We start from the raw sequence: 576716 nt of genomic DNA on the forward strand, positions 1-576716 counted from the left end.
ACAGGCTCCCAGGTAGATGCTATTTTCCTTGACTTCCGGAAGGCGTTCGATACAGTTCCGCACTGTCGCCTGATAAACAAAGTAAGAGCCTACGGAATGTCAGACCAGCTGTGTGGCTGGATTGAAGAGTTTTTAGCAAACAGAACATAGAATGTTGTTATCAATGGAGAGACGTCTACAGACGTTAAAGTAACCTCTGGCGGGCCACAGGGGAGTGTTATGGGACCATTGCTTTTCACAATATATATAAATGACCTAGTAGATAGTGCCGGAAGTTCCATGCGGCTTTTCGCGGGTCATGCTGTAATATACAGAGAAGTTGCAGCATTAGAAAATTGTAGCGAAATGCAGGAAGATCTGCAGCGGATAGGCACTTGGTGCAGGGAGTGGCAACTGACCCTTAACATAGACAAATGTAATGTATTGCGAATACATAGAAAGAAGGATCCTTTGTTGTATGATTATATGATAGCAGAACAAACACTGGTAGCAGTTACTTCTGTAAAATATCTGGGAGTATGCGTGCGGAACGATTTGAAGTGGAATGATCATATAAAATTAATTGTTGGTAAGGCGGGTACCAGGTTGAGATTCATTGGGGAGTCCTTAGAAAATGTAGTCCATCAACAAAGGAGGTGGCTTACAAAACACTCGTTCGACCTATACTTGAGTATTGTTCATCAGTGTGGGATCCGTACCAGGTCGGGTTGACAGAGGACATAGAGAAGATCCAAAGAAGAGCGGCGCGTTTCGTCACAGGGTTATTTGGTAACCGTGATAGCATTACGGAGATGTTTAACAAACTCAAGTGGCAGACTCTGCAAGAGAGGCGCTCTGCATCGCGGTGTAGCTTGCTCGCCAGGTTTCGAGAGGGTGCGTTTCTGGATGAGGTATCGAATATATTGCTTCCCCCTACTTATACCTCCCGAGGAGATCACGAATGTAAAATTAGAGAGATTAGAGCGCGCACGGAGGCTTTCAGACAGTCGTTCTTCCCGCGAACCATACGCGACTGGAACAGGAAAGGGAGGTAATGACAGTGGCACGTAAAGTGCCCTCCACCACACACCGTTGGGTGGCTTGCGGAGTATAAATGTAGATGTAGATGTATATGTCAGGAAGGGTCAATGTAATGGAGAGCTTAGTCAATAAGAGCCTTTAAATGGAGACACATAAAAGTATTCCCCGTGGATGGAGCAGAGTACGACGTCAGCATTGTAATTATCATAATTCGGACTTTCGTAGTACAGATCCACCCGGTCATCAAGGAGACTTATATGGTGGAGAAAATTATACACACATCGAAAAAGTTTCGTGTCACCCCAGTTCCCAGAACTCATGAAGATAGACGTTGACTGTGGATATAGTATCACAGTCCCTTTGACTGTTGAGAGATGTCAGTAAACCCGCCCAAAAATGTGAACAACCATGCATGAGCATGGACGGAGGGGGTCCGACAGCCTATCAATTCCAGACATTCCACCAGGAAGGAAGTAGACGGCTCCTGTTGTCTGCAGTTCAACCATGACTAGACGGTCAATACCGCAGTTCGATCGCGTCCGCATAATTACTTTGTGCCAGGAAGGGCTCTCAACAAGGGAAGTGTCCAGGCGTCTCGGATAGAACCAAAGCGATGTTGTTCGGACGTGGAAGAGGTACAGAGAGAGACAGGAACTGTAGATGACATGTCTCTCTCAGGCCGCCCAAAGGCTACTACTGCAGTGGATGATCGCTACCTACGGATTGTGGCTCGGGAGAACCCTGAGAGCAACGCCACCATGTTGAATAATGCTTTTCGTGGAGTCACAGGACGTCACGTTATGACTCATACTGTGTGCAATAGGCTGCATGATGCGCAACTTCACTCCCGACGTCCATGACGAGGTCCATCTTTGGAACCACGACACCATGCAGCGCGGTACAGGTGGGCTCAACAACATGCCGAATGGACCGTTCAGGATTGGCATCACGTTCTCTTCACAGATGAGTGTCACATATGCCTTCAACCAGAAAATCGTCGGAGACGTGTTTGGAGGCAACCCGGTCAGACTGAACGCCTTAGTCACACCGACCAGCAAGTGCAGCAAGATGGAGCTTCTCTGCTGTGTTGGGGTGGCATTATGTGGGGCCGATGGTGGTCATGGAAGGCGCCGTAATCGCTGTACGATACGTGAATGCCATCCTCCGACCAATAGTGCAACCATATCGGCAGCATATTGTCGAGGCATTCGTCTTCATGGAGGACAATTCGCGCCCCCATCGTGCACATCTTGTGAATGACTTCCTTCAGGATAACAACATGGATCGACTAGAGTGGCCAGCATGTTGTCCAGACATAAAATCAATCGAACATGCCTGGGATGGATTGAAAAGGGCTGTTTATGGACGACATGACTCACCAACCAATATGAGGGACCTACGCCGAATCGCCATTGAGTAATGGGACAATCTGGACCAACAGTGCCTTGATGAACTTGTGGATAGTATGCCACGACGAATACAGGCATGCGTCAATGCAAGAGGACGTGGTATTGGGTATTAGAGGTACCGGTGTGTACAGCAATGTGGACCACCACCTCTGAAGTTCTCGCTGTATGCAATGTGTGGTTTTCATGAGCAATAAAAATGGCGGAAATGATGTTTATGTCGATCTCTATTCCAATTTTCTGTACAGGTTCCGGAACTCTCGGAACGGAGGTGATGCAAAATTTTTTTCGATGTGCGTTATTATACCCGCTACACACCCTTTCCCGGAGTTTGTTCTCTGACTTAACGGTAAATTTACTGATGTGGCCTTTTTGTTTTATCTTTATGCTGTAACGAGAATGGAAAAAAAATTTAACAAAGTAATAACTTGTGCAGAACCGGGACACAAACCTAGAGTCTTTCCTTGTTGTGGCAGGCTGTAAGCCGTGTCTGTATAGCTTAGTCAGTAAGAAACTTTTCCCTGAAATTCAAGGACCCTGCTTCAAGTTACGGCCTGGCAAACAACGATCAGAAAATTTCATCCACTCCGCTGTCTTGTGAAATATTCATTGCAGATTTCTGGAACTTTTCTAAGGCATCGCCTTATTTATTATCGTTGTCGTCTTGTTTGGATATGCCCTCGTTTCCGACGGTACAGAATTTCGAAGGTAAATAAGTCATCTGATGCATCGGTAACAACAACGCAAATCTACTGAGGAAACCTTGACAACAGTCAGAAACTACTAAGTGGTACCTGGTCTCGTTTCTGCTCACAGGGACTTCGTTTGCTAAACATAATAGAAGAAATTTAATAGTGTCAAAAGGTCTATTAACTATCATGATAAAACCATTATCAAAAGACTGCTTAGCTTAATGTGCGTCTAAACACTGTGTCATCGACGAAAGCTATTCAGCTGGAGTTCGTAACAGATCTGTTATTGAAGTGTTGCTGGCAAACCATTTGCAAATCTGGAGAACGCAAAAAATAGCTTCAGCGTTGTGAGGAGCGTAGAAACTGCATTACTGGTACGTGAGTGTGCGGATGAACTGTTTTTTGAAGAAAAAAATGATCCTGAATCGAATTGGGTGGGTACTGTTGATAACAGTATGGTTGAACTCTTGTACCAGACTTTTTCCCTTCAAGTACGACACAGCGAGCTCCGTGCACCAGCTATTATGTTTGGATTTATTGAACTATGCTTTTTCGAACTTCACAAAATACAGTTGACCAGTGCGCAAGGGCAGGGCGAAAAATTCTCGATATGGTACTGGAAAAAGGTATTCTTAGGTTAAAAATAAATTATTTTTTCCTAACGTTCTGTTAGATCAATGGACTCAATCTGAAGTGTTTCCATCCTTGAAATGCAATTCTGTAATATCTAAATACTTATATTCGGTTGTCACGTCTTCATCGCGTGTCACGCATCTGTCAGAAAAATCTTTAGGTAGGGTAGTCACTGGAAGCCAGAGAGTGCCAAATTTCGTGCTTTAGACAAATGTTCCACCAATTTCACACTTCAATTCTCCAACAATTTTTGTTGATGCTCACGTTGTCTTTTACAGTGCAGGTACATTAACACATATATTATAACCACTTGCGTCAGATAACTGACGAGGTATTCAGTTTCTTTGATTTGTCCTTTGCAAGATAATAAAACAGAAGAATCCCTTTCGCATCGAAAAAATCAATTGTACAATCTTTCCAGAAAATGAAATGTATCTTTTCGTTGCAAGGCCACAGATTTCACAGCAGTTCAAAATGTTCAAATCTTCAAATGTGTGTGAAATCATATGGGATTTAACTGCTACGGTCATCAGTCCCTAAGCTTACACACTACTTAGCCTAAATTATCCTAAAGACGAACACCCACGCCCGAGGGAGGACTCGAACCTCCGCCGGGACCAGCCGCACAGTCCATGATTGCAGCACACTAGATTGCTCGGCTAACCCCGCGCGGCTCATAGCAGTTCATTTCTTGGCATGAAGTGGCACCCCATGTCTCATTCATAGCAACAAATCTGGGTACAAAATGGGTTAGTTTCTTTCTAAATTACTCAAGCATTTATAGGAAATTTGGCGTTTACGTATTCTTTTCGTCTTCATTTAACAAAAGCAGCACCCATCCTGCTCATAGTTTTCTCATAAGTCTCATGTAAAATGTACCATTCTTTTGATGATTAGTAGGGCAACGAGAACATCAGCGCACATTGCGGGTTGCCTACATCAGGAGCAGGGGCAAACCTATTGTTCTCTTTTGATTGACAGCTCCTTAACCCGTTGTTCCGCTAAGAGGATTATAACTACCTGGGGATAATCCATCCTTATGATTGACAGGTTCGTAACCTTCCAGAATGAGATTTTCACTATGCAGCCGAGTGTGCGCTGATATGAAACTTCCTAGCAGATTAAAACTGTGTGCTGGACCGAGACACGAACTCGGGACCTTTGCCTTCCGCAGGCAAATGTTCTACCTCTTGAGCTACCCAAGCACGACTCACGCTCTGTCCTCACAGCTTTACATCTGCCAGTACCTCATCTCCTATCCTCCAAACTTCACAGAATCTCGCCTGCGAGCCTTGCAGAGCTAGAACTCCTGGGAGAAATGATATTGCGGAGACATGGTTTAGCCACAGTCCGGGGGATGTTTCCGGAATGAGATTTTCAATCTGCAGCGGAGTGTGTGCTGCTATGAAACTTCCTGGCAGATTTAAACTGTGTGCCAGACGGAGACTCCAACTCGGAACCTTTCTCAGTTAGTATTTTTACTGTCTTATCAATTCCAACATTTGCTATCTCATTTGCTGACGTTGTTTTCAATTCCTCCACAATCTAACGAGCAGAAATACCTTTGTTCCACTCAATCACACTTTACTAATTCCCATTCAGGTTCTCCTCCTGACACTCCCTTTTAAGGGATACCAACCTACCGATTTGAACAAGAATGATGACAAAAATATTAATAATCATTTCATGTGGCTCAAAAGCCTGGTGCGAGTCCTTCAATCTTGCCCGATCAATCCTACTAGGGGAAGGGGACTTACAGTTTAACATGCAATCCGACGCACGTGTTCTTCCTGACGAATTTACACTTTATTGAGTGAATAAGCTTAGATTAAAGAGATACTAAAATATTCCGTGGTCCGACAACATTCTGACCCGCGGCATTTATATTTCGAAGTGCATACTTTACCAGTATATACCAGGGCCGACAGAGTTTGAGTGGAACTTTTCACAAAGCGAGAAGTTATCAAGAGATTATGAACGCAGTATTTCCCGTGCATAGACGGTTTTTCTTCTGATCCAAATGCCGTAGATCAATGCTGACTATATCACCTATGGAAATAGTTTCCGACCTCAGGGGGAAAGGAGATGTCATGAGAGCCGTGTGGTTCAAAAATTGGCAGTTGAACCTAAATAATGGAAAGTGTGAGATCATCCATATGAGTGCTACAAGGAATCCGTTAAACTTTGGTTACAAGATAAATCAGTCGAATCTAAATGCCGTAAATTCAACTAAATACCTAGGAATTACAATTACGAACAATGTAAACTGGAAATAACACACAGAAAACGTTGTGGGGAAGACAGACCAAAGACTGCGTTTTATTGGCAGGACACTTAGAAAATGTAACAGCTCTACTAAAGATACTGCCTACACTACACTTGTCTGTCCTCTTTTAGGATACTGCTGCGCGGAGTGGGATCCTTACGAGATAGCACTGATGGAGTACATCAAGAAAGTTCAAAGAAGGGCAGCACATTTTGTTTTATTGCGAAGTATGAGAGAGCCTGTCACTGAAATGATACAGGACTTGGGGTGGACATAATTAAAACAAAGGCGTTTTTCGTAGTGGCGGAATCTTCCCACAAAATTTCAATCACCAATTTTCTTCTCCGAATGTGAAAATTTTTTTTGAGGCCGACCTGCATTGGGAGAAACGATCATCGTAATAAAATAAGGCAGATCAGAGCTCAAACCAAAAGATATAGGTATTCGTTTTTTCTGCGCCGTTCGAGACTGGAATAATAGAGAATTATTGTGAAGGTGGTTTGATGAACCCTCTACCAGTGTGTTTAAGACAGTCCACTCACGTTAGGAAGGTTCATATTTCAAATCCCCATCTTCCCATCGAGTTCTAGTATTCCAGTGATTACCCATATCACTTGACGCTAATGCCAGGAATTTTTCATAAACGTATCTGTTGACTTATTATCGTCCTGTTCACATTTGTGGCCTGTTCGTGATGAACTCGTTGTTAATGTCACGTTAAATTAAGTGTCCGCCTCTTTCTAGAAAGGTCGTTTGTAAGACAGTGATTAACCTTTTATCTGCAGTATAAGGTTGCCTAGGTCTCGAACTCCTATTCAGAATCTTAGCAGTCAGCAGGATTGATCCACGACCTTCACATTCGTGGCGGAAGGCACAAACAATAGACTTGGTGTCAGTGTCAGGTAACCTACGATTATTAAATATCGAGAACTTTTCCACCGTGTGTGGATTCAGCAAGGACGTGTATTGCAATGAAGGGAATTTTGACTGTAGGTATGATATGAGCAGAAAAGGCTGAATGAGGGAGGAGTGCACCTAGACCACACAACCCAACGCAGCCTGCAGCTGTGCGGTGTGCAGCATCCAGAGTCCTGCAGGCGCTCTGTTGTTCCAAAACCCAGAGGCCGGATGTGGACGTCCTTAGTGGCAGCTTGACGACTGTCTTTTCCAGGAACGCATTCCGTTTGTTCGGCCTTCTGAGAAGGAATGCCACAGTAGGATGTAGGAACAAATTCGACGGAGTACACGTGTTCTAAAAGTAACTCCGAGAAGAGCTGCTGGCAAGTCGAGTCCCACCTGGGTACTGATTCGAAGCTTCACGTACGCATATTGTCTGTCATGGAGATAATCTTTGATCTCCCGGCTATCTGCGAGCTCCTAATTTCGTCTGTTATTGTTATCCAACGTGACTGCATTTTCTCACTTGAGAAATCAGGAGCTATCTGTTTACTAGGTAGAAAAAATTGTAGAAACTTTCTACAGCCAAGATCGCGTAAATATTTCTTTATTTACAATAAACGTTTTCAACTGACTTTGTTGTCATATTCAGGTCTTCAAATAGTTTTGTTATGAAACCTTTGTGTAATGTGCTAGATTTTATCTACTAACATGACAACTTGGCGTAAGGTTCCAACTCAAAATGAACGCGTTTCATGACAAAAATTTTTGGATACCAGAACAAGACAGCAAAATCTATCGAAACCAGTTGTTGTAAATAAAGAAACATGTATGCGATCTCGGCTTTAGAAAGTTTCTACAATTTTTTCACGTGTTTATAAGTGAGAGGTTACGTAAGATATTTTCAACTGCAGACGAACTGGTACACGTACCGCAATTCTTTCTTCAGTTAGATAGGTGACGTACCTCGTTTATGATATATACACGATTGTTAATCTACTAATGTCCACTAAAACGTGATCAAGTTCCTAACATACCCGCAACAGTGCTATAATCGTGGTGAGCGCAAAGGATGTTGCACATTCTGAAAGAGGAACATCTAGAACTTCTGTTATGATAAAAAGTGAAGAAACAACTATGTGTATTTATACGATAAAACCAGATTAGCACTTGGTTGAGTATGATATATACACAAGCAAAAGACATTTAAAAAATTTTAAATTACATTTCATTTAAAATACCATGACTACATAGTTATCTTTACTTCTACTCCTCGGTTGTGGATAATTCGTTGTTTTCCCACAATTTTACAGGGTGACCTACGAGAAACGGACGGATTTCGAATAAAAAGAAGTATGTTAATTTTTAAGAAACTCATTTACCTATTTAAAATCATAGGTTACCAGCTTATACACTCCTGGGAATGGAAAAAAGAACACATTGACACCGGTGTGTCAGACCCACCATACTTGCTCCGGACACTGCGAGAGGGCTGTACAAGCAATGATCACACGCACGGCACAGCGGACACACCAGGAACCGCGGTGTTGGCCGTCGAATGGCGCTAGCTGCGCAGCATTTGTGAACCGCCGCCGTCAGTGTCAGCCAGTTTGCCGTGGCATACGGAGCTCCATCGCAGTCTTTAACACTGGTAGCATGCCGCGACAGCGTGGACGTGAACCGTATGTGCAGTTGACGGACTTTGAGCGAGGGCGTATAGTGGGCATGCGGGAGGCCGGGTGGACGTACCGCCGAATTGCTCAACACGTGGGGCGTGAGGTCTCCACAGTACATCGATGTTGTCACCAGTGGTCGGCGGAAGGTGCACGTGCCCGTCGACCTGGGACCGGACCGCAGCGACGCACGGATGCACGCCAAGACCGTAGGATCCTACGCAGTGCCGTAGGGGACCGCACCGCCACTTCCCAGCAAATTAGGGACACTGTTGCTCCTGGGGTATCGGCGAGGACCATTCGCAACCGTCTCCATGAAGCTGGGCTACGGTCCCGCACACCGTTAGGCCGTCTTCCGCTCACGCCCCAACATCGTGCAGCCCGCCTCCAGTGGTGTCGCGACAGGCGTGAATGGAGGGACGAATGGAGACGTGTCGTCTTCAGCGATGAGAGTCGCTTCTGCCTTGGTGCCAATGATGGTCGTATGCGTGTTTGGCGCCGTGCAGGTGAGCGCCACAATCAGGACTGCATACGACTGAGGCACACAGGGCCAACACCCGGCATCATGGTGTGGGGAGCGATCTCCTACACTGGCCGTACACCACTGGTGATCGTCGAGGGGACACTGAATAGTGCACGGTACATCCAAACCGTCATCGAACCCATCGTTCTACCATTCCTAGACCGGCAAGGGAACTTGCTATTCCAACAGGACACTGCACGTCCGCATGTATCCCGTGCCACCCAACGTGCTCTAGAAGGTGTAAGTCAACTACCCTGGCCAGCAAGATCTCCGGATCTGTCCCCCATTGAGCATGTTTGGGACTGGATGAAGCGTCGTCTCACGCGGTCTGCACGTCCAGCACGAACGCTGGTCCAACTGAGGCGCCAGGTGGAAATGGCATGGCAAGCCGTTCCACAGGACTACATCCAGCATCTCTACGATCGTCTCCATGGGAGAATAGAAGCCTGCATTGCTGCGAAAGGTGGATATACACTGTACTAGTGCCGACATTGTGCATGCTCTGTTGCCTGTGTCTATGTGCCTGTGGTTCTGTCAGTGTGATCATGTGATGTATCTGACCCCAGGAATGTGTCAATAAAGTTTCCCCTTCCTGGGACAATGAATTCACGGTGTTCTTATTTCAATTTCCAGGAGTGTAGTTGATTTACGTGGTTACTTGCAATAAAACATGTCCACCAAGTGGTGACCATCATTTCAAATAAAATTTGCAACCCTCTCCTCGAAGTTACTCATAAATAGGGCCAAAAGGCAGTGGTGAAATAAACTCTCGTTCTCTCTAATGATTGCTTTCAACTCCCTTTAACTTTCTGTGTATGAGTCAGGATTCTATGCAGGCCATTTCCTTTCAGCAATCTTATTCTCCATAAACCATGGCCTTACAGATGCTGCATCATGGCAGGGTGCATTGTCACGCTGCTAAAATTAATAATCAATTATGAGTCTTTCTTCTATGAATATCAAGAGCTCAGATGGAAACCCAGGTCTAACCAAAGAAGGGAAAGCAGAAAGGTGGAAGCAGTATATAGAGGGTCTATACAAGTGCGATGTACTTGAGGACAATATTATAGAAATGGAAGAGAATGTAGATGAAGATGAAATGGGAGATACGATACTGCGTGAAGAGTTTGACAGAACACTGAAAGACCTGAGCTGAAACAAGGCCCCGGGAGTAGATAACATTCCATTAAAACTACTGACGGCCTTGGGAAAGCCAGTCCTGACAAAACTCTACCATCTGGTGAGCAAGATGTATGAGACAGGTGAAGTACCCTCAGACTTCAAGAAGAATATAATAATTCCAATCCCAAAGAAAGCAGGTGTTGACAGATGTGCAAATTACCGAACTATCAGTTTAATAAGTCACCGCTGCAAAATACTAACGCGAATTCTTTACATACGAATGGAAAAACTGGTAGAAGCCGACCTCGGGGAAGATCAGTTTGGATTCCGTCGAAATATTGGAACACGTGAGGCAATACTGACCATACGAATTATCTTAGAAGAAAGATTAAGGAAAGGCAAACCTACGTTTCTAGCATTTGTAGACTTAGAGAAAGCTTTTGACAATGTTGACTGGGATACTCTCTTTCAAATTCTAAAGGTGGCTGGGTTAAAATACAGGGAGCGAAAGGCTATTTACAATTTGTACAGAAACCACATGGCAGTTATAAGAGTCGAGGGGCATGAAAGGGAAGCAGTGGTTGGGAAGGGAGTGAGATAGGGTTGTAGCCTCTCCCCAATGTTATTCAATCTGTCTATTGAGCAAGCAGTAAAGGAAACAAAAGAAAAATTCGGAGTAGTTATTAAAATCCATGGAGAAGAAATAAAAACCTTGAGTTTGTAATTCTGTCAGAGACAGCAAAGGACCTGGAAGAGCAGTTGAACGGAATGAATAGCGTCTTGAAAGGAGGATATAAGATGAACATCAACAAAAGTAAAACAAGGATAATGGAATGTAGTCGAGTTAAATCGGGTGATTCTGAGGGAATTAGATTAGTAAATGAGAGACTTAAAGTACTATAGGAGTTTTGCTATTTTGGGAGCAAAATAACTGATGATGGTCGAAGTAGAGAGGATATAAAATGTAGACTGGCAATGGCAAGGAAAGCGTTTCTGAAGAAGAGAAATTTGTTAATGTCGAGTATAGATTTAAGTGTCAGGAAGTCGTTTCTGAAACTATTTGTATGGAGTGTAGCCATGTATGGAAGTGAAACATGGACAATAAATAGTTTGGACAGGAAGAGAATAGAAGCTTTCGAAATGTGGTGCTACAGCAGAATGCTGAAGATTAGATGGGTAGATCACATAACTAATGAGGAGGTATTGAATAGAATTCGGGAGAAGAGGAGTTTGTGGCACAACTTGACGAGAAGAAGGGACCGGTTGGTAGGACATGTTCTGAGGCATCAAGGGATCACAAATTTAGCATTGGAGGGCAGCGTTGAGGGTAAAAATCATAGAGGGAGACCAAGAGATGAATACACTAAGCAGATTCAGAAGGATGTAGGTTGCAGTAGGTACTGGGAGAAGAAGAAACTTGCACAGGATAGGCTAGCATGGAGAGCTGCATCAAACCAGTCTCAGGACTGAAGACCACAACTACAACAACAACAAACGGTAAAGAATGCTCTAAAATAGGCTATGCTTATATGCTTTTTCAGTTAGCATTGATTAAGAACAATGAGGGGACCACACACTAACCACAAAAAACTTCTCATACTGTAACATCAACTCCAGTGTACTTCACTGTTGGCACTAAACATGATGGCAAGTAATGTTCTCCAGGCATTCGGCAAACCCAAACGCTTCCATGTATGGCTTAAGAGAAGCTGTTAGACTATTTTATTCTTTGTAAGTCCCCACTCACAGTCGTTACGCGAGCTGGGCTGTTGGCAGCACTTCAGAACTCACGAGTTATTCCTTCTGCTGATTTCATGCGATTTTTACAACCACCCTCCGGAATACTTGATGATCCCTATACATCAGTATAAATTATGCCTGGTTTTGGTTTAGATGTGGTTGTTCCTTCGAGTTTCCACTTACACAATCATATCATCAACAGTCGAGTTGGGTAGCTTAAGAAGAACAGAAATGTCACTGATAGACTTGTTACTCAGGTGATATAGCGGAAGGTTCTAATTAAACTGACAAGAGTTTCGAGTGCTGCAATGAGGGCTGAATACACATCAGGACTCTGCAATATCGTAGGCCTGTTCATTAATCGGTCCACTTGCGGAGTGCGCTGGGGGGAAAAAAAGTTCCAATTTCTGTCAGCAGATGAAAAATGGCGCTGTAAGCTGCCAGAAAGTGAAATGTTTCCTGTTTTGGCGTCGGCATGGTGATTGTCACTTGGAGATGCGTGTTGATTTATTTTGTGAAATGACTACTAGGGTTAAGAAGGTTGACGTTTTCCGTACGAAATGCAGTGGCTGTTCAGAAGAAAGTGCACTGCTGGTAAAGTTATTTTTATTACAACGGCAGCAGCAGCAGCGCTACTTCGTTGGAGTATCGCCAACATAAACGGCTGTCTATAAATGAGATAAAGAATATGATCAATCAATTTTAAGAAGCAAGGGAAAGGGAGGCGCCCTTTCCCTTGGCAGTTGTTGATGAATTTGCTGATGCTGCAGCCGACCGTGCTGCAAATGCCTCAAATTCTATAGCCAGTGCTCGAGCTGTTTGACGGCAATCATCTCTCCCCTGGTCAACAGTTCGAAAGATTTTGCTGCTCATTTTACACTGGTATCTCTACGAGATACAGAATAACCACCAAACAAAGGCCCAAGATATGCTGCAGCGCAGTAACTTTGCACTTCGTTTTTTGGAACGACTGAAATGGATACCATGTGACGAGTCTATTCTTCGAATACATTTTACTCTGAACCGTGCCTCGATGTATTGGATTCCACTCCGCCACATGTTGCGCAGAAACATCCGCTGCACTCAACTTATGTGACAGTGTGGTAGTTTCACAAGCTCCTTCTTTCTTGGTCAGTTTCTCTTCGAGGAGATGACTTCTCAAGTACCTGTTAGGTGTGCAGTGACATCTACACATTATAAGGACCTCTTTGCACAACACTTGATTCCCGTTTTCCAGGAATGCAACTGTGTCCACTTCACTATTTTCACGCAATATGGGGAAACACCACATGTCGCTTGGCAGGTGAAAGATTTGCTTTAAAAAGCTTTAGTAACGATCACATCACCTCTAGGCAACGCCAAGATGTGTGGCCTTCCAAGACCCCCAGACCTAAATCCATGTGACTTCTAATAGCGGAGATACCTGAAAGATCGTCTGTACCAGGGATATGTCTGAACTCTTCCTGATCTGAAGGACAGAATACGATGACATATCGCTCTCATTTCACCGGATAGGCTACGAGCAACTGTCGACCATGTCCTATTATGGATGCCGCATGTTGTTCATTCCTAAGACCATACTGAACACATATTGTAACTTGTGTCCATATGATAATAAACAATCCAGAACCACCGTTATCATGTGTCTGAGCGTTCCTCCCCTATTCCTGCACACATTCTGACGGCTTGCAGCGCCATAATTTCACCTTGTGGCAGGAAGTGGAACTATTACTTTTTTTCAGCATACTCTGCGAGCGAACCGATTAATGAACCTATCTACGGTGTTTCAGAGTCCTGCGGTGTATACAGAGTGCACTGCAGCAGTTGAAACACCATCAGTTTACGTATAATCACCCTACTAGTTCACACTGGGAGTCGCAGAGCTCTTCTGACAGACCCATTCTGCTGTTCCTGATTTTGCTCTGACAACACAGTACACCCCGCCTCCTCGTATAATGGTTGGTGCCCCTCTAATGACATCTGGTGGTCAATTCCTCATTGCATAGGTGTGTCTGGACACTTTTGATCAGTTAGTGTGTGTATGGACACTTTCTTCGTAACACAATGGTTACACTGAATGAGGTAAGGTAGTGGTTAAGTCTATGGATTCTCTTTCGAGAAGAGACCCTCTAAGGTCATCAAACGTACTTTCCATGGTGTCCTTAAATAACATCAGATGACTGCGGGTTGGTTATTTGTAAAGCTTACTGCATCGAAGATTTTCTTGGATGCAGTGTCATCGACAGGTGTAAAAGTAACTTTAGGTGTGCCCTAGAGAAGTGTGTAGGGACCCTTGCTGATCACACTCTATTTCAACGAACTTGCAGACAATAGTAATCACAGAGTTTCCTCAGATGATGCCATTACATATAATAAAGTATTTTGTGAGAAAAAACTAAAAATATATAGTCATTTCTTGATAAGATTTCAGATTGGTCCAAAAACTGGCAACTTCCTTTAAATGTTCAGAAATAAAAAAATTTTGAGTCCAGAAAACAGATGCCCATAGCATCTTACGACCTCAGTATCAACCAATCATTGCTGGAATCGGTCAACTTGTACAAGTAAGATTTGTAGGGATATGCAATTGAAAGATCGCGTAGGCTCTGTCGTAGGTAAATCATGTGGCAGACTTTACTTTATTGCTGGAATACTAGGAAAATGCAACCAGTCTACAAAGGAGATTGCTTACAGAACACCCGTGTGGCCCATTCTGGAATGTTGTTTTAGTGTGTGTTAACCGTACCGTAAAGGACTAATAGTGGATATTGAACGTAAATTGAGAAGGACAGTACGGACGGTCACAGATTTGTGTGACTCATGAGAAAGGGTCACGGAGCTGCTGAAGGAACTGAATTGGCAAACTCTTGAAGATTGACACAGGCTGTCCGAGGCTCTGTGCTATGAGCAGAACAGATTTGGAAAGACGAAAGAGGATATGGAAGGAAACATCTAAATATTAAAGTGAAAAATATAAGGACACAATGGCAATCACAGTCTTGATGCAGTAAAACTTCTTTTCAGCTGCAAAAAAGGTTACTTAGTAGTTTTTACCTCATTATAAAGAAGTTTCTTTTTTTCTGTGATGTGTCGTAATCACTTATGATTGTAATTAATAGTCGTCATTAGAGAGCACCGATCACTCTTCTTTCTTGCTTATTCGTTGAGAAATACCTGAAGATGTTCCAGAAAGTGTGTTTTGTAGAGGCAAAATGCATTAGGAAGGAGTCAATATCTCTACTGCTAACACCCAAAAGTGATACTGCATGCTAGAATCCGCACTGTACTTGCTCTTTAAACTGGAAGTGTATAGTCCTACATTTAATTAGTGTTTAATGAGGTTGTAGAAACCCAAAATTATTATATCATTTACAGAACGACCAATACAGATCATATTTCCACTATCTTTAATTTTCAGTTCTATTACAGTTGATTGCAGAATTATTCAGAAATATTTTGTCCCAGTGGTGGCGCCAGAAGAACCTGTCTAAATGTTTACGGCAACAACTTTTCCGACAATTACGTACAACTGTGTCACCTTGAGAGCCTGAAGTTTTCACCTATGTGTCATTATGTAGTGAAAAAATACGTTTCTCGCGAGAAAATTTATGTCTTGGTGTTGGTTTATATTTCTTACATCCGTTCCTTATTATATAGCTGTCCTTCTACCAAGGACAATTCTGTAGTAGAGGAGAAAGGAAAGAAAGTTATAGTTCAGCGACCTGTAGGAAACTAAGCAGCAGCTTTGGTGGAGAAAAATGGGAACCGAAGCACTAGAAATCAAAACCAAACTGGACAAATGGAGGTTTAAACCACATTCCTTCCGAATGCTGGTATCCTGGGTTAAGAATATTCTGAAGGCTTTTAAAGTTTAAGATAAATCATGAAACTATTTATTCGGAAATAAAAATAAATAAAGCGTTCCCGCTGTTAAAACAATTTGCTAGTTTCCCCTGAAACAGTTGCTTATTGGAATTTCCAATTGAGTTTAGTCTTTGGAGCAGACTGGCTGAGATACATCAGTATACCTGGCGGACTGACTCAAAGCATCCCTTTTAGTACCAGTCTCGACACGAAGGGACAAAAAGGAATAGGTACTGGTTCAAGGACACGTCGAGCACAAAATTGTTCAGACATATTCGTAATAGTATTCTCCGCACTGCACAGTGAATGCTTCAAACCAAACGCAAATTGCTGCCATTCATCCACGAAACTATGGTATTACAATTCATACCGTTAACAGAGTATTGTGACTCACTGTGTGTTTTTCCCGAAACAGTGGCGGTACAGATCACTTGCGATTAGCGGCACAATAAATGCGACTCATGTTATAGATCCAAACTGAACATTATTTAAACCTACAAATTCCTAGAGATTGTAACGAATATAAAAAAATATTTTTCTCTAATTTTAAATATTTGTGAGCATTTTTTAATCCAGCGGAGGGCGTAATCGATGTCAGCAATCGTGCAACTGCGCATAAGATGGGGACGAATCAGACGATTGTAACAATCATCCTTCATGAGCAATTGTTAATCCATTTCACTTACAGCGTCTGCAGAACTTGGAACCAGATGGTTACCCACTCAAAGGACAGTTTCCGCAGTGTTACCTGGAAGAGTGTTAAATACATCCAACGTTTGCGTTCTCTGTAGTGTTCACTGTTGAAACGTTCGGGTGTAAAGGGGTCTTCAACATCCACGATTCGCATGTTTTGAGTGAGGTTAATCCACATGCCACATTTAATTGCGCTCGTCAGTTGTGGTTCTAGGTGAATGTGTGGGCAAATGGTGAATGTTTAAGTGCGACAATTAAATGACGTGCTTTATTACATGTCGTCGACAGAGCATTGTCAGAGTTGCTGAATGACGTGCCACTCGCTACAAGATAGCGTATGTGGTTCCAGCATAACGGGGCACCAGCACGTATCAATCGTCCCGTGCGTCGATTCTTGAACCGACAGTTCCCAGGAAAGTGGATTGGCAGTGTTGGTTCTGCACCACGGCCTATTCGATTCCTTGGTTCAAATGGCTCTGAGCACTATGGGACTTAACATCTAAGGTCATCAGTCCCCTAGAACTTAGAACTACTTAAACCTAACTAACCTAAGGACAGCACACAACAACCAGTCATCACGAGGCAGAGAAAATCCCTGACCCCGCCGGGAATCGAACCCGGGAACCCGGGGGCGGGAAGCGAGAACGCTACCGCACGACCACGAGCTGCGGACTCGATTCCTTGATTTAACCCCTATAGACTTTGTGTCACGAGAGATGTGCAACCTTGTTTACAAAACTCAGAAGAGGGTCTGTCTGCCCTGATAGTAACAGCAACAGTAGCAATGAAGAATACTCCGGCAGTGTTTGACCGTGCTAGACGGAACATGGCCCACCGGTGTAACATCTGTTTACAAGTCAATGGAGGTATTTTTGAACCTCTACTCTAATTGAAGTAATTGCGTTGTGTTGATGGTCTGTCCCACCGTAATAAGGAACTAAAACTTGTTTGTATTACCTTTGTCCTCACAGTAAAAAACACATTAGAAAAAGATTTTTCATTGTCGTATGCAACTTCCCGGGATTTGTTAGATTCATTAATTTTCACCCAGAGAAAACTCCCTCTGCCGATTCAAGAAATCCTCACAGGAAAAAAATGACATTAGAGAAAAATATTTGTTTCGGTTTCCCGTGCAGCCTCCATGAGTTTGTCGGTTTTAGTAATTTTCAGCCTGTATGTAAGCTATTGTATCTGGGAATTCGCGAGAGCCATGGTCAAAGCGTCCTGCAAATTGATGCTGATGAAAGTTCGTTCAACCTGAGTGCAATAGACGCGTGTATCTATGTACGTGGTTGTTGCTTCTAGTTCTTTCTCAGTTTTTGTTTATAGACTAATGGCCGCAACTAATGACCTGCGTGCATTTGAGACACACGCACTCTGGTCACGCCTCAAGACTGCAGTGCGTTGATGCTGACATTTTGCACCGGAAGTGCGACAGGTCTGACTGCTTCTTGCGTCTTGCTCTGCGGCGCCGACAAGTTACGTTGCGGTCTGCTCGCGACCAGGAATTTTGTGCGGACCGGAGCGAGGGCAATCCCTTACCACGACTACAACTTCTCTGAAATGTTGTGTTACGTAGAGTTGTGAGCAGACAAATACATCGTCCAGTGATTTCTTCGACACCTAGAGCACAGTAAACTACAGGCGTTGGATAAAAATACGGGATCACCACGAAAAAAGCATTATTGAACATAAATGTGGGTGCTACGCAAGCCTGCAGGTTACGCTGTCGTATTTGACTACGAACGGCACCGTGCGAAGTCCTCAATACCTTGTTTCAGTCGTGGTCAGTAGAGTCTTATGTGTAGTTGCGGATGCGTTATGTCGTAGGTCACTGAATTAGAACTTGAGGAAATTGTTGTTTCTTGTATGGTGGATGCTTTCGTAACCAAGGGAGCTGAAGTGTTTGGTGTTTCAAGATGCAGCGTATCGAAGATTTACACCGTACGCAGCGAAAGTATAAAAACATCATCTGCTAAGTCACAACACGGATGAAAGCGTGTGTTGAATGATTGTGACAGACGGTCACTGAAGTAGTAGTACTAGTAGTAGTAGTAGTAGATTCATTCACCCGTAGATCTCTTTTTACAAGCATATAGGACATGTCAAAATATCCACAAGTTTAGATCAATTTAAAATAAGCTTATTCGTATACACATACATTTGCAGACTTCTAGTTAGATCAAAATGGTTCAAATGGCTCTTAGCACTATGGGACTTTTGAGGTCATCAGTCCCCTAGAACTTAGAACTACTTAAAGCTAACTAACCTAAGGACATCACACATATCCATGCCCGAGGCAGGATTCGAACCTGCGACCGTTGCGGTCGCGCTGTTCCAGACTGTAGCACCTAGAACCGCTCGGCCATGCCTGTCGGCTTCTAATTAGAGACAATCATTACATTTACTCCTGGTAAACAATACTTCTCTTAGAAATAACTTATTAAATAATGTAATGCCTCACTGTCGGTAACTGCACACACTATACACACATTGTTTCATAACACTTCATTCACTACACACGCAAACACACACACACACACACACACACACACACACACACACACACTGGTGATCTCTGGGCCATTTTCTGTACCGCATCTTCCCATTTGCTATCCTGACAAACCGACTGAGAATCCCTCTATAATGAGTTAGATGTTGAGCTCAGAAAGAGGAAGAGGTGTTAGTATTGTGCTACGCATACCTTGGGGATAAGGTTTTCTAGAAAAGGAAAAAGAAGATAAAAAACATAGTGTGAAGGTATTATGTGGAATGTTGGATGTTTTATAATCATTATTATTATTTATTTCCATAACTTTTTTTTCCAAATCCCTTCTGTGTTTTATCTAAGTATTCCTTCAGTGTATAAAATGTATTTCATAACAGGTATTTTTAGCTGCCTTTTTAAATAGGTGTATTTTTGCAATTTCTTTAATCTTTGTACAGTTTCATCCCTTGGTATAAAATGCTGTTTTGAGTTTTATGTTTATTTTTTCTTGTTAAATGTAAGTTGAGTCTAGCTCTTGTACCATGGTCATGGACAGAGCTGTTTGTGCAGTAATTACCAGTGTTATTTTTCATGTGTACAACTGACTGGTAAATGTATTCATACTGTGCAGTTAAAATCCCCAGTGTTTTAAACAGATCTTTACAATGAGCTCGACTACTATTTTTGATGATTAATCTTATGATTTGAAAATTGTGTTCATATTTTGAGCATTTGTTCCCAAAAAAAAAAGAATTCCATAGCTAAGAAATGACAGCACATATAAATAGCATGTAATTAAAAGACACTACATGTTACGCACTGATGATGGGATTCTAAGGGCATAACATGGTGACGACATTCTGTTTGCAAGTACCTTTGTGTGTTCACACCACTTCAACTGAGAATCAATATTCATTCCTAGAAATTTTGCATCTGTTACACAGTCTAAAGGGGTGCCATCTACATTTAATTTAACATTGTCATTTTCCCTCTTCAAACTGAAATTCATGGCATTACGGGAGTGTGATGAAAAATAAGACGATGACGCCTGCAAAAGCCGCTGTAGAAGTGAATGTCACACTCACGAACGCTGTCAGCGAGAAAACAACACGAAGGGAGCTCCGCAAGCAAAGAATTGCAGGGCGGGTTGGAATTCCAGAACCACTCATCAGTGACGCAAACGCCCGTAAAGGTAAACGTTTTGCCGAAGTCATAAAAGTTGAGGTATGGAGCAGTGGAAGAAAGTCATTTGATCGGATGAGTCTTGTTTCACACTGTTTCCAATTTCCGGCCGAGCTTAAATCCCAAGAATGATACATGGCGTAGGTTCTGTGATGATCTTGTCAGCCATATCGTGGGATCTCACTGTCGGCATGGTTACTCCGCAAGGTCGCATTAGTGGCAAGGATTATGTGACAACTTGGTCTGATCAGGTTTATCCCACGGTAGAATGTTTGTTCCCCAGTGGTGATTCTGTATTCAAAGACAAGGCCGCGTTCACATAGCTCGTGTCGTCCAGGACTGGTTTTTTGAACACGAGAGTGAATTGACGCATTTCCTCTACCCATCACAGTCACCAGATCTCAAGAGTATTGACCCTTTGTGGTCTAATTTGGAGAGAAGCGTGCACAATCGCTATCCAATTTCATCATAGTTACCTGAACTTTACACTATTTTGCGCGAAGAAGGATAAAATAAGAATCTTTTGGAAACCATACAGGACCTGTATTTTTCGATTCCAAAAGGACTGAAAGTGTCGGAAGTTCCATGCGGCTTTTCGCAGATGATGCTGTAGTATACAGAGAAGTTGCAGCATTAGAAAACTGCGGCGAAATGCAGGAAGATCTGAAGCGGATAGGCACTTGGTGCAGGGAGTGGCAACTGACCCTCAACATAGACAAATGTAATGTATTGCTAATACATAGAAGGAAGGATCCTTTACATTATGATTATCTGATAGTGGAACAAACACTGGCAGCAGCTACTTCTGTAAAATATCTGGGAGTATGCGTACGGAACGATTTGAAGTGGAATGATCATATAAAATTAATTGTTGGTAAGGCGGGTTGGGGGGTTGTTTTGGGGAAGGAGACCAGACAGCGAGGTCATCGGTCTCATCGGATTAGGGAAGGACGGGGAAGGAAGTCGGCCGTGACCTTTGAAAGGAACCATCTCGGCATTTGCCTGGAGCGATTTAGTAAGGCGGGTGCCAGGTTTAGATTCATTGGGAGAGTCCTAGAAAATGTAGTCCATCAACAAAGGAGGTGGCTTACAAAACACTCGTTCGACCTATACTTGAGTATTGCTCATCAATGTGGGATCCGTACCAGGTCGGGTTGACAGAGGAGATAGAGAAGATCCAAAGAAGAGCGGCGCGTTTCGTCACAGGGTTATTTGGTGAGCGTAATAGCGTTACGGAGATGTTTAGCAAACTCAAGTGGCAGACTCTGCAAGAGAGGCGCTCTGCAATGCGGTGTAGCTTGCTGTCCAGGTTTCAAGAGGGTGCATTTCTGGATGAGGTATCGAATATATTGCTTCCCCCTACTTATACCTCCCGAGGAGATCACGAATGTAAAATTAGAGAGATTCGAGCGCGCACGGAGGCTTTCCGGCAGACGTTCTTCCCACGAACCATACGCGACTGGAACAGGAAAGGGAGGTAACGACAGTGGCACTTAAAGTGCCCTCCGCCACACACCGTTGGGGGGCTTGCGAAGTATAAATGTAAATGTAAATGTAAAGCTGTTCTGAATGCCAATGGGTTTCTTGCCCCGAATTAGGCACGGTTACGAGTTCTGTTTTTGGAGATTCAATATTTTCGTCCAACTCATGTATTGGAGATAAGCTGACACTATTTACGTTGTTATTTGACATTGTCAAATCGAGAGACAGGAGACCTGTTTTTTTTTTTAAATGTGTGAATAAAATTCCTTGGTCAAGATCGCTAAAATTCCTTTATCAATAACTATTTTCTGCTCATTGACAAACAATCTTCAGATCTAAAATACAGAAAATTGTATAAAAGTGCAGAAAATTAGCAAAATACTGTTGATTTTTTAAGCATCCATTATATGATGCACACCAATAGATTTTATAACTTAATTCAGTGAGTACCAGCTACCAGGCATTACACATGCACTGTTGTGCTGAATAGTTCTTGTCGTGATATACACACTGAAAAAAATATAGAGTGTGGGAAAAATAAAGACATACAAAAATACATTTCGTAAATGGTATAAAGCTATAATCTTACCTAAAGTAGGTAATCATAGTTAAAAAAAGTTGCGACTTTAGCAACATATATATCCAGTGCTCATTTTACCTCAGTTGTGTTTAAAATGCAGGATGACTGATGGTGGCAGCTGCTAGATATTCCTTATGTGAACGTATATATGGCTTATCACTCGCAATGCCAGCTACAGGGACAAGGACGTAGCCACATATATTACGGCTGTCAGAGAACTGGCTGTACATTTATCGTCATTCCCATCTGAAAGCCGACCGCTGTGGTCGAGCGGTTCTAGGCGCTTCAGTCTGGAACCGCGCTGCTGCTACGGTCGTAGGTTCGAATCCTGCCTTGGGCATGGATGTGTGTGATGTCCTTAGGTTAGTTAGGTTTAAGTAGTTCTAAGTCTAGGGGACTGATTACCTCAGATGTTAAGTCCCATAGAGCCAGTTAACCATTTGCTATACGAAACGCTGCCAAATGGCGCTAATAACCAATGAAGTTTTATAAAATCGTGCCTCTATAATGATATAAGGAACTGTAATGTAACGAACTTTCTACTAAATTTAAGTAATGTATGGAAATATGTTCAAATTCTACACTCTGTAGTAACCACATACCGAACACAAACAGGTCGCTAAGTAATACAAAATCAGGGCATACTAAAGAAAAGGAAATTAATACGGTCACAACTGAAAGCAGCACAGAATTTTAAGGTATAGAAAAATATGTAAAGTGTTCCAGTAATCAAAAACTCATAAATCGGCAATAATGAATAACAAAGCAAATAATACTGTAGCCAGAAATCTCGGCGCCATTTACAATCAGCGTTAGTCAGAAACCAGTAAATAGATTGTACAGTTGAGCCATTGGATGTGGCATTACTGACTGTTACAAGGATCCAACTTCATGATTATAATCATAGTATCTTGCATCTAGGTATTTGCTGTAGGATGTGTCAAATTACAAGTCAACTGATGAACAACAAGCACTATTTCTGGTTATTTTGACATACATGTTCGTGAAATCAATCATATTCGAGCCAACATCCAGAGGACGTAGACATTTGTATAATCGAAATAAAGCTTAAGGTCTAGGCGTTACATACACAAAACATAAATAACGGGTTGTATAACTCAGTTTTAGTGCTTCATATAAAAGAAGCGAACAGATGGAGTTACATAATGTTGTACAAACCAGTGGCCGGCCGAAGTGGCCGAGCGGTTCTAGGCGCTTCAGTCTGGAACCGCGCGACCGCTACGGTCGCAGGTTCGAATCCGGCCTCGGGCATGGATGTGTGTGATGTCCTTAGTTGGGTTTAAGTAGTTCTAAGTTCTAGGGGACTGATGACCTCAGAAGTTAAGTCCCATAGTGATCAGAGCCATTTTAACCATTTTGTACAAACCAGTAAACAGATGGATAAACCCTAAGTGGTGCAATTGAGACATTAGACGTTACATTAAGTACTGTTACAAGGATCGAACTTCATGAGCACAATCATAGTACCTTACACCTGGGCATTTGCTGTAGAATGTATCAGCAAACAATTGTACATACGAAACACATCAAACTACAGCTTAACTGACGAACAACAAGCATTGTTTCTATTTATTTTGTAATGCACGTACGTGATGTCAATCATATTCGAATGAACATCCAGAGGACGTAGACATATGTATAATCCAAATGCAGCTTAAAGTTTAGGTGTTACATACACAGTACATAAATACCGTGTACGGTATCTCAGTTGTAGTGCTTCACTTAAAAGAAACGAAGTGATGAAGTTAAAGTTATGCAGTAATCTGAGTTGCAGGTGCCAAGTATAGGACGCATTATATGTGGTCACTATTACGAGACCAACAAGCAGTACAGGAAACACAAAATATTCTGTACTAGGCTACTTATGATAGTAACTAACATGTAATGGATCTAATGCGCCCCTTTCGTGTTTCTTCTACTGCTTCTTGGGTTTCATCGAAGGGAGGCAGTTCTATTCAAGTCGTGACCCAAGAGATAGGAGATACCTACATAGAGAGACTTTGGCGCGTTATTTAGCTCTACCATTCTGTATTATTAGCCACCAAGTCTTGTGAAGGTATTTTGTGGCTGATATGAAAGCTAGAGAATACGTGTGCGAACTTGTAAGATGAGCTAGTACCGAGCTATTTTTTTTTTCCAAAATCATGCCTACTGCTTTGCCCAGCACATAACTCCATACACAGGAGGAATAAAACTACGAATATCTGCATTAGTTCAAAAGAAAAACACCTTTTGCGTGCTGCACGTTACGTTTTTCTTATTATTATTTAAATTGTGCACTCAGACACGTTTTTAGTCACTGCAAGAAACTAATTACGCATATTTTTATATCAAGTTAATACTCTTTAAAAATATTATCTGTTAGTGGGTTTCCACATTTGTATTATATGCCAATACAAAAAGAACTTTCACGTCAAATTTAGGTAAATATATGAATTTTTTAATTAACCCTAGGTGTCAATTGCCTTGTAGAACACAGTTTTTGTTGTGAACTTGAAATGAATGACGCGTGCAACTGAATTTAACGTAAACTTTACGAAGTATCGTCTCAGAATCCTTTGTTCTTCTTCAAAAGTTTTTTGTAGAAAAGAGTGTACTAAACCATACGAAGAGAGATCCCAAACTAAATTTTTCATACCTGTTTTCTACTTGTAAATGCACTGGTACCGGCCGTCTGGCGTTACAGTATTTGTGTGAAAGCTACTGACCATGTGGAGAGACGATTCATATAAAGTATTAGTGCACTGTGCTCAGAGTAACATTATTTCCGACTATAACTGCTAAACGCTAATAGTTGAAAATCATTTCGTATTGTCCTTACACACTGCTGTGTACTAAGCTCCTTTCTTTTGTCTTCACAAAACATGGCGAGGGGCTGTTCAATTGGCTCCATCCTGCTCGCTCTGTTCGGCCTATATGCTACTGTATCTCTTTGGTCGTGGCTCATGTAGCGTGTTTGGGGAGCGACAAAATCTGAGCCGCCGCAACATCGAGAATTAGTTTCTCTTTCTGGCACTTGCAGGAAGTCAGTGAGCAATAAAGGCGAGACCGCACTGAGCGGAACTGTACTGCAGAGGAGCGGCGTGGCACGACGTGGCTCTGCTTCGTACACCGCATTTGAACTGCAGCGGCGCGACAATACGTAGCACATTTTGTATGTATGTAAGTCATTCGGCAGCCTCAGAGCTGGACGAAAGTGACAAGGATGTGATAAAAATATCTTTGTTATGTGAGGAAGAAGTATATAAACCCTGGTGAATAGAGATACAGGGATACTTTTAAGGTCAGATTTAGCAATAAAACTGGGAACAAATACCTTGAATGTACCAAGCCCAAAATAAATACTAGGCATGAGAGTTCGACTGCCTCACGCGATTGTGGGAACGAAGCTTTTCCATTAAGGACATGTATGATGAGAACTTGTTCTGGTACACAATTAGAAGACCACTCGAAAAAAGTATACTGTCACAGACGTAATCTGAGCCGAAGAGTTTCAGGAAACGCTTTTGCAATATTGTGCCGAAATTTTACGACCGACTATCGCAAGATCTGTCTCAGTGCGAAACATGTAGGGAATGTGATTGTTGCCATTTGTGTGTTGCAGAATCTTCTCAGACACGATAAGTGTTGTTTGACGGTGAAGAGACTGAAGAGATACAATTACCAGACCTTCCTCATGTAAATAATGCTATCCAGATAGGGGATAGATTCAAAGATTATTTCAGTTCCTCGCAAGGTAGTTTTGTCTAGAAAAACGACATTGTAAACAGGAGATACCGTCGACGAGAAAGTAAGCAGTAAAAAATGTAATAGTAAGCATGTACTCATAAAAAGACCTCATCGTAAATAAATGTAATTTGTAAGTATTCGTACGTTATGTTTAGTCCAATTTCCTTGGCTATTTCTTTACGAATGTTGCCTTTTGTGGTACCATTTATATAACTTTCATTTTCAAGACATATAATTCTGGATATCCACTTACAAGTAAAATTACGTTTTGTTCATCTAATGCCATTATGGTAAGCAAACTTTCATTTCGCAGGTGAAAAGAGCTACAATTTGAATGACATGCAGTGCCGCGACGATTGCTATACCGCAATACGCGGCAGCGGAACTACGCGACGCCGCATGGCGCGTCAAACACCGAAGTGCCAAAGAAACTGGTACAGGCATGCGTATTCAAATACAGAGATACGCTACGTGATCAAAAATATCCGGACACCTGGCTGAAAATGACTTACAAGTTTGTGGCCCCCTAGACCAGTAATGCTGGAATTCAAGATGGTGTTGGCGTGCCCTTAGCCTTGATGACAGCGTCCACTCTCGCAGGCATACGTTCAATCAGGTGCTGGAAGGTTTCTTGGGGAATGACAGCCAATTCTTCACGGAGTGGTGCACTGAGGAGAGGTATCGATTTCGGTCGGTGAGGCGAGGCACGAAGTCAGCGTTCCAAAACATCCCAAATGTGTTCTATAGGATTCAGGTCTGTACTCTGTGCAGGTCAGTCCATTACAGAAATGTTATTGTTGTGTAACCACCCGGGCCAGATCGTGCGTTATGATCATATTCTCGATCGTGTTGAAAGATGCAATCGCCATCCCCGAATCGCTCTTCAACGGTGAGAAGCAAGAAGGTGCTTAAAACATCAATGTAGGCCAGTGCTGTGATAGTGCCACGCTAAACAACAAGGGGTGCAAGCCCCTCCAGGAAAAGCACGACCACAACAGAACATCACCGATTCCGAATTCTACTGTTGGCACTACACACGCTGCCAGATGACGTTCACCGGGCATTCGCCATACCCACACCCTGCCAACGGATCGCCACATTGTGTACCGTGATTCGTCTCTCCACACAACGTTTTTCCACTGTTCAATCGTCCAATGTTTACCGTCCTTACACCAAGCAAAGCGTCGTTTGGCATTTACCGGCGTGATGTGTGGCTTATGAGCAGCTGCTCGACCATGAAATTCAAGTTTTCTCACCTCCCACCTGTCATAGTACTTGCAGTGGATCCTGATGCAGTTTGAAATACCTGTGTGATGGTCTGGATAGATCTCCGCCTATTACACATTACGACCCTCTTCAACTGTCGGCGGTCTCTGTCACTCGACGGACGAGGTTGGCCTGTACGCTTTTGTAATGTATGTGTCCCTTCACGTTTCCACTTCACTATCTCATCGAAAACAGAAGACCTAGGGATGTTTAAGAGTGTGGAAATCTCGCGTACAGACGTATGACACAAGTGGCATCCAATCACCTGACCACGTTCGAAGTCCTTGAGTTCCGCGGAGAGCCCCATTCTGCTCTCTCACGATGTCTAATGACTACTGAAGTCGCTGATGTGGAGTACATGACAGTAGGTGGCAGCACAATGTACCTAATGTAAAAAACGTTAGTTTTTGGGTGTGTCCTGATACGTTTGATCACATAGTGTATGTAAACAGGCAGAATATGTCGCTGCGGTCGGCAACACCTATATAAGACAACAAGTGTCTGGTCACTTGATAGATCGGTTACTGCTGCTACACTGGCAAGTTATTATGATTTAGTGAGTTTGAACATGGCGTTATTGTCGCCGGAAGAGGGATGGGACACAGCATCTCCGAGGTAGCGATGAAGTGGTAATTTTCCAATACAACCATTTCATGAGTGTACCATGATTATCAGGAAAACGGTAAAACAACAAATCTCCGACATCGCTGCGGCCGGAAAAATCCTGGAAGAACAGGACCAACGACGACTGAACAGAACTATTCACCGTGACAGAAATGCAACCCTCCCACAAATTGCTGCAGATTTCAATGCCGGCCATCAACAAGTATCGGCGTGTGAACTATTCAACGACACAACATCGACTGTAAACATGTTGCCTGGTCGGAAGTCTCGTTTCCGATTGTGTCGACCGGAAGGATGTTTACTGGTATGGAGACAATCTCATGAATTCATGGACCCTGTATGTCAGCAGGGGACTGTTCAAGCTGGTACAGCCTCTGTAATGGTGCGGGGTATGTGCAGTTGGAGTGATATGAGACCCCTGATACGTTTAGATCGACTCTGACAGGTGACACACATGTAAGCATCCTGTCTGAACACCTGCATCCATTCATGTCCATTGTGCCTTCCGACGGATTTGGGCAATTCCAGCTGGACAATGCTACACCCTACACGTCCAGAATTGCTATGGAGTGACTCGAGGAACGTTCTTCTGAGTTTAAACACTTCCGGGGGCCACGAAACACTCCAGACATATCTGGGATGCCTTGCAGCGTGCTGTTCAGAACACATCTACACCCTGTCGTACTCTAACGGATTTATGGATAGCCCTGCAGGATTAATGGTGTCAATTTCCACCAGCACTCATTCAGACATTAATCGACTCCATGCCGCGTGGTGCTGTGACACTTCTGCGTGCTCGTGGGGGTCCTGCACGACATTAGGCAGGTGTACCAGTTCCTTTGGCTCTTCAGTCAATTGGTCAACGTTGCCTCACAGTGCAGCGCCGTGCGTTTCCGCTGTCGCGTCGTGCGTTCTGTCTCTTACGATTTCATACAAACAATATATGGTCCGTTCGTGCCGTGCCGCTCTGCTATGTGACAATTCAGACCAGTTCCCACTAGGGCTGCCGCGCTGTGAAACCGCGCGAAAGGGCCTTGGTTGCCACCGAAAGGTCGTCAGCGACGCGGAATAGCCGGCTCTGCATTGTGGTTTGCACATGTCATACCGCGACCGCTGCCGGGCGCTGCGCTGCCAATCACACAACATGATGAGCGTGACGTTAGGTACAGAACACTGAGGTCAACGGGAAAGACAGGCCTCTGCGCGTTCGTCACAAAGGTGGCCTGCACTCGCTCGCTCGGTCAACTCAGCAGAGAAACTACATTTCTGCACCTGTTAACTTGTAACTAGGTGTACATAGATACGACAATTGCATTTTCTACTGCAATCCGCTATCATGGAGTCTTACTGCTATTAGTCCTGCAATGATTGAAAGTCCATAGGCCTACTTATAATTTGTTACTGCTGTACTGCGATACAATAAAATTAAAATCATGCCAAAATGATTACCAGTTGCATAGGGCACCACTCCTTTTATGAAATGAGGACTATTAAGCAGAAGAAATTAAATGCTATAATCAACCCGTTATACCATTTATATCGAATACTGATGTTAAATTAATTTTTCTTGTAGTACTGTTAATCAGTAAGACTTCATAATAGCAGATTCCAGTAGAAGATACAATTCTCGTTAGTGCGTACACACCCAGCTGTGGATTAACAGGTTTAGAAATGCATTTTGTCTGTTCAGCTGAGCGAGCGAGCGAGTTCAGCCCAACTTCGTGACGTACACGCCGCGGCTTGTCATTCTCATGGGCCTCGCAGAACCCCTAGCTACACGAACTTTCGCCGAAGTGCTGGCGCGGGCACTGCGGTAGTTGTGAAATACCTATCATCCGATTTCAAGGAAACTATTTGGTGAAAAAATTTGATTCTTCTGTATCTTACAGACTGATATCATCGCTCGTGAATTTCTTTTCGTTATTCGTCGTGGTTGCTTGCTGTATCACTTACAAGTAAACCAATACACGAAATTTTATTGAGTGTGCAGAGGTGAAAATGCATTGCGTAGACTTCGGGTATAGTTCATTTTAGGTAATACATCATCGAGTATGAAATGTAGCCAACATACCGAAATTGTTTTTAAAGTTGCGAGCAGGGCGATAGCTATCACCATTCTCGAGGAATTGGATGACATGTCGGCGAACAGGTCGCGGGGTGGCCGTCCTGGGTCGCTCGCGACGCGACTGATACTTCGCCCTGCTCGTCGTAAATCGTGTGGTTATGTCAGCCCCAAAATTCGTAAACAGTTCAAGAAAGTATAACGTGTTTTTTGAAAATGATATCTCGTAAAGATTCAAATATTTTGTCATATGAGAACTATGCAAACACTATATATCTATCGAGATGTGAAAGTAACTACAGTTTCTCACAATCGATCGATGAACTTTTTTAAACGGCTTTTAATAGCATGTGAAATAAGAGTTAAAGACAAATTGAACACTATAGTTTTACATTACTCTACATAGATCTACAGAAGTTAAAACGAAACTAATTTTCTGGTATGTCATAAAATGCAATTTGATAAATATGTACAACTATTGATTATTTCGTTTATAAGAAACAAATGCTTTTTTTCTTGCTGCTCGTCGTAAATCGTGTGGTTATGTCAGCCCCAAAATTCGTAAACAGTTCAAGAAAGTATAACGTGTTTTTTGAAAATGATATCTCGTAAAGATTCAAATATTTTGTCATATGAGAACTATGCAAACACTATATATCTATCGAGATGTGAAAGTAACTATAGTTTCTCACAATCGATCGATGAACTTTTTTAAACGGCTTTTAATAGCATGTGAAATAAGAGTTAAAGACAAATTGAACACTATAGTTTGACATTACTCTACATAGATCTACAGAAGTTAAAACGAAACTAATTTTCTGGTATGTCATAAAATGCAATTTGATAAATATGTACAACTATTGATTATTTCGTTTATAAGAAACAAATGCTTTTTTTCTTGCTGCGATGTATGTTACTTCTTCCAGACGCATTTCACCTTTTACTTTAAGGTACAGTCAGTGGAATCTAGAATAATTGAATTTTGTTTTAATATGCTATAGTTTTAGATTATAAAAGAGTTCACATGTTACTTTTTTATGTAAGTAAGTGATTACTCATAGTTAATCGAATTTTTGGCTGACATCTGCGTTTCCTCTCATCTGGTTACATGCTAGAGATCGCACTAAAAGTTAACGTACAGATCATTAGCACATTTTCACGTTTGCTCTTTTTTCTTCACAATTTTTATGTTGTTTTTGCTAACTTGTGTCCTCTGTCACTTGCTGTAGTCATTTTACCGACAACTATGATTTAAAGTCATAAGTACAGTGTGTTCACTATATTTGGTTTGTTTCTGTGCATGCTGCCAACCTAACGAATTATATGATGAAAATTAACGTCTGTTCATTTATGTTCTCCTTATATCTGTATATGTGTGTGTGGTTAGTCAGTGCAAGTTATAGGAAGTTGAATGCGAATACAATAGTTGTCAGAGAATGGTTGAAAGTTTTGGTTTTCAGTTGATTTGAGTTATGCATTAAATGTTTTGTGGAGGGGTTCATTTAAGAGTTAACTCACTGCCTACATTAATAGATAAAACAGTAGAGTAACACTTCAACAAGTGATTATTATCAGAATATTTGCTTCCTACCCTTTTGTCCTCACTTTAACATGAACCGATCCACTAAAATTTTAAACCAAATCTCGAATCAGCTTAAGATGAAAACATTCAGCCACTCTCTGACAGCTACTACATTCACATTCAACTTTCTACAACTCGCTCTGACCATCTATACACACACACACACACACACACACACACACACACACACACACACACATAAAGAGAACAGAAATGGACAGACTTGAGTTTTCAGCATATTTTTCGTTAGGTTGGCAACATGTACATAAACAAACTAAATAAAATGTGACATAAATTGAACACACAGTAGTTATGATTTTAAATCAGTTTTTGGTAAAATATCCGCAGCTGGTGACAGAAGAGTAATAGTGATCCAACGGAAAGATCGTGAAAATTGTGAAGAGAAAGTCTGTAACGTGAAAATATGATTATGTATCGTAAGTGAATTTATATTGCAACCTACAGTCTACGACCAGATGAGAGGAAACTCAGCTGCCACCCAAAATTTTGATTCATTGTAAGAAAATAAGACGTAAACTATTTTATAACCTTCAAATATCGCAAAGATTCCACTGGAGATGCCTTAAAGTAAAAGGCGGAATGCATCTGAAACAAATAAAATACATCACAGCAAGAAAATTCGTTAACTATTTACGAAACGGAAATTTCTGTGCTTCCTGCTAGCGATAGACACGTAAACAAACTTGTTATTACTTATTTAGTTTTGCCTTAAGACATTTTGTTTATTTGCAACGTATAGAATACTTTATAATTACATGTAATAACTCCAGATTTCCAGTATCGCTAAAATAGTCTTTACAGTCACCAGACAGATATATGGCCTCTGATAAGTCGATTTCTTTTACCGAAAGATTTTAAATCCCTGATCGAATCTTTGAGTCAAAGACCTTGGAATAAAGTACCCAATATAATATTCTATGCCTCGTCTTCAGTATCCATAAAGCCTCACAGATCCCAGTACTGCAAGTAGTTATGAAGGAACAGTCTTAAAACTTGGTTTCACAGTTACCATCTTAGGTGCTATGATCCAATTGCCGTTTCGATACTTAGTTGTCAAAATGCCGTATTTATTTTTCGATTAGCCTGTTCTCCCGACAGAAACGGCAATTAAAAATAGTTTCACAAGACATTAGTGCATTCTTTAATACACCTGAGCATGGTCACATGATATTTAAGGTTAGCGGAAAAGCCTGCAATGCACAAAAAACGTGTGACAGATTATGCAGAACTGCATTACGATACATTTGCCTCCGATGGCTTACAAATTGTTTGAGAACTGCCATTGCATTTGAAAGTCATGGATGAAACGTAAACAGTCACTGGTGGTTGGTTCATGAAGGAATGCATGTCTTATGAAAAATTTTACAAATGGCAGAGTAGCTAAAACAGTAACTCAACTTTATCATTTGCTGATAATCGTCATAAGAAAACTGCATTTTAGTTGTAACATTTCCCTAACATAATGCTGTTTGCAAAGAGTAACAGTAACAAATCCATCACTAGTGATATGTGCTACAGGCTATATTAAACAAATATTCTGGCTATAAATATGCAAATGACCTACCTGATCAAAGGTGACGTTATTTTCTACTAAGCTGCGTTAACAAGAAATACTCTCACTATTTGTTTGCTGTTGTCTTCAGTCCGAAGACTATGTTGATGTAGTGCTCCACAGTAGCCTGTCCTGTATAGATCTCTTCATGTCTACGCAACTATTGTATCCTACACCCATTCACATCTACTTACCGTTGGCAAGCCTTGGTCTCTCTCTACTCGTGCAATTTAGCCTCCATTACCAAACTGACGATTCCTCGATGCCTGAGAATATATCCTGTCAACTAATCCCCTCTTTTAAGCAAGTTGTGCCATAATTTCCTTTCCCTCTTCAGTTTAATTCAGTACTCCTTCTTTAGGTATACGATCTACGTATCTAATCTTTAGCACTCTTCTTTAGCACCACATTTTGAAAGCGTCCGCTGTCTTCTTGACGGAACTGTTCATGGTCCACGTTTCATTTTTATACAATGCAACACTCCACACAAATACCTTCGTAAAATACTACCCAACAATTAAACTTTATACTCGAAGTCAATGAATTTCCTTTTCCAGAAACGTTTTTCTTGCTATTGGCAGTGTGCATTTTTTTATCCTCTCTGACGCGGGGCACTAATTTTTGGCCCGCGGAGTTGTTTCATATGAAAAAGAAATTAACTTTCATTTTTCGTAAAACCCCCAGAAGCTCATTCCATAAATAATCTTTAGTATCGTTTCCTATTACAATAGGAAAATCTCAGTTCATTGATTCAACTATCGTTAGATTTTGTCTCTATTCCTGTTTGAAAAAAATATCTCTGTGTTCGAATTATTTCGAAAAGCCTGTGCAGCATTTTCAAGAAAATGTAGTTCTCCTTGACGATATGCAACCAACAATCAGTAGTAGTTTGAGTTTGGACTGTGCAACCGGATATGTTTGTTGCGATGCGCGAGTGAAACATGTGCCAGACATAGCCAATACATTCTATTTTTAATTTTACTGCAAACACATAAGACTCTCGGCCGTTAAGTTCCGGCCCTTCACGTGTAACTATCAGGAGAATATGTGCGCCAATTCCCTCAAAATACATCATGTCATGACGGTAATTGTCAAAATAGTGGATTTTATTAAATCGAAAGGATTGAATCATCGTTATTTACAATAATTCCTGAAGTCTTTGGATTCAAACCATAACAACATTTTGTTTTATACATAAGTGAGATGGCGAACCCGTGCGAAAATGTTGAAAGGAGTGTCTGATTTGAAGCAATAAATACAATTATTCTTTGAATGCAAGTCAAAGGGACTCGCGGTGTTCGAAGACGAAGAATGGCTACCCGACTTTGCGTTGTTGGTGAACATAACTAGCCCCCTAAATGTTGTAAATGTTCGCCTCCAAGGAAAAGTTCGGCTAACTGATGTCATGCATGAGGTTATTTCCGCATTCTAAATGAAACTTGGGCTTTGGGAACAACAGTTACGAACAAACAACTGCACACATTTCCCTACATTGTCAAAGTAATCGGACTCACACAGACGGCAGCGATTAAATACGCTTCTTTGATATCTGGCTTGAAATACGCATCCGAAAACCGATTTAAAGATTTTAAGATAAGTGGTCTGTTTTTTTCTGTATTTACTACTCCATTCGCTGTCGACATGATTTCACTAGTGGGAGATTTACAAACAGAATGTTGCGAAAGCAGTGCCAGTTACAAGAGAAGTTTAATCAGGTTGGTTTGGGAGAGTTCTATAAAACGTATTTGGACAAGAAGAACTATCCAGCGTTTTACAAACATGCTTTCAAAATGGTTTCATTATTTGGAAACACGTTTGTGAACAACGTATTAGTCGGATGAAGTACATCAAATCACAAATAAGAACACGAACTACTGATGTTCATCTGGAAAACCCTTGCGCGTGTAACAAGAACTTCGGTTGTCATCAATGTTGACTAACTTACTTCAATCAAACAAAGCCAGACATCCCATTAACATTGTATTTCATTAAATTGAATAATAAATGTTCTTTCCTCAGATTTGATAAACTTCCTAAAAACAGTTAGTTACTATTTGTCACTTGTTTTTGTTCACAAAACAAAAATTGGTAATGCGGTCCATGGGGAAATCCCCTCTCAAAAATTTGGTCCACCTGCCGAATAGGTTGGCCACCACTGTTGTAGGTAATCTTATGTCCCTGTGTTTTATTGCTAATACCCCCGGAGGTGCAAAGGTCAAAACCTTTCTCTTAAAGTACAAATGCACAGCTTTGCCGTTCTTCAGTCTGTCTACTAAGCTAAATGGTAGGATCAGAACTGCCTTGCATGTTCAAACATTTCACAGGAATCTAACACTGCGCTCATGTTAGTTTGTATAGCGCTTCCTTCTCTCCTTACTACATATTCCTTCCACCTTCTAACCTTCTCTTCTTTGCTTAGTTCTGGCTTGCCAAATGAGCTTTTCTCTTGAGCAAAGTCTTCTTTCATATTTTTCTTATTTATTTTCAGCATGTATGTTTTCCAACTGTGATTTTGGACTCGTCAACGTCTCTTTTTATACATCTCTGTTCCCCGTGGCCTGCTTTTTTGCTGCATTTTTATATTTTCCCCATTGTCAATTAAATTCAATATATCCTGTTTTATCCAAGGATTTCTATTGTCCCCTTTTCGTATTTACATCCTCTGCAGCCTTCACTACTTCTTCCCTCAAAGTTATCCATTCGTATTCTAGTGGATTCCTTTCTCTTTTTCAGTCAGTCGTTGCCTAATGGTCCGTTTAAGATTCTCGAAAAATTCTGGATCTTAACTTATTCAGGTTCTCTGTCCTTAATCTGCTACCGTTTACTATCTATTTAGTTGCAAAATGCAGTTCATAACCACTAAATTATTATCGGTCTGCGTCTCACCGGGAAATATCCTACAATTTAAAATCACATTTTGAACTTTCGTGACTCTTGAACAAAGTGTTGGGGACGATTAAATTACGCTCTATGTAAAATTCTTTCAGTTGGCTTCGCATCTCATCCCTTCGCCACGCTTATGTTTTCCTACTATTTTCTCTTCCTATACCCACTACCGAATTACAGTTTCTCATCACATTTTAAATTTTTGCTCGCTTAACTACCTGAATAGTCTCTTATCGTACATTATTTCAAACTGTTCATCATCTGTGGTGTAGGTGGCCACGTAAACTTTTATCACTGTGGTATGGGTGTTAGCTTTATGTCCCTCTTGGTAATGATAATGTTAATGGCAGTTTAGAGATCAGCTGAGTTTTGTGGTACTGCTTCATTGGTAGTTTCAATAACTAAAACTCACAGAGTGGTTAAAAAACTTGATCGTAACACCGCAAATACTGAGGATCAACTGTCAGACATTTTCAATTATAACTAAATGACTACCAAATAACAGGTAATGTACTATCATTATAGTAAACTGCGTTTAGGTACTGAAATTTACAATACTAAAAGATGTTATGAAAGTAACTATAAGTTTCCGTTCTGCAGTGATCGGTATTCTAAAAGAGATAGTAAACAGTTATGAACAGTTATCATCAAATCTGTTTATGGTGAAATAAGAAAACACGAATAATGAAATATGTGAAAGAGTATATCTTAACAAAATAAAAAAATAGATTTGTCTTCAGCCAACTTTGTCTTTCTTTCGTGTAGGTTTACGGTATAGTTAATCAAATGCACCGGGCGTTTCATTGGGTCCCGCCCCATACCTCATTGGTGGTCCGTTGTGGCTACCGCTGGCCTCTGCGGCTCCCAGGTAGGAACGCCAATTCCGCGAGCCGCCGCGTCGGCGCAGAAAACGCTTGCCGCTGGCGTCGTTGCCGCGCGCCTCACTGTCGCGCTGTAGTGGGAATCGGTCTCTGCGGTCATAAACACCGGCAGACAAGAAATGAGCGCCCGGCATAGCTTGCGCTACTCCATGCAACTAGCGTCAACGCACCGCCATCTGCCTCGAGATGACTGGGTGTTTCTGCTGTCCTCATCATTTCATCATCATTCCTGAAAGTGGCGAGATTGGGCTGAGCAAAGGTTGGGAATTTTTACGGGCGCTGATAACCGCGCAGTTGAGCGCCTCAAAATCCAAACATCATCATCATCATCATCATCATCATCATCATCATCATCATCAACGCACCGTCACTCGCGCACCTAGGCACAACCAACACTCCGTGGAATACAGAGGAACCGTGGTACAACCGCAACGGCGCGAAATGGAAGTCGCCGGACGAGGAAACCAACCGCAATATCTGTTTGCGTCTCAGAATAAGATAAAACCAATTGGCATATACTAATGTAATTTTATTTTATGTTTTTATCTGAATTTGCTAGGTTGGTTTAAGTCTTTTACACCTGTCGTTTACATTTAGTGTTGATACGGCAAGAGACATCCTTGTAAGGCTTTTCCTTTACGTCAAGAACTGTTAAATTTGAGACATTCTCTCTTTGTATCTCTTACAAAAAGTTTGTGTTTCTAAAAAAATTTAAACTGGCACGTTTTTAAAATTCTATGTTATGCAGTTGTTAAATATGCTTATTTTGGCGAAAAAGCACTCTCGGGACCATCCGACCGCCGTATCATCCTCAGGTGACGATGCGGATAGGAGGGGCGTATGGTCAGCACACCGCTCTCCCTGTCGTTATGATGGCTTTTTGTGACCGGAGACGCTACTATTCAGTCATCACGAGGCTGAGTGCACCCCGAAAAATGGCAACAGCACGTGGCGGCCCGGATGGTCACCCATCCAAGTGCCGGCCACACCCGAAAGCGCTTAACTTCGGTGATCCGACGGGAACCGGTGTATCCACTGCGACAAGTATTTTTTTCCTTGTTGTTTGAAGAGAGCTCGGGTATCCAGCTGGATACGATGGCCACGATATTGCGGCGTACAGCCGTTCCGCCATAATCAGGTGGTTCTGGTGAAATGATCCTTCCGCTCTCTGCCACTAGTATTTATCTCTCGCGGGTCCAGGTGCCCCGATGAAGCGTGCGGTGGTGGGGGAAGTGGAGGCTGAGGTAGGTTGCCTTCCGACCACAGAAGCGCAGTGGCGACCAAATTAAGAACAAACGGACGAAGAGAAAAACGCCTGGCTCTTCTACCTTTTGTAGGCAACGTGTCGTCCAAAATAGGGAGACTACTGAGACACCACAAGATCGACACCGGCTAGGATGCGCGATTTGCTAGCAACGGCGAAAAACGATGTCGGTCTCATGAAAACGGGCGTGGAAGAAATTCCATACTGCTGTGGCAAATCCTATATCGGCCAACAAGTTCGTACGGTGGAAGATCATTACAAAGAACACCAACGCTATACCCGCCTGTGCCAACCAAGCCCTTCTGTCCCAGCAGAACATTGCATAAACACTGGACACGCAGTGAATTATGACGTGACAAAAGAACTGGCCTTCACAAATGATTACTAGTACTGCAGTTTCAAAGAGGCCATAGAAATTCGCGTAACAGACAACCTCGTCAACAGGGACATCTTTTACCAACTCAGTAAGGCTTCGGAACCAATACTGAGCTGTGTCAACGGTTCAAACGCACAGACCATTCCGCCACGGCCGCCGAAGACACACTGCGCCCCCCCCCCCCCCTCTGCCACCGCCAACCGCAGCCACCACTGCCCACCACCGAAAACACCGCCTGCCGTTGGCGCACGGAATCGCACCTGGACACGCGAGAGATAAATACTTCGGCAGAGAGCGGACAGACCACTACTCTGTTGCTCGGCTCACTGCGGGTCACTTCGTCGCTCGCTCGCTCGCCCATATCGTTCACACTTCGGCAGCAGAATGTCCGGACGCGGAAAGGGAGGCAAGTTTGCCGCCGTTCTTGCGTTCCTGATAAAAGCCGTCGGGAAGGATCGCGGCGGCAAAAAGAAGAGGAACAAGTTGACGACGCAGCGGTGCTGCAAATGCCAGAAGATGGGGCATTTAGCGAAAACATGTAGGGGAACACGCACGTGTTTCAAATGTGCGGTTCTCACGCCGCCAATTCACGCAGTTGTAGTTATATAAAGGCACGGAAGCACCAGAAGAGGACTGCAAGTCCAAGTCCAGCGGCCGCCCCGACTGCCGACCCAAGAAGGGGAAGCGGGCCACGCCGCCACGAAGAAGGTGACGGTATTCTCCGTGAAACGTTGTGGAAAGTCACCGACGACGCGGTTGCCACGTTCAGATCCGCCATGGCGGAGGAGAGGGCGGCCCTGAGCGCGGAGTTGGACGAGGCATGCCATCAGGTGCGCACTTGCGTGACGCCCTGACTAGCGCGTCGCCCACAATACGAGGTGCATTCAAGTTCTAAGGCCTCCGATTTTTTTTCTCCGGACTGGAAAAAGATAGAAACATGCGCATTGTCTTAAAATAAGGACGCGTTCATTGTCAATACGTCCCAGAGATGGCAGCACCGTACGGCAGATGGAATTTTACCGCCAGCGGCGAGAATAAGAACTGTTTTAAATACTTAAAATGGCGACGTTTTCCTTACTCGAACAGCGTGCAATCATTCGTTTTCTGAATTTGCGTGGTGTGAAACCAACTGAAATTCATCGACAGTTGAAGGAGACATGTGGTGATGGAGTTATGGATGTGTCGAAAGTGCGTTCGTGGGTGCGACAGTTTAATGAAGGCAGAACATCGTGTGACAACAAACCGAAACAACCTCGGGCTCGCACAAGCCGGTCTGACGACATGATCGAGAAAGTGGAGAGAATTGTCTTGGGGGATCGTCGAATGACTGTTGAACAGATCGACTCCAGAGTTGGCATTTCTGTGGGTTCTGTGCACACAATCCTGCATGATGACCTGAAAATGCGAAAAGTGTCATCCAGGTGGGTGCCACGAATGCTGACGGACGACCACATGGCTGCCCGTGTGGCATGATGCCAAGCAATGTTGACGCGCAACGACAGCATGAATGGGAGTTTCTTTTAGTCGGTTGTGACAATGGATGAGACGTGGATGCCATTTTTCAATCCAGAAACAAAGTGCCAGTCAGCTCAATGGAAGCACACAGATTCACCGCCACCAAAAAAATTTCGGGTAACCGCCAGTGCTGAAAAAATGATGGTGTCCATGTTCTGGGACAGCGAGGGCGTAATCCTTACCCATTGCGTTCCAAAGGGCACTACGGTAACAGGTGCATCCTACGAAAATGTTTTGAAGAACAAATTCCTTCCTGCACTGCAACAAAATCGTCCGGGAAGGGCTGTGCGTGTGCTGTTTCACCAAGACAACGCACCCGCACATCGAGCTAACGTTACGCAACGGTTTCTTCGTGATAACAACTTTGAAGTGATTCCTCATGCTCCCTACTCAGTTGACCTGGCTCCTAGTGACTTTTGGCTTTTTCCAACAATGAAAGACATTTTCCGTGGCCGCACATTCACGAACCGTGCTGCTATTGCCTCAGCGATTTTCCAGTGGTCAAAACAGACTCCTAAAGAAGCCTACGCCGCTGCCATGGAATCATGGCGTCAGCGTTGTGAAAAATGTGTACGTCTGCAGGGCGATTACGTCGAGAAGTAACGCCAGTTTCATCGATTTCGGGTGAGTAGTTAGTTAGAAAAAAAAAATCGGAGGCCTTAGAATTTGAATGCACCTCGTACAAGAAGAGGCGCCGGCTCCCACCAGGACGGGAGTGGACGCGGAAAGCCAGACGCTCGTCACCATGGCCGATGCGGAACCGCAGGCGGTCGAGGAGGGGCCGTAGAGCTGGGACTCCTCCGAACCGGTCGCCTCACCGGCACGTGCTGATAGACAAGAGGCTGAGGAGATGGCCATGGATACAGAGAGGACCAAGAAAGAAGACGAGACGTCCTTCGAGTTCCTGCCCCTCCCTGACAAGAAGATCGCCGAATCTCTCAGAGATGGTAGCTATCCTCATCACGATTTTCCTTGCCCATTTACCCAGTAAGATATCCCTCCTCTTCCACACATACCACCTGATTTCAACTGGGGATGCGAACCCCTGAACTGGAAGTTCAAGGGAGAGGAGTTCGTCCGGCGGGCGGATCAGGAGCTTACAAACTCCTAGGCAATTTTCACCAACAAGGACTGGTGGTACATGACGGATGAAGCCGTCAAGTACATGGACTGTCACCTGACGCCAGCGAACTTCTCCCTCCTTACCCAACTAAAGTTCGGACCACCAAAAAAGACGCTTCTGACGCTCGCTGGCTTGTTAGCAGAATAGGTTTTCATTTAATATATAAGAAACTAACAGCCTCGATTGCTGTAATGAAACCAACCTTTACCCAGATTTCAGCCGAAATAATTGAGCCTTCTTCAGAAGACGTACCTAAATCGATAATTTGTCTAAGAAGGCATGGTCTAGAAATAAAACTAAAGCAGCCTGAATAGGCATAGTCACATTTTAAAAATGTGTTAGGTTTTCATTTGTTTCAGACAATTGTATTAGGACAGGAGGTTTAAAACATCAAGCCAGAAGTGAGCAGGAACAGCAGTAATAAATGCTTAAACTCCTGCACCTTGGACAAAGGACTGTGAGCGACCAGGACAGACCGTTGCATCGGCACCACTTGATGATGGGGAAACGGTTATTCGCGGAAATACCGTGGTCGTTAGACGATCGTATCCAGCTGGACACCCGACAACCTTTCAGACAGCATATACCCTGGGAAAGCCTCAGATCACAAATTTTTTCTTGTTTAAAGTAGAAGTTAATAAAGCAGAATGTCCCACGTCAGAAACCAGTGTTCCCTACCGTATCGTACTGAACCATAACATTTTGATTCTTATCTGTATGGTAGCTGATCATTGTTTTTTACTAGAAAATACCTATTTAAAATATTTATGTCATATCACAATGCTACAAAGCTCGACGCCGGCCGAGGTGGCCGAGCGGTTCTAGGCGCTACAGTCTGGAACCGCGTGACCGCTACGGTGGCAGGTTCGAATCCTGCCTCGGGCATGGATATGTGTCATGTCCTTAGGTTAGTTAGGTTTAAGTAGTTCTAAGTTCTAGGGGACTGATGACCTTAGAAGTTAAGTCCCATAGTGCTCAGAGTCATTTTGAACAAAACTCGACACAAGAAATACTTTCTGATACGTATGTGTTACTTCGAATGGCTTTATCGCTCATGGTGGGCGCAGTTTGGAACAATGGATTTATATGTAAAATACGGTATGTGCAACACTGAATTATTCAAAAAACTCTTTGTTTCTTTTGCGTATACCTATTGGCTGTGGGTGACGCTTTCCATAACATTGGTTTCATTTCTGTGGTCACTACGGGCTAAATATTCGCTATCTTCGTAGGGTGAATAATCCCAAACTGATAAGCGATGAACATTAGAAACAACGATTTTTTTCATATCACTTGTTAGAGTTTGCAACTTTCACTTTGTGTTTTCAGTAAAAAATGTGCGAATTACCTTTCTCTTCATACTAATAGGACACATTCCTTGTGCTAAACAACACTTAAAACGCCATCAGAGTACAGATGCAATGCAATGATTACAATTTCTACGTTTTCCATTCACTCTCTTCAGCTATTTCCTCAGTTATATTCATAGTCCACGATTTCCTCAGTTATCTTCATAGTCCACGTATCATGTTCGCGCCCCCAAACTATAGAGAGAAAAGTGAGTCAGAAATGATAAATATTTCTTAGTGATTACTTGACGACATTCTGTCATTAGCATAGCTGATTTGTATCTGGGTGTACATAATTTGCAAAATACTGGAGTAAATGTGTTACGCGTTTTAGTACGCTTAGGTTCTTAAACACTTATGTGAAAGGAGGTACAGAGAGTAAGTTAATTTTCCGCCACCAAAATCCTCAATATCCCCCCCTCCCCCCCTCCCCCTACCAGCCGATAAAGTTTGTAAACCAAGTCTATAAGGCGTGATTTCAATCCTACTTGTGATCTGGCAACGCAGTAAACCGCAGAATACGCGACGGTACTTCATGTGGAGACGCGTATGTCCTCGAACCACCGTTAGGCGCCGCCAGCGATCTACAGTCTGGCCGTGATGAGCCACCGGCACAGTTTCGCCGAATACGGCAGTGGTCTCCGGTACTGCCGCGCGACTTGCCCATCACGCAGGCTGAGCGCCTGCAGCCAAGGACGGGGCCTGTCCTGCAGGTGTGGACTCTGGGTCAGGACGCCGCCTTTTGTCTGCTGGCTAGTCGGTGCCTTACACTCAGTCTCCTACCTCAAAGACGCATGATCCGGGCAAAATTTTCTCAGCCCACAAGAGTGATTTATCGTATTGAGTGAGCAGCAGCCTGAGCTGAGGAAAGTCTCATTTATTGTTGGCTACAAGCAATTCCAAAACGTAGTGATTCTCTAGCAGAAAGAGGTTCCTACTCAATTGTCTGAAGATGACCACAGTAGTGGTCGAAACCGGTCACCTTAATAAGTAAATCGTGATCAAGACTATTTTTAATAGTAAATAATTCCAAAACTATTAAGAGTAGTGGTAGTCAAACCTTATTGCTCAATATTGTGAGGAGATACCTATCTTATTATTAAATTAGTATCTTTTGAGCTCCACAATAGATTGGATGTAGAAAACGTGCAATGAGTTGGCCGCCAGCCCCTACCCCCACCCCTCACCCCCCACCCCTTCTCCCTCAATACTGATCGTTAAAATTCGACACCATTCGGAATACTTTGTGCGACTGTTCTATTCAAATGGATGCCACCATCAGTGGCCCCAAAGGTGCGAAACTGTAAATGTCTGATGTTGTGTTGTTGCGTCGTGTGTGTGAGCAGGTAGTTAACGGGTTAACACTTTGAACGCTGGCCACGTAATCTTTGCCACTTTTTTTAATGCTGGCCATTTTTATGGTTTTCAGTACTTTTTAATCAAAAACACTAGCCAACATTTAACTGTTGTACTTACCTTGAGATACCAAAACTTTAAAATCCTTCTTATGGATTACAGATGTAAATTGTGACACATTTCTTTCACGTAGTATACTTTTTTGTGAGATAGTCTTTGTTACAAGGCTTCCTGCATATGGCCATGTAGCATTCGGTGAAGTCGTATGTAGTATGTTTTCTTGCAGCATTTCCTGTTTGCCTAAACCAAATAAAAAATAATGTTTCAAGGTTCAGAAAAGGACGCAATGTTTCAACGAACGTTTTACTAAATCAAAACGAGAAATTCTCACTTGAAGTTTGACACAGTTCATCTTGCACCAATCAGGATTATCAACCGAATTGTTAATATCGCTATCCTCACTGCCATTACCAGCAAAATTTCGTTGTTCGTGGAACAATGTCAGCCGTGCGGTTCTAGGCGCTTCAGTTTGGAACCGCGTGACCGCTAAGGTCGCAGGTTCGAATCCTGCCTCGGGCATGGTTGTGTGTAATGTCCTTAGGTTAGTTAGGTTTAAGTAGTTCTAAGTTCTAGGGGACTGATGACCTCAGATGTTGAGTCCCATAGTGTTCATAGCCATTTGGAACAACGTTAGGCCATGTATTTCCTTTCTTTACCTATCGGAGTAACAACTACCGCTCTCCAGCAGACTGACTTCATACATAAACGATTGTTTCAGGAAGTACATGTCCCTCATAACACAGTGAAGACCAATCGAGGCCGTCAATATTCATGGTTTCGTATTTAAAAGTCTTGGGATCCATAGACGGCCGAAATGTTCGCTTCCACCAAATGACGGGACTGGCAACCAAAGTGCTTATAACACCTAACTGCACTTATATTTAAATGCATTATACAGTATCAGACACCATCACGAATGTTTACCGAATGTTTGAAATGTCAGTTTTTCCTACACCCTGCTTGTATTACAATAGCCTTAGTTTTAATTTCATATTATTTGCTACAAATATGTACCGTATTTGAAGATGACCGTCCCTATTATGTGCATTCACGAATCCATGTTACTTTCGTCTGAAGTTAAGACCACAACAGCTGATTGGCATGAGCCACATATTCTATTGAGCTGTCTGTACTTGAAGACAAACAAGAAAACATTCTCCCTCATACATCCTTAAACCCGCAGCGGCCACATCACTTACCCTTCCGTCCCTGAGGTAGGCGGCCAGGTTTACTTAGATCACTGCCAAATCCACCGACGTCTACTAAGATTGCTTTCTCTGTAACCACTTTTGTTTGTTACTGAGGAGGAACATTATACTTTAACTATGCTCTTACCGTTAGTTGGTAGTTGATAGAACCGCGGGTGGCGTGAATACTTGATTGCGGCCGCATGGATCCCGCTGCTTCTTTGATATGTGATGTCATCGTGTGTATGTGTTGAGTGTGTTTGTGAGTCTGCAGCTTGACAGATATCTTGCATCCTGGAGTTGTTGGATTTGTTGTGTTTGTTTTTTATTTGTGTTCTTATATGTTGATTGAGTTTGTATGACCGCCTGGTGTGGCCGAGCGGTTCTAGGCGCTTCAGTCTGGAACCGCGCGACCGCTTCAGTCGCAGGTTCGAATCCTGCCTGAGGCATGGATGTGTGTGATGTCCTTAGGTTATTTAGGTTTAAGTAGTTCTAAGTTCTAGGGGACTGATGACCTGAGATGTTAAGTCCCATAGTGCTCAGAGCCATTTGAACCATTTGATTGAGTCTGCGTATTAAACGTGTGTCCCACTTATTCTTCCTAGTTATTGTTTGATTGTACTCATTTCTTTTTCATAATTTCTGTTGTTGAGCGGAAATCGTTTTTAATCTATATAACATATGTCTTATTGTCGCAAGCTTCTGGTTGTGGGGATAATTAGATATGTAATGTATTAATCTATGTGTGTGTCCGTCGGTTTTCTAAAAATGGCACGAAAATTTTGTTTCATTCAGTTGTAATTAGATGGTCCAAAGGTGAAGATCGTCAGCATACCGTAATATTACATGCAGCTGAGGACGATAGGACTACAAAATTGAAGATGTAACTTTTAGTGTCTTCTTTCCTAATCTAAATGCATCAGCATCCCCTGCTGTAATTCGACTACATTTCATTACCCTCGTTTCACTTTTGTTGATATGTTATAACCTATTTTCAAGACACTATTCATTCTGTTCAAATGATCACCAAACTTCTTTGACCGAAGTCAACGCAATTGACGTAGACAACATGGGAAAAATCGCACACTATTCTCTTACGACTGACACATCGATTAAATATGTAGATGTATCGATGGTATACTGTACGACTCGAAAAGAACATGTAAAATCAATTCACGGTGGATGATTGGCAGCCACTGATTTGTTGGAGAAACCTGGGACGGTGCTTCTTGAGCACTGAGCACACTGCGTACGCTGTATTTGCGCGACATATTGTCATGACTGTGCAAATGTTAATAATATGAATTACGTGTCAGATCGGAAAATGTTAAAAATTTTAATTACATTTTAGATTATAACTAGAAGTGAACAAAGGCTTTCATACGCTTGGATCAGACGGGTGACAAACAGAGTGAGATAACGAGTCCTGAGGCAACCAAAAGCTGTTTCGCTCTGAGCACCTGACCAGACACACCAGTGAGGATTATTCTTGACGGTTCGCCAAGGTGACGAGGATCGAGATCACAGGCGTCTCTGGTAATCTTGCGGTGCACATAATGGACGAATTTCTTGTGCAAGTTAGGCTGATAGTCAAATATTGAGACAATCGAGTGTTCTGGAAAGCTTCCAAGGGAATATTCCCGGCAGTGCAGAGGGGCCTGTGGACCCAGATCCTACGTAGAACGGCATAAAAGCTCGGAAATGGCAGATTAATGGAAAATAGAGATCCAGCGAGTAATCCGAGCAGCCGCAGTGCCGTGACGATCCTCACCAGCACCTGATGGAGTAAGAGACACTTCAACTACGAGAAGACAGTAATGGGCCCTGGTCTACACGCTATAACTGCAGGCTAAGTGGCAATTTTCAGTATTCATTGGAACAGCATTGAACAGAAACTACCTGTCTCTGTTACAAAGAACTGTTTTGGAGACGTCTTACTGATCATGCATGGTTCGGATCGGATACCCATCTGCCGTTTCATCCAGGGTTGTACCGAGGAATGACATATTTTTATGCCCACTTGCACCTTGGAATTCGTGGCTCACGATGTATTAGTTTTATATGAGCTGTCCCCCATGAACCATTGACCTTGCCGTTGGTGGGGAGGCTTGCGTGCCTCAGCGATACAGATGGCCGTACCGTAGGTGCAACCACAACGGAGGGGTATCTGTTGAGAGGCCAGACAAACATGTGGTTCCTGAAGAGGGGCAGCAGCCTTTTCAGTACTTGCAGGGGCAACAGTCTGGATGATTGACTGATCTGGCCTTGTAACATTAACCAAAACGGCCTTGCTGTGCTGGTACTGCGAACGGCTGAAAGCAAGGGGAAACTACAGCCGTAATTTTTCCCGAGGACATGCAGCTCTACTGTATGATTAAATGATGATGGCGTCCTCTTGGGTAAAATATTCCGGAGGTAAAATAGTCCCCCATTCGGATCTCCGGCCGGGGACTACTCAAGAGGACGTCGTTATCAGGAGAAAGAAAACTGGCGTTCTACGGATCGGAGCGTGGAATGTCAGATCACTTAATCGGGCAGGTAGGTTAGAAAATTTAAAAAGGGAGATGGATAGGTTAAAGTTAGATATAGTGGGAATTAGTGAAGTTCGGTGGCAGGAGGAACAAGACTTTTGGTCAGGTGATTACAGGGTTATAAATACAAAATCAAATAGGGGTAATGCAGGAGTAGGTTTAATAATGAATAAAAAAAATAGGAGTGCGGGTTAGCTACTACAAACAGCATAGTGAACGCATTATTGTGACCAAGATAGACACAAAGCCCATGCCTACTACAGTAGTACAAGTTTATATGCCAACTAGCTCTGCAGATGATGAAGAAATAGATGAAATGTATGACGAGATAAAAGAAATTATTCAGGTAGTGAAGGGAGACGAAAATTTAATAGTGATGGGTGACTGGAATTCGTCAGTAGGAAAAGGGAGAGAAGGAAACATAGTAGGTGAATATGGATTGCGGGGAAGGAATGAAAGAGGAAGCCGCCTGGTAGAATTTTGCACAGAGCATAACTTAATCATAGCTAACACTTGGTTCAAGAATCATGAAAGGAGGCTGTATACATGGAAGAAGCCTGGAGATACTGACAGGTTTCAGATAGATTATATAATGGTAAGACAGAGATTTAGGAACCAGGTTTTAAATTGTAAGACATTTCCAGGGGCAGATGTGAACTCTGACCACAATCTATTGGTTATGAACTGTAGATTGAAACTGAAGAAACTGCAAAAAGGTGGGAATTTAAGGAGATGGGACCTGGATAAACTGACTAAACCAGAGGTTGTACAGAGTATCAGCATAGGGGAACAATTGACAGGAATGGGGAAAAGAAATACAGTAGAAGAAGAATGGGTAGCTTTGAGGGATGAAGTAGTGAAGGCAGCAGATGATCAAGTAGGTAAAAAGACGAGGGCTGGTAGAAATCCTTGGGTACCAGAAGAAATATTGAATTTAATTGATGAAAGGAGAAAATATAAAAATGCAGTAAATGAAGCATGCAAAAAGGAATACAAACGTCTCAAAAATGAGATCGACAGGAAGTGCAAAATGGCTAAGCAGGGATGGCTAGAGGACAAATGTAAGGATGTAGAGGCTTGTCTCACTAGGGGTAAGATAGATACTGCCTAGAGGAAAATTAAAGAGACCTTTGGAGAGAAGAGAACCACTTGTATGAATATCAAGAACTCAGATGGCAACCCAGTTCTAAGCAAAGAAGGGAAGACAGAAAGGTGGAAGGAGTATATAGAGGGTTTATACAAGGGCGATGTACTTGAGGACAATATTATGGAAATGGAAGAGGATGTAGATGAAGACGCAATGGGAGATAAGATACTGCGTGAAGAGTTTGACAGAGCACTGAAAGACCTGAGTCGAAACAAGGCCCCGGGAGTAGACAACATTCCATTTGAACTACTGATGGCCTCGGGAGAGCCAGTCCTGACAAAACTCTACCATCTGGTGAGCACGATGTATGAGACAGGCGAAATACCCTCAGACTTTAAGAAGAATATAATAATTCCAATCCCAAAGAAAGCAGGTGTTGACAGATGTGAAAGTTACCGAACTATCAGTTTAATAAGTCACAGCTGCAAAATACTAACGCGAATTCTTTACAGACGAATGGAAAAACTGGTGGAAGCCGACCTCGGGGAAGATCAGTTTGGATTCCGTAGAAATGTTGGAACACGTGAGGCAATACTGACCTTACGACTTATCTTGGAAGAAAGATTAAGAAAAGGCAAACCTACATTTCTAGCATTTGTAGACTTAGAGAAAGCTTTTGACAATGTTGACTGGAATACTCTCTTTCAAATTCTGAAGGTGGCAGGGGTAAAATACAGGGAGCGAAAGGCTATTTACAATTTGTACAGAAACCAGATGGCAGTTATAAGAGTCGAGGGGCATGAAAGGGAAGCAGTGATTGGGAAAGGAGTGAGACAGGGTTGTAGCCTCTCCCCGATGTTATTCAATCTGTATATTGAGCAAGCAGTAAAGGAAACAAAAGAAAAATTCGGAGTAGGTATTAAAATTCATGGAGAAGAAGTAAAAACTTTGAGGTTCGCCGATGACATTGTAATTCTGTCAGAGACAGCAAAGGACTTGGAAGAGCAGTTGAACGGAATGGACAGTGTCTTGAAAGGAGGATATAAGATGAACATCAACAAAAGCAAAACGAGGATAATGGAATGTAGTCAAATTAAGTCGGGTTATGCTGAGGGAATTAGATTAGGAAATGAGACACTTAAAGTAGTAAAGGAGTTTTGCTATTTAGGGAGTAAAATAACCGATGATGGTCGAAGTAGAGAGGATATAAAATGTAGACTGGCAATGGCAAGGAAAGCGCTTCTCAAGAAGAGAAATTTGTTAACATCGAATATAAATTTAGGTGTCAGGAAGTCGTTTCTGAAAGTATTTGTATGGAGTGTAGCCATGTATGGAAGTGAGACATGGACGATAACTAGTTTGGACAAGAAGAGAATAGAAGCTTTCGAAATGTGGTGCTACAGAAGAATGCTGAAGATAAGGTGGGTAGACCACGTAACTAATGAGGAGGTATTGAATATGATTGGGGAGAAGAGAAGTTTGTGGCACAACTTGACTAGAAGAAGGGATCGGTTGGTAGGACATGTTCTGAGGCATCGAGGGATCACAAATTTAGCATTGGAGGGCAGCGTGGAGGGTAAAAATCGTAGAGGGAGACCAAGAGATGAATACACTAAGCAGATTCAGAAGGATGTAGGTTGCAGTAGGTACTGGGATATGAAGAAGCTTGCACAGGATAGAGTAGCATGGAGAGCTGCATCAAACCAGTCTCAGGACTGAAGACCACAACAACAACATGAGCTGCAGATATAACTCCACTTTATGAAACCGGTCGCCATACAGTGAAAAGACAATAAACAGCTATTGCGCTGTGGACTTTCAATGTAGACTATTTTACCATCTATAATTTTAAGTTACTTGATTGTCCTTCACATTAAGTCCTCGAGAATTATCAAACTGTTGTAACCGAACACTCATCCCAACTAAGGAGAGCTCTTTCCCCACATTTCCGTTATAAAGTATGATAGACAAACTAACTAAGCACATATTGTCGTTAACGTCCTTTTTGGGCCATGCAGATAACAATGAAGTCGCAGAAAAAAATGATAATAATGTAGGGGAACTATGCAGGGACGCGACACTATTCCTAAGCACTGGGAAGGGAAGAAAGGTTAGAGTTTAACATCGTCGTCATCAGTGTCATTCAGACATTGACTGAGAGAGACTAAGTCCGTGGCGCAAGCCTATGACCGTCTGCAGGTAAGGACCGCTACGGTCGCAGGTTCGAATCTTGCCTCGGGCATGGATGTGTGTGATGACCTTAGGTTAGTTAGGTTTAAGTAGTTCTAAGTTCTAGGGGACTGAAGACCTCATAATTTTAGTTCCATAGTCCTCAGAGCCATTTGAACCATTTTTTACCGCGGCATTAGGAGGGGGTGGGGTTGCGGGCTCCTCATCCTCGCCGCCTTTTATCCCTCAAAAAGAAGCCTGTCTGAGTACACCTAGGGCTGGCCTGGAGGAACTAGAACGAATAGAAATCTTCACCCCTATTAGGGACTGAACCGGGGACCTCTAGGGCCAGAGTTTACTGCTCTACCCGCTAGGTTAATACCGCCACGAGAGAGACAAAGGAAACATAAGTATGGATGACTGGAGGGGAACCAAACTATGCTAATCTCAGATACGCCGTAAGCACTACAGCTCTGGTGCTCAGATGTTTCAAATCCCTGTCGATTGAACTTTGAAGAATTTATAGACATAATATGTTTGTTTGCATGGCTATCTTCCACAGCAGCTGATTTCCTTCCAGCATTTACTGCATATAAAGAATATTTTTTTCAACAGAAACATTTTACTTTTATGTATAACGCGTCATCTGTGGCCACTCTGGAAATACGGAAGTACAGTATAATATAGCTCTGCGTTTTGGTATTTACAGATTAAAAACAATATTTCCTCCTAAAATTGGCATACAGTTTACTGATGGTGTTTTTGTTTCTTGTTTACATATTCTGCAAACGATTACTTTTCTCTTCATTGTTAATGGAGGATGAGGTCGGAAAGAAACTTAGTTGCGCATCACTTTTGGAACTTTCTTGCCTTCATTGAATCCAGTTTTTTCTTACCGCTGGTGTTTCTTCCACTCTACTACACCTCACTTTTGTAAAATTTCACGAGAGGTGTGGTGCTGTAGTTTCACATATTCCGTACTCACCAAAGTGTTTGTTTTTCATTTGTTTACTGTGCAGATTACGAGAGTTGCACACACACACACACACACACACACACACACACACACACACACACAGGATATTTTCTCTCTGCCTTCCTTCCCCCCCCCCCTCTCTCTAACACACACACACACACACACACACACACACACACACACACACACACAAAGTGTGATGAAGTAATCAAACTGACCAGCAGCTTATCTTTCAGTTATATACGGTACTTGTCGCTGCAGTTAAGGGAATGGATTAGTCAATCGGGTCACTTCACAAATTCCCTGTACGCGTTGAGTTAGAAATTGTAATTTCACATTTCGTAAAGTTTTAATGACCCTAAAATATTGTTATACACTTATATACAAAACATGTATTCAAATTATGGGTATGAGATAATTAATATTAATCTTAACTATTTTTTAAAAACTTAATGAGCTGTCAATATTGAATTTATACCAAAATTTACTTATTCAGTTTTATTTCTATTTGAAGTCATCGACATTGAAACTGCTAATTATTAACTTTTAAAAGAACTTTGAACAAAAGAATATCGACGTGTAACTCATTTCTCATGGAAAAGAATGTCTTTGATATATGTATAATCTTTGCCCTTCTTGGTTATTAGTTGGAAGTCGTTTTCAATAGTTGTAATTTTGTGATTTTATACTTGGATGGTAATTCAAATGACTCTGAATGATGAAAACTGCGAGTGTAATTACGCACTGATGTACTGATTTACTTACGTAAACCTTTTTATTTAACAGGAAGTGTATTTTTTTGATTTGTGGACCCATTGTGACTGACTATAATGGAAAAGTTTTAAATATGAAGACAATGTGGAAAGGTGAAAAATACTGTGTGTGAAATGAAGACAAAAACCCAACAGATGAATGCATTTTAGTCACACAGAGTTCTTGTCTGAAAATCGAAACCTCGATCATGCCGCCTAGAAGCAAATTATTTTGCAATGAGCTACGACCTCATGGGGGAGCCACAAGAAAGAGATGAGTAATAAATAACACTGTTACTGTGCGACCTTCGTTCTCACATATCTTTAGCTGCTCTACACTAGTGTTGCTTCTACTAAGAAAGTGCATTTGATTTAAACAACAATTAAAAACATTTCTCGAGTTCGTAAATTTAATTGGTTTATACATGAATTGAGGAGAAAGCCGTCGCAACAAACAATTCAGACACACGCACACACAATGCACACACTACACACCATTACGAACAAAATAAACATCATGCAGAGTGCAGAACGCGTGAAACTACACTATTATTTCTAAAGTTTTACAAAAGTGAGGTAAAAAAAGATAGCAGTCCACAGTGCCGCGTAAGAAGAAATGTTTTCAAAAAAGGTGAAAAATAGCAGAAAGGAAACGTGCAAGCAAGTTTCTTTCGACCTCAAGCCTCGACCAAGTACGAAAGAAGAAGTAGTGGTCTGCAGAGTACGTAAACAAGGGACAGAAACACCGTGATTGTATTATTACCCAATTTTATAAGGAAACATTCTCTTCAATCCATAAAACAAAATATAGAGACATTTATGTATCTATATTTCCAGAATGATCACAGAAGATACTTCACAAATAAAAGCGAAAGGGGTCTGTTAAAAAATACTCTTCAGTTCCAGTAAGCTTAAGATGGAAAAACCAACTGAATTTAGAGACCGTTTGTTGTTGAGTTTATCGAGAGCAACAGTGTCCAGAGCGACGACGTACGCGAATCGTAGCTGGACATCGGGTTGTGACGAGACCAGTTCTCAGCTATCTAGACCTTCGTAAAACAATAAAAGTTGTCACAGGGAACCAAACATTCCTTATAAACAACGAACACCCAAAATCAGCCCTTGTTAGGTCACAACCTTGAGTGGGGAGCCGAAGTGTCTCATAAAACGGAAAATTACGACGTCAGTAGTTTGAGAACCTTTCATTTCTAAATTAACATCTTTGAAACATAAGGTATCGTCGGCAGTTTCACATAGTGTGACGTCAACTTTACCGCTCCGAATGGAGCATTTTAAATCAACACAGTAAATACAGAAAGGTAAAAAACATGATCATTTTATGTGACGAAGTTAAAAATGCTTGCGGCACCTCTGTAAGGCACAAACCTCAAAGACTGTGGTAAATTGCCGTAGTTCCTGCTTATACTGAAGGAACAGAAAAAGTCTCGGCTTTTCATGAAGTCTGCTTATATCTGTCTTTTTGCTCACGAACTATCAGAATGTATTCTTAGATATTAGCTTATAATAATACTGTGTAGTTTCCCGACAACTTCTAAACTTTTCACAGTCCGTAGTCAGATTCTTATAGGACACCCTCATTTGATATCCCGTAAAAAACTTTTCTCATTACATGTTACATGAGCATTGGGTTGAGGAACCAGTATACCTGCAGTGAAATTATTGTAGAAGATGGTAGAAGATGCGTGTCTTGTGATTAACATCATTATAGTGTCCGCCCCTTGTAGATGAGTGGTCCGCGCGGGGGAGTCACATACCTAACGGCCCGGGTTCGATTCCCGGCTGGGCCGGAGATTTTGTCCGCTCAAGGGCTGGGTGTTGTGTTGTCCTTATCATCGTCATTTCATCCCCATCGACACGCAAGTCGCCGAAGTGGCGTCAACTTGAAAGACTTGCACCAGGCGAACGGTCTACCCGACGGGAGGCCCTAGCCACACGGCATCATTATAGTGACTGCAGTGGTTTCCTGTTTCCTCTTCTACAACATGATGTACAACAGGACTAAATCTTGTCTTTCAAGGTAGTTATGAAACCTTAAGGGGTACACAACTTTTGGTATAATCAGTCTAACATTCCAGCGGAAAACCTCGGTCATCAAATCGCATTATATTTATTTCAAATTTTAGTACTGACTAGCGCCGAACCATAGACCTTCAGCTTAATAATAAAAATAGGAAATAGAAGCTCTAAAGCACAGTACTATTGAAAATAGTCCGCAAGATGAGAGCAGATACGTTTGAGTCACAGTCGCTCGAAACGGATACCTCATTAGTGAGTTCGTTTTGGTACACTTTTCTTTGAGGTTGAGCACGTTGACATCTTATTGCTCAGATGATAACTCACGCAGCAGGTTTCAAATGGTGGCTTGCTGTGCCACCTGCGTTATTGTGCGTATTGATACTGAAGCTTTGCCCAATGCGGCCATGTACGGTGGTGGCTTCTGGCAGTGAGTGGCGTCCCGAAGCGACCGTTTGCTAGAGCGGTCACATTGATATAGTCATCCGGCGGAAGCTTGAACGAATCCGTTTTCGACGACTTTCGACGACTTAGATATTGGCCAACAAGTGTAGCCGTTTATTCCTGCAACCTGCGACGAGGATCTTGTTATTCAATCGATTCTTGTTGTGACGTGATGGTTGGACTTTTACTTTTGCTCAGCATGAATGTCTGAAGGAACCCTGTGTCAGCCGTGGCGGTGTGTCTTTTACCTGACCGTCTGTTCCAATCACTGGTCGTAAGGGCTGTCTGTGGGTTCCTGAACTGAAACTGTAAGGCGAAATCACCCACTTGCTAGTAATTTCGGTTATTGGGATTTATGTCGATTTCCTCGTCGGTCCTCAAAAATTATGTTGCACACTTGTTTTTATGACTATTGCGTCGTTATGTGTTCTGCCTGCCTGTATACTCGCCGTACCACTCACGCAAAATCTTGTCAGAAGCACAGTGGAATCAGTGAACTATCATGTCTGGATGACTGTTAAGTAATTTCCTACCGACCGTTCGTAATTGATCTAACGGCATCAGTTGGTCCCTAGGCCAAGTCGGATGATGAAAGTGCGAGCCCCATTCAAAATGGCAAAGCTGCATGTAGTTTGTCACTTCCGTTAGATGGTACTTAAAGCATTATTTATTGTTCTTTATTGTACCTTGTTTGTGCGAGCTGTCCCGTAATATCAAGGTCGTCTGTTTTTTGCATGTACAGTTTGTAAATTTATTTTGATTGATTATCAATTCCTCGTGTGTTACAGAAAGGGTATCTTGTTATTGTATCTATTTATTTTGTGTATTCATGAACCGGGGAGCAGCGTGTTATTTCTAACGCCATTACAACAGGTGACTTGCTACTAAAAGCTTTCTGTTATCCGTAAGCCGTGCTAATGGAGCTGAATTAAGAAATTACTTGGGCTGGATAGCTATCTAGTCTAGTGCTCCTAAGTCAAATTTCTGTGTTGGTTTTGCTTATGTTACCATCTGACTGTTCCATCTTACAGACGGAATTCGGTACTCTTTCGGAGTATGGATAACGCTATTAATTCTTTGGGTCAAACAAACCTTTCAGCACAAAATCAAACAATGGAAATTACAGGATGAATGTAACAATATTATGAAACGGATGTTTGCTACTCACCGTGTTGCGGAGATGGTGAGTCGCAGATAGGCACAACAAAAAGACTGACACAAAATAAGTTGTCGTCCAACAAGGCCATATTGGCCGAAAGCTTATTTTGTGACAGTCTCTTTGTTGTGCCTATCTGCCACTCAGCATCTCCGCTATATAGTGTGTAGCAACTATCCTTTTCATAAACCTTTGAAAACATTTTTTATGAGTGGTTGTCTCATTTAAGATCTCTACTGTTCGTTTTTCATTATCCATAAGAGCCTTGCTGGGTGGTACCAGTACACATATCTGCTTCCATATTACGGTGGGCTACTCACTCTGAATAAAATTTAATTCTTGATGTGACTGTTAGTGCTCCACTAAATTATATTTACCTCAGTGTTCCTTTTTATGTTTCTCAACTTGGCAGTTGCTGTTTTGCTCATTGATCACTTTATTAAATTCTGCCAACAGCTGCCTATTTTTGGTCGTAAAAGCAATACTAAGTCCTGTTGGCAGTTGCTGTCTTATTCATTGATCATTTTATTAAATTGCTGCCAACAGTTGCTTTCTTAAATTATAGCAGTAAATCTGGTTGGTAGTTGATCAGTTTACTAAATTATGTCAACAGTTGCCTTTCTTAATTTGTACTAGTAATAGTAAATCCTGTTGGCAATTGCTGTTTTGCTCAATGTTAATTTTATTTTAGTTATCATTTCATTATAGTAAGTCCTGTTGGCAGTGCTGTCTTACTCATCGATCTTTTATTAAATTTTTCCAGCAGCATTTTTTTGTAAATCGGTATAGTAAATTCTGTTGGCAATAGTTGATCAAATTTGTGTTGCTAATGATTGTTACTCTTAAGTGTAATAGCAAATGTTGTTGGCAGTGTTACTTAATGTTGACGTCATTAAATTACTGTGCTGAGTTTTTTTAATAACGTGTGCTACTAGTATCCGCACAGAATTCCAAGTATTTCAACATGCAGCTCAACTCCACAATACTACTGAGGTTTGATGCTACGTATATCCTTATTCCAACACGATAGGCGTTATCATCCTGTAAGATACAAACATCAGACCATGCAGGAATCGTTTCGTGTTCTAGTGTCCTCGGCGTCTGGAGTGCTCTAGATCCTTCTGTGCAGATTCTTGCACTGCTAAGTATATTTGTGGGAAGGAATGGCTTAATCTTCAATGAATATCAGACTCCTTCATTAACAACACACGTTGCTCTACGTGTTGTATAGCTTCTTGCGATGAACACACTATTAACTTGTTCCAAACTTTATACATTTCAAACATGTTTTGTGGTTAATAATCAAATCTTTAACTGGTGCCATACTTTGAGAGGTGGCATGAGCCCCCTCTCATATTTCTATCTTACGATTCTCCTCTATAATTGCATGCGGTGGAAAGTTGCTATTCCTTCACGCGCGGACTTCCCACGCAGCGTCTCTCGTCACCCGGGTGGTCCGGTGACAGGCGGGCTCTGCTGATCTGGAAAGCTTTAAGCCGACGGGTGTGAGGAAGTCGAGTGAATGCTTTGCAGACACCGACATTGTCAAGAGGCACGCCCGCAGAGCTTGAAGTAGTGGCTGGGCTAGAGGTTCCGTTACTTCGCAGAAACTTAGCGAAAACACGTTCTGGCGGGCTACCAGCGAGGCGTGGGAATGACTTGTGTACCCAGGCAGCTGTGGCGGGAAAATTCCCGCACTTTCTGCAAAATAGTAACTGTGATTGGCTTGCTCAGGGCATAGCTCCGTGACGTAGCAAGATCAGCGCAGAAATTGGCGCCAAGAATCTCCATTGGTGGAATGGTAGCGTTCCGGCAATGGAGTGGAATTTCCGCCGGTTTTCGAGTTGCTGATTGGAACGTTTAACCACGGCCACTGTCATGGGGGCGGGAATGTTCTGTGTTCGGTTTTTGTACGGGTGCTCTTGTGGGTAGTCGTCTCTCGCCTTTCGGTCGAGGACGTCGAAGCAACCAGCCAACGGCTCCGGTACGGCAGATCGTGTTCTGGGAGTCAAGAAGTCGGTTTGGTAATGTATGTCCGCAGCACCGGCAGATAGGGATTTTCCTAGGTGACAATCAGAGCTCAGCAGAGTGCGCCTGTTCGTCTTTTTTTTTCCTAACTTTGTTCTGTCTTGGGTAGCAGCAATTAATGGTGGGTTGGCTATGTGTTTTCTCTAAGAATTGAGTTGCTAGGAATTGGCTGCACATACCACTTCGTCATAATCCTCACAATCTAGTTTAGGGACAACTTCAATTTCACAGCGTTTGTTTAAGTATCCAATTAGAGCCAATTTGATATATTGTTAATGTTTCATGTGTTGTTGTTTATTATTTTGTGTTTAGTCTTAATAAATCATATTGTTATTTTGGACAGAACTTTCATTCTGTTAATAGATAGAGCAACCCCATCATTCCTCACTATGTTAATGAAACCTTCGTTTAATTAACTTATTTAACAAATTAAATTATTGCAGGTGCCAAACTCTCTTCTACTCCACTGGCAGGGTTGATTAGAGTCAGTTCGCGTATTTTTTTTATCCTTGTGCAACAGGAAAAGTTGGAGTTAGAAAAGGGGGGGCTTAGAGCATCATGTACATATGTAAATTCTCTAAGAATTGAGTGTTAAAAACACTGCTAGCCCCGGCACCTCGCATAATATGGCGACCCTGCCAGGATCTTCCCTGTGAATCTCTGATAAGCAAACAGGATTCTTAGTAGGAACATTCAATTTTTTTTCTCTCTTTTTTTTATTGATTAATACCCAAGTTTTTTTTCCGGTAGTTCTGCGTTTAGTTTTAAGTAGCGGCGCATGATTACAGTTTTTGTTTTCAGTGTATATATTTTTTTTTGTTTTTTTTTTGTTCATTGTTTTTTTGTGTTTCGTTGGTGTGGTGTCCGTACCACATCGCACTTTGTCGGATTTGTGTGCAGTTTCTGTACCACTTCAAATTGTGCTTGTAATTACAGCGTTGGAACAGCGTTGTTGAAATTTTGTGTCTATGTGTAAAAATATATGGAGTAGATTAATTTTATTGTGCATTTTAGATAAATTTGTTTTTCATGAATGATAACGAGAAGTAAGGCACGACTATTATCGAGCGAAGCTAAAACAAAAGAGGATAGCATAATGGATAAGGGGCAGTTTAACGGGAATAGGTTCGGAGATGAGATGGGCACATTTTTAGCAGGACAGGACGCCAGGGTCTTTGATGAGGAAGGTGATTTGGACGCGATCTCAGAGCAGCGTTGCGGCCGTGATTATGATAGTGAAGTAGAGGATGAAACAGAGACAGTCACACAGGTCGAGACGGTAGCAGAAGTTTATAATCAAACGAACGAGAGCAGACAGGGGCCAGCTCGGCCACGTCAGAGCTCTAGCGCCCAGGTGTCCAGAGTTACATCACCCATGGGTGACGAGGATCAAAATGATGACATTAACCCAATACTGAGCTTCCTACGATCAATGAAAGAAGAAGCTGACGAACAACGTAAGAGGGAGAAGGAAGAAGCTGACGAACAGCGTAAGAGGGAGAAGGAAGAAGAGGAGAAACAACGTAAGAAGGAGAAGGAAGAAGGGGAGAAACAACGTAAGAAGGAGAAGGAAGAAGCTGACGAACAGCGTAAGAAGGACACTGAGGCAATAATTTCGCATATAGGGGAAATTCGTGGGGAATTACTAACAATAAAGAAAGAATGTGGAGAGGTAAAACAAATGTCAATGGCTGCACAAAAAGTAGCAGGCCTGGCTAAAACGGCAGCAATAGGGGCAATGAAAGTCGCGGAAGCAACTTCTAAACTCGCAGGGCGCTTGCGACGTACAACACAATCCCACTCAAAATCCCTAGCGTTCTTAAAAATTCAGGGTAATATCGCGGTTGCGAACAACACGAAACGAATGGAAGAAGTAGAGAGTCGGATAGCAAAACTAGAGCAAAACAGGCACACGAGCACTGCGCGTTCGGATACCAATGATGGAGTACACAGAATTGTGTCTCCGAGGAAAAGCCCGCCGTGCTCTAGCCCAATGACCGAGTGCGGAACTAACAATGCACACGCAGAAACAGCGAGTAATAGCTCCAATAATTGTAGCCCACTTGTGAATTCTGAGTGCCACTTCCACTGTGATACAGAGGTAGCACATCACAGTTATCACCAAGATAGAACAGGACACTCAGCAGACGTGCAAGTATCGGAAACGAGTGACAACACCAGTGCGAGGATCAGACAGGATTTTGATCAGAATCATTTCCTGTCGATACTAAAATTCCAGAAGTTCAAAGAAAATGGAGGGTCGATGCATCCGAAGAGCTGGGTGATGCAGTTTACAAATTCATTACCGGCATCATGGCCAACCCAGGCAAAATTAGAATTCATGTGTGGACACATCGAAGGCCAAGCCGCGGAAAAGATGCGGGGTGTAGCAGTGACGTGTCGGACTTATCAGGAATTTGTTGGTGCATTCCTGCGGACCTACTGGTCAAAGGAAACGCAGGACAGGATTAAAGATGAAATAATATTTTGTCCTGAACTGGAAGTGTCCGGGTATAGGAGCGCAACCAAATTTCTTGATGAGTTACTCAAGAAGAATCAATTTTTAGATAGTCCACATAGCAACGGAGAAATCATTAAATTTTGCTTTTCCAAATTGCCAGTTAGGTACCAACAGACACTTGTCGGCAAGTGTGGATCTGACATAGAAGCATTCAAGAGTCTATTGCGCGAACTCGAAGTAGTCTTTGATAAACAAGACGCAAAGGACAGGAAGAAGGGGCAAAGTAACAAATACCACGGGCCAGGAAGGGAAAACGACAACAGATCGCATAATCGCACTGGTCAGTTAGGAAACCAGGGTTACGGAAGTCAAGGTTACGCTATTCAAGGTTATGGAAACCAAAGACACGGAAACCAGAACGTCAGGGAGCAGGGTCAATCTAGACAAGGAATCTGGGATAGGAGGAATAACGAACGGCAAAGCGACCGTAATTGGAGAGAGCGAAACCAAGGACAACAGTGGAACCAGGAGATTGAAACTAGACCCGCAAATCCTAATGCACGTCAGAGGAGGGGGAGCTTAACAAGGGATTGACGCCAGACTAGTGCGAACACAGGCCGCCGGAATTTCGCACGTAATCTCGGACCTGGCCAACTACGGATGATACATTACGAAGATTTATCAGAAATCCTGCTCGAGGAACATAAAGCAACTCCTCGACAAGATCGGCAGCCTCTTATCACAGTAGCAATAGCTGAAAAGAGTATGAATGCGATAATAGATAGTGGAAGCTACATAACAGCAATATCTGAGGCAGCATACAAGATGTGCTCTCAGGAGATGGACTGGCCTGTCCTATCGGTTAAGAAAACCAAAATAAAAGGGGCATTAGCGGGAAAATGTACGGAGGTCACCCAACAAACAAGACTGGAATTCTCCTGCCAAGGACACAAAATAGAGTCTAACTTCTGGATTGTGCCAAATCTGGCGATCGACATGATAATAGGAACGGACTTCCTAAATGAATATGAAGCGATAGTTGATCTAGGACGAGGTGAAGTGGTTTTGAGGAAAGGGAATCCCGTCCACATTAAATTCGACGATCAGCTGATCCCAGCTCAACTACCGTCTAACTGTGTACGGATAAACTATGCGTGTCTGAAAGACAGAAAGGAAGAACAGGTCGACGTTGTGGGTAGGGGAGCGGACACAGATGAGAATGAAGTCAGAATAATGGGGGAAATAAAGGAGAAAATAGGAGAAAAAGTGGAAGCAATAAAGAATATAAGGTGCGACCACCGCAAAGAACTTCATAAATTACTAGTAGAACATGCGGAGGTCTTCATTCCCAAGACAGGATCAATAAAGAACTTCCAATATGAATTTCGTGTACGTCCGCACAATCAGTTTCGTGTGCCACCCTATCCAATCCCCTTGGCATATCGACAGAAAGTAGCAGCCGAAATTACGCGAATGTTGAGTGAAGGAATAATAGAACCTACGGCTTCAGCCTATAATAACCCGTTAAGAGTAGTCGAGAAGGCAGATGGTAGTATTCGTTTAGTCTTGGACTCGCGACAAATTAATACCATAATAGAACCCGAAACAGACAGACCGGAACGATTAGAGGAACTCTTACAAAACTTCCATGGAATATCAATCTTCTCATCAGTTGATCTAAAATCGAGTTTCTGGCAGATCGAGCTCCATCCAAATTGCAGACAGTACACAGCCTTTTTAGCATTTGGAAGATGTTACCGGTTTCGTCGTCTACCATTTGGTTTGAACGTTTCATCTGCCGCATTCATTCGGGGGCTGGACGGCATACTAAGCGATAATTTGAAACGTCATGTCACCAGCTATGTGGACGATTTGCTGATCGCGGAGAAATCTTGGGGAGAGCACAATGCGGTCCTCGGTGAACTCCTTGCGACATTCAAGGAATACGGAGTGACTATCAATATCGAAAAATCGAATTTTGGGACGTCCTCTGTCAAATTTCTGGGACATATCATCACGGGTGAGGGCATTGCGCCAAATCCCGAAAAGATCGAAGCGATTGAAAAGTTTCCCATTCCTACGACAAAGAAGCAGTTAAGGGGGTTCTTGGGGATCATAAATTTTTACAACCGCTTTATACATGTCAAAACTCAGAGCAGTCCTAGGTTGCATCAACTTACAGGAAAGAAGATTCCTTGGGAATGGGATGAGGTGGCCGAATCCGAATGGAAAGCATTAAAATTCGCATTATTACAAGCACCCATCCTATCACACCCTAACTTAGCAGAAGAGCTTTGCATAGTAACGGACAGTTCATACTCAGGTCTGGGTGTCATGGTGTTCCAAGACTATGTACATGAAGGAAACAGGGTGTGGAAGACAATTGCGTTTGGTAGCAGAGTACTAGCCAAGAGTGAGAGGAATTACTCAGTAACCGAGTTAGAGGCGCTGGCTATTGTATGGGCGTTTGAAAAATTCAGATACCTTCTGTTTGGTCGCAAGACGAGGGTCTACACAGACCACAAGGCACTCGAGTTCTTGATGACTGCAAAGCTTAATCACAGGCGGCTCATTAGGTGGGCATCATATCTGCAGCAGTACAACTTTTCGATAGAATATATCCCCGGCAGTCAGAACATTATTGCAGACGCCTTATCACGGTCACCGATCGGATTTGAGCACAACATGGAAGAAGATCTGGAGGAAAATCACTACTGCCTTTTCTATATGCAGAAAGTAGCCTTTGAAAATTTTATTACCTGTAGTATGCATGACATCAAGAAGGAGCAAGACAAGGACCCTGCCCTAGTGTTATTGAAACAGAAATGGATAGACAGAAGACACGCCACCATCAGGCAGTTCTACCTCTTGCGGAAAGGCATAATTTTCCACCGAAATTATGCCAATGACACTGAATGGGGGGTATGCATCCCTGAACACCTAATAAACAAGGTTATATGGCATACTCACCTCAGCTATGGACACTTCGGACCACGCAAGTGCAATCTCAAGCTAAGGACCATGTGTTACTTTCGAAACATGGAGCGTCGAATTCGGAGGGTACTGTCGGTGTGTAAAGACTGCCAAAAGGCTAAGCACACCACTGTGAGCATGCAGGCACCATTATACCCAATCGTACCGACCAAATTAAGACAATTAGCAGCAACAGATTTGATGGGACCTTTGCCAAGAACAAGAAGAGGATATACTTACGTATTAGTGTTTGTTGAACTAACGTCCAAATACGTTACCTTTACGCCACTGAAGAGGGCGACAGGACGAACTGTATCTCGAGCTCTAATCCGGGATTTCCTACAACAGGTTGGTCATGTGAGTAAAATTATTTCTGATAACGGGCCACAGTTTAAGTCAAAAACTTGGAAGGAGACGTTGCGTCGGTGTAAAATTGATCCCATTTTTATATCTTCGCACCATCCGAGCTCGAATGCTGCAGAACGGGTTATTAAAGAACTCGGAAACTTGTGCCGGTTGTACTGTAACAAACAGCACACGACATGGGACGTTTTCCTTAAAGACTTCCAGGAGGTGATCAATGAGGCACCCCATGGGATAACAAAATTGGCACCCATTACAGTACTGAAAAACCGGATTCCTAAGGACTTGATAACCGATGTCGTAAACTTCCCACCAAGTGCGCGAACGCAGCACCAAGCCATAGTGGATTTGGCTCTCAAGAGGATACGTGCTGCAGCAGAGGTCAGGAAGAGACGTGCCGACAGGGGAGCTCGTCTACGACACTTCCACATTGGACAAAAGGTGCTCGTTAAGTCTTTCCGACTTTCGAACAAACAAAAAATGAAATGCCAAAAATTCTATTCTATTTACAACGGGCCGTACCGTATAAGGAGAGCAGCTCACCACAATGCTTATGAATTAGAGACGCTGAAAGGAAAGAAGTCCATAGGACTCCACCACATCTCTCACATAAAGGAGTTCGTGGAATAGAGTAGTGTCAGTGGTGTACGTAGTAGAATGGGCAAATACGTGAACCTTGCTATAGTAGTAGTGTAAGTGGTGTACAGAGTAGAATAGGCAAGGATATGAACCTTTCTTCGGGGAACAATAATCGTTGCATTAATAGATTAAGATTGTTAAAGTATTAACACGCTGCGTTTTCTCGCATAAGAATTTACTGCTGCTAATTTTTTTTTCTGTTTATGTTCGCAAGCTCCACTGTCAATGCGATAAGAGGCACTACCTTTCCATGAGCAATGTTTTTGTCCTTTCCAATCTGGTGTCCATGTTAAGGGATAGTGATGAGTGACGAGATGTCGCACAAACGGGCGCATACAAGAACGTGCTCTTAGAAGCGTTCTGAGAAGTCGTGATACGCTCCATAGCGGCCACAGCCAGTTCGTGAGACGTTCATACCAATGCTTGCAGGCACGCGTCAGTGCACTGCAAGATTGTGGTATATTGCGAGATTTCGAGGATGAATATTGGCAGTATAGTTTTTGCAGAGCTGCGCCAGCATCGTTGTCTTGCAAGTCGGGGTGAACCTGTGAGCGTTTGACTCCAATGGTGCCCTAGGGCCTAGACGGTAGAAATGCGGGCATAAAGCCTACCATGCCAATGTGCTGGTTGGGGATTTAGCATGCTGCTTGCGACTGTCACAGATGAATAACCAGTGACTCATACTAGGATATTCGTGACATACTGTGTAGCTGGCGTGTGATGGGCGACTGAATCCTCAACAGGAACCAGACTTGGCTGGGTCAAATTACATTGCCTCTGGAAAGGTGCGCTTTCATTTCTAAGACTGCATCACATACAAAATTAAGTTCAACTATAAATTTATTGTCTTGTATAGCCATGGCTAACCCAGTCTCTGGAGTTTCAGTGAGGCGTAGTGAGAACTCGGAGGCCGTGTCGTACGGCGCGCACATCACTGTCGTCAATAGCGGCGAGCAGCGAGATATCTCAGCGTAACAGGAATTATGTAAGAGTAGTGTATAAGGTAAACAAAAAAAAATAAATAAAATAAATAAATAAATAAATAAATAAATAAAAGGGAAAGTAAGTTATACTAGGATAAGTTAAACTGTAGGATTTAACAATAACTAGATTAATATTGTGGGGGTTTTCTACCACAAGTGTGGCGCGCGCCTGTTGGGATGCTATTTTTCAGGTCATCAAATCACAGACCCGAGATGGAGGGACGACCGGCGAGCGAAAGTAGTATAGTTGCATGTTCTTTATAGCACAGTAAAACTTAGACCTGAATAACAACATAATTTAATTAAAAGACATAGAATGTAGATCGTTGGCAAATGGTAGTTAATTCTTGAGCATGTCTACTGTCGATCTATATAATTAATAGTAATATTAGTGTGGGCCCGCACATTTAGTTGTTCATCCATTACATAGCATCAGTTATCACACACCATGTACAATACTGAGATCGGTCTCTACACAAATATCAAGATAAATTATTTCCATTTTTTGTTATGATAGCTACAGATAAATAACTATAAAATTAAAATTACAGTGTCTGAAATGACAGACCATCAATGTATCGGTATGTAAATTTATTATAACATAGAAGGTCATGGGGAAAAGTTAGGCATATGATTTTTGTAAGAATTGTGCAGAGGACTGGGATAGTGGCAACGCAGAGGCCAGCCGGAGGTCATCGGCTACCTGCAGGAGGAGAGCGTCGACGCGCTACCTGACGTGAGGGGCGCGAGGGCGTCCGGTCCTACAAGCTGACAGTCACCGGGCCGTGTACCTGAGGGATTAGGGAGGATCCTCGCCGGGCCACAAGCGAAAGTGAGGCTGGCCGTTGACACTGACACGCGACCCACACGAGGCAGCCGTTTGGAGGGATTCCCTGCGGCAGACCACGTAGTCGTGAGTACACGAAGAAGATCACATATGGTGTCATAACTGGCGTCTCATGTGCCTCAGGACAGAAAGGGACGCTATATACTCACCTGTTTGGGTTTTTACAACTCACTAGCATTGGCCGATCTGCTTACACAAAGCAGTATCGTGCCACACTAACAAATGTATGGTCTCATTTCTAACTTCTCCTCTCTATTAGAGAGCAGTTTTTAGCAATCGTCGCTCCTAGTTCGATCCTGTATGGATGACCTCACACACTTGTGGAGTCACTCCACGTGCCATCATCCCTCGTCGAACTGCAATATTGGGAAACGTAAAGTACTGCCCAGCGAGAGAAGAGACCTAGACTAGTGATGTATCCCAACAAGTAGACATCAGAGACAATTAATCGACGTGAGGAGGGCCTATCACTGTGTCTTCCTACCGTACTGCCGTGATCATATGCGTGGGTCTGACTACAATCTCAACAGCGTACTGCAGACGCTCCAGCACTCCCTATTGCTGTTGCAACAACGTAGCAACAACACCCGACGTTTAGCCCTATGTGATGTCAGTACTGTGGCCCCATCCCAAAAGCCGCCCTCCAATGCTCAAGACATGGAACCACGTGCATCAATGCATGTGACTCAACATACCAACCCCCTCAGAGAAACTAATGAATTTGTGAAGTGCTTCGAACATTTCTAACAATGTGATTTAGTGCCACATCCTCAGCACGGTCGTGAACAGTGTGCAATGAGCACGCACAACTTAATGTCCCATGAACCTTGTTTTTTTTTTTAATTTCTTTCTCTAGTGTTGTTTTTGTAATGTATGTGATACCTTGTATGTGTTTGTTTTACACTGTAATTCTCATTACAAATTGCTGTATTGTTCTCCACACCATTTTTTTTATCTTGTATTTATTGTTGAGTGTATGGAAACAGTGTGCCTGAAGTCCCCATAAACTGAAGCAGATACCACCTCTGTCATTGTGAATGGACCATCAGTTCAGGGAACATTTTGTAAAGGTTATTCTTGCTGCAGGGAGACAGAATGAATCGGAGGTCGTAATTAGATTCTGAAAGCTCACAAAGAGATTGTTAACTTAAATAGTATCATGTGTGAGTGAGTTCAGGTTAGTTTAATGATTAAAATTGTTGTAACATCTTGAGCATTTAATTGCGGAGCACTCCAACTCTGATTGTAAAGAATAAATTGCTCCATATTTGGCTCACATGCCCGGGCCATATTTAGAGAGTGAATGTCTGTGTGAATCGGTGTTTGGAAGGGGCTCCCTGGGTATGGATGTGTGATGTGAGTGTTAGTGTTCCATATCAAGAAGGTGAAGTTGGCTACATCATAAATAATCCTCCCTCTATGAGCTGCATTTTTCAGTTGCAGTTATTTTCTTTATAGAGTGCGGCATGTGCAGCCAGTTTGCGAGATTGTTCTTGGGCGATTGACTCACTACCTTGCTCCTAAGTGAGCCAACCGCTCACCAATTACAATCTAAAATGGCGTAGGGGCTATGAGAGGTGGCATGAGCCCCCTCTCATATTTCTATCTTACGATTCTCCTCTATAATTGCATGCGGTGGAAAGTTGCTATTCCTTCACGCGCGGACTTCCCACGCAGCGTCTCTCGTCACCCGGGTGGTCCGGTGACAGGCGGGCTCTGCTGATCTGGAAAGCTTTAAGCCGACGGGTGTGAGGAAGTCGAGTGAATGCTTTGCAGACACCGACATTGTCAAGAGGCACGCCCGCAGAGCTTGAAGTAGTGGCTGGGCTAGAGGTTCCGTTACTTCGCAGAAACTTAGCGAAAACACGTTCTGGCGGGCTACCAGCGAGGCGTGGGAATGACTTGTGTACCCAGGCAGCTGTGGCGGGAAAATTCCCGCACTTTCTGCAAAATAGTAACTGTGATTGGCTTGCTTAGGGCATAGCTCCGTGACGTAGCAAGATCGGCGCAGAAATTGGCGCCAAGAATCTCCATTGGTGGAATGGTAGCGTTCCGGCAATGGAGTGGAATTTCCGCCGGTTTTCGAGTTGCTGATTGGAACGTTTAACCACGGCCACTGTCGTGGGGGCGGGAATGTTCTGTGTTCGGTTTTTGTACGGGTGCTCTTGTGGGTAGTCGTCTCTCGCCTTTCGGTCGAGGACGTCGAAGCAACCAGCCAACGGCTCCGGTACGGCAGATCGTGTTCTGGGAGTCAAGAAGTCGGTTTGGTAATGTATGTCCGCAGCACCGGCAGATAGGGATTTTCCTAGGTGACAATCAGAGCTCAGCAGAGTGCGCCTGTTCGTCTTTTTTTTTCCTAACTTTGTTCTGTCTTGGGTAGCAGCAATTAATGGTGGGTTGGCTATGTGTTTTCTCTAAGAATTGAGTTGCTAGGAATTGGCTGCACATACCACTTCGTCATAATCCTCACAATCTAGTTTAGGGACAACTTCAATTTCACAGCGTTTGTTTAAGTATCCAATTAGAGCCAATTTGATATATTGTTAATGTTTCATGTGTTGTTGTTTATTATTTTGTGTTTAGTCTTAATAAATCATATTGTTATTTTGGACAGAACTTTCATTCTGTTAATAGATAGAGCAACCCCATCATTCCTCACTATGTTAATGAAACCTTCGTTTAATTAACTTATTTAACAAATTAAATTATTGCAGGTGCCAAACTCTCTTCTACTCCACTGGCAGGGTTGATTAGAGTCAGTTCGCGTATTTTTTTTATCCTTGTGCAACAGGAAAAGTTGGAGTTAGAAAAGGGGGGGCTTAGAGCATCATGTACATATGTAAATTCTCTAAGAATTGAGTGTTAAAAACACTGCTAGCCCCGGCACCTCGCAACTTTCTTATTTTATTTATGATATTATAGGTGATTGATGGCTGGATAACTTTCATCACCTTTCATGCAAAACTGAGGTACTGCCTTCGGAACTTTTATCCCTGATTTGCAAAACACAGCGTATGATTTCCTCCTAGCCATATTTTCTTCACTACACCTTCATCATACGCGTCCGCAGGCCGATTTACATCCTTGCAACTCACATGCATAATGTAATGAAACCATATCTGAAGAGATCTGAGTATCAAATTTTGACCTGGATGAATATTTAACTCGAAAACTTAAAGAAGTATAATGTAATAATAATTTTAGACATGGAAGAACTCGTTTTACTACCAACGTTAGTGTAAAAGTCACATTAGAATTCATTAAACAAATCTCAGAAGAATAAAAATTCCAAGATTTCTATGAATAACGCAAAAAATGGTCGAAATAACTGTTATATCGATCAGTTGAATCTATAGAACCATGCAAACTAACTCACAGCGTGAGAGTGCTGCAGTATGACGAGTTCCAGAAAGCAAAGATAAATTCCTGTAACCGTACAGCGACTAAACTCAAAATTTCCACTGTGTCTATACTTTCCACCAATGAGAAATGACCAGCTTTATTCTGACTGGACGGAGCCCGAAAACTAATGGTGGACGGCAGAGATAACACATTTATCACATACAGTACTTAAATATTTAAGATTATCTAACGCTATCACTGTAAACAGATATGTCGAAGCACATCACTAAAAAGATAAGTATAATAGTTACCAAAAATAAAAAAAGAGAGAGACGGAGTTAACAAACAGTAATGGCAGAGAAGTAATAAATAATAACCTTTAATTTTACATCCACTCACCATAATACTTCATTTATTCACGGAAAACAAATATTCGATAAAGTTTCTCACAGTAACGAATGCTATTTCTTTAAAATGATTGATAATGCTTTCTGAGTCTATACTCAGAGAGCTTGGGGATGATGCTTACTCACTCCAAAAGAAATGCACACTATATTTTTAAAAGAATCCATCTTTTATTCTATATTTTTGACAGTTTTACAGTGTGTAGATACATCCTTTAGGAACAATATTTTTTTGGTGTATTTGCGTGATGCCACTCCATTGATTCCTCTTCGTCTCTGGTGAAAAATGATGGAGCCATGTTTCATCACCTGTCACAATTCTTCCAAGAAATTCATCTCCACCATTCTCGTACTTTTCCAAAAGTTTGCCGCATACCGTTTTTCTTGTTTTTTGTGAGCCACTGTCAATATCCTGGGAACCCACTTGGCAAAACCTTTTTTAACGCCAACACTTTCAGTATTCTGCAAATACTTCGCTTCCCTATCCCAAAGTAGTGTGACAATTCGTTCACTGTGATGCGTCTGTCAGCAGTCACCAATTCGTTAACTCTCTGCACATTGTCTGGAGTGTGTGCAGTATGAGGCCTGCCGCTGCGAGGACAATACTCAATATTGTCGTGCCCGCTTTTATCACGTAACCTGCTTGCCCACCGACTAAATGTACTGCGATCGTCAGCAGCATCTCCATACAACTTTTTCAACCTCTTGTGGATGTTTCCCACTGTCTCGTTTTCACAGCAAGGAATTCTATGACAGCACGTTCCTTCTGACGAACGTCAAGTGTAGCAGCCATCTTGAAGACATGTTGTGACGGCGCCACTCACTGGAACAGGTTGAACTAAGTTTGAAAACAAGCGCGAAGGATGTATCTACACACTGTAAAACTTTCACACATGCAGAATGAAAAATGTATTTTTACAAAAATAATGTGCATTTCTTTTGGAGTGACCCTCGTAGATCACTTTATACACTAGTGTGTAAAACATAAGGACGAAAGAACCTGTCCCACGTTATCTCATTGCCAAGAAACGTAGCTCGATGGAACTTGGACCATACATAGGAAGAATTGCTACGGTATGTTACCAGGGGTAACTGGAAGAAATACGCAATGAGACGAACGGAAATGACTCTTTTATTGCGTGGGAGGTGTTGTAGCGTGTTCGGAGCAGTTCGGCGAAACCATAATAGATTCTCCAATAGTAAAATGTACCTGTTACATCTTGTTGCCTGGTGCATGATCCAATTGGCGGTAGTATTATTCCTCCGTTATATTTCTTCAGGTGTAGCTAATCGGAAGCATCCGTTACAATACACGTTGTTTCACAAAGAATATACATATTTCGAACGCATATATTTATTAAACAGTAAGACGTACAACTATAAACTTGGGACACATATTTATTATTCTTTGAAGTTTAGACTATACATGTTCAATTCGTCCTTCACTAGCGAAACGTACAATATCACATCGATACTCGAATTCATCCCATACACAGAAAAGTACGTCCATCGACACTAATGTTACGGATCCGGTACTTCAACCCCTCTCAAGTTCTGTGGTAGTGTTGGTGCACAAACGTTGTCCTTAATGAAATCCCATTCGAAAAAATCCGGTGACGGTGGAGGTCACCTGAGAAGTGCTGTATGACGAAGAATCCAACGGCTCAGTAGAGTTTTATTCAAATATTCACATACTTGTTGCCTCCAGTACGAAGGTGCCCCGTCCTGTTGGAAAAGAATTTGTCTTCGCTCACCGTCGGAAACAGCCACTATTGTAACATAGTACGACACTACTGTCCGTTAACAGTGTTTCCATCAAAGAAGAAAAGGCCGTAAGCAGGTTAGTGAGATATCGCACAAAGTAAATTGATTCTTGGTGAATCTCGTACATGTTAATTGTGTTTGTTATGCCGGAGCGAAGGTTGCCCCTGAGGACCGGCCACCGATATTACACCACAGAGGACGGGGCTGTCTATGTCCAAGGCGTACCAAAAGCACTATTGTAAATACCGGCTGTTTACATACAAGATAATGGAGAAAGACATTCCGAGCGCTACTTCCTGTAGGGGGAGCTCGAGCCACGGCCTGCGGGAAGTATCACTACGCCATCCTGATTGGCTAGAGACAGCTATTTAGGGGCTAGAACCAGTCCCGAAGTTTCGTTCACTACGGATGCCGACCTCGTGGACTTCGACCGCTGAAGATAACGTCTTCGTCTCTGAATTGGACTTTTAATAGTGTGAGTGTTATCACGAACCTTGGTGAAAAATTAGAAGTGAACTTTTGTTTGCCTCAATTAGCAGACTCTTACTGGCGTCGTTATTGTTACCTTTATTTTGTTTTTCAATCATCAACCTTGTAAAGTTACATAAATAAAAGTGGTCTTAGTGAAAAAACGCGAATTTCGAGCCACAACAGTGTTCATGTGGGTTCCGTAGGCCCCAAATTCGAACACTGTGTTTATTTACTTTCTCGCTAAGGTGGAAAGTCACTTCATTACTGAACACGATGCGTTACGCTAAACTGTTATCATTGTGAATAGAAATCTGAAGCTCATTAGAAAATGCATAATGTTTGCGTTTGTTTCACGAGGTAGAGTCTGTCACAGCTGTTACTTTTAAGGCTTTACAACCATCTGACGTTTCAAAAGACCCCAAATTGTTGTAGGCAGTTGTAGCTCCAGACTGACACGACTTGTTTATTGTGTAGGACTACTTTGGAAAGCGGCTTGAAGTCGTGCGACATTTTCGTCGCACACGTAATGGTGGCCGGGCCTCTTTCTTCACATACATATTATGTGTCTACAGACTGTTGATACCATCTGAGAATGTTCCATCAATTCGGAGGGTCAGTTTGGTCCCTCAGCACGATAGTTCTTTTGCACTGTATTCACGGACTTAGAATTCACAAAGTCGAGAACACAAAGTGACTTTTGCTGCAGGGCAACCGTATTGCAGAAGGTGACGGTAACCAAGCAAACAGATGACATCCGACTTCTAACTACAATGAATATAAACTAGACAACGCATTCGTTCCTCCAGTAACCAAGCCGTGGCGCAGTAGTCAAAAATTTTGACAACATGATACTTGAAACTTACTGAGAGATTAAAACTGTTTGCTGGATCTAGACTGGAATTCGAGACCTTTGCCTTTCACAAGCAAGCGCTGTACCGACTGAGCTACTCAATCACGACTGGATGACCGTCTCACAGCTTTACATCCGTCAGTATCTCGTATCAAAACTTGACAGAACTCTCCTGAGAATCTAGCACTCCTGGAAGAAAGAATACTGCGAGGACATGGCTTAGCCACAGCCTAGGGAATGTTGTCAGAATATAATTTTATCACTACAGTTGAGTGAAGAGCACCTGCCCGCGAAAGGCAAAGGTCCCGAGTTCTAGTCTCGGTCCGGCAGACAGTTTTAATCTGCCAGGAAGTTTCATATCAGCGCACTCTCCGCTGCAGAGTGAAAATTATATTCTGGATCATAATACTTTGTAATATGTACATTGTTGTTGAAACCCTGTAAATATCGAAGTTCGTATGTCTACGAGGATAACATCTCAGACACACGGTTGGGTTATTAATGTCGACTACAGAGTACAAAATTCAACTCGCAGATCATGACGTTACCGTTCGTCTGTTTTATCATACGAGTCACATTCCCTACTTCACAGTCTGGTGAATAACTCTCAAATGTAAAAAAAATTGCTTAATTGTTTTTATAGCGACTCTTAATTTTTTAAAGTGCGTAAAAGCTTATTACGTTGCAATTCAGACTACAACAAACAGTTTAGTGCGGAAGACAACAATCACTGTTCACTTGCGGATACCTTGTCAGTTAAAATTGCAGCACTCCACGAGCGCACCACTCAAAACGGCTTAATACTTTATTTTCGTAGTATCTACTTCAATATCAAGTCCGTGGCGTATTCGGAAGGTGAGTGTTCGACACTATTCGGCGACGCGACGCCGACCCACCATTCACAGCATACACAAACAAATTCCCAGCCACACAAGGCGGAATTTAACAACGTCTTAAGCTCAAGCGAATAACAGCAAAGCGCTCCCAAGAACTGTATGCCAACGCAAGACGAGGACACCCAAAATAAGGCGTCTTTAAACGTATAGCAAAATACAGTGCCCTAACTGGTCTCTAAGGCAGAAGTTCTGCGTCGCACTGAGGCTAAAACAGAAGTCTTCTGTGCGGTTGGGAGCAAATACGACGGCGAGTCAAATGAAAGCCTTAAATTTGTAATAACAAATCGAAATTTCGCGCCGTTATCCTATAAGTTGGTAAGCGTGCCACAAATAGCGTGCAGAATGGCCTGTACGTGTCAGCATAGTGCAGATGCACACATACCATCGCAGTATCAGTATAAAGATGACCGCCCCACTTGCGACTTGCACCAGGGCAGAACAGGGTTCTGTTATTCGGTTTTTGCGCAGTGAAAGTGTGAAACCTATTGAAATTCATCAACGAATGAAAGTTCAGTACGGTGATGCATGTTTATCACAGCAGCAAGTCTAGGAATGGAGTAGGAAGTTCGCAAATGGTGTGACTTCAGTGGAAGATGCTCCTCGTCCAGGTCAGACACAACGGGTTGTGACTCCACAGAATATTGGAGCAGATGAAACCAAAGTGAAGGAAAAACCGCCGAGTCACACTGAATGACATTGCAGCATGTTTACAGATTAGTCACGTGTCAGCACACCACATTGTACATGATGTGCTCCAGTTTCACAAAGTGTCTGCAAGATGGGTGCCACGGCAGCTGACTCCTGAAATGAGAGAACGACGTGTTGATGCTTGTGAAGAACTTCTTTGGCGCTTTGAACGAGAAGGTGATGGCTTCCTTGCAAGAATCGTTACTGGGGACAAAACCTGGGTTCACTTCCACCGACCGGAAACGAAGAGAGCGTGCAAGGAATGGTGCCATTCCTCATCACCAAAACCAAAGAAGTTTCGAACAGAACCATCAGCAGGGCAGGTTATGCTGACTCCCTTTTGGGACGAAAAAAGGCGTCATTTTGGAACATTACATGCTTAGAGGGGCCACTGTCACCAGTGCAGCATACACAGATCTGCTAAAAAAATCATCTGCGGCCTGCAATCACGTCAAAGCGACGTGGATTGCTGTCAGCAGATGTCCTTTTGCTACATGACAATGCAAGGCCCCACACTGCCCATACAACAGTTGCAACAATCACAGACTTGCATTTTGAATGTCTTCCGCATCCACCATACTCACCAGACCTTGCTCCAAGTGATTTCCATATGTCTGGACCATTCAAAGACGCAATGGGAGGAAAGAAGTTCCGTTCTGATGAAGAGGTACGCCATGCGGTGCATGAGTGGTTGCGCGGACTACCGAAACAATTTTTTTCTAAAGGAATTTATGCACTTTGTAAGCACTGGAGGACTTGCATTGAGCGTGGGGGAGATTATGTTGAAAAGTAATGCAGCGTTGTACCACTTCTGCACAATAAATAATATTTAAAAAATATTTAAGGTTTTCATTTGACTCATCCTCGTACAAGAAAACGTTCCTTATCTTTGGAGAGCTGAAACATGGTCTCCTGCTCCTTCCAGAGTTCAAACAAGAATTCCGTAGCTAAAACTGCCGGCTCAACAGCTCGCCTCTCATTACCTCCCAACTAGGTACGGGCGAGCGAATCATAGCTTAGAAACCACAACACGTACGTACTCCTCTCTCTTCATACTAAGCTCCTCCAGCCAGCCAAGCTCAAGTTTTCTTGAAATTTTCCAGAAGGCATCCGTCCTACCAACGCTTTAAGCAAATTTGCCAATCCGGAACGTCCATCTCAAAATTTCGAGGGAACAAGACTGGTATATGTGCCAAAACAGCTAACGGCTCGCGGCGCCAGCCTGTCGCCAATTCGCCACAGTATTGTTTGAAGGAACTTTCGTCCGCGACTACACGCCGGCCGTCAGCCTGCATCGATCGTTGTGGATCAGCTCTCGCCATTCACACAACGTCTGCGCCCCTTGTAAAACTCGGCGCCTGGGTCCTCAACCTATTCGGTGACCGCACTCATACACTGTTCCGCATTTCGGCGACCGCGCAAGGCGAGCGTCCTTCTGAGATCCTGCTGATGCCGCACTGAGACACCCCGCTGGGTCTCTTGTCATCCCCCGGACGCGGCGTACAACCTCTGGCACACAGCTGCACTAATCCGACGCAGCCGTTCTGTTTAAAAGTTCATCATCCAACAAGTTAATGAACTACAAATATTAGCATATAGGTGAACTTGATGATGTTAGTTATACTCTTTATACAAATTCCAGGCCTATTAACAATTGTCCAGTCAATAGATAATGGCATGTATCGGAGTGGGATGGAATCTTTTGTAAGGTGCCAAAGTACTGCCACCCTATACACTCACAATCAGCAATGTCTTCACAACAGTCAGTGGAGAACTATTATTCTCTGCGGGTTTACTGAGAATCAACAAATATGATGGAGCAACAGCAATGTACAATATGTTTTAGCCTACTAATCTTGTTTGGAACCCAAAATTTAAATGGGAACAAACATCTGAAAATGTAGTGGCTAATAATGCAAGGTTTGTGTCAGACACTACGTATCTCTGACTCTTTTTCACGAAAGTTTTATTCGTTTCATGCGTTCAGTAGGATTGCATTTAGTGGCAAGCTATCATGGAAGAGTGCGGCATCTTGGCTCTTTCAAGTTAATGGTTCACGGTTTTTCACGTGTTTTACGGTGTCGGTTACTTTTATGTGCTTTTTTAATGGGACCCATACGTGTTGCCTAACAACTCTGCGTTTGTTTAATGTCTGCCAGCAGAACTAAACAGAAGTCTACCATGCTCGGGAGAATTCAGCTGCGAAGCTATCAAATACATTTACACTGAGCAGTAGTCAGATCTTCAGTTGTGTGGTTTTATCTTTGTATAAATGACAAACATTGTCGATTATTTACCATAGTCATGTGCTTAATTATAGGGTTGTTGGGTTGTTCTGGGGGAGGAGGCCAAACAGCGAGGTCATCGGTCTCATAGGATTAGGGAAGGATGCGAGAGGAAGTCGGCCGCGCCCTTTTTCAAAGAAACAATCACGGCATTTGCCTCACACATCATTACATCCGACAGCATTTCCATTATTGTTCCCTTCCACACTACAGGTGTCACAGAGGTGACAGGTATATCGGACTTCCTCGTACACAGAAACAGAGTCCGCGACATTTGCTTTATGAGGCTATGACGCTGCCATTGTACGTACACTGAGGTTGTTATACCCAATAGTTCCAAACCACCATAGTTGTTACCGGCTTATGTCTTTTTTGCTTCTTTCAACCAGTGTGTTGGCCACAACCCTTCCGCGTGGATCGTGTTACGCTGTAACTGCACGCCACTCCGATTACTAATGCATTTAAATGACACTGTTTGTCTTATTCTCCTGCCTGATGTAGACTGAATGGTGGAGGACTGCATGTTTACATGATTAACACTTCCTCTTTCGACTTACTCTCAAGCACTTCATTCGTTGACTCTGCCCACTTCATTCACATACAGCGAACGCACAATGAATTTTATAAGTACATAGCGAGCAAAGGGTGCAGTTGATATAGCAGTGATATGATAGAATTAAAGTCTCCATTTGACCATCCTACAACAAGCTCTCTATGGCTTCCTTCAGTCTTGTTAGGTGAATGAATGGAGAGTCTAACAACGGTATCGTCTGCTCACTGTCCCTTTCATGTCCAAAATTAGTGAGGCATCAGCCTGATATAGGCCTCCCCATCCCATTTTAATTCCATCGACATAAAACAAGCTCTAGTTTACGCGACTTCATTTCCTTTCAAGTCTCAGTTTTGTTTTTCTATCAACAAATAAGTGGCTATGGGATTCAGGGGAAATGGCTCTTTAGAGATTTCTTCTCATAATTTTATCTTGCCATTAAGGTTCCAACACTGCATGCAACTCAGAATAATTTGCTTGGTGTTTTATTAAATTCTTCAGGAAAAATAAATTTCGTCCCTAGCTTGTCATTGGAGGGGTGTTTATAAGCGCAGCCTGTGCCTGACGTGGGAGCGAATATGAATGACTACCCCTTGATGGACGCGGTGGGTTCTTGAACGCTACTTAAATTATGATGCAAAAAGAGACAGAGAGAGCTGCAACTAAAATGGATGTTTATTAAGTCGATGACCGTTTACGTCTATGCCCATTCTCAAACCAACCAATGTTTGTCAAGTAAAGTGTCCGTCCAAAACAGAAGTAAATACAGTGGAGACATAAGTATAAAGTCCCAAGTAATGTTCGTTAAGGAAAATTGGTTGGTTTGAGAATGGACATAACCCGAAACTAGTCACCAACGAAGTAAACTTCCATTTTAATTGCAGCTCTGGCTCTCTCTTTTTACATCACAGTTTAAAATGAGCTGCCGTCCCACATCACCCAGTACTCTGGACCTATGCATTTAAAATTATGATGCTTGGGAGCTGCGCCTCCCGTCTGCCCAGCAGCTGATCGTGCGGGAGGCACGGGCGCACTGCTCCGAGATCAAATGGCAAGCAACAGAGAGCACAAGTTGGTAATTCTGCAGTTAAACTCGTAACTAGGTAGTGTTTCATTTCTGTTGGTGATTCTGCTGTTGGTTTCCGATCTCAGCAGTTTTTTTTTTTTATTTCCACTTGGTCATGATGTTAGCAGACTCCCAACTTGGCGGTTTTTACTCTGATTGGTAGTTCTGACTAAGAGCTATTCTGTGTGTAGATTCGGTAGAGGAGGGACTCAGTGATCGGACCTCAATAGTCTTGGTGTGCAGATTTTCGGTTGACGACGGAGACAGACTGCCGGAGGACGATATTTGCATCCGCTACCGACAAGTGAGGCGAGGACGAGAGTTCAGCAGCACCCCGACGTTTTCTGCCGTAACTAGCGAGTCGTCCACGGTGAGAACATCGCAGTGCGAAGCGTTGGGTGCATATCGGAAGGAATGGAGATGGGTGTCAGATTACATAACGTGAGGTGACATTAACTGTAATATGGGAAAAGTGGGAAACAGAGCTTAGCTAAGTGGTATTAATCTTCTTTATTTTCTTTTTTACTGTCAGAGCTAAGTGGTCACTCATTTCATGAATTAGACTTGCGAGATCTTGTATTGTGATGTTCAAAGCAACGAAACTGTCATGGTTTACTTTTTTAAATCAACTACACTCTTTGTTCTTCCAGTTGCTAGTCAGTGTCAGTTTTCAGCGGTGTCTCTTGAGTATTAAATTTATTTGATTCCTTGTCTTAAGGCCCCTGAGACTGTTTTTCAATCAAGTGCACATGACGCTTGCAACGAACCAAATTTCGCACCATTTGATTGAGTATAATAATAACCTGGATCATGAGTTTTCATTCAGTTGTTTTCATTTTTAATAATAATCTGGATCATGAGTTTTCATTCAGTTGTTTTCATTTTACATATGTTATTGTAGCTCCGTTACCATCCACCATAACCTAGTTGTTACGGCCATTACGAATTAATAATGAACTTGTGCATCTCTAACTTGAGAGCGTTTCCACTTGCGTAACAGATTTGTGAACACCAGGGTCAGGAGGCGCCCTGCATCACAGAATCCAGGGTAACATGGATTAAGAGTAAACGATGTGTTACGACGTTACGTCGTCAACCTGATGAATGTGGCGACTAGCAAATCATTTTCCGTGGCTACAAACATAGAGATCGGTGAAAGAAACAGGTCAAAGCTTCAGAATATACAAACAAGAGTCTTTAATTCTACTTACCTTTTGAATCATCTACAACTTCCTGTCTCGCAGGAGCTCCAACTGTTCCCATTATTCACAAAAATAGTTTGCTTCTGTGTGATTTCCAGTAATATTATTTTACGTTTTTTTACTTATCACATTTGTACGCTTAAATTCTAGAGTATCTTGACTCCACAACTGGGTTCCTTCGTTGCTGCACTAGAGAAGCGCAAAATGTATACTCTATAGGGTTCACAACGAAGCACTTACAACTATTAGTATTTACAGTCTTCGGTTATGGAGGATAGAACTTTTACGTACAACGCCATACCGTCTAGAGGAAAACGCTTCTTATTCCATACGTTCGTCTTTCAGATCGCAACTCTCCGTACCACATACAATTACCTTACCTACGAGCGGACAACCCAAGTAGCTACCATACTGTCTGTTGACTTTCCTGCCCCCACAACTACTACAGCCCTCACATTTGTTTTTCATCTTATTGTAACAAGTTGAATACCAGGGAGGAAATAATCGCTTCTACAAGATTAAAACAGTCACTGCTCCATTCCCTTAACATAGTCATCTTTGTAAAATATATTTCGGACAGGAAATGCCAGCTGAAAGAGGATCTTGCTAAAAATTTCGGGGAAATGACACGTATTTCATACTTAAGAGAACTATAAATGGTCCTCCTATCGTAATAGTACACCATTACAGTAACGATTTTGCACTTCATTGTTCTCTGGTAATGGTCAGTGCACACGCTCATACCCTCAGAACCCTGTAATCCAACAGTCTGTATTTATTTTCTTAACAGCATTTCACCCTCAACCACATCTAATGGTATTAATACGGTGTTCAGTACTTCTGAAGCTTTGACATTACTATTATTATTTTGTGTTCAGAACATCGTATGTGTCAACCTGTGGCAATTTCGGGCTTTACTTATCTTCAACGAGGTCGGTCGTCTAGTCAGTGTATCCGTCTCAACAATCACAAGCCACCATCTATATTTAAAATTATTAATGTCACTTCCCAATGCAAGGTTCATAGGAAAAATGGTCTGCTAAACACAACAAATGAAGAAAACTTAACTTATTCATAAATACAGGGGAAGGTAATGAAGGCGATTTTTGACTGTGGCAGGGAGACTACTGGCACTAAACTAATTACTGAGTTTGCCGTGCTCTATATGACACTGGGCCAACGAAAAGGTTTGAAGAGGAGTGCATAAATAACATATTTGTGGGAAACGTGCTACTGCCAAAATTCTTGTGAACTACACAATTAAATAGAAGTAATTTCAGTGATGTGCGGTGCACTGCACGTGGACCATCAGTCTAAGGAAACATACAGCCTCGTCGCCGACTTGATCAGCAGTTCCGTACAAACTTAATTATGTATATACGTAGTTAGTCCACTCTGGAGACCGAGAATTTCGACGAATTTGGCCTGTTGTCTATATCGATACTGGAAAGATATCAAAATAGGTGAGATAAATGGTCGCATCTTTTGACTGCATTGACACAGAAGTTTAAATATTTTATACAGACAAGAGACCGTAGACTTCAGTATGTGAGATAAATTTCAGTTTGATGCGTTTTAACAGTGGAGCAGACAGACGGATAATATGACCAAACTTTTTTTGTGATATAGGTAAAAATTAACAATTTTTCGATCTTTTCTTTTTCCTGTACTGTGAGACCTTACTTCTTGCCATATTTTATGATTCTAGGTCAACGGGAAGTACCCTATAGGTTTTGATGAGTGAGATTTCGAGTATCAAAATATGTGACATAAATCTCCGTATCTTTCTACTGCAGTGACTTAGAACTTAGATTTTGTACACCGCCAAGGGACTGTAGGTCTTAATAAGTGACATAGATTTCAGCTTGATGCGTCTACCAGTTCCTGAGAAAAAGGCGGAGGACCAGCAAAGTGATCTTGTAAGGTTCCTTTTTTACCAATTCAAGAAAGGAACCGTAAAAAATAATTAAAGTCTAGTTAAACTACCTTTCGAGGAACCAGTGCAGTTTCTTTGTCAGGGATGATATCAAATTCCACTGACCTATATTAAAAAGTGTTGATCCTCCGGAGAGTCAAGTAGTTCATGATCCCAAAGATAGTCTCAAACCACAACTGGTGGGACTAAATTGTATCGAACGTACAGGCGAAACAGGATTAAGAGACGTGAATGTGTAATAAGAATAACAGCACTATTAAACGCTTACCCGATAAAACGGCGTTAATATGAGTTTGGCACGCAGCTTACCGGCGCTGAGGCCGGGAGCTCCTCGGCGGAGTCTGACGATTTATCACCCGCGGTGGTCCTTTCCGCTGGCCGGGCTTTACACCGCGCTATGATTTGTGGACCTGCGGCACTCGCCCACAAATATGGGCAAGCCACACGCGGACCACCGAGGACGCATTACTGAAACAACAAACTGGTTTGGCAGGCGCAGGCCGCTCAAACGCACAGCCCGTACAAATTATTTGCGCCGCCCATTGAATTTCAGATGCTACGGCCGTCATTGTTCGTGCAGACCCTTCACGGTTCCGGAGCTGATATCCGGTGGCAGATATGAATTACTGCCCTGCCTACTGCCCGACGCTCATTTCAGATTCGGTTTAATAATGTGCCGCTAAAACGGATTAACGTCAAATGTGCCGGCTTCGACGTGAGTTATATTTTGCAACTTGACGACGGTGTGGTGGTAGAAAAGTAACAATATTCCACTGCAGGTAGTGCAGTTGTTTCTGGCGTCTAATCTTATCAAAAATTAGTATTTATCGAAGTGACAGTTACATTCAAGAGGCATTAATCGTGGCTGTAAGTAAGAGATGAAGCAAGACGGCGTTTAATCCACATATTCGTATCTAGCCTGAGAAATGTTTCTCCAGGAAAAGAACGTCATTAATCCGCATAACACATTAGCGACGTCGTGATGTGACCTGGGAGAGCTCTAAAACTGTGAATCTGTGAACGAAGCGACTTAGCATGCTGATAGTCAATCAGTGACAACATTGATACCAAACTAAAACCGATAGGAACTTAAGATTTACATCTGTATGTAGCGAAGCACTGCATTTGGGGCGGTACTGCATATTCGTTCTTAAAAATTTCATACTTTCTGTCAATGGCAGTCCCAAAAAACGTTATGTATTTGCAGATTGTATAAAAAACAAAATTTGTACGAAACGGAAAGAAACAACGGCATGGCCACGAACTGTAAAAGTTCCTTCTTATCTGTATATCTTATCTGTTCTGACAACACAATACTGCGGATTATTACACAGATCAACAGTTGTTCCAGTGAATAATAAAAGACGACAATTCCGAAAATTTATTCCTCTGTCCTTTTCATAGAAGGGTATGACACGTGCTGCGTTTCAATCAGTCGGTATATGAGGTACATCGGGGTTCAGCTTGGAGTTTTCGCAAATTTTCAAGAACTTGATTGACCCTTCGCCATTTTCGCCGTTGTTGAATTTAATGAGTTCCACACTTTTTTTTTCACCCCTCGAACTGATATCCTTATGACTAATCCTTATACTCGGTCACCAATTGAGCTGTAGAAGCCTACCTCGACTTTCCATTGTGATGATACATTTGCGAACATATTTACTTTTGCTATGATACAAATTATCTACATCTATATAATAATTTTGAGCTCACTGACAGATTTAACACATAGAAGATGAAATCTTTCCACTCTCAAGATACGAATAAAACGCTTCTCCACCGAGCGTGGGCAACGGCTTTGCCGCAGTGTATATACCGGTTCCCATCAGATCACCGAAGTTCAGCGCTGTCGGGCGTCGCCGGCACTTGGATGGGTGACCATCCGGGCCGCCATGCGGTGCTGCCTTTTTTCGGGGTCCACTCAGCCTCGTGATGCCAATTGAGTAGCTACTCGACCGAATGATAGCGGCTCCGGTCAAAGAAAACCATTATAACGACCGGGAGAGCGGTGTGCTGACCACACGCCCCTCCTATCCTCATCCTCGGTTCATGAAAACACGGCGGTCGGGCCACTTGTGACCTGAAAAAGGAGTGAGTGACACCGAGTCTATCTGCAGATAAACTTTAATATACACTAAAATTTCTCCGTCCCATTCTGTTATAGTTCAGCTGTAGCGTAGTATATACAAAAGGAAGATAAGCTGAATAAAACCTTCCACATCTACGGTATATTATAACGTTTCGTCTTTTTATGACGATTGTAAGCAAATAAGCTGCTTAGTGGCTTGACCATACTAAGAATGAACGCTGCAGCGTCTCGTGGTCAAGGTAGTTCGACTGCAATTCACTTTATAGCCATTTACTATAAAATAAATGATTTATTTCCTCACTCCGCTGTTTCTCTCTCCCTCTCTCTCTCTCTTTCTCTTGTGTACCGCCATACATAATTTATTTGTGAAATTGTGCCAAGACACTTCCACCCTTCGACATTCACGTACATAACAAAGTTTACTGCCGCTTCGAGGCTGCTAATAGAGCTGAACGCTAATTACGTTCGACAGTACGGCAGCAGGTGGTAAAACTTGTTGCTTTAAATAACGGAAAACAGAACTCAAGTACTCTGCGGTCAAGATTAAAAATAAAAATATAATGAGTAACACTAAACATTGGCAACTTTATAAATGAATCACGGACAGTTTTATTGATGAAATTCCAAGAGAATACGTTCTAGGAACAGTCGGGAAACGTATTGCTTCCTCTCGTGTGTGTCTCGCGCAATGGCCTCAAGTAGAAAATCAAATTAATTCGAGCTCATACGGAACCTTACTGATAGTCGTTCCTCCCACGCTCCATTCGCAAACACAATAGGCAAGGAGAGAAATGATGCTCGCGCAAGAAATACGCTTGTTCACACACTATAGGGTCGCTTGCGAAGTGCGTATGTAATTGTAGACGCAGGCGTAGAACGTGTAGTGACTATGATGAAATTTTACTTCTTACTGTACGTATGAGAATAACAGAATGAGTACAACAGCGTTAAGCCATCAGTTATACTAATGGGAGACTCGCCACCACGAATGAAAACGATGAACGTCTCCAACCTACATGTCATTTCACACGATTACCTTACGGAGCAACAATTTTTCTGTAAACAGTATAAAATCTCCCCTTGGATATTTCTTATTAAAGTTACAGTCTTACTGCAGTCTAGTGTAGTACACTAATACTGCCATATTTGCAGTGTAAATTCAAGGGCAGGCAATATACAAGGTGATTCTTATTAACTTTTAAAAATCCCCGAAGCAACGTAGAACACGCTGAGACAAGTAATTTAATGTAAGACATATTGGGCTCAAATTTAGGGAAATGCCCCGAAAGTGGATGACAAATGTTGAACAAGTGGCGTCACCATATGTAAACAAGAAAAAAATGTTCTTATTTTGAATTTATTTTCTCTTGTCCCTTACATAGTAAGAGAAACTTAGGTCATGCACTGTTAACGACTCAAGTAAGAAGCTTATATTCATTTAGTTGTGACGCAATGCAGTATGTTTTCTTTGTATTGCACTTTGCAACACACCACCGGGGACCGTGAGATCGGTAAATAAAATAGTAAATCTTACCACAGTGTAAATATATAATTGCCTAACAAAATGAAAAAAATGCTACCTGCCAGACGGAAGACTCGAACCCTGAACCTCACGCACTGACTACTCGCACGTAGGCCCGGAGCCACACCGATGTGAATGCTTGACTTGACTTGGGCTGCGATGATCAGGTGCAACAGACCGATGGGCTCAACCGCTGCACGTGCGACGAGGTACAGCGTCTGGTGAACGCCGTAAGTTCAGCATTTATCGTCCACTTTTGGGGTGTTTCCCGACGTTTGTGATCCCATGTGTCTTATATTAAATTCCTCATCTCAACGTCATCTATGTCACTTCGGCTGTTTTTAAACGTTAATAAGAATCATCCTGTGTATACTGACATCACTTAGCCTTAGTTGGTGTCGGCATCCAGGAGTAGCCTCTTCTACATAATTCTGTTGAATAATAACATGATCCTGGGTGTTAGTTTTGAAATGACTGACGTTTGATGCTAGATATTTTGTATTCACGCTTTTTATTTTTGATTTGATCTTCACAAACATCTATCTCACACAGTACAGAGACATTTAGACATCCGATGTGGCTTAACGTTTGCACAATAATACAGGAAAATGAGCAGTTTCTCATTGTTCTGTGTGATCATTAGCAAAGAGTGTCTTGAATAGAACATCAGAACTGACGGTGTATATATGAATTACATTTTGGTTAAGAAGCATCCAAAACATTCGGTGAGTCATATCAATAAGACAGGTATTTCCACTTTTAAGATTTAAGACACAATTAAATAGAACTATATTTTTGTAAATATGTCATATTGTCATTTGGGGATAGTGAGTGGAGCTGTGAATGCTAGATACGGAAGTACCAAGTTGAGAAATCGCAACATTTCCAACATATTCTTCTGTTGCGTTCAATAGAGGGGTGACAGAATCAGAGACAGGCAGAAACATTTGCGCTGTCTATAGGGATAATGCCATTGGACAGAGCAATGCAAGAAAATGGTTTTCTCATTTCCAGGAGGAATTTTTTGACATTAGTGACTCTCCGTGTTCAGGAAGACCTTCGATGTTTGATGAAGATCGGTTTAACGCATTAATCTATAATGATACACGTCAGCGTACGCGAGAACTGGAAAATGTGATCATTCCACCATCGCATGACATTTGCATGCAATGGGAAAAATTAAAAAATCGAGAGGATTGTTAACGCAAGCTCTAAACCAAAATCACAAAAATCTGTGGTGAGCCATATGTGCATCTTCGCTTGCTCATCATCAATTGGCTCCTAAAAAGCACCGACAGTCGCCATCCTCTATCCTCACCGTTGACGAGAAATGGTGTCTTTATGTAAACATAAGGAAAAGAAAGGAACAGATGAGCCCAAAGCGGCAACTCCCCGTTCAAAGGCCAGCGAGCATCCACAAGAGATAATGTTATGCATCTGCTGGAACAGGTCGTCTTACAGCAGATAAAATATTATCCAAGTCACCATTCGGATTTCTAAACGCTGAGTAGGCTATCTACGAATACATTTAGAATGTACTTAATTCATTATACAATAAATTACAGGCCACTGGTATATTTTATGATCTGCCCAAGGCATTTGACGGCGTAAATCACAATATTCTTTTAAGTAAATTAGAATGTTACGGTGCAACAGGAAACACTGCAAAAGGGTTCAAATCGTATATCTCTGACAGAAAACGAAGGGTGTCAGCAGGAAAGAGACGTGCATTAACCTATCAGGCATCAACCATCTGGGAACCAATAACAAGGTTCCATGTTAGGGCTCTTACATTGTCTTGTGTATATCAATAACCTTTCATCAGTAACATTACCAGATGCAAGTTTGTTTTGCTTGCATATTATACAATCATTGCAATAAATATTAAATTAAGTATAGACCTAGAAACGTCGGCTAATGAAATTTTCATGGACATTAATAAATGGTTTCTAGTCAATTATCTGTCACAAAATCTTGGAAAAGCGTACTGAACGCAGTGGACAACTACAGGTTTCCTGCCAGTATATGGTTAAAATATGGCGACTATATGATAGAAGAAGTTGTTAGTTTCAGTTCTAGGTATTACAACTTGGTAATAAACTTAACCAGGTGGGGCATACCACAGAATTGCTGAAACGCCTAACCAAATCTCTATTTACTATGCGAATGTTGTCAGACGTAGGTAGTATACAAAAAAGTAGCTTTCTATGCTTTTTTTTCATTCCATAATGTCTTACGGGGTTATTTTCTTTGGTAACTTATCAACCCAAGCTAAAGTTTTCCGAGCCCAAAAACGCGCTGTACGAATTACTTTTTGAGGTGTGACCTCTAGAACGTCCTGTAGAGGTTTGTTTAAGGAACTGGGAATATTAGCAACTGCTTACCAATATCATTCCTTAATGAAATTTGTCATTAAAAATATATCAGTCTTTCAAACCAACAGCTTAGTTCATGGAATCAATAGCTGGCCGTGGTGGCCGAGCGGTTCTAGGCGCTTCAGTCCGGAACCGCGCGACTGCTACGGTCGCAGGTACGAATCCTGCCTCGGACATGGATGTGTGTGATGTCCTTAGGTTAGTTAGGTTTAAGTAGTTCTAAATACTAGGGGACTGATGACCTCCGATGTTAAGTCCCATAGTGCTTAGAACCCATTTGAACCATGGAATCAATACTAGAAATAAGAATCATTTTCACAACGATTTAAAGTCACTTATTTTGGTTCAGAAATGTGTCCACAACTCAGCAATACACATTTTCAATAACATGTCAACAGCCAAAAAAAGTTTAACTAGTAATGAAGTTCAGTTTGAGAGAAGTCTAAAGGGTTTATCGGTGGCCAACTCCTACTCCATTGATGAATTGCTTAACAAAACTGATTGATGCCTGTATATTATTAGTAATATCAATTAATGTGAATATTGCTACAATCTAACTTCTGCACAAATTTAATGTAGAAATGCGATCATCGTAAATAAGTGGTGTAACAGTTTTTGGATTTATTTTTTTATTCGATGATGCATGGCTACAATAGCTTAAGAATTATCGTAAAACACCTAAGTGTGTTTTTAACTGTTTCCACATCCACAAGAGGAATTTAATTTTCGAACTGTGGTAGGTACATTAGCATATCTGTTGTTATTTTATAAATCTTTATTGCGTATTCTTGTTTTCGGACACGTTCCACATCCTAGAGGATTTGGAACGAAAAGTACATTTAATATAATCTAATCTGTTGTCCTTCCCCCATGAACCATGGACCTTGCCGTTGGTGGGGAGGCTTGCGTGCCTCAGCGATACAGATAGCCGTACCGTAGGTACAACCACAACGGAGGGGTATCTGTTGAGAGGCCAGACAAACGTGTGGTTCCTGAAGAGGGGCAGCAGCCTTTTCAGTAGTTGCAAGGGCAACAGTCTGGATGACTGACTGATTTGGCCTTGTAACAATAACCAAAACGGCCTTGCTGTGCTGGTACTGCGAACGGCTGAAAGCAAGGGGAAACTACGGCCGTAATTTTTCCCGAGGGCATGCAGCTTTACTGTATGGTTAAATGATGATGGCGTCCTCTTGGGTAAAATATTCCGGAGGTAAAATAGTCCCCCATTCGGATCTCCGGGCGGGGACTACTCAAGAGGATGTCGTTATCAGAAGAAAGAAAACTGGCGTTCTACGGATCGGAGCGTGGAATGTCAGATCCCTTAATCGGGCAGGTAGGTTAGAAAATTTAAAAAGGGAAATGGATAGGTTAAAGTTAGATATAGTGGGAATTAGTGAAGTTCGGTGGCAGGAGGAACAAGACTTCTGGTCAGGTGACTACAGGGTTATAAACACAAAGTCAAATAGGGGTAATGCAGGAGTAGGTTTAATAATGAATAGGAAAATAGGAATGCGGGTAAGCTACTACAAACAGCATAGTGAACGCATTATTGTGGCCAAGATAGATACGAAGCCCACACCTACTACAGTAGTACAAGTTTATATGCCAACTAGCTCTGCAGATGACGAAGAAATTGAAGAAATGTATGATGAAATAAAAGAAATTATTCAGATACTGAAGGGAGACGAAAATTTAATAGTCATGGGTGACTGGAATTCGAGTGTAGGAAAAGGGAGAGAAGGAAACGTAGTAGGTGAATATGGATTGGGGCTAAGAAATGAAAGAGGAAGCCGCCTGGTAGAATTTTGCACAGAGCACAACTTAATCATAGCTAACACTTGGTTTAAGAATCATGATAGAAGGTTGTATACATGGAAGAACCCTGGAGATACTAAAAGGTATCAGATAGATTATATAATGGTAAGACACAGATTTAGGAACCAGGTTTTAAATTGTAAGACATTTCCAGGGGCAGATGTGGACTCTGACCACAATCTATTGGTTATGACCTGTAGATTAAAACTGAAGAAACTGCAAAAAAGTGGGAATTTAAGGAGATGGGACCTGGATAAACTGAAAGAACCAGAGGTTGTACAGAGTTTCAGGGAGAGCATAAGGGAACAATTGACAGGAATGGGAGAAAGAAATACAGTAGATGAGGAATGGGTAGCTTTGAGGGATGAAGTAGTGAAGGCAGCAGAGGATCAAGTAGGTAAAAAGACAAGGGCTAGTAGAAATCCTTGTGTAACAGAAGAAATATTGAATTTAATTGATGAAAGGAGAAAACATAAAAATGCAGTAAATGAAGCAGGCAAAAAGGAATACAAACGTCTCAAAAATGAGATCGACAGGAAGTGCAAAATGGCTAAGCAGGGTTGGCTAGAAGACAAATGTAAGGATGTAGAGGCTTATCTCACTAGGGGTAAGATAGATACTGCCTACAGGAAAATTAAAGAGACCTTTGGAGATAACAGAACCACTTGTATGAACATCAAGAGCTCAGATGGAAACCCAGTTCTAAGCAAAGAAGGGAAAGCAGAAAGGTGGAAGGAGTATGTAGAGGGTCTATACAAGGGCGATGTACTTGAGGACAATATTATGGAAATGGAAGAGGATGTAGATCAAGATGAAATGGGAGATACGATACTGCGTGAAGAGTTTGACAGAGCACTGAAAGACCTGAGTCGAAACAAGGCCCCCGGAGTAGACAACATTCCATTGGAACTACTGACGGCCTTGGGAGAGCCAGTCCTGACAAAACTCTACCATCTGGTGAGCAAGATGTATGAAACAGGTGAAATACCCTCAGACTTCAAGAAGAATATAATAATTCTAATCCCAAAGAAAGCAGGTGTTGACAGATGTGAAAAGTACCGGACAATCAGTTTAATAAGCCACAGCTGCAAAATACTAACACGAATTCTTTACAGACGAATGGAAAAACTTGTAGAATCCGACCTCGGGGAAGATCAGTTTGGATTCCGTAGAAATACTGGAACACTTGAGGCAATACTGACCTTACGACTTATCTTAGAAGAAAGATTAAGGAAAGGCAAACCTACGTTTCTAGCATTTGTAGACTTAGAGAAAGCTTTTGACAATGTTGACTGGAATATTCTCTTTCAAATTCTAAAGGTGGCAGGGGTAAAATACAGGGAGCGAAAGGCTATTTACAATTTGTACAGAAACCAGATGGCAGTTATAAGAGTCGAGGGAGATGAAAGGGAAGCAGCGGTTGGGAAGGGAGTAAGACAGGGTTGTAGCCTCTCCTCGATATTATTCAATCTGTATATTGAGCAAGCAGTAGAGGAAACGAAAGAAAAATTCGGAGTAGGTATTAAAATCCATGGAGAAGAAATAAAAACTTTGAGGTTCGCCGATGATATTGTAATTCTGTCAGAGACAGCAAAGGACTTGGAAGAGCAGTTGAACGGAATGGATGGTGTCTTGAAGGGAGGATATAAGATGAACATCAACAAAAGCAAAACGAGGATAATGGTATGTAGTCGAATTAGGTCGGGTGATGTTGAGGGTATTAGATTAGGAAATGAGACACTTAAAGTAGTAAAGGAGTTTTGCTATTTGGAGAGCAAAATAACTGATGATGGTCGAAGTAGAGAGGATATAAAATGTAGACTGGCAATGGCAAGGAAAGCGTTTCTGAAGAAGAGAAATTTGTTAACATCGAGTATAGATTTAAGTGTCAGTAAGTCGTTTCTGAAAGTATTTGTATGGAGTGTAGCCATGTATGGAAGTGAAACATGGACGGTAAATAGTTTGGACAAGAAGAGAATAGAAGCTTTCGAAATGTGGTGCTACAGAAGAATGCTGAAGATTAGATGGGTAGATCACGTAACTAATGAGGAAGTATTGAATAGGATTGGGGAGAAGAGAAGTTTGTGGCACAACTTGATGAGAAGAAGGGATCGGTTGGTAGGACATGTTCTGAGGCATCAAGGGATCACCAATTTAGTATTGGAGGGCAGCGTGGAGGGTAAAAATCGGAGGGGGAGACCAAGAGATGAATACACTAAGCAGATTCAGAAGGATGTAGGTTGCAGTAGGTACTGGGAGATGAAGAAGCTTGCACGGGATAGAGTAGCATGGAGAGCTGCATCAAACCAGTCTCAGGACTGAAGACCACAAAAACAACAACAACAACAATCTGTTGTCAACAACTCAGACGTCTTGTAGGCGCAGTCCAAGAACAACTACCAGGACGAGTGCGTGAAGTGACTCTGCACCACGATATCGCACGCCCACCCGCATCCTGCTTGACTCACGAAAAACGCTATACAAGAGTTGGGTTGGGAAGCCATCCCGCAGCCACCTTATTCACCTGATCTTGAGCCCTCAGATTTTCACCTTTTCCGCTCTCTATCAAACAACCTGCAAGAAACTTCCTTCTCGGAAGTATATACTCGCGGAACATGGCTCTACGACTTTTTCGTCTCAAAACCATGTGATGTCTACAGTCTCGGAATCGAAAAGTTACCCCAGCGCTGACAGACTGTTGTAAGCAGCGAAGGAGAATTTATTAGTGATGACTAAGGTCTCTATTATGTGTATCTGTTGTGTTTATTAAACTTACGAAAAAACGCTACGATCTTATGCACCATCCGATAACACTGTGCGATAAGGGAAAAATGTGTGAATCAGATACTTTAAATCCAAAAATAGGTACAACTATATCTGAAAATTGAAAGGTATAGCAAGTTAGCACAATCTGAAAAGTTACTTGAAAATCTTGGTTTGTTATGACAACCTTCCAAGGCAAATGGGGTTTCTTCATACAGTTCTCACTGACATTTTAACAACCCCTCACGCCGGCTTTGCGTTCTGCGCTTTGCGATCTTTCAAATAAAAAAAAAAAAATGTGATGAGTGGTGGGGCCACTAAATACCCACAGACTCAAGGGGGTTTCGTTGTCTAGGAGCTGAGATACGTAGTTGCCCCATTACAAACCAAATTCTGCTGAGTCTACAGTAGACAACATGAATATACACATGAATCGAATGGTCGAAGGTTCCTATCACTCAGAAATTGCGATTTTTGAACGTAATATAGACATTTATAAATGAAAGATTGCAATTAAATAAAATCTGCATATACTATTGTAACGACTGTAAATGATGAGTACGATAGCAGAAGTACCTTTAAGAATGTCCTTTATTACTGTAAAACACTTATTGGTGTCGATGGTCCAGCAATTAAATAAAATATAAGTTGAATAACAGGGAAACAATAGATTACTACTTCACGTAATTAGTTATGAGCAACAACATAGCTCGCGAGATATTCATTTCTAAACGCGTACTACATCTTCACTGCAGAAGCCACGGAAATCTCACAAGTGCACAAGTCAGCACTACGAAATATTTCTATCCCCGCGACCACGCGCAAAACTGCTTCACTCTCCAAGTCTTTCCTGCGACCGTACGTCGCGCCTTCACGTCCTGCACTCCCCGTGTTCTGTGCGACTGTCCCTCACGCCACACAGTTCAGAACTGCCTCGTGTCCTTTCTCCATAACGATGCTCCTCCCCCACTTCGGTAGTCGCTTGCTCTAGTAACGAGCGCTGTGATCGGCTAGAGCCCTCCCGGGATATCTTCAAGCCAACGCACGCTCATCAACATATTGAAACACATACGAAACACTGGATTTACATTTAAATAACTTGAAATTAAACAAATATTCCTATGGCTGCACCATAAACAGGCTCTAACACACATAAACAAATTAAATAACTATATATCAAAGGATTAGAGCAGAAGTAATCCAGTAGCCTAATCATTTCTAAAACATAGTAAATAATTGACCAATTTCTTCATGAATAGTGTATATCGGATATTAACAAAGTCTTAGATGAATAAATATATTTATAACCATGCTGCTACCGTTTTTTCGTTTAACTGTGGAGTACTTATGGCCTGACGTGATTGATAGTAATCGGCCATTTTGACCTCCAATAACTCACGTACTATTCAAGTTACATGCCTGTAATTTACACAAATTTAGGTTTACACTAATAGCTTTCTAAAGATATGTCGATCGAGAAAATCGGATGAACCGTTTAGATTTTGGAAATTCGTTGCTGGGTGTTTACTTGCATAATTTATCGTCATATACTAATCTTTAAACTAATAAAGATACTGGAAATCTGATTACACCATCAAAATGGTTGTGCAAATAATAGTAATGTACATGTTTCTCATTGAGGTATCATGATTCACCTGGCCGCTATTAATTTCTATACAAACTGTGAAATGTCTGCCATTAAGGTTTCACAAAGTCCGTCATCTTTGGCACTCCCGGCATGTCTCCTTCATCAACACAGTGTCACCATGGAATTCCAAGCCACGCGGTCGCTGGACTACGTACTGGGTCTACCCCTGTTGCTCCAGCTAACGTACGGCACCACAAGGTCGTTGAGGATCCCCGGCTTGCCGAGCGGCCCGTGCGGCCACGCCAACTCCGAACTTGGAATATTTTCAGGGCGCCACAACTCGCCCATTACCTCACAGCTTGTTGCACCCTGCAATTAGTAACAATCTCTGCGTCAGTTTCGATGCCTTACAATGATATTAAAACTACCTGGCCGTGTAAATATGTGTCTGTTTTTCCCCACATCGTTCCACAAATCACCTTCGTTGTATGTAGAATAGTTTCTTGGTCTAGTTTGTCTACATCTGCATACATATCCCGCAAGCCACCGTAAGATGTATGACGGACGGTACCATGCATCACTGCTACCCATTTCCATTCCTATTCCACTCGGAAATGAAGAGAGAGGAAAACTATTGTTATATGCCTCCATAGGAGCCCTGATTTCTCTTACTTGTCTTCGCAGTCCTTACGCGAAATGTACGTTGGCCGCTGCAGAATCGTTCTGCAGTCAGTTGCAAATGCCTGTTTTGTAAATTAGTACGGATATCCCGTTGAATGGTTGTTGGTCAGAGTACAGAGACAGTTGACAAAATATTGTTAATGCACGAGTTTTGTAGGTAGTTCAGTACCTATCACGTTAGTACACTGTCGGTTCGATATGTGATCCTCGGTTGGTCCGACTATGGCACTTTTTAACACTTCTCTCACCGCCAACAATGCCTGTGTATCCGAATTCTACACAAACTGTAAGTACGGCAGAGATGACTGTGGAATGGTCTTATTTCTATGTAACGGCTGTCCCTCGATGACTTTTCATACCAATCCAGCACAATGTCAGCGAACCACTCCCTGGTGTACGTCTACAGTCTTAGACAATACGCTGAGAAGTCGCGTCGCGAGGCTACACCATGTCCTCTTTGTTAATCCTGTGACGTGCGTGCATTCAGCTCACATACCGCAACAGGCTGTTATTGGGAAATAACACAGTTTTGGTGTTTTGGCCACTTGTCAATTTTGAGAGACTGAAAAAATACTTTATGAATGAAAAAAGTTTAGTTTTTGGAATGTCAGTACCTTTGTGACAACTAGTGTAACATTTGTATGTAATCATGGTTTGCTGAGTCCTGCTCAGTATTTAAAATACATCTTTTTAGTGATTTAACAGCAATACAAAATCTATGGTAAATGAGCTATCGTGATTGTCAACGTTCACTTCTGAGTTTATAGTAATCCAACTAACAAACAGTAAAAATGCTGTGTCGTTCCAACAAGACGCAGCCAGGGCAAAATCACCATAGGCGTAAAGATGCGAGCTGGTACCAGTGCCTTAGAGATTCGCCACTCCTATCCAGTTACCTGACTCTGGGGCATAGCTGTGTAATAGTGGCAGGGAGAAATCGTCTTAGCTGTGTACTGCAGCAGAACCAATTTCATGAACTCACAAACTCGGCCTACCGTAACAGAGTGGCAACTCGGCTTCCACAGCAGTAACGAGGAGGCTTTTACAAAACTGGCGGATGATGGCTTAAAAAAAAAAAAAAATTCACTTACAATGGCAAATATCTTTTCAAAAATTCCCGAAGACGGCATCTAAAAATAATATTTCAGAACACCTTTCGATTCAGGCAACTTGTATCGAGAGGAAATTACTCACAGTAATGATTCCCGATTTTTCTCCCAGATAATTCAAAGTCACATTGCTTCCCTCAATATGAGGTGTAAATGAATTTAAATTTGGAATTGCGCCAACGATTCCGATCATCAAGATAAGATTAATTGCGATGTAAGTGTAAAAGCGCAATACACACAGTGGAAAAATTTGCATACTAACTTCATGGATGTGTTTCGAACATTAGACGTATGGAATTTTATTGTGGATCATTAATCATAAGTGTTTTGGCAGGGTTTCTGCTTCAGCTTATGTTCACGCAGGAGGCAGCCGATAATATATACCCCCCCCCCCCCCCCCCCGATAAACTATGCCTAAAAAGATTCTTTGGAGTCAAAGCTATTCCTCAGTTTGATGACTGTTTTAGTCTTTATACTTTATGTTCGATGGACTATGGGCTTTGTAACTATAAATAGCTACATTCCGGTAAATCACTGTGAAATGCTTTCAGAGTGTACCACTTATTAACAGTTTTTCGTGTTCCATTTGCGTAGGGAACGCTATGAGAATGATTGCCTAAACGACTTTTTTTTCTTTATTGTTAGTTTTCACCTTATACAGAGGTGGGCTGGCAGCGGATAAATCTATTCCGCTCTTCAGCCACAAGTATTACAGGAAAAGAGAAAAAATTAAAACACAAAGCCGTTCACACTCGACAAAAAAACACCAAAAACTGTCGGCACTGCGCACAAACACTGATGACTTAGATGGTACAAGTGAACGAAGGAGCGTCACGGCGAAAAACACGAAATTACAACACGGTAGCACACACACGAGAAACTGATGGCGATGATCTTCGGCGCGCGAAGGTCCACTGAACGTGTGCGAGTCCGGGGACCTTCCAAGAGTGGAAGAAGAGGGTGAGGGAGGGAGAGGGGAGAGCAAAATGCCATTGGCAGAGGAGATGGTAGGAGGAATGAAGGTATGGGGGTAGGGGAAGCCTGGGGGAGGAGGGGTGAGAAAGGGAGGAGGGAGGGGAAGGGGGAGAGAAGGGAGAGAGGGTGCCCATAGGAACAAACACAGGAAGAGGGAGAGAGTATCAAAGTTGGTAGGAGGGGTAGATGGAGGGGAGGAGGGCATCATCAGGGAGGGGGAGCTGGCGGAAGCCACCTTGGGAGAGGGTATGGAAAGTGGAGAGATGGAGAGCAGGTGGGATGTGGAAATACAGGCGCGGCAGCGGACGGGGGCGGGAGAGGATGGGAGAGACAAGCGGGTTAGGAGGATCGAGTTTACGGAAGGTGTAAAGGATCCATATCGGCTCGAGGAAAAGAAGGAGGTGGGGGAACGGAATAAGGTCGTACAGGATCCGTGTGGGGGAGGGAAGACGGATGTGATAGGCGAGGCGAAGAGCATGGCGTTCTAGGATCTGAAGGGATTTGTAAAAGGTAGGGGGAGTGGAGATCTAGGCAGGGTGGGCGTAGCAGACGATAGGGCGGATGAGGGATTTATAGGTATGGAGGATGGTGGAGGGGTCCAGAAAGGAGCTTGAGGAGACGGAGTTGGGAGCGTGCCTTGGCTTGGATTGTCTGGAGGTGGTGGGTCCAGGAGAGGCGACGGTCGAGGCTGACGCCAAGGTACTTAAGGGTGGGGGTGAGGACGATAGGACGGCCATAGATGGTGACATAGAAATCGAGGAGGCGGAAGGAAGGGGTGGTTTTGCCTACTATGATCGCCTGGGTTTTAGAAGGATTGACCTTAAGCAAGCACTGGTTGCACCAAGTGGCGAATCGGTCAAGATGGGACCGGAGAAGGTGTTGGGAGCGCTGCAGGGTGGGGGCTCTAAATGACTCTGTCCACACTGTAATTAGTATAATCTTCTCTTATGGTATCTACGAGAGCGGTACATATGGGGCTATAGATTATTCTTGGATTCTTCTGTTAATGGTACGGCAGTTATCGAAAGTGTGTAAGTACGCTTTCGCGGGATAGTTGGTGTCTATCTACAAGTGTTAGCCAGTTCAGGTTTATCAGTATCTCCGTGGCGCATTCCCATGAGTGAAACAGCCTGTGACCGCAAGTGCTGCTGTTCCTTGAACGGTGTGACGAAAGTTTCCCCTTTTAATTAACGGAGCCACCTAGGATTGACGGTCTGTGGAGATAATATCACGTTACACCAACAGATGATGCTGGCTGTATGAACTTTATGCTAGTCTGTATTGCTTGTTGAATCATAGTGAACACATTCCCACAGTTATTTGTTTGCTGCTGGCAAATAATGTTGATGTTGTGCACTTCTTCAAAGCAGATGATTCTCATAAATTTAACACAGCTGCACTTGGTAAGTTAATAAAAATTCGTTATTACATATTCTTGTCATTTCACCTAATGAAAGCGCAGAAAAATATTAATGTTGTCTCTTCATTTTAATTAGGGAGATAAAAAAAGCCAGGTCTGTGGAAGTTTAATTTTCTTCGATTTAATGGATTTACACATTCCGTATTTAAACTAATTTTTAAGTCCTTCTGCGCACTATTCTGAGACTGTTTGCGTTTCCGTCATTAAAAGGGTCTCATTAAAAAATGGGACCAAAATGTGAACATGTTCGTTCCCAGGTTCCAGGTCTCCATACCATAGGAATATCTAGCACAAAAATTAGTCAGGCCTTGGGTGTTGATACAAAAACCTTTAGATTTTGGATTAAAGGTGACGGTAGTGTAACTGACAGTAACAGAGTTGGACGACCAGCGAAACTAACACCAAACACTAAAAAGTAAATCAGACATACGTAAAAGCATAAAATTGGCTTCAGTACTCGCCAAGCTTCTACATTTCTCAGATGACAAGCAGCAGAGACAAAAGACCATCGATAGGACAATTGTATAAGGCTATATTCGTAGACAGTCGTGGGGCAAAATAATTATGTCCAAACAACGAAACACATACTGTCAGAAAAAAAATTGTTGATCATCAGTCATTTTGTGAAAGAGTAACGTCTGATGGTTTCTAAAGTGGCAACCCTGAAGGAAAGAAGAAAAGGATGCGCATTTTGTTTACAGACGACTTTCCAGTAGATCTTTGTCCAAAGCACAATAAACAAAACGTCCGAACTTGTACAAATGAACCAGAGAAAACTTCCCAAGACTACAGACAAAAGCAAGGAATAAAGATAATGGTCATGTGTGGCTTCTGCGGCTATGGAAAAATTTCGCTGTTTGTGGTTGATGCAGAAAGGATCATCAGTGATGATTATTATCTTGTCTACGCTCAAGCAGCTCAAATGACCTTTTCCAAAATCCAGACAATGCTGTTCTTATGCAAGATGGAACAACATGTGACACAGCGAAATAAAAAATGGTGCTGAGGGGAACATCCTTTGTTGTTTGGGGTAACTGGCCTAGAAACAATGCAGACCTAAACCCCATACAGCGCCTGGGGGCCAGACTACAGGATGCAGTCTTCAAAGAACCTCGTATACGCAGATGGTCCAGCTTATTGCAAGTGCTCAGGAGAAATGAAACTCTGTCACCTCTGAAGAAACTATAGTACTGGCGCAGAATTTTGGAAGACGAGTTTAATAATGTCTTCATAATCAAGGACGACGCATAAATACTGAAAAGTGAACAGATGACTGTCCAAATCATTCATTCAAATGTAGAGATGTGTTTTTGTATAAGGAAATAATTCTGTGTAATAAAAGCGTTCTAAAGAAACTCGAAGGCGAAACTTTTCGTCCACCCTGTATAAGCTCGGCTTCCCCTGATAATTCAGTTTCAGCTATATTCCACGATGAGTCGCATGAGTTTTTTTGTAAACTGACTGCATTTTTTTCAGTATAATGGAAATTGGTAGACTCTGCAACACAATATCTGATCTATTTGTAGTACTGACGTACTACGTATTATAATTCCAGCTATTCTCACTGCCTGAATCGGACTTGTGCCCTTTTCATTGACAAGCGCGTCGTGAGTATATTATTCGTAGCTAACGTTGATGAGAGCGTCTGATTTGCCGCAGCCCAACATACATGTCTGTGCAGCAGGTTGCCTGCTCTGTGCCGAAGGAACAGGAACTGATCGGAGTCGTCGGCAGCTGCTATTAGGTGTCAGACTATATTTACTTAAACGAAGGTTGCCTGGCTATTGGTGTCTACTTTACGACTATGGAGATACTTTACCTCCTACTATAATGCCAGTGGGAGTAAACTCTGCTTTCACCGGATTATTTAGTACTTTAATTGCCACGTTCTCCTGGCCGGCCCGAACAATGAACGGCCCCGCTGCCGTGTAAAGTGCGCATCGGATGGGCCTTCGGTGCACTTAACGGCGCCGGCAGCCGTTACCAGCCGAATGCTATGCGGCGCTGCGCGCATACGGGCCATCCCACTTGCTTTTATTGTCGACACGCTGTTCCGGGCGGCGGCGCAGCTAAAAATAGCCATCTCTGGTGAAGGTGTAGGACCGAAAGTGGTGTCGTTAAAAAGGCATCGGCAAGTGACTACAGTCACTGCGGCGTGCGACGTATCACATGCTATCATATCTTTCATTTTCCTTCGGAGCGTCATTCATAAAAGTAAGCATATACCTGTAATACAGAGATTAAGACTTCCTTCGGCTAGAGCGATAATAAGTACTCTCACAGTGTACTCCCCAGAGTAACCGAATTACTTAACCCTTTAAAATCCTTTAAAACAAATTACAGTAAATGCTGCATGAAAAGTATTAACTTGTTGCAATAAGGTGATTAAGAGTTTACAGCCCATATATGACCACCTTGTTAGAGCTGTTTTGTACGAAAAAATTGTAATATTACACATTCTTCCAAAAATATCATCTTATGAGAGGCTTATTGGTGACAAAATTGTCAGATAGTATAGATGTACATATTAATTGCAATATATTGGTCATTTACTTTTTCTTCTGCACTTTTGAACTAGGTTTCCAGTGGATTGTATAACCACAACCATTTACACTATATGATCAAAAGTATCCAAAAAGCCTCAAAAACATACTTTTTCATATTAGGTGCATTGTGCTGTCACCTACTGCCAGGTACTCCATATCAGCGACCTCATAGGGTCATTAGATATTGTGAGAGAGCAGAATGGGGCGTTCTGCAGAACTCACGGATTTCGAACGTGGCCAGGTGACTGGGTGTCACTTGTGTCATATGTCTGTACATGGGATTTCCACAGTCCTAAACATCCATAGGTCCATTGTTTCCAAAGTGATAGTGAAATGGAAACGTGGCACGATACATAGAGCACAAAAGTGTACTGGCCGACCTCGTCTGTTGACTGACAGAGACCACCGACTGTTGAAGAGGGTTGTAATGTGTGATAGGCAGACATCTGCCCAGACCCATCACACAGGAATTGGAAACTGCATCAAGGTCCACTGCAAGTACTATGACAGTTAGGCTGGAGGTGAGGAAACTTGGATGAGTGGCTGCTCATAAGCCACACACCACTCCGGTAAATGCCAAATGATGCCTCGCTTGATGTAAGGAGAACAAAGATTGGACGATTGAACAGTGGTAATCGTTGTGTGGCGATATGATGGCAGGGTTTGAGTATGGAGAATGCCCAGTGAATGTCATCTGCCAGTGTGTGTACTGCCAACAGTATAATTCAGAGGCAGTGGTGTTTTGGTGTGGTCTTGAGTAGTGGACCAGAGTATGTTTTGGTGAATTTTGTTAGTGCAGGTTGCGTACATCAGGGGAGCGTATGCACTCAGGGGCAAACCTATTGTTCTCCTTTGATTGACATATCGTTAACCTATTGTTCTCCTTTGACAGGTCCTTAACCTATTGTTCTGCTAAAAGGAACCTTTCTTTTAATTTACAGGCTCTTAATCTATTGTTCCCCCGCCCCCTCCCCCACCCACAACTTCCACCCCCTCACCCCTCAGGAATCTTGCCCCCTCTCTCCTACAGGTACACTTTCAAGTCTGAGTTATTGGAATAGCCCCTCTCACCCTTATCAATTTGTTTGACTACTTAATTAAATTGATCAATTAATTAAGATATCCCCCTCTGGTAAACCTCCTCCCCTTCTACTCTCCATCCCAGAAATTGGTGGTAAAAGGTCTCAGTTGATTGGTCATTTGGAGGGGATTGTAGTGTATGCAATATTGTTTAAACGGTTTAGACGATGTATAGAGTATTGTTTAGTCATTTCTGATAGTGTATAGAATAGAGTTTATTTATTTAGTTAAAGAATTTGTCTGGAAATCGATTGCTGTGTATGGAACATTGCTTAAACAATTTAGACAATGTGTGGAATACTGCTTATTTAAACAATTTAGGGGATTCAAGACTCCGCTCTCCCATCCCCTCCTCTACCTGGAAATTTGCGGCTCTGCAGTGTAGAAGAAGGATCTCATGACAGGAAATTCAAGGGCATATTGTTCATTTATAAAAATTTAGTTTTCGGGGGTTGGATTTCACTTGCTTATCATTCTCTGCTGTTTGGGAAGATACTGATCTTCTAAGAAGTAATTACATCGATCGCTTTTATTTTTTTTCATTTCGGCCACACAAGGGATACCGTCATTAAACACACATTTAAAAAACTTTCGATCGCGAAGCACGCACCGCCCGCCATCCTCTGTCCACTGGACCACATGGAACGCCACCGCACATGCTGTGAGGAGTCGGGATGCACCGGCGGCCCCCGTAAATTGAAGACGCGGCCGACAGCTGCCGAACCACGCGCAGGTGTTAGTTCGGGTCTCGCGAGCAGGAGGCGGCAGCATTCCTTTTCATACTCAACACCTAAGAAATTCCTTTCGAAACATTTGTCTATCTAGACACCGTTGCGGGCGCGATGACGCATGTCCTTTTACCTGTGGTCCAGCGGGATGTTCGCATAGCGAATCACCCACACTGAACTGGTCCAACGTGCACACGTGTCGACGCCGCGAGCCACTGCCAGACAGACGAATACAGGGGTGTGAGCTTCTGCTCTCAGGCTCCTGCCGACAGCAGCCAGCAGGTAAAAGTCGCATCTATTTTCGGGTATACAGTTAGAGTTTTTCGAGTCCTATACTGACGTCACATGTCTATGTAAACAAGGGCCAAGTCACCCTCTGGACCACACGTGCATGTTTACCATTGCTGGCACAATACCTCTCTACCTGTTGATACTGACGTTACAGGTCGTGCTGTAGAAATCTGTTATAATGCTTCCTAGAATAACACTGACTGCTATCTCCCTCGCGACCCTAACGGGACAGCCTGTCCATTACTTTTCAGCCCCTTCTCGGAAATAGAAAAGTGCTGCACAAATACACTACTGGCCATTAAAATTGCTACACCACCAAGGTGAGGTGCTACAGACGCGAAATTTAACCGACAGAAAGAAGATACTGTGATATGCAAATGATTAGCTTTTCAGAGCATTCACACAAGGTAGGCGCCGGTGGCGACACCTACAACGTGCTGACGTGAGGTAAGTTTCCAACCGATTACTCATACACAAACAGCAGTTGACCGGCGTTGCCTGGTGAAACGTTGTTGTGATGCCTCGTGTAAGGAGGAGAAATGCGTACCATCACGTTTCCGACTTTGATAAAGGTCGGTCGGATTGTAGCCTATCGCGATTGCGGTTTATCGCAACGCGACATTGCTGCTCGCGTTGGTCGAGATCCAATGACTGTTAGCAGAATATGGAATCGATGGGTTCAGGAGGGTAATACGTAACGCCGTGCTGGATCCCAACGGCCTCGTATCACTAGCAGTCGAGATGACAGGTATCTTACCCGCGTGGCTGTAACGGAGAGTGCAGTCACGTCTCGATCCCTGAGTCAATAGATGGGGACGTTTGCAAGACAACAAGACAACAACCATCTGCACGAACAGTTCGACGACGTTTGCAGCAGCATGGACTGTCAGCTCGGAGACCATGGCTGCAGTTACCCTTGACGCTGCAACACAGACAGGAGCGCCTGCGATGGTATACTCAACGACGAACCTGGGTGCACGAATGGCAAAACGTCATTTTTTCGGATGAATCCAGGTTCTGTTTACAGCATCATGATGGTCGCATCCGTGTTTGGCGACATCGCGGTGAACGCACATTGGAAGCGTGTATTCGTCATCGCCATATTGGAGTATCACCCCGCGTGATGGTATGGGGTGCCATTGGATACACGTCTCGGTCACCTCTTGTTCGCACTGACGACAATTTGAACAGTGGACGTTACGTTTCGGATGTGTTACGACCCGTGGCTCCACCCTTCATTCGATCCTTGCGAAACCCTACATTTCAGCAGGATAATGCATGACCGCAGGTTGCAGGTCCTGTACGGGCCTTTCTGGATACAGAAAATGTTCAACTGCTGCCCTGGCCAGCACATTCTCCAGACCTCTTATCAACTGAAAACGTCTGGTCAACGGTGTCCCAGCAACTGGCTCGTCACAATACGCCAGTCACTACTCTTGATGAACTGTGGTATCGTGTTGAAGCTGCATGGGCAGCTGTACCTGTACACGCCATCCAAGCTCTGTTTTACTCAATGCCCAGGCGTATCACGGCCGTTATTAAGGCCAGAGGTGGTGTTTCTGGGTACTGATCTCACAGGATCTATGCACCCAAATTGCGTGAAAATGTAATCACATGTCAGTTATAGTATAATATATTTGTCCAATGAATTCCCGTTTATCATCTGCATTTATTCTTGGTGTAGCAATTTTAATGGTCAGTAGTGTAGTTAACCATCGCGTTTGTTGTAGCTTTCGTGACGTCTCAGCTAGTCTGAACGGAAATTCCTGTCCTAACAGGACTTGTTAACGAAAATAGCACAGAATAACACGGATTGCATTCCTCCTGATTGTTGTAACGAGGCATCACGTGTTACCCTTCCCAGAAATCGTAATATCCTGCTTTCAACATACGTCTCAGAAACGGTTAACGTTCTCACCACTAAAAGCCCTCATTATGTCTATGCACGTTCGTGAAAACACCGTTAATCATAAAAGCATTCTTATTGTTTGGAAAGAGAGCACTTATAACACTCCTACCTGCTACTCCTATACCATAACCTCGAAACTGGAGGCAGTTTGCAAAACAGAATTATTTTGTTAGAGTAATAATGGTATAAAGCAACAGAGCAGTGTTACCCCCTGAGAGGAATTTTGTTATGTTGACCGTGTTGTACCTAACGGAGGTGGCTTATCGGAAGTGAAAGTAAGAATTACGTAAATATTTGAACAGTAACAAAGAAAATTTTGCCCAGCTATACTGTTTATAGAATAAGGAAAACGGTCGCCAGCCTAATTAGGCAAGAGAAAGATTAACGTTCTCGTTTAAGAAAGTAGGTATAAGTAACTATAACTGATCAACGCAACCTATACTTTGTCACACGCGAGTGCAGTGAATTTTGACACATACATATGTTTACGGTAAGATTGAAACTAACAGAGCAGCAGAAACAATTTGCAAAATTATAACAGATACCGTAACACACTATTACTTTCAGGGCTTACACAAAGTGAATGGTCTTTATAACATTACTATTAATATGCACTTCTAATACACAAGAGAGACAAACACTTAGCAAACATGAGTATATAACGTTTCACAACTGCAGCTTTCTCACTTTTACTACAGCGAAACACAATGCTGACAAAATTGCAAGAAACTGACTCACCTTTTAGAATTTACTGCAGACAACAATGTGATCATTTACTTTATAAGCCTCAGTCTTAAGAACTTTTAATTTTGAAGTTAACAACAGTACTTTAATAAGCAGTTTTAATAGGAATATTTTCAGCAAACAACATTTACTTTAACTCACTCTCTTGCCACCTTAACTTTAACTTTCTTTTTACTATGTTGAAGAGGCATTAATGAGCAAAATATTGGGCTTTAATGTTCTTTTAGTAAGGACACTCGGATATCACTTTAGTACAAACGGAGAGGAACCTGAGAGGTGTTATGATGAGGAGAAAAATCAGGGTAGGTACATAAATTCAGATATAAATTACCTTATATTTGAGCACACTAACACATCCATTAAGCTGATCCTTCACTGTACATCATTGTAGTATTCCGATGTAATGATTGCGCAGTGTGGTGGCAACTGCATGTTGTTAGGTGGAATTGCAGGTAGAATTGCTGGACTCTGTCATTTCTTGGTGGCGATGATTGATACCAATCCCAGAATATTTCCAGCTATTTATCCATTCTTCCGAGGCATTTGAAAGCGGCAGGAAAAGCCTCTCTCGGAACCAGCATAATATGCGTCTTTTACATGGCAGTCCCCGACTCGTAGCTCGTCTCCGACTCGTAGCTCGTCTCCGACTGACTATCAGTTCCACCTTTTCTACATAGGCCAACCACAAGTTGCGCGCGCTACACAGTTCCGTTCCCGAGGGGAACCACTGCACCTTTTACATACAAACTCACTAAGAACTCTAAGTGAAGATCAGCAGTTTACATAACAGCAACCAAACACATTAAATAAAACAGAACATTTGCACATATTGACATTTCTACCAAAAATTATTCACACAAAATTACAATCATATACAGTAAGTTTTGTTCCCTCCAAATGGGACAAAGCATTTAAACGACAGATATTCTACATTGCATAGAATGAAACCATGACTCAAAGTTTGTACAAAGAAAGGAGTATACAATTATACGTTATCGATTCAAAGAAACACATTTACAGGAGCTTAACGATGTAATATTAAATGAAACAAAAGCAAAATAAATCAGTAGAGCATTAGAGCTATGGTGTTACACACTGTCTAATCACAGACGAGAAAATCAGAACAATTATGCAAATTATGCAAACAGAATTCGAAGCACTGTCCAACAGAAGAGAAAAATGGCTGGAATTTTCGGTGTCCTACAGCTACCGGTCTGGAGATGTCCTAACGGGATAGTGGCGGAAGAGTGACGGCATCCCCGCCAGAGATGGATGGTCTGCTTCATACAGGTACGAAAAGGCGGTCAATATACTTTCAACTACCTAGTCCTAACTACTTTTCAAGGTCATCGGACAACCCACTTTCCACAACCGAAATACATGCCCATGGATCATTGTGTATACGGTTGTCTTAGGAATTTTGGTAGATCAGCGAATAAGACAAGTAAATATTCTAGTACCAACTATTTATTAACTTTGGCATATACATTTACGTACAGAAAACAACTCTTTCTTTATTTTTGGTAGGTTTAGTTTTAATAATATCTAATTTAATTTTCAACTTATAACTTAAATCCACATCTGAATCCTATATTTCTTTCTCCAGCCAGTAATTTGACAAATACAGAGAAGGTATGTTTTCGAACTCTAGTATATATCTAATTTTTTTCGTGTAAACTACCTCTTTTATTGCTTTAACAATTAATTCTGTTGCTTCTAGCACTTCTTCTAGACGAGAGCATTCGGGGACTTTAATTTTTCCTGTTATGTCCTGCATGACACTGTTGTTATAACACTCCACCTCCTACAGGGTGTAAGCTGCAAGTTCTACTGCGGCACATTTTTTGCGGTATTTCGATATAGAACTTTAAGTTTACAACTTTTGCACATGGATTGCCATTAAAGGTTCTTATTCCGTTGTATTTTAAGCTCTGCAAACAGCTGTTCTGTTGCTAAATGTATGACATTAAGCCCACCACATTTCGATGTAATGTATCCATCCATTTTAAGCAGGTCTAAGGAGGATTGGAGTTTGATAAACAGATTTTTCGTGTGTCCTTTAACACAGTAAACATGCTCCAGTCCGTCGGTTCGGCCAGTATTAGAACATATGGCCACTTACTATTGCTCTTTACAGTAAGCACAATTATCTTCTATCCCCAGTCGTATTTAGATTTCTCTATACACTGTGTTTAAAGCCATACGTAAACCTGATCTGCACATCCGCTATAGCCTCTTCCTTTTGAATTTGCAGCTTATATTCTTCCTTTATAGCAGTTGTCTTCTCTGTGTACTCTAGTTTTCTTTTCTTTACTTCGATGTCTTCCATTTCCAGTTTCCTTTACCGTGCACATAACACATTAACCGTACTTAAAGATGTAATTTCTTTAATGGGAAATGGTTTAACTGGTTCAAATGGCTCTGAGCACCATGGGACTTAACTTCTAAGGTCATCAGTCCCCTAGAACTTAGAACTACTTAAACCTAACTAACCTAAGGACATCACCCACATCCATGCCCGAGGCAGCATTCGAACCTGCGACCGTAGTGGTCGCTCGGTTCCAGACAGTAGCGCCTAGAACCGCTCGGCCACCCCGGCCGGCGGGAAATGGTTTAAGTCTGTGTGATACATTTAGTCTTTTTTTTAGAACTTGTGGAATAACGTTGCTCGCGTGAACCAGTCCCAATTCCGCAATATCTATATCGGACGGTATTGTGGAGAACAGTATTCTAGACTGAGAAAAATAAGTTTCTCCTGCTTTAACGTAACACTTCAGGATAATACTTATATTGTCTTTATTCGAGTCAGAGTTAAGAATTTCCACATACTTTATAGGTAGATAATTAAAACTATATGCAGACAGAACATTGCTGATAAGCTTTTCTCTCTCTGGAGTATCTGGAAGACTTACTTGTACACCTGTCAATTTTCGGGTATTTTTATTACCCCAGTACACAAACCTCAGAACGTTATTGAACATAACAGTTATTCTGTACTTTATCCGTTAATTGACACCACATGGAAGCAAGTGGCACAGAGTGTAGTGGAGCACATTGTAAATACTGTTTATTGGTTTCTAATACACGTAAACACTCGTGCACAGGGTCGAATACACGATCCATTCTGTAGTTGTATATTGTAGCCTCCAACTTGGTAATGTCATGCTGTTTAGCCAAGGAAGATCTAAAAGTTTCTCGTAGTCGCATGTCTGGACACTTTATATAACCTATAATGTGGTTACCAATATCTATGTTCGCTCCTGGACTTGTGATTTGACATATAAGTTTTTATATATCTTTTCTCTACAGTTGGAGCTTAACCACGTTAGACAGTCTATTCCAACTGCCTTATCGTCGTCCACAATCACATTGCTGCTGCCCTGGCTATCTCCTTCCATGCAGAAGAGCTGAGTTGATATTAAGTAGTTGAACATCTCCAATATGTTAAAAATTTCGGCGAAGTCTTCAATATGTTAAAAATTTCGGCGAAGTCTTGCGTTATGTCCAAATTCCAAAGATAATAGTCGTCTACACGTAGCTGTTATAATATTCCAGGGAGCTCCTGCACTAGAACATCCATTTTAACGACAGATAATTCCACTTTATGTGGTATAACCACAGGATTTTTATATTTCTTCAAAATAGTTTCCATTGCATCCTTGCCGATTTTTTTCCCGTATCCCTCTTGCTGTGACACCGTCGTTCCCGTGTAGGAGAAAAGGCTGCTTCGCCTTGACACCATGTCTTGCAGTGACGAAGTTGGAGAATTTGCAACGTAGATAATAGTTAAATGAGCCACACATCTCCTTCGTTGACATTACAGACCGTCCTCTTTCTAGTCTGGCAACAGCCATTGGCAACATAAATTACACCGCAAATAGTGAACTACTTAGCGAGAAGAATGTAAAAGTGCTTACACCTATTACAGAACCGTGAAACGTCCCCTTAGAAAAATTATACATGACTGTGCTTAACTGGCACACAATATTTTTTTTGTTTTTTAGCGCAACGCAATCTGACTTTCAAAAATCCCTACAAAAGAATATGGCCCTGACTAACATTAACCTATACCTTTCGCAAATCACTTACCTCACCAAAAATCTTCGTTACTCGAACTACTGCAATACAGCGAGCGCCACTACTGCCAGCTAAATAAAAGATTCAAACTGCGGAAGGCACTAACTACTGATAGGCATAGTTAGCAAATGAAAGATTTTAATAGAGAACAAACAATGTATTTACCTTAATAGTCATAATATATATAGCAGTTCATGCCATCCAGTCTTACAAATTTCAAAACTCCGCCATTTCTCTCCTCACATCCACCACTGCTGGCGGCTCACCTCCAACTGCGCAACGCTACGCGCTCTTAACATCCAGCTGTCCAACACTACAATGGCGAGTATTACAACAATGCCAACCAGCCACTGACTGCACACAGCACAGCCAGTGATTTTCATCAGAGCGCTACGTGGCGTTACCAATATAAAAACCCTAAACAGCCTACTTACATAGCCCCCATGCTCCCCACAAAAAATTTTACAAATTGTTTTGGGCAGTGGCCAATACAGATTTGTAAAAAATTTTCATAATTACAATAACAAAGAAATGAAATGCACACACTTATCGAGACAATGTTGGTCAAAAGCTAAAATTTTCTCACAGTCCATAAAGACAGTCCTGATCGTTCATCACAGTAAAATTGCAGTGTTTTTCTCAAAGTCTGAGCAGTAAAAGAAAATGCACACGTAAGTAGTGGATTTCCATGCAGTCTTGAAGAAGTAGTGTTGTCCTTCCAACGGAAAGACAGTGCTGACTATTTACATGCAGACAGGTAATGGTCCACCACAGAGCAAACCCACAGCAGAGTCATTCGAAGTTTTGAAGGATATTGGTAGGTAGGTCATCACAGAGTAGACTCACTGTAGTCCTGGTAGAGATTACGGTATTGGTGGGCCACCAGAGGTGCAGACCCACTGTAGTCCTGGTAGAGATTGTGGTATTGGTGGGCCACCAGAGGTGCAGACCCACTGCAGTCCTTGTAGAAATAATGGTACTGTTGAGTCAGCAAAGCTGTAGGCCCACTTTAGTCCTTGTAGAGATGGGCAGCAGCCATCTGCTGCGACTGTGCAGGTGTACAATCACCATCGAAGAGTCTTGCGGATAATATAGCTAGTCAATAACCACCACTTGTGCACTCACAAAGTTTTTGGAATTGTCCTTAGAACCAGCAATGCTGTTATCCAGTCCCTTGCTGAATTATTAACACACGTGCAAACACTAACAGTCAGCTACTACAGAAGCTAAACGATGTCAAAGTTAGCGTAAGGAGGGCTATGCGTGAAGCGTTCAGTGAATTCGAAAGTAAAATACTAGGTACCGACTTGACAGAAAATCCTAGGAAGTTCTGGTCTTACGTTAAATCAGTAAGTGGCTCGAAACATCATGTCCAGACACTCTGGGATGATGATGGCATTGAAACAGAGGATGACAAGCGTAAAGCTGAAATACTAAACACCTTTTTCCAAAGCTGTTTCACAGAGGAAGACCGCACTGCAGTTCCTTCTCTAAATCCTCGCACCAACGAAAAAATGGCTGACATTGAAATAAGTGTCCAAGGAATAGAAAAGCAACTGGAATCACTCAACAGAGGAAAGTCCACTGGACCTGACGGGATACCAATTCGATTCTACACAGAGTACGCGAAAGAACTTGCCCCCCTTCTAACAGCCGTGTACCGCAAGTCTCTAGAGGAACAGAAGGTTCCAAATGATTGGAAAAGAGCACAGGTAGTCCCAGTCTTCAAGAAGGGTCGTCGAGCAGATGCGCAAAACTATAGACCTATCTCTCTGACGTCGATCTGTTGTAGAATTTTAGAACATGTCTTTTGCTCGAGTATCATGTCGTTTTTGGAAACTCAGAATCTACTATGTAGGAATCAACATGGATTCCGGAAACAGCGATCGTGTGAAACCCAACTCGCATTATTTGTTCATGAAACCCAGAAAATATTAGATACAGGCTCCCAGGTAGATGCCATTTTCCTTGACTTCCGGAAGGCGTTCGATACAGTTCCGCACTGTCGTCTGATAAACAAAGTAAGAGCCTACGGAATATCAGACCAGCTGTGTGGCTGGATTGAAGAGTTTTTAGCAAACAGAACACAGCATGTTGTTCTCAATGGAGAGACATCTACAGACGTTAAAGTAACCTCTGGCGTGCCACAGGGGAGTGTTATGGGACCATTGCTTTTCACAATATATATAAATGACCTAGTAGATAGTGTCGGAAGTTCCATGCGGCTTTTCGCGGATGATGCTGTAGTATACAGAGAAGTTGCAGCATTAGAAAATTGTAGCGAAATGCAGGAAGATCTGCAGCGGATAGGCACTTGGTGCAGGGAGTGGCAACTGACCCTTAACATAGACAAATGTAATGTATTGCGAATACATAGAAAGAAGGATCCTTTATTGTATGATTATATGATAGCGGAACAAACACTGGTAGCAGTTACTTCTGTAAAATATCTGGGAGTATGCGTGCGGAACGATTTGAAGTGGAATGATCATATAAAATTAATTGTTGGTAAGGCGGGTACCAGGTTGAGATTCATTGGGAGAGTCCTTAGAAAATGTAGTCCATCAACAAAGGAGGTGGCTTACAAAACACTCGTTCGACCTATACTTGAGTATTGCTCATCAGTGTGGGATCCGTACCAGATCGGGTTGACGGAGGAGATAGAGAAGATCCAAAGAAGAGCGGCGCGTTTCGTCACAGGGTTATTTGGTAACCGTGATAGCGTTACGGAGATGTTTAACAAACTCAAGTGGCAGACTCTGCAAGAGAGGCGCTCTGCATCGCGGTGTAGCTTGCTCGCCAGGTTTCGAGAGGGTGCGTTTCTGGATGAGGTATCGAATATATTGCTTCCCCCTACTTATACCTCCCGAGGAGATCACGAATGTAAAATTAGAGAGATTATAGCGCGCACAGAGGCTTTCAGACAGTCGTTCTTCCCGCGAACCATACGCGACTGGAACAGGAAAGGGAGATAATGACAGTGGCACGTAAAGTGCCCTCCGCCACACACCGTTGGGTGGCTTGCGGAGTATAAATGTAGATGTAGATGTAGATGTACTTCTCACATATTGTCCATATGCTATGACCAACAGAAACGTGTGCAGTGAAATGGAACTTACAAGTTAATAATATGATGAACTGGTGTCAATTACAATTTTATAACATAAGAATACAACTACAAAGGTACAAAATACATCATTAAAGAACATAACAATACAGATAACATTTGTAGTACAGGCTTTACAAAAGAATAGAAATAACATATACATCAGTGTTACAGGAATTATGACATGAGTACATACATAACAGATCAGAATAACTTTCGAAACATCAACTTCACACATGAGCATTAAAACAGAATAAATAATGTCTAAACATCTTTACAAAGAAAATAACATATTATCAGAAAAATTCTACAACATAACTCTTATTAGCTAAACACATTAAGACAGGAAAAACACAAATTGACATAGTGTAATAACACAAAAATACAGGACAGGGTTTGTTTTCAGTGTGACATTTGGTACTGCAGTCCACCCCAAAACTTCATTCCATATATCTTTCCTCTTATTTCAACATTTGTTTCCACCAAAAAAATTCTATCCAAGCATGCTTTCTGTATTTATATGTTCACACATTCCTTACCTCATTGTTTATTTTCCATTATCTTATCTCATCATTTATTTCCAAGAAAATCCAATTCATCACAACTTGTTCTCTTATATGGCCTACCCCATCTTAAGCTAACTTAAATCTACTGAGCTCAGATGCTAAACTAAGGGACGATGCAATGCAGCAGCACAAAACAATTAACACAAACAGCAATGACAAAAAAAATGCAAATTGGCAAAGGAAGCAGCAGTAAATGTAATAACTTATATCTAAACATGACAAAGCTCAAGCAGAAAAAAATATTACAGTAAAAGTGGCCATGTTTAATACCTATGTCACATCTTAACACTAGAGTGATGCATCACGAGAACTTACTCTACCAGACAAGTTACCAAAACATAAAAAAATTATTTATGCAGTTCCTGTGAAGGGAAATGATTATTTGTGCTCTCTTTTCTAAGAAAGTACATCATAAACGTATTCTGTACTGGGTCTGTAGACAGAAAATAGTGATATTAGTACATCTACTAAATTTTATTTTAACCAATGCTGCAGTGCAGCTAGAAACTAGATATTAAACAAAATAAGCACTCTCTCAATTAGAAAGACAATAGATGTAAAATGTTTCTCATCATTTCATTAGGATTTTAGTAAATATCATAAATTAAGACCTCCACAGTATAATCATAAGTTTTCAAGTTTGAGCGTGTCTTATTTGCGATGCTTTCCACAAAGAAATGTCAATAGCGAGGATAATGGCCTCCTTTTTTCTCCACCTGTGCCTCTGAAAGGCACACACTAATGGCTTTTTTCCAGGCGACTGTCACGCAGCTGGGTGCTTACAGTGACCTACCTTCCTTACCGAAATATTTACGACACCAGTTTGCACTACAGTGACAGTACCATACAAAAAATTTCACAGGTCGAGAATTTGCATTGCAAATGCGTAGAAACAAAATCCTATGAATATAATAGTGTGCAAAAAATTTTCGCCTGCATTGTGATACATTCAATAATCATATGTTTTCATAACTCTTAAAGTACGAGTCTCAGCTTATTGATCATAAACATACCTCAACAGCATAATACACATCGTCATCATAATAATAACATCATGACAGATCAATCACATCTCAGAATCGTCGCAGCTTCCTCCAATAATTTCAAGACCTTCAATAAAGTCATCTACCTCAAACGTTCTTCAAAAATCATGATCCTTTACCAAATAAATCATTCGAAGCTCTCATAGTATCAATTTGGTTCCAAAAAAATATGAACAGTTCACAAAGTACAGACAAAACACAATTTCATAAGTGTGAAGTTATGCACCTGTGTAATTGCGTAAACATGTGTCACTGATGTAGTAAAAAAAATGCTTATCTCTCAGTTAAATGATCAGATAGCTGTGAAATTAGTATGATAGAGAAATATGGTACCGATGTGTAAAGTTGTATAAGCAAATACCATATTAGCTAGGGCTCCTTGTGCTTGCCAAACACATGGTACACAAAGTAAGCGTGTACCCCCCTGAGGATTAATGTAATTATACCCTCAGGTGTTACAGATTACAGCAATGGAATGGAATGTATCATGGAAAACCTTTGTATCATTGTACTTCAAATATCTTTAAAATAAATGATTTAAGTACAAAATTAATCACTCAAATACGTGTACTGTAGCGCTAAACTGTGCGTCTTGTTGTAAAATAATCTCTGTGGAAGTGTCGTAGTTATCGTCCTCCGAAAGCTAAGTTCTGCAGAAGTCAATGCACTTACCTCATGATACACAAAAGTGAAATGCTTTGCGTATAGATATCTTAATTATTATGCTTATTGCCGTGATGAAGAAAGTACTGTGCTGTAACGTATTGTTGTCCTACAGAAAAGGCTGTCTCCTTGTAGCTATACCACAAAAGTTACTACTAAAACATGTTTTACTTTCCAGAAGAATTCAGAAAAACTGTGCAGAAATAAAACAGATACACCGCAAAAGCAACACTGTAAATTGTCACTCATTAGTAGCGTCGTGATAAAATCGTGTAGCTGTCACATAAACTAACCACTGTGTCATCTGGTATCTCACTGAAAGTACTTTAAATCCAGAATGTATTTTCAAGTAAACCAAAATGTTGCATTAAAATCTCATTAGCAGTACCAGTATATGTTCTAAGTACGTAAGCCTTATAGTCGTTACGTAATCGTGCAACTAACAATGCAAGAATGTACACACAATAACACTATGACGTCTGTTCACTATAACAATGCCTTCGTAATTTCCGTTTAAATAAGTTCTCTTGGTTCTTGATTGGATATTTAACTTCAAACATTGTTGCATGGTAACAGTTTCTAAGTCTGACAACGCATACTAGAAATGTGATGTGAAAAGTTAAAAAGCAGAATATCTTACAATAAACGGTTTTACATGTGAAATGTGGTGTAAACCTTTACTCTTCCTAGTACGCAGAGTTTCAACTTGAACGGAATTATCATGCGGTATACGTCGGTGAGGAATACTAAAATTTTTCTCAAGGTTAGCGCGTATGTTATTTTTCTCTGAGCCAGCCAGCGCACGCGGCTGCCTGCGGTGTGAGTCATTGTCTGTTCCTTTGTTGGCGCGCGTCGTTATTGGGGTTAGGAGACCTAACTTCTACAAATTCACCTTGTCGAGAGTTCCCTGCTCTGTTTGAATCTCGCCAGTTCTGATGCAATTCAGGTCTGTCGTTACGATCATATCGTCTGTCGTCATGTCGGTAGATTCCATAGTTTCTTTCTTGTCGGTCACATGGTGGAGAATTTCTTCTTGAATCGTAACTGCGCGGTGGACCGTTGCGTCTAAAGTTATTCTGTCTCCCTTGATAATAATTATTTTGGTTCCCATATTGTCTGTTTCTATGGCTGTCTCTGTGATAGTCATTACTATGGAAATGCGATCTTTCTCAGTAATTATTTTTGCTCTGCCAACGGTTGTCATATGGGTGGTGTCTGTTTTGGTCACGATTTACGTTGTAAGAATAGCCTTGCCGTGTCCAGTTATTATTTCTTTCATCGCGGAATTGTGACGGATGTGACCTGTAATTGTTGTGTTTCTGTTTTCCCGTTCCGCAATTGTCAGTGTCAATTTCTAATTCTTGTAAGAGTCCCTGAAAAGCTTCAATATCGTCTTTGCAACGTCCTGCCAAAATAATATGTGATAAATGTTCAGGTAATTTGATTAAGCAAATGCGGATGAGTTCTGAGGGGCTGTATGGGTTTGACGGGTACTGATTCTTGTGCAACATGTCTTCAAAATGTTTCACAATACTGGAGAATTCAGATTGTTCGAAATGTTTCAGCATTATGATGCTATGTTTTACTCAGTCTTGTGTAGCTTGAGACCAATGTGCTGAGAGGAAGGCATGATAAAATTCTCCTTCACTGTGACAATCGTGAATGACCGATCGCATTCTTACAGCTGGTTCATTCTCTAAGTAGCCACACATAAATTCTAATCTGTGCTGCAATGACCAGTTGGGAGGAAAACAATGAGAGAATTGATGAAGCCATGCTCGTGGATGAATGCCGTTGCCAGAATTCTTAAATGTTTTGAATTTACGTGTAGTAATGAACAGCTTATTGTCGAAATCATCGTGTCGTCGAGTCGCACATCGCTCATTGTTACGTCGTTTCGGCGGTTCCATCTCAAAATTCAATGCGCCTTGCCAATTTCTTTCATAATTTTCGAAGTGTCCTGTGTTATTATTTTGTGGTTGTTCCGTATTACTATGCCCCTGTTCCCGTACTGGAGCGCGAGTGTCCTATGAAATATGTAATTTTTGTATTACTTGTGCCAACTGATCTTGTACTTCCCGGATTTCTCTTTTGTGTTGTGTATTAATTTGATTCTGATTTTCTTTGAATTTCTTAATTTGTTCATACTCTTCTGTGTCAGTGATGGCTACAGGTCTTGTGTCATTCAGATCATCATCTACCTTTGTAGATAAGTTAGTGAACTGATCCGAAAGTTCTGCTACTTCTCCGATAGTGAACACATTTCTTCAGTGTGTTTTTCTGAACCAAGTTTCAGAGTGTCCATTTGTGTTGAAATCGAATCTACTGTGTCCTTTAACTTTTCCTGAGTTTTTGCAATTTGCGTAACCGAATCGGTAGATGCAACTGAGTGAATTTTAGCTTGCAAGGTCTCATGATTTTCATGAACAATAGTTTGCAGTTCTTTTTTTGGCTGCTTCATGATTCTATAATGCATTTTCATGCCGCGAAAAAATAGGTTGAAAATGCTCACAAATTTGTGTTTTTGCGTCATTACAGACTTTTTGACATTTCGATTCAATGTTATGCAACTCAGTAGTTAAATCTTCACGTGTTTGTTCAAGCGTGGTGTATAACTTCTGAAGCTTTTGCTGTGTTTGTCTCTGGTGTTGTTCCATTGAGTCTAACTTTTGAAGATTTTGTTCCATTGTGTCTAACTTTTGAAGCTTTTGCTGTGTTTGTCTCTGATTTTGTTGCATTAATTGCAACAATAATGTATTAATGTCTGGAATCTGTTCCTCTATGCTATTCGGCAGTGCATTTGCACCGGCAACATTCATATTTTGACAAGCAGAAAATGTGTCTTGACTTATTTGAGAAAACGGTGAGGACGCAAAACCTGAATCTACAGTATTTGCAAGATTGTGTCCTGTCATTTCGGATTCCTGAGGCAAGCTGTTGCCGACCGATCGATCGATAATGCTTCCCTGTTCACTAATTCTTTCACTGCCTAAACCATTATTTGCAGCCCGCTCCATTTCCCTATGCACAATTACCAAATTACTACTTTGAACATTGGTTAATTCATTAAACGGTGGTGCTAACACACTGCTTTCGTCTTCACTGTTATTTCTCAGTTTACTTTGGAGCCTAGTATTACGTTTTTTTCACGCCATTATTGTCACATTATTTTACACGACAACACAGAAAAGCACAATTTGAAGAGCAAAAATAAGAGAACACATTAACATAGCACTGAAAATAATATCTCGTTAATTGCAATCGCAGTTGCGAAATATTTGGTGCAAATCTACGTGCATGCCACAACTGTTTTACTGTACAACAATGAAAGACTGCAACTACAAAGGAGATTCTCTCTACAATTACGCGCTAGTAATAAACAAAAGCTACACTAATTACAAAAACTACAAGAAAAAAACTGAAGATTACGGTGAGGTATCCTCGGCTAGGTGTCGACATGTGAAACGTTCCCTTAGAAAAATTATACATGACTGTGCCTTAACTGACACACAATATTTTTTTTTTTAGCGCAACGCAATATGACTTTCAAAAATCCCTACAAAAGAATGGCCCTGACTAACATTAACCTATACCTTTCGCAAATCCCTTACCTCACCAAAAATCTTCGTTACTCGAACTACTGCAATACAGCGAGCGCCACTACTGCCAGCTAAATAAAACATTCAAACTACGGAAGGCACTAACTACTGATAGGCATAGTTAGCAAATGAATGATTTTAATAGAGAACAAACAATGTACTTACCTTAATAGTCATAATATATATAGCAGTTCATGCCATCTAGTCTTACAAATTTCAAAACTCCGCCATTTCTCTCCCCACATCCACCACTGCTGGCGGCTCACCTCCAACTGCGCAATGCTACGCGCTCTTAACATCCAGCTGTCCAACACTATAATGGCGAGTATTACAACAATGCCAGCCAGCCACTGACTGCACACAGCACAGCCAGTGATTTTCGTCAGAGCGCTACGTGGCGTTACCAATATAAAAAACCTAAACAGCCTACTTACAACCGTTTTGTGATAATATTATGGTGATTACATTCTGTAACCAGGTGGACTGTCAAGAACACTTAGAAAGAGGACAGTCTGTAATGTTAAACAAGGAGATGTGTGGCTCATTTAACTATTATCTACGTTGCAAATTCTCAGTCTTCTTATTCGCTAATATACCAAAATTCCTAAGACATTTCCTATACACAATGACCCATGGGCATATATTTAAGTTGTGGAAAGTGGGTAGTCAGATGACCTTGAAAAGTAGTTGAAACTAGGTAGTTGAAAGTACGGAGACCCTCTTTTCGTACCTGTATGACTAGTGGACGCTATACATATCTGGAAAGCTATATTGTGCATGTATCACACAGAGCTGCTGTTTTAAGGAAGTAGTTTTTTCGTTTTACAGTTTGTTACCATAGAGAAACCTGCAAGAAGGATGTATGTCATGCGCTGTAAATATATTTCTTACATTGGAATATTAACAGTGCTGCATTCCGCACGACTGATAGATAGGAAACTCAAGTGATCTACCATTATAGCCTGTTTTAAGTGCAGAACCGTGTAGCCTTAGGAGGACGTGTGTTCATGTTCTCTCTTACCTATACCCTGCTAGTACTGATGCCAGACACTGGAAAAATACCTTAAAATAGCGCAGTTGATTCACTTAAAATGCTTCGAACTCCATCCATCTGGAGCTCCATCGTGTGTAAAAACCACCAGTTTCTTGTTCTTCTTAACCGTCTGCTTTTACATCACAACACTTTCAAATGTGTTACTCTACATCGATAAGGAGTGCTAACCTCCTCGACATGGGCACATCTGGAGAAATCTTGTGCACTTGGACAGGCAAGGACTCTGCAAGCTCCATTCATTCACGAGACATGGAATGTAGTGGTCTACTTCTTGTCGGCTGCAGATTAAATCGGTAACAGTGCTGCAGGGTCTGTTGGTCAAAGACTGTGCGAGGGAGCTTTCAGTCTCTAATTTTATACTAAGACTGCGAGATGCTCTGTGACTCCCATCCGCATAGAGATAGATCGTAATTTAAGCACTATGCTCTCGGTGCTAGAAATGTGTAGAGCCCTGCCTGGTATACTTTGATGATGTATGTGTTTGAGAATTAACAATGAGTGGACGTACTGCACAGTCATCTATATAAATTCGCAATGATACTTGCAAAGTAGAGAAGGGGCGGTTTAGCTATGATACTGAAATTGGAAAAACATAATGTCGCATCATTGGTTGGTGTTGAAATTACTGTAAAATAGCTAAAATTGTTCACACAATCAACTGTGATGCTTATTATTACAGTACATCGACGGTATCTTTTCCATCCCATCCGTCCACCGGCATGCTGATGGTTACCACATAATGATTGACTGACATCGCTTGTTTGAGTTTCGGTGGAGGGGCAACGCCTTATGGGGATGGCTAGCACCGAGACAGTGATCGTGTACGTGACTGCAATAGGAGGAATCAGTAGAAATGGAACGAGGATCCATCAGCTATTCCGTCACTGTGACAGATGAGTTTCAATGTAGAGGTCATCGATAACCTTTGGACAGCCGTTTGGAGACTCTCCACAACGCCACCAAATCCTTCCAGTTTCCTTATGTTTAAAATTATCCAGTATGTGTGGTGTGTTATGACAGCAGCAGTAACAACATGACTTATAGCATGCGACATCTAGTTTTCTGTGAGAAGCAATGGATCAGAACCTGACTCAGACTTCGAAGTCATGGCGGGAAAACCAAAATGTATGATGTACAAAGCGTGTTACAGCAGAAAAAAACAATCTTTCAAACAATGACACTGGATCACAGGGAGGGTCTCTTCGACTTATAGTATAGTTTGTGGGATATGGTCCTCCTCCAACAGTACAGCCGATGCAACTTTACACTGGTCCATAAAATGGATCAATAACTGTATACTTAATAGGATTGTCACATGTACTCGATGCTGGCATGCAGACGGTATTTGTTTTTGATATGTGAGAGGAGAGAGATGTGGTAAAAATCCTGTTGGGTTCTCTAATTGGCGAAGTTAGTGGTGCTTTATAGTTCATAATTTCTCTCTGTTGGGTGGTACAGAATAATGAAGATAGAACATTGGGCTGACAGATGTGAATGGGCCCTGAGGGGCGCGGAACTGCTTCAGACAGCCATACTGGTATGTAGTTTGGGGGTGCACCACATTGCAGTAGGAAAATCCTCTCGTTCTTCCCCCAGTTCCCATACTGTCTTTTATACTACCTCGTGTTCCCGGAGTATGCTTCGTTTGGAGCTGACCTTACACATTGTATACTGTTGGCGGAGCTACGACAACATGTTCCCATTTCCACTGAATGTTTAAAACATGGTCCTGTCACATTAACTCAGGTCACTCAGTTTCTACACGGGTTGCAGAAGGTGGTGGATATAGCTCTCCCCAACTTCTGCTAAGTTCCAACTTATTTTGAAACAATCAGAAGCCCAAAGCTGCACAAATGGCAGCAGTTGTAGGAGGCATAGGGACTATCTAAAATTTTACTATAGCTGATAGGTTCAAAAAAGTGACTCGTTTGGAGATATGAGAATGTCAGAAATATGATTCACTTATGACAGTAGTAATTAGAGGATTTATCCATGGGATCCAACGCAGGTGTGTGGTTGAAAGGAAAGAATTGATTCCTAATCCCAGACAGCATTTCTACCAGAGAGAGAAACACTAGAGATCTGAAAAGCCTGTGTACATTTCTTACGACCTCAATCATCACACTATCTATGGTTTGTGATCCTTCTGAATCAACCTTTGCCTATAACCCACTGGATATATCGCAGAACCTCTGACGTGGCATCAAGACAAAATACGTTACATATACTGGAGAAGTATCTAATGTCAGCAAGAGGGAGCTGCAAATACCGGTTTCAAACCACGTCCCTTTGCCAAATCACTTTCAAAATTCCATGATTTTATCACGAAGTTGCACCGTGGACTCTGTGTAACCACGCTGTTCGTCTGATAATATACACTCCTGCGATCACCATCTATATTCAGTGTCGTGGTATTTGTCTGGAAAAACTAATTCATTCGGAGGTAATGCCATAAGTCGATTTATAAAGTGGGTATAACTTTTATCACGAATACTTGTGTGCAACCAAGACCGATTGTGATAGTAATATGGTCGTTTTTTTTTTAAACATATAGAGGTTTGTAAGAGGATTACCCTCGATTTCTAAGACACAGTGGTCGCACTCGCAGAGGAAACTTATGAGACATGTCCATCCATCGCTGATATTCTTTCAGTATTGTTTCGTATCGCCAGCAATTAGTTATTGGCAGAGTATTATACTTAGTAGTAGGGGGTGTGTGATAGGTTCGCCTTGAGCATCAGGCTTATAAAGTATGTGTGTGTGTTCTGACATGTGCAAAGAAAATGACTATCTCTAGTTGTAAGGAAGGAATGGATTTGCCGTGGAATACTGTGATAGCAAAGGGGAAAATATGTAAAGTAATAAGAATTGTACAGATATTTCTGTTTCCAGAGCCACAGCTTTCAGCGGGGTGTATTTCTAATACTTCACTCATTGTCGAAGCCAACCAGTTCAGACCACGATCATAACATTTAATTGTTAGTATAGCGATCAACTATGTTGGTGTTGGTCTTCTTGGATAATTCCATCTAGGGGTGTGTGGCGCGCCAGCGGTGGCCTGTGGCTGGAATGATTCACTTTTACGGCTAATGGTAGGAGCTGTCTGAATGGAGAGGCCTGTTGGGATGCAGGAATGTAGCGGACTAAACCTCGTCGTCCTCTAGACGGTCGAATAGTGAACTAACACTTTGGTAGGTGTTGGATAGCTCTCGTGATCGCATGGAAATTTGAGAAGATTCAATATGGACGTGAGTTTGTGCTGGGTCATTATTCCCTCCCATGTAAATTGTCCTGTTGACTGCTTCTGCACATTTCGTGCCTTTATTTAGTTGAGGGAACGTCGATTGTCGTGTGTGCATCTAGCAGGTGAAAGACAGGTGAAAGACACATTTGCTGGTTCTCTTGACATGAGAAACACCTTAGTTGACTTTGTAAATTATAAGGATGATTTGGAATCTGATACATCACCAACATCGGTATTCACAAGAGGAAATTTATTTTATTCGAGTTTTCACATAAAGGTCTTCACAGATGGGATAAGTTTCTAGTTACTCAGTAGTTTACAGCACGCTCCACCTCGCAAAAGTTTCGGGTTTCTAGACAAATAATTTCCAGTCTGTATCTTCGGAATTATATTGCGTGAGTGATACTGCTATGCAAGCGATATTGCTAGGTGCTTGCTATCGAGAAGTATCGCGTAAATGGTATAATATTCTGGCAAAGCATATGAAAATACAAGTGTTCTTGTAATCCCAGAATCTGAAAATTGCTTTCTGCTGCACTGAGGGAAGCAAGCAGGTCGGGGCCAGAAACAGTAACGCCTTTGTACCAATGGGAGCTGACCCCAGCTTTGTACAACAGTTCTGAGAGTGACTTTGGTCCACTGAGGGCGCACTGGTCACATGTTGGTATTGGATAAATGCCCGACATCATGGGAAATATCTAGTGCAGCGATGAGTATACCTACGATGCATGTGCTTATGCTGTTTGTCTTCGCGGTATATGTACGAGTGTCTGGCAGTCGATAGCTACATGCATGACGCAAAAGGGGCGAATTTGTATGGTGCAGGATATGAATTGTGCGTTTACTACATCGACATGGTATGAGGTTATATATTTTTGGGTTGGAGAATGCTTTCATGCTCTAATATTCAAGCTTCTGTCCACAATGGCACAGCAGTGTAAATGAATAAGAGTTTCTGTATTTGATGACCTGTAGGCCACTTGGCAGGTTTAGTCGTCACTGGAAGTCTCATCTGCAGAAAGATAAACATGGTGGACAGTGCTTACACACTGGCAGCATCAGTAATTTGGTGGGTAAATTCAGTAAGAGCCAATCACAATCCTCCATTTATTCACAAGACATCTTTTGTACTGGGGTATAGGAGTCTCTACATACTGGTGAGAATGTTTGCATTTTGGAGATGTTTGTTGAAAGCAGGAGTTAACGATTTCCAGGAAGGGTAACATATGATGGATGGGGCGCCACGTTAGGACCATTAGGAGGACTGCATTCAGTGTTATTTTGGGCTATTTTCGTAAACAGGTTCTGTTAGGACAAGAATTTCCATGCGGACAAACTCAGACATCACGAAAGTTCCTACAAAGGCGACTGTTAATTATTTCTTGGACACTATACAATTTCCGATAGGTCGACTTGACTGTTATTTTACTCAGCCATATGACATCAGTAAAACATTGAGAAGCTTTTAGATGCGCTTGCAATGGTTAGTCACTACTCGAACATTTCACGGCCATGCATCAATCACATTGGGCATGGCTAGATGCAGCTCACATGTCCCATTAGGATTGCCTGTGCTATTGCGGGAAGCAATGGAACAGATTTCAACGCCATGAGCTGTGGTGTCAGTATCCACAGGTGGAGAGGTGTTGCGCCAGCCATGGTAAACACGCACGCGCGGCTCAGAGGCATCTTCCGTATGGGGCTGGTGTAAGTGCACCACCCAGTGTGCGCGCCCTGGAAATCTCTAGGGGGAGCAGTTGACTATAGTTTGAAAGTATTTTTAACGTGCAATGAGTGTTTGTGCACTCCATTATTTTCAGCTTTTTAAGCGCTGTGAGCTTGTTTGTGTAGTGTTACTCATGCATTATCTTTTTACAATGTAGAAATTGTTTTCGTGTCTGTTGCATTAGTTAGTGAACAGGTGTGCATTGCATGATTTTGACAGTTGACGATTAGCAAGCACGTTTGAAGAGCCTTTTACATACATTGTTTTGACAATTTACGAGTTGTTTGCGTCTCTGCACATCAGTATACTTCATTATTTCGGTGATTTACGAGTAGTTTGCAGGTCTGTAGACTCTTTACTGCGAACTGAAGCACGCCAGGGTGAGTGTTTTGTATCAGCGTAATAAATAAACTGCGTTAAATCCGCCCCTAAATAGATTGTGCGCATTATTTTGACAGTTTATAATCAGTGAGCATGTCTGCACATCAGTGAACTGCATTATTTCAGTGATTTACGAGTAGTATGTAGTTCTATAGGATATTCAGTACATTATTTCGACAGTTTTACAATTAGCAACCGTGTTTACAGAGCATTATACATGCATTATTTTGACATTCTACGAGTTGTTTGCAAGTCTGTATACTGTGTAGCGTGATCCCAAGCACGTCAGGGCGAGTGTTTTGTATCAATGTAATAAATCAACTACGTCAAATCCATCCCTAAATAAATTGTTCCAAAATAAATAAAGTACACGTCCTCATCTCTCCAGCAGCCCAGCACAGGCTAAGTCCTTTTCCCACCATTTTCCCATCCACATGACCTCCATCTTGGATTACATCACAGAAGAGACGACAGTGCCCTCTATTGGCAGTACAGTGTACTAGGTCAGTTGGACTCCAGCTCTCATGGTGAACACATGGGATGGAGTATGTCCATCCTATACAGCATACACTGAGCCCTTTTTCCACCAATTCCTAGGAAGAGGTGGCGGTCGAGTGACTTAGGGTAGAGGGGGTAGCCCAAGTGCCCTTTTCCCCACCATTTTCTTAGTTTAGTGGAGGTAGCTGTGGTGTGTTGCATTGTCCTGATGGAATTTGAACTTCCTCCCGTTTTCTGGGAGAGGGGAGGGCAGGGGGGAGGGCATGGGGGGTTAGGGTAGTGGAGGTAGCCAAATTGACCTAACTTCCCGCCAAAATTTGGACTTCCCACCATGACGTCATTGCAACATTGCCATATCTATCGCCATCTTGAATTAAATTGGCAACAATCTAGAGTGGGGTGACATGAACTTTGTTCTACTACTGTCGTGTTGCTCATGGAAGGGGCCTGCACCCCTTATTGTTTTGTGTGGCACTATCACAGCACAGTCCTACATTGATGTTTTAAGCACCTTCTTCCTTCCCACTGTTGAAGGGCAGTTCTGGAATGGCGGTTTCATCTTTCAACACGATCGAGCACCTGTTCATAATGCACAGCCTGTAGTGGTGTCGTCACACAATAATATCCCCGTAATGTACTGGCCTGCACAGAGTACAGACCTGAATCCTATAGAACACCTTTGGAATGTTTTGGAACGCCGACTTCATGGCAGGTCTCACTGACCGACATCGATACCTCTTTTCAATGCAGCACTCCGTGAAGAATTGGCTGTCATTCCCCAAGAAACCTTCCATCACCTGACTGAACATATACCTGCGAGAGTGGAGGCTGTCATCAAGGCTAAGGGTGCGCCAACATCACATTACTGATGAAGGGCGGATTGAACTTGTAAGTCATTTTCAGCCAAGTGACCGTATACTTTTGATCAAATAGTATATTTTGTTTATGAACGTGTCATATATATGTTTTCAGTGTGGAAGAATATTTAACACTAAAATGATTTGTAGATATTTGTCGTGAGCCTTCACAGTTGTGTTGTTGAATAATATCTTCATTGACGAAGCTTAATTATATTGTGAGGCTCACTCTAATGGGTCCGTGCTGTGTAGGAAGTTCAGTGGCCTATTTGTTGTGACGTAAAGACATCTGCTGGTCATCTCCAATCGCTGTACTCTTCCCAAGGAGTACCTCAAACAAATAATACAACGCAAACAAATATTTCTACTAACATGTAATATCATATGTAGAAATACAAGACACAGTACACATTGCTTAAAGCATACTTTCTAACATAACGTTAATTAACAACAAGTTTACTCATTTATAGAGGAAAAGGGTACAGAAAACTTTGCACTTCTGAATCTTAAGGGGGAAAATCCCGAATTTAATTCAGTAAAAAATTCTGTACTCTCGCCCTTGGTAAAATTTTGGGAAAAAACCTGTTGATTAATGATGTTACAGATCTATGATAAAATTGAACTTCTGAACAGTTAAAAAATTATTTTCTGCAAAATCTCAATTTAACTCATTGTCTTATCGAAATGCAACCTGAAACTGCTACGTGAAGTGTAATAGGTGTAACTAGTAAGTACAAAGAAATTTTATGATACTACTGTTAGTATTATAAATGTGGTATAGCAAATAATGTCGAAAATGTTGCGAACGGAAATAAAATTAATTGGTAGAACAAAGCACACATGAGACGTAGTTCCTTAAGAGTAGTATCAAAGAGTGACTGGTTTCAGACGAGTCGACAATCGTTAACTAGTGGGCATGTGAAACTGAATCTTCGACACGGAGTTCACTGGAGCAACACTTTCAGTCAGACCCCCGGTCAACGTAATCCACAAGCAAATTCTTATTGGGGTTATCTTTACTAAACCCACTACATATGTTAACGGTTTTACCTACGAAGTATTAACAGTTGTGAATAACACCCCAGAACGATTTCTGTCTCTTTTTATCCCTTTTACTCCTATTGATATGACTCACCCTCATTATATTCTTGAAATGACTGACTCTACTGGCGGTTATGGCTGTTTTTCTATCTACTGCATTTCGTACTCTTAGCTCTTACTCTATGGAAACGTAAAGTGGTAATATTTGACTATAGGATTAATTAGTCGCCAATGGAGTTGACAATATCAGCAAATACGTGTAAGTAACACGGAGTGGGGTATGAAGCAGGGAGATCCCTTAATCACTGACTGATGACCTCAGAAGTTAAGTCGCATATTGCTCAGAGCCAATTGAACCATTTGAAACTTAATCACTGCTGTAGATACAAGAAATGGAAGACTTTTATTGACCAAGTGACCTCCGAGAATCTACAGTTTGGCTGTTTATACAATAGATAACAGACGATTGTGGGATCCATATCACACAGGCAGATATCGAGTGTAAACAAAGAAGGGCAGCTCGAGTGATCACAAGCTTATTTACGTCGGGGAAGACTACTGAGGAACTTCAGATGAAAAAACCCGAAGGAAGACGCAGTATACCTTGCGGAAACTTACTTATAAAATTTCAGGGACAGAATCTACAAACATCGTGCAGCGTCCGCCGTATCGTTCCCCACAGAGAGGGTGAAGACAAAGTAAGACTAATAACAGCAGACGAAGAAGAAAGTAATCGTTCTTCCCACACTCCATCAGTTAGTGGAACGAGAAGACACCATAATATAAAATACAACAGAAGGTACCACCTATCGTGTATTTGGGAGAGATTCGCAATGTATAGATGAAGATGTAGCTTGTTCAGCACAATTTTTTAAACAATTCCAAACTAAGTCAACGCAGGCAGTGAAGCCTTGTCCATTTTAATATCAAAATATTTGTTGTTTACATCAATTAATTGTTTGATTACGTCAGAGTGGTGTTAATTTATCTTCTTCGTGCACAGAATAAATTGTCGAAAGACTGACATTGAGAGAAATATTCTTACAATACCGGACAAAATCTGAGATGATATGTAAAGCAAAAGACTATGTTAACTTATAAATAATTAAGCCTGTAAGGACATAGGCAGTTCATAAGGATTTCAAATGAGGACTGCCAGAATGCAGCGTTTTCCCACTGCTCTATTACCATCGGTATAGGAAGTGGTCTTCTGCTGGAGAATCAAGTCCATCTAAGCGTAGAATAAAAGTATTTCACATTTGAACAAACTTCCAGAGTCTCAAATGAAATGCTCTAACGTCTACCAGTCGGAGCTATGTTTGGTTATCACGTTAATCAAAGCCTCGCTGGCGTTACATCACATACAATTCAAACCACGGTAATGGAGAAAAACATGTCTGATGCGTAAAATAGAAAACCCACGTAAATTACATTGAGTGGTCGTCCGTTGTAGTAGTAGAGTATTATTTTTCTGAAATTCTGTGTGGCTGGCGAGGCACGCTAATCTCACGAAGTTCCAACACGTATCAGTGAACAGTACCGTGCCTCGCGAAGCGTGACTGTTCACTGTGTGTGTGTTCACGCCCGCGTATGTGTGTGTGTGTGTGTGTGCTCAGCCGCTACTGATATCGCTGTCGTATCACGCGACGATACACGTTTCCTGTCTGCTGCAAACTCCAAACTCCAAGCGCTCCGGTAAATATTGTAGCCGTGGCCTCAACAAGAATTTTTTCTTCGGTGTTGATCGATATGAGTATCTACCTCTTGTGCCTGGTACAATGTACAGAAAGTACAGGTTAGGGAAATTTTCTACTTTTCTTTTTATTTCACAATTCTTTTTCATAAACCCGTTATGCCGTCATAATTCAGATGAAAACAAAATATTATGAATAAACACAAACATCTGATTGTGTAAGTCCACTACAGTGCAAAAGTGCCTAACATTTATCTACATCATGTACAAATAAAACGAAGATGACCTCTAATGGCCGAATCTGGTCGTAATAACCGGAGTATTTTCTCACCTGTAGCAAAAATACATACCACAACCAATTGTAACTCAGTAACAGCTACTGCAAATTAGAAAAACACAGTACACTCAATTTTAGAAAATGTATTTACAAATAGATATTAAATCATGGAATTTAAATTACAAACATGTAGAGCCTTCTGCAGTCATACCTAGTGCCAAAACGTCTTTTTTCACTGATGCAAACTGCAATAAAGAGGATAAAGTTCCTAATTTGACAAAGAAATACGAGTGGCAGGAAGAGCAAATTAAGATACAAATATACGTAAAATGCACCATAATCCGGAAAACGAAAATGAAATAGTTACTGTGAAGCGTTACATGCAACTAAGCATAGTAATAAATTATAATGGTAGAGGAGAATGTGTAAATATGAGCACTCCTTTTTGTTTTTGATATAATGGTTCTTTCTTTCGAAAAAATAATAAGTTTTTGACCTTCATTAATGATGGTAATAAGTTTACTAGGTAAATGGTACAAAACAAAACGATAATTAATTTAAAGTATTTCTAGTCGAAAATGAAATTTCACCAAAATCTGGCAAAATACCACTAAAATAATGATGTGCAGGTATGGGCCCTAGTAAAGAAGGTAACAAAAATCTGTAAACTGTTTTAATGAAACCCGATAAAACTACACGTAATGGTAACTGGACTACAAAGAGCACTTTGCCTGTTGCAAGCATTTAAAATGGACATCTAATAAAAAACCAAGCAGAACTCGCAAAACGTAAATGTCTCTTTTAGTCCTGGCGTCATCTAAGTGTGCCCACATTCGACATATAAAACATGCTAACCACAGTTCTCCGTGAATGTCATGAAATAATTGTTTTCACAAAAAGTGAAAGTTGCAACGCTCCCGTCAGTCATTCCTTATCGTTCCTACATTTGTCATTATCGCTGTCCACAAACGGACGTTCGCAAGAGTCTGACGAAGAATCGGAATGTTCCGTGGCTGAAATTTTCTTTTTCTGAAGGCTTTTGCTCTTTTGACCCTTCCCCCTAGCCGGACTCCAACTCCAAAAAACTCAACGACCTCTTCTTGAGAGCACCTTTGTCAAGAGACTTGGTCATCCGATCCTCGTAAGGCGTTCCGCTGATGAGGATGGCACTTGCTGCTTTGCGTCCTTGAGTAGACAGAACTCTTTTAATGTTGGAGACAGGAGATATGACGTACGGATAAACTGGGAATATTGCAGTGTTTAAATCGAGGCCCAAGTTTACAGTAACCCACCTAAGTAAGATTGCCACTGTCACATGTAATCAAAAGACGTGGGGTTACTGTTGTCGCGTTTAATGCTAAAAATTGTCGGAGGTTGCACAATATTCTCTATTAAGTCCAGAACAACGTGTTTCGCCCTGTTAGGGTATCATCGCGTTATCTGGAGTCATTGCTTCGGCTTCCGAACTGTTGACGTCTCACATCATTTCAGGTCTTTGAGTATTTAATAACTTACAAAATATACATATTTTCACCGCAGAATTGATTTCGCAATGAAGAATAAGTTCTAACAAGGTTCAAAATGGTTCAAATGGCTCTGAGCACTATGGGACTTAACATCTGTGGTCATCAGTCCCCTAGAACTTAGAACTACTTAAAGCTAACTAACCTAAGGACATCACACACATCCATGCCCGAGGCAGGATTCGAACCTGCGACCGTAGCAGTCGCGCGGTTCCGGACTGAGCGCCTAGAACCGCTAGACCACCGCGGCCGGCAAGTTCTAACAAGGCTTAGTAGTGTTACTGTTGCAATTGTGCCGTGAGAATATGATATTTTTTATAAATTATCAAATATTCTTAGAGCTGAAACGATGTGAAATATCAACAGTTAGGAAGCCGAAGCAGTGGCCACAGATAACCTGATGATGCCCTACCCAGTCGAAACGCGTCGTTATTTAGTTAATAAAGAGCAGTGGGCAAGCTACGACTTTTTAGTATCAACCCTAGTGAGATTGTTGTATCACCAAGCTTACATGGAATGGAATAACTTTTATGATGTTGTGTTTTTCATTGTCGCTTAGGAATATGCTTTTCGGACATCACTGTGAAACTGCTTTAAACGAACCATAAGTATATGGCCGTTTGCAGTCCTGAACAAAAAAACAGCAATTCGCACAATAACCGAAGTGTATCCACATCACTTGAAAGAATATTTTCCGGCTGCTATCTGCTGTCAACAAGCGCCGTCGTTTACAGTCCTGGCCGCCAGTCTACACCACCTCCCATACCACCTTGTGGAGGGATGCCCGTATTTACACCTGTGACCATTTTAACACCTTTTCCTCCAGCAATTACCACTCCACTGTGGAGTTCGTGTTCAATGAGATAATCATTTACAGTGCGTCATGTTTGTGCATGTGAAATCACTGACTGATTCAGCGTTGTCAACTTTTCTTGAGCTACTGCAGCATAAGGTAAACCTGTCACCAACACGAAGGTTAGTCCGAACACCATATGGCACTTTACTAGGGATGGTCCTATTGGAGGTGGTATGCTGTTGCCTTTCTCTGATCTTCGAACTGACTTAAGCTGCCCGTTACAGGGAGACCAATCATTTAACGTGCCCTCCAAACCACGGTACACTTCGGCATATTTCAGGCTCAGCTACCAAATTTTACCGCTCTGTTTATTCATTTACCATACTCTGTGTTGGGAAGCTTCCAGTCGTAGGATGTCTGGGCGATAATGTCGAAGGTGGGGCGAACCAGATGATTGCGGTCACTAAAACGTCTAGCGTACCGCTGTTCTGCTCTTGTAGCATTCTAGCGCCATTCAGAGAAAGATTATTTCTATCGTTTCTTGATCACTTAAAACCGTTGCGCACGTCTGAGTGCGAGAATAAATACTTACATGACTCATCAGGTTACCTTCCATTAGGAAAGTCGATGCACTCAGCGACTGTTATGTAAGTTATAAATAATAGAGCGCAGCAATCAGTCCTTTGTTTTGCTGGTTTTATTACGCAAATACAGATTTCGGTAGTGACTAGCCGTTATCAATGCACTACTTTTTAATCTCGATGCATGTTAGCTCCCTGCTGTTCGGGCGTCAGTCACAGAGTAGTCACAGAGTAGTCTTCAAAGAACTGTGACTGACGCCCGAACAACAGGGAACTAACATGCATCAAAGTTAAAAAATAGTGCGTTGATAATGGCTAGTCACTAGCCGAAATCTGGATTTTAGAGACAGCTGTTATATTGGAGAGAGAGTATTGCTGTCGACGCAGGGAATCGAATATTTTGGAATATGACTTAACAAAACAGGCTTCAGTCTCAAAGAGTGAAGGTTGATAACAGGAAGAACGTAAATACATGAACCACTGGTATAACAGTCGCAAATTGTCCTGGCTGTGTTGGGAAAGTACCAAAAGAAAGGATGCTCAAATCGTTGTAGGCATTGAAAACTGGCTAGGCATGGAGATAAGTTCAGCCGAAATTTTTGCGAAAAATCTGACACTGTTCCGAAAGGATAGGTTAAGCACAGTTGGCAGTGGCTTGTTTCTTCCTGTTAGAAGTAGTTTTATCTTGTCGCGAAATTTAAATAGATAGTTCGTGTGAGTTGGTACAGCCAGTGGTCATTCTTGGCAACCTCGACTCAACTGCTGAAAGGTTCAAAGAAAATCTGAGTTTAATTTCAAACACGTAAACCATTCATACAGTTGTAGTTGGGGATGACTAATTTACCCTCGATGTGTTGGCGAAAATACATGTTTAATTCTGGAGGTACGCATAAAACATCATCCGAATTGTGCTTAATGCTTTCTCTGAAAATTATTTCGAGCAGTCAGTTCATGAGCCCACGCGAATAGTAAACGGCTGTGAAAACACACTTAACTTCTTAGCAACAAATAATCCTGAGCTAATAACGATCATCAAATCGGATACAGGAATTATTGAACTCGGGTTGCCGTAGCGAGACTCAATGTCGTAACCCACAGACCCTCCAAAACTAATCGAGAAATAAACCTATTCAAAAGAGCAGATAAAAATTCACTTGACACACTCCTGAGAGACAATCTCCACTCCTTCCAAATTAACGGTGTACGTGTAAACCAGATATAGTTTCGATTCAAAGGAATAGTATCGACAGCAATTTAGAGATTTATACCAAATAAATGAACAAACGACCGAATTGATCCCCCAGGGTACAAAAAAAGGGTCAGAACACTGTTGCAGAAACAACGAATAAAGCATGCCAAATTTAAATAGGCTCAAAATCTTCAAGACTGACAATTTTTTACAGAAGCTCGAAGTTTAGCGTGGACTACAATGCGAAGTGCTTATAATGGTTTCACCAAAGAAACGTTGTCTCTAATCCTGGCAGAAAATCCAAAGAGATTCTGGTCGTATGTAAAGCATGCTAGCGGCAAGACATAATGAATGCCTTCTCTGCGCGATAGCAATGGAAATACTACGACTATAGTGCTGCCAAAGCAGAGTTACTAAAAGCAGCCTTCCGAAATTCCTTCACCAAAAAAGATGAAGTAAATATTTCAGAATTCGAATCAAGAACAGCTGCCAACATGAGTAACTTGGAAGCAGATACCCTCGGATCAATGAAGCAACTTATGTCACTTAATAAAAGCAAGTCTTCTGGTCCAGACTGTATAAAATGAGATTTCTTTCAGAGTATGCTGATGCAACAGCTGCATACTTAACAATCATATACAACCTCTCTCTCGACGAAAGATCTGTACCCAAAGACTGGAAAGTTTAACGCCTAGGCTCATATCATTAACGCCGATATGGACCGGGATATTGCAGCATATGTTGTGTTCGAACATTATGAATTACCTCCAAGACAAAGGTCTATTGGCACACCGTCAACACGGATTTAGAAAACATCGTTGTTGTGACACACAACTAGCTCTTTACACACACGAAGTGTTGAGCGCTACTGACAAGGGATTTCAAATTGATTCCGTACTTCTAGGTTTCCAGAAGGCTTTTGACACTGTACCACACAAGCAGCATGTAGTGAAATTGCTTGCTTTTGGAATATCGTCTCGGTTATGTGATTTCCAATCAGAGAGGTCTCCGTTCGTAGTAACTTACGGAAAGTCATCGAGTAAAACAGAAATAATTTCTGGCATTCCACAAGGTAGTGTTGTATGCCCTCTGCTGCTCCTGAGCTATATAAATGATTTAGGAGACAATCTGAGCAGCCATCTTAGGTAGTTTGCAGATTTTGCTGTCGTTTATTGTCTAGTAAAGTCATCACAAGATGAAAAAAAATTCGAAACGATGTAGAAAAGATATCTGTAGGGTGTGAAAATGGGCAATTGACCCTAAATAATGGAATGTGTGAGGTCACCCACATGAGTGCTAAAAGGAACCCGTTAAACTTCGGTTACATGATAAATCAGTCAAATGTAAAGCCCGTAAATCCAGCTAAGTACCTAACAATTACAGTTACGAAAAACTTGGAAATAACACAAAGAAAATGTTGTCGGGAAGGCAAACTAAAGACTGCGTTTTATTGGCATTAACAGATCTACTGAAGAGCTACGTTTGTCCGTTCTCTTTAGGAGCACTGCTGCGCGGTCTGGGACCCTTACCAGATAGGACTGACGGAGTACTTCGAGGAAGTTCAAAGAAGATCAGCAGTTTTGTATTATCGTGAAATAGGGGAGAGAGTGCCACTGACATGATACAGAATTTGAGCTGGGTATTATAAAACAAAGGCGTCCACACTCCTCACTCGAGGAAAGATTACTGGTTCACGATTATGATGTACCAGCCCTTTGTGGTAGTAATGGTCTGCAAAGACGTTTGTTTCTGCGCTTTGCCAAACACACTCTTCACACGGTCGTGCTCGATCAAAAGCCACACGGGGTAGCCGCGATATCTGAGGTGTCTTGTCACGGTCCGTGCGGCTTCCTCCGTCGGAGGCTTGAGTCCTCCTTCGGGCATTGGTGTGTATGTCGGCCTTAGCGTAAGTTAGTTTAAGTTAGATTGAATAATGTGTAAGCTTCGGGACCGATGACCTTAGCAGTTTGGTCCCTTAAGACCTTACCACAAATTTCCTATTTCGATCAAAACCATCGGCGACGCATTCATAACGGAACGGCCAACGGCTTATTCTTATTAATTTTTTGAACACAATGAGTGAAAGTTTTGTTTTGATACCAATATTTAGGCTGTGATAAGGCAACTCTCTGTCTTTTCCATTATCCCAGGTGCTATGATCTATCGTCCTGCACGAGAAACTGTCTCAAGTTCGGGAAAGAGAAATATATGTGCTGATAGAAACATTACGTCTGACTGTGGATCATGGTCTGAGTGCAAGTTACCTTCGAAAGGAAGATACGCAAAGTAAACTAGCAAAGGCAGAAAAAAATCTTTTTCAGTCAAAAAGCTTTACTGGTATCAGATACTGATAAGGAACTAAGAAGGAAGTTCATGGAGCACAACATTGTGTGCAAGTGAAACATGAACTTTTTTTTCCATAATGTGGGGCCACAGTCGTAATATAGTTTTTTAAAGTCAAGATGGTATACTCAGTGACAAAACAATGCAGTAGGCTTTACCAGAAAAATTGACGCTTAGACAATGTGGCTAACAGTGTATTATAAATACGACAGTATGCCATCTTAGGCAATGTATAACACTTAAAACACTTGATAATGGCACTTTGAAACCGAAATCATGATCGTGCAAATGTAACAGTGCAAATAAAAAAAAACAGTCTAATGGCGGTACTGACTTAAAAAAAAAAGAAACATGAACCATAGTAAATCCGAAGACAAAGAAACAAGGATACGTTTAAAATCTGATAATGTGGCAGAAAGGTTCAAAATCAAGTGGAAAAGTTAAGTGCAAAACGAGGAAGTATTTTTGGATGCGAATATACGTCTATGTAAGACACCAGAAGAACGGACAGGTTAACGATACACCTACTACGGTATCCCGCTAGTATGCAAAAGATGGTGAAGATGTAGACTGTAATAGGTACATAAATATAAAAAAAAGATTAGTCAGAAATAGGAAAAGCTAACGACAGCATCAAACGAATCGAAATACGTGATTTAGAAAAAAATCTGCGAAAGGGAAAGATGTCACTCGTTGACAATAGCTCAGGAAAACAAAATGATTAATAATCTTCAACATCTAGTGTTCCACAGCCGTTTTATGTCAATGCTGATAAGAACTACTACAACTGTGTTAATGTATGTTTATTTGGTAGGACCGGTTTCGTTCAGTGAACTTCAGGTGAAACTGTCAACAGTCTTCGTCTTCGTAACAAATACTCACAAAATAGTGCATATATCCTGACTCAAAAAGACTAAATCTCTTACATAGCGTCAATGGCACTTCCTGGGACCTGAAAATTACACACTCCACCGACCACCTGACAGATGCAAAGCGAGTAGTGAATGCAGAGAAATTGACATGATGTGATCCCTAGACATTACTAAAAAGTGGAAAACTTTTAGATGAGGATTTTGTAGTGGAAATTGAGGAAGATAAGTTTGGTCTTGCCGACTGTCAAACAGGAACTAGTTTGTCACCCATATTATTTTATTCGGATGTGGATGTGACACTGAAGAAAGCGGTAGGGAATTCAGGATACGAGAGAAGGAAGGAATAGAAAATTCAGCAGTGTTGAATACGTGGATGACACTGTGTTACTGACAGAAAGTGGTAAATATTCTTAGAACAACTGTTACTGTGGATTCGTAAGCTGAATAAAGGATGAATGTCAAAGTAATAATGCGCAGCAATAAGTAAGTTGCTTATAATCAGCATAATTTTGCTTTCGGAGCGGTAGCATTTATAAATTCCATGCTTGCAACGGGGTACAGCACTTAATAGACGCTCCATCACTCCTACAATTGGCCGGCGCCAGGAAGTTGCGGAATCAGCTACATTCCTTGCTACAAATGCTGCTCCCATGAGTAAACGCTAGGACATGCAGTATTGCATATGTCAGAAGTCGTCCAGCGGAAAGTTAAATCTCAAATCACTGCTGTCTTCTCAAAGAACTCGTCGTCACTCAAGGACAGTGACACCAAAATAGTCTCTACACTGAAATGGCTCCACACTGAAATGGCTCGTGTTTGGTACGCCGAAGACCCTCCATAGCATTGTATGGTCTGAGGATAAATAGCCGCTGAAAACGGCCTACGTTTTTGTGTTACTTGCAGATTTGACCCCTAAAAACAGGTGGAATGTTGACAAGCTATGAGAGGTCGGGAGAGAATCTTCAAAACATTGACAGGAGTGATAAACATAAGCTGACAGTAACAGTCTCAACCACAGGCGGAAAATCCGAAAACTCCCAAGAGACAGCAAAAAACTGACATATGCTAGTCTCAGATGGTGCAGAAGAGGGTAGATCAAAGTATTAGGAACGCTGCACACAGAAGAAAAGGTTTGATAACCTATTTAGAGCCACATCGTCAACTATTCAACAATTTTGTTAGAAAAGCTGATAGTCTGCTGATTCACTTCATTTATTCGCCAGTTGACTTTCTGTAGAAGATTGTACTGAAGCAAGCCGCTACTGACTGGTCTGCTTGATGTGAACATCTCCTCACGATAAGGTCGCCAGCTTATTATAATGCGTGGCAAGCAGGGCACTGATGCCCTGCAATCCACCCGCACTTCGGAGTCGGTAGCATAGGAAGTCAAAGGCCACGCCGCGTCTTAGTTGCATTTGCAGGAGGACGGGACCTCCGTTTGGTGGTATGCCATGGGGATATACTTGTTCTATCCCGAGGCAGTAGCTTCCCACACCAAAGGGACGACTCTTACGTTTCTCAGCATGGTGCAGCACTACAAGGGTGAGAGAAATTGGACTATGACGTATACGTCGCCTAAGTGCACTGTTTTCGGTGAACCACAGTTAAAGAAAGCACATCATACCATAAAAATTGTTATTCACCATTGGGAGACATTGCGCTAATGACGTGTAACATCCCTTATGAGCTCGATAATGGCCTCAGTTCGGCGACGAAACGAATCCAGAAGTTTCTTCAGGTATGTAATAACTTGGTGAAGAGACCCAGTGATGACTAGATCCCATAGAGTTACCAAATTGCGAAAATATTGATTACTACGTTTCATGTGGTTTTCCAAATAGTCCCAGACATTTTATTTGGGATTACATCGGGTTATTTTTTGGGATCCAATCGATGTGCGATAAGGTGTCTTAGTGTACGGCAAACCAGCAACGTATGCGCATAAGCCTGTGTGCACGACTGTAGCCATCCTTTAAAATAGGAGTGCCCACAGCCTACTCATCATAAAGACATAAAAGCAAGAGCAACAATTTATCAAGTAGAATGTTGCAATAATCATTCTGGTTTATCTTCACGGTAACCACAAAGAGTCGACCGAGGTGATGTACGAAAAACACCCCCAAAACATATTAATCACTCTGGTCTGAACTACACCCTCTGCGAGTTGAACGTCTTATTGTGTTGTCACTGTACTCGATGGTCTTGCATCATATGAAAGGAAGCAAAACGCGACTCACTGACGACACTAGAGCACTGCAGTCGGCTAGTGCCCAGCGTCTGTTTTATTTACCAGCTTTATCAGCGGCAGATGCAGCTTTACAATGTATGATCAAAATTATCCGGACAGCCCTATGTGAACTCGACTACAGGCTGCCACGAGAGGGCGGGACGGTGGTCCGCTAGTATAAATTAAGGCGGAGAATAATGCGTTGTCAGTACAGCAGCAGAATAGATCGGTCGGGAGACCTTAGTGGCTTGGAATGTTGACTAGTCGTTAGATGTAATCTGAGAAGAATCCAGCAGGGGCATTTCAGTCCTTTTAAAGTTCCCCAAGTCAATTATTGGTGGTTGTGTGATTGTGAGGCAGGAACACGAAGGAACAACCACACGTAAATCAAAACCTGACAGAGCTCTTGTATTGACGGGCAGGGTGGTGTGTATCGGCAGTAGACTGCATGTGTCCGCCGTCAGCCCGACGTATCTACCGTGCGGAGTTCCCTACCCGTCGCCCGCAAGAGTCCCTCCTCCGCCGGCTGTGCATCATAAAAGGTGAGCGTCACATTCACGACACTTTGCTGTGTAGAAACAATATGTTTGCATCCTATTAGTTCCAGGCTACACTTCGAAGCAGCGAGCGCACCGGGAAACTGGTTGCGCCGGTCACTGCTATTACGTGAATCGGAACGTACTTCCGCCTGTTGTGTAAACGAGTATAAAGCCAGGCACAACCTCCAGAAGGCCAATTCCAGTCGAGTTTCAGTTCGTGTTCCAGTTCGAGTTCCAGTACAGTGTACTGCAATCGCAATACAAGCCTAGACACTCCACTCTCCGTCGTCGTGGCGGAACGCTACTGCACGCTGTGCGATCCTTCACTGACGCCGCCCTACGGCCACGCGGTATGACGCTTCCCGCGGGTTGGTTACCATTACAGTAAACTTTGTGTTTCTTAAATCAGTGATCACGAACGATCTTTCAATTGTTGTGCTGTTGATAAAGTGTTCTGTATTGCAACTCGAGAATCATCTTTTAGCACAGCAAGCAACCATACATATAGCAAAGGACAAAAATCAGGAATCGTCGATCATTCCGGATGGTTGCTGCAACAACCGCATGAAATCAGCAGAAGAAATTACTCGTGAGTTACAAAGTCCTACCAGCAGTCCAGCTTTTCATAGGGGATAAAAATAATGGAGAATAATGGTCGAGCAGCTCCTCATAAACTACAAATTTCTGTAATCAGTACTAACCGATGCTCGAAGTCCTGTAAAGAACTAAGACACAGGGCAGAGTATGACTGGAAATTAATGATTTGGAGTGATGAATTACGCTATACCATTTGGCAATCTGATGAAAGGGTTTGTGTTTTGCGGATGCCTGGAGAATATGATTGCCAACAGTGATGTACAGTGGAGATGGGATTGCTGTATGGGGTTGTTTTTACTGTGGTTGGGTTTGGTCCCATTATTGTGCTTCAGAAAACGCTAAATGTGGAAAGATATGACCACGTTTTACGTAATTTTGTACTGCATACAGTAGAGGAACAGTTCGGAGAATGGTTCAAATGGTTCAAATGGCTCTGAGCACTATGGGACTTAACATCTGAGGTTATCAGTCCCCTAGAACTTAGAACTACTTAAACCTAACTAACCTAAGGACATCACACACATCCATGCCCGAGGCAGGATTCGAACCTGCGACCGTAGCAACAGCGCGATTCCAGACTGAAGCGCCTAGAGCCGCTCGACCACAGCGGCCGGCGGGGAAGATCAGCGAGCAGTGAGCCTCTCCTGTAAGTTTGGATGCGCGGATTATATTTTAGAGGCGCAGGCACTCCACCTATGTAATAAAAATAGCTGACACACGCTCTCCAGCCCACTATTACGTAGTCTCTCGTCTTGCCGACTTGCTGACCGTAGGCGAAGATTGGCGTCGAATTTTGTTGTCACCTTACAGCATGTTCTGATCACCATCATCTTAGCGTCAAAAGCGCTGGGTTTAGTCTTGGTAGAATTTCGGACGTATCGCGAGAAGATGAACTTGACTACGCCCGCTCTATCTGCAGATGATACAAACATTGCGATAAGTAGTAGGGTAAATACAGATTTAGAAATGGCTACTAATCAAACATTTACTGACATTAATAAATGGTTTAAAGCTAATTCATTGTCATTAAACTTTGAAAAGACCCACTATATGCATTTCAGAACCTGTAAGAGATTTTCATCCAGATCTGCATGATATATGAAGGCATGCAGATTCAAGAGGTTGACAGTGTTAAATTTCTGGGATTAAAACTCGATAATAAATGGAGAAGACATAAATATAAAAAACTTGTATGCTTTGCTCACTTTATTTCTATTATGTCATATGGGATCTTATTTTAGAGTAATTCGTCAAACAGAGCAAAAGCATTTGGCGTGTAAAAGGGTGTAGTAAGACTCACTTGTGGTGTAAATTCAAGAATGTAATGTAGAAACCTGTTCTAACCACTGTTTCTCAGTTTATTTATTCGTTAATGAAATTTATTGCAACTAATGTCTTTATTTCCAACCAATAGCTCAACACATATTATCAATACCAGGAATAAGAACAATCTACATAAAGACCTAAAACCACTTTTCTTGGTCCAAAAAGGGGTCCAATATACAGAAACACACATTTTCAATAAATTGCCAGCAAACATTGAAAACATGGTTTCAGATAATGCACCGTTTCAACAGAGTTTAAAGACTTTTTAACAGGCAACTCCTTCTACTCTGTAGATGAATATCGTAACAGGGACTGTTAGGCCAGCTTAAATAAAAATGTCTGTTATATTTCAGTTTTGATAGCACTTGGTCACAAGTCAAGTTTAGAAACTTTTTGTCTGATAAATTTATTAATGTGCATACCTATGTTTCATTCTGACAGGGTAGTAATCCTGTAAACATTTGCAGTTCCACTTCTCTGTAATGTAGTCACATATTTTGTCGATCGCCTGAAAATTAAGGGGTTAGTGAGTGTCATATTCAGGTGTTTTATGTTTTTTATTTTAGATTCTCTGACTTGTCCACACCCACGAGAATCCTCTCATTTTTGGATGTATGGAACGAAAGCTGAATCTAATTTAATCTAATTATGAGCTGATTGCCAAAAGCACACTGAGGTAATTTTGGTAAGCTTGCCCCACACACTGGTTTTTTAACGAGTTTCGATTGCTCATCGGCCAACCAGCCTCTCCTGTCTTTTTCTTAGGGTAGTTTTATACGTCATTTGTCCAGTTAGAGCACTTGAGCGGCTGGAACTAATTTGTCCATTTATCATTTGTATTCTTCTTTATATAAGTTCCTTTTCCCGTATACAAAATACTATCGTCACTGATTATCCGACATTGAGGGTTGGCGGTTTTCCCACACTGTACAGGATGCCTCTTATTTTTGTCGTATTGAGACAATATACCGAAATTAATTAAATTTTGGCTATTTGTTACCTGACTGAAACATTTTCCCTAACCCTTATTATCCACGCACTTCTCGGCTGACGTATCTGCAATGCTTCGATCTTCGATTCTGCTACGTACAAGGAAACAGGAAATCTTACCAGGTAAGCAGATACGAATATGAAAATAGAGGAAAGAGGTAATGGTTACAGCAGTAGATCCGCTTGTCACCTTCATTAACCACCATTGGGCTTCCATCACTTCTTTAAAAACCGCTTTTTATTGACTCAGTAGAGTGGAAGGTACCTCCCTTTCTACACTCCTGGAAATGGAAAAAAGAACACATTGACACCGGTGTGTCAGACCCACCATACTTGCTCCGGACACTGCGAGAGGGCTGTACAAGCAATGATCACACGCACGGCACAGCGGACACACCAGGAACCGCGGTGTTGGCCGTCGAATGGCGCTAGCTGCGCAGCATTTGTGCACCGCCGCCGTCAGTGTCAGCCAGGTTGCCGTGGCATACGGAGCTCCAACGCAGTCTTTAACACTGGTAGCATGCCGCGACAGCGTGGACGTGAACCGTATGTGCAGTTGACGGACTTTGAGCGAGGGCGTATAGTGGGCATGCGGGAGGCCGGGTGGACGTACCGCCGAATTGCTCAACACGTGGGGCGTGAGGTCTCCACAGTACATCGATGTTGTCGCCAGTGGTCGGCGGAAGGTGCACGTGCCCGTCGACCTGGGACCGGACCGCAGCGACGCACGGATGCACGCCAAGACCGTAGGATCCTACGCAGTGCCGTAGCGGACCGCACCGCCACTTCCCAGCAAATTAGGGACACTGTTGCTCCTGGGGTATCGGCGAGGACCATTCGCAACCGTCTCCATGAAGCTGGGCTACGGTCCCGCACACCGTTAGGCCGTCTTCCGCTCACGCCCCAACATCGTGCAGCCCGCCTCCAGTGGTGTCGCGACAGGCGTGAATGGAGGGACGAATGGAGACGTGTCGTCTTCAGCGATGAGAGTCGCTTCTGCCTTGGTGCCAATGATGGTCGTATGCGTGTTTGGCGCCGTGCAGGTGAGCGCCACAATCAGGACTGCATACGACCGAGGCACACAGGCCCAACACCCGGCATCATGGTGTGGGGAGCGATCTCCTACACTGGCCGTACACCACTGGCGATCGTTGAGGGGACACTGAATAGTGCACGGTACATCCAAACCGTCATCGAACCCATCGTTCTACCATTACTAGACCGGCAAGGGAACTTGCTGTTCCAACAGGACAATGCACGACCGCATGTATCCCGTACCACCCAACGTGCTCTAGAATGTGTAAGTCAACTACCCTGGCCAGCAAGATCTCCGGATCTGTCCCCCATTGAGCATGTTTGGGACTGGATGAAGCGTCGTCTCACGCGGTCTGCACGTCCAGCACGAACGCTGGTCCAACTAAGGCGCCAGGTGGAAATGGCATGGCAAGCCGTTCCACAGGACTACATCCAGCATCTCTACGATCGTCTCCATGGGAGAATAGCAGCCTGCATTGCTGCGAAAGGTGGATATACACTGTACTAGTGCCGACATTGTGCATGCTCTGTTTCCTGTGTCTATGTGCCTGTGGTTCTGTCAGTGTGATCATGTGATGTATATGACCCCAGGAATGTATCAATAAAGTTTCCCCTTCCTGGGACAATGAATTCACGGTGTTCTTATTTCAATTTCCAGGAGTGTATTATTATCCTCCACGTGAACTTTTATTATCCTCCACGTGAGATACACACTCGGAAGCGACTCATTGTAAAGTTAAAACTCCAGGTACAACTGTTGTTTCCTCCGTCCCTTCTTCTATTCGCGAATGGTGCGTGGGAAGAATGATTGTCGGTAACCTCCGTATTAGCTCTAATATCTCTGATTTTCTTGTCGTGGTTATTTTGCCAGACATGTATGTGAGAAAGTAATACTTTTCTCTGCTCTTTGTTGCCTGCTCGCCATCATAATTTCAGCAGGCAAGCTTCCCGTGATGCACAACTTCTCTCTTGTAGTTTATTGAGAATCTCTGCAACACTCTCGCGCCGACTAAACGATTCCATGACGAAAATCAGGGATCCTTGTTAAACCTTCTCTATCACTTCTATTAATACTGCTTGGTAAAGATCTACGACTGATGAACAACACTCGAAAGACATTCGAACAAGGGTTCTGCAAGCCACTTCTTTTGCGGTTTCCTTGTGATTCCCCCAATGCATCTCCAACGGGCACCTGCTTTTCCTACACTTAATTTTATGTCGTGATTCCACTAAGGTCATTTAGAATAGTAGCCTCTGAGTATTTTAGGACTGTTACTGTTTTCAGTAGTTTGTCTCCAATAACTGAGGATTAATTATTCTCTTCGTCTACTTATCCGCAATACGTTACATTTATTAACGTTCGACTGCTAGTCACTGTGCTAATCATTCGCCCAGTAAGGCAAAAACTGGGTCAAAAAATAGACTATTAAGCTTAACTATTTGCATATTCTTTCTTATATGGTAGTCTCAACTTTTATTGATATCAAAGCGTAATCTATTCATTTAGATATTCGGTTGAATTAGATATACGCTCCAGTCACATTCATCTGACCACCTCTTATGTTCCATGTCAACGTGGAATAACAAATCACGAGCGGCAAGTGGCAGCTCTAGCACTGGAGGGTACACAAAGCATGTGGCGAAACACCAGGCATCATAACGCGGAAACGGAGTGGTTTATCTGGCATCCAAAAGGGCATGATCATTGGCTTTCGCTTGAAAGCTGGAAGCGTTTCTGAAACGGCTAGATATGTAAACTGTCTGCGTGCCGCCGTGGTTAAAGTACACTGTGCATGGTAAAATGGCTCGACCCAAAACTGGCACCAAGAGCCATACGTGAAAGGGGAGAATGACGGCTGTGGAGATGTGTACGGGCGAATAGGCGTGCGATGTTGAGTAACTCAACACCCGGCTGAACCGCGAGTCTACCTACAGTGTCTACTCACCGACCGTTAATCGAACATACAGGGTGTTTCAAAAATGACCGGTATATTTGAAACGGCAATACAAACTAAACGAGCAGCGATAGAAATACACCGTTTGTTGCAATATGCTTGGGACAACAGTACATTTTCAGGCAGACAAACTTTCGAAATTACAGTAGTTACAATTGTCAACAACAGATGGCGCTGCGGTCTGGGAAACACTATAGTACGATATTTTCCACATATCCACCATGCGTAGCAATAATATGGCGTAGTCTCTGAATGAAATTACCCGAAACCTTTGACAACGTGTCTGGCGGAATGGCTTCACATGCAGATGAGATGTACTGCTTCAGCTGTTCAATTGTTTCTGGATTCTGGCGGTACACCTGGTCTTTCACGTGTCCCCACAGAAAGAAGTCACAGGGGTTCTTGTCTGGCGAATATGGAGGCCAATCCACGCCGCCTTCTGTATGTTTCGGATAGCCCAAAGCAATCACACGATCATCGAAATATTAATTCAGGAAATTAAAGACGTCGGCCGTGCGATGTGGCCGGGCACCATCTTGCATAAACCACGAGGTGTTCGCAGTGTCGTCTAAGGCAGTTTGTACCGCCACAAATTCACGAAGAATGTCGAGATAGCGAGATGCAGTAATCGTTTCGGATCTGAAAAATGGGCCAATGATTCCTTTGGAAGAAATGGCGGCCCAGACCAGTACTTTCTGAGGATGCAGGGACGATGGGACTGCAACATGGGGCTTTTCGGTTCCCTATATGCGCCAGTTCTGTTTATTGACGAAGCCGTCCAGGTAAAAATAAGCTTCGTCAGTAAACCAAATGCTGCCCACATGCATATCGCCGTCATCAATCCTGTGCACTATATCGTTAGCGAATGTCTCTCGTGCAGCAATGGTAGCGGCGCCGAGGGGTTGCCGCGTTTGAATTTTGTATGGACAGAGGTGTAAACTCTGGAGCATGAGACGATACGTGGACGTTGGCGTCATTTGGACCGCAGCTGCAACGCGGCGAACGGAAACCCGAGGCCGCTGTTGGATCACCTGCTGCACTAGCTGCGCGTTGCCCTCTGTGGTTGCCGTACGCGGTCGCCCTACCTTTCCAGCACGTTCATCCGTCACGTTCCCAGTCCGTTGAAATTTTTCAAACAGATCCTTTATTGTATCGCTTTTCGGTCCTTTGGTTACATTAAACTTCCGTTGAAAACTTCGTCTTGTTGCAACAACACTGTGTTCTAGGCGGTGGAATTCCAACACCAGAAAAATCCTCTGTTCTAAGGAATAAACCATGTTGTCCACAGCACACTTGCACGTTGTGAACAGCACACGCTTACAGCAGAAAGACGACGTACAGAATGGCGCACCCACAGACTGCGTTGTCTTCTATATCTTTCACATCACTTGCAGCGCCATCTGTCGTTGAAAATTGTAACTACTGTAATTTCGAAAGTTTGTCCGCCTGAAAATGTACTGTTGTCCCAAGCATATTGCAACAAACGGTGTATTTCTATCGCTGCTCGTTTAGTTTTTATTGCCGTTTAAAATATACCGGTCATTTTTGAAACACCCTGTAGCTGCGTATGGGTCTCCGCAACAGGCGCCTGTTCCCTGCATCCAAGCTGGCTAATGTTCGCGGGGGACGCAAATGGACGTCCACTGAGTGTCGACTGGTGGTCTTTTCAAAAGAATGTCGTCTTATGGTCCATCGGACAGGTGGTCGTTGGCGTGTATGTCGTGAAATATCTGAAAGCAAACACCTTGCAGCAGTCGCCGGAATAGTCTAAGCCGGAGGATCTGAGCCATCTCGTCATTCTGGAAGCCACAATAGATCACCACAAATATACGTCTATCCTTGGGGACCAAGTCCATCCCTAAATTCTGTTTATTTTTTCTTGGCACGATAACATATACCAACAGGACAAAGCAACGTGTCACTTAGCTCGCACTCTAAGTGTGTGGTTCGAAGAGCACCAGTATCAGTTTATCGTGCTCCCATGGCCTACACACTCCCCAGACATAAAACCAATCTATAATCTGTGGTTTTACCTCGATCGGAGTATGCGTAACGTGGAACCTCAGCCGGCAAATATAACGCTACTGGCGACGGCACTGGAGTCAGCATGGCTGCAGATGCCTATCGATGCTTTCCAGACCCTCAGTGACTCTGCACGTCTCTCAGCAGTCTGCGCTGAGAAAGGTGATTATTCAGGCTTCTGTCATGTGGTCGCATTAAAGTGACTGGACACTGTAGAATAGGTTGCAAGTAGCAAGGACTGCGTAGTTTGTTCCGTACTGACAATCTGGTACGAGGTTACTCACGGCAACTATAGATTAATCGAGTTCTTTGCGTCGTGAAATTGATAACAGTAGTTTAGCATAGTATATCGCTCCCTTCCGCCATTAAAAGCGGCTTATACTGAGACAGGCATCCCTGCTGCACCTGGCACTGTAAGACGCACGAGGAGTCTGGGATGCCAGACTGCAGCCGGAAGCGCGGTCCACTGGCTGTGCCCCAGCACGTGCCTTGCGCCTCGCGCCGTATGCTGGTGGCGTCCGCGCCGTGATCGGGACACATAGCTGCGGCGGACGTGTCGCTGCTGGCAAGCGTCACTCTACTCCTCTCCGCAGTGGATAATCACCCGGCAGGTCGACGTTTCTAGGAATCCTCCGGCTATTCTTCACGACACTCCCGCATTCCGGGTGTGTTTCACCAGACGCGGCATGTTTCTTCCAGCGTCAACTGTCTCCATTCATTTGGAAACAAACGATCATTCATTATTGTCAAAAGCACCATGTAGTCTTTGGCTACAGTACCAAGGGCTAGTATTAGTGGAAATGAGAATCTTCTGTACTTACGCTGGTTGTAACAAACTCAGTGGAATATTAGCTTTCTTAAATCACAATGCTCTAGACTGCTCTCATGTGGTCCTCACTTGTACACGCCAGTGTCTTGATTCTTGCAGATAAAACTGCTGGCAGGGCCGTTCAATAAGTAATACAACACTCTTTTTCTGAAACGAGGTTGGTTTTATTCAGGATTACAATACACCATATTATTCCCCTCTCTTTTGGCTACAAGACCCAATTCTTCAACATAATCTCCGTCCAATGTCACGACTTTACGCCACCTTGCTGGGAAGGCCTATATCGACTTCGGAAACAACGTCCTGCTGCTTTAGTAAGTTTCCCAGCATCCACGTACTGATTCTCGCGGAGAGCATCCTTCATTATGCCAAACAGATGGAAGTGCGAAGGTATGACTTCCAGACTGTAGGGTGGATGATGAACAGCCCAGTGAAGTTTTGTGAGATCGTCTCGGGTGTGTCAGCCTTACCAACAGAGACGTCTATTTGAGCAGCGAGATGTTTGACTGTGATCCGTCGATAACCTCAAATAAGAGTGTCCGCACGCTCCAACAATGCATGAGTCACAGCCGTGTACGGCCGGCCGGCACACGGAAAAGCGGACAGATCTGCGCGACCTTGTTGCGATGATGACACATACTTCGCACAACGACTCACTGTGCTTTTTTGTTCGCTGCCATGTCTCCGTAGATATTTTGCAAGTGCCAGTGAATATCGAGATACTCTGATTTTCTGACAAAGAACTCAATGACAGCTTTGTGCTTGGAATACATCTCCGCTACAGATGACGTTGAACTCTACGTATAGTGCGGCCAAGTATCGGAATTTCATGAAACCATAGGGGCTGAAGCGGAAATGTTTCGCGATGTCCCACAACAAGTCCCGCATATTTCCAACTGAAACTGGCAGAGAAAAAATGAGTCGCATTACTCATTGAAGGCCCCTCATATTTCTATCACATCGACCCATGAAGTACTTCGATATGCCACGTGGCAATAATGTCAGAAATTGTACTGGCTATCTGGGTGATGATCAAGCATAGGATGGGTAACACATTATGTTTGAGCCCGGGAATGATACATGAACAAGGTCCTTTCAGTAATCATGTACTGAACTCAATTTATATTGCTCGTCACGCCTCGATTCCGGAAAAGTCAATATGCCACCACATTAGGCTGCCGTGCGGAACAAACAAAAAAGCCTCAAGTTTGTTCTCCTACAGCCCTCTCATTGAGGTTTGTAAATTCATCAACGTGATACTTGTTCTGTCGCTTTCAAAACGTCATAATGGTGTGATGATGAACACATTACGAACACAATAATACTAACGTGGCCGCACTTTATAAACTAATTTTCTCTTCATTACACGTCTGTTGTCGTACCCCTAGTTACTATCCAGTAACTTTATAAACATTTGGAGAGTAAATGTATACACATTACGCAGTGAAATCTCCGTGCGGTCAACACGTTTCGTTCCAAAGAAGGTATAAATACAACATAGGACCTCACGGTGTCACTACTACTCAGTATACTCTTCAACGAAATTCTTCCACTACCATTATAGCTAAAGTAAATTTGCTCCCTCTCTTGCTGGACTGCAGTGAACCGGCCAGATCACATTTATCAAAAATATCACCTCCGTGACCCTTTCAAAGAGTCGGTGCTTATAGACACTTTGAAACAAAAAAATATAAATAACGCCATAATAACTAAAACAAGTAAGAAACTGAGAGGAACGAAAGAAAGGTAGGTTTTTTATGACTACATAAATGAAAGATCAGTAATTGCCAGGTTTAGAATTTATAGATGACATGCATCCATCATAAAAGTATATGTATCTTAACAAGGAAAACGCAAAGATTCTGAAAATTGCTAATAAACCAAGTAAATAAATATAATAAAACAGATTTTTTTAATGTTAGGAGACTTAAATGCAAGAACAGGAAAAGTGACAACAGTAAACATAGTAAGCACATTTGGTAAAATAACTATAAATGAAACTCTCAAGATATTGAGAGATTTTGTTACGTTTAGTCAGTTAAATATTACAAACACAATCTTTAGAAAGAAAATCAATTATAAATACACAAGGAACACAAGAGGCTCACGTTCAGTATTCGACTATGTAATAACTAATAAAAAAATGCTCTGATTTCCGAGATACTCATTTATTTAGCGATAATGATATGGGCTCAGATCACTTACTAGTTACTTTAAAGAATGGATTATGGGCAAGATGGAGGAAACACACAACTGTACACAAAACCGAAAGCCAAACTTGAAATTTAAAGTTCGACTTCTATAGGGAGAATGCATAAGGAATTTATATCAACAAAGACTGCAAATGGCTAAAGCTAAATATAGTATTAAAGCAGAATGGGAAAGATAAGAATCCGAAATGTTGAAAATAGACAATGAGGTACAAGGAAAAAGTAACGTATAAAACCAGAAAAAGGGTTTGAAAATATGGAATACAGAAATACCCAACAATGTTAAAGGAAAACAAATGTGTATAACTCCCATTTACAAGCACAGAGGAACGGAACCTGGGAAATATATAAATAGAAAACAAGTAAAACAAAAATATAGCAAAATGATACCGTAGTGAATACTGTGCTTATCTTGGACATAACATTCACAGAAGATAAAATATAATGACTGAGAAATGTAATTACAACCATAGAATTGATCCAGTCAACATCTATATCTAGCAACAGGATCCCTCTTTTTCTAACGGCAACCTGTCCCTTAGTACAATTGTTCCGTCTGTATTTACGACCAAGAGTTGATTAATTAGAACATTAATGATCGAGTACAAACCAGAAAGGAAAAGCAATATAATAGCGGGACAAATTTTCAAACGACAACTAGTGTCTTAGTACAGTACTACTGCCTACATTTACGGCCGAAGGGCAACGGAGTAAAACTCTGAGGGTTGGGTGCAAACCAAAAAACAGTAAGGAGGGCAGTTGGCATGAAACAAATCACCACGAGTATTACAGAATGTTACTCCCCTTTATCAGCAAGCAGTTCCATGGATCCACGTTGCGTCGCAGCTGTTACTGGTGCCTATAAAAGCCAGGTAGTAGAGCGGAGCCAGGACACGAGCGGTTGCCTGACACGAATGTCGCTAAGCAGCCGATGGGATGTCGGTCTGCTGCTTGTGGTCGACGGTATTTTCTTCGGTATTTTCGCTCTGCACAGGCCCTCCAAAACCTTCTAAAGACACAACCCAAAATACAAACTCTTCCTCATAGATATTGGCAATGGGGCCGCAAGAGGGATAGCCAATACTACACCTGAGCCATTGGCGCCAGAAGGAACAGTCTACTAACTCAGTGGCGCCATGGCTCAACCTCTCCCTCTCAAACCAGAACAAGCCTCCCTCAGGGCTAAGAACCCCTCACTCCACTGGAATGTCTAATCTGACTGAGATGAACCCTTATGAGCTTCCCCTTTCCCGGGTCCCTGACCAAAAGATTGACTGGGGTTAAGATTTTGACAGTGGAATATGGACCTAGGAAACGCAGGACAAGCTTCCTTAAGAGTTTATCCGGGGAAGTTCGCCCGGGAACGTTTCTAATGTAGACAAGATCTCCTATCTTCCCTTGAAAGGGGCGCTTGTATCTATCATAGCGACAGAGCTGACGATCGTGAGCCCTCCTAATATTTGCACGAGCTCGTCCCCATTTCTCCCTAAGAACGTTCAGAGTGATAGATGGAGGTAAAAAATAATTTATCTTTCATAAATTGGCGGTCGAAGAATTCATGGAATATGCGAGCATTTGGCTGGCTGGGGTGGCCTGGGATGCTTCATGCCACGCAGAGTTAAACGCTAAGTTTTACCAGTGCAAGGTGGTATCCCACTTCTTGGGCGATTTATGGTGGTAAATAATCAACGCTGAGTTCAGGTTGCGGTTAATTCTTTCGGCAAAGGAATCCTGAGGATAATAAGGTGTGGTGGTAATATGTTTTATCCGACTGACAACACAGAGCTGTCTAAATCATCTTGCCAGAATGCCAGGAGCTTATCCATCAACAACGGCCACGGTGGACCGAACCTAAGTGTATTAGTAAGATGAGAGATAGTGATAAGATCGGTCACACCTCGGCTAGGTATCAACTAAATGAACCTGGAGAAGGCGTCCACCACTACGAGAATATACGAATTGCCTTTTTTCACCCGGGGAAGCGGGCCCACATTATCAACAAACAATGTGCCCAACGGATGCTCTTCCCATCCCCTTGCCAGCGAGTTCCTTGGTTTTCTTTAAGGTTTTATAAAGACCTACATGCCCTCCCACTGGAGAATCATGGACGTACCGGAAGACCGGAATAACTAAGGTTTGTGGGAGACAAATCTAGCTTCCCCAGACCTACCCCTGCGGTTACACAGAATGCCGTTCTTCAGAAAATAGTCACTGGATTCCTGTCCATCAAATATTTGCTTCCTGAGCCCCCTCCCTTCCCCCCCTCCCCACAATGGGTCTTCCTCTTGTTCAGTTTTCATATTATTAAACAGTTGGGGTACCTGGGTAAGGATCGTACATACTAAGTGACTGCCCGGCGTTTCCTCATCAAGCTCGTGCTGTTGGAACATCATGCTCAGGGTGTCAGCAACCTGATTATCAGATCCCTTAACGTGCCGAACGTTAAAATGGAAAGCCGAAACGCGGTCTGTCCATCTCGCGATACATCCAGTCTTCCTAGGACGAGCTAGGACCCAACTAAGTCCCTGATTATCCGTCTCTAGGTCATATTCACTATGTTCGAGCTAGAACCGAAATTTTTCCAGGGCAAGTAACACAGCTAACGCTTCTCACTCATATACCGAGTAATTGAGCTCAGGCCCTTCCAGACGTCGGGAAGCAAACGCTAACGGACGCCTGATATCTTGATCTTCCTGTAAAAGAACAGCCGCCACCCCAGATTGCAAGCATGTCTGGACCACGAATCTTTTCTTAAGGGGAGTTGTAACGCACTATCCCGACAATGTTGAATTTAGTGACTTAGCTTCAGGAACCACTGTAGCCGTTGACATGAAACTTTTACAGGTCATTAAACTGTTTGTTCTGAGTCTTCTGAAGTACAATAATTGCATTACAGCCATTGCTTTCGGAAACACAATTTTTTAATTACACAGTTAAAATTTTGTGTACTTTTTGTACGTTATCCCAAATAATTTTAATTATGTATAACATTATCTTCTTCTTTTAGTTCAGTAAACTCAAGGTATATATGTTATTAGTCTCTGAAAATTTGAATACTCTACTAAAAAAACGGTTCAAATGGCTCTGAGCACTAAGGGACTTAAAATCTATGGTCATCAGTCCCCTAGAACTTAGAACTACTTAAACCTAACTAACCTAAGGACAGCACACAACACCCAGCCATCACGAGACAGAGAAAATCCCTGACCCCGCCGGGAATCGAACCCGGGAACCCGGGCGTGGGAAGCGAGAATGCTACCGCACGACCACGAGATGCGGGCTGAATACTCGAAATGGTTTCTGAAATTTAGGGAAAAATGCAACAGAAAATGTAAATTTTCAGGAACGGGTCCTAAAGTTTCAAAAGACTGTAACTCACTTAAGATATGCTTAATTTTTTTATTTTTAGTCACTCAGAAGCACCCTGCACCATACTGTATATCATCCTCTTGATATTTTTCCAAAGTTTTCTTCTTTCTGGGCTCGTTAGTGGCCAACTGTGCTGCATACTCTGCTTTGTCAATGCGAACCTTGTCCATCCATTCAGGTTCTCTCATGCAGTTTGCTCCAGGATTAATTCCCATATGCTATAGCACTTTCACCCTTTCCACCACTAAAAGCAATAACAGAATCACTGACCCCCACTTTAGTGTCTTCATTCCAACAAAAAAATTTTTTGGTAAGCGAGTCCATATAAGGTTATTGAACGTCTCATTGAGATTTTGAGTCTGACCATGCAGACACTTCTTCAGCAATTCAGGATTTGCCAGGTCTCTGTAAATAGGTTTTATGATATCCACGATCGCTGCTGGGATGGAATGTTTATGGCTGAATGAACTGTTTGAGTACTGGGCACTGTGGTAATTGCACCATGAATCAGGTCCAGAAGGGCAAAGGTGGTGTACTGGTTTTTCATCAGTTGACAGTCTGTGGAAGAAGGTAGCCTATACTGCCTGCTTCATTTTCAACAAATCCTCAGTATTATTTCTAATGGCCATCCTATAATACTGCTTTAGTTCATGAATTGTTTTGTCTGTCAGCCTGCCTCTTATGGTTTTACCATCAGAAAGTTTCTTGTCCCTCAAAGTTTGTTTCAACTTCCTTAACATGGTGCCCAGGTGGCCAGCAGCCCTAATAAATCCTGCATACTTGTCGATTTTACAAGCTGGGCATGGCATATTCGACATGGCACACATTGTTTCTGCAGTAGTGTGTCCTTTGCCAATAACTCTTAATCCATAAAACCACCTAACATTTACATCAAAATAATTATTTTTACACTTATCGGAATTCCAAGATGAATGAGTATAATTACAACTGGCACAATTAATGATAAGTTTCCTGGCTAGTCCATTTGATACTTCCCTGTCTTCACTTAAACTAACTGACCCTCCATATATTTGTTAGGATGTGTAAATCTATCAGAATATAACTTAACCTACCATTTACATCATTTTCGTTTTGAGAAAACTGTGTATCACAACGTTTTATTTAATCTTCTAAGCACTAATAAGTGTTTCTCTAGATACTGACGAGTTTTCCTGTATATCATTTTCTGTAACTTCACACACCACATTTTGAACACAGTGTTTCCGTTTGTTTGAAAATCTATTACCATTAAACCCACATTTCTTAAAAACACTTCGTTTTGGCGGCATGCTTCACTTTTTGAGATATTTACCAATCTATTTGTCACTTTTCCTCGGAAAAACGTTTTTATACTATGAAACGATACGATACTGTTTTTGACAGTGCTACCAATAGAAACACGTAATTTAACCTTTATAACACAGCAGTCCATAGCCTTCTATAAAAAACATTACTGATTTTATTAGATCTTGAAGAAATGCAAGTAAAAATTTCAACATTAAAAAAATATATATATATTATATATATAATGCTTCCCATGTGAGTTTATAATATATATATATATATATATATATATATATATATATATATATATATATATATATATATATATATAATTTTATGATTTTATTCGGAAGATCGCAAATTTTATAATGAGATAAAATTCCGAAAACGTGAAATTTTTTTCCGTTCTAATTCCCCTGAAAGTCAGGTACGGCTAAAACGTGTGGGTTGGCAATTACAGCTTTAATTCCTTCAAAGGCTGCCTGCTGACTTTCAACCCAAACGAATTTCTCATTATTTCTCTATAACAAATTTAATGGAGCTGCAATTTGCGCAAAGTTTGGGACAAATCTGAGGAAATAATTAGCCATCCCTCCAAATTGGGCAACACCCTCTTATTTCGTGGCTGCAGAAAATTCCTCAACGCCTTAGTGCGTTCCTGATCAAAGCTAATTCCGTCCCCGGACACCAAGAGACCCAAAAACGACGTCTGGCGCTTAGCCAAGATTATCTTTGAGGGTTTCACAGTCAGCCCCGCATCTCTGAGCCTGGATAGTACCTTCAGGATGTGCTCCAAATGCTCTTCAGAGGAGTCACTAAATATGACCACATCGTATAAATAACTGAAGACAATTAAACTTTAAATCACCTAAAATTTTATCCAACAAACGGGATAAAACTGCTGAACTGGTTGAAAACCAGACGGAACCTGATTAAACTCATATAAATTCCAGTCCGTGGCCTAGGCAGTGAGATGCTTCGATTCTTCCGTTAAGGGTATCTGGTAATAAGCCTGATTAAGATCTACGACCGCAAACCAAGATGGTCCAGAAAAGCAGGTGAAACAGTTGTGGAGATCAGGCAGTGGCACTGATTCCAAGATCATCTCTTTATTGAGAAGCCTGTAATCAACCACGGGTCGGAAATCCTGCCCCTGATTCTTAGGTACTAAGAAAATGGGGCAAGCATAGGGGGATGTGGATCGTCTTATGACTCCATCTTTTAACAAACCCTCAATTTTATGCCGCAGTATCTTTATCTTAGGTGGTGACAAGCGATGTGGAGACTGGCGAACCGGCACGTCATCCATGACACGAATATGGTATCTAATGAAGTCTGTGACTCCCAACCTGTCACATAGTACGTCAGGAAATTCTCCCAAAAGTTGACTTAACTGTTTCCCTTGTTGACTAGACATTTGGTCTACCCCAAGAGGGCATGTGTTATTACTGGTGTCACGTCCTATCCCCACATGAGCACATGAACAAGAGGCTATTCGATCGTTGGGGGAAAACTCGAAATAAAAGGTCCAGGTACCACAATCTAACATCATACCGGTCTTATGAATGAAACCATACCCTACAATTAAGCCAAGCACCAGTCCCTTAACTAACAAAAACTTTACAGGCCATGAAAATTTCACCGCACTTCCCCGTACACAGGTAACTCTTAGCCATTGGCCACCCAACAGCTCTCAATAGAGGGACGTACTGAAGATAATCTACATAAGTGTCCATATTCAATAAACCACTAGTAATTAATGATTAACACAGAGCGGCCTGAATGTAGTAACCCACACAACCGTTCATGCCCTACAGCCGCACAAACAAATGGTAAGGTACGCGTGTTGGCTGCATGTATACAACTACACCACCTCTGTCTCCGAGGATGCGGCCCCGCCCCCACCTGGCGTCATTTCTCAGAGCGAGGCGTCCTTGGAACCGGGCATCCCCATACTAAATGGTCACTTGCGCCGTATCTAAAACAAGAGCCGGATTTCATTGAACCGCGCACTCTACCTATCATGCTACCTTCTGGACCGGAGTTAGATAAGTCTTGATGTCCTCCCGTTAACTCATTTCGCTGGTTGTACGCAAATGACAATTTCATAACATTCTTAACAAGAATCTTTGACTCACGAAGAGTGACCAGACGAGGAAAGAGTGTGATCCGAGACTTATCTTCAGGCCGAATACCTTCCAAGACATAGCAACTAAATTCGCCTCGGGAACATCCTTATGTAGGGCCGATACTGCCTCACGAACCCCCTCTACATATTCAAACAACGATTCGTGGGAGTCCTGCACGTATCAATAATATCTACAGTTTAGCTTTTTGCGCATATGGTCTGATAACAAAATTGAGGGCTTGTTAAAAGACGGAGTCATAAGACCGTCCATCTCCCTCTATGCTTCCCCCATTTTCTTAGTACCTAAAGATCAGGGGCAGGATTTCCGACCTGTGGTTGATTACAGGCTTCTCAATATAAAAGTGATCTTGGACTCGGTGCCACGCCCTGATCTCCTCAACTGTTTCACATGATTTCTGGCCCATCTTTATCAACTGGAGCAGCAGATTAATCCCGTTCATTGTATAAAATTTTAGATGATTTAAAGTTTAATTGTATCTTCAATTATTTGGACGAAGTGGTCATATTTAGTGCCTCCTTTGAAGAGCATTTAGAGCACATCCGGAAGGTACTATCCAGGCTCAGGGGCGCAGGGCTGTCTGTGAAACCCTCAAAGATAACCTTGGCTAAGCGCCAGGTGTAATTTTTATGTCACCTGGTGTCCGGGGACGGAACTAGCATTGATCAGGAACGCAATAAGGCTTTGAGAAATTTTCCGTAGCCACGAAATAAGAGGGAGGTAACCTGATTTGTACGGATGACTAATTACTTCCGCAAATAGTCCCAAAATCTGTGAAACTTTCAGTTCCGTTAAATTTGTTACGCAGAAATTATGAGAAATTCGTTTGGGCTGGAAGTCAGTAGGCAGCCTTTGAAGGAATTAAAACTGCGATTGCCAACCCACCCGTTTAAGCTGTACCTATTTTTAAGAAAAGATTTGTGGTCCAGACCGATGCTTGCAGTACTGATGTGGCTGCAGTTCTTTTACAGGTAGATCAAGATATCAGGTGTCCGCTAGCATTTGCTTTTCGACTTCTGGAGGGGCCTGAACTGAGTTACTCTGTATATGAGTGCAAAGCGTTAGCTGTGTTACTTGGCCTGGAAAAATTTCGGTTCTATCCCGAACATAGTGAATATGACCTAGAGACGGATAATCAGGTCCTCAGTTTGGTCCTAGCTCGTCCTAGGAAGACAGGCCGTATTGCGAGATGGTCGGTCCGCATTTCTCCTTTCCATTTTAACTTTCGGCATGTTAAGGGATCTGATAATCAGGTTGCTGACGCCCTTAGCAGGATGTGTCCTCCCTTCCACGTTTTCCCTAATTCCATCTTTGGCAGCAGAGCGTGATCCGTGGATCGTAACCACACTCTGCTATCAATTATACGTGGTATTTACTGGGATTAATAAAACGAGGAAGGGAGGAACTACCAGTATAACTTCCTTTTTACACAACCTGTTTATTTAACAATAAGCAAAATGTGTTTTATAGATGACCGAAGCATTTAACCATAAAATTCTTTAAAAAATGAACAATTTTTCAATATTCTTTAGACCTTAAATCTTAAGTTGAATAAGCTTTTAATCTTGGCAAAAGGAATCTGAAGTGCTGTGTTACAAAACAGCAAACAATATGACAATGATTACAAGACGATCGGACTTTGAGCCCGTCCGTTATTGGGTGAAACAGGCGACGTCTTTCAAACTCGGAAACGAACACTTTAGTACAACAGGTTGTTAAGATTATAACTAACGACTGAGAAATGCGATTACAATGAATGAATCGAACCGGCTAACAGCCAAATTTAACCGCAAGGACCTCTTTTGTTTAACGGCAACCTGTGGCTTAGTACAATTGTTCCGTCTGTGTTTACGACCAAGAGTTGATTAATTAGAACATTAATGATCGGGTACGAACCAGAAAGGGAAGGCAGTATAATAGCGGGACAAATTTTCATACGACAACTAGTGTCTTAGTACAATACTTCTGCTTACATTTACGACCAAAGAGCCGACCGAGTAAAACTCTGAGGGTCGGGTACAAACCAAAAAATAATAATGAGGGCAGGCAGACAATCAAATAAATTGCTACGAGTATTATAGAATGTTACTCCCCTTTTTCAGCAAGCAGTTTCATGGATCCACGGTGAGTCGCAGCGGTTACTGAGTGGTGCCGATGAAAGCCAGGCAGAAGAGAGCAGCAAGGCCACGAGCGGTCGTCCGGCACGAATGTCGGCATGCTGCTTGTAGTCGACGCTGACGCCGGTGAAGTACACCCGTATCTTCGCTCTGCGCAGGCCCTTCTTGCGCAGCTCGTGGCTTCGGCTGCTTGGACCTCGTGACCACCTCTTGTCGCGACGCTACCGCTAATACCCAAACTTCATGGCTATCTCTCGGGTCAGTGAACCGTGTATATATATCAGCAAGTAAATACCTTCTAAGGACACAACGCACAGATACAAACTCTTCCTCATAGGTATTGGCAATGGGGCCACAAGAGGCATATCGATACTACACCTGAGCCGTGGTGCCAGACAGAACAGTCTACTAACTCAATGGCGCCACGGGTCAGGAAGAATCGTTCCGTGGTTGAAGAATGTAGCACTACTAAAGTTATTTCTATATTTAGAAAACGTAATAGGAAGGGCAGCAGATGAAATTATAGAGGAATAAATTTACTAAATGCGACATAGATAACCTAATGGAAAAACCTTAATCAACAATTTCAGGAGAACCATCTGGCTTCGGGTCGTGTAATTATAATATATTTATAATAAGACAAATTATCAAAAACTATCGAATTTTATCTATGGAAAATGCTAGAAATAAAAGGTTTTACTGATCACCTTATTAATACCATAAAAAGTCTCTATGTAGTTACGAAAATGATAACAAGTTCAGGCTCGAAAATTTCGGGTTAAATTTTAATTAACAAGGTGACCCATTTAAATGGCTTGGTTCAAGTGGCTCTGAGCACTATGGGACTCAACTTCTGAGGTCATTAGTCCCCTAGAACTTAGAACTAGTTAAACCTAACTAACCTAAGGACATCACACACATCCATGCCCGAGGCGGGATTCCAACCTGCGACCGTAGCGGTCTCGCGGTTCCAGACTGCAGCGCCTAGAACCGCACGGCCACTCCGGCCGGCTGACCCATTTAATTTAATTTATATAGTGACCACCAGGTTATGTATTTGAATTATGAGAGATTGTTAGGAATTAAAATAGGACCTTGAATATCACTGAATAATCTATTATATGGTAATGGCCAGATAATTAGGCAGGAAATAGAAGCTAATTTACAGTTATGAGAATACAGATTAAGCCAAAACGCAATATACTAAAATTTTGCTGTATCTACGAATAAGACAAAAATAATGGCTATCAAAGATAAGAATCCAGACAAACATAATAAAGGATGACAATGGCTGGCTCTGAGCACTATGGAACTTAACTGCTGAGGTCATCAGTCCCCTAGAACAGAACTACTTAAACCTACTAACCTAAGGACATCACACACATCCATGCCCGAGGCAGGATTCGAACCTGCGACCGTAGCGGTCGCGCGGTTCCAGACTGTAGCGCCTGGAACCGCTCGGCCACACTGGCTGGCTAAGGATGACAAAATTTCAAAACAATTACTCCACTTCAGTTATATAGCTCATGATATTAATTTTTACTATAACAAAGACATTGAGAATAAGGTTTAATAATCTCAATCTATCTGCAGAACAACTGGATGAAATTTGGGAAGTAAAGTACGGAAAGAAACACATATAAAATTCTATTAAGTTATGGGTGTATCTACCCTTTTGTATTGTAGCCTTATACACTTACTATTGATCGGTAAATAACATGAACAATAACAAACGAAAACGAAAAATAAATAAAATGAAATTTGCTTATGGCATTATTGATTGGGATACACCATCTGGCATGTTCGACCGCCTCGTCCAAGTCATTTTAATCGACCCCACTTGGGCGTCTTGCGCATCGGTGACGATGACATAATCATGTGGCAACACACACACCCATTCTTGAACAGAGAAAATCCCGGACCTGGATGGGAATCAAACCCAGTGCCCCGTGACTATCATGTACACAGGCAGCAGATATGTACAGTAGATCATGACAAATGTAAGACTGCAATAAAATTCGTAATATAAGGAATGAAACAATAAGATCAGTTTTAAATATCTTTTACTTGGTAACAAGCTAGAAGGAGATACACTATGTGATCAAAAGTATCCTGACACCCCCAAAAACGTACGTTTTTCATGTTAGGTGCATTGTGCTGCCACTTACTGCCAGGTAATCCATATCAGCGACCACAGCAGTCATTAGACATCGTGAGAGAGCAGAATGGGGCGCTCCGTGGAATACACGGACTTCGAACGTAGTCAGGTGACTGGGTGTCACTTGTGTCATACATCTGTACGCGAGATTTCCACACTCCTAAACATCCCCAGGTCCACTGTTTACGAATGTGATAGTGAAGTGGAAACGTAAAGGGACACGTACAGCACAAAAGCGAACAGGTCAACCTCGTCTGTTGACCGACAGAGACCGCCGACAGTTGGAGAGGGTCGTAATGTGTACTAGGCAAACAACTATCCAGACCATCACACATGAATTCCAAACTGCATCAGGATCCTCTACAAGTACTATGACAGCTAGGCGGGAGGTGAGAAAACTCGGATTTCATGGTCGAGCAGATGCCACATATGCCGGTAAATGCCAAACGATTCCTCGCTTGGTGTAAGGAGCGTAAACATTGGACGATTGAACAGTGGAAAAACGTGGTGTGGAGTGACGAATCACGGCACACAATATAGCGATCCGATGGCAGTGTGTGGGTTTGGCGAATGCCCGGTGAACGTCATCTGCCAGCGCGTGCAGTGCCAACAGTAAAATTCGGAGGCGGTGGTGTTATGGTGTGGTCGTGTTTTCAATGGAGTGGTCTTGAACCCCTTGTTGTTTTGCGTGGCACTATCACAGCACTGGCCTACATTGATGTTTTAAGCACCTGATTGCTTCTCACTGTTGAAGAGCAATTCGGCGATGGCGATTGCATCTTTCAACATGTTAGAGCACATGTTCATAACGCACGGCCTGTGGCGGAGTGGTTGCACGACAATAACATCCCTGTAATGGACTGGCCAACACAGAGTTCTGATCTGAATCCTATAGAACACCTTTGGGATGTTTTGGAACGCCGATTTCGTGCCAGGCCTCACCGACCGTCATCGATACCTCTCCTCAGTGCAGCACTCCGTGAAGAATGGGCTGCCATTCCCCAAGAAACCTTCCAGCATCATTACTGAACGTATGTCTGCGAGAGTGGAAGCTGTAATCAAGGCTAAGGGTGGGCCAAGACCATATTGAATTCCAGCATTAATGATGGAGAGCGCCACGAACTTGTAAGTCATTTTCAGCCAGGCGTCCGGATACTTTTGATCACATAGTGTAGACTGAAATGTAAGTCTCAAATAATGAATTATCAGCAGACGGGTGAATGATAGAAGTCGGAATAGGTGACCATAAGTTTTGTGACGGCTCCCCAAACCCAAGGTCCTCGGCGGTACTTTTGGGGCAGCCACCACAAGTTGTATAAAGCGTGGGTATTGACCAGGATGTAGCTATGTCTGTTGGCCGAAAAATAATTAATGAGAAGAACTGCGCCAGCTAGAATGAAGAGATAACTTATCTTTATTTCTGACGAAACGTGCACCAGCGATACAAGTCCAAGTAATATCCAAGAGTAATCCCTGTACTGAGCTTAGTCGAATACAATAGCAAATATCACACTGCAATGGCTCCGCTATAAACTCCACGAAAGGCTAGCAATAGACAAGTGACAATAGACTGTCCGTCTCCGGGCCAGTGCTCCTCCTTATATGCAAAAGGCAGAGGGCGCTGCGAACCCGAGCTCAGCCATGGCGCGACCTCTTCCGTCGGCGGTAACGCCCTGAGACGCCGACGGCCGTGACAGGAACTGTTGCCAGCGATGTCACGGTCAGGGCGCGCGTGCGCGAGTTGGTTGGTTGGTTGGGTCCGTGGATACAACAATAACACCTAATCCTGGAAAAAATGATGGTGGTGATGATCTCTGCGCCTCAGGTCGGAGCGCTGATCTGTCCGGTGCGGAAGAAGTAGCCGACTTTTTCTAACCACGATGTGAATGTACTTTTTTTTGTGGGCAGAACATTATTATGATGACGATATTGTCTGATTGATTCCAAATGTCCGATTCACAACCTGGCTCGCTACTGAGTAGTAGCGGGGCAGGATGTGAATCGGATATTCAATAAAGATACGATCCCTTTTGAAAATGTCCTCCTCAGATGAGGACGAAACGTATGGTTTTAGAGTGAAATCCCTTCGACCACGGCATAATAACCCGGAATATTTTATTAATTGTGACAACAGAGTATTGTTGTGTCACTTGTCTTTTATGAATGAAAGTTTTGCAAATGGAAGAATTTGTGTATGACATAGGATAAATATAGCTGTTTTAGGTGCAGAGTGTTGTTCAAACTGATCATCGGCGAGAGCGTTACTATCAACAATCAGCTCATTCAGTGTTAATCCACTACTTTCAGTACGTATCCAGCTGTCTCAGGAATCGCACACTATGGTCATTAATTATTGTATCTTGCTCGGACGACGACATCAATTCCGCCAGAGAAGATACCGACGCTATGAGCTCAAAGAGACTGCGGAACACGTCAGCTCAGGATAGGTGGCACTTCTGTCGTTCAACCTATCCCTCCCAATAGAGGTCAGAACGTCTTTATAAGCAGTGGCTGGCATATCATCCACCAAATGAAGACTTATATAACGCTACTGAAACCCAGCTACCTACTGTTGGATACGGCTAGGGATTGCTATATGGACTATTACTGTACTGATAACTACTTTGTAAGAGCTTATAGAATTTTGGGTATTATTCCACCACCATCGACTTTGCTCACTCAAGGTGATCCAGTTCGTCGAGATTTTGTGGACTCTAACTTTGTTCTGGGTTTTTTATTTGTGAATTGATGGAGTGCATTTTGGTACACTTCTCACCTTCGTTGACTCCTAGTTTGTAGCTCGTTTCTCTACGCAACGTTTTCCTTTACATCACTAAATTTGTTTACCACGATCTTTTCCCCAATAGGGTATTATTCCATTGCCTACTACAGTACAAAGTTCCATTTCGTGAATCATTCGTCAACTCAAACAGTATCCATGAAACAAATACTCATAAAATCGAAAAAAGAGAAGGAAAATTTGAGTTAACTTTCCGTCGAGTTCAAGGTCTTTGGAACAGTAGCCCTGAGTCGGCAATAACCAGCAAGGAATTCAGTCTTAGATCTTTCGAAGGAACCATGACGGAATGATTCAGTGAAACCACTAGAGACTAGGCTTGTCTGGACGCTGAATTGAATCTCGCTCTTCCAGAATACCTAAGTGCAGAGCTGCTCGACACATGGCGTTTTCACAACTTAAAAGAGCCGTCGGAACTCACGCCGAATGTATTTGAAACTGTCAGACGAGGGAAACAGCGATCGAAGTATTATACAACATTTAGCCGAGCTGTGCGAAAAGTCACCAAATTGTGTATAGGTCTATCCAGAACTTATGAATTCATTAACCATCTCTTCTACACGCACATATGTATTTCTCGAATCACATATCGGAATGTATATTTGGTACTATTATCATTTCCCCTTTTCTCGATTTCACTAGCGAATGATGCTCGAGAAAAACAACTGTTGATAATTTCTCTCATTTTCACGTCATGGTAATTTTCCGTGACGTGCGTGGAAAGCAATATACAACACTTCTCTTGTAGCGTCTGCCGCGGGAATTTGATGAGCACCTCTGACATGCTCGCGCTCTGTGACGAAACTCGCTGCTCTTTCTTAGAGTTTCTCTGTGTCATGTACTTCGTGAGGATCCCAGACCGACGACAACTAATCAAGAATCGTTTCTGGGCTACCTCTTTCTCAGGTGGATTGTACTTGCATGGAATTCCGGATGGCTCTGAGCACTATGGGACTCAACTGCTGTGGTCATCAGTCCCCTAGAACTTAGAACTACTTAAACCTAACTAACCTAAGGACATCACACACACCCATGCCCGAGGCAGGATTCGAACCTGCGACCGTAGCAGCAGCGCGGCTCCGGACTGGAGCGCCTAGAACCGCACGGCCACCGTGGCCGGCACAAAGAATTCCTCCAATAAATCTCAGTCTGACTTTTCCGACGATTAGTTTTATGAATCTCTCCACTTTGTCCTTTGGGCTGAGGCTCTGGAATGATTTACCGTTTATTCTGTTTCCAGTGATTCGTCGACATATGTGAAATACAACAGTATTGGGTCATTCAGCCATTAATGCGTAAGGTGGTTCATTCATCTATAATGAGGGTCAAATTCATCCTTACACCCAACTCCTATCCTCTGAAGATCTTCCTGCATTACGCTACTGTTCTCTGGTGTTGCGATTCCCCTATTATTTACAAACAATGACAGTCCTTTAGCACTCCCTAAGCTAATTTAACATGTGATAATTTCGCTGCATTGAGGACGGCGTCAGGAGTTTTACCTTCAAAGAAGTTCTAATCCAGTCGAAAAGCTAGTCCACTTTTCTGGAAAACTGTATTTTGTTCACTCGACGAAACACTTTTTGGAAGCCGATGAAAACGGCATGAAACTAAGCGCCGTTATTTACTGCTCTCTGGAGTAACAAACTGAGTTGAGGTTCAGAAGACATCTGTTTTCCGAATCCTCACTGATCCCCCAAGAGGAGATTTTCGTCAGAGAGGTATGCTTAAATTCGAAAAACGTCCGGATTACACTGTGTAACATTATTTAATAGTAGTAATAACTTTAATAGTAATAACTTTAATAGTAATAATAACTTTGTGTTATCTAAATTTACTATGTGATGTGTTGGTGAGCAGATGGTGTGCTTAATCAGTTTTACTCTAATCCAAAGAAAAATTAATCAATTTAATCTGGAAAACCAATATGTAATGCCTATAATGAAATCAATGCCTCTGAAATTTACTCAGACTCGTGAGCACCGACTTCTAAGCCCTGTGCAATAAATTGATAAAATTCCCTATGCAAATATACACCGAAATTAATTTTTCTTGCTCTTGAGTCGCAACGGATGTAATCTCGGTATTCTGTTCACTCCACAGTAGGCATACACAATATTCAATCTTGGCTCAGCGAAGTGCAACCGCGGCCGTAAAATAGCTTCATTCAAAGAATGTCACACGACATGGTAGAGGCTGAGATACTTACAACAGGATATGCTAAGACCAAATTCTTCATTTCGAAAATTGTATTCAGAATAAAGTTTCTCCTTCACAAAATCTAACATGAGACAATTTACATTAACTTCAAAGTCAGTGAACTTCTCAACTTTTCTACAATTCTCACTTACTGACGTAGTTAACAATACTTGGATCGTTAATGACAAAAGGTCTGACATCGTTTCACAAAATAGATTCCAAAATTTAACTTCCTTGTATCAGGTTTACAAAATACACAAAATTACAAATCTGGCATACCTAATCCACCTATACATTAAGTGTGATGTAAGATAGTTGGTTCCTACATTCAAGGGACGGTACTGTTAGGATCAGCAAAATCCACATCACGTTGCTGCATACTTAAAACTAAATATCCAAAATTTCATTACCTTACAAAACTGTATTTTGCTGCGTCCATAGGCCAACAGCTAAATTCTCACAGCTAACCACTAGCGTAAAGTCTTACATCCTACCTATAACAGGGCACAATGGCGACTGCTACTGCGCTCTGTACGCCCGTACTTACAATCGATTCTGCCACTCAGCAACATCTTTGGTTCAGTGATGTCAAATATACAATCTCTTTTATATGAGATAACCATTTTATGTCATTTTTCATGAAATATATTACAAACTCGGGCTCCCTCACACCTGAGGTGACAAAAGTCATGGGGTACCACCTAGTATCGTGTCCGACGTCCTTTTGCCCGGCGTAGTGGGGTAGCTCGACGTGGAACGGACTCAAAAAGTCGTTGGAAGTCCCCTGCAGAGATATGGGACTCATGTAGGGCGATCTGGGTTCTCAAATCGTTCGCTCAAATTAGCCATAATTTTCTTAAAACCTACTGGGAAAAAATATGGGTCCAGTAACACCGTTGTTTGGAAATGCAAATCATCTCCAAGTAGTCGAAAATAACCATTTCTAGTGAATGACCGGTTCAGTTGGACCAAAGGACCCAGTCCATTCTATGTAAACACAGCCCTCACCATTACGGAGCCACCATCAGCTTGCAGTGCGCCTTGTTGACAACTTGGTTCCATGGCTTCGTGGGGTCTGCGCTACGCTTGAACCCTACCATCGGCTTTCACCAAATGAAATCGGAACTCATGTAACCAGGCCACAATTTTCCAGTCGTCTAGAGTCCAACCGATATGGTCACGAGCCCAGAAGAGGCGGTGCAGGCGTTGTCGTCATCTGCCGCCATAGCCCGTTAACGCCAAATTTCGTCGCACCGTCCTAATGGACACGTTTGTCGTACGTCCCACATTGATTTCTGCGATCATTTCACACACTGATGCTTATCTGTTAGCACAAGCTGTTCTAAGCAGCCGCCATTGCTCTCGGTCGTTAAGAGACGGTTATCGGCCACTGCGTTGTTCGTGGTGAGAGGTAATGCTTGAAATTTGGTATTTTCGGATCATTGTTGACACTGTTGATTTCGGAATATTTAATTCCGCAACGATTTCCGAAATGGAATGTCTCATGCGTCTACTCCCGAATACCATTCCGCGTTAAAGGTCTGTTAATTCCTGTCGTGAGTCATAATCACGTCGAAAACGTTTTCACATGAACCACATGAGTACAAATGACAACTCAGCTAATTCACTGCCCTTTTAAGCCTTGTGTACGCGATACTTCAGGCATCTGTACATGTGCATGTGCATATCACTGTCCCATGTCTTTTTCCACCCCAGTGTTTACGCATTTAGATGTACGGCGACGTCAGTATTTCTGGAGCCCTACAGTTTTTGTAATGTGTGTTCAGGTTTCTTCTCTATGGAAGAACAGTTATGAACTCTGAATAGATGAAAAATCATTGGTCACTAACAGGTTTCAGTTCCGAGGGGATAAAATGTATGGACTTAGGAGAATAATTACTGTCCGAGTAGAAGATAGTCTTAGCCTTCTATCTTGAGGATAGTATAGCTAGGAACACATGTTGTTTTCCGGTCGGTGTTTCAGTCTAGTGAATGATTTTAGAATCAATTAAAGTAGTAAGCAATACAGATCGCCATAAGCAGTTTCCGATATTTTCTGCTGTTTTTACTGCCTTGAGACACGAGGCTGAGTTTTGTGCTGTATTTGGAATTATTTTTAGTCATACTCATTTAAGATATACATCAAAGCATTTGTAAGATATTGTTAATTCGTCAATTACAGAATTTTATGACAAGTAAAATTCTACATCGTGTACGCGGTTAAACCATACTTTGTCTTCCGTGCGGGATCTTGTACCTTGAAGTGCAACGAGTTATTTTCCCATAGACCATGTTATATTTGCAAATGAAATGAGTCTCTGTAATCATCTAATAATTTCACTTGTCCTGAAAACGAAAATTTCTGTTATGTGCCAGTAGCTTCTGTTCCAAAATATATTTAAATTGTAACTGATTTTTGATAATACTTTTACTTGACTTGATGTCACTTGCTGATCATTGGTGCATAGTACAATAGTAGTGTACGAATAGATAACTAAATACAGGGTGTTTATAAATTAATATGGGGGTTTAACGCTTTATAGTATTTATTACATTAAAATTACATTTACAAATGATATCTCAAATGAAAGAGCAACTCAAACAGTTTTACCAAGAACTTTATAAATGTTCAATGTGAGCACCATTTAGCCAGCCGCCGTGGCAGAGCGGTTCTAGGCACTTCGGTCCGGAGTCGCGCTGCTGCTACGGTCGTAGGTTCGAATCCTGACTTGGGCATGGATGTGTGTGTTGTCCTTAGGTTAGTTAGGTTTAAGTAGTTCTAAGTGTAGGGGACTGATGACCTCAGATGTTAAGTCCCATAGTGCTTAGAGCCATTTGAACCATTTTTTCAGCACCATTTGTCACACGCCACATATCAAGTCTACAGCCGACTTCTTCCCAGACACTTGCTTTGCGTGGCCTCCACGTTCACCCGACCTAACGCCATGCGATTTTTTCCTTTGGGGCTTCATCAAGGTCCTTGTGTACGTGCCTCCACTACCAGTAGACCTCCCTGAATTAAGAAACCGGACTGAGGCATCTGTTGCTACAATCACTGAAGACACACTTATCAACGTTTGGAAAGAACTCGGCTAGAGACTTGATGCGTGCCGTGTGACAAATAGTGCTCACATTGAACATTTATAACATTCTTGATAAAACTGAGTTGCTCTTTCATTTGACATGTCATTTATAATTGTAAGTTTAATGTAATAAACATTGTAAAGCGTTTAAACCCCGATATTCATTTATAAACACCCTGTACAGTATTGACCAGATTTTCTCCATTGAAATGATTTTAAATTGCAATAGAATATTTTTTGCTGGGTATAGGACCACGTCGTACGTTACAACATTTTTTCACATTTGGAAGAACATTATTTCCCGGTGTAATTTTTGTAATATTGGGATAATACTGCAGCACAGAAAAACTGAGTGTCATCATTTAAAAATGAAATAAGAAAATGTATTACACTTTCGTAACATGGAAGTATAGAGACAAAAGTCTGTAAAGTTTTTCAAGGCACAATACTGCCTCCCACTGCGTTTCGGTGCACTGTCAGAAATAAACACAACAGCAATAACGATTAGATTACCTATTCTAGAGTCATTCTGTTTAGAAAGACATGCCTAATTTCTCTTTTTTGTTAACGTCTTTTTGATGTCATCCATCATTTGTATTCAAGAGAAATACGACGGCTTAACCTTTTTTCTTCATTCCAATAACTATCAAAGTAAAGCTATTTAATATCCGCAAATAAAGACAAATGATTACGAAAACTCGTTTAATCACGTATATAACAAGAAAAGGATCTGGAACACATCCCTAATACGCTAGATCAGGGGTTCCCAACAAAATTTTCTCGAGGACCCCCTCATTGAGCATGATTCGTACCTTGTCATATCACAATATCAAGTACCTAAAAAGCCAGATTAAGAGTCTTTTTATACGTTTTCACAAAAAACATTGACATATTCATTATTGAAAAACTATTGAGCTTAAAACTTTTTCAATTTAGCCGTCATTGTTATTGTTAAATTTTTGATTATTGCTCAAAATCTTTGTCTTCAAATCTGGGTGTTTAGTATAACAAAATCCTTAAAAAAATAAAAATTGAGCATGAACTGAAAATGACAGGAAAAAATTAAAACTGAGTGTATTGGTCTTTCAAGTGTACTACGCTTAAGCTTCCATTGAGTAGACATGTGTGAAAAATAAGGAAGCACTAATTTCATACAAGGTATTATTTATTTGAAAAAATACAACAGAGTACTCCATCAGTATAAAGTTAGTTTTAATGCTCAGTTCTTAATGAGATAAGTTCAATCTGAACTTTGAGCCCATTATTTCTGAAATATTAGGTTCCAAACATGAGTGAAATCCGACGGCATGTTGAGCCGATTCCTATATTTGTTTTTCATGAAACACTTGGGAGAAAATGCTTGCTCACACCGATATGTGGTTGCAAATGGAAGAAACTTTTTCATTACCTAATCTCCAAGTTTATTGTAGTCCTTGCGTGCTGATGCCCAGAAGTCTGTAATTTTATCACCGATGAAAATGTTTACCATCGTACCACAGCTGGACAGATTCACAAGTTGATCTTGCTCTTCTTCAGTGAGGCCTTGGATTTTGTCTATTTCTTCACAGCTGAAGGGATATCGAATCTATCTGTCGTCAGGGTCAGGTTCAGGGAAATACTCTCTAAAAGTGGCCGCTAGGCTGCGTAGATGCTCGGCTACTTTGATTTTGATCTGGTCAGGCAAACTCTCCTCTGATGACTCCAATAACTGTTTTAAAGTAGAGCTGGCCGGAGTGGCCGTTCGGTTCTAGGCGCTGCAGTCTGGAGCCGAGCGACCGCTACGGTTGCAAGTTCGAATCCTGCCTCGGGCATGGATGTGTGTGATGTCCTTAGGTTAGGTTTAATTAGTTCTAAGTTCTAGGCGACTGATGACCTCAGACGTTAAGTCGCATAGTGCTCAGAGCCATTTGAACCATTTTTTTAAAGTAGAAAAGTTAGTTAGTAACCCGTTTTCTATCCTTGACGCCCAGATATGACACTTTTTGACCATAGCACTAATCTTATCCTCAGCTTTGAACATGTCTAAATTTTTTCCTTGTAAACTCAAGTTTAACATATTCAAGTGTTCAAACACATCAGCTAAGTATGCATCTGAGCAAAGCCAAGAGAAGTTAGTGAGAAAATCCGCGTAGTTTGTGTCAAGAAGGAAGACACGAACCTCGTCTCTAAGTTCAAAAAATCTTCACAAGATCCTACCTCGAGAAAGCCATCTTACTTCCGTAGGAATAAGAAGTTGCTCATGTTCACTGCAGTTCTCGTAACACAACAAAGAAAAGAATCTGGATTGCAGATGTCTAGTTTTAATGTAGTTGATCATTTGAACTACTTCGTTAAGTATTTTTTCAAAGGTTCAGGCAAACTTTTGGCTACTAAGGCTTCACGACTGATACAACAGTGAGTCCATTTCACCTCAGAGGCTACTGCTTTGATACGAGCTAGAAGTTCTGTCGTTTTGCCAGCCATTGACTTTGCTCCATCCGTCGACAAGCCTGCACATTTTTTCCAGGTGATATCCTGTTCATTGAGATAATTATTTAATGCAGTAAGAATATCGTCTGCTGTTGTGTGCAGTAGTTCGCATGAAAAAACAAAATCTTCGAACACTTGGTCCTCCCATAAGAATCGTGCGAAAACCAACATTATAGCTTTTTTGATATGCCTGTTCTTTCGTTCAATTGTAGAGCGTACGTGTCACTCATATAAAGTCTAGCCAGCAATGTTTCTTCGATGTTAACTGCCATATCAGTCATTCGTCTTTGAACGGTATTATTTGAGAGCGGGACAGTTCCTATTACCTTAACAGCTGCATCACCTAACGTTCTCTTGCAAAGTGTTATTGCTCAGCAATTGTATGGTTTTCCCACATTTAGCAACAAGTTGAGCCACCTCGTAAGACGCAAGGGTTGCATTTTCATTTAAATTTGCACCACAGTGTTTGGTAATTGTTTTACGAGATGTTTTCAACTCTCCTATTTTATTTTTGATAGTGTCTAATGATTTACTTTTGTACACTGGGTGCTTTGTTTCAAGATTGTGCCGGAGTTTTGCTGGTTTCATACATTCATTCGAAAGGCTTTCATAGCAAATTACACATTGAGGTTTAGGCTGCTGATCAGGTCCAGTGAACGTAAAACCGATTTCCAAGTAATCAGACTTATATTTTCTAATTTTTCCAGTAAGCTAAACACTGATCTGGGAAGGGTTAGGTTCAAGGGACGCCGGTGATTTAGGTTCAATGGACACTGACAGCTTCGGTTCGAGAGTCACTGACTTACTTGCTTGAACATCAAATGCATTATCTTCCTCTTCATCTGAAGGCCCTTCTCGTTTTAACGAACCACTTTTTAACCAACGGTCCATTTTTAACTACACGAAATGTAGCTTCCACTAAAAACAACGCTTTACAAACACTACTGTTTTAATACAGAATATTGAATATGTAAACAACATAGTCTGTGAAAGCACTGGCAATAAATTAAGAATGGCCGACTGTCGTCTAAAATGCGAATTTCTGTGTAAAGTGACTGTCAGTTGTCAGCTGCAAAGAGGCAGCGCGCGCAGCTTAACAGCATACAGCAGAACTACACTACTGGCCATTAAAATTGCTACACCAAGAAGAAATGCAGATGATAAATGGGTATTCATTGGACAAATATATTATACTGTAACTGACATGTGATTACATTTTCACGCAATTTGGGTGTATAGATCCTGAGAAATCAGTACGCAGAACAACCACCTCTGGCCGTAATAACGGCCTTGATACGCCTGGGCATTGAGTCAAACAGAGCTTGGATGGCGTGTACAGGTACAGCTGCCCATGCAGCTTCAACACGATACCACAGTTCATCAAGAGCAGTGAAAGGCGTATTGTGACGTGCCAGTTGCTTGGCCACCATTGACCGGACGTTTTCAGTTGGTGAGAGATTTGAAGAATGTGCTGGGCAGGGCAGCAGTTGAACATTTTCTCTATCCAGAAAGGCCCGTAGAGGACCTGCAACCTGCGGTCGTGCATTATCCTGCTGAAATGTAGGATTTCGCAGGGGTCGAATGAAGGGTAGAGCCACGGGTCGTAACACATCCGAAACGTAACGTCCACTGTTCAAATTGCCGACAGTGCGAACAAGAGATGACCGAGACGTGTAACCAATGGCAACCCATACCATCACGTGGGGTGATACTCCAGTATGGCGATGACGAATACACGCTTCCAATGTGCGTTCACCGCGATGTCGCCAAACTCGGATGCGACCATCATGATGCTGTAAACAGAACCTGGATTCAACCGAAAAAATGACGTTTTGCCATTCGTGCACCCAGGTTCGTCGTTGAGTACACCATCTCAGGCGCTCCTGTCTGTGATGCAGTGTCAAGAGTAACCGCAGTCATGGTCTCCCTGCTGAAAGTCCATGCTGCTGCAAACGTCGTCGAACTCTTCGTACAGATGTTTGTTGTCTTGCAAACGTCCCCTTCTGCTTACTCAGGGAGTCGAGATGTGGCTGCACGATCGGTTACAGCCATGCGGATAAGATGCCTGTCATCTCGACTGCTAGTAATAGGGGCCGTTGGGATCCAGCACGGTGTTCCGTATTACCCTCCTGAACCCACCGATTCCATATTCTGCTAACAGTCATTGGATCTCGACCAACGCGAGCAGCAATGTCGCGATACGATAACCGCAATCGCGACAGGCTACAATCCGACCTTTATCAAAGTCGGAAACGTGATGGTACGCATTTCTCCTCCTTACACAAGGCATCACAACAACGTTTCAAAAAAATTTTTCAAATGTGTTGGAATCTTATGGGAGTTAACTGCTAAGGTCATCAGTCCCTAAGCTTACACACTACTTAACCTAAATTTTCCTAAGGACAAACACACACACACACACACACACACACCCATGCCCGAGAGAGGACTCGAACCTCCGTCGGGACCAGCCGAACAACGTTTCACTAGGCAACGCCGGTCAACTGCTGTTTGTGTATGAGAAATCGGTTGGAAACTTTCCTCATGTCAGCACGTTGTAGATGTCGCCACCGGCGCCAACCTTGTGCGAATGCTCTGAAAAGCTAATCATTTGCATATCACAGCAACCTTTTCCTGTCGGTTAAATTTCGCGTCTGTAGCACGTCATCTTCGTGGTGTAGCAATTTTAATGGCCAGTAGTGTATTTGCCTCTATCTAATTCTAGTTTTGCGCTAGAGTGTGTTAGTGCCAGTTGACCCTAGGAAGACGCTAGACACAGAATTTAGCGTTAGCTAAAGCTCTGCTCATGCAGAAAGCGCCCAAAACAGAAAATGTGTCATCATACGAAATATATTTAATATATTTTTTGTTCTAATAGCATCTTGCGGACCCCTCTGGCATAGCTCGCGGATCCCTGGGGGTCCGCCGACCACTGTTGGGAACCACTGCGCTAGACCATATCCCCGGAAGAGGGTAGACAAATTTGAACAATGTATGTGAAATCGCCTCCGACCTAGTAGATGTCACAAATGATGTTCAATCGTCCAGGGAGAGGACATCCCGCCACAGCAGGATGTGCGGAATTTGTCGATGCCTTGCATATAAATGCTGCTTATACTTTAAGCGCCAGGCACTACCGCTCTCTGCTCCTCCATAATTTCCTTATGGAAACCAGTCATAACTCGTAAACACCTATACGCTCGCCAGATGAATCTGTGTACCGCTTTGCGGATAACCACTGCCAACAGTTTAAGTGCCAAGCACATCTGTTCCCACCACCTTTTCATTCTTGACCAACCAGAAACATACTCCCCTCCTCTTCCCTCAAACCGTCATGCTTTTAAAACTGGCGTGTGTGACTCCGTTTTCATATAAATAAGTAGTTAAAGGTAAGGCAACATTTCCAGTTTTATTTTTCGCTTACACAACAGAGTAAATGTTCTTAGGGGAGCAATTTCCTCGTTAGAGAATGGCTTAAATCTGATCGACACACTGGTTTGTTCACTTAAGACTTGTGGAACAACGCTCTGGGAACCAGGCCCAATTAAGCGATATTGTATTGAGAGAAATATGTTTCTCGTGCTTTAATATAGCACTTCTGTGGAATACATATACTGTTTGTTACAGCTGAAAACACTTAAACAGTTTTGCACAGGGTCCAACACACGATCCATACTGTAGTTGTATATTGTAGCCTCCAGTCTGGTAACATCAAGTTTTTTAACCAAGGACGACAAAAATGTTTCTCGTAGTTGCATGTCTGGACACTTTATAAAACCCAAGAGTTGTTTACCGATAACTATGTTCACACTGGGGCTTGTGATTTGACATATAATTTTTTAATATTTCTTTACAACTGGAGGTCATCCACACTAAACAGTCTGCTTAAGTTGTTTTATCTTTGACCACAATAACATTGGTGTTCCACTGTCAGTGTCCCAGAGAGATCTTGCATTATGTTCAAATCCTAAAGGTAATAGTCGTCTACACGTCGCTGCTGCTATATTCCAGGCAGCTCTTCTATAAGAAAATCCATTTTAACGTCCGCTACCTTCACTTTATATCGTACAGCCACAGGATCTTTATATTTCTTAAAAATGCTTTCCAGTGCTCCCTTGTCGATTATTCCTCTCGCTGTCACATTGTCGTTCCCGTATAGTAGAAATGTTGGCTTCGCCTTGACGCTATGTCTTGCAGTGACGAACTTGGAGAATTTAGTACGTAGATAATAAATGACACACTCATCTCCTTCTTCGACATTACAGATCGTCCTTTCTCTATTTATCCTGGCAGTCTACTTGATCACAGATTTTAACTGCCATAACGCCATCGTAAAACGGTCTTGTAATAGGATTAAGCACATTTAAATTATTTTTGCTGAGGGGCGTACCATTTTCGGTGTAATTTATGTACTCATTGTCAAAAACAAGATTGTCCAGGTTCTCCAACAGTAACCATAAACCAAAGCATTCATTGGTTGGTCTTATCCTCCTCCCTAGGAACTGGGGGCTATTAAGCACTTATGGAGGTATGCATGTTGACACTTTTAACTACCACAAAAGGCAGAGTGGTTGCAGCGCTCAAGACTCCTTTTAGACTCTAAAGCTCCAAGATGGTGGCACTTCCAGGAACGTGATCTTCCAGTGATATCTTCTAAATTTCGTTACACTTGTAATCCATGGATTCCAGTTATGATACACAAATACAGAATGGATCGTGTGTTTGGCCCTGTGCAAAACTGTTTAAGTGTTTTCAACTTTAAGAAACAGTATTTACTATGTGATCCACTGTATTTTGTGCCACTCACATCCATGTGCCGTCAGCAACCTAATAGCTTACAGAACAGCTGCTGTGTGGTGTTTAACAACGTTCTGCAGTTTGTCTACTGTGGTAACAAGAATATCCGAAAACTGACTGGTGTGCTAGTAAGTGTGCTAGAACGTCAAGAACGAGGGGAAGCTCATGCATTTTAACTATACTTTATAATTATCTACCTCTAAACTACGTGGGGATTTTTAGCACTGGCTCCAACAGAGAAAATATATGTATTACATAGAAGTGCTATATTAAAGCAGGAGAAACATATTTCTCTCAACCCAGTATCGCTGAATTAGACCTGGTTCCCACAGCGTTATTCCACAAATCTTAAGCGAACGAACCAGTGTGTCGATCAGATTTAAGCCATTCTCTAATAAGCAAATTACTTAGTGAAGTACAATTAGTGTGTTGTGTGTACGAAAAATAGAACTGGAAATGTAAAAGACGGTAGCAAAAAACGAAAACTGGATTATATGACGAAGACAACTGCCATAAAAGAAGAATGTATACAGCAACTAGCCGGCCGCGGTGGTCTCGCGGTTCTAGGCGCTCAGTCCGGAACCGCGCGACTGCTATGGTCGCAGGTTCGAATCCTGCCTCGGGCATGGATGTGTGTGATGTCCTTAGGTTAGTTAGGTTTAAGTAGTTCTAAGTTCTAGGGGACTGGTGACCACAGATGTTAAGTCCCATAGTGCTCAGAGCCATTTTTTTTATACAGCAACTGGAAAAAGTTATTGCAAATGTGCAGGCTAGGCTAACATGTTGCTTTAAGCACAGTGTGTGTGTGTGTGTGTGTGTGTGTGTGTGTGTGTGTGTGTGCTGAAATCTGGCTACCAGTGGGGAATATAAAATATCAGCACTTACAGTTAATAGCAATGGTAAGTGGCCATATAATTGAGTCCTGGCCAAAAATGATTGATTTACTTCATTAAAGGACACACGAGAAACCTATTTATAAAGCTCGTTTCCGAGCTGGATCTGATTCAAGGAATGGTTAATCGTATCTAAGTGTCCAGCTGCGGACTTTGTGCACCTAGCGACAGAACCGTTTGCAGAGCTTGAAACCAATGGAATAACAACATTTAATCATTACTCGGTTGCAAATCTCGTGAACATAGTGGTCTGTATGGATATACCACAAGAATGCGCGGCAGAACAGCAGGGAGCGAACGTCCAGGAATATGTGGAGTTTTATAATAAGAGTGTTACGCAAGAAATAAGATGTTAACATTAAAATCACGGAATGCCCTCGTCTAGAAGAACTGCTGGGAGGAACAGAGCTAATTGTGAAAGCCATAAAACAGATATTTTGCGGGAAAAAATAGATATGTTTTGGAATTTGAAAACATAGCTTCTTTGTGTTTGTCTAATTATTGGCTGGAGAAAGAGTTAGAAGAGCCCAATGTAGATTTAAATTAGAAGATAAAAATTAAAGTGGGTGGCATTAGAGCCAGATGAAACGAAAATAAAGAAAGGGTTATTTTCTGTGTATAAATGTATATGTAGAAGCTAATAAAAATTTGGTACAGAATACTTGTTTTTCAGATTTTCTCCACTACGCTAAAAAAGACAAAAATGAGTCCAATTAATATGATCTGGGTGTGTGGAAAGTGTGCAGTTGGATGACCTGGCAAAATAGTTGAAACTAGGTAGCTGAAGGCAAGGCAATCCTCATTTCTTACGTACATGAACTTCACACCTCAAAAGACTGTGGGGTTTTGGTGCTGGAATCATACTATCATAGAGAGAGGTGAGGGGGCAGTTCGATCCTCATTGGTCCAGAGGGAAGGGGAGAGTGAGTTCCCACCATTTTTATCTCACATGTCACAATTCTCTGGCTGATTCCCCTGGGTGACTTGATCAGTTCCCCGTGGTGGAGGGTGTGGTGGAAGCAAGGAGCACAAGTGTGTAACCTGACACTGGATGTGTAATATGACACAAGATGCGATAAGATCGTCATCTGGACCCGTTCCGGCCCTGTATTGCTGTTCATGTTTCCGGACCCGATACACACTGAAATCTGCACGCCTCAGTAAACATGCAACTAAAGGAGCCAAAAAAATTGCACAGCCCAATGAGAAAGTGGAGTATCGCGCGCTAATTCGTTTTCTTCACTTGAAGGGAGCAACGGGGCAACGATCAGTGCAGGATTAATGTAAGTGAAAATCATTCACGGACCAATACTGCGTAACATTTTGTACATGTGAAATTTCGCCCCCTACTGGGTTCCACGACTGCTTACACATATTCTAAACATGTGCCAAACCGACGCAGCGGCGGGAATGTTTCAGCTGTGGCAGACCAAACCCAATGCCTTCTTTAGCCGTGTAATCTACATACAAGAGCGCTGTATGCTTCACTCTTTGTGTCACTGTTTGTGACACAATGACAAAGGAGCAAAGCAATCAGTGCAGACATGTGGATTCAAACCTTCGAAATATGCGGAAACGCAACATCGGGCGAGGTGACACTGTTATCTGCGAATGCTGTGATTTGATGCTAACAGATTTTGCTCGTGGCAGCAGACCGTCACAAGAACATACTACTGACAACGTTGCGTGAAGCTGTCGGAGAGGGGATTTTTTTTCCACTACAACACACCAGTCTGTTCTGCTCTTTACGAAGTCATATATGATGCTTCTGTGTGCTATTAAATTTTGCCTCACTTCCCGTATTCTCCCGACATAGCACCTAGTGATTTCTCCCTGTCCCCTCGGATGTAGAAACCATTACGTGGCATACATTTGCAAATGTCAACAAAGCGATTATTGTGGTTGAATGTTTTTGAACGGTAAAATGCATACCTCTGCAGTTAAGTTCTCTGCCAAACGACCTGTAGTTGAGAAGTTCTAACACTGTCAGCGATTCCGATCGTCCAATTTGATTTTTTCTAGGCAGTGATTAAAACTTCATGGCGGTTGTTAGTACATGATGATATTGCATTATACCCCTAGGTATAGAGGTACGTGTTAATAAAAATGTTTCGGCGTATGCCAAAGTATATCACACTGCCACCATAGCTGAGTGCTATGTGGAGGTCCCAGGTTCGGTTCCCGTTACTGCGAAGGATTTTTCCTTGGTTGGAGAACTGGTACGAAGTGCACTCAGTCTCGTAAAGCCAACTGAGGAGCTTCCTGACCAAATAGTAGTGGCTCCACGGTATGGAAACAATACAAAATGAACAGGAGAGCGGTGTGCTGACCCCATACGCCCCTCCATACCGTACCCGCATGATGACGCAAGACCGAGGACGGCGGCTGGTAGACATTTCTTTGGCCTTCACGGCCTGGACGAGGAGCTTGTATTAAAGTACATCGCAAGGTCTCAGGCAGTTGTAGATATTTTAATTTTAACAAAGCTTCTTAAATGAAGAGGTTGAAAAATCAGCCAACTAGTTGCAAGTAAAGGTTTATAGCTCTTGACCTTGGTATCGAAACCTAGATCAAGAGCTAATAAACCTTTATTTGCAACTGGTTGGCTGATTTTTCAACCTCTTCAACTACACACAGATGCTGTTTCGCAGATGTTTAAGATTTTGAGATTCTTAAATGTTTCATCTACAGCTGCATACCAAAAGGTGGTGAAAATTAGAGGATTTTCTAAACAGCATCTGAGATGGCGTTTGAGAGACTTTAAAGAGAAAAAACACACACACACACACTTGCAAGATGTCAGCCCCAGCAACTGATCCCACCGCAGATATGGACGATATGACTTTTCGAATGTACAGCTTTTAAACTTCGCATGTGCACCCGTTGTTTGTCAATCCCTGCGCCCTACTGCAGGTGCCTAATGCCCGGCGCGAAGTACCACATAGCGGTTTGAGTCAGAAGTCTGTGTTCACAATGTCGAAGAACCAACAAGCGATACTATGGCACCTGCAGGAGCGGTATGGAATGACAGACAAACTGTAGCATTTGGACGTCAAAGAATGAGCTCCTGAAAGTCGTAATTATATGCGGCTATAAAAGGCACGCGAAAAGAGTATGGGGCTTTCTTTGTCCCATTACTTGTACATTTCAGTCTTTCACGATCGACGAGAAGATTTATGTATTGCCCACACCACCAGGTACGATAAGGCATTGGCAACCGCTGGATTATTTCGCTTCCGTGGATTCAAGGATTCTGTACGCAGTTTTAACAACTCTCCTCGAATTCTGAGCAGCGATGCGAACTTCGGCCAGCGTAACAAAATCCTTCAAATGCATTCCCATCTCTATAGGCAGTTACGTGCCCCAGCATTACGGTCAGTATTTCAGTAAGCTTAGTATCGAAGCGGCTACGCTTGTGACCGGATAGATAACTTTGAGCATCCAGTGAAAAAAGTTTTGACACTGGTAACGTGCTTGGATTATTGTGCCAAAGTGTGAGGCTCCTAATTTGTAACAGGTACCAGAGATCACTTTGGTTTGTACATTTTTATGTAGCCGTTCAAAACTGCAGTGGAAATGATTGAGATGAATAAGTGTGTCACTAAAGAACTAGTGTAGCCCCATGCGCTGTTCGTTATTTTCTCTAGATTCGAAAACTGAAACTGTTAAAGTGTTACAGATTTTGCGCCGTTCCTCAGCCTGATCAGCAATTTAAATAGTAAGTAGAAAATCATTAGCTGCATTTCACAATAGTTCGTCAGTTCTTTAGGTTTATTCATTTTGATATAAGTATAAATTGCCAATACGAGATTGCCGAAAGAGAATGCTGAACGTATATGTGCGTGAAGTTAACATATTACGTACTCATATTACTTAACTCTTTTTCGGGAAAAATAACATGTGTACTCGAACAAGATCTCAAAACACGTTGAGAAAACGTAATACCCTCGCATCTCCTCTTTAAAAAAAAAAAAAAAAAAAAAGGTTCCAAGCACTATGGGGCTTAACATCTGAGGTCATCAGTCCCCTTGACTTAGAACTACTTAAACCTAACTAACCTAAGGACATCACACACATCCATGCCCGAGGCAGGATTCGAACCTGCGACGGTAGCAGCAGCGCGGTTCCGGACTGAAGCGCCTAGAACCGCTCGACCACAGCTGCCGGCTCTCCTTCTCCCTCCCTATCAACATTCCACTAATTGTAGGGCTCTGTTTGTCATTGACAGGGAAGCCCTTGAGGTCGTAAGTTCAATCTTTATTGAGGCTATTTGAAAGTGTTGTCTTAACGGTTACGAAAGGAAAAATATTAGCTGTTAATGGCTCACCAGGTGCATCAAGTGGGCGACAGAAAATGAGTGTCCTATAGGGGCAGAGATCGCACTTCTATGGGATGTATGCATTACACTTCACAAAATGGATATCGTCGCCATTCAAGAAATGTCCAAAACAAACCATTAACTTGAACCATGAACACCGAATGATAAATGGTTTGCCATGGCGAACACGAAGATACGCACCGTCAGGATCGAAGGCAAACTTCTTGAGAGTTACAAATCGTACCGGACGTCCAGCTAGGTATCCACTCTTAAATAATGCATAATTATAAAAATATATTGCTGTAACGAGGTGATGAGAACTGACGGAATGTGATGGCATGCAATCGTATGCGAAACAGTCTGTCGCGGAGCTTATCATGAAACTGGCTATTCTTTAAGGTGTAGCTACAGATAGTGCGATTATACGGTTTAGAGGCACGAGAAAGGAAACATCCAGAGGCTGAATTTGTCCAGTAGTTCCAGCTGGCAAGAATTGCTATGCAACACACTTTTCAGGAGCAATAGGGTGCTCTAAAGGAATACGATTTCTATACGCAGACCAGGACTCAAGCAAAAGCAAGTTATGTCGACCAGCAGTACTCAGAGTTGTATTTCTCGTACGCCCGTTTTTCCACTCTTGCTTTCTGTGGTGAAAATATTTCTTACTGCCCTTGCAAGATCTCTCACACGAAAAAGAATCGTAGGGGCCAGAGCACCCCCAACTTCTCGCAATACAATAAATAGCCTAACTTTCCAGCCAATTTAACACTCAGATTAACAGTCGGAATTATTGCCTACGATTGCGTCAAGGCTTTGATGCTAGTTGATCTCAATACATTTGTCTTGGTACCTCTAACCTCCAGAGTTCCTTTGATACGCATTTCTTCTTCAATGCCCGATTGGTCAGAGTTGAAAACAAATTCCTTACTGAACGATGGGATAATTGTTAATCTCATCCACAAGTTCTCGGGCCGAACCCGCAGTTTGCTGTGCATCGTCTAGTTGACACTCGGTTTGATATTTCATAATGTTACATCTTACACTTCTATAGCACTGTTTGAAGTTGTGCAACCATTCATTGCTTCCCTTGACATCACTGTAATCTACATCGCACGCAATTTGATGTCCGTAATGTAGTAGGTTACTGTCACGAACACACCTGTAAACTGTATCATGCATCCTTGAAACGCGTTACACCAGTTTTTGTAACAATTGTGCCTTGTCCTCCCTTGATTATCCGTAGTTTTCCTCATCTACTAGACGGTCATATTGCTGCGGAATTATTGGAAATCTGTTCATAATGGTCTTTTTTTTTACTGTGCTGTGGATGATCTTCCATGTACGTAACTATGTTTAGTAGTCGCTCCTTGGACAACGATTGTACTTTCTTACGTTTGATTGGAGACGGCATTTGTGGCTCCCAGTCCGACAAGGACGATGAACAACATGGATCGACACATGTTCCAGTATCGCTGTACTATTGTACATAGTCCGCAAATTCCATTAACTCATCTTGCATAACCCTAATATTTCATCTGTCACTTATAGATCACTATGCGAAACTCCTCTGGTTTCTTTCTGAATTTCAGTTTCCGGAACTGTTGTTGTAGATATATTGCAGTGTTTGCTTTGTCTATCGTTGCCACTGCTGTTGTGTAACCACACCGCTAACACTGTAGCACCGTTGTGTTACCCATCAACTGTACATTTCAACTACGCTCTGTCGCCTCATGTTGCGCTCATCCTAGGATACCTCCAGTCGCAACCCCGTTGCCATTAGCAGCTAATATTGTGGTTCTCTCGTAGACAATGTGTGGAGCATCGAATGCTGTAAACATCATTGCCCTTTTGCGACCTCGCACTCCAGCTGTACAATACTTCGCGATCTGGCATTTGGCAACTACAGTGGGTGGAGCGAGTGGCCAACAACCGGCGCATGCGAAGTTTAAAAGGTGTACATTCATAAAGTCATAAGTGCGTACTATCAGAATTGTGCCCTAAGCTTCGCCCTCGATCGATTGCTGTGGATGAGGCTGATGCGATGCGTCTGTGCTTCTTTTCTCTTCAAAATACGAGATCATATTGGTGACGTTGCCTTGTGAGAAGCGGAGACGGGTGGCGTGCCGGCGTCGCACCCCTTTAAGGATGAGTGGCTCGGCAGCGTCCCGGCTGCTGTATCGATTGCCGCCTCGGGCGCGGGCGAGTCGACTCGGACAGCGGGGCCAGGCCAAGCCCCACCCAACGGGCGCCGCCTTGCGCGCTGCCCGCCTGGTGCCTGCCACGCGGCACGGAGGCCGCAATCGATGGGCCACGCCCCGGCGCGGCCACTAGCGACAACCGCACTTCGACAGGCGGGGCGGGTGAAGTGCTCGGAAGGAAAATTACTGAAGTTCCTGCCAGGCACTGCTTCCTGTTGCAAGAAATATCAAGGATTATAGAGTAGTAACATTTTCGTGTAGGCAATATGGAAAAACGAGTAGTTGAAACACATGTAAAAGTTGGACATAAAGTCAAAGACACTCTAATAAAAAAAAGGAAAACGACGCACCTCCAAGAAACTGTCTGAATGGGACGGAAATTGGTAGATATGAAGTACATGTACAGACAAACAGTTGATTAAAATTTTAGAAAAATTGCATGATGTATTCATTAGGAAGAGATTCATACTTTAAACAAGCCTAACGCTTTGGTCCACCTCTGATCCTTATGCAAATAGTTATTCGGCTTGGTATTAATTGACAGAGTTTATGGATGTCCTCCTGAGGGATATCGTGTCAAAATCTGTCCAATTAGCGCATTACATCGTCAAAATCTCGAGATAGTTGGAAGGCCCTGCCCATAATACTGCAAACTTTATCAATTGGGGAGAGATCCGACGACCTTACTGGCCAGGGTAAGGTTTTCAGACAAGAAGACAAGCAATAGAAACTCTCGCCGTGTGCGGATGGGCAGTAAGTCCAGGATGACAAAAAAAAGTCGTATAATGTCCTGTAGTGGTGATACAGATGACAACCGGAGGGGTCCTACTATGAAAGGAAATGAAACACCAGACCGTTACTCCTAGTTGTCGGTCCGTATGGGGGCGATAGTCAGGTTGGTACTCCGGAGCTGTCCGGGGCGTCTCCTGACACGTTTTCGGAGTGGCATCTCATCGACGGGAGCAGAATAGCTTCAGTAATGAACCCTTCTTCGAACTGCCCCAAAGACCAGCGATTTTGTCACGATATCCCTCAGGAGAACATCCAATAACTCTGTCAGTGCCAAGCCGAAAAACAGTTTGCCTAAGGGCCGCAGGTGCGCCAAGCATTATTGAATGGATCATTTTGCGAATCTCTTTCTCTCGAGTAAATCATCCAATTATTTTGAAACTGTAATCATTTGTTTGTTTGTGTGTGTAAACCACATCTACCTATTTCCGTACCGTTTGCATAATTACTTCGTTGTGGGCTTTTGTCGACTTAGACTGCACATGAAACAAGCAGGTTTTGTGTAAATCAGAACCTTGAAGCGTGCCCTCGTAGTTGTTACTGCAGAATGCTACGCACGTGCAGCGTAGCCCACGGAAAGCACCGTATTTTCAGTTTGGTTATAGACCCATTAGCCCCAAATATCTGGAATCCCTACCGTGTTTAACCCTAAATGGGACAAACACCAACTTATCTCCCTCAGCAAAGAGTCTAGGAGTAATAATAAATGAAAATCTAAATTGTACTGGGCACTTAACTGCAATGTGCCAGAGGGCATTAGCATCTCCCCATGCCCTATAAAAATACATAAGTCTCTTCCCTCTTGACCTGAAAAAGAAACCTGTACAAGCAGTTATAATTCCAAATATTGTTTACAGCAATGTTATCTTACAAAGTCTTCCTCAGTAAAGACCACGGCGCCTGGAACTGGTTATGAATGCATGTGTTCGTTATATCTGTGATGTTCGACTCTTTGATCATGTATTACCATCATATATACAGCTCTCTTGGATGCGTGCAGAAAAGCGCAGGGATTTTCCTGTCATCTGTATTGTCTACTGTGTTATCAACGTACACGGTCCCTAACATCTTTCCTCGGCCTTAACGCTCTTGTCTGAACAAAACGGCAGAAACACCATTCCCATCAGAGCAAAATGTTTTCTGTCCCGTACCATCGTTCAGCAACATTTTCGAAGTCCTTCTCAGTAGGAAGAACCCAATTCTGGAATAAACTCCCGCATTTTATTACAGAATTGAATAACACCTCCAGTTTCAGAAAGCAGTTAATGGCATATCTACTTAAGCAACAACAATGATTATTTTATGGACTTGTTACCCTTGTACATCTCTCTTTCCAACCAGATCTTCCTCATTTCCCAATATTCTTAGCTGGTACAGTCTCCTTAAATTTCCTTTTCCCAGAACTCGCTACATTAGGAAACATCTATTTTGTACACCTATAAATTCTTCGTATATCTGCCACTATTATTATGGTTATTGTTGGCATTATTAATATCATTTTCGTTACTATTATCATTATGAATGACAGCAACAGCAACCGGCATTAACTTTATGAGTTTGCAGTCAATATTATTTACTCGCATTGTCACCAGAGACACTCAAATCCTTTTAATACCATTTCTCATATAAAAGTTATTTCTTAGGTAACAATGATTTAAAAAAGGTATTTTGTGTAAAACCCCGGTCTGACGTAAGAGAGGGCCTTACGGCCTTGATCAGATCCGTTAAATAACTCAATAAATACACGTAGCAAACTTTTATGTTGCGTGGCTCTGGCCGCCGAAGCCTACACACTTTCAGTTTCTTTACTTGTAACAGCATTTAGAACAGGATAAAACCTACCTTAAGCACTTAACTCATATTATTTTGTCAACGATGAACTTCAATAATTACTAGAAATAATATTCCAGAGACTCATCTTGAAGTTTTACGTGGAAATATGTGACTCTACTGATCAACTGAAGTCGAATGTCAATTAAGACTGGGGGATAACATATCTGATTGTTTACTATACTACTGGTCCATAAAATTTTCATGTCTGTGCCGGTGGAGAGAGAGTAAGAAGAGGAAAAGGACGTGGCGTGGGGGACGGTGGGGGGGGGGGCAGGGCGGAAGGGAAAGGGAGGGGGGAGATAATCGTTAATGAAGTCTATTTCTTTATTTTTGATTAGTGGGAATTACATTATGTAAATTAAATGATTAAATTGTGCTATACAGCAGAATAAGCCGATGACAGGTGACATGTAGTGATAATAGGCTGCGGAGAAATTCTTGTTTGTAACAAAGCTGCATTGAAAAGAAAAGTAAACATCCACTCACATTTTCTGCATTCTATTGGAAAAGGTCCCCCGCCCACCGTAAAGATCAGCAAGTTGTAACTAAAAAATGGCGCCCATTTTTCTGTCTACCGCTGTCTTCTAAAAGTGAGGTTATCTGTAGGATCCATCAGCAAGCGCTTTTTATGTGCATATTCTTTAACAACATTACCTCGCAGTTCCTCGGTCCTCGTCAGGGGCTGCTTACATCGGACACAGTGGGAGACGTCCTAATTACGTTATTTCACTTGTCAGCAGACGACATTACTCGTAAAATATTAAGTTTTAATCAAATTTCATACTGTTATCATGTATTTGCGACCTATGGCTAGTCTGAGTCATAGCGTGCGAGTAAAATATGTTCAACTGCCGAGACCACGGGCACAGACAGCCACACAGAAGACTCTATGGCCAAGGTACCACGTAAGCTCTGTTCCCTAATGCTAAACTGTTACTCTCTCGAGCCTGCTCCAGTACTTATGATTATTCCTGTCTCCAGAGCCACATTTCACTGTCGTTTTGCAATCAAATTAACTGGAGATAGTTCAGCACACTAGCTCCACAGCTGCCCATATAGCGGAAGTATATTTTTACGATGAGACCCATTGATTATCACATACGTGCTTTTCGATGCTGAGTGTCCTCTTGAAAGTTGGGCATTAATATCTGTCACTCACTGTAGTCTGCTGTGCGGAGTCGTTAACAGCCAATAAATATCCTGAAAGCACCAGCCAAGGAGCGTAGCTCTGAACTGACAGCCTCGGTGCGAAGCAGAGGCAAAAATGAGTTCTGCAGGGATCCAGTTGTAGCCTAGGAGCCGTTCGATGTACTAAAGAATGAAGGCTACTTTTGGTTTATCGCCTCGCCGACGACAAGGTCATTAGAAATGGAGTACAAGCTCGTATTGGGGATGGGCATTGGCCGTATCCTTTTCGAACGCAACATTCTAGAATTGGCCTTAATTGATTTAGGAAAGCCACGTACAACCAAAATTAGTATGGGGAATCGGAGATTGGAATCATTGTCTTCCTGAATGCGGGACCGAGGCTCATCACGGCGCTTCCTTGCTGGGTGTCAAGGTCTTGGACCTCTCCTAGGAGCACTAGCGTCTCTTTGTGATTTTTAGGCGGTTTTCCTTCCCGTTTTAGGCAAATGTTGGCTTGCTCCTCAATTTTCGCCTGGTAAAATACCATACGCAATCAATTAAATTACGATAACACACAAATCACAGCTTCCTGTATTCATAGGCAGATGACGCGCACGACTTTGCGTCATTAGGTTGAGTGACATTGGGGCAACAGCAAGAGCACCCAACCATAAATTCAAAATAAAATAATTCTGCTAAATCTTGAAAACAGTGGACGCTCTACGACGGTTGAATGCTACGAAGGAGAGAGAGAGAGAGAGAGAGAGAGAGAGAGAGAGAGAGAGAGAGAGAGAGAGATTCGGATACAAACAAGTTACCAGCAAAAGACTTCAAGTAATCAAAGCACACCTTTGGCATACTATCTAAGTGGACCACGGTGACGGTCTTACAAGAAGTTCTTATACGCTATTTTTCATCCTCAGGCCACAGTCATAGTACCATTACCGATTTAGCCTCTTTAGCAAGTCATCATCCCATGAGTAGAAGAAGTTACATGGCGACTTGGCTGCTGAACAGGTCACAACGTGCACATATACTGAAAAAAATAATAAAAGAATTACAACATAAGCCTTTTTTGAGGTGGCAGCTTATGCAGTGAATCCTGGTTGAAAGATTAACTGTCAAATGACGGAAAATCTATGCATGCTAAAAAGTAAAAAGTACAGAAAGAAAATGTTTTGTTAGTAGTAGGCTCAGTTTGGTGATAGGGTGTAATTAATACTTTTACTTTCAACGATCATGATGTGATTTGCTTCGTCGCTTGCGTGGTTTGTATCTGCTACAAAAAGAATAAGCTTCGTGTCTTCTGGTGGCAGTGTCGTATAATGTAATGCTTACTTAACAAACGCGAAGCTCCTCTTTTTCCTTCACTATTTATTTAGCAAAAGCATGACAGATGGACAGAGAGCACTTGAATCTGAAGAAAAGCAAGGCTATAATACCACATTCTATTAAAGACGAAGTTTTTTGGTACATAGCTGTTTGGACAGTGGTGGTGGGAGGAGGAATCAGCCGCGGTGTAATTGTTATTCGATTTCAGGAAACCAACGGGGTCTTATCAGGATCACTCCCCAGGAATCCTCAAAGCGCTCTCCCTGAGTATGCACAGCCATATCACTCCAGTTTGTGCAAGCTTTCGCCTCTAATATAAAAATCAGTGCATGTAGTATTAGCACTGCAAAAGTGTTCTTTCTTCGGAACAGGTAAATCAAAAATAAAAAAAATACCTGCGAAGATAAAAATTAATAGAAGATCTATATCATTACTCATCAGTCAAGCTGGCCGGGTTGGCCGAGCGGTTCTAGGCGCTACAGTCTGGAACCGCGCGACCGCTGCGGTCGCAGGTTCGAATCCTGCCTCGGGCTTGGAAGTGTGTGATGTCCTTATGTTGGTTAGGTTTAAGTAGTTCTAAGTTCTAGGGGACTTGTGACCTCCGAAGTTAAGTCCCATAGTGCTCAGAGCCATTTGAACCATCATCAGTCAAAACAGTACGTTACCTTTTCAACAGTGTGTTGGTCCACCTTTGGAACGCAATACAAGATCGATTATATGCGACACTAGTACGACAAGTCAGGATGGAGGTATCTGGCACGAGATGTCTACATAATTCCCGTAAATTACTGGCCAGTAGGGTGTGTGAGCGACGATCGCAACCGATAGATGTGTTTCATCGGATACAGATTAGGTGGTTCAAATGGCTCTGAGCACTATGGGACTCAACTGCTGTGGTCATAAGTCCCCTAGAACTTAGAACTACTTAAACCTAACTAACCTAAGGACATCACACACATCCATGCCCGAGGCTGGATTCGAACCTGCGACCGTAGCGGTCGTGCGGTTCCAGACTGTAGCGCCTTTAACCGCTGGGCCACTCCGGCCGGCCAGATTAGGTGGTTTTGGTGGTCAAGACATCTACACGAATTGTGATATCATGCACCTCAAACTACTGCAGCACAATTTTGCCCTTGTGACACGAGCGTTATACTGCTGGGAGAAGCAACCGTCGGGGAAGGCATCCAGCATGAAGGCCTGTAAATGGTTCGCAATAATGTTCATTTGGTCCACAGCTGTCATGGTGTTATCGATTACTGCCTCAAGTCCCATAAGATCCCAGATGAATATTTCTCATGGCATAATACTGCACCCACCAGCCTGCGACCGGTGAATGTCTTGAGTAGCCACTCGCCTGCTTATGTGACTATCGAACTGGTGCAGCAACAAACATGATGTACCCGACCAGGTGACACTCTTCTGTCGATCCACGGTGCAATCTCGATGATCCCGTGCCGACTATAATTGTAATTAACGATGTCATTTGCCCTTCTGCAGGCCCCGTGTACAGCTATGAGCGCTGAATGGTGTAACCCGAAACTCTTGGGTCTGCAACGGCATTGATTCCGTCAGATCTGCCACACATCGCCATCTATACTATCTCACAGAGCGGGCAACCTTCTTACCTCAACATTCTGCGATGAGGTATGTACGTCTAACACCTTGCAATCTACTAGTGGTTTCACCATCTTTCAACCACTTTCCATTGATGCTCACAACAAAAACACTCGCACAGCCGACCAGCTTTGCTATTACCTAGCTGCTCGTTCCCAATCGCTGGGAGTTGCCAAAATCGCATATTTCACTGAACATGCCCAGTTTCGTTCCGTATCGTCGCTAGAATAATTCGCCGTTCGTCTCTGCTCCGCTTCTATACTTTACGAATCGCGTCACGCGCCTGCAACGCCACGCCACGAGGCTGTATTCATTGTCGGCTTGGGCAGCGGCCATGTTTTGACCCATCAGTGTACGTGATATATCATCCCCTCTCTGAAACCTGTGAATTACGCGAACACTCTAATCATGAGCGAATATGATTTATAAGTTAAAGTACATCGTGATTCGGCGATTGGCTGGGGCATGTTTCTGATTCTGGTCACCATCCTGCCTTTTGTGTAGCCCAGTGTCAGTGCACTGCTTGTGTGAAGGAAGGAAGGAAGGAAGAAAGCAAGGAAGACTGGATTTAACGTCCCGTCGACATAGAGGTCTTTCGAGACGGAGCACAAGACCGGATGATGTAATGGATGGGGAAGAAAATCGTTCACACTACGTAATCAAAACAATACGGACACCCCCAAAAACATACGTTTTTCATATTAGATGCATTAGGTGCCTCCTACTGCCAGGTACTCCATACTAGCGACCCAAGAAGTCATTAGACAGCGTGAGAGAACAAAATGGGGCGCTCCGCGGAACTCACGGACTTCAAATGTGGTCAGGTGATTGGGTGTCACTTGTGTCATACGTCTGTTCGCGAGGTTTCCACTCTCCTAAACATCCCTAGGTCCACTGTCTCCTACGAAATAGTGAAGTGGAAACGTGAAAGGACACGTACAGCACAAAAGCGCACAGGCCGACCTCGTCTGTTGAGCGACAGAGACCGCTGACAGTTGAAGAGAGTAGTAATGTGTAATAGGCAAAGATCTGTGCAGATAATCTCAAGAATTACAAACTGCATCAAGATCCACTGCAAGTGCTATGACAGTCAGACGAGAGGTGAGACAACTTGTATTTCATGGTCGAGCGTCTGCTCATAAGCCACACATAACGCCGGTAACTGCCAAACGACGCCTCGCTTGGTGTAACTAGCGTAAACATTGGACGACTGAACAGTGGAAAATATGTGGTTTGGATTGGTGAATCACGGTACACAAGGTGGCGATCCGATGGCACGGTGTGGGTCTGGCGAATACCCGGTGAACGTCAACTGCCAGTGTATGTAGTGCCAATTCGGAGGCGGTGGTGTTATGGTGTGGTCGTGTTTTTCATGGAGGGGGCTTGCATCCCTTGTTGTTTTGTATGACACTATCACAGCACAGGCCTACATTGATGTTTTGATCATCTTATCGCTTCCCACTGTTGAAGAGCAATTCGGGGATGGCGACTGCATCTTTCAACACGATCTAGCAAGTGTTCATAATGCACGGCCTGAAGCGGAGTGGTTAAACGAGAATAACATCCATGTAATGGACTGGTCTGCCCAAAGTCCTGACCTGAATCTTCGTGTCTGGCCTCACCGAACGACATCGATATCTCTGTTCAGTGCAGCACTCCGTGAATAATGGGCTGCACTTTCCTAAGATACGTTCCAGCACTTGATTGAACGTGTTCCTGCGAGAGTAGAAGCTGTCATCAAGGCTAAGGGTTGACCAACACCTTAGTGAATTGCATTATTACCGACGGATGGCGCCACGAACTTTTAAATGATTTTCAGCCAGGTATCCGGATACTTTTGATCACATAGTGTACGTGGAAGCATGGTCGATTCCTTCTTCCAGTGTGAATAATTTGAGTTTATACTCCAGTGCAAGTAGCAACGCTGTCTGTGGAAAACATCACCTGGAACGTTAACTATAGGATACCGATACATCAAAATGTGGACACACTAACATCATATAACACTAGCATGTTGTGACGCTAGACTCCAGGAGCATATATGTGCCTCGTTTGACGACATCACTTATTACCCTGCTGCATAATGCCAGTTGATTTGGGAGATACACCTCAGGTAACACAGCGTATTTTATTGCTAGATAGCAAGACACAATGTAAAGCCGAAATCAGAGCAATAAGATTGGTCAACGTGCAGCTACAACAAAATGACAGCTATCGTGACAGAAAGTGTGTGAGTGAAGTTGCCCGATTTGATGGTGCATCTTTGAGGAATGTCTAAAATGAATGGTATACTTTTCGGAGTCATGTAAGATTGTGAAGATCGGTGGTCGTAAAAATATCCTGACGGAAGGGAACATAGACGACTGCAGCAATTGTCAGTGATTTCAACCTGCAGGCATTGCTGCTGTCAGCAAATAGAGGTCCATTCAACCAGCTTCTGAGCGAACAATACGAAGAGAGTTGCATGCAGCAATTACTTGGATCCATATACCTCACAAACAGGCCATTTGTCACAGCGATATATAAAGCTGAACTTCTTCAATTCGCCAAACAGCAGGACGGTAGCTTACCGGAAGCGTGGCGTGCGTGCGTGCACACACACACACACACACACACACACACACACACACACACACACACACTTACAGATCAGATAAACTCTCACCCAGCAGACAGATATCAGCAAACATTCAAAATTAACGCCACACTGTACAGAGACAAAACGATGAACACGCGAGCAGCGATAATAACGTATCGTGTCTCTAAGAGTATGGCGACATAAACGCTTTCTCAAATCTTGTGTTTGTGTAAAAATCGTTTGATAATAGGTGAGAGTAAAGTAAAAAAGGCGTAGAAAACATTGTATATAGTCACAATAGAAAAAGAAAACACACCGAAGAAGCACAACTGGACGAAAGACGTAAGTACAGGACGTGCATAACCACTAGTCACGAAAAAGTATTTTTAAAAGTAAGAGCACTCTCTACGACCACTTTGCAGATGGAATGCTGTCAATATATACGAGGCATAAAAACAAGTGGACCTGTAACGATCCACTTTCAGTAGTAATATAGATTCAAGTAAGCAATCGAAACAAAGTAAATGAAATGCATGTTACAATTTTTAGACAATGAACTTTGTATGCTATTTTACAGAAATAAATCTATGCCCCACAGAAGATGAGACACTGGTGTCAAAACATGTTTCGGTAAATAGAACAAAAAATACATTGTGATTTGCAGAATAAATCCAGTCAAATATCGGAAAAGGACTGTACCTTGTAAAACGTGGGGTAGAAAATTTAATTTTTTTTACCTCGTTCAACATAGTTGGAAAGATTGAGAAACCTAGTTTTACCAACAAAAAATTTACGTTAGTTACACTCCCTATACTCAAAAAACTTTAAAAATTTCCAATTTTTTTCAGTTGGCTCACAAAATATCAATTTCTTGGGCTGCTAGCGCCTTGGCGTCTGCTTCCTTTTCAAAAGAGCACAAAATTATCTACTACTTTGCCGGCCGGAGTGGCCGAGCGGTTCTAGGCGCTACAGTCTGGAAGCGCGCGACCGCTACGGTCGCAGATTCGAATCCTGCCTCGGGCATGGATGTGTGTGATGTCCTTAGGTTAGTTAGGTTTAAGTAGTTCTAAGTTCTAGGAGACTGATGACCTCCGCTGTTAAGTCCCATAGTGCTCAGAGCCATTTGAACCATTTTATCTACTACTTTGATTACTACAATTTTATTCTGCACCAAATACCAAGGGCACTACAGTTCGTCAGAAAGCAGCGATTTTATAGATTTTATGCAAAATGGTAAAATACCTAGTTTTGACCACCTTCATTTCCATATCTGTTTATTATTATTTATTATTGTTATTATTATTAGCGAATTTCCCTATTGGAGAACGATAAGCAGGTGATTTTTCAATATTTCTTAGGGTTCTTCTTACTTTGCCAATATTTCTTGATTTTCTGCCCAAAGGCCTTCTTTCTTCCTTCGTTCCACTTTGGTCAGTATAGTTTTGGTTCCATATTTGGAATAAACTCCCACTTACCAATTTTACTTCTGAATGTATCCCTGTCTGATGTGTTTGTTATTCCAATTTTTGATTTTGTCAAATCCTTCCTAACTTCTGTTACCCACGGTACTGATGTTTAAAGGGATGGCACATAGTTCAATAGACGTTTAGTTAGTCTGTTTTCAGGTAATCTGTCTACCTGTCCATAGAACTTCATTCGTCTCTTTCTGAGGTCAATTTCTATGTTTGATACTTTTTCTGTTCTCTCGATGGTTTTCAGTCTGTATCCATCTCGTGTATATCGTAGTCCCTGACTTTTTCTAATAATCTTTCTCTCTACTTTCTTAATTCCTTGTATGTGTTTGGCTCTGAGCACTATGCGACTTAACTTCTGAGGTCATCAGTCGCCTAGAACTTAGAACTACTTAAACCTAACTAACCTAAGGACATCACACACATCCATGCCCGAGGCAGGATTCGAACCTGCGACCGTAGCGGTCGCTCTGTTCCAGACTGTAGCGCCTAGAACCGCACGGCCACTCCGGCCGGCCTTTTATGTGTTTATATAGTAGAAATAAATTATATATTAAGTTGCATATTGGAACTGAACATCTTACTCTGCGGCATGGTCAGCATATATAGCAACGCTGACATCATGAAGAGGCGAAAAAATTATGAAAAGAATGGTTGAACCCAATTTCCAGAATGGAGAAGTTCCATAGGAAAGACAAGGTTGTGACTCTCCTTTCTGCGATCAATGTTATAAAAGCTCTGACAACTACAGGTTATCCTGTTCATATTTTAACTCTTTTCCAAAGAATTTGTTTAATGAAACAAGATGAAGAAGAATTACAGGCCTTTCTGAAATAAGAACTTGCTCCTTTGCAAAGGTCTTTGTGCTCAGGAAAGGACATGCGAATAGGAACAAAGTTTTCATTCTACAACGGCTTTGTTCCTGTGAAGAATGTGAATTCAGATGCACCGAATAAATTTTTTGTCGTTCATGTAGGGTACCTTATAAGAAAATAAACTTAGTTTCGAAATGTTTCTTTCAAATCAACAGCCCTAAGCTGTGTCTCTTACCTGCAACGTCATTTTTGATTTTAATTTGCTATTGTATCTGAAGGAGAATCCATGCTATGGAGAGCAATGTAGAACAAAGAATCCTGAGAGAATTTGTAGGTCTTCGGTCGAAGTTGTAATTGAATCACAGATGGTAAACCAAGTCCCTCAGAAGAAGTTTTTGTACGACGAACGAAACAAGATCGTTTGTTCACACTTTTTAAAAAGGTATTTGGAGATTGTATTGTTGAGGTGGACCAGGCACAAGAAGATGCTGATTTTATGATTGTAACATCTGCCACTTCAAGAAACGACAATTTTGGAAGTACGCTAATGACTGGTTTAGGACAAGGAATCAAAATTTATTTTTTCTAATGTCGGGAAGGGGATGTGCAGAAGACAAATGGTTTTGCACAGCATCCTACAGTTAGACAGTGAACACATTCTGTTCACACACATAGTTAGTGGACGTGATATGATATCCGCATTTTTGTGTCAAGGAAAAATAAAGTTTTGCAACATTATTAAAAAACATGAACACCTAAGGTCAGCACTTCCCATGTTCGAGAAACCAAACGCTACCTGTCATAAATGATAGAAGCTGCTGAACAGATTATTACCGCATTGTATAGTGACGTCAGCAGTTTCCAGACTCTAGAAGATTTACGGTATCGTCTCTTATCCAAGTCAGTAACAATAAGCAAATTGAATTTTGCCACGTTGCAGCACACAAAAGATGCTGCGAAACATCATTCATTACGGACGTACCAGCAAGTTCACAGTTTGAATGGGAAACCTCTTGAGAAATGAGGCTAGACTCAGAGTAACCATGGTCAGAGGTCTGTTGTGATCAGCCGAGATCCGGCTCTTACGTCAGTTCTTCACATTGTTTCGTGCTCAATTAAGTTCAGCTGTGGCGGAATGTACTCCTGCAGAAAAATCTTTCGTTTCTAAGGACAGCAGTAGAATCGAATGCGAAATCGTGCTAAAATATTGTAAATGAAGTAAGTGAATAAGACGTAAGTTTTACGTAAATTTTTGAGGAAACACAGGTCAAAATCAACGAACTAAAAGAGTCTGACTCACTGTCAGAAGAAGAGGGATATCTGGGACCCGCTCCAACTGCTTACCCTGTTTCTACTTCTCAAGGCAGGCTTGGTCGATAAAAACGTTGGAAGAGACTAATATATCCACTAATCCACCTCAAGTGCGCCAAAGGCTGATCACACCCAGAGTGATTGAATACCGCAAAGTGACATGCTCAGTCGCAGTATGTAACGTAGTATGTGATATATTTCTATTACAATGTTCAGTCAATTGAAAAAGTAAAATTGCACATTTCTTCCTGTGTGCAGGCTTTAATTCACTTTAATTCATGTTACATTTGTTGTGCACGTTAGCAGTGGTTGGTTACGTATCACTGTTCCTTTCTCTTCCCCAGGTAAGACGTGGCGCCGTGTGTCAGAGCGATGGAGGTGCCAGTGACACATGTTGCCATGGAAGAACAACGGGGTGTGATACTCTTCCCTTGCGCGGAATGTGTCCTTCCAGTGGAAATACACATGAGAACGCAGGGTGTGTATAATGCGAAGTGCGTTTCAAAGTAGTGCGTAAGTGGTGTCGCTGTTTTATGGTGGCAGGGAGACACTGATGGATTATGCACGATCCGGGCAGGCGACGAATCATATTCCTGATGAGACAGTTGCTGCTATTGATAATTGCATTAAAACTGATAGACGGGTCACATTGGATGCCATTAGTGCTCAAATATTGGTGGCCGTGACAGTGTGCATGACATTGTGGGCAACCGACTTGGTTACCGGAAGGCTTGTGCTCATTGGATCCCCCAATTTTTCTCGAGGAACAGCGACACAACAGAATGGAAATATCACTGAACCAGTTGACGCAATGTCAGAACAAGGGCGGCAATTTCCTTTCCAAAATCATTCACGGTGATGAATCCATTTGCCCACTGTTTCAGTCAGAACCCAAATGTGAGAGTATGCACTGGAAGCAAGCGTGGTCGCCTAAAACAAAGAGAATCCGTTCCGCAACATCTGCTGTTAACATCATGCTGACTGTGTTCTCGACAAGCAGGAGCCTCTGCTAGTGGAGTTCCTCCCAAAAGAGAAACAATAAACGCCAACAAATACGGCGACGTTCTCCGACGGCTGCGGGTAGCAATCAAGGATAAGCGCAGGGGTAATCTCACAAAGGGCATCGTCTTGTTACACGACAAGTCTCATGTTGCCAAACAAACACAGGACCTTTTGGCGTCGTGGAAATGGGAAGCGCTAGACCATCGCGTTTCTGGATCACCCAACAAACGCCTATGGGGGCACCGCTATGCATCGGATGAAGAAGTTCAGCAAGCTTTGACGGAGTGATTCCATACTCAACCCAAGTAGTTCTTCTTCCAGGGCATTTATCATCTAGCACCAATATGCTATAAGTGCCTCAACAGCCATGGTCATTATATGCAGCTCTATTCAGTCTATATAATAAAGTCTGTACGTGAAAATGGACCTTTTCATTTGACTGCGCGTTATATATAAACAGAAACTGAATTAAAAGTTGTGAAAAACTAGGAAATTTGCGATTTTGCAGAGCATTTGAAAAATCATTATTTTTTGAAGAACTGTAGCGCCCTTGGAATTGGGTGCATTAAATAAGTTGTAGTAATCGAATATGTAAATAATTTTGAAAAGAAAATAGACGCCAAAGCTCTCTAGGAACGTAAGACACAGAGATTTTTTGAGAAAACTTAAAAAAGTCCGAAATTTTCAGCGTTTAGCTAAAATGAATTTTGTTCACAAAACTTGGTTTTCGGATCTTTCGAACCGTATGAGGGTGAAAACTTCAAATCACCTACGCCAAATTTTGCAAGGCATATCAACAACTTGACAGGACTAAAGGTGGGGTTTAAAAACCGCAATTTAAAACGGAAAAAGGAGCTTCCAAATCAGCAAAATGATTACCTAAAAGATTGTTGCCAGTTTTTTATGGCAACTGTAAAAACGACAGAAAACGCGATACTGATTATTGCTTGCTGTATTGCAGCACAATGTTACCACTTATATTTTCCGTGTTCCATCAAAAAGGCATCGCGCGTGATTTCACCTCTCCCCAGATTCACGAAGAAACAAAATGTCCCTTATTTCTTGGCCGCTTTCGCCATCCGAGAGACCAGTGCTGGTAAATTACGTGGGTTCACAGCCGCACTAGCGGCAGGTGTCCCGCCACCACGGGGGTCCGCCGTAATTAAAGACTGGCCAGGGCTGGCGTGGCGCGGACAACGCCCAACCCAGCGGCGCCCAGGCCGCACTAACTCACCGGAGGAACCACGGCGCTTCTGGCCGCACCCACCGCGCTGTCTCAGCTGCGTTACGTCGCGAAACGCCGGGTCGCTGCTCCAACAGTTGCGTGCCACTTTGTGCTCCGACGTTGCCAGTAATGAAAGTGCTGTACCTGTGAGAGACTTGTTTAAACACTTTGAAGCGACTGCCGTTTCTACTTGTGTTCAGGAAAAGAGCTGGACCGAATTTCTGAATTGCTGCACTCGCTTCATACACACTCACTTACATGCACACATACACACACACAACCAACCACACCCACACACACTCACACACAGACACACACAGACAATACAATCACATACACCCACCTACAAAATGGTCGAAAAGAGACGGGGACCAAACTAAAAACGCTTTTTATTAGGCTACTTCATATGTCCCGCCGCTCAGTCCTGGTCCCTCTGTTTAACGCCAAAGCGACGGCTTTCAGGTTAGCTGGCTGAAATGTAAAAATTTCTCAGTGCAAAGGTAGCCTTCATCTCTCATACAGCAGTGACAGGACCACGAAGCTTATATCCTCCATACCCTCATTATTCCCTCGGTCGATGTGACACTGCGGTGTGGTTTGGAATTTAAATCGCAGCGTTAGCACAATGGCTATACCATTGTCTGATAAACACTACTGACAATAATTTCTTGTCCCACGACGGTGTGACCTGCTTATATCCCAAGTCCAGTGCCACAGCACAAGCATGCTTTAGCGACCTCAGCAAGACATGCTGTAAGAGCATTGCCCGCGAAAAGCAAGGTCCCTGATACGAGACACTGCGCAGTACACAGTTTTAATCTATAAGGATCTTCCAGGCGCAAGCAGCTTCGTAAAATTCCACCTATTGTGTTATACTATTACCATGACAGTCGATATCGAGTCTTACGTTATTTTTGTCGTTATTGGTTTTAATGTCCAACAAGCCGTGCCAAGTTATTCCCACTACTTTAACCATCGAAAAAGTTACCGCTACAGCATCGCGAGGAAACATCTCTTCAGACTGATTGAAATAAATTTAAGCCCACAGCAAACTGAAGTTTAGAGTGTGAAACATAACCATACGATGATGATGATATTGTTTGATTTGTGGGGCGCTCAACTGCGCGGTCATCAGCGCCTGTACAAAGTCCCAATTTTGACACACTCCATTTTCTTTTCACAATCCAATCCAGTCACTCTCACAAATGATGATGATGATGATGATGATGATGAAATGATGAGGACAACACAAACACCCAGTCCTCGGGCAGAGAAAATCCCCAACCCGGTCGAGAATCGAACCCAGGACCCCGTGATCCAGACGCAGCAACGCTAGTCCCTACACCACGAACAGCGGAATTAATAATAACCATACGATGTTGCAGTGTCTAAGGAACATGACATCATATTTCTTACAAACACAGGCACTGCAATATCCCATTTACCTACCAATACCTGGCTAGTGACCTTCGATCTAATGTCTCCCATGTACGGAAATTACAGAAGGTGCATGAGTGCAGATTAAAGGCGCATGGACGACGACGTATGGAAGTTTGGGATAAGCCGTGAAGCGTGGACGGATAGCTGAAGTGTTGCTGGCACGGTAGCTCAGCGAGTTCGGTCAGAGGGTTAGCTGCCCTCTGTAATGAAAAACTGAGTGGATAGATTAACGACGAACTTGAATAGGTGTCGTGGGACGTCCGTTCCGAAAGAATACAACGAACAAAATGAGATTAAACATTGTTTAAGGTGGCCGCTTGCGACAAGTGACAAATCCAAGTTCGCTTCCCGGTGCGGTGTAAATTTTCAATTTAGTCATTCCATTATACGGTTGGTGGTTGCCCGTATTCACAACCGCGAATACATTTCCTGTAAAATGGAGACTTTTTCCCGCGTCATCCTGCAGGCAGGATACTACGAAACCACGCGTATATTAATTCGTCCGAGGAAGAAACATCTACCATCTACACAGTAAGCGATAATGAACCACAGAAAAAGTATGAAGTATTAGAAAGGAGAGTTTATCTCGCGATACGTCACATCAAGACGAAACAAACAACTTAAGTACAGATTAATCTCAGAATAAGGCTGAAAGATTACAGGGAGATCTGGGATCAGAAAAATTAGAAACCCTTGACAGTTAATCGTAGAACACGATCCTCAGGCTTGAAGACGATGTTTCTGCCATCGGAATTTGGAATATGCAAACGCAGTAAATGGTATTAGTTGTCACTGACCCACAGGCTGGAGAAAGCAGCGATACAGACGTTTAATAAGAGCATGCAAATATCTGTAAACTGATTCCAGACTCAAATTATCAGTTTCAACTTCCTTGATCGACTCAAAGGAGAGAACGAGCTGTTTACAACGGAAACTTTCCTGCATTTCGCAAAAAAGACTGTGCCTTTACGCTGCCTCCAGGACAGACGAAAAGATCTTGATCAGTGGAACGAATCGGGACCCATGTAATCAGTTTGATCCAACCTTGTAGATAAGATACGCTAACTGAGCGTACTTAGTTCGTACAAAAATATCCACGATCAGTTTCGATCTTTTGTCTCAAATCTTATACACGACATATTTTGGTGGAGAACAAGGGCAAGTCTCGTAAACTGCTCTTCCACTTCCACTGGGCTGATCCTTTTCGATTAACTACAACCGTATCATAAGAACACGATTTAAGATCAAAAAACAATTGATCACTAATTCACCTCGGTGAAGAGTTCTCTAACGCGAATGGTTCCGTTTCGTTTTCTTTGCATGTACAGTTCGTCGTCGGTGACAATACACGTATCTGGCCAAGCCCCCTCTAGCTGCAATGTTGTCCAGCATAGAGATCAATCTTCCTGCCGTATGAAATCTGTGAGCCGGATCGGGACTCGAACCCAGCACCTTCCCCTTTACAGACAACGCTCATATCAGCTGAGATTCCGAGGTGTCTAACTGGAAGTTTCAAAACAGATCACATTCGTGTGGAGAGCGAGTGACTTATTCTGGAGTCACGTAGATGTATGTCCTCTTGGGGGATGTTCCACGCTGACTGCACCTGATATCGCAATTATACGAGGGATATTACCAGTAACGTAGACCTGACGAGACACCATCCCATATTTCACCTGTGGTCACTGAAGGATAAGGCTGTGTTCGTGCTGGCAACGGTGGCTGACAATCACCTTGGAAAGCGTGTTGGAAAATGCGGTGTGTGTGTGCGTGTGTGTGTGCGTGCGCGCGCGCTTGTGTCAGCAGCGGCTTTATCCTTCTGGAAGTGCACGGTGACGTAACATAGAAGGAACGGCAACAGAATGAGCTGGATGTTGTTCTCAATCAGTGGAGTTCTGCTTCACCCTGAATATACCTCGTAGCACCTTTCACAGAATGATGCTGTCCCATAAACGACAACGTCCAAATTTTTAATCCCATGGAGATAGTATCGCGCTTTTCATTTCACCTAAGCTTCATTCCTCGTCGGTATATACTTCGCAATACTATTGTAATCGCAAAAGTGCTGTTATGTCTTCCATAAAAGTCTACTTTTGGAATACGCGCTTTCTGTACATGCGACAGAGTGATATTGCGCCCAGACGTATTGGCTCTTCGCTTTCGTTCGGAATCTATGCTCAACGTTTCTTTAATGATTCTTCTGACGTTGCACCTGCACGAGTGGTGACGTCCTGAAAGATCACGCAGTGGTTAGAACACTGGACTCGCATTCGGAAGTACGACGGTACAAATCCGCGTCCGGCCATCCTGATTTCCCCAAAACTGCTTAAGGCAAATGCTGGGATGGTTCATTTGAAAGGGCAGGGCCGATTTCCTTCTCCATCCTTCCTTAGTCTGAGCTTGTGCTCCGTCTCTAATGACCTCTTTGTCAACGGGTGATAAACACTAATCTCCTGCTCCTCAACGGTCACTCTCAATGCTAGTGGGAGCCTGTAAACTAATCCAGTTTCCAGAATGAAATTTTCACTGTGCAGCGGAGTGTGCGCTGATATGAAACTTCCTCGTAGATTAAAACTGACTGCCGGACCTTGACTCGAACTCGAGACTTTGCCTTTCGCGGACAAGTGGTCTAATGACTCAGCTATCCAAGCACGACCCAAGCACCCGTTGTCACAGCTTCAGTTCTGCCAGTACCTCGTCTCCCACCTTCCTAAATCTCTTCTGCGAACCTTGCAGAACTAGCACTCCTGGCGGAGGGGCCGCGCGCCAGAGGCGTCATATCACGGACTGCGCAGCCGCTCCCGCCAGAGGTTCGAGTCCTCCCTCGGGCATGGGTGTGTTTGTGTTGTTCTTAGCATAAGTTAGTTTAAGTAGTCTTTAAGTCTAGGGACAGATGATCTCAGCAGTTTGGTCCCTTTGGAATTCTCTCTCTCTCTCTCTCTCTCTCTCACACACACACACGCACGCACGCATGCACGCACGCACTCACTAGCACTCCTGGAAGAAATGATATTGTGGAACATGGCTTAGCCACAGCCAGTTCAGTTTTGCAGGAAACACTAGCAGTATGAGCATTCAAGAGCATTTCCGTGTTCAATAATATGAAGTAGCTCTAATTCCTTGTTACACTTAACTTATTAATATGGAGTGTATTCGCCCTTTGCCTTTATAACTTAACTGGTGACACTTTGAACAGATATCTCAATGTATTTGGAGCAATTTCAGCCTATTCTTCATCAAGAGCCGAAACCAGAGAAAGCAGCGATGTTTGAGGCTGGGTTCTGGAACGAAGTCGACGTTCTAACTTATCGCAGAGTTGTCCCGTTGGGTTCCTGGGGCGGGCCAGTCCACTTCAGTAATGCTAATGTCGACAAATCATTGCCTCACATATATTACTTCATCACATGGTGCAGTGTGAATTGTTTCTCTACAGCATGAAGAACACAGTTTTGTAAAATGTATTTATTTCCGTCCAAATTTAGCGTTTACTTAAGCCGAATAAGGCGATCGGACCCTAAACCGAGAAATACCCCTACCTCATCCCTACTTCAGTGCTCAGACTCCGCATAGTGTCAAGCAATGTTCTCGGCAAAACTTTCCATCGGACTGGCACAAGTTATAGTGTGACTCATCACTTCAACTCACTCCTTTCCGACCGTCCACTTCCACTTGCGTCGCTCTTTATACTTCCTCAAACGCCGCTTGGCGAGGACTACAGATATTTGTGGCTTAGGAGGGGCTGCAGAGCCACTGTACCAGACTCTTTTTAACTTAGTATGTACAGCCATTGCGCTATCTGGACTGCTCGTTGCACTTTGGAACTCTCTAGTGATTCCTTACATTGATTTCATGCGATTTTTGGCAGCTAGCAACGTTCGACGGTCTCTGTCCGTCAGTAGATGAGGTATTCCTGGTCTTGGTTCAGATGTGGTCATTTCTTCTCGTTTTCACTCCAAAATCACATCACCTACGTCTCAAGAGGACGTTGTTATCAGGAGAAAGAAAACTGGCGTTCTACGGATCGGAGCGTGGAATGTCAGATCTCTTAATCGGGCAGGTAGGTTAGAAGATTTAAAAAGGGAAATGGATAGGTAGCATAGTGAACGCATTATTGTGGCCAAGACAGACACGAAGCCCATGCCTACTACAGTAGTACAAGTTTATATGCCAACTAGCTCTGCAGATGATGAAGAAATTGACAAAATGTATGATGAGATAAAAGAAATTATTCAGATAGTGAAGGGAGACGAAAATTTAATAGTCATGGGTGACTGGAATTCGACAGTAGGAAAAGGGAGAGAAGGAAACGTAGTAGGTGAATATGGATTGGGGCTAAGAAATGAAAGAGGAAGTCGTCTGTTAGAATTTTGCACAGAGCATAATTTAATCATAGCTAACACTTGGTTCAAAAGATGGTTGTATACATGGAAGAATCCCGGAGACACTAAAAGGTATCAGTTAGATTATATAATGATAAGACAGAGATTTAGGAACCAGGTTTTAAATTGTAAGACATTTCCAGGGGCAAATGTGGACTCTGACCACAATCTATTGGTTATGAACTGCAGATTAAAATTGAAGAAACCGCAAAAAGGTGGGAGTTTAAGGAGATGGGACCTGGATAAACTGACTAAACCAGAGGTTGTACAGAGTTTCGGGGACAGCATAAGGGAACAATTGACAGCAGTGGGGGAAAGAAGTACAGTAGAAGAAGAATGGGTAGCTCTGAGGGATGAAGTAGTGAAGCCAGCAGAGGATCAAGTAGGTAAAAAGACGAGGGCTGGTAGAAATCTTTGGGTAACAGAAAAAATGTTGAATTTAATTGATGAAAGAAGAAAATATAAAAATGCAATGAATGAAGCAGGCAAAAAGGAATACAAACGTCTCAAAAATGAGATCGACAGGAAGTGCAAAATGGCTAACCAGGCATGGCTAGAGGACAAATGTAAGGATGTAGAGGCTTATCTCACTAGGGGTAAGATAGATACTGCCTACAGGAAAGTTAAAGAGACCTTTGGAGAAAAGAGAACCACTTGTATGAATATCGAGAGCTCAGATGGAAACCCAGTTCCAACCAAAGAAGGGAAAGCAGAAAGATGGAAGGAGTATATAGAGGGTCTATACAAGGGCGATGTACTTGAGGACAATATTATAGAAATGGAAGAGAATGTAGATGAAGAGGAAATGGGAGATACGACACGGCGTGAAGAGTTTGACAGAGCACTGAAAGACCTGAGCCGAAACAAGGCCCCGGGAGTAGACAACATTCCATTAGAACTACTGACGGCCTTGGGAAAGCCAGTCCTGACAAAACTCTACCATCTGGTGAGCAAGATGTATGAGGCAGGCGAAGTACCCTCAGACTTCAAGAAGAATATAATAATTCCAATCCCAAAGAAGGCAGGTGTTAACAGATGTGAAAAATACCGAACTATCAGTTTAATAAGTCACAACTGCAAAATACTAACACGAATTCTTTACAGACGAATGAAAAGACTGGTAGAAGCCCACATCGGGGAAGATCAGTTTGGATTCCGTAGAAATATTGGAACATATGAGGCAATACTGACCTTACGACTTATCTTAGAAGAAAGATTAAGGAAAGGCAAACCTACATTTCTAGCATTTGTAGACTTAGAGAAAGCTTTTGACAATGTTGACTGGAATACTCTCTTCCAAATTCTAAAGGTGGCAGGGGTAAAATACAGGGAGCGAAAGGCTATTTACAATTTTTACAGAAAACAGATGGCAGTTATAAGAGTCGACGGGCATGAAAGAGAAGCAGTGGATGGGAAGGTAAGTGAGACAGGGTTGTAGCCTCTCCCCGATGTTATTCAATCTGTATATTGAGCAAGCAGTAAATGAAACAAAAGAAAAATTCGGAGTAGGTATTAAAATCCATGGAGAAGAAATAAAAACTTTGAGGTTCGCCGATAACATTGTAATTCTGTCAGAGACAGCAAAGGACTTGCAAGAGCAGTTGAATGGAATGGATAGCGTCTTGAAAGGAGGATATAAGATGAACATCAACAAAAGCAAAACAAGGATAATGGAATGTAGTCGAATTAAGTTGGGTGATGCTGAGGGAATTAGATTAGGAAATGAGACACTTAAAGCAGTAAAGGAGTTTTGCTATTTGGGGAGCAAAATAACTGATGATGGTCGAATTAGAGAAGATATAAAATGTAGACTGGCAATGGCAAGGAAAGCGTTTCTGAAGAAGAGAAATTTGTTAACATCAAGTATAGATTTAAGTGTCAGGAAGTCGTTTCTTAAAGTATTTGTAAGGAGTGTAGCCATGTATGGAAGTGAAACAAGGACGATAAATAGTTTGGACAGGAAGAGAATAGAAGCTTTCGAAATGTGGTGCTACAGAAGAATTCTGAAGATTAGGTGCGTAGATCACATAACTAATGAGGAGGTACTGAATAGAATTGGGGAGAAGAGGAGTTTGTGGCAGAACTTGAGGAGAAGAAGGGACCGGTTAGTAGGACATGTTCTGAGGCATCAAGGGATCACAAATTTAGCATCGGAGGGCAGCATGGAGGGTAAAAAGCGTAGAGGTAGACCAAGAGATGAATACACTAAGGAGATTCATAAGGATGTAGGTTGCAGTAGGTACTGGGAGATGAAGAAACTTGCACAGGATAGGGTAGCATGGAGAGCTGCATCAAACCAGTCTCAGGACTGAAGACCACAACAACAATATGTCTGTGTGGGCAGATTTGGAAGGGTTTAAACGTCCTTGATTGATCTGTTATTCAGATGACATCCAGTGACTTGTCTGATATCAATGAGCTCTCCTGACCAACAGATTTTGCTGTTAATGGTTCTCTTTTGACAGCTCGATACAACCCGCATCCTTTTAAACTGGCGTGTCAGCCTCTCGTGACAAGTAGTGGTCACTTACGCTTTACGTAAGGATGTCCGGATAGTTCTGATCATTCAGCCTATATCGATAAGAGTACAGTCAGAATGTGAGGCACATCTCTCCATTGCTAACCTGCAACTACGGCCACTTTTACAGCTGGAGCCAGCTGCGGCTGCAGGCCGACAGCTGTTATCGATTGCCGGCAGACACGCCCTGGTCCGGGCCGGGCGCTGCGGGCCATCTCCTTGAAGAGAGGAGAGAAGTAGGAGGGCAGAGGAGAGGAGAGAAGTAGGTCAGCGGAGCGGCCGCCGCACGTGGACCATCGACCGCGCGGGCGCGATCGGAAAGTCATCTGGGCGCCGGCCAACTTGGGCGGGCGGTCACGCGAAATTACTCACAGAAAACGTGAGCGCGCTGCTCAGTTTACGAGGACTGCGCTTATTGCGTTCCTCGCTTTGACCCTTTGCGAATGGAGCCGCCGGCCGATCTAGCAAAACCGGCTTTCGACAGTTTATGCAACTAATACCGTGTTTTGTTTACCTGAAGAGAATTAATATGCTCAAAAACATTGTGAAAATATATGTGTGAACTGTACAGTAACAGATAAGTGAATTTTCTAATTGGTCAATATGCAACAAAACGGACTCTACCGCAAAGCTGAAATCTTTTTAAATATGCAAGCTCGTGTCTGCTGAATACAGATGAGGGAAGATGAGGATTACACACAAATGCACAATGAAATATATAGTAACTTGCAGAAAGTAAAAGGCATTTCAGACAGAATGTCGCATTTCAAGTGAAACACCAGTATTTAAAAATACACGAACTTAATAATTCTGATTGGTTCTACACTCCTGGAAATTGAAATAAGAACACCGTGAATTCATTGTCCCAGGAAGGGGAAACTTTATTGACACATTCCTGGGGTCAGATACATCACATGATCACACTGCAAGAACCACAGGCACATAGACACAGGCAACAGAGCATGCACAATGTCGGCACTAGTACAGTGTATATCCACCTTTCGCAGCAATGCAGGCTGCTATTCTCCCATGGAGACGATCGTAGAGATGCTGGATGTAGTCCTGTGGAACGACTTGCCATGCCATTTCCACCTGGCGCCTCAATTGGACCAGCGTTCGTGCTGGACGTGCAGACCGCGTGAGACGACGCTTCATCCAGTCCCAAACATGCTCAATGGGGGACAGATCCGGAGATCTTGCTGGCCAGGGTAGTTGACTTACACCTTCTAGAGCACGTTGGGTGGCACGGGATACATGCGGACGTGCATTGTCCTGTTGGAACAGCAAGTTCCCTTGCCGGTCTAGGAATGGTAGAACGATGGGTTCGATGACGGTTTGGATGTACCGTGCACTATTCAGTGTCCCCTCGACGATCACCAGTGGTGTACGGCCAGTGTAGGAGATCGCTCCCCACACCATGATGCCGGGTGTTGGCCCTGTGTGCCTCGGTCGTATGCAGTCCTGATTGTGGCGCTCACCTGCACGGCGCCAAACACGCATACGACCATCATTGGCACCAAGGCAGAAGCGACTCTCATCGCTGAAGACGACACGTCTCCATTCGTCCCTCCATTCACGCCTGTCGCAACACCACTGGCGACGGGCTGCACGATGTTGGGGCGTGAGCGGAAGACGGTCTAACGGTGTGCGGGACCGTAGCCCAGCTTCATGGAGACGGTTGCGAATGGTCCTCGCCGATACCCCAGGAGCAACAGTGTCCCTAATTTGCTGGGAAGTGGCGGTGCGGTCCCCTACGGCACTGCGTAGGATCCTACGGTCTTGGCGTGCATCCGTGCGTCGCTGCGGTCCGGTCCCAGGTCGACGGGCACGTGCACCTTCCGCCGACCACTGGCGACAACATCGATGTACTGTGGAGACCTCACGCCCCATGTGTTGAGCAATTCGGCGGTACGTCCACCCGGCCTCCCGCATGCCCACTATACGCCCTCGCTCAAAGTCCGTCAACTGCACATACGGGTCACGTCCACGCTGTCGCGGCATGCTACCAGTGTTAAAGACTGCGATGCAGCTCCATATGCCACGGCAAACTGGCTGACACTGACGGCGGCGGTGCACAAATGCTGCGCAGCTAGCGCCATTCGACGGCCAACACCGCGGTTCCTGGTGTGTCCGCTGTGCCGTGCGTGTGATCATTGCTTGTACAGCCCTCTCGCAGTGTCCGGAGCAAGTATGGTGGGTCTGACACACCGGTGTCAATGTGTTCTTTTTTCCATTTCCAGGAGTGTATATTATAAAGAGTTGAATTATTAAAGTTTGATTATGGCGTTTCCAGTCTGATTCTGCTTAGGCGGATATCACATGTCTACTTGTACGTTCGCAAAAATTTTTCACCCACATTTTCTTCTTTGACACATTTCCCTACTTTTAGTATTTATTTATGGCTCTACACATTTCCTGAGTGAAATACAACGTTACAGATTGTATAAATTCATAAGACTTAGTATATCATTAGGGAATTCTGGGGTCAGTTGCGATAACATTTCGTTTGTTTTGTAATGAACAATGTACTTATACTCAGGAAAATTATGCAACTAATTGAATAACACCTATGAATATAATCATTATGAATATATATTTTATACAGTATTTGAAATTGTACTCTTGACTGCGGTGTATTACATTTGTCGCCATATGTGCGTCAGTTGTAACACACATGGGGATCGATTCCAACGTATGCATTAGGTTAGAGATTACAGTTTTACTGTCGTAATATTTTCTTCAAACTATGTTATGACGTAGATTATTTATACAATATTTATCGTAGTGATTATTTACTACCAATTGCAATTTTCAAGACATTATGAAGAAATATGTAACTTTAACTGCTATTTAACATTTATTTGTAAACCTGAAAGTAACCACGCAAATATTAGAACACTGAGGCATAAACGTACAAACACTCCAACGTTTGTAGTGAAGTAGGTGGTAAACATAAAATATAATGTGAAAAAACAACTCTGGCATTCGTAAGGTTTGTCTCCCTTTGTGCAGCTAACACCAGTCTACTTCAAACATCATCTTCGTCGCTTTCAGTTTCGTCGTCTTGAAAATGAAGTAGTAGCCTTTTTGGAACTTTTTGTCAGCATTTATTTTCCTTTTGTTTGCCATTTCTTCAAGTACAGGTTGTTCTGGAATGTAATAAGAACTGAAATTTCTCCTTCCATTCTTGTTGGACGTCTTATGGGAAGTTCCGTTATGATGTCCATGTAAGACACGCGCTTCACTTGAGGTGAAGAAGACTCAAATACCTTCGGTGACATTGCAGTGCTAGCTGAGGATTCTCTTAACATATTAATAGGACTATATGAATTGTTTTCTGGATTTAGTCTGTCCATATCCTGGCATGGTGCGAAGTTCGACTTCTGAAACATATGCCCATTAAAAGGCAAAATTCCACTTGCAGATGATCATGATAAAATACTTGTTGACAGTGCTGCTTGAGACAGGGCAGTAGCAACTATTTCTGGAATATTATGTATTGTCGTTCTTCTTCCTGGATGGTCCTTCATCCGCGAATTCACTGCAGAGTTAAGAAGGGTCCCTAAACTACTACATATTAAACCGAAGTAGGTAAGTTGCGATTCTGCAATGACAAAAGAACTATTCCAGTCTCTGTACAGAATTCGATACTCAGAAGATACACTGATCTGCTAGAACATAATTATCTGCCCCTGACATAGGTGCATACCTGACCAATTGCATTTTTCATATTTTATTTCGTTTCGGAAATATATGTGGTGACAGAGTTAGGCGGGAAGCTGTGCATATCAATTAAACAAAGTTTCCTTACCCATTCCATGAACTATGGACCTTGCCGTTGCTGAGGTGTCTTGCGTGCCTCAGCGACACAGAGAGCCGTACCGTAAGTGCAACCACAACGGAGGGGTATCTGTTGAGGGGCCAGAATCCTGTGTGATTCCTGAAGAGGGGTAGCAGGCTTTTCAGTAGTTACAAGGCAGCAATATGGATGAGTGACTGATCTGGCCTTGTCACATAAACTAAAGCGGCATTTCCTTGCTGGTACTGTCGTCGGCTGAAAACAAGGAATAACTACAGCCGTAATTTCTCCCACAGGCATGCAGTTCTACTATATGGTTAAATGATGATGTCATCCTCTTGAGTAAAAAATTGTGGAACTGAAATAGTCCACCATTTGGATCTCCGAGCGGGGACTACTCAGCAGGATTTCATCACCAGGAGAAACAAAACTGGCGTTCTACGAATCGGAGCGTGGAATGTTAGATCACTTAATCTGGCAGGTAGGTTAGAAAATTAAAAAGGGAAACGTATTCGTTGAAGACGGGTATAGTAGGAATTAGTGAAGTCCGGTGGCAGGAGGAACAGGACTTCTGGTCAGGTGAATACAGAGCTGTAATACAAAATCAAGTAGACTTAATGCAAAAGTAACTTTAATTATGAATAAAAAAATAGGAAAGCTGATAAGCTACTATGAACAGCATAGTGAACGCATTATTGTAGCCAAAGTAGACACAAAGTAGACACAAAGCCCATACTCACCACAGTAAGGCCAACTAGCTCCGCAAATGAGGAAGAGATTGAAGAAATGCATGATGAGATAAAAGAAGCTATTCAGATAGTTAAGGGAGACGAAAATTTAATAGTCATATGAATTGGAATTGGATAACAGGAAAAAGGAGAGAAGGAAAAACCGTAGGTGAATATGGACTGGGGGAAAGGAATGAAAGAGGAAGCCGACTGGTTGAATTTTGCGCAGATCATAATTTAATCATCGGTAACACTCGCCTTAAGAATCATCAAAGATGGTTATATACGTGGATAAGGCGTGGAGACCACGGAAGTTTTCAGTTTGATTATATGATTGTAAGACAGAGATTTCCTCGGAACCAGATTTTAAATTGTAAGACATTTAAAAGGCAGATGTGGACTCTGACGACAATTTATTGGTTATGAACTGTAGATTATAACTGAAGAAACTGCAAAGGTAGGAAATTAAGGAGATCAGACTCAGATAAGTTGAAAGAAGATGAGGTTGTTGAGACTTTCAGCGGAACGGGTAGCTTTGAGAGATGAAACAGTCAAGGCATCACAGAATCAAATAGATAAAAAAACAAGGCTTAGTAGAAATCATTGGATAAGACAATAGATGTTGAATTTAACTGATGACATGAGAAAAAATAAAAGTGTAGCAAATGAAGCAGACGAAAGGGAAGACACATGTCTAAAAAATAGGATTGACAGGAAGTGCAAAATGTCTACGCAGAAATATCTAGAGGAGAAATGTAAACATATAAAAGTATATTTCACTAGGAAAGTCAGATATGCCTACAGGAAAATTAAAGACGCCTTTGGTGAAAAGAGAAGAAGTTATGTGGTTGTCAAGAACCCAGATGGAAAACCAGTCCTAAGCAAAGAAGGGAAAGCTGAAAGGTGGAAGGAGTATACAGAGAGTCTAAGCAAGGGAGATGAACTTGAAGCAATATTATAGAAAGTGGAGAGGACGTAGATGAAGATAAGATGGGAGCTACGATACTACGAGAAGTATTTTACAGAGCTCTGAAAGATCTAAGTCGAATCAAGACCCCGGGGTAGAAGACTCTTAGCTCACTTATTTGTTACATAGTTTAATTCTTAATTTCTTTGCGTGTTTTGGGTACTTGCATTGTTTAATTCATAAATTTCGAGCGTATTATAGTATTTGAGAGTTGGAGCATCGCGTTTTAGTACATGAATAGTGTAAAATCGCGTAGTCTCCTTCTGCCGTGGAGCAGTGTGTCAGCAGTGCGCAAGTAGCAGCATAACTGCATTTACTAGGCAATCTTGTATTTTAATAACCGTTTAAATTTTGTGTCGAATTGTTTGTGCTCTCTGTATATTAGTTCAGATGGTCTTTGCACAACAGTATTTAGCATGGATAGGGACTGCGACTGCTGTGTTCGGATGAGGGCTGAGTTGGCATCCCTTCGCTCCCAGCTTCAGGCAGTGTTGGCTTCAGTTACACAGCTTGAGACTGTTGCCAATGGGAATCACTGTGGGGGTCCGGATGGGGGTTTGTCGGGGACGGCCAGCTCGTCACATGCATCCCCCGATCGGACTATGGCTGTGGCTGCCCGGGATACTGCCCACATTGAGGCTGACCTCTCACCTGCGGTAGAGTGCGAGGTCGTCTCGAGGTGTGGCAGGGGGCGAAAGACACACCGGAGGGCTGAACGGAAGGCCTCTCCAGTTTGTCTGACGAACCGGTTTCAGGCTCTGTCTCCAGCTGATACTAATCTTCGGTCGGACATTACTGCTTGTCCTTTTCCAGAGGTTGCCCCTCAGTCTGCAAGATCCAGGCGGTCGCAGAGGGTGGGATTACTGGTAGTTGGAAGCTCCAACGTCAGGCGCGTAATGGGGCCCCTTAGGGATATGGCAGCAAGAGAGGGGAAGAAAACCAATGTGCACTCCGTGTGCATACAGGGGGGAGTCATTCCAGATGTGGAAAGGGTCCTTCCGGATGCCATGAAGGGTACAGGGTGCACCCATCTGCAGGTGGTCGCTCATGTCGGCACCAATGATGTGTGTCGCTATGGATCGGAGGCAATCCTCTCTGGCTTCTGGCGGCTATCTGATTTGGTGAAGACCGCCAGTCTCGCTGGCGGGATGAAAGCAGAGCTCACCATCTGCAGCATCGTCGACAGGACTGACTGCAGACCTTCGGTACAGAGCCGAGTGGAGGGTCTGAATCAGAGGTTGAGACGGTTCTGCGACCGTGTGGGCTGCACATTCCTCGACTTGCGCCATAAGGTGGTGGGGTTTCGGGTTCCGCTGGATAGGTCAGGAGTCAACTACACACAGCAGGCGGCTACGCGGGTAGCAGGGGTTGTGTGGCGTGGACTGGGCGTTTTTTTTTTTTTTTAGGTTAGACGGCCTCGGGCAAGTACAGAAAGGGCAACAGCCTCAGAGTGTGTGGGGCAAAGTAAGGACATGCGGGGACCAAGCAGCAATCGGTATTGTAATTGTAAACTGTCGAAGCTGCGTTGGTAAAGTTCCGGAACTTTAAGCGCAGATAGAAAGCACCGAAGCTGAAATCGTTATAGGTACGGAAAGCTGACTGAAGCCAGAGATAAATTCTGCCGAAATTTTTACAAAGGCACAGACGGCGTTTAGAAATGATAGATTGCATGCAACCGGTGGTGTAGTGGTGTATCCTGTAGTGAAGTAGAAGTGGATAGTTCCTGTGAATTATTATGGGTGGAGGTTACACTCAACAACCGGGCTAGGTTAATAATTGGCTCCTTTTACCGACCTCCAGACTCAGCAGCATTAGTGGCAGAACAACTGAGAGAAAATCTGGAATACATTTCACATAAATTTTCTCAGCATGTTATAGTCTTAGGTGGATATTTCAATTAACCAGATATAGACTGGGACACTCAGATGTTTAGGACGGGTGGTAGGGACAGAGCATCGAGTGACATTATACTGAGTGCACTATCCGAAAATTATCTCTAGCAATTAGACAGAGAACCGACTCGTGGAGATAACATCTTGGACCTACTGATAACAAAGAGACCGAACTTTTCGACTCTGTAAGCGCAGAACAGGGAATCAGTGATCATAAGGCCGTTGCAGCATCCCAGAATATGGAAGTAAATAGGAATATAAAAAAAGGGGAGGAAGGTTTATCTGTTTAGCAAGAGTAATAGAAGGCAGATTTCAGACTACCTAACAGATCAAAACGAAAATTTCTGTTCGACAGTGACAATGATGAGTGTTTATGGAAAAAGTTCAAGGCAATCGTAAAATGCGTTTAAACAGGCACGTGCCGGGTAAACCTGTGAGGGACGGGAAAAACCCACCGTGGTTCAACAACAAAGTTAGGAAACTACTGCGAAAGCAAAGAGAGCTTCACTGCAAGTTTAAACACAGCCAAAACCTCTCAAACAAACAGAAGCTAAACGATGTCAAAGTTAGCGTAAGGAGGGCTGTGCGTGGAGCGTTCAGTGAATTCGAAAGTAAAATTGTATGTACCGACTTGACAGAAAATCCTAGGAAGTTCTGGTCTTACGTTAAATCAGTAAGTGGCTCGAAACAGCATATACAGACACTCTGGGATGACGATGGCACTGAAACAGAGGATGACACGCGTAAAGCTGAAATACTAAACACCTTTTTCCAAAGCTGTTTCACAGAGGAAGACCGCACTGCAGTTCCTTCTCTAAATCCTCGCACAAACGAAGAAATGGCAGACATCGAAATAAGTGTCCAAGGAATAGAAAAACAACTGATATCACTCAACAGAAGAAAGTCCACTGGACCCGACGGGATACCAATTCGATTCTACACAGAGTACGCGAAAGAACTTTCCCCCATTCTAACAGCCGTGTACCGCAAGTCTCCAGAGGAACGGAAGGTTCCAAGTGATTGGAAGAGAGCACACGTAGTCCCAGCCTTCAAGAAGGGTCGTCGAGCAGATACGCAAAACTACAGACCTATGTCTCTGACATCGAACTGTTGTAGAATTTTAGAACATGTTTTTGCTCGCGTATCATGTCATTTCTGGAAACCCAGAATCTACTCTGTAGGAATCAACACGAATTCCGGAAACAGCGATCGTGTGAGACCCAACTCGCTTTATTTGTTCATGAGACCCAGAAAATATTAGATACAGGCTCCCAGGTAGATGCCATTTTTCTTGACTTCCGGAAGGCGCTCCATTCAGTTCCGCACTGTCGCCTGATAAACAAAGTAAGAGCTTGCGGAATATCAGACCAGCTGTGTGGCTGACTTGAAGAGTTTTTAGCAAACAGAACACAGCATGTTGTTATCAATGGAGAGACGTCTACAGACGTTAAAGTAACCTCTGGGGTGCCACAGGGGAGTGTTATAGGACCATTGCTTTTCACAGTATATATAAATGACCTAGTAGATAGTGTCGGAAGTTCCATGCGGCTTTTCGCGGCTGATGCTGTAGTATACAGATAAGTTGCAGCATTAGAAAATTGCAGCGAAATGAAGGAAGATCTCCAGCCGATAGGCACTTGGTGCAGGGAGTGGCAACTGACCCTTAACATAGACAAATGTAATGTATTGCGAATACATAGAAAGAAGGATCCTTTATTGTATAATTACATGATAGCGGAACAAACACTGGTAGCAGTTACCTCTGTAAAATATCTGGGAGTATGCGTGCGGAACGATTTGAAGTGGAATGACCATATAAAATTAATTGTTGGTAAGGCGGGTACCAGGTTGAGATTCATTGGGAGAGTCCTTAGAAAATGAAGTCCAACAACAAAGGAGGTGGCTTACAAAACACTCGTTCGATCTATACTTGAGTATTGCGTCGTTTTTGGTTCAAATGGCTCTGAGCACTATGGAACTTAACATCTGTGGTCATCACTCCCCTAGAACTTAGAACTATTTAAACCTGACTAACCTACGAACATCACACACATCCATGCCCGAGGCAGGATTCGAACCTGCGACCGTAGCGGTCACGCGGTTCCAGACTGAAGCGCCTAGTACCGCACGGCCATACCGGCCCATGTCGTTTTGACAGAGGAGATAGAGAAGATCCAAAGAAGAGCGGCTCGTTTCGTCACAGGGTTATTTGGTAAGCGTGCTAGCGTTACGGAGATGTTTAGCGAACTCAAGTGGCAGACTCTTCAAGAGAGGCGCTCTGCATCGCGGTGTAGCTTGCTGTCCAGGTTTCGAGAGAGTGCGTTTCTGGATGAGGTATCGAATATATTGCCTCCCCCTACTTATACCTCCAGAGGAGATCACGGATGTAAAATTATAGAGATTCGAGGGCGCACGGAGGCTTTCTGGCAGTCGTTCTTCCCGCGAACCATACGCGACTGGAACAGGAAAGGGAGGTAATGACAGTGGCACGTAAAGTGCCGTCCGCCATACACAGTTGGTGGCTTGCGGAGTATAAATGTAGATGTAGATGTAGACATTCCACCAGAACTACTGATAACCTTAGGGGCGCCATCCATGACAAAACGTTTACATCTGGTGTGCAAGATTATGAAATAGGCGAAATACCTTCAGACTTCATCAAAATTCCAATTCTAAGGACAGCACTTGCTGACAGGTGTGAAAATTAATGAACTATCAGTTTAATAAGGCATGGTTGCAAAATATTAACACGAATTCTTTACAGAACAATGGAAAAACTGGTAGAAGCTGACCTCAGGCAAGATGTGTTTCGGTTCCGGAGAAATGTAGGAACACGCGACGCAATACTGACCCTATGACCTATCTTAGAAGATAGGTAAAGGAAAGGCAAACCTGTGTTTATGGTATTTGTGGACTAAGAGAAAACTTTCGGCAATACTTTCTTTGAAATTCTGAAAGTAGCAGGGGTAGAATACAGAGAGTGAAAAGCTATCTACAACTTGTACAGGAACCAGACGGCAGTTGTATGAGTCGAGGGGGCATGAAAGGGAATCAGAGGTTGAGAACTGAGTGGCAAGGCTTGTAGCTTATCTCCGATCTTATTCAATCTGTACACTGAGCAAGCAGTGAAGGAGACCAAAGAAAGATTTGGAGTAGGGATTAAAGTTCAGGGAGCAGAAATAAATACTTTGAGGTTTGCCGACGATATTGTAATTCTCTCAGAGACATCAAAGGACTTGGAGGAGTAGTGGAATGGAATGGACAGTGTCTTGAAAGGATGAACATAACCGAAAACAAAGTAAGGGCATTGGAATGAAATCAGGTTAGGAAACGACACACTTAAAGTGGTAGACGAGTTTTGCTATTTGGGCAGCAGAATAACTGATGATGGCCGAAGTAAAGAGTATATAAAATGTAGACTGACAATTACAAGAAAAGCATTTCTGAAGAAAAGAAATTTGTTAACATTGAATGTAGATGTAACTGTTAGGAAGTCTTTTCTGGAGGTAGCCATCTATGGAAGTGAAACAGGGACGATAAACAGTTTAGACAAAGAGAATAGAACCTTTCGAAATGTGGTACTACAGAACAATGTTGAAGGTTAGACGGGTCGATCACGTAACTGATGAGGAGGTACTGAATAGAAATGAGGAGACAAGAAATTTGTGGCACAGCTGGTCCAAAAGAAGGGACTGGTTGATAAGGCACATTCTTATTTAGTACTGAAGGGAAATGTGTTTGGGGGGGGAGGGGGGTAAAAATCGTAGAGGGAGACCAAGAGATGAATACAGTAAGCAGATTCAGAACGATGTAGGTTGCAGTAGTTTCTCGGAGATGAAGAGGCTCCCACGGGATAGAGTAGCATGAAGAGCTGCATCAAACCATTCTTTGGACATAAGACCACAGCAACATCAACAACAACAACAACAACAACAATAACAACAAGTTCCCTTACCTGGAAATCGGTAGAAAAAAAAATTATAGGAAATTTATTTTCACTTCAACACGCTAAAAACAAGCGATCGTCTATCTGCTTTGTTCCGTTGCTTATGGAAGGCAAGAGAAGCCATTTGTTTCAGATATGGTATTAACTACTGCCACGCAACAGGTAAGTATAACATTCTCACACTCTTCAGTATATTACCGCCCCGTGTAACCTAGTGTTCTGTTGTTCGCAGCAAAGGCATCGATTCAGAAGAATAAATGTTAATCGAAATGATGCCAGCAAGATTAAAATATGATCGTTATCAAATAAATACTGATACTGAACAACAACGACTGAGAACATATTTTGTAATCAGATTAATTAATTTAGTACAATTAGCTAAGTCTGTAATTAGTAATTAAATAAGTAACTGAGATTGATTTAAATGTTCATTATTGAATAATGAAGTACGGTTGCTAGCTTATGCTTGAGCGAAGGTTATGAGGTTTGTATCTGACTGCTTGGAAAGAAACTATTACGTAACAAATCGTGACACACACGGAAGCACTCTGACAAATATATTTCAGAAGGCTCGCGCCGAAAAGCAGTTTGGGCGGGGGATTATGCTCGGATCCGTTATTTGAGTCAGGAACATGGGTGGAAGGTTTTGGTTTAGCTCGGCCCGACGACCATTTGTATAGCCATTCGAACATCATTGTGCGAATCGATTAATTCCTTTTGCAAAAGATTTCAATTGGACTGAAATTAATGTTCAACAAATATCACCATTTGTATGGTATCCGTTTGGATTTTTTGTGCAAATTGCGTGCAAACAGCATGTTTTTCTGGAGGTTTTTGGAAGCGCGCCACTTCTATACTTTAAACTTGTACGAATCGATTAAAACTTTGCATTAGGGTAGATAAATAGATAAAGTCAAAACGAAAATTTTGCTATCCAGTAAGCTATATCCGTTGTCGAGGTACCATGGTTTAAAGTCGTGGTAAATGTAGTGCATAAAAATTATTTTTACCTGAATTGAATACTCGGAAACGATATAAATTCGTTCAAATAAATAAAAAATGCATTCCGACGATAAAATTTTCTTTGAAAATCTAGCTTCATTCGGATTTTACGTATAGAGAACACATTTTTTGTGAGTTTTTTTACGCGTGCTACGTATATGTTTCAGACTTGGGCGAAGCAGTTCAAATGTTAAGAAGGTATTCAAATACATCTAATTAATAGTCGTCCTATTGTTTTGTAAAAGCTTTAACCACTACCACTATATAATCAACGTGGTTCGAAATACAATTGAAAAATCTATAGCCGGCCGTTGTGGCCGAGTGGTTCTAGGCTCTTCAGTCCGGAACAGCGCTGCTGCTACGGTCGCAGGTTCGAAACCTGCCTCGGGCATGGATGTGTGTGATGTCCTTAGGTTAGTTAGGTTTAAGTAGTTCTAAGTCTTGGGGGACTGATGACGTCAGATGTGAAGTCCCACAGTGCTCAGAGCCATTTTGAAAAAAATCTATACCAGATCAGTCGTAGCCCGAGTCAACAAACATCTACATCGGTTGCCAAGATATGGCGGGCTAATCTCAGACTTATGGTAGAGTTGGGAGCCAGAATGGATAATGCTTTTATCATACCATTAAAAAGGCGAATACGTTCTGAGCTGTGGTAGGGATGTAAAAGAACGGATAATGTATTTCGCGACTACAATAATTGGCAAAAGGCTCCTCTTTCAATAACGAGCAAATTGTGTTAACTTTAGCCCCACAGCACTCTTATTCTGCTATTTCATTTGGTATATCCCCTTGGTTACAACATGTACTGTGACCCAGATAAATGCACACTCAGTAAACATATCGAGTGCTCTGCCGCACTTTTAATGCCACACGGACTATGCAAATTATTACGCATGCTAGCACTGTCACCTTCTGTCCATGCTACTACACTGTACGATTGCAACCATTCGACTTTGTCTGCTTGCGCTCGCACCCCAACGACGCTAGTGCCATTCTCTTAAGAAACTCTTCGAATATTAGAAAGCAAAATTACTGACATAGCCAGCGTTTCTACTACAGAGTTTTACAATATTGTTTTTGAATTTTTCGTTACAAATGGAGCTACAGCTTTTTAGTTGATGATCATTACTAACATAATATTGAACTACATACTTTGATATTGAGGAAACAATATTAATATTGCAAAAATAAATCAAGTGGTAATTATGAAACACTATGTTTTACTGTTAAAACGCCTACTGCTACCTCTGAGGAATTGTACGAACGACATATGCGCGGTGAATTTGAAATGTTACACCTGACTTTGATTGCTCGCTTACCTAATTTTCGTGATTGAATACGTTTGCTTTGGATTCAAAGTGTTCCAAATTCAACTAACTAGTGCTCTTACACTTATGAAATTATCATTGTGTGTGTGTGTGTGTGTGTGTGTGTGTGTGTGTGTGTGTGTGATAGAGAGAGAGAGAGAGGAGTGAAAATAAGAGGAACAGAGGAAGTGGAGAGAGGGGTGAGGGGAAAAGGAGAGAGAGACAGGGAGAGAGGGAGAAGGGTGAGGAAGATACAGTGGTCTACAAGAACGACACGAGACAAGTGAGGAATTACAAATTTAAGGAATAGCAAGTGGTTTATGTTACTAGCTGAAGAGCTCCTAAAGGATAGCAGGATATAAAAATGTAGGAGAGTAAGTAAATAGAAGTGCCACCAAGAGAAAAAAAAAACAGAAATTTCCCTTTGCGCCTTATTTCGTTCCCCTAACAAATCCACTGGTGTACAAAACGATAATAACTTTCATATGAAGTGTCAAGTAACATGGCTCCATGATAACTGGACCATAAATAGAAATAACTGCTAGAGTATAGTGCAGTAGACAAGTGAACTAAATATGCAATGAAACACACAAAAGGCAATTTCTCTGAGAGTCCATCTTCATAGAGAGAGTTGCGGTACTCTTCAGCATAAAATGTCGAATCAATACATCTTCAGCCGTCTAAATTTCCTGTTGTTATTTTATTTAAGCAGCCAGTTTCAGCGATACATCACTGTATCTTCAGGCCAGGATGATCGAAGGGGTAGCTGTGTCAACAAGAAATCTACGGATCTGCAACGTGGTCCCACGATGGCCACGAGGATGGTAAGAACTTCTTGAAGTAGGACTTTCCAGTCGGCCACCAGCTACGAAGGTCGTTGGCGCGCGTGGACGTGCTGCAATACGTCCCCTCAACGAGGCCCACCTTTGCTAAGTGAGATTTAAGTCGGGGGAACGGGCAGGCCAGTGCATTCGCCCAATATCTTCTCGTTTCAAGAGTTCCTCCATCTGCACTGTTCGATTCGGTTGCTCATTGTCATCCATAAAAATAAAGTAAGAGTCGAATACACCTCTGAAAAGACGCATATGGGGAAGAAGTACAGTGTCACAATAAGAGTGACCAGTGAATCTACCGTGTTTAAAGATTTTGTCAGTATGCCCTTGCAACATTATGCCTCCCCACACCTGGTCTATCAAAACGATCATGCTCGTCATTGGTGGCCGTACCCTCACATGGCGAAGAGTGGGAACATGTACTCAGGAACAATGTTGAACGTGAAAGTTTTGGTAGTCCAGCTGCTATTGTGTGAGGAGGCATCTTGTTGCATAGGCGTACTGATCTCCAAATCAGTGGCACAGTATACTGACCGGTCAACGTTATTCTGTCACTGCAATCCTTTTCAATGTGCGTCTTATTAGAAATGCTTTCGACCATGAATTCATTTTTATGGATGACAATTCATGTCCACGTCGAACAGCGCAGGTGAAGGAGTTCTTGAAACCAAAGGATATTCAGCAAGTGGACTGTCCTGCCCATTCCCCGACTTAAATCCCACCTAGCACGTGTGGGATGCGTTGGGGTGACGTATTGCAGAACGTCCAGTTCCACCAACGACGATCCAGCAGTTGCCAACCGCTTTTGTGGAAGAATGGAACGCTCTGCCGCAAGAACTCCACACCGGCCTACAGGCCGTCATACGAGCACGTTGCAGAGCATGCACTGCCGTCATTGGTGGTCACACGTTATGTTAAGTAACATGTACCACTCTTAAGTAACATGTACCATAATAAATCGTAATCACTATAGTGTAATTATAGTCTTTGAATAAAAGTGATATTTCTGTTAGTTTAATTGCGTACTTCCTTCAGTTACCTTTTGAACTATACCGTAGACGTTTCTAGGTGTAATCCAGATTTCACCGAACTGTGTTACTTGGAAATAACACATCATGCGAAAGTTACTATCGTCCTGACGTTTTGGCCACCAGTGTATTAGTGGACAACTGGAGGTGTGAGGTATCGTATTTTTGACAATGATTCTGTACAGTGTAGGTCTGACGTTTCAGACGAGGAGTAAAACTGCAAGGAGAACAGATAACAAGGCTGACGTTTACAGGCAACGTAGACCACCTCACCAAATATAAGGGAGGCTTAGAAGAGGTATCGAATGGAATCGACAGCGCACTTAGCACAGAATGTGGCTTACGGTAAAACAAAGCACAAATGAATGTGAAGAGTGACTTGCTTAACATCAAAATTTTAACGACACACCAGTGTAAGAAGTGAAAGGATTCTCATAAGATTATGCAAGATTATCAAAGAAAGGAATGAAGAATTACTAAAAAGGATAAGTGAGTGATAAAATCTTTGGAAAATCGTTACCAGATGGACAGGAGGAATGGTTAATTTAGAACAATAAGGAACAACAGACGGTGAAATAGTAGAGCGACGCAAAGACTATAATATGTGAAACAGATTAAAGAGAATGTTCGTGTAGATGTTACGTGGAGCTATAAATGTTAGCACAAGACAGGAAAAGTTGGACAGCATGAAATTTGTTAAAAGAGTGATGTCTTACAAAATGTTTCTAATGGTTATTTAGGAATTATAAGTGTTAGCGCTGTGTGTATTTTGTGGTTTGATTGAAAGATGAAAACATATAAGCTTTACTGAGATAGTGAGGTACTACCATGCTCAAAAGTATCCGAATGTTGTGAATTGCGTTTCACGTGATTTTCCTACAGCCCACGTAACGTAACTTTTTGCATGTCCTCTAATCTCTTATATGTACATTTATTTGTCAGTACAAAATGTTTACCACAGGTGTGCGGCAATAAGACCATATGTAAATTAATACCACAATATTGCAAATATCAGGAGAAAACCATATTAGAGAGGAAACAGTCCGTGACACTTTTAAACTCAAATTTATTACAACAAGTGACATTTCTAGAATGTTAACAATCTGATTAGTAGCTTAGACAACTGATGCTCGTAACTCTACCACAGTAATCATTCCGTAATCCTTAGTTAAAACTGTCTATTATATTTTTGAATAGGTTATTTTGCAAGAGCATAGACTACCAAAGTTCTATGATAACCAAAAACGTTCTTGCTCTCTAAAAGATTTTCCAGCCACCTATCTAACAAGATATCCTTTCGCCACTGACTGGAAGCTATGTTGGGACATGCTTTATGACAGAGACGGAAGTTGTGGCATATAGAAACCCTGTCACCAGTACGCTTTATTCCACCTCTAATTTTGTTTTAGTTGATGAACCATTGCTTTGTAATGTCGGTAGGCACTTATTCTATATTTTATTTGAACTTAAGATGTTGAAGATATTGCCACTGGACTGGAATTCGAACTCAGATTTTCCCTTTTGCAGGATTTGCTCACTTCCAGGCAATACAATTCCATCAATTTGTGGTTTGAATACAGTTCCGTCAATTCGTAGTTTGAAGAGCCCAAACTCATCAAGGTGTCCCTCAAACAGCATGTCTGTGTTCGAATACCAGCCAATTCAAAAATTTTCTTCACTTCTTTTCAAGTTCTAGTACCTGCAAATCAAACCGCTCGTGAAAAATAATTTTGATTCTTTAGCATCTGTTCGTGCGTTGTCAACAGTAACAATAAGTGATATTTCGAGTCCCAGACACAGAACTTTTCCTCCATTATTTCAAGTTTAAACTTGCACTCCTAGCCAGTGGCAAAAAAGATTTCGATAGTTTACATTCTTCGTGAGTAGTGCAAGACGGTATGTGTAATGTTGACTCCCAGTCAGTACTGAACTGTTTGCCACATCATTTCAAGTTTATCACGTGCACATCTCGTTGCAGGTGCATGAAACCTATATTTACAATTCGTGGCTAGAAACCAACGGAGATAGCGGCTGCATTCGAATCCCCAGAAGAAAAAAAAAGTTTCATTCGTCTCGTCATTTCAGGTTCAAACATCTCGCTACTGGTGAAATTCGATATCTTATTTATTGTTTCCAATCCGATTACTTACCAGGTTCGAATCTCTATCCTACACAAAACTTAATGTCACATCATTTCGAGCTTTTTCGTTTGAATGAAAACGTATTTAACAGCTATCGCCGTTGTTAACAGGGACAAAAGTTGCTAGCTATGAGTCCCGGTCCAGAACAAAGATGTTATTTTGAAGTTTAGATTTTCTAAGAGTGGCTAAAAACAAACATTTCACGTCTCTTTATACCTAGTCGGAAATGGCGATCAGTACTGAATCAAGTCTCGATCAGGCACGGAAGCTCTGCTTACTTACAAGGGAAACTCCACATCGCATCTCCCTCAGATTTAGTGGAAAGATGGTCCACCGGGTAGCGAGCAAAAGCTGAACACTGATGAAGCGTGACAACAGGAAGAAGGTGTACTGAACTCTGAGAAAAGAAGCAAAATAGAAAAAGTGAACGGTACGAGTTAAAGATGTACAATATCGAGTGAACCTGAATTGCAATGGCGTCGTTGTTATGTGGTCACAGTGTTGGAGTATGAATTTGGTGGTCCGTCTTCAAATACCCTTCGTGTCCCATTTCTTTCACAAAATTATGAACTGTGCGTTTGCACTCGCGCTACAGGGTAGAAGATAAACTTTGCTTGATGTTCCCTAAATACCTGCGGAACTTGAAAGACGCACCACCAGCATAAGGTAGAAAACCATGCTCTTGGAGTTCTCCGTTTATTCTGTTTTTGAGGTTTAGCGCATGCTGGCTGAAATACATTTCGAATTTGCTTGTCAGAGTACTTGTTCTGGACAAACACAGAGCAAAGGTGGCAAAGCCCTCCAGATAAACTCTGTGGATCTGAGATAATTCTTTCCCTATGAATGAGAGTCGCAACACATTACTGCGTTGGGATGAGTGATTGCAGCTCGTAGATATGGTTCAGTGTGAGTTGAAGCATACGTGTTCAAAGGACTTCTAAAAACGGAGGTCTCCATTTTTGTCCACTTCTGTGGTGAAGCAGATGCTTCGAGGGCAAAGCACTTCAGTCGGCGATTTTGAAACCTATAGGCTTCTGGAGTTTCATCTGACTCAGTTGTTGTGTGAGCATGAGCACTCGCATGCGGTGCACTATCTTTATGTTTGTACATATAGTTTAATTTAAATTTAACATGCCAATATAAGGGATTTTTAAATCTCCACATCCATATTCGTGAAATGACACGATGCATGGCATAGATGCAGGAGATTACGTTAATTTGTAGAGCATAAGACCCGAAGATGGTAACGTAGTCGTACCGAAACCGGTAATTGAAATAAATGATTTACTAGCGATCTTGGCTTTTTGAAGTTTTTCTTCAGATTTTTTTACGTTGCAGATCCCCTCCATCCTGGCACAATGTCAGAAATATATTATAATAGCTTTGTGTCAACGCGGTTTCAATTGACTCCTTATAATCACCGTCCAAAAACCGGACACATGGGCAACTATCAGGATCCTATCAAATTTCATCCCATGTACCTCTTTTAAACAGTGTTCCGCTACCACCGATTTTTCAGGCTGTTGTAGCTTCGTATGACGGCAATGTTCCACGCAGCTGTCCTGAATTATGCGATTTGACCCTATCACGTTGATAGGGAAACCTTGACAGACCAGAGTAGTGGCCTACTCCTGACGGGTGGACGGAACACACCCTTAAGCTATTTCTGACGCAGATAATCTAACACAGAAATTTGCACTCTTGGTGACTGTGTTTTAGGAAATCGTGTACTCCAAGAACCAGATTTGTAGGGCTGTGGATTTTGGTCCATCCCCGATTTTGCATGACGGGGAGCATAGGTCTGTGATCTCCATTCCTTATGCTGCGGCCAAATATTTGACATTCTGTCCACCTGCCGAGATTAGGAAACTACTCGTTTCTAACAAGGATGATTTTAGAGTTAGGTAGCCTGGCATGAACAAAATTCAGCGTCGCTGTGGGAAGGTTTACATAGTCTAGTACGGTCACATAGTTTGGGACTGGTGGGTGGCGTCATTGCTGTCATGGGAGGCTACAACAGCCTGAAATATCTGCCGTAGCGGAACGTTGTTGAACTAGGGAAATGGGCTGAAATTTGACGAGACCTTGATAGTTGCCGGTACATCTAGTTATTGGGACAGCGTTTATAACGAATCAGTTGAAATTAGGTTGGCAGACAACTTCATTAAAGCATGATTTTTTTTTTTTTTGTACGGTTGGTTCGAGTGTTTGAGGATAGTCTCTGTGTGCAACACTTAGATGGCGCTGGTGTTTTACTGTGGAAGCGCAAGCCCATTTTTGAGGCAGCATCTGTGGTGGCAAGCGTATGCGCCATGTAGGGTATAGAGGTCTATAAATGTCGATGATATATATAGGTTGATAAAGGTGGATGCTTTTGCATCAGTCTTCAACCTTCTATCCTACCACTTGTGTGCCCCAGGGCTCTGTCCTTTCTCTTCTCCTATATTGCCTGTACACTGCTGATACACCCAAATCACCCCCACCCGTCCATGGACTTCAATTTGATGATGAAACTGCCTTCCTTGTCCTCTGTCCTATCCTTCAACGGTCCTAGCGCTCCCTTCAAACCCACCCAAATCAATATACCGCTTGGTGCAATCAGTGGCTCTTTGGAATCAATCCTCCAAAACTCAAGCAACCATTACAGAATGTACCACCCACTGCTTCTGGATCCTTGATTTCTATGTCATCATCTGCCCTATCCAACTTAACCCCATGTTGAAATACCTTGTACTCACTCTTGACCGTCTCCTCACCTGGACTCCTCATCTCACCATCCAGCACAAAACCCACAGCAGACTCCGCCTCCTGAAACTCCTATTAGGCCAGACATGGGGATTGCACCCTTCCACGATCCTTCATACCTACAAATCTTTGATCCTATCCTTCATTATGCCAGTGTTGCATGGATTTCTGCCCCTCCTAAATTCTATAAAGCCCTTAAAATTCTTGAATGAAATGCACTCTACCTCACTGTCCATTCGCATCTCCCCCCAGGACGATCCTCTATAACCTCATCTCCTTCCCACATATTCTCCTCTATACCATTCCTCTCCACTCACCGCCTGTTGCCGCGCCTTTACCGATGTGCCCTCCCCTCTCATTATCTCCACACCCTCCACCTCCTCTCCCAAAGGAACTTCCAATGTCTCCCCATTCTGGATGATGTGCTTCACCCCGATGTTTATCCTTCCTTTCACCTCTGACCCTCCTGTCTGTTCCCCTCCCCTCCACCCTTGGGCTTCTTATCCATCCCCTCTGCTGTTTCGTCCCTCCTCCTCACTGCCCTTCTCACTTCTCCTTTCCCAGTCCTTACACTCCCTCCCCATCTCCTGCCCCTTGGTGTGCTACCAACTCCATCGTTTCCTCCCCTTCCTGCCCTCTCTCCTCCATCAATCTCCCATCTCTCTTTCCTGTCTCCCTCCTCTGCCATCTCCCCTGCCTTGGCAGGCCCTTCAAATATTACTGCAGTTATTTTGGTGCTCGCTGTGTATGTAACATCAGAGCAATGTGTGTTCAGCGTCGTCGTCCCATACTGTGAACACTGGTTTTAATTGTGCTATTCGTGCCACCAGTGTCCCCATGCTAGGTCTTCATCGAATGCCATTTTAACTGTATGTGACCTTTACGTAAACGTGCCTCGTCCAACCACCCATTTTGTGTATTTTAACCCACAATTGCTCCCCCCTTCTCATGTGTACGTATCATCTTTTATCCCCACATTTACATATGTAATGTTGCCCTGTGGTATTCTACGTAATCTGTTAGCTGAAGAGCAGCTATTTGTGCCACTGCCAGTCCCCCTGCCCCCCATGGGGCAGGGGAATGAAATGACAATAAGGGGGAATAAAAGCAAAGAAATAAAACATCAGCCTTCAGTGGACTCAGCAGCAGCAGCGTCTCTCTCCTGAAGATGGTAGACAGTATAACGTAACCAGGTTCAGAAGCCCAGCTCCAGCGTCAAATCTAACGTAACTTCTCATACCAGCTCCATTCACCAAATCTAACATAGCAGTCCCATCAATTCAGGTTTAACATAGTACAGCTGATCGTACCATGTTTTACATTTTTGGAGGTAATAACTTCGCTGCAGAAAGTCTTGGTTCACTACCAGACTTACACCAAGTAATCTGTTGACAACACTTGTTTATTTGTCGCAACTTTACAGGAACCGGAAAACACCAGATAGTACTCCAACTGCACTCTGCCCAAGGCTTTTAACAATTACGTTCTTTGACATTATTATGTTATTTCATGTTTGATGTTACAGTTGCAATAAGTTAATTCGGCAAAAACTGATATTACAGAGTCTTAGTAGAAATTAAAACGAGTACAATGATAATGCACATTTCCGAAATTAACGATCTTTTAAAGTGCAATTTTGAAACATACGTACAGTTAACAATTAAGTTCTTATTATTCAGTCAAGAGCATTCTCGAATGTCTTTACGTAATTTAATTAATTATGCGATTTTCTGAAACAATTTTGAGCTAGTAACGTTTCTACAACATCAAAATTACAATTCAAACGTTCAAAATGACTGTTTTACAACATTCGAAGGCTAAAATGCGGAATAATTACGTACATCACAAAATCTTTAGATAGTGTTATAAAAAATTAATGAATTGTTCTTTTAACGTTATTTATGATACAGATTGTCTCTCTGAATCAGGTTATGTCTCCAGTTTAAACGAATATTCCCTAGTTTTCGTAATATGTGGATATTGCTTTTCATTTCTCTATGGAATGTTCCCGGAACATTAATTACGAGTTTAATTACAGATTTTTAGTTGGTGATTTCCGTAAGAATATATTATCCTGATGTTATGCTTCTCGAAAGTTAATGGTTTACACAGTTAATTTGCGTTAGGGTAAACAATGAATTTTACTAATTGAATTGGAATTACAAAACGGAATGAAAAGGGTTACTAACATTTATACACTATTAACACTGATTCCAGAACTTCTTTCTCTTCAAAACATCCCGAAATTCATATCAAAGTGATAATCACTCATCCTAATTGTACATTAGTTTACCTGATTAAGAACATACATTAATTGGTCTGTGTCACAGTTTAACATTTTCGTTACTTTTATTTCACACTGTTGCACTAAGTGACCTTATTCACTAAGTGTCCCTATACACTACCCACATCTGTTTTAGCGTGTATCGCATACTACGAAACCTGCTATATCGGGCACTCCACATGACTCAATACAACCTGTTTCGTTACAATAGACAGATCACCGAAACATTGAATCATGTTGATTTTAAGATCCGGTGGCAAACCCGAGGAGACTAGCATCATCTTCAGTAACATGTTTCTGCCTCCGTAATACGCGAGCTAGACAAACCGAATATCCGCCGTGAGGTTAAGATCTCCAAGCCTGTGAGGAACCACAAAAACTCGTTAGCATGGCACAAAAGGACACGAAAAAAAGCCACTGGCGAATGATCATGCTATGATTCTTCCTGCAGAATGACTGTATCAGCAAGTCATGTCTGTGTTAGAGAACGCAAAAATAGTTCCGTCTGTTTGAATGAGTACCTGTGGCAGCAACGGTTTGTTTTCGAAATGTCTGTCGTTCGCAACTAACACAACACCAAGTTGTTTCCTACTGTACAGCCGACTCCCTCACACACGACACCACAACGCGGCGCAATGTGGTTCTCAATCCGGGGCACAGATTTCACTTTGCCATCAACTGGACAGCGGACTTCATAGTGTTAAAGATGGTTCTGAAACGCCGTAGTCCGCTCTTTTATGGCCTTATCGTTATTCCACGTGAGAAAAATTGACGGTCTGTGCGTTGCCGTGACCGTATAGGTTAATGATTTTGGAAACCACACTCATTCAGAGTGGGTTCGCAGGGAAGAGTCGACGCGTAAGCGTATTACCCACTTACCCGTACGCTGTAACGATGAATGTTTGTGAAGTTACGTTTTTTTATGGCATTAGCATTTTTCATCTCATTAAAACAGTGGTAATGTAGTTAAGAAGTGGGCAGTAGCTTTTTGGAACTATTTCGGTGCCGCAGGTCTCACCGTTCATCATTTTTAACAAAAAATGTTATTTCTTTTACTTCTGCATACATCTCTGTGAGACTGAATACATGCAGCCCCATTAAAAATATCTCAAGAGAAACAGTCACACAACAACGACACTGAGTTTCTCATTGCAGACATAAATGATGCACAGACCACTCCGTGAGCCACTCTGTCTCACAACAAATACAATAACGAATTGAATTCTCTGACTGAAACTTCCATGCATGTTACATGAACCGCCGCACTTTACCTCTCTCACTTAAAACGAAGTTACACATTAATAAACTGAATTACCTGATCACATCCTACATGCATATTACATGAACTGGCTCTCAGCCACTCTAGATCAGATGTTATGCAGCTGCCTTTTACATCATCAAAGATCGGACGTATCCGGAATTCTGTTATCTCTTAGCCCAACACTCATTCTAATATCTCTTAACGCACCATTATTACGCCACTATAATAAACAGAAAAATCTCTCTCAGTTAACATATATTAAAAATCACTTTTTGAAGCGGTACATTTTCGCGTTAAGTGCAAAATTATCCATGATAAGTTCATTTGGATGTGCGCTTTCGTGTGGGGCCAAGTAACTGCCTTGCGCATCGACGTCATAAATAGACAGTGGGTATTGTAGCAGGCTTCACTTTCCACCTACAGCAGATACTGAAGGCAGAATAAGTGAACAGTGCATCACGATCCCAAGTACAGCCTAAAGTTAGAAAGTAAGGGGTGATGTGATCTTATAATAACTACAAAAGCAAAGATTACGCAGACAGTTTAGTCGCGCAAGTGCATCGTTTAACACCACCGATTGTCGAGTTGCGAGGTGATTTGAGAATCTTTGTGTATACTACAAAGGTTCTAATTAGATGAAATCTTAAAAACGAAATATTGTGTAATAAAATAACTGTGTGGCAAGTGTGCTACTTGATTGGACATCTAAATACAATAATCAAGAAATGCCATTAATTATTCTATGTTACGTATCGTTAACATCTTTCAACTGTGGGAGCGCTGTAGTTTAACGTGAAATGTAGAAATAAAAATTTGAACAGCCAATATCACTAATTATAATTTCATTTTTAGCACTATTTTCGGCAAATATAAGTTGCCATCGTTGTATCTTATGCAATTACGTTTCAGCATAATGATGGCGATGTAATGAGATGTATTAGCATATGATCCGATGATGAAAACTTAGACTTGCCGAAACCGGGCACCAAAAATAAAATTATAGTTAACAATCTTGGCTGTTTAAGTATTTAGTTCTATATTTCACTATACTCTAGGACCAGTTTTAAAGTATTTCCGACCCCAGGAGTTCCGTACAAAATTATTTGCCTCCAAATCATCTACAAGTTGGGAATAGCTTTACACATTCTCCACCGTTTAACAAAGTGTACACACACGCGTTAGTCATTCCGTTATTGCTTTTTCATTTCCCTTCGATTGTTTTATATATCTGAATATATATACTTTCAGTATCGCAAATAATGATATTCGAAACAAGGTTTAAGTACCCATGTTAAGTATATTAAGCGCCTCTAATTAACACTGTCCAGTAATAAGTGATGGAGACAGAGTTCAAACCGTGTAAAATTATTGATTTACATAGGGTATCGTTTAAAATTACTAATTACATCTGGAACCGGCAACGAACTCCTTTACATAAATAATATCAGATATAATATCACAGCAAACAGTTAATAACTGTTTATCTTATGAGTGTCAATTTATTACCTGATTTACGACGATTCAAATAAAAATTTTCGCCAATAACAATACTTTTTGTGAGCCGTAGGTACTCAAATGCACACTTGACTAATCACATTGTTTTCGTGTATTACACTGTAGGAAATTCTGTAACCAGTAACAAGTGTTTCTGAAATGATTTTGTGTCGTGCGTCGAAATCTTCCGCAAAGTTTTTTTTTTCGATTTTGTGTCTCTCTAGTGGAATTACTGGTTGTGTAGAATCTCTTTGCCAGAGAGGATTGTGGTGCGAATGTGGTCCGCGAGGGGGCGTGGCTCGGGCAGCGGGAAGTCTTGGCTTAGCAGCGGCACGAGGGAGGTGGCGAGCAGGGGGCGGCCCACGTATGTGCCGGAAAACGACTTGGCCGCACCTGGAATGACAGCGCGGCCTAGTCGCAGTTAGGAGCCGTTGTTTGGGAAGCTGTAATTAGGAAACGAGCTCCCCTCTGCATCCACAATACTGGTGTTGCCCGAAGGAGATCGGTGGTTAAATCAACTATTGGAGGTCTATACAGCTGTCACTACACTGTCGCTGCGCCCTGGTACTGGTAACTCTGCGTGAAGCCGAGTAAACTTGTTGTTGAATACTTGCCCATGGTGTGTTTTAGTTATTCATCTTGGAGAATTGTAATTGAGTCTGCTCTTATGAGGTGCCATTATTTCCACTCTTTCGTGACTAATCATTTATTTGTTTTGAGTGTTCATGTTACAAGGTTGGTGTGGCCTATTATTTGTATCCATGTGTAGGATCAGTCGTAACTGATTTATGTTTCGGGTGTCATTACGCCAAATTAATGATGTGTGCAATGTATTGCTACGAAGTGTGCGCAAGATTGCGGATCTGTAAATCCACTGAGGTAGCAGCGGATGCATTCTTATACTGCAGATTTGTTTTTTGAGTTAAGAAATTACCTTTTTTAATTGAATATTTCACGCATGAAACTTACTGGCAGATTAAAACTGTGTGCCGGACCAAGACTCGAACTCGGGGCCTTTGCCTTTCTCGGGCAAGTGCTCTACCATCTGAGCTACCCAAGCACGACTCACGACCCGTCCTCACAGCTTCAGTGCTGCCAGTACCTCATCTTCTACCTTCCAAACTATGCTGCAGAATGAAAATTCCATTCTCGAAACATTCCCCAGGCTGTGGATAAGCCATGTCTCCGCAATATCCTTTGTTCGAGGAGTGCTAGTTCTGCAAGGTTCGCAGAGGAGCTTCTGTGAAGTTTGGAAGGTAGGAGACGAGGTACTGGCAGAACTGAAGCTTTGCGGACGGCTCGTGAGTCGTGCTTGGGTACCTCAAATGGTAGAGCTCTTGCCCGCGAAAGGTAAAGGTCCTGAGTTCGAGGCTCGGTCCGGTACACAGTTTTAATCTGCTGTAAGTTTCATGTCAGCGCACACTTCGGTGCACAGTGAAAATCTCATTCTACAATTCACGCTTCTTAAATGGGCATTCATCTGAAGAAGTTTGCACCTAAACTTGCTTCAAATTGTACGGTATTCCTGTACAGTTAATGAGCAAATTTTCAGCTATTGCACAGCAAAAAAAGCGCGCACAAAACTTGTGATAAACAGGTTCCGCTGTCATTTGTTGTATGCTTCAGGTGCTTTCGATAAACTGGGCTTATTTGAATACTATTTTAAGGTCTGATTTGCGTCAGTTTGTTATTGTCAGTTTGTTTAATGGTTATTGCATGTACTTGGAAATAGCATTGGGCGTTTTAATCTTTTACATCAAAAAGTTATCGAGCTGGAGTTGAAACTTTTAATAGATGTGGTAATTGTTTTGGGCTCATACACAATGTTTTCTAATAACTGTTGAGTAAGAACTGTTGTTAATAAATTTGTTTGGAAGGATATCTGAATTCATGCTATCACGGCACGTTACCACTGCTTCACAGCTCCTACCGTACCAGATTTTATTATACCGTTACTAGTTTTGGGCCTTGGCCAATCTTCAGATCGCGTAGCACATTTAGTAGATTAGATTTGTGCGTGTCTGATAAGCTCCAACTGACATAGTGGCTTCTATTCTTCAGCTGTGAACACTTGAAAACGGCCTAAGTACCAGTGCATTTCGTATAAAACCGCCGATGCTATTACAAGACAGGGACATCTGTTGATATACTGAGGTACTCTACGAATGTAGTGCGTTGTAGTGCTCACTTAAGGGGGCCCAAAGCTATAGTTGACGCGGAGATTGTGCTACATGACTGTAAGAGATTGTCATAGGTTTTTTCTGTCTTTTTCTGTTCACTGACCGCACTGAGATCACTGACAATGAAAGTAAGTATATCTGAAGTTATTCTAAAGTAAATTTGAGTCTGTACTACTGTTTTTATGAGTGATGTCGAGAGTAAAGCGTTTTTACCATTTTGTCGCCGTCAGCAGCGGATATCTGAGTAACTAAGCTCATCAAATTGCTCGGTTTTAACGATATATTCTCTATGCGTTATATAGAAGTGCTATCTTCCTTGTTTCAGAAATGCGTTATCGAGAAACACCCCAAAACACGGTTTTTGGGTACCAAAACCGAGCCGCGGATTCTAAGACGGCTACGCACAGCAAATGGCTGAAATTTGTACGATTTATTTCTAAGATCTCTTTCTTGAACAACCTTAAAAATTTTATTGCTATCCTTATCCGTTTCCTAAATACAGAGACTGAAAGTTGCTCTACTTGTACACGTAAAATATGCACCTAAAATCCTGTGTGAGGAGGAAACGTAGTTTATAAAAGGTGTAGCATGGAGAAATAGGCTGTAAATTGTCTCCGTTATCATTAAAAGGGTTCTTGTAACGGCATGATACGGTACTGAAGCATACGCAAAACTTTTGTGCACGTAAAATCCGATCTGAAGTATAAAATTAGTTTTGCGTTATTTCAATTTCACACGAGTTAAGTATGAAAACTATACTGACCCGTAAAGTTCTTTCCATATGAGTGACATGCACTGCTGTAGCGGGGAAAAGAAGGAACCAGGGCAAGCATGTTCCTATCGGAGCACAAAAAAGGCGAACATGTTCGTGTTTAAAAGAGTCTGACTGAAAGTTGTGTGTCAGCTGACTCATTCTGCCTTCCTTAGTACTCTTAAAAATTTGCCGAGAAATATTGGCATTCGGACATACTAGCGCTTTTTTGTACTGAGAGAGAAGGAGATAGTGGCAGTGGCGAAGAGATGGGAAAGTAATAAATACTGGAGGATAGTAGACAGTGGTTGTGCTATAGAAACAAACAGTAGTGTGAGAGGAAGAGAGAGACACGGTAGCAGTGGAACATAGCTGACTGTGACAGAACAGAGCTAGGAAAAGAGTGGAGACAGTGCGGAGAGGGGGGGGGGGATGGAGGGGGGCGGTCGAGGAATGAAGAGAAAGAAAAAGTGTAAGTGGGTGAGACCCAGTGATAATGAGAGACAGAGTATATGACAGTGACAGTGAGGAAGCGAGAGATAGTGACAATGAGAAGAGACAGCAGCAGTAGGAAGGAAGGAATGAGATGTTGGCTGTAAGAGAAAGCAAGAGGGAGAGGAGACTAGTAGTTTGACAGCACGAAGGGGACTGTGGCTGTGGCAAAGGAGACAATTACTCTAATTAACCCTTTGTGTCTCTCTGTCATTGTCACCTTTGTGACAGCCATAGTTATACTGAATGAGTGAGTGAGAAAGGGCAACTGGAAGTTGATGGGTACGAGCAACCTACAGCGATGGTCTAGAGGGTGTGAGCGAGTTACAGTTACGGTAGCTTTTGGGAGCCAGAGGTGGCCTGCATGATAAAAAGAGCTCGAATGTGTTCGCATGTCAAAATTTTTTGGAAAATTTGTGAAGGTACTGCCAAGGATACGCATATGACCTTGTCATAGTAATACTTGGCAAATTCACTGACACAGTCAGGAATATGGCACAAGGAGGGTTGGACATCGTGCAAAAATGGTGCATTAAACAGGATCTGAGAGTTAATCCTAAAAAGACTGTTGTGGTGCCATTTACGAAGAGCCATATTCAGCATGCAAGTTGGAATCTAAAGCTCTTCGTTGAAACTCTACCTGTGAAGGGGACAGTGAAATATCTAGGGGTAACCTTGGATGAGAAGCTAACTTGGACGCCTCATATTAAGGGTATCTGCTCCAAGGCAAAAAGCACTTTAGTGAGTACTAGGAGCGCTTGTGGCAAAAACTGGGGCCTAAGCCCCAGGGGTATGCACTGGATATACACCACAGTGGCTAGACCTAGGATTCCCTATGGGGCCGTAGTGTGGTGGAAGAATGTAGAACAGCGGGTTGCTGCTAAAGAGCTTGCTAAGGTGCAGAGATTGGCCTGATTAGCCATAACGGGCGGAATTAGTAGCACACCAACCGCTGGAATGGAACCTTTGGGTTAAGATGGAGGCAGCAGCTGGGGCATACAGACTTAAAACTGGCCAAAACTGGGTCTCATTCGGATATCCAGAATCACACATAGTTAGTGAGGTAAATATAGGTATGGCTGGGGAAATGCCCGCTGACTACATAATATCTCCGAACTGTTTCGACAAGCCTTACATCATAATAATTGGAAATAGGGAGCAGTGTGAGAAAACAGTTCGACGCGGTACGGGGGACATGGTTTGGTTCACCTTTGGGTCGAAAACAGATCAAGGCGTTGGGGCAGGGTTGTACGGGTTTCAGCCAAGACTGGAGAGCAGCATCTCTCTAGGGAAACTGGCCTCTGTATTCCAAGCCGAAATTACTGCAATCAGGGCATGTGTGGAGGAGAATATGAGTAGGTGCAACAATACCGTAGTATCTACATCTATTCAGACAGCCAGGCAGCCCTGAAATCGTTGGCAGCTCCTGCAACAAGATATAACGTTGTCAGGGGTCTGGTGGAGCTAGGGGGAAGCAATAGGGTTTACCTAGTCTGGGTCCCTGACCACTCAGGGATCTGTAGCAATGAACAAGCCGATAGATTGGCTAGGATGGGAGCAACAACTCCATTTATTGGACTGGAACCTGTCTTGACAATCACCAAGGCTATGATCAAATTAGAACTACGGAAATGGCTCAGGAAACAGCACGTAGGATATTGGACCAAGTTCCATAAACAAAAACATGGTAAGGTAATGATGCCCAAGCCATGTTTCAAAAGAAGCTCTGTAATCCTGGGATTGAACAAGAAAGAGACCAAACTCATGACTGGACTGGTGACCGACCACGGGAACTTCAAAAAACACCTACACACAATGGGTATAATGGAAGAGGACCCTAAATGTAGGATCTGTGATGAGGGTGAAGAAACTGCATCACACCTAATCTTTGAATGCATGGCATTGGAGAGTAAAAGATACAGAATCTTCGGGACAACTAGACCTGAAGAAATTGTGTCTAACAAAAGCGTAGAGAGACTCCTTGCACTATTTAAGGGCATTGGTTGGCTCTACTAGACATACAGGGAGCGATACCGCACAATAAATCTAGTTTCGTTGCGGGCAATGACGGGTTGGACCGAAGCTGTTTTAGCTCTCCTGTTAAAATCAATCAGTCAATCAATCAAAGGTGCTGAGGCAGCTGGAATGAGGCGGCTGGTATCCCACTTCTCAGTCAGTCTTTTAAACGGGAGCATATGCTCCGATAGGAGCATTTTTCCGCTGGTAAATAAACGATATTCTGAACGTAATTATTTTGTATGTATAATTATTTTTAAAAAATTGGTTGACAGAAAACAGTACATCCCAGTGAGGTAGTGGATTCGTTAAAACACTGACCTCATTTTATTGAGGGGGCGGGTATCAAATCACCTGCCGTATATTCAGAGCTGAAACAAAAAGGTCAGAAATGACCCACCTTTTAGAACAGACAAAGAAAAGTCCAGTCGTCCGATTGCAGTTTATGCTGACGGCCCCTCTCTCTCTGGCGTTTTCTTGTTGTAAGCTCGAATATATACGGCCGCAGCGGAAGCGCAGGTGCTCGGTTGCCGTGTGGATTGTGTATGCTCGCGGCGGCTGGCGCCTGTCACAGCAGAGCGGAACGGAGGAGGCTGAGTTTTAGGTTTTGCCGGCCGGTGACCGCCTGCCCCCCGTTTGTCTTGTCGCTGAACGCCGGGCCGGGCGCCGCGCTACACGTGTATTCGCGACCCGCGGCCGGCGCTCCATCATAGCTCTTTAATATTAATGCTCGCTCGCTTATTTGTTACGAGCCGCCGCGCTGGGCCACCTACGGACGCAGCCGGCCCTTCACTTTGCAGCTGAGGCACGCCGCACACCACTTAGCGCACTGCTAACTCACTCCTGGAGACGGTGCCTCTAAGAGATGGGGAGGTGCTAAGGGAACTTGGGCGAGAGCTTAGTCTGCTATTTCGAGATATTATAAACCTGGCAAAGCACGTCAGTACGATATTACATCCCGTCGAGTTTTGTGGTGCCTCTTTTCTGCTGATGTTGCAGATTGTTCCACTGGAATTCCACTAGATTTATTGACTTGTAACCACCCACTTTTCGGATACCTAAAGACCCACCTTTGAAGTGAAGGTCGTTAATGCTTGCCACTTCGGCGGTGCTTCTCTCAGAGTGACCGTTTCATCTTCCGTTTGGTGCAACAATTTTTTATAGCCAATATCTGGCTGGCAAGAAGACGTATGGTTGCATGGTGATGCCGTATTGTACCGCCATTAATGATCTGTCCGACAATTGAACTCTGCGGCCCACTTGAAAATCAACAGAATATTTAGCACTCCGTCTTCAGACCACGAGTGGCCTACCGGGACCATCCGACCGCCGTGTCACCCTGAGTGGAGGATGCAGATAGGAGGGGCGTGGAGTCAGCACACCGCTCTCCCGGTCGTTATGATGGTATTCTTGACCGAAGCCGCTACTATTCGGTTGAGTAGCTCCTCAACCGGCAACAAAAAAAAAAAAAAAAAAAAAAAAAAGTTTTAAATGGCTCTGAGCACTATGGGACTTAACATATGAGGTCATCAGTCCACTAGAACTTAGAACTACTTAAACCTAACTAACCTAAGGACGACACACACATCCAAGCCCGAAACAGGGTTCGAACCTGCAACCCTAGCGGTCGCGTGGTTCCAGATTGAAGCGCCTAGAACCACTGGGCCCTCCGACCGGCTCCCTCAATTGGCATCATGAGGCTGAGCACACCCCGAAAAATGGCAACAGTGCATGGTGGCCAGGTTGGTCACCCATCCAAGCGCCGACCACGCCCGACAGCGCTTAACTTCGGTGATCTCACGGGAACCGGTGTATCCACTACGGCAAGGCCGTTGCCAATCAACGGAATATTGCATACTGGAATTGAGTTTTATTCTTCCTTTTCTTCCTCAGTGTACGAGTACCACTTAAGACATTATTCATTTATTTATCTATTTGCTACTTTCTTTCTCTCCACTCAATTAGGTTGGTGCATAAGTTCGTAGTGATTTTGTTTTGCATTTTGGTACTCCGGTTACTATGAGTTTATTTATCGATTGTCAACTTTTATTTGCGGTTCCCTGATGCTATCTGAGTACGCATATTGTAATTTTGTTATCTGGAGATAGTGAATGAAGCTTTGGGAGCTAGAAATGGAGTGCCAAGTCGAGAAATCGGAACGTTTCCGAGGTATTCTTCTGTTTGACTTCAATAGAGGGGTGACAGCAACGGAGGCAGCCAGAAATATTGGCGAAGTGTATGGGGATAATGCTACAGAGCACGGCAAGAAAATAGTTTTCTCTTTTTAAGGAGGATCGTTTCCACATCTGTGACTTCCACTTTTAGGAACATCTTCTGTGTTTGATGAAGATCGTTTAAACTCAGTTATCCACAATGATCCATGTCAGTGTACTCGAGGACTTTCCAATGTGGTGAACTGTTATCATTCCTCGGTCGTGCGATCTTTGGTGCCACGGGAAAGGTTCAAGAACCAGGTGTATGGATACCGCACGTACTACACCAAAATCACAGACAGGTTAGTTATTGAACTGGGGAGTCACCGGCTTGGCGTCCACCAAGTATTGGTTTCTGTAATGTGACACTCTGCTCCACTGTCACGCTGCCAGGTGGACCTACTAGGGAGTCCAGCCAATGATAGTTGGCACGAGTATCGAACTGAGATCCTGATTTCATTTGATTGGATTTGTGCAGGGAGGCAAATAGTTCAATGATCCTCGCCCACTGTCGCCCACAGCGAAACTGAGTTTATTGTGCTGTTTCCCTCCCTCTGATTCTAGTAAGGCCAACTAGTACCCTTAAAGAGAGTAGTAGGCCATTTAGTAGTTATTCATTAGATAGGATTCCTTCAGATTTAATTATCCGCATATATTGTGTCTTCTGACTAGGTGTGGTGCTGTTTCATTGCTGTCACCACAGTCCCTACACTTAGGGATTTCTTCGTCTTTACCCATCTAATGTGAGTCTTAACGTTCGCATGACCACTCATTAGTTCTTGAGCCGTGTACCAGCAGTCTTTGCTTCCATTCGACCTTGTCAATCTTGCCGCACCTTGATGCCTCCCCCCCTTTTTTTTTCATCGATTGTGGACTTAAGTTTTCCCTCCAGAGGACAGCGAGGGCAGAGAGGTGTACTATTTAGGCGCTTCAGTCTGGAACCACGCGACCACTACGGTCGCAGGTTCGAATCCTGCCTCGGGCATGGATGTGTGTGATGTCCTTAGGTTAGTTAGGTTTAAGTAGTTCTAAGTTCCAGGGGACTGATGACCTCCGAAGTTAAGTCCCATAGCGCTCAGAGCCATTTGAACCATTTACTATTTAGGCGTGTGCGAGGTGAAGCCGGAGATCAGTCTGATTGTAGAGTCAGAAGACTAGTGCCGCGACGGCGAGTTTCCGGCCGTTAAGGCTTAAGTTGGCTACCGGTGCTGTGACAGTCGATCTGCCGTGTGTATGTCAAATAAAGGTCGGCATCTGCTGATACAGGTTTTCTTGTAGCGAGGGCAGTATTCACTCATGTGATTGGTGAGCCTATCTCGCTGGTGTCCTGTCAGCACAATGAAGTGCAGTTGTGCGGGACCGTCAACAATATGGAAAATACGGGGTGTGGTCAGAAAGTAACGCGAATTTTTGTGTTTCTTAAAAAATGTTTATTCATTCTTCTACATCAACTTTGCACCTCTAAATTAATCCCCCTTGCATATAATACATTTGTGTCAGCAATTTTTCCACTCTTGGGAGCACTTCTGGAGCTCACTTTTCGTTCTGGTGTTCTGCTCCTTCAGTGATTCTGTTTTTATCACATCAATGGTGCCAAAACGACTTTCTTTCACGGCTCTCTTCAGCCTAGGGAATAGAAGGAAGTCCGGCGAATACGTACACTTAGACAATATAACAGTTTTTTTTTTCAAAAAATCGCGAACAATAATTGAGCCGAGAGCGGGAGCCTTATCGTGATGGAATTTCCACATGTGATTTTGTCACAATTCTGTTTTTTTTCGGTTTGCTTCTTGAGCGTACGACCATTAAACAGAAAATCATGATGCACTATCGCATTGTTCTCGAAGAAAACAGTGAGAAGAACCTTCCCATGTGATCAAAATTGTTGAATTTTTTCAGTCTTGGCTCGTCAGGCAGTTTACAGTGGAACAATTGGGTCTTGGTTTCGTCGTCTACCTGTACACCCACGTTTCGTCACCTATTATAATCTTCTTTAAAAGTTTCGTATCGTTGTCGACTTACTTCCACAATTCTTGAGCAACGTCAACACGATGTCGTTTTTGGTCGAAATTCAAATTTCGGAACCAACTTTGCGGCGAAGGGGTTCATGCCCAGAAAAAACTTCGTAGCGTGCGCCAAAGGACATGCTGACAATATCAGGAACTTCTTTGATGGTAATTCGGCGTATTTCCACAACCATTTCCTTTACTTTTCCACACAGTCGTCAGTAATTGATGTGTAGAGCATCCAGGGCGGTCGTCGTCTTTTCTTACTATTTGCAGAGTCATCAAAATTTAAAATGCGGTGTTACACTTTATTCCAGTTTTCAAGCTAAATTTAATGCAAGTTATTTAATCCATATTTTTTGAAAGTAAGTATTCGCTGAGCATTTGAAAACATGTACAATCTTTCCGACCGTTAACAATAAACTAATATTCAAAACAGCTGAAAATATCGACATACATCGTTAACATGTGTACCAATAGCAAAAAAATTTTTTTAAAACATTTACAAAAAATTCCGTTTTGTTTTGATCATACTTCTTATGTCAGAGCTGAATCACTTGAGTAGTGGTCGTACTTCCTGGCTCCGGTAGTCTGTAGCCACGAAATTGTTGTAGTAACATTGAGAGGAAACTGTAATATTCAAACCGTGTAGCCCAATACTCGTATCCACCAAAAAATCAGCGAGAAATTGTTGTGTACTGAAGGACTAGTTCTTGGCGTCCTGAATAAAGAGTGTTTATTTATGTGAAATCTCAAAAAATGGTTAAAATGGCTCTAAGCACTATGGGACTTAACATCTGTCGTCATCAGTCCCCTAGACTTAGAACTAAGTAAACCTAACTAACCTAAGGGCATTACACACGTCCATTCCCAACGCAGGATTCGGACTTCCGACAGTAGCAGCTACGTGGTTCCGGACTGAAGCGCCTAGAACCGCTCGGCCACAGCGTCAGGCGTGAAATCTCAAAAAGATTCATTAAGTACTTAAGTAACTAACCGTGTTCTAACAAGGGAACCTCCCCATCGCATCCCCCTCAGATTTAGTTATAAGTTGGCACAGTGGATAGGCCTTGAAAAACTTAACACAGATCAATCAAGAAAACAGGAATAAGTTGTGTGGAACTGTGAAAAAAATAAGCAACATATACAAACTGAGTAGTCCATGTGCAAGATAGGCAACATCAAGGTTAGTGTGTGTTCAGGAGCGCCGTGGTCGCGTGGTTAGCGTGAGCAGCTGCGGAACGACAGGTCCTTGGTTCAAGTCTTCTTTCGATGAAAAGTTTACTTTCTTTATTTTCGCAAAGTTATGATCTGTCCGTTCGTTCATTGACGTCTTTGCTCACTGTAATAAGTTTAGTGTCTGTGTTTTGCGACCGCACCGCTAAACCGTGCGATTAGTAGACGAAAGGACGTGTCTCTCCAATGGGAACCGAAAACATTTGATCGCAAGGTCATAGGTCAACCGATTCCTCCATAGGAAAACACGTCTAATATGTTCTATTCGACACTGGTGAGGGCATGTGCGTCACATGACGGGAATATAATGTCGACGCACCTAACTTCGCCAAGGGCGAATGGGTAAAAAGATTCTTCTACCTTGCCTGATTTAGATTTTCTTGTGGATGTGATAATCACTCCCAAAAAAGTGATGAAAACATAAGAGTTTGTCACATAAACTGCAACAAATGAATGCAACAGTTTCACAGTCGCACAGTTTTCCTTTGCTCTCTCAAAACATATGTATTTAACGTTTTCAAATTTTTCCGTGTGTAGACTGTAAAATCCTGCATATGTCCAAGCAAATCTGAACACGTCCTGGAATTTTAGAGAGCGAAGTTGATTATGTGTGAGTGCCTGAACTTTTATAATTGACACATGATCACGTAAACAATACTGCTCTGTGTACCTGTGCAGCTTCGCAAAATAACTGTCTGAGGGAAGACTTGAATCAAGGACCTCTCGTTCCGCAACTGCTCAAGCTAACCGCGGGACCACGGCGCTCCTGACCTCACACGCTCCTTGATGTTGCCTATCTTGCTCATGGACTACTCAGTTTGTATATTTTGCTTTTTTTTCATAGTTCCACACAACTTCTTCCTGTTTTCTCGATTGATCTGTGTTCAGTTTTTCAAGGCCTATCCGCTGTGCCAACTTATAACTAAATCTGAGGGGGGTGCGATGGGGAGGTTCCCTTGTAAGCAGTGTTTAATCTTACAGTGTCCTGGCTGCCGGTCACGTTATTTTCTTGTCCTGATATAAACTGAAGTGTTATGTGTACAGAAGCACAGATAATTAAACATTTCGTTTTAAACTTGCAGGTGATACAGCTTGTGTGTTTTTGTGTACGGTTAGCTACTTGTAGTAATCGCTTTACGGTACGGGAATTTATTGTATACTTGTTTTGATCTGTTCAAAATTTTGCAGATGCAATCTGAGCTATAGGTCAGTTTCATAGAGAGCGATTCTCGTACTGTTAATGGCTGAATATGACACCGTCTGCGTTAGTTGAGTAATTTGTTGGTAGCTTTATTGACACTCTTGAGAGTCGTCCCACTTATGATTACGTGATTCTGATCATTAACCACTTTTGGTTTGCTGCAAGCTTGACTCTTGATATTGTCATTAAGCATTAAGATTATGCTTCGACAAGCAGATACACTATGTGATCAAAAGTATCTGGACAACCCCAAAACATACATTTTCCATATTAGGTGCATTGGGCTGCCACCAGCTGACGCCGTCCGGAGTGGCCGAGCGGTTCTAGGCGCTACTGTCTGGAACCGCTACGGTCGCAGGTTCGATCCTGCCTGGGGCACGGATGTGTGTGATGTCCTTAGGTTAGTTAGGTTTAAGTACTTCTACGTTCTAGGGGACTGATGATCTCACACGTTAAGACCGATAGTGCTCAGAGCCATTTGAACCATTTTTTGAACCAAGTGCCAGGTACTCCAGATCAGCGACCTCAGTAGTCATTGGACATCGTGAGAGAGCAGAATGGGGCGCTCCGCGGATGTCACGGACTTTGAACGTGGTGGGGTGATTGGGTGTCACTTGTGTCATACGTCTGCAAGCGAGATTTCTACACTTCCAAACATCCCTAGGTCCACTGTTCCCACTGTGATAGTGCAGTGGAAACGTGAAGCGACACGTATAGCACAAAAGCGTACAGGGCGACCTCGTCTGTTGACTGGCAGAGATCGCCGACGGTTGAAGAGGATCGTAATGTGTAATAGGCAGACATCTATCCAGACCATCACACAGGAATTCCAGACTGCATCGCGATCCACGGCAAGTACTATGTCAGTTCGGCGGGAGGTGAGAAAACTAGGATTTCATGATCGAGTAGGTGCTCGTAAGCCACACATCACGCCGATAAACGCCAAACGACGCCTCGCTTGGTGTAAGGAGACAAAACATTGGACGATTGAACAGTGGAAAAACGTTGTGTGGAGTGGTGAATCATGGTACACAATGTGGCGATCCTATGGCAGGTTTTGGGTATGGTGAATACCCGGTGAACGTCATCTGCCAGAGTGTGTATTGCCAAATTCGGAGGCGGTGGTGTTATCATGTGGTCGTGATTTTCATGGAGGGGGGGGGGGTTTCACCCCATGTTGTGGCACTATCACAGCACTGGCTTACATTGATGTTTTAAGCACCTTCTTGCTTCCCACTGTTGAACAGCAATTCGGGGATGGTGATTGCATCTTTCAACACGATCGAGCACCTGCTCATAATGCACGGCTTGTGGCGGAGTGGTTACGCGACAATAACATCCCTGTAAAGGACTGGCCTGCACAGAGTCCTCACCTGAATCCTATAGAACATCTTTGCGATGTTTTGAAACGCCGACTTCGTGCCAGACCTCCCCGACCGACATCGATACCTCTCCGCAGTGCAGCACTCCGTAAAGAATGGGCTCCCATTCGCCAAGAAACCTTCCAGCAGCTGATTGAACGTATGCCTGCGAGAGTAGAAGCTGTCATCAAAGCTAAGGGTGGGCCAACACCATATTAAATTCCAGCATTACCGATGCAGAGTGCTACGAACTTGTAAGTCATTTTCTGCCAGGTAATTTATTGGGAGCTACTCTGCGTTTATGTTACTGAGTATTTAGCCAAGTGTGGAAATTTAAATCTGGTACAGTTGAACAACATGTTCTTGCATTATTACGAGTTCAGGCTGTCACCAAACATTTAGAATTTTTTGTTTGATTACAGTGAAGTAAGATTTTCTTGTAGAAACATATTTAAGGTTCAAGTGAATTTTAGATTGTGTTGATGGTTCATTAATTTTCCCTCTGTGACCTTAAATCCCACTCTGTGGCTGGACACGTCACACTGTATTTTTCTTTTTTTTAATTACTTTCTTAAAACTTAACTTCCACTTCAGAATAGAGTGTTTTATTTTCACTTCACAAAGAAAACCATGTCTGGGCCACGATGAACACAGTAGCGACTGGTGACCTACTGCAATGGTTCGCTGCTGGGTCCGCAAGTCCAGCGCCGCCAGATGTGGGCTCGAGTTTGCACATGAGCTGTTAGGGGCAGTAAAGAGGTTTTACTGCATTCTAATGGCTTCTGTGACACCCTGATCCCACCATCCTTCATCAGAGCACACTTACACCCACTAGTAGTGGCGCTGGAAGCGAGATTAGCAAAGGTGCAATGGTCGTCACCAAAGGAAATAAGTATCAGCAAGAGCATTTCCTTACTGCTCGTTGGGTGCTTGTACCTGTTGTTCCTGAGTTTGTCTTCTGCCCACTGCCGTTTTCCACTACTTCAAGTGTAGATTCAGCTGTGACACCTGCGAAGAGCCCAAGGGATAAACCAATATAACCTACCATATGAACACATTGTAACCTATCAGGTCGTGTGGCGCCATGCACCGAGTTATATGACGGATATGCCAGCAGAACGGGCATTACGCCAGGCAGTGTGAGGAGAATGCTTGGTTGACTCGCAGAAGGACGAAGGTACCAGAGAAGTTTAGGCGAGTGAAGGTAGTTGGCGATTGAAGGCATAGTTTTTTTGTAAATAGTGTTCTTATGTGAATTACGAATTTAAGTGTCCTCCAGGCATCTACACAAGAAGATGTGTAGTTTGAAATCCATTGATTACCGATGAGGTGTGCGGAGCTTTCCTCTTCCTTTAGGTTTCTCCTTTGCTCTCCTTCTGCTTCATTTCCTAGTCAGGTAGTCGTGAACCGTAGTACAGCACTGACGAAGTAAGAAGTAAACCATAAACTCAACAATATGTTATGGTATACGTATTTTGTCTTTTCATCATGCGACACTGATTCAAAGCAGCTTAGTAAGGCGCTGAGATACCATTGATGCAAGATACTGGGCGTGACGTCATCGTTATATCGCTCCTAGTCTCACAAATGTCAGTCAGTGTGATAACAAGGGATCTAGTTAAGAAAGCTGTTAGTACCAATGTAAGGCACAATGGGAGAACGCATCGGATATTGGGGAATTATGGCCAGGAGAAAATGTTATGAAGTAGTGTTGTTGTTGTGGTCCTCAGTCCTGAGACTGGTTTGATGCAGCTCTCCATGCTAATCTATCCTGTGCAAGCTCCTTCATCTCCCAGTACCTACTGCAACCTACATCCTTCTGAATCTGCTTAGTGTATTCATCTCTTGGTCTCCCTCTACGATTTTTACCCTCCACACTGCCCTCCAATGCTAAATTTGTGATCCCTTGGTGCCTCCGGACATGTCCTACCAACCGATCCCTTATGAAGTAGTATGGAATTGAATTAAGGGACACAGGCTGTAGCTGGTTGAGCGCCTGTGGTTAAGTAAATACGTTATAGTGTGTCATAGAACTAATGTAGCACGATACGCTGGATGGACCTCTCGGGGATGAGGGACGGGGCTTAAGATTTAAGCTATAGTTCTCCGGACGTTGTGATCAGAAATCTGTTTGTAATGTCTTTAACAATGGTCTCCTTTTGTAAATATTTCATGTTAAGCTCTTTTTTTTTGAAAGTGTGGGCTAGTTTCACTATGTAACGATAAGGTTTCATAGACTACAAGGTAATGTGTCACATGAGGGTTGAAATAATTAGATTAATGAAGACGAGTGATACGTTGTTGAGCTATATTTCAAGTATAATATATGGACATACATGGGTACGTAGTTTTGCGATGTTTGTGGGAGTACTGCTGTAGAGTGGCTCCCAGAATCCCAAAATCCATATCTCTACAAGACAGTTCAACGCAGCTGCAGAATGGACAAGCGAAATACACAGACACTGAGAGCGTTGTAAAGAATCGAGTCAGACATCTTGGAGAGTTCTTTAAAAAGCAGCAAGGAAAACATACAAAAGTGGACTTTGGCAAGTATAAAGCGAGCCAACGTCGAAGTATGATAACATATCTCAGCTATCTTTGTATTTGCTAGCAATTCCAGTACTATTTCTTGGGGATAGACAGTGAGTGAAATCCGATAAAGTGTTATTTCTAGTGTATCTAGGCATGTCTTTTAGCTGTTCAAATGCTACAGAAGGACTCCTATAGATGTTCAGTCCAAGAACCAATAGATCATGTCCCAAATGAGCTATGAATAATCAGCTAGTTCCAGGTACAGCCACACAATGCACTCGAAGGGCCGAATTCTTCGGAGAGGAGTAGAAGGTCATGGACCTAGGCGAGAGGGCTCGGCACCATAATGACGGTCACTTGCAGCAATACACTCACACAGCATCGCGTCAAGACACATGTTAGGCGTTGTCGTCTGCCTGCCAGTCAGTGTCTTTCTAGTTACTGAAACCAGGTACACTTCGGAACGTAGCGTATGTGGCATCTGCACCAGCAGCACCACATCAAATTGCCACTAGTGCGTATAAATACTACCCGTCTGACTAGGCAGGTCATGGAATCAGCAAGTTACCGAGTCGGCATCCGTTACAGTGTCGCCTTGAGCTGTGCAGCTGTGCCAGTCTGCCATCACCTTGACTCGACTGCCTGCCAGGTATCCACACATATAACTACTCTAAGCATATTGGAACAACAGATAGTTTTCATGAACACCGTCTGTCTTGCTGTAGCCACTTTACTTCTCCAACCTACTCCATTAGATCTCTCCAACTCATAAAAACTATGACACTCAGCTGGAAGAGGCGACCGCCCACCTACAAATAGAACTTCTAGAGAAATGGTCATTTCCCATCATGCCGTTACAAAACTCTCATAGATGTCCAATGAGAATAGCCTGTATGTAACACTTGATATGAAAAGTGAAGCACCTGGAAGATATGGTTAGACGTCAATGTAACGTCGTACACATACACACCATCGGCGAGTGCGTCAATAGAGCTGCAATTCTCTGGGACAGGTAGAAAGGCCACCAGATTGAATTGGTGTTTTTCGTGTTTAATATTGTTACCAGGTATTGGGGGGGGGGGGGGGGTATAGAAGGGGCGTAACAGCCTCAGATATTGAGTGATGACTGTAAAGGACACGGAGATGCCAAGTCTTGTGCGATGCAGTGTTACCAGCATCTGATAGCAAGTCCTGTGCGCGGCAGTGTTACCGGCATCCGACAGAGTTGGAAATGGGTCAAATTGTGGGTCTTTATGTGGCCAGATAGTCGAATCTGGCAATATGAAGGTCTGTGGGTTGTATAGATATAACGCTGTCCTGAAATTGGACTGCGTGGGAACGTCAGGTCAGATATACTAGTCGTTAAAATTCCGATCGACCATATCTGATCATCACAAGGGAGGACCATAATGTTGTGCACCAAGCGCATCGTAACACCTTCACATCTATGTTTACCATCCGAGAACAAGTAATGGACTGCCTGTAACATTCTGTGATATACTGCGCTATTCCTCAGTGACTATCAGTTGTAGGACTAGGGAATTACCGTACCATAAGCAGGTTGCCAGTAACACAACACAAGTGGCTGCCTTCGGAATGATGTCATGACAAGGAAGCATGGACTTCTGCTGAAAAGCGTCGCACTAGCTTTCAGCGATAAATCGCAGTCCTACACTACCGTGGATGACCACCGGTAAAACGGCAGCCTGGGGAGAAGTTCCATTCCTCCAATGTTCTGGAGATGCGACATAAGTGGGGACTTCAGGTCACTGTTGGTAGTGGTTGAGGGAACCCAGACAGAACAACTGTACATCACGGACATCCTTCATCCCCATGTATTACGTCTCATGTGGCAGTATCTTGGAGGCAATTCTGGTGTTCTCAACAGGACAATACTCGTCCACTCATGGCACGTGTCTCTAAGCACTATCTGCATGATGACCAGCAATATCTCCTGATCTTTCCCCAAGAGAACACGTGTAGGACCAGCTTTGACATCAAATCCGTAGCAGTGCTCGTATCCAGGACCAGTAGAGCACTTGTGCGCCACCTTGCCTCAGGAGGGAATACAAGAGCTCCATGCCACCCTTCTTAAGCGAATAAGTATATACATCCTAGCAGGAGAGTGTGCAATGACGTACTGATAACTGGGCTCACGCTGCCAATTTCTCTGTAAATTTCATTCGATATATAAAAAAGTTTTCTGTACAAGCATCTTAGTCTGCTTCTACATCCGAGTGGTCAATGTGTGTGACTCTCATATGGAGGACTCAGGTACAATTCCCGGTACTGCTAGGGGTTTTTCCTTGATCAAAGGACTCGAAATAGGCGCACTCATTCTCGTGATGTAAACTGAGGAGCTACTTGAATGAGTCGTAGCGACTCTAAGATCTGAAAAGTCGACAGGGCGCTGGGAACAGAGTACTGAGCCTATGTCCATCCATACTGCATCTGCGTGGCAGCACATGGCAGAAGATGACACGACGGCCGATCGACATCGCGTGGTCTTCAGGATCCGATCCCACAGTTTAGCTTACACGCATCTGAACCCACGTGGCTAACAAATCAGCGTTAAAATACACTACTGCCCATTAAAATTGCTACATCACGAAGATGACGTGCTACAGACACGAAATTTAACCGACAGGAAGAAGATGCTGTGATATGCAAATGATTAGCTTTTCAGAGAATTCACACAAGGTTGGCGCCAGTGGCGACACCTACAACGTGCTGACATGAGGAAAGTTTCCAACCTATTTCTCATACACAAACAGCAGTTGACCGCCGTTGCCTGGTGAAACGTTGTTGTGATGCCTCGTGTAAGGAGGAGAAATGCGTACCATGACGTTTCCGACTTTGATAAAGGTCGGATTGTAGCCTATCGCGATTGCGATTTATCGTATCGCGACATTGCTGCTCGCGTTGGTCGAGATCCAATGACTGTTAGCAGAATACAGAATCGGTGGGTTCAGGAGGGTAATACGGAACGCCGTGCTGGATCCCAACGGCCTCGTATCACTAGCAGTCGAGATGACAGGCATCTTATCAGCAAGGCTGTAACCGATCGTGGAGCCACGTCTCGATCCCTGAGTCAACAGATGGGGACGTTTGCAAGACAACAACCATCTGCACGAACAGTTCGACGACGTTTGCAGCAGCATGGACTATCAGCTCGGAGACCATGGCTGCGGTTACACTGACGCTGCGTGACACACAGGAGAGCCTGCGATGGTGTACTGAACGATGAAACTGGATGCACGAATGGCAAAACGTCATTTTTTCGGATGAATCCAGGTTCTGTTTACAGCATCAAGATGGTCGCATCCGTGCTTGGCGTCATGGCTGTGAACGCAAATTGGAAGCGTGTATTCTTCATCGCTGTACTGGCGTATCACCCAGCGTGATGGTATGGGGTGCCATTGGTTACACGTCTTGGTCACCTCTTGTTCGCATTGACGGCACTTTGAACAGTGGACGTTACATTTCAGATGTGTTACGACCCGTGGCTCTACAATTCATTCGATCCCTGCGAAACCCTACACTTCAGCAGGATAATGCACGACCGCATGTTGCAAGTGATGTACGGGCCTTTCTGGATACAGAAAATGTTCGACTGCTGCCCTGGTCAGCACATTCTCCAGATCTCTCACCAATTGATAACGTCTGATCAATGGTGGCCGAGCAACTGGCTCGTCTCAATACGCCAGTCTCTACTCATTATGAACTGTGGTATCGTGTTGAAGCTGCTTGGGCAGCTGTACCTGCACACGCCATCCAAGCTCTGTTTGACTCAATGCCCAGGCGCATCAAGGCCGTTAGTACGGCCAGAGGTCGTTGTTCTGGATACTGATTTCTCAGGATCTATGCACCCAAATTGCGTGAAAATGTAATCACATGTCAGTTCTAGTATAGTATATTTGTTCAATGAATACCCGTTTCTCATCTGCATTTGTTCCTGGTGTAGCAATTTTAATGGCCAGTAGTGTAGTACTACGGGGTATTCGTTTTCAAATATTTTTAAAAAATCTATATGAGTGCATACTGTAAGCTTAGACCTCCACTCGTCCTATATTTCAGTGTAAATTGTCGGTAGCGAATTTAATTAAAGGCAATCAGATATTGTTTAGTCGGGGGTGAAGGTTTGGGAGGGAAAGGGGGGGGGGGGGTGGATAGCCTTTGAATACAGGCAAACACTGGAAGTTTAAGAACTGTGTTTGTGTACCTAGGATACAAGTTCGATATAAATTCAGTGTGATTATTCCATTTCGCTTCTAATAGAAGGCTAAGTTCACACGGTTTATATTACATAATCATATGAAGGAAATATGTAAATGATGTCACTAACAGTCATATTTCGCACCCGCACTCATCACTACTGTTAGAATACTATTTTAATTAATTCGCTAAGTTACTTTACAGAATTAATAAATTTTCTATAAAATATGTATGAAATTGCTGTACCTTATAATTCACCCGTGATTATTAATTTTAACCTCTTGAGCTACAACAACCCGAACACTGTTTTCTTAATAACTCCTTATTGCCTTCTTTTCTTTTGTATTACTAGTTAACAATGTTCCTCTCATCACGTTTCTCCAGCTTACGTATTATCCTCAGTAATTTTAAATTTTATATTCATTATTATTGCGCGCTAAGCATACAAAAAATTCTGACTGCCTCCATTAGAACCCAGGAGCGGCTCTCATTAAAAATGTTTTCATTTCTCAGCAATACCCAAACCTGTCTAAGAACTGAGCCCGAGAATGTGTGGAACGCTTACAACAGACACTTCATTTAAGGTAATAATTGTTAGTATTCAGTTTCTCAGGTATTCCGATGAGATTACAATTCATTTATTACAGGCTTTCTTCGCATCTAATGGATCTTTGCTGTCCTAGAGCCGGAGCGAAAGCCAGTGGCGTCGTTCCTTTATAAACGAATGGCGTGCGAGCCGAACCGATTCTCTAGAAAACGCTGTTTCCTGTAGTGATCGCACCAAAACACAGATCTGCTATAAGGTCGTGCTGGTGCATTACACAGCGATTCGCTTTAGAGAACTGAATGTACTCAATTTTTGCGCTTATGTCAGTTCCAGAAGAGAATAGCGCGTTTGTGAAGTTACTGTTAGACAACAACTCTTAACAAGAATTTGTATAGTAGCAAGTAGCACCTAGTAGCACTCATATTAAATTCCCATAAATTTTGGAGCCATTAAAACATGTCATATGAAGGTAAAACCATCCCAAAAATCATAATGGCATTTCCAGCACAATACAAATATGAACTATACTTGTAAGTAGGCTGTTTATGTTTTCTTATTGGCAACGTTACGTAGCGCTCGGTATGAAAATCACTGGCTGTGCTGTGTGCAGTCTGTGGCTAGTTTGCATTGTTGTCTGCCATTGTAGTGTTGGGCAGCGGCAGCTGGATGTGAACAGCGCGTAGCGTTGCGCAGTTGGAGGTGAGCCGCCAGCAGTGGTGGATGTGGGGAGAGAAATGGCGGAGTTTTGAAATTTGTAAAAATGGATGTCATGAGCTGCTGTATATATTATGACTTTTGATGACTATTAAGGTAAATACATTGTTTGTTCTCTATTAAAATCTTTCATTTGCTAACTATGCCTATCAGTAGTTAGTGCCTTCCGTAGTTTGAATCTTTTATTTAGCTGGCAGCAGTGGCGCTCGCTGAATTGCAGTAGTTCGAGTACCCAAGATTTTTGTGAGGTAACTGATTTGTGAAAGGTATAGGTTAATGTTAGTCAGGGCCATTATTTTGTAGAGATTTTTGAAAGTCAGAATGCGTTGCGCTAAAAATATTGTATGTCAGTTTAAGCAGTCATGTACAATTTTTCAAAGGTGACGTTTCATACTTACCGATTGCTCCTTCTTCGCAGCACAAAAAGAAACAATTACGTTGTTCTACTCGTAATTTCTAGTGTTAGTATAACGTTAGACTACGTAAAATTGTGTGATATATCCTACGTTCTCTCAAAAATAGGTGTAAACGTCAGAGAAAGACAGACAATATACGACGTGAATATGAGGAAAGAAGGAACAATATGAACTGAAGATCAAGAACAAAGTTCTCAGCTTAAAAATAGTGTAACACAGGGATGAAGTCTTCCTCCTCTGCCCGTTCATCAAAGAAGCAATGACGGAAATGGAAGGTTCAGGGACGTGATTCTAATTCGGAGTGAAAGAGCATGAATGGTAAATTCGTTTTCGACTTCCCTCTACAAAGTGCTAGCGAGGAAGAAAGAATAGAAGGAGATATTGAATGGAACGAACAATCTACGCAGCACAGAAAGTGCATTGAGGGTAAACCGAAAAAGACGAAAGTAATGAGGAGTAGCAGAATGCGATGGTGACAAACTTAACATGAAAACTGAGGGCCGTCGAAGACAAATAACGCATGACAGCAAGATGAAGGAAGAACACAAAAAAGCAGACTAACACAGGCAAAGAGGGCATACCTGCCCAAAAGGAGTCTGCTAGTGTCAAGTGTAGGCCTATTTTGAAGAAGAAATTTCTGAGAATGTACGTTTGGACTACAACATTGCACGGAAGGAAATCATGGATAGCGGGAAAATGGAAAAGAAGATAACTGAAGCGACTGAGATGTGGTGCTGTAGAAGGATTCTGAAAGTCAAACGACCGTTCCAACTCGTCATCATCGGTATCCTCCAAATTTATCGTTTATACAGGACTTGGCGAGAAATAAAAATGACAAAGTGGTAGCTCCTTATACCCAGATGGCACGAGTCGAGCGAGGGATGAACCATTCATGTTAGCGTCGTTGTCAGGGAGCGGCTGACTCAATGGAAAAGTACATAATGCTAATTCGAGGTTACTGAGTTCGAGCCTCTACGTGGAAACTTTTTTTTTATTTTCCATGTTTACATTACTTTCACTGCAAATAAAGCGAAACAATGTTTAATATATTGCATTTATTAACATCTTGGCAAAAGGCACGAAAAGGAAAGGTAATTGACGAGCAAGGGGAGAAATATAACAATGTCGTCATTACATCATTAAAATCTGGAACGCTTACAACAGTCTCCTACAAAAAAATTTTAACTGATGCGATGAAGCTCTGCGTGCAGAAGAAGAAATTTATTTTGTTAATTGATTTCTGGCGAGGACAAACAAATCCACAATCATACGACGAGATTTTTCTAGACGAAGTAGAATTGTCAGCGTGCGCGGTATTAAAGTCATTCCCCCACTCTCCCAGATGCAGTCCTCTAGTGCAACCCTGCAATGTCTGTTTTTATCGTCCAGTAAAGAATTTGATTAGAAAGCTTCAAAACTGTTCTCATCACACACACAGAGAAGAAGAAATAAACATCCCAAGCAGACTGCATCAAATGACATGTTACGTGTGGTTTGCTGCCAAACTTTGGCATGGGAGATAACACAGAGAGAAGAAGAAATAAACATCCCAAGCAGACCGCATCAAATGACATGTTACGTGTGGTTTGCTGCCAAACTTTGGCTTGGGAGACAACCTTTCATGAACATGTACCAAGTGTCTTTCTGTAGAAACTTTAAAGCAATCAGTTAATTACAGAACTGCTGCGTTTATAAGTGTACAAGATGCCGAAAAATACTATTTCCCCTGCTTTTTTCAACGTATATCATTCCTGCATGTGTAAATCATCAACTGTAAAATGAGAAAAATATAATTTTATATATGAAGTTCTTGTGTGCACCTTACAATTCGTTCTCGGAAATTTATTTACAGTCCCAAATTTTCCATGGTCTTCCCTTTTTGTGAGTTTTATGAAATTGCTAGCTGTATACTGCCACCCTTTGCTATGGCTCAGTCTGCTTAAATGGCTAAAGAAAGAAAACAGAAAAGTCACGTTTTAATAGATATGGGAATTGGACGTTGGTCCTAATCTCCTTCTCTCCCATGGCTCTGTGCATCGCCTCCTCTCCCTTCCTTTGTCCACGTCCTCCTCCTTCTCTCTCTCTCTCTGTGACCCATAACTCCTCTCCCTCTCATTGTCAATCTTCTTATCCACCCCCTTCTCTCTCTTTCTCTCCATCTCCTGCCCTTTCTTACAGTCCATCACCTCCTCCACCTTCTCTGCATGCCATTGCTTCCCCTCTTACTTTCTCCAACTCCTCCGTGCCCTCTTTATCTGTCCATTGCCCTCATCCCATGTCCCATGTCAATTCCTCACATCCTTCTGTCCAAATCCACTTTCCCCCTGTCTCTGACCTTATGCCTTGTTTAGTGTCTTCCAATTACGGTTCCTGTACTAGTTTTCTAATCATATATAAGTGCCAAAGAAACTGGTATAGACATGCGTATTCTAATAGAGATATATGTAAACAGGCAGAATACGGCGCTGCGGTCGGCAACGCCTATATAACACAACAAGTGTCTCGCGCAGTTGTTAGATCGATTAATGCTGCTACAGTGGCAGGTTATCAAGATTCAAGTGAGTTTGAAAATGGTTCAAATGGCTCTGAGCACTATGGGACTTAACATCTGTGGTCATCAGTCCGCTAGAACTTAGAACTACTTAAACATAACTAACCTAAGGACATCACACACATCCATGCCCGAGGCAGGATTCGAACCTGCGACCGTAGCAGTCGCGCGGTTCCGGACTGAGCGCCTAGAACCGCTAGACCATCGCGACCGGCAAGTGAGTTTGAACGTGTAGTTATGGGGTACAGTATTTCTGAGGTAGCGATGACGTGGGCTTTTCCCGTACGACCATTTCACGAGTGTACCGTGAATAACAGAAATGCGGTAGAACATCAAATCTCCGACATCGCTGAGGCTGAAAAAGAAAGGGACCAACGACTACTGAAGAGAATCGTTCAATGTGATGCAACACTTTCGGAAATTGCTGCAGATTTCAATGCTGGGCCATCAACAAGCGCCAGCGTGCGAACCATTCAACGAAACATCATCGACATTGGCTTTCGGAGCCGAATAACCACTCGCGTACCCTTAATGAAAGCACGACACAAAGCCTTACGCCTCGCCTGAGCCCGTTAACATTGGCATTGGACTGTTGACTGGAAATGTGTTGCCAGCTCAGTCGAGTCTCGTTTAAAATTGTATAAAGCGTATGGACGTGTACGGATATGGAGACAACCTCATGAATCCATGCACCCTTCATGTTAGCAGCGGACTGTTCAAGCTGTTGGCTCTGTAACGGTGTGGATCATGTGCAGATGAAGTGATGTGGAACCCCTGATACGTCTAGGTACGAGACAGGTGACACGTACGTCACCTGCATCCATTTATGTTCATTGTGCGTCCTACGGACTTTGGCAATTAGAGCAGGGCAATGCGACACCCCACACGTCCAGAATTGCTACAGAGTAACTCCAGGACCACTTCTGAGTGTAAACACTTCCACTGGCCACCAAACTGCCCAAACATTAAGATTATTGAACATATCTGGGATGCCTTGAAACGTGCTGTTCGGAATAGATCTCCACCCCTTCGTACTCTTACGGATTTATGGACAACCCTGAAGTATTCATGGTGTCAGTTCCCTCCAGAACTACTTCAGACATTAGTCAAGTCCATGCCACGTCGCGTTGTGGTACTTCTGCGTACTCACTGGGTGGGGTCCTATACAATATTAGGCAGGTGCAACAGTTTCTTAGGCCTTTCAGTGTATATACACTCCTGGAAATTGAAATAAGAACACCGTGAATTCATTGTCCCAGGAAGAGGAAACTTTATTGACACATTCCTGGGGTCAGATACATCACATGATCACACTGACAGAACCACAGGCACATAGACACAGGCAACAGAGCATGCAAAATGTCGGCACTAGTACAGTGTATATCCACCTTTCGCAGCAATGCAGGCTGCTATTCTCCCATGGAGACGATCGTAGAGATGCTGGATGTAGTCCTGTGGAACGGCTTGCCATGCCATTTCCACCTGGCGCCTCAGTTGGACCAGCGTTCGTGCTGGACGTGCAGACCGCGTGAGACGACGCTTCATCCAGTCCCAAACATGCTCAATGGGGGACAGATCCGGAGATCTTGCTGGCCAGGGTAGTTGGCTTACACCTTCTAGAGCACGTTGGGTGGCACGGGATACATGCGGACGTGCATTGTCCTGTTGGAACAGCAAGTTCCCTTGCCGGTCTAGGAATGGTAGAACGATGGGTTCGATGACGGTTTGGATGTACCGTGCACTATTCAGTGTCCCCTCGACGATCACCAGTGGTGTACGGCCAGTGTAGGAGATCGCTCCCCACACCATGATGCCGGGTGTTGGCCCTGTGTGCCTCGGTCGTATGCAGTCCTGATTGTGGTGCTCACCTGCACGGCGCCAAACACGCATACGACCATCATTGGCACCAAGGCAGAAGCGACTCTCATCGCTGAAGACGACACGTCTCCATTCGTCCCTCCATTCACGCCTGACGCGACACCACTGGAGGCGGGCTGCACGATGTTGGGGCGTGAGCGGAAGACGGCCTAACGGTGTGCGGGACCGTAGCCCATCTTCATGGAGACGGTTGCGAATGGTCCTCGCCGATACCCCAGGAGCAACAGTGTCCCTAATTTGCTGGGAAGTGGCGGTGCGGTCCCCTACGGCACTGCGTAGGATCCTACGGTCTTGGCGTGCATCCGTGCGTCGCTGCGGTCCGGTCCCAGGTCGACGGGCACGTGCGCCTTCCGCCGACCACTGGCGACAACATCGATGTACTGTGGAGACCTGACGCCCCACGTGTTGAGCAATTCGGCGGTACGTCCACCCGGCCTCCCGCATGCCCACTATACGCCCTCGCTCAAAGTCCGTCAACTGCACATACGGTTCACGTCCACGCTGTCGCGGCATGCTACCAGTGTTAAAGACTGCGATGGAGCTCCGTATGCCACGGCAAACTGGCTGACACTGACGGCGGCGGTGCACAAATGCTGCGCAGCTAGCGCCATTCGACGGCCAACACCGCGGTTCATGGTGTGTCCACTGTGCCGTGCTTGTGATCATTGCTTGTACAGCCCTCTCGCAGTGTCCGGAGCAAGTATGGTGGGTCTGACACACCGGTGTCAATGTGTTCTTTCTTCCATTTCCAGGAGTGTATTAAAGTTAGGTAGCTAAAAGCATGCCAATATTAGAAGTCAACGTTGTCAAAATTTCAAAGAAATCGGTCAAGAACTTCTGGAGGTGAACAGTTCTGAAAAATCAACATTTACATTTTCATAGCGTTTCCCCTTGTATTATATAGCATGTGGCATTCCAGTAGGTATATAAAAATACTTGATTTTTTGAATACAATGTTGTGTCAAAGTTTCAAACGAATCCATGAAGAATTTCTGGAGATTTCAGGTTTTGAAAACGCAAATATTTACATTTGCATTTATGAAGAAAATGTAGATGTTCCTAATTGCAAATTTTCGAAAGTTTTTTTGCCGACTGCTTTACAGTTTTTACAAACCTTTTCATTGGTTCACGTCCGTATTTTGATTTATTTGTTTTTTATATGTCTATAACGCGCAAATATTTATAGCTTTATTAATAGGGAAACGTTGTTACTAAAAACTCAGTTACTAGTACATACACGTATATTCTACACTATATATTAAATAAATTAGCTATCTAAAAACACGTCTGAATTATAATTCAACGTTATGTAAAAATTTCCGGAGATTAACTATTTTGAACAAACCAACATTTATATTTTTATGGCATTTCCCCTTTTATTACATATAAATTACATTTATGGCAGATGGCGTTCCACTTGATGTATAAAAACACGCGAGTATTCGAGAACAACGTTGTGTCAAAATTTCAGAATAACTTGTGAAGAAATTTCAGAGATTTGAGTTTTAGAGGAAGCAAACATCTACGTTTGTAGAAACTGTATATGTTCTTAATCACAAATGTCAGAAATTTTTTGACCAAATGCTTTGAAATTTTGACACAACGTTGCGTTTGAATACACGTGTGTTGTTATATATGTATTTCTTAAAATATATGTAACACTTGATTTTTTATAAATTTAATAGTGGGGAAATAGCGTAAATGGCCCATGTCTCACCTGACGTGAGTCAGAAATGATATTCTTTCTAAATGCCTGATCATCTGGAGCTCAATTTCACAATTTCAGTCACTTTAATTTTTGGCCAAGCCCTGCCTACAGCAAACATTTGGACACAATTAGTGATAACGGGCAGGCGCGATCCTCTTCTAAGTCAGAATAGGTCTCTTTTTTATTACATTATCACACTTCTTCTGCAATACCTTTTACATAACTTTTCTGAGGCTCTAATTATACCTTACACTGTTCTTATTTGCACTAATGCTGCTAGGCCACGAACTGTTAATGGATAGGGACAAACAGCACCAATGGAGGAAGGTAACTGCTATACAATATTTCACCAATGTTGTGTTGTACTGTGGTCAAACCAACCCGTCCTGTGTGTCTGTTGCTTTTCATGAGCAGCATCATCTTTTGATCAGTCCACAGAACGAATGTTTGTGCCAGCTAATCAGGGCCTAGTACCTCCTTGCACACTGCTTTGGCTTTCAATGTAATTGTGTACTAACTGAGGTCTGAAAAAGAATAAATCTTTCCAGATCATATGATGTTTGTCGATATCTCTTTGTAACACTACAACTCAGTGACTCAAGTATTTTTCAGCTCCTTATTTTCATAAGTTTAAAACCTTTATTGTTACTATATGTATAAATGATTTTCGTAAATGTCTAGTGTTTATGAGTCTGTAATGCATGCTGAAGGAATAAGTAAGAAATAATTACATCAAATCGTTGTAGTAAGCATTCTGGCAATGTCAGGGAAGTGTATATTTACGAAACACAAGGAATATCTTTCATGTAATAATAACATCGTTGGCGGTATAGTATAGTCCTTGACGTGAAGGGAGAGGAAGTTGTGAAGCATCTATGGTATAGTACAGGCGTGTGTCTTAACCTGCAAATGCAAAATGGAGATTCTGTTGGAAACTGTGTTATATGTGATAGGGCAAAATATAATTGAGCTAACACATATATGGAAAAATACACGGCCGCAAAAAGATTTTGGAATTATTGAAGAATACTGTGAGCCCCAAATTCATTCAGATTGCTCGCTGATCTAGGAGAGGCCATTCTCAATAATGCATTTCATAATAAGCATTACATCGCACCACAAGCAGGTCTATGGGATGTAAGATACACTTGGTAGTGTGCGATAGGCAATCCAGGATAACAGCAATTTCTTTTGAAAAGGAAGTGTTGGAGTGTGTTTGGTTGAAGCATAAATTTTGCAAGTGAAATTTTACTGATACACGTCATAAATCATGAGCAGGGTCGTATCCTCTTCACCACAGCTACTGAGAAAGTCATGAGTGAGAGAAGTAGTACAAAGATTCAGTTGAATTTGCAGTTGATTTTCAACCAGGTAATTGGTATGATAAAAAACAATGTTAACTATAGTTGTCAATATAGTGTAGCACTACTGCTGCAGACAATCATTTCAAACTAAAAGTCGTTTAATGTAGTTAATATTTCAGTGACAAAGTATGATGGTCCCCTTGTAGACAAAATAAATTTATGTTGTGTTTTGTAAATGATATTATTTGTGTACATTTAAGTAACATTAGTATTGGAAAATAGTTGTTGCCATGGGTGGAAGTTATATTTATTAAAAATAGTCACAGTTATGCAATCACCCAAACAGACAGCGTTACTGTGAGTGCATTTTTCTCATGTATAGACGTGGTTGGAGAACGTGGAAGTTACATAAAGTAAATTGTTGATGGTGTGTAGCAACCAGTCACAAACTGGTTTCAGGTTACTTTATTCATAAAGGAGAGTTATCGGTTTCGAAGTTCTTACAATTCATCATCAGACGGTTTTTTCATGCTTTCATCATTACAGATTATATACTGGTCTCCCGTGAGCTGCACTTGGATAAACAATAATTTACAAATTACAAACGTGTAACCAAAATGGCTACGCTGCATATTTGTGTTGGAATGCAACTTACGATATATGTCCATCTGGCGCAGTTTTATTAGCAGTTTTCTTGCAAAGAAATACATTCTCAAAGATGTTTTTATTCTCACAGTAACAAAGGTTGCACTGTATTGTAAGCAACTTTCGTTCGCTCACAAAACGACTTTTGCGATTTGCACCACATATTTCGATTTATAGCGAACGCAAACAAATACACAGTTTGCAAAGCACGTAGGAGTCAAAGATGCTACAATGCAGTGATACAAAGATGTGGTATTCTTTTGTGGGGAAGGAAACGTAAATCAATGTTTTGTTAGAGCGAAATAGTGTTTCACGTTAAATCTATGGCATTAAATACAGACAGAAACGATAAATGCATGGGATTTTGTGAGTTATAGGACTACAAACTCCTTTTATTCAACGAAAGAGATACCAGTGTGGGCAAGATGTGTGTGAATTCTTAGGTGCTATATGAACATCGTTGATGATAATAGGGCGTACATTATAATTTATTAGTATGTAGTGCCATAAATAATACAGACTGTTGTAGATACATACAACATTATAAGATTTGTTACTTGATCTGCAGAGGTATGTACAAATATTACGTTGGAGCACAGAAAGTACTTTCTGGAAGTTTTCAGAAAAACAGTGTTAGCGCATTCAGTTGCTCATTAAGGTATTACAGAGGAAGTTTTTTTGAGTGTGTGTATTTCTGTTTCCTTAAATATATTCATAGAGCCACATTTTTCAGCTACTTGTATTATTTTCTTACTGCTTTCAATGTTTGTCATTGAATGGTTTTCTTCTGCAATGAGGACTGCAAATTTAGATTTATTCAAGATTCCAAGCCTTAAGGCATCGAGATGTTCTTTGTACCTAATCTTAAAACTTCTACCTTTCTAAACAATGTTCAATTTTGGGCATGAATCACGTTGAAGATTGTATGTTCTTGTTTTACTGTAGGTGGCCTTGGAAAGATTTACGTCTTGGATCACTTCTGCTGTAATTTATTGCTAGTAGAGAAGCTGATATTAATATTCTTCTTTTTAAATAATTTGGCAATTTGGTAAGATACTGGGCCTATGTGTGGGATAACAGTATATGTAGGTTTTGCTTCTGTAGGAGGCTGAACTGTTTTGGATTGAATATTACGTGAATTTCTGTTCTGTGGGGCTGTGGCTTTCGTTTTTATTTTATTGTCAAGTTTGTTTATTATTACAGAGTGATAATCACACTTTTGTCAACTGTTTTAATTAAATTGAATTCTTTTGTTTATCTGTGTGTTTCACAGGTACACTTTGCATTTCGTCTATCATTTCTCTGCAATATGACGTTTTGTGTTGGCTGCGATGACATGAGGAGTTTTCAGTATTGACATCTGTGGTGGTGGGTTTCCTGTAGATGCTAATGTTCAACATTACAGATTTTAAGATCAAGAAAATTTATGCATTTATTTGTTTGATGCTCTACTGTCAATTTAATATTTTTTTGCGTTTTGCTGAAGTCTGTTAACAGTGTATCAATTCCATTCTTTGTCCCATCAAAAAGCAGGATTGTATCATCAACATATCTACATATACATCTACGTGATTACTCTGCTTTAGAGGCACTGTCATCAGTAACTTCACCGTTGTTATCGCGCAGTGAAGGTATTGATTGAGTCTTGCCACTGGTGTGCTTTACATATGACCAGAATCTCTTTGGATTTTCTGCCAGATTTCGAGACAGAATTTCGTTTTGGAAATTATTAAAAGCATCTCGCATTCAAGTACGCGCTATATTTCGAACTTCTGTAAAACTTTGCCACTCTTGGGGATTTTGCGTTCTTTTAAATTTGGCTTGCTTTTTTCGTTGCTTCTGCAACAACTATTTGACCCGTTTTGTGTACCATGGGGGATCAGTACCATCACTTATTAATTTATGTGGTATATATCTCTCAATTGCTGTCGATACTATCTGTTTGAAAACATCCCACATTTTTTCTACACTTACATGATCAGATCGGAAGGAGTGAAGACTGTATCTTAAAAAGGCGTTAAGAGCATTTTTATCAGCTTTTGTAAATAGATATACGTTGCGTTTCTTTTTGATGGTTGAAGGTGTTACGGTATTCAGCCTAGCAGGAACTGTCTCGTGGTCTTTAATCCCTGTATTCGTCACAATACTCACTATTTGTCCAGGATTATTTGTTGCTAAAAAGTCAAGTATGCTTTCGCAACCTTTTACGCTTCGAGTGGGCGCATGAACTAATTGTTCAAAATAATTTTCTGAGAAAGCATTCAGTACAATTTCGGATGACGTTTTATGCCTGCCACCGGATTTAGACGTATAATTTTTCCAGCATATCGAGGGTAGATTGAAGTCACCACCGACTAGGATTGTATGAGCAGGGTACTTATTTGAAACGAGACTCAAGTTTTCTTTGAACTGTTCAGCAACTATATCTTCTGAGTTGGGGGGTTGGTAAAACGATCCAATTAATAGCTTAGTCCGATTGTCAGGTATAACCTCTACCCATACTACTTCACACGAACTACCTACTTCAATTTCGCTACAAGGAAAACCACCTCTAACAGCAATAAATACTCCACCACCAACTGTATTTAATCTATCCTTTCTGAACACTGTTAGATCGTTTGAAAAAATTTCGGCTGGACTTATTTCTGGCTTCAGCCAGCTCTCTGTATCTACAACTATTTGAACTTCAGTGCTACCTATTAGGGCTAGGAGCTCTGGTTCTTTCCCAACACAGCTACGAAAATTTACAACTACAATACCAATCGTTTCTACAACTACTTTACTGTGTTTTACTTGCCCACTTTTAGACGGACGCCTCTTCTGTGGTTCCCTGAGATCCTCTAACCTAAAAAACCACCCAGTTCCTTCCACGCAGCCCCCGCTAACCGTGTAGCCGCCTCCTGTGTGTAGTGGACTCCTGACCTATTAAGCGGAACCCGGAAACCCACCACCCAATGGCGCAAGTCAAGGAATTCGCAGCCTACACGGTTAGAGAACCGCCTGAGCCTCTGATTCGACCGTCCACCCGGCTCTGCGCCGAAGGACCACAGTCGGTTCTAGCGTCGATGCTGCAGATGGTGAGCTCCGCCTTAATCTCGGAAGCAAGACCGGCAGTCTTTACCATTTCCGCTAGCCGCCGGAAACCAGACAGAATCTGCTCCGATCCAAAGTGACACACGTCATTGGTACCGACGTGAGACAGTGTATTATTTTGTTTGTGATTTGTTGATTAGTCAAGAAGTAGTTTTGTTCTATGTTGTTGATTTAAATGTCTGCTAATATCCCAGCTAAGCTACTTCCCATTGAAAAACCACAATGTTGTTGGTAAAACTTATTGTTGAAGCTAAAATAATTGTGCTCGGGATGAGTGAGTATTTCTAAGAGTTCATAGATGTCTGCGGCACTAATTTCCTTATGTGAGACTTGAGTTTCTCTTGGCGTATGCATTTTCAAACAACATACGGGAATTCAGCCAGGTAATATTTACAGCGAGCGCCGATATTTCGGCGGGAGTACACCCCGCCATTTTCAAGGCACAAACTGCAGCGGTCAGGCGACGAACAGGCAAATTTGAAACCTCGGTTCTCGGAGTAATTCAGGAAAGATAACACCCACACTGAACACTAGTGCCACCAAAGATGACCAAAGTTAAAAATGTCGATAGTGAAATACTAAGAACTAGCAGGTGAGGTAACATTCACCCTGTCCCTCTGTTTTTTGACAAGGGCGAGATCAGGATTCCAAGCAGAGTCTAGACAAAAACCTCCATCACTGTTTACAAGGTTGCTCGCTCATTTAATCTCAACTGCCTCCTTAGTAACACTGTCCCAATAGCTGAACGTGCATGCCAATATCTCGGTATTGTTATATAACATAGGGTGACCAGTGTCCAAGCAATTTTAGATTTAGATTAGATTTACTTTAATTCCAATTGATCCGTAGTGAGAAGGTCCTCCAGGATGTGGAACATGTCAGAAAAACAACAATACATGACAAATATTTACAACTAAAACAAATAAGTTAACGTACCATTCCACATGTCCCAAGTGGAATGATCGTCATTTTTTAATGAACACTATATGAAAAAGTCATTTTACAAATACTAGTGCACTGAATTTAAAATAAAAAAGTTTTTATTTATTTATAAGGTAATATACATGTAATACAACTACTATAATACTTATTTACAATGAACACACAACTGCACTGAAATTGTGCAGAATATCGGAGCTCCGTCATATCGTGTAGCCAAGCATCTCGCTTCTCTGTAGAGTCCACAAGTTGGTCGGTGTGTGCTGACATCCGCTTACTTTTTATTCGATGCATACAGATGGAGTTGCGAAAGGTAGTCCGTTGTCTCCTGCGATAGCAAATTTGCTTATGGAAAACTTCGAGGAACATGCATTGGAGTCGGCGCCTATGAAACCCGCGTGTTTCTTCAGATATGTTGATGATACTTTCGTTGTTTGGCCTCGTGGTAGGGAGAATTTGAATGCCTTTTTAGAACATATGAACTCGATCGACCCGAACATTCGTTTTACGATGGAGGTGGAAGGAGATGGTTACCTTCCCTTCCTTGACGTTTTGGTTAGGAGGAAGGTTGATAGATCACTGGGACATGCAGTTCACAGGAAACGTACTCACACCGACTTGTATTTACAGGCTAATAGTTGTCACCATCCGGCTCAGCGTAAAGGGGATCTTCGTACCTTGGTACAGAGGGCACATGTCATTCCCAACACTGGGACTTTGCCAGCTGAGCTGTCCCATCTTGAAGCTACGCTTCGTCAAAATGGTTATAGTGAAAGACAGATTCAACGTGAGTTGCGCTATCGACCAAATGAACATCAGGCGATCAATGATAATACTGGGTCGACACCTAAGTCTACTGCCTTTCTGTCTTACGTAGGAAGCACTTCCAACAAGGTCGGTCGTATTTTACGGCAATACGATGTCAAATGTGTTTTACGACCTCCATCTAAAATTAGAGTGCTTTTGGGTTCTGTTAAAGATGATATTCGCTTGCATAAGGCGGGTGTATATTGCAGTCCTCGTAGCTGTGGCATGACATACACTCCTGGAAATTGAAATAAGAACACCGTGAATTCATTGTCCCAGGAAGGGGAAACTTTATTGACACATTCCTGGGGTCAGATACATCACATGATCACACTGACAGAACCACAGGCACATAGACACAGGCAACAGAGCATGCACAATGTCGGCACTAGTACAGTGTATATCCACCTTTCGCAGCAATGCAGGCTGCTATTCTCCCATGGAGACGATCGTAGAGATGCTGGATGTAGTCCTGTGGAACGGCTTGCCATGCCATTTCCACCTGGCGCCTCAGTTGGACCAGCGTTCGTGCTGGACGTGCAGACCGCGTGAGACGACGCTTCATCCAGTCCCAAACGTGCTCAATGGGGGACAGATCCGGAGATCTTGCTGGCCAGGGTAGTTGACTTACACCTTCTAGAGCACGTTGGGTGGCACGGGATACATGCGGACGTGCATTGTCCTGTTGGAACAGCAAGTTCCCTTGCCGGTCTAGGAATGGTAGAACGATGGGTTCGATGACGGTTTGGATGTACCGTGCACTATTCAGTGTCCCCTCGACGATCACCAGTGGTGTACGGCCAGTGTAGGAGATCGCTCCCCACACCATGATGCCGGGTGTTGGCCCTGTGTGCCTCGGTCGTATGCAGTCCTGATTGTGGCGCTCACCTGCACGGCGCCAAACACGCATACGACCATCATTGGCACCAAGGCAGAAGCGACTCTCATCGCTGAAGACGACACGTCTCCATTCGTCCCTCCATTCACGCCTGTCGCGACACCACTGGAGGCGGGCTGCACGATGTTGGGGCGTGAGCGGAAGACGACCTAACGGTGTGCGGGACCGTAGCCCAGCTTCATGGAGACGGTTGCGAATGGTCCTCGCCGATACCCCAGGAGCAACAGTGTCCCTAATTTGCTGGGAAGTGGCGGTGCGGTCCCCTACGGCACTGCGTAGGATCCTACGGTCTTGGCGTGCATCCGTGCGTCGCTGCGGTCCGGTCCCAGGTCGAGGGGCACGTGCACCTTCCGCCGACCACTGGCGACAACATCGATGTACTGTGGAGACCTCACGCCCCACGTGTTGAGCAATTCGGCGGTACGTCCACCCGGCCTCCCGCATGCCCACTATACGCCCTCGCTCAAAGTCCGTCAACTGCACATACGGTTCACGTCCACGCTGTCGCGGCATGCTACCAGTGTTAAAGACTGCGATGGAGCTCCGTATGCCACGGCAAACTGGCTGACACTGACGGCGGCGGTGCACAAATGCTGCGCAGCTAGCGCCATTCGACGGCCAACACCGCGGTTCCTGGTGTGTCCGCTGTGCCGTGCGTGTGATCATTGCTTGTACAGCCCTCTCGCAGTGTCCGGAGCAAGTATGGTGGGTCTGACACACCGGTGTCAATGTGTTCTTTTTTCCATTTCCAGGAGTGTATATTGGTCAGACTATTAGGACCGTGGAAGACCGATGCATTGTGCATAAACGGCTTACACGATTACAGCAGCCAAGTAGATCTGCTATTGCCGAACATTGCTTGGATGCTGGTCACCCTATGTTATATAACAATACCGAGATATTGGAATGAGCGCCCAGCTATTGGGACAGTGTTATTAAAGAGGCAGCGGAAATCAAACTAGCTGTAAACAGTGATGGAGGTTTTTGTTTAAACTGCTTGGAATCCTGCTCTCGCGCTTCTCAAAAAACATAGGGACAGAGTGAAAATTACCTCACAGCTAGTTCGTAGTCTTTCGCTATCGACTTTTCTATCTTTGGTCATCTTTGGTGGCACTAGTGTTCAGTGTCTGTGTGTGTGTTATCTTGTCTGAGTTATTCCGAGAACCGAGTTTTCAAATTTGCCTGTAAGTCGCCTGACCGCTGCAATTTGTGCCTTGAAAATGGCGGGGTGTGATTCCGCCGAAATATCGGCGGTTGCTGTGAATACTACCTGACTGAATTCTCGTAATTTGATAATTTCTTTATACCCTAACGGATTTTTTCTTATAATGTTAATCGTTTCTTTAATAGGGAGTTTTGTGTAGAGATTGACTAGCAAATTTAGCTGTGGGTGGGATCTGGATGGCTTCAGTAGAAGCTAGAGTTCATTGAGTCTTAATGAGGTCTTTCAGCTTACAGAGTATAAAACATGCAGAGTGGTTTCTCCCGTTTACTATTGGGCGAATAGGACAACTTCCTTCTTGTGCATATAGTTTTGGTACAGAGGAATTCATTTTTATAGAGCTGTGAACTTCATATGTGTTCAATAAAAAGTTATAGTTATTTAGATGCTTATGGCATTTAGCTTCGAATTTCATCCTGGGACCTCAGCAAAATGTATAAAAGCATTTGACAATTACGTGCTTTGCAAACTGTGCATTTTTTTCGTATGCTATAAATCGTAATATACGGTGCGAATCGCAAAATTCGTTTTGTGACCGAACGAAAGTGACTTAAATACAGCATAACGTTTGTTACTGTGAGAATACAAACGTCTTTGAAATTGAATTTCATTGCTAGAAAACTGCTAATACAACTGCGCCAGATGGACATTTCGCGTAAGTTGCATTCCAACACAAATATGTAGCGTAGCCATTTTGCTTACCCGTTTGTAGTTTGTAAATTATTGTTTATCTAAGTGCAACTCAAGGGAGACCAAAGTATAATCTATAATGATGAAAGCAGGAAAAAAGTCTGACGAATTGTAAAAAAAATCGGAACCGGTAACGGTACTTTTTGAATAAAGTAACCTGAAACCAGTTTGTGGCTTGTTGCTGCACACCAGCTGTGAGTTACGTAATGCAATACACTGTCCATGAAGTGTTACTACTAATTGCATGCTATTAGTAATAGTGATTTTAATTAACCTGACTGCATTCCAGATTCACATCTTTAGTTTTCATGTTACGCGTGTTTTCTAAGCTCGCTCGAATGGATTTTGCTCAGCTGGTACATTATGATTCTTGCCCAGTATTTGCGTGATTTCAAAGTCATTACAGTCATTTACCAAATTTAATTTTTGCTCGTTTTGGAACTGATGACCGCTTTTTATTCTGCTGTCTAAACTCATTAAAACAACCTTTAGTGTACCAAACTACGGTTAACTATGGTGAATCTTTATCTTATTACTATTTTTTACATTTCTATCGCTATTGTAAAAAGTAAACACTCGTGCGATAATGGTCAGGTTGTAACTAACTATATTCTGTCGGTAAGCTGTGATCTTCTGGTTCCATGCCTTGTTTCTATTAATTACCGAACATTAGGTACACGTGTCACAAATAACTATTTTATAGACCGGAGCGTATATATACGCTATATCTTGAATATAGGCAGTAGTTTTTATATCAAATAAGACATACACAGTTTAAATACTGTGCTTTGATTCATTGACCCTGTTTTTGGCGGATTTCAGTTTTTTTTTTTTTTTTTTTTTTTTTTTTTTTTTTTTTTTTTAGGTTCGCAAGGCCAATTGAACTGTTGACACCCACGTCAGGGTTCTACGGTTTTATCTGAAGCCAGTCCGTCCTTATCCCCCACTCCCCCTCCCCCCTCGCCACTCCCCTATTCCCACCGTTCTGTCCGTCTGGGCAGCACTCAATCGAGTCACGTACAATCCGCTATTCTGGCTCTTCAAATCTTACGACTGTGTCGGCGAGTACCTGCATGTCCGCTTCTTTTTACTTCCGCGCGAGCACTCCCATGTTTTTTTATGCATAACCATAGCACCTAAGTACAAAATCGTTACGTTCTTAGATAAGTGTTGTGTTCCATCACAATGTCGGGAGCAAACACCTCAACACAAACAAAGAATTATCATAGTGAGAATAACCCCGTACCAAAGGAATTACACATTTGTGAACTACTTACCTGATCTGAACGGAGACTTCCTCAAGGCCGCTATAGGGATTGAAGGGTATTTGAGTTGCAGTAAGGAAACAGAGTTCTCTCTATTAAAGAACGTCTGGCACATTAGGCGGAACTTTTTCACAGTCCATTAATGCGTCGCGCACGCTTGCTTTGCTGAGCTCAAGACGACTCTGTTTTTCTCCTCCGCTTCTAGCACCCACCACCTACCTCCTAGCTTCTAGAAGATACTTCCAGGAGCGTCAACTGTGCAATCAATAGTTTCTTGAGGTATGTTTCGAGTTTATGGCTTTTTGGTTAAATGTTTGGAAACCTGGTAACAGCCTCAGTTGATACCAAGACGCGCAGCTGTTCCCACGACATTTCACTAGTGTGGGTCCCGGCCACTAGGAGTAGGTGAGCCGGATTCGTCTTGCTGCCACCTGGGAGTGAGCGTTATGTGAGCCAGGAAAACCTGAAGTGTCTATGTGTGTCCAAATGTCTAACGCTGCACACAGCAGAAGGAACAAATTCTCACTAGCGTGCTCTCGACACAGACACCATTCGACACTGTCCATGAAATACAATACACACCCCCAAATCATTTTTTCATACCAGTTGGCGTAAATACGTGGTCTGTTTAAAGAGGTAAAGTGTGACTTAGGGGAAAAGTGGCATGTAAATATGGCATATTTCAAAAACGAGTCTTTCCCAATATAGCAACCTCTGTTAATTCTGCTGTGTGACACTTACAAGCTTCAAATTCATCAGGACAGTGCTGATATTTTCATTCTGTTACTAATAGCTACACCCACTATCTACTTACCATTTTATTCGTCGACATAAATGTCGGTCTTGATCGCTATTTGTATCTTTAGTTTCCTTGAAAGATACTTTAAAGGTTTCTTTCACAGCCGTCATCAGAATCTGTCAGATAAACGGAACAAATAAAAAGAAATAGTTCTACAATAATTACAACAATATAATATAGAAAGGGAATGAAGACAGCACATGTTAAAAAAAACTCGATACACTGTATCTTGTCAGTTCACACTTATAACAGTGTCATGGTTGGTGCTGTTTAGTGAGGCACCCTGCCTTAAAAAGCACTCTGCGACTGTTTGGTGGCGTTAAAAGTAATAGGATTTTTCAATGTTAAATTCCAGTTGAAGTTTGCAATTACACAGTTATTCCATAAAAGTAGTCAATAAAGCAAAAAATTGGAATTGTCACACCAAAATTCAAAACTTTGAATAATTATGTAGAAATATTATTTATCATTTGTACCGTTTATCTGACAGAGTCTGATTATTGCAGTGTTGCCAACCCTGTCATACTTATTTCGGCTAACCACCTTTCAAAATCTCCTAGAAATCGGCCAGAAAAAAAATTGTATCGGGAACTTCTTCAACGAATTGTGTTAATACTGAGGATCCTAGGTTGCCACTGCTAACTTCACTACTCCTGCCATAGGCTTACATGGCACTTATGTAAAAAATAATATTTATTTTATGAAGCGTGATAGTGTAGAAAACTCTAAACGTTTATTGCGGTTATTCAATTATTCTGAATATTTCCTTTGTTGTAGAACTGATTCTGCAAACTAAAAGTTGTGGTAGTATATTCAGAGGCGTCGAATACAAGCACGAATCGTCAGAATAGAACTGAACATGGGGTTCCCCCTCCTGAAAGTAAATACGAACTTTTGGCAATATTCATTTCACTAAAGAACATACCTACGTCTGCATTTGATCAAGGCTACACTACAAGTATCTTAGTCAAATTACACTGTTCACTCAAAGGCTAGTGTTTACTTGCATTCTCATATTCAGATACTTCAGGCCAAACCCCAATCGTGCCTGTCACATCCTTCGTCTCTACTAAACTGAGTTTCTGCCACTGGAGCTCTACGTCAGACAGACTGGGCGGTCTGATATGTATTCCCGAAGCTAATGACGTGATATTGTCCTTTACTCTTCTTAAACAGTTTCGTGGTGCTATAGATGATACCTTACGAAGCACTTCAACATTCTTCGGGAGACGGAATTGAAGCTCACTCACATCAGAAGGCGATAATAAAGTTAATGCAAATTTTCCGACTCCCATTTCACTATCCACGGTCATTCTAACGTTAATAAGCAAAACTCTTACTTGCTTTTCAAAAGCGAAACCAAGGTGGCTTAGGACGAAGAAAATTCTTAACATTTACAAAACTCAGATATTCTTGACCCCTTTTACGATTACCATTTGTACAAGTGTTCTGATTAAAATAATGAGATCTTTCAGCCACTTGCTGGGGTCAACAAATGTAGACTGGACCGCTTTATAAATTACGTTGCAGTCTCTAGAATTGGTTGTAGAACTATGAAAAACAATTTGTTGTTATTGTCTTTCTCATTTTTCATAGAGGCTGAGAGACATAGCACTTTTCATTCATCGAGGCTTCCGTAAAGTAGAGCCTCCCACTGATTAAGTAGGCGGTCCCACACGGGGTTAATTGAAATCTATTGTGTTCCGGCGATTAGTAGTACTTGACGCGATCCACGTCGTTAAGTGCGTTGTACAGATCACTTTAGGCCTTTTGCCTTATCGAGAAGCGGTGAAAACAGTTGTGTGTTTCTGAAAAAATGAATTCCAAATGGGCTCTTAACTCTTCACAAAAATGAGAAATGGCCAACTGGATGGAGTGACAAGAACATGGTATGAGGGCTAGGTACAGAATTTCTCGCTTCGCTACCCATGCCGACAATAACAGACCGGTTTTCTGTACCTATCCCTCGCCTTATCTACAAACTCAGTTCAGAGTCAGCTAATATAGCTTTCACACTTTCAGCAATTGTTTTCGCATCACCTGAACCAGTTTTCAACAGTTCTAGAAATGCTGAAACTCTACAACCTTTGTTTTCTGAGAAGTACAAAATATGTGTACTGAAGAGCGAGTGAAACTGGTACACCTGCCTAATATCGTGTAAGACCCTCGCGAGCACGCAGGAGTGCAGCAACACGACGCAGCATGGACTCGACTAATGTCTGAAGTAGTGCTGGTGGAACTGACACCATGAATCCTGCAGGGCTATCCCTAAATCCGTAAGAGTACGAGGGAGTGGAGACCTCTTTTGAACAGAACGTTGCAAGGCATCCCAGATATGCTCAATAATCTTCATGTCTGGAGAGTTTGCTGTGCAGCGAAGTGTTTAAACTCAGAAGAGTATTCCTAGAGAGACTCTGTAGCAGTTCTGGACGTGTGGGGTGTCGCATTGTCCTGCTCGAATTGCCCAAGTCCGTAGGAATGCACAGTGGACGTGAATGGATGCAGTTGATCAGACACGATGCTTGCGTACGTGTCACCTGTGAGAGTCGTATTTAGACGTTCCAAAGGTCCCATATCACTCCAACTACACACGCTCCACGGGACACGTCCGACCAGGCAACATATTTCCAGTCATCAATAGTCTAATGTCGGTGTTGACGGGCACAGGCGAGTAGTAAAGCCTTGTGTCTTGCAGTTATCAAGGGTACAAGAGTGGTCCTTCGGCTCCGAAAGTCCATATCGATGATGTTTCGTTGCAGGATCGCACGCTGACACTTGTTTATGCCGCAGTACTGAAATCTGTAGCAATTTGCGGAAGGGTTGCTCTTCTGTCACTTTGAAGACTCTCTTCAGTTGCTGCTGGTTCCGTTCTTGCAAGATATTTTTCCGGCTGCAGCGATGTCGAAGATTTGATGTTTTACCGGACTCCTCATATTGACGGTACACTCATGAAATGGTCGTAAGGAAAACTACCCACGGCAGGAGTGGCCGTGCGGTTCTAGGCGCTACAGTCTGGAGCCGAGCGACCGCTACGGTCGCAGGTTCGAATCCTGCCTCGGGCATGGATGTGTGTGGTGTCCTTAGGTTAGTTAGGTTTAATTAGCTCTAAGTTCTAGGCGACTGATGACCTCTGAAATTAAGTCGCATAGTGCTCAGAGCCATCTGAACCATTAGCCAAAAATACCCACTTCATCGTTACCTCGTAGATGCTGTGTCCCATCGCTCGCGCGCCGACTACAACATCACGTTGAAATTCACTTAAATCTTGATAACCTGCCATTTTAGCTTCTGTAAGCGATCTAAGAACTTTGCGAGACACTTGTTTTCTTATACAGGCGTTGCCCACCGCAGCACCGTGTTCTGCCTGTTTACATATCACTGTATTGAATACGCATGCCTATACCAGTTTCTTTGGCGTTTCAGTGTATCTGTATATTTATTTATTACATTTTTTATCACTTCACTGCTGCGCGAGGTAGCCGTGCGGGCCAAGGCGCCTTGCCACGGTTCGCGCGGCTCCCTCCGTCGGAGGTTCGAGTCCTCCCTCGGGCATGGGACTGAGTGTTGTCCTTAGCGTACGTTAGATTAAGTAGTGTGTAAGCCTAGGGACCGATGACCTCAGAAGTTTGATCCCATAGGAACTTACTGCATATTTCCAACTATCACTTCACTACATTTTGTGCGATACATTTACAGATCACTTATTAGGAAACACCGTTTGCTCATCTTAGTGAGATGATCAGCACTCTGTACAGCACAATGCACACTCACAAATAAGCCCGTTCCGCCTCGGCTGTAGCCGTTGTGACTGATGAAAATGTAGGCTGAATATTCAGTTTAGACTGTGTAACACAAGAAAAGGATTTAACAGCTTTTCCTTGTTTATTGTATTTAGAATGATCTCAGTCGCGAATACTTGCAGTTGAGAAGGCATTGACAAGGAAATATCGCACCTTTGTTTTATATGGCAGCACCTTTCGTAACCAGTCTTTTAACTCTTCATATTTTAACCATTCTTCTCTACATTGTTGCATATATGGAGGATTCTTCTGCATTTTTAACAAAATCTACACACGTGTAAGAAAACTGACCTCTTATTAGCAGTGAAATGAGTTAAATAACTGCATTGAAAACGTTAAGAGACTACTGCTAATGTATTGCAGATAATAAGAATTGATGAATAGCACTGCAGACTGTCTTGTAGCAAGTGTATTTGTTTATTCGAGCTGTGGTCCAGCTGCAGTCTCTTACTGGGTCACGTAGTAGGCAACAACAGTCAGAATGCTGATTGCTAACAATGTATTAAGGTATGTATTCTAACAGTCCACCCAAAATATCAATTGCATTATTAACTCAACGTTAGCATTTCAATAATAAAGTGTATTAAGTTAACTAAATTAGATTAATTAAATTATCTGATTGTGTTTCAGTTATTAAAATACATCAATATAAGAACTCTGCCAGATTTTCGGCTGCAGCTGAGAATAATATTTTCCGGCTTTAAGGAATACAGAATCATCCGAAATTCAGCTGAGTTAGCAACACTGGATGGATGTAACCGAAACACGTTAATACGTATTTAAGAAAAATAAAGACATGTAAACAGCAACCAAGACGGACAATTATACTGATTGGTGATAATGATCGCGGGGACGTAAATTGATTTTTAGTCATTTATAGGCGTTACCGTTGTATGTTACGGTTTAATGAACTACATGCACTGCCACCCTAGACACATTTTAAGCTCTAATTGTCAGTTACTGTCGATAGTAAAGTAATCATTGCGATTTAGTAGTTGTGTTTTATTTCCGTAACAACCGTAACAGCGTTATTCGGAGCAACTATCTCGCTGATGTGGATAGAATTTAGAATTCATTTTTGCTGTGAGGGCTCCATTGACTAGCAATTATATCAACTGAAATAACGTAATGGCCCCTTAGGTGTATAAATTACGTCATTTGAATTACGACCAGCGCTCATTAATGGCAGATAACACTACAGGCATTCAGATTACTTAAGTCGCTACATAAATATTAAACAAACAGATAGGTATTGAAGAAGGGAGACATACTCCTTCAATAGCAGAGACAGTTTATCTTCTCTCTGCAAATGAACAGAGACGCTAATTGACCCAGCTTAAATGAGTGGCATAAAGTTTTGTTATTATTCACTATCTGACCAACCAGCGTTGTAGCTCCACACAAATATTTTTCGCTTTCTATACAGAGTGTACATGAAGCATGCAATCATTAACTGCATCATATAATATGTTTGGAGCGATACCATTATACTGAACACAAAAATCCAATTTATGCTGCCGTTAAGATACTGCACTGCTTAGGATGGTACCATCACTGTAGTGATTGAGCCGTTAGCGAGATAATGATATGTAAATTAAGGAAATCAACGAAGATACAAATGAAGAACTTTGAAATCTTACGCAAGAAGAAATCGCACTGTGTAGAGAGATGGTATAGCAATTTATTGTGGCAACAAAAGCGTTCGAGCTCCCTTTCGTAGACTAGAATGCTTGCGTATTTGTCAGCGAGCTCGGTCGCAGCGACAGTTCCCGTATCGCCATCTGTGTGCCTGGCAATTTATGCCCTCAATTGCGCAGAGTAATGGGGGAGCGCGCGGCGGGCGACATTATACGGGACGCTATCGAAGTGGCCGCGGTGATAAAACGACGGCTGTGCGGGTTTATGCGCCCTCCGCGGCCGGGGGCCCTGCTCGTTAGCCTTGAGCTTCTCACGGTGCGTGCACGCGACAACAGGCGACTGCGAGATGTTGCATGCGCCTGACTGGTCCGTAAATCAACATCGTGTCTACACAAAGAGGGAAGTACAGCATATGTATGTCGAATGGTGTATGACAACGTGTCGCTCTTCCATTCTTCCCTACAAATTACCTACGCTGATAATCATATTATTACAGCCACTTTCTATATGCGTTTTGCGACGCCCACAAGATGCTTATGACATACTTGACGCGAGGTGGACTGATGAGCCGGCAGGGGTGGCCGAGCGGTTCTAGGCGCTACAGTCTGGAACCGCGCGACCGCTACTGTCGCAGGTTCGAATCCTGCCTCGGGCATGGATGTGTGTAATGTCCTTAGGCTAGTTAGGTTTGAGTAGTTCTAAGTTCTAGGGGACTGATGACCTTACAAGTTAAGTCCCATAGTGCTCAGAGCCATTTGAACCATCTGGACTGATGAAATAATTGTACAGGCTCAATCACCTAAAACGTGTGTCGCGAATAGTGCGGAAATGGAAAGTGTCATTTATATGCGGTTTTCATAGAATGCATCGGTACTCAGGGACTCGTACTGTTAGCCGATCAAATGGTTCAAATGGCTCTGAGCACTATGGGACTTAACATCTATGGTCTTCAGTCCCCTAGAACTTAGAACTACTTAAACCTAACTAACCTAAGGACATCACACACATCCATGCACGAGGCAGGATTGGAACCTGCGACCGTAGCAGTCGCGCGGCTCCGGACTGAGAGCCTAGAACCGCTAGACCACCGCGGCCGGCTGTTAGCCGATCAACAGACTGTAATAATACCTAGCAACTGTATTAATTGTGCAAACACACACTTTTTTTAATGGAGCGATACCTTTGACACTATCAGATTAAAAGTAGAGTATATTAGAATGTCAGTGGCATTTTTGCAGGGCTGTAATGCGAGTCGTTTACAAAATATACTGGGTAATCAAAAAGTCAGTATAAATTTGAAAACGTACTAAACCACGGAATAATGTAAATAGAGAGGTAAAAATTGACACACATGCTTGGAATGACATGGGGTTTTATGAGAACCCCCCCCCCCCCCATATTGCTAGACGCGTGAAAGATCTCTTGCGCGCGTCGTTTGGTGATGATCGTGTGTTCAGCCACTTTCGTCATGCTTGGCCTCCCAGGTCCCCAGACCTCAGTCCGTGCGATTATTGGCTTTGGGGTTACCTGAAGTCGCAAGTGTATCGTGATCGGCCGACATCTCTAGGGATGCTGAAAGACAACATCCGATGCCAATGCCTCACCATAACTCCGGACATGCTTTACAGTGCTGTTCACAACATTACTCCTCGACTACAGCTATTGTTGAGGAATGATGGTGGACATATTGAGAATTTCCTGTAAAGAACATCATCTTTGCTTTGTCTTACTTTGTTATGCTAATTATTGCTATTCTGATCAGATGAAGCGCCATCTGTCGGACATTTATTGAACTTTTGTATTTTTTGGTTCTAATAAAACCCCATGTCATTCCAAGCATGTGTGTCAATTTCTTCCTCTCTATCTACATTATTCCGTGATTTATTCAGTTTTCAATTTTATACTGACTTTTTGATCACCCGGTATTTTTAACAGTTCCCACACCGACACTAGTATAATACCTGTGGTAGCACACATTAAAGAATAACACGGGTGAATTTGCTAGTTATGTGGATTCTGACCAGTAACTAGACAACTGAGCATAAAAGGTTGTCTCCAAAACGACCACCAGCAGCGGAAATACACGCTTTCTCGACGACGGAAGTTTTCTACAAAATGCTCGTGACGAGATGCAACGATGTTTCCAGTATTGGAAGACTTTTGCCAACTATCTCATGCGAAAATTTCACGCCCCGCCTCATCTTCGGGGTGTGCCCAGTGCGTACGGAGCTCGAGTACAGTTCTTCTTTTCCCATTCTTGTGAACATTCTGGTGCCCGGAATGTGCCGACATTTACTAGCCCTTACATTTTCGGTTACAGGTACGTGTTTTGAGGGCGAGATTGTTTATTAAAAAAAAGGAAGAAAGATTAGGATTAACGTCTCATCGACATCGAGGTCATTAGAGACGGAGCACAAGCTCGGATGATGTCAAGGATGGGGAAGGAAATCGGCCATGCCTTTTCAAAGGAAACATCCTGACATTTTCCAGCAGAGATTTGGGGAAATCACGAAAATCTAAATCTGGAAGGACAGGCGTGAGTTTGAACCGACGTCCTCCCTAATTCGAGTACGGCGTGTTCACCACTGTGCCACCTGTCTCGGTCACAATGTTTATTCCCTCCCTACATCGCAAACAGTTGTGGTGATGGTGCCGGGGATGCCGTGGCCAGGTCTCGTGTGTCTGTCCCCTGACCAGTCGCCCTCCTGTGCTACTGCCTTGATAGAGGTGTATCAGTTGGTTTCCCTTTGTATTTCTCACCTATTTGTTACCCTCATATTCACCCTTCTCACTTATGATGATGCGACTCCAACGTTATTGGGACAGTGATTGTGATTCATAAATGTATATGTCAACAAAGTTATATTTTCCCCTATGTTATTTTGGTCCTCCATGGGAAAAGAAAATAAATAAAAAAAGAGATAATACAAGTAAGAGAGAAAGCGGTAAAGCTCCTGGCTAGATAACGGAAGGTTGGAGGATCGAATCCTGGCAGGGTCATTTATTTTCTCTCCTGCCTTTAACCTCGTATTCACCTCTCAGTGATGTGGAGATTCGCCAGAAATGGATTCCACGTTATCCTGTAGCTCCACTTTACATCTCGGATAACTGGCTAGGGACACGCAAGTCACCTAAGTGACATCCAGTTGATTGCAATCGTTTCAGAACAAGGATGGGGAGCGAGAAAAGCATGCAAAACCAAAATCTGCGGCTATCAATTCTTTATGCATAAAGTAAAGCGTAGCATAGTGGCGGGAAATATGTTATTTATTTTGACACTTTGAAATTATACGCAAGACTGGTAGACTGGCAAGAAAAGGATGTAGGCCATTTAAGGATCATGAAGACATGGCCACAATCTCATTTGAGATTCAGAAAGTTCTTGCCGATGAATATACAAGATTTGGAACTACTTCTACATGTAGTTGAGGGACGCATTTCGAAATACGACAATTACAGACTGTCACTTTCTGATTCTCCCACATTAGCGATCGCAATTCGCATTCTTAATTCACTGCAAATTCTTTGAACAATGAGCACTGATTATTCTAATAAATCTGATGAATAATGAAAAGGTAATCACCTAATCGTGTAATGTGAGACTTAACAGTTTGAAATACACAAACGCTTTTAACCAAGAGTTTCCCTGCAATCGTGTGAGAACAACAGCATAAAAAATTGCAAATCCAAAACATATTCTGTTTTATTTTTTGTGCTTTCAAGTAAAACGTTTTCCGATGGAGCACTTCCGTAACGTTGCGTCTTTTACATACTGTACATTCTTTCAGCAACGCAGCAGTTATGATATGTGGTACTTACTGGAATTAATGAAAACGTGGAAGGGAGGACCCACCAATTTAACTTTCATTTCACACAACCTGTTTATTTAACAATATATAACCATAAAATTTTCTTTAACAAAATGAAAAAATTTGCAAAATTCTTCTGACATTAAACCTTAAGTTGAATAAGATTTTGCAAAAGAAATCTAAAGTGCTGAATTGAAAAACAGCAAACAGTATAACAATGATTACAAGACGTCCAGACTTGCAGCCCCCCTGTTATTGGGTGAAACAGCGGTGTTTACTACCGCGCTGGACACAGTCCGTCTTCTGAAACACATGAAAACTATATAAGCACCATTGATGACAAGAGTGATACAGTTACTCAAAACAGATGACGTAACTTTTAATTTGAAAGCTGTATGTCGAAAGGTTTGGGGTTAAGATGCGCGCCTGCACTTAAAGGTTAAAGGGATAGGGAAACAATATGACAATGATATGGCTTACTTCAAAGCAACCAACCTCTTAATTTCAATAGGCAACCAAGGTGCGACTGGATCCCAACCCGTCCCTTCTGATAATTTTATTTTGTCTGAAGTCCTGGTGATACTGGGATGTTAATATTTTCAACGTTAAACTCCTTGTCAGTTATTAAGACCGCACTGAAGGAACGTCTTAAAACATTACTTGTAAACACTTATTACAAGAGAACTTACTCGGCGGGACCACAAGATCCAGCTAAAATATACCAATAATGACCCGGTCTTACAAACACAGCAACAAACGGCTTAGTACAACTGGTTGTTCACATTATATTTGTCTGAGAAATGCAATTACAATCAAAGAACTGAATCTCACTACAGGGTCCCTCTTTGTTTAACGGCATCTTGTGCCTTATTACAATTGTTCCGGCTGTATTTACGACCAGGAGCTGATTCATTAGAACATTAATGATAGGTTATAAACCAGAAATGAAAGACAATATAATAGCGGGATATATTTTCAAACGATAACTAGTGTCTTAGTACAATACTACCAGCCTATATTAACGACCAAAGAGCCGACCAAGTAAAACTCTGAGACTCGGGTACAAACCAGAAAATAATAAGGAGGGCAGGTTGACAGTGACCCAAGTCACCACGTGTATTACAGAATGTTACTCCCCATTATCAGCAAGCAGTTCCATGGATCCACGGTGCGCCGCAGCGGTTACTGAGTGGCGCCGATGAAAGCCAGGTAGTGGTGGGCAGCCTGGCCACGAGCGGTCGTCCGACACTAATGTTAGCACGAACCGACGGGATGTCGGCGTGCTGCTTGTACTCGACGCTGACCCCGGTGAAGTACTCCGGTATCTTTGCTCTGCGCCAGCCCTCCTTGCGCAGCTCGTGGCTTCGGCCGCTCGGACCTCGTGACCACCTCTTATCGCGACGCTACTGCCAATCCCCGAACTTCGTGCCTCCCCCTCGGGCCAGTGACCTCGTATATATATCGGCAAGCAAAGACCTAAGGGCACAACCCACAGATAAAAAATCTTCCTCATAGATATTCGCAATGGGGCTGCAAGAGGGATAGTCGATATTATACCCGAGACAGTGGCGGCAGACAGTGGCGCAACAAACTGAATGGCGCCACGGCTCAAGTTATATAAGAAAAGGTTAGGTAGCGAGCTCTCTTTCACAAATCGCATTTAAATGTTGGTGCTTTGTCAGATGATCGAATAAAGAGGAAAAAGCTTTAAAAGCAAGTGTCGGAATTCGACAGCAGCAGAATTGTGGCCTATGGATAGTGCAGGTCATCATCCTACGAGATCGAGTATTGCGTTGGTGTGGAGCCCACGACGTTTATGACAGTATGGAACCGGTGGGCTTAGGAGAGCCGTATTCAACACCATTCAGGGTCCCAGACGCCTAGACAGTAGATAATTACATCATTGTTCTGCTATGCAAGATGGCACACCACGTCACGTACCTTGGCTCAGAAAGCGGGCTTTTGTTTTGCAGCAAGACAAGTATCCAGCGGACAATGTTTTCGAGCACGACGGACTGTCAACATGGAAACCATTTCTGCAGTTTCCCCTGACGCAGCATCGGAGACAGGCGCTCTTACAGGTATGCGTCCAGTGACGACACAGGACACTGGACACTGGAATGGGACAATGTCGTCTTCGCCTATGATTCCCAGTTCTGCCTACAGCAGACTGATACGCGATGTTGCGAAACTTAATGACTGCGCCTTGTAATGTTATAAGCTAGCTACACTGCTGACATTATGGTACTTTGAACGGAGTTATGATGAATTAAAAGGAAATTGTTATTGAATATAATTTTTACTTGAAGCGTTACTCAATGAATGTGAAGAAATAGTAAAACATGCAGTTACAAAAATTATGTAGTAAACGCTATTTGTTATTGTCGTTCAGTTTAATGAAAACATGTTAGTAATAAAATCCGTTCTGTAATTACATCAGTATTTAGTTTTGTAAATCGTATGTTATTGTCCAACGCTAACGATATTCTTTGACCTGTTTGTTAGTCTGGAATATTTGTAATGATTTATTAATCTAATTTGTGTGACTCATCCTCTAAACCTGTTCAACGTTTAATTGAAATCATCAAAATTACCATGTTAAACAATGTAAGCAGCAATGTTCCGATCGTTAGAATCTGAGCAAACCTCGGCGCCAACAGCCCGAGGCAGTAAGTTTTGTATCAAGTTTCGTAGTAGCCAGTTTTATTACACATTTTGGAAGGCTCAATTCTGTGTGACGTAATATTGTGATGCAATAAAGTGTTATAAAGTAGATTTACGCGTTTCGGCTACATCGTTTTATAGGTGAACATTAATTACGAGCCGGTCGCGGCGGCCGAGCGGTTCTAGGCGCTTCACTCCGGAACCGCGCGACTGCTACGGTCGCAGGTTCGAATCCTGCCTCGAGCATGGATGTGTGTGATGTCCTTACGTTAGTTAGGTTTAAATAGTTCTAAGTTCTAGGGTTCAAATGGCTCTGAGCACTATGGGACTTAACTTCTGTGGTCATCAGTCCCCTAGAACTTAGAACTACTTAAACCTAACTAACCTAAGGACATCATACACATCCATGCCCGAAGCAGGATTCGAACCTGCGACCGTAGCGGTCACGCGGTTCCAGTAAGTTCTAGGGGACTGATGACCACAGATTTTAAGTGCCATAGAGCTCAGAGCCATTTGAACAATTAATTACGACCTAAACTGCCTGACCATTCGGGAAATCCGGGATCTAATTTTCAGGTGGAGAAAAATGTACCAACATCGACAGTAAAATCTGATTATTTTGATTTTATGTATATAGACTGAAGCGGCGAGTGAAAATTCGTTCGAAGGCCAGGAATCGAACCCGGTTCTCCAGCTGACCAGGCAGATACCTTGTCACAGTGCTGCAGACAACTGCACAGATTACCCTGGGCGCCTCCGTTCTCGATCCAAATTCTCATTGCCGGCAAATCTGTTAATGTGTAAGGGGAAATTTAAAATAGACTGGGACGGCAGTGAGAATTTGGATCGAGAAATGTGGAGTGCCACGGTAATCCGTGCAATTATGTGAACCGCTGTGCCTAGGTGGCTTGGTGGCCAAATGCACTTTCGGCAGTGGTGAGGCGAGCCGCCTTCTTTGCATCTCGCCTATTGCGCTGATTGCGAGCGCTCGCGTTTTATTACTTCCGGGTAACGTATGAAACTGAACGGTTCGTACGGGAGGAAATGCGTCTCCCGCCGCAGTATTTTCTCGGCATTCATTTTTCGACCCTTACTACCGCTGTGTACATAAATCTGGTGAATGGGAAGCTATGTACCGACGTTGTGTGGCGCCATGCTACTAACGATCTCAAGTTCAGTTACTCTGACGGCCATATAGGAAGTGTAGTGATTGATCACGCTGGTTTTGTCATCCGAACGTTACGGGTTTTCGAACTCCCGTTTGAGGTGCCGTCGGACATTGTGGTAGCCGCATGTAAACCTTACGGCAACGTCATCGGTTACGTTGCTGAAACGTGGAAGACGTTCGAAAAATACCGTGTTCTCAACGGTGTCTGGTAGATAAAAATTGACGGGAGGAAGCACATACCTTCCTACTTTGTAATTGCAGGCTGACGAGCTGTCGTCATATATGCAACTGTTCCGGTTGTGGTCAGGAAGGCCTTGTCCGATCTGAATATAATGTAATGTCGTGTGGGTAGAGCCTCCCGTCGGGTATACCGTTCGCCGGGTGCAAGTCTTTCGATTTGACGCAACTTCGCCGACTTGCGCGTCGATGAGGTGAAATGATGATGATTAGGACAACACTACACCCAGTCCCTGATCGGAGAAAATCTCCGACCCAGCCGGGAATCGAATCCGCGCCCTTAGGATTGACATTCTGTTGCGATGACCACTCAGCTAGCGGGGGCAGACTCCGTTCTGAATGTCTTCGACGTAGACTGGTTCAGACGCCGCTCGGAGACGTCGCTCTCCCTGCGGCGCCGACTGTTTTACTCTATCTCATGCGTCCGCGGTGGGCTGTCTGCTGTGCGCACTCTGAAACAGTTGGCTCGGCGTCGACTCCTCTCGACAGTGCGATGGACGTTTTGCCTGTCTCTCCTGCACTGCCGCTGGAGGCAGTACCAACGGAAGATGGCCGTCGTTGTTGATCATCGAGGTGTATCGACTTCTGCTTTTCTGTCGTCTGACCACATGTTGGACGATAACCGCCCGCCATTCGACACGTAACAACATGTTAGGAAGCTGCGGTCGCAGAGGAAACGGAAGAGACAACGCCGTATCCCTTCTTATGACTGCCTCCATCGCATGTGTGTACAGGATGACAACCCTGCTACTGATAACGCGCTGTCCTCTGATGCTCTTGCACGTGACGACGCAACGTCTTTCCCCGTTCCGTCTCCAGTCAGCGTCCACTCCAGCACCGAATTTCCCCCGCTTGCGTCTGATACGATTACCTCTCTTTCTTTGTCTAATGCTACCTGTGGCCGCACCTCTGATTTTCACTGAACCGGCCCAGTGGGTGTACGACGTCGATGCTGAGGATGGGCGTACTGGAGATGTACAGTGCCTTGGTGGATCGGCGCCCTCCCCGTCACAGTGATGTTCCTTTCCATGGGGTCTAACAGGAAACTTCCTGTGCTTTCTCCGAGTATGAATCGCCTCTCCTCCTGGCAGTGGTACCTTCAAGCGTTGCTGCATAGCCGCGGTCAATGTCAATACCGTTCACGTAAACCAAACACTGACCTTATCCGCTGTCTTGGTATATGCTGCGGACATTGACGTTGTCCTCCTTCAGGAGGTACACTTTGCAACTTTCTGTGCTCCCCATGGTTTTACAGCCATATCTCCCATGCTTCCCTTACTGGTAGTGGAGTGGTGATTCACCTACATGACGGTACCTTTGCTGATATACTTTCGTCTTTCCTGATGGCAGAGATATGGCTTTCACTTTTAGTGGCGTCGGGATCGTCAACTGCTAAGCGCCCTCTGGTTCGGGTAGCCATCGTGAACTTTCCACTTTGTTCTCCGAGACAGTCACGCCTTTTTTCCTGCCTTTTGTTCGTGCCACGACGTTCGCCGCTGTTATCAATACCAAAGGTGGACACACCGGCTATTAGGTAGGTGGTCATCATGCTCTGGCTGATTAATGTATGAGGGAGATGTATTGTGTGTGTATTTAAACCGGGGAAATAGAAACGACGGAGAGGCTTCGTCCGGCCGTAGCCCTCAGTGGTTCACAACCCCACAACAGGCCACAGCAATCCACCCACCCCACCGTCGCGCCACACCGAACCCAGGGTTATTGTGCATTTCGGCCCCAGTGGAATTCCCCCCCCCCTTCCCCTCCTCCTCCCGGGATCCGGGAACGTCTCATACCAGACGAGTGTAACCCCAAATGTCTGCATGGTAGAGTAATTATGGCGTATGCATATGATGGAGACAGTGTTTGCACAGCAATCGTCGACATAGTGTAATTGAGGCGGAATAAGGGGAACCAGCCCGCATTCGCCGAGGTAGATGAAAAACCGCCTTAAAAAACATCCACAGGCGGGCCAGCACACCGGACCTCGACACTAACTCGCCGGGCGGATTCGTCCCGGGGACCGACACGCCTTCCCGCTCGGGAAACGTTAAGGAATTCAATGTTTCTGAGATACGCAGTGCCAAGAGTGTGCCGAGATTCAGGCATTACCTCTGCACAAGGATAACGCAGTAGCCGGCCGCCTTCACTTAACGACCGAGAGCAGCGAAATTTGCGTAGAGTGCTAACAAACAAGCAAGTCTGAGTGAAATAACTGCAGATATCAATGTGTGACATGAAACGAACGTATCTGTTGGGATAGTGTGGCGAAATTTGGCGTTAATGGGATATGGCAGCGGACGACATAAGTGAGTGCCTTTGTTAATAGCACGACACCGCGTGCAGCGCCACTCCTGGATTCGTAACCATATAGGTTGGACACTAGGGGACTGGAAAACTGCGGCCTGGTCGGATGAGTCATGATTACATTTGGTAAGAGCTGATAGTAGGATTCGAGTGTGGCGCAACCCGACCTTGCCATGGACCCAAGTTGTCAGCAAGCCGCTGTGCAAGCCAATGGTGGCTCCATAATGTGTGGACTGTGTTTACATGTAATGGACTCTGTCTTCTGGTCCAACTGAACCGATCATTGACAGAAAATGTTTATGTTCGGCCACTTAGAGACAATTTGCAGCCATTCATTGACTTCGTGTTCCAAACAACGATGGCCTTTTTTGGATGACAATGCGCACCGGGCCACAAATGTTCGTGATTGGTTTGAAGAACAATCTGGATAGTTCGAGCGAAAGATTTGGTCACCCAGATCACCCGACGTGAATCCCCTCGATAATTTTCCAACAGCTTGTTGATTCCATGCCACGTCGAGTTGTTGCACTACGCCGAGCAAAAGGAGGTCCGACACGATATTAGTAAGTATCCCATGACTTTTGTCGCATCAGTGTATAAATACATATTTAATATTGAAAGTGGAAAACTTCTTACCAAAGGTTTCGGTAAGTTCTTGACCGATTTGCTTCAAAATTTTACATGTTAATCAAATAATGGTTCGGACGGAGATAGGCTATATTTTTTATACATACAACGAATAAATGTATACATTACGAAAACGTTGTCAGTTATTTACTTAAAAATTTTGCAGGACACTCCAATAAACATCCATTTGGATACAAGTATGTATTTTTTTAACAGTACTGTGCAGGTTTTTGTTAATACTGACTGCAAGTAAGACGTTTTTGTTGTCTTTCTCGTAGTCACTTTTAACAACCACTGCAATGTGTTTAACCATTAGAACGATGTCTGTCTCATACATATTCTTTCTCATTACACATTATATACATATTGTTATTCTGTGACTTTTATCGTCTGACTGTATAACATGGCGCTTCTAAAAACCCTACCACAACAAAGGTCAAAAATTAATTAGATTGTAGTGTTGTTCACGCTGCTAAATTTTGCATTTTCGGGCAACAACAAAGTTATATTATGTGGCAGGTGTCATTAGAGCACAGTTAATAAAGTCATTTCTTGAAGTAATGGACAAACTAGGTACTCATCTTTTCGTGTTTCCCACGCTGGTCTCGCTGTGAACTCATGGCTCAATTGTCGAAAATCTAGGTAGTGATGATTCCAAACTCGGATGCAAAGAGGTCTAGGTGTTATTCTGCGATATTCAAAAGTTTTATAGATGTTGTTGTTGTCTTCAGTCCTGAGACTGGTTTGATGCAGCTCTCCATGCTACTCTACCCTGTGCAAGCTTCTTCATCTCCCAGTACTTACTGCAACCTACATCCTTCTGAATCTGCTCAGTGTATTCATCTCTTGGTCTCCCTCTACGATTTTTACCCTCCACGCTGCCCTCCAATGCTAAATTTGTGATCCCTTGATGCCTCAGAACATGTCCTACCAACCGGTCCCTTGTTTTTGTCAAGTTGTCCCACAAACTCCTCTTTTCCCCAATTCTATTTAATACCTCCTCATTAGTTATGTGATCTACCCATCTAATCTTCAGCATTCTTCTGTAGCACTACATTTCGAAATCTTCTATTCTCTTCCTGTCCAAACTATTTATCGTCCATGTTTCACTTCCATACATGGCTACACTCCTTACAAATACTTTAAGAAACGACTTCCTGACACTTAAATCTATACTCGATGTTAACAAATTTCTCTTCTTCAGAAATGCTTTCCTTGCCATTGTCAGTCTACATTTTATATCTTCTCTACTTCGACCATCATCAGTTATTTTGCTCCCCAAATAGGAAACTCCTTTACTACTTTAAGTGTCTCATTTCCTAATCTAATTCCCTCAGCATCACCCGACTTAATTCGACTACATTCTATTATCCTCGTTTTGCTTTTGTTGATATTCATCTTATATCCTCCTTTCAAGACACTGTCCATTCCGTTCAACTGCTCTTGCAAGTCCTTTGCTGTCTCTGACAGAATTACAATGTCATCGGCAAACATCAACGTTTTTATTTCTTTTCCATGGACTTTAATACCTACTCCGAATTTTTCTTTTGTTTCCCTTACTGCTTGCTCAATATACAGATTGAATAACGTCGCGGAGAGGCTACAACCCTGTCTCACTTCCTTCCCAACCGCTGCTTCCCTTTCAGGCCCCTCGACTCTTATAACTGCCATCTGGTTTCTGTACAAATTGTAAATAACCTTTCGCTCCCTGTATTTTACCCCTGCCACCTTTAGAATTTGGAAGAGAGTATTCCAGTCAACATTGTCAAAAGCTTTCTCTATGTCTACAAATGCTAGAAATGTAGGTATGCCTATCTTTAATCTACACTCCTGGAAATGGAAAAAAGAACACATTGACACCGGTGTGTCAGACCCACCATACTTGCTCCGGACACTGCGAGAGGGCTGTACAAGCAATGATCACACGCACGGCACAGCGGACACACCAGGAACCGCGGTGTTGGCCGTCGAATGGCGCTAGCTGCGCAGCATTTGTGCACCGCCGCCGTCAGTGTCAGCCAGTTTGCCGTGGCATACGGAGCTCCATCGCAGTCTTTAACACTGGTAGCATGGCGCGACAGCGTGGACGTGAACCGTATGTGCATTTGACGGACTTTGAGCGAGGGCGTATAGTGGGCATGCGGGAGGCCGGGTGGACGTACCGCCGAATTGCTCAACACGTGGGGCGTGAGGTCTCCACAGTACATCGATGTTGTCGCCAGTGGTCGGCGGAAGGTGCACGTGCCCGTCGACCTGGGACCGGACCGCAGCGACGCACGGATGCACGCCAAGACCGTAGGATCCTACGCAGTGCCGTAGGGGACCGCACCGCCACTTCCCAGCAAATTAGGGACACTGTTGCTCCTGGGGTATCGGCGAGGACCATTCGCAACCGTCTCCATGAAGCTGGGCTACGGTCCCGCACACCGTTAGGCCGTCTTCCGCTCACGCCCCAACATCGTGCAGCCCGCCTCCAGTGGTGTCGCGACTGGCGTGAATGGAGGGACGAATGGAGACGTGTCGTCTTCAGCGATGAGAGTCGCTTCTGCCTTGGTGCCAATGATGGTCGTATGCGTGTTTGGCGCCGTGCAGGTGAGCGCCACAATCAGGACTGCATACGACCGAGGCACACAGGACCAACACCCGGCATCATGGTGTGGGGAGCGATCTCCTACACTGGCCGTACACCACTGGTGATCGTCGAGGGGACACTGAATAGTGCACGGTACATCCAAACCGTCATCGAACCCATCGTTCTACCATTCCTAGGCCGGCAAGGGAACTTGCTGTTCCAACAGGACAATGCACGTCCGCATGTATCCCATGCCACCCAACGTGCTCTAGAAGGTGTAAGTCAACTACCCTGGCCAGCAAGATCTCCGGATCTGTCCCCCATTGAGCATGTTTGGGACTGGATGAAGCGTCGTCTCACACGGTCTGCACGTCCAGCACGAACGCTGGTCCAACTGAGGCGCGAGGTGGAAATGGCATGGCAAGCCGTTCCACAGGACTACATCCAGCGTCTCTACGATCGTCTCCATGGGAGAATAGCAGCCTGCATTGCTGCGAAAGGTGGATATACACTGTACTAGTGCCGACATTGTGCATGCTCTGTTGCCTGTGTCTATGTGCCTGTGGTTCTGTCAGTGTGATCATGTGATGTATCTGACCCCAGGAATGTGTCAATAAAGTTTCCCCTTCCTGGGACAATGAATTCACGGTGTTCTTATTTCAATTTCCAGGAGTGTATAATTCTCCTCTACCTTATGAATTTTGTTGCTATCTGTAACATATTTTCTCTAAAGAGCTTCAATATATTACTTACCTTAAGCCACACACATGATGCTCTGTGACAACATACGCCAAAGATTATGGAGTTTGTTCATAAATTATTACCCAGCTATAATTTTACACAAATGCAGATAAAACAAACTAAAAATTTTCCAAGTGCTCAAAAGTTTTTATTTTCTTCAATTTTGGCAATTCTGTGCAATCACACTGTGTGACTACATAGTAATAATAGCGAGCATGAAAAACAAAACAGTGTGTCTGACTCCCAGAAACAAACTCACCTGCGGCGGTTCAAAGTTAATTTAGGATAGAATTAATGCAGTACCGTCTGCAGATCGGACACTGAAGAGTCATCTATGTAAATAAAATCTTAAATTGTCTTTTGTCCAAAACCTCATAACTCCGTACATTAATTCGATTACTTTGACATTTTGACACAAAGTTGCATTCGGATCCGCGCATGTTTTTACATGCCAACTGGAGCGTGTAATGGTACTTGAATTACGTAACCATTACGGCACCTCACCTCATCCTCTCGATACCAGCAATATTCTACTGTGTTTCTGTAAAATAGTTAACACATTTCTGTGACAACATTCAGATTTGATTTCATTAATGTAGAGGTAATGCGATACATTGATATGTATATATTGCAATGATATTATTCTTATGTGCATTCTTTCTTTTGTCACTAGGATCATTGACGTCCTTGTAACTCTGATTTTTGGGCGCGTAAGCGGTTATTAGAGAGTCAAGCTTTGGTCGTCATGTTAAAAAGACGCAAATTGTAGTCAGTTTATGAAAAGTGAACTTTAACAGTGAGGAAGATATTTTCAAGTATGTTTGATATTGTGAAGTGATGTTTTGGAACGAGTTACGTGATATTGCAACAAAAGTGATAAAAAAGAAGTGTAACTTAAATTCGGAGTGCTGATTACTTTTTTACATCATCATTGTCCTAACTTGCAAAAGTTTAATCTTCAAGAATAGTTTATGAAACACATCTATAAAACTTATCTTAGAAAAATCTTATCTTATCTTAGAAAATACGTATATGACTCTCAAGTTCTGCAGCCATCATTAATTGCTACTGCAACACTGTATCTTGCGTCTTTAAAACAATTTTCTGTGTCTCTTGACAGTCCAGCAATATCTTCTTGCTCATCCTCAACCAGTTTATGAGTTCCAGAATCACAGAGTGATTTTATAATAAAATCAAGGCACAGCACTACCTGACATAGAAACTCGTTTCAGAAATCGTACTTGAGATTCAGCGTTATTGGCTTGTACGAGTAACTTGGCTTTAATACCGGGAGTCTGCAATTTCCCTCCTTTACCGGCAAAGGTAAATTGTGTTCCGATTTACAAAAGAATGCTAGATGTATTTAACGCCACTTGAATGTTCCATCTGCGTTGGAATTCCAATCTGTGTACACAGCTGGCAGAGAAACCATTAAGAGGAAATAGGACATAAAACAGAATGGTGGCGTGGCTATTTCGTTTTGCTGCCGACGTTCTGTTCAGACGTTCCTTTTGTCTTGAATGGAAATCGTTATTCACCATCGTTCGAAAGCTTCGCTTTACTCGCCATTCAATCTTTTAATTAGATTTTACCATTGAGGATGATGTAAATTTTGCTCTTATTCACCGTTTCCTTAACTGCCATCTTGCCCGGTATGTGAATCCCCATTCAGCAACAGCAATACACTGTTCAGAATGTCTCAGCCTGTTATAATTGAAACGAATAGCCTTCGTCGTCGTAAAATCGCTCAACTTGTTATTTTTCCCGCTGCTGGTCGTTAGCCCTCATATACCGGAGGTGTTGGATCGTTATTTCCCGAGATTAGCTTCTCGGGAGACGAACTTCGTGTTACATCAGTTTCTACAATAACGTCTCCCACATTTCGGAATGATGGTTTTCTTCTTTTCTTTCGTGCCTTCTGTAACAGGTCTTTATCAAGGAAGGAACGGTATAACCTACGGTCACGATGTTATCCTACGAGCCGTTCTTACTTCCAACTTACGAGATTTAAGGAAGGCTTCGTGGATCTAGTTTTCGATGACCGAGCGGGATTTTGAACTAGAGGACGGTCGTTAACGAGGGAATGGGTACAAAGAAACGGTTTACTAAACTAAACGAAAGGACCGAGGAACGATTTCTAAGGTTCAGTCGTTCAGTGTTCCTTTCAGGTCGATCTCGTTCCCGATCGGGGCCCGTTCCTCATGCCAGCTCCACCGTTCATCGTCCTGCGTTCGCCATTTCTTTTTTGCTTTCAAACCCTTTCTAAATGTCGAGTTCTAGGTTTTTTGCATACGTCGTCAAGCGTCCGTGGCGGGTAATTTATAACCTTGTTATAATTATACATTAAAATTAACACAAGAAGCCCCAAAAGGCTGTAAATTGGTTTGTGACATGCTAGTGCGTTTTTTTGAAAGCAAACTCCCATAATTTCCAATTTAACTATCACAAATAATATCTGTCAATGCGCTACTTAAGTATCATATATGTATGAGTTGTTACAAAAAATTAAATGCAATTAAATGAATATATCAAAACTGATTCCTGTACCATCTTTAGTTTTTGCTTCGGCTATACAACAGGTAATCTTCTGAATAGATTAAAAGGCAATCAGACTACAGGGAATAAATTATGATCTGATTCGTCCACTCAAGTCATCAAATTTTTTCTTTTAAATTTTGAAAACTTCTAATGTCACTTGACTTTGACTTACTTACAGTATTTATGCAATAGCGGGACCTTGTGGACTGGTCCTAATTTATCATCTTTACACTAACAGAATTTAAGTTCAGTGCCATGACATAACTTCCTAAAGCAGTGGAACGCAATTATAAAGAAACTCGATAAATTGAGTTTAAAGATAGGAAGATTTCCGTGCTTTTTTAAGAACGTATGGAAAGCGGTCTCCTTCAGACTTGTTTCATTTTTCGCCAATCATATTTCTTTGTTATTACGATAACAGTTTACACAGGTGTTTTCTGGGCTACTTGATAAAGTCTTTGGAAAGTTTTTATGTGTTGTGCTAATATGGTTTTATTCACCTTAATAACAAGGAACCTGTTTCCAACTTGGCCTTGTTCCTAAATAGTATCTGTAAGTGTGATGTATGAGTGAGCGAGATTGTAAATATGCTGGTGATGGGAGAGTCTCTTTTCTATCGCGTATAGTTGCCATCTTTCTATAGCTCCTCCAAAGATGTCTGTCAATGTAGTTACCTCATGTTTATGAGCTCTCTGCTTTTTTCTTATGTACAATTGGCTAGATGCCCGCCCCACCTTTCCGGAAAGAAACGGCTCTTTGCGGTACTGTCGTTAGTCAGCGCTTTTTAAGTCACTCTGAAATTCGCCATCGTACTGTGAGTATGCCCTGGTTCTCCGGAAAATGACTTGGCATGATTTCGTTTCAGTTAACTGAACTTAACGGTTGCTTTTTAGGTGATAATTCAGCTATTTAAACAACGCATTTCAGACCTTTTGTGATTTTATTCGTAATGTAATCCTGGTGCATTTACTGAGAGATGAACGAACTTAACTTTGCCTTTTGTTCTACAAGGCACAGTCGTGTGCCCTCGGCACTTGCGCCTGTTAACCTTTGTCTTCATGTCTCTCAACTCCCAAGCAACATATTTCACTAGATGAAATATCTTAAATTAAATTTTCGTTAGTTAAGTAACTTGGTGATCTTGAGTAATGAACTTCAGTGTCACCCCCGTGTTGGCTAAAGTCTATGGCTGTTTAGTCAGATAACTGGCCTTAATGATCTACCAAGTGTTCTCATGTCTGTCCGTTAATTTTATCGTGGACTTCGTAATCGTTCCCTGCGTGTTAGTGCATCAAAATTTGTGTCACGCGATCGCCATGTGCAGTGAAAAATCTTTTTCGTGGTCACAGGTAGCAGCATGAATAGACCAAAGGATTGTATGGAGAAAAAAAGCGCCCTGTTTTTGTGGCGGGATGCCAATTTAAATGAAGTTATTGAATTTATTAAATATTGTGGAAAATTTCTGATGTCGAATTCTATCCCGCTGTAAATTCATTCCCTTTATCATTGGTCTGTATGAGTTCATTGTATTGGGATGTCATCCTAAAGGCTTAGAACCTCCGTAGATGTTTGGCTGTGTGTACACAAAGCGAGTATTTCTTTGTGAAGTTTCCTTTGTTTTCAGATACACCCCCCCTCAAGACGCACATGCCAGCGCTCCTAGTGAGTCATGGTTAGAGTTCCACCACTACACCTGTTAAAGGGTCATTGTTCTTGTAATAACGGTTTCGTTAGTGTTTGTTGCGCTTTGTGTGGGTATTCAGATTATTGTAAGAAAATTCCCATTTTTTTGGAAATTGACTTGCAAATGTTCAAAACCGTTACACACATTTCCCTACCATACGAAATCCCAGAACAGTCAAAAAGGCGGACTTTTGAAGAGATAATTAGATAGTCATCAAGATTTTACCACGTTCAGTAAAACACATTGTTTCATGTGTATCCGCTTTCCGTTTGTTCGTACCATGTCAGTAGCATCCCTCTGCTGCGCTGTTTAAATTCAAAGTTTATTAAAGATGCATGATACTAGGAACGAACAACAATGCCCGCACAGCAGACGAGTACGCAAGAAATCAGTAAACTACTAGTTCTCCCCGCCCTACTTTCGATTTCAGGTGAACAGAAAGCCCGTGGTTATACGGCGAAAACTGCGCTTACCAAGGGAATGGGAAGACAGACAATTAGGACTCGTGGAAGGTGAAACTGGAAAAGGGAGTAGAAGGTTTTTACTTGGCAGTGCCTATCCGAATTGATAGAAATCAAAATTAGTAGACCACTTTTAAAGTTTCTCTAATTTACATTTACAAGCAGTTCAAACAATATGTCAACGCAACATAACTATAATATTCAGCAAGGAGAACTTAAAAACATTTATGCAGTTTGAAAAGTAGGCTATATAATAATCTTGTAGGAATAAAACCCAAACTGCTGTACTCGTAGTTTACCTTTTCAATAACATTATTATTAATTCCTTCCTTAATGTAATTAACGATATGTTGATAACGGAAACCTATGCATTAGCATTTGTAAGACGACGTAATTCAGAAAATACGTTTGTAAAATAGAAAGAAAAGAGAAAGAAAGAAAACTTCCAACACTGCCGCCGGTTACTGAGGTTGTGTTGATGACATTTGGAACAGTAAATTCTCTGGTTCGAATCTTTCTAATGGCAACTTTTTTTTTCTTTTTCAGAAAATTCGCACTAATTAGAAATTACCCGAATGGGACGGAAATAGGTATATGTGAAGTACATGCGCAGACAAACAAATGATTACAGCTTCAGAAAAATTTGGATTATTTATTCAAAAGGAAAATCTTTACAAATTGAACAAGTCAGTAATGCGTTGGTTCGCCTCTGACCCTTATGCAAGCAGTTATTCGACTTCACATTCATCGACAGAGTTGTTGGAAATCTTCCTGAGCGATATCGTGCGAAATTCCATCTAACTGTTGCATTAGATCGTCCAAATCCCGAGTTCGTAGGAGAGTCTTGCCCATAATGCTCCAAACATTTTCAACTGGGGAGAGATCCGACGACCAACCTGACCAAGGCAGGATTTGGAAAGCACCAAAAGAAGCAGTAGAAACTTTCGCCGTACTGAAATGTAAGCCCGGAATGGCTTGCCAAAAGGGCAACAGAAAGGAATGCAAATCGTCGACATATCACTGTGCTGCACGTGTGCCACAGATGGTGACCAAAAGAGTTCTGCTATGAAAATAAATGGCACCCCAAAGTACCACTCCTTGTTCACAGGCCATATGGCGGGCAACTGTCAGGTTGGTATCCCACTTTAGCGGTGCGTCGATGACGTTCTACGCTCATTTTCTTGCCCTTTATGGCTAGCCATCCTGGACTTACATTTCAGCAAGATAATCCCAGCCCGCACACAGCGAGAGTTTCTACTGCTTGTCTTCGTGCTTGCCGCACCCTCCCTTGGCCAGAGAGGTCGCCAGATATCTCCCCAGTTCAGAACGTTTGAACCATTACTGGCAGGTCCTCCAACGAGCTCGGGATTTTGACGATCTAACACGCCAATTGGACAGAATTTGGCACGATATTCCTCAGGAGGACATCCAACAACTTTATCATCAATGCCAAGCCGAATAACTGCTTGAATAAGGGCCAGAGTTGGATCAAGGCGTCATTGACTTGCTCAGTCTGTGAAGTTCTTTCCCTTGAATAAATCAACCAATCTTTCTGAAAATATTATCATTTGTTTGTCTGAACATGTACGTCACATCTCCGATGTTCATCCCATTCGGACATTCCTCCACGGTGCGTCGTTTTTTGTCTTAGAGTGTTTTAGCAATGTAATTGTTACTTAACAAATACTGAGTGACAGTTTTAGATAAAAATTAGCTTTTAATTAATGATCTATGAAAATAAAGTAAAATTTAGTACAAGCTTACAGTATTATATAAGCAGATAAAAAAGGAACGGTGAACCAGTAAAAATGGACGGGACCCGTAAAGGATCGATCAAGTGAAATAGTTCCTGAAGATGAAGGAGTTAGTCCATTTCTAATTTGAACCTCATGGCGTATCATCTAGCTGTTTCTGATCCTATGCATCTGTGAGAGGAAGCACAAAATCTTCAAATGTAAACAGCACGCATATGTAACACAATTAACTCTAGACACTAACATTCCACAACATCTGTTATGATAGTTGCAGTTCATAAATCTGGTCACACGTCATGTTTACATTTTCATTCAGTCATGAAATGTGTGTGAGGCTATTAGGAACTTACAAAATTTGAAATTAGATTACATTGCAATTGACGTCAAACCAAGGTACTGAGTGATGGATGGAAAGACTATACAGGATCAGGAGTGCAGGAGCTACCACTACTTAGTACTGCGCTGGATACAAGAACAGTCCAAAGCCAGTGTCTGAAACCATCTTCAGAAAGTAGTAAGCAGTCACATCGATACGTTCAAAGACACTACAAAGAAAGATGAATTTCTGCTCCAGCTCACCAACCTCTTTGAAATTCTCCGGAAAGAGGATTCATAAAAGAACCCTGAATAAGCGTGGAAAGAAGTCGGGATGCTGTAAATGAGAAGCGAAACGCAGTCATCAAAAAGCAGATCAGGACAAGAAGACCTGGTTTTAGGAACGAATGCATTACAGCATTGGTCAAGAGAAGTGATGCCAAGGAGAGCTGGCAATGAGGCACCTATTTTGCACAAGGCAAAGCACAGTTCGAAGAAGTACGGAGAACTACCCAAACAACCCTGAGGGAAGCAAATAGAATGTACGTCAGAGGTGTGATAGACCAGGCTCAACGAAATTTCTTGTGAAAAAAGGCTCAAAAGATGTACCTCAATGTTAATTTCTTTAAGAAGGCATATTAGAGCTGCCTGAAGTTCGTCAAGGACAATAATGGGACCATACTCGCCAATGAGTTAAACATTGTTGAGAGATGGAAAAATACTTCAGTGTTCTCCTTAACTGCGATGAATCTAAAGATGTTTTCGAATTTGTAGACATTGTAGTTATCCTCTATGCCGATCTCCAGCAGTACTCATGAATTCCATCGCTCCACCTTGTCTTTGGTGTTCTTAGTGACCTTTTCCTAGGAGAGTAAAATCCATGGATCGGCGTTTATCCATTCGAGCGATGTGCGCTGCCCATACAACCCGTTTGTTTCTCACCAGGCCTACCACATTTGGTCTGCTGTAGATCTCATTCAGTTCACAAATGTGGCGGAGTTTCCATTTGCCTGTGATCCCCTCTTGTACGGGACTATAAGTCTTCCCTATGACTTTCTGTTCGAAAACGAGAAGATTATTTAAGCCTTTCTTCTGGACACTCCACGTTTTGTAACCATATAGATCACAGAAGACTTGTACACAGCGGTCACCTGCTCTATCCACAAGAAAGGTGGCAAAATGTACCGTAGCAACTACAGAGGAATCAACCTCCTGAACGTCTGTTGTAAGATCTTGTCCAACTGTAAACTGGATAGAATCCAACCATTTGTAGATGAAGTGACTGGGAATATCAGGGTGGTTATAGAGAGCCGTTGCACTGTGGATAACATCTGAATACTGAGAAAGATTACTGAGAAGATGTGGGAATGTTGCGAAGACCTTTACGTACTCTTCGTAGATTTTAAGAAGGCATAAGATTGCTTCCACCGAGAGAGCCCGATGAATAGCCTAACCTAGTTTGGAATACTCAGGAAACTGATTCAAAAGGCAAAGTGAAGCTCAGGAACCAAGTCACGGAGAACTTTAACATCAACATACTGTTGAGACAAGGAGATGGATTGTCCAAGATGGCACTCGCAAAGATAATGAGGAGGTAGTAGGCGAAAAAATGACAAATCACGCATTTGCCGACGACGTGGCCCTGTTGTCCAGACCTAAGGAAGAATTGATGCAGATGAGCAACAGCGTTGAGGCACCAGCGAACAAGATCGATCTCCCTGTGCATGAATCAAAGACCGAGTATCTGGTGATGTGCAGGACTCACGCATATTCAGGAGATCTACTGCGGGCACTGGTAGTCGGAACAAGATACTTCAAAATGGTTTATAATTTTAAATATTTAGGGATAATCTTTAAAGTGCACGGGTCGTGAGAGGCAGAAATCAAAGCTAGGATTCAAGCCATAAGCCGATCATACTGCAGTCTGTGTTTCCGTTTTAAACCACATAGTCTCTCAAGATATCTCATACTCCAGCTGCACAAATCACTAATTTAAACCGTAGGGTTATATGGTTAAGAAACGTGGAGTGTCCAGAAAAAAGGCTTAAATAATCTTGTCGTTTTCGAACAGAAAGTCATAGGGAAGAATTATAGTCCAGTATAAGAGGGGATCACTGGCAAATGGAAGCTCCGTCACATTTGTGAACTCGATGACATCTACAGTAAACCAAATATGGTAGGCCTGGGGAGAAACAAACGGGTTGTATGGGCAGCGCACAGCGCTCGGATGGATAAACGCTGATCCATAGATTTTACTCCACTAGAAAAAAGTTCACTAAGAACACCAAAGACAAGGTGGAGAGATGGAATCCATGAGTACTGCTGCAGATCGGCATAGAGGGTAACTAGCGGCAGAAAGTAGGGAACAAACGCAGTGGGTGGGGAGCCTTGTAGCTGCGCGTAGTTCTCTGTGCCTGATCACGTAAAGTAAAGTAAAATAAGCACGTATAGATGTATGTAGGTTCTTCGTGCCGACCATCTACAGCTTTTCACCAGTTGTTAGAAAAACCGATGTGGCATTTGGAACAACAGTATTGGAGGACATTCTTTCGTCAATACGCTGCCGACCCGAATGTTCAAGACGTGATATTACGGTTATAACATATTTCATAGCGGACAATAGTTTAAATACCAGTAATAATCTCGTACTATAACATCACTGCTTATTCAATACGTAAGAATTGATAATCTCAGTACATATTTAACACAAATAATTGGAGGCCCCCTTATTAGATCTTAACAGCTAGTTTGAAAATTCAGCTATATTTCCTTCTTTTTCGGAGTGCCTTGCTGCAGGTGTCTTGAAACAATTCGTATTAAAGAGTGTGGTAACAGCACATTGGTGCTCCAGCGCACTTATTTCGCCTCTCCTTCACAATACAAAAGCAGGTATCTCTCCCGTGAGAGAGCAGCGTAATACCACATAGCATCGCACATAACTATTTGGTATGTTAGTACCACACACCTACCATACATGGTTGCATCCAACTATCGAACGCGGAAACCGACCTTCACTCCCGGAAGATGTCAGTGTAATACCACATAGCATCGTTTCTAGCATTGGTAATGACCTCAATTCGGCGAAGAAGAGAGTCCACAAGTTTATTTACACTCATGGAAATTGAAATAAGAACACCGTGAATTCATTGTCCCAGGAAGGGGAAACTTTATTGACACATTCCTGGGGTCAGATACATCACATGATCACACTGACAGAACCACAGGCACATAGACACAGGCAACAGAGCATGCACAATGTCGGCACTAGTACAGTGTATATCCACCTTTCGCAGCAATGCAGGCTGCTATTCTCCCATGGAGCCGATCGTAGAGATGCTGGATGTAGTCCTGTGGAACGGCTTGCCATGCCATTTCCACCTCGTGCCTCAGTTGGACCAGCGTTCGTGCTGGACGTGCAGACCGCGTGAGACGACGCTTCATCCAGTCCCAAACATGCTCAATGGGGGACAGATCCGGAGATCTTGCTGGCCAGGGTAGTTGACTTACACATTCTAGAGCACGTTGGGTGGCACGGGATACATGCGGACGTGCATCGTCCAATTGGAACAGCAAGTTCCCTTGCCGGTCTAGGAATGGTAGAACGATGGGTTCGATGACGGTTTGGATGTACCATGCACTATTCAGTGTCCCCTCGACGATCACCAGTGGTGTACGGCCAGTGTAGGAGATCGCTCCCCACACCATGATGCCGGGTGTTGGTCCTGTGTGCCTCGGACGTATGCAGTCCTTATTGTGGCGCTCACCTGCACGGCGCCAAACACGCATACGACCATCATTGGCACCAAGGCAGAAGCGACTTTCATCGCTGAAGACGACACGTCTCCATTCGTCCCTCCATTCACGCCTGTCGCGACACCACTGGAGGCGGGCTGCACGATGTTGGGACGTGAGCGGAAGACGGCCTAACGGTGTGCGGGACCGTAGCCCAGCTTCATGGAGACGGTTGCGAATGGTCCTCGCCGATACCCCAGGAGCAACAGTGTCCCTAATTTGCTGGGAAGTGGCGGTGCGGTCCCCTACGGCACTGCGTAGGATCCTACGGTCTTGGCGTGCATCCGTGCATCGCTGCTGTCCGGTCCCAGGTCGACGGGCACGTGCACCTTCCGCCGACCACTGGCGACAACATCGATGTACTGTGGAGACCTCACGCCCCACGTGTTGAGCAATTCGGCGGTACGTCCACCCGGCCTCCCGCATGCCCACTGTACGCCCCCGTTTAAAGTCCGTCAACTGCACATACGGTTCACGTCCACGCTGTCGCGGCATGCTACCAGTGTTAAAGACTGCGATGGAGCTCCGTATGCCACGGCAAACTGGCTGACACTGACGGCGGCGGTGCACAAATGCTGCGCAGCTAGCGCCATTCGACGGCCAACACCGCGGTTCCTGGTGTGTCCGCTGTGCCGTGCGTGTGATCATTGCTTGTACAGCCCTCTCGCAGTGTCCGGAGCAAGTATGGTGGGTCTGACACACCGGTGTCAATGTGTTCTTTTTTCCATTTCCAGGAGTGTAGTTATGTCACATCTTGCTGAAACTACACATTCAGGATTACATATCGTAGAGGTTGCAAATTTCGGGGATGTAAGCTCCCACATTTCACACGCTGTTCCAAATAGTACCAGATATTTGCTGTATGATTATGAGCGCGCAAGGTGATGCAGTGGTTAGCATGCTGGACTTGCATGCCGGCGGACGACGGTTCAAACCCGCGTCGGACGATCCTGATTTAGGTTTTCCGTGCTTTCCCAAAATGCTCCAGGCCAGTGCGAGAATAGTTCCTTTGAAAGGGTGCTGCCGATTTCCTTCTTCTTCTTTGGCATGGTACGAGCTTTGAAACGACTCCTTAGAAAAATTTATGAATTACTGTGCTGATAAACCTCTTACATTATTTGATTTTCAAACTGCTGAGCAGAACTGAACGTACTCAGACATTTCGCTCTTTACCTTTTCTGATCAACACTAAACTGACACACAATATTTTTAGCGCAACGCAATCTGACTTTCAATAATCCCTACCAAAGAATGGTCCTGTCCAACATTAACCTATACCTTTCACAAATCACTTACCTCACAAAAATCTTTGTTACTCGAACTACTGCAATACAGCGAGCGCGACTACTGCAAGCTAAATAAAAGATTCTAACTACCGAAGGCACTAACTACTGATAGGTATAGTTAGCAAATGAAAGATTTTGATAGAGAACAAACAATGTATTTACCTTAACAGTGTTCAAAAGTCATAATATATACATATCGGTTCATGGCATACAGTCTTACAAATTTACTGTCTCTGATGGACACAAGTCCAGGTCATCCGCTCTCAAAACTCCGCCATCTCTCTCCCCACATCCACCACTGCTGGCGGCTCACCTCCAACTGCGCAACGCTACGCGCTGCTAACAGCCAACTGCCCAACGCTGCAATAGCAAATTCCAACAATGCCACCCAGCCATAGACTGCACACAGCTCAGCCAGTGATTTTCATACGTGGCGGTGGCGTTACCAATGTAAGAACCTAAACAGCCTACTTACAGCATGTGCTCCGTCTCTAATGACCTCGATGTCGACGGGACGTTAAACTCAGTCTTCCTCCCTTCCTTCATTCATTCTTTAGGATTGCGACTGGGCTAGTCGATGCGCGATATTGTGATTGAGTATTAGTCAAACCAAGCATCTGTGCCGCCCTTTTAACATGACAGTTGAGATGTTGAAGGAGGTGTGTGTCTACAGCACGTTAAACTCAGTCTTCCTCCCTTCCTTCATTCATTCTTTAGGATTGCGACTGGGCTAGTCGATGCGCGATATTGTGATTGAGTATTAGTCAAACCAAGCATCTGTGCCGCCCTTTTAACATGACAGTTGAGATGTTGAAGGAGGTGTGTGTCTACAGCACAGAAGAGACTACACATTTGGGCACCGAGGCCTCTGAAATCACTTTTACAACCGTTTTATGTGGTTTGTCACGAAGGGTAAAATATTCAATAGCAAAGTATTCAGCTTAAGATAGTAAGAAAGTTGAGAAATCGCTTCTTGGTGAGAGGAAATGAAATATTTATGTGACGAGTTAGATGCCGCTATCCAGTGTTTGATCAGCTAACAGGAAGCAGACATTGGAGCGTCACGAGGCTAGCAGCGTGCTAAGTAACTTGACCCTTGAACGGTACAGGCACCAGCGCCGACAAACATAGGACGGAAAAGTACGGCGGGCGTCATGCAGAAATCGGCTCCTTGTAAATAGGCCAACCACCGACAGGACGGGGAGAGTAGGTTGGCAGTTGTCTGGGAAACTACCTCTGCGTCGCTCGGGGTCATGGGCTGGACATATTATTTGGAACAGGCAGTACTATGCCTCCGTAACAGTAGGACTTGTACTTTGAAGACAAGAGTACTGTGATCTAATATGAGCACTTCTGCATACTTGTAAACACTAACTTGTACGTAGGAAATGAGCCACGGGGTACTTCCAGGGAATGTATTCCTTCCTACCAGTATATGATTTACATCCATTTCCCGACAGAATCCTACAGAGTTCCGTGCTCTACGCCACTCAACAGTCTACTTTCTGCCAAGGTGGGACAACAGTAGGCGGCCCACAAGCAGTTCCCCATCGAAGTCTTCAAACGAGGTAAGTTCCCCTGTCGTGTTTACGCGTGTCTTTCTATCTACCTCTCAGGACACGACAGGGGGACGTATAAAGTGTTGCCAGGTATGGGGTCAAATTGAAATTGAGTGGTGAAATAGGCAACTTACGTTGCAGGAACAGGCAGAGGAGCGTCGTATCTCGACATCGCAGTACCAGAGTAGCGTCGCATCGCTCCATCGCAGTACCAGAGGGCGTCTCATCGAGCCATCGCAGTTCCAGAGGGGTGACGTAATGCGCCATCGCAGTACCAGGCCCGTGAGCAGGAGGCTCAGCCCAGCTAGGGAAAACACAAGGCGCCGTCAATGTGAGCGTCGACTTCACCTCACCACCTATGATCAAGGATACTGCCAATGACATCAGAAAACGATCCCACTAGTGCATCAGTCCTCGACGCGGGTAGAGTATACTTGAGTTACAGTGAGACCACTAAATTAGTTCCGTGGAAATTTGGTGGAGATCGAGAACAGTTATCGGAATTCGTCGATAACTGTGACAGTGCATTAAATTAGTATAACCTAAAGCTAAGACAGTATTTTCAAAATACATCATTGGACAGGTAGCGGGCTCTGCTCGCAGTAAATAATTTAATACGAAATCATACGGAGACGTGGTCCGAAATGAGGGCAATATTATTAGAGAATTATGAGAACAAACACATTCTTGATTTTTCCGCGTGCCAGATGTTCAGTACACGGCAAAGGAAAGAAGAAAGTGTGGTTCGATGGGTCTCTCGCGTGGACTCTATGCAATTCCACTTCAGAGAAACCATGAAACGAGTCATGGAAGACGGCAGTAGTAGGCAGTAATGCGTTAATCGAGAAACTAGGAAGAGCAGTCTTTATTCGAAAGTTATATGACGACAAAATAAAGGCAAAATACGAGCTCAAGTGGAGAAGTTAACTTAGTCAGAGACCATTGATTTATCTGCGTATGAAAAGTGTACAATACTCTCTAAGAAAGAGAAGCACTGTGTGGCAAACATGTCCCGGCCAGAGCAAAAGATAGCAGCCAAATGTTTCAATTGCAATAGCAAAGAACCTATAGCACGAGACTGTAGACAGAAATATACTGTACGGAAGGCAGACACCGTGAGGGAGATTCCCCATGGACCCGAGTGTATTCGGTTACCCATGAAAGAGATACATTAGATGTCAGAGAGTTCTAGGGAAACGGTTCATGATCCCAGTATCCTCTACCTGTACGATGCACGCAGTGCAACTTAGCTGGGCACACTTCAGCGTGCTCCAAGGCAAAACCTGAGACGTGCTTCACATGTAACCGGCTTGGACACTATGCCCGGGAATGCCAAGAATGTAGGTGCGCCATATACAAAGGAAGAACGCACTGGCAAATGGGAAACGATCTTAATGTAGCAGTCCCATTACGCTATGTCAGGAATAATAAGTACTGCTGACTGCACCAGAAAGAATGACTTTGTATGGTTATAGAGCAGAGATATAACTGGCACAGAAACGAAGTTATTAATTGATAGCGACGCTCATGTAAACCTCATAAAGGTTAATGTTTGCGTGAACACGTGAAATGGGACCCCAGAGAGGTAGTAACAATAAGGAGTATTGAAATCGAAGAGATCCGAACAGAAGGGCAAGTGTCAGTAAGATAGCAGACTAGAACGGGGACCGAATGGGTCACACAACTCCAAGCCCTGGATGATTCAATTGATTTACGTTTGACGGATTACTGGGATGACAGTTTCTGGAAAAGAACAAGTTTGCATTGGATTATGCAAGCAGAGAAATGTGGGTACGGGGCGAACAGGTTAAACTGAGACAAGCTAAGGAAGATGCAACTATGGGTCAAATCACGATACAAACAAGAGAGAGTCATGCATTAGTAACAAAGTGTGGTAGTAACCGGGGTTCGGCGGCGACACAAAAAGAATGGCAAGTCACGGAGATGATACAAAAGCAAAGGCGATAGCTGCACAGCAGCCCACAGATAGTGGCTCATCCTGAGCGTGGAGTAAGGGCAGATGCGTTAGTCAAACCACCGGACAGACACTTAAGTTACTCTCACCAGCTGCAAGTGAGCAAGGAAAGGAAAGTTGTCAACAGCTTAAGGTTCGGGAAGCGACGAGATGTTATCCGAACAGAGGCTGAAGACTAACCGGCCACATAATAACCATGGTGACCCGAAGTGTTTATCGGGGCACAGGATGGTCCGAGTGTCGTACAGGCTAGGCACCGAAGTGGTTATTCCGAGACAGGAGATTAGGCCAGGGATCTATATACTCGAAGCCGTAATGACAGTTCGATGGAATGTGTATACAAGTATACTGAACACCAGAGAACAGAGAACGGCCGGCCGGAGCGGCCGAGCGGTTAAAGGCGCTACAGTCTGGAACCGCACGACCGCTACGGTCGCAGGTTCGAATCCTGCCTCGGGCATGGATGTGTGTGATGTCCTTAGGTTAGTTAGGTTAAAGTAGTTCTAAGTTCTAGGGGACTTATGACCACAGCAGTTGAGTCCCATAGTGCTCAGAGCCATTTGAACCATTTTGAACAGAGAACGACACCCAAGATACACTCCTGGAGATGGAAAAAAGAACACATTGACACCGGTGTGTCAGACCCACCATACTTGCTCCGGACACTGCGAGAGGGCTGTACAAGTAATGATCACACGCACGGCACAGCGGACACACCAGGAACCGCGGTGTTGGCCGTCGAATGGCGCTAGCTGCGCAGCATTTGTGCACCGCTGCCGTCAGTGTCAGCCAGTTTGCCGTGGCATACGGAGCTCCATAGCAGTCTTTAACACTGGTAGCATGCCGCGACAGCGTGGACGATGATGATGATGATGTTTGGTTTGTGGGGCGCTCAACTGCGTGGTTATCAGCGCCCGTACAATTACCCAATCTTTGCTCAGTCCAATTTCGCCACTTTCCTGGATGATGATGAAATGATGAGGACAACACAAACACCCAGTCATCTCGAGGCAGGTGAAAATCCCTGACCCCGCCGGGAATCGAACCCGGGACCCCGTGCTCGGGAAGCAAGAACGCTACAACAGCGTGGACGTGAACCGTATGTGCAGTTGACGGACTTTGAGCGAGGGCGTATAGTGGGCATGCGGGAGGCCGGGTGGACGTACCGCCGAATTGCTCAACACGTGGGGCGTGAGGTCTCCACAGTACATCGATGTTGTCGCCAGTGGTCGGCGGAAGGTGCACGTGCCCGTCGACCTGGGACCAGACCGCAGCGACGCACGGATGCACGCCAAGACCGTAGGATCCTACGCAGTGCCATAGGGGACCGCACCGCCACTTCCTAGCAAATTAGGGACACTGTTGCTCCTGGGGTATCGGCGAGGACCATTCGCAACCGTCTCCATGAAGCTGGGCTACGGTCCCGCACACCGTTAGGCCGTTTTCCGCTCACGCCCCAACATCGTGCAGCCCGCCTCCAGTGGTGTCGCGACAGGCGTGAATGGAGGGACGAATGGAGACGTGTCGTCTTCAGCGATGAGAGTCGCTTCTGCCTTGGTGCCAATGATGGTCGTATGCGTGTTTGGCGCCGTGCAGGTGAGCGCCACAATCAGGACTGCATACGACCGAGGCACACAGGGCCAACACCCGGCATCATGGTGTGGGGAGCGATCTCCTACACTGGCCGTACACCACTGGTGATCGTCGAGGGGACACTGAATAGTGCACGGTACATCCAAACCGTCATCGAACCCATCGTTCTACCATTGCTAGACCGGCAAGGGAACTTGCTGTTCCAACAGGACAACGCACGTCCGCATGTATCCCGTGCCACCCAACGTGCTCTAGAAGGTATAAGTCAACTACCCTGGCCAGCAAGATCTCCGGATCTGTCCCCCATTGAGCATGTATGGGACTGGATGAAGCGTCGTCTCACGCGGTCTGCACGTCCAGCACGAACGCTGGTCCAACTGAGGCGCCAGGTGGAAATGGCATGGCAAGCCGTTCCACAGGACTACATCCAGCACCTCTACGATCGTCTCCATGGGAGAATAGCAGCCTGCATTGCTGCGAAAGGTGGATATACACTGTACTAGTGCCGACATTGTGCATGCTCTGTTGCCTGTGTCTATGTGCCTGTGGTTCTGTCAGTGTGATCATGTGATGTATCTGACCCCAGGAATGTGTCAATAAAGTTTCCCCTTCCTGGGACAATGAATTCACGGTGTTCTTATTTCAATTTCCAGGAGTGTATTTGTGGAACGAGTCCCAGCGCCTAGCGGCTGTAAAGTCCGACTTACACCGCTGGAATGGGAAAGGAAAATAAAATCACGCCAGAGATTATTAAAGGAAAATATGCGTACTGCGCATTTGAATCCGAAGAACGAATAACACTAGAGGACCTATGCTCAGCTTATTACGATGTTTTTCATTTACTGGGAGACGTGCTCACTCACACTACATTGGTAATGTATAAAATCCCTTTAGTACCAGAGGCGGAAGGAACAACAATATACCAGAGGCCCTACCCGATCCCACAAGCGCAGCAGGAAGCACTGCAACACGAAGAAGAGGGTATGTTGGCCGATGGCATAATCTCTCCCAACACTAGTGCATGGAATTTCTCTCTCATCGTCTTACCAAAGAAACCAAATGCAAATGGGAAACAAAAATGGCGAGTGGTAACACATTATCGGAAATCAAAAGAGATATAGTTAAATATGGTTTATCCGTTGACCAGAACAGATGAGATTATCGGTAGCCTAGGGAAGGCAAAGTACTACTCAAGACTAGACCTGGTAATAGATTATTATCAAATACTAGTAGTTGAGAAGGACAGGGAGAAGACGGCGTACAGTCCACCAACAGGACATTATGAATATAATAAAATGACGATGGGCCTGAAGACGGCACCATCTACGTTTCAGCTTCTAATGAATAACGTGCTGATGGGCGTGCAAGGAAACAAAGTATTCATATATCTCGATGATATCGTACTCGTGATCTCGCCGATAAAAGAGCTCAGTGCCCAAGTCAAAGAGGTGTTCAACTGCCTGCTGAAGGGAAATTTAAAGTTACAGGTTGATAAATGTGGATTTCTCTGAAAAGAGACTACGTTTCTGTGACACATACTAACGGGAGAAGGGTTAAAACCCAATCCCACCAAGGTGGATGCAATAGAAAAATATCTGCAGCCAAAGACGACGACACAGTTCATGAGCAAATTCAGCAAAATTGCTAAGCCGCTGCACGAACTATTGAAGAAACGAGTAGTTACGTATAAATAGTGCGGATCGCAGGAGGAAACGTTCCAGCAGCTGAAAGAGAAGCTAATTAGCCCTCTAATTTTACAGCATCCGGAATTCAATTTTTGGTCACGGCTGATTTAAGCTGTCACTGGGTAGGCTCATATATAGCCAAGGAACAATGAGAAAATACTTGCCGATCGCATATATATATTCAAGACGCTTAACAAAGCAGAACAAAATTAGCGTACTGTAAAGAATGAGTTGCTAGCAACGGTACGGGCTGGAGAATATTTTCGGTCATACTTATTCGAGAGGAAGTTCAAGATAATACTGGACCGCAAACCAAGGGTGTGGTTAGGCAGTATTTCTGATCCGTCGTCTAGGCTGATGAAGTTGAAAATGGTTCAAATGGCTCTGAGCACTATGGGACTTAACTTCTAAGGTCATCAGTCCCCTAGAACTTAGAACTACTTAAACCTAACTAACCTAAGTACATCACACACGTCCATGCCCGAGGCAGGATTCGAACCTGCGACTGTAGCGGTCGCGCGGCTCCAGAATGTAGCGCCTAGAACCGCTCGGGCACCCCGGCCGGCTACTGACGAAGTTCCGTCTAAAGTTACAGGAATATGACTATCAGGTACTGCACTAAAAGGGTAAGCAGAATCGAGTAGCCGATGCGCTATCCTGTGCTCTAAGGATACTTGACGGGGATACGCAGCTGGAACAGAGTACTGAAGAGCCCGACGAAGAGAAGGGCGATCGGGGAGGGAAGCAGGCCGAGGCCACTTCAGCAGAGATGCGTGCTAAGTCAACTGGAGCAGTGATAGCGGCCACCGAAACGCAGGAAAGGGAAGGGACGACCGACTCGCCAGACATAAGCGGGGAGAGTGTGATGAGTCCCTCGAACAAATTGGCAGTGTTAACACAAATGCTTATATCCCACATATGAGGACACCAGGGGATGGGGAGAACTTACGAGTAGGTGAAACAATATTTTACGTGGCCTGGGATGAAGGCAGATATGGAGAAAATTATAAAATCATGCGAGAATGTCAGAAAAGCAAAATAACCCAGCTGAAGACGAAACGACAATTAGAATTAACTCTGACACCGGAATTCGTGTTTTTAAAGATGCGATATTGACATCTTAGATCGCCTACAACCAACACAATCCGCGAACCAATATATCCTGAAATTTCAGAACTCACTCACAAAATTTGTCTTGGACGAGTCACTGACCGACAGGACGCCGACAAGTTCGCGCGTAAGTTAGTGGAAAATGTGGTTCTGAAATTTGGAATCCCTATTGCCCCGCTCAGCGACACGGGTAGAAATTTATAAGCGACACTTTGAAGCGGGTCTGAAAACTGATGAGAATAGACAAAGTGCACACAACCGCTTACCATCCTCTATCAAACGGCGCACTAGAGGGCACACGTTGCACACTAACCGGAATGTTACGGCACTATATTAGCCGAGGGCAAAACCAATGAGTACCCTTCGTGACATTCGTGTCCGACACGATCTCGCATAGTGCCACAGGGTACACTCCGATTGAATGGTTTAGAAAGGGCAACTTATCCGGATGGCTACAGAAAAAACCCGCGAACATAGTTGATAGATGCGAGGATTACGTGACCGAGAGCCGACAACGAACGCAGATGTTGCATCAGGATGCCCGCGTGGCGACACAGGCAAGCAAAGAGAGAAATTAGTTCAATTACGACGGAACTCAAAACCCAAAGGAATTTAGGAAGCATAACCGCGAGTTATTGTATGATGAGAGCGTTCATAGAAGGCGCGGTAAGAAGCCTGACAGTCAGTGGCGAGTACCGTTCACTGTGGTTGATGTGCAGGTACCAAATGTAAAAACTAGATTGAAAGGAAAGAAATGCAAATCGCTTGAAACAGTTTTTTTGAGTCCTGGGGACAGTTACAAAAGTATCCAGAAGATACGATTGGGTTAGCATTATGAAGTGTAATGCATCTCAGAATGAATTAGTGCTCAGCAAACAGAGTTTGCGCAAATAGAATTGGGAGGTTGTTCTACATACTGGCCATTAAAATTGCTACACCACGAAGATGACGTGCTACAGACGCGAAATTTAACCAACAGGAAGAAGATGCTGTGACAAGCAAATGATTAGTTTTTCAGAGCATTCACACAAGGTTGACGCCGGTGGCGACACCTACAACGTGCTGACATGAGGATTCCAACCAATTTCTCATACACAAACAGCAGTACACCGGCGTTGCCTGGTGAAACGCTGTTGTGATGCCTCGTGTAAGGAGGAGAAATGCGTACCATCACGTTTCCGACTTTGATAAAGATCGGATTGTAGCCTATCGCGATTGCGGTTTATCTTGCCGTGACAGTGCTGCTCGCGTTGGTCGAGATCCAATGACTGTTAGCAAAATATGGAATCGGTGGATTCAGGAGGGTAATACGGAACGCCGTGCTGGATCCCAACGGCCTCGTATCACTAGTAGTCGAGATGACAGGCATCTTATCCGCATGGCTGTAACGGATAGTGCATCCCTGAGTCAACAGATGGGGACGTTTGCAAGACAACAACCATCTACACGAACAGTTCGACGACGTTTGCAGCAGCATGGACTATCAGCTCGGAGACCATGGCTGCGGTTACACTGACGCTACGTGACACAGGAGAGCCTGCGATGGTGTACTGAACGACGAACCTGGGTGCACGAACACCAAAACGTCATTTTTTCGGATGAATCCAGGTTCTGCTTACAGCATCATGATGGTCGCGTCCGTGTTTGGTGACATGGCGGTGAACGCACATTGGAAGCGTGTTTCCGTCATCACCATACTGGCGCACCACCCGGCGTGATGGTATGGAGTGCCATTGGTTACACGTCTCGGTCACCTCTTGTTCACATTGACGGCACTTTGAACAGTGGACGTTACATTTCAGATGTGTTACGGCCCGTGGCTCTACCCTTCATTCGATCTCTGCGAAACCCTCTATTTCAGCAGCATAATGCACGACCGCATGTTGCAGGTCCTGTACGGGCCTTTCTGGATACATAAAATGTTCGACTGCTGCCCTGACCAGCACATTCTCCAGATCTCTCACCAATTGAAAACGTCTGGTCAATGGTGGCCGAGCAACTGGCTCGTCACAATACGCCAGTCACTACTCTTGATGAACTGTGGTATCGTGTTGAAGCTGCATGGGCAGCTGTACCTGTACAAGCCATCCAAGCTCTGTTGACTCAATGCCCAGGCGTATCAAGGCCGTTATTACGGCCAGAGGTGGTTGTTCTGGGTACTGATTTATCAGGATCTATACACCCAAATTGCGTGAAAATGTAATCACATGTCAGTTTTAGTATAATATATTTGTCCAATGAATACCCGTTTAGATATCTGCATTTATTTTTGGTGTAGCAATTTTAATGGCCGGTAGTGTATTACAGATGCCAGAAGTGAAGGCGCTGTGGATGTCAGTCATTATGAGGAGTCGCTGAACGAGACACGTCGCCTCTGGACATTCTAGTGCAACAGTTTAAATCGACACCTGGGATGTTAACGCCGACCTTTGTATAGTTAGTCTGTATAGTACAACTTAGAGAATTGTGAGTCATGTTAATCTACGAGAATTGCACGAAAAAATTTGAGCAAACCAAAGTATTGGCCAATAGAGCAGTGAACACTGGAGAGTGCGAGGACGTTCAGAAAACGGTAAAATGGCACGTGGGTAAATTTACGGAGGCAAAAGATTAATTGAGCTGCTGGCCAGGCAGTAGCAAACGAGGGCTAAACGAGGAATACTAAACTTGATCGGTGAGACGAGCAAGGTACTGTTCGCTACCTTAGATGAAGACGATGCGGCATTCTTTGAAGCTAAAGTAGATGCATTATGTAAAGATAACATAGATGCATCACAGGAGCAACAAACGTTGCTGTTGCGGTTATCAAAGAGCAAGTGACGATAGTAAGGGCGTCACTGACAGCGGTAAATCAAACGCTGAACGCAATAATCAACAATGCTCGAACTATCGCTGATGGAATCAGAAAGTTAAGCGCGCATGTGTAAGATTACGAGAACAGTACCAGCAGGAAGGTACAACAGGACATAATTCTAATAACTATCTCGGAACAGTTATGGCCAATCACGGCCATATTTACATCTACATCTACATCTACATTTATACTCTGCAAGCCACCCAACGGTGTGGGGCGGAGGGCACTTTACGTGCCACTGTCATTACCTCCTTTTCCTGTTCCAGTCGCGTATGGTTCGCGGGAAGAACGACTGCCGGAAAGCCTCCGTGCGCGCTCGAATCTCTCTAATTTTACATTCGTGATCTCCTCGGGAGGTATAAGTAGGGGGAAGCAATATATTCGATACCTCATCCAGAAACGCACCCTCTCGAAACGTGGACAGCACGCTACACCGCGATGTAGAGCGCCTCTCTTGCAGAGTCTGCCACTTGAGTTTGCTAAACATCTCCGTAACGCTATCACGCTTACCAAATAATCCTGTGACGAAACGCGCCGCTCTTCTTTGGATCTTCTCTATCTCCACTGTCAACCTGACCTGGTACGGATCACACACTGATGAGCAATACTCAAGTATAGGTCGAACGAGTGTTTTGTAAGCCACCTCCTTTGTTGATGGACTACATTTTCTAAGGATTCTCCCAATGAATCTCAACCTGGCACCCGCCTTACCAACAATTAATTTTATATGATCATTCCACTTCAAATCGTTCCGCACGCATACTCCCAGATATTTTACAGAAGTAACTGTTACCAGTGTTTATTCCGCTATCATATAATCATACAATAAAGGATCCTTCTTTCTATGTATTCGCAATGCATTACATTTGTCTATGTTAAGGGTCAGTTGCCACTCCCTGCACCAACTGCCTATTCGCTGCAGATGTTCCTGCGTTCATATTACAGACGAAGCGAAACGACAGGATGCGAAACTGTCCAGTGACCAGTTACGCTGTAAAACGGTCACTTTGAGAAACCAGATCTGTAAACACATTTTTGTCTTTATGTCCACTTACGATCACGAGCGATGTGAAGCTCGTATGTTACAACCAGTAACAGAAATTCCCAAAGATTGCAATCTTAAATACATTGTCTTAAACGAAAGCATCTGGACGCAGAATAAGACAACTAGTGGTTGTACGTAGCCCCAAAAGACGAAGCCTTAACAATATTATGTAATGATTCGTCAGCCAGCGACCTTATTGTGTGGGGCACTGGTAAATTTTGTCAGTAAATGTAAGGGATATGTGCACAGATTATGTTGCAGGCCGACCATATCATTCGCACAAATATCAGTTAGATAGACACAGTTCCTAAGTTAACCACAGACATGGATTGTTGTATAACAGACGAGGAAAAACAAAAAGTGACTCAAATCCCCATACTCTCATCATTAGAGCCAGGCATTTAGATGATCTAAAAGTAGCAGGTCATAAAATAGACGACTCACAAGTCAATTAGAATACTGACAACGGACAACCTTCAGGGGATGGTCGAAGAGCGCCGATTCCGTGTGGGGACACGCTGATTCGGTACTAATCTGTCTAGTAATTATGACATGTTGTTTCGTGTTTATTTCAAGTGTTGTTTAAGGTGTGGAAAACGGCTTTGTGAAGTGGGAGGGAGCTACTGTACCAGAGTATGTGACGAATATAGTAGTAGCTAATAGCAACCCTTAGAGCAGTGTGAGGTACACTCCCTCGCATCAGACTGAACATTGCGCAGAAGAAGAAGATGCAGCAGAGTACGAATTGAGGTCCGTACAACGCACCCCTCTCTCCTACCTAGTGTTGTGGAAGGAACGTAATCAGACTCGAAGAGTCATCAGAAAGACGGAGGCAAATACGCCTGTGTTGGAGTCACTAGCGCTTCAGTCAAGAGATAAATTACCACCAACCCTTTAGCTATAAGTGCAATATGCAATGTATCGAAGTCATTAGATGACCTATATTTGTGTCAGTCCGTGTGTACATATGTAATGCCTTGAATACTCGTGTGGTGAAGTGAGAAGAGTGACCTACATCCGATATAAGGTGAAGTGTAAGGAGTGTACTCACACCAAGCAACGAAACGAATGAGGTCAGTGACCTCGAATAGCAGAGTTTTGTTGAAAGGTACCATATACAGCAACCAATATGTAACCCTGTTTGTAAACTGGGTGCCCTCATAGAAATTGTTATGAGATAAACAACCTATAAACATTGTGATGTGGAACGTAATGTTGAAAATAAAAGCTGGCAAAGTCCACTGGCACACGGTAGTAGATGACGAAAACTTTGTAACCTCAGAGGTCCGAGCTTACAAAATTTTCCCAGGGGTAAGGGAGGTGTCACGAACGGTAAAATATTCTGTAATAAAGTATTCAGCTGAAGTTAGTAAGAAAGCAGAGAAATCGTTTCTTTGCGAAAGGAAGTGAAATATTTGTGTGACGAGGTAGATGCCGCTATCCAATGTTCGATCAGTTAAGAAGAAGTGGACACCAGAGCGTCACGAGGCTAGCAGCGGTCTAAGCAACTTGACATTCGAACGGTACATGCACCAGCGCTACAAGTATATGGCGGTAAAGTACAACGGATCGCAGTTCACACAATCCTCATGGCATATTAGAGAAGGGTGGTGCAATGTACAACGGCTCCTTATAAATAGGCCAACCATCGACTGGAGGGGGGAGAGCCAATGAGTGGTTGTCTGGGACACTACCGCTATACCTCTTGGGGTCAAGGGTTGGACTTGTATTATTTGGAACAGGCAGTACTACGCCTCCGCCACAGTAGGACTTGTACATTGAAGAGAAGAGTATTATGATATAACATGAGCTGTTCTGCATACTTGTAAATAGTAACTCATACACAGGAAATGTGCCAGGGGGTATTTACAGGGAACGTTTTCCTTCCTACCAGTATATGATTTTTCAGTTTTCGACTGAATCCTACCGAGTTTCTTGCTCTACACCACTCTATAGTCTATTTTCAGCCAGGATGGGGGCAACAATTGGCGGCAGTTCCTTATCAAAGTCTTCGAACGATTAAGTTCCCCTATCGCGATTTGCGGGTGCATTTCTGACGCCCTCTCAGAACACGACAGGTTGCTCGTAGGAAACCGTTGCTTGTAGACACGTTGGAAAGCCCGCGTCGATACAGCAAATGTGAGGCAGTTTTACTCACGATGTTGTAATGGGCACGTCTAAACATGATAGCTCCTGCCTGCCATTCTGTAACGTCGATCCATCTTACTGCTCTCTGCTACCCACTCACATCCCTCAGCCCTGTTGTACACCAACAGTGGACCGCTTAGTATCATTTCTATTCCATCTAGACAGTTCCAAAGCGACCAGTGTGCTCCTTTATTGGAGTGGCTAATAATTTGTCCGGCGCTACTGTGAAATAGCATATTAATATATCTAGCACGTCTCTGCAAGAGTTGAAATTATTGGAAGTGAGGATGAAATTTTAAATAAATAACACAGGATAATAACAGACACACCTGAATTTCCGTGCTTGTTAAAGCTCCACTTCTGGGACGGGTAATTGCGCTGGTAACGGATCGTGTTCAAAATGTTCAAATGTGTGTGAAATCGTATGGGGCTTAACTGCTAAGGTCATCAGTCCCTAAGCTTACACACAACTTAACCTAAATTATCCTAAGGACAAACACACACACACACACACACACACACACACACACACACACATGCCCGAGGGAGGACTCGAACCTCCGCCGGGACCAGCCGCACTGTCCATGACAGCAGCGCCTCAGACCGCTCGGCGGTAACGGATCGAATCCGCGCGGTCGAGAGTCAGGGGTCGGTGTGTGAATGCAGTTTTTAGAAAGTTTTGTGGTGTCACCGCCAGACACCACACTTGCTAGGTGGTAGCCTTTAAATCGGCCGCGGTCCGTTAGTATACGTCGGACCCGCGTGTCGCCACTATCAGTGATTGCAGACCGAGCGCCGCCACACGGCAGGTCTAGAGAGACTTCCTAGCACTCGCCCAGTGGTACAACCGACTTTGCTAGCGATGGTTCACTGACAAATTACGCTCTCATTTGCCGAGACGATAGTTAGCATAGCCTTCAGCTACGTCATTTGCTACGACCTAGCAAGGCGCCATTACCAGTTACTATTGATACTGTAAAACATGTACCGTCAAGAGCGACGTTCACCATTTACGGATTAAAGTTAAGTATTCCAACAGCTAAAGTCTAATTTCCTTGTCCTGTTCCACACCTCACGCCAGCCTGCGTGAGCTAAAACGCGTGCCTTTCGGCTTCCTCTCATACCGGTGTTGGCTCTCCTGCCAACCCACAACAAGTTTCTCACATGCCACTCGGTAAGTACTGGGCTGATACCCACCTCTTGCCCCATATGAAAGATTCACAAACATTTCTAAAACTTTAGCTCACTTTCACATGAATAACACTACAAGCATACACTTAGGGTAAACGTATTCCGTATAGGGAAGTAACGGGTTGACAGGAAGGACATTCGGCCACCCCTTAAGCTTACCAAGCCAAACCATAAATAACATTGCCGATCCCTGGCTAATGAGGGACAAAGGCACAAACAAACAAAAATATTGAACAATAATACGAAGTCTGTAGTTGTACATTGCATAATAAAGATGAGACATAAGACCATATGTACTTACTGTAAATTTAAAACCAATAAAGTTATTCGAACAAGCGTAATGTTTTATGTTTTGTAAGGAACAATCAAGTGAAAGCGAGACAGATGGAAAAAACTAAGTGAACTGTTCATTATTTCAAAAGTAATCGGCATAACAGTTACTGCATTTATCCCACCGTGAGACAAGACGGTCAATGCCTTCATGGAAAAATGTTTACGGGTGCCTAGAAAACAATGATTGTACACAGAGGTGCACCTCTTCGCCCGAAGCAAATCTCTGCTTGTTGTCAAGGTTGTTTCAAGTACGCTGCAGAAGTTTCACTGCGAAGTCCTTACACATCCTCCATACAGTCCCGATCCTCCCCATCCGATTTCCATACGAAGGAAGACATTCGTGGTCGTCAATTTGCTTCGGATGAAGGGCTGTACATCTGGGTACAATCATGGTTCCGTAGGGAACCGGTAACATTTTTCTATGAAGCTATTGACCATATTGTCTCACAGTGGGACAAATGTATTAACAGTTAATGTGGATTACTTTTGAAATAATACACAGTCTACGTTTTTCCTTCTGTCTCTTTCTTCAATGATTGCTCCTTATAGTTAGGTTGAAAGCTCATAATTATAATGAAGTTATGTGAATTCATTTCTCAGTGAAAATGCCTATCATATTACTCTCTAAAGTCCTCCAGAATTTGTAAGTATCATTCAGTTACATCCTTCATCCTTCCCACAAGGTGAACCCTTTGCATGAATAGGTGAAAATGTTATCGAGCTTGATATGGGCTGTGAAATGTGGGCTGTCGGCAGGTCCCTTTCATCTGTTGCTGGATAATAGGCATTTTTTGTTAAGCCTCTTCACGACAGTTGGCTCGGCTGTCCGTCAGCAAGTCATCTGCAGAGCGCCCTGGGCGCGTTCCACGGCAGACAGCTGCGGTTCACTCTGCTATGTAAAGTTATGCGCGCCGGGCCGGGCCGAGCCGCGCAGGGCAGGTGGCGTTCCGGCCCAGCGGCCGCAGACATCGTCGGGTCGAGGCCGACGCCGAGGCTGGGTGGCCCAACGCACTCCCAGCATTCCTCGAGGGACTTCAGTTTCCTTTGCCGCCGACTTTTAATCAAATCTATCTACCCTGCTATCACAAAAAGCGAGGGAATACAGAAGCCAGGAATCTCACATCCGTGTTGTGATACGGGTACAGCGTTTGTAGGGAGAAAAATCATCTAAGGAAAATCATGATTTCTTGCTTGCACTTCCCTATCCTTTATGCAAGATTTCATCAAAGTGCGAAATATATCCTTTAAATATTGCTTGCCGCGTGTCTTATTATATATCAGGTACATTGTGCAAAGCATGGAACAGTCTCGGTGATACATATCTACAGGGCCATAAAATATATCCTCTGGTACGATGCCTACTTTCCTTATGATTAAATAAGCTCAGCCACTGATAAACTGCGGAAAGCTATGATAAAGCTTGTAACAATCCGAATAGGCACTGTAACGAACTTGTAAAAATTTGCTCCCTAAGAACTTTCTAAGTGATCAATTCTGAATTCCTGAATGGTATAGAAACTGTAGTTCGCATGTCCGATCTGTCCTAACACTCGTCTTCTGACCTTGTAACGACGATACATTACCATTCACTCTATTGAATCTTGGACAGGCTTAGCCGGCCGGGGTGGCCAAGCGGTTAAAGGCGCTACAGTCTGGAACCACGCGACCGCTACGTTCGCAGGTTCGAATCCTGCCTCGGGCATGGATGTGTGTGACGTCCTTAGGTTAGTTAGGTTTAAGTAGTTCTAAGTTCTAGGGGACTGAGAAGTTAAGTCCCATTGTGCTCGGAGCCATTTGAACCATTTTTTTTTTTTTTTTTTTTTTGGACAGGCTTAGTTTAAATACTGGTGTGTCTCTGAGAGTCTGTTCAGATCTAATGACTCTCCATGTGATTTTGCATATTACATTCCGTTTCTTTAATTCCGATAACTTTAAGCTAGCTTTTTGAGTCTGTCAGTTTCTTTTTTTCTGCGCTTTGAGTGTATCTTGATTTCCTTGCCCTTTTCTGTTCACCGACATTTGGAAGAAGATAAGATTCTGACTCTTTTATGGCAACGTTTGTTTCCGTATAAGGAAAATAAGAAAGTGCACGTCGTTATGTTGGCAGTCGACAACTTATATTTTCGTACGAATACCCTCTCTTGAACTGGAATCAAAACGTCGCAGCAAAGTGCTGATTTTACGGTGAGGTTAAAAAGAAAGGAAGAGTGTTGTCGCTGTTGAGTGGGAAGCCAGATGGTTTCACTCGAACAGCTACCTTGCTCTTTATATTCGGTTTCTACTTGACTCTGCTGAGCGTAAAAGGCTGTCATGAGTGCTTATAGTGTAGGTGAAATCAGGAAAAGTGTGAACTGCGCTATCAGCACAAAATTCATTCCTCTCAACAGCATTAAGAGGTCACAGAACTTACAATATCATTTGGCATGGACATATAACCATCAGAATTGTGACATGCCAACGATGAAAGAGATCCTGCACGTATATTGGCTTGTTAAATGCGGGACATTGACGCACAGCCTAATGATATAGAACTTTTACATATTTACCTCTCCTTTTCTTGCTGGAAAAAGTCATTGAAATGTCCTTCACTTTACCGGAAGTCAGTCCATTTCCTATAGGCCAAACACTTATGTGAGAAAGTATATTGTGCACCAGTGCATCGACGTAGTTGACAGCAGTGCAACATGTAGCAGTACACAAGTAACGGAATGAGCATAAGTCGCTTGCGCACGGCAAAATTGAAGTGATTGACAAAGTTTCTGCACGATTGTGTGCGAAAAGGTTTCACAGACCTCCACAGCTGTTGAGATAGAACTCCTCGGGAGTTTTTTTTTTTTTTAATACGATAGTGTAAATATATAAGGAAGTGGGTTTTCGCGGCTTGCATACTACCTATTGTAGTACTGTGTGATTTTGACAATGTTACTATATGTATGAATGATGTAGCAGAGTTCTTGTAGAGTGTTAAATTCTTTTGGACTAAAGGAGACCACTTACTGAAAGGGAGGAGCGTTGAGTCATCGATAGGCATACATGAAAGAAGGAAAACTTGCCAGCTTTCGGAATAACCCTTTGACGAGCTAGATTAAACAAACACACATACACTCTCACACACGCGCATACACACGCCTGTGGCGCGCGCGTGCATCTATCAAGTTTTCCTTCTTTTGTGTGCCTCTATAGACGATTCAACGCTACTGCTTTTAGGTGAGTGATCTCCGTTAATCCTAAAGTATTTACTGTAAATATGATGAATCCTAAAGTATTTGCTGTATATATGGCGAGTATTCTGAACAGTGCATCAATTATTCTGAAAGATTTTCTGCTATTAAGTTTGGAAACCGAACGCAGGCCGTCCATGTTCATTTCTAATGGTTTCTCCGAAGACGTACCGTTCATCAGCACTTGTCAAGTGGTGCTATCATTGACTACATCTCATACTAACACGTTGCAGTGGTCAACATTGATGAGTTGTTTAAAGTTGATTACCTTTCTTAGTAATAATATAACTGATTTTGGCGCGTCATGTGCAAATTTATATAAATAACCAAATATCTTGGTGAGATAATACAGAAGAACCGCAGTGATTCGGGGAGTAATACACTCAGGGCAAAGGAGACGTAGATGAACTTTCAGTTGACTAAAGATGTGAACATTAAGAGATCTATCTCCACTAAAGAAAATTTGCAGCATTATGTTACAGTAAAAAAGTAAAATGTTTATACGCAGCCAAATGCCTAGATTTGCCTAAGACAAATGGTTCAAAGGTCTCTGAGCACTATGCGACTTGATTTCTGAGGTCATCAGTCGCCTAGAACTTAGAAATAATTAAACCTAACTAACCTTAGGACATCACACACATCCATGCCCGAGGCAGGATTCGAGCCTGCGACCGTAGCGGTGGCTCGTTTACAGACTGTAGCGTCTAGAACCGCACGGCCACTCCGGCCGGCTTGCCTAAGACAGAAAGAAAAAACAGAAAAGACATGAAAGAAAGAGAGGAAAATCCTGGGAAAAATATTGTGGCCATAAAGCAAAACGATTAATATAGGAACAGGAGTAATTAAGATCTGTACAAGAAAGTTAAACAATTAACTTCAGCGATGAGAAAACGTATAATGACGTTTTACAGCCGTTTGGTTCGGACGAATGAAAACATGCACAAGAGACTTTTCGAATACGTCAACCGGAAGAAATCACCCTTTTGCAAGTGGCTCCAAGAATTCGGGAAAGATCTGAATGAGATGAAGATTGACTAACACGAAATTCTGAACAGATATATGTTTGAAAAAGATGTTTCTTTCCCTCGTCAAAGAAAGGAAAAAGAAAAAGAAAACTGCAGCAAAGTGGTCAAAAAGTTCGGAAACAACAGCACGCTGATCGAATGATACATAACTGGAAAAGCAGCAAGTTAAAATGAGTTATTTACGTCAACCACACTCTCACAGTAGTCATTATCGAGTCACATTAGTGTGACCATCTGCCACCTTTCGCATCGCCCAGGAAATGCCACGAAAACATTCTCAAACCATAACGCTCTCTCCTTATTTGCTTTCAGGCGTTTGACGCCGTACACGCCGTAAGCCATCTGTGCGACGGAGCATAAAAAGTGATTCATTTCAAAAGGCCACCTGTCACCACAACGTAGAGTTGTGGTATTAGCATGCAAATACCAGCCTTCGTCTTCCAGGAATAGCAGTCAGTATGGCTACGTGAACGAGGCACCTGCTGTGGTGACCCATACGCAGCAACGTTCACTAAAAGGTCTTTAAGGAGACCCTATTGGTAGCCTCTCGGTTCATCTATACGATCAGTCGCTCAACAATTGCACATCTATTCGCCCGTACATGTCACTGCACCCGTCTATCACACCTGTCATCCACAACCTGTAATGTATTACAGACGTCCCTGCCGGTCTGATTAGCGTCATTTTGCCATGCACAGTTCCTTTTAACTACGGCGGCACGTGAACAGTTTTCAGAGTTAGTCATTTCAGCATATCGACATAAAAGTTTTCTGGGTATAGTACCGCGTCATAATGTAAAAATGACTGCTGCTGGAGAAAAACCAACGTTTCGGCCACGACTGCAGCTGTCTTCTTCTGGGTCTAATGGTGCGTTCTAGCTATGCAGTGTCCTTTATATTTTGTTCTTAGTGTTCACTGCGCATGCCATTACGTCATAATTTTAAAAAGGTAGTTATTTTCATTGGTCACTTAAGGAAGAAGGAGAGGGAACTTTATTTTAATAGGTTATTGCGGTGGAGGGAGAACGTGACCTCTGTGGTCTATTGGCTCTTGTGCTGCGTACCATGACTGCTGGTCACCGTCGAATGAGAAGTTCGCTGCTGTTTACCAACTGCTGGACGTCGGCCGCGCGGCGGCAATTACTCTCCGGTAGTGCTCGTGCCTCGTGTTGACAGTGGTCTGTTGGGCTCTGATTGCTGGCAGCCAAGATGGGGCAAGCCTGAGTCCATCCTCCCTGTTCATGTTGTTAGGGTGTTCAAGTATTTCGATGGCCTCTCTGATTTTGCGTTTCTTCATAATTGGCTGCTTGCCCAACACACAGGCTTCGCTGAATTTTATTTCTTTTGTGCAGTCTTGTTGGTGTTCTGCCACTGCGGATTTGTTGTGCTGCCCTAGACGAATATAACGCTCGTGTTCCCGGGTGCGCGTTGCTATTGGCCTACCAGTCTCGCCGATGTATGCCTCTCCACATTCGCATTCCACCTTGTACACGCCTGCAGTGTGTAATGCATCCACCTTGTCCTTAGTGGAGCCTAGCACGTCCTGGATCCTACGACCACTATAGAAGACAGTTTGTCCAGTTCTTGCTTATCTTTCTTGATTGTGTTCGTCGACAAGGCTGTGTTTATCGACTTATGGCTGTAGCCATTGGCTAGAAATGTTGTGCGTAACCTTTTAAGCTCAGGTGTGATGTTTTGAGCATCATTTAAGCGCTGCGCACGGATTGCCAAAGAACGGATGACAGAGTTCTTCTGCGCTGGGTGGTGGTAGGATTGGGGATGAAGATACCTGTCTGTATGTGTAGGGTTGCGATATATTCTGTGCCCAGTGTGCTCTCCATTGCCCTGTGCACTTCGACGTCTAGAAATGTGATAGCAAAATGGTTCAAATGGCTCTGAGCACTATGGGACTTAACATCTGTGGTCATCAGTCCCCTAGAACTTAGAACTAATTAAACCTAACTAACCTAAGGACATCACACACATCCATGCCCGATGCAGGATTCGAACCTGCGACCGTAGCAGTCGCGCGGTTCCGGACTGAGCGCCTAGAACCAAATGGGATAGCACCATTCTTTTCTACTTCCAGCGTGAACTTTATCTTCCCGTGCATATTTTTCAAATATTCGTGGAACTTGTGTAGCTCCGTTTCACCATGAGGCCATATAGCGAACGTGTCGTCCACGTATATAAACCAGCAACGTGGGCGTAGAGGAGCTGAACCGAGGACCGTTGCTTCAAAGGCTTCCATGAATATCTAAGCTGCCAGTGGAGATAGGGGAGACCCCACTGCTACACCGTCTGTCTGCTCGTAGTATTTTCCTTGCCATCTGAAGTACGTTGAAGTCAGGCACAACTCAACCAGGTCGCATATGTCTGGCGGGACGCGCTCTTGAAGGATGCGAATAGTTTCATCTATTGGCACGTTAGTAAATAGTGATTTCTCCAGCAGCAGTAGTTTTTACATTACGACGCGGTACTATACCCAGAAAACTTTTATGTCGACTGACTCTGGCCGCGGAAGCCTACGCAATTATTTCAGCATATGTCAGTGCTGTATTCGAATTGTTCCCTCGCTGCAGCGATCACGTCTTAAGTTACAGTTTCCACAGCTGCTGTTACGCGTTGTTGTTGGTAACACAGGAACATAAACAGACAAAGAAACTGATATATGCATGCGTATTCAAATACAGAAACATGTAAACAGGCAAAATACAGCGCTGAGGTTGGAAACGCCCATATAAGACAACGAATGTCTGGCACAGTAGTTAGATCTGTTACTGCTGCTAGGATGGCAGGTTATCAAGATTTAAGTCAGTTTGAACGTGGTGTTACAGTCGGCGCACTATCGATGGGACACAGCATCTCCGAGGTAGCGATGAAGTGGGGATTTTCCTTTACGACGACTTCACAAGCCGAAGACCCACTCGTGTACCCTTGATGAGTGCAGGACATAAGGCTTTACGCCTCGCCTGGGCCCGTCAGCAACGACATTTTACTGTTGATGACTGCAAACGTGTTGTCTGGTCGGACGAGTCTCGTTTCAAGTTGTATCTAGCGGATGGACGTGTACGGGTGGCAGAAATCCTCATGAATCCATAGACCCTGCTTGCCAGCAGGGGACTATTCAGGCAGGTGGGGGCTCTGTAATGGTGTGCAGCATGTGCAGTTGGATTGATATGGAACTCCGGACACGTCTAGATACGACTCTGTCAGGTGACACGTACGTAAGCATCCTGTCTGATCACCTGCATCCATTCATGTCCATTGTGCAATACGACGGAATTGGGCAATTCCAGCAGGACAATGCGACACCCCACACGTCCATAATTGCTACAAAGTGGCTCCAAGACCACTCTTCTGAATTTAAACAGTTCTGCTGGCCTCCAAGCTCCCCAGACATGAACATCATTGTGCATATCTGGGATGCCTTGCACCGTGCTGTTCAGAAGAGTACATTGTTCAAGCACATATCTCAAACAACATAATAGTTATGACTTTTTTTAAATCGGATGATCCTTTTTGATACTCCCTATATTATGGCGGCCCGAATCAAACCAGATAAAAGATTGAGGACTTAAAAAAGAAGTAAAAATAATCATTCTCACTGTAACCTAAGTTGTACAGGAACAAGATGTACAGTCCGCAGTACATTTACCTGATGTGTCAGCATTCTGCAAAGACGTCATACATAACTAGTGAGTAAATGAAATGGAGACGCAACTTTGTGTTGATTTAATGAGTGAGACTGAGTTGATAGAGGACGGCACATAGAATGAGAGCACCAACGTTGTTCTGGTTTGCAACTTTACTGATAAAGATCGTGCTGAAGTTCACGATAGCGATCTCTAAGATGAACAGACTGTGTTCTGAACTTGGCCGATAGCATAGTCAGTAGGAGAAGGTAGGCAGGTTAAAATGTAGTACATCTCTATCTCTCCAATACAATGCCAAACAACAACAACATGTTGTCCACCATCCTGTGCATAACTATCTCCTCGCTATGTGGTACAGATACTACCTCCCCGTAGGATTATGTCTGTACAACCACCATCTAGCGGTAAAGCTATCAACATGGCTTTGGTGCACCACCAGTGCCCTCTCAATATTTGGGGAAAGGTTGATAAACGGAGGACTTGACTGCTTGTCTTGATACGAGGGAACGAGTGCTTCGAAAATGGGAAGTGATGCGTCTCCCTTTCCAGAGGAGTATTTCTGTTAAACTGTGGTAAAATACCGCACTTCATGGTATACTACCAAATATACACTCCTGGAAATGGAAAAAAGAACACATTGACACCGGTGTGTCAGACCCACCATACTTGCTCCGGACACTGCGAGACGGCTGTACAAGCAATGATCACACGCACGGCACAGCGGACACACCAGGAACCGCGGTGTTGGCCGTCGAATGGCGCTAGCTGCGCAGCATTTGTGCACCGCCGCCGTCAGTGTCAGCCAGTTTGCCGTGGCATACGGAGCTCCATCGCAGTCTTTAACACTGGTAGCATGCCGCGACAGCGTGGACGTGAACCGTATGTGCAGTTGACGGACTTTGGGCGAGGGCGTATAGTGGGCATGCGGGAGGCCGGGTGGACGTACCGCCGAATTGCTCAACACGTGGGGCGTGAGGTCTCCACAGTACATCGATGTTGTCGCCAGTGGTCGGCGGAAGGTGCACGTGCCCGTCGACCTGGGACCGGACCGCAGCTACGCACGATTGCACGCCAAGACCGTAGGATCCTACGCAGTGCCGTAGGGGACCGCACCACCACTTCCCAGCAAATTAGGGACACTGTTGCTCCTGGGGTATCGGCGAGGACCATTCGCAACCGTCTCCATGAAGCTGGGCTACGGTCCCGCACACCGTTAGGCCGTCTTCCGCTCACGCCCCAACATCGTGCAGCCCGCCTCCAGTGGTGTCGCGACAGGCGTGAATGGAGGGACGAATGGAGACGTGTCGTCTTCAGCGATGAGAGTCGCTTCTGCCTTGGTGCCAATGATGGTCGTATGCGTATTTGGCGCCGTGCAGGTGAGCGCCACAATCAGGACTGCATACGACCGAGGCACACAGGGCCAACACCCGGCATCATGGTGTGGGGAGCGATCTCCTACACTGGCCGTACACCACTGGTGATCGTCGAGGGGACACTGAATAGTGCACGGTACATCCAAACCGTCATCAAACCCATCGTTCTACCATTCCTAGACCGGCAAGGGAACTTGCTGTTCCAACAGGACAATGCACGTCCGCATGTGTCCCGTGCCACCCAACGTGCTCTAGAAGGTGTAAGTCAACTACCCTGGCCAGCAAGATCTCCGGATCTGTCCCCCATTGAGCATGTTTGGGACTGGATGAAGCGTCGTCTCACGCGGTCTGCACGTCCAGCACGAACGCTGGTCCAACTGAGGCGCCAGGTGGAAATGGCATGGCAAGCCGTTCCACAGGACTACATCCAGCATCTCTACGATCGTCTCCATGGGAGAATAGCAGCCTGCATTGCTGCGAAAGGTGGATATACACTGTACTAGTGCCGACATTGTGCATGCTCTGTTGCCTGTGTCTATGTGCCTGTGGTTCTGTCAGTGTGATCATGTGATGTATGTGACCCCAGGAATGTGTCAATAAAGTTTCCCCTTCCTGGGACAATGAATTCACGGTGTTCTTATTTCAATTTCCAGGAGTGTACAAAGGACAAGAAAAGTAGAAATATGGATGTTACGAACATTTCAACGGCATTGATGAGGGAAACAGCTAGAAAATTTCGAAAAGGAAAAATATAGAAATAACAGTGACAATGGAAAAAAAGTAAAGACTAATAAAGTATGAAAGCCACGCTTAACAGTTATTACTGACCCGCGCTGCACATAAACATAAATTCTAGCACATCACCATTAAAAAGCAAAAAATATTGACTCGTAAGGAAACAAACAGCGCAAAAGTTAAAAATTGTATCATGCTGATGTGGACGGACAGGATAAAATGGGGGAACCGATTGAGTGAGCTCGGGTTAATATTTGGACACTTATTCATTTATTATTAACTTGAGTAGAGATCAGTACAAAAGTGCACTTTTACTTGAACTACATACCTGTCTTAATAACTGAAATCAAGCTGAGGACAGCAAAATATTTAAGCACTTTGACTTAATAAAATTCCACGGCATTTTGTGTCACACGAAATTAAGCATTAACATAACAACCAGTGTAACAAGTACTTCCAGTTTTACTCAGTTTTAAAGATGGAATATTTACAAAAACACTTTCTTATCAAATTCCTTAAAATGACAACGAAAGTCTTCCACCCTTGGCTGGAAAGCCAACGTTCATGCCCTTTTGAAAGTCAGAGTAATCGCTCCGTTTTCGCATTACGAAACGACTGCACTGGTTTCCATGTCCCACCCTGAAAACAAGGGCTTTATAGAACAGCTGCGGAAGCTATTGGTAAGTAATTAGACTTTCGAGAAGAAGTACACGAGATGGGTAATCAGAAGCATAGATTTGCTCATAGAAAACTTTCCAGGAGAGAGAGTCTGAGTGAAATACTTCACTTCTAGCTAGAAAGATGGACTTCGATGCTAGCTTTTCCTCAGACCGTCTTAAGGCTTTTCCCCACTGCACTGAAGTAATAACACATATTCAGCATGAGGTGACGAAAATATGGCTAAACAACATCTCAAATAAATTATACAATAAATAAAAAGTACGATGTTATACCCATTTTCTCTGTTGGTGGCATTAAATGGTGCGGGACAGAATTTCACTGCTGAGTAAGGCAGATTTAGTGTACTCTTTGAATAAAGACAACAGTGTTATCAGCAAATCTAATCACTGGTATCCCTGAGTTTTAATCCCACTCCTGAAACTTACGTCATTGTTTCATCGATGTAAGGACGAACTGGGCGAAAGATTGCATCCTTTTTTTTTCTTTTTCTTTTAAGACATCAGTATTATTATTGGTTGGATGCTGCCCGCCATGAATTCCTCTCCTGTGCCAACCTCTTCATCTCAGAGGAGCAGTTCCGGCCAACGCCCTCAGTTATTTGCTGGATGTATTCCAATCTCTATCTTTCTCTACAGTTTTTACCCTCTACAGTCTCCTCTACTATCATGGATGTTATTTCATGATGTCTTAACGGATGTCCTGCCATCCTGCCCCTTCTTCTTGTCGCTGTTTTCCATAAATTCTTTTCCTCGCCATATATTCTTTTCCTCGCCGGAGAACGTCCTCATTCCTTACCTTATCAGTCCACCTAATTTTCAACATTATTCTGTAGCACCACACCTCAAATGCTTCTGTCCCCTTCTTTGGCGGTTTTCCCTCAATCCACGTTTCACTACCATGCAATACTGTGCTCCAAACGAAAATTTTCAGAATTTTTTCCAAATTTGTGACCTTTATTTGATGCTAGTAGATTTCTTTTGGCCAGGAGTGCCCCTTTTACTAGTGCTACTCTGCTTTTTTTGTGCTCCTTGTTGCTTCCGTCATGACTTACTTTGCTGCCTAGGTAGCAGATTGTTTATGTTCATCAACTTCGTGATCACCAATCCTTACGTTAAGTATCTCGCTGTTCTCATTTCGTCTGCAGCTCGTGGTCGTGCGATAGCGTTCTCGCTTCCAACGCCCGGGTTCCCGGGTTCGATTCCCGGCGGGGTCAGGGATTTTCTCAGCCTCGTGACGACTGGGTGTTGTGTGATGTCCTTAGGTCAGTTAGGTTTAAGTAGTTCTAAATTCTAGGGGACTGATGACCATAGATGTTAAGGCCCATAGTGCTCAGAGCCATTTGAACCATTTTTTTTTTGTTCTCATTTCTACTCCTCCTCCTTACTTTCGTTTTTCTTCGAGGGTTGGAACTTTAATAGTGGCAACTATTTATTTACAACTCGTGCAAAATAGATACGTGTTTCAAACTTTTACTGACCTTGAAAGTAGTCACCAGCATTGTGTATAACCCGTTGTCAGCGATGTGGAAGTCGTAGGATTACTTTAGCAGTGCCAGTTGTGTTGACAATTCGAGTGGCGCGGTCTATTGCCCGACGAATTTGTAGCAGTTCTGAAGCGAATGCCGTGAAGTGTTTCCTTCAGTTTAGAAATCCAGTTGAACCCACGAGGGCTTAAGTCAGGGGACTGCAGTAGGTGATATAGCACTTAGCTGAAATGACTACTGAACAATTCATTATTGCAGTACCTACAGCATCAGAGAACATCAAACGTATCTCTTCAGTCCTTAGTGCTTCCGTATCCCACTTCCTTGGTTTTGATTCTTCCTGGCTAGTCTCTTAAGCTTCAGCCTACTCTACCACACTACTAAATTGTGATCTGAGTCTGTACACGCTTCTGGGTATGCCTTACAATCCAGTGCCTGATTTAGGAACCTCTGCCTTACAATGAAGTAACCTAACTGAAATCATCCCGTATCTCCCGAACTATTCCAAGTACACCTCCTCCCTTGAACAAAGTAGTCGAAATGACTAGCTGAAATTTACTGCAAACCTCAATTAGTCTTTCTACTCTGTTATTCCCAGTACCGAGTTCATATTCTCCTGTAACCTTCTATTCTAATCCTCCCGCTAGAACCGAATTCCAGTACCCCATGATTATTAGATTTTCGTCTCCCTTTACGTACTGAATGACCCATTCAATATCCTTATATACTTTCTCTATCTCTTCATATTCAGCTTGTGACTTTGGCATGTGTACTTGAACTAGTGTTGTCGGTATTGGTTTGCTGCCGATGCCGATGAGAACAGCCTCATTACTGACCTGTTCAAAGTAAAACACTCTCTGCTCTACCTTCCTATTCATAACAAACACAACTCCCGTTATACTATTTTCTGCTGTTGTTAGTATTACGCTACACTCACCTCACCAGAAATCCTTGTCTTCTTTCCATTCCCCTTCACTGACCCCTACTATATCTTGAGTGGCCCTTTGCATTTCCCTTTTCACATTATCAGGCTTCCCTATCACATTCAAATTTGTGACATTCCACGCCCCGACTCATAGAATGTCATCCTTTCGTTGGGTACTTAATCATTTTCTCATGGCCACCTCCTGGGGGTCTATTCCGGATTCTGTGGAGAGATCACCATGGCACTTTTTCTACTACAGGCCACATGTTCTGTGGCTACACATTATGTGTCTTTAATTTAGTGGTTTCTATTGCCTTCTGTATCCTCACGTAATGGATCATTACTAATTCTTCCGTCATTCAGGGGCAGCTTCCCACCCCAAGGGCAAGAGAGTGCCCCGAACCTCTGTCCGCTCCTCCGCCCTCTTTGACGAGGCCATTGGCAGAACGAGGGTGACTTCTTATGCCGGAATTCTTCGGTCGCCAATGTTGATGATTTTCATTCAAAATTTAAGCTGCAGTGGGTATCGAACGAGGGACCGACGAGGTTTTCATTACTATTCAAAGACGTTACCCCTTCCCCAGCTCTTTGTTTTCGTTACTGTTCGTTGCATTTGGTCGTGGCGGATGACTCCCGCTGAAGATCATCATTGACACATTCACTCAGTTTTTTTATTACAGGGAGCAGCCAGCTCTCTGAGCGAACACGCTGAGCTGCCGTGCCGGCTCCCTAGGCCACAGGTGGATCCCACTCCTACGTCTCACTTCCTTCTTCATCTTCCTTTCTTATTTGTTTCTCTTGGGTCTTGAAGAAATTACATTATATCACCTGTCTTTCCCTTCAGCTTATTCCTATTTTTCTCAGAAGTTTGAACGTCTTGCACCATTTCATAAGAACGTCTCGCGATATTTCTGTAGTCTTTCTTCCATTATCAAGAGCAACGTCACAGCTTCCTCCCTGGTGACTTTACCCTTCATAAAGCCAAACTGGTATCATCTACCAGATCTTCAATTTTCATGACCTTTGTTCTATATTCTTCTCAGTAATTTGCATGCATGAACCGTTGAGCTGACTGTGCGATAGTTCTCACACATATCTGCCTTTGCGATCTTCGGGATATTGTCGATGTTTCTCAAAAGTCTGAAGGTCTGTCTCTAATCTCATATATTCTACACACCAACCTGAACAGTTGTTTGGGTGCCACTTCCGCTAATGATATTAGAAATTCTGATTGTTATCTTGCCTTTCTTCTTTATTTGACTGCAAGTCTTCCAGAGTTCTGATATCTCTAATAACGGATCCCACATGTCTTCCATTCCCTCTACTACCACGTCATCACGCAAGTCCAGCCCCTTTCCTGTTAACCGTGAAATCCCCCTTGCAGTCTTGATGTAACCGTTCTTGCGGTTAGTTTCACGTGAGGTTGTTTTGACTTTTCTGTATGGCGAATCACCCCTTCCGACGATCGTTTCTTTTTTTATTTTTTTTCACACCTTTCTCTGCAGCCATTTCGCTTTAGGTCCCCAGCACTTCTTGTTTACTTTACTCAGTAATGATTTTAGATGCCGTATTATTGGGTCTTGAAGAAATTACATTACATCACCTGTCTTTCCCTGCAGCTATCTTTCCTTGAATGTTATTGTACTTCCTTATTTCGCAGAACTGAATTTTTTCTTGTGTTACCCAATGTTTCTTCGTAGTGACGTATATCGTACACAGAATCTAAACATCGGAAATCGCAGCCAGAGTTAAAGCCCGGTAAGGCACTGACGTGAATAAAATGGAACACGCCTTGATTTTTGATTTACCTTCGGAAAAACCAGTCGAACAAAATAATATTTCAAAAATTGCAGGAAACTGATTTTCTCAGAAAACCTTTTTTCCAGATAGAATACACTAGTATTATCTATATATATAGCGCACGTTAACTGAACAGATATTATTTCGCAAATAGCCATTCTGGCTGCAGGAACAATGAGCAGTCTTTGTATATAAATTGTCTCATGTTCGGATTCATGTGAATTTCTTCCCTTTCTGCCATAAGAGACACATACCTCTGGTTCAACAATTTGCTGTCTATGTAGCTGTAACATCCACGAGATAAATTTTAGCTACAGTGCGACGAGAGAAAATTATGCCTCTAACGGTTATAAACATTATCTATCCGACATATGAAGAAACAGTGAAATAAAACGATAAATATTAATTATTTATATAATATTTTATGATGTAATTGGACACATCGATGTGTATCATACAAAGACAATGATAATCGTAAATTCCTTTTATGATCTGTGTTTGTCTCCCTTTGTTTTTACCTTTCGTTGGTTGGCTTTTGTAGGTTGCGGACGCAAGACGCATATCAAACTGAGGTCTGTTAAGATATTGTAATTATTTGTTAATTATTACTTGAGAATAGAGTTAATTATTATTATAAATATGAGTGAATAATTATTTGTAACTTTAATTCCTCTCTCAATAAGCATCATCTGTGTTAATTATTTTCCGCTGTAAGGAGCGCAGCCATTGATGATAGCGATTCGTATCGCGTTTTTATCTGTGTTTCTTACGAAAGTATCAAAGGTTTGCTTGATGAAAATTAGTCTAAATAGTGCACAATATGAAAGTATAATTAAATAAGCATTTCAAATACTTATCCTGTTAAAAGGAAATTTGCTCTAACAATAGAAAGTCTCTATCAATTGTCTGCCGCCATCTTAAGAATTATCTCAGCGGCAAATGCAAATTACGCAACTCTGCAGACATAACTGCCGAAGGTAATAAAAATGTGTAAAAATAAATGTGCACGGTGGTCCCGAACTCATTTTAATGAAAATAATTCGAATTAGATTGGTTCTTTAAAAAACAGTGCTCATAGCACGATCCATATAACCAACTTTTCTTGCTGATGTATGGAACCGAAATTAATTACGCACGAGTTGCGAAGAATATTGTTTTATGTAACATACGTCAGTGTTGTGCGCGGCTGATACTCGGTGGTTTTAATGATCATTTCGCTGAAGATAACAGTTTCCATCATAATCAATAGTTGTATGAACTGCGATTTAGTGACACTTACACAACTTACAGACAACACTTTAACACAACGTTAACTTGGAGTTCTTTACCACCTTGACCAAATCTTTAGCCGGGAGAAAAATTATTTAGTAATTACTCACTGTAATAAAATAAGATTATCATTTTCATTTACAAATTAGTTAAATACCAAACTACTGAATAACACAGCGAATGCCATGTAGCTCTCCATTGTGTTGTATGCAACACATTTTGACGATGTGCAGCTAATTTTCCACAGAAGGTGCGGCTGAAGTTTGGCTACAAATCAGTGTTGGAAATCTCCCTAGAGCCGAAAACTTAAATTTAGAGCCTCTGTTTGATATAATACGCAAGAATTAATCACATAGTTTCATTGATATTACAAAGCAAAAGACAGATAGTCTGTCGCGACGTTTTAGGTCTGCAAGCACATCATTCGTTTTACACTACACTACAAGAGCAAGGTCAAGTACCTGCTCCTCAAAATTTTCAGTCGAGTCACATTATTCATGAGCCAAGCCTCCTCGTCAACAGGCTATTCGTGACCGCGTCATTGATCTTGTGGAGGAAGAGAATTTGACGGCGTCGGAGAACGGGGCACGGTGTGGTGTTCCTGAGCGCTCTGCGCGGCGGTGCATGAAACGTTATCGAGATGCTTGAGAGAATCCAGTAGGCGTGTGGGAACTAGACATTGGCATCTAACAATGCTTGTAACAGGATAATGAACTCATCAACACATCACAGCAAAGTTTTTTTTCCACTTGAAACACACTATTGTATAGTCAGTGAATACGGTTCAGCCCCGGCTTCGGGAGGTCGAACTACTTAGCAAACGTGCGGCCATCAAGGAGAGGCTCCTTGATAATAATCGACTCTGCGGTTTAGCATTTGCCGAAGACAATGTCAGTCATGAATGGCGGAACGTGACATTTCCTGACGAACTGGTCTTGTCCTCAGCGAATGACGTTTGTACGCGTAAAGAGGCCAAAAGATGTGCTTTTCGACGCCATATACTTCCACGAGTCGGCTCGCAGTGGCTGTTTGTTTATGGGCCTGAATGTGTTCCCGTAGACTTGGAATGCTTCTCAGGATAGATGGTCAATTTGATGCTGCCCAGAATACCCACATTATGAGTAATATTGTGGTCCCTCCAGTACGACTACGGTATCCTGAGGGAGTAATCTTGTTCCAGCTGGACCAGTCTCCTATACACACGTCAGCGACGGTGCATGAGTGGTTTGCAGAACAGAATGAGACTGGCCTCCTACTGCACCATACCTACACCAGACTGAAGACGCCGGCCGGTGTGGCCGTACGGTTCTAGGCGCTTCAGTCTGGAAGCGCGCTGCTGCTACGGTAACAGGTTCGAATCCTGCCTCGGGCATGGCTGTGTGTGATGTCCTTAGATTAGTTAGGTTTAGGTAGTTCTAAGTTCTAGGGGACTGATGACCTCAGATGTTAAGTTCCATAGTGCTCAGAGCCATTTGACCCAGACTGAAAACATGTGGTCAGAGACGAAACGCATCATGCGAGAAAACTGACCTGACACAGCGCCAAGAACCCGTAATCACCTTTACCACCCTAGCTGTTTGTGGCAGAAAATTAGAGATTTATAACGCACTTCGTAGATTCCCTTCACCGCAAACTGCAGAAATTGAATGAAGTTAAAGGCCTCTGGACGGGATATAAAGTGGTATGGAAGCCACATGCTGCACCTTTTGAGAGCCGAAAATATAGTAATAAGAACTATGATTTTTTTATTGTATTAATCTGGTGATTCCTACAGAGTGAACAAATCTACGGAGCAGCGCAAAAAAAAAGAAAAAAAATTACACCGAGCCAGACACGAATCAAACGTAGTTACTCGGTAATTGCCTATTACGCAGTTGACGGTGCCACTTTTTTTTGTTTCTTTCGTTCCGTCTACCTGCTTCTTTGTTATTTTTCGTCAGCGGCTCTGCGCGGATGTAGCATGACTCTTCTCAGGTTCCGTTGTTAAAAGCTTCTCCCGCTGAGCTACCGTGCTGGCGCCACTTCTGAGTTGTGTTTGTATTGATTTGCAAGTGTTACCATTTAGATACGAGTACGTCTTACCGCTGACGACTTTACATCACGAAATGAAGAGACTTTACTAGGTCTGTAATGCTACGAATGACGGGGACAGTTTTCGTGCGTGTTTTTTTTAGAGGGTGCGTCCTTACACAAAGTGTCAAAAATACGTTAATCCTTCTACTGCACTCACAAATAAAAGTGTTCTTTACTTTTAAGAACAGATCTGTACACCCTGTAATGTGATTTGCTCCTGCGTAACGTGGCGGGCAATTCATATTTCAGCCAATGTCGTATTTTGTGTTTAAAGTGTACATATGTTTCTCTGTTTAACATCTGTGATCGTCTTCTCAGACATGTCCATTCCTCTTCAACTGACCTGCGCACTGTGGTATCCATTACCGCATTACCTACAGTCTTAGAGAACTTCAAATGGATGTCATCATTCCTCAGTACACCAGCATCCAATCGCTTTCCATTTGCTTCTACCGGTTTCTCTTAAATTTCGGTTTTGTCTTTATCACTACTAAATTGTCGCCCGAGTCTATATCTGTTGCTGGTTACGCCTTACAATCTAATATCTTATTCTGTTATCGTTGTCTAGCCTTGATGTAATCCAGCTGGAATCTCTCTGTGTCTCTGGGACGTTTCCAAGTAACCCTTCTCACCTTGTGACTTTTTGGACAGTATATTCGCTATTATGAATTAAAATTTACTGCAGAACTCAATAAGTCTGTCTCCTCTCTCATTTCTGTTACCAAGACCATATTCCCCTAAAATCTCCCAAGATTAGTAGACTACCGTCTACCATCGAATTTTGTATTACCCGTTCGATATCTTCATATACTTTCTCTATCTCTTGTGACGTCGGCATATGTGTCTTTAATGCTGTAGTCTCCATTCCCTTCTGCAACTTTATGTCGTTGATCCCTGCTGATGAGTGTTTCACACACTAAAGGCAAGAAGATGCTTTTTACCTCTGTCCAGTTTTACGCCCTCTCTGATAAGGCCGTTGGCAGAACGAGAATGATTGTCTACGCGGGGAAGCCCTCGGCTGCCAATGATGATGAGTTTTGCTTAAAATTTAAGCAGGACGTTTTGATTACTACATTGTCACAGTTGTTACCCCAACACCAAAGGGTCCCCTTCCGTCCTTAATCGGAGCACTTCACTCTTGGTCATCCCTCCTGGTTTTTATTCGTATTGTAAATTACTCATCTTTACTCGTAACCCATTTCTTGAATTTGAAGCAACTTAGACTGGTCTACAATGTGGAAAGCGTTTCCTCTGTCGATAAATTCTAAGAAAAGTCTTGACTTTCCTTATGTCTTGCATCTTATATCAAGCGAACTTACCTTTTCCTACCCGTGCCCGAAATAATTGACGTAAACTTTCCTTTGCATGTTTCTACGTATTTTTTTGCTCAGTAAGTTGGATTCATGAACTGTAAAGCTGATTATACGACAATTCTCGCTTTTAGCCGCCCTTGCTATTTTCAGGATTGTATGACTGATATTGTTCTCTCCGGTCGCAGGTTCGAATCCTGCCTCGGGCATGGATGTGTGTGATGCCCTTAGGTTAGTTAGGTTTAATTAATTCTAAGTTCTAGGCGACTGATGACCTCAGACGTTAAGTCGCATAGTGCTCAGTATCATAGAAACTATACATTAATTTGAATAAGGTTATCATTGCCACTTCCCCATCGTTTTCAGAAATTTCATAGCTTTATCAGCAGTCGTTATTTTCGTATATTGCTTCACTAACCTCTAACTACATCTATTTTTGATTTATGAATTTCCCTTTCCAGATTTTCTTACTCTTGACCACTGATACTCCATTCTTCGACTTGTAGAAAGTTACCCATTCGTTGCTTTTTCTAACTTTTCCTCATGACAATCTCCCCTTACACACCGTTCCCGTTGATCCCAATGGAGGGCTAATCGTAAATCTTTTGCCAATTGAAAGGTCACTTTTAATTAAAGTCCTGTTGAACAATGGATACACTTTTCGTATCTTTTAAGTACTACTTCCCTCAGTTGCTTTCTGTACCACTATGCCGTTCTGCAATGCTTATTCTTTGCCTTTTACGGCTAGTCCCCCACACCATGGCGCTGATTCTTTTCGACAACTTTTTCGCCCTCTTTCTAGGAAGCAATGATAAGACAGTGGACACGCATTCGAAAGGACGAAGGTTCGAATCTCCTTCCGATGGCCCTAATTTAGAATTTACACATTTTACCTATGTCACTAAGTCCAACTCCGGGATGGTTCCTATGTAAAGGACTCGACCAAATTTCCTTCCCCAATCTGACCTCTAATGTCGTCTCAAATAACATCGTTGGCCAGCTAAACAACCAAGTAGAGAGAATATAAAATGCAGACTGACATTAGCAACAAAAACAGTTCTCAAAAAAGAGAATGTTATTAACATCGAGTATAAATTTCTCAGTTAAGCAGTCGTTTGTGGAAGTATTCCTGTGTAACGGAAGTGAAACATTAACGTTAAGACTTTGAGACGAGAAGGGGCTAGAAGCTTTAGAGCCGTGATGCTACAGAAGAATTCCGAAAATTAGATCGAATAACCAGTGTGTAGGAACTGAATCGAATTGGGAAGGAGATAAAGTTGTGGCACAACCTGACGAAGAGAGGGGATCAGTTGATAGGACAGAACCCGCCAGCATCAGGAATCGTCAACTTGAAATGGAAAGAAGTGAATCTGTGTGGGCAGGAAGGGTGGGGGAATCTAGAATTAAACAGGATTGATTAGCATGGAGAGGTGGATCAAACTAGTATCTGGACTGAGGAACACAATAACAACAATGACATCGTCTTTAAACCCTAGCAGTGTTCCATTCTTGTTTGGAGGCCGTTTGATTTCTGATACTGGGTATTATATACAATTATGAAGATCCGAGATCCCTGTACATAAGTTCTAATATAGAAGTTTTGTTCATAAATCATCATGTATCTAGAAAACATCATTCTTGCGAAGCATAGCTCGTACTTTTCACACACGACATCCTACAATTCGTGGATGCTGGCCGACAACCAGATTCCGTATTCCTCATTTTCTGGAAAAGATTTGACGCTGCACCATATTGTACATAGTTAACTAAGGTGCAAGCATACGGAATAGGTTCTCACCTCCGGGCGATATAGAAGCGTACTGAAAAGGGCCCATGTTCAGTTCTGAGGGCTGACTTTCAGCGCACGTAGTCGAAAACGGAATTGGCTTTGCGCCCCCGCCCCCCAACCCCCCCCCCCCACCCCACTCCAGGCATGCAAATGGCAAGCTTTCTGCCAAGAAACAGTATTATTTGAGAGAGTGGGCAGAATCCTCTTAGGGCACACAAGAATCTAAGCCAAGTGCAGCCAGTGTGGCGTGAGAACCACTGATTGTCTTGTTAGCCATGCCGTACTGACCAATACCCATGTTTTAGTTCTGAATAACCAGTATTTTTTAACATTTGTTTGAATTCAGTTATAACAAGGCTTTTTAATTTTTTACTAATGGCGGAGAAAAAAGTCTAAATATCAATTACCTGCAGTAGCAGTGACAAAAATTTTCGTTTTTAAGTAAACCTTTTTTAAAAAACGAGCTTTATTAAAAAACTTAAGCTGGTCAGAAATATTGCTTTATTATAGAAGATGGGAAAAAATGATCAGTACTATTTCAATAAAAAAAATTGGTACAGAATGCTGAAACAATAATGTCCCTGATTCTGTGTGTCATGGCTTAAGGTAAATAGAGGCATAAAGTTCATTCACGCGCAGTCTGCATTGTTGGCAAATGTATTCAAGATGGCCAGTTTCTTTAGGTGGTCTCCGCACTTCCTCACCATGGAGGGTAGATGTAGCAACATCGCATTATTGACTTCACCGCCCCCACTCTTCCCCCTCCCCCAGTTCTCCACCTTACCCACTTACCTCTCCCCTCCTCCACTTGGGAACTGGTGGGAAAGAGACTGTCTGTGCTTAGTTTCTGGAGAGGAAGGATGTAAGGCACTGTTTTTATTTACTTATTTAATTCATTTTTCAGGGTGTTATCCTGCTGCTGGATTCTCCTACAGCTGCCACCACACTCGCCGCCCCCCCCCCGCCCCCACTTCCTGCGCGTCTCTTTCTCCCCCACCCTCACTTTTTCCGATCGCACGTGTGTACGTTTCCTTGAAGTGTGAAAAACGACTGCTCTAGCCGACAATACCTCCACATCCACCCCTAACTGCCCCCATTTGACACCGCCCCCGCTCCCACTTTTGCGTGTATGAATATGTTCACCATAATGTTTGACCTAGTCTACAATACCACTCGAAATTAGTGGGAAACAGTCCTACAGTCCCTGCCAGGAGGATTGTCCCCTACCAACCTATAAGTGTATAGCTGTTAAGGAACTTGTACACAGTACATGGTACGAAGGGCTAGGACAGCAAACTATCACTGAAGTGTAGGAAGAATTACCTCCTACTGATCTACAAGTGAAACAGCTGATAAGGAATTTGCCCACAGATACTTGCTAAGAAGGGTTGGGACAGCAAACTGTCACTGAAATGTAGGAAGAGCTGCCTCCTACCCATCTACAAGTGTGTAGCTGCTTAAAGAACTTGTACACAGGTACATGGTAAGAAGGGATAGGGCAGCAAACTGTCACTGACTAGCAGGATGCCCGCATTTCGTGGTCGTGCGGTAGCGTTCTCGCTTCCCACGCCCGGGTTCCCGGGTTCGATTCCCGGCGGGGTCAGGGATTTTCTCTGCCTCGTGATGGCTGGGTATTGTGTGCTGTCCTTAGGTTAGTTAGGTTTAAGTAGTTCTAAGTTCTAGGGGACTTATGACCACAGCAGTTGAGTCCCATAGTGCTCAGAGCCATTTGAACCATTTTTTTGACTAGCAGGATGGCCAACACACACTACCAGAACTGGCAAAAATGCTTCACTACTTAATTACACAGCAAAACTGTTATGAAATAACCACCCCTCAACAACAGATCATAATGTAATAAATGCACTGAGAAACGAGAAGAATCATTGTAATTACACAACTTCTGAGAAACCGATCCCAAAAGATCTCGCCTAGAGAGAGTGGCAGCACCTGAAAGTGTCGTTACCTCAACATGTGGATCATGTGGATACAGACTAAGCAGCTTAGAACCCCTCCTACCCTTCCCTCCTCCTTCCCACTCCTACTCCCCCCCCCCCCCCCCTCCTGTAGGTAGGGATTCCGATTTTCCAGACTGGTTCAAACCTGTCGCTGATGTTCTATAAAGGAGGGATCCACTGCGTGCCCTGTGGTTGGTTGTTGGTTGATTTTGGAGAGGGGACCAAACAGCAAGGTCATCGATCCTGTCAGATGAGGGGAGGATGGGGAAGGAAGTCAGCTGTGCCCTTTCAAAGGAACCATCCCGGAATCTGCCCGAAGCGATTTAGGGAAACCATGGAATACCTAAATCAGGATGGTCAGACACTGGTTTGAACCGTCATCCTCCCGAATGCGAGTCCAGTGTGTTAACCAATGCACCACCTCGTTGAGTCTGCAGGTCGTTATAGGGCTGTTGGTTGACAATGATATACTATTTAAAATCTAAAGCTGGACCCTACCTTAGGTAGTTGTTCTACTTTTGTAGGCCTGTTCTAATGTCTCGCTAATGGAGCTACATATCTCAGTGGAAAGAGGTAGCTCCAAGGCTGCTCTCGTCAGTGAGGTGGCCTCCATGACCAGTAGCTATTGAAGTCGCTGTGGGCGGTCGCTATTCAATATACTGGTCACTTCCAGCACCCTCCCATACCCGACGTGCTCCCCTAGCCTCTGAGCACTCAAAATTAGTGTCTGTGGAAGTCTTGAAAGTCATGCATGTGAGTATTACGTATATTTCAGAGGCACAAATATTAACACAGAACATCGGCTTCCACGCTATCATCTCGCATGTCGTAGAAAACATGTCATTTTTACACCTGACAGCAAGGTACAATTTGCATCACCTCCCTCCTCGTTCTTTCTTAGTAGCTAAGTGAGTAAAACTACGAACTCAGTATACAATACTGTTGTCGATGATAGATGAGCAAACTGCTGCAGTTTCAGCTCTGTAACAATACATCTGATACGTGTATCAACCTATCCACATCTCTTGTACATGTCTAGATGTATGAAATCGATAACAAATCATAAATGAATCGAAAACTTCCACTATTTTGGTGTGAAAACTACTGATCACCACAGAATGTTCTTCTTATTTTGGAGCATTCATCTGAGTAAAAGTGAGAACTTTAAATCTCTGAAAACAGTCAATCTACCGAAACATCTATGTTATAAGCTGTTGTATGGTGGATATTTTCAGAGGAACGGTTGTATTTACCATCAACTTACCTCTTATAAACGACTAACTGTATAACAAAAACAAAACACCATACACGCATTCACAATTATAATAATACAGGAACTGTTCCACGAGAACAGATACAACTGATTTCTTTCCAGAAGCTTTAAATCCACTCATAATATTATCGGGGTTCAAGGCAAGCGGTAACGACTCTTTCACAATACCTGGGATGTCATATATTGTCATCGTTTTCCCCGGATTGTTGAGTATCCATGCTATTTGTGCCCTTTTTAAAAGGGCCATACACTCTTGCGTCTAAAGGTTGCAAATTGTGGGAGCAGTGCGGGGGAAACGATAACATGATGACATTATTTTCTTTGGCTTTTCCAACAACTCCAATATTTACGTGTGAGCTATGGTTATCAAGTAGCAACAGAACTGGCTCTCCCTTGGTGGGTTTGGCGTGTTTGATAAAATGATCCATAAAAATTATAAATTCTTTTTCGGTCATCCATCCAGAGGAATTACCAGCTCCAATGCAATCTGGAGGTGCACCACGAATAAACATTTCCGAATATTTGAGCCCGGAAAAACGAACAGCGGTGGGATAAAATTACCCGCAGCATTAGAATCACAAGCAAGTGTTACAAGAGTTGCCCTCTCAGCCGATGTAATAGCTCCAATTTAATTTGGCCACGAGCAGCTACTATTTTCTTAGATGTTTGAACCGTTGTGGCCCATGTTTCATCAATGTTCCATATTCGAGAAGCAACTGATATTTTTGGAGAAGTCGTTGATATATTGCAAAGAATGAATTAACGTTATTCTTATTGAACGACGTCGCTCGACTTAATGACGTCGCTTCTGGTGTCCTTAAAGATAACTGTGGATTTCTGCGCATAAAATTTTGGAACCAGTCAGTGCCAGCCATGTTATTTTGATGCCAAGAAGGAGGAATGTTTTTAACATTAAGCTGCACACCGCATTGGTAAGCTAGTTTCCTTACTTCTATAGGAAGTAGTCCAAAATATATTTCGGCGCAGTAGTAGGTAGGAAGCCATCTTACCCTCTTCTTCTGCAGTATATACTTGTCTAGGCTTAACATAACCAACTCTTAAATATTCATTATTCTTCTTTTTCTTTATGTATGTATAAAGAGAGACGTGACATAATCCGAAAGTCTGACTAGCTCTCCGAATACTGCATTTTTTTCTACAACTTCAGCTGCCGCTAACTCGTACACTTCTTGGCTTTGTGTTGCCCGCTCTGACTATCTTTTATACACCCTCATTTTAGAAGAAAAGAAAAAAGTAAGTAGGTATCTACATCATAACGTGGGGCATGATGTAACACGTTACAAGCCCCGGGATTTTGTTACAACTAACCGCTTGTTATGATTTTTAAAATTTATCAGAATAACTTCAAATGGTTCAAATGGCTCTGAGCACTATGGGACTTAACTTCTATAGTCATCAGTCCCCTAGAACTTAGAACTACTTAAACATAACTAACCTAAGGACATCACACACATCCATGCCCGAGGCAGGATTCGAACCTCCGACCGTAGCGGTCGCGCGGTTCCAGACTGTAGCGCCTTTAACCACTTGGCCACCCTATCAAAATAACTATTTAAACAATTTAGCTATCTGAAAAACTGTTACACATTATCAGAGATAGATAAATTTGAATGTAAATAAGATATAGAAAGTTTGCAATTAGTCGATAATAATAACGCAAACCAAAATGTTACGACACTACAATTATATATTACCTGGCAAAAGTGAAGCGCGTGCACACTTCCGCTCACTGCGCCGGCCGGCGGGACACTGGCTATGGCAGCATGATGCGGCGCGGTTTATAGGTCAAATCGAGTCAAAGAAATACGTTAATAAAGTTTAAGATCCTAGTGAAAATAGCCTGTTACTACTTACCCCTGTTACAACAAGCCCTTCGCTCCCCTAATGCTGATTCTGTAAAAAGAGTTTGAGGTCAGGACACTCAATAAGACAAGCAGTTACGGTCGTCCTGAGTGGCATTGAAGTGCCAGATGTTCCCAAGAACGCCACTGAAGTCACCGCTGCAGGTTCACAAGCAAAAGGACATTTGGATGAGGTCTGACTTTCCAGCACACATGCATCTTCAGGACCATGCACATAGACAATGTTTTGATGTTCAGCAGTTTGCATGAGGGATGTTGCTCATTGCATTATCCCAATCAATGTTACACACATGTTAGTAATGGACGTTTTTCTTAAGCAATGATACAGAAATTGGAAAATATGTTGAAGTGTCATTGGCTGAGAGCATCATGGAATCAACATGATAAGACATTTTGTTGACTTGACAGTTCATCAAGTGAAGTGGTTTGGAAGTCGAGTAATTGGGCAAAATAAGCTAAAATTATGGGAAACCTGATAAAATTGTTAAACTTTATGTGCAATACGCAAAAACGAGAAAAATACAACAAAAATGAGGGTGCTTAAATTTTCTCCTGGCTTATGAAAATCATTCCATTCCACCTCCACTAGGAATGACAACTGATAGTGCATACCATCCATGCTCTGTGGATTCAAGTTCTGCAAAATAAATCCTGTTCCACATGTGGTTACATGTTATAAACCTATAAAAATTAAATACATAGTGTCCAAAGATTTGGAGATCAGGACGACCAACACTTGGGACATCAAAACAGTGCTATTGCTCTCCTTGAAAAGGGAGCACCAAAACATCTGCTACCTCACCACTGTCGAACAAGAGATTATATGTAGACATCATCACACTCAGAGATCTCTTTTTAAACACTCCACAATGCTGCAAACTATTCCACTTTTCATATGTTTTCCACATTTTTGTTAATAAGAAACACCACTTCCATCTTTTATCTCCAAGACCCTGCGTGTGTGTTGTGGGAGCAGTACACCCTACCTACAACATGTCTGGCTTTCTGTAAGGGCCAATGGATCGAAAAGTGTTGATGTCGGTTTACTGCCTGACATAGTTCCCAAAGTCATTGTGTGAAAAGAGAATGTATGTTGGTGTACAAAGCTGAAGCATTACACTGTTCGGATGTGTTACAGCACAAAGTAATATATCAAAGTGCTTATGAAACTACAACACAGACTGATAGTCTGTGGGGTATGATAACACTACTTATAAGTTTCTTAGTCTGTATCCTGAAGACATATGCACTGTTCTGGTGAAAGTTTTTCTTTTTTTGATAGTTTTGTGATATTATTACAGTGTTCCATCTGTCTTTAGAACCCAGGTCAGGATGCATTCATAGTGTAATATAGTTGTCACTATTGTGTTTGTTTTTAATACTTGCTTGCTTATACGAGGATTATGTCTCTCTCCTCCTAAGACACAATGGTACCTCTCATAAGGAAAACATGTCTGTCTATTCCAGAATGTTTTCTCGATATTGGTTATCATGTTGATGTTTGGTCCTACTGTTGTTGTTGTCTTCAGTCCAGTGACTGGTTTGATGCAGCTCTCCATGCTACTCTATCCTGTGCAAGCTTCTTCATCTCCCAGTACTTACTGCAACCTACATCCTTCTGAATCTGCTTAGTGTATTCATCTCTTGGTCTCCCTCTACGATTTTTACCCTCCACGCTGCCCTCCAATGCTAAATTTGTGATCCCTTGATGCCTCAGAACATGTCCTACAAACCGATCCCTTCTTCTTGTCAAGTTGTGCCACAAACTCCTCTTCTCTCCAATTCTATTCCATACCTCCTCATTAGTTATGTGATCTACCCATCTAATCTTCAGCATTCTTCTGTAGCACCACATTTCGAAAGCTGCTATTCTCTTCTTGTCCAAACTATTTATCATCCATGTTTTACTTCCATACATGGCTACACTCCATACAAATACTTTGAGAAACGACTTCCTGACACTTAAATCTATACTCGATGTTAACAAATTTCTCTTCTTCAGAAACGCTTTCCTTGCCATAGACAGTCTGCATTTTATATCCTCTCTACTTGGTCCTACTACATTACATTATTGGCTGAAGTCTTATACTCACCACAATGTGATGAACTTACTAGCTGAATATGTTTTTTAGGACTTTTGGGTGGTGCGAAGTGCTTATTTTGTTGTATATTCAATGTCCTCAGCTCAATATTCAATGTTGCATACCACGAGAGTGAGTTTACAGTGATTTAGATGGAGATTTCATTGATATATCCGATATTTGCACTGTTGCCATCACAGTATTCATTTCAAAAGCATCAGACTACACCCTTTACATTATATGACATGAGGTCTGTCAGTACAATACTTGTTGTATCAAGCATAAGAATAACATCTGGAGAATACATGATGGTAATACTTCATGCAGAAAATCAGTGTCCATGTTTATTCAGTCATCTTTTTAAAATAAATTAGCTGACTTTACAGCAGTTGAACTGTTGGGAATGGCAGCACTTCAGGCAGACATGCAGTTTGCTACTCAAAAAATGGCTCTGAGCACTATGGGAATTAACTTCTGAGGTCATCAGTCCCCTAGAACTTGGAACTACTTAAACCTATCTAACCTAAGGACATCACGCACAACCATGCCCGAGGCAGGATTCGAACCTGCGACCGAAGCGGTCACGCGGTTCCAGACTGTAGCGCCTAGAACCGCTCGGCCACCCCGGCCGGCGTTTGCTACTCCCTGGGGAGCAAGTGACCTGTGTAAAATTTCTCCATCAAATGTGCAGAAGGAATCTCATTCTTTCACAGTATACAAGAACACAAACACATGCACACACACACACACACACACACACACACACACACACAAACACAAACACAAACACACACACACACACACACACACACAGCTGTTATCCAGTACAGTGGAGCACCTGAAACTTCTACCAGGTAGCCTTTGGATAGTTTACCTGAAGAAGTAGTAAAAATACGAGCATTGGTGGGTTGTAATTGCATGGAGTGGCAGAGGCTAGCGAATGTGGGCACTGTGTTCTACCTGTCAGTGAACAGAGTGGGTGGATTTGTGCACAGTGAGATGATTACTATAAGGATCCTTGTGTACATCATTCACATGGGAAGTATTATTTCACTGTCTTTCCTACATGAGGCTGATTAGCTGAGGACCACTTCCAGACAGCATGCTGCTGTTGATAATTCACTTCTTCATCCAAGGCTGATGGTCACATATTTTGCTATTGTTCCGGGGGGGGGGGCCAGTCTTACCAAGAAATATCTTTTAACAGCTTGCAGGACGCATCCTGTTCTTGAGTCTTTTGTCCCTATGGAAACAGTATATCACTCCCAGCAGATGCCTGTCTTTGTATACCATCAGTGAGAAGTTAGAATTGGCCTAGAAAAACTGGTATGTATACGTAAGGGAGGCAGAGGGAGGTGGAGAGGTAGGAGGGGAGGTAAGACTGGTTCTAAGCTGCTTAGTCTGTGTTCACACATAGCTCCCACCACCCTCTCCTGGCGAGATCTTAGTTTTTGCCGTAGTTGTGTTATTACAATAATTTCTCTCACTTCCCAGTCCATCTATTCCATTATGATCTGTTGTTTATGAGTGGTGATTTTTTCATGACAATCTGAATGCATAATTATCGCAGTGCAGCATTTTCTGTCAATTGTGATAGCGTATATTGGCCTTCCTTCACTTCTACATCTACATCTACATTTATACTCCGCAAGCCACCCAACCGTGTGGGACGGAGGACACTTTACGTGCCACTGTCATTACCTCCTTTTCCTGTTCCAGTCGCGTATGGTTCGCCGGAAAGCCTCCGTGCGCGCTCGAATCTCTCTCTAGTTTTACATTCGCGATCTCCTCGGGAGGTATAAGTATGGGGAAGCAATATATTCGATACCTCATCCAGAAACGCACCCTCTCGAAACGTGGACAGCACGCTACACCGCGATGCAGAGCGCCTCTCTTGCAGAGTCTGCCACTTGAGTTTGCTAAACATCTCCGTAACGCTATCACGTTTACCAAATAATCCTGTGACGAAACGCGCCGCTCTTCTTTGGATCTTCTCTATCTCCTCCATCAACCCGATCTGGTACGGATCCCACACTGATGAGCAATACTCAAGTATAGGTCGAACGAGTGTTTTGTAAGCCATCTCCTTTGTTGATGGTCTACATTTTCTAAGGACTCTCCCAATGAATCTCAACCTGGTACCCACCTTACCAACAATTAATTTTATGTGATCATTCCACTTCAAATCGTTCCGCACGCATACTCCCAGATATTTTACTGAAGTAACTGCTACCAGTGTTTGTTCCGCTATCACATAATAATACAGTACATCTACATCTACATCTACATTTATACTCCGCAAGCCACCCAACGGTGTGTGGCGGAGGGCACTTTACGTGCCACTGTCATTATCTCCCTTTCCTGTTCCAGTCGCGTATGGTTCGCGGGAAGAACGACTGTCTGAAAGCCTCTGTGCGCGCTCTAATCTCTCTAATTTTACATTCGTGATCTCCTCGGGAGGTATAAGTAGGGGGAAGCAATATATTCGATACCTCATCCAGAAACGCACCCTCTCGAAACCTGGCGAGCAAGCTACACCGCGATGCAGAGCGCCTCTCTTGCAGAGTCTGCCACTTGAGTTTGTTAAACATCTCCGTAACGCTATCACGGTTACCAAATAACCCTGTGACGAAACGCGCCGCTCTTCTTTGGATCTTCTCTATCTCCTCCGTCAACCCGATCTGGTACGGATCCCACACTGATGAGCAATACTCAAGTATAGGTCGAACGAGTGTTTTGTAAGCCACCTCCTTTGTTGATGGACTACATTTTCTAAGGACTCTCCCAATGAATCTCAACCTGGTACCCGCCTTACCAACAATTAATTTTATATGATCATTCCACTTCAAATCGTTCCGCACGCATACTCCCAGATATTTTACAGAAGTAACTGCTACCAGTGTTTGTTCCGCTATCATATAATCATACAATAAAGGATCCTTCTTTCTATGTATTCGCAATACATTACATTTGTCTATGTTAAGGGTCAGTTGCCACTCCCTGCACCAAGTGCCTATCCGCTGCAGATCTTCCTGCATTTCGCTACAATTTTCTAATGCTGCAACTTCTCTGTATACTACAGCATCATCCGCGAAAAGCCGCATGGAACTTCCGACACTATCTACTAGGTCATTTATATATATTGTGAAAAGCAATGGTCCCATAACACTCCCCTGTGGCACGCCAGAGGTTACTTTAACGTCTGTAGATGTCTCTCCATTGAGAACAACATGCTGTGTTCTGTTTGCTAAAAACTCTTCAATCCAGCCACACAGCTGGTCTGATATTCCGTAGGCTCTTACTTTGTTTATCAGACGACAGTGCGGAACTGTATCGAACGCCTTCCGGAAGTCAAGGAAAATGGCATCTACCTGGGAGCCTGTATCTAATATTTTCTGGGTTTCATGGACAAATAATGCGAGTTGGGTTTCACACGATCGCTGTTTCCGGAATCCATGTTGATTCCTACATAGTAGATTCTGAGTTTCCAAAAACGACATGATACTCGAGCAAAAGACATGTTCTAAAATTCTACAACAGATCGACGTCAGAGAGATAGGTCTATAGTTTTGCGCATCTGCTCGACGACCCTTCTTGAAGACTGGGACTACCTGTGCTCTTTTCCAATCATTTGGAACCTTCTGTTCCTCTAGAGACTTGCGGTACACGGCTGTTAGAAGGGGGGCAAGTTCTTTCGCGTACTCTGTGTAGAATCGAATTGGTATCCCGTCAGGTCCAGTGGACTTTCCTCTGTTGAGTGATTCCAGTTGCTTTTCTATTCCTTGGACACTTATTTCAATGTCAGCCATTTTTTCGTTGGTGCGAGGATTTAGAGAAGGAACTGCAGTGCGGTCTTCCTCTGTGAAACAGCTTTGGAAAAAGGTGTTTAGTATTTCAGCTTTACGCTTGTCATCCTCTGTTTCAATGCCATCATCATCCCAGAGTGTCTGGACATGATGTTTCGAGCCACTTACTGATTTAACGTAAGACCAGAACTTCCTAGGATTTTCTGTCAAGTCGGTACCTAGTATTTTACTTTCGAATTCACTGAACGCTTCACGCATAGCCCTCCTTACGCTAACTTTGACATCGTTTAGCTTCTGTTTGTCTGAGAGGTTTTGGCTGCGTTTAAACTTGGAGTGAAGCTCTCTTTGCTTTCGCAGTAGTTTCCTAACTTTGTTGTTGTACCACGGTGGGTTTTTCCCGTCCCTCACAGTTTTGCTCGGCACGTACCTGTCTAAAACGCATTTAACGATTGCCTTGAACTTTTTCCATAAACACTCAACATTGTCAGTGTCGGAACAGAAATTTTCGTTTTGATCTGTTAGGTAGTCTGAAATCTGCCTTCTATTACTCTTGCTAAACAGATAAACCTTCCTCCCTTTTTTTATATTCCTATTAACTTCCATATTCAGGGATGCTGCAACGGCCTTATGATCACTGATTCCCTGTTCTGCACTTACAGAGTCGAAAAGTTCGGGTCTGTTTGTTATCAGTAGGTCCAAGATGTTATCTCCACGAGTCGGTTCTCTGTTTAATTGCTCGAGGTAATTTTCGGATAGTGCACTCAGTATAATGTCACTCGATGCTCTGTCCCTACCACCCGTCCTAAACATCTGAGTGTCCCAGTCTATATCTGGTAAATTGAAATCTCCACCTAAGACCATAACATGCTGAGAAAATTTATGTGAAATGTATTCCAAATTTTCTCTCAGTTGTTCTGCCACTAATGCTGCTGAGTCGGGGGGTCGGTAAAAGGAGCCAATTATTAACCTTGCTCGGTTGTTGAGTGTAAAGGATCCTTCTTTCTATGTATTCGCAATACATTACATTTGTCTATGTTAAGGGTCGGTTGCCACTCCCTGCACCAAGTGCCTATCCGCTGCAGATCTTCCTGCATTTCCCTACAAGTTTCTAATGCTGAAACTTCTCTGTATACTACAGCATCATGCGTGAAAATCCGCACGGAACTTCCGACACTATCTACTAGGTCATTTATATATATTGTGAAAAGCAATAGTCCCATAACACTCCCCTGTGGCACGCCAGAGGTTACTTTAACGTCTGTAGACGTCTCTCCATTGAGACCAACATGCTGTGTTCTGTTTGCTAAAACTCTTCAATTCAGCCACGTCAGTGATAGTTTGCTGTCCTATCCCTTCTTACTATGTATCTGTGTATAGTTTCATCAGCAACCATACTCTTGTGGATCGGTAGGAAGCAATTTTTCTGGCAGCGTCTGCAGGTCAGTTTCCCACCACTTTTGAGTGGTATTGTGGACTAGGATACACAGCAAGGTAAACTTATACACATATGCGATCAGGAGAAATGAGAATGGGGGATGGTGGGAAGTGGGGACGTTTGTGGGGTGGTTGTCAGATAGTTTCAAGTACCCTCCTGCGGCAGTATAGTGGATTAGAGCAGTTGGTCTTCGAACTCTGAGGCGAACATACACAGACACAATCAGGAAATGTGAGGACAGTGTGGTGGAACGTGGGGGCAGGGGGTGGCGGAGTGTTGAGATAGCTGCAGAACAATCTAGCAGCAGTATAACACCATCAAAAATAAATAAAGGCTGTACCTTGCATCCTTTATTTCTAGCAGCTCAGCACAGATTGTGTTTCTTTCTGACAATTCCCAAGTGGGGGAGGATAGGGGAAGTGCGGAGAGGAGGGGATTTGGGGGATGGGAGGAGTAGGAATGGGCATAGAGCTTTCAACAATGTGACATTGCCACATCTACCTCCATGGAGAGGAGGTGAGGGACCATCCAGGGAGAGCCGCCAGTTTGAATAAATTTGGCAACAATCCAGACTGTACCAGAACGAACTTTATTCCTGTACTAAGGTATGCATTTAAGTGCAGTGTTCAAGACTTGCCCACATCTTGTTTCTCACTGTCATTGCCAGACATCCGCTGTATTGCAAAATGACAGCAACCCTAGTTGGGTAATATTTTTATGAAGTGACGTAGCAATGAGGTACAACGCCTCGTTTGCTTTAAGAGATAAAAAGTTTTCTGCCATTTATATGAAACGATAAAAAAGGAAGGAAATTATGGTAACAGTAATAAATTAAAAACTTAGAAATAATTCATATACAGTACACAACAAAAATAGAAAGCAGCTTATAAGTTGCCTGTGTCTACATAATATGCCTTTATTTGCCTGTAAGTTTGAAAACGGGCAAATTAACACGAAAAACGGAGATCTTCAACCTTAGTTTTCACCCTTTACGAATGACTATTCGTAAAGCCCAAATAGTGGTATGATCCCCAATTACATCATTTTTGAGCAGAGTTAAAAAATTCGTATCAAAAGGAAAACACTGGTGATTTTTATTCTTGTATTTTTTCTTGTATTGCTTTTCGCGAAAAGCAGCGAATAGTGGATGGACTAATTTTACTTTTACTTGCGCGTTTAATGTTTTTGTTCTATGTACAGGGTGTTTCAAAAATGACCGGTATATTTGAAACGGCAATAAAAACTAAACGAGCAGCGATAGAAATACACCGTTTGTTGCAATATGCTTGGGACAACAGTACATTTTCAGGCGGACAAACTTTCGAAATTACAGTAGTTACAATTTTCAGCAACAGATGGCGCTGCAAGTGATGTGAAAGATATAGAAGACAACGCAGTCTGTGGGTGCGCCATTCTGTACGTCGTCTTTCTGCTGTAAGCGTGTGCTGTTCACAACGTGCGAGTGTGCTGTAGACAACATGGTTTATTCCTTAGAACAGAGGATTTTTCTGGTGTTGGAATTCCACCGCCTAGAACACAGTGTTGTTGCAACAAGACGAAGTTTTCAGCGGAGGTTTAATGTAACCAAAGGACCGAAAAGCGATACAATAAAGGATCTGTTTGAAAAATTTCAACGGACTGGGAACGTGACGGATGAACGTGCTGGAAAGGTAGGGCGACCGCGTACGGCAACCACAGAGGGCAACGCGCATCTAGTGCAGCAGGTGATCCAACAGCGGCCTCGGGTTTCCGTTCGCCGTGTTCCAGCTGCGGTCCAAATGACGCCAACGTCCACGTATCGTCTCATGCGCCGGAGTTTACACCTCTATCCATACAAAATTCAAACGCGGCAACCCCTCAGCGCCGCTACCATTGCTGCATGAGAGACATTCGCTAACGATATAGTGCACAGGATTGATGACGGCGATATGCATGTGGGCAGCACTTGGTTTACTGACGAAGCTTATTTTTACCTGGACGGCTTCGTCAATAAACAGAACTGGCGCATATGGGGAACCGAAAAGCCCCATGTTGCAGTCCCATCGTCCCTGCATCCTCAAAAAGTACTGGTCTGGGCCGCCATTTCTTCCAAAGGAATCATTGGCCCATTTTTCAGATCCGAAACGATTACTGCATCACGCTATCTGGACATTCTTCGTGAATTTGTGGCGGTACAAACTGCCTTAGACGACACTGCGAACACCTCGTGGTTTATGCAAGATGGTGCCCGGCCACATCGCACGGCCGACGTCTTTAATTTCCTGAATGAATATTTCGATGATCGTGTGATTGCTTTGGGCTATCCGAAACATACAGGAGGCGGCGTGGATTGGCCTCCCTATTCGCCAGACATGAACCCCTGTGACTTCTTTCTGTGGGGACACTTGAAAGACCAGGTGTACCGCCAGAATCCAGAAACAATTGAACAGCTGAAGCAGTACATCTCATCTGCATGTGAAACCATTCCGCCAGATACGTTGTCAAAGGTTTCGGGTAATTTCATTCAGAGACTACGCCTATTATTGCTACGCATGGTGGATATGTGGAAAATATCGTACTATAGAGTTTCCCAGACCGCAGCGCCATCTGTTGGTGAAAATTGTAACTACTGTAATTTCGAAAGTTTGTCTGCCTGAAAATGTACTGTTGTCCCAAGCATATTGCAACAAACGGTGTATTTCTATCGCTGCTCGTTTAGTTTTTATTGCCGTTTCAAATATACCGGTCATTTTTGAAACACCCTGTATCTTTTTATGTATCTTCAAATTGAGCCAAAATTTTTCAGTCTTTGTTCGATTTCTACGTTTATCTCAGGGAATAATAGGAATAAAAAAACCGAAAATTAGTTACTCCAGAAACCGATTACTTTGTGCGGTAAGAAGTGTTAAGATAAACTGGGTTAAAAAGAAAAAAGATATAACTGAAAACCGGTTATTTCCTCGATAACCGCCAGGGATTATTTCAGAGTGTTTATTTATGTAGAGTGGGCACTTTCTGGTGTCTTCAGTTTCAAAAATGGAAATTTGTGGTGAGGTCTTATGGGACCAAACTGCTGAGGTCATCAGTCCCTAAGCTTACGCACTACTTAATCAAACTTAAACCACCTTACGCGAAGGACAACACACACATCCTTGCCCGAGGGAGGACTCGAACCTCCGACGGAGGCAGCTTCAGTTTCAGAATAGTACCATCCCTTGGGAGAAGTTTTCTGGCCTCCTACGCACGCCTGGTATCAGGGATGGTTAACAACAGGGAGATCCACAGGTGTAGTAGTTTGCTTAACTTGTTTACAAAATTATCACTAGATGGAACTCGCAATCTCTGCTGCTACTGGCCAGCGAGGTTCCTACTCTGACAGAAATATCCAAGTTTCAGAGCGCTTAGATAGAGAACAGTTGCCTCTGGGCGATGAAGAGCAAACACACTTGCAGGCCAACGATCGAAGCGCGAAACTTGCTGCCAGATGAGACTTGTTGTGGTATGGAAGGATGTGTCTATTCTAGTACTGAGTACAGAGGGTGAGCTAGCCTGAATTCCCTGCAGCTTCTCACGTTCATGCTGCATGAGTATGGCAAGTACGGGCCGTCGTTGCAATCACCGATTCGGTAGGGGCGCGATTTTAATTAACTCCCATCAGGGGCTAATTTCTCACTTTCAACGTTATCGTGCTCACCCAACTGAGCCAAGGCTAGATTTCACATTTATAATCCCTTGTACATTTATTATGTTCATTTATGTATCGTAGTGGGTAAGTCAGATGTTGATGCTTTACGTGGTAAACGTGATTCTCACAGCAACCAGTTGTTTCTACTGTAGATAGATGATTACTATATCTATCTATGGTACCCATATTTTCAGTCTTGACTGGGCTGCCCCTGTTTATCATTCAATAAGACGTTTCTTTTGCACAATATTGTCATTATCTTAAAAATCTGCATGATCTTATGGGGAACTTCCATTCTCTACAGGCCACCAGAGATCGGACTATAGCGTCTTAGGGGAAAGCTGAACAGCACAAATGGTACCCCAGAGGCAGAATAAAAATTTCAGAAACGTTCGAATGCAGTGTCAATAATACACACTTGACTCAGTTACATAAAGTAAGTATCTGTGTGTGATATTTCGAAGGAGTATGAAATGAAATGAGAACATAAGGTCTGTTGTTGGAAAGGTGAATGCCTGTCTACGTTTTGTTGGGTTGTAGCATATCTATGAAGAAGACAACGTAGAGAATACTTGTGGAATCCATTCTTGTATGTGTACTCAAAGTGAGATCCCTATAGGGTCGGATTTCAGGAAGAAACAAGCAGTTCCAACGTATGCCGCGAAGTTTGTTATCTGTTGGTTCGATCGGCACGAGAGAGATACGGAAATGTTCCAAGATATTTAATGGTAATCCTTGGAGGGAAGTGACGATCTTCTAGCGCAACATTATTGAGTTAGTTTAAGTACCCTAATTTGCAACAGACTGCAGGATGAATCTCCTACTTTCACATTTCACCGCATATAAGGGCCTTAAGAGCAAAACAAGGGATATTAGTGATCGTACAAAGGCTTACAAGAAGTCATTTCTCCCTCACGTGATCTGTGAGCTGATCACTAAAGGGTATGTCTAGCAACCATATATATATATACATACACACACACACACACACACACACACACACACACACACACACATATATATATATATATATATATATATATATATATATAAATCCTGTTGAGACTCAAGTTCGGCTCAACGAGTACAGCGGTCGACGCACAGCAAACGAAGCGCAGCAAGTTAATCTCTGGATCGAAACGACAGATAATTGTTCCTCGAACTACCCACCGCTTAAAGAAAGCATCATAGTAATGGGAAGCAGGGCCCTACTGTACCCATGCTGTGTCCAGCTTCTCAGATGGAATTTAATTTCATTAATACACTGGGATAATGTACAAAGCAGACTTACGGTACATAATGGTGCATAGATTAGAATATTCTGCCATCTAGATGCTATTGCAGACCGTACATTTATAAGTACATTTACAGTAAAAAGTTACTTTCTTTACGTTTACTGTTGAGTAACCTAGACCTGTTACCCAGACTGGTTACCTTCAGGTTATCGGGAAGCATCCTCCTGCGGTATGAGAATTTCAACCTGGATTTAATGTTTTGGGTATTCTGATGCTTAATCTACAATATAAGTTAATAAATCTAACAAACAAGTATTCATGCAGGGATGGCAGTTGATTCTGAACAGAAATATAGGAGTATGTAGCGTATTGGTCAAAAATAGGCGAAAAACTCACTATTGTTCTATCACGGTGTTGGCGACAAAACAGTGAATGCAGTAACTAACGTAACATAAATAGAAATAAACCTCCGGAGAGACCTTAAAAATGGAATTAATACATTATACAAACAGTCGTATAATAACCCAAGGCTGTCTCAGTCTCCTGAAACAAATCGTTAATACTGCAATTTTGGTAGATGAGTCATCCGATCTATCTTTCGGTCGAATTCTTCTGATTCTCAGTTTCTGCTCAGGAACAAAGTTTTTCATTACTTTCGACTTGATTTGCTATTTTACTTCTCCTTTTATAAACCATGAAAACGTTCTAGTATGATTTGCATAAAAAACAGGTTGACTCCAAAAAGATAATCATCCTGATATTTATCATGGTCAATTTAAGTAAAAACAAGCAGAATGATGTTGTATATGGTAAAAATATGTGCTGATATAGCAAGCTGTTACATTAGATCAGAATTTTATTGATGTTGTTAAAGACACATGGAACATTTATTTTAGTGGAAATACTGAGATACTTATCTCTGACTTGTAGATTCTTTGTGTTGTAATGCGCACCATATTGCGAGTACTAAGTTATAAGCTAATTTGGAAAGGAGGAGGAAGAGGTCGGGCATATTTCTCTGAAACTGATACCTGACTATTGTTGTAAGTTTATGAGGTCAAGAGTGAACTTGGATGGAATTTTATCTGTAAGGGACGTGTTGAACCACAGAGTTCGCAATAAATCGACCATGTTACAGTGGAATTAATGTCGTCAGTCGTTTCGAGACGAAGTCGCAGACAATCTAATTCTAGATCTTGAAGAAGTTGAGTCTAGCCGTGGACGACTGCAGCCACTCCAAAAGTTAATTACTGACGTAAATATATAGCAGCCACACTGTATTATTATTATTATTCACTTTGTAAAATAGTGACGATTCACTAAGATACACTCTGTGATTTAGTTCCATTATTAGTCATCTATACTGTATGTGCATGTTGTTGCAGGATAGTAGGATAGTAGCAGAAATTCGCTGAAATAGTATTAAGGGAACGTAATTCATCCACGAAAGAAGTGGAAACTCTGGTTAAACCTATACCTGAGTATTGCTGAGCAGACTGGAACTGTTACCAGGCTAGATTAATAGATGAGCTAGCGATGATCGACGGAAGATATGCACGTATGATCCTATAATAATTTAGTCAGAGAGAGAGCATTACGCAGACACTCAACAAACTCCAGTGGTAAACACTATAAAAATGTTTGCTTTTCAAATTCCAAGAGCTTACATTCAAGAAAGAGTCGGGCAGTATAATATTTCTTTCCACGTATTGTATTGTATTGTATTGTATGTTAACCGGGGACCTAGAAACGACGGAGAGGCTCAGTCCCCGCCCCATCCGCAGTGGTCCACAACCCCACGACGACTACCGCAGTCCTCTTCACCTCTCCGCTGCCCCACAATGAACCCAGGATTATTGTGCGGTTCGGCCCCCGGTGGACCCCCCAGGGAACGTCTCACACCAGACGAGTGTAGCCACTATGTTTGCGTGGTAATGGTGGTGTACGCGTACGTGGAGAACTTGTTTGCGCAGCAATCTCCGACATAGTGTAACTGAGGCGGAACAAGGTGAACCAGCCCGCATTCGCCGAGGCAGATGGAAAACCGCCTAAAAACCATCCACAGATTGGCCGGTTCAGCGGACCTCGACACAAATCCGCCGGACGGATTCGTGCCGGGGACCAGGCGCTCCTTCCCCCCAACCGGGCGGGCTTCTTTCCACGTACGTCTCACGAAATGACTATGACGGGAAATTAGAGCTCATACGTAGGTTTACCAACAATCATTCTTCCCACACTCCATTTGCGAAGGGGTTCAAAGATAGTCAGAAGCACTCACTGCACACACAGTAAGGTGGTTTACAGAGTATAGATGCAGGTGTAGATTAATTACATTTAAGGAAGAAACCGAAGGAAAAAAGATGGAAATACTACCAGTACTGAACGAGCACCGGGTTCTCCATGTTTCATTACTATTTTCCGCAACTTTTTTCTTCGCACTTTTGCAGTATCCTGCACCCTGTGGTGTGAGTGCTATGCGCAGATAGCTGGCCTCTTGTACCGCGGCTCCAGTCCAGCAGGTGCAGGTAAGAGCGGCGGCAGCCAACTGCTGCTAGCCGGCGCGCGTCTGGGCCAGCCAGCCAACAGGCGGGCACTCTGCCAAGGAATGCCTGCACCGTGTTGACGATGGCGCGCCGCCATTCACTATTCCCGGTGGCTGCCTGCTCCCCTGCGCCTCCCATTCAGCCCGCCGCGCCACCTGCAGGCGGCAGCCGCGGCCAGGCTACCAGACTCCTCGCGCGATTAACATCTCCCTCACACCTGTGCTTTCTTCTCTCGCCGCCTCCTCACGCCGTAAGGCTGTGACGTCGCAGATTTGTCAGCGTGCCATCTTCAATTACGATGCGTTTCTCGTCCTCGTTTCAGCTCGTGCACTAGCAGCTCCAACACTTTGGCACGTATCTAACTGGTTTTTTCACTTGTGAGAAGCTGCACTGTTTCTCTTCATTCGTATTCGACATGCAACACCTGTTGTTTGCAATTATAGAAAAAAATGTGGTTTCATTAAGCTGAAGGTGAAACGTATTTTCCGAACTTCTAAACATGTTAATGACTCCATTACTATATACAGGGTGAGTCAGCGATCCCTACCGATAGGTTTTATGCGACCCGCAATGCCTTCAGATACCACACGTTATATTTTCATATTCTCTCGCTCGTTACGCGCAGACTGTTAGTCCTACAGAAAAAATGAATGAGGACGTTTTATAGAAAATTTAATGTAGTTAAATTTTTTACTTGCATACATTTCCACTGGAGGCCATGCTCTTAGAGTTATTCAAGAAAAACGCGTTTGAAGGTAACTTTTGTACCTTTCTCTTGAATAATTCGAACACCATAGTCTCTAGCAAAAACGTATCCCAGTACCAGTTTATCTATGTTGAATTTCCCACAGAAGAGACCTTGTTCATTTTTTCTGCGGGACTAATAGTTGTCGCATAGTGAGCGAGACAATGTGATAGTCTTATGTGTGGTGCTTGAACGCGTTGTGGGTTGCGTAAGACACATGGGGTCAGCTGAATCACCCTGTATAATATTTCGACTGCGGTACTGTTAGTTGATATCACACTCGTGTTTCCTATCCGCTTTTCAAGCAGACTGCTGTGGTACATTTCCTCCCTATGGAGCCACGGCGATTACAAAGTGGTTCGCAAGCTTCTTGCAACCCTTGCCTCTGTCTAGCACGGCTGTTGTCGACTTGGCAGTGCTCTGCAGGAGTGACCCCTTTGTGGCCCTGGTAACACTGTACACGGCAACGAATAGTCACTCACTCTTGTAACGAGTAATATGATTATCATTCTCAGGGCAGTAACATACCTTAAATAACCTTGTGATTGCTGCTGGTGTACTAACAGCTGCGATGTTACAAGAAGAACAAATATGAAGGAAGGAGAAAACAGAGGAGAAAGATAAATTCGTTTTGTAGAGAATCTGTACATGATAAACGTGCCACAATAATATTTGCGTGAAACGACTTAGAGGTGGTGGGACGCCTTAGTGTTAGTTTCTTCCTTAATGCTAATTATTAGTCTCTAAACAACTGTCAGTATTCAGCAATGAGTTTGGCTTTGGACGAGCCTGTAGATAATAAACTTGCCATAATAATATTCGCGCCAAACGACTTGGAGGCGGTGAAGCGCTTTTAGTTTTTCCCTTAACAGTAATTATTAGTCTCTTTACAATGCGACTGTCGTCGAATCGGTTCCACAAGTTTGCGTCTCCCGCTGTTAACTTTAGTGGCCAGCCTTTCTATGGAGTGCAGAGGAATCACTAAAATGGCTGGACACGGGGAAACCTATCATCTATCATCTTACCGGAAATTTTAAAGAATACTATCGTAAAGATGCATTCGGTCATAGGTGTTCATCCTAAACAGACTCGTGAATCAGAGCCCAACAGTAAGGGTAGATAAATGGACAACGAACTATTTGCAATCTTCTTAATTAGTAACAAAACGCTCTGAACGTGTGCAAGTCTATGTTTATCACATGTATAGGTACATATTGTGGTACTAAAAATACGAGACGTATTTCAGCTGCTAAGTTATGGGAAACAAGCGACTGGAGTTTTACTAATTATACACGGTGTTAAAAAAGAAGTGTCTCATATATACATTCTTGCAGGACATAATAGTGATCAAACCCAGAAAGAAAACCCTTTAAGTGTATATTTGAAAACATGTACTTATTTAGTTTTGGCCACTCTGTTCTATCTTTCCGCGGATTCGACAGGAGGTGCTCAAAGTGGTAATCACTGGATCCTGCACATACTTCATCCCTCTTTCTCGCAGAACCACGAACTCATGCGAACGTGCCTGGGTGCCCTCTGACTTGGTACATGCAAGGGGCACACATTCCTGTAAAGAGAGCACGCTGCTGATGGGTGTGAAGTACACCAACCTCCTTAAATGACACCAGTGCCAAAAATCTAAGACTTAACGTCAGGCGAATAGAGAGATCATGCTACCGGGCCTTCTCGACCAACTCATTGATCAGTGGGGTTTGTCTTGTGCATTGTCATACAAAGCGTAAAAAATTTGGTCTTTCCCGTATTTAAGAAGTGACGTCCATTGTTTATCTGTAAGAGAAACTTTCTGCAACAGTGCGGGTATGTTTGTCACCCACAATTCATAAGCATACAGTATACTGATGATAAAGCCAACGTGATGTCTTTATTTCATTATCGTTCGAGGATTTACATGTGCCCAGATGTGGTTATTGTAATGATTTACTGCTGCATTCGGTAGTGCCTCACCCGTCAGTACAATTGAAGCTGTGAATGGCAGATCTTCAGCGCTCCGTCTTAGAATCAATTGACATTTTGATCTTGTGCCAAGTGAACTAGCAAACCCTGATATGGATTAAGTAACTACTCGTGCAAAACTGATAATTCAGTAGCATATGAGGAAGCCCAAGCCCATGGTCTAGGGGTAGTGTCTGTGTGTAATAACTGAAATGCCCTGGGTTCCGGCTTAGAACCTAACCACTAGTTAGATTTTGAATGAAACTCGGCAGCAATTGCAGGGCACCTTTGAGCCGAATTTCAAACTTCTGCATCGCAATGGAAGAAATTTACAGCGTTTTGAAGAACTGACCTTTAAACATATTGTGCCATGTCTATACAGAGGGAGAAAGTGAAGTGAAATGGAAATATGAAAAGGATTTCTGATCAGAAGAATGTAAGGTAATATCAACAGCAGCATAATATATTGTGAGTAGGATCCATTATGATTAGAAAGACTGTGCAGAGAGTGATTTATTGTGAACTATTTAGTGATAGGGTTGTTCCCATCAGCTTCGACAACTAACACCAACAACAATAGTTAACATGCCGACGTCACAAATTCAAGATAAAGAGATAGGAAAAGTATATGAGAATATTGAACGGGTAATTCAGTATATAAAAGCAGATTATAAGCAACAGGGAGATTAGAATGCAGTTGTAGGGGAAGGAGTAGAAGAATCTGTTATGGGACACCATGTTCTCAGTAGTAAGAATCAGAAAGGAGAAAGACTAATTGAATTCTGCAATAAATTTTAGATAATAATAGCCAATACTCTGTTCAAGAATCACGAAAGGAGGAGGTATACTTTGAAAAACTCCGGGAGATCACCTGGATTACACCAAAGTCAGACTGAGATTCTGAAATCAAGTAGGGATTGTAATGTGTATGTGTAATGTGTAATGTATAACTCAGGTCACAATTTAGTGATGATGAAGAATAAACTAAGGTTTAAGAGAATCGCTCAAAAGAAATTGGGATACTGAACTGTTTTGGCACAGGATAGTAAGGAGCACAAATTAGAAAATTTTATTAAAACTCACTCATATGTCCACAGGTGGAATCAATTCATGCCAGAGACAGAGGCAAAAGCAGGAACCCAGCCAGTTCTTCACCAAGTGAGGATATGCATTCAGCAGAGGGCAGACTGTGACAGAACACCGGAGAAAGCGACACAAGCACGTTTGTTAGCTCATGAGATGTGTTGCAAGAAATTCTTTCAAAAGGACACATAACAAGGAACTGACACATCAGTTAACAGCCTTTTAAGTGACTATAGCAGACTAAGGAGAACACACATGGGGTCTTCAGAAATTAAGCCTTGCGTCATAACCTCACGTCAGCTTCGTTTAAATACCAACGCTCTCCAGCTCTCGTCATGAGCTGATAGTTTGGATCATTGGCAAACATAGTAATAGCACTCTATTTCTTGATGACAATATTATAGTGACACTGTGTCCTAGATGCTCCAGCACAGTCTATGAGCTAGCTGAAGATGTACTGGAGATGGTAGTCTTCACCTATTGAACTCTATGCTGCTCACCACCTACCATCTACTGATCGAGAAACTTATACTGTATTCTGGCAACACAACATTGCAGGCTGCAGCCACTTGAAGGTTCATATTCCAGTTCAGCACTTAGGCGCCTCGGGGTATTGAAACCTATCAGATGGTATGGAGGAGATTAACCAACCACATGATTGCTGACACCAAGTACATAGTGGATCGGTCATCAAGGGTCATTCTAGAATTCAGAGTGGAACCAAGGACTTTCCTGCAGCCAGCCCGTTCTGCTGGGCAATGGTCGCGCCTGATCGCTGGCAGTCCGCAATGGCTCTGGTTCAAATGGCTCTGAGCACTATGGGACTTAACATCATGGTCATCTGTCGCCTAGAACTTAGAACTACTTAGACCTAACTAACCTAAGGGACATCACACAACACCCAGTCATCACGAGGCAGAGAAAATCCCTCCGGTAATCGAACCCGGGAACCCGGGCGCGGGAAGCGAGAACGCTACCGCACGACCACGAGCTGCGGACCCGCAATGGTGCCATGTTCACTGACATATCCGCCTGGGTGTGAAGACTGAATAGACTCGACGGACGTCAGCTCGAATCCAGCACACAGCTGAATGAGCAGCAACACCCTATTCTATTTATCACTTCTTGCCATGTCTGAATGTCGGAAGAACGGCGACCTGTAAACATTGTGAATAAATGACTGAACTCTAACAATGTATTACTAGTGTTGAAGACGCGAATGTCCTTGCCGCATTGGTAACACCGGTTCCCGTCAGATCACCGAAGTTAAGCACTGTCGGGCTGAGCTAGCACTTGGATGGGTCACCATCCGGTCTGCCGACCGCTGTTGGCAAGCGGGGTGCAGTCAGCCCTTGTGAGGCAAATTGAGGAGCTACTTGATGGAGAAGTAGCGGCTCCGGTATTGGAAATTGACATACGGCCGGGAGAGAGGTGTTCTGGTCACATGTCCCTCCATATCCGCATCCAGTGACGTCTGTGGGTTGAGGATGACACGGCGGCCGGTCGGTACGGTTGGACCTTCATGGCCTGTTCGGTAGGAGGTGTGCTGAAGACACTTCACAGGTTGCCAACAGCCATCCTGACTTCACCCAGAGGTGTCTCCTCTCGGCATTTCGTAGAATTACTGAGGAATGATTAGACATATTTGACTTTCGCTAAAAATTTGGTCACTGCGATAAGGAATATCACAGGAGGCATTTCAGTTAAAGAGGGATGGACGTCTCTAAAACGAACAATCACAAATGTTGGGCAGACAGAAGTAACATTTCGTAGCACTTCTCCTTTGGATGTCATCCGCGGCACCCTATCTGCACTGTGGTATGTGGACAATATTCTATATCCCATTTTGTTGCCCTCCATGGCAGACCATCCTGGACTCAGTTTTCAGCAAGATAATGTCCGTTCACTCATGGCAAGAGTTTCTACTGCCTGTCCACGTGCTTACGTGCTTGCCATACCTTACCTTGGCCAGCAAGATCGCCGCATCCCCCCCCCCCCCCCCCCGGATTGAGAATGTTTGGAGGATTATGAGAAGGGGTTTACAACCAGCCTCGAATTTTGACTGTCTACTGCGCCAATTGGACGGAAATTGGGCTCATTAGGACGTCCAACAACCCTATCAATCGGTGCCCAGCCGAGTAACTGTTTGCTATAGGGCCAGCGGTGGACTAACACGTTATTAACATACTTAATTTGTGAAGCTCTTTCTCCTGGAAAAAAAGTCTTTCAGTTTTTCTGGAACTGTAATCATTTCTTCATCTGTACATGTACACCACGTTCCTTTGTTGTCTGTAATTTTCTTTCTTTTTAATCTTTTTGTCTTAGAGGGGTATTTCTTTAAACATCCTAAAGGCAAGGAGTTTGAGGATATCTGAAGTGGCGTTTCTGAAAAAGTGTCACTTACACGGACCGATGCATTGGAATAAATTAGGCTGTCTCTCCTTATATACAGTCCTAAGTCACTTTGGAAAATTACAATTGACGTTAGCTGTTCGTAATAAATCAGTGTCAGGTCATATGATGGAAAAGTTATTAAGACTTCTTAAAAACAGAACCTAGTATGCTGTCCTCGACGCCGAGAGTTCATCAGAGTATAGGGTATCGTTAGGAATACCCTATGGAAGTATGATAGGACTATTGTTGCTATCTATATACATATACATAAATAATTTGGCCGACAGTGTGCGCAGCAATCTGCTGATGGTGCCGGGGTGTACGGTAAGGTGTCGAAGTTGGGTGTCTGTAGGAAGATGCAAGACGACTTAGATAAAATTTACAGTTGGTATGATGAATAGCAGCTAGCCCTAAACGTGGAAAAATGTGAGTTAATGCGGATGAGTAGGAAGATCAAACCTGTCAATGTTCGGATACAGTATTACTGTCATGCTGTACACAGTCAAGTTGTTTAAATACCTGAGCATAACGTTGCAAAGCGATATGAGGTGCAATGCGTGTGTGAGCACTGTGGAAGGGAAGACGGTGGTCGACTTCGGTTTATTGAGAGAATTTTAGGAAAGAGTGGTTCACCTGTGAAGGAGACAGCATATAGGACGCTGGCACGACCTCATCTTGAGTATTGCACGAATGTTTGGGATCCGTACCAGATCGGGTTGAAGGAAGACATCGAAGCAGTTCAGAGGCACGCTGTTAGGTATGTTGGTAGGTTCGAACAACATGTAAGTTTTAAGGAGATGCTTCGGGAACTCAAATGGGAATCGCTGGAGGGAAGGTGATGTTCTTTTTGAGAAACACTATTCAGAAAATTTAGAGAACTGGCATTTGAAGCTGACGGCCGAAAGATTGTACTGCCGCCAACAAACATTGAGCGTAAGGACCACGAAATAAGATACGAGAATTAGGCCTCATACAAAGGCGTATAGACAGTCGTTTTTCACTCGCTCTATTTGCGAGTGGAACAGGAACGGAAATGACAAGCAGCGAAATAGGGCACCCTCCGCCGTGCACCGTACGGTTTCTTGCAGAGTATCTATGTAGATGTATACGTAGATCATAGTACGGTGAGTTATTAGATTAAATGTTTCGGACTCATTAGTTTCCCAAATCACTGACGTTAACTACTCTAAACCGTGAGTAGTTGAAATCTATTCAACGCTGTTTGGCATAGTTTGTCATGTTTTATTCCACTGAGAGTCTCCTACACGTAGACATTCAAAGGATAAAATGGAGACAAACTGGAAACAGCAGGTTTTCATCTGTATGAGAAACGCCCTTAACACGTTGAATTTATATTTGTTCCAATTGAACGCTTTTTGATATCTAGGTTGTGAAATGTCTTTTGAATTCTCGTTTTGCCTCAGACAGCATTCCCTTGTCACTTGAAAATCTGGATAGTCTGTAACCTTAATGGAATTTCGTGTGTACACTAAATATAATTATTGGTATCTAACATTGTACGTACAAAGTGCTAGTAGTCCCGTGCACTGTTTATCTATGCAGCATGCTTTGCGTAGAGACATTAACCTTCAAGGGGTGAGATATTCTGTCGATTCGCTGGTGTAACTGCTGGCAGACACGCGATACAGAGTGCGAGAATTCGCCGCTGGGGCACGCCTAATCAACTCAGCTCTCGCACGAGCGATTGTTGGCTCTGTACTCGCCAGATGTACGGCAACGATTTATAGCTTCGAAACACGCTCTCATTGTTCAGTGCTGTGAGAATGCTTTAAGGCCAACTGCAATGTGAGGGATTTTTTTCGTAATATCATACGAAAACCAGATAAACAACGAGAGATTATTCCAGGATCCCAGAATGCCTTAGTCATCGCCTCGCCTGTGATAAACTATTTTCATGTTTTCTCGTTAACGTCCTGTAGTCATCTTCGTTAACTGCAGTGAGTAAAAGCACATTCACATCTTTATTAATTGAATATTGGTAAACAAAGACGTGATAAAGAGGTTGTGAACAAGATGCTATAAGTGACTTATGGTGTTTAAGAGGATACGATTGAACGACCACGTCTACAGAAAAAAATGGCAAATCTCGTAATCAACGTTTTTGTAAAGCTATTATTACTTGTAACGAGAGGGTTGACAGCTTACGACAGCTATGCCGATATATTTACGAGGTATTGTTTCTGCGGCTCAAGCGACACTCACTGTGGGGGGAATGTGACAGGCTAGTTGTTAGTTGATCGTACTCCAGACATGCACCTACTTGGGCATCGACTCCCTCATGCAAGGAGCATTTACTACTGAACTTGTAATTCATTTCTCTTGTGATCGTCTGTGTATAATCCACTGCGTCTACTGTTTTTATTCCGATACAGAACACTGTTACTGACTCGAAGGTAGGTTTATACGTTACACCAAAGTGCTTTACTACGTGTGGTGTGCTCTTGCTGTCTTGTGAACTGAGAACCAGATCACCATCAAAAATGTAGAGGGATCTCGAGTTAACGTATGTAATCAACCACGATGAAACTTGATTTGTTGACATACTCGTAACTTTGTCACACTTAGAAGTGGCAAGAAATGTAAGGAAAAATCCGAGGGCCATTCGGAGTTGAAACCCAAGCCTAAAATCATACATATAATTTACGATGAGATGTCATTCCGAACTTCTGAGGCAAAGATCGAAAGATTGTAGGCAAATGCTGGCAACAAAGCGCATTTGCTAGTAAACCATGCTGCTTTTTTCTATTGTACTTCGTATACACATTGCGAACATATTGTAGTGTCACACAATTTGAATTGCAGGTTTTATGGTGGTTTATACGTTGGATATCTTAAGGAACCTGTTTTCTACGAACTGTTCTGAGCAATTGGTACGTCTGCCTCCATAACCTTAGAAATTTTCCTTTCTTCCTTCTTTCAGCCCACAGTGTGAGGCCTTCTTCAGTGCACACCAGATATCATTTCATCCTTGACTTGCTTTTTGGGAAGGTATGTCGCCGAATAAATACGTGTTGTTGTTTTTGTTTTCAGTTCGAAGAATAATGTGATGCTGTTCTACATGCTAGTCCACCCTGTGAAAGTGTCTTCATCTTTGCGTAAATGCTCCAGCATATACAGTTGAACTTGCTTACTGTGTTCATGTCAAGGTCTCCTACTGGAACGTTTACTCACTTCTCCTTTCCACTTTCTTCTCATCATTAGTAAACTATTTTTTGATTCCTCAGGATGTGTCGTACCACTTTTTTGTTATTCGTCTTTTTTTGAAGTCACTAACCATTCCGTTCAACAGCTCTCTCAAGTCCTATGCCATCTCTCAAGGAATGATAATGATTTCGGTAAATCTAGAAGTTTTTTTCTTCCCTCGAAATTACTCCTGTGTTTCCTTTATTGTTTGCTCCGTGTACAGACTGAATAATATCAGGGAGAGGCTACAATCCCCTCTTCCCACTCCATCCTCAACTACTGCTTAACTTTCATGTCTTTCTACTCTTACAAATCCCGTGTAATTTTTGTATGATTTTTAGGTAAATTTTGACTCTCTGTACTTTACTGTGGCTATCTACAGAACTTCAAAGAATGTGGGTCACTCATGACTGTCAAACGCTTCCTGTAAACGTAGGTTTGCCTTTCTTTGACCTATCTTCTAAGACAACCCATAGAGTCATCATTGCCTAGCGTGTTCCTACATTTCTCCCGAATCCATACTGATCTTAGCTGAGGTCGGCTCCTGCAAGTGTTTCTATACTTCGGTAAATAATTCATGTCAGAATTTTGCAACAATGACTTATTGAACAAATTGTGCGAGTATTTCGCCTGTCTCACAAATATTGCGCACCTGGTGGAATAATTTTTTCATGACAGACTCTCTTCAGTATCCCGATAATTCTGAAAGATATCGTCTGCTCCAGGGGACTTGTTTCGACAGAAGTCTTTCAGCGCTCTGTTAAATTCTTCTTAATTCTTCTTACAGTATCACATCTTCTGTCTCATTTTCATTTGCTTTCTGTTCGTTTGTATGATATTGCCTCCAAGTGCATTCCCATGTGAAGCGTTTTTAAAGATTTCCTCCAATTTTCAGCTTTACCTTCTTTTTTTGGTACTGGCTTGCCTCCTTAGCTCTCGGTATCCATAAAGATGCTTCTATTTTCACCAAATGTATCATAATTTTTGTATAGGCTACGTCTGTCTTTCTCCCAGTTATGCATGCTTCTACAGCCTTGTATTTGTGATCTAGCGGTTCTTGCTTAAACAATTTGCTTTTTCTGTCAATCTCGTTTTTAGATGTCCGTACCTGCTTTCGCCTGCTTCATTTGTTACAATAAAATTCAATTTCTCGCTTGTTATCCAAGGATTTTAATGGGGTCTTTCCTTTTAGTCAATTTGATGCTCTGCTGCTTTCACTACTTCATCTCTCAAAGCATTCGTCTTCTGTTGTATACCTTGGACCTATTTCAATCAAACGTCTCCTAATGTTCTGTCTGAATCTCCCAAGAACTTGGTTTCTTCAGTTTATCCAGGTCCCATCTGCTTAATTTCCTGCCATTTTGTAGTTTCTTCAGTTTTAGTCTGCAGTTCACAACTAACTGTCTGTAAAGATGTTTTGTAATTTAAAATATGGTGTCGGAAGCTCTCTTTTACCATTATATAATCATTTTGAATCCTTCCTGTGCCTCTAGGTCTCTTCTTATTACCTGATTCGTAGACCAAGTGTTACACACTCTGCAAAATTCTAGTCGACTTCTTCTTTCATTCCTTTTCCTCAATTCATGATCTACGATTTTTCATCCCTTTCCTTTTCCTACTTTCGTATGCCAGGCATCCATCAAAATTAAATTTTCGTCTCCCTCCACTAACTCAATAACTCTGTTATCTTATTATTTTCTCAGTCTCCTTCTCACATGCGGAGCTAGCTGGCACATATCAAAATATCGGATTGTATGATTTTACAGGTTTCGTAGTCGTGTACAGCATAAAACTGTACGGAAATGCTACGGATTTTGATTGAAATACTGTGACAGACGATCATCGAGCACATATGTGACTTACTGTTTTCACCTAAGGGACAGTTGACATCAGTAACTGAGGGCGCCGCAAGCAGTACATATGATATACCGATGACAAAGAGCGACATCATTAGCAACATATGCTGCTAAGGTATATTTTTCATTAAACGTTTTGAATGTTGTCACAGTTCCAAAATTATGTGTACTCTCACATAATATTTGCCTGTTCTTTGAAAAAATATATATCGAAAAATAAAATAAAGGGAAACCCACTGATATTGGTGAAACATCACCGTAACATTGTAGGAGAGAAAACAATAAACTGTGTGTTGATCAAGGCAGAATGTTTCAAACCAGAGCTTTTACAGTCATAAGAGGCGAGGGCGTGAAATGGAGTCAGTAGTTGAGAAGGGAGTGAGACAGCCTTTTCTCATTCCATATACTAAACAAGCAGTGACGGAAATTGAGGAAAAATCTGGACTAAGGAAATAAAGTTCAGGGAGAATAAATGAAAACTTTGAGGTTTGGGATAGCACTGTAATTATGTCAGAGATAGTAAATGACCTGGAAGATTAGTTGAACAGAATGGATAGCGTCTTGAAAACAGGGTATAAGATGAACATCAATAGTAGTAAATTAAACGTAATTGAATGTAGTCGAAATGTATTAGCTGTTGCTGAGGGAATTATGGAATGAAACACTGAAAGTAGAAGAGAAGTTTTGCTATTTGGGAGGAAATTAACTAACTATGGAAGAAGTAAAGAAGATATAAAATGCAGACTTGCAATACGAAGAAAAGTTTTTCTGACAAACAGAAATGTGATAACATACAACAAAAATTTAACTGATAAGAAACTGCCATGTGGTTATCATAGTAAAAATTGTGCAGGTATCAATGGTGTTATTATGCTGCTTTCACGTTCACTAATCGGCGATGAATCCTTTTAAACCCCTTTGTCACAGCTTCTTTGTTTATTTTATAGGTGACAGCAAATGAACGAATCTCGTTGTATTTCCGGGTAGAACAATCTAGATTTTGCGCTCGGAATTTCTGAACGCCACAATACTGCAAGCGTACATGTAGTGACTGAAGGCACTAGAATTTACAGGTCTTAGCAGCTATATTAAGACTATTGCAGTCAAAAAGTTGTACCACAAGAGTACGAGTAACAAAGCACTAATACGTTACCGAACCCCAGGCGAAGCCAAATTTTACTTAGGATTAAAATTCTTACATTGTACTGAGATGCGACTGTCAGTTATCTACATTTCCAACAGTACTGTTTCAGCGCTTTGTTTAGACACCGCACAATTAATTCTGCGACTAGCTTGTGAAACAGGATTGGGAGCAAAGTAGCTATCCGATTGTGGGATTTCTTTTTATAAAACGTTGTATAAAATATTCTGACTTTCTTCTCAACAGAAATTCAGTTTGGATCAGGGAGAGTAATCTCGACTTTTACATGAAGACCATAGATAAAATAACGTGCTTACTCGTTTTAAAAATACCATGGGTATGTGATACATAAACATCTGTAATCATATTTGAATTTCCAAATTACAAGAGGATAAGATTGAGTTTTAGAAAATACATAACTCTTTAATTGTCTTTTGTACTACGCTGCAGGCACCAGTTGAGTCGATTGCTGTTCACTTGCTTTGAACTATTTAGTTTGACTCATTAAAACTTTGCACAGCGTTGTCAGCACGACTAACAATTTTCTCCATTCATATGAAACAACAAATCCTCTTCGCACATACGCCACTGTTTGTTGGTCAGTAGTATTGATTGACATTTGCGACTCATTGGTACTTGCCGCCAATCGATATTAATCGTCCCGAATATTGCAGATACTATACTACATTATCCTTTAGGGACTTCACAGTTATAGGCATCCTATCCTTCGTAATTAAGTTATGTTCCGAATTCGGAGTAAGTCTACCACAAACTAGCTCAAGAAAAACGAACGACGATTTCTCTTGTTGCAGTACTTTGTACATTAACAACAACTGTCGCTCTCGGGATTTGTTATCATTGCACTACCCCGTTTGTCTGAATATCGTCTCTGCTTCTTGACACGGAACATGTCGTTCGCGGATTCTAGGGACGGCTACGACACAGCACCACAATCTCGCCACCTCTGCACCAGAAGTAAACGAGTTAACCGCTGTCGGACGGTCCACTCGCTCCTGGATCTGATGATATCACGGAAAGTAGCTTACTTGTAGCCTACAGATTGTTTCCTGCATATAGTCTGTGATGAAGTTTCGAAACTTTGTATCCCATCGACCACGAGGTCATTAGGGGCGGAACAGAAACTCGGATTGGGAAAGTATGGGGTATCAGATTGTACATGCGCTTTCACTCAAACATTCTGGAATTCGCCTTGAAGTTTTAGAAAAACCACGAGAAACTTAAATCTGGATAGTCGGACGTGAATGTGAACCATCGCCCTCCTATATAGGTGATTTATGTTATATCTCTGCGCCATCTAACTCAGTTAGACGTAGTGTATTCATGGAGGACCCATGGAGCATTTGCTCTTCGTCACACAGTCGAACGGTACGAAATAACAATTACAGATAATGTGCACCTGCGCATTCAGTTATACTGTGATGGAAACCAGTATCTTCCTGAAGACAAAGCAACCCCATGTCCCCATTCCTTGGGTATTTTGCCAGAAAAGTTGACTGAACACAACCTAGACATGAGTACTTGCTTGACCTCTGAAGTGAGCACGTTTATAGCGTTGTTTTGGGCGCTGTCCACTGCTGAGATTTGGTGTCATCATTCTCACTTAGTTGTTGGTGATTGTTGGAGGATTCGTGTCCAGCATATTCCAGCAACGCTTCCAGTGGTTTCTGGAGTTAATGTCATGACAATTCGCATCGGTCTACAGAATGAAAGCGGCGACGTAATCCCCAGCAGACGACCGTTGTTTTCCAGGCAAAGAGGCGCTAGCCTGTTCCCAGGATGTTAATGCAGCCGAGCATCTCATTTGACTCTGGGATGGTATCTTTTTCCTTCCCCTCTCCTCCCCACCCCCTCTATAAGAGTACAGGGTGAGACTGTGTTCTCTGAAGACAATGGAGTCAGATATCATCGATCTGATTCACACCTCGTTAGCAACACGTAGAGTCGTCTGAAGACTTGTATTACTGTTAAGATAATAACAGTCCCTTATTAAGAATGGCTTCTCTTTTTGTTCCATCTCCGTATTGACGTCTTCGGGAGCTAATTCGTAATGAGTTTTTTGAAAATTTTTTATTCCTTTCTATTGTTTAACAATATTTAACCGTAATCCTCATTTAGTTGTTAATAAAATAAGTCAGACAGAATTGGTTGCTCTTTTATATACCAATCCCATGTCACCTTAATTTGTGATACGTGGCATATTCGCTATTCTTAGCGGTCAACAGTTAAACTTTCACTCATTTGTCGTTTTTAGCCACGAGCCCTTCGCTTTCGGGGAATAACGTTTATGACACAACCGTATAAATTTCTATATGCAGCTGATACAATAGAGTTCCTGCATCTAATTATTCTCAGCAAATAACACGTACTCATTAAATATGCACAGAAAAACAACTATAAGCTCTGATTCTGCTTCTGCCCCATGAGGTCACGACATACTGACTGCTAGCCGTTGTGGCCGAGCGGTTCTAGGCGCTTCAGTCCAGACCCGCGCGACTGCTCCGGTCGCAGGTTCGAATCGTGAATCGGGCATGGATGTGTGTGATGTCCTTAGGTTAGTTAGGTTTAAGTTCTAGGGGACTGATGACCTCAGATGCTAAGTCCCATAGCGCTCAGAGCCGCTAGAACCATTTTGACATACTGACTTTACATGCTTTACAGGCGATTTCTACCCTCATCACTTTCCAACACAGTTAATACTCTCTGTATTGACCTAGCTGTTGACAATACGTTGAATTCTAACTTGTTCACTTCGCTACTGACATTAAACATGGCTTGAATTCGTCGGTCTTGGGTGTGACGGATTCATGCTTGGTTCCACCAATGACTTCCGGGACTTTGTCAGAATGACAGAGACAGTCTCTGCAACCTATCAGTCGAAGACACTAAAGGTGTATCAGCACCGTTGTACCTTGTACAAGGATCTAATTTTCACAAACTGTCGACAGTATCCGTGTGTTCCATTTTCTATGGCACTGTTCTTCACGCAAGGCAATCACACTGCGCTGTAATACCAATTTCCGCACACTCACAGTGGAGCACACAAAATGATTTATTACGCTGTAACGTTTTGGAAACTGTCACTACAATATGCTTGAGGACAACGCCGGTGTTCGTTATAATGATATATAGTAAGTGTTAACGCTTCAATAAATTTTGCAATAGCACCAAACTTGTAGATAAGTAGTACAGTGTATCCTATCAGGTGCAGGTAAATGAACGAGACAGAAGTAAACTGTTTATTATTTCAGAATTAACCGACATAACCGTTAATAAATACACTACTGGCCATTAAAATTACTACACCATGAACATGACGTCCTACAGACGCGAAGTTTAGCCGACAGGAAGAAGATGTTGTGATATGCAAATGATTAGCTTTTCAAAGCATTCACACAAGGTTAGTGCCGGTGGCGACACCTACAACGTGCTGACATGAGGAAAGTTTCCAACCCATTTCTCAAACACAAACAGCAGTTGACCAGCGTTGCCTTGTGAAACGTTGTTGTGATGCCTCGTGTAAGGAGGAGAAATGCGTACCATCACGTTTCCGACTTTGATAAAGGACGGATTGTAGCATATCGCGATTGCGGTTTATCGTATCGCGACATTGCTGCTCGTGTTGGTCGGGATCCAGTGACTGTTAGCAGAGTATGGAATCGGTGGGTTCAGGAGGGTAATACGGAACGCCTTGCTGGATCCCAACTGCCTCGTATCACTAGCAGTCGAGATGACAGGCATCTTATCCACATGGCTGTAACGGATCGTGCAGCCACGTCTCGATCCCTTAGTCAACAGATGGGGACGTTAGCAAGACAACAACCATCTGCACGAACAGTTCAACGACGTTTGCAGCAGCATGGACTATCAGCTCGGAGACCATGGCTGCGGTTACCCTTGACGCTACATCACAGATAGGAGCGCCTGCGATGGTGTACTCAACGACGAACCTGGGCACACGAATGGCAAAACGTCATTTTCTCGAATGAATCCAGGTTCTGTTTACAGCATCATAATGGTCACATTCGTGTTTTGCGACATCGCGGTGAACGCACATTGGAAGCGTGTAATCATCATCGCCATACTGGCGTATCACCCGGCGTTACGACATGGGGTACCATTGGTTACACGTCTCGGTCACCTCTTGTTCACATTGACGGCACTTTGAACAGTGGACGTTTCATTTCAGATGTGTTATGACCCGTGGCTCTACCCTTCATTCGATCCCTGCGAAACCCTAGATTTCAGCAGGATAATGCACGACCGCATGTTGCAGGTCCTGTACGGGCCTTTCTGGATACAGAAACTGTTCGACTGCTGCCCTGGACAGCATATTCTCCAGATAAAACGTCTGGTCAATGGTGGCCGAGCAACTGGCTCGTCACAATACGCCAGTCACTACTCTTGATGTACGATGGTATCGTGTTGAAGCTGCATGGGCATTGTACACTGTACACGCCACTGTGAACTGTACATGCCATCCAAGCTCTGTTTGACTCAATATCCAGGCGTATGAAGTCCGTTATTACGGCCAGAGGTGGTTGTCCTGGGTACTGATTTCTCAGGATCTATGCACCCAAATTGCGCGAAAATGTAATCACGTGTCAGTTCTAGTATAATATATTTGTCCAATGAATACCCGTTTATCATCTGCATTTCTTCTCGGTGTAGCAATTTTAATGGCCAGTAGTGTATATTTAACCCATTGTGAGACAAGACGGCCAATGCCTTTATGGGAAAATGTTTGCGGCTGCCTACACAAACTTGATTATACCCAGTCCTGCACCTCTTCATGCGAAGCAAATCGTCGGCCACGGATATCTTCACAACCACGAAAATTGCTTGGGGAGAGGTCAGGACTGTCTGGAGGATGTGTAAGGGTTTCGCAGCGAATGTTCTGCAGCACAGTCGAAACAACCTTACAAGATGTGGGCCCTCCCACACCCTCCATAAAATTCCTATCCCTCTTCATGTGAATTCCATATTTTCGGAGTCATGAAGAAAGACATTCGTGGTCGTCGATTTGCTGCGATCGAATGCGGACATTGACCGTCTTGTCTCACAGTGGTATAAATAAATTAACAATTATGACGATTACTTTTGAAGTTATAAACAGTTGCTTAATTTTTTTCCATCTGACTGGTTTTCATTTGACTGCCCCTTATAGAAGTCTTGCACCATCGTTGACTGGTCAAAGTAGTTTCTTCATCGTTATCCCTGTTTTGAAGCCGACGAAAACTACTGTAGTCAGTATTATACTCTTTTAGTATTATGTGGCTTCAGTTGTGAACTGATGATTAATTCAGCTACACTGTTAAGAAGAGATTAGTGATGTTTGTGTGTGTACACGAACGGCGACATAAAGGAAAAACAGTGACAGAGATTATGAGTGCGTTTAGAGCACATTTTCCATGGCCTTACTTCGTAATGCAGCCCTGCGCTATTGGGAGGACTGTGCTTATTTTTCAGGCGGTATTTACAACAGGCCGTGCAGTGGACGTGAGAAAACTTGAACAGAAACGTGTACCACCGTTGCTCATACAACTGAGCCGTCTCTAATGAAATAAATTTGCGAAGAGTTGCCAAAGTACTATTAACGCACACAATATTGAATGACCAAATTGAAAAATATTTGAAAATGAAATTTTTTTAGACTGACGTTTGTGAATGAATTAGCAGACGACGACACTGAGAAGGAAGTTGCATCCTTCCGTGCTGAGCTGGCACCATTTAGAAATACCGTGTCTCGCTCTGAAGTGCTATTTCCTGTGAATGTCCGGTATTTCGCAGTTCACTGAGGTATAGGGAAAAATATCCATTCTGTGAAATAGTTTGCAAGGAATTTGCCTGAAACACCACAGTAAAGTGTTTGCGAATGGAAATTTTTTATTTGGGCATGAAAACATGGCTAATACTTCAGCTGGCAGACTATGGAATCATGGATCACATTTGATTACAGCTAAACGGACCTCCAGCATACATTGTTACTCACGTGACTGAGTCCCCTGATGAAAAATTTTGAGGCCGTTAGGTTGGTCTGGGTTCGGCAACATCTCCAGACCCATGGAAATCGCTACTATAAGAGCCGATCTTATTACACTAGATAATGGGTAACTTCCCTGTTTCTCATCGTCGGTAGAAGACCTATGAAGAATTGTGCAAACCTTCCAAAGTATAACTTTGGAGGGCACCGTAAGCGGAGAACATGGAGATGCACGATTTCTGTGTATGACACTACAGTGCACATACAGATGCGCTTGATACATAGTCTTTGTATGTATGTCCTCCGATATACAGTATATTGCTTTGATATTGTGGTATTATGACTTCTCAGATACATTGTATTCTTTTGGAATTCTGCTTAAATTAAATCCGTGATCTGCAGTTCATCACTCTAAAATAAATTCTTTTGGAAGTAAAGTGAAGCACGATCGTCTACCCATCACTATACGCTGGAAGGGAAAGCAGTGCCGCTTCACAATTCCAGGTCAATCAAGACTTTCCTGTATTACGTATGAGACGAATGTCTGTTTCCGTACGTTGAATACTGTATAATAAGCGCTGGCGGCGAGAGAGGGATTGTCGGTGATGGGAGAGATTAATGAATATTTGTGCGGCAATAAAAAAGGAAGAGATGGTGAAGGAGATGTCTGGCGGCTGCTGTCAGGCGCCACGCGAGGCCCGACATGTTAAGACCTGACCGCCGCTGCCCGCGGATCATTCATTATTCCGCCCATCAATCACTGCGCGGCAGGGCAGGGTGGAGCGTACTGCGCCGCTTCTTGTAGACTCTAGACTGTAGATTGTAGACGGGGCAGCAGCTGCGCGGCGCGCAGTGACGGCCGGATGCTGAGCATACCCCACCCATCACCGCTGCAGCACTTGTCATTCAGGTAGGTACTGGAAGCGAAGTCTCTGTTGACCCATCGTTAACAGGGGACATCAGCTGGTCAAGCAAATATCAATGAAATTCGCCGACAGCTGTGTAGTTAAGATGTTATTTTATTCTATTTCGACTACCAGTTTCGGCATTTCACTACGCGATCTTCAGGCCCCATATGCATCTCCCAAAAATAAACGATATTGCTATACAGTGCCACATATTCCTGGATGTCGAGAATTCAAAACCTATCTCAAGTACTTTCTTCGAAGAGTTGATTGCGACTCAATTTTTTGAACTCAGAGTTATGGGTGCTAAAAACTGCCCAAACGTGTAAAGGACTGGGAAAAGAATCGTGCATGGTACTGTAAGTAGGCTGTTTAGGTTTTTATATTGTTAACGCCACATAGCGCTCTGTATGAAAATCACTGGATGTGCTGTGTGCAGTCTGTGGCTGGTTTGCATTGTTGTTCGCTATTGTAGTGTTGGGCTGTTGGCAGTTAACAGCGCGTAGCGTTGCCCAGTTGGAGGTGAGCCGCCAGCAGTGGTGGTTATGGGGAAGTGAGATGGCGGATTTTTGAGAGCGGGTGATCTGGACGTGTGTCCATCAGAAACAGTACATTTGTAAGACTGGATGTCATGAACTGATATATATAATATGACTTTTGAACAATATTAAGGTAAATACAGTGTTTGTTCTCTATCAAAATCTTTCGTTTGCTAACTGTACCTATCAGTAGTTAGAGCCTTCAGTAGTTTGAATCTTTTATCTAGCTGGCAGTAGTGGCGCCCTCTGTATTGCAGTAGTTCGAGTAATGAAGATTTTTGTGAGGTAAGTGATTTGTGAAAAATGGTTCAAATGGCTCTGAGCACTATGGGACTCAACTGCTGCGGTCATTAGTCCCCTAGAACTGAGAACTACTTAAACCTAACTAACCTAAGGACAGCATACAACACCCAGCCATAACGAGGCAGAGAAAATCTCTGACCCCGCCGGGAATCGAACCCGGGAACCCGGGCGTGGGAAGCGAGAACGCTACCGCAGTGATTTGTGAAACGTATATGTTAATATTAGTCAGGGCCATTCTGTTGTAGGGATTTTTGAAAGTCAGACTGCGTTGAGCTAAAAATATTGTGTGTCAGTTTAAGCACACTCATGTATAATTGTTCAAAGGGGACGTTTCAGTACTGATTACTTAGCTGTCCCAGAATTCGGCTAACAGTATCGGGCTCTATCCGCGTCTCTTCCATATGAGCGAAGCAGTTGTTAGTACACCGAATTTGCAGATATAGCATATCCTTTCCAACTCCACGCGAAGTATGAAAGAAGTGCATTGCTCGTGTATTTATTTTGCCTATTTTCTGTTATAAACCTGAACAAAATGGACCGTGTTTGTAGTGAAGTATCGAAAAAATTTCGTTTCCATGTATTCTACATCTACACATACATCTACATCCATACTCCGCAAGCCACCTGACGGTGTGAGGCGGAGGGTACCTTGAATACCTCTATCGGTTCTCCCTTCTATTCCAGTCTCGTATTGTTCGTGGAAAGAAGGATTGTCGGTATGCCTCTGTTTGGGCTCTAATCTCTCTGATTTTATTCTCATGGTCTCTTCGCGAGATATACGTAGGAGGGAGCAATATACTGCTTGACTCCTCGGTGAAGGTATGTTGTCGAAACTTTAACAAAAGCCCGTACCGAGCTACTGAGCGTCTCTCCTACAGAGTCTTCCACTGCAGTTTATCTATCATCTCTATAACGCTTTCGCGATTACTAAATGATCCTGTAGCGAAGCGCGCTGCTCTCCGTTGGATCTTCTCTATCTCCTCTCGCGTACTGTATCCTACTTCCATTGTTTTCGGATTGCATTTCCTTAGGATTCTTCCAATGAATCTCAGTCTGACATCTGCTTTACCGACGATCAACTTTATATGATCATTCCATTTTAAATCACTCCCTATGCGTACTCCCAGATATGCTTCTAGTTGCTGACCTGCTATATTGTAGCTAAATGATATGGGATCTTTCTTTCTATGTATTCGCAACACATTACACCTTTGAAATTATGAAACAGCAATATAAAGAATTGTGCATAACGCACAAATGTGTGTAAGTACAGTATCCAGATTAAGAAACATCTTCCCGGACAGTTTCTGTACGCTGGGCGCAGGTACTTCGCGTGATGCAACGCGATTTTGTAGTTGTTCTATGGCAATGGTCCGCAGCTCGTGGTCTCGCAGTCGCGTTCTCGCTTCCCGAGCACGGGGTCCTGGGTTAGATTCCCCGCGGGGTAAGGGATTTTCACCTGCCTTGAAATGACTCGGTGTTTGTGTTGTCCTCATCATTTCATCATCATTCATGAAAGTGGCGAGACTGGGCTGCGTAAGGGTTGGGGATTTGTATGGGAGCTGATAACCGCGCAGTTGAGCGCTCCACAAGCCAAACATCATCATCACCTATAGCAACGCTTCTTCATAGCTCTATAGAAGGCTATAATTTTCACCTACAGCTGTTTGTACATCACAGTTGAAAGTTGTCAAAAGCGCTGCCAGATGTCGGGGAATTTCTCCACGTGACTCGACTGCAGGAGTGCCTTAGTAGTACAAGAAAAAAAAAAAAAGCTTCATGCATGACGCGGCATTTTTTCATGCATCTCAGTGTTTCTGACGTCGTATCTCATGATGTGTACGTCATACAATGATATCATTTTGTAAGTAAATTCAGCGGCGCGTGTGGATACTCTGTGCGAAAAGTGTTGAAAATAGAAATAGTAGTAAAGAAATAATCAGTTTAAACGTCTTGCATCATGAGCCAGTTTTTCACTCATTGTTTATGACGTCATACCTCCATGACTATTATTGGTACATGGTGTTCTCCACCGCAGTGATTGTTGCCTGATATTATGGGATGTGTGTACCAACTTTGGTCGAAATCGGTCGAGAGGTTTAGGAGAAGTGGAAAACACAAACACACACATGCACACACATTTTTATAATATGTATGCACTACTAGACTAAATTGTGTTAGTGTGGAATACTGTTTCAACCGTTGGTGTAGTTACTTCTACCAGTCACTACTGTTTCTTTTTATGCACAGTACATAACTTATAATCACTCATCTTTCACGTTTTTGCTTACGTTCTGTTCGAGTTTTATAAAATACTGAAACCTCAACAATCTTTCGATATACCATACCGTACAACTATTGTTTACATATATATAAGTAAAAATTCATGTTCTGGTCATCTGAAGATCATTGAATACTAGTTATTAGTTGTAAAAGGAACTACATGCAGTAAGTGAACTAACACCCAAAATTAATTTAAGACTAGGAGGCATTCAGCAACAAGTACTCCATCTTACAAAATGAAGATTATACAAGCACAGATGAATTATTAATTAAGAACAAAGGTATTTATGCAAAAAGTACAAGATATTGAGGCTACTAGGAAAGCCAAGTAAAACAAACTCTCACGCGGAATGTGGCAACTGTTAAAAAGAGTATTAAAAAGTTTCGTAGAACGGTAACAGGGCTGTCGGAGAATATTATGAAGTGAAATAAGCACTTCGGAAATGTGAGAAGGCACAAACAGAAAAGCATCAAAACATTAACAGTATGAAAAAAGCGAAACAGAAACTTGTGGTTATTAGATATCACATTTTATCAGTAAAGATACCAGATGGTACAGTAAATAATAAGGCAAAATTTGTACGAACTTTTTAGGAATTATTTAAAATCAAATGAAGTTAATAATAAAAACGATTGCATTCCAGAAGTAGTTCCACGCGTGTTGTGAAAAGTCATTTGAAATACGAAGTCGATAAAAACGCCACGAGATGGTGTTTCAATGTATATGATGAAAAAAAAATAATTAATGCAAAAGCGACTTGCGTAGAAAGGCAATGCCGAAAGTTGTTGTAAGACAATAGCTGTTTTACGTTCCTACAATGAGGACAGGAGCTCGCCAGCTGCATAGAAGAAATGATTGAATTTTAATGAAGCAAAGGAATAAGCTCACTATAAAAATTGATACAGTACGTATGTTCACTTACAAGTACAGAACACAATTACAGAATGAAGCAATAAGTATGAATTACCTCTTCCAAAGATTCTGAAAAATCATTTAACTTAATTTCAATAAACTTTTTTATAACTTTTGTGTTTTAGCCCCACACAAACCAGACGGGTCACCATAGCGCATCACGTAGGAATGGAAACCAAGATTGAGTTTAAGTCGATTGTTGGAAACGTTGCAGAGAGCGAACATTACGAGTGCAAGTAACATGAGTTTAAATCAGTACTAATGAAAAGTATCCATATCGTCTTAAATACAGCATGGACAGTAAGAGTTCCATTCCAAAGCTCATGTCCAGAAAGCGAGGCAACTGTTGTATATGAGGACCGGCATACTGAGACTTGAATAACGGGATACGAAACGTCGATCCAGCCGCTGGGAATGCTATTTATTTACCGAAGAAAGCCAACGCCCGTCTCCTTCTAACTTACGAACACAATGGAGACAATGAACTCTGATCTGCGTGCTCTACAGGATCCTACGGACAGGCAATGTCTGGAGTACTCAACGTCGGGTTCTTACTGAAATCGGTAGACTTTCACGAGGGGCAAGTTGTTGTGGCTCGGTGCCTGGGAATTAGAAACTCCGAAACTGCTTAATGGTTAATGTGATTCTGTTGCGAGAATCTATGGTAAGTTGCTGAAGGATGGTGAAAACGCGAATGGCGACAAGATGTTGAACATCCACACCTTGTCATACAATGCTGAGGGCGGACACATGCCCGCTCTGTGAAGCAGACAGTGGAATTTGGTTCAAATGGCTCTGAGCACTATGGGACTTAACTTTTAAGGTCATCAGTCCCCTAGAACTTAGAACTACTTAAACCTAACTAACCTAAGAACATCACACACATCCATGCCCGAGGCAGGATTCGAACCTGCGACCGATACGGTCACGCGGTTCCAGACTGTAGCGCCTTTAACCGCTCGGCCACCCCGGCCGGCACAGTGGAATTTGTCGTTATTTATCAATATCTGTAACATATCGTGTTCTGATAAGTGACGGGTATGAAATGTGTTACACCATGACATCAGTCCAATATTTATCAAACTTCATATGCTTACAGTTTCATTTTATTCAATCTGTATGACGTCTATTATCAATATGAGTATGAGGTGTGACCCCATTGACACGAATACACTTTTGTAGCGTTATGGGATGGAAGAACAGCCTCGTCATCATGAAGGACTTCTTACTGTACCTGAAACACATTCTGCGTCAATTCTAGAAGGTTGTTGCCAGGAAGCTGATATGAAAGCATCCGTCCTTCTAAGGCATCCTAGACATGCTCTGTGTGTGACGAACAAAGCAACCTGGCAGGTCAGTCATGCATCCGCACATTCGGCAAGGCGTTCGCGATTTGAAATGCAATGTGGGCTTTTATATTATCCTGCTGGAACAAACCATTTCATACAGTGGCCATGAATGATATGAAAACAAGGTTTAACGTTCTTGCCACATACTAGCAAACATTCAGCCCCCTTTGACAGTTAACGAATTAGTCCTGTTGTCACTTTCGATAGGTGCACACACCATGACCCCAGGTGCTGGAAATGTACGGGTCTTTAGAATAGCTGCTTTATGTGATCTTCCACCGGTCGTTTACGGATAAGATGGCGTCGATCTGACTGCCGCGAACAGAAGCGAGACTCATCGCTCATCGCGGAGTACCACAAAGTGGCGAGCAAATTCCCAGTTGACACTAAGTCTACACCATGTAAGAGTCGTACGTAATAAGGCATCAGGGCCAGGCGGCACATGGCAGGTTGAGATCTCGGCCTAGGTTCCACTACTCGGTTCCCGACGGACCGTTGTGAAACTCTGTCAGTATTCTCTGCTGATTTTTCCCGTCTATACGTCAGACTCGGTCAGTCCTACAGACCCTCTGCACATTGTTGTCTTGCGTCTATCTCGAAATTACTTGTTCTGCAGTCATCACACTATAATCAGCTCTATGTGAGATCTGTCGATGTTATGCTCCTTTGTCCCTGGTACCAGTGATTCGACCTTTTGGAAAGTCTGAAAGACGGTGACAAGCTGAACGTGGATGTCCTCTGGTCATGCCGTATTGCGATATTCTCCCAAAATTTCCAATAACAATACACAAATCCAACAGCTACTATGTGCTCACATCACGCTTCGTTTGTGGGAATGATTTTTTTCTTTCCATAAGACTAAAATTTTAATCAGAGTATCCAATAGGCATGACAATACGGGATTATCAGCCGGGTAAGAAGTCGTATGGGGTTGTTGGCAGGGAGACCCCGTAGATTAAGTTCAGCCTCCTAATTGGGAAATGTTTCCTCATTTTTCACTCACAATAGCACCTTTTCTTCGGTAAGTGTGAGAGTTATATGTTTATGGGTATCTGGGATGTGGAGGTGACTGTAATGAATGTGTGTAGTATGCTGTCGTTTTTGTGTTGTATTGTGATGATGATGATGATGATGAGAGAAGGGAGAGGGGAAACCAGATTCCGGCACTTCAGTCTATTCCTGTCGAATAGTACCAAAGGGCCGTGGAGGTTAAGTCCACATCTGACGAAGGGATCGCCATCATCAGTGTTGCATGCCCTCACTTCATAAGACACTACGAAGAGATTTGGAACTTAATCCTGGACTTTGGCGCAAAGACTGATGATCATTGATTTTACACTACTGCCCTCCTCTCCTCTGCCTTAAAGGTTAAAACAGTCGTATGCTTTTTATTTCAGTCTTTGGTCGCAATATAAAGTCCTTCGACGATGACCGGTTTCAGTCAGTAATGATCATCTTCAGATCTACAGTATTAAAATATACAACTAGTGGACAGTGTATCTTTCAAAACAACAGTCTTTCCTATCACGATATACTCTGATACAAACTGGGAATGTACAGATAAAATGAGGTAAATCGTATCTTGAATAGATAGGATATAATCAGCTACAGGATTAGAGCGACGTATGCATGGATTGTATGGCCAGACTATATAATCTTATTTATTGACTGTTAATTTGTTGTTTTAACCTTTTCTGTGGAAGACCTGTCACGAAGTACGAAAAGCCTTCTAGCAGTTAAGTTCTTACGATCGCTAAGCGCCTACGTAACATCCTGGCACTGATCATTGACCTGTCTTTTGTTCCATACAGTTATTTTGTCATATAGACAATTTATCTTTAAAGGGTAATTTATTGGTTACTATAGGCAGTGTATTACGTAAATTTTACTTTCGACCGTAAATTCACCAAAAAAGTGTCAAAACCTATTACCTTCGTACATTTTCTTTAAGTAATGTTATATTTTACTATATTCGTCTTTTGTTTTATCACAGTTGGTTTCTACAGTAATTATCAAAATTTAAAAGTCTGCTACATGTATTTTACCTACTGTATTTTCATCAGATTATGGTTCTTACGTTTATGAAGAATACATCTAAGCCCACAGTCGCGAAATCTGTGAAGCATATAGGCAAACAGATTTCTAGTGGCTACTGCACTTCAGTATGTTTTTGTACAGTAACGACAGTTGTAAAATGACTGTGTGGACGATGTGGCCCATTTTACACCATATTTTAGTTCTACGTGACGATGCTATGCTGAGTGTATTTGTTCAAAATGGCTCGGAGCACTATGGGACTCAACTGCTGAGGTCATAAGTTCCCAAGAACTTAGAACTACTTAAACCTAACTAACCTAAGGATATCACACACACCCATGCCCTAGGCAGGATTCGAACCTGCGACCATAGCGGTCGCGCGGTTCCAGACTGTAGCGCCTAGAACCGCTCGGCCACTACGGCCGGCTCAGTGTATTTGTACGTTTTGACGATGCCATTACGGCTTTATCACATTAGGATATGGTGTTAACATTTACGCTTTACCTTATGTTATCTATACATTCTCAGTTTGTATTAGAGTATATCGTGATAGGAAATACTGTATTGTTTTGAAAGATAGACTGTCCACTAGTTGTATATTTTTATATTGTAGGTCTGAAGATGGTCGTTCCTGACTGAAACCGGTCATCGTCGATGGGCTTTATATTGTGATCAAAGACTGAAATAAAAAGCATTTGACAGTACCTGGACCACTGTCTGTATTTGCGACTATGTCGCGGGTTGTAAAACAGTCGTCACACGGGACGAGTTAGCTAACGTCAACGCTCTACATGACTTGTGACGTCGCTTCCCGCTGTCGCACGATGAGAAGCTATTCCGTTACGTGAAAAACAAACTACTTTCTGCAATATTTCAGCAACGTACCATATAAACTAGAACCAATCGGAAGCAAGAACGCTTCCTACAACGCAAGCAGAAAGCGAGACGCCATATTGGATTTGTCATGTTCAGTAGAATCCCGTATACGCCGGGTTTTGCATACTACCTTACACCGAGCGTGGTGGCGCAGTGGTTAGCACACTAGACTCGCATTCGGGAGGACGACTGTTCAATCCCGCGTCCGGCCATCCTGATTTAGGTTTTCCGTGATTTCCCTAGATCACTCCAGGCAAATGCCGGGATGGTTCCTTTGAAAGGGCACGGCCGCCTTCCTTCCCCAACCTTCCCTAATCCGAGCTTGTGCTTCGTCTCTAATGACCTCGTTGTCGACGGGACGTTAAACACCAATATCCTCCTCCACTACATTACAGTATATGCACATATGCTTTTTCTAAGCATCAGCACGTTGAATGTATCTAGAACGAATCTCTGTTGTTACAATTTGTTGCAATAAAATTATGGGAAACGTCATATTGGTGGTTAGAGAATTTTCGTATTTATTTATTTTCACATATAACGCACGTGTTATGAAATCAAGCCGTTTTAAGGCAACGTCGCATTGAAGATTCATAAAAAACGTGTCGTTTTTGTTAGATTGTTGTACTTAAATGGAAGTTATTATCATTTCAGCAACTAAAGCCTTTAGCTGTCTGTTAAACAAGAATAATAGTGAGTCATTCATTGCGGACCTGCAATGTACTGTAGTGAGGTGTCGCGTTACAGAACGGGGAATGGACTGGTAGAGGGTTCGACTCCTCCTAAATACGGATTTTTCACCTTCGCGTTTTCTGGATGGTTGTGGGGTATCCTTACGAAATTTATAGCATAAATTTATGATAATATTTGATGTTATGTAAATATAACTGTGGTCTCTATCACGAGTGAGTTTGTTCGCTTCGGTGGACTTTTATAAGCTGTATTCTTACTGAATGAACATGTATCTTTTCTTTTTCTCTTATTATATGTTCACGGGTATTGAAGTTCTTATTTAAGTTTACCACAGACAGAACGACTAGCATAGGGTCAAGGAGGAAATGTGCGTCTTAACAGAGCTAACGCATCCACTACGTGGTTCGAGAGCCAAATAAAGCCGACAACTGCCGCTGGAGAGCGCTGAGAGCGCAAAATCACGTTAGCCAGTTCGTCCCGTGTGCGGCGGCGCTATGTCTCCCGGCGTAGGACATCCCGTCTGGGTGAACGTCAGCGTTAGCTGCCTCGTCCCGTGTGATGACGACTCAAGGGAAAACATTCAACAGCATGTGGTGTATCCAGGCAGCTACGCAACCAAGTGCTGGCCACTCACCACGTTGCTTATTTTCGGTGATCTGACGAGAACCGGTGTATTCTACGAGGCAAGGCCCTTGGGGTCAATTGTGTAGCGTTCGGTCAAGTCATTATTGGTGTAAAATTTTCCATTTTTGTCACCGTTTATGTCAGGGAAAGCAGGTGCTGACAGGTGTGAACATTACCGAACTATCAGTTTAATAAGTGGTGGTTGCAAAATACTAACACGAACTCTTTTCAGAAGAATGGAGAAACTGGTAGAAACTAACGGTGGGGAAGATTAGTTTGCTTTCCGGAGAAATGTAGGAACATGCAAGGCAATACTGACGCTACAACTTATCTTTTATTATCATTATTATTATTATTATTATTATCATTATTATTATTATTATTCTCGTGTCATAAACATACACTCCTGGAAATTGAAATAAAAACACCGTGAATTCATTGTCCCAGGAAGGGGAAACTTTATTGACACATTCCTGGGGTCAGATACATCACATGATCACACTGACAGAACCACAGCCACATAGACACAGGCAACAGAGCATGCACAATGTCGGCACTAGTACAGTGTATATCCACCTTTCGCAGCAATGCAGGCTGCTATTCTCCCATGGAGACGATCGTAGAGATGCTGGATGTAGTCCTGTGGAACGGCTTGCCATGCCATTTCCACCTGGCGCCTCAGTTAGACCAGCGTTCGTGCTGGACGTGCAGACCGCGTGAGACGACGCTTCATCCAGTCCCAAACATGCTCAATGGGGGACAGATCCGGAGATCTTGCTGGCCAGGGTAGTTGACTTACACCTTCTAGAGCACGTTGGGTGGCACGGGATACATGCGGACGTGCACTGTCCTGTTGGAACAGCAAGTTCCCTTGCCGGTGTAGGAATGGTAGAACGATGGGTTCGATGACGGTTTGGATGTACCGTGCACTATTCAGTGTCCCCTCGACGATCACCAGTGGTGTACGGCCAGTGTAGGAGATCGCTCCCCACACCATGATGCCAGGTATTGGCCCTGTGTGCCTCAGTCGTATGCAGTCCTGATTGTGGCGCTCACCTGCACGGCGCCAAACACGCATACGACCATCATTGGCACCAAGGCAGTAGCGACTCTCATCGCTGAAGACGACACGTCTCCATTCGTCCCTCCATTCACGCCTGTCGCGACACCACTGGAGGCGGGCTGCACGATGTTGGGGCGTGAGCGGAAGACGGCCTAACGGTGTGCGGGACCGTAGCCCAGCTTCATGGAGACGGTTGCGAATGGTCCTCGCCGATACCCCAGGAGCAACAGTGTCCCTAATTTGCTGGGAAGTGGCGGTGCGGTCCCCTACGGCACTGCGTAGGATCCTACGGTCTTGGCGTGCATCCGTGCGTCGCTGCGGTCCGATCCCAGGTCGACGGGCACGTGCACCTTCCGCCGACCACTGGCGACAACATCGATGTACTGTGGAGACCTCACGCCCCACGTGTTGAGCAATTCGGCGGTACGTCCACCCGGCCTCCCGCATGCCCACTATACGCCCTCGCTCAAAGTCCGTCAACTGCACATACGGTTCACGTCCACGCTGTCGCGGCATGCTACCAGTGTTAAAGACTGCGATGGAGCTTCGTATGCCACGGCAAACTGGCTGACACTGACGGCGGCGGTGCACAAATGCTGCGCGGCCAACACCGCGGTTCCTGGTGTGTCCGCTGTGCCGTGCGTGTGATCATTGCTTGTACAGCCCTCTCGCAGTGTCCGGAGCAAGTATGGTGGGTCTGACACACCGGTGTCAATGTGTTCTTTTTTCCATTTCCAGGAGTGTACATAAGACACAGTTCATACAATTATTGTCAGATCAACACAATTTATATAATCTCTGACAAACATTTCGCCACCTCCAGCGCCTGGTGCAGGTGGCTGGACACGCTCGACACTGAAGCATATGTTGAACAGCCCTTTCTTCTACACAGTCACATTGGGTTTTGTTTTCGCCAGTGTATCCCCATTTTGCCAGGTTAGCCCCTGATCTGTCCACTTCTAATCTCAACCTATTCAAGGCATTCCAGATTGCCCAATTCTCATCATAACCAGGGGGTAAAGATTCTAGTCTTTTCCAAACAGGAGAGCGGGATGTTGCAGCCTGGTTTCTTCATCGGCAATTGTTAGTTTCTCTGATGCTCTGAGGAAACTTTTCCTTGACCTTAGGCGTTGTGTATAGTGTTGTTGCCCATACGTGGGACGCTTTTATTCCTGCTGCAGTTTGGTTCTTTCCCTGTTGACTGCTATTTCTCTTCGAACAGGAGGTGGTGAAATTCCTGCAAGGTGGTACAGCCATTCGACTGGACTTCAAACAATCTTTTATAATTCTTAATGTGTCACTTAGGGCAATATCTATCTGTTTGGCATGTGGTGACTTATACCAAACGAGACAGGCATACTGTGCAGTGGCATTGCAGAAGTTCGAATGGTTTCAGCTTTGCTGTCCCACTGTGATCCGGCGACTTTTCTCAATAGGTAGTTCCTGGTGGAGACTTTTGATTTTAAATTCATGCAGTTTTTTTTTGAACATTAGAGATCTGTCGAGTATTACTCCTAGGTATTTTGTAGTTTCACAGTGCTCCTATTTAACCCCTGGCCATTCTGCCTTTAACTTACGGGTGGCTCCTCTATGGGAAACACACACTTGCATCTTTGAGGGTTTGGTGTAACAACTTATCTTAGGAGATAGATTAACGAAAGGCAAAAAAAATGGTTCAAATGGCTCTGAGCACTATGGGACTCAACTGCTGTGGTCATAAGTCCCCTAGAACTTAGAACTACTTAAACCTAACTAACCTAAGGACATCACACACATCCATGCCCGAGGCAAGATTCGAACCTGCGACCGTAACGGTCGTGCGGTTCCAGACTGTAGCGCCTTTAACCGCGCGGCCACTACGGCCGGCAAGGAAAGGCAGACCTACGTTTGTAGCAAAAGTGGACTTAGAGAAAGCTTTTGATAGGATTGATTGGAACACTTCCTTTAAAATTCTGAAGGTAGCATGGGATAAAATACAGGGATCGAATGGCTATTTACAACTTATACAGCAACCACACGGCAGTTATGAATCGAGAGGCATGAAAGGGAAGCAGTGGTTGGAAAGGGAGTGAGACAAGTTTGCAGCGTATTCCCTATGTTATTCAATCTGTACATTGAACAAGCAGTGAAGGAAACAAAAGAAAAATTTGATCGGGGAGAAGAAATAAAAATTTTTGAGGTTTGCCGATGACATGGTAATTCTGTCAGACACAGCAAAGAACATGGAGAAGCAGTTGAACGGAATGGATAGTGACTTTATAAGATGAACATCAACAAAAGAAAAAGTAGAATAACGGAATGTAGTCGAATTACATCAGGTGACGCTGAGGGCTTCGATTATGGAACGAGACACTTTAAGTAGTAGACAGGTTTTGCTATTTGGGTAGCAAAATAACTAATGATGGTCGAAGTACAGAGGATACAAAATAAACACTGGCAGTGGTAAGAAAAGCATTCCTGAAGAAGAGAGATTTTTTAACATCGATTATAAAGTCGGTATGAAAGTGAAACATGGTCGATAAACAGTTTAGACAAGGTGAGAGTAGAAGCTTTTGAAATGTGGTGCTACAGAAGAATACAGATTAGATGGATAAGTCATGTAACAAATGAGGCGGTGCTGAATAGAACTGAGGAGGCGAGAAGTTTGTGGTATAACGTGCCTAAAAAGAGACCGGCTGATGGGACACATTCTGAGTGATCAAGGAATCATCAATTTAGGTCCGCGGCTCGTGGTCTTGCGGTAGCGTTCTCGCTTACCGCGCACGGGGTCCCGGGTTCGATTCCCGGTGGCGTCAGGGATATTTTCTCCCTGAGATGACTAAGTGTTGTGTGTCTTTCATCATCATTTCATCCTCATTCACTTGGAAGTCGCCGTAGTGGCGTTAAAGAACTTGTGGAGCGGCGGCCGAACCGCCCCGCGAGGGGTCTCGCGGCCACCAATGCCATACGATAATTATTATTATTACCAACTTAGTAATGGAGGGAAATGTGGGGGATACGAAGACAAAGAAATGAATACAGTAAGCACATCCAGAAGGACGTAGGTTCCAGTAGTTACTAGGAGATAAAGAGCCTTGCGCAGGGTAGAGTAGCTTGAGGAGCTGCGTCAAACCAATCTTTGGACTGAAGACCGCCGGCCACTGTGGCCGAGCGGTTCTAGGCGCTTCAGTCTGGAACCGGGCTGCTGCTGCGGTCGCAGGTTCGAATCCTGCCGCGGGCATGGATGTGTGTGATGTCCTTAGGTTAGTTAGGTATAAGTAGTTCTAAGTCTAGGGTACTGATGACCTCAGATGTTAAGTCCGATGGTGCTTAGAACCATTTGAACGATTTGGACTGAAGACCACAACAACAACATGTCAGGGAAACAGAAAGGCTAAGGTTAACCCCATTCTATCTTATTTTTGGAGAAGGGGAACCTGTCTGGAAGCTTGCGCCATGTGTGGAGCACGCAATCCTCCAGGTGGTGCAGCCGCAATGCCGCGTGCCTGGCGGGCAGGGCGGCGCGACGGCGCAGCGCCGGAGGCGGCGGTGTGTCGCGGCGTGGCCGCTGAATAATGCAGCCAGCGCCATCGCCGGCTCTGGCCTGCCGGGGCCCGGGTCCCGGGTCTCGGCTTGGCTGGCTGGCTGGCTCTCATTCATGAAATTCAATCGAGCTGTGGGCCGGCCGGCGCGTGGGAGGCGGCCGCAATAAACTTGTTAGCGATAAGTCAGCGCCCACACGGCGCAGCGTGGCGCGACCCACCGTCTAGCCGGGAACTTCCTGCCGCGCGACCAGACGGCTCTGAGACAGCGGACGCCTGCCTGTGCAGGGCGAGCTTCTCCCAAAATTCGGATCACAGTACCGTAAATTGAAAGCACACTATGAAATACACTGACAGAAGTACATTACTGGCCATTAAAATTGCTACACCACGAAGATGACGTGCTACAGACGCGAAATTTAACCGACAGCAATAAGATGCTGTGATATGCAAATGATTAGCTTTTCACATCATTCACACAAGGTTGGCGCCGGTGGCGACGCCTACAACGTGCTGACATGAGGAAAGTTTCCAACCGATTTCTCATACACAAACAGGCAGTTGACCGGCGTTGCCTGGTGAAACGTTGTTGTGATGCCTCGTGTAAGGAGCAGAAATACGTACCATCACGTTTCCGACTTTGATAATGGTCGGATTGTAGCCTATCGCGATTGCGGTTTATCTTGTCGTGACATTGCTGCTCGCGTTGGTCGAGATCCAATGACTGTTAGCAGAATATGGAATCGGTGGGTTCAGTAGGGTAATACAGAACGCCGTGTTGGATGGAGATGACAGGCATCTTATGCGCATGGCTGTAACGGATCTTGCAGCCACGTCTCGATCCCTGAGTCAACAGATGGGGACGTTTGCAAGACAACAACCATCTGCACGAACAGTTCGACGACGTTTGCAGCAGCATGGACTATCAGCTCGGAGACCATGGCTGCGGTTACACTGACGCTGCGTGACAGACAGGAGAGCCTGCGATGGTGTACTCAACGACGAGCCTGGGCGCACGAATGGCAAAACGTCATTTTTTCGGATGAATCCAGGTTCTGCTTACAGCATCATGATGGTCGCATCCGTGTTTGGCGACATCACGGTGAACGCACATTGGAAGCGTGTATTCGTCATCGCTATACTGGAGTATTACCTGGCGTGATGGTATGGAGTGCCATTGGTTACACGTCTCGGTCACCTCTTGTTCACATTGACCGCACTTTGAACATTGGACGTTGCATTTCAGATGTGTTACGACCCGTGGCTCTACCTTCATTCGATCCCTGTGAAACCCTAAATTTCAGCAGGATAATGCATGACCGCATGTTGCAGGTCCTGTACGGGCCTTTCTGGATACAGAAAATGTTCGACTGCTGCCCTGGCCATCACATTCTCCAGATATCTCACCTATTGAAAACGTCTGGTCAATGATGGCCGAGCAACTGGCTTTTCACAATACGCCACTCACTACTCTTGATGAACTGTGGTATCGCGTTGAAGCTGTATGGGCAGCTGTACTTGTACACGCCATCCAAGCTCTGTTTGACTCAATGCCCAGGCGTATCAAGGCCGTTATTACGGCCAGAGGTGGTTGTTCTGGGTACTGATTCCTCAGGATCTATGCACCCAAATTGCGTGAAAATGTAATCACATCTCAGTTCTAGTATAATATATTTGTCCAATGAATAGCCGTTTATCATTTGCATTTCTTCTTGGTGTAGCAATTTTAATGCCCAGTAGTGTAAAAAACTGCAATACCAAAAAATAATTAATTTAGAGTAATGAAATTTCGGGAATACGTTTATCTAGGTGACGTATTTAAGTTATTGGCAATCGAAGATCACAGGTTAATGTGAGCACGAGATAAGACATTGAAAATGTGACATGCTGGTATATTAATAACCAGTGTAATCGGCAATATTTTGAAGGCGAGCATGGGAACGTGCATGTTTGTGTTGTACAGGTGCCGGATATGTGTATTGGATCTGCCCCGTCCTTCGTAATTTCATCTATTGTCCATATTAGTCTTTTATGAAGGTTTGAGAGGAGCGAAGATTACAATAAACTTTCTAGTTTACTTAGCTTTTCATGTAGAGTTGGCTCCAGTTATTCTAGTCTAGGCATCTGATTCTTGAAGCTGAAAATGTCACATTTTATGTCCTCACGGTTGGATTGAGCTAAGTGAATCTGACGATTGTTATTGCACAATTTTTGATATTACGTTAATACATTTTCTCACATTTTAGTACATCATATAGTATTTTGATTTTTCAATTTAATAAAACTGAAATTACATTGTTCACACAAAATACAAAAGTACGTACGACCACATCAGAGGCATGCTTACGTCTCTCACACTCTGCGGAGATAGCCATATTCCAAAGAGTTTACAATTTTTCTGAACAAATGAGCTTCTTCTAGTTTCTGTTACATTATTACTTTCGATTGTTATTCCATAAATGAATCCAGAAATAAACATAGTAACCAGTACAGTATTGTGTAATTAATAATATAAATTTTAAGTGTGCCAGTTGTTCGTAATTTCATATGTTTCTAAAAAGTAATTTTAACTGTACATTCAGTGTTGTGGATTGGCAAGAGAGCCAACCCTGTATGAGAGGAAGCCGAAAGGCACGCGTTTTAGCTCACGCAGGCTGGCGTGAGGTCTGGAACAGGTCAAGGAAATTAGAGTAGCAAAAAAGGACGTAGCTGTGGAATACTTAACTTTAATCCATAAATGGTGAACATCGCTCTTGACGGTACATGTTTTACAGCATCAATAGTAACTGGTAATGGCGCCTTGCTAGGTCGTAGCAAATGAGGTAGCTGAAGGCTGTGCTAACTATCGTCCCGGAAATGAGGGCGTTTTTTGTCAGTGGACCATCGCTAGCAAAGTCGGCTGTACAACTGGGGCGAGTGATAGGAAGTCTCCCTAGACCTGCCGTGTGGCGGCGCTCGGTCTGTAATCACTGATAGTAGCGACACGCGGGTCCGACGTATACTAACGGACCGCGGCCGATTTAAAGGCTACCACCTAGCAAGTGTGGTGTCTGGCGGTGACACCACATTCAGAACTAAAACTTATCGATTATAACATCGAGACTAAAACATTTTATAAAGTAATTCATTTTCATTAATTTTAGCTTGAAATACAACATACTGTGTATAAAATTGCGTGAAAGTTTTCAGAAAAGCAATTGAGATAATATTAACCTGTCCAAAATTCGAAAAGCAATACTAGTATTAACAACTGCTGTTGAGGAAAAGTAATGGTAGAGGAGGATGTCCCGTTACAAGCTCCACGCCTGTTACAATTGGTCGGTCAATACAGGGATTGTTAACGCTGGCTGTGGATGACGCTGGAGTTATCGTCCGATGATGTCCCCACGTGTACTCGACTGGAGATAGATGTGCCGATCTATCAGGCTAAGGCATCATATCGACACTTCGTAGACCATGTTGGGTTACAGCAGTGACATGTGGGCGAGCGTCATCCTGTTGGAAAACACCCTGTCGAATGCTGTTCGTGAATGGCAGCACGACAGGTCGAATCACCATACGGACGTACAAATTTGTAGTCAGGGTGCATGGGATAACCACGAGAGTGCCCCTGCTGTCATACGAAATCACACCCCAGACCGCAGCTCCAGGTGCAAGTCCGGTGTGTCTAGCACGCAGGCAGGTTGATCGACGGCCCTCAGGTGGTGCCCTGATAACCAACACACATCCTTCAGTGTTACCGAGGCGCAACCGGCTTTCATGAGAAAATACAACAGACTTCCACTATGCCCTTGACTGAAGACGGAGATGGCGGGGGTTTGGTGTCAGTGGAATGCGCTCTACAGGGCGTCTGGCTCGGAACTGCTCTTAAGCAGCCGACTTGTAACAGTTCGTTGTGTCACTGTGGTGTCAGTCGCTGCTCATATTGCTGCAGCACAAGCTGTGGGATGCGCCAGAGTTGTATGCCGAACACGATGTTCCTCCTTCTCAGTAGTGTATCGTGGCCGTGTGGAGTCCGATCTTCTTGCGACCGTACATTCTCAAGACCATCGCTGCCAGTAATTGTATACAGTGGCTACATTCCTGCCAAGTCTTTCTGCAGTACCGCAGAAGGCACGTTCAGCTTCTCGTAGCTCTGTTACTCGATGTCATTCAAATTCAGTAAGGTGTTGATAATGGCGTCTTTCTCGCCTTGAAGGCATTCCTGATTGACGTCAGCTCACACCGTCCAGTCTCAAAGATAACTAAAGCTCACGGGACTAACAGCATGTATTTAAAGCAAACATATTTGTATTCCCATAGTGGTACTAATAGCGCTTCTCTTATGTGCCTGGCGCGAAATTTGAATAGACGTCATCTTTACGTCGCCCAACTCCTTTATGGTACTGAGATTTTTTTCCCGTCAGTATATGTTTACAACTATAGTAATTCAGGCAAACAACAATTTTCTTCAAACACCCCGAGGATCATCTCACTGCTCCAATTCTTCCATCATATGTAAGAGAGTGCTATGCACTTCACTTTTGATATGATTCTTGGCAGAAAAATCCAGTGTTTTGAGGTCAGATTGTCTTGAAAGCCAAGGTACGTATGCTATTCGACCTTTCCATCTTTCATCAGCAAAAATGTGTTAGAACCACAACATGCATGGACTACAGTCGTCAACCAGATGGATAAAATTTGAGTCCAGTTAGATGAGAACTTAATCGTAAAGTTTAGATTTCAGATACATTTGTACCGAATAGTTTAATACTACTTTAGTCAGTGACGACCCAATATCACACATTCGCTATTATCTCACAAAACTGCTGGTTTGTGGACGCATGTTTATTAGAATGGTTTTGCTTCTATTACAGTATATAATCACCCATGTCTGTTTTCGCTATTAGTCATGACGTACACTGTAGAATAGTGGCATGCTGCATTGGTATGGATGGTGGATGAGAGAAAGTGAAACCTGATCCTGGCATAAAACCTGATCTCTCGGATAGTACTAACGTAGCCTCCAAGCTTAGCGTCTTCATCCGATGGAAGGCTCACCATCAGTAGCGTCATATACCGCCATCCAATGTACTACTGTAAGGAGACATGAACTTCATCCCAGGACGTTGGCGAAATGTGTCCTGACGGAATTTACCCCCTCCTACCTCATACCAATGCCAGCCAAATTTGCGCGAAAAATTTTATTTACGTATCGAGCGTCATAAAACAGCGGTGTGTTAGCAACCTGGGGTACCGAAGCTGGGAAACAGTGAGTAGAAATGAATATAGATTTGAGATTATACTGTTGTTCAGGTGGTAAAATGAGTGGTATAACATCTGGATGATTATGCCTCTCGCAATGTATGTGTCGCCGAGATGGATGTCAGTCCTGTTTCCCCAATATGAGAGGAGAGAGAAAATTCACTACAATTATTTGAATCCTGTCCTGGATTCCTATCCTTCTTCTTCAGTTTGGCCACCTAATTAATTTTCTGTCATCATTCTCGCCTCTCTGTCCTTGCTCCGCCAATACGCACATGCAAAGAACACATATTAGGATATTTCAATCCATCTCCTCTTTTCCTACACCACCTACGTCGTAGTCATTACTATCTGACGTGAATGTGAAGACAATATGGTAGTCGTGCGGGGTGACACGGCTTGAGTTTCGTGGTACCTCATCCTGAGTGACTGCAATTACTGACTGTTGTTATGTATTTGCACCGGTGGCTGGGGTGGAAGTTATTACTCTATAAACACTTGATCATATGTTCTTCTTTTCGTTTCACTTACTAAATTGCACAACATATAATATACTTGCTTCAGTCTTCTCTCGACTATTTCTTTTCCAGTCGACACACTTAAAACTACACAACGACCCCATTCCGAAATGTGGTGGCTTTTTTTTATGAAACTATGTAATTACGGAAGTTACGGAAATGCCACGCTCAGAAATAAAAAGAGAGTGTGCTACAGAAGAATGCTAAAGATTAGATGGGTAGATCACATAACTAATGAGGAGATAGAACTGGGGAGAAGAGGAGTTTGTGGCACAACTTGAAGAGAAGAAGGGACTGGTTGGTAGGACATGTCCTGAGGCAACAGGGGATCACAAATTTAGCATTGGAGGGCAGCGTGGAGGGTAAAAATCGTAGAGGGAGACCAAGAGATGAATACACTAAGCAGATTCAGAAGGATGTAGGTTGCAGTAAGTACTGGGAGATGAAGAAGCTTGCACAGGATAGAGTAGCATGGAGAGCTGCATCAAACCAGTCTCGGGACTGAAGACCACAACAACAACAACAACGATATAACACATAAACAACCAAACACTATTAATCTCGTATTCAGTAGAATTTTTGAAGTTGTTATGTTATTGCTTGCAGATAGCTGTCTTGAGAAGTTTCTAAAGAGATTACATGATCTTTCAAACTTCTAGTGTCTTTGGTAGATACCCTACTGTTATTTGATTCAAATAATGACTGCAGTTGCGCACCCTGAACCATCATGTTCCACTTGCTGGACAAGAAGCTAAAGAGCATTTAATCGCAATTTAATAGAGGCGACCCTTGGGTTAAAAAGTTATCGTTTGATGACAACATGCCGGAGGAAACGGAATCACAATCGACAGCAGGAAATGTTGATAACATAGCAATTACGAAGCTATAAAATGCGTAGAGGACCATGAGAGACCGAAAATCATGTGGATTAGATGCAATAAACTCCGAATTACTGAAATATACATGTAAATCGTTTAAAATAAAACTCCTGCACTTACTTAATGTGTTCGGGAAACTCTGCAAAATTCCTGGTGATTTGAGAAAAGATCTCTTAAAATTTAAAAGAAATGATGGAATTATGGCGATTAATTAACATGACGTGTAAAGTATGTGGAAAAATAATTAATGAAAAATTACTTTCTGCATCAGACTTTTTGGTACTTTGCCTAATCAGCTATAAACGGCGTATTTCTCTGAAAATACTGACTGATGAAGAAGAGAGCGTAGAGACACGCCTCGCGGTAATTAATTACGAAAAGGACATTGCTGGAGTTGCAGGATGCATACTATTGGGCATTGAGATTAAACGAAGATATCCTTTCCATCTGTTTGTTGTCGTAAAAAGCTCCTACAGTGACACACAAATAATACTCTAAACAGAAAACCAACTATATCAAGAAATGTTTATGAACCAAGGGATACGCCAGGGCTGTAGTTTATCCACTTCATTTTTAAATATTCTTTTAACATTTACAAAGGCGATGTAACTAGAGAATGGAGGTTCAGAGCGAGCCCAAGAAATGAAGTAAATGGAAGAATGAACACAAATGCAGATAATCAAGTTATTATTAAAGAAACTAAGGATGACATTTAGAGATGTGTTAACTTTAACTTCAACAGAACTACTCGGGGTATAACATGAAAATCTCTGAGCAAAAGAAAAGACTATGAAATTTACTTGCAAATATCCATTCTTAATAAAAAAAGACCCTAGATAAACAGACTTTTTGAATAAGTGTCCCACACCTTGCGTGTGATATAACTTACAAAATTGATAGTGATATCGGTAACAAACAGAATACGTACAGAACATATGTACAACAGTCCGAATAGTATTATCTAGGAAAACGAGAAAACAAACGAGAATGAAATTTTATGAAGTGGTGCATGTGCCGTTTCGCTGCATGATCGAGATACGCAGGTGCCGATATTAAACATTTTAGTCAGATTCATAAATTAGAAATTAAATTCCTGAGGTCCGCGAAAGGCTGTACAAGACTCTATGGATTTAAAAATGACGATGTGAGGAGGGAACTGAATATTTTCATATAGAAGATACAATCAACGAATATATAGATGATTGTCATTCCTGAACAGAATTCAAGAAGGAAGAATATCAAACGCAGGTTTGGCGTACAGATCGAATGGTAAAAGAGACATTGAGATACAAAGGAAATGTTAACAACAGCTACCTATGTAATTGGGACAGGAGAATGCCCACTCTTTGAAAGACGAAGAAGAAGAGGAACAAGAAAACGAAAGAGCCTAAGCTGCCACCTGCCGTAGAAATGGAAAAAACTGGTTACTGTTCAAAGATGCTAAGGTACATTAGTATGCTAGCAATTTATTTCTGATTGAAACGAGATGAAGGTAGTGACATAATCTTAATTTTCTACGATACTGATGACTGAAAACCTACATCTAGCTTCTGAGTGTGCATTCTTCATCTTGCATGTACTGACAAGGGAAGATCACTATATGTAGTCGCGCAAATTACGTATATTCATACATAACGCCGTTATTAGAGCAACGAAATATACATATACACAAAAATTGTAGCTGCTATGGACTATTAGCTCAGGGTATCAGTCGTCAAAGATACCATGGGAACACTTCAAGTATGAATGATTTATTACACAAATGTATTATTTGAGACTAGTAGTCAATAATATGACATGAAACACTCTGTAACAGAGTTTACTTACTTGACGCAGTATCAAAGGTAAAACATATCCAAGCCAGCAATAACAGCGTGGTCAGTGCATAGACAGTTCTCACCTGTGCGCATTTGATGAAAGCAGGTTGGACACAGTTCTCATGGAAACACTCTCCCGTTATCCCTCTTCGAAGCAGTACTCCCAGGATGGTAGAAATACATCAGGAGTCTTTGGTGAAGTCGCACTGAAAAATGCAAATTTAAGTTGGAGAATCGTGCCACCGAGAATTGAAAGCACAAAAACGATTACAGGAGTAAAAAATGGTCCCTGCATCATATGTTAATTTCAGTGTCAGCAGATACAAAATTTTTTGTCTGGATCATGTCTGTGCACTTCGCTGGAAACAGCTTCTTGATGAATTCAACGCCTTCAGGAACTGTAGAATTGTGTAGTTCGTCACTGCTACTGATTGTCGAGGAGTGAACCAGAAGCAGTTTTTTCTTATATATCTTGTTCTAGGAAGACTTTCAAATCTTTCTTCGTCATATTGACAGATTTGCTAGAAAACGCCTTAATGTTCGGTAAATTTATATTCATATTTGCAGTAAAATGACAGGTGCGTTCCGATACAAGGACATACAAATGGGATAGCAATGTACCCTCCATCACAATCCCAGGTATTATCATATAAGAAAGAATAGGCCTAAAAATGCAGCCACACACACTTATATGATAATGCCTGGCATTGTGATGAATGGTACTATGCCACCCTGCACCGAGGACATGCTTCCTTCTATTCACTAAGACAGTCCGTCCAAGTTGTAACTCTTTATCAAATTTTGATAGGTCGGCATTATTTAGTCGATCTGATGACAGACGTTTTTCGTCAATCAGAGACCTGATTTCCCTCGCGAATCGATATGCTATTTGTTCAACATCGACAGCCTCTTCAAACAATCGCTTGGTAACTTTGTGGTTTATTTTGTGACATGCAGTGTTATTCTAATACATAAATTTCTTTACACATGAGTTTTGAACTGCAGTGAACTGTGAGAGTCAATTCTCATGTTTATTTTCAGTGTGTTTCTCAGCGTATGGTCATGTACTGTCGCATCTTCCTGTATCTATGATATAAAATAATCACGTAGCTCACGATTTATCATATTCTGCAGAAGTTTTAAGTTTGACGGATAACCTTGTTCAGCCTATTTCCGAAGTTCTGTAACACAGTCTTGCTCTTTATTTTCTTTTTCTGTGCCAATACCGTTGTAATTTTCAGGCACGGTGCCGTATCAGTTGCTAATCCTGGACAGCAGAGAGGAGAAGGATCAACATTTTCATGTTTTTCTCTTGGTTGTTTTTTCTATTTCTTGTACGCATGAGTCAGATATCCTTCTGGAAGATACGTTCGTTTTCGCCACCGTTGCTTCCCTGGAAATCCGCCACTGATATCATTGCTTCACTGCACACTGCCACGGTGCTATCATTTTCGTCATCTGACGCGCCTTAGTTTGATGCCTCTGCATCTATTACGAGGTATAGAAACCTCTGCTATTACAGCATCCTCTTCTGTCAACTGTTGTTTTATTTGTTCATAAATAATTCGATCTTCTCGTGTAGGTACATCTTCTGCAATACCAAAATACTCCACCAACAGTTTCACAACTACTGCCCGTCTCTTTGGCCAGTATGAGACATTTATTAACTCGTTAACACACTTCCCCACCACAAAGATAGTCTGATCTACTCTAACAGCAAATACAAACCTATCTGACGTACTGTGACCACTGCGCTATCATATGTAAAGGGAGAGCTCAAGTAGAGAGAGGAAAGCTACTACCGCCTTACCTATTCCTCCCTCTCCTGTCAATACACTTGCAGCATAGGAGCTAAAACGTTGCAAAGAGTTTTTGTATCTAGTCAGTAACAAAATAGAAGTAGTTTTGTTCTCATCTCCACAACATTTACAGTGACCTTCCCTTCTGAACACTATATAATCTTCCTCAGTCTTAAAATTAATATAGACATGCGCTGTAAGGTTTCCTAAGAAAGCTCGCTGTTATTTCTTTTTACATAGTAATAAATATTTAGGGCTGAATATTCAGGTATCAGATGTGTGGCCTGTAACGAAAAGCAAACTTGTCTTCAAGAATTTTTAAACCGTGACTGTCTCAAGAAATATTTAAAGGTCTTTTTAAATTACCGCTGGCAGTCACACACTTTGTTAACTATTGTATTACTTATTTATTTAGCGACATGTTTCGAGGGTTAAACCTCATCTTCAGGCTAAATGGTATTACAAAAACAACTTTACAATCAGGTCATACTGATATCACACGGTCTTTTCGTACATAACGTTACCATATGTAGGTGTCATATCAGACAAAATAGATAAGCTATTAACAAAAAAAAAATTCATCAGGATCGCCTTTGCCGCCAAAAACAACTTAAAAAAGAAACTGATACATGACATCTCACATCCCACAGAGAAACTTAACAAAGCAGGAATTTATAAAATTACATGCAGTCATTGCAATAAATATTACATTGGCCAAACGGGACGAAATTCTAAAACCCGCTTTAAAGAACACATTGACTGTTCCAGACTTGGCAAACCGAATAAATCAGCTGTAGCGAAACATATAAATGAAACAGGACACATTGTGTTACAATAGACAACGATCTCAAAATACTACATAATTCAGAAAAGAGCTGGAAAGTGGACATCTTGGAAGAAATGGAAACATTCATCCATGGCCACATGGGGAATAACGAGATCCTGAATGAAAAGACAGACTTCAAAAATTCACATTTCTTTTCCAATTTCCCTACAGTGCTCCAAGAATGAAAGATACATACCACGACCGTCGTTTGACTCTAGCCCCAGCAATAGCTTAGAAATATGTAAAATAAATAAATAATTTGTATCACGATGTGTTGAATAATATTGTAACAGGTGCTCAATTTGTAATGTATTTCGTCAACCTGCACCTGTAATACGATAGCAAGACGTGCAGAAGTCATGTAAACATCTGACACCACATAGATCGACAATCGATAGTCAAATCGGAACCAGCTGTATTTCGACCGCCATCTTGTCCACTGCACTACTAAACTGTTTGTGATCGTGTTTCCAAGTTACTGCTACGTTAGTGACAATTTGTAAACAGTGACCAAGAGAGTCACGGAAATGGATACACCGCAACACATCACAACGATACTGCCACGCCAGAGTAACAAACTGAGTGATCGTTACACAATATCAGTCCGGCTTCCAAATTGACATCGCTTCTTACTAAGTTTTCTCTTCCTCTACAGGATGACCACAGCATTTACGAAAAGACTATGTAATATCAGTATGACCATATTGTAAAGCTGTTTTTGGCTCAATGGCTCTGAGCACTATGGGACTCAACATCTTAGGTCATAAGTCCCCTAGAACTTAGAACTACTTAAACCTAACTAACCTAAGGACATCACACACACCCATGCCCGAGGCAGGATTCGAACCTGCGACCGTAGCAGTCCCGCGGTTCCGGACTGCAGCGCCAGAACCGCTAGACCACCGCGGCCGGCAAAAGCTGTTTTTGTAATGCCATTTAGCCTGAGGATGAGGTTTAACCCTCCGAAACATGTCGCTAAATAAATAATTACTTATTTATTTAGCAAAGTTGACTAAGTGTGTGACTGGTAGCGGTAATTTAAAAAAAAAGAAAAAGAAAAGAAAACCTTTACGTAAAACTCTCTTTTCATCAAGTTAGGTTTGACTGTCAACACTGAACTGAGGTCTAGATTTTCCGTCCAACGGTGTGGATTATGCGTTAGTCCTATTGTACGGCGACTGTAGCTCATGCATCAATAAACCAAAAGTGAAACGGGAACAAGTACGGATAATAGGTGAGGACGGATGGTAAGGGCGTATTAAAATATTCAGATGAGATGTTAACGGCTGTTTTCTGGCAGACGTCAGGAGAACACTTGTTCCGTACGTCAGCGTCAGTGGGCCGTGCCCGGCGTAGAATGCGCAGTAATGAAAGCAGCGGCGCCCGGTAATGTGGTGCGTGGCAGGGGGGGCGCAGCGCCGCGGGACAAACACGGCCGGCTAGCCAGGCCCCGCCCCGAGTGCTGTCTACTTAGCGGCGCGCAAACACGCCGCTGCGCGCGGGCTCACTCGACATGCGCGCGCACTCACAGCGCGGCCTCAGCTGGACGCCGGCCGTCGGCCGTCCTCGCCAGCTTTCAGTCCTGTCAGCTGCTTGCGTTGCGCATTATTTATTTATTCCGTATGCGAAACAGCAGTAATTTTGTAAGCCCTTCCACAGCGTCACTGGTGGCTTCGTGAACGTCTTCTACAGGGTGTTTCACGCACGACGCGAGTACTGTGTCCCGTGTTCTGCTGAACCAATACAGGAAGACGTGGTATAACGGACTTACAAGGGGACCCTCCATACTGTAAATCACGGATTTTGATGCGCTTCAAATTTGTTATAGAGGCACTTACCCTGAGTACCTGGTTATCGGGTTTTTTTAGCGACGGGCCTCGGTAGTTTAGGAAATCGTTTTTGAAGTTCATTACACACTTTGTATACCCGTAACATTACATATATTTCGAGTAAGTCAGCGTAGCGTAGCTGTAAAGATTCACGGTTACCGCATTGTCAAAGTTAGCGTAAGGAGGGCTGTTCAGTGAATTAGAAAGTAAAATTCTATGTACCGACTTGACAGAAAATCCTAGGAAGTTCTGGTCTTACGTTAAATCAGTAAGTGGCACGGAACAGCATATCAAGACACTCTTTGATGATGATGGCATTGAAACACAGTATGACACGCGTAAAGCTGAAATAATAAACATCTTTTTCCAAAGCTATTTCACAGTGGAAGACCGCACTGCAGTTCCTTCTCGAAATTCTCGCACAAACGACAAAAATGGCTGACATCGAAATAATTGTCCAAGGAATAGAAAAGCAACCGAAATCACTCAACAGAGGAAAGTCTACTGGACCTAACGGGATACCAATTCGATTCTACACAGAGTACGCGAAAGAACTTCCTCCCCCCCCCCCTTATAACAGCCGTGTACCGCAAGTCTCTAGAGGAACGGAAGGTTGTAAATGATTGGAAAAGAGCACAGGTAGTCCCAGTCTTCAAGAAGGGTCGTCGAGCAGATGCGCAAAACTATAGACCTATATCTCTGACATCAATCTGTTGTAGAATTTTAGAACATGTTTTTTGCTCGCGTATCATGTCATTTCTAGAAACCCAGAATATACTCTGCAGGAATCAACAGGGATTCCGGAAACAGCGATCGTGTGAGACCCAACTCGCTATATTTGTTCATGAGACCCAGAAAATATTAGATACAGGCTCCTAGGTAGATGCCATCTTCCTTGACTTCCGGAAGGCGTTTGATACAGTTCCGCCCTGTCGCCTGATAAACAAAGTAAGAGCCTACGGAATATCAGACCAGCTGTGTGGCTGTGCTGAAGAGTTTTTACCAAACAGAACACAGCATGTTGTTCTCGATGGAGAGACGTCTACAGACGTTAAAGTAACCTCTGGAATGCCACAGGTGAGTGTTATGGGACCATAGCTTTTCACAATATATATAAATGACCTAGTAGATAGTGTCGGAAGTTCCATGCGGCTTTTCGCGGATGGTACTGTATTATACAGAGAAGTTACAGCATTAGAAAATTGCAGCGAAATGCAGGAAAATCTGCAGCGGATAGGCACTTGGTGCAGGGAGTGGCAACTGACCCTTAACATCGACAAATGTAATGTATTGCGAATACATAGAAAGAAGGATCCTCTATTGTAAGAATATATGATAGCGGAACAAACACTGGTAGCAGTTACTTCTGTAAAATATCTGGGAGTATGCGTGTGGAACGATTTGAAGTGGAATGATCATATTAAATTAATTGTTGGTAAGGCGGGTGCCAGGTTGAGATTCATTGGGAGAGTCCTTAGAAAATGTAGTCCATCAACAAAGGAGATGGCTTACAAAACACTCGTTCCACCTACACTTGAGTATTGCTCATCAGTGTGGGATCCGTACCAGGTCGGGTTGACGGAGGTGATAGAGAAGATCCAGGGAGGAGCGGCGCGTTTCGTCACAGGGTTATTTGGTTAGCGTGATAGCGTTACGGAGATGTTTAGCAAACTCAAGTGGCAGACTCTGCAAGAGAGGCGCTCTGCATCGCGGTGTAGCTTGCTGTCCAGGTTTCGAGAGGGTGTGTTTCTGGATGAGGTATCGAATATATTGCTTCCCCCTACTTATACCTCCAGGGGAGATCACGAATGTAAAATTAGAGAGATTCGAGCGCGCACGGAGGCTTTCCGGCAGTCGTTCTTCCCGCGAACCATACGCGACTGGAACAGAAAAGGGAGGTAATGACAGTGGCACGTAAAGTGCCCTCCGCCACACACCGTTGGGTGGCTTGCGGAGTATAAATGCACATGCAGATGTAGATGTAGATGTACCATGTTCTAATCCTGCTCCCATATGTTATTTTATGTATGCAAGAACCGTCTGTAAAATTTGGTCCTAACGTTCGATAACGAGTAGAAAAGCTAATTGGGAAATACAGAAATGTAGTCGTGGCCTGCACGAAATCCGGGAAGTTCACAAAACTGGTCTACGAAGAATTTTTGGGTTCTTTAATTCTTCCGGACGTAGGATAGAAAAACTTTTTGTACATTATCGATTCGTGGGGAGGGCAAACCGATTCAACTTTATACGATCATGTATTCACTGATGAAAGGAAAGCGAGCACCTGCACCCTAAAAGTGGTCCCATCATAGTGCACTCCTTATTGTCAGCCCTCCGATGTTTATTTTTACCGACATGTGAAAATTTTCATGAGAATTATTCAGAATGTTCCCGACTTGATGAAGGACAATAGATAGATCGCTTCTAGGGAAGATTATATAAAATTACATTCGCTAATCCTACATCAATTCAGCGAACCTAATTTTGAAAGCATGATTAGATACGTGTGGTTCGCATCGAAATTACACTCCTGGAAATGGAAAAAAGAACACATTGACACCGGTGTGTCAGACCCACCATACTTGCTCCGGACACTGCGAGAGGGCTGTACAAGCAATGATCACACGCACGGCACAGCGGACACACCAGGAACCGCGGTGTTGGCCGTCGAATGGCGCTAGCTGCGCAGCATTTGTGCACCGCCGCCGTCAGTGTCAGCCAGTTTGCCGTGGCATACGGAGCTCCATCGCAGTCTTTAACACTGGTAGCATGCCGCGACAGCGTGGACGTGAACCGTATGTGCAGTTGACGGACTTTGAGCGAGGGCGTATAGTGGGCATGCGGGAGGCCGGGTGGACGTACCGCCGAATTGCTCAACACGTGGGGCGTGAGGTCTCCACAGTACATCGATGTTGTCGCCAGTGGTCGGCGGAAGGTGCACGTGCCCGTCGACCTGGGACCGGACCGCAGCGACGCACGGATGCACGCCAAGACCGTAGGATCCTACGCAGTGCCGTAGGGGACCGCACCGCCACTTCCCAGCAAATTAGGGACACTGCTGCTCCTGGGGTATCGGCGAGGACCATTCGCAACCGTCTCCATGAAGCTGGGCTACGGTCCCGCACACCGTTAGGCCGTCTTCCGCTCACGCCCCAACATCGTGCAGCCCGCCTCCAGTGGTGTCGCGACAGGCGTGAATTGAGGGACGAATGGAGACGTGTCGTCTTCAGCGATGAGAGTCGCTTCTGCCTTGGTGCCAATGATGGTCGTATGCGTGTTTGGCGCCGTGCAGGTGAGCGCCACAATCAGGACTGCATACGACCGAGGCATACAGGGCCAACACCCGGCGTCATGGTGTGGGGAGCGATCTCCTACACTGGCCTTACACCACTGGTGATCGTCGAGGGGACACTGAATAGTGCACGGTACATCCAAACCGTCATCGAACCCATCGTTCTACCATTCCTAGACCGGCAAGGGAACTTGCTGTTCCAACAGGACAATGCACGTCCGCATGTATCCCGTGCCACCCAACGTGCTCTAGAAGGTGTAAGTCAACTACCCTGGCCAGCAAGATCTCCGGATCTGTCCCCCATTGAGCATGTTTGGGACTGGATGAAGCGTCGTCTCACGCGGTCTGCACGTCCAGCACGAACGCTGGTCCAACTGAGGCGCCAGGTGGAAACGGCATGGCAAGCCGTTCCACAGGACTACATCCAGCATCTCTACGATCGTCTCCATGGGAGAATAGCAGCCTGCATTGCTGCGAAAGGTGGATATACACTGTACTAGTACCGACATTGTGCATGCTCTGTTGCCTGTGTCTATGTGCCTGTGGTTCTGTCAGTGTGATCATGTGATGTATCTGACCCCAGGAATGTGTCAATAAAGTTTCCCCTTCCTGGGACAATGAATTCACGGTGTTCTTATTTCAATTTCCAGGAGTGTAGCTGAAGAAAGAGAAATCTTTTTGAATGCAAAAGAATTGTTTCCCGGTATCGCTCATGAAGAAACCGTGCGCCTGCAGGACGGTTGCTTTCATAAAATGCGCTTGGTGCATCGAAAATTTGTGCTTCGGTTGTTTCTATCATAAGTATCACCCACAATATTGTTCTGGCACACCAAGCAATGTGGACTTTGAAAAAATAAGATTTTGTAATACTGAATGACAGAAAAAATTAATAACTGAATATATCTTTATAATTTCACACACATTACACTGTGTTGATATTCTCTGAAATAAAATTGAAATATTCGGTCGATTTTGAAAAAAAAAAACAAAAAACAAAAGTACACGACCAGGATTCGAACACGGTGCCTCCAGCGTGGTAGCAGAGTACATTTACCGCTGCGCTACGCTGACTTGCTTGGCATGCAGAGAGTGTTGCAAATATATAAATCTCGCATTGAACTTCAAAATCGATTTTCTCAAAAACCAAGGCCCATCGCTAAAAAACCGGATAGCCAGGTACTCAGGATAAGTACCTCTACAACATAACTGAAGCGCATCAAAATTCGTGATTTACAGTATGGAGGGTCCCCTTGTTAGTTTTTTTTTTGTCGTTACTGCCATCATTTCTTTTCTGTCTACTTCAGACTTGTTGAGCACATACTTTGACAAGTCTTTCACTTACTTACCATACATTTTAGAGGTATTATGCATAACTCGAGAATGTTATTTGTTTCATGAAACACAATCTGCAAAAAAAACTGTACTTCTAATAAGAGGCCCATGAGATAAATTTTCACAAAATTAAACAATAAATCACATGAAGGCCCTTTTATTAAATCAGTTATTATTATAAGATTGTACAGTGTAAAAACCTTCTTCAACATTGTTTCTGTTACCGAGCGGGGTGGTCCAGAGGTTAACACACATGACTCGCGTTCGGGAGGAAATCGGCCAAACCCACGTCCGGCCATCCAGATTTACGTTTTCGTGATTTTCCTAAATCGCTCGAATCAAATGCCGGGATAGCTCCTTTGAAAGGGTACGGCAGACTTCCTTCCGCATACTTGACACAGTCCGAGCTTGGGCTCCGTTTCTAATGACGTCAAGTCGACGGTCCGTTACTACTACACGGTATTGCAGTGTCTATGTTGTTCAGAAGCACGATGCAATGGTCTTTCGGACATGTATGGATGTCGGAAGGAACTTTGTAACAGACTTCTGAACAATACAGGCGCTGCAATATCGCATTTATCTACCGACACAGGGCCAGCGACTTTCAAATATGATACATATAGTGTCTGTTCTTTCTGACGTGTCTGAAAGTGGATAAGTTGAGGATTTTGGTCTGGCGAGAGTCGTGCTAGGGTACTTCATACAGCTGCGATGACCAATGTGTCTGGATGGTGCAGTGATCAGGGGATCTGCTAGTAAGCAGAAGACTCAGGGTCGAATCCTGGTCCTGCACAAATTTCCAGCTTCCTCCATTGATTTAAATCAATGCCCACTAGCAGATAATGTAAGTCGTTTCTTTGTATCTTCATTCAATTAAAATGTTTCCCCTGAACATGAATATACATAATGAATGTATGAGGGTAGTTTGTACACACATGGTTGACGAGGGAAGTATGTGTGTGGATATGAGTCGCGCTCGGGTAACCTAAAGGTAAGGCGACCGCTTGCAATAAACTGGAAATTCGGGTCCGAGTCCCACGTCAGCATAAATTTTCATTGTCGACAATCTATCTCATAATTGATGGTTGTCCATATTCTCCTACTGCGAATGCATTTCGAATGTTAATACTGGAGCGTAACCCTTGATACGTGTGAAGTACAAGGAAAATATCATAGGCATAGCTGTAGTAAAATGGACTTGAAGTTATTGTCGGCGATGAAAACAAGATAATCTCACTACTCACCGGTAAAACGAGCTGCGGCTCTCTACAGGCGTAACTATAAGGGGCAATCAAATGCGAACGAGACGGACGAACGAGACAGGCTTCCAAAAATTTGGAAACTGCATGGGGAAGTATAGGGTTCAAATGGCTCTGAGCACTATGCGAATTAACTTCTGAGGTCATCAGTCGCCTATAACTTAGAACTAATTAAAGCTAACTAACCTAAGGACATCACACACATCCATGCCTGAGGCAGGATTCGAACCTGCGACGGTAGCAGTCGCTCGGTTCCAGACTGGAGCGCCCAGAACCGCACGGCCACTTCGGCCGGCGAAGTATAGGGTCTGTATGGAGAATGTACAGGGCGTTTCAAAAATGACCGGTATATTTGAAACGGCAATAAAAACTAAACGAGCAGCGATAGAAATACACCGTTTGTTGCAATATGCTTGGGACAACAGTACATTTTCAGGCGGACAAACTTTCGAAATTACAGTAGTTACAATTTTCAACAACAGATGGCGCTGCAAGTGATGTGAAAGATATAGAAGACAACGCAGTCTGTGGGTGCGCCATTCTGTACGTCGTCTTTCTGCTGTAAGCGTGTGCTGTTCACAACGTGCAAGTGTGCTGTAGACAACATGGTTTATTCCTTAGAACAGAGGATTTTTCTGGTGTTGGAATTCCACCGCCTAGAACACAGTGTTGTTGCAACAAGACGAAGTTTTCAACGGAGGTTTAATGTAACCAAAGGACCGAAAAGCGATACAATAAAGGATCTGTTTGAAAAATTTCAACGGACTGGGAACGTGACGGATGAACGTGCTGGAAAGGTAGGGCAACCGCGTACGGCAACCACAGAGGGCAACGCGCAGCTAGTGCAGCAGGTGATCCAACAGCGGCCTTGGGGTTTCCGTTCGCCGTGTTGCAGCTGCGGTCCAAATGACGCCAACGTCCACGTATCGTCTCATGCGCCAGAGTTTACACCTCTATCCATACAAAATTCAAACGCGGCAACCCCTCAGCGCCGCTACCATTGCTGCACGAGAGACATTCGCTAACGATATAGTGCACAGGATTGATGACGGCGATATGCATGTGGGCAGCATTTGGTTTACTGACGAAGTTTATTTTTACCTGGACGGCTTCGTCAATAAACAGAACTGGCGCATATGGGGAACCGAAAAGCCCCATGTTGCAGTCCCATCGTCCCTGCATCTTCAAAAAATACTGGTCTGGGCCGCCATTTCTTCCAAAGGAATCATTGGCCCATTTTTCAGATCCGAAACGATTACTGCATCACGCTATCTGGACATTCTTCGTGAATTTGTGGCAGTACAAACTGCCTTAGACGACACTGCGAACACCTCGTGGTTTAAGCAAGATGGTGCCCGGCCACATCGCACGGCCGACGTCTTTAATTTCCTGAATGAATATTTCGATGATCGTGTGATTGCTTTGGGCTATCCGAAACATACAGGAGGCGGCGTGGATTTGCCTCCCTATTCGCCAGACATGAACCCCTGTGATTTCTTTCTGTGGGGACACTTGAAAGACCAGTTGTACCGCCAGAATCCAGAAACAATTGAACAGCTGAAGCAGTACATCTCATCTGCATGGGAAGCCATTCCGCCAGACACGTTGTCAAAGGTTTCGGGTAATTTCATTCAGAGACTACGCCATATTATTGCTACGAATGGTGGATATGTGGAAAATATCGTACTATAGAGTTTCCCAGACCGCAGCGCCATCTGTTGTTGAAAATTGTAACTACTGTAATTTCGAAAGTTTGTCTGCCTGAAAATGTACTGTTGTCCCAAGCATATTGCAACAAACGGTGTATTTCTATCGCTGCTCGTTTAGTTTTTATTGCCGTTTCAAATATACCGGTCATTTTTGAAACACCCTGTATAAGTGCTTGCAGCGGAACTTCTGCAGTATAGCCAAAACAACCTTGACAACACGTGAACGCTTTGGCACTTTGCAAAAGTTGAAGAACTCCATCAAGACAAAACGCCCAGGAATGTTGATGGACGGCAACATCCTGTTGGAAGGTTAAACACGACCACGCTTCTGCGAGCGCGCACTGTGGCAAGTGGATTATAATGGGAAGCAGTCGGAGCAAACCGTTGCAACATTTAGCACTTGAGACTGACGTCAGTAACATCTTCTCACATAGCTCTCCGCAAAGCAGTCTGACACTCTACAGAGCAGCAGCGGCGCATCGACTGAGCAATTCAGACACTATTGCTCGACGTTGTCTCGCGAGTGCTACGTTAATAGCTGTTGAGACCCTTGAGTCTACTGAGGATAGTGGACTCGAAAGACTGTGAACTGCACGGAGGTTTTTCGTGCTGTTTTCCGTAACAGAATGTCAAAAGACCAGATTTTCTGCTCTATTTGTCACATGAAGTTCACTCACTTGAAATTTGTTTTATTAGCGCGACTCACTTACTCATCATCAATAACCGGCAGTTAATTGGGATTGGTGTCATTATGACAGGATAATTCGATCATAAATTTTGCCTACACATCAAGAGAGTGTTCGTATGCATGAGGCCATTCAGTTAACACCTGACTTCGTCATAAAGCTTTTTATCGCTGCTATAATCTTTCACGCAGTGCTCAGAGATTCCTAGCGTGTTGAATAATCAACGCTGTAACAAGGGGAGAATGCTAATAGTGGCATACTGAAGTATGCCGCCGGCCGGTGTGGCCGAGCGGTTCTAGGCGCTACGGTCGCAGGTTCGAATCCTGCCTCGGGTATGGATGTGTGTGATGTCCTTAGGTTAGTTAGGTTTAAGTAGTTCTAAGTTCTAGGGAACTGATGACCTCAGATGTTAAGTCCCACAGTGCTCAGAGCCATTTGAACCATTTTTTTGAAGTATGCCAATTAAATTTTGTTTCGGTCAAGTTTTCAATATTACAATTTCTTGTGAACATGGTACCAATTCCTCTATCTGCGCGTTTAGACTGCAAAAATATTTATAAACTTCTTTCCTTTTCTCATTTGTATTTACCAGTACAGCTATCCAAACCAACTCACCGAAACTTTGAATGCTACTACCAAGTCAGATATGAACCGTAACATGTTCCTACCCAAAACAATTTTGTGGTGATAATGTCATTATCTCGAATTAATTTTTACGCACTAGTTTTTAGAAATCTATAAGTGCAGAAATTAAAATAAAATTTTCCCACATCCAAGTGACATATTTCATATGCAACTTCTTTTAGGAGTTAAATAACGAGATAATGTAACCGGACGATCTAGACCGCCAACACAGAGTTACAGTAGGTGATGTTGACGATGGGACAGCAGTAAACGACAGAAACAGATGTTGCGTACAATATTGTCATATGTATAATTGTTCGATACTTCTGCCGGTCGTCCATTGCGATGAATATAGGTGACACTTCCTCTTCTGATCTAAACGTTCAGTCCAGATTTAGTGAGGATTACACAAACCTCTAGGAATGACGCAGAAAAGCCCAAGTATCAATTTCAGAGTAAGGAACACTGATCAAACAACGTATTTGTCGAAAGTTTCGAAGCCTAAATGTTGTACAATAGCGCCGTCAACGTAATATGTGAACCTACAAGTCACTATTTGTACCATATAATGAACAGATTTATTAAGACCATTGACGGAAATGGAAATTGATACACCACGAAAATCTTGGTTGAACGCTACCAAACTAATTCTCCAGTACTTCCATTCTAGTGGTTATAGGAGCAGTCAAATAAAGACGAGAGACAGTGAAAAAAAGTATGAAAAACTTGCGGATGGTCGGCTGTTTATAATTTTATTACGTGAAACCGTTGCTGTTGTGCAGCTATGTTTAAAATATTTAAGGAAAAAAAAATTTTTTTTCAAAAGTAATCGTCATAACTGTTAATAAATTTATCCCACTTTGAGACAAAACGGCCAGTATCTCTTCATCCTAAAAATGTTAGCGGTTGTCTACAGAACCATGATTGTACACAGGCATGCATCTCTTCATCCGAAGCAATTCAGTGGCGACGAATCACTTTCTTCAGACACCAGAAATATGGAGATTGCATGGGGAGACATCGGTTCTATATTGACAATTTGTAACGGCTTCCCAGGAGAACAATCGTGGCAACATGTTGTTTGGAATAAGCTGCAGAAGTTCCTCTGGGAAGCCATTACACATCCTCCACAGAATCCTAATCTCTCCCCATGCGCTTTCCATATCTTTGGTGACCTGAAGGAAGATACTCGTGGCTGTCGAATTGCTTCAGACGAAGAAGTACATACCTGGGTACAATCATGGTACGGTAGGCAACCACAAACATTTTTCTACGAAGGCACTAACCGTCTTGTCTCTCAGTGGGATAAATGTAATAGCAGTTAAGAGTGTTCCAGCATAACATCAAGTGCCGGCACGTCGGCCTGGAATGTAACAGCACAGAAGGCTGTGAGACGACGTCAGCAAATAGTACGCTGACTAGGACTGCACCACGACAGGAGCGTCCCCTATACAAAGAAAATATTATCGCCGCTCCAGCTAGCCGCGCCCGCACAAGAAGATCCCCACCAGAAGACGAGCCGTGGACAGTATTATTTGCTTGCGTGGAATATCGAAGGGCATTGATCATTTGCATGTCACCATTTTCTTGCGACCCATCTTTGTAACTACGCTAAGTATTGTCAATTCAGTTTTTTTTTTAAATTCTTTATTGACACAACAATACTAATCATACATATTTGGCCCACCTCCTAACATGATTAGTGGGCCATTTATTGTTACATAATACTAAGTTTTTGCAGCGTAATATTACAATTGTGTTAGTGAGCTACAGTTTAAGTTACTAAAGTATGGTTAGATTCCTACAACAACAATGGACAGTTTAGTTTTACCTACTTCTAACCTAGAAATGACTACTAACTGCAGCGTCACAGGTGTGCCAGTAAAAATACAAACCTACTTAGAGTGGCCAGGCTCCTCGAGCTAACCCCGGGGAGCATGCCCCTGGCACTGGGCCGGCCAAGGTTAGTATTCGCTGCAGTTTCCTATGTTAGTGTTCTAAACTAAGTCCTACTACTACTAACTTAAACTACGTCATCATTGGTGCTTTAGTCGCAATCGGTGTGATTGACCCCCTCCCCCCCCCCCCCCCCCCTAATCCCGCACGTGGCGGTTTCCAACTGATGGAAGTCGGCCATTCCACGCACAGGCGGTATGGGAATGGGATCCGGTCTTAATCGGTTGGTTTATGAATTTGGTGTCTATTCTTGATCCCTCAAGTATTCAATTAACACTTTTCGCGATACCTCATCTGCCAGAGCATTCAAAGTATGGAAAGTGTCTTCTTGTCTTAGGAGATTGTATGTCTCGTTGTTTGGAAGTCTGTCTCGGAGTGTTGTCACAACGTCGTTGAAGAGAGGGCACTCGAAACCACATGATCAGGAGTTCCTTCCGCCGCGCCACAGTCACACTCGGGGGTTGCCCTTTTCCCAAACCGACATAAGTATGTCGGATAGGGTCCATGACCAGTGAGAAAGTGGATGAGTCCTCGTGTAGGTTCAAAATATTTCATGGCCCCTCGTTCTTTAACGTCAGGTAAGAACTGGAATGTTCTTCTCCCCGTTTCATCTTCCTCCCAATCCCTCTGCCACAGTTCCTCCCCTCTGTTTTTTATTTCCCTCTTATCCTCTACTCTCACACCCATGATATCTCTTATTTTCTCCCATTCCCTTTTTTAGCCCAGTACCATGCCGCTTGTTCACGTGTCTTGATATCTAACGGGCAGAGCCCCATTATGACTAACAGAGCTCCCCCTGGTGATGTCCTGTAGGCCCCTACTGATCTTAGAATCATATTTCTTTGGACTCTTCTCACTATCATGGCGGGCACGACCCGCGTGAGCCTGTGCGCCCAGACTCCCGAGCCGTAACCCACTACTGAGGTCATGATACTATTGTGATAGAGTTTGATGAGATGAGGGGGGAGATGAAATCGTTTATGTTCAATGGAAATGAGATTATTTAATAATTGGAGGGCTCTCTGAGTTACGGTTTCTACGTGTTTTCCAAAGTTCCATCTCTCGTCAATTATGACTCCCAGATATCGCGCCTCCCGTCGCCGAAGAACTGATGAGCCATCGATTCTGACAGTGGGATTCCTGATAAGCTGACCTTTTAGCAGTAAGTATGTGGATTTACTCGGAGATATTTTCATCTTCGTGTTAAGGCACCATTGGTGCAGGTTTTCAATGGCCCTTTCGATCTTTGGCTCGATGTCCTCTCGGCTACGACCGCCGACCAGCAGGAGGAGGTCATCTGCGTAGGCTATCACCTCTAGCACTTCTTCACTTTGTTGTAGTCCGTCTAGTAATGGTTCCATATGGATATCCTAGAAAAGGGGCCCCAGAACAGAGCCTTGGGGACACCCCTTGGTAATTACTTTTCCAATTCTCCCGCTAGGGGATGATAGCCAAACCTCCGTGTCCTTACAATAGCTCCTCAGACACACATAAAGCGGCTCTGGACACTCCTTCTCCCGTAAACAGGAGAAGAGCGAAGGCCACCACAGGTTGTCAAAGGCGCCACTGATACCCACCATGATGCCGACGACGTACTTATGCGGGGTTGAGCCGCAGACCTCAGCCGCCAGAGCGATAGCATCAGATGCCGACCGCCCCGGCCTGAAGCCAAACTGCCTGCCGCTCATCCCACACAGTACCCGGTGAGCCGTCAATCTGTCAGCCAGCAGTTTCTCCAGAAGCTTCCCGAACAGGTCCAATAGGCAGATTGGCCTGTAAGATTTAACTTCGGTCGGATCTTTTTCCGATCCTTTTTTAATTATCACCACATTCGCGGTTTTCCACCTCTTGGGGAACCTCCTTTGTCTAAGACATTCGTTGAATAGGTGGGTCAGCGGCGCGACTAACTGGGGTGCCAGAAATTGCGCCACCTCAGCCACAATGCCGTATGGTCCTGGAGCTTTCCCTCTTTTTAGGGATCTTATTTGTGCAGCCACCTCCTCTTCCGAGAATGGATAGACTGCCGTGTTGTTGTTGTAATCTACTAGATATTCGTCTCGCAGTTGCTTCTGGCTTTCAGTTTCTCCATCCGCATTGTCGTCAGGCAGCAGGGATTGGAGAAGGACCTCAGCAGTTTCCTGCCAAGATTCTGTCATCCCATCCCCCCGCCAGACTGTTGATAGCTCCAGGGGAGAGCGGATTTTTTCCCTTACTAATTTATAAGGGAGACCCCACGGATCTAAAGCCAACTGGTTCAGCACGTAGCTTTCCCAGCTACGCATTCTCACTTCGCGTAACTCCTTCTGGAATCTTTGCTTGGCCTCCCTGTATCGCAACTGCCATCTTTGCCTTTCCAGCCAGACGACACTGCGCTGGTAGTTCCTCCTTAGCCTTCTGACAGATTGAGGTAATTTCTCTAGTTCGGCCGACCATGGTGACGGCGAGGCCGCCACGGCCTTCCTCCTGGTTGGTACAGCGGCCCTTACCGCTCTATGTACTGCACCCACCAGTTCCTCAGCTCTTTCGTCTACGTCTAGGTCTTGATGTACGTCACCTTCCGGTAAGGCAGGAATGTCGCACTCCCTTGCTAGTAGTTCCCAATTCGCTTTGTTGTAGTTAAATTGTACTTCCCACCCCATGGTCCAGCGGCACTCTCTTTCACCTAGAGTGAAGGTTATTAAGTTGTGGTCACTCGTGGTGGCATTGCTTACGACTTTCCAACTCTTTATAAGGTTTGCTGCATTATGTGATGTTAGGGTTATTCGTGCCTTGTCCTCCTCCTGCTGTGTAGGTAGGAGGATTGCCCGGCCTGTTGGCCACCAAGAGCTGCGAAGCCATAAGAAAATCTTCCACTTTATCACCGTTTGTGTCTCTGGTGCCACTGTACCACAGGGGCGATTTTGCATTGATGTCAGCTGTTATGATTATCTTCCGTCCCCGCAACGCCGCGGTAACTCTTGCCAGGTGTTCTAGGTGTTGTTCAATCTCGTCTCCGTATTGAAAATACATATTTATGAGTATAATTACTCCCATCGGGGACTGAAGCTCCACGACGTTGCAGTGACGAGTGGTTACCCTCAATAGTTTGTTTGTAACTACTATTTCCGCTCTAGGGTCCTCACCTCTGCTGACAATCTGCCAAGTTGTGGCAGCAAAAGCTATTTTCCCAGCTTGGGAGTACGGCTCCTGTAGGCAGAGCACGTCCAGTCTCCTCTCCTCCACCTCTTTACGGAGCTCCTGCATAACAAGTCGGCTGTTGTGCGTATTTAGTTGTCCTATTGTTATCTCAGTCGTCATGGGAAGTATGTGTGTATGTGGTCGTCTGGCCAGGTCTTACTCCAGTCAAAAGCAATTCGTCCGTTTGACAGTACGGCCTGTTCATAAATGTCCTGAAGGTCAAACTTCTCACCACGTCTCTCAAAAACGTTTTTCAGTAGGTCCCGCAGGGCTCCGAAATCAGTGGGGAGATTCACTGACTTGAGCTGAATTCTGTCCACAGCCTCCATTACCGAGAAGGTTACCTTTCTACCCTCTTCGTGTCCTACACGGACCACATGTTGTAAGGCAGTGGCCAGGGTAATCGGCTCTTCCAGCCTGGCCAGTTGCATCGTGTACTCGATGTTGGGGTACACCCTTACCGGGTCCACAGGTGGCAATCTGACCACTGGAGTGTTCTGCGTTGTGGACTTCAGGCTTGTGCTTGTGACAGCATTGTCTTGGATGGGTTGGTTTTCTTTGAATTTTGTCGGGGCTATTGTAGTCATAGGATGCCCTTGCCGCTTCAGATGGACTGTCGGCTTCGTTTCCCGGCGTTGAGGGTCGGGATCTGTGCTCAGTACGGGGAAATCTGTTTGTATACTTATATCAATCATATAAGGCTCTGTTTGGATGGCCTTGTCTATTGTTACTGTCTTAGTGGCATTCAGTTTACCGTAAAAAACTCCATTAATATCATTTGCTTGAATTGTTGCCTAGCTATCCGAGAAAATAGCTTCCTAGGCACCCTATATTAGGCGAGTGGGCCGGACACAACATTTTGATGATGAGACGCGCCTCGCGTCTACGGAATTTTCTTTTGCGTTTTGGTGGTGCCTTAATTCTCTCTTGCCTTTACTTTGCAGTGGTGTTTACTAGTTGTAACAGTCTTCTTGCTACGCAGTGTTTTCGAGTGGGCGTTGCAGAAATTTTCTTTGCTTTTGTACTTATTTCTCTTGCTCGCTTTGTCTGTTTCTTGCATTTGTCTCTTCCAAAACGACCACCCCAACTATCTCACCTCCTGCTCAGGCGCCACAGCCGTCAGAGTTAGATGCAACACAGCTAATGTAGGTATTTCAGTTGCAGACTCAGCAAGTATCTACAATGCTCAACACGATGCAGCAGCTACTGGCCAATGCCGCGTGCCCGACGAAACAAGCACCACCTACAGCAATTCCTACAGCCATACCGCCTTTTCGCCAGTTTCGTGAAGAAGAAGGGGAATGGCTCGACTGGTTGCTACAGTTTGAAGCCCATGTAATTGCTCACAATGTACTAGGGACTCTGAAACGCCAATACTTTTTGTCAGTGGTGGGAAGTGCGGTGTGCAGACTAACCCAGAAATTGTTCCCTAACGCCACTCCGAGTGAACTTTCGTATGATCAGGTTGTAGATTCGCTAGCTATTGTGAATGTGGCAACAGCTAGTTATCAATTCTTCAATTGTAAAAAACCGCCAGAACAAACTTATAGCGAGTGGGTAATATATTTACAGGGTATGATGAGGAACTGCAAATTCAGTTGCGCTTGTGGTGCTTTATATTCAGATGCTACGTTGCGTGATGCGATCGTGTACAATGTACCTGATGTCAAACTCAGAAAACAAATGTTGAAGCAGTCTGATCCATCATTTCATCAGGTAGTGCAAATACTAGATTAAAAAAATGGCTCTGAGCACTATGGGACTTAACATCTGAGGTCATCAGTCCCCTAGAACTTAGAACTACTTAAACCTAACTAACCTGAGAACATCACACACATCCATGCCCGAGGCAGGATTCGAACCTGCGACCATAGCGAACCGAATTAAGTCTTTCCCTTAGTGTTATTCGCGGCACAAACACCAAGACTGCCCTTCCCACCAAACTTAGTGTTACGCTTGTCGCAGGAAAGGACATGTACGATTCATATGTTTGCAAAGGAACGAACATGAGAATTCGGCCCACTCACAAGAATCTAATCACAAGGCCCATGTCATTAATGCACTACATGTGAAGTCTGCATCAAGCATTATCAAAATTGGCATGCGAGCAGTTTCTTTGGTGCTACACCAGTCCAACAAACTTTTTGTTCATTTGCTTCTTTGTGAGAAACGTGTGAAATTTCAGTTGGACACATTGCTGGTTCGTCACACATATGAACTGTTAGGCTTTCCACGCCTGTCTAAAACTAGCACGCAACTGAAGGCTTATAATGGAAAAAACATTCCCATTCTTGGAAAATGTACTTTGACTGCCATGTATCGCTCGCATATGCGAACAGTGAATTTTACAGTGCTACAGTCGTGCGATTGTGAGAACATAGTTGGTCTTGATTCAGTTGATTTGTTTGGCTTTAACATTCGGGACAATGTGTTGTCAGTGCCTCCATTCCATGCAAATGACAGTACTTGGTAAAACAATTTCTGGAACTCTTTTCTGAAAGTTTAGGCATCGCTAACAACTTCGTTGCACTTATTACTCTGAAAGACAATGCTTGCAGAAATTTTGCCAGGCAAGAACTGTTCCCATTGCATTAAGGAACAAAGTAGCAGCTGAACTTAAAGAATTGGAAGATAGTGGAACTATTGCGCCCATACGAGCTAGTCAATGGGAAAGTCCACTGGTTTTGCTCCCCAAACCTCCAGGTCGCATTCACCTCTGTGTTGATCTTAAGTCTACAGACAACCCACAAACTGTGATTGATACTTATCCATTGCCACGCCCAGAGTATCTCATGGACAGATTAGGCGCTGGTCACTACATTTCAAAAATTGATTTGCGCGACGCATCTCTTCAAATACCGTTCGATGAAGAATCTCAAAAAGTGTGTGTACTGAATACTCATTTGGGCTTGTTTAAATATTTGAGTTTGCCTTTTTGCAGTGCTTCCGCACCCGCTATCTTCCAGTGGTATTTGAAACATCTGACCGCCAAACTGATCATACTATTTGGATGATACTGTCGCAGCAGGTCGTACACCTGAAGAACATTGCAAATTTACATGCTTTGTTTTGTGTGTTATCTGATGCAGGACAAAAGTGTAGACTGGACAAGTGTAATTTTTTTTAAAAATCTGAATTGCAGTATCTTGTCATGTCTTAAAGATTCAAGGTGTACATCCTCTTCAGTCACATTTGTCTGCCATACGAGATTGTCCAATTCCTCGCAGTATCAAAGAATAGCAATCAGTCTGAGGGAAAATGGATTATTATATTCGGTTCATACCGAAAGGTGCACAAATCGCAGCTCCATTGCATCGCTTGCGTCGCAAGAATGTCCCCTTTGTTTGGACGGATGAGTGTCAAGTAGCCTCAAAAACTGAAAGATGCAATGCGCAGTTATAGATGCTTAGGTCACTTTGGTCCTGACAAACCAGATGTACTGCAAGTTGACGCTTCCTCTTACGGAATCGGTGCGGTGCTTTTGCACAGAATTGGTGATGAAGACAGACATATTGATTTTTCATCAAAACTGTTGTCCAAAGCTCAGTGTAACTATTCACAAATTGAGAAAGCCTCTTGTGTATGATGTCACCAAATTCCACCACTATTTATATGGCAGAAAATTCCACTTAGTAACGGATCACAAGCCTTTGCAGTCCTTGTCTCATCTGATGAAATCGGTTCCTACACAAAACGCCCAAAAATTGCAAAGATGGGCTATGTTGTCTTCAAACAATACAAGACTGTGTATCGTCCGACAGCTCAACACGGTAAGCAGACCCACTTTCACGTCTTCCGATTCGCCCTGATAAGGACTTCGACGCTTCTGCTGCATCTTGTTGTCACATCGATGCTCAGAATTCTGAATTACTTCAATCGTTTCCGGGAAACTATGAACATTTTGCTAACATATATTCGCACACCTTGACCTCGTTCCTTGTCTAGAATAAAGAACTCTGTAGTTCGCCGATACTTTGCACGTCGGCATAGCCTCGCTATATGGAAAGGTGTGACTCTTGTTCAAAAAGACGGTGGACAGTCACATGTGTTGATCCCTAAAGCTTTGCAAAAAGAAATGTTGCAGTTACTTAACCAAGGACACTGGGGGGATTGTTCGTACTAAACAGTTAGCACGTCGATACTGTACTTGACAGGGTATGGACGCCTAAACAGAACAGTTGACGTCACAGTGTCACGCATGTACGGAAAATCAGTCCGCTCCGCCACAAAAATTCTCTGCTTGGCCTAAGTCGCAATCACCATGGCAACGTGTGCACTTCGCAGGACCTTTTTTGATTGTGGTTGACTCGTATAGCAAGTCTCCTTTTGCAGTGCTAATGAACCCGTCAACGTCACGTAGCAAAATTCAGATGTTGTCTTTTTTTCTTGTTTTTGCCTCGAAGGTTTACCTAAAGTCATAGTGTCAGACAACGGCCCTCAGTTCACGTCAAATGAGGTTGAAACATTCTGTGAACGCAATGGCATACGGCATCTATACACAGTCAAACGGCGAAGCGGACCGTTTTGTCAGAACCTTCAAGCAGCACATTGCCAAACCTCGCTCCACACACACCAGAGATCAAGCACTGCAACTGTTTCTCGCCTCCTATCGTTCCCACCCACGAGATGGACCATCGCCGGCGGAATGGCTTCACTGCCGCCGCCATCGTACATTGTTTCATCTGCTCGACCCTATTCAACATCCGGCGCCGAAGAAAGGCCGCAAGTACCGTTTCGCGCCGCATAATACTGTCTTTTACAGGGTTTTTAGCGGCAGAAGACGGTGCGCGCGAGGCGAGATCGTCCGTCGACTTGGCGCTTGGATGTATCTCCTTTCAGGTCCAGCACCGACATAACAATCAACTTCGCCACTATCATGTGTACGGTGATCATTCTGTGTCTCTTTCCCCAGATTCACGGATCCCGATGATATCGCGGCCACAGCAATCACCAGAGGGCGTCATCATGACAACGAGGGTTGACCCCATGAAGATGGAGCCTTCGCCTCCTCTCGTCCTACCGACGGAGCTGGACCCGCTCACACCGAATCCGCCGACGCCTTCTTCATATGGTTATTGGCCTCCGGAGGTGGACGCGTACCCTTCTGGCCGTTTTCCGGGGGACATGGACATTGCCGCCGGAGCGATGGCCGGATGGCGGTGTACTACCAGAAACTTGACGTTCCCTGAAGCCACAGCTTCCGATCCAGCGCAGCGTCCACCTTCCGGCCTTTCCCGCCGTTGTCACGCTCCCTACACGACGACCCTCCGGCGCTTTGGAGGGGGAGAAATTTTCTGGCGTAACATCAAACGCTGGCACGTCAGCCTGGAATGTAATAGCAGAGAAGGCTGTGAGACGCTGTCAGCCAATAGTACACTGACTAGGACCGCACCACGACAGGAGCGTCCCCTATACGAAGAGAATATTAGCGCCACTCCAGCTAGCCGCGACTGCATGACAAGATCCGCACTAGAAGACGAGCCGTGAGTTGTGAACAGTATTATTTGCTTGCATGGAAATTGTAGATATCGAAGGAAACTGATTATTTGCATATCGCCATTTTCTTGCTACCCGTCTTTGTAACTACGCAAAGTTAAGAACTGCCAATTCAATTTACTGTAATAGACTCCATTAATATGATTTGCTTGAATTTTTGTCTAACTATTCGAGAAAATAGCTTCCTAGGCAGCCTACATTTGACGAGTGGGCGGGACACGACAATGATGATTGCTTTTGAAGTAATAAACAGTTTACTTGCTTTTTCCATTCTCTCTCATTTGCATTTGACTGCCGCTTATGCAATGAAGAGCCTAAGAAACTGGTACACCAGTCTAATATGGTGTATGGCCCCGCGAGCACCCAGAAGTGCCGCAGCACGACATGGCATGGACTCGACTAATGTCTGAAGGAGTGCTGGAAGGAATTGACGCCTTGAATCCTACAGGGCTGCCCATAAATCCGTAAGAGTATGAGGGAGTTCATATCTCTTCAGAACAGCACCTTGCAGGGCATCCCATTTTGGTGGCCAACGGAAAAGTTTAAACTCAGAAGAATGATCCTAGAGCCGCTGTGTTGCAGTTCTGGGCGTGTGGGGTGTCGTATTGTCTGTCCGGTTGGAAATACCCAAGTGCGTCGGAATGCACAACGGACATGAATGGATGCAGGTGATCAGACAGGATGCTTACGTACATGTCACCTATCAGAGTCGTATCTAGGCGTATCAGATGTCCCATATCACTCCAAGTGCACACGCCCCACCCTATTACAGAGTATCCACCAGCTTGAACAACCCCCTACTGACATGCATGGTCCATGGATTCATGAGTTTGTCTTTAAACCCGTACACGTTCATCCGCTCGAGACAATCTGAAACGAGACTCGCGTGACCAAGCAACATGTTTCCAGTCATCAACAGTCCAATGTCGGTGTTGGAGGGGCCAGGCGAGGCGTAAAGCTTTGTGAAGTGCAGTCATCAGGGATACACGAGTGGGCCTTCGGCTCCGGAAGCCCATACCGATGTTTCATTGAATGGTTCGCACGCTGACACGTGTTGATGGCCCAACATTGAAATATGTAGCAATTTGCGGAAGGATTGCACTTCTGCCACGTTGAAAGTTTATCTTCAGGCGTCGTTGGTCTCGTTCTTGCGGGACCTTTTCCGATCTCAGCGACGTCGGAGATCTGATGTTTTACCGGATTCCTGATATTCACGGTACACTCGTGAAATGGTTGTACCGGAAAGTCCCCACTTCATCGCTACCTCGGAAATGCTGTGTCTCATCGCTCGTGCGCCGGCTGTAACACCACGTCCAAACTCGCTTAAATCTTAATAACCTTCCATCTTAGCAGCAGTAACCGATCTAACAACTGCGCCAGACACTTGTCTTACATAGGCGTTGCCGACTGCAGCGCCATATTCTGCTTGTTTACATATTTCTGTATTTGAATACGTATACCTATGCCAATTCGTTTGCGCTTCAGTGTACATTATAATTCAAATATCATCTTTATGTGAGCTTATTATCACTATTTTCAGCACGGAATAGACACATTCCTATATACGAAGAGCGATGTGAGTACATAGTGCCTTTTGGCTGTGTCTAACGATCTGCAATTTTTCTGTTGAAGCGTATCTACAAAATCACTTCATTGACTTTTACGATTGATACACACTTTTAAATTTCTGACCAACGGGGCTTTGGTGTCGGTGCTCCTATAAATTCAGACCGAGAGGTAGATGATCATTTAGGTGCTGTATCTGGCAGCCTTGCCGCCGTAGTGATATTTCAATGGTAAATCACCAAATCTGAATTATATTTCAGATTTAAATCATTTTTCACAGTAGGTAGATACTATTAAAAGTTTAATTTGATACAGAAAACCAATCATCATATTCTAGCTTTGTCACCCTATGTTTTCCTTGTCCCATCCCCCGGGTTGTCTGCTTGGACACGTGTTTGTCATCTGCTGAAGTGTCTATGTCTTTGGACTTAGGGTAGGTTTCTCTGAATTTAGGGATACTTTCGCCACGTTTTGTGCATAGCAAAGGGGTCGTCTGCTGGAGTATCTATACGTCTTTGGACTTGGGGTGCGTTTCTCTGAATGTAGGGACAGCTTAGCCAAGTCTTGTGTATAGCAAAGGGGAACTCTTGTGTGTCAGAGAGACACCGACGAGCAATGATACGTCACGTTTGTTAAGTTGTAAGTTGTCACAGGTAGAATATGCATTCTGTCTGTGCACCGGCTTCCGGTCCACGGTAGGGACTTTGGAAGAGTAGCGAGCGGCCTCAATGCCCTGGTAATGGTCGAAGAGGCAACACCTGGTTTTAGACTTAAGTGTTGTAATTGTGTGAATGTGCAAGTTTCAACTTAACTGAGTCTTTAATTCCTTTTTTAGTAGGTTTGTACTATTGTATAATATCTCGGGATGACTTGATAAGTAGGAATTGACAATAATTTCACGATTTTTGAAATTTATACGCAGTGTTCTCTATGTGCTCTATAACTTTGGGATTGTGGGACATGAGACCACATTGATGTATGAGTGTAACATGATCCTTGATCAAATCGTGCAACTAATTGCAACCAGTGCTTATGGTCTTAACACTCGGTAAGCATATTACTCAAAGTCCACTGTGTTTTGTACAGAGATGAGTAGCTTTCTCTGTGCGTGGTTGGTAGTCGTTACCACGTGCTTTCTTCGTGAGATTGTGGTTTAGTATTTGATGCTAACAACTGGACCAGTTTGCTGGCTTAAGTAAATTCTCCTGCTTTGTTTGATTTCGTGAACTTTCTTATCGGATACCGAAGCGATATCACTGATTTTCAGTAGCTTCTACCCTCTTGAAAGAATTGTTCATAGGACAGAGTTGTTTTTTGATTGTTCTTAATTGCAATCTTGAGGTTTTTTTATTAATTTGTGAGTAATTTTCTGTTGAAGTATTCGACAAACTAGGCTAGTCTCTCTCTCTAACCCAAATTAGACCTTGTTTCCATTTTTAAGTTATTGAACGACTTCGTTCTCTGTGATGAATGGTTAGTCTGAATGTGTGCATGTGTAACCCATCTTTCCCCACATTTACGCATTTTAGATCGTTTTACCAGAAATATTCAGGACCAAAATTCCATGGAAGGTTAAGGATTTTCTGTTAAATATGCGTTTGTTCATGTACTTCCCTTTTGAATATATAATTATGAAATAAATGTGCAGTAAAAGTTATTCCTGACGTTAAATAACTCATCCAGTATTTATCCAATTTCTTATCGAGTCTCATCTAGACGAGTAGAGCTCATACATGTATGATTTTTAGTATAATTAAGAGCATTCCCCGAGCTGATTCCTCTACAGAATTTATCAATAATTATGAAGGAATATCAGAATGCCTCAACTAAGGCCTATCCACTAATTGCTTTTTCTTCTCAAGCAAATGTTCAAGGTAATAAAGTGGTAGGTTGAATCACGTGTCGACCCGAGATGTCTTCTGTAATAAAATCCCAATTTAAATTCACATAATAACGTATCGTGCTACGTGACAGAATAATTTTCCATCAGCCAACCTAACTATACGGGATAAATGAAAAAGGACTCTACAACTATGGGATGATATTTAAATTTATTGAAATAACTTACAGAATCCATAGATTTGTCATTTTTTAGCAAACAGCCTCAAGCTTGATTCACGTAGTGCATTAGTATCCTATTCCCACCAGGAACGCCAGCTTAGTGCACAGTTAAAGTGGCTACTTTCAATGTTGTGGAGCGTTTTCGCTATGTGTTTTGGTTTCATGAAACGAACTCTGCAACAACTGTCCGTCTTAAATTTCGCATCGAATATGCTAAAGAACCTCCAAGCAGACTTACAACTTAGTCTTGGAACAATGGCTTTGTTGAGATGGGTTGTTCACTTGGATACAAAACCACCAAGTTGCCGTCGTGTTGATGATTATGTCGAACAGGTTAGTGAGAGCTTTGACCGCAGTCCACAAAACTCAACGTGACACGCATCTCGCGAGACTACATTCGCAAAAGACTCTGCAGCGAGCTCTGCATAGATGTTTACACTTGAAACCATACAAACTCACAAAGGCTCAGCTGATTAGTGACGCAGATAAGGGTGCTCTTGGGGAATTCTCTGGGGAAATGTTGCATCGGATAGAGGACGACGAGACATTCCTCAATATAATAATCTTTAGTGATGGGTCAACATTTCATATCAATGGCATAGTGCACACCCACATCTGCAGAATATAGGATAGCGAAAATTCACATGCAACAGTGGAACACGTTCGTGACACCCCAAAGTTAATGTTTTTTGTGCCCTTAGGAAAATTGAAAGTGCCTTCCTTCTTCATGGAGAAAACTGTCAGTGTTTCTGAGTACCTGGATATGCTTGGCAACTTTTTAATTTCACAGATCGATGAAGATGGTCGAGATGGGAGGGTATTACTACCAGCAAGATGATGCACCATCTCATTTCGTCACGGAAGTTCGAGGTTTCCTCGATAATCGCTTCTCAGGTCGATGAACTGGCCATGAAGGGCCACCTTGGTCCCCAGACATGACATCATTGGATTTCCTCCTCTGGTGTTCCATTAAAGCCTATGTGTACGTCCCACCCTACCAAAGAATTTAGCCGACCTGAAAAATCGAATCTACGCTGCCGTTGCACAAGTTACTCCCGTTTTTCTGCAACGAATGTGGGAAGAAACTTATTACCGGTGGTATGTTTGTCTCATCACAAATGGCCTTCACATCGAACCAACATGACACTTGTTTATGTGAAACTTGATGTTGTTTACTTAAAAATGACACATCTAACGTTTCTATAAGTTACCTCAATAAGTTTCTATATCATTTCAAATTTGTAAAATCCTTTTGGACTCACCCAGTATAGTTAAACAGGTACGTTACAATGTAATGACAGCTACACAACATGCCCAGAGGATGTGGATGTGCAGTTTATCGCCATCTTTCGGACGTTAAGAAAGGTCGAATCATTGGTCTAAGGGACACGAAATCATCACACCAATAGCTCAGAAAGTCAGCTGGTTGTAGTGAAATGGCTCTGAAACTAGTTTGGAGCCGTGTGGAGGGTCTAAACCAGAGGCTCAGACGACTCTGTGACTATAATGGTTGCAAATTCATCGACCTCCGTTATTGGGTGGAGAACTGTAGGGCCCCCCTAGACAGGTCAGGCGTGCACTACACACCGGAAGCAGCTACTAGGGTAGCAGAGTACGTGTGGCGTGCACACGGGGGTTTTTTTTAGGTTAGAGGGACCCCCCCTTGGGCGAAACGATAAAATACCTGACGGCTTACCAGAGAGGACATTATCATCGTTGATAAAGAACGTCCGTCCTCAGAGACCAAAAACAGGAAAAGTTAACGTAATATTGGTAAACTGCAGGAGTATCCAGGGCAAGGTTCCTGAATTAGTATCTCTTATTGAAGGAAATAGTGCGCATATAGTATTAGGAACGGAAAGTTGGTTAAAACCGGAAGTGAACAGTAACGAAATCCTAGACACAGAATGGAATATATACCGCAAGGATAGGATAAACGCCAATGGTGGAGGAGTATTTATAGCAGTAAAGAATTCAATAATATCCAGTGAAGTTATTAGCGAATGCGAATGTGAAATAATCTGGGTTAAGCTAAGTATCAAAGGTGGGTCAGATATGATAGTCGGATGCTTCTATAGACCACCTGCATCAGCAACCGTAGTAGTTGAGCGCCTCAGAGAGAACCTGCAGAACGTCGTGAAGAAGTTTCGTGATCATACTATTGTAATAGGGGGAGACTTCAATCTACCAGGTATAGAATGGGATAGTCACACAATCAGAACTGGAGCCAGGGACAGAGACTCTTGTGACATTATCCTGACTGCCTTGTCCGAGAATTACTTCGAGCAGATAGTTAGAGAACCAACTCGTGAAGCTAACGTTTTAGACCTCATAGCAACAAATAGACCGGAACTTTTCGACTCCGTGAATGTAGAAGAGGGTATCAGTGATCATAAGTCAGTGGTTGCATCAATGACTACAAGTGTAATAAGAAATGCCAAGAAAGGAAGGAAAATATATTTGCTTAACAAGAGTGATAGGGCACAAATCGCAGAATATCTGAGTGACCACCATCAAACGTTCATTTCTGAGGAAGAGGATGTGGAACAAAAATGGAAAAAATTCAGAAACATCGTCCAGTACGCCTTAGATAAGTTCGTACCGACTAAGGTCCAAAGCGAGGGGAAAGATCCACCGTGGTATAACAATCAGTGTTCCGAAACTGTTTCACTGCGGAAAATCGTAACACGGTCCCTGACTTCAGCCGTCGCACGGACGCCAAAATGGAAAATATTGAAATAAACGATATCGGAATTGAAAAACAACTGCTATCACTTAGTAGCGGAAAAGCATCCGGACCAGACGAGATACCCTTAAGATTCTACAGTGATTATGCTAAAGAACTTGCCCCCTTTCTATCAGCAATTTATCGTAGATCGCTGGAAGAACGTAAAGTACCTAGCGACTGGAAGAAAGCGCAGGTCGTTCCCATTTTCAAGAAGGGTCATAAATCAGATGCGAATAATTATAGGCCTATTTCGCTTACGTCAATCTGTTGCAGAATAATGGAACATGTTTTGTGTTCTCGTATTATGACGTTCTTAGATAATACAAATCTCCTTCATCATAACCAACATGGATTCCGCAAACAGAGATCATGTGAAACTCAGCTCGCCCTATTTGCCCAAGAAATTCACAGTGCCGTAGACACTGGCGAGCAGATTGATGCCGTATTCCTGGACTTCAGGAAGGCATTTGATACGGTTCCGCACTTACGTTTAGTGAAAAAAATACGAGCTTACGGAATATCGGACCAGGTTTGTGATTGGATTCAGGATTTCCTAGAAGAAAGAACACAACATGTCATTCTTAACGGTTCAAAATCTGCAGATGTAGAGGTAATTTCGGGAGTACCGCAAGGAAGCGTGATAGGACCTTTATTGTTTACAATATACATAAATGACTTAGTTGACAACATCGGTAGCTCCGTGAGGCTATTTGCAGATGACACGGTTGTCTACAAGAAAGTAGCAACATCAGAAGACTCGTACGTACTCCAGGAAGACCTGCAGAGGATTAATGCATGGTGCGACAGCTGGCAGCTTTCCCTAAACGTAGATAAATGTAATATAATGCGCATACATAGGGGCAGAAATCCATTCCAGTACGATTATGCCATAGGTGGTAAATCATTGGAAGCGGTAACGACCGTAAAATACTTAGGAGTTACTATCCGGAGCGATCTGAAGTGGAATGATCACATAAAACAAATAGTGGGAAAAGCAGGCGCCAGGTTGAGATTCATAGGAAGAATTCTAAGAAAATGTGACTCATCGACGAAAGAAGTAGCTTACAAAACGCTTGTTCGTCCGATTCTTGAGTATTGCTCATCAGTATGGGACCCTTACCAGGTTGGATTAATAGAAGAGATAGACATGATCCAGCGAAAAGCAGCGCGATTCGTCATGGGGACATTTAGTCAGCGCGAGAGCGTTACGGAGATGCTGAACAAGCTCCAGTGGCGGACACTTCAAGAAAGGCGTTACGCAATACGGAGAGGTTTATTATCGAAATTACGAGAGAGCACATTCCGGGAAGAGATGGGCAACATATTACTACCGCCCACATATATCTCGCGTAATGATCACAACGAAAAGATCCGAGAAATTAGAGCAAATACGGAGACTTACAAGCAGTCGTTCTTCCCACGCACAATTCGTGAATGGAACAGGGAAGGGGGGATCAGATAGTGGTACAATAAGTACCCTCCGCCACACACCGTAAGGTGGCTCGCGGAGTATAGATGTAGATGTAGATGATTCAGTACAACAGCATGGCAACAAGAAGAGGCACAGGCTTCTCCAGAAAGACCACACCACGAGATCATAAGTGTGCTTGATTGGCTCTCCGAATATGATTAACGGGTGATTAACTGAAATCCGGTAACATGTTTCATCATGAAACGTCAGAAACAGATTACTGGTAGCTGGGATGAAATCTTGAGTTGCCGACATCTTCATCTCAGAGTAGCACTTGCAACCTTCGTTCTCAATTATTTGTTGGATCTATTCCAATATCTGTCTTCTTCTACAGTTTTTGCCCTCCACAGCCCCCTCTAGTACCATGGAAGTCGTTTCCTCATATCTTTACAGAAGTCCTATCATCCTGTCTCTTCTGCTTGTCAGGGTTTTCTCTCCTCTCCGAATCTGCGCAGAACCTCCCCATTCCTTACCTTATCAGTCCACTTAATCTTCAACAATCGTCTGTAGTACCACATCTCAAATGCTTCGATTCTCTTCTGTTCCGGTTTTCCCACAGTCCATGCTTCACAACCATACAATGCTGTGCTCCAAACGTACATTCTCCCAAACTTCTCCCTCATAGTATGGCCTATGTTCTTTTGGCCAGAAATGCCTTTTTTGCCAGTGCTAGTCTGATTTTGATGTCCTGCTTGTTCTGCCCATAATTGTTTATTTTGCTGCCTAGGTAGCAGAATTCCTTGGCATCTACTTTGTAACTATCAATCCTGATGCTAAGTTTCTCGCTATTCTCATTTCTACTACTTCTAATTACTTTCTTCCTTCTTCGATTTACTCTCAATCCTTATTCTGTGCTCATTAGATAGTTCATTCCATTCAGCAGATCATGTAATTCTTCTTCACTTTCACTGAGGATAGCAATGCCATCAGCGAATCGTATCAGTGATGTCCTTTCGCTTTGAATTTTAATTCCACTACTGAAGCTTTCATTTATTTCCATCATTGCTTCTTCTATGTACTGATTGAGCAATAGGGGCAAATGACTACTCCCTACTTACACCCTTTTTAATCCGAGCACTTCGTTCTTGGTCGTCCACGCTTATTATTTCCTCTGGCTCTTGTACATATTGTATATTACACGTCTCCCGTATATCTTACCCCAACTTTTCTCAGAATTTCGAACATCTTGGACGATTTTATATTGTCGAACGCTTTTTCCAGGTCGACAAATCCTTTCGACGATTGGTAATTTTTCTTTAGTCTTGCTTCCATTATCAACCGCATGGTGAGAATTGCTTCTCTGGTGGCTTTACCTTTCTGAAAGCCAAACTCAAAAAATGGTTCAAATGGCTCTCAGCACTATGGGACTCAACATCTTAGGTCATAAGTCCCCTAGAACTTAGAACTACTTAAACCTAACGAACCTAAGGACATCACACACACTCATGCCCGAGGCAGGATTCGAACCTGCGACCGTAGCAGTCCCGCGGTTCCGGACTGCAGCGCCAGAACCGCTAGACCACCGCGGCCGGCTGAAAGCCAAACTGATAGTCATGTGACACATCCTCAATTTTTTTTTTCCATTCTTCTGTATATTCGATACACGAGCTGTTAAGCTGATTGTGGGACAATTCTCGGACTTGTCAGCTCTTGCAGTCTTGTGAACAGCAACGTGAATAAACGTTTTGTTGACACTTCCCCCAATGCTTTTAGAAATTGTGATGGTCTATTATTTATCACTTCTGTCCAAAGCTCTTTTAAATTATGGTTCTAATACTACGTTTCCTGTCTCTTCTGAATAGACTCCTGTTTTTCTTCTATCACATCAGACGAATCTTCCCTCTCACAGAGGCCTTCAGTGTATTCTTTCCACATACCCGCTCTCTCCCCTTCATTTAACAGTGGGATCCTCGTTGCACTCGTAATGTTAGTATCCTTGTTTTTAATTTTACCGAAGGTTGTTTTGACCTCCCTGTATGCTGAGTCAGTCCATCCGACAATCATTTATTTTCCGATTTCTTCACAGTTTACATGGGGCCATTTCGCCTTAGCTCTCCTTCACTTCCTGTTTATTTCATTCATCACAGACTTCTACTTCTGTATTGCTGAATTTCCGTGAACGTTTTTGTATTTCCTTCTTTCATCGATCAACTAAAGTATTTCTTCGGTTACCCATGTTTTCTCCGCAGTTATTTTCTTTGTAGTAATGTTTTTCCTTCCAACTTCTGTTATTGCCCTTTTTAGAATTGTCCATTTTTCTACAACTGTACTGCCTACTGAGCTATTCCTTATCGCTATATCTATAGGCTTAGAGAACTTAATGCGTATCTCGTCATTCCTTAGTACATCTGTATCCCATTTCCTTGCGTACTGATGCTTCCTGACTAGTCTCTTAAACTTCAGACTACTCTTGAACACTGTTACATTGTGATGTGAGTCTATATCTGCTCATAAGTGCGCCCTACAGTCCATTATCTGATTTCGGAATCTCTGTCTCACCATGATGTAATCTAATGGAAATCTTCCAGTATCACCCAGCCTTTTCCAAGTATACCTCCTCCTCTTATGATTCTTGAGCAGAGTATTCGCAATTAATAGCTGAAATTTATTACAGAACTCAATTAGTCTTTGTCTTCCCTTATTCCTTGTCCCAAGTCCATATTCTCTTGTAACCTATTCTTCTTCTCCTTCGCCTACAGCTGAATTCCGGTCTCCTGTTACTATTAGATTCTCATCTGCCTTTACGTGACTGTATTACTCTTTCAGTATCCTCATAATCTTTCTCTATCTCTTCATCTTCAGCTTGCGACGTCGGCATGTATCCCTGAACTATCGTTGTGGGTGTTGGTTTGTTGTCGATTCTGGTAAGAACTACCCTATCATTGAACAGTTCACAGTAAAACACTCTCTGCCTTATCTTCCTATTCATAAAGAATCCTACTCTTGTTACACCATTTTATGCTGCTGTCTTCTTTCCATTTCACTTCACTGACCACCACTATGTCAATATTGAGCCTTTGCATTTCCCTTTTCGGACTTTCTGTCTTCCCTGCCAATTTCAAGATTTTGACATACCACGCCCCGACTCGTAGAACGTTATCGTTTCGTTGGTTATTCAATCTTTTTCTCATGGTCACCTCCGCCTGGACAGATCCTTCCCGGAGATCCGAATGGGGGACTCTTCCGGAATCTTTTGCCAACGGAGAGATTATTATGACACTTTTTCAGTTACTGGTCATATGTCCTGTGGATACACGCTGTGTGTCTTTATATTGGTGGTCTCCATTGCCTTCTGATCCCCATACCGTTGATCATTGCTGATTTTTCCGGCTTTAGGGACAGTTTCCCACCCCAAGAGCAAGAATGTGCTCTGAACCTCTGTACGCTTCTCCGCCCTATTTGACGAGACCGTTGGCAGAATGAGGGTGACTTCCTATGCCGGAATTCTTCAGTCGCCCGAACCGACACTCAGTTCCACTGAAACCGCAGTGACCAATAACGCAACTGTTGGCTACGGGCCCAGGATACTGCCGGCCACGATGTCAATGCGTTTACTCCAGTCGCTCCGAGAGGCCTCCTGGCAGCGACAGCGCTTGAATGCTTGATCGCCGACCTGCCCTCTGCCGGCAACAAACCGCTCGAGAAGCTATTGCGGCCAGAGAGGCTAATAACGAGCGGGAGCTATCGATATCAAAACGTGCCCGCACGGCACAAGCAACACGCTCATCAACAATTGCTTCAGAATGTCCCTTAAACGTAGCAGGGAAAAGAATTTTATTTGATGACAACATGCCTGTTGTAAACCGACAGACTCCACTGTGAACACATTTTCTGAATGTTTCCTTTACGAGAATTCTGCATGTACATTAAATTATCACAAAGATGTACCACTCTGAATTTATATCATCACAAGCATACCAACGATAATATTGGAAAATTGTTATTTCTGCTTGTAACTTCTGAATGTTACACTGATAAAGTTGGCCGTATTCACCATCCCAGAAAGTACGGAAACTATCTAAAAGTTATTTATTTAGGTGTCAGAAACGCTATGGAGTGTGTCATTTCAATACTCTCGAGTAAATTTCGCCCACTTTCGCAATAAAAATCTTATAACTGTTCGTTTATCTACAGGAGTACGCGTTTACAGAGATTTTCAAGGTAGCCAACTATCCTTGAAAAAGTTTCCCTTTTCCCACGAAATCAGATTGGCTCTTTGATTGTATACCTAGTATCATATGTATACCAGTATAAACACCAAACAACGAATACATTGGAACAGCGTTTAATAAGACGGCTGGCTGCATTCATTTCAGGCATGCAATGTTGAAGTACTGAATATCCAAAGGAACTGGTACACCTGCCTAATATCGTGTAGAGCTACTGCGGACACTTAGAAGTGCCGCAACACTACGTGGCATGGACTCGACTAATGTCTGAAGTAGTGCTGAAGGGAACTGACACCATGAATCCTGCAGGGTGTCCATAAACCCGTAAGAGTACGAGAGGGTGGAGATCTCTTCTGAACAGCACGTTGCAAGACATTCCAGGTAGGCTCAATAACGTTTATGTCTGGGGAGTTTGGTAGCGAGCGGCAGTGTTTAAACTCAGAAGAGTGTTGCTGGAGCCACTGTGTAGCAATTCTGGACGTGTGTGTGTGTGGGGGGGGGGGGGGTCGTATTGTCCTGCTGGAATTGCCCAAGTTCGTCGGAATGCACAATGCACATGTATGGATGCAGGCGATCAGACAGGACGCTTATGTACGTGTCACCTGTCAGAGTCGTATCTAGACGTATCAGGGGTCCCGTATCACTCCAACTGCACGCGCCCCACACCATTACACAGCCTCCATCAACCTTGAAGAGTCCCCTGCTAACATGCAGGGTCCATGGATTCATGAGGTTCTTTCCATATCAATACAAGTCCATCCGCTCAATAAAATTTGAACGAGACACGTCCGACCAGGCAACATGTTTCCAGTCATCAACAGTCCACGTTGGTGTTGACGGGCCCAAGTGAGGCATAATGCTTTATGTCGTGCTATCATTAAGGGTACACGAGTTGGACTTCGGCTCCGAAAGCCCATATCGATGATGTTTCGTTGAATGGCTCGCACGCTGACACTTGTTGATGGTCCAGCATAGAAATGTGCACCAATCTGCGGAAGGGTTGTACTTCTGTCACGTTGAATGATTCTCTTCAGCCGTCTTAGGTCACGTTCCTGCAGGATCTTTTTCCGGCCTTGAGATGTCGGAAATCTGATGTTTTCCAGGATTCCTGATACTCAAGGGACACTCGAGATACGGTCGTACAGGAAAATCCCCATTCCATCGCTACCTCGGAAATGCTGCGTGGACCTATTATAACACCACATTCAACGGACTTAAATCTTGATAACCCGCCATTGTAGCAGCAGTAACCGATCTAACAACTGTGCCAGACACTTGTATTATATAGGCGTTGGCGACCACAGCGCCATGTTCTGCCTGTTTACGTATCTCTGTATTTGAATACGCTTGCTTATACCACTTCCTTTGGCGCTTCAGTGTACTGTAGATGGCGTATTGTTTGAACCATTAACCTATAAGTTTCGTTGTACGAGAATTGCCATGTAACTTCCTGTTTACAGCCATAAACAGGAAGATAGCCTCTACTAACACGAACGAGCATGAGAAGGTGAAACAATACATCTCTTTAAAGAGGAAATGATGCATTAAATTTGGTGTAATACCGATATAAGTGTTTTAAAGTCTCTCCAAAATGATTTACTTTGTTAGATCCCTACTTCTTTCTTATCAAATAGGGAAACACGAAGAATTAATGAAAAGCGAAAGAATGTGATTCTAAAAAGAAAGTCTAGGTTAATAGAACTACATGTTTCGAGAATAGCGTCAGTTTGGAGTAAATGATTCATTCAAATGGTTCAAATGGCTCTAAGCACTATGGGCCTTAACATCTTAGCTCATCAGTTCCCCTAGACTTAGAACTACTTAAACCTAACTAACCTAAGGACACCACACACATCCATGCCCGAGGCAGGATTCGAACCTGCGACCGTAGCATCAGCTCGGTTCCGGACTGAAGCGCCTGCATCCGCTCGGCCACAGTGGGCGGTGATTCATTAATAAAGTATAATTTTCACTATAAGTTTCGAAATCCTTAAACTGTGTTGTTATTAATCATTTCAATCACAAAACGGCTGTTTGTATCGTACATTACACGAAAGGTTCCCAGTAAATGAATAACAATGAACAGAAGCAAATATTATTTTGAGTTCATGAAAAGCTACCTATTCAAAATATTTGAATGATAGAATGGCCACTCGGTACTGTTTTCCCTTCTAATAATAATAGTAATAATAAAACAATAATACGTAATAACCGTTCACTAGTATCAAACGTAATTTAAAGAAGAAACTTTTGGGAATTTACGTCTCTACTAGAGCATCTTGGACAGCTGGAAAACCAAAAAAGCAGAAAGTCGAAACGTTTATATGCGGTGTTACAGAGACTGATAAGACAAGGAAAGATAAGAAAGGTGGAGAATTAGTGAGTAAAGGAATACGAACAAGACACTGACTGTTACAAAGGATAGGATGATATGTTAAGACAACAGTGAATAGCTTACAAGAATAAAGGTGGTGGGTCACAAGAAGAGACTGATAAATAAAAACACTGGTCTTTCGTATCCAGCGATCCCACAACATGTTACATAACGGGAGGTATAGTATACACTTTAGGACATGTGTGTGAGCGTGTATAATATGAGTGAGTTGGAAAGGAGGAGAGCCAGAACGAATGAGCAGAGAAAACACGGCTTGGTGGTACCTGCCTTTGCTTGTCTTTCTCGCACTCTCGTTATATTTGTTTGAAACTGACATGTGAGAACGAAACGTTCAAACTCAAGAAAGTATTAGAAACGCACATAGACCAGAGCACACAAAAATAATAAATAGGACAACCATAAAGGCATTTTCCAAGAAGGAATTTCTTTCCAGAACTAGCATCCCGTTAAACAGCACTCTGATTCTCTATCCATATCAGAAAACTGCACTTACGTGGATTTCTTTAGCGTTGTGCTGAATGACTCGTTAGGGTACCCCGTAAAAGGCGTTTTCCCCTCTGGTAAAAGGAAATTACTGTTGCCTTGAGAAACCTTGTAATAACGAAAATGTTTCCATAAAATCAGCGTTTCACCTTCAGTATCTTCTTTGCTGAAAAGATGCACAGGTTACGAAACTGGATCATATTGCCCATAGATAAGCAAGATGTTCATGCTGGATCGTGAATCACGTTCGTTGCATTACGGTGTTTGTAAGGTGGTTTAAGCAAACAACGTAAATCGCGCCAGTTGTCCAGGAACGGCGTTTTCTGTCATGAAAATGAATCCTGTACTTAATGCCGCATTCACTCCAGTTTCTCGGTATGATGCCATTTGGTTCTGACCGACTCTGCTGTGAAAATAGTAGTTGGTATCTTGTTTTAATAATGGTAGCCATCCAAACAGTGACTGTATTTAGTTATTGTGACTTCACAGTATGTTAAGAACGTGTTGGTGTCCTGAATCATTCACTGCAATCAAAGGTTTTTATCCGGGAGTATCAGCCAGGCATAATGCCTGCAGTTCAGTATGCGACTGAAATAAGGATTTGCAACTATTGCTAGTGAATGGAGCATACCTCACTGCATTCCGAGCATTCCGTCTGATCCGGTTCAGCGGTCGTGAGCGATTCCGGCGGAAACATGAGTGGCTGAAACACTAGGAAGGAGAGCAGTAATTAGTAAAAACGTAGCTGACCTGTTACTTCTTGCTGCTTGGACTATGTATTCTACTTCTCTTCCCATTGTGTACCTGCACAAGATCCAATATGTCCACTTAGATCGGGCCATCCACTAGCAGTAGCTCTCTTCAGAGGTCCCAGTCCTCGCTTTAAACAATAACATGCACGTTAGGCTACAGTGCGACACTGCAGATAATTTGTCTCGTGGGGTCGGTCTACATACTCACTTCATTTGATTTTTTCAGATACATGAATTTTGGTTACACCACTGAGTGTACCAATGGGATAGAGCCCTTGTCAGTTCTTGTCTAATGCTGAATTCACACAATCACATCGCCGCAGCGCAGATAAGAGTGATGAAATCTCGTTCTTCCCTTGAAATAATCGTAATGCGCTGTACTTCTCTTCAGACACTACAGCTTTCTTTTGCACAAAGAGAAAAGTAAAGATTTGTGGGCTAAATTAGTAATGAGTTAAGCAGAGCAGCAATATTAGTACGAAATGAAGAGTTCTTCAAAAATATTTATTCGATTTCAGAATATTGAATCTTCCACAAGAAAATTGGCGTTAATTTTAATTCATACATGCAGAACAAAATTTTAAAACAACCATCCGTGTTAAAAAGGGGTATATGTTTTAGATGCAAGTACACGGAACGTTTCGGTACTTTTTACAATTTTTCTTAGGGATAAAGTTTTCATTTATCTTTCAGAAATATCCAGTGTGACTTTCGCCAGACAGACGACAACCATCCACACGTTAGTCGAACATTTGCGAGCACGTCTGGAGTTTTCACATTCATTGTTCTGTAGTTCACCCAAAGTCGTTGTAACGGGAGCCCTACAAAGAGAAGGTAATAGTACCGCGATATCAGACGGCCTTGGAGGCCGATTGTGTAAAACGAGATCCGTACGCACCTGATGGACGATCCATCGCTGGCGCAGTCCATTGTTAAGAAGTGCTCTTACATGTAGTGTCAGAGCGGTAGTCCTCCGTCCTGCTGAAAAATGATATTTTTTGCGTGTTTTCGCAACTGTGGCAATGACCAGATCTCCACGTACATTGCGTAATAATCTAGTGAGCCATCATGCCAGCGAGTAAGCATCAAGGAGAACCCTACCACACGACACGAACCAGTAACGTACAGCTGTCGTCAAGATTAACTTTTAGTTCCGATGGGTAAATTGAAATTCACACCATCACTCTACCGTTATTCTTGTAGATGATATAGTATTCTGAAATCGGATGAACGTTTTTTGAAAGCAAAGGATTTCTCTGTGTTTTTCTATGTCCCTCAGACCAGTAGGTAGTTGATGGTTCAGTGCAAAAGACAAACAACCAGCTATCACAAAAAGCAGTGTTTATAAAAACACATGCCTTGCTACATTGGACAGGCTGTGAGGTCAATCTGCACCAGGCTTGAAGAACACCACAGAAGCTGGAGATTGAAGAAGGCTGATTCAGCCTTTGCAGAACACTGGCTGAGCAATAACCACAAATACGTAACAGATGTACAAGCTTACACACAGAGTAAAGGGGGCTAAACTCAACCAATTATAAATATTAGAAATTAAAAGACACATGTGTAGGTCTCCACGCCTATTATTAAAGGAGCAAACCCAGTTCAATGATTCATCTCTTCTAGGTGAGATCACAACCCCAGAATAGAAGCATAACTTTGGGCCCCAGTCCATCGTAGCTAAAATAGTTCTTGACTGATGCGTAACTTTAGTCCTGTCATGTTAGTGTAATTTCTGAATTGTGTAATAACGTATGTAATTTGTTAAAAAAAGGTCGTTGACGTAATTTTCCATTAAGCTACGGCTCGATACCTTGTGAAGTTGAGATGATTATCTCTGCCTGGTCATCATGTTTTCTGTGCATTATTATCTTTGGGAATCAGTAACGTACTTGAAAATCGGCTTATAACCCGAAACCTAGGTTGTGCAGTAACATTAGTAATAAAATTGTGAAACAAGACAAAAAACAGAGTTTGTTTAGTTTTTGACATAGCTTGATTGGTTCACGGGCGCCGCGTCGGTTTATGTTGTGGGAAAAAATCTAAAAATCTTAACTCCGCCCGGACAGGCCGTGTAGGCCCAACGGTACCGACCGACCGCCATGTTATCCTCAGCCTACAAGCGTCACTGGATGCGGATATGGACTGGCATGTGATCAGCACACCGCTCTCCCGGCCGTTTTGTCAGTTTACGAGACCAAAGCCGCTACTTCTCAATCAAGTAGCTCATAAGTTCGCCTAGCAAGAACTGAGTGCACCACGCTTGCCAACACATCTAGGCAGACCGGATGCTCACCCATCCAAGTGCAAGCCCAGCCCGACAGCCTTTAACTACGGTGATCTGATGGGAACCGGTGTTACTACTGCGGCAAGGCCGTTAGCGGTGTTGTGGAATCTGCACAATATTTCAACGAGGCAGCTGTTCGTCATCTGCAAGTGCTTTTGAAATAGCTTGTATGTGGCTACGTATTGCTGTAACATGTTAATTCAATAATTGCGTCTCGTCGATTATGACTAAAGATACCACGGTGTTCGCTGGTTGCGATGATACTAGGAAATCCATATATCCGTCTCGTGAAATAAAATGATCTGGTAACAGTCAACACATTCTTGTGTGGCTGTGTAGGAGGAAGCAGAACGGAGTCTTAGGTTTGGTTCGCCTGCAATATCCATATATCCCTTTACGCTAAATTAGTGTTAGAGCTACATATAGTGATGATGCAGCGGTTCCAGCATCTACGAGTATATTCTCGTATGTATTCCAGAGAATCGCACAATAGGGGTTTTCTAGGCAGCTTGGTTCTCATTAGAACGTGATGATCTATGGTTAATTCTTCTTTTGGCATTACAATTTGCAGCAGCATCAATTTAATAAATGTACGAGACATCAGCAACTCGTATCGTCTCGTTTCTGGCCACTGCCATATTACAATAGTAGAAGGGCAAAGCGGGAACGAGAACAATTTATACCAAATTGATATCAAATTAATTATGCAAATTAATCAAATTCATTAATTAATTACCACCACCCTCATGGTGACATCATAAGTTTTTCCCAGCCGACACGTGGGTCCCTCAAAGAAAACTCTCCTACCCCTTGCCCCCTCTCCCCTCTTCTCCCCCTCCCCTCCCCACCCCTCCCCTGCTCCTACCCTACCCTGCCCTCCCCCATGTGGAAATTGGTGGAAAAAGGGCTCAGTCTGTGCTGGGCTGCTGGATAGGCTGGATGTAAATCTTCATTTTGCATGCATTGTTCCTCTCCCCCACCCATACCTAGAAACTGATGACTCTGTGCTGGAGAGGAAGGATCTCATGACTGGAGGTTCTATTAAAAAGCAGACAGTACATTGTTTACCTATAAAAAAAATTCATTCTGCAGGGGTTGGATCTCCCTTGCTCATCGTTCTCTGCTGTTCAGGAAGATGGGGGTCTTGTAAAATGCATCGAAAAGGAGTAATTAAATCGACTGCTCTATTTTTATCCCGACTGCACAGGCAATATCTTCAATGAAATAGTCATCATACGTAATGACACTGTTAAAAATCTTTCAGTGGCGAAGCACACGTGTCCACTGGTCCACACAGAACGCCACCTGCGCAGGCTGCTAGGAGGCAGGGTGCACTGGGTGACCTGTGAAGCGATGTGTCCATCAACAGCCATGCCAGTGTGCAAGAGGTGTCCACTTGGGCCCACAGCTGACAGACTGGCTGTCACGCTAATCCACAAACAAAAGCACCCAAGATATTCCTGGTGAAACATGCACTCTCTCTCTCTCTCTCTCTCTCTCTCTCTCTCTCTCTCTCTCTCTGGCTATCTGTCTGTCTGTCTGTCTGTCTCTCTCTCTCTCTCTCTCATCCTGTAGTGTGCCCCTGCTGTGCCTGCACGCACCATCAGTCACAGGTGGACTGAACCGCAAACAAAGCAGTGTTTACCCTGTAAGCCTGTGCAGAATACTGAGGCAAACAAGAACTTCTTCCAAGGCAAATACCTGTCTGATTCCGCCATTGGCTCTAAGCTAAACCAGTCTTTCTCATGCACTTTCTAGAGCTGCATTTCTCGAACTGCTTCACGAGTTATTAAATTTGGTGGGAAAAATCACATCTTGAAGATGACACAGGAACTAAATGTACCACTGAGAGATCCCTGGACTAGCAGGACAGAGCTTGTATGTGGTTACATCATTGCTGTAACGTGTTAATTCAATAGTTGGGTCTTGTCGATTATGACTGAAGGCACCACGGTGCCTTATTTATATTGGAAATTATATATATTATATTTTTTGGAATGTGCTACCCAGAGATGGGCTAAGGGTGTGTGTCATATGGCACTGACAGCCCTTTGTATCGAAGACTGTTTGAGGCACCTGTACAGCGGTGTTCGTGGTGCTGCATCACAGCCGCCACATATGGTACAGCAAAGTAGTATTCAATCGAGATGACACGAGGTGTACACTGTGCTGCAGTCTAAAATTGGCCTGTCACCGCATCATGATAAAAGGGTAATTTGTGATGATGGGATTGAAACTCTCCCGTACTCATACTACTCACTTAGAACGAGAGATGGGGTGGGGATATCTGATTGAGTAAGAGGGAGAGAATGAGTGTGAGAAAAAGAGTGTGTGTATGCAGAGTAGTAGCATGACACTTTCATCATAGTGTAAGCACATTTGTATGTGTGTGTGGTATAAATATTATGTGTACTATGTACACGTTTATATACTTATATACACACAAACACAAAACAGGTGTGGAAGAAAAGATAAAAAAAACAAGGAAAAAGAATATATTATATATATATATATATATATATATATATATATATATATATATATATATATATATATATATATATATATTCACCATGTGTGAAAAGATGATAAAAAGCATAAATAAAAAATATATTTAATAAAATTAAAACAACCATGAACAGGAAAAGTATTTGTGTATTTATTTCTTCATATGTAACGTAGATGTGCACTGTAAATACATATCTCTCACCATGTGTGTCTTTTGAGTAGAATAGTTTTTTAAGCTTTTCACCTGCCACTAGCCATTCAAAAAAACAGTCCATCAGAATTATTATTATTGGAAAAACGTTTGCTATTGGGACTGTGGAAATTGGTTTATGAGTGTACACAGTCCATCAGAATTATTGTAAAAGCAATGCTGCTGGGACTGTGAAAATTAGTTGCAGTAAACGTATCTCTGCATTAGATTTAGTGTAGCTTTATATATCTGGAAAAATTGTTAACATTCTCATCCAGTGCTGCTGGAAATGAAAATATTTACAAGACATTCCCGACCAGTGTTACTATTGCAGTAAGTAAGTTAAAAGTATCTCTGCACTGGAATATCAGGGTCAAACTGTACCTCAAGAACTGAATTGTAATTCTGAAATGCTGTGCAGGTCACATATGACATTAGTTTTTCTGAAGATGAGTGCTAATAAAGAAGTGGAGTTTAAGACCAAGAATAACAAAATATGGTTGCATGGAATATGGTTGCAAAGAATTACGCCAATCGTGCGGCGCGAATTGGGTTATGGATGCAGGTGGCACATGACCGCGTCCTCTTCTAAGGACACATAGCACACATGTCTAAAATTATATCTCCTGTGCTTGAAGAGAACCACAGACATAGTATCTGGGTAAACTGTACACTATCAAAGGGGAAAAAGGTAGATAGAAATCGTACACATGCTTAAACATGCTGGCCAAGGTGCAGTGCAGTGGCTAACTGCACTGTTTAATGAAATTCTCGCAACGGGTAGACTGCCAAATCTTTTTAAGAAAACTAAAATAATTGCCATCCTGAAACCGTCAAAATCTGGTAACAATCCTGAAGACTATAGACCCATTGCACTTCTAAGTGTCTGCTATAAACTGCTGGAGAGAGTATTCTATAATAGAATTGCTCCAACTATCCTGAAACACGTTCCTCTAGAACAGGCTGGCTTCAGACGAGACCGCAGTTGTAGCGATCAAGTGCTAGCGTTGGCAACATACATAGAGAAGGGCTTCGAAGACCTGAAGAAAACAATGGCCGTGTTTATTGAACTAACATAAGCGTATGATACAGTGTGGCGGAAAGGCATGCTTCTTAAGTTCTTAAGAATAATTCCATGTAAACGAATTGCACAACTACTCAATAACATGCTGTCCAACAGGAAATTCCAAGTTCACCTAAAAGGTCAAGTAAGCAAGGTATACAATTTAAATGACGGACTACCACAAGGATCAGTATTGGCCCCCCCACTTTTCAATTTATATGTCGCTGACTTGCCAGAAACGAAAGCAAGAACATTTATATATGCTGATGACATAGCCTTGGTGTCGCAGGCTAACGATTTTACAACTTCAGAAATGACTCTTACTCAGGACCTGCGAATTCTAGATGAATTTTTTAATGGATGGCGACTCAAAGTAAACAGAAATAAAACTGAATCCTCCACCTTCCATCTGAGTAATAGGCACGCTCGCTATAATCCGCAAATTTCCTTTAGAAATCAGTTGCTGTTATATAACCCATTCCCAAAATATCTCGGCGTGACATTGGATCGTTCGCTAACATATAGAAAACACCTAACTGAAACAGCTTTAAAAATGAGAACCAGAAACAATATATTACGCAAACTCTCCGGAACAAGCTTGGGAGCTAAGGCATCAGTACTCAAAACAACTGCCCTCTCACTTGCATACTCTGTTGGGGAATATTGCAGCCCAGTATGGCTGAACAGCGCTCATACAGCCATGGTAGACACGCAGCTGAATGTAGCCATGAGAAGCGTATCCGGGACAATAAAATCCACACCCACAGAATGGCTAACTGTTCTGTCTAATATTGCACCACCGAAGTTACGACGTCAAGCAGCGTTGAAAAGGGAATGGGAGAAATTCTCCAAGAATCCCGAGTTACCGCTACACCAGGACTGTGATGCCACTCAAAGACAACGTCTTAAGTCCAGGAAACCCTCCTGGAGACTTGGAAAAAGGCTTACTTCTGATGGATTCCAACTAGAAACAGCATGGCGGGAAGAATGGTTCGCAGCCAATCTTGATTCTGCAGGTCTCATTGCTGATCCTACACGAGTCCCTCCTGGACTCCACTTACCTGGGAGGTCGTGGACCACCCTAAATCGCATACGCACCAAGCACGGAAGATGCCAGGACTTGAAGCATAAGTGGGGAATCGCTGAAAGTGCCAAGTGTGACTGCGGACACCAACGACAAACAATACACCACATAGTCACAGAGTGTCCCCTACGGAAATATGCTGGAACTCTGACCAGCATACGTGAGGTCTCTGAGGAAGCAATCTCCTGGCTGGATACTTTACATATTAACCTATGGTTTTTATTACAACTTGAAGCTCTGTTTGTCAATATTACTGTTTATAAAAACCACATTTTCTCTTTTACATGTAACTCATCCTAGTGTTTTTATCCACATGTATATTATTGATTTATCGATCTAATCTAAGACTTTTATAACCATAAATGAATGTAATCTATTTTATTTGTAGTATATGCATATTGTGTTACCAGTAACATCATTGCTGTTCATTTCAAGTAATGTATCCTTGATGCCAAACGAAATAATAATAATAATGGGTAAACTGTACACTATCAAAGGGGGAAAAGGTAAAGAGAAATCGTACACATATTAAGAGGTAAAAAATTCATTTATTTTTCATCCAACTTAAAAGTAATTTTACATTTTCATAAGCAGACATAGTAACCATTTTCACTCATCTTCTTCTTCTTGTGTCGATGGAGAGCAGAACACCCGAAGAATTCCAGGTCTTGAACTGGAGCAAACTTGAAGATTTCACGGATCCATGACATCTTCTCTTTCCCCTCCATGTAAATGATGGCATCAGTGTGGTAGCGACGTCACCACATATTTATATGGTATGCCTGGATCATCCCAGTGAATTACATGGTAGAAATGTGTTCACACTTTGCACTCTTTCATGTTTTAGAGCGCTTCACATCCTTGAAAGACCTCGGTGATGCAATGCTCGCTGAGAACATCGCTATTATTCTGGCATCTTCTGTGTGCCCTACAAATACAACATCTTTAAATATGGACAGTCTACGCTCATCGTCTTAGAAACACTGAGCGTCTGCAATAATGTTTACATTTTGAGATGCCACTACGGAATGCTCTGGGTATGGCGCAGCACCTGTTTGTTTATACAGCTCGTTGCTCAGCACCAGTGAGCGGGCAGTAGTTGATCACATGGTCATGTAGAATTAGAGCTAACGCTGCAGTGTGTTCGAGAAATTTGCTGAAGATTCAAATTCAATTCGTATATCAAAAGGTCCAGACTTAATTATCTCGTTATGTTTCGAACAGTCTATTACGATGATCGGTGATATCTCCTTGAACCTCTGTGGAGTGAGTAGACACCCTCCTTCTTCTTCTTCAGCGCTTTCATAGCACGGAACCCCGAATACATGTTACACACTTTGCTCTATACATTTTCATCCCAGTGCAGGTGTAAATTGCCATATGGGTAGAATTCTGAATTCAGGTAGACTGTGGCATTAGGCAACTTGCAGTTGTCGAATACAGTGAAATAATCTGTTATATTCCATCAGTCTGAAACGCAAGTAATAGAATCTAGGTGCTTTTAGCTGCGAAGAGGTTTTAATGGCCCAAGTTTGTCGGTTTGCAGTCGGTAGCACTGGGTACTCGAAAACCTCCCTCGAGCAGAATGTTAGTAATAGATATGTACCGGAATTCAGAACTTTTAAAAGCTTCAAGTGCTCGTCGTCTTGAGCACTGATACGATGCGTTTTCCATATTATCTTGCTGATTCTGATCATATTCTCCTCTTTAGCTCCTTGAATGTATGAGTTATTATCCGTTGCACTCCGTACCAGAATGAGTTCCTGTTTAGCATTCATAATAATCTGCTTCATGTCCTCAAAGTAGTCCGTAAACATTTTTAGAGGTATTCATGCAGTAAATCGTTTGTACTCTGCAACTGTTCTATCCACCAGATCGTTAGTGAACCATCTCGCATTATCTAAACCATACAAATCTGTGGGTGATGGGGAGAGGTGTGTTTTAAGGGTTGACGTTATGCCGACATTGCGTGTATGGTCGATCTCAGACTCACTGATTTCATAGCATATCTCTTTAAACAAGAATGTTAAAGCGTTACGTGTAAACTTGGATCCCACTGTATCGCTGCCATCGGTTTTCTTGAATAACCCCTCTAGATATATGAAACTCTTGCACGGAAGCGTCAGCGTGTCTTGGTGCTGGATGACAATCCCAATTTCATCATTCTTGTTAAATGTGGTTGAAGAGTAAGGTTCATGCGAGAAGTATTCCTGACGTATAATTCGCACATCTTAATCTACTGGCCTGGTTAGGGAGAGTAAGGACGTCATTGCGAGGCTTCAGACCGACTGATTTAAGAAACTCGTAGTAACTGTGTGTTATCATTTTGCGGTTCAGCAGCAAAGTGAAGTGCTGTAGATTGCGTGTACTGGTTTTATACTGCACGCCAATCCTGCCTTAGATGTGACCATGCAATGATTACCTCACCATGAAAATCACGAAGTTGATTGTTCTGGTTCACAGTACGCAACTCCAAACAGTCCAATGTCTGAATTATCACTGCAAGGTATATGGTAAGGTACAGGATTGGTAAGCAGGGCACATGGGCTGATGGAGTGGAATGATGACCCCATTTGAGGAGACAAAATTTATTTTGGTTCAAATGGCTCTGAGCACTATGGGACTTAACTTCTCAGGACATCAGTCCCCTAGAACTTAGAACTACTTAAACCTAACTAACCTAAGGACGTCACCCACATCCATGCCCGTGGCATGATTCGAACCTGCGACCGTAGCGGTCGCGCAGTTCCAGACTGTAGCGCCTAGAACCGCTCGGCCATCCCGGCCGGCAAAATTTATTTTTACCATGTTAATTAAAGCAAAGAACTGGTAACAACACAATGATTAATTAACATTGGCAAATTGCAGTGATCTACACCGATTATTGAATTGTATAAAAGCAATGAGAATAATTTTAAAAATTTAAAATGGAAACAGCCTTAAGGCCTCAACTTTAAATTAGTAAGAAGTTACTTTACACAAATATAACTTTAACATAAGTGCAGATCTGAGCTCACTGGCTGTGAAATTAAGTCAGTTATCAGGCCTTGCGAATATGAAAAATAAAAATTTGTAAAAGCTGTTAGGTTTCAAAAATACTCAAATACCAATATCTCATAAATAAGTGAATTAACTACTATGGAAAACATTCGGCAATATGATGTTATGATAGCGTGAAAGATCTACACATCTATCAGCACATTCTCGACGTTTGGCGTTCACATCGGCCGCTCCTCTCAATTCCGTGTTTGAGAGCTCAAGTGACAACAGCAGGCAGGAGGGCCTGCGCACACCCATAACGGCTTTAGAACACACAAGCCCAATATTAATACACAGTTCACTAAAATACTAAAACCAACAGCCAAGCATTGGGTAGCGCCATGCAGGAAGAGATATTAAACATTATATTGTGACAACCGCAGTTATTATTGGAACAATAGTTCATTAAAGAATCTCCAATGACGTGAAATTTCACTTGATAAATTTGTAAACCACAACTAGCTGAAGGTGATAATGACCAGACAATCCGCACACAATCTTAAATATCGAAGCACCATTTGACGACGCAAAATTGTTACTATTGTAGTTGTCAACAAGGAAAAAGTTTGCAGTTCCAATTTAAATTAGCGGTTGAAGTTTTATACAAAGAATAAACTTTCATTCATAAAATTTACCACTTAACATATGAATATAATAATAATAAAAAAGGAATCGCCGAATGTCGGCCACACTTGTAATTCAAGATGAATGCAACGGAAGCAGGTCACAGCGCAGTTATATCGACTGGCAATACCAAGTATCCCGGACCCACGTCAAAGTGGTTTAAGGAATTACTAGCGAAAATCAAAGTGGCTACACGGGGCAATCACATCCAAAAGTTTCACCACAAAGTGTCTCACCATTTAAAGTTAGTCCTTCACCTCGCTGTGAACATGCACACCAAGGTAAATTCCCGCGCTCTCCTCAGGATTCGAGACGGACACGACTCTTAAACAGAGCCTATGTTGACCGGTGACTGCTTCCGCACTCCAGTTCCACTCGCCGCTAGACCCAGCTGCCGGAATGTCAACACCGTGCGTCCCCGCAGTACACCAGTCAACGACTGACTACTCGCGATGCTCCGTGCGCTGTCTTCCCTGTGCCACTGCCGCCGACCGACTCTCGGTCACTGTCCCCGACCGAGTCCCACCTCGTGAGCCACGGTTGTCGTAAATAGAGGGCGCTAGCCACCCAGGACGCTGCAAAGCGATTAACTTCGACAGAGAAATTATCATGCCAAGAGCATCGCAGGAAGTCACGGCTCAGTATATTGCATTTATATAAAATGTAGTAGTCAGCCAACCGGCTGCACACAACTTTTTACAGCACGTTAACTAGCTTCCGATAGTTCTAAGACTATCTTCATCAGAATGGTAAAAGTTACCTAGAAAAGTATATAAGATATACATAATTTACACACATCAAAAAAAGTTTTGCATCACTCCTGTTCACAGAACGCCTGAATACAGACGTTGACTGTGGGTATTATATCACAGGCTCAGTCCCTTTGACTGTTCAGAGACGACACTAAATCCGCTCAAAGATGTAAACAACCATGCATGAGCAGCGCCTATAATATAGGCGGAGGGAGTCCGACAGCCAATCAGTTCCAGTCATTCCACCAGGAAGGAGGTACACGATTCGTGTTGTTTGTAGTTCAGTCACGCCTGGACGGTCAATACCGCGGTTCGATCGCGTTGGCGATCGCGATCGCGCCAGGAAGAGCTCTCAACAGGGGAAATGTCTAAGCGTCTCGGAATGAACCAAAGCGATGCTGTCCAGACATGGAGTAGATATAGAGAGACAGGAACTGTCGATGACATGTCTCGCTCAGGCTGCACAAGAGCTACTACTGCAGTGGATGACGGCTACGTACAGATTATGGCTCGGAGGAACCCTGACAGCAACGCCACCATGTTGAACGACGCTTTTCGTGCAGCCACAGGATGTCACGTTAAGCCTCAAACTGTGCGCAATAGTCTGCATGATGTGAAACTTCACTCACGACACCACGACACCATGCAACATGGTACAGATGAGCCCAACAACATGCCGAATAGACCGCTCAGGATTGGCATCACGTTCTCTTCACCAATGAGTGTCGCTTATGCCTTCAACCGGACAATCGTGTTTGGAGGTAATCCGGTCAGGCTGAACGTTTTAGAAACACTGTGCAGGGGGAGCAACATGGTGGAGGTTCCCTGCTATTTTGGGGTGGAATTATGTGGGGCCGACGTAGGGGTGGTCATGGAAGGCGCCGTAACGGCTGTACGGTGCGTGAATGCCATCCTCCGACCGATAGTGGAACCATTTTGGCAGCATATTGGCGAGGCATTCGTCTTCAGGGACGACAAATCTCGCCCCCATCGTGCACATCTTGTGAATGACTTCCTTCAGGATAACGACATCGCTCGACTAGAGTGATCAGCACGTTCTCCAGACATGAACCCTATCGAACATGCCTGGGATAGATTGAAAAGGGCTGTTTATGGACGACGTGAGCCACCAACCATTCTGAGGTATATACGCCGAATCGCCGTTGAGGAGTGGCATAATCTGGACCAACAGTGCCTTGATGAACTTGTGGATAGTACGCCATGTCGAATACAGGCAAGCATCAGTGCAAGAGGACGTGCTACTGCGTATTAGAGGTACCGGTGCTTACAGCAATCTGGGCCACCATGTCTGAAGGTCTCACTGTATGGTGGTACAACATGCAATGTGTGGTTTTCATGAGCAATAAAGAGGGCGGAAATGATATTTATGTTGATTTCCATTTCAATTTTCTGTTCAGGTTTCGTAACTCTCTGAACCGAGGTGTTGAAAAACTTTTTTTGATGTGCGTACATAAAATAGTTACATATGCGAAAATTCGCAACTAAAACCAAGAAACTCTACTTACGTGAAATCACATAACAACTTTTAAATTTCAGCAACAGTGCTCTCGTCAAATGATGTGTTTGTGTTCCATCTGTCGAGAATAAAATCATAATTAAAAAGACAGAGTTAACTGCTGTAGCCAGCTAACAAGGGAATGATCCAATATGACATGTCGAAACCTACCCTAAAAATTTTTACACAGGAAAAAGACAACGAAAGAAATGCATTGTCAAAATTGTAGCTGCTAAGACGCACTGCAAGCATAAAAAAAAATAGCTGAAAATTGCCAAATTCGTAGCGCTCCAGGCGACGGTAGAAATGTACAGCCCTACTGGCGCTGTAGAAAATGCGCATCTGCAACTAGGCACACACACACACACACACACACACACACACACACACACACACACACAGCCGAGGTCGGCGGTGCATCTGTAAATACACTCCTGGAAATGGAAAAAAGAACACATTGACACCGGTGTGTCAGACCCACCATACTTGCTCCGGACACTGCGAGAGGGCTGTACAAGCAATGATCGATCACACGCACGGCACAGCGGACACACCAGGAACCGCGGTGTTGGCCGTCGAATGGCGCTAGCTGCGCAGCATTTGTGCACCGCCGCCGTCAGTGTCAGCCAGTTTGCCGTGGCATACGGAGCTCCATCGCAGTCTTTAACACTGGTAGCATGCCGCGACAGCGTGGACGTGAACCGTATGTGCAGCTGACGGACTTTGAGCGAGGGCGTATAGTGGGCATGCGGGAGGCCGGGTGGACGTACCGCCGAATTGCTCAACACGTGGGGCGTGAGGTCTCCACAGTACATCGATGTTGTCGCCAGTGGTCGGCGGAAGGTGCACGTGCCCGTCGACCTGGGACCGGACCGCAGCGACGCACGGATGCACGCCAAGACCGTAGGATCCTACGCAGTGCCGTAGGGGACCGCACCGCCACTTCCCAGCAAATTAGGGACACTGTTGCTCCTGGGGTATCGGCGAGGACCATTCGCAACCGTCTCCATGAAGCTGGGCTACGGTCCCGCACACCGTTAGGCCGTCTTCCGCTCACCCCCCAACATCGTGCAGCCCGCCTCCAGTGGTGTCGCGACAGGCGTGAATGGAGGGACGAATGGAGACGTGTCGTCTTCAGCGATGAGAGTCGCTTCTGCCTTGGTGCCAATGATGGTCGTATGCGTATTTGGCGCCGTGCAGGTGAGCGCCACAATCAGGACTGCATACGACCGAGGCACACAGGGCCAACACCCGGCATCATGGTGTGGGGAGCGATCTCCTACACTGGCCGTACACCACTGGTGATCGTCGAGGGGACACTGAATAGTGCACGGTACATCCAAACCGTCATCGAACCCATCGTTCTATCATTCCTAGACCGGCAAGGGAACTTGCTGTTCCAACAGGACAATGCACGTCCGCATGTGTCCCGTGCCACCCAACGTGCTCTAGAAGGTGTAAGTCAACTACCCTGGCCAGCAAGATCTCCGGATCTGTCCCCCATTGAGCATGTTTGGGACTGGATGAAGCGTCGTCTCACGCGGTCTGCACGTCCAGCACGAACGCTGGTCCAACTGAGGCGCCAGGTGGAAATGGCATGGCAAGCCGTTCCACAGGACTACATCCAGCATCTCTACGATCGTCTCCATGGGAGAATAGCAGCCTGCGTTGCTGCGAAAGGTGGATATACACTGTACTAGTGCCGACATTGTGCATGCTCTGTTGCCTGTGTCTATGTGCCTGTGGTTCTGTCAGTGTGATCATGTGATGTATCTGACTCCAGGAATGTGTCAATAAAGTTTCCCCTTCCTGGGACAATGAATTCACGGTGTTCTTATTTCAATTTCCAGGAGTGTATGAAAAACGACACAACCCGATCGTAATTTGTAAATGACGTTTCAAATTTCCGTTCGTTGATAGTTTCTCTGACACGATAGTACACAGTTACTATTCTCTCGAATTAACCACTCAAGTAACATCTAATAGAAATTATCTGTTGCTTTTTGCAGTTAGTTGATTTCCTTGACATTGATTCGAATGATATCGACATTTCGTTTTAAATTGTGGATACGTTAGAACAAATAGGAAATAACTGTGTCGATTCCATGAATTGTGGTTCGGACGACGTCAGTTGTTCCTGTAACAGTTCTGAAGAAGAAAACCTCTCAAGCCTAAAAAAAACAGGTTCTGCAACAGCTTTCAGTGACAAAGAAAAGACAGTGAAATATTGGTTAAACGAAGAAGGGAGAAACGCTTGAAGTTACACAGTGTGCAAAGGCGTTTTTCGTTTCGTAAAATCGGAGCGTGAACATTACAAATGGAAGAATGAATTACATGAAGTAAGAAATATGCGCCAAATGGAAACCCGAACCCATCTGAATGAAAAACGTTTCGATAGATTATAACAGCTCGTGAGCGGCTATGCAGCGTTACCGACCGAGATCTACGAGACTGAGCCCTCCTAATTGCATCTAACATGAACATTCCTAATTTCATGCTTCGTCGAACTAGCTACGCAGGTTCAAGAAATCGTACAGAATAGGAAGCCGCTAAATTACAAAATTTACATCACGTAAACGTGTAGATCTGCTGCCAGTGATAGAAAATGCTAGAGAGAAATTCATATCTGACGTAGAAATGAAACTTTCTGTCATCGCGGCAACTGCTGTTTATAACGCCGATCATTCAGGTTTCGTGAAAGAACTGCGCGCACACCGTACTTTATCACTTCGGGGTGAGAAAAAGACGGAGTCGGTTGCCCAATCAATGAATGAAATTACACGTTCATGTACGATAATACCAGTGATAAGTATGAGTGAGTGGTTTACTGTTTCCGCAGCTATATCTCTGTCTTCAAGAACCGCAAGGCAAATTGGGTCCAAAACTAAAAAAAGTACTGTCGCAAAAATCTTGTAATCGACGTATCGAAATCTAGAAAATTGGGAAAGAATAATTTTCAAAATTTCGTTCGAAACGTATTCCTACCAGCTGCAGAAACTAATTCATTGCTTTTGTTGAATTCATGGCCTGGACATAACACCGCCTCTGTTTTTGTGGAGGACGACGAAGAATGTGTAAATGTATTGTGGATTCCGTCTGGAACTAATAGTACGGTTCAACCTCTTGATAAAGAATTTTTTCGACAGTGGAAAGCATTTTTCAGGAAATTATCAGACAACATAATTTCCAATACCTCTCTCTCATTTCAGGTTTATCAGTGCAACAGCATTCCTAAGCTACAGTCATTTGTGTATTACCAGTTTCCTTATCCACGCTTTACTTCTAACTCCACCACAGTTCCGTCTAAATAAAACTAGCGGTTACTGCGAAGTGCCTGACTGCATCAATTTTTCCTTTGTCCGGTGTGCCTGGCAAGAAAAATGTTCGTTTTTGTCTTTCAATACATACTTCGCATTTTTGTGACGACTATAGGGAGCAAACAAAGAACCGTTTCACTGGCAGTCAAACGTACAACATTCAAACATTATTATAAGGAATGGCCTACAGGAATTGTTATAAAATGTAGTATTGCAAGGCACATCTCATTTCAACAAATTAGAAGTCCTCGTTGATGGGAGTCATCTGTGGCATCAAACACTGCCATTATTTTATTTTCTCTGCTAGCCACTTTTATCAGCATTACATGTGCAAGAATCAAACTGCCGATATGAAGTTATTCAAAAAATGTTTGTATAGTTTACGCCAGGTTTTCACCGGAGCAACAAGCTAACAAGCACGAGCAAAAGAGAATTCTGTCTGTTGTACCCGGTAGGCCTCTTGCAGGTTTTTCAACTGGATGCCACAGCAGCTACTTACATGTCCCTAACCTTTCCCATTTACCTAATCGGAAATGGAGACCTACAGTTTAATGTAGAATCCGAACCATGTGTCTTTCGCGGTCTCTCCAACATTTGTGAGAAGTGAATTCTCGGTTAAAAATCATAATGAAAGAGTTGTGGTCTGAACGGGATTTTATCCCGCACTCTCTATATCACAAAACGCGCATTTTTCCACTAGACCATTTTGTTTTAGAAAAAAAAGAACATGACCATTACACGTTACACGTGTAGTGGAAACTCCAGCTGTGTCACCTCTTGAGACGATTCCCAACGTCGGTAATTAGTGTTCTGTTTATAAAGTTCCCCTCAGTGGTAATGAGAAGCCAGGGAAAAATGGCAGCCGACATACAAGGAAAATTTGGGACCTGTGCTAAGGAGAGATGGAGATGCAATTCCGTGTAAAGGGCACTATCTCCACTCATGTCACGCTTCCATACAAATTGAGACACTTAAATTCTTCCTTCCTTGCGCCATTTTGCATACTCCGTCACGAACAGTGCCCTCGCCATGCAAAATAATCCTCACTAAACAGTAAAGTTTCACATTGCAGCTCTAACAATATGCAGTTGTATACTGTATGCCGAATATTAGCTCCAAAAATTAATAACACAGCGTTCAAAGGCAATGTTCCCTACCTCATGTTCTCTTCCGTTCCCTCTAGTATAAACAATTCTACCCACACACAAGCGAATGGTAATGAATTTTCTGCAAATGCCCATTCGCACGTGTTCGCTTCCATTGGCTCCATTGTAAACCATGCTTTAGGTGTGTAAAATTGGTGTCTGTGAACTCTGGGTAATTCCTCTATGTGGCGCTGCGTGAGTGCTTCGCCGAGCCGCGAGCTAGGCGGGCACGGCTGTACAAACCGCGCGGCAAAAAGTCTAGCTTCAACATTTTTTACAAAATACTTGCTGGTCCTCTTAGCAGCTAAAATTTTGGCTGTGCATTTCTTTCGCTGACTTCTTTCCGTGTAAAAAATTTCAGTGTAGATTTCGACATGTCTCATTGGACCATTGCAAGATGGGCACATATACAGCGCAAGAGGCATCAGACTAAACGGCATGTAAGCCGACACTGCCATCTAGTAACAAACGGCAAACTTATAAACATCTGCGTTAAGAGCAAAACTTCATGGCTGTAGGTACACATTAATAACATATAGTGCCCATATAATAGGCAATATGAAAGTTATGAAAAATAGTAAATCAGCGTTTTTACAGGTAGTTTCAAATAAAATAAAATACTGACAGTGACAGTTGGATAACGGAAACGGACATTCCCGACGCTACTGTGAGGAAAATTCAGAAATCTGGCAGTTCTATGTAACGGCTCTAAACCTTGAAAAAAGTTTACTGCGCAGCTGCAATTGTTCGTTAAGATTAAAACCGTCTTTCAGCGAGAGGTGTTCGAAAATTTACAAATCTTTGAGATTATAGTGTCTGAGACCTTTTTTCTCGGAGTGTAGGATACTGACATTTTGCACTTCCTTGTATTTATGATCTGTGATTAACAAGTGGTCGGAAAAGAATGAATTATGAACATTGGTACCCTTTCTTCCTAGAAGATGTTCCCTAAATCTTACAGATATAGCTCGTCCTGTTTGTCCTATTTAATAGGCCGGAAAAATGTCACAGACGATTTTATAAACTCTTAAATTTTGCAAATTAAACTGTGTTGAATCCAGATTGTCAATAAGATTGTTTTTTAGAGGATTATTGCTTTAAAAACTACTTTCCAATCATATTTGTTTTGCAGAAGATGCTGTATTCTGTAAGAGACAGGTCCAGGAAATGGTATAAAAATAAATTTTTTCTTATCATTTTGGTCAATAACGGAAACGCCCAGAGTGGTGATTCTGCCGGCCGTGGTGGCCGAGCGGTTCTAGGCGCATCAGTCCGGAACCGCGATACTGCTACGGTCGCAGGTTCGAATCCTGCCTCGGGCATGGATGTGTGTGATGTCCTCAAGTTAGTTAGGTTTAAGTAGTTCTAAGTTCTAGGGGACTGATGACCTCAGATGTTAAGTCCCATAGTGCTCAGAGCCATTAGGCGATTCTGTTCTTCATTTTATTATTAAAAAAGTTACATACTTTGTTGAGTTTGTAGCGTTTATTAACTGCTGTAGTTTTGTTTTGGAAATCAGCCTTATGCAAACACAATTAGTTTATTTTTATATTTCCCCAGACATGTTCCAACCTCAATGTGTCATCTTTTGTGGGTTAAATTTTTATTTCTTAAAATTACATCCCTAATTGAACTATATTATTGTACGTCGATTTTAGTGCTCGTTTTCTTCGGTTTTTTGACAGCATGTCATCCACAAAATATTCCGTCGTGTTTCGTGTCCCTGATTGCTGTCTCAATCAGCTACTATTTAGTGCATTGCTTTCGCTCAGTTTTTCATAAATTTCCTCTCACACTGATATTAAAGGAAATTTTGTCGTCTGACATTGTCAGCGTAAGGTCTAAGTTGTGTAACTGCTGAAATTGGTTTTCAAGCTTTCAGGTGAAAGTAATTTTTATGTGACGTTCGTTGAAAATTTTGAACAGGTTAACACCATAGCTCTAATGCTGTACTGATTTATTTTGTCTTTTGTTTTGTTTAGCGTTATATCGTTGAGTTTCTGCAAATGTTGTTGGATTGAATCGATACCATGAGAGTGTTTATTATCTTCTGTTAAAAACTTTGATGTCTTTTAGAGTATAGGAAGTGTGATCCCTCTAATACGTACAATATGAGCAAATGATATGTTTTGTCTTTCTCACATAATCTCCTTGGTTATCTTTGAGGAGGAATAATTTTATTTAAATAATTTTTTATAGAAATGTCAATATGTGCAAAGGTTCTGCTTTATTTAAAATCTTTGTTTGCTGTTATGTAAACTGCTGACCTTTATTTAGGGTCCTTACTTATTTTGTATGAAAAAGGTGTTGTGGTTCCCCTCGAGAACGGTAGCGCGCGCAAATTGTGGTTGGCCTAGGTAGAAAAGGTGGAACCAAGAGTCAGTCGGGGATGAGCTACCAAACTATCAACTGCTCATGTAAGAGTTGTGTATTGTGCTGGTTCCGAGAGAGGCTTTTCCTGACGCTTTCCAATGCCTCGGATGGATGGATAAAGAGCTGGAACTATTCTGAAATTGGTATCTATCATCGCCACCAAGAAATGACAGAGTCCAGCAGTTCTACCTGCAAATCCACCTACCAACACGCAATCGCCACCACATTGCACATCACTGTAATAGTAATGTACAGTGAAGGATCAGCTCATAGGATGTTATAGTGAACCCAAATGTAAGGTAAAATTTGACTGAACTCTTGTACCTACCGTGATTTATCCTCTTATGGTCCCTCCCATGCTAAAGTGTTTACCGAGAGTCCTTTATTGAAGGAATATTAAAATTAATATGACATCAGAGTGTGCTAAAATTAGTATTGTTTGTTCAAAGGATCTTACAAATATCTCAAATTTGTGTTTCACTGCAGTAAAAGTTCAGAACTGCAACTGTTGAGCGTTATATGTTCATGCTTGCTAAGTACTTGTTTCTCTAGTTTATTGAAAGTGTGTTCAGTTTGCTCTGCTGCAGTGGTCAAGATTAAGGGGCCCCCCCTCCACTGTAAGTAGTTCAAATGCACAAAGTTACTTAATTATAGAAAATTTTAATTACTCTTGCTATTCAAGTCAAATTCTGTACAATATTGGGCTCCTCTTGTGTATTAAAAGTGCGTATTAATGACGTAACAGGACCAACAGTTTGTCTATTGTGCTCATGGTAGATAACGATTAATAGAAAGACCACTGTTTATGAAAACAATAATTTCTTTATTCAAAAGACAGTGAGAAGTAACCTGTTAATGAATTCCATTTAACTTTCATTCTAAATAGAAAAGTATTTAGCTGAGAGAGACTTAACCTGTGACCAGCTCATAATTTTGCAGAGAACTACACTTACAATTTTATGTAAGCTAGGAAAATGTTTGAAAAGTAATACTGCACATATGTCCAATTTGTGATTCTGCAATGAATATTAATAGTAATGTTATAAAGACCATTCAGTTCGAATAAGCCCTGAAAGTAATAGTGTGTATTGTTATCTGTTATATTTATGCAAATAGTTTGTTCTGCTCTGTCAGCCCCAATCTTACCGTGAACATATGCAGCTGTCAGAGTTCATTGCACTCGCGTGTGACAAAGGATAGGTTGTATTGGTCCGTTAAAGTTACTCATACCTATTTTCTTAAACAAGAATGTCAATCATTCTCTTGCCTAATTATGCTGGCGACCGTTTCCTTTAGCCTCTGAACAGTGTGGATAGGTAAAATATTGTTTGTTACTGTTTAAATATTTACGTGATTCTGACTTTCACTTCCGATTAGCCACCTCCGTTAGGTACAACACGGCCAACATAACAAAATTCCTCTCAGAGGGCAACACTGCTCTGTTGCTTTATACCATAATTACTTCAACAAGATAGTTTTTATTTAACGACCTGACTCCAACTTTAAGGTTATGGTATAGTAGTAGTGGACAGAAGTGTTATAAGGTGATCAATCCCGTAAATAAACAAAATATCGTCAACATATCTAGAACATGAAACAACGCCAAAGCTGGAAAGACCATCAGGTTGTTGATGTAACTGTCCATTGAAGTCGAAATAACTACTGAACTCTAAATAACTATATGTAACTACGATTTGAAGCAAATTCATGAAATCAGTAATTTGTTCGTCAGAGATATCTTCTTTCAAGAACCGTAAACACTAGAAAAAAAAATTTACGGTCTTGCGATGGGAACCCGTTAGAAGGAATCCTAGCAGACATTTTTACAAATTGACTAGAAGAAAAACTTTTTAAAAATTTTTCAGCTGCTGCCTTTTTCATCGTTGTCTGCTTCTTTTTCAGTGCATGACGTGGAGCGTTCATAACTCGCTTGAGATTCGTTACCTCTAAGCTTAAATTAATTGTTCCACGCATGGTTTTATCAACTGGAAATGCTGTCATGCGTTGTCTGATACCAATGTCTTTTCTTATGCGTATCGCCTGAGGCTTATCAGCTAAAATCCTGTCTGCAATGGGACGGCTTGCTAGATCTTTATTTGCAGCGTATGCAATGTCGTGTTCCAGACACACTTCGTCGAGCACATTAATCCCCTTATCACAACGTGCCAATTTTTTGAAATTTTGTACCAGGTTCACAGTAGTTATATCCCGGAATGTGTAATTCCACTGGCACTTTACCTAGAATACCACCACCTCCTCTAATGCATCTGCTAGCACGCATGTTATGCTACTGTGCCGGTTGCGCTCTATGCACCCCATTATATAGCAAATCGTTAGCGTCGATCCAGCTGTTTCGTGCTGCAGGAAAACCAAATCATTTACATAGTGCTCTATTTTCCCGACGTCTTATGACTCTCTCCACGAGAACTACATCCGATTCTGAGCTCTTCTGCATTTCCTCGGTGTAGAAGCAACCTGCAATTTCTTCACCTTAACTGTCCTTTAAGATGAAAGTTCTAGGATTCGTTCTTTGCACTTTTGAGGCTGTGAATATCTCTGTTGAGAAGTTCGGTAGATATGATTTCTCAAACGCTGTCTTGTGTTTTGAGATACGTACCAAGTCACCGACATTAAATTTCTGTTTGCGTGGGTCTGGAATTTTAATACAATAGTACACTGTATCCATGAGTCCATTATCACGGACATTGATTGATCTCATTTTTATTGTGCTATTTTTGGGTCGATTATACTGATCAGTTATTTCTAGGATGATATCTGTCCATTAGTATGAGCGGCGAAGATTAAAACTCATCCACATTTGACCTTTTATTGTTCTGTTCAGACGTCCACGATACTCGCCTTCAGGTGGTTGAATGTTCATTAGTGATGTATTCCACACCACTGCATCATGGTTTTGAAATGCCGATCAGTGAAGTGGTCGGTTTGGAGCTCGTCCGGGCATCGATTCGTCCGTGTCTGCAGCAAACTCTCAAACACGTACGCGATATTACTCCCCGTTTTTGTTTCAACAGGTAATATCCAGCATATTTGGAGTTGTTGTTGTTGTTGTGGTCTTCAGTCCAGAGACTGGTTTGATGCAGCTCTCAAATTTGTAGTATGTATTTATAACAGTTTAAATATATTTCAGTCCATTGTTCTCGTGTGTATTCCCTCATATCTACAAGATCAGCCTACCACAAGTCACCCAAACTTTAATCATAATATGTCTGCGAGAGTATGTTTTGCGCGCTGGTTTATGCAGTTCTTGATCTATTGTCTCCATAGTTATTCGATGATACCTGTCTCTCTAAGCTCAGAGATTACTGAAACAACCTCATTCGAATGAGCTGTATTACCTGCGGACGTAGTCGATCAGTTAGCTCGTTGGGATTCGATTGTTCACTGTTTTATGCTCAATGTCAATACCATCGCCGCTACTGCTACTGCTGCTGCTGTTGTTGTTTTCATCATCAAGTATTGGTTTTATAGTGGTTTTAGATTTCTTGTTGCTCTGGCTTTTTGCGATCTTATAGTATGTACATCAGTCAAATACAGTATTTAGCGGTACATTTTCCCATCATCAACTGAATAATTTTGGGTTTTCTCGTGGGTCTTAGGGAAATAAGATTAATTAAGCAAAGTGTTCTCTCAGACCGCCTATCAGTTAGATTTATAGGCTGCGTACCCAGCGTGTACTGTCTTTCCCTGCTGACGCCGAATGTCCTATCAATCTTGCCAGGCGCGTGACGGATAATGAAATCGTCAATGGCAACACCATCGTTATCGTGTGGTTTTGTTTTTGCTGAGAAGTGTCTGAGAGACTCAATAACTTAAAGGTCTCTCTCAGTGTTTACTTCCGATCCACGTGCCGCAACCTTAGCAACCTTAATTTCCCTCGAATGACTTTCCGCACATGAACGATTTTCTGCTTCGTTGACATCTTGGTGTATACTAATCAGACATCTCTGCAGCTTCAAGCTTTATATATCCGCTCTTCCTTCTCTTATTATGTGCCTGCTCCCCCTTCTCAACAACAAGGGCGGCCTCTTCTCAACAACAAGGGTCTCTACATCTGTTTTCCCCTCAATAGTCTCGACCTTTTCAGTTGGTCACTTTCTTATCGATTTCAATAATTAACTCATTTAATGTGTTGATGATTCTCAGAAGAGTCTGGTTATACGTCTCTAGCAACAAACACACACACACACACACACACACACACACACACACACAGAGAGAGAGAGAGAGAGAGAGAGAGAGAGAGAGAATATTAATTACACATTCAGAACTTTTTCTTCGGCGTAGAAGTCGTCGTCATGCAGATATAACTTCAGTTTGTGTTTTAAGTTAATTTTAGTGTATATTCAATTCCTCACATCACTAGGTGAGTGGTCGAAGATTTTTATGGATGAATACCTACTTCTTTGTGTGCAACACTAAGTCTCAGTGAAGGATAGTTGAAGTCATTTCCCCTTTTGGTATTAAATTTATTAATGTTATTGTTGTTTTGGAACTGAAATATGATATTATCTGTAACGAAAGTGTTGCAGTGCTTAAGCTTTTAAAGATATGTAACATGTGACTTCCCATTCGGGTTCTTATCAATATAAGCACCTAAAGGCTTAGAATATTTTGTTTCTTTTATTGATTCACTCTCCATACGTTATCTCTAATAGTATGGTCCAGACCTTATGCAGCAGAGGACTGCATGTATCGTGTTTTATGTAAATGAAATGATAATTTAGTTACAGAGGTCCTATGATTAATTTCCAAGAATTTTTATGTACATTTTCAAATGTTGAAGTTCATCCATAAAGCTTGATTACAGTACTTACATAGACAGACGAGAGATTGCAGTACGTTGTTTACATATGTTTCAGAAGTTAGAAAAGAAAGGTTCAATAATTTGTGTTACATTGCAGTATAGTTTCATCTGTTGATTAAATCACTCATGCAGTAAGATAACGGGATATCTATTGTATGAAAATATGTTATGTGGACGTTACCCAAGTACTTCAGTGGAATTTTGCCTTCGTAAGCGCTTTTAAAAATGATGGGCTAAGTTCGGAACTAGTCACCGATAAAAATTACACGTAACTGTGACAGAATTTTGAATAAAGAATTATCAAATTTAGTTTGGCTTTGAGCACTATGTGACTTAAAATCTGAGGTCGTCAATCCCCTAGACTTAGAACTACTTAAACCTGAGGACATCACACACATCCATGCCCGAGGCAGGATTCGAACCTGCGACTGAAGTGCCTAGAACCGCTCGGATACAGAGGCCGACAAATTTAAATCGCTGGTCCTTCCCCACTACATAAAAATTGGTCACTCCTTCAAAAAAGCACAATGGCCCTTTGGGGTGGTGTAGATGGCGTGCAACTGTTATCAGGCAGTGCTGTGACCCGCCACAGCTGAAGCAATTCATGGCAGTGAAGCAGCGTGCATGGCAGTTATGGAATCTGCGCAGTTCGATGGATATACGCGGATATGGGACACACTGACGGAAAGGAGCTGTCGTGTTTGGACGTACCCACGACCGGAACCTGAGTGAAGTTGTCCTGTTTGATGATGCATCAGCACAAATTGTACAATGTGTCTACAGAAATAGTGTAGCACTGACAACCATGTAACACAATGACATATAAAACTACGCTTCAGCCGACCTGTCAAAGCAGAAACTGGAAGGTAGTTGATTGTAGGCGTGTAGTGTGGTTCGATGATTCTCGATTTTGCTTGTTTGCAAATGACATCAAGTGTCGAGTGCACCGACGATCCAACGACACGTTTGACCTGTAATATGTTGGGGTTGTAGGTCAAGCTTCAGGTGGTTCTGTGATGTTTCGAAGGTGCTTCTCGTACTATGACTTGTGCTGCGTCACGCAGGTTACCGTGAATACGATCAGCGTGGTTTATTTCAAATTTTTTATTGACTTTTCTTGGACGTCTTCATGACGTGTATGCTGTGGACACTCTCGTCTGGAAAGATGACAACAGCTGTGTTTTAACGTACCGTCCTGTTATGACGAACAGTCAGGCTCCCTACCGCATATCGCCTGGTCCACTAAATCACCCTTTGTTATTCCCACTGAAAATGTCTGGAGCTGTTTGGAAAATAACTTGGAACGCAGCAGTCAACATTCCCGCTTTGTGGTAGCTCTCTCTGTATGACATACTTGTAGAAACTTTTGGACTTCCCTCCTCACCAAATTGAGGCCATTATCAGGGATAGAGGCGCTATTAGTATTAGCGTGTCTTCTTGAGGTGACCGATTTTTTGTCCAATGTGTTTACTTTGAAGTAACATAACAAAATAATTAGCAGCATAATGATAAATACTCTAGATTGCATTGTCACTACGACCTGCTAGGAGCACAGATGTCACTGTATTATTTCTGATACTGCCTGGAGCTGTTTCTTACTTTATTCTCACGTAGTAGTTGCACAGAACTTTTCGACGCCTTCATTCCCCTCTGCCCACATCAGCGACACACCTCCTTCCCTCTTCTCTATCTCATCTTCTGTTTCAGACACACACTCACGCACGCACACACGCAGACACATATACACACACACACACACACACACACATATAGACACGCCCGCATTCGTAGCTCGGATGGTAAACACTTCTGCTGGGGATGCTTAATTGGGACCTAGCCAGCTGGCCGCGAATCACGGAGGGTGCGGGGCGTCTACTTCTGCGTCACCATGGCTCCCACGCTGCCCGCAGCGTAGGCGGCCGGTCGCCGCTATTAGGCCAACGGAAACCTTCGCACTACGCACGTCACTGCCTCTTCTGTGGGCCGTGCATCACGCGTGTCCGATTGTTTTAACTGCTCGTTAGACAGCTAGCGCAATTTACATGACAGATTTATGAGCTCATTTCTCGTCCGTTTCGCTTCTCCCGCCACGTGCACTGAGACGGAACGTCCGTGTGAAAGGGAGGCACAGTTTGCCTACTCGCCGGGAGCAGCAGCCGCAGCCCGAAGAAATGCTCGCATAGCCGACTGACCTCTGCCTTTCTGGTGGGCGAGCTTAGCCAACTGGAAGCTACTTAGGTAACAAACACAACTGAGCCATTGCTGTAACTTGCAGTGCTAAATTACGTTGTGCAGCTGCCTCAACTTCTTATGCCATCTATTTAGAGAAAATGTCTTTAGAGTGCTGCAAGAGCTGCATACGTACAGACGCCTGATGCTGTATTTGCATACGCAGAAACGTACAGCCCTGAAATTAACGTCACAGACAGTGGTATTCTCCCATGAACACTTACTTCATTTATACAGTAACTCTTGTAATTTTGCGCACAAAACAAGGATTAGACGTGAATGTAAACAAACCGTTCTTTCCCATACTCGTGGCAATCATTTTCTGGCGATTAACGGGACGTACCGATAGTGATTTCCAAATATATTGATTACTTACTTAATTTATATGTTTGCTTTCTACTGATCAGCTGAGTGGACATTTAATATAAAACACTCGATTTGGGCGTATTTTAACAGCCGCCAGCATCCTTTTATCCACTGTTCGTCACATATTTTTAATTCATATATATTAGTTATGTATGGTTTAATTCAAGCTGTGCAGCAAAATTGGGATTTGAATCGGTGTTTCCTGTATGACAGTCAGACTTGCTAACCACTCACCTACTGAGTCGGACTTGAAATACTGCAGTTTTTACAACCTATTATACCAAAAAATTTATGCGATAGCATTTTCATTTAAGGGCTTCATACCAATTAAAATCTTGAACATTTCAATTTCTTTTCGTGTATCAGAGTCCACGGAATTTTCTCTTTGCAATGACATGTGCTAAGAACAGTTTCACAGAACCTCTCATAGATTAAATCGAAGATTGTTATGACGTGGCTATCAGACAAAATGTCAGCAGCGTAGAAGATATGAAAAAAGTTATATGGACAGTTTTGTTTTACCTTTCTTCAAGAGAAAGTAAACGCATTCATGGCCTATGCCCTTTAGGAAGTCATTCGTAGTGCAATACAACAGAACACAGCAAAATGACGAGTATTTTATTCACAAACCACGTTTACCTTTTGCCTTAGGGGAGGTCTTCAAAGAAACTTCCAGGGATTTTTCAGATGTAGGACAGTTGAAGAAATGACTTCATGGCCGCATTCAGAACCGTAACACGAACAGCGCATTCTGGGCCAGAATTCCCAAGACAGTGTTTGTGTCAGTTAGTACACTGCATTTTGGTGTCTTTTTATGTAGTGACAATGTTCAGTGAAGGACTGCTACAAACTGTTGATCCGATCACAGTGAAACAAATGTTAAATTTAGATAAAGAAAGAGTTAAGGCATTAGAGAGAGAAAACGCTATTAGAGACCTTGAAACAAGGGCAAAAAAACGCAGACGAGCAGGAAAAAGACAATTCAAGATGAAGCGGAAGAGGATGTAGACAACACATATTACGGAGCTGCAATGGACTGACAACTTTAAAGGCTGTTTCCCGTAAGTTGTATCTTTTACGAATAAAGTGTGCTTTTTCTCAGCTTCTACTTGCCACAATATGTTCAAAATTACACAATACACTGATCTGAGTATTGTGTATATTTTAAACAAGGGTTTTCCTATTTTGTAAATCTCAAAGAAGTTAGATCCTTATGTTCACTGAAAAATGTAGACAATTTCTTATTTTGACCTCAACTTTTTAGAAACATAATTACTATCTTACAATTAATTATTATTCTTAGAAATCGTTCTGTTAAAGGGGTACAAATGGCTCTGAGCACTATGGGACTCAACTGTTGTGGTCATAAGTCCCCTAGAACTTAGAACTACTTAAACCTAACTAACCTAAGGAAATCACACACATCCATGCCGAGGCAGGATTCGAACCTGCGACCGTAGCGGTCTTGCGGTTCCAGACTGTAGCGCCTTTAACCGCTCGGCCGGCCGGCTAAAGGGGTTACAAATGTGTTTACAAGATTTATTCCCAATATTTCTTATAAAAGTACCTTTCATGCGAATTAATTTTACATTATTTAAGATAGGGATTGCCAAGTTGCCAGGACCCCTATAAGCCATATCAGCCTGGTATACGTGTATTACAAATTTATGATGTACATACTGCAGAAGAATACTGGGAGTACTACTCCACAAGCGGTTAATGAAATAAGTCCAGTTCTAATATACCAAGGAATTTGGTGTGAACTCAGTCTTGTGGGACCTCCTGAGGTGCTATTTGAGTTAGAAACATCAAAATTACATTTTCGGGAGGTAAGACAGTGTCGGCCAGCATTTCAAGATTTTCTGCATTTAATCACAGAGTACCTTTTCTTTTTCTATTTTCTTAGACATTCTGTTATTAATTTCCTCAGAATGACTTTACCGGGTGTCAGGTATTACTTTGTGACAGATGCAACATTGGCAGATAGACTGCGACAAAAATGCCTAATGCATCTCAGTAGCAATTGGCGATCAGACTGTTGACTGCGTCCTCACTGTATGTGGCGTCCCTTTTGCATCTCAGAGAACAGCAATATCTGAGAGCGATAGCCAAGTTTCGTGCGTGGTGGTGGGCAAATTAAATTGTGACAGATGTCTACTGCAAATGACTGGCTGACAGTCACTGGCCATGCTCAGAACCAAAGTCTTGAGCGATCTCACAACAAACGAGGAAGTGTGCGCAGCAGACCTAGATGAAAAGTTCTCAATAAAGTACCGAGTGATCCTAAAGTCAGTATATATTTGAAAACTGAATAAATCACGGAATAATGTACACTCCTGGAAATGGAAAAAAGAACACATTGACACCGGTGTGTCAGACCCACCATACTTGCTCCGGACACTGCGAGAGGGCTGTACAAGCAATGATCACACGCACGGCACAGCGGACACACCAGGAACCGCGGTGTTGGCCGTCGAATGGCGCTAGCTGCGCAGCATTTGTGCACCGGCGCCGTCAGTGTTAGCCAGTTTGCCGTGGCATACGGAGCTCCATCGCAGTCTTTAACACTGGTAGCATGCCACGACAGCGTGGACGTAAACCGTATGTGCAGTTGACGGACTTTGAGCGAGGGCATATAGTGGGCATGCGGGAGGCCGGGTGGACGTACCGCCGAATTGCTCAACACGTGGGGCGTGAGGTCTCCACAGTACATCGATGTTGTCGCCAGTGGTTGGCGGAAGGTGCACGTGCCCGTCGACCTGGGACCGGACCGCAGCGACGCACGGATGCACGCCAAGACCGTAGGATCCTACGCAGTGCCGTAGGGGACCGCACCGCCACTTCCCAGTAAATTAGGGACACTGTTGCTCCTGGGGTATCGGCGAGGACCATTCGCAACCGTCTCCATGAAGCTGGCCTACGGTCCCGCACACCGTTAGGCCGTCTTCCGCTCACGCCCCAACATCGTGCAGCCCGCCTCCAGTGGTGTCGCGACAGGCGTGAATGGAGGGACGAATGGAGACGTGTCGTCTTCAGCGATGAGATTCGCTTCTGCCTTGGTGCCAATGATGGTCGTATGCGTGTTTGGCGCCGTGCAGGTGAGCGCCACAATCAGGACTGCATACGACCGAGGCACACAGGGCCAACACCCGGCATCATGGTGTGGGGAGCGATCTCCTACACTGGCCGTACACCACTGGTGATCGTCGAGGGGACACTGAATAGTGCACGGTACATCCAAACCGTCATCGAACCCATCGTTCTACCATTCCTAGACCGGCAAGGGAACTTGCTGTTCCAACAGGACAATGCACGTCCGCATGTATCCCGTGCCACCCAACGTGCTCTAGAAGGTGTAAGTCAACTACCCTGGCCAGCAAGATCTCCGGATCTGTCCCCCATTGAGCATGTTTGGGACTGGATGAAGCGTCGTCTCACGCGGTCTGCACGTCCAGCACGAACGCTGTTCCAACTGAGGCGCCAGGTGGAAATGGCATGGCAAGCCGTTCCACAGGACTACATCCAGCATCTCTACGATCGTCTCCATGGGAGAATAGCAGCCTGCATTGCTGCGAAAGGTGGATATACACTGTACTAGTGCCGACATTGTGCATGCTCTGTTGCCTGTGTCTATGTGCCTGTGGTTCTGTCAGTGTGATCATGTGATGTATCTGACCCCAGGAATGTGTCAATAAAGTTTCCCCTTCCTGGGACAATGAATTCACGGTGATCTTATTTCAATTTCCAGGAGTGTAGATAGAGAGGTACAAATTGACACGCATGCTTGGAATGACATGGGGTTTTATTAGAACCAAAAAAAATACAAAAGTTCAAAAATGTCCGACAGATGGCGCTTCATCTGATCAGAATAGCAATAATTAGCATAAGAAAGTAAGACAAAGCAAAGTTGATGTTCTTTACAGGAAGTGCTAAATATGTCCACCATCATTCCTCAACAACAGGTTACTCAACCAATCGTCATCTTCCGCCATCTTTTGAAACGCCCACACCGCAAATGCCCTTCGCTTCCCTAAATCGCCAAGTAACAGTTCATGATGTCGATGGAGCGCCATCCTGCATAAACGTCGTACGTTCCAGCAGGTGTTTATCAGCCAGGCTGGGGATGATGCGATTGTGTAACATATCGGCGCATCTCTCACCCGTCACGGTAGCAGTTACAAAACCAGAATCACACATTTCCTCGAAGAAAAAAGGCCCGATAACGGTAGATGTGGTAAATCCAACCCACACCATGACTTTCTCGTCGTGCAATGGAGTTTTCACAACAGTTCTAGGATTTTCGGTAGCCCAAATTCTGCAGTTGTGGGCGTTGACAGACCCTCGGAGCGTGAAATGAGCTTCGTCGGTCCATAACACGTTACTCAACCAATCCTCATCTTCCGCCATCTTTTGAAACGCCGACACCGCAAATGCCCTCCGCTTCCCTAAATCGCCAAGTAACAGTTCATGATGTTGACGGATTTTGTACGTATAGCGTTGAAGGGTACGCCTCAGTGCCAACCAAACAGTAGTATATGGAATGTCGGTGCGACTTGCGACTGCACGAGTGCTGACTTCTCCGTGCATAGTCGAACCCGCTACAGTGTCCATTTCTTCCTGAACTGTCTCAGCAGCATTACGCCTTGCACTCGGTCGGCCACTACGGAGTCTATCGTCTAAACAACCCGTGGCTTCGAACTTCGAAATCATTCTCGCCACAGCTGCATTTGTCAACGGACCTTTACCCGCTCGAATCCCCTTCCTATGGCGATAGGATCGTAACGCTGAACTAGCACATTTCCCATTCTGATAATACAGCTTCACTAAAAGCGCCTTTTCAGGTAACGTCAACATGCTGCGACTGCTGGCGCATCTGATTCTTTCTCTCATTACAGCTCCTTTTGTACACGATTGTCATGCGCAGTCACTGACGTTTTGCTGTCCAGCGCCATCCGTCGGACATTTTGTGAACTTTGTTTTTTTTTTGTTTTAATAAAACCCCATGTCATTCCAAGCATGTGTGTCAATTTGTACCTCTCTATCTACATTATTCCGTGGTTTATTAAGTTTTCAAATTTATACTGACTTTTTGATCACCCGGTACTTACCTGACGTTCTGTGAAATTAGTTCTCGTCTTTTACACATCTATGGGCCAGCTCAGCTGCTTCGTCTAACAAATCAAATTATTTTTTGCGTAGTGCCCTCTTTCCCCGCCCCAAAATCCACAATGTGCTGTTTAAAATCATGCTTGAGCGATGCTTAGATTGCTAATCTCTCCCAGTATCTGCAGCCTCCAGCTGCTGTTTCGTCTTAAGTTTTCTGATGCCCTTTCAGTAACTGTTCTACCATCTACTGTGCTTTATCCTTGCCGATCAGCAGGTCTTACGAGCTATGCTTCCTACATAATAGCTCGCTCAGGGAGGCACCCGTGGCTTTGCTTTATAGCCAGGTGCTACTATCGCTGTTTCTCTATCCCTTGGTACAGATACATTACAAGTTTCTGGAATCTTCTTCAGCACTAAGTCAGTTTTAGATACAACTTTAATGTAAGCGAATCTTTCCAACCCCTTGCCTCAATGTGCATTTGAATTATCCCTAGCTTTGGTCACTTTGATTAGATCCTCTTCTTAGAATGGATAACTTCTTCATCAATGTTAATGCTGTTCTCCTTGGTATTATGAGTGATCATTTTTGTCTTTGCTGTGTATTATTCCAGTCCATTTTCTCTGGTAATTGGGTAGTCATTCCATGGAAAAAATTCTTGACTCACAATTACTTTCGACCAGAAGGCTATGGTACTGCTACCTTAGTCGTCGACATCTTCGTCGTATGGAGCCTTGGCGATGAACAGCTCGGTGACATCTCAAAAGTCTCCATGCCAACGTAAAAGCTACTAAGGAGGTATAAAAGGCCCAACACAAAGCATTCCTAGAAAGAAGTGCTGGTTACACGGAATCGTGACAATCTAGGACACAGTGTTCACAGAAAACCTATACCTCGACACCGGTACCTGCGCAAACTGCCACATAATCCAGAAAAGGGGAATGATGAAGTCACTTATAACGCTCATAAGACAGATATGTAAGCCACAGTACCTTGCATGTGACTGCAATACCTGCAATGTGTTTTGACTAGCAATATGCACTCCACCTCTTGCATAGGAAGTGTCGTGGAAACATTATCAGCCACAGGAGAGGCTCCCTGTGTCATTGTCTGATACAATGTTTTTCGGTTCTGACACATCCAAGCAATGTATGACTACAGCTTTGTACACCCCTATACATTTCGTTTCTTCCACCCTGACTTCAAGGTCTGTGTCAGTTTCTAAATTGACATCAACACATTTCCATCCATTGGCTCTCACAGAAAACTGGACATTGCATGGTGTACATTATGCTGCTGTTCCCACAACACCCACAGGATGATCGAAAAAGAAGACAAAGGCAGAGGCGGTGTTTCTCATTGACAAAAATGCAGAAGATGTCATAAGATATGGGAACTGGAAGAGTTTTGCGGCATTGTGGAGTGTTTCCAAACATCTGTCTGGAGGTGATTGATGACCTCTACTTTTACACCCATCTTTCACAGTGATGGGGTATCAGATGTCTTGATGTTCCATTCCCAATGATTACTTATATAGTAGCCATGTACACAATCATTGTTTCATTGCTGGCCATCCCAAGAAAGTGTTGCTCCCCCCAAGACTCTCTCTCTATCTCAGTCAATCATTTTGTGGTAATCAACAGGATACCAGCGGATGGATGGGATGGAAAAGACACTGTCTGTGTACTGTAACAAGCATCACAGTCGATATGCAATCGATTTTAGCAATATTACCAGCTTTTCATAATTTCAACACTGACCAATGATATGGCCGCATGCTTCCCAGTTTCTGTATCATGACTAAACCATCCTTCCACTACTTTCTCAGTGTCATGTACTGGATAGTGAATGTAAATGAATGACTGCGCAGTAAATCCATTCATTGCTAATTCTGGAACATGTGTATATCAAAATATACCAGACAGTGTGCTATACTGATTTACATATTTGTAGCACATTGATCGTAGTGCGTAATTTACGATTACGGTTGCCCATCTTTCCCTATGTGGATGAGAGTCACAGAGCAATCTCCGATTCTTAGCATAAAGTTAGAGACTGAAAGATGTCCCCACATTGTCTTTGACCAACCCTCCATGCAACACTGTCACTGATTTAATTTGCAGCTGACTAGAAGTAGACACCTAGATTCCGTGTCTCATGAAGGAACAGAGCGAGCCGAGTCTGTAACAGCTGCTGTTCAGCGAAGACTGTTCCACTCCAATCTTACTCATAGCAGCGATCAAAGTGCACAAGATCTCTCCAGATGCGTGCACGTCGAGGAGATTAGCATCCCTTATCAGTGTGTAGTAGATATTTGAGTCTCGTGATGATATAAAAGATGCTTAAGAAGGAAACGTGTGGTTTTATGCTTGACAGAAAGTATTGTTCTAGTGTCATTACCTAGAAGGTCTTGCTAAGAGAGAAATCATCATAGAACATAAACTCATGTACTCTAATGCAGGACATAAATGTCCAACATCTGACATAGATCCACCCTGCAAGTTTTCTGTCCCACTCACTACTGTGACAAACTTTAATAAGATAAAACTACTTCCTTCTACATCAAAGAAAAAAACATAGAATCTTTGCTCAATGTAGCTTTCTGGAGGTGCACAGCACCCTCTGTTAACATGCAATTACAGCTCAGAAATTGTACTATGCTCCTATTTTAACGACTCGAGTCAATATGCGAGAACTTTATTACAGTAAGTTAATTTGCAGAATAGCCCGTAGTATTGCAGCCGATGGCTGTGAAGGAGACAGCCAGTTGTGTCGTAGCAATAACTCATTCGCACCCCTCACTATGCTAGCCGTGGGAAGCAGTATCTGTGTCATTTAGAGCGAATGAATATTCAAACCCCTAAGAATCTAAATAAACTATATTAAATGTTATTTAGTATTGTTCAAAGTCGATACACTGCCTTTTGTTATTCAAGAGAATATGGTATAAAAATTTCAGCCTTCTCACTGTCATAGTTTCGGAGGTAGAGGAAATTACCTGCAACACCCCAAACCGACACTTAGACTAAAAAACACAGTTAGGAATAATAAGTTTGTCTTATAGTATCATTTGAAATCATTACTGGAGTTCACAAAATGGCAGGTCAATTTATTTGGATTTTCATATTAAAATCGTTAACTACTTTTCATTTTCGTAATACAAAATTCAGAAAAGATTATTATTTAATTAATATCTATTTGTTTTGTTGTTGTGGAATGAATGAGAATGACTGAGAGTGGTGTCATGAAGTAGTTCAGTTGGACTCTGGCCGTCTAGGTTAATACGTTGTATGGAGTTACTGTCTGTGACAACTCAAAGTGTTTAAAAAAATAATATTCAACAATGCATACAAAATAAAGACTTATATCCATCCTATCCAGCAGCCCAGCACAGACTGAGTTCGTTTCCCACCACCTTCAAGATGGGGGAGGGGAGTAGAGTAGGTGGAGGGAGAGGAGGGGAGAGGGCTGGGTGAAGTTAGGTTTGTGGAGGAAGCCCAGTTGACCTGTTTTCCCGCCAAAATTTGAACTTGCCATGACGTCAGTCCGACGTTGCCACATCTGTGGCCGCCATTTTGCATCTGCCATATTGAATAAATAATACAATGCAAAGTGGGGTAGCACACCTGTAGCCCTAATACTTCAGTTAACTAACCACGAGAAACGTTTAACATAATTTGAAGTGACAGACACGTGTTTAAATCGAAGTTCCATGATGCAAAGTTTTGTGACGGGGACTCGAACCCAGCACGTAATCACATTCTTAACTAAGCAAAATCAGATATTAGGTACCGAATTTGTTGACCAGCAGCGAAATGTCTGAAGTTGAAGTGAGGATACAATTTCTTTGCCTGACCAGGCACCTAACGCCGTTGTTTTCTGTCAACGAATTATTTATTCACCAGTAGTGAGATGCGTGCGTGTTTGATTAAAAATGACGGCAGCTATCGTTACTGTTGAAAACACATGAAGAGAATTAAAAATGAAAATTATTTATCACTAGTAGATCGGAGTGCAAATGGTAGGGCTTGAGATAAAACCATGGATATTTTTGTGCAGGACCAGGATTCGAGCCCAAATATGTGCCTTTCGTGGAGACCTAAATTATTTTGCCATCCTGGTGAAAACAACACTGTGATCGAAGTACGCCACGAGAGAGGAGATCTGAATTCGAATCTCAGGCAAGCAACAAATTTTTCCATGTTTCAAGTACAAATAAAATATGAGCTCCATGACTTTAAATGACCACTGACTTATTCGATAAAATAAAATCTCTAGTCTAAAGAAGCTCCCTGGTGACAGAGTTATGTCTGCCGCGACTTGGTCTCTGCAATGGCCTGAACTAAACCGCCTCTAAAAATGGTTCAAATGGCTCTGAGCACTATGCGACTTAACTTCTGAGGTCATCAGTCGCCTAGAACTTAGAACTAATTAAACCTAACTAACCTAAGGACATCACACACATCCATGACCGAAGCAGGATTCGAACCTGCGACCGTAACGGTCGCTCTCTTCCAGACTGTAGCGCAGAGAACCGCACGTCCACTCTGGCCACTCACAGCTGGTACTTTTTGCCTACAGCTAAGATATGTATCGGTAGCAGTTTAAGAAAATCGATCTACTAAGCTTCATCAGATGCTGCTACTACACGATAATGCATTCCATCAATTTCGCTAACAAACCTATCCAGGCATCTGAAAAGTCATATATCATGCATTTATTTTGCCGATCTTAAGAAATCAAATGCTTATCTTTCAAGCTCCTTTTCATAACAAAGTCATGAAAATTCCTCTCTGGACGAAAATGCACTTCAAACCTCTTTCAACGACATCTTTAACTCAGATCCAGTAGGTACGCGTGGAATCCCTTAACTGCCGGACTATTGTCAGACTGTTTTAGATAATACAGAAGAATATCCTGTTGATGATTAATTTCTGTCTGATGTTTACTGTTGTGTTAAGTAAAATAATGGGCAACGCTATTAAAACATGCACTGCACTAATTGAAATGAAATGCAGATTACTGCATTTTCATTATGACAAAAGTTTATTTTAATGAAACAAAGTCTCTGTAACAGGAGTGTGCAAACTTGTCCATGGTCCAATGTATACTGATGTATCCACCTATTTCATAGCTATATATATAGGAACCCCCCATGAACCATGGACCTTGCCGTTGGTGGGGAGGCTTGCGTGCCTCAACGATACAGATAGCCGTACCGTAGGTGCAACCACAACGGAGGGGTATCTGTTGAGAGGCCAGACAAACGTGTGGTTCCTGAAGAGGGGCAGCAGCCTTTTCAGTAGTTGCAGGGGCAACAGTCTGGATGATTGACTGATCTGGCCTTGCAACACTAACCAAAATGGCCTTGCTGTTCTGGTACTGCGAACGGCTGAAAGCAAGGGGAAACTACAGCCGTAATTTTTCCCGAGGGCATGCAGCTTTACTGTATGATTAAATGATGATGGCGTCCTCTTGGGTAAAATATTCCATTCGGATCTCCGGGCGGGAACTACTCAAGAGGACGTTGTTATCAGGAGAAAGAAAACTGGCGTTCTACGGATCGGAGCGTGGAATGTCAGATCCCTTAATCTGGCAGGTAGGTTAGAAAATTTAAGAAGGGAAATGGATAGGTTAAAGTTAGATATAGTGGGAATTAGTGATGTTCGGTGGCAGGAGGAACAAGACTTCTGGTCAGGTGAATACAGGGTTATAAATAGGTTTAATAATGAATAAAAAAATAGGTGTACGGGTAAGCTACTACAAACAGCATAGTGAACGCATTATTGTGGCCAAGATAGACACGAAGCCCACGCCTACTACAGTAGTACAAGTTTATATGCCAACTAGCTCTGAAGGTGACGAAGAAATTGATGAAATGTATGATGAGATAAAAGAAATTATTCAGGTAGTGAAGGGAGACGAAAATTTAATAGTCATGGGTGACTGTAATTCGTCAGTAGGAAAAGGGAGAGAAGGAAACATAGTAGGTGAATATGGATTGGGGCTAAGAAATGAAAGAGGAAGCCGCATGGTAGAATTTTGCACAGAGCATAACTTAATCATAGCTAATCCTTTGTTTAAGAATCATGAAAGAAGGTTGTATACATGGAAGAACCCTGGGGATACTAAAAGGTATCAGATTATATAATGGTAAGACAGAGATTTAGGAACCAGGTTTTAAATTGTAAGACATTTCCAGGCGCAGATGTGGACTCTGACTACAATCTATTTGTTATGAACTGTAGATTAAAACTGAAGAAACTGCAAAAAGGTGGGAATTTAAGGAGATGGGACCTGGATAAACTGAAAGAACCAGAGATTGTACAGAGTTTCAGGGAGAGCATAGGGGAACAATTGACAGGAATGGGGGAAAGAAATACAGTAGAAGAAGAATGGGTAGCTTTGAGGGATGAAATAGTGAAGGCAGCAGATGATCAAATAGGTAAAAAGACGAGGGCTAGTAGAAACCCTTGGGTAACAGAAGAAATATTAAATTTAATTGATGAAAGGAGAAAGTATAAAAATGCAGTAAATGAAGCAGGCAAAAAGGAATACAAACGTCTCAAAAATGAGATCGACAGGAAGTGCAAAATGGCTAAGCAGGGATGGCTAGAGGACAAATGTAAGGATGTAGATGTTTATCTCACTAGGGGTAAGATAGATACTGCCTACAGGAAAATTAAAGAGACCTTTGGAGAAAGGAGAACCACTTGCATGAATATCAAGAGCTCAGATGGAAACCCAGTTCTAAGCAAAGAAGGGAAAGCAGAAAGGTGGAAGGAGTATATAGAGGGCCTATACAAGGGCGATGTACTTGAGGACAATATTATGTAGATGAAGACGAAATGGGAGATACAATACTGCGTGAAGAGTTTGACAGAGCACTGAAAGACCTGAGTCGAAACAAGGCCCCGGGAATAGACAACATTCCATTAGAACTACTGACGGCCTTGGGAGAGCCAGTCGTAACAAAACTCTACCATCTGGTGAGCAGGATGTATGAGACAGGCGAAATACCCTCAGACTTCAAGAAGAATATAATAATTCCAATCCCAAAGGAAGTAGGTGTTGACAGATGTGAAAATTACCGAACTATCAGTTTAATAAGTCACAGCTGCAAAATACTAACGCGAATTCTTTACAGACGAATGGAAAAACTGATAGAAGCCGACCTCGGGGAAGATCAGTTTGGATTCCGTAGAAATGTTGGAACACGTGAGGCAATACTGACCTTACGACTTATCTTAGAAGAAAGATTAAGGAAAGGCAAACCTACGTTTCTAGCATTTGTAGACTTAGAGAAAGGTTTTGACAATGTTGATTGGAATACTCTCTTTCAAATTCTAAAGGTGGCAGCGGTAAAATACAGAGAGCGAAAGGCTATTTACAATTTGTACAGAAACCAGATGGCAGTTATAAGAGTCGAGGGGTATGAAAGGGAAGCAGTGGTTGGGAAGGGAGTGAGACAGGGTTGTAGCCTATCCCCGATGTTATTCAATCTGTATATTGAACAAGCAATAAAGGAAACAAAAGAAATGTTTGGAGTAGGTATTAAAATCCATGGAGAAGAAATAAAAACTTTGAGGTTCGCCGATGACATTGTAATTCTGTCAGAGACAGCAAAGGACTTGGAAGAGCAGTTGAACGGAATGGACAGTGTCTTGAAAGGAGGGTATAAGATGAACATCAACAAAAGCAAAACGAGGATAATGGAATGTAGTCGAATTAAATCGGGTGATGCTGAGGGAATTAGATTAGGAAATGAGACACTTAAAGTAGTAAAGGAGTTTTGCTATTTGGGGAGCAAAATACCTGATGATGGTCGAAGTAGAGAGGATATAAAATGTAGACTGGCAATAGCAAGGAAAGCGTTTCTGAAGAAGAAAAATTTGTTAACATCCAGTATAGATTTAAATGTCAGGAAGTCATTTCTGAAAGTATTTGTATGGAGTGTAGCAATGTATGGAAGTGAAACGTGGACGATAAATAGCTTAGACAAGAAGAGAATAGAAGCTTTCTAAATGTGGTGCTACAGAAGAATGCTGAAGATTAGATGGGTTGAACACATAACTAATGAGGAGGTATTGAACAGAATTGGGGAGAAGAGGAGCTTGTGGCACAACTTGAGTAGAAGAAGGGATCGGTTGGTAGGACATGTTCTGAGACATCGAGGGATCACCAATTTAGTATTGGAGGGCAGCGTGGAAGGTAAAAATCATAGAGGGAGACCAAGAGATGAATACACTAAGCAGATGCAGAAGGATGTAGGCTGCAGTAGGTACTGGGAGATGAAGAAGCTTGCACAGGATAGAGTAGCATGGAGAGCTGCATCAAACCAGTCTCAAGACTGAAGACCACAACAACAACAACATATATAGGAACTCCAGGAAGTTGTCTCTATATGTACTGTCATTCAGTTTTCTTATTTTGTCAGTAGCAAGAAACCCATACTGCGTACGATTCCATCAATCTCCACATATCTTCACAAATTCATTGAATGAGGTTTCAGGTCCTACAGCAGCTAGCTAGATGAGCCCTACATTCAAATTATCTTGCTTTAAGACTATGACGAGGTTTGCATTATTCCACAACCATTGTTTTTGGTTTCTGGAGTATGCGTGATTCAAATTAAATACGTCAGTACCCATACTACAACCAAAACAGAAATATTTTCGTATTTGTTTGTGGATTTCCACGGCAACATCATCAAATTTGAACACTGTGTTTCGGTTTACTTTTTATGGCGGGGGATGTCACTGCTTTCACTTAATATTATGTAGGTTATACTATCGACACCTCATAATATCTCTTGTGAAAGTTGATATGTAGGCTGAATCAACGTTTTTCAAAATCAACAGACATGCGCAAAGTGGAGTCTATCTGGGTGTGTTAACAGTGACACGAGAGCATTTGTTGCTACAGCTGGATGGACCGATAACTATAGCTCATATATTGTCAGGTAGGAGTAGCCTGTTGTTGTTGTTATTCTTCTGCTGGTCTCTACATGATCACAAGATCAGTCACTTACACCAAATTCCTTGTGTAGAATATGCTTCTTCTACTGTGCCATGATACCAAGTACGTAGCGTTTTGGCATGCGGTAGAATTTTATAAAAGAAGCAAATAGCAATGTATGTAGCCACTGCAGCGTAGTCGCTTCACCAACTGAGCTACAATGGATACAGTGTCTATACACCCCTGAAAGTTTAACTTATTCGGTTTGAGAATGAGTGAAAGTGTTGGTTATCATGGTGAAGACATATTTCAAGCAGTCTGGTGCTGTTGTGGCATTCTAGACATTTCACTGAAAATACTGCCATCAATAGCATTATTACTTGTGGTATTCTACGTTTTGCCTTGAAAATACATACATTATTAAGAGAAGTATGAAAAAATAAAAACACACACGGTTTGTGATAATATACATTTTTTAAATCTAGGAATCGTTCATTCGATGCATTACATCAAAAAATCCTATAGTTCTTTCTTTATGTTCTTCACACCTGCACGTTATTTACCAATTAAAGCTTACCTTTATGCTGAAAATTCAGCACTTATTTCTCTCAAACTGATGGGTGTGTCATAAAACTCAGGCCTTCCATGTGTGAATTTAGCATAAATGTCTTCTACGTGAATCGAGATCGACTTTGGCACTTCTTGGATATTATGAACAGAAGCACTGTTCTAAATCGCCCACGTGTATGCCATGCACACGAATATAGTTCATAAGGTATACAATCACTCCAACAAAAAAGGTGACAGCATACTTGTTGTTGTTGTTGTTGCTGCTGCTGCTGCTGTGGTCTTCAGTCCAAAGACCGGTTTGATGCAGCTTTCCATGCTACTCTATCCTGCGCAAGCCTTTTCATCTCCGAGTAACTACTACAACCTACATCCTTCTGAAATTGCATAGTATATTCATCTCTTGGACGCCCTCTACGATTTTTACCCTCCAGGCTTCCCTCCAGTACTAAATTGGTGATCCCTTGATGCCTCACAACGTGTCCTATCAACCGATCCCTCCTTCTGGTCGAGTTGTGCCACAAATTCCTCCTCTCCCAAATTCTATTCAACATCTCGTCATTAGTTACGGGATCTACCCATCTAATCTTCAGCAATGTTCTGTATTATCACATTTAAAATGCTTCAATTCTCTTCAAGTCTGAACTGTTTATCGTCCATATTTCATTTCCATACATGGCTACACTCCATGAAGTACTTTCAGAAAAGACTTCCTGACACTTAAATCTATCCCAGATGTTCACAAATTTCTCTTTTTCAGAAATGCTTTTCTTACCACTTCAAGTTTACATTTTATATCGTCTCTACTTCGACCATCATCAGTTATTATGCAGCCCAAATATCAAAACTCATCTACCACTGTAAGTGTCTCATTCCCTAACCAAATTCCCTCACCATCAACTAATTTAAATCGACTACATTCCATTAACTTCGTTTTGCTTTTGTTGATGTTCATCTAATATCCTCCTTTCAAGACACTGTCCATTCCGTTCAAATGCTCTTCCAATTCCTTTGCTGTCTCTGACAGAATTACAATGTCATCGGCAAACCTTAAGGTTTTTACTCCCTACCCCTGGATTTTAATTCCTACTCCAAATTTTTCTTTTGTGTCCTTTACTGCTTATTCAGTATGCAAATTTGATAACATCAGAGATAGGTTGCAATCGTGTCTGTCTCACTCCCTTCTCAACCACTGCTTCCGTTTCGTGCCCCACGACTCATATAACTGCCATTTGGTTTCTATACAAATTGTAAACAGACTTTCGATCCCTGTATTTGACCTCTGCCACCTTCCGAATTTCAAAGAGAATATTCCAGTTAACATTCTCAAATGCTTTCTTTAAGTAGAAAATGCTATAAATGTAGATTTGTCTTTCCTAACCTCTCTACTAAGATAAGTCGTAGGGTCAGTACTGTCTCAAGTTTTCCTACATTTCTATGGACTCCAAACTGATCTTCCCCGAGGTCGGCTTCTAATAGTTTTTTCATTTGTCTGTATGGAATTCATGTTAGTATTTTGCAACCGTCACTTATTAAACCGATAGCTCGGTAATTCTCACAACTGTCAGCACCATACTTAGTCCGTATAAATTCTTAATAGTGGCAAACTCCAAATAAATGGATAGGTCCCCTGACATCACCAAGAGTGCAGCGTCATCATACATTATTATAATAGGTAGTGTCAGACCAGTACAGTAAACGTCTGGGGGAGAATGAGATGGATGAAACTCAGTGGTCACCTGCGTACTGATGTAGAGTATAGCGCGACAGAGTTCATCCCATCCCACCATCCCAGCTCAGTACACCGCGCTTTAGCCCTCTTCAGCACATTTTAGATCTTCAGCACGACACATCAGTCACTGTCTGCTGATGCTTCTATTCCATATTTAGACGCTTTGAGCCTCTAGCAGTTAAATAATATGATGAAGTGAAAAGCAGTAACACAATGGGAGCAATTGGTACTTTCTTATCCACAGCATCTGCACTCTGTCCCTGAACTGCGACCAGAATGTTCTGGGACGACGTGTATGTTGGAGCCCAGTACCAACCTGCTCTTTGTTGTTTAGGACCACCGGCCAGGTGTCTTCGTCACACAAACTGATGACCAGAACTGTCATCAGCAGCTCCTTGCACTGTTCCAGCATGCTTACTGGGTGCAATATAGGATCCTTTGTGGTCGCTGCAGGTCCAAATAAATTGAAGACGCCTGCAGGTGCTGACACGTTGGAGATCGATGCTGGTCCCAGCACACTGGCAGTCACCTCTGCCTATGCGTTTCACGGTCATATATCGGTTTTGACAGTGTTAGTGGCATTTGGTGTCCAGATCACCTTCCTGACGCCTCCACTTCCCCCAGGGAATCTATGCAGCCTAGCTGTCTGCGTCTGGTGTAAATATCATGTGCAAGTATGAGAACGTTTTCGAAGTGTTCGTGTGGAACTTGGGTATCAGCCACGTATTTACGGAGTTTTATGAGGGAAACCTCCTGAAAGTCGCATTGCAGCTAGCCAGTTTCCCAGCCCTCGCCCCCGTATCAGGAAAATGTGCTCTCCAGAGCTCTCGGCTATGGAGGCGGGTTTTCTCTGCCTTGTGATGGCTGGGTGTTGTGTGCTGTCCTTAGGTTAATTAGGTTTAAGTAGTTCTAAGTTCTAGGGGACTGATGACCATCGATGTTAAGTCCCATAGTGCTCAGAGCCATTTGAACCATTTTATGGAGGCGGGTAGAGCAAGGTTTCCGTAAAAGAACTATTAAAAAATTCTGCTAACCACAAAAGGCAATTATACTAAATGGCCTAGGGAAAGGTGACACTAATAGCAGGGTTGCATCGAGAATAAAATATTTCTGAAGCGTGGAAGTAAAGCGACGTCCAGCTTTGACATTCAATTGGCGAAGCAATTTGTCAGCTACACAGAGAGCAGTGGAGTCTCATTCGATACCAACTGTCGGTGCAGATTGATGAACAGAACTGTTTGTAACTAAGCTGCCTGCAGACGTGACGCACACTGTAATAATCCTCCATATTATGGACAATTTTTAACGTTTTTCTATCACGAAATTTGAATTGTTCGCTGTTTTTTTATGTAATTTATTCTCACAGGTCTCGTCTCGCACATTAACTATAACCTAACTGGTAACAATGACCTGCAGATGAAGCAGCAACAGTATACCGGTAATTTCTATTAACCTCGTCGTCAAAACCCGATCCCCCTCCTCCACTCTCACCAGGTAGCAGTTACATTAGTTTCATGGTAAATCGTGCTGATGCATCTAATACGTATAGCCTAACAGTAGAATACTAACACCACGAATCAGCAACGTCTTCATTACTATGTCTGGCCCTTCATTAACTTCACATTTTAACAGCAATTACAGGTCTCACAAGACATCTGGATACCAGTGTAATGTGACAAAATTGTCGGGGAAGTATAGTACTACAGTATAATGGAATACTAAGAATTCAGAATAGTTTCAATCGCAATACAGTTATGTGGCCAAGTACGTTTAATTTAACTACCTTAAAGCTCACTAACTTATCCTGTTCTGAACTGTACTTGCAGTAACGAAGTGTACGGGATGAGGTGTCATACTGTCACACTTTAAATGGCTCAGTGTTCTGAAACATAACAATAACAACGATGTAAGGCAATCATAAAGAAACAAGGCACATTGTTATTGGGACGTACGACTTTGTACACAACAGTAAGTAGAGGTGGACTACAGAGCGGTGCAGAAAACTGTTGCCATATGAAAGCTGGACAGGAGCAGAAATGATTAGTTAGCAAATTAACACAGAAAATGGAATATTTACTTAACTTGGAATATTTCTCAAACTGTGCAAAGACTCCTTACAACAGTGTGGCAGGAAATAGAGTAGGACTCATAATGTCCACAAGAAAAAGGCTCCCTGCATCACAACAGGAACTGTGGCATTAGCGAGGTGGAGTCTGTGAAGCAGCAAGTAGTGAAGTTGCTCCGAGCGCAAATGGACTGATCGGCTGCCCCCGACCGTCCTATATTGCAGCGGCACAGGACGCTCAAAGTACAGAGCTACTGGAGGTGTGACACAGCAGACGCACTCCAATGCGTCCGTCAGATCCCGCGTGACCGCTATCGGCATTAGACGGAAACTTGCTATTCTTTTACCAACTGTAGGATGTCAGTAGGGTGGTACCGATGTGATACCACAATTATGTCAGAAAGGTTAACAAAACAAGTCGGGTAGATTTACTCAGTAAATTTAGTAGATTAGCAGTAGTGACTGGCAAGGACAGGGCTAATTTTAGTTAGCACCGTGGGGAGACACTTTTCACCTGGACGTAGGCAGAGACGTACGCTGGTCGACTAACTGAATTCCTGGCTCGGACGATAGTATCGACGCATTAGAGCGACCATCAGTACGGACAATCGAAAGCGCGCGGTCGCTGGCTGGCCGGCCGCCGCCGCCGTCGCCGGTGAGGAGTGGTGGCGCGTTCCAGGCGGCGCAGCGCCGTGGCGGCGCTTTGAAGCACAGTGGCCCTCTGACGCGGGATGAATGCGGCCGATACCGATCTGGGCCGCGGTAATTACGGCGCGCCGGCCCTTCTGGGCGCCGGGCAGCGGCGATAGGCCGCCGCGCACTCGCGCCGGTCATGTCGCTATGCCCGCTGAGAAGTCGTAAAAACGCTCCATTCAGCACGCGCTTTGTGCTGTCCTCTTCAAGGTTGACCACTGGCAGCTGGCGGTAGCTGCATCCATCTTGGCATTCGGTGAAGTTCAAGTGTTTGAGATGCTTCTTTTCTCAATGATTTTTACTCTTGCGGTCTTGCTTGCTTTTGACAAAGAGTAAGAGGAAACGCGTTTAAAGTTGTAGCTGTTACTGTCCTTTGAGGTCAATTTTAATTCTTCAACTACTGTGATTAGCTTGTTTCGTTCATTGCACTGACAATGGGAGGAAACGACGTTTGAAACGCGGATTTACTTCAAACTTCGTATACTCTTAGTACTCCATTAGGACAACAGAATGTGTAAGCAGTAGCGCGTACTGTCGTCAAATATATACCTGTGCGTGGCCATTGTTACCATGAAGCGCCAGCAGTCGAGTGGTTGGCGTCCAAGCCCTGTAATCGCTGGATCAAGTCCCGTTCGTCTGTTTTCTTTTTTTCAACGCAGTCATTTTCTTTAATATTTATATTACAATTGATGTAATGGGAAAAATACGTATAATCGGATGAACTTTTATTAAATTTACAATGTTATTTGGCGGTCTACTAATTTTTATTATCACAAATAATATAATATTCATAACTATGGACTAGTAAATGACCAAACGCATAAAGTGATAATGAAAATGTATGCTCCGTGATTTGAGAAATCCATTATACCTGGAAGGAGCCCGAAACGACTTGTTACCTCGAAGATTTGACCGGCACACACGGCTTTCGAAAGATGTACAATTAATCGTCGCTTTCGACATTACGAGTACAAGTTGCAGGATGGTATTTTTCGTAAAAACATGGAAAACATAAAGTTAAAAGGCACCAGATGGATAAAATAAATGCTATGTTTCCGCATACGCAAGGTCTTTTCAGGTTTTCCGTGGAAAAACAAACCTCGTTAACATTTTCAAAAACCTCTCTTTCAGACGATAAATTGGAAGCAAACCATGCATAACGCAGTATTTCCTTAAAAATCGACGCTGATAATTGGTTATGCAGTATCGAGTGTATTCTAATAGCGTGTTCCGAAAAGCAATTTCTCGTTCTCTTTCGATCAAATATGAACAATTTTGAAGACACGGACAAGCATACATTTTCAGTATCACTTCATGCGTTTGGTCGTTTACTAGTCGATAGTTATGAATGTTACGTTGTGATCAAAAAAATTAGTAGACTGCCAAATAACATTGTAAATTTAATAAAAGTTCATCCGATTACACGTATTTTTCCCATTATATCAATTGTAATGTAAATAGTAAAGAAAATGACTGTGTTGAAAAATAAAAAGCAACTGACGAACCGAACTTGATCCAGCGATTACGGGGCTTAAACGACTACCCCTTTCTTTTTGAATTTCATTTTTTTCTATATTGTTCGTTGGATCTGTTCAAGTCGGACGTCCGATGACACCCGTTCAGTTTGTTCGTTGATCCGTTGGCTCAGTTTTTTTATTACAAAGGATAGCTAACGCTCTGACCAAACACGCTTTTTTTTTGCATTTTGTTCGTTACTGATCGTTGTGTTTGGTCGTTGCGGACGTCTCAAGACATCCTGTTCAAGTTCGGTGGTTGCTCCTTCCACTCAGTTTTTTATTACAGAGGCCAACCGGCTCTCTGACCGAACACGCTGAGCTACCGTACCGGCAAAGAAAATGACAGTGTTGAAACATAAAAGGAAACTGACGAACGGAACTCGATCCAGCGATTACGGGGCTTGAACGACAACCACTTTCTTTTTTAATTTCGTTTTGTTCTATATTGTTCGTTGAATTTGTTCAAGGCAGATGTCCGATGACACCCGTTCAGTTTTTTCGTTGATCCTTTCGCTCAGTTTTTTTATTACAAAGGGCAGCTAACGCTCTGACCAAACACGCTGAGCTACCGTGCCGGCACCACTGGTCTGCCGCCGCTTCATGGCAAAAATGGCCACGCACAGATATATATTTGACGACCGAAATTATCTTACGATTTTCTCAGTTACGCTTGAGAAGTACGCCCTACTGCTTACACATTTTGTTGTCCTCATGCAGTACTACGAGTGTACGAAGTTTACAGTAAATCCGCGTTCCAAACGTTGTGGCCTCCCCTTGTGAGATTTATGGTGCATATTCTCATCTGAGTATAAAATTTAGGTTTGCTGTGTGCTAAACCATTACGGGTCAGTGCCCGAATATTTCATTAACGCACTGATTTGCCGTCCTTTTCCAGTTTCTGTAACCCTATCATCTCCTAGTACACTCACTGAAATGATATTTTTAATCTACATCAATACTCTGCAAATCACTGTGAAGCTTATGGTAGAGGGTACATCCAATTGCATGAATTATCAGGCCTTCTTCCTCTTCCATTCATGTATAGAGCGCGGGAATAATGATTGTTTGAATGCATATGTGCGTGCAGTAATTTCTCTAGTCTTGTGCTCACGCTCCCTATGTGAGCGATACGGAGGGAGTTGTAGCATATTCCTTGAGACATCATTTAAAGCTGTGTCTTTAAACTATGTAAGGTGGCTTCCTTGGAACAATTTACGTCTATCTCTAACAGTCTGCCAGTCCAATAGCTTCGGCATCTCTCTGACTCTATCCCGCGAGTCAACCAAACATTTAACCATTCGTGCTGCCTTTCTCCATATATGTTCAATATCCCCTGTCAGTCCTATGTGGTACAGGTCCCACACACTTGAGCAATATTCTAGAAGAGATTGCACAAGTGACTTGTCAGCGATCTTATTTGTAGACTGACTGCATTTCCTCAGTATTCTACCAATAAACCGAAGATTAGCACATCCATTAACCACCACTGAGCCTATGTGTCATTCCATTTCATATCCCTGGAAAGTGTTACACCCAGGTAGTTGTATGAGTTCGCTGATTCCAACTATCTCATTGTCATTCTACTGAAGCTCGTAACATGATAGGGCTTTAAACTACAGAAGTTTCGCTACATTCGAAACTGATGTCCATTATCATCAGTAAGGACTATGACCACCTAGAGGCATGAGTACACTTTGGAAATTTGTGGTAAGTTCCGATGGGGCCAAACTGCTGAGGTCATGGTCCCTAGGCTTACACACCATTTTATCCAACTTAACCCCTCGACCGTGCTGTTTGTTGTGGCGGAAAGCGCCCAGTGGCGGGTTATTCTAGGCCACCACAGCGCTGCTCAGGCGTGGAGTTTTGGCTCATAGAACTGTTCCCGCGAAGGGTAATTCTTTCCGTGCCTCTAGTGCTTATTGTAGCTGCTTGTATTTGACACGCTTATGTCCGATTGTTGTGAGGGCAAGTGATTATCTAACAACTGAACAGCAAACAGTTCGGAGGTTTTCACAGTAGTAACGCTGTTGCTTAAATAAAAATTATTTATTATTCATTTTTATATTCTGGGAAAGGGTTTTAGTGGTAGAGCTAAGGGAAACACATTTTCTTGAAGAATATTTATTAGAAATTACCCTTTGTATTGTATAGCTCAAAGCATGGTATTGCACACAATCCAGCATCGCACTCTTCACAATACACACGCGTTTATCGTATTATTTCCCGTTGTCATCCAGTTTTTTGCAACACACTAAGCATTTTCGTGTCGGCTCCTTCTTGTTTTCAGTACTGATATGTGTTTGGGAAAGTGAAGGGCCTACCAGACGCGTTGGGACTGAAACTTGGTAGGGGTGTCCAACATTACTATGCTGAGAGGACGAAACAACATGTGCACTGTATTTTTCCAGTAAACTTTCGATTGGACGAATTTGAAAATCGAGTCGTCCCAATTTTCCACCTAATTTCTTATATATAAGGTAAGAATCGAGAGTTGTCACGTCCATGAAATGGTGAAACTGCTTCATATAATATTTCCGCAGGCAGTTTCTTGTGACAGTATAATTTGTCGTGTACTGGTCAGCCAAATCAACGCCTCCCATTCTGTCATTGCATGTCAGAATAACTTCAGACTTTGTTTTTACTGTTCTCCTCTTCTCAGTTTCTTTCAGTTCGTTACTATAGATATTGGGTAGAGTGTAGATATCTTTTTTATCTCGTCAGCCCATCTGCATCAAATTTCCTCTATAAAAGGTCTTAATTTGACTCTTCTCGAATTCTTCCCCCCCCCCCTCCCTCAAGGCTGCTGGCATTTCTTTTCTGTTCACCATAAGTGTTTCAACACAGTCAGTGCTTTTAGATACAAGAAAATCTAACAGCTGTGGACTTGAATAGAATCGGTCAGTAAAAACCGTACATCCCTCTCAAAATACCCTTCGAGTAAATACAAAACAACTTTCGCCGCTGAAGGATATTCAGTATATTGTGGCTCAAACACTGTATCTTTTCCTGTGTAAATAATAAAGCGACACAAGTAACCACATTTTGCTTGGCAAAGACATAATGACTTAATTCCAAAACGATCACGTTTCAATGGAATATACTGGTTTATAGAAAACCGCCCTTTCCGCAGTAGGAGGGATTCATCAATTGACAATTCTTGTTCCAAAGTATAAGCCTCTTCAAATTTTTTTTGTAAATGCTCAATGACAGGTTTCAGTTTGAACAGTTTGGAAGGAATTCTACAATCTTGCGAGTGCAAAGTATTGTCACTGAAATGAAGGAACTTCAAAAGAAGACTAAATCTACTTTCAGACAATTTTTCGGAAAACTGGAGTTTCAACAAGTTCTCTTCTCGAATAATACATTTCGAATACGGGTTTTTGCACAATTCCTTGGAGAAATAGCAATGCAAACAACGAATAGAGCTCTCCATTATTTGTAGGTAGCCACTAGTGCACACGAGGTCGTTGCTTCAATTTGTCTGCATATGAACTTTTAACCTATTCAGCATATTCGTCTGTTTCACTTAATATAATTGTTAACAAGCTGTCGTCAAACAAGAAGGTACAAATGTTTAATGGATCTGGAGGATCGTCGAAACAAATTTTTACTCCTGGAGTGCCTGTGAAAGGAAACTTACTCCTATCAGAACTACATTTAACTGACCAAGAACTAGTGTCAGCAGCCAGCACTTCTTCTGCTACGTCCTCTTCCACACTTGATGTTTCTGTATCACTATCGCTGAAATTGTCATCACTGTCTTCTCCACTGCTCGAAAAACTGCCACTAGACCATTCATTATCGCTTTGGTTTAATAATAGTTCAATGTCTTCATCACGCAAAGACGAAGAAGATGCGCACTTCGACATGTTTGCACTTGGAAAATTCTACTGTCTTTGAAAATATATTGTTTCAGTGGAAAGACTTCCAACGACATCCGTTGAAATAACTTTACACTGTGTATAGCTAATCTAACGGCTGATATAAACGTCAAAACGAATTTCGTAGGCGGCTGGCTGCACGCTCGAGCGACGTTCTTCGAGCACGTACCATAGCACCAACACGCGGCCGAACTCAGTTCGACGAGCACGCCCGGCAAGAGAGCACGGCTGGACGAACGCAGTTCGTCGATCACGACGACAGTGCAGCAATAGCTCCCGAGCCCAGTTCGTCGAACACGGTCGAGGGGGTTAAACTAACCTACGCTAAGGACAACACACACACCCAATGTCCGAGGGAGAACTCGAACCTCCAAGGGGTGCACCAAGGAGGAGTGCGTGATGGACCTCAAGTATAGGTGTTAAAGTGAAGGACTCCAGTTCGGAGAAAACGGATCGCTTGCGAACCGCATGCCCTGGGCCGCGGATGCGGGAGATTAACTGCCGCTGGTGGGAAAAGGAGACAGTAATTCAGATTCTCAGGAGAACTATGAATGTGTGCAACATAACTGGCGAGCAGCTGAGCACGTCTGATCCGCAATGGACGGACTCCAGCCTCCACTAGGAGAACACTGGTCACTGGGCTCGTTATAAAAGCTCCAGTCGCTAGGCGAACGCCACAGTGGTACACTGGGTCGAGTAAACGCAAGGCTGAAGGCGCTGCCTAACAATAAATCACACAACCATAGTCAAGGTGGGATTAAATAGGGGCTCTGTAGAGCTGCAGCAGCGTGGATCGATCTGCACCCCAGTTGGTGCTACTCAGGCAGTGGAGGGCACTGAAGTGCTGCCAACACTTCTGTTGAAGCTGACGAAGATGTGGAAGCCAAGTCTAACGAGCGTCGAAAAATAGACCTAAGAATCGTCTCTCCGCTACAGTGAGTGGATCGCCATTAAGGTAAAGTGCTGGTTCTGGATGAACGGTACGACGCCGACAGAAATGCATGACACACGTATTCATGGCGCAAAACTGGAAGCCATGGGCTAGAGCCCATGACTGCGCCTTGTGGATGGCTCCCTGTAGGCGACACTCAGCAACACCAGTACTGGAGCAGCAGTACGAAATGCATACAGAGAAGGTGAGACGGAGGGCCCAACAGCTGCTGCTAGACCTTTAATGGCCACTAAAAATGGGTAGACACTCAATACAGAGCCCTGCGGTATCTTGTTCTCCTGGATATGGATGGAACTGAGGGAGGCACCAACTTGGACACGGAAAGTACGGAGTGACAGGAAGTTTTGGACAAAAATCGGGAGCCGGCTCCGGAGACCCCACTCATGTAATGTGGCATGGATATCATGTCGCCAGGTCGTGTGGTATGCTTTACATAAGTCAAAAATGATGGCAACCAGATGTTGGCGTATGGAAAAGGCAGACCCGAGGGACACAAGATTATCAGTGGTAGAGCGACACTGTCGGAAGCCGCTACGTGACTCCAGGACCCAACCCAATCGCCGACACACCATATGTTCCAGCAGCTTACAGAGAACGTTGGTGAGGCTGATGGGCCGATAGCTACCCACATCAAGCGGATTTTTACCGGGTTTTAGCACCGGAATGATGGTGCTCTCCCGCCATTGCAATGGGAAGATACCATCACACCACATCCGGTCGAACATTACGACGAGATATCGCTTGTACTCAGATGAGAGATGTTTAATCATCTGACTGTGTATTCGATCTGGCCCAGGAGCTGCTCCCACTCTGTAAATGGGGCGTTATAGGATTCACTGTGGCGTGTAGTGAACGAGAAGACTTTCCCTTCCATCCGCTGTTTGAGGGTGCGGAAGGCTGGGGGGTACTTCTCGGACGCAGAGGCTCGAGGATAGTGCTCAGTGAAGAGCTCGGCAATCGCGTTTGCACCGGTAGAGGTTAAGCCATTGATTTTAACGCCAGGGACATCTGATGGGGTCTGGTATCCAAAAAGACGTCTGATCTTTGTCCAGACTTTGGAAGGTGACATATGGCACCAAATAGTCGACATGTACCTCTCCCAACACTCCTGTTTCCGTAGTTTTATAAGCAGGCGAATGCAGACACGGAGCCGCTTAGAGGCTATTAGGTGCTCTAGGGAAGGGTGCCGCTTATGTGGCTGTAGATCTCGCCGACGCTCCTTAATTGCCTCAGCGACTTCCGGAGACCACCAAGGGGCTGCCTTTCAATGGGGCCACCCTAGAGAACGAGGGATCGCGTTTTCCGCCGCAGAAATTATCGCTGTAGTGACGTGCTCAATCACAACATCGATGGCACCACGTAGAGGAGATTCAACAGTGACAGCAGAGGCAAAGGCTGCCCATTCTGCCTTGTTTGAAGCCCATATGGATGGGCGTCCGCAGACATGACGCCGGAGGAGTGACAAGAAGATGGGGCAGTGGCCACTACCACACAGATCATCATGTGCTCTCGTGGAAAGATGGGAGAAGCCCTGAGCTGCAAAACGATATAGCTATGGCCATGTAACTAACATGAGTCACACTGAAATGTGTGGCAGCCCCAGAATTTAAGAGGCAGAGGTCGAGTTGGGACTGTAAATTTTCGAAATCTCTCCCACGGCCAGTAAGCATAGTGCTACCCCACAAGGGGTTATGGGCATTCAAATATCCCAAGAGTAGGAAATATTTAGGGAGTTGATCAATCATTACAGCCAATACGATCAGGGGTACCACACCACCTGGAGGTAGATATACATTGCAGATGGTTATTTTCTGTATCATCTGTATCCTGACAGCCACAGCTTCCATAGGAAGGGGCACAGATTCACTACATACCGAGTTCGCGACGTAAACGCTAACTCCACCTGACACTCTATCACATTCGTTATGTACCTCGTAATATCCCCTGCAGCCATGAAGGGCAGGGGTCCACATTGCTGGGAATCAGGTTTCCTGGAGGGCAATGCAGAAAGCAGGTGTAAAGCTTAACAGCTGCCATAGTTCAGCCAGGTGGTGGAAAAGACCACCGCAATACCACTGGAGGATGACGTGATCGTGAGTCTGGAAAGGCATGAAACACTAAATGAGGCAGTCTATGCCTCAGGGTCACCTACTGCTACCGACTTATTTCCTGAACAGGCTATATCCACTGTGTCTGAGGGTCTGGCGAGATCTAGGTCCTCAGTGGACGCCAGAATTTTCACCTCATCCTTAGATGCAGAGCTTGTAGGCAGTGGTGGTGTGGGTGCCACTGCAATTCCCTTGGTCTTGAGGGTCTTTTTTCTGGATTTCTCTCGCTGATCCTTGGGTTTCTCTGGCTGGGAGGGCTTCACTGATTCAGTCTCCAGGGATAGGATGATGGCGAAGCTCTATGATCAGCTACTTTTGGGCATTTCAGCTTCAGGCAGGTGTCATCTTTCCCACTAGCAGAAACCTGGGAAGGGAGTGACCAAAGGGACTCCTTCCTAGTGACAGGAGCCGAAAAAGACTTATGCTTCGCCGGCTGAGAAGTGGGGACTGGTCTCCCCAATGGTTGGTGGCTGGTGCAGGAGCAACAGGGAGGGAAGTGCCCCCCACCATCGAGGGGGAAAGTGTAGTCTTCTGGCTCTGAGAGCCCACTGGAACTCAAGGAACTGATGGGGCTACAACTGTTCTCGTAGCAGCGGCTTAAGAGGTTGTCATAGCCACATGATGTAGGCGCTCAATTATCCTCTTGGCCTCATTGTAGGTAAGTTCATATAGGGCCTTGTATTCCACGATTTTCCTTTCTTGCTGTAAAATCCTGCAGTCTGGTGAGCTAGGGGAATGGTGCTCTACGCAGTTGATGCAGATGGGAGGTGGGGCAATACTCCATTGGGATGGGATAGATGTCCACAATCTCGACATGTGATGCTGGAAGTAGAGCAGGAAGACATATGGCCAAACTTCCAGCACTTAAAGCACTGCATTGGGGGAGGGATATGTGGCTTGATATCACATAAAACATCACCTTCACCTTCTCAGGTAGTATTACCCTCTAAGACCAAGACGAAGGTACCGGTGGAAACCTGGTTATCCCTCAGACTACAATGGACGCGACGGACGAAATGAACACCTTGTTGCTCTAAACTGGCGCGCAGCTTGTTGTCAGACTGCAAAAGAAGGTCCCCGTGGAATATAATACCCTGGACCATATTTAAGCTATTATGAGGCTATCTGGTAACGGAAACATTCCCAGCCATCAGCAGAGTGATCCCTGTGTAGTCAGGGGGCTACAACCAACAGGGTACATGGCGGCCTCACCACAACAGACTGGCTACCATGCTGGATATGAGGTGCAAAGAATTCCATGGCCATCGTCAGTGCAGAAAACAACACTGCATAGTGGGTGGAGGAATACCCACCCAGGAGGGTGTCCTCGCTCAAGAAATGGAGTGGGACTGCAGTGTCATGACGAGAAAGTGGGCTAAGGATTTTAATGCACGATGGACACGATGTACCATATAAGGTGCCCTTCCCCAGTTGGCTTGCTCTTCTGGAAAATTTTGCACAATGGAGGTCAAACCAAACAGGGGACCATCACATAAAGGCCGAAACGTGTGAGACTCCTTTTAGTCGCCGCTTACGGCAGGCAGGAATACCTCCGGCGTGTTCTAACCCCCATGGCCGCAGGGAAGGGGGGGGGGGCGCACAACAGAGAGGTATCTGTTGAGAGGCCAGACAAATGTGTGGTTCCTGATGAGGGGCAGCAACCTTTTCTGTAGTTACAGGGGCAACAATATGGATGATTGACTCATCTGGCCTTGTAAAATTTACCAAAACGGCCTTGCTGTAATGACACTGTGAACAACTGAAAGCAAGGGGAAACTACAGCCATAATTATTTCCAAGGGCATGCAGCTTTATTATATGGTTAAATGATGATAGCATCCGCTTAGGTGAAAATATTCCAGAGGTAAAATAGTTCCCCTTTCGGATCTCCAGGTCGGGACTATTCAGGAGACTGTCGTTATCAGGAGAAAGAAAAATGGAATTCTACGGATCGGAGCGTGGAATGTCAGATCCCATAATCAGGCAGGTAGATTAGAAAATTTTAAAAGGGAAATGGATACTTTGAAGTTAGATATAGTGGCAATTAGTGAAGCTCTGTGGCAGGGGGAACAAGACTTCTGATCAGATGAATACAGGGTTATAAATACAAAATCAAATAGGGGTAATACAGGATTAGGTTTAATAATGAATAAAAAATACGAACACGGGTAAGCTACTACGAGCTGCATAGAGAACGCATTATTGTAGCCAAGACAGACACGAAGCTTACGCCTATCACAGCAGTACAAGTTTAAACACCAACTGGCCCTGCAGATGACGAAGAGATTGAAGAAATGTACGATGAGATGAAAGAAATTATTAAGATACTGAAGGGAGACGAAAATTTAATAGTCATGGGGGTCTTGAATTCGATAGTAGGAAAAGGCAGAGAAGGAAAAGTGGTGGGTTCAATATGGAATGTGGCTAGAGAATGAAAGAGGAAACCGCCTTGTAGAATTTTGCACAGAGCATAACTTAATCATAGCTAACACCTGGTTCAAGAATCATGAAAGAAGGTTATATACGTGGAAGAGGCCTGGAGATACTGGAAGGTTTCAGATATATTATATAACGGTGAGACAGATTTACGAACCAGGTTTTAAATTGTAAGGTATTTCCAGGGGCAGATGTGGACTCTAAACACAATCTATTGGTTATGAACTGTAGATTCAAACTGAAGAAACTGCAAAAAGTTGGTAATTTAAGGTGATGGAACCTGGATAAACTGAGAGAACCAGAGGGTGTAGAGAGTTTCACAGAGAGCATTAGGGAACAGTTGACAAATACTGAGGAAAGAAATACAGTAGTAAAAAATGGGATAGCTTTCGAGAGAAGAAATAGTGAAGACAGCAAAGGATAAAGTACTTAAAAAGACGAGGACTAGTAGGATTCCTTGGGTAACAGAAGAGATACTGAATTTATTTGATGAAAGGAGAAAATATAGAAACGCAGGAAATGAGACAGTCAAAAAGGAGTACAAACATCTCAAAAATGAGATCAACAGGAAATGCAAAATGACTAAACAGGGATGGCTAGAGGACAAATGTAAGGATGTAGATTCATGTATCACTAGGTGTAAGATAGATACTGCCTACAGGAAAATTAAGGAGACCTTTGGAGAAAAGAGAACCACTTGTATGAATATCAAGAGCTCAGATGGAAAATCAGTTCTAAGCAAAAAAGGGAAAGCAGAAAGGTGGAAGGAGTATATAGAGGGTTTATACAAGGACGATGTACTTGAGGGCAATATGATGGGAGAGGACGTAGATGAAGATGAAGTGGGAGATATGATATTGTATGAAGAGTTTGACAGAGGACTGAAAGACCTACGTCGAAACAAGGCCCCAGGAGTGGACAGCATTCCGCTAGAGCTACTGATACCATTGGGAGAGCCAGCCATGAGAATACTCTTCCATCTGGTGAGCAAGTATGAGACCGGCGAAATGCCATCAGACTTCAAGAAGAACGTAATAACATCAACCCCAAAGCAAGGAGGTGTCGACAGGTGTGTAAATTACCGAACTATCAGTTTAATAAGTCACGTTGCAAAATACTAACACGGATTCTTTACAGACGAATGAAAAAACTGGTAGAAGCCGATCTTGGGAAACATCGGTTTGTATTCCGTAGAAATGTTGGAGCACGTGAGGCAATACTGACCCTAGGAATATATCTTAGAAGATAGATTAGGGAAAGGCAAACATACCTCTCTGGCATTTGTAGACTTAGAGAAGCTTTTGACAATGTTGACTGGAATACTCTCTTTCAAATTCTGAAGGTGGCAGGGGTCAAATACTTGAAGCGAAAGGCTATTTACAATTTGTACAGAAACCAGGTGGCAGTTATACGAGTTGAGGACCATGAAAGAGAAACTGTGGTTGGGAAGGGAGTGAGATAGTATTGTAACCTAGCTCGCCCGGTTGGCCGTGCGGTCTCACGCACGGCTTTCCGGGCGGGAAGGAGTGCCTGGTCCCCGGCACGAATCCGCCCGGCGGATTTGTGTCGAGGTCCTGTGAACTGGCCAGTCTGTGGATGGTTTTTAGGCGCTTTTCCATCTTCCTCGGCGAATGCTGGCTGGTTCGCCTTATTTCGGCTCAGTTACACTATGTCGGCGATTGCTGCTCAAACAAGTTCTCCACGTACGCATACACCACCATTACTCTACCACGCAAACATAGGGGTTACACTCGTCTGGTGTGAGACGTTCCCTGGGGGGGGGGGGGGGGGTCCACCAGGAGCCGAACCGCACAATACCCCTGGGTTTGGTGTGGGGCGGTGGAGAGGTGAAGTGGACTGTGGTACTCACCGTGGGGTTGTGGACCATTGCGGCTGCGGCGGGGACGGAGCCTTTCCGTCGTTTCTAGGTCCCCGGTTAACATACAATACAATACAATTGTAGCCTATCCCCGATGTCATTCAATCTGTATATTGCGCAAGCAGTAAAGGAAACAAAATAAAAATTTGGAGTAGGAATTAAAATACACGGAGAAGGTGCAAAAACTTTGAGGTTTGCCGATGACATTGTAATTCTGTCAGAGACAGCAAAGGATCTCGAAGAGCAGTTGAACGGAATAGACGGTGTCTTGAAAGGAGGATATAAGATGAACATCAACAAAAGCAAAACGAGGATAATGGAATATAGGGGTATTAAATCAGGTGATGCTTAGAGAATTAGGTTAGGTAATGAGGCACTGAAAGTAGTTGATGAGTTTGCTATTTGGGGAGCAAAGTAACTGACAACGGTTGAAGTAGTGAGGATATAAAATGTAGACTGGCGATGACAAGGAAAGCGTTTCTGAAGAAGAGAAATTTGTTAACATCGAGTGTTGATTCAAGTGTCAGGAAGTCCTTTCTGCAAGTATTTGTATGGAGTGTAGCCCTGTATGGAAGTGAAACGTGGACGATAAATAGTTTAGACAAGAAGAGAAGAGAAGAGAAGCTATCTAAATATGGTGCTATAAAATAATGCTGAAGATTAGATGGGTAGATCCCGTAATTAATGACGAGGTACTGAATAGAATTGGAGAGAAGAGAAATTTGTGCCACAACTTGACTAGAAGAAGGGATCGGTTGGTAGGGCATATTCGGAGGCATCAAGGGATCACCAATTTAGTATTGTAGGGCAGCATGAAGGGTAATAATCGTATTGGGAGTCCAAGAGATGAATACACTAAGCAGATTCAGCAGGATGGATGTTGCAGTAGGTACATAGAGATGAAAAAGCTTGCACAGGATAGAGTAGCATGGAGAGCTGCATCAAACCAATCTCTGGACTGGAGACCACAACAACAACAACAACATCCTCTCATCGATCAGTTCCTAGAGTTTGTACTCGGTGGAAAAAAACTACAGCGAGAACTTCTACTGCTTGTTTTCGAACTTTCCAAATCCTACTTTGGCCATCAAGATCATCGGGTCTCTCCCCACTTGAGAACGTTTGGAGTATTATGGGCTGGGCCGTCCAACCAGCTCGGGATTTTGACGATCTGCCGCGCGAACTTGTGAGAAATTGGCACGATATTCATCAAAGGACATCCAAGAACTCCCTTAAACAGTGCCAAGCCGAATGACTGCTTGCATAAGAGCTAGTTTTTTGAGTCCATTATTGGAAATTGAGTGCTTCTTTAAATTGGACTCGTATGAGACACGAAATCGGTTTTCGTATTTTCAATTAAGATTCCCAGAACTGTCGTGCAGTTGTTTAGGGACACCACAGAAGGTCAAAGGATGATTCGATGCGAGTTTGAACCTTGTGTCTCCTGAACAGGTATTGATTGTCTTAAACTCTGTTCTAATTTCTTTTGTATTTATCTGTGCGAGTTCCATGACAATTCGACAGTAGCATCACAGCCTTCAGTCGCAGAAATAGGTTTTTATTTTTATTTTGTGTCGGCCGGCCGGTCGCAGGTTCGAATCCTGCCTCGGGCATGGATGTGTGTGATGTCCTTATGTTGGTTAGGTTTAAGTAGTTCTAAGTTCTAGGGGACTAATGACCCCAGATGTTATGTCCCATGGTGCTCAAAGCCATTTGAATCGTTTTTTATTTTGGGAGGACTCGTTTTATTAGGTAATGTCATCAAAACAATCATCTTTTTCAGTACCTTAAAAATGGTATCTTGATGTAAGTGGAGACCAAAGTTTTGAGTTTGTGTGAGGGGCCAATGATTGTCTGTCAGTGATGGGCGGTAAGTTTCCATTCTGTATTCCATATGACCACCTAACGACTGACGTTGACTGACGGCTGTTCCGATAACGCAGTGTGATTGCGAAGAATCCCTCCCAGGGCTTTTTTGGTGTCTACATGGAGTGCCTAAGTAGATTTTAATCTCCTTCTCACGTAGACTGCGGTAGAATGATGTCATCGATTATTATATTATTATATGATGGAATCGACAACCTGCAGAAGTGATTTAGAAATCTTAACAGTTTGGAACGTACGCAAACGTTGGTAGTTACTAAAGACGTTACAAAAGTTATAATTCCCAGTTACTTCTAGAAGAATTATACTCATGCAGAATTAAGATTGGTGACGTACCCAAGTCACAGCTTCTACAAACAGCCGGATGTTTTTGACCAGCCTTGATATATTTAGGACCGCAGAACAGTCAAACAAATTGTTTTTATTGACAGTGAACCTGTCTATTACAATCAAGTAGAACGCCTCACCCTAGAACAGATCATAAACGACAAATTTAGAATCAAACATATCCGAAATAAAGTATGGAAAATATTTCTAATAGGGCGCATGACTAACTGGGTGCTACTTCCAAAGCAGAGACACCAAACGTATCAATGAATACACCCGTCGAGCGGTTCTAGGCGCTTCAGTCTGGCACCTCGCGACCGCTACGGTGGCAAGTTCGCATCCTGCCACGGGCACGGATGTGTGTGATATCCTTAGGTTAGTTAGGTTTAAGTAGTTCTAAATGTAGGGGACTGATGACCTCAGATGTTAAGTCCCATAGTGCTAAGAGCCATTTGAACCCTTTGAATACAGCGGTAACAGTTACACAAAACCAGAAACTGCCATACAAATCTGCCTTGCAAGCAAAGATCGTACAAGTATTTCGTTACAAAAATCTTCAGAAATATCATAAAGCCGTTTATTCAATGGAAAGCTAGAAAATCAGTCAATACGTCTTTCTAGACGCTGTATACCTCATATCATATTTACATGAAAATGTTAGGCACCAGGAGTCTCATGTGCTGTTAAAAATTCTAATTTTTTTTAACAAATGTGCTTTTGTTCTCTTTTCGCTCGGTGGGAATCTATACTACAACATAAAATGTAGCACATTGACCACGAGAAAAATAGAATGTAAAACTGTCAAGCTTTGAACACTACAAAATTACAATAACTTCTCGAAAAGTGTCGAGCTGAACACAACACCCTGTGTTAAAAAGAATTGGCAACGAGAAGAGGATTCTCAGTGCGAATTAAGCTTCAAGAGGCAAAGTCAAACACTTGTAGACAGTCATTTAATAATGGAAAGTGGTAATTTTCGTCGTTAAAAACGAAGGTTTTTACAAGATCGGGAAACGCTAAAAATAGCTGTGGTCTTCAGATGTTCTGATGTAAGAAGTCACAAGAAATTACTGCTGCGCTTTAGTGATGGGTGTTACTGAAATCACCGATGTTTATTTCGATTTAATAATCGACGTCTAAACATCGATGGGTGACTGTAATAGATCACAGAACTTCGATGTTAATTAATGAATTTACAGAATTGTAAAAAATATATACAATATAAATATAATACAAATATGTATTATATTTATTAATCAATAAATTAATTAACATTGCATACGTCACTTTTTTTCTACAGATTTTACGAATAACACTTTTCAGAGACGTTTCCTTCTTCAATCTGTTGGGGTGTTGAAAAAAAGCATGTCACACTTTTGAGAAGTCTTTCAAAAGCTGACGCTGTGGTTACATAGATAAAATATTTAAGTGTAAAGTTCAGTAGCTTCAGACATGTTGTACTCAAGATGTTATGCCATTGTTCGAAAAGATGTTGTTGAAGTTCAAGAAGAGAATCTTTCGGATAATAATTGAGCTTTGTCTTCTTTATAGGCATTATGTGTGACATTTGTTTTAGTATAAAAGACTTTTAATGTTAAAATTTTGGCAAAAAAATGTGAGTGTTCAAATGTGTGTGAAATCCTATGGGACTTAACTGCTAAGGTCATCAGTCCCTAAGCTTACACACTACTTAACTTAAATTATCCTAAGGACAAACACACACACCCATGCCCGAGGGAGGACTCGAACCTCCGTCGGGACCAGCCACACAGTCCACGACTGTAGCGCCGCGACCGCTCGGCAAATCCCGCGCTGCAAAATTTGTGCATCATGGTCTGAAAGGCCATTCGCCTATTTACTAACAGAATGCCCATCTAGTAATGAAGAATGAATAAAAATAGTGTCTATGGTTGTGCTGCTGCTCCCCTGCACCCTAGTTGGAAAACACACAGTCTGCATCAGATCACATGAATTTAGGAGATCTACCAACATCCTTTTCCTTGTACTGTCATATTCAAAATTTATATGGAAGTCACCACAAATAACTAATTTCTGGTACTTCCTAGAAAGTGAATCAAGAACCATCTCTAGCTTGAGCAGAAATACTCTGTGTTTGGGGACCTATAAACAGCTACAATTAGAAGTTTAGTTTCGCTAAATTCAACTGCGCCTGCACAACATTCAAATATCTGTTCAGTGCAGCGCCATGATACATCTATGGACTCAAATTGAATACTTTTTTTATATGCGTAGTCACTCCCCCACCCCGCAAGGAACTCCTTGAAAAACAGCCAGCTAATCTGCATGCTCGTAAAGGATGCCTATGAATTGTCAAATTTTGTAAGTCATGCTCCAACATACCAATAATTTCAGAGTCATCATCTATAAGATATCTCTAATAAGATATTTTGATGAAATATGCTGATTCCTTTTCTACTTTGAAACATGATTTCCTCTGAAGGTGAGCCCTTAGTTAGAGGGAATTCCTTTAAGCATGTATACCTATCAGCTGACTTTAATCTAAAAAAGGTGTAGCTCTAACAAAAATCTACTACAGTAAATTTTCCTTGAGTGATCCCACCACCACCACCCACTACACTGTCACCTACAAGCTTTGCACACCTCCCATTCCCATACCTACTGAGGTGCAGCCTATGCTTTGTGAAACCCAATTTACTGATAGACCCTACTGGCACCACTGAAATGTGACCCATGCCTTCAGCCATCAGCGCCCCTCCAGCCCCATGTTAACGCACCTAACAGCCATATTAAGATGAGGCTGACCATGATGCTCAAACAGTTTCACAAAATGCACATTAGGGCCACCAGTTTGGGTAGCTATCTTTACCAGGTCACCACATACATCATGTTCCCCATCCTTATCAAGACTCATTCCATGTAGGCTTTCACGGCCGGCGTCTTTATCAGTAAACTCTTCCGGGCTAAGTTGCCGTGGTCTATCTGTAGAACTTCTTCTCCCTGACGCTTCGTTCTCAACTACGGAGAACATCTTCCGAGGTGAGTCGACGACTGGCTGCTAGGAGCTGGGGCCGCCGCTTATATAGAGATCGTAGGGGGCGCCACCACACGTCACGTGGCGTCGATGTGCAGCTATCTCTGGCTATCGTCTGTTCTCTCGATTTCAGGCAATCGATTGTCACGTGATTGATGCAACGTCGACCGCCATATCTTATCCAATTTTAATCCTTCTTCTTTACGATTAAAATTGTATTGATGTTTGTAGATTTCAATTGCCTCTCTATACATACGTGTATAATAGTGCGACGTCCTCGCTAGCACGCTTGTTTCACCAAATTTTATTTCGTGATCTCCATCCTTAAAAACATGTTCCGCTACTGCCGATTTGTCGATATGTCCCAAGCGACAGTTTCTTTTGTGCTCCGTCAACCGTGTATCGATGCTTCTTTTTGTAGTTCCTATGTAAACCCTGCCGGAATTCCGTGTAGTTGTGGCAGGGTTTACATAGGAACTACAACCACCTCTGGCCGTAATAACGGCCTTGATACGCCTGGGCACTGAGTCAAACAGAGCTTGGTTGGCGTATACAGGTACAGCTGCCCATGCAATTTCAACACGATACCACAGTTCATCAAGAGCAGTGACTGGCTTATTGTGACGAGCCAGTTGCTGGGCCACCATTGACCAGACGTTTTCAATTGGTGAGAGATCTGGAGAATCTGCTGGCCAGGGCAGCAGTCGAACATTTCTGTATCCAGAAAGGCCCGTACAGGACCTGCAACATGCGGTCGTGCATTATCCTGCTGAAATGTACTGTTTCGCAGGGATCGAATGAAGGGTAGAGCCACGGGTCGTAACACATGTGAAATGTAACGTCCACTGCTCAAAGTGTCATCAATGCCAACAAGAGGTGACCGAGACGTGTAACCAATGGCACCCCATACCATCACGCCGGGTGATACACCAGTACGCCAGTATGACGAATACACGCTTCCAAAGTGCGTTCACCGCGATGTCGCCAAAAACGGATGTGACCATCATGATGCTGTAAACAGAACCTGGATTCATCCGAAAAAATGACGTTTTGCCATTCGTGCACGCAGGTTCGTCGTTGAGTACACCATCGCAGGTGCTCCTGTCTGTGCTGCAGCGTCAAGGGTAACCGCAGCCATGGTCTCCGAACTGATAGTCCATGCTGCTGCAAACGTCGTCGAACTGTTCGTGCAGATGGTTTTTGTCTTGTAAACGTCCCCATCTGGTGACTATGGGATCGAGACGTGGCTGCACGATCAATTACAGCCATGTGGTTAAGATGCCTGTCATCTCGACTGCTAGTGATACGAGTCCTTTGGGATCCAGCACGGCGTTCCGTATTACCCTCCTCAACCCACCGATTCCATATTCTGCTAACAGTCGTTGGATCTCGACCAACGCGAGCAGCAGTGTCGCGATACGATAAACCGCAATCGCGATAGGCTACAATCTGATCTTTATCAAAGTCGGAAACGTGATGGTACGTATTTCTCCTCCTTACACGAGGCATCACCACAACGTTTAACCAGGGAAGGCCGCTCAACTGCTGTTTGTGTATGAGAAATCGGTTGGAAACTTTACTCATGTCAGCACGTTGTAGGTGTCGCCACCGGCGCCAACCTTGTGTGAATGCTCTGAAAAGATAATCATTTGCATATCAGAGCATCTTCTTCCTGTCGGTTAAATTTCGCGTCTGTAGCACGTCATCTTCGTGGTGTAGAAATTTTAATGGCCAGTAGTGTATATCAGACGTACACCGAGTACATCCCTAGGATGACTCGTAGTACTCTACCGGAACGCTCAGCTACTTCTGGGAGCGCATACCTCTGTGCTTACAGCAAGGTTTTGACTGTGCTATGCGTGGCAAAGCTGCCGTGCCCACGCACAGCCTGAAACTCTCAGTGGTACTAAAGATGGCGCTGTAGCAGATCCTGCCTGGCAGCTGCGGTAGTTTGCATATGTAAGTGGCCGTGATATCCCACTTGCTTGTTGGCTTACATGCTTTGGTTCCTGCCACGATGACAAAATGATTGAAATTTAATCTTTCAGCAATAAGAACAAGCTATCGACAGGGTGCCTTTATAGTTGTCGCTTAGTCTTTGAATTTTTGCTTTGAGGGAATTTTCTCACGCAGAACGAACTCAAGACTTTATTGTTAACGCTCCTCTACTGCATTGGACGATGTACTTCATTTTTTTCTAGTGGAGCCTCTTGAGTTTATTGATACACCCACCAACCGATTATCTGAATATGCGTCAACCCCGTCGGTTAACTCGTCTCCATCAACGTACTGACCAGGCATTCAGAACAAATATTTAAAAATTTACATCCCTAGTTCTGTCCTTACTGGCATCCTTAGTACGTTTCATTATTTTTCTGTGTCCTGTAGTGTAATCCCTGATGACAGCAGTGGAAGCTGTAACTGGCTGCGCTGTGATTCCGGAGATTTCTCAGCCAGGCGAACGTTGGATGCAACCAAAGATGATTAAATAAGTCTGCGATATAGCTCATAACTGCAACAACATATTTGTTCGTTAGGGTGGTAACTACGCGAAGTACCTGATTTGCGTCATTAACTGCAACTTTCACCATCGACCAAACTGAAGCGTGACTTAGGGCCTTGCAGCTCCCATTACGCGTGAAAGCTGTTGCACATAAGCCCCTCCTGTATTCCGACATGTGCTCAGTGAATTGACTTGTAGGGTCTACAGTCCCTATAATCTCTGGCAATCTACATATTGATTACAAGCAACTCTCCGGAACCGCTTCCCTACTAAATTCATTATGAATTGTAACACTTCAGAATGAGTACCATGTGGGCTCGTAGCCTTTCCAGGCTTAACTTTTGCCATCGTCAACGTAACTTCTTCATCTAGCGAAATGTGGTGTCATCTGAGACCTAGTTCGTTTCAATGTATTGTGTTAGAACGTGAAGATCAGGTGCGTTTCTGCTTGCGTCATTATTGGCATAAATTCTGCTGTCCACCTCCGCTGCAGTGAAACGTGTTTCCAAGCCACAGCAACATAGCAAGACGCAGTGTTCGCAAACGAGCAAGAGAAAACGTTCAGCTCAACTACACAGAAACACGTTTGGCACACGAAAACAAACTTGCGACAGCTCAGTAGTGGTCAAGTACTACAATGATGACATGGTGTGTACTAATTTAGATCTGTGGCTCATTTCGGTTGGCAGTCACAGGACACACACAATGTGAAACAGAAGAAAGATAAAAGTAAAAAGATACTCGTATTTTCCACAATCAGTGAATAGGTGAGAGAGAGATATTGCCTTTGTAACCACGATTCCCGATTCAGCTTGAAAGCTAAAATGTATATCTAATCACTTAGAATGAAAAATCACACATTTAGAAGATAGATGCAGTCATCATCAGAAATATTTCAATGCTTTCTATGCCATGATAACTCTTCTGTTAAGATATTTGTGATGATGAAGACATGTACCTTCCAGACTCGTTAAAATTAGTGTGCTTTTGCGTTGTGAGCGATTGAGCCTATTTTTTAGCTTTCGAGTCGGTTTATTTGTTTTTCTCTTAGACGCTAAGCAAATGTATAAGAGACAGATGAACGCTGTGGAAGAGTTCCTAGCCCTCATTGCTGGAGCTAAGACGATTATTCGAATTGCTTGGCTGTTTTTGGTGTGTTACATGGCCATTATTACACAAATATCTCTTGCTTTGTTCGGCATAATTTTTTTTTTAGCAAAACACACAAAATAACAAACACCATATCACAATTTAGTTCGAATGTAATCTGAAAATCCTACTAGTCCCGCCACACCTCCGTGCACAGTTACCTATGAGTGTTGCCACTATGTCTTTTTAGCTGACCTACAATTTAGGATACAACTTGCAGACCTTTCTGACGGTTCATACTGTATGATTTGGCGGGTAGGTTAACGTTGAGCCCCTATCCGAAAAGTCCTGCCGGTTCTGCAGGGCATTTGAAACAGCTTCACGCTAAGACTATTTTCTAAATGAATGGGGATAGAAATTTGAAGTGAATTTTACGTCATTTCTCGAACACAGAACTTTTCTTTGGGGGCTAGTTTTATATTGCTGGCTCATGAGACTGTCGATATGGATCTCCCTGCTGAAGCTATCTTTCTTCCTCATTCAGTCATTACGCGTTGTTTCGAGTCAAGATGGAAATAACGCAGAACATTAGTTTGTGTTCTCAGTTTCAACAGGGGCAGTACAGGTGAAAGAACCTGTGTGGTGTCATTCACTTCGAAGTACGAAAAGGTCATGAGGATCTCCCATCACACCATAGGGCTCCAAGTTGGCTTCATATCATCTGTATGTATTCCTATTTGGTAAGGGTTTTCGGAACGCTCCTTCTGTTCCTCCTCTTCCTGAAACTTTGGACTAATTGCGACGTCGCACGGCAACAGCAGAGACTGCAATAACTCATGATGTTTCGCAAAACTATGGCACTAGTTTGACTACCTCCGAAATTTTTGGCGCCCGATAGACAGTGCATTGAACATTTGTGAAAAGTAAATGATAACTTTGATAGTAAATGTAATTGTAAAAAGTATCCCAGTATTGTATGTACAGGCATGTAAAAGATACATCCTAGCAAAACTGAAATTTTTTTCGGGTTTCTCAGTCATGCAGACTACATAATCTTCAAAATCAGATCTATCTTTTCGAAACACCGTATATTATTTTACTCTCTTACTTGCTGCTTAATGCTCCACTTTAGGTCACTCTATAAGCAGCGTAAGTTCACGGCAGGTAATGGTAGAATTTTTCCAATGAGAACATGCGCAGTAAAATACTATAGCCTTCAAACCAGCCTGCGGAAGGCGAGCAGTTTCGCCGTACTTCGTGCGCATTCTCCTCACACAATAGTTTCCGTTATTAGTATGGCATTACACCTTTTAGAATGAAGCTGCCTTCCTTCTGAGTTTACTCTGTAACCTCTTGAGACGTCCACAGGTGGGTCACCGGGGGAAACTGCCTCAGAAAGCCGCCTAGTTCTCTCTGTAGTGCCGCCACGCCGGGCAGACAAACCAGCAGCAGACTGCAAGCATGCTGCGATGCTATCGCTTCGAAGATAGACGCTGCTGGCCTACACATCTGTTGCCTTAATAGCAGCGCCACAGTTCCCTTGTTTGCTGTGACCGCCTTGTTCCCAAAGTAAAATTACCTCGTGCTGCTGATGTGCATAACTTGTATACGATACGCCAGCCAGCAACAACGTCTTCATCTGTGACTTCGAACAAGAGCTATTCTGAACGGAGTACGAGTTATCTTAACTTTTCAACATTCAACAGCGTCCTCCTTGTAGGTTCCCGAGTAACAAAAACTAAGATCTGAATAACATGTAAAGGTACGAGAGGCGTTTAATAAGTACTGCAAGAAGTTTTTTTGTCGCCAAGTTTCTGTTGAAAAAATGTAGAATTTTCTGTAGGAAATCGTGGACTATTGCCGTTTCAGCCCCAATAGTTTCATGAAGTTCTGATAGATGGCGCCGCCTTGCATAGCCTTCAAAGTGGCCTCTGTAACCGAGGTGAGTTCCAAGCAGAGAGCTGTCACTGTGTTTCTTGTTGCGGAAAACCAGAGCATCGCAGATATTCATAGGCGCTTGCAGAATGTCTACGGAGAACTGGCAGTGAACAAAAGCACGGTGAGTTTGGGCCAGGCGTCTGTCATCATTGCAACAATGTCACGCAAACCAATTGGATCTCTTGCGTGGCAACCGGCCGCACACAGCTGTGACTCCTATATTATTGGGACGTGGGGTCACACTCGTCCACCAGTAAGGGTATCCAAACGTGGGTGCCCTCTGGCTTCCTCAACGCCTGATAAAGGACCATAAAGAGCAACGAAGGACAATCTGTGCGGAACTGGTTGCACGTTACGAGGTTGATCGTGACAATTATTGTCGGTCATCATCATAGGCGATGAAATACGGGTTCATCACTTCGAACCGGAAACAAAACGGCCAAACCACGTCTCCTGCGAAGAAGTTCACAGTCACAGCTTCAGCCGGTAAAGTCGGGGCGAAAGTCTTCTGGGGCTCTGAAGTGCTTATTCTGTTTTATATCGTCCGTCATGGTGCAACGAGCAACTCTGAAGTGCACTGTGCTAGCCTCAGGGAACTGAAGAAACGACTTCAGCGTCTTCCTCGCTACAAAAACACCCACGAACTACTTCTTCTCCATGACAAAGCAAATTCTCTCCTAATGTCATTGGACTGTTCTTACCCATCCAACCTACATCCTTCCGACTTCCATCTGTTTGGCCCAATGAAATATCCACTTCGTGGGAAGCAGTACGTGGATTATGGGGAGGTTACTGATGCAGCAACACATTGGCTCCGACGTCGACCAGTAAAATGCAACCATGCAGGCATACAGACCCTCGAAGTGAGGTGGCAGTAGGGCGTCGCACTGAACGAAGATTATGTGTAAAAATAATTTTTGTATGCGAAAGTGTGAGGAATAGTATGGGATACTAGAATCCCGAATGGGACCAACCTGCTTTCAGAAAAAATAAGTGTTGCGTTATTTATTGGTCGCCCCTTGTGAATTTCGTTTAAAACATAATACATTACACAGAAAAGAAAGTTTTTAACGACAGAGTGATTTGAACATTTCCTCTACTCTCCAGTAAAACTGCTGAAAACTTGAAGGTAGTAGTTGGTAAGTATAACGGCGCAGGGTAACGCTAGTGAGTCCGTATGGGGTAAATGTACTATACTCAGGTTGATTCATATCTTAGGTTCAGCCTACAACGGAGATAAAATGCCCACATCTAGCATGTAGTGCGTGGTCTTGAGCTGCAGTACGTTGTGTTATTGTCACATGTGGCCGCTACGGCTCAGAGAGGCCCGGACGCGGAGTGAACTTGCATACTAACATCTCTGGCGGGAAAGTGCTGCGGTAGCTGGTGCGTGGTAGACTGGCGCGAGTGTACTGCAAGAGGGACGTTCCAGTGGCCTGCCCCACCAGCAGCTAGTGGTAGAAGCGATGTCAGTTAAGTGGTCAATTTTCTCTGAAACAGTCACGCTCTATCCGTTGATCAAGTATTCGATATCTGACGCTGCATCTTTTTTCTTATTTTTATGTTGGAGGAGGACCGCAGACTTGGAAACATTCAGTCTAGCTTGGGATAGAGAGTTGGCTTTCATAAAAACCAGGAGCAACACACTTGTAAAAATCCAAGACAAAGTCTTAGCTCCAGGTAGCCAGAGCAGCATTCGCTTTTCCGCAAGCCTGGCGCTGTGGCCGAGCGGTTCTAGGCGCTTCAGTCCGCAGTCGCGCTGCTGCTACGGTCGCAGGTTCGAATCCTGCCTCGGGCATGGTTGTGTGTGATGTCCTTAGGTTAGTTGGGTTTAAAAAAATGGTTCAAATGGCTCTGAGCACTATGGGACTTAACATCTATGGTCATCAGTCCCCTAGAACTTAGAACTACTTAAACCTAACTAACCTAAGGACAGCACACAACACCCAGCCATCACGAGGCAGAGAAAATCCCTGACCCCGTCGGGAATCGAACCCGGGAACCCGGGCGTGGGAAGCGAGAACGCTACCGCACGACCACGAGATGCGGGCAGTTGGGTTTAAGTAGTTCTAAGTCTAGGGGACTGATGACCTCAGATGCTAAGTCCCATAGCGCTTAGAACCATTTGAACCATTTTTGCTTCTCCCCAGTCCGCGCTCTGTGAGCTGTGGACGGGATGGCTTTTTCTGCCGAAAAGACAGTAACATGCTAATAGAATCCTTTAGAGACATAAGAAATCTCTGGTCAGGTGTCGCTTTCCAGGAGCTAGCATGTGAATCTCCGTTACCTGAGGAGTGACGCCACAAAATAACGTTCGGTTTGGTTTTCAGAATCCAACCTTCTGATTGGTTCATACAGTTATTTTTGTGATTTTCCGTAGAGTATGCACTTTCTCTTTTATGCCTACGTGCCGAACGCCTCATTGGTCTGTTTCGAAATTGTACTGAGGAGTGAAAGGGGTTTTCTGCCTTCCTCCCACCGACAGAGCACTCCGGAAGAGTAACAGATTGTTTAAAATTTTTGCTTAAATTTTACTGGACAGAACTTACAATGTCTGCTACCATTGAGCACCAAGATGACTGCTATGACAGAAACGACGAAGTTTCAGAGCAACCAGAAGTAGAACACTTATTGCTTTAAGATCAGAGAGTACACTTCTGATTAGTTTGAGGAGAACACTCACACTATATGGTGGAAGAGTAAGGATAAATGATGAGTTTACCCTTACTGTCGTGTAGAACGATGTCTAGGCTTGAGCACTCAGTACAAAGAGAGATATGAAGGTCTACAGCCCACTACTCAAAAAATGGCTCAAATGGCTCTGAGCACTATGGGACTTAACAGCTGAGGTCATCAGTCCCCTAGAACTTAGAACTACTTAAACCTAACTAACCTAAGGACATCACACACATCCATGCCCGAGGCAGGATTCGAACCTGCGACTGTAGCAGTCGCGCGGTTCCAGACTGAAGCGCCTAGAACCGCTCGGCCACCCCGGCCGGCAGCCCACTACTACAGTCGCCTTCTGTATTTACGCCACCTGGTTGGTAAGACGGACGAGTATTTTGATCACTGACTAAGTAGGGCACAGTATTACTTCACTTCCATAATGAGTTAGTTACACAATTTTAACGCTTCGCAGCAAGCTGTTTGCTTTCAATTTGCAATTGGGTTTGGTGTTAAAACCTACTTTTTCATATTCTCCCAGCAATTTACTGATCATGCTTAGAGTCGCATGTGTGTATTATTCACACGACTTTGCTTTTATGATGCTCACCCACCTGTGTCAAAGGTAGAGTTCACCACTGAACCCCTTGTATTAAATGTTCAGTGAGTAACTTGTGTTTTGATTTTCGACAGTAAATCTGATTCTTATACTAACCACTTGTTACAGATTAAATGATCTCTGTTCTCATTAACATTATGTGCATGATGTGGTACCCACATTATTATGCCTAATTTGGACACACCTATTATTTATCATTCAGTAACACATTTTCGTTGCATGGAATTATCATTTCGGAAATGCAGTTAATTTGCACGATCACGTCGGGTGCTTCCCTTTTCTGATAGTCACCAGAGATTCGACAATAGCACCGTAGAAATATGCAAAACAGCACAACCATCACAACACACATCCAAGGATTGAACGCCAGCTTCTGATGTCTGGCAGGCAGCACCCAATGATAGATGCTAAGCCGGTCAGTGGCTAGAAGGATCCTAGTTCGACCCTCGGTCCTCCAGAGCTGATGCTGGTCCATACAGCATGTAATCGCTTAGGATGACTGACGATGATGGCTGCACTGGTGTATGGTGGTAGAGCGACAATGACTTTCGGGGCCACACAGCATTAGCCCGCTCCACATATTTCGCCGACTAGGTGCCTCTTACTGGCTGGTCAGCCAGTACTTACAAGTGACTGGATCAAATATAACGACATACAGATGCCAAGAACTTCCTGTAACTCCCCTCTTGCAATGCTGAAGGAGGGTCCTGAATTTCGGTAACACCATTGGCTGCTGATAGAGTCACCAGGCCAACGAAACGAAGGCACACATTACTGCGAAATGCTGCAACAGCTGATTACAGCGAGCAGTGGAATTGTAGCAATGATCGTTTGCACTGGCCAGCATGGCTATATTCCTCCCCTATTTGAAGAAATTGGCCCCCTCAGTTTGATGTTGCGACTGAACATATTACTATATAGATAGTAAAAGTTTACATTACACGCAGTTTTTTTCTGGATATATATTCACTTTATACGTCATTAGCTCCCGATTAAAAATGAGAAAAACTCCACTTTACAGCTTGTACAGCAAGGCGAGTTACCTAGGCTTGCGAGTAGTGATGAATTAGTTATTAATTATTTAAGAGACTCCTTTGATATTTTGCTGTTATCATGCCATTTCTCTATGGTATGGGCTTATATGTAAAATGATGGTGAACATGGAATTTGGAGGGCGCTATATTTGTGGTAGCAATAGACAGCGGCTGTCATGATCTAGACTAATAGTGCAACTTAAGTAGAAGTTCCTGATGTAAGAAGTTGGTATTGCCTTAGACGTTTCCACAGCTGTTCCATCTTATGTTTTCACTGGACAGGCTCTTAAAGGAAGATCAGGTGTGCAGTTCAGTAAATTGGTGTCGTTGGTGTTGTGGTCGAAATTTACTGTCAGTATCATCTCACATCTATGATGGCCCCTCTCGCAACGTCAGTCCATTTGGAAAGGCGTGTCTAATTGCAGATGGTATTTTCTCGCTTTGCTGGATCTTTCTTTTATCTTTACCTCCTACCACCCCCAGCCTCTCCTTCGAGGGTCCTGGTGGCACCTGTGGCAGAGATTCTGTGGTACTTTTGAATGATCAATTATTCAAAATGACAGTCACAATCGCATTATTTATTTTGCCGCCAACCGGTTTCAACCCACGATGGGGTTATCTTCAGGGCAATTTACACTGTAAAGTTATAATATTAGTAAGTTATCATGTACATAATCTACAAGCAATTAGTCAAAGTTACGTAAATAAATAGATTTTTGTACCCACTTGGTCGCTCGCTCGAGTCGTCACCCTGCTTGTGCACGGTTGGTAACTATGCATGGTTGGTTTCTTTTTTTTCGTTTATTGTAGTTCAATTCCCCATCGGGGCGGGCTGGCAGCAGCATATGCGCTGCTCTTCAGCTGCAAGACATAGAACAAATAATAGAAGACATTTAAAAATAACAAATGAGAAAACATGGTGAACATAGATACAAAAAAAGGGGGAACATCATGGAAGACAATAGACAAAAAAGGGGGCGACTGTAAAATGGAGATAAAAACCGTCAAAAAGTAGCACACACAAAAAAACCACACACTGGGACAATTAAAAGCAGCAAGGCGTAGTACGACTGGAGCATAAAAGTATCAATGGATGGCGTAGCACATAACAAACACGGACAGTAACACTTAGTACACAGCCAGCACACAATTAAAATCACATCTCTCGACACACAGGAGAAACAGCACTAAACACAACACCGAAGTGGCACAATGATCAAAACAGAGGACCTGCCAGGAGCAAGGAGATGAGGGAGAAGGGAATAAGGGAGGGAGGGAGGGGAAGAGAGGGGGCAGATGGGTGGGGTGAGGGGTGCCAGAGGGGACCAGGTACGGAGGGACATGTGAGGGAAAGAGGCATGGATGGGGGCAGAGGCTCAGGGGTGAGGGGGAGGAAGGAGGAAAATCCGCTCTAGGGAGAAGGAGGGGAGAGGAAAAAAGTGGGCCCCGTGGAGGGGGAAAAAAAGGTCAGGTTATAGTTGGAAGGAAGGGTATATGTCATGGCAGAAGTTCATAATCCAAGAGGGGGAGGTGCTGGAAATTGCCCTGATGAAGGAGGTGGAGGGTGTGGAGGTGGAGAGAGCGAGGGATACTACAATAGAGGCGCGGCAATGGGAGGGGGTGGAGAGGAAGGAGGAAATGAGGGGGTGGGGGTATCAAGCCTGAGGACAATGTAAAGGAAGTGGAGATGTTGGAGGAACAGGAGGAGGGGGGAAAGGGGATGAGGTCATACAGGAGCCATGTGGGGGAAGGAAGGTGGATACAGAAGGCAAGGCAGAGTAAATGGTGTTCAAGGATTTGGTGGGCCTTTCAAAAGCGGGTGGGTGTGGAAATCCAGGCAATGCTGGCATAAAAGAGGATAGGATGGATGAGGGATTTGTAGAAGTGGAGGATGGTGGAAGGACGCAATCCCCATATCCGGCCAGACAGAATTTCAGGACGCAGAGGCGGGAATGGGCTTTCTGCTGAATGGTCGGGAGGTGAGGGGTCCAGGTGAGGTGACAGTCGAGGGTGAGGCCAAGGTATCTCAGAGTGGGAGTGAGTTGGATGGGACGACCATAAAGGGTGGGGTAGATATCATGGAGACAGAAGGAGTGGGTGGTGCGGCCTATGATGATTGCCTGGGTTTTGGATGGGTTGAGACGGAGGAATCACTGGTTACACCAAGTGGTGAACTGGTTGAGGTGGGTTTGGAGGGTGTGTTGGGATCGTTGAAGGGTAGGATAGAGAGCCAGGAAGGCAGTGTCATCAGCATACTGGAGAAGGTGGACAGGTGGGGTGGCTTGGGCATATCAGAAGTATACAGGAGATAAAGGAGAGGGGAAAGGACACAGCCCTGGGGGACGCCAGCAGTGGGATAAAAGAGACGGGAGTTGGTGTTGTGGAGGATGACATAGGAAGGACGGCATGTGAAGAAGGAAGCGACCAGACGGACAAAATTAATTTGGAGTTTAAAGAGGAGACCGGGATGCCATACACAGTCATAGGCATTTTGGAGGTAGAGGGAAACAAAAATGGTGGAGCAACCGGGAGTTGAGCTGGAGGGAGAGAAGGTGAACAAGGTTAAAGAGTTGGTCTTCAGTGGGGAAGGAGGGTCGGAAGCCACACTGGGTAAGGGATAGTAGGTGGTGTTGATTAAGGTGCTGATGGATATGGCGGGAGAGACCTTACTGAAGACGGAGGTGAGGCAGATGGGACAATAGGAGGAGGTGGCAGAAGGAGGTTTGTTGGGTTTGAGGAATATGAGGACATGGGAAGTCCTCCACAGGTCAGGGTAGAAGCTGGTAGAGAGGATGACGTTATAGAGATGGGCAAGGGCAGTCAGGAAGGAATAGGGGTTTCTCTAAGGTGACGGTAGGTGACACAGTCGTCACCAGGGACCTTGTTGCATTTGGACCAGAGGATAAGTTTAATGTCTTGTGCTGTGATTGGAGTGTTGATGTCGGAGGGGGGAACTGCCCAAGTACTGGAGACTAGGAGCAAGTGGAGTGACCAAGGTATTGGCATGTTCCATGATGGTGGGGAAAAGAGAATAATCAAAAGTGGGGATCATCAGGGAAGTAGAAGACCTTGGAAAGGTGGGAAGCCAAGTGGTTGGCCTTACTGAGGTTGTCAGGAAGGGGGCGGTCGTTATGGAGAAGGGGGTAGTGGGGAGCGGAATTGGAACCAGTAAGGCGATGGAAGGCGAACCAGTACTTGGAGGAGTTGATAGGGAGGGTGGCGTTGAGTCGTGTGCAGGTCTGGCGCCAGTCTCGGCGTTTCGTTGCTGTAATAAGCTTCTGTACGTGTCGCTGTATTTGCCGGTAGAATTGGAGTGTATCCCTGTCACAAGTGTGCAGGAAGGAGCGATAGAGGCGGCGGGATTCACAGAGGAGGAGGACAGCCTGTGGAGGGCGAGTGGGACAGTGGGGGGGGGGGGGGGGGTAGTTTTAGTAGGAACATGGGCCTCCACAGCGTCAGTAATTACCTTCTGAAGGAAGGATGAGGCGTGGATGATGTCAGGATGGCATAGGTAAGAGGGTGGCTTTCGACCTGGGTGATGATAGATTCCTGGTAGGCATCCCAGTAGGCACGGTGGTAGTCATGGACGACTTTGGGAAGTCGTGCAGGGTGGGGAGCTGGAGGGGGGCAGTGAGCAGACGTTATGGTGAGAAGGACGGGGAGGTGATAGGCATCTGTGGGGTCAATGATGGCGACGGTGATAAGCCCAAGGAGGTTGGTGGAGGCAATGACAACATCTGGGGTGGTGTCACTTTCAGGTTGGGTGTACTGGGGAAGGGAAACAAGGTCACCTTGGATGATGGAAAGGAACTGATGCCACCGTGATGGCTGGCAGGAGAGCGGCTATGGATGTTGGGGTCGGCGGCAGTCACATAGGTGGAGAAGGTGTGGTCAATGTGCGTAATAAAGTCATAAGGAAGAGGAGCAGTGAAGCGGACATAGATGGTGGCACAGGTAATGGTGAGGGAGGGGAAGAAGACGCTGAGGATAAGGTGTTCTGTAGGGTCATTGAGGAGAGGTTGTGGCTGGATGGGGATATGCTTAAGGTGGCCAACTGTGACTCCACCCTGCACATGAGGACCTGGAGCGTCAGTGCAGTGGAGGATATAGGGAGAGGAGTGGATAGAATTGTGGGGCTGGAGAAAGGTTTTGTTTAAGAGGAAGGTGCCGACCTGGTGGTGGGAGAGGGTGTGCATGAGTAGGTATTTGTTGGAGCAGAAGAAGCGAATGTTCTAGAAGAGGATGCAATACTCGTGCTGTGCCATGGTGGGAGGAGAAAGCGGGAAGAGGGGGAATGGATGAGGCTTAAACTAGGGTGTCGAGGCAGGTGAAGGTGAAGTGGGCTTGGTTGTGGGAGTAAGTGGCAAAGGTGTTCAGGTGGAAAACAGAGCAGGCGGCAAGGAAGATTTGTTGGAAAGTGTGGTGGTGCTGAAAAGGGTGAATGTTTTGAAGTACAACTGTAAGGAACCGGATGATGTCCTTGGCTATGGGGGGGTGGACGGAGGGAATTTTTGGTGTGGACAGGGGGATCAACAAGATGGACAGGGACTATAAGCTCGGGGGTGGGTGGAGGAGGTTTGGCTTTACACTTGTGGGAGTAGGTGGGATGGGGGCCAAGACAGGTGTTACAGGAAGGAGAAGCAGCGAGTTTGGGGCAGTTTTTAAGATAGTGGAAGGCCTTGCAATAGGGACAGTTTGGGGGGTTTTTGCAGTTGGGGATCAGATTGTCATTGTACATGAGGCATTGCTGGCAGTGGTAGGATTGGGGAGGGCATTTGGAGGATTCAACAGTGTGGGAACGGTGGTAAATCAGGGCACCCTGGGTGATGAGATGGTCAATGGAGGGGGCGGACTCCGAGAAGACTCGCATGAGGTGGGTGTGACCAGAGGCATTGTGCATACGGCAGGCAGAGTTGATTTCCAGGTCTGGGTGAGAGTTTAGTTCCACCAACACCAGGCTGAGCTTGGTGATCATAGTGGTGTAGGTGGGGGGGGGGGGGGCGATGGGGAGGCTGGGGCTGACCAGGAGTGAAAGAGGAGAGGAATGGTGTCAGAGATGCATGGGGGCCAAACATAACTCGTGGGAGTTTACGGAGGAGGTCCATGTGAAAGGAGGGGGACAGGGACTTGATAAGGACTGAGTCCCTGCAGGTAATGAGTTGGGAGATGGGAGCACCAAGTAAATACTTTCGTATCTCCATGGTGAGGGTATGGGCCTCAAGGAACTTAGGATCAGGAGTTGACAGGACAAAGTTGTGGAGAGTGGGGGCTGGGGTATGGGTGGCTGGATACGACAGGAGGAGGGGGAGGTGGTGTTGACTTTTTGTGGGAAGTGGTAGGAGCAGAGACGGTAACGATGCGCTTTTGAGGATTTTGGAAACTCTAGGCTGGGAGGAGGGGAGAGGGAAGGGGTGGAGAGGGAGGTGGCAGGTGGCAGGTCCCTGTGGTGCAGTGGAGGTGCTGGGAGAAGCAGCCAGTTCAGTGGTGGCAATTGTGGCTCGGCGTGATGTGATGTGTGCAGGGGATGTAGATGATGAAGTGACGGGGTGGGTGAGGGAGGGGAAGCCCACCTGAGGGGTGGCAGCAGCGATGGCAACAGAGACGTATGTTAGGGCAGGGGTAGTAGTGGGAGCTGTTGAGGTTGTGGAGGCCGGAGGAAGGGTGTTCAAATGTTCAAATGTGTGTGAGATCATATGGGACTTACCTGCTTAGGTCATCAGTGCCTAAGCTTACACACTACTTAACCTAAATTATCTTAAGGACAAAACACGGATATCCATGCCCAAGGAAGGACTCGAACCTCCACTGGGACCAGCTGCACAGTCAATGACTGCAATGCCTTAGACTGCTTGGCTAATCCTGCACGGCGGAAGGGTGTAGAGGTGGGGGTACACAGCACGGGAGGAGACAGATGAATGGGTAAGTGGGGGAAGGGGAGGTGAGGTGTAAGGAGGGATGCCAGGGGCGGCATTCCAGGAAGTGACTGTGGAATATGGGGAGGGGGAGGTGTAGATGATAGTGGAGGTGGGATTGCTCATGGCGGAAGAACGGCGACGTACGGGCAGCAGGCGGCAGCGGCGATGGACGGCGATGAACAGCAGGCAGCGGCGGTGATGGACGGCGATGAACAGACAGCAGGCAGGCAGGCGGACGGTCAGACAGGCGGCAACAGCAGCAGGCGACAGACAGACACCAAACGTAACAGCAACAGTAACTAACGCTTCGAAGACGTACATCACACCCTGAGGGTAGCCCAGGCTCTGGAATCTTGTGCCTTCGAAGGAAGGAATCCAACCCTCTAGATGTGCATGGTTGGTTCTCTGCATGAGCTTAAATAACGGCCAACAACACGTGGGCAGACGGTAACACCCTCCACGGTGACCAACGGTAGTTACGTGCTTAAGCAAGAAATTGTAAACATAATAAATAATTAATAATAATTATAACTAATTAAATTTCGATAAATTTATAATTATTTAAAATTCAGGTAACTGTTGTCCCATTCATTTTTCACATCATTTGTGGATAGTGTAGAGCTCTCTATCTCTTGTGGTAGGGACGCCTTTGCCATGGGCGATAGTATGTATCAAGTGCCCCCTAGCCTGTGTGGTTGGGACGCTGTTGCCATGGTAGCCGCTTCGTTTAAGTCGTCTGCTGTAATATCATCTTAGCGTGGTGTTCGTTGTCATGGTAACGGCGTACCATAAAGATTCTTCCGCCATGTTGTTGTCAATCCATATGGTCTTCTGCTGCGGCGTTATCTTTGCACAGCATTCGTTGTCGTGGTGTGTTCTGGCTGCTATCATAAAGTTGTTCCTAGTAATTAGTAAAAACCTTTAAAATCAGTGTATTCTCCGTTATAAAATTATCATATTAGACAAAGTGCCCCTTAATCTATTTGGTAGGATTCCGTCGTCATAGTAGCCTCCTAGTACGTGTCGTGTGCTGTAGCACGACATTCGATATCGTAGCATTGGTGTACCACAATCCTACCTTCATTATGCTGCAGTCGATTCACATAATTCGTTATATTACTCATTCACAAAGTTGTTTCTGAATTATATATTAATATTTTAGGACTTATATAAGGTAGTCTTTAAACTTTGTAGGTCTTCATTATAAAATTAAAACACTATAATAAAATTTGTACCAATATACATCGTCATACAATATTAATATAGCTGAGATGGAGAAGCAGTATCGTCATGAACTAATAATATTGGCGAAGATTTCAAAATAATTATTATCACAGTTTACTATTTGCTTATTAAGAATTGCCGTTGGATCCTGTTTATTGTGCAGGAAGATCTCTAAATGTTCCAAGATGTCTACCATGGGTCCCTTCTGGGCTACATGCAATACCCTTAGATTTTCTTCTTCCCCAGAAGTACTGTTCCGCCTTCCACTGCCTTACCAGATCTACCCCCCCCCCCCTGCTACCCTCTCATTCATGATCACCCCTTCCCTGACAACCTTAGTAAGGACAATCACTTTGCCTCTTATCTCTCCGATATCTTTACCCTCCCTGACGATCCCCAGTTCGATTAGTCCCTCTTCCCGGATGTCGGCGATTGAACTGACACCTCTGTCCCTCCACTCGCTCCTGCTTTCCAGTACTTGGACAACATTACGCACAATGAACTCAGTGCCCCCATCACTACTCAGGATATCATCAATACACTACACACGAAATGCAACACTGCTCCCAGTCACGATTGTGTTACCTATCGCCACCTCTGTGAAGCTCCCACCTCCTTCTTTTCCACCCTGGCCAGGCTATATAATGTGGTCTTGTCCACCAGCTACTACTCCATCCTGTGGAAAACCTCTCAGATTCTGATGCTCCTCAAGCCCAATAAACCACCATCCGCTGTCTCCTCCTACTGTCCTATCAGCCTTACCTCAGTCTTCAGTAAGGTCCTGGAATCCATCCTTACCCGACGCATCCACCAGCATCTCGGCCAGCACCACCTCCTTCCCATTACCCAGTGTGGCTTTCGGCCGTCCTTCTCTGCCAATGGCCTTCTCCTTCACCTCACTCATCTCCTCTCTGAACAGCTCAACTCCCGTCACTCCGCCGTCTTCCTCTCCCTTGACGTTGAACGTGCTTATGACCATGTATGGCATTCTGGTCTCCTCTTCAAGCTCCAAACCTTTGCTCTTCCCATCAACTACGTCCGTCTGATCAGGTCCTTTCTTTCCCAACATCCTTCCTATGTCACCATCCATAACACGGATTCCTACACCTTCTACCCCTCCGCTGGTGTGCCCCAAGGTTCTGTCCTCTCCCCTCTTCTCCACCTTCTGTATACGACAGACATGCCACCGCCTTCACCCCCCGTCCACCTTCTCCAGTACACCTATGACACCGCCTTCCTTGCTCTAGCCCACACCCTGCAACGCTCCCAACACCTTCTCCAATACCATCTTGACCGGTTCACCACATGGTGTAACCAGTGGTTGCTCAAGGTCAATCCTTTCAAGACCCAGGCGCTCATTGTAGGCAAAACCAACCCTTCCTTCCATCTCCTCGACTTCTATACCACCATTTACAGCCGTCCTATCACCCTCACCCCCACCCTCAATTACGTTGGCGTCACCCTTGACCGTCGCCTTTCCTGAACCCCCCATCTCCGGACTATCCAAGCCAAGGCACACTCCCGACTCCGTCTCCTCAAGCTCCCTTCTGGCCGCACATGGGGTCAGGACCCCTCCACCATCCTCCACACCTATAAATCCCTCATCCACCCCATCCTCTGGTACACCCATCCCACGTGGGTCTCTGCCCCTCTTACCTTTTACAAATCCCTTCAAATCCTAGAACGCCATGTGCTCCGCCTTGCCTATTGCATCCGCCTCACCTCGGATCCTGTATGACCTCATTCCATTCCCACACCACCTCCTTTTCCTTGAACAGATATGGATCCTCTACACCTCCGGCAAACTTGATCCTTCTCACCCACTTGTCTCTCCCATACCCTCCCATCCCCATCCGCTGCTGTGCCTGTATTCCCATGTCCCACCTGCTGTCCATCTCTCCACTCTCCATACCCTCACCCAAGGTGGCTTCCGCCAACTCCCCCACCCTGATGGTGTCCTCATCCCATCCATCTACCCCTCCTACCAACTTTGATCCTCCCCTTCCACCCCCTGTGTCTTTTCCCAAGGGCACCTTCTCTCCCTTCTCTCCCTCCTCCCTTCCTCCCTCCCTCCTCTCCCCTGGGGTTCTCCTTCCTACCTTCTTTCCTCCCCCTCCCATCTCCTGTGCCACTGGCATCTACACCCTCCCCTCTCCCTCCTCCCCCACCTTTTCCCCATTTGACAAGTCCCTGGACTCGTACACGTACAGTGAACATTCGCGTGCCTGAGATTGTCTTCAGTGTTTGTGTGTGCCATCGTGTTAGTGATTCAGTGTTTCATCATTTATGCTCCATCGTTCACGTGTGTCATTTCCCTTCGTCTCTGTTACTGTTCAGGTGCTGAACGTTTTTTATTTGGACGCTGCACCTGTGAACGGCTTCTTGTATTTTAATTTTATGTGTCTACTGTTGTTTATCCACTGTGTTGGTTTCGTTTTTAGATGTCTCATCTTGTACTGAATGTATTATCTGTGGCCGAAGAGCGGCGTAGTTTTGCCGCTGCCGGCCTACCTTGTATGAGGTTTTAAAATGACAATAAAGATAAAAAAACAACCATGCATAGTTACCAACCGTGCACAGGCAGGGTGACGACTCCAGCGAGCGACCAAATGGGTACAAAAATCTGTTTATTTATGTAACTTTGACTAATTGCTTGTAGATTAAGTACATGATTACTTACTAATATTATAACTTTACAGTGTAAATTGCCCTGAAGATGGCCCCACAGCGGGTTGAAACCAGTTGGCGGCAAAATAAATAATGCGATTGTAATTGTCATTTTGAATAATTGATTGTAAGTAAATTAATCGCTGCTATATCCACACAACTATGTTGTCTAAAAATTTACTTTTGAATGGATGAACTTGGCCCCCTTTGACCATGATAGTGTACAGCAGGAGCTGCAATGTCACATTGACTGGGGATATCATCACAACCACTTTAAACAGATCTTTATACTGCATAATGACTTTCTCTGTTTTACCCTTAGGAAAGTATGGGCTGGCTGGCATCACCTATTGTCTGATGTCTAGCGTTTCCTTTCCATGCAGTTTCTTTCTACTCCAGGGCTTTGGAATTTGATTTTTGTACTTGATGCCTCACGTCTCTGAACCTTCTTGCAAATCTGTCGATGTCTGACACGTAATCTCTCAGGTTAGTTTACGAAACTCAAAAGGGAATGCATTTTCCGCCCATACACGATCTCAAATGGCGACAGTCTTGTACGCTAAGGCACTTCTAAGTCGTATGCTGCCAAAGCAAAACACCTCCTTCGCTACGGTGACTGTTCAAATAATAATTCAACATTTTATTTATGGTCTTTAGCTTGCATAAGCGATGTGCTTATGCATAACTCTCGAATCCACTGGAAGTTACATACTAGTGATTGATTAATCGGTTCACACATAAAATAAGTTTCCTGATTCATGAGCAGGCTTTCTGGAACTCCAACCTTGAAGATCCAGTGGTTAACCGTTGTCTGAACTACTCTCTTTTTGTTGATTTAATACAGTTATCAAACATACATAGTGTGAGAAGGGATCAAAAATGATCAAAACTTACAAATTCCATGCTGGTATTTCATGAAGGGCCGAAGAATATTCATACCAATCATTTGGAATGGTTGGATGGTTTCTTGTAATCTCTGCAATGGTACCTGCTGCTGGCCAAGCTCCGCTATTTGTGTGCAGGATACTCACGTATTGCTGCATGTTCTGGTAGAGTCTGTGTCACCAACAGTTTTCTGTGACACGTCATTTTGTAGTTCACTGTCCTCCATGTCCTGCCATGGCATAACTGTGGGTCTGCCTCAATAAGTCATTGTGTAAAGTAGCTGGTACAGTTTTTATGTGTCCATGCTTCGTTTGTTTATTCAGTATCCTGCTGTCAGCACAGAACTGCGTTTGTGTCACAAACTACTGACGTACTGAGTCAGCGTCATGCACCTTTCGCCGTTTGTCTGCAGAAATGACAACATGTTCACAGTGCCAATTTTTTGGCATATTGCCACCTGTACCCGTCAAAGACGAGAATGGGACTGGAATTGAGTTACCCTGCATAGTTATCATTCCTGGCCAGTGATACAGCTGCATGAGGTGCTGGCATGACACACCAGCACAGCTGCACCAATACAGATATGCTGAGGTATGTTCCAGCAACAGTTGGTGGCAGAGAGGCTATCTGGGCAGTGAACCTCAGCCCTAAAAATCTGGTAGGACCTGGCGCTGGTAGATGTTAAGTGAGTTGGTGACTAGAAGGGTCCAAGCTCGTCCCTCAGTCCTTCGGAGCTAATACTGATACATATGGTCAGTGATCCCATAGGATGACAGAGGATGGTGGCTGCACCAGTGGACAGTGGTAGAGCGACAACATTTCTCTGGACCACACAACAATGATCTATTCCACAGTGGTCTCCAGTTTGATGACTGTTGGCCTTTGGGTGGCTAGCAGTCTTACACACTAAGCTGTACTGACACAGATGCCCCAGGCATCTCACAGCTGCCCTGTCACAGTGCTGAAGGGGTATTCTCAATTTCAGTAAAACCACTGGTTGCCGACTGAGTGGCCATATCAATGTATCGGGTGCAAACGATACGGTGAAACACTGTTCCAGCTGATTAATGACTGCATGCACAGTTTATGCTTTGATGTATGTGTGTAATGTTTCAATTAAATGATATTTAAAATAAGGAACTTTGGGAGAAAGTACATTTTGTCTGTGGCCTAGCAGTGTATGCTTGCTATACCAAAAGCGCAGTGTGGGTAATTGAGTCTCTGCCGTTGAATATACTTGCTGATCTTGTTCTCAAAGACGAATTTGAAATAGAGCTTACTTGTATGTTGAGACTTTTTTTGGCAAGACTCAAATTATTGTTCTGCATGGTTAAGCCGCTCTTTCGTCGTTAGAGATTGAACACATAACAAAATTTTTATATTCTGGTGAGCATAGTAAAAGCATTAATCTTGTGATTCTCTAATCCTTGACATTTATATCATAAAGTAGCATTTTTATTCAGTTTAGTGAAGAAAGGAAAAGAGTGAATACATGAAGAAGAAACCTCGTCCTAATGTGCTAGCTACTTCTAAATGGATCATAATCATTACTAGCAGTCTTTGAGTAACTTTTATTTCAGTAATGTTATGATTTACATTGTATTCAGTTCACATTCAGGCGATAGTATCATATATATTGAGAGTTAGCATTACTTCTTGCGCTTTGCAAAATTGTCTCTCCCTGTCCTTAACTATGTCATACTACTGTAAGTACTTTTATTTAGGTTTGAGTTTATAGGCTGTCAATAATCAACTTTTTAATATGTACATCCACTGTAGAGCCAACGAAACTGGTACACCTGCCTAATATCGTGTAGCACCTCTAGAGCACGCAGAAGTGCAGCAACATGACCTCACATGGACTCGACTAATGCTGGAGGGTTCTTGTCTGGGGAGTTTGGTCGCCATCGGAAGTGTTTTAACTCAGAAGAGTGTTTCTGGAGCCACTCTGTAACATTCCGTACGCGTGGGGCGTCGCATTGTCCTGCTGGAATTGTCCAAATCCGTCGGAATACACTATGGACATGAATGGATGCAGGTGATCAGACATGCTTACGTACGTGTTACCTATTAGCGTCGTATCTAGACATATCAGGGGTCCCATATCACTCCAACTACACCTGCCCCGCACCATTACAGAGCCTCCACCAGCTTGAAAACTCCCCTACCGACATGCAAAGTCCATGGATTCATGAGTTTGTCTCCATACCCGTACACCTCCATCTGCACGACACAATTGGGAACCAGACTCTTCCGACCAGGCAACATGTTTCCAATCATCAACAGTCGATTGTCGGTGTTTATGGGCCCAGGCGAGGTGTAAAGCTTTATGTCGAGCAGTCATCAAGGGTATACATGTGGACTTTCGCCTCCGACAGCCCTCGTCGATGAAGTTTCGTTGAATGGTTCGCACGCTGACACTTTTTGATGACCCAGCATTGAAATCTACAGCAATTTGCCGAAGGGTTGCAGTTCTGTCATGCTGAAAGATTCTCTTCAGTCGTCTTTGGCCCCGTTCTTGCAGGATATTTTCCCGGTCGCAGCGATGTAAGAGATTTGATGTTTTATAGGATTCCTGACACTCACGGTACACTCGTGAAATGGTCGTACGGGAAAATTCCCACTTCATCGCTACCTCGGAGATTCTGTGTCCCATCACTCGTGCACCGACTGTAACAGCACGTCCAAATTCGCTTAAATCTTGATAACCTGCCATTGTAGCAGCAGTAACCGATCTAAAAACTGCGCCCGACATTTGTCTTATATAGACATTGCCGACCGCAGCGCCGTATTCTGCCTGTCAACGTATCTCTGTATTTCAATATGCACGCCTACACCCGTTTCTTTGGTGCTTCAGTGTATATATTAGGATAGTTTCTTTCATTTGTAGGACAACCTGAAGATACTACTTTAACGCAGTGAAACCGGCCGTTAATAAATAATCACTTAAAAGCTGTTTAAGTTTTATTCAACTTCAATTTACCACGAAAATGCGATCGAAAATGGTTGCTGGTGTGAGGATATCTTGCAACAGCGCTCGATAGGAAATATTAAACTCAACCACATTATGTGAGTGATGAAGCTGTTAAATATGTAAAAAAGAAAGTCTTCAGTGATAATAGTACTTGATAAAACCGTTTCACTAAGAAAGTAAAACATTTCGACCAACAACGGTACAATCGCAGCATTGGTCTCAAGTGACTGAAGGGAACCATAGAAAGCACAAATCAAGAATACCTGAAAGGAATTCGGAGTCATTCAACTTGCTGGTCGAGATCTTCACGCACGGTACCAATAAAAGAAGTTACATAAGTATCAGCGATGCCATGTCTTAGAAAATTAATGGAAGTTTGTACTTACATCTAAAGATGCATCACGCGCCGAACTTGATCTTCTGGAGAAATCATATTCAAGGATGTTTGATGGATGGTAATGGTTCTGACTAAACCTAAACAATCTGCTGACACTTTGCAAGCTAAAACGAGTTGCATCGGTGAATACAAGTGTCCAAGTCTACAATCTTCCTTGGCTGAATCTCCTTGATGCCGGTACCATAGGTTTGTGTCGTTGCTAAACTTGCTACAAAGTTAGCTGTTCTACCTGAGTCTTTCACCCTCGCAAATTCAACTGCCGCCCAAGCCCCAAACACATAGTTGTCCGCGATACACAAAGAACACAAGTGCTTTTTAGCGCAATTACTTTGGAAGTTACGGAAAGTGTTGCTGTTTTAACGACACAATCAACTTTCGTGTCAATAACTTCTTTGTTATTTCTTTAGAACATGCTGGTTTTGCAAGTTTAAGGAAATTAGTCTGGCTGTCCTACGCCATATTCGTTAGTTTCCTTTTCTTCCAAGTAACTTCTACCCTCTACCTGTAATTCTCTTGAACAGTGATCTAATGACCCCTCTTACCACAATCCAGACGGAGAATTACAGCTTTACTGTCAGCGTATTCTGAAACATGCACTTGTCTGCTGTACTGAAATGGGGCATGCATCCTGTAGCGCTGTTCGTTTGTATGTCGTAGTTGTGTGGATAACTGCTGTGGTAACAACATACGAGTGCGCTACAGTTATATGAATTATTGCACTGCGTTTTACCGCGTAAAGGCTGCTTTTATGAATTTAGGAAAACCATTGTTTTCGGCCAAATTAGAATGACCGTTGGTTTCCTTTTCTTCCATTGAACGACTTGCGTTTCTTGCATCTCCCCCAAGCTTATAAGTCATGGTTTCTCTTATTACAATTATGATTTAACGTAATAGTTTTATTATCTTTTTTGTTTTGACCATCAGCCTTCTGACTGGTTTGATGCGGCCCGCCTCGAATGCCTCTCCTTTGCTAATCTCTTCATCTCAGTTACTTGTTGAATTTATTCCAATCTCTGTCTTCATCTACAGTTTTTGCCCTCTACAGCTCCCTCTAGTACTATGTATTCCACATTTTCCTTTCCTCTCCGATTCTGCGCAGAACGTCCTCATTCCTTACCTTATCAGTCTACCTAGTTTTCGTCTGTAGCACCACATCTCAAATACTTCGAGTCTCTTCTGTTCCGGTTTACCCACAGTCCATGTGTCACTACCATACAATGCTATATTCCAGACGTACGTTCTCAGAAATTTCTTCCTCAAATTAAGGTCGATGTTTTTATATTAGTAGACTTCTCTTGGCCAGGAATACCCTTTTCGCCATTGCCCGTCTGCTTTCGATGTCCTCCTTGCTCCGTCCGTCATTGGTTATTTTACTGCCTAGGTAGCAGAAATCCTTAACTTCATCTACTTCGTGACTATCAATCCTCATATTACGTTTCTCGCTGTTCTCATTTCTACTACTTCTCATTACCTTCGGCTTTCTTCGATTTACTCTTTATCCATACTCTGTACTCATTAGACTGTCAATTCCGTTCAGCGGGTCACGGAATTTTTCTTCTCTTTCACTCAGGATAGCAATGTCATCAGCGAATCTTATCTCTGACATCCTTTCACCTTGAATTTTAATTCCTCTCCTGAACCTTTCTTTTATGTCCATCATTGCTTCCTCGATGTACAGACTGAACAGTGGGGGCGAAGGGCTACATACTTGTCTTACACCCTTTTTAATAAGAGCACTTCGTTCTTGATCGTCCACTCTTAAATTACCTCTTGGCTGTTGTACATTTTGTATATGACCGTTTCTCCCTATTGCTTACCCTTACTTTTTCAGAATTTCGAACATCTTGCACCATTTTACATTGTCGAACGCTTTTTCGAAGTCGACAAATCCTATGAACGTGCCTTGATTCTCTTTAAACTTGCTTCCATTATTAACCGCAACGTCAGGATTGCCTCTCCCGTGCCTTTACCTTTCCCAAAGCCAAACTCATCGTCATCTAGCGTTTGCTTAGTTTTCTTTTCCATTCTTCTGATATTATACTCGTCAGCAATTTGGATGCATGAGCTGTTAAGCCCACTGTGCGATAATTCTCGCACTTTCAGCTCTTACCGTCTTGGAAATTGTGTGGATGATGTTTTTCCGAAAGTCAGATGGTATGTCGCCAGACTCATACATTCTAAACACCAACGTGAGTACTCGTTTTGTTGCCACTTCCCCCAATGGTTTTAGAAATTCTGATGGAATGAGCTCTATCCCTTCTGCCTTATTTGATCTTAAGTCCTCTATAGCTCTTTTAAATTCTGATTGGAGTACTAGATCCCCTATCTCTTCTAAATCGACTCCTGGTTCTTTTTCTATCACATCAGACAAATCTTCTCTCTCATAGAGGCTTTCAATGTAATCTTTCCACCTATCCGCTCTCTCCTCTACATTTAACTGTGGGATTCCCGTTGCACTCTTAATGTTATCGCCCTTGTTTTTAATGTCACTAAAGGTTGTTTTGACTTTAGTGTATTATGAGTCTGTCCTTTCGACAGTCATTTCTTTTTCGATGTCTTCACATTTTTCCTGCATCCATTTCGTCTTAGCATCCCTGCACTTCCTATTTACTTCATTCCTCAGCGACTTGTATTTCTGTATTCCTGAGTTTCCAGGAACGTTTCTGTACTTCCTCCTTTCATCGATCAATTGAAGTAGTTCTTGTGTTACCCATGGTTTCTTCGCGATTTCCTTCTTTGTACCTATGTTTTCCTCCCCAAATTCTGTGATGGCCCTTTTTAGAGATGTCCATTCCTCTGCAACTGTACTGCCTACTGAGCTATTCCTTATTGCTGTATCAATAACCTTAGAGAACTTCATCCGTATCTCGTTATTTTTAGTACTTCCGTATCCCACTTCTTTGCGTATTGATTCTTCCTGACTAATGTCTTAAACTTCAGCCTACTCTTCATCACTACTATATTGAAATCTGAGTCTCTATCCGCTCCTGGGTGCGCCTTAGAACCCAGTATCTGATTACGGAATCTCTGTCTGACCATGATGTAATCTAAATGAAATCTTCCAGTATCACCCAGCCTTTTCCAAGTATACCTCCTGCTCTTGTGATTCTTGAACAGAGTATTCGCTATTACTAGCTGAAACTTGTTACAGAACTCAATTAGTCTGTCTCCTGTCTCATTCCTTGTCCCAAGCCTATATTCTCCTGTAACCTTTTCGTCTACTCCTTCCCGTACAACTGCATTCCAGTCCCTCATGACTATTAGATTTTCATCCCCCATTACATACTGTACGACGCTTTCAGTATCCTCATACACTTTCTCTATCTCTTCATCTTCAGCTTGTGATGTCGTCTTATATACTTGAACTACCGATGTCGGTGTTGGTTTGCTGTCGATTATGATAAGAACAACCCTATCACTGAACTGTTCACTGTAACACACTCTCTGCCCTACCTTTCTATTCATAACGAATCCTACTCCCGTTATACCATTTTCTGCTGCCGTTGATATTACCCTATTCTCATCTGACCAGAAATCCTTGACTTCTTTCCACTTCACTTCACTAACACCTACTTTATCTAGACTGAGTCTCTGCATATCCATTTTCAGATTTTTAGTTTCCCTACCAAATTCAATCTTTTTCTCATGGTAACCTCCCCCTTGGCAGTCCCCTCCCGGAAATCCGAATGGGGGACTATTCCGCAATCTTTTGCCAATGGAGAGATCATAATGACACTTCAATTACAGGCCACACGTCCTGTGGATACACGTTACGTGTCAGTAACGCAGTGGTTTCCATTGCCTTCTGCATCCTCATGCCATTGATCATTCCTGATTCTTCCTCCTTTAGGGGCATTTTCCCACCCCTAGGACAGTAGAGTGCCCTGAACCTCTGTCCTCTCCTCCAACCTCTTTGACAAGGCCAGAATCTAAATCCTCTCCGAAATTCATTTTCGCGTCATATAACTCATCTCAAAATACAAACAAAAATATTTTTTACTACGGCAATCATATTTACTTTAAACTTCGCTAAGCGTTTCAGTAGTCATGCCACCGACATGAGGTGGATTTTGGTATTTTTATAAATTAAAATTCATTTGTGTTACCAACATGTATTATCTCTTTTACAGACAGGGAGCCGGGCGGAGTGGCCGAGCGGTTCTAGGCGCTACAGTCTGGAACCGCGCGACCACTACGGTCGCAGGTTCGAATCCTGCTTCGGGCATGGATGTGTGTGATGTCCTTAGGTTAGTTACGTTTAAGTAGTTCTAAGTTCTAGGGGACTGATGACCTGAGCAGTTAAGTCCCATAGTGCTCAGAGCCATTTGAACAGACAGGGATATGAGAAATAAGGTGTCGTCTTGAACTAACGTAGGAACGAGTTATTCACAATACTCAAAGGGGTTTTATTCATTTCTACGTGGGTGTAGAACCTTTGTTACAGCATAACTGAAAGCATGCGTTTGCTTCATGGTGTCATAGCGCACCACATTTGTTTCCCAATACACATTTCACGATCACAATAATTTGCACGTTTTACAATACAAAACTATTAGTCGTGATAAAGATTCTTATTGGCGATGAACAGCTAAAAGGTATTTGAATGCATTTATGTTAAGGAATTCTTAGCTACACGTAATATTACAATGGTATGAAATTAACTACTGCAAATGAATGAAATATGACGAAAATCAGTCACATGGGTCTATGTATTTTGACATGTTTATGTTAAGCAATCAAGATTCTTAATGTAATTGCCAAAAATAAGGTTACTAATTGTAACTGGCTACTTAAATATTATTTTATTTATTGACATCGTGTTAACATATACGAGAAAGTTTTTAAAATGTTGATTGATTCTCGTTCAGTTTTTTCACTTAGTAGAGTTCGTCCAATTTGCTTTTTCAAACCGGATGTTGAAGTTACATATAGTTTTACCCAAATACTGAACAAGACCACAAAGAACTTTGAAGCTTTCTGAGTTCCAATAGATGTAGAAATTGCTTCCGATATTGTGGGATGCAGTGCAGCGCAACTACTTAAATTTGTTGGCAGTTTCTTTTATAAATGGCTCCTAAATATTTAAAGCATACAATGAATGTCAGTTTGTTTATGCTTATTTCTTAAATTATTATCTTGGATCGACAGTTTGTAAGTGAGGGCTGACGTCGAATAGCTGTATCTGTTTGTAGTATAATTATCATATGTTGGTTTCCATCAATCAGTGGAATCCTGTATGATGTCTATCACTGATTGGTATGTTGATAATTTATATGAATAGCCAAGCTTAAGTGTTTTCTATATCAACTCTCGTAATATCTGGCTTCCTAAAATTTGGAAGGCATGTTTATCTTTGTATCTGAAGACTGTTGTGTCAAGAAAACTAATTGTGTTATTTTAAAATCATTGTTGGTTGTATTCTTCCTTTTATGTTCTTACAACTTAAGTTTTCATCATTCGTATAATGTTTCTAATTTTCAGGATGAATCTACCTCTGTTGCACTCTAGAAGTCATTCGCCGCGATGCATACACCACAATGTTTCAGCTACAGCTGGTTTTCCTTTTCCCTCCTTACTTGTTGAAACTAGTGAATGTACTACCACTTTTAGTGTTATTCACATATTTAAAGAAAACCACCCTAAGGCCTACAGGACGTCACCTGTAGTGCTCTTATTAAGCTACGCAAGCGTTAACACAAAGTTAACTTGAAGAGATACTGGAGGTGGGTAGCACGTAGTTCATTGTGACCTGCCGCAACTAATGAGACAAAGAGAAGCAAGCAAACCTTACTGGCAACTGTATACACTTAAAGTAACAGGGTTACGGCTTATGGACACTTCTGAACTTCTCAGTTCTACTTCTCAGTCAAATAGCTCCTCAATTTGCCTCACAAGGGCTGAGTGCACCCCACTTGCCCGCAGCATTCGGCAAACCGCACGATCATCCATCCAAGTGCTTGCCAAGACCGACAGCGTTTAAAATCGGCGATTTACGGAAATCGGCGTTACCACTGCTCCAATGCTGTTGCCCCACAAGGTGTGTAAGACAAACGAAATGCCCTTAGACTTCAAGGAGAATGACAATTCCATTTCCAAAGAAAACAGGTGCTGACAGGCGGGAATATTACCGAACAATCAGTCTGACGAGTCATGGGTGCAAAATACTAACTCTAATTCCTTAGGGAAGTTTGGAAAAACTGGTAGAGCCCTATCTCGAGGATGACCAGTTTGGATTCCGGAGGAAAGTGGGCAACCGCGAGGCAATAGTGATCTTACGACTCAACTTAGAAGATAGGTTAAGGAAAGGCAAACCTACGTTTATAGCATTTGTAGACTTAAAAGCTTTTGGCAATGTTGAATGGAATACTCTCTTTGAAATTCTGAAGGTAGCAGGTGTAAAATATAACGAGCGAAAGGATATTTACAAATGTTGCAGAAATCAGGCGGTAGTTATAAGACTCGAGAGGCATGAAAAGAAAGCAGTGATGAAAAGTGGGTGAGACAGGTTTTTAGCCTAGCCCAGATTGTATTCAATCTGTACACTGAGCAAGCAGTAAGGGAAACCAAAGAAATATTTGGGGAAGGAATTAGAGTTCAGTGGGAAGAAATAAAAACTTGTAGATGAATTAAATCAAGTGATACTGAGGGAATTAGACTGCAAACTAAACACTTAAAGTAGTAGATGAGTTTTGATATTTGGGCAGTAAAATAATTATTGATGTCCGAAGTAGAGAGGATATAAAAAGTAGACTGACAATGGCAAGAAAAGCGTTTCTAAAGGAGATAAATTTGTTAACTTGTAATATAGCTCGAAGTGTCGCCAAGTTTTTTCCGAAAGGATATGTATGGAATGTAGCCATCTATGGAAGTAAACATGGACAATAAACAGTTTACACAGAAAGTGCACAGAAGTTTTCGAATATGGTGTTACAGAAGAATGTCGAAGATTAGAAACGTAAAGCATGTAACTAATGAGAAGGTACTGAATAGACACTTCCTGGCAGATTAAAACTGTGTGCCGGACCGAGACTCGAACACGGGACCTTTGCCTTTCGCGGCCAAGTGGTCTACTTTGCTGTGAGGACGGGGCGTGAGTCGTGCTTGGCTAGCTCAGATGGTAGAGCACTTGCCGGCGAAAGGCAAAGGTCCCGAGGTCGAGTCTCGGTCCGGCACACAGTTTTAATCTGCCACTAAGTTTCATATCAGCGCACACTCCGCTGCAGAGTGAAAATCTCATTCAGGTACTGAATAGAATTGAGGAGAAAAGAAATTTGTAGCACAGTCCGACTAGAAGAAGGGATCGGTTGATAGGACACTTTCTGGGACATCAAAGGATCACCAGTTCAGTACTGGAGTTAAGGGGGGGGGGGGGGTTAAAAATCGTAGTGGGAGACCAAGAGTCGCATACAACAAGCAGATTCAGAAGGATGTAAGTTGCAGTAGTAATTCGGAGAGGAAGAGGCTTGCACTGGATAGAGTGACATGAAGAGCTGCATCAAATCTGTCTTCACACTGAAGACCACAACAATAACAATGTAAGCTACTTTGTGCCCACATGAATACGTAGAAAATATAACCGTCGGGATGATATTACTAATATTTGACTTAATTGTGCCAGATAAGCAACTAAAATGTACACATTCCTCCACATTGAATGTAATTTTGTTATTGTACTTCATTCCCAACCATTAAAGTTAGACCGGGCTGCTCGAAGAATCAGCAACATTTCAACCAAACACTACGAGGACTGGCAGAGGGAGTCCCAATTTGTAACATATGGGGTGCCACATCCGCTTCCGATGGGCCTCACATCGAAGCGATGCCTTCTGCAAATCTTGGTCTGAAGCTGGGATGGAAATCATTTTTAATTTGACTCTGGAACAATATATCCCTGACAAAAAAATCTGAGATTTGTTGTATTTGAATTTCTTCATGTAAGCACCGAGTAAAGCAAATGACTTGTTCGATTTGTAGTGTTGATTGATTGACTGACTGAGAGAGGTTATGGTACAAAACGGCGAAGTCATCAGTCCCGCGATTCTGAAGTGAGTCACAGAAAAAGGAGGGGCTGCTAAAAGTGGATCGATCCAGTCAGGGGAGTCAAGTTATAAAATAATGAACATTAAACTCATGCAGTAAAGGCATAAAAGATGAAGCCAAATCTAAAAACTGGAAAAAATGGGGGCGGTCGTGGGGTCACAGACGGAGAAGACTGTAACAGAAGACGCAAACACAACCAACCTGCCCCTGCTCCAAGACTAAAGTAGAGCCTTATATCTGGAAATAAAAACCACTTTCATGGAGGAAACGGAGGACCAGTTCAACCATCAGTGGATCGTCTGCTAATATTAAACTTAAGGAATCAGGAAGACTATACTTAACGTGAAGGGTCGAAAGAAGGGGACATTCCACCAATATGTGAGATATCGTCAGTCTGGCTCCACAACCACTTTGTTGGGGTGGGTCGTTACGTATCAGGAAACAATAGGTGAGCCAGAAATGACCAATGCGTAAACGGCGTAAAACAGTGGACTCTTTCCGAGAGGAGTGAAAGGAAGAGCGCCAAACTGCAATAGACTCCTTGATTGTGCACAGTTCAATACAATGAGCAGTAGCGCTCCGGATGGCATTGCACTTTTGGGCAAAGAGAGCTTTGGCGTGGATCCGTAAAACCGCGCTGGAATCATGAAAGGAAATGGAGGGTAAGTGTCTGCTTCTCTAGCCAAATGGTCAGCCAGCTCATTCGCTAGAATGTGCACATGACTTGGGACCCAGAGAAAGGAGACTGAACAGGCTGAATGCTCAAGGGCAGAGAGAATGTCATGGATAACAGAGACCAAAGGGTGACGAGAGTAGCATTGGTCGATAGCCTACAGCTGCTCATTGATTCTGAACAAATTAAAACACTGTGGAGGGAGGCCTGAGAAACAAAAAGTAGTGCCCAGTAAATGGCTAGAAGCTCTACTGTGAATGCACTACATGGTCCCAGCAATAAATGGTGCTCGAAGCCAGTTGGAGACGTGAAATCGTATCTAACCTTGTCAATAAACTTATAACCACAAGTGTAAAAGATGGTGGCACCCTGGAACTCTGCAAGGAAGGCACATACAAGATGCCAGAAAACCATAGGAGCGACAGAGACCTTAAGACCCTGGAATAGATCGGTCCTAATCCGTGGTTCTACGCGCCATCCAAGGTGGAGGGGGTATGGGAGGAAATGCGTGGGATGCAGTCCATTAAGTGGAGATGGAGATCCTCACAGAGGGATGTGAGACGCATGCCAACCGCAGTCCCACCAGTGGGCGGTTGTTAACAGGGAGACATCCCTCGTTGGCGAAGAGCACAGGGTACAAAGGATGGTCAGGGAATTGGTGAATGGCGATTGCGTAAGAAACAAGGAGTTCGCTCCGTCGGATATGTAGAGGGGGATTCCCGCTTCTGTAAGGAGGCTGTTAACAGGACTAGTGCAAAAGGCACCAATAGCCATACACACCCGACCATGATGGGAAAAGTCAAGCAATTTCAAAGTGGAAGTAGCTGCTGAGCCATAAACGTGACTACTGTAATCTTGTCTGAACAAGACCAGAGCATGGTAAAATGGAGAAGAGTGGAATGGTCTGCAGCCCAAGGTGTGGGGCAGGAGGCGGACATCATTAAGCTTCTGCATTCTTTAGGTGGTGGATGTGAGGCAGCCATGGCAGCTGATTATCAAAAATAAGGCCCAAGAAACGGGACTGCGCTACAATATCGAGGAGCTGGTTGCCTATGTAAAATTCTGGATCAGGGTATAATGTGGGTCGACCCAAGTTTTGGAAGGAGAAAACTGGAAGCCATGTGTGGTGGCCTATGCAGAGGCCCGTTGGATGGCGTCTTTGAGCTGGCGCTCAGCAGGTCCTACCAAATGGGAGCTGCAACAGATGCTCAAATCATCGATGCACAATGCCAGAGCAACCAGAGGCCCAAAATTGATCACAAGCCCATTGATTGCAATGAGGAAGAGTGTGACAGCATAGAATCCTGTGGGAAACCATTCTTTTGGATCTGAGGGGCGCTGAGTGAAGTGCAAACTCGAACCTGAAAGAGCTGGTGAAATAAAAACTCGCAGATAACAATCAGAAGGGGACCACGGATGCCCCAATCATGGAGGGTAACTGAAATGTGATGGCGCCAAGCCATGTCATACACCTTATGCAGGTCAAAGAAGACTGCAACAAGGTGACAGCGGTGAGTAAAAGTCTGTTGGATAGCTGATTCCAATCTGAGTAAATGGTCAGTTGGAGAATGCCCTGCCCAGATGCCATAGTGACACAGGACAAAAGGCCCCAAGATTCGAGTACCCAACAATCTGAAGGTGACCATCCTTTTCAGCAGTTTGTAAAGTACATTCGTCAGGCCAATTGCATGGTCGCTGTCTAGAGACATTGGGTTTTTCCCGCCATTATGCCAGAGAAGGACCCGTGAGCCAAATGTGGTCGAGGAGCCTGAGGAGCTTTTAACTCTATGGAATGTCCAAGTGTTGAATTATCTGTTTGTGGATGGAATCAGGGCCTGGAGCTGTGTCTTTTGAAGAGCTAAGAGCCTGCACCAGTTCTCATTCAGCGAAGGGTGCTTTATAGGGCTCATAGTGGTGCAGATTGAAACAGGGGGGTCTGTTCAACTCTGCGTTTCTGCCGGAGAAAGGTAGTAGGCCAATACCGTCGCAAAGTGTGTCATGAGGTGTTCTGTGAGGATCGATGGATAAGAGCACCTTGGAGGTTCAGATCCTGGAATTTTACTGTTTCAGGCGGCTTAGAAGGCTACAAAGCTTGGACCAAACCTGTGATGAAGAGGCATACGTCCCCAGGAATGAAACATAGCGCTCCCAGCATTCCTTTTTACTCCGCTTAATAGGGTAATGAGCCTTAGCACGGAGATACTTAAAAGTGAGGAGATTGGTCTCTAAAGGGTGTCGCTTAAATCACTGCAGCTTCTGTTAGTGGTCCTGGGCAGTGACTGCGACATCCTTGGTCCACAGCTGTACCGGTCGATGACGAGGGAGACCTATGGATAGGGGGACAGCAGTGCCAGCAGCGTGAAAGGCTAATGGGCCCTGCAGAATGCCCAACATGGGGGCGAGTCTGCCTAGCGGCAGCAGGGGAAAGATAAGATCGCCAGAAAGTGGTCTCTGTCACGAAGGTCATCATGGGATGACTGATGTAGGGAAGCCACTAAGGCAGCAGGGGAAATCGTAAGATCTATAGCAGAGAAGGAGCCATGAGTGGCACTGAAATGGATACGGGCACCATCACTGAGGAGACAAAAATCGAGGCCCATGACAAGTTGGTCAATTTGGATACCCCTACCCTCCCCCACAGTGGATGGTCGGCATTAAAGTCCCCAATGAGGAGAAACTGGGGCGGGAGTTGCTGAATTAAGGTAGACAGTGCAACGTAAGGAAGTGACGTACCTGGAGGAAGGTAGATATCGCAAATGGTGATTGCCAGATTTGTTTGCACGTGAACCACTATTGCTTCCAGTCATTGATGACATCAGAGTGAATTAAAGTGCAGACCTCACAAGATGCTACCCCAGAGCCAGCATGGTTCCGGCAGAATGCCTGATAACCACGAAGTATTGGAGAGGGGTTATTAAGGAGAATAGCAAGAGACAAGAAATTGCATTCCCAGTCGGTGACGATAGTATTCATTGCAATTTCACTGGATGATCTTGTGCTGAGAGTCCATGTTAGACATGAAGAAGCCAAGGTGGAGGTCAGGTTACTCGGTCAGTAGTTATCACTGACAAGGATGGGGTGACATCCATCAAAAAGATGTCAGACTCAGGTTGCGACGGGGAGATGGCACCTCTGGGGACACCAGGAGCGCCTTGTCTTGAGATTTATGTTTCTTCTTGTTCTTCTCTTTCCAAGGTGGAGGAGGACAGGGTACAGAGGGAGTACAGGTTTCTGCAAAATCTGGAACCGAAGCAGACAAGGTGACCTTGGGGCGCACAGATGGTGTGCCTTGTGGCTGAGTGGTGGTAAGGATCTTCTGGCCTGAGAGACACCAGGGAGAGGGATCCCAGGAGGTAGCCTGATCACCAGCCGATGCGATAGAAGTGGGCACTTCTTCAGCTGAGGAGGGGGAGCGGCTTCCTGGATACCAGTGCTCCATCAGATGTTGTAGGCCTCCGCCAAATCGAAAAACATGGCCACAGTCTGGGAATTCCGCAGAAAACCATTCATGAGATGGTTGGACAAAGTAATGAGATGGTCAACTGCAGAACGCTGCTCTCAAAATCCACACTGTGCATTCGTTAGTAAATGACGAAACTCGAGCCACCATACCATCCGGGCATGAGACATATGTTTCATCACCTTGCAAATGCAGCTGGTACGAGAGCTGGAATGGTAGCTAGAAGGAAAGTTTTTGTCCTTACCGGTCTTAGGTATGGGTAGGACGGTGGCTTCGCGCCAGCATCCAGGAAATGTGCCCTCTGCCCATCTACATAAACATCTACATCTACATCTACATCCATACTCCGCAAGCCACCCAACGGCGTGTGGCGGAGGGCACTTTACGTGTCACTGTCATTACCTCCCTTTTCTGTTCCAGTCGCGTATGGTTCGCGGGAAGAACGACTGTCTGAAAGCCTCCGTTCGCTCTCGAATCTTTCTAATTTTACATTTGTGATCTCCTCGGGAGGTATAAGTAGGGGGAAGCAATATATTCGATACCTCATCCAGAAACGCACCCTCTCGAAACCTGGCGAGCAAGCTACACCGCGATGCAGAGCGCCTCTCTTGCAGAGTCTGCCACTTGAGTTTGTTAAACATCTCCGTAACGCTATCACGCTAACCAAATAACCCCGTGACGAAACGCGCCGCTCTTCTTTGGATCTTCTCTATCTCCTCCATCAACCCGATCTGGTATGGATCCCACACCGATTAGCAATACTCAAGTATAGGTCGAACGAGTGTTTTGTAAGCCACCTCCTTTGTTGATGGACTACATTTTCTAAGGACTCTCCCAATGAATCTCAACCTGGTACCCGCCTTACCAACAATTAATTTTATGTGATTATTCCACTTCAAATCCTTCCGCACGCATACTCCCAGATATTTTACAGAAGTAACTGCTACCAGTGTTTGTTCCACTATCTTATAATCATACAGTAAAGGATCCTTCTTTCTATGTATTCGCAATACATTACATTTATCTATGTTAAGGGTCAGTTGCCACTCCCTGCACCAAGTTCCTATCCGCTGCAGATCTTCCTGCATTTCGCTACAATTTCCTAATGCTGCAACTTCTCTGTATACTACAGCATCATTCGCGAAAAGCCGCATGGAACTTCCGACACTATCTACTAGGTCATTTATATATATTGTGAAAAGCAATGGTCCCATAACACTCCCCTGTGGCACGCCAGAGGTTACTTTAACGTCTGTAGACGTCTCTCCATTGATAACAACATGCTGTGTTCTGTTTGCTAAAAACTCTTCAATCCAGCCACACAGCTGGTCTGATATTCCGTAGGCTCTTACTTTGTTTATCAGGCGACAGTGCGGAACTGTATCGAACGCCTTCCGGAAGTCAAGGAAAATAGCATCTACCTGGGAGCCTGTATCTAATATTTTCTGGGTCTCATGAACAAATAAAGCGAGTTGGGTCTCACACGATCGCTGTTTCCGGAATCCATGTTGATTCCTACAGAGTTGATTCTGGGTTTCCAAAAACATCATGATACTCGAGCAAAAAACATGTTCTAAAATTCTACAACAGATCGACGACAGAGATATAGGTCTATAGTTTTGCGCATCTGCTCGATGACCCTTCTTGAAGACTGGGACTACCTGTGCTCTTTTCCAATCATTTGGAACCTTCCGTTCCTCTAGAGACTTGCGGTACACGGCTGTTAGAAGGGGGGCTTTTTATTCCTTGGACACTTATTTCGATGTCAGCCATTTTTTCGTTTGTACGAGGATTTAGAGAAGGAACTGCAGTGCGGGCTTCCTCTGTCAAACAGCTTTGGAAAAAGGTGTTTAGTATTTCACCTTTACGCGTGTCGTCCTCTGTTTCAAAGCCATCATCATCCCGGAGTGTCTGGATATGCTGTTTCGAGCCACTTACTGATTTAACGTAAGACCAGAACTTCCTAGGATTTTCTGTCAAGTCGGTACACACAATTTTACTTTCGAATTCACTGAACGCTTCACGCATAGCCCTCCTTACGCTAACTTTGACATCGTTTAGCTTCTGTTTCTCTGAGAGGCTTTGGCTGCGTTTAAAATTGGAGTGACGCTCTCTTTGCTTTCAGATGCGGTTGTACTTGTTAAGCAGAAAGTGCTTGCCCACAAGAGAAAGGTGCTGCAACATCTGAATGTGGATGGCGTCTAGCCCTGGGGCGGAGGATTGGGATGAACTGAGAGCATGATGTAGCTCCCTCATAGTAAAGGCGGCAGTGTAGCACTCATGATTCAGAGAAGAGAAGGGTATCGCCCGAGCCGTCTCCACTCGTATCCGATGTAGGGAGGCAGGGTTATAGTGGGAAGAGCTCGAAACTTCCGCAAGGTGGCCCAAGGTATTAGAGATAGCAATAGGGTCCATGATGACATCGTCAGGTACTGTCAGGCCGGAAAATGGGAAATGGATCTTGATTCCAGAGATCCGTCGGAGGTTGGCCCACATGACAGAGGAAGGTGTGGAACTGTTAAAAGAACTAGTGAATGAAATCCAGCTAGCTCTTTTGCTATCCTGAAGAACGTGATGATACTTTGCACACATCTATTATAATGAATGCAGTTTGCCTGTGTAGTAGGGTGGCGGTTAAAAAGGCAGGGAGCACGTCTCCATGGGCGAACTGCATCGCAGCCTGCCTCAGTCCACCAAGGGACTGGGACACGACGTGGTAAAGAGGAAGTGCGGGGGATGGAACGTTCTGCAACAGTATCTAACATTCTGCGTGGTGTCTGTCTGTTGTTCTATGTCGTGTCTCCCTACCACTTTCGAGCAACGACGCTCTGAGCGTGTTTTTTAGGGAATTGACTAGTTTGAACCTGGGACCTCTTGCTGGTAAGGAGACGCCAGACCACACATGACATGTAGAGTTCAGAAGAGTTCAGTGAGACTAGCGATGATATTACCAAATACTTAATGATTTCAGCGTCAGCTCCACTGCACTCCCTGTAAAAAAATCTTAATACTAACTAAATGTAGTGGAAGGGGTTCAAGGCTTTCCTATTTTTAGTTAGCTGGTAAAATAACGTCGAAAAAGCAGTTAAGTTTACCTTTGGAAATTTTATTCTACTCACAAAACATTTTTTATAAATTGCACTATTGATAAAAGGAAATGTTTTAATACAGGATGATAAAAACCAACTGCGTCCAACAAAAACGTTAACGAATATTCCCTGAATGGGTTTCCAAGTTCTACAATGGATCGAAGGATGATCTATGCTATATCACATCTATAATCTAGGTTTAAATTAAGTTTCACAAAAGAGAAAACTATCAAAATGGTTTACAATGACCCTCAATTATCTTTAATTACTTATCTAACTTGTCGTAAATTACAGTGGCTGCTGTGGCATCTCAATAATTATATAACAGAAAAATCATCGCGTTTCAGATTTTAAGTTACGTAGCAAATGTGCATACCATAAGCTTCAGTTGACGATCGACACTAGTATTACGTAAAAAGAGGATATAACAGATGAGACTTCTGCAGTTCTGAGTGAAGCCTTATGCGCTCAAAAATGCGGCATCGTGTGCGTTCATTACCTTGTCGGTGTTCGTCAGGGGGCGGCGGCCGGCGCAGCTCCATCCACGTCTCCGTCTCGGGAGCAACTCTCTCCGAACTTCTCCTTACTACAATTTACCGAAGTTGGTTTTAAAAAAAGCTGTCTGGCTGTGTTTCCATTTGACCAATCAGGGTCTCAATGTTAACCTTAAGCTCCGCCTACAAAAATTCTGTCTATCCAATGAGAAACGTAATACTTTTTGTGGTGGGGCAATGTTTTTAATGTTTGCAACGTAACAGAGACGCGAAAAAGTCTCACGCTAAAACTTGCGGCTGGTGTGGCCCTTTTTATGTTATCGTAAGATCTATACTGTTCATCTGGGGGGCTCTAGCTTTTAACATGGGCTGTGGGTTGGTCCTAGCGGTTACTTTTCGTGGTGGGGCAATGTTTTTAACGTTTGCAACGTAACAGAGACGCGAAAAAGTCTCACGCTAAAACTTGCAGCTGGTGTGGCCCTTTTAGTGTTATCGTAAGATCTATACTGTTCTTCTGGAGGGCTCTATCTTTTAACATGGGCTGGGGTGTAGTCCTGGCGGTTACTTTTCGTGGTGGGGCAATGTTTTTAGCGTTTTCAACGTAACAGAGACGCGAAAAAGTCTCACGCTAAAACTTACGGCTGGTGTGGCCCTTTTTGTGTTATCGGAAGATCTATACTGTTCATCTGGGGGGCTCTAGCTTTTAATATGGGCTGGGAGGTGGTCCTAGCGGTTACTTTTCGTGGTGGGGCAATGTTTTTAGCGTTTTCAACGTAACAGAGACGCGAAAAAGTCTCACGCTAAAACTTGCAGCTGGTGTGGCCCTTTTAGTGTTATTGTAAGATCTATACTGTTCTTCTGGAGGGCTCTATCTTTTAACATGGGCTGGGGTGTAGTCCTGGCGGTTACTTTTCGTGGTGGGGCAATGTTTTTAGCGTTTTCAACGTAACAGAGACGCGAAAAAGTCTCACGCTAAAACTTACGGCTGGTGTGGCCCTTTTTGTGTTATCGTAAGATCTATACTGTTTATCTGGGGGGCTCTAGCTTTTAATATGGGCTGGGAGGTGGTCCTAGCGGTTACTTTTCGTGGTGGGGCAATGTTTTTAACGTTTGCAACGTAACAGAGACGCGTAAAAGTCTCACGCTAAAATTTGCAGCTGGTGTGGCCCTTTTAGTGTTATCGTAAGATCTACACTGTTCTTCTGGAGGGCTCTATAAACTTCCATCTTCCATACAGTTCAAATCCACGAGCATGATATTTTAATAACCTTCATTCGCGTAATAGCGCGGCGTGCGAAACTACTATTTCACAGTCTGCAGGTCGCTTTCATTTAGCCTAGACGAAGCGATAAGGTTTCTGCGGAACTGCTTCTGAAACTACTCACACTTCAAGTTCAAATCCGTTACCAAAATGACTGATAATCAAATAAAAACGTTCACATAGCGCTTGTGGATACTCTCGCGCATCCTTCTCCCAAGAAAGCCACCCATATTCTCTGGAGTCAATAACAAAATCTCCTAAATCTTTACGACATTTAAAGTGGGTAAAATATACATATCAGTATGCGCATATCAATAAAGTAATATCCGTTTGAACAGTCTTCTTAGCTGATGTCTAAAATATTGATGAAGAATTCAGGTAGAAGTTTCTGGATCTGCAAGTTTAGGTATCACGAATCTAGAGCAGTGGACTGTGAAAAAGTGAAAGTAAAATATATTGGAGGCATCTGAATCTGATGTTATAGATGTATACAGCAAATGAAGTGACCAATTAAATAGCAAAATGTAGGGGCACTAGAGAGACTATGCGAGAAAAAATGAGACGAAGTTGTCTGGCTCATACTAAATAATGGCGGTGATGATCTAATAATGCGTCGCACAATACATGTTTGAGCCTCTCAGGAAGGAGCTGAGAAAAATCCAAGCAACGGCTCCGGAACGTTGATATTTGACTATCAAAGGGGCTAACAGCTCAGTAGCTTAAATTTTTTTCACTGTATGTACCAGGCGAGATATAAAGGAAAAATGCAAACGGCTGCTTCAGAATATCCACTACTACTCTTTACAATGGATCAGAAACAGCGCATATAAAGTATAGAAAGTTCAGGTGGTTGGGCTGTTTAAGTTTAATAAAACTTAGAAAAGAGCGGCCGCAGTTCAAAACGTAACCCTGGACATGTATGTTTAATCGTCTATTTATAATAGCGCTGTCTTCATAATGTCCATTATATGTTTTTGTTCTTTGAAAGAGTAGCGAAACCTGTCTTTTGCAACTGTTTATAATACACACCTGAACTCATCTTCCAGTAACATGGAAAACGTGAATTAACTAAATTCCTCTAAGCCATTCTGGTACATTCCGTGTTCGTTAACCACTAACACGAAAAGGCATTTCGGAGGCAGTCGCGTAGAGTGTGAATCTTGGCACCGCAGCAGACGCTGCTCCGGAAACCACGTTGGTGCACTTGCAGCTGTCGCGGCTTAATTTCATTGCTTGCTTACTCTTAATGACGCAAGACTGTCTAATTAAACGCGCTCCTCTCAAGCGCCGAGAGTTATGGCTGCAGCTGTTCGCAGTCGTTACTTAGAAATAGCCAGGTGCCCTGTAAGTACGCCGACAACTAGCGAACTGCGAGAAAGCTGACACCTGAAATAAATGCTTACTACTTTTTCTTCGCAACATGCTCATAAAATCAAACAGTAAAAGTTTAGTTAACAAAGAAATGCTGCCACCTCCACGCTCGAGGTCGTTAACCTTCACACGCTCAGCGGCGGTAAGCCTTGAGGCTGCCTTTCGAATCTCAGTGGTAGACGAAATTTTCATCAGCAATGTTTTGCTGGTGAAGGGAAGACAAGCGTTGGCATTACGTTACTGACCATCACATTCTGCATCATTGTCATCTCTGTACTGTGTGACTGATAATTAATGCATAATTAACTCTTTCCAGGACCATGGAGAAGAATCTACACTGAACTTACGTTTACCAAACAACACTAAATGTAAAATTCAAAACATGGTTTTCCGCCAAGAAATAGCTGTACATTAAATTTTCCAGAGGGTTTAAAGAGAATAGTAAAACAAATGTATTTAAAAAGACAGGAAGAACCTGTTTTGCAATACGTTCTACAGGTGAAGGATTAGTTAGAAAACACAGAGTAAAATCGACAATAAGTGTAACACAAGTGAATAAGAATAAGGAAACAATTGTCATTTCACAAAACTTTTTCGCACTACAATGTTTTTTCGAGAAAACCTTGCACCAATGCCCTGCAATGTATAATACTAATTCCCTTACCTCATTCACTATGAAGATGCAGGTCAAGGAAAAAAAAAAAACACACAGTCGCCATGATCCTGATGTTAGTTGAACGCGTATGTAGTGCTACATTATGAAATAATGTGTGCAGAGTTTGTGTAGTGTGTGCGATGATCTGTAATGAGAAGGGAACGAACAACATACTACTAGACTCCATTATTACTTAACTTGTTTGGAATGAGGAAACAAAATAGTATTGTACATTATAGTTCACGGAATGGTGTTGCAATGTGTTAAAAAGATAGCCCTTGTAATCAGAAAGATGGAAATTCCAATCCTCATCCAGTCATACTCATTTAGATATTCGCGGTTTCCTCAAATTACTTCAGGCAAATTCCAGGGTGGTTCCTAATGTAAGCCCACGGTCCACTATGTGTTCCATCTTTGTCAAAGTGTACTTGTATGTAAATGCCTGAATGTATGAATTTTGATTGTTTCTTAAAATAACAGGACATGTCCAATATGATTCTAAAGTAGTCCACTGATAAATAGATACTACGGCTACCACTACAACCGTAACAATAACAACCACCACCACCGCTACTACTACTTCTACTACTACTACTACTACTACTAATACTAGAAAGGTATGTGGTCCTGTTGGTTGGTGGTGATCCGTACGTATCGGATGGAGACGTTACGTTTGGTATCCCCATTCTTTCTGTTGGCCGCGTCATTGGGTTCTACCCGACGGCCTGTCTCTCATCGTAACAACAATAAAAACTGAAAGACACTGTACACCACACGAAAGACCACAGTCACTGACAGTGAACAGCTACATATATGACAAGTCAGACACGCAGTCCACTGGAACTTTATCGTACTGTGTTGCACCAGACACTGATCCACACGGAAATGAGGCAAGCTGAGAATCTTTTTACCTAAGATTCTACAATGTTAATATTCGGGTAACTCCTCTTAATTTAAGTACACTGACGGAAAAAGGTCGCAGCAGTAAAAAGTTATTAACGCAGAGTAATGAAATTTTGGGAGTACATTTGTCTAGATAACATATTTATGTGATTAAAACTGCAAGGTTACAGGTTAATGTAACTGCTAGATAAACCTTCGCAAATGTGAAATGCTGGTACATTAATAACCAGTGTAACACCCAGAATGTTGAATACAAACATACAAACATGAATGCATTGTGTTGCACAGATGCCGGATGTCAGTTTGTGGAATGGAGTTCCATGCCTGTTGCACTTGGCCGGTCCATACAAGGATGCTTAATGCTGTTTGTGGATAAAGCTCAGTTGTTGTCCGATGATGTTCCATATGTGCTCGATTGGAGACAAATGTGGTAATCGAGCAGACCAAGGCGACATGTGGACACTCTGTAGAGTGTGTAGGGTTACAACAGCATTATGTGGGCAAGCGTTGTCCTGTTGGAAAATGTTGCAGCACACCACATCGAATCACCAGACTGACTTACAAATTTGCAGTCAGAGTGCATGGGATAACCATGAGAGTGGTCCTGCTGTCATATGAATTCGCATCACCGTCTACAACTCTAGGTGTAGCTCCAGTGTGTTTAGCACGCAGACAGGTCAGTTGCAGGCCCCAACTGGTTTTCTAAGCAACAAACGGCCATCACAGGCACCGATTCAAAACCAGCTATCATCAGAAAGCACAAGAGAACTCCATCCCGCCCTCTAATAAGCTCTCGCTGGACACCACTAAAGTCGCAAAAGACGGTGGTTTCGGGTGGGTAGAATGCACTCTACATGCCGTCTGGCTCGGAGCTGTCCTTGAAATAATCGGTTGTAACAGTTCGTTCAAATTTCTGCTGCAGAAGAAGTACGATGCGCCAGAGACATATGGCGAACACTGCTGTCTTCCCTCTCGGTAGTGCCACGAGGCTGTACGGAGGTCAGAGCTCTAGTGACCCTACACTGCCAGCTATCACATACAGTGTCCACATTCCTTCCAACTCTTTAGGCACATACAGCTTCTCGTGCTCCATTACACTCAGTAAGGTGCCGATAATGGCCTCTTTCTCTCCTTAAAGGCATTCTTGACCAATATCAACTCACTGCCGCCAATCTCACAGGTATCTAACGCTCACGACCGTTACAGTGTGTATTTAAGGCAAACCTGATTTGCATCCTCATGGTGGCGCTACTAGCGCCACTCATGTTATTGGCGCGAAATCTGAATAGAATCCTTATTTCAGATGTAGGAACACGTCTACAGACTTTCCTCTATGTCACACAACTCTACCTTGGTGTTGCGATATTTTTCCGCCGTGTTTTAGATTCCTGTGCCAACGACTTTGCAGCAGTGGTAACACCGGTTCCCGTCATATCACCGAAGTTAAGCGCTGTCGAATTGGGCTAGGACTTGGATGGGTGACCATCCGGTCTGCCGAGCGCTGTTGGCAAGCGGGGTGCACTCACCCTTGTGAGGCAAACTGAGGAGCTACTTGATCGAGAAGTAGCAGCTCCTTTCTCGTAAACCGACAATCGGCCGGGAGAGCGGTGTGCTGACCACATGCCCCTCCATATCCGCATCCAGTGATGCCAGTAGTCTGAGGATGACACGGCGGCCCGTCGGTACCATTGGGCCTTCATGGCCTGTTCGGACGGCGTTTAGTTTAGTTATAATTTTAGATTTCTCATAGAGCAGGGGCCATTTCAAGAGTTCCTTTATGAAAGAGGACACCACGAGCACAGAATACAAGTGGGGGGTAGCTGACATTAGGACAGTGTAGACAATGGCAAACATGACCTAGTTTTTTATAGGAACGTCAATTTTGGGCGGTAACAGAAACTGGCGCCAAATACTACAGTATGCTGTTTACTTTCTGCGACCGAGTCGTTGCACACTTTGCTATTCATCTTGTAGGATTTCGAAAGTGTCGTGACTGGCACTGTATTGTCCACTTCCTATTCAACTGGATGAGCTACGCTGTTATGATACTTCTTTCTCTGATCTCTCCGTACTTTCAGTGTCTGAATAGCTAATTATATCTTGCCAAGTTTGTATTGAGAACATCCTTGATGAGTTCAACAAACACATTTTCTGGATCTTTGTTTTATAAGATAACTGCTATGCAGTTATTGCGGAAAGGGAAAGTGCCACTGATGTGCAATTTTCACAGAATGGATTGGTAGTGAAGGGCTCATACTGTTAGCCGATAAGCATACTGTAATTACATTCAGGAAGCGTACTTTTTTGTGAAATAGCGCATCTTTTAAATAGGTACAATATCTATTAATATAAAAAACTGGAAGTATGGTAAATTAGAATGTCAGCGCTGTTCGTTGGAGAATTCTAGCGCAAGTCGTTTATGAGATATAGTATTTTGAGAAGTTTTAACACCGACACTTGGTTCTGCCATTCAGCCCGCGTAGTGGCTAGGTAAGATGTTGTTATGTTTGTTTACAGTGTGGTTGTGTATTCCTTGAGTGCCTTGCGACTTGCTAGTCAGTGTGTGACTTTCCAAACAATAGCTCGTGAGTGGGCGATGGGGTTTACCAATGCAGAAAACGCTGACAGTATCTTGTATGGAGAAAGTAGGAAGAATGAAGTTCCTTCTTGTACGGTGCATGCGGCGAGATATCCCAACAGACGTCAACCATCTCGTCAAAGTGGTAGTATGCACCTACTCAGCGTAACTGAACGAAACAAGTCACGATAGAAGAGGGGAAAATTGATATTCTTACTGCTGTTTCAGCTGATCTGCACGTTAGCTCCCGCACAATCGCGCGAGAAAGTGGCATGAGTCAGAAAAGTGTCCTCCGCATTCTCCATCGACATAGGTACCAACCCTATCACATCTCGATCAAGAGCTGCATGGAAAATATAATGAGGATAATGCTAACTTCTGTACATGGGCATTAAGACAGAAAGAAATACAAAGTTTCATAATAGTGGAGTGACCCTATTTAATAAAACTGGATTACCAACAGAATATTAAACAACGTATAGATATTTGGTAGCGGTGGGTACATGGCATACCGCTCGTGAAATATCCCATTCCCCTTGTCAAAATAAAAACAGTGTGCGCTGTCCTACCAAACAGAATAAAACAGATGATCGAAAAGTATTTTAAAATGTGTAACATGCTTTGTCGCTAAATCGACAACACGTACTAGAAATAAGAAGGGTCAAGCAGATTACTTATTACGGCATGTAACGCAGTCCAACTACAATAGTGTTCGACTGCTAAATCTTGTCATAACAACAAACCGTGACAGTTATTAAAGATGACAGGTGTCCTAAAAATTACTTATAAATTGCCTACATTATTAGCCAGAATAATCGTGGTGAATAAAAATTATAGCAATGTTTGCTTATATACTTTGTTTTATAGCAATGTTTTTTTTCTATACTTCATTTTTTAATTTTTATTCACCTTGCTTGTTCTGGCTGTTAATGTAAGCACGTTATCAGCAATTTTTAGAAGACCATTCGTCTTTCATGACTGTTATTGTTTGTTGTTATGACAAGATTTAGCAACTGAACACTATCGTAGCTCATAGCCCACAGTGTGATGCGTGCAATCAGAATATGCACTACATCTCCAGTAGATTTATGACGCAAAGCTTTACTGTAGGCCTGATCCCGTTTGCTTTGTATTGGGCTGCGTCACATGACGTAACAACACAATTTGCTGCTTCCTTCTGATTTCTAGTGGTGGTTGTCAATTTAAGCACAAAGTAGGTTACACGTTATTTTTTTTTAATGTCTTTCCGTTATCTGTTTCATTCTATTTTATAGGTCCCCAAACAGGGCTTTTAACGCTCTGGTAAGGGGCATTTACCTGCTGGGATATATTATGTGTGGTATCCCATGACCCATCAATACCATATATCAGTAAGTTTTTAAATATTTTCTTGGAAATCTAGTCTCACTAAATGGGGTCACACCACTATTATTAACTTTTGTATTTCTTCCGTAAGCCAATCTGAAAATGCATAAATAAAGGCATCATTGGGGAACAATGAAAATGAAATGAAATCCCATGACTCTTGACAGGGCATTGAGGAACAATAAAGAAATATTTCAACGCTTCGACAAGGACTGTTTTTCTTTATGCACTACTGGTCTGTTGACAAGCCCTGTTGGTTTCGTCAGGTGAAACGCCAGCATCCATAGACTGTTAACGTATGGTGTAGGATAGTGATCCATCAGTTCATAGGCCGCGTGTTTCATGGACGGAACATTGAACGCGGTCAAGTATCGCAGCCTCCTAACAGACCATCTCTCACGGTTGCTACACGACGTTAGTCTTCAGGTTAGGAGGAAGCTGTGGCACCAATACGATGGCTGTCCAGTCCATAGTGCACAAAGTAGTACAGCATGTCTTCATGAATTGTTTCCAAATCGTTTGATAGGTGTACACGACCTGTACCTTGGCCGGCCTGTTCCCCGGATTGGACGCCTGTAGACTTTCATCTTTGGGGGGAGCTGAAAGCCGCTGTCTACAAGGACATGCCAACTACGCCTAATGATATGAAGCAACGTATTAGTGCAGCCTACTCAGGCATTTACGCTGAAATGCTTGCTCGTGTGCAGCAGTCGTTCCATATCAGACTGGAAGTGTGTATTGCCGAATCCGGTGTCATTTAGAACACAACCTGTGACGGTCAATTGTCTCGTTTCTGGTGAGAACCTCATAACTGGTACATGCACTTGTGTGGATCTTTAATGTGTGCTAGCAAAGGTATTGTACAAGTGTCGTTGTGGGAACTTTTCAAAATACCATTTCTTGTAAACGGCGCGCACCAGACCTCTGCAACAAAGACCACTGGCATTTTAATTTTCAATCCTTTTAGTTGGTTAATGACAATAGGCATTGCTCCATTTAAAAAGTGTATGTTTGCACAAAAATGAACTTTCTAAGTATTATTGTGATCTGTTTATTGGCTTAAAGTATGAGATCCTGACAACACTCCATTCTGTGAAAACCACACATCAATAACACTTCCCTTTCCGCAGTATTTGCCGTGCAAGTTTTAGGCGATTCACCCTGTTCATTGTTTGCCTCGAAAATGTTTTTAATAGCTCTTTGCAGCTGTACCCTGCAATTTTGCTTCATCTGGTTCAGTCACTCATTTGCTAATTACATGACCCAGGACGTGAATCTTGTCCTTTCGAAGTTCGGATTTTTTTTTTCACTGTTAGATCAAATGCAGATAAAGTTCCTTCTAATATTTTCTCGTGCTCTTTCCACAATGAGGTAGCTGTAAGGATGTTATCAGAGTAACAGGTATGTCACGCGACATTATTATTATTATTTATCGAAAACAACGAAAATAAGAATACATGAATCTTTAACTTACGACACTACGAACTGGAAGTTTAAAACTGTTTTTTGGAATCTGTTTGCACCTTGAATTTATTAAACTGAGCACAGCAATAATGTTTACAAACCGTAATTGATTGTGCCTGAATGAACTGCCAGAATAATGTTCACCAAAGATCAGTGTCATTTGTGATTCAAGAGCGTCATTATTATCGATTGACGGCGTGGTATCGATGATAACTTCGTCGAGAACCATTTCCATTATTCCACCTCGTGTCCAATACCGTTGCTTCAGCTGCTGAACATTCCTGCATTAAGCTTGCCAGTTCTGTTCATAGCTGAAAGGAAAGCAGCATTAACAAGATTCTGCAATATTTCCTTCGACATGTCAGCAGTGTCATTATTCTCCCTGAAATCGTTGTTTTTGCGAATTTATCGGATTTAGATTGCAGTTTTAAGACGGTTAACGCACCACTTTGTGGCCTCTGCTATCAGCGATTTTATTCACGACGTACACTTTCACGGCTGGTTTGTTTTCGTTTATTGTGGATAACATTTCAGTGTACCTCATCGAATCGTTGCAGTTTATTTGCCCATCTTGCAACCATTCTAACATCGTAATAATAAGATCATATTTATTAGACATTCTCAGGAGCTCCCTGCTTTGGTACGACATGTTACCCATATAATCACAGAATTTGGTGGAATTTACGAACCACCATGTCTACTATGTCTGTAACCCCCCTCCCCACAAGTTAGTGGAAACAGTTTCTTCCATGAAACTTTCTGAAAAATTAAAACTGTGTGTCAGACCGAGCATCCAGTTTCGAGTCTCGGTCTGGCACAAAGTTTTAATTTGTCAGGAAGTTTGAAATCACCGCACACTCCACTACAGGGTGAAAATTTGTTCTAATTTCTTGCATGTTGCAGCAAGTACTTGCCCAATCCGTCTTTTCGCGGAAGTTCTTCTCAAACTTACAGATGCGTGTTCCGTAACGGTGTGAAAATATTGTCGAAAAGGATAATGACACAATGACAAAGGGGCCGAGACAAATGTACCTTCGGAATCTCTAAACACGAATATTTGGCACCACCAGTGAAGGAACTGTGAAATGGGTTTACCAGTCAATTTGTTTCACAAGAAGGGAAAGTGGAATGGCAGTACAGACGTATTTAAACTGTAGCTGAATTTTTAATGTTAGCGTGAACATAAATTCATTTCATTTGTGGTAAAAGCAATAAATACTGCTTGGAATAATCGGAGAGTAATTAAAACTACGTCGCTTATTAAGATACCGCGCCGCATTTTTTTCCTTTTGTCGAACATTTCATCATACAATAGACAAGTGTTGCTCGAAATTTGCATGCGACATCCTCAAAGTTTTTAATCTAAGTGACGTCTTTTAATTTTAGTTAACTGAATTATGTTTCTTGATAACATCAATATGTACTCCTCTAATGTTTGTTTCTATTTTTTTATTTTTGTGTTTCGTCACAATTTTCATTCATTAATAACAATGCAACAACAGCAGTGACTGCTCTGGTTTGTAACAATAACTGTACTTCTGTAACGAGTATTTGCAGCGAGTTCCTAAACTAAACTTGCCCCAGTGACTTGAAGAAGAAAACTTCAGTAAGTTTTTGATATAATGTAAACACCTTAGGAAGTGCTTACGGAAGTTACTTGCTAGTGGACGCAATCCTTTCGTAATCCTTCGCGTCTAGGGGCAGCTTGATGTTGTCAGCGCTCGGAGGCAAATGAATATCTTTCAGGTAGTGCCGATTTTCTCCGCTTCTGGCAGCACTAGGGAAGTCGTCAAGTTATCGTGGGTAAATAGTAGGTCTACCGCGCCTCTTGGACTAGACCAGTAAGATCGTGTAACTCTTTTGTTTGTTTGGTTTGTGTAAAGGTCACCTATTCCTAATATTCGTGTGTGTATATGTTGCAAGGTGAAAGTTCTTTCAACAGAACAATGCAAGTGGCTACTTATGTAAACGCTATCTGATGAAAGATGCCAAAGTCATCCGAAATTGAGTTACTCGATCGCAATTAGCTTTTACTAAAAATATTTGAAAAACCTAAGACTGCATATTAAAGAAGCTATCATGTGAAACTCTGTGTTGAGCAGTGCAGTGAACAGTACCTCTATGTGTGACGTCACAGTATGTGTCTTGCAGTTCTAACACACAAAACTAACAGAGTAAAGACTCTGCATGAAATTACAAACTGAACATTGGTAGAATAAATTCCCAACATGATTCTATTAAAATACCCTTCAAATTTACTTGCCCAAACTAAGTAAAAGTTCGAACAGTAAATGATACACACAGGAACATTGTAACACTGCTCTGTAAGAATAAGAATGTCTGACTAAAGAAATTAAAGATAAACTAAATTTTAACTGAACTGACCATACTGTTTCCTAACAGTGATGTTAAACCGGCCCTAAAAACTTTCGTGACTTACTCGTACCTTGTGAAAACGGAAACTAGATACTGATCGAAAATGGCGAATGTTATATTTCACCACAGAGCAGTAAACCAGCTAAAGTAAACCTTTCCGAATTGCAATTCAAAGAAAAGCAACTATGCTAAGCATATCACACTTTAATCTTTAATTAACTGTCTTCCGCTAAGTGCAATGCGGTGACAGTTATAAAATAGTACTTTTGCAAGGGAACGCTGATAGAAACTGAACCTACTGAATGACGTAGAAGAGACTAGCATTAAAAAAAGAACCCGCATTATGAACCTGACTTTTAAAGATTACAACAGTCTTCACAAAATTCATTTCTTATATATATATATAACTCTGACATGTAATTTACTAACGAAATGATCAAGTAATGCTGAATCTATCACTCTGAATCCAGGTCGTGTAAGCCGACATTATTGTTTAATATCGTCTCGGAAATCAAGCTAACGGAGCCGAAACAACAAAGAAAAATCATTCTCAAAACTTGCCTTTCTCAAATTCGTCATAAATTACGCGAGAGCAAGCAATACAATGGCAACATTGCATGAATATCTTCTCACTTCGAAAATCAGTTTTTATAAAACATATTTCCAAAATCCAACATCCTCTGCGTCTGCTTCCCTGCATTGTGCAAGATATTTTGAAACCGCTCAGCAGCGTGACCGACACCAGGTTGTTTGATTAGTACTCTCGAATACTACACTGGCAACGATAATTTACCGACAATTTAGAAAGTTTCCCAAAGATCATAATTTCGGCTGGTTTGCGAATATCAAACATATGCCCTTGTATGATGCTGCCGCGTTTCAGAACCAATTCATTGGGTAGCTTCTAAAGTAGTGCTACAAGAAAAGCTTTCACGTAACTGAATCTTTGCTTGAGCCCAATTAAAAGTACAGCAACCTGGGCCTTCCTGTAAAGAGAAAAGGGGGAAGCATTAAACAGAATGACTGAGAGAAGAAATTAAGTGGAAGAAAATAATGAGCGGTTTCGTCGATAGTTTGTCGACATTCACATAATTTTGCCGAGGAACATGCCCAGAGAGGCACTGAAGCGGTGGTGGGAAAAAGCGGAAATCTTATCTCGTGAGTCCGATGAACTCATTCTCTGACGCTCATGTGCTTCGTGCAAGGCCTTCCTGGGTCACAAGTATGGTGATTGCCCCTGATCTGCTTTCAGCACGAGAACAGGATAGGCGCTCACAGATTATTAGCGAGTCACGGCACTGCTCACAGGCACGAGCTGCGACGCGGCTGTGTACTGTATGTACACGCTCTACTTTCAGTTCCTTCTCTCCTTGCTCCCTCTGCTAGGCTTCCACTCAGGCAACACGATGGACCGCGACTCATCATGCAGAACGGGAAAACCTCACAGAAAGCAACCTCAACTAAAGAAAAAATAACAGAAAGATTTATTTTTCCGAACCTGGGGGAGAACGACTGAAAGAGACACAGGTCCGCCTTTTTCACACTCGCACATCCGTAGTCAGCAGATCAGCGTTCACTGTCGTTGTGCTAAGTGAAATACTGGTAGTGGTGAGGGCACAATTCGATTTCACATTGCGGAAATTACAACACTGTCGAAGTTATAAGATTCTGTTGGCATTTAAGTCCCTAAATCAACTGCATGTCGCATATTCTCAAATTATCGGGCTAATTCATTTCAGTCGATATACTTCACTCAATTGAATTTCTTGGAAGTTGTACTAGAGATATATTCACGTATTGATGTATGCAATTTATTATTATTATTATTATTCTAACATTGAAAGTTTTTATACAGGATCATTTTTTCACCGTGTACAAACTCTAGGTATTGATCGATGAGAGAATTTTTTTTTTTTTTTTTTTTTTTTGGGGTCATCAGTCTTCTGACTGGTTTGATGTGGCCCGCCACGAATTCCTCTCCTGTGCCAACGTCTTCATCTCAGAGTAGCACTTGCAAACTATGTCCTCAATTATTTGCTGCATTCATTCCAGTCTCTCTCTTCCTCTACAGTTTTTGCCCTCTACAGCTCCCTCTAGTACCATAGCCGTCATTCCCTCATGTCTTAACAGATGTCCTATCATCTTGTTCCTTCTTCTTCTCAGTGTTTTCCACATATTCCTTTCGTCTCCGATTCTGTGCAGAGCCTCCTCATTCCTTACCTTATCATTCCACCGAATTTTTAACATTCGTCTGTAGCACTACATCTCAAATGCTTCTATTGTCTCCTGTTCCGGTTTTCCCAAAGTCCATGCATGTTTCACTACAATACAATGCTGTACTCCAGATGTATATTCTCAGAAATTTCTTCCTCAAATTAATGCCGATGTTTTGATATTAGCAGACTTCTCTTGGCCAGGAATGCCCTTTTTGCCATAGCTAGTCTGCTTTTGATGTTCTCCTTGCTCCGTCCGTCATTGGTTATTTTACTGCCTAGATAGCAGAATTTCTTAACTTCATTCACTTCGTGACCATCAATCCTGATGTTACATTTCTCGTTGTTCTCATTTCTACTACTTCTCATTACCTTCGGCTTTCTTCGATTTACTCTTAATCCATTCTCTGTACTCATTAGACTGTTGATTCCGTTAAGCGGATCATGTAATTCTACTTCTCTTTCATTCAGGATAGCAATGTCATCAGCGAATCGTATCACTGACGTCCTTTTACCTTGAATTTTAATTCCACTCCTTAACCTTTCTTTTATGTCCATCATTGCTTCCTCGATGTACAGATTGGACATTGGGAGTGAAAGGCTATATCCTTGTCTTACACCCTTTTTAATAAGAGCACTTCGATCTTGGTCGTCTATATTATTCCCTCTTGTCTGTTGTACAGTTTGTATATGACCGTCTCTCTTTATAGCTTACCCCTACTTTCTTCAGAATTTCGAACACCTTGCACCATTTTACATTGTCGAACCCTTTTTCCAAGTCGACAAATCGTATGATAGTGTCTTCATTTTTCTTTAGTCTTGCTTCCATTATTACTCGCAACGTCAGAATTGCCTCTCTCGTGCCTTTACCTTTCCTAACGTCAAACTAATCTCATCTAGCGCATGCTCAATTTTCTTTTCCATTCTTCTGTGTATTACACTTGTCAGAAGCTTGGATGCATGAGCTGTTAAGCTGATTGTGCGATAATTCTCGCGCTTGTCAGCTCTTGCCGTCTTCGGAATTGTGTGGATGATGTTTTCCCTAAAGTCAGATGGTTCGGGACTGAAGCGCCTAGAGCCGCTCGGCAACTTCTCAAATGTTTCGATTCTCTTGCCGCGCGGAGTGGCCGCGCGGTTAGAGGCGCCATGTCACGGATTGCGCGGCCCCTCTCCCCGGAGGTTCGAGTCCTCCCTCTGGCATGGGTGTGTGTGTTGCTCTTAGAATAAGTTAGTTTAAGTAGTGTGTAAGTCTAGGGACGATGACCTCAGCAGTTTGGCTCCTTAGAAACTCACACACATATATAAATACTTTCCATTCTTTTCTGTTCCGGTTTTCCCACAGTCCATGTTTTACTACCATATAATACTGTACTCGAGATGTACATTCTCATTAATTTCTTCCTCAAATTAAGATGTACATTCTCAGAAATTTCTTCCTCAAATTAAGGTCTATATTTAATGGCAGCAGACTTCTCTTGGCCAGGTGTGTCCTTCCTGCCATTGCTAGTCAGCTTTTGATGTCCTCCTTGCCTAAGTAGCACAATTCCCAAAATCGGTCGCCAATTATTCCGGCTCACACATTCCGAATGCACCGATGCTGATGATTCGCTACCAACATACTATGTGTCGGAGGAAGGCAACGGCAAACCACCTCCGTTAGGACCTTGCCTAGTACGGCGGTGCAGGTCTCCCGCATCGTTCCCCTACGCTCTGTCAAGAAACTTGGGTATTCATCTGCTTCATGACCATCAATCCTGATGTTAAGTTTCTCGCTGCTCTCATCTGTGCTGCTTCTCATTACTTTCCACTTTCTTCGACTTACTTTCAATCCATATTCTGATCCCATTAGATTATTCATTCCATTCAAGAAAAAATACGACATTCTTCTTCACTTTCACTCAGGACAGCAATTTCATCAGCGAATCGTATCATTGGTACCTTCCCACCTTGAATTTTAATTACACTGCTGAACCTTTCTTTTATTTCCATCATTGCTTCTTCGATGTGCAAATTGAACAGCAGGGACGAAAAACTACATTCCTGTCTTACACCCATTTTAATTCGGGCACTTCGTTCTTGGTCGTCCACTCTTATTCCGCCTCTTGGCTCTTGCACATATTGTGTATTATCCGTCTCATCCTATAGCTTACCCCTTTTTTTCTCAGAATTTCGAACATGTTGCACCATTTTACATTGTCGAACGCTTTTTCCAGGTCGACAAATACTACGAACGTGATGAGAGGATACGGACCAAAAAGGTCTAATCGACTTATGTTGGGAAATGCATGGTTTCCATGCGAGACACCATTTATTCAATAATATGCGCCGTACGATGCAGCCACAGTTACAGTACGTGTTGGAAATGGTTTCCATGTTGCTCAACGCATGCCTGCGCGAGACGTAGCACGTTCTGTGTCAGACGCCCACATCGCGAGGCTGCATCCGAAGAGTGACAAAGGCAGCATAAATACGCTGCTCCATTGTGTCCACATCTGAAATTGGATCTGCATACACGATACTTTTGAGATGGCTCCATAACCATAAATCGCACGGGTTGAGAACCGGTAGACGAGCAGGCCATGCAACTGTACCCCGTCGTCCGATCCATCGACCAGGGAAGACACGATTGTGATGCATACGAACTTTAATGGCGAAGCGGTCTGGGGCACCATCATGTAGCAGCCACATAACCCTTCGAATCATCATCATCAATGGCATTTCTTCCAGCAGCAGAATCAAAGTCGCGCGCAAGAAACGCCGATAGGTCCACCCGTTAGGCGACGTTGAAGGAAGACTGGTGCCAAAATACCGTCGCCAATTATTCCGGTCCACAGATTCCGATTGCACCGATGCTGATGATTCGCTATCACCATACTATGGGTCGGAGGAAGGCAAAGGCAAACCACCTGCGTTAGGACGTTGCCTAGGACGGCGGTGCGGGTCTCCCGCATCGTTCCCCTACACTCTGTCAAGAAACATGGGACTACATTACCATTTCCATACTATGGGGCTGTGTATACTATCCCACAGATGACTGTTATGAAAGTTGAAGATACCACTCCGCATAATGGTGCCTCATCTGCGAAGAGCTTCGATGACACGAATCCCGGAATCTTGGTTTCCTGGTGAAGAAAACTAATATGGTTGGTTCAAATGGCTCTGAGCACTATGGGACTTAACTTCGGAGGTCATCAGTCCCCTAGAACTTAGAACTACTTAAACCTAACTAACCTAAGGACATCACACACAACCATGCCCGAGGCAGGATTCGAACCTGCGACCGTAGCAGTCACGCGGGAAAACTAATAAACCCTGCATACGCCGTAAGTGATAACGTAGTTACAATTGTCGTGGAGAATGTTCCACATAGTCGTCTGGCTTACCCTGTACTGGCGGGCCAACTGTATGCTGCTGACACGGCGGTCGTCTTCCACAGTGTTAATCACATTTTCCTCCAAGTCTGGTTTCTGAACATGTAGCGTGAGCCCTTCATGATTTCCTGCTTCCTGCAACGACCTTGTCTCAAACAAACGGCGAGATACTATTGCAAACATTGAATGCTGTGGTTGTTGTTGGCGAGGATAGGTCTCCTGATACAACCTTTCTGCCCGCCGCCCGTTGCCATTTGCCTTTCCGTAAGTAAACACTACGTCGGGAACCTCTCGATTCGAATACGGAACCATTGTGTACAACGCTTTACCACATTCACTACAAGGTGAGTCAACAAGAAAAGTCAATCGGACACAATGTTACCAATTACTGTGACAGAAGAGAGCTATTAGGCATGGTGTATGAGGAACAGTAACAGCCTCTAGGGGAAAACCATACATAATGTAATAGTAGCAGTATGGTACAGCGCCTATTAGACCGCAGTCTCTGTAGCAAAGTATGATAGAATAAATGGTCTGTACCATGGAAACCATGCATTTCCGGACCTTTTTTGTTCCATATCCACTCATCGATCAATCCCTAGAGTTTGTACACGGTGGAAAAAAATTCTCTGTTTATTTCATTGTTATGGCACTTTTAAAGTGGGCTAATAACAAACAGTTAGGGGTAGGGGGGGGGGGAGGGGGAGTGAAGTAACTGACTGTGAGGTCCTGAGGTCCCCCACAGAATTGAACACTGGACTAGAGAGTGACAGTCGGACCACAATATTGTGCTCTAATAGAGTGAGTAATCTGAGCTACCAGTGTTGTTCCGCTTCTTTAAATGAACTAATGAGATTGCCATGGACGATATTTTCTGGGAAACAGACCAAAATTCAAAGGAAGATCAGGGTCTCAAGTTTCAAGGAAATTAGAGATGCCACAAGTACATATAGGACAAGGATAGGGAAGGAGATCGATAGGATCTTTTACAAAGGAATCATCCAGACATTCTTCTGGAAAGATTCAGGGAAACTACGAAAAATACAAATCTGGTCTGTAGGACGTGCATTTGAACCCCTATACTCCCGAATGAGAGTCCAGTGTGTAAAGTATTGCGACATCTAGCACGGTCGTCACCCTTCAAGACAACCGTTCATGATGTGCTTCAGATGTAACACTTCTGACAAGCGCTACACTTTTTGTGTAGCTTTATTTTATGCCAGGACGGCGTCGGACGTTCCGTCATCTTGAGCTAGCGTATTACATTTACAACGTTGTCACTATAAGCTTTTATCGACTGCATTTGCAATATTGCAACTGCCATTTCTTCTTTAATTTGTGGCTACTTTTTTCAAAAATGCGAAAACTATATGCAAAGCACAATCACTTTTATGCTGACTGATGCATCGCAACATTCACCATATAGTCTTGTATCCATCTGGCTATAACGAAAGACTTTATTTTTAGTTTTATATTTATTGACATATTATAATATACGTTTATGCAAATGTAACTTAATTTAATTCAGTTACGTATAGTTACACGCTATTACATACCACATTAGTTTAGACTAAGACAGCTTTTTGTTAATCAGCAGCAGTTGCAGAAACAACTTAATTACTATGTTACGCCAGAGAATGTAGTCTGACATGCCTCTGCATAATTAATTGCAGTTCTGAACATGTAAGTGCACAATTTAAAAATGTCCTTAAATGTACTCAAGATAGTATCATACAGACGGACACTGAAACTGGAATACCAGGACGGATACTACTGACATCTTATACACTAAATGCATATAGCAGGCCTATAGTAGGGAGAATGCATTATTAAATTTATAGGTGATTTGGGGGTATACGGGGCGCGAAATTTAATACACGGAACTGTTACTAGAACAACGGCTCTAACACGGCTGGGCATCAAGTGGAACCGAGCATGGATGGCCAAAACGGCTACGTAATTCGCTGCTACTTCAAATCTGTGCTAGAGCTCAGCAGTCGTAGTGGCTCGCGAGCCAGTATCACAGCAACCCGTAACAATATGTTTTCAGTGGGTGAGAGATGTGCAGTATATACTGACTGACCAGGGCAGCAGTCGAACAACCTCTGTCTCGAGACAATCTAGGGTAGCATGAACAACATACAGCTTAGCATTTTCTTGATGAAAAATAACGTCAAGGAGATCTCTAAATGGACTTAGCCACTGGCATTCAGACGTTATAAATGTAACTTCTGGTGTCCAAATTACCAGCTGTGCAAACCAGAGGTGATCGTGTTGTGTGCCCAGTGGCGCCCCGTACGTATCACCAATTGCTGCACCTATATGAGGATGATCAGTGCAGTATGGCAATGTTCGCTCTTCCCGGAGCCTCCACACGTGGGTGCTGCATGCAGAGCCGAAACTCATCTGAAAAGGCACGGCGCTTGCTCTTGTATCCAGCTTTGCCCCCGGGCACAGACAGCACTGTCGGCGCGCCTCTCTCTGCCGCCTCGTCACGCGAAACCCCTTCAGTGGTCACTTTGCAACCCAGCGAAAGATATGAGGGGTGTTCAAAACAAAGGTTAAGAGACAGTATTGTGGGTATAACTGAAGTCTTTTTTCAGGAGCAGTCACCACAGGCCTGAGCACAATTATCCCACGAGATGAAGTATTCCCTGTTCCTCGAATTCCTGTGGCTATGACAGGAGCCACCATGTCCTTCAGTTCGAAGTCTGAGCTGAAGCGCTTCTCTTTATGATTTTTTTAAGCGGACCAATCACATGGAAGTCGTAGGGCGACGTGTCTCGACAGCAGGGCGTATGCTCAAGCTGCTGCGAATCAAACTTGGCCGTTATACATCGTGTGACCTTGGAGCTGTGCTGACGAGTCTTATCGTGGAGCACAATCACTCCTTGCGTGAGCAGTCCAGGACGTTTGCTCTTGATGCACTTGCGTAGGCTACGGAGTCTCTCACATCTCACAGTACACGTCAGTGTTAATGAGTTTTCCGTGCTCGAGAAATTCGTTTATCGTACCTCGGGCGTGAAAAAAGATGATGAGTATCATATGTTGTCTGCTGAGAGCACAGTTTTCAATTTCTTTAGGGGGAAGCGACGCCGAATGCTTCCATTGTCCCTGCAGGGTCAGCGATTTTCTCTCCTCGTGATGACTGGGTGTTGTGTGATGTCCTTAGGTTAGTTAGGTTTAAGTAGTTCTAACCACTAGGGGACTGATGACCATAGATGTTAAGACCCATAGTGCTGAGAGCCATTTGAACCATTTTTTTGCTTCCATTGCCTAGACGTCATACTACGTTGTCCCAGAGAGGCATATGTAGATTTCAACCGGTTTGGTTGTTACGACTTTTCGTACCTTTTCATTTGAATACTCCACATATATCTGTCCTCTGGGGCATAGTTGCATAAGCTTGTTGAGACTATGCATGGCGTTATATCCCCCCTGGACCCATTGATATCTAACTCACATGACAGTCATGAGATCCCAACTAACGCGAGCAGCAGTTTTGCGGTACGACAAATAGCTATCTCGATATGCAACGATCCTGCCGCTATCGAAATCCAACACGAGATGGCAGACTCCTTGTTACACAGAACGTAACATGAGCAGCCTTTATGAAACTAACATTGAGAAGCGATTTCGCAACGAGAAACGCTTTGCGTAATCTTTCTATATACACAGAATGCAAATGGCGTTACTTACGTGGTTGCATATTTGCGTATCCAAGTACGTAGAACGCTTCAGGCCAGTTAAACGTTTGTTACGTGTCGCCCTCAAGATCTTGCAATTATAATGGCCAACAGTAAGGTAACGGACCCTAATATCGTCTCCGATACGAATTTCGTCTCCAAAGAATTTCCGGTTACCGCAGTTGGTAACAAACGTATAACTGCACGTGCATATATGACTTCAGTCCGTCGTTTTGTTGAGAGAGTCTGTTGTATGCCTCATCTGTAGCTTATGTGTAAGAAGAAATACAATTTTTTGTTTTCCTGAAATGAATTAGTGAAGCAGTCATATTAATGTCCTGCAACTCCTAGTGTGAGCACTACCCTGTGTTCGTATGCTGGGCTGAATTTCAGTAGTTTGTTGCAGTTTCCGCTGTGTAGTCGCTGTAGTCAAGGGTTTGGCTGTACCTGCCACTGTAATAAATATGGAGATGTCCGTAATTTCGTCCCCCGTGGTGTTCATATTTTTGTCCTGGGGACGAAATTTGGAACTGTTATTAAAAACTGATTTTATTTGCTATTTGTAAAGATTACTTTACTTTTTTCATACGGTGAAACGTAAGCGGACAGACTAATCCATTGTACGAAATGTTTGCTTTATTATCACAAAAGATACTTTTCATCTCCACATACATAAAAATTGATGTGAAGGCTGAAAATATCTTGGAAACGCAGTTCATTCATGACCTTCCAGTGATTTACACTAGTACAGGAGTCTAGCAATGACCAAATGGAGAAATACATTTAAATTAATTGTAATTTCAAGAATTTTTTTTCAGAGTAAACGTCTATGTCAAATATTGACTTTAATATGTTTTATCAGTTTAATTCTAAATTGCCTGCAAGTAGAGTATAAATTTACCAATTTGCAGCCTTTCCCATAACCGTTCAGCGCTTATACAGGTCCTAAAGTACTAGGATGATGAAATTTGGACCCTTTACCTTATAATTGACCGTATTTGGTTAATACAAAGACAATAGCATGCTTATATTATAATATTTCCAATTCCCATTCGTCATATATTCACTAAACTCACTCGACAGTTCTTAGCTGATAGCTGGCTTTCTGTATTCGTGCTGATACTGCTATTCATTTAGTCAAAATTTACCATCTTGTATGCTGCAGTCTTTCATGACTGTCATGTAGATTTCGAGCACCAAGCAAATACCATGAAAGGCCACTGATAGTCTCACAGGTTCAGGTCTCTACCCGCGTCTCTCAAATGGTTCAAATGGCTCTGAGCACTATGGGACTTAACTTCTAAGGTCATCAGTCCCCTAGAACTTAGAACTACTTAAACCTAACTAACCTAAGGACATCACACACATCCATGCCCGAGGCAGGATTCGAACCTGCGACCGTAGTGGTCGTGCGGTTCCAGAATGTAGCACCTAGAACCGCTCGGCCGCCCAGGCCGGCCCCGCGTCTCTCTGTTGGCCTGTTCTTTGCGAAACAGAGAAGGTATGTCCGGTTACTGGCTGTAAAGCACACAGTCGACTCTAATGATGCAGATGGTCGTCTGCGTTGGGTCTAATGATATCATGCACCACCAGTACGCACCAACTGGTGCTTTGTCTGTGTGCCCCCCGATTGCTAGATGTGTTTCACATAAATACTCCTACATAAATTTCTTTAACGATTTCATGATGCCTTCAGCTGCCATTGTCTTTATTTCATGTACTATTTTCTAATTTATTTACCGAGTGACGTGACTCGGTGGTTAGCACATTGGACTCGTATTCTGGAGGATGACAGTTCAAACCCGCGCGAGGCCATCCTGATTTAGGTTTTCCGTGATTTCCCCAAATCGCTTCAGCCAAATGACGTGATAATTTCTATGAAAGAGCACGGTCGACTTCCTTCCCAATCTTTTCCTAATTCGATAGTATCGATGACTTCGTTCTTTGCTCCCCTCCCCCAAATAACCAACCTAATTTATTTTATGACCATCACGAGCAGTCGTAGGAGCAAGGACATACACGGCATAATACCCCACTAAATAACTGTCTGTAAAGTGACTTGTTACTATGTTAAAATCACAAGATGTACTAATGTATCCAATTCATAATGCTTCCGTTTTTGATACTTGAAAATGGCCTAAGACCGAAACTGTGCATCCGTACATGAAATAAAGAGAATGATAGCTGAAGGCATCACGAAATCATTCAAAAAAATTCATCGTAGCTGCAGAAGCTATCGCAGTGAAAATCCTAAGTAGTTATTACCATTTGCTTTGTAACTGTTCTAGTGTTTACTTAAACGACAAGATTTCTAACCGCTGTCTTTTCAGTTTTTTTTATATCTGGTAATGTCTCGTATAGCTATCATCATTATGTTCATAACTACACACTGCAATCAACTAAACGTTTTCTAGCTTATTACCAGTTTCACACCACCATACACGTAAAACTATGAAAGGCGGATTTTCAGAGCACATAAAATAAAAGAATCCGTGTTCATTTCGAGTCTTCTTCAATATTACTGAGGTCGGATTGTAGCAAATCATTTTTAGCAGACTTAGCATTAGTGAATTTGTTGAGTTACGTCGGTTTATGCAAATCGTATTAACTGGTAACCTTCTTTTCACCACATACACACAGTGGGGATGGTATAAGACCGATACAGTAGAGACATTTTGTTGAAACGTCCATGACTGAAGTTCAGCCTTGGAATGGTTTTTCTGAAGTTCTTCGAAATACGTTAACTATTATCCTGTTGAAGTGAAGGTAGAAAGACAAATTTTATGTAGTTCGGACACCTATTTTTACAAATTATCACTGTAATGTCTTTTTATATCTAGTTGTACAGATATAATATTGATACCACCAATGAATGGTTACATAAAATCTCTGCATGCCTCTGTGTTGCTTCCTGTCGATACTTACCCGACACCCCCGCACTCTCTCCCTTTTTCTCCATTTCCGACTGGGTAACGCAGGGCTGTGGTTAAGGCACTGGAGTCGCATTCTGAAGTAATGCGGTACAAAACACCATTCGACCATTCATATTTAGATTTTCTTATCTCGATTAAGGAGAACTGCGTGCTTATTTCTTGAAAAAGAAGGCTCCTCGTTGACGGGATATTAAACCATAATCTTCCTGTCTTCCATTTCTGCTCCCTCGGAGGAATGAATGTCTTAGTGCCTTCACAAGCACCTTAACCACTCTTTCCTCACGGGTTTGGCTATCCACAAGATAAATATCTGTTTCAGTGAATTCGTTTCACAGACTGTATCTAAAATAGGTTTTCATCGACTAAAGCCCTACAGTCGCTAACAAGGGCAGCCGAAGGCAAACCTGAGAAAACTCAGCGGAACAAAGTAAATGCATAGCAGGACTTGTTTGTATTAGCGGCAAGGAATGAGCAGACCAAATGGCAAAATAGCGCAGCACCTACTTCTCACTGACACCACCCACCCATTCAGTGATAGTCACAGAACACTCATCAGTCAAGTAAAACGAAGTGGACAATGTTAGTGCACTTGGACCATAACATCAAAGATATATGGTACTGTGCGATTCAGCAGTAGATTCCACGTCACCTTTGATTTGTTTTGTGGCGCTCTTTAGACAATAAATTGTTATTATTCACGTTTTAAGAGCAATTCCATGAAAAATAATGAAACTAGACATTTGTTAATACCTACTCCAAACTATGATTCCTGTGTCATACATGAGAACATTATTTATATCATAATCTATTGTTCATAGGAGACTTCAAAACTAAGTTACTCGTTATTGTGACAAGCCAAGTAACTTTTATTTAAGACTGCACTACACTCGAGGGTGACGTAGATACCTGACACTATTTTTTAATATAGCCAACAAGTCTTCGTACACAGCGGTCTACCAATCGACCAGTTGCTCGTCGATCCGCTCCTTAGTCACGGAACCAATCGATAATCGTTGTGTGAAAGTCCTTATCGTTGGAAAATCTCTTTCTTTCTCAGAGTGTTCTTTCAGTTGGAAATAGTACGTTCCAGGATCTGGACTTCCCGAGCAAGATCTCTCATGTATATGTAGCCTTGGTCAAATTGTTGGCACCATTTCACTATGGCTCGATGCGACGATGTATTTGGTCCATCTGCCGTCAAAACGTCACGGTGAATCTGTGTGCAATTTAAAGCTTTAACTATATGAATAGCATTGTCTCGCATGTTTCATCTTTTGCGTACTTTTCCAGTTGCCGCTCCATTTCACCCCCACACTGTGATGCGCCTGTTATCCGTACCACAGCAGTCCTCTGTCTGCAGGAAACCCGAACCATATATTCTCATTTGACACTGCGCCACTCCAGTTGTGTAATGGTCGTCAGCGTGAGACGATGGGTGTAATTCACTTTCTGAAGTGACTACGTTTACGTATTACCACCCAAGCACAGTTAAGCTATTATTTTAAATATTAAGGACTTTTTACTCTTAGAATAGATGAATAGATCCCCTGCGAAATGTGTTTGCCATTTCATTCCTTTTTGGAAAGATAACCGTAAAATCTGTTATGTATCGCTGCAACTACTTGTCTGTATATGTTGATTTAATTAGATTTCACACTAAAATTTGTGTCTCTTGTTGTAATGGTGCAATCAGACGAAAGCATTTTTTAAATTAATTATCTCATATAATCGTTCACCTAGCTTCATATAATTTAGTTTTAGGTAATATATTGTCAAATATTTTGTAGTACAATTAGGTAAATATCCAGTATGTATCATTAACATACGTAATGTTATCTTGTGAAATGGATGCATCAGAAAACAATTAAAACGAAACATTTCCCACACTTGCAAATATTCTGTAAAAAGAACGTCTATATTCTTAGGATTTCCTAGGCAGATACCGAATCATGTCCGCAAGGCTCTCACATTCTAAACACTGTAGCAGATTAAAGCTGTGTGCCACGTGGATGTTACCAGAAAGTTTCTTAACAGTGTGTACACCATGGCAGAGTGAAAGAATCATCCTGCACTCTCGCACTTCCTGAATAATGCGAGTACTAATAGAACTGCACGCCACAGATTCCTTCATTTTCACGCTAGTACAACCTGACGTGGACACCATATATATGACGAGTATTCAGCAGCAGGTCGCGCTGGAGTCCCTCATGCTGCGTTTGTTGCAGATGCACTAAACGTTTCCATATTTCAGCAACATATCGAAACTCTTCGTTCACACTGCCTAAATCTTTACTGCGACTGGCTTTCGTGGTAAGATAATTCGACTGTTCTTAGAACAGGGTTGAATCAAACTGTTTTGTGAGGTTCCTTGTGAATGAATCGTCTAAATAATACAGTCTGAATATTACAGCCCAATTCCGTGCTAAGCTAACTGTCGGACATCGGACGACCGGAAGTTGTACCTAGCCACTCAGCCATGCATGAAAATATTTCTGCTTAAAACTTCCATCCACATCCACGGAAGTGGCACGATGGTAACAGCATTTCCTCGCGAAGAACACGGGTGAAATTCCCGTGCTATCCTTAAACCACTTCACGCTAATACGATAGTGATTGCTGCAAAAAGAGGCAACGACCGGTACACTCTCCAATTATTGTCCATTTATTCTAGTTTTTCGTCTCTAAAGAAATAATTGTCGATAGGACATAAACTTTCGGTTTACTTCCTGAGTCGAAACTACAGCTTTAGATCTGACTGAAATCCTAGTATTTATTTTGATGATACGGTGATTCATGCACCATATCATCGATAATTTTCCGCCACACAGTACATGGCAGGTAAGAGTTAATAAATTTTATAATATTAATTCAATTTGTATATGTGTCTGTATGAATATGTGATGTTTTAAAATGCGTTTTACTTGTAACATTTCATATTCCTCGCTTGGTGGCGGCAGAAGAACCAGTCCTCACGTTCAGGCGGACCCCATTAGTACCAAATCGTCTGCCTTAGACTGCATCCTGACTCAACTCGTCAGACCCTGAGCTAATAATAAAGACAAGTGAATAAAATGTACTAAGAACTGTAGAATTATGAAAGCTGTTCATTTCACGTTCATCCTTAGATACGATTAGATGAAAACTATTGATGAATTTGGCTAACGTTTTACATCTGGCAATCTTGCACGTGTTGAATAAGGTCTACGTAATAAATATTTTAAAAAGTGTGAAACGTTGTCCTGAAGATTTTAGTTTCTGCTTGAAGATTGTTTTCTTGTATAATTGTAAGTACATGATGAATGATGTTATCTACTCTGAAATGATGTTTGAAATATTACACGAAAGAACTGAGTCTTCAGAACAGAATCTCTGTAATTAGGTAAAGTACGCTATGGAATTATGTTTGACTTTTTTCCAGTTTTGATCGAAATTTTGTGAAAGTTATTCTTCAAAATATGGCTATATTTTTTATTTTTGAACTAAGAGATATTTAATTAATTGCAGAAAGCATTGAAATGACAGTTACAGTTTAAAAGACCAGAGATTATCAACATGTGTGTACAGCTAAGCTGAAGTCTATAAGGCTGGTTGCTATACACTACGTTAAATGAGTTATTAATGCTGAGTATTATAGCGTTGACGTAAGGACGCTAATAATATCCTAACTTAAACTGAGAAGCATTTCACATTATTAACCGCACATGGTAATGTGTGTTTATATTTCGTGGATGGACTTTGCTTAACTTAAACCTGCTTGGTGATAATTCAGAAATACTAGACTGCGTCAGATCCCACAGTCATACGTTACTAGACTGGCATAGACGCATCTTTTGCTGAAGCCTGGCGTTTGTTGTGGTAAGATGATGGCGTGAAGAAGTTTGTGTATGGTGTTACTACGACTTTCTGAATCGAAATGACGTTGTAAGGTTTAGGAGGTGATCTAAACAAGTTTTGCAGCTGAACAAATATTTGCGTACTAGTTGAGTTTTACAAATACATTGTAGAATCGTGTTATGAGAAGAACGTCAAGTTACATATACATACGTTTAACGCAGACTGTAGTTTTCGTACGAATACACATATGAATAAAGGGCACTTGTCATCAACTACAAATAGCACGTTCTACTTATAGCAGCGCTTTCATTTCGAGCATACTATTCGAAGAAAAGACGAAGTTGATCAAAACTAGTTAAAACACATAATTAGCTACATCTGTTGATACTAGGCTTATGAAACCCCTTGAAGTTTGCATACATTATTTAAACCCCGCCGGTATTTCATATGAAACAAATTGCAATGTAATTATTAAAAGATTTACGTGTAGTACAAAAGCAAAAATATGTGAGATGTTTCTACTTATGCTTGCATTAGGACGTGTTCCTTTCCTTGTATCCTCCGCTTGCTGTACGAAAAATTACAGCCAAACACGACACATGTATTGACCATTATGGCAAGACTCTAAAGGAAATATGATGTTTGAATGATATTTCCGCCACATGACTTCCTTTCTTAGTTTATATCACTATCATGATTTCGGTCTTAAGCCATTACCAAGTACAACAATGTTGGGTATAATTAGCCTTTGTTAAGTGAAGTCATCGTCAAGATATATTGAACTGGTTGCCCCAGCGTGTGACTTCGGTGATTGGTACTTATCTATACGCTGCGACACACAGTTAAATAGATCTTGACGATGACTTCATTTAACAAAGTCTAATTATATCTAATAATGATGTACTTAATAATGGCTGTTTATTTTCTGATACAACGGTTGCAAGAAATCGGGATAAACTGAAATAAGGACTCTTAATATTTTTGGGCCACAGTTATATATGAATGATATTTTCGCTGTTTGACTGAAAAAACTTCTTTATTTTATATTACTATCATAGCCTCATTTTAATAGGAAAGAGGAGGCTATGAAACTTAGCGATATATGGACAGTGGCTCTACAAAATTGCTAACAATTTTTATCTTTGACAAGGTGGTAATCGATAGTCAACCTTATCTTTGCTATGGATTATCACTGCTCATCATGTGTCACCTGAACCACGTCCCCCTTTCTCACAATATATAAGTCGCTCTCAGACACCCGACCAGTCAGTCGGCAAGACTCAGCGGAGCAGCGCCTCTAAGGAAGTCCAGCGCAGTCCTGGACGAAACGTAAGGAGCAGAAAAGTTCTTGGACCACGACCTCACATCCCGGAAAGTATATCAACAACCATGTCACCCGGTCGTGAAAGCCTTCATTCTACATTTCTAATAATTATTAACTTTCGGTGATCACATGGGGAAGATCGGAGATCTGCTGGTAAGACCGTGTTAGCCTATTTATTTGAAGTAATAAACTGGATATCTTGAGCATACAAAATGGCAGGTTCGTCCAGTGTAAATCAGACGTTCCCCACTGATCCCATGCAACACAGCGTAGTAAGCAGACACTGTCAATAATAATCAGTTAAATATTACGCGAAGACACTTACTTTAGTTTAGTTCATGTATTAAATTTCTTCTCATACAGAATCTCATCAAGATGGCGACTAGCTCAACAATACATACATATACATCCTCCTTTTTTCACGGCTAATCGGCAAGATCTCCTTCATTCTTTTCATAAGAGAAAACATAGATAGCAGAGAAGCTATTCCATGGAGTAAATGGACGCTCCAAGGAATAATAGGGCTTGAAACTACTTTGCATTGATAATCATCGTATATTAAAGTTTAGGAATCGGTAAGATAAGAAGAGATATTTCGAGACCTGTACTGAGTTATATAATTTATAAAATTTCTGAAAATATCGCGGAGAGACCGTTGCAAGAGACATTACAACAATCTAGAGAAGGAACTACAGTGCAGTCTTCCTCTGTGAAACAGCTTTGGAAAAAGACATTTAGTATTTCGTCCTTTA

Source organism: Schistocerca cancellata, chromosome 1 (assembly GCF_023864275.1).
Source record: "Schistocerca cancellata isolate TAMUIC-IGC-003103 chromosome 1, iqSchCanc2.1, whole genome shotgun sequence".
In the NCBI taxonomy this organism is placed as follows: Eukaryota; Metazoa; Arthropoda; class Insecta; order Orthoptera; family Acrididae; genus Schistocerca; species Schistocerca cancellata.